Raw genomic sequence first — 515,207 nt, 5'->3', positions numbered from 1 at the left:
AGGACCATGTAATGCCCAGGAAAGTGGGCTCTAGATGGGCAATGGCCAATAAGTGTTGACCCAACTCAGTACTTCCAAAAGCCCCTTCTCCTTGGTTCATGGTTCAGTACTTCTCTTTGATCATGATTTAAGCAGTAGGGTCAACCAACCACCAGCAAATCTGCAATAGAAGAACAAATATCTAAGGGCAAATGGTTAGTAATTTGTTGCTTTCTTTGGAACTGTCTGTCTCCAGTAGCCCATTATAAATGTAGAGGCTTTTAACTTCTCATAAGGATACTTCTATTTCACTCATTTTCTCTATCACAGAACAGACCAACTTCAACCAACTGTTTCCAGTCTTAATACTTGGATTCAAGTCAGAAACAGTTATTAAACTTATTTAGACAGAGCTTATTACTGAGTCCTGATTTATTAACATGTTTATTTAGACAGATAGACAGAGCCATAACTGAAGCTAGGAAGGTGCAGGCACTTTCCTTCCCAGAATGCAAACTTTGTTTCTGACTTCAGACCTTAAAGTCTATCTGGACAAAGCACTGATTTGGCAGGTCATTCTGAATACGTTTCAGCAGTCTGTCTCTTTGATAAAGCCAGGAGGGTAAAACTGCTATAGTCATATGTGTCTTCAATTGGGAAGATAATCTTTTCCCACTGCTTCCTACTGGGGAGACTTTTTCAATCTGTTTAATACTAGGGAGGAGCCAGGTTGCTATTTTGGGTCTAACTATGAAAGATTTATTGAACTCTAATTTACTGAGAGCTATTTGAAATGCTAGGTCCTTAGGGTTTGGATTGTTTTTATTAAAAGGAGTCCAGCAATTGATCACCTCATGGGAGGAAGAAGAACAAGCCACTCTGATTTAAAGGTATCATGCACCAGGGGACTTGGATTATAAGAAAGGTAGCTTTTGGCGTGGCTCATTCATGTCTGTGGGTGCAGAATGTGAATCCTGGAGAGGACCTTGGAGATCATTTGTTACAAATTTTGCATTTCATAGGAGGAAACTAAAATCCAGAGAGGTTAAGTGCCCTGCCAAGGATCACATAGCGAGTGAGTAACAGAATCGGGACTGGCCAGCGCCGCAGCTCACTAGGCTAATCCTCCACCTGCAGCTCCAGCACATTGGGTTCTAGTCCCAGTCGGGGCGCCGGATTCTGTCCCGGTTGCCCCTCTTCCAGGCCAGCTCTCTGCTGTGGTCTCGGAGTGCAGTGCAGGATGGCCCAAGTACTTGGGCCCTGCACCCACAAGGGAGACCAGGAAGAAGCACCTGGCTCCTGGCTTCAGATCAGCATCAGCGCAGTGCGCCGGCCACAGTGTGCCAGCCATGGTGGCCATTGGAGGGTGAACCAACGGTAAAGGAAGACTTTTCTCTCTGTCTCTCTCACTGTCCACTCTGCCTGTCAAAAAAAAATAAGGAAATAAAAAAGAGAATCGGGACTGACATTTTGCCCACCCTTTTAAAAATTCCAGCAAACACCATGAACACCACCTGCCAAGAGCACATTGCTGCTGTTCCAGTCAGGTCAGAGCACAGGGTCACACATGTGCCCGCCTCCACTGGAGACCCAGGCTCAATGCACTCAGCCAGCGGCACTCATTATTACACAACACTTATTCCCAAAAGTGGAGAATCTGCTGTTTAGAGCAGGGTTTATTAGTGTCAGCACCACTGACATTTTGGGGTAGATCACTGCTTCTTGAAGAATTGTTGTTTCACAGAATTCTTGGCCCCTACCCCCCAGATGCAAGTAGCATCTAGCTGGTTCTCCATACATTACCAAATGTCCCCAGGGTTGCAAAACCATCCCCACTCTAGAGCTACTAGTTCACAGAGAAGTAAGCTCATATCTCTTGTTCAGTGTTTGACATAACCATCACTGAGCTGTATGGTGTGTTTCTATTAATGATGAAAAATGTGGAAGACCTAGAGAGTTGAAGAGAAAGAACTGTTCTCTGTCCTACTCCCCCTTGTATTCTCAAGTACCTAGCACAACAGTTACTTATTCTATCTTCTTAGAAATTAATATAGGTCATACTATTTATTATAACAGATATTAATTTATTAATTGATAAAATATTCTGAATGCTTCCAGTTCATATTCAAATCATTTTCCTTCATTCTTTTCACCATGACCATGGTGCAGTTCTTTTAAAAATTCGGGGGCCAGCATTGTAGCTCAGCAGGTTAAGTTGCCAACTGCATCACCAGCATCCCATAATGAGTACTTGTTCGAGTCCGGCTTCTCTGCTTTCAGTCCAGCTGCCTGGTAACGTGCCTGGGAAAGCAGCAGAGGATGACCGAGTGCTTGGATCCCTACCACGCACATAGGAGATCTCGATGGTGCTCCAGGCTCCTGGCTTCAGCCTGGCCCAGTCCCAGCTACTGGGGCCACTTGGGGAGTGAACCAGCAGATGGCAGATGTCTTTCTCTCTGTCTCTTCCTCTCTTTCTCTCACTTTGTCTCTCAAATAAATAAAATAAATCTTTAAAAAATTCATAGTCCATAGAGCATACAGAAGACACAAATGGAACGCTGGGAGGGAGTTTGGATAATGGGTACCAAACCCGAGTTAGAACGAATGAGTTCCTAGTGTGGCACAGCAGAGTGAGGAGACTGTAGTTCACAATAACCTAGTATGTTTCATACGAACATATAGAAGTAAGAAACTCCGAAGCAGGAACAACTTCAATGCGGTAGAGAGGAACAACACGGCACTTACCATCTCGCTTTAATTTCATTTCAAACTCTCATTTTGAAGCATTTCCAAAGGTCTAGGGGATGCCGCAATTTGCATTTTTGTGAAGGTACCAGCTTGAGGCTGATGCGTCCGAGACAATGGTCAAAGATGCCGAGCCCGCTGACTGGCAGCCAACGGCCAGTTCCACGATTTGCTACGTGTTGAAGACGCCCACCCCCTTAACTCTGGCCAGTGATTTCTTAAAACGTATTTCTATTTTTCTCAAAAAATAGCCATCAAGTGAGAGAGAAAATGTCATGTGGGAAAGGCAGTTAGGTAGTCAGTGAGCAACACGAAGGAAAGCCCAGAGGCACTCAGCTCTCAGCAGAGAGAAAAAACAAGAACTTGTGCATTCTCTTTCACTCTATTCTCAAGTTCAGAAAGTCACAAATGCCCAGAACATGGGCCTCTGGGATGTCAAGGGACTGCCATAAACTCTTGCCCAGGGGCACACCCGGGAGAGATCAGCTGAGTGAGGGCCCAGGGGGAGTGGCTTTGAAAAGCCAGGCTTGGAGAGGCAAGGAGAAGTGGGTGGGAGCCAAGGAGTTTTTAGAGCCGCTTCCCAAGGAGCTCTCATTTAGCTTCAGGGTGTGGGAGAGAGGGTCCTGCCAGCGAGCTCACTGCAGGGTGACAGGTAGAAAAGGGTAACCAGATCTTCTGCCTCCCATATTGGCTATAGAAGGATGCTAACACCAGGAAAATAGATGAGGCATGGAGAAGCCTGGGAGACTGATGGCAGGTTGAAAATGTCTGCTCTGCAGAGCCCCAGGCCAAGGGTAATGGTTGTGTTTTCCAGGACTCACCAAGCTTTTCTGATACTCTTCCCCATGAGGGCCACCACCGAGGCCCGAAGAACCAGCCTCAACAATGCCCTGTCACAGTCCCTTCACTGCAACCCAGAGGAAGAGAGCAGCTGCATATCATATGTAAGGGGATGGGGAGTGGATTGTCTGCTTGGCTGCATTCCCAACAGATCCAAATCTCCAACAATGGCTCCCACGTGAGCCAACAGGAAGATGCATTTGATTCTATAGCCATTCACTAAGCTGGAGAAAATCCGACAACTGTTCTTCTTCCGCAGCATCCACTGTTCCAGTATGTGCCAGGTGTTTTCTACAGGTTTTTTTTTTTTTTATACTCTGTGACAGCTCTCCTTATAACAACACAGCAACATGCATATTTATAAAGGAGAAGTTAAGTAATTTGCCCAAGGTTGCACAATCTGTAAGTGATCTGGCTGGGTTGGAACCAAGTCTAAATCCTGTGCTTTCCCTATGACAGCAAGAGAAGTCCAAGATCCAAAAAAGATGCACGATTTAGGACAAGTCTAAACAAGAGGCTAAGCCCTTCCTGCCTGAGTTGTTACCGAATCAGATCTGGCAAGCTTCACCAAGGCCCTATATGCCCATACCGCCCATCATGTTGATGCCCAGTGTGGGGAGCAACCCGGACTGGACTGAGTTACTGGAATTCAGGCTTATTCTATGCATCTGCTCTCCCACAATATGGCGCTGGGAGAGGAGAAAACAGCTTCTATGCAGCTGCCTCTTTGGAGGAGAGCAGCGTACTCGGCGTGTGGGCAGCCGAGTTAGGATTGGCGGAGGAGGACTATAAAGGAGGAGAGAGACGGCATGCACCAGGAACATCTAAGGGGAACATCTAAGGGAACACCTGTGCAGCCCCCGAGAGAGCCGGCCGGCGGTGTGCCACTCCCCTGCGGAAGTGGGGAAAGTGGCAGGGGGAACCGCCCTTCCACGGAGGTGGAAGGGACAGTAGCCAACCCGGGAAGAACCAGCAGCAAACCCGGGGAGGGCCGAGCAGATGAAAGAACAGCGCAGGGTCCTGTGTCGTTCCTCCACGAAGACGGGGAGCGACAGCCCAGGGTTTCTGGGGGAACCCTGAGAGCGTCCTCACAAGCAGCTGTGAGCACTCCCTGCCCCCTGAACCTGAGGTTGCCCATACAACCAACCTTCAGAGATTCGAAACAGCCAATCTCAAAGAAAGTCAGTCCCTTGTCCCCAACCAAGACCCTGGGTGTAGAGATTGTAGAACCCGACTCAGAATTAGGGGGAAATAGTCTCAGTCTGACTCCAGATCCAGAGCCTCAGTGACAGTTTTCCCTGGCTGCTGTAACATCTTAGCCCAAAGTTAGTGGCTCAAACAACACAAATTTATTATCTGAGAGTTCTAAGGCCGAAAGTCGGACGTGGGCCTCCCCGGGCTATAATCAGACGTTGGCAGGATGGCATTGCTGCTGGTGACTGTAGAGGAGAGGCCATCTCCTTGTGTTTTCCAGATTCCAGGAGATGCCTGCATTCCTTCGCTCTTGAAGGCCTTGCTCTGTCTTCCACGTCCTCCGCAGCAGGTTGACTTCTTACATGGGGATTTGGTTGGATGTGTCTTGTCCCCCAAGGGTTCAGGTTCTAGAAGCCTGGCAGTGTTGAGGTGGGCAGATCTCTAAGAGGTGTGGTCTTTAGTTCTTGCAAGATTTGTTACCAAAGAATAGGCTGGCCATTCCCAAATCTCTTTGGCTTCTTGTCTGATCACGGGACCTCCCTCTCTCCCACAATGCTCTCACCACGATGGTGCCATCCACTATGAGGTCTTCACTGGAACTGAGCTGATGCTAGGGCCATACCCTCAACCTCCTGAACCTTGAGCTGAATAAAACTCTTTTCTTTAAAAAGTTACCCAGCCAGGACAAAGGTATTTCACAAAGTTCAGGGAAAATTGAATTTAAGGATGTTCATTGTAATGCAACAATTTTGAAATCCATGTCTCATTCTTTTCATAACATGTATTTTCCATGAAATTTTTGAAGATCCTTTAGATTGCATGATAGTAATGGAAAAAAAAACTAATACACATGATATCATACTTCCTCCATAGTCACACCTTCCTCTTCCTCTCCTCTGCTTCCTTGTTCCACTTTGTTTAAGAATTATTTTATTGGAAAAACAGAGTGGGGTGGGGAGAAAGAGAGAGAGAGAGATCTTCATGCACTGGTTCACTCCCCAGATGCCTGCAACAACCAGGTTCAGGCCAAAGCCAGGAGCCAGGAATGCCATCCTCATCTCTCACATAGAAGGCAGAGGCCCAAACACTGCACTTAGGCTATCCTCTGCTGCCTTCCCAGGTGTATCAGCAGGGAGTTGGATCAGAAACAGAGCAGCCAGGACTCAAATTGGCATTCTGATATGGTATGTCATTGTCACAAGCTTTGGCTTAACCCACTGCACCACAACGTTGGCCTTTTTTTAAAAAATGATTAATTTATTTATTTGAAAGAAGGAGAGAGAGAGCCCTTTCCAATTTAAAAAAGAACACTTTTGATTCAGTTGGATGCACCCAGACAATCCAGGTTGACAGCCCCATCTCAGGGTCTTTAACTTAACCGCATCTACAGAATTCTTTTGCTGTGAAAGATAACACACTCACAGATTCTAGGAATTAGAACATGCACATCTTTGGGGCAGGAGCATACCTTGTAAGGCCTCACCACTCTTGCACCCTGAAGTACTGACATTTGCGCAGCTGTGGCCTTGGGCTGCCTTGGATTGTGAGCAAATTGAGGACAGGACCATTCCTGCCTTATTAACAAGCGTCTGACACACGGAAGGAAGTCAGTTGGAGCTGATGCGTGAATAAGTGCCAATTTGGCCAAGAAGTGGGCCTCTCCCAGTGCCTTTCAACCCAGTGACCTCAGATTACTCACATCTCCCTTCTGTCTGGTGATTTGCTCTCAAACATAAGCCCCTAGCTGTGACTCCTCACCCCTGCCATCCACCCTCTGCATGGGCAGGGGCTGAGTTCAACCATCACAGAGGCCCCCAGACTCCAGGAAGGGCAATGCCATTGAAAGTGAAAAGTCTGCCAATCCATGGAAGAAAATGCTCAGAAATGCATCATCTCACCCCAGCGTCCCAGGGGTTTGAATCAACAGGTGAAGTACCTCCGTGCTCTGTGAGGCATTGGGCAGCTCTACCTTTGAAGGCCCTGAGGGTAAAATTCAAACCATTCAAAAATGCAAAAATGACTCCTGAAGAAGTTGTACACAGGGAGCTACCCAATGCCACTCAGCATCTGGCTCCTGTCTGCCCCTCTGGCGTCCCCTCCAGCACATTCACCAGCCTCTCAGTCACATGGAGCAACCACATCACACCCTTACCCCCAAGATTTTTTTTTTTTTTTTGACAGGCAGAGTGGACAGTGAGAGAGAGAGAGAGAGACAGAGAGAAAGGTCTTCCTTTTGCCGTTGGTTCACCCTCCAATGGCCGCCGCAGCGCGCTGATCCGATGGCAGGAGCCAGGTACTTCTCCTGGTCTCCCATGGGGTGCAGGGCCCAAGGACTTGGGCCATCCTCCACTGCACTCCCGGGCCACAGCAGAGAGCTGGCCTGGAAGAGGGGCAACCGGGACAGAATCCGGCGCCCCGACCGGGACTAGAACCGGTGTGCCAGCGCCGCAAGGCAGAGGATTAACCTACTGAGCCGCAGCGCCGGCCTACCCCCAAGATTTTATACAACATTCTAGTAAGTTAACTCCAATTTTGAGATGAGCAAAGACTCAGAGTCAACAAAGAACTTGCCCAAGGTCATATGGCATCTGAATGGGAGTGTCAAGATTTAACCAAATCTGTTTTTTTATTATTATTATTATTACTATTATTTGAAAGGCAGAAAGAGAGACAGAGGCAGAGACAGAGAAGAAAGAGAATGCCTCCATCTGCTGGTTCACTCTTCAAATCTCTGCAGGCCAGCCATGGCCAAGAACTCCGTCTGGGTCTCCCATGTGGGTGGCAGTGACCCAAGTAATATAGCCGTCACCTGCTGCCTCCCAGGGTGCCCACTGAGCAGGCAGCCAGGTCAGAAGAAGAGGAGCTGGGACGCAAACCCAGGCACTCTGAAACGGGAGGGAGGCATCTTAACTGCTGTGCCAGATACCTGCCGCTCAGTCTGACTCTTCAAACAGATGCACTTTTGTCTTGTTATGGAGCCTCCCAACAGCGTGATGACATGGCCACTAGATAGACCTCGTCTGGTGACCAGAAGCACCCACAAAACTCAGGGCCGCCAGGACCCAGCCACGGAGATGTGATATCTGGGCAGCCCTTGCCCTCCCCTTTCCCACTCCTTCTGTGAACTTCGGGATTAGAACCCCTGTGATTTCCAGGGCTGGACTGTATTCTCCCACAGTCTGCCCAGACAGCAGAAGGGATTGAAGTTAGCAGCTGGAAGAACTTGCCCAAACATTAAGGGTTGGGTCTGATCATTGTATGCAATGTCCTGAACATAAGACGGAGACACTAGAACAGGATTACTGAGCTGCGTTTCCTCGAAATCTTGCTCAACAGTCTGCAGACCCAGCGGTTAACTAAAGCTGCTCACGAAGATCCCCAAACACCAAAGGAAAACAAAAAAAGCAGCCGCGGGTCTTCCGCACTGCCCTGCCACATCAGTCACCTTGGCAGGCCCCTGAGCCCCACGGGCCTGCGATGGGGGAAAGAGGAAGGCAGGCAGTGACGCCGCCACCTCTTGCAAGGAGCTGAATCCCAGAGCCCACTCCAAACCAGTGGTTCTCACCCGCTAATGCTGGCCTGAGCCCCAGCGTTTCTGATTTAGTAGTTTTGCAGTGGGATCCAAGAATCTGCTTTGCAAACCAGTTTCCAGGGGACACGAATGCTGCTGGCTCAGGGACCACACTCTGAGAACAGTTGGTCCAATTTTTTTACGGGTTCCGTCTCCTGCACACACTAGGATGTGGAAAGCATCTGGGCTTTTTTTCATGCCCCAGGGTCTGCAGGGCCACCAAGGGCATCTTTTCCAGGACACAGTCACCAGGTCCTCCCAGGACTCCCTCTCTCCCCACCCCGGCTGGAGAAGACACTAATCCTGGGAGCTCACAGAGGATGTGAGCCCTCTGTTTACCAAACTACCACCGACTTGGCACCAATATTTGCTTAACCTCTGCTCAGCTGCCGTCTTCTGAGGCTTTTCTTGTCCCGCCCTTGGCCGGGCTCACGTCTGTCAAGTTCAGTCCTGAAAGCCGCTTATTTACCAGTGTGAGGAATTCGGGTTTTCTTCCTGCACGTGCTCCTCCTGGATTTCCCAGCTGGGCCTCTCCCCATCCCACAGCCACAGCAGACTGAGTGGCAGGGATGGTCCCAACTACCTGCCCCAGCAGGCAGGGCGACGGTAACACTAACTGTGTTTATAATTATTGGCACATGGCGATCATAAAAAGTAAATCAGGAAGTTTGTTTTAGCTTATTTTATAACTGTTTTAAATTCTCTACAGACCATGTACTGCGGCTCCCCTGGCCTGCACCTGGAGCACATGGTTCCTGCCAGCCCCAACCTGGTAGCAAGATCTATGGGCCCCATTCCTCAAGGGGCCATTGCCCAAGGCCTGTCAGGAGAGGCGTCAGAGTGCAGAGATCACCCCCAGCCGGCACCCATCACCACCCCATCAGCCAGCCTCAGCACCCCGCATTGTGCTCACTTTTCCCTTCTCTACCCACCTCCAATCATCTCTTGCCAAGCAGTTATATGGTCTATCAAAACCTTTCTCCCAAGGCCTCCATGGAAGAGTAAGACTTCTCCCAGAAGTCTTTGCACCTAAAAAATCAGAACTCCTGATAGAGTGTTGTCTGTTCCCAGATCATCTGGCTGATGGTGGCCATGAAGCCATTGCAGGAAGGGTTCATCTGGAAAAAGTAGCCTCTGGCCAGGCCCCCTCCGGCCCTCCCGTGTTTGTGAACCATGAATGTCCTATGACACCGGCCTTCTCGTACCCCAACAAACTGGCCTGAGCCCCCATCTCATGGGAGTACAGCCCCCTCCTCAAGATTCCTAAAGGAGAGCCGGAAAAAAGCGAATTCTTCCAGCCTCCTCATGCTTCTGGGGCTTCTGGGTCTGGGTTCACCATACTGCTTCCTGCACGTATGGTCCTCTCTATGCTCGAATGATGGAGGATACCTTGCACATAAGCATATTCTTACTAGAGTTTGGGAAAACCGGAACAGGAAATAGATTAAAATTGAAAGTGACTCATAGTTATAAATGCCCTTAGAGTCGCAGTTGGACCCCTACCACTCCGGTTCTCCGCCTGGAGCTTTCCTTGCTCACCTTCTTCCCATCCTCCAGCCTCCACATACTCAGTTCTCCCCTCTGCCCCTAAACTGTGGAGGAAAACTGAAACGCATTTGTTAGCTTACTCTGCAGACACGTATGAATCTCAGCTCTCCCCTTTCCAGGACTTGCAGGCCTTGGCTACTCATCTGCTTATCAAGGGCCTCCGGAACAGAAAGCCACCTCACCCTGGCATGAATTCCAAGGCCCCCGGCACCCTGAGGGGCTGCAACAGTCACTCCTGTTTTGAAATAGTTTTTCCTTCGCCACTATGCGGGCAATTTCCTTCCCTGCCTACAGCCCTCACTTTCATTCTGAAAGCCCAAGAAGCATTTCATTGTGCCAACTCATTCTTCTTTAAATTAACTTACAAATATGACTCTAGATAAATATACTTTCAAAATATTGCAAAGCCATTTTGTGAATCACTGGAAAACAAAAGTGTAACCCATCACCTTAACAACCATTTTCATTTTTAGATACGCCATTCTAGTCTAGGTGCACCCACACATGTTTTTTAAGACACCTATGTTTTCCTCTTCTGCTTCTGGATTTTTGTATGACACTACACACAACTTTCCATATCTTCATTGCTATTGTTTCAGTAGCTGCATAGCACTCCACTGAATTATTTCCTCACAGTTTATACATTTCCCATTACCGAAGCAGGGATCTTTGTCTTGTTCAGTGATGTATCCCAACCAGCAGGTTACAGTCCCTGGTACATAAAAGGATCTCAGTATGTGATCGTTGAGTTGAATGTGTGAATGAATGAATGAGATCCTTAGATCAAAAATCTGGTTCTAATTTCTTATTGTTGTAGGCTGGATGCTATAAACATTTTTCATTGGCTTAATTATTGCCCTGATATAGATTCCCAGGATTATATTAATAAAAACAGTAGGAGCAAAGATACTATCAAACCCATATTGAACAGAGAACAACACACCATACTCTGTGCTAAGCACTTTACCCCATAAAGTCATTGACTTCTCACAACAACTCTTCAAGAAAAATACTAATTATCCCAGTTTTATAGATGAGGAAACAAAGAATTCACTAACTTGCCCCAGGTTACCCAGCTCGTACAGGGCATTGGTGGGATTTGAACTAAGACTTATCCCAGCCCAGATTTTGATGTCTTACCTGTTAAAATGATCATGGATCAAAGGGTATGGACAAGTTTTTGTCTCCCAATACATACTACTGTCTTGTTTTCTGAAAGGGCTGTGTCCATTTATTTTCTTTAAAGATTTATTTTATTTATTTGAAACAAAGAGTTACAGAGAGAGGTAGAGACAGGAAGAGAGGTCTTCCATCTGCTGGTTCACTCCCCATATGGCTGCAATGACCAGAGCTGCGCTGATCTGGAGCCAGGAGCCAGGAGCTTCTTCTGGGTCTTCCTATGCAGGTACAGGAGCCCAAGGACTTGGGCCATCTTCTACTGCTTTCTCAGGCCATAGCAGAGAGCTGGATGGGAAGAGGAGCAGCCAGGACTAGAACCGACATCCATATGGGATGCCAGTGCTTCAGGCCAGAGCTTTAACCCACTGTGCCACAGCGCCAGCCTCAGGCTGTGCCCATTTATAATCACAGCTAAAGGCTTGTGTATCCTTATTTTAAAATATATCACTTATAAAATGCATATGTTTAGGTTTTATTTTCTATTCAATCCAATAACTTTTACCCTTTTATTGTAATTTTAATTCATTAACAGCTAATGTAATAATTGACTCACTTGGATTTAATATCTCACCTTAGTACTAGACTATTCTGTGTTCCTTTTAATGCCTTAATCTAAATTGCTTTTGCCTTTTAATACCGTCTTCCTCTTATTTTAGCCAGGTAGATATCTTTGCATATATTCTTTTATTCTTTTTATAGGTTACAGAAAAGGGCTTCTATTATAAAATCTCCTGGCATTCAATACCAAAACAACCATCAACCTTGCTTGTTAGATAGTCATTAGACAACCTAAAATAAAGTGTCTCAGAGCTCTCTTCTCCCCGCGTGGCACTGTGGGCCAGAGACTCAGGTCGCCCAGAGCACGCCAGCTGAATTCCTTCAGCACAGGCACTGCCAGGTCTGGGCCCTGAAATATTAAGCAGCTCCTGTTGTCCTCAAAGGAGCTCTATCCAGTACAAACAAGCAGACGCATCACTTGATATCCAACTTCAGATGGCCATCAGCGCAGGGACACAACCTGAGCACAGCTGATGGCAGAGATAGGCTCAACCCCAGCCCTTGCCACAGGCAAAGCCCAGCCTGCCTGTGATGCCCTTAAAAATCCCATAAAGACTCTGGAACCATCTCTCCATGAGATCATCTAAAATGTTCATTCTGCCAGGGGTCACCCTCACACAGGACATTGTAGTCCTTTATTTAGTCATTGGAACACAGGACGTTCAAACATCCCTTATTTTTGGCTCTAAATGATTGTTGTACATTTATATTTGAGGTGTTCTCAAAGCTTTAAAATAAAACTATGCTGCAAAGGGCTGGGGCCAAAAAAAAAAAAAAGCTTGAAAATGGCCTAAGACCTTCCACATCTCTCCTCTCTCTCTCTCTCTCCACTCTGCAACTACTACATGCACACTTGGGAGGATGCCAATCATAGAAGAGCCCAGGGCATCGGTGCGTGTGTTTCCGCAGTAAAGGACTCCAAGAATTCCTAAAAATTACCTCCCTGGTATCTCATTTGCAACCATGGACACAAATAATAAGAATGGAAAACATCCTTGGCCAGGGAAGCAAGCTGTTTCTGTTCCTTTATTTTGCATCTGTTCAGCAAAGCTCTGTCGTCTTGTCTGGAATTAGAGAGGTCAGTTGAAGGTTAAGCCCAAGTGAGTGGTCCATCACGGAGTAAACACAGCAAACCCCGGGGCTGTGCGCAATGTTATTCTTTCACCTTCTTCCTGGAATTTCAGAGGCTGTCCAAACGGAACACAAAAATGGACAAAATAATGTAACAGTGCAAAATAATGTCAGTGAAGAAATGTTTACTTAGGGATTCGAAGAAAAAGCAAAACATACTCACACTTTAACTATGTGTCCCTCTCTCCCGCCCAGCTCTCTAGCAGTGCCCTCTCCCCTCAAACAGAAAAACCCAAAGTTTCTTTTCAGGATTTTATGCTTTCGAAAAGCCTTTCATCTGCCCCCCTCTCTCCTATATACACACAGAGAGATAGCAGAACAGAGTAGGAGAGTCGAAAAGGAGCAAATCCAGTGCTTTTCAAACTTGTTTTAAGCCACAGGATCAGATTATAGGCAAAATTTATGCGGAAGGTGTATTAGATGGCTATGGCTGCTTTGAGACTGTGTAACAAATCATCCCAGAGCAAACAGCTCTCTATTAGTCAGTGTTATGTCACTACAATAAAACACTTGAGAGAGGCTCTGTGTGAAGAAAAGCAGATCGATTTTGCTCACTCTTGGAGTAGCTGCAACTCCAACCAACACAGCACAGGCCCCTGCCAGGGCACCCCCTTGGCAGCACCACCTCACGGTGTACAGCAACTCCAGAACCACTCACCGGAGGAAGCCACAACTCCAAACAGAAGCCAAGGAGGCACTGGGTGGGGGTCAGGCTCAACTATGCCATAAGAAACATCTTAATCTCTGTTCAGGGCTTGCTCTCAGTGACCCAGCACCTCTTACCAGGCTCCGCCTCTTAAAGGTCCCATCACCTCCCAGAACTGCCACCATGGGGACCAAACTCCCAACACATGAAACTCTGAGGGGACAAAAACATCCCAACCAGAGCAGGTTTGTAACAGCATTTGTCCTCAGGCTGATGGACCCGCAGGATGACCCTGAGCTGATATAGGCTGACCTCAGCTGCAACAATTTTGCTTCGGGCTATCAGCTGGGGTTATGTCTATCGTACATCTCTGCCATTTTCTTTGGCCCAGGGGCTGCCTGGGACATGGGTTTATAATACACGGGAGAGCACAAGAGGCCAGCAAGCACAGTGAAAGGCTCTACACACATCCCACCCTCTCATACCCATTGGCCAACCAAGTCATATGGCCAAGTCCAAAGTCAACAGCATAGGTGATTATGGTCTTCTGTAAGGGAAATGAGTACTTTCTGACCAATACTTCAATCTGTCACCAAAAAACTGTATAAAACAGACATAAGTGTCTCTTTGCTAGTTGAGTGAGGGATGCCTAAACATCGTGCTCATTTCCACCCAGGGAGTCCTCTGGCAAACCCCAGGGCTTCCAAGAACACAGCATGATATGCAAGGCATCCCTCTCACTGTACAGGTAAGAAGGCTGAGGGGCCAACAATTTTAATGACTTGTCCACAATCTGAGAAGTATCAGGCATGAGGCCACAAGTAAGAGGATCCTTTCTACAAGTTTCCGAATCTGATGACAACTGGTCATTTTCCAGTCATAGCTACAGGGATTATAACAGTTACATAGTTTACAATTTGTGTAAATTGCTTGCAGCTGGAGAAAATGTTCACAAACCAGGTAGCATAGTAAATAAAGAGAGAGAGGAAGTGAGGAATACAATTCTAACTACTAAATCATGAACTAGTCATTTCACTTTTTTTTTTTCTTTTTTTTGACAAGCAGAGTGGACAGTGAGAGAGAGAGAGACAGAGAGATAGGTCTTCCTTTGCTGTTGGTTCACTCCCCAATGGCTGCTGTGGCCAGCGCGCTGTGCTGATCCAAAGCCAGGAGCCAGGTGCTTCTCCTGATCTCCCATGCGGGTGCAGGCACCAAGCACTTGGGCCATCCTCCACTGCACTCCCTGGCCACAGCAGAGAGCTGGACTGGAAGAGGAGCAACCGGGACAGAATCCGGCACCCCGACCAGGACTAGAACCCGGTGTGCCGGCACTGCAGGCGGAAGATTAGCCTATTGAGCCGCGGCGCCGGCCAAACTAGTCATTTCAAAGCACAAATCTCAGAATCCACTGCTCCCATTCCTGCCACCCGCCCATGATTGCATGTGTAGGGTAGAGCAGTGACAGGGAAAAAATATGGGAGAGAACTTAGCTGAGCTCAATTCTAAATGAATCTTTGATGGAGAAAAGCTTCAAACAGAAAAATACAAATCAGATCATGTTCTATGTGTTGAAAATGAAGACTTGAAAAGCCAGAGTATTAGGAAGACTGGGGAGAGAGTAAAGGATCTCACAAGGATGTAAGTCATGAACACTAGGGACACCAGGATGCTCTAAAGCTAGCTCTCACTCTCTCTCTCTTGCTCTCCCTTTCAAGTAAATAAACTTTCACATGAGGGAGGGACGGGTACTGTACAGCAGCAGTCATGCCTCTGCTTGCTATACTCACATTCCAAAGTGGACAGGCTGGGTTCAAAGCCAGGCTCCCCTTCCAGTCAAGCTTCCTGCTAATGGGCACCTGAGTTACAGACTCCTGAATCTGGCTTGGCCCAGTCCTGACTATTGTGGGCATTTGGGGAGTGAGCCAACAGATGGAAGCGCTCTTACTCTTTCAAATAAATAAAAACAAGTAAATAAATAAATAATAAGGCGGTAAAGATGTTGGCCACCACAGACACCTGTAAGATATGGTTAGAGGATTTAGTAGGAAACAGGAGGAAGGGTCAATGTCAAGAAAAACAGCCAATTAAATAGAAGAGCTGGCATTGTGGCATAGCAGGTAATGCCACCTCCTGCAATGCTAGCATCCCATTTGGGTGCCAGTTTGTGTCCCGGCCACTGCACTTCAATCCAGATCTCTGCTAATGGCTTGGGAAAAGCATCAGAAGATGGCTTGAGTGTTTGGGCCTCTGCCACCCACCTGAGAGAGCCAGATGAGGCTCCTGGCTCTTGGCTTTAGCCTTGCCCAATGCTGGCCATTGCCACCATCTGGGGAGTGAACCAGCAGAAGGAAGATCTGTGTGTGTGTGTGTGTGTGTGTGTGTATGTGTCTCCTGCTCTCTCTCTGTGACTCTCACTTTCAAAATAAATAAATACATGTTTAAAATAAGTAAATAGAGGCCGGCGCCGCGGCTCACTAGGCTAATCCTCCGCCTAGCGGCGCCGGCACACCGGGTTCTAGTCCCGGTCGGGGCGCCGGATTCTGTCCCGGTTGCCCCTCTTCCAGGCCAGCCCTCTGCTGTGGCCAGGGAAGTGCAGTGGAGGATGGCCCAGGTGCTTGGGCCCTGCACCCCATGGGAGACCAGGAAAAGCACCTGGCTCCTGGCTCCTGCCATCGGATCAGCGCGGTGCGCCGGCCGCAGCGCGCCGGCCGCGGCGGCCATTGGAGGGTGAACCAACGGCAAAGGAAGACCTTTCTCTCTGTCTCTCTCTCTCACTGTCCACTCTGCCTGTCAAAAAAAAAAAAAAAAAAAAAAAAAAGTAAATAGAGGCCGGCGCCGCGGCTCAATAGGCTAATCCTCCACCTAGCGGCGCCGGCACACAGGGTTCTAGTCCCGGTCAGGGTGCCAGATTCTGTCCCGGTTGCCCCTCTTCCAGGCCAGCTCTCTGCTGTGGCCCGGGAAGGCAGTGGAGGATGGCCCAAGTGCTTGGGCCCTGCACCCCATGGGAGACCAGGAAAAGCACCTGGCTCCTGCCTTCAGATAGCGTGGTGCGCCAGCCACTGCACGCCAGCCGTGGCGGCCATTGGAGGGTGAACCAACGGCAAAAAAAAAAGGAAGACCTTTCTCTCTGTCTCTCTCTCTCACTATCCACTCTGCCTGTCAAAAATAAATAAATAAAATAAAATAAGTAAATAGAGACCAGAAGCAGGGGGCACAGCAGGATCCCCAAGAAGGCCAGATGTTTTCAGGCATACCCAGGCCACACTTGCAAAGCCAAGAATCAGTACAAGAGACAGTCTCCCTCGGTAATTCAGAATTACAGGGGACATCAAAACACCCGGCTTCTGGGATGAGATGAAATGGCGAGGCTTTTCCTTGATCCAAGAGTGCAAAGGGCTCCCTGGTCCAGTGCAGCTCTGTTCTCATTACTTTTGCCTCTCCTGGCTTGCAATGTGAGAGGTGAGTGCAGAGGCCAGACCAGCCCAGATACTGAAGATTTCGCTCTGTCTAACCTACACAAGGTCTGCGCTGTGGTGACTCCTGCTGTGTACAAAAACTAAGCAGGAATCTGCTTCCAAACATTCATGGAAAATGAAATTTTAAAACTGAATTAAAAGGTAAATTTGTTTTGTACAAAAAAATTTGAAACCCATGCATACAAAGAGTCTTCTAAAAGTTTATGGAAGGGTCCAGTGCTGTGGGGCAGCAGGTTAAGCTGCCATCTGCAGTGCCGACATCCCATGTGGGACCTGGCTCAAGTCCCAGTTACTCTACTTCTGATTCAGCTCCCTGCTGATGTGCCCGGGAAAGCAGCAGAGGATAGCCCAAGTCCTTGGGCCCCTGCACCCATTTGGGAGAACTAAAGAAAGCTCCTGCCTTCTGGCTTTGGCTTGGCCCAGCTCCAGCCGTTGCAGCTATTTGGGGAGTGAACCAACCAATGGAAAAATCTCTTTCTCTCCCCCTCTCCTCTCTCTTTCTCTCTCTCTCTCTCTCTCTCTCTCTCTCTCTCTCTCCCCTCTCCCTCTCCCTGTGTAATTCTTTAAAATATAAATAAATCTTTAACAAAAAGAGAGAAAGCATTCTTGTAAAGCTTGTTTAAAAAAAAGTTCTTGGAAAATGTGGATTATGAGAAAACAATCAAGTCTTTACCGCTTTATCTTCTTTTGTCTTCACAACAGAGGAGGAGAGGTTCAGTAACTTGTCAGCAGGAAAGGGGAGATTTAACCCAAGTCCAACCTCGCGGTCTCCACTCTTTCACTATGAATCTCTGGTTGACAGAGCAGAGAGGGCAATCAGCTGTTAGTGGGCTAAAAAGACAGGAAGAAACCAAACTGTCCTGATGGAGACAGGAGTGGTGGCCAGGCAGCGGGAAGAGGGCATCAGGAGGGCAAAGAAAGGATGGATTCAAATCAAAACTGTCAGAGAAGATGTGGCCTGCCTGGGGTTCAGAGAGGAAGTGGCCCGGCTCCCACAGACCTCAAGAGCAGAGCCCCAGAGGAAAGCCCCCGCACGGTGTAGGGGGCATAAGTCAGGGTCCAAAGGGCAATGAGTTAAAGAGCTCAGGGGGGTCAGACATGAGCAAGGGAAGCACCTACAATGCCCACTGAATGCCTTAGCCAGGGGAGTCTACCCTGGCTGCACATAAGAAGCATTGGAAGTGTTTTAAAACTTATTACTGGGGCCGGCACCGTGGCTCAACAGGCTAATCCTCCGCCTTGCGACGCCAGCACACCAGGTTCTAGTCCCGGTCAGGGTGCCGGATTCTGTCCCGGTTGCCCCTCTTCCAGGCCAGCTCTCTGCTGTGGCCCGGGAGTGCAGTGGAAGATGGCCCAAGTGCTTGGGCCCTGCACCCCATGGGAGACCAGGAGAAGCACCTGGCTCCTGCCTTTGGATCAGTGTGGTACACCGGCCACAGCGCACTGGCTGCGGCGGCCATTGGAGGGTGAACCAACGGCAAAGAAAGACCTTTCTCTCTGTCTCTCTCTCTCACTGTCCACTCTGCCTGTCAAAAATAAATAAATAAATAAACTTATTACTGGGGGCCAGCGCTGTGGCATGGTAAGCTAAGCTTTTGCCTGCAGTGCCAGCATCCCATATGGGCACCGGTTTGAGTCCCGGCTGCTCCTCTTCTGATCCAGCTCTCTGCTATGGCCTGGGAAAACAGTACAAGATAGCCCAAATGCTTGGGCCCCTGCACTGGCATGAGAGCCCTGGGACAAGCTCCTGGCTCCTGGTTCCAGATCAGCCTAGCTCTGGCCATCTGGGGAGTGAAACAGTGGAGGGAAGACCTCTCTCTCTGTCTCTATCTCGCTCTGTGTTTATAACTCTCTCTCTCAAATAAATGTCTTTTTTTAAATATACTTTCTTAAAGACTTATTGCTACATCAGCTCCACTCTCAACATCTTTGAATTTTTAAAAATGTGCCTCACTTCATCCTAATGTGCAAGAACTAAGAGGCAAATCATTAAACCAACAAAACTCTGGGGTCATGGTTTCTTTCCCTTTGAGCCCCTAGAATTCCTTCACACTATAATTGGACTCTGAATGAGAAAAAAGAATCTTTCCCAGGATAGGGAAGAGAGGAGTGTAATTTTAGATCAAGGAATCTACCTGCTTTTTATTTGAAATGGGACCAAAGAGAATTAATCTACAAATTGAAGCAGTAAGAAAAAGATGGTCAACAATAATTGTTAGCATTCATCGGGCACATACTGTGTGCCAGGCACAGCGCTAAATTCTTCACCCTGAATTCTCGAGGAAACATTATGGGATGGATGCTAGCACCCTCCCTGTTGTGGATGAAGAAACTGCAGCACTTCGGGTTCGCCAAAGTGTTCAAGCAGGGTTGTGGGTCCCCAGAGTACCTACCCCCTCCCACTTGACGTTCCTTCTCCAGTGCCACCCTGCCCTGGTGCTCAGTGGCTACCCAGGAATCACATGGTGCAGCCTCACCAAATATCTGCGTGTGTAACAAGCTCCCCGAGACCCAAACCAGCCTTGGCCTTGTGTGCCAAGTCTGAAAATGACACGTGAATAGCAAGAAAGGGCGAATGCAGCCGCACTCTGGGCTGGGCAAACGTCTCAAATTATTTGTTTCAAACATTTTGCAATTGGCGAGACCCAAACCACATTTTTCCAGGCATTCCCCTCCCCGCCCCACCCCCACCCTGCCCTGCTTTACATTGTAAGCCCATGTGTATTTCCTTCAAAAATGCACTCCATATGTCTCTGATCCGTTTACACTTAACTCATCAAATTGTTGTTTGGGAAGAGCTCTGCGCTGCCCGTGAAGCCTTCTGAGGCCGGCTGTGAGGCCTTTGAAGGGCTCTGTTAGCCTCTTTTCTTAGAAACAGGAAGCTACGTTTAGCCAAGGGCAAACGACATAGAAAATGCTGGCAGCAAGAAGGAAGACGCTGCAGGGCCAAACAGTTTGTTGTGTTCAACATGGCAGACCACAAGGAGGTCCCCCTGGGGTGGTGTTTCAAGGCCCTAGAAGCTTGCTCTCCGTGAACCAAGATTTGGTTCAATCTTATCATCAGCCACACTCCCCTTCCCTCTGTTTGCCATGGTCCCAATTGGAGAACTTAATGGTCCTGGATCATGGATGATCCTAACGGTGTTGACTGCTTGGTGCAACGAAACCCCACTTCCTGGATTTCTACCTTGCAAGTTCTTCTTTTCTATCTGCCTTTAAAACACACACACACACATACATGCACACACACACACACACACACACACACATAGACAACAAACCAAACACTTCTCGAAACAAACCATTACATCTGATACGCTTTAACTCATCCATGTTTTTTGGCCTCAAAAAAGGGTTCTACTTTTGTTTTATTTTTTTAATTGCTTAAGTTCAGCTAACTTATGTCCCTTGGGGAAACTGATCTATGTAAATGTGATTTAACTAAAGTCGTGTTGAGCCATTCACATGTGTTTTGCATTTTCTCATCATCCTGAGCTCTGTACATGGTGAGCAGACTGAAAAATGATGGTGGTCTCATTTCAACATCAATTTTTATCCATTTTATCTCCCAAGAATGCAGAATGACGGCTGAGAGAATCTCACTTCCTATTTGAGGACAATCAGAAGCTGATATTTATGGAAACTTTGGAAGCGTGTGAAGTTGATTGCATGAGTAGAAGACCCAAAGGAAGATGGCAGTTCTTTAAGATGTCTGCATTCTTAAAAATCGGCCAAAATTTTAGTCAAGGTTCAAGTATGCCATTTCCTTGATTAAATTAAATTCAACAAACACTGAAGAAATGCCTACCGTATTAGTTTTCTATCATTGCATAACAAATTACCACAAGCTTAGTGGCTTAAAACAACATATATTTATTACCTCAAATTTTTTGCAGGTCAGGAGTCCAGGCATGATGGCTGACCTTGGTCTTCTGCCCAGGTCTCTTAAGGTTGCAGTTAAGTTGTCAGTTGGCTACTCCCATCTGAAAGCGCAAAAGGGAGAAAGATCCAATTCCAAGCTCATTCAGGTCATTGGCAGAATTCACTTCTTTGTGGTTCTATGGCTGGACTCCCTCTGTTCTTGCTAGTGGAACTGCTCTCAAATCCTAGAGGCTACCCCTCAGGTCCTTCCTGCATGGACCCCTCCACAGTTCCTCTTGAAGCATGTCAGCTTAGACAGCCATCAGATTCATAGGTCCCATGCATATTCAAGGAGAAGGGATTATATTGGATATAGTTATAGAAAATGCTTCTAAAAAGCACAGTAGGCTCTATGTCAACTCTGCACTACTTCTTGAATTGAGGGGAAGATGAAAATACCACAAACAAAAATTCAACCATCTTACAGGAGGTTTGGGTTTGAATGTTCCATTTCCATTGCCAGAGGAGCTGGAACCTTGAAAGCTCTCTTGGAATTCTTCACAGCACACCTTCTATGTGCAAAGGTATGGTGATGCATTAGTTATGGATCTTCTGCAAGAAACTCTGACTAATAAGGTAATGGATAGGCAAAACTTTTCCATGAGATACGTTCCTTAATAGAGGTATATTCAGAAATAGCACGAAAGTGGTAATATCAACACTGTGCTTTGTAAGACAAATGGGCATTCACCAGACAAGCACATACAGGGAAGGGGGAGGAGTTGAGTAGAATTGCCTTAAAATGGTATGGTATAATTAACAAATCACCATAATCTGACTTTGCTAAGATCCCAGCAAATGTGCTGTGCATTTTTATTTGCTTTCATTTTTTTTTACTTATTTCTCTTCTTTGAAAACGAAAAAAAAGAAAATGAGTTGCCTTAAAGCTTGCTTGAAGGACCATGTGTATGTGTTTATGATATGTTGTCCATGACTCATCCACTTACACAAAATAATGAAAATAACACTGATGAGGAAAATGTATAACAAATTAATACTCCAGCCTCATAAAAAAACATGCCCCTGGTTTCCTTCAGAATGTATGGACCTTTTGTTTTAAGTAGGCTTCTTGAAATAATGTTCATTCCAAAATGGTAGAAATGAGTTTGTGCCTACAGGCATAATAGCAGTAAAAACCAAGATAATTCCTAAATCCCTGAGCACAAAGAATGGCATTCAGAGTTGGAAATGAAGCTACACATACCCCAGCACCTGGGGTGACATATGCTGAACTGCACCCCATATTGTGTCACTTTTGTAACTTGGAACAGGATTCACTTTTGAAGCATGAAGTCCTCTGAGTTTTCTACCACAATATATAAACAAAGGCCAGAAATAAATGCCTCTAAAACATACAGCAGACTTTATGTCAACTCTAGAGTACTTATTGAATCATGGGGAAGATGACAAAACTACAAACGAAAATGCCACCACCTTGCAGGTGGTTTGGATCTGGGTGTTCCAATTCCATTGTCAATAGGCTAATGTGGAATAGCTTCTGTTTTCGCAGACCTGCTGCAAATAATCTGCCTCTCTTTGGCCTCCCTCCCAAGCCTGTGGCAGAGGGAAGAGCACTTGAGATACAACATTAGGAGATGTGGATTCCAGTCTCAATTCAATTTGTTCTTTCATTTACGCAGGATTGTTGGAGGACAAGTGAGTTTTCCACTTGTTGGATAAGTGAGTTTTCCAGACAAATGAAACTTTTTGCTAGCCACAAGATGTTTGTATTTTTATTGTTTAAATATGAGATTCTTATAAGAAACAGAATATATTAGCAGCATGGTCCCTGGAGCCAGGATGCCTGGGTTTAAATCCCACCTCTACCACATGCTCACTGTGTGATGAGGGCAAAGGTGTGAACAACTCAGTGCTTCTGGAAACAATGACAGTCCCTTCCTGATAAAGTAGTTGTGACGGTTTTATAAATAACCTTAAAACAAACTTGAAACAGTCCTTGACACATAAAACTCATGTCAATAAGTATCATTTTCATTACTATAAAATAGAATGTAAACTATAAAACGTAAGTGAGCCGGCACCACGGCTCACTAGGCTAATCCTCCGTCTTGCGGCACTGTCACACCAGGTTCTAGTCCTGGTTGGGGCACTGGTTCTGTCCCGGTTGCCCCTCTTCCAGGCCAGCCCTCTGCTATGGCCCGGGAGTGCAGTGGAGGATGGCCCAAGTGCTTGGGCCCTGCACCCCATGGGAAACCAGGAGGAAGCACATGGCTCCTGCCATCGGATCAGTGCGGTGCGCCGGCTGCAGCGCGCCAGCCGCGGCGGCCATTGGAGGGTGAACCAACGGCAAAAGGAAGACCTTTCTCTCTGTCTCTCTCTCTCTCACTGTCCACTCTGCCTGTCAAAAAAAAAAAAAAAGTAAGTGAGACTTTCCTTCTCAGAGTCCTCATTATAAACACTAAGCAACATATTTTGTGTATGTGCATATATATATGTGTATATATACACATGCTATGTATGCACATACTAATACAGCTAATCACTGAATATATATAAACACAGACATATGCACATATATACTGTGTGTATTAAATCATATCTTCATAACCCACTGGAACATATTAGGGAAGACGACCTTAAATGACCTCAGAAAGTGGTTTTTAATGCTTTGCGCTTGCCTTTCGTCTCCTCTCTCTCTGGTCCAGCTGTTTATAGCCATGTCTGACTGCATCTGTCTTTCTTTCCTGAGTTCTCTTCTGTAGCTTGGAAAATAAAGTCTGTTAGATCTGCGGCTGAAGTAAAAGTGTAAAGATCTGGAGAGGAGTCTTCGAGGTTCCTTTGTGAATGAAATGCCTGGGCTTTGACGTGTGGACGTGGTGTCACCTACTTTGGCTGATTTCAAGACAGTGTTTCGCTTGCCTTCTGGATCTTGCACATGTGCTAAATCTGTGGTTTTCAGCTGCACTGACAGGACCCCCAGGTTCTGTGAGCAAATCTCAGGGACCAGCATGATAGCAGAACCGGGGTAAGAGAAGCTCTTCCAAACCCTCCTCTTCCATTTCAGCCAGAGAAGCGCAGATACACATTTTACATAATGAGGTTCCGCCACTTGATAAAGTGCTGCACTGCAAAATCAATCAATACAGAAGTTGACAGCTGCTGTGCTACAAGGCTATGTTTGCCAGATAAATGACATCTGGACATACACTCCTTTCTGTATGTTTGAAATATTTCAAACTTTTAAAAAGACAGAGTCACAAGCCAAACTATCACTAGAAATTAAGTCTAACGCACAACAAATGAGACAAGGCATCTACAAAAGGCATCTCCAAATAAGTTGCCATCCTATGGTTTATAAAACAATTTTCAATAAGATTGGACAAACTCCATATCATATCACAGAGCCATCGAGTTAAAAGGCGATACATTTAAAATAATCTGTAATTTGGGGAAGTCTAAAATGTTAACGATGGATACAAACAGACAGGACTGAGTTGAACGACTGGGAAAAGGAGAATTGTTGAGAATTTGTCAGCTTTTTCCCAGAACCCATGCAAAGAGATTCCAACAGCTGACACCAGGTTTCTAGGCAAAACACCCCTAGAATGAGGATGGCTACATCAGCGTGATGTCAATGACCTTACAGCAACAGTAAGCTCCCTTGTGTTTTAGTTAACTCTTTGCTTAGTAACTATATCAGTCAGGATTGCTTTGACTTCAAAGACACAGGAAAATACGAAAGAGCAGTGTTTTAAACAAAGACCAAATTTATTTCTCTCTCTCAGCCATGAAGTCTGGAAGTAGGCAGTCCAGGTCTGGCACGGTACTCAAAAGAGCCAAGGACCCAGGCCTCTTCCACTTTATTGCCCTTCTTTGAGTGGCTTCCATTTGCAAGGTCACTTCTGGTCCAAAATGGTTGCTACAGCTCCAGACATTTGACTGCATTCCAGATGGCAAGAAGAAGAGGAAGAAATCCCCTTTCCTTGAAGGAACTTCTAAGACGTCCCATACACTCTCCTATTTACATTGTATTGGCCAGAACTTACTCACATGATCACACTTAATGGTACAGAAGGCTGGGAAACATAGTCTTTATTCCAGAGAGTTCTGTACTTGACCAAAAACCAAACATTCTATCCTATGGTAGAAGGAAGAACAGATATGGATGACCAAAAAAGTTTCTACCACGTTAACTCATTTTTTATTTCTATTTTGACTTCCTGGATGAACCTCTTCAATCTTATTTTTAAAAATGAATTTTCAAGTCAACATAAGGCTAGAAACAATTAACTAGGTTATGATTCATACAATGGAATACTATACAGTAATAAAAAGGAACAAATTACTAATATATAGAACATCAATGGCTATCAAGATAATTATGTTGAGTGCTAGCAACCAGATTCCCTGAAAAATCAAACACATGTTGCATGATTCTAGTTATATAGAATTATAGAAAATCCAAACTAATCTATAGTGACAGAAGAGTGGTTGTTTGGGAACCCTGGAAAGAAGGGGGAAAGACTTGAAAAGGTGCCCAAGAAACTTTGGGGCAACAGAAGTCTTCGTTATCTTCACTATGGTGATGGTTTCATGGGTATGCACATATATCAAAATGCATCAAGTGAGTTGCATGGGCATTGTGATGCAGTGGATTAAGTTGTCCCTTGGAATGTCACATTGGAATGCCTAGGATCAAGTCACACCTTTTATTCCAATCTAGCTTCCTGCTAATATACACTCTGGGGAGGCAGTAGATGATGGTTCAGTCTGTGCCACCACTACCCATAGGGGAGACCCACTTGGAGTCTCTGGCTCCTGGCTTTGGCCTAGCTATTGCAGGCATTTGGGGAGCAAATCAGCAGATGTGGAAACTCAACTCTCTCTCTCTCTCTCTCTCTCTCTCTCTCTCTCTCTCTTTCTCAAATAAATAAAATTAAGTAAATAAACTTAATTTTTTAAGCTCACCATGTTGAAAACTTAAAACATGAACAATTGATTCTACATCAATTTTACTTCAATAAAATCCAAAAATATTTTGAAAAAAGATCTTATTCCATTCCCAGTATCATGTCAGGCAAGAGGATACCAAATAAATTATGAGCTTGTCCTCAAGGGGCTCACAGTCCAGGAAGTGTTTCTGATGAATAAATTAGGCTTGTAAGCATAAATGGGTGAGTGGGTCCCTCCACACCTGAAGTCCCCTGAACAAATGGACTAAATCAAGGCACTCAGCCTACGAACTGAGGGCTGGTCCCATGAGTCTAATCAACCCCCAAAACCCAGCCTGAAACAGCTAATCAGCCTTCACTATTTCATCTTGAGAAGCAACGTACATGTCCTTCTATTGTTTACTCTTTAGACCTATTTATAAATACAGCTAGGGATACACATAGGGAATAGTATACTAATAGTTTAAAACCCTATACTAAATTGCATACTGTCTACTTTAAAAAAAATCCAATGGTTTGCTCTCTTTGCTTTTCACATCTGTGGTACAGAGCCAGGAAGGATACGAAATGCAGACAAGCAGCTGGCACAAACAAGTGTTCTGAGGGAATAGCCTAGCAAGACAGCTCTTTGGAATCTGCAGCTTTGATTGTCCAACTCCACTCGTGTCCTCTCGTGGTACTGCCCTTGTAACATGTTCAGTTGTGCCACAGTGCAGCGCTAAGCTCTAAATGTCTCAGATGTTGGCTCAAGGCAAATATTATCTTCTCCCCTGTTTTCCCCCTGCTAGTTCCTAGTGTTTATGAAGGTCAACAGGACCTCTCCTGAAAGCTGTTGCTCCGATCTTTTCCATGTTGAGAGGGAAAAATCATCAGTTGTTGTATAGACAACTTCATCATTAAAAAGTAGTAAGAGTCAATCAATACAAAATCCACGTCAAAGAAGAGAATTCTTCTCCATCTCCCTTGAAATCTTTCCTTGTTGGGCTGTGCACCCTGAAGTGAGTATGGAATATTTTTCAAGGTTGCCTTAAATGGTCCCCCAAACCCAAACTACCTACCCTTGTTCTGCTACAAGGCAAGATAACCCTGCACTATTGGCCCCTTTACCTTAAGATGCTTGGGGCTGAGTGTGCACAGAGAGAAAGAAAGCAAAACTGACTGGCCCATACTGCCCAGGAGGCCTTGATGGATTGGCATAATCTTTGGTGGAAGGAAATGGACAGCCCCTTGGCCTTGGTCCACATGACCACCGAGGACCTCGGTGAAACAGAAGACAGCATGAGAAGAGTAATGACAATGAACTTTGGCCGTGCCAAGTGTTCTTAAATGCCAGCACTTGTTAAACCAATATGGAGTAAAGGAAGGAATAATTCCTCTGCACAAAATCACCTCATCTTAATTCTTTCCAAATATTGAAATGTTTTTAAGGATCCATGATTCAAAGCACTCCTTTCCCTTTTATTCGATCCCCTGATGAAAGCAGACTTGCTCTCCTTGTGAAATCCAACATATTGGCATTGGAAGTATATTTTTGATTTGTGTGTGATTGGCCTAATTACCCTGGAACTTCCCATGCCAAGGAGCTCTGCTAATGAAAACAATCTCTCTCCAACACTTCCTTTTGGACCAGGCATCTCTGTGCATTCAAAACATATTTTCAGTGCCAAGTAGGAAGGGCTTTCATTAAGGTTTGGCTAATAGTTTGGATGCTCCACCAAAGGCCCAAGTATTGGGGGCTTGGTCCTCAAAGTCGTAGGATCATTGTTTGCGCAGCAGTGTTAATGGTTGATGGATTAAGGATGAAGATCAGATCTCATTATGACATCTAGGAGCTGAACCCAGTGAGAGCTCTTCAGGTCACAGGTGCACACTCCCCAAAGGCAGTGCTCCTAAGAGCTTGGTTATAAAAGCTGAGTTGGGCCTAGCTGCTCTCTGCTCCCTGACTTGCCATGTGATCGCTCTGCCCCACATCCTCCCCATTGCCAGCCTTGGTCACATGCCACACTAACAGGATCGCCCATTCGTGGACTCTGACCTTCCAAACCCCTGAGCCAAAATCAATCTCTTCCTCTCTAAGTAGTTCCTTATAGGTGTTTTAGCTGTAGTGATGAAAAACTGGCTAACACAGCTTTCTAAGTTCATTTCACATCAATCTTGTCATCTTAACTTTTCTACCCGGAAGTCAGCTTCTTCTGTGCACCATTTTCTAGGTCATTTGGGGAATGGCTTAAGATATGTCATCAATGAGAGGACCCAGGATGTGAAAGGAAGGAGAGAGGGAACAGTGACAATCTTCAACATTTACTCTTTTTTTAAGATTTATTTATTTATTTATTTATTTGAGAGGCAGAGTTAGAGAGAGAGGGAGAGAAAAAGAGAAAGGTCTTCCATCTGCTAGTTCACTCCCTAAATGGCTGCAACGGCCAGAGCTGGGCCAATCTGAAGCCAGAAACTAGGTGCCAAGAGCCTCCTCCAGGTCTCCCATGTGGGTGCAGGGGCCCAAGAACTTGGGCCATCTTCTACCACTTTCCCAGGCCATGGCAGAGAGCTGGATCAGAAGTGGAGCAGCCAGGTCTCAAACTTGCGTCCATATGGGATGCCGGCACTGCAGGCAGCGGCTTTACCAGCTATGCCCCAGTGCCAGCCAGCAACATTTACTCTTTAAAGCAACTGAACCTCCTGAATAGAGTACTTGAGTGAACTACTCATTCTGGAGCTGATGGGAACAATTCTGTCTGAAACAAAAGCCCCTCAGTGGAACGTGATTTTCGCGAGCACGTATTTCCAGGTGGCTGGGAGGCACAGACAGGGAAATGTCAGAAGATGGCCATCTAGGCCTCACAGTGTAAAGCTCCCCCAAACACAGGCAGCTCCTAGTCAGAGTCAGCCCCAGCTCCCAGTGTCTCCCAGAGGCGCTTCACAGCACGTACCATGTCATCTCTGTGACTGTCCCAAGCACGTCCGCACCTAGTCACATACCCTACCCAAGCCACTCCTGCCTCCAAGTCTGATTTCTCATCCATGTAAACAAAAAAGTGGCTTATGCGACCCCTCCATGTGTCATGATCCATCCAGTATTTGGACCCAATCTGTGGCATTCCCTTGATTCTTCCCCACTGGCCATGCTCTGCTTGGGTGCCTTAACCGATTATGACATCACTCTACTCAAGGTTCCCCAAGGAAGCCCACTCTGATTTTGCTAAATGCCATGTCCGAAATGCTAAAAGGAAATATCATCAGGTGCACACACAGAGCGGTTCATGAAAAACAGGAAAGGCCTAGCATCTGCTGGATCCATCTTCTAACACCACCCATGCAGAATGGCCTAGAGCTACAGGGCGACCTTACAGTTGCCAAAAGGAAGGGCACGGCATGAGGGATACCTTGGGCAGGTCTTCTGTTTTTTAACTATTGTTGTTGTTTCTACTAACAACAAATCTAATTTTGAAAATCTGACACATAAAAATGAAAAATCAGCACACATATACAAAGCCTGAGGAACAGAATAGGCGTTTCTGCACTTCCTTTGGCCCACTGAGAGACACATTTCCTGCTGGATCCTGGAAGAAACAAACCAGATTCTTCTAGACTCACACACACACACACGCAGCCACCAGGCCACCTCCAGCCTTCCAGGGCTGCATAAAGACAGACACCCAGCAGAAACGCAAGCCACGCTGTAGGGAAACCCTTTCCCAGTTTGCTCCTCATTGCTGTCTTGATATTTGCCTCTGGTTGCTATGGCAAAATCTGGCATTGGAATTTTTCTTGGAACAAATAGAAAATAGTTGTGGAGGAGGTTCAAGACCCTACGCACATTTAGGTTTGGTTGTAAACACTCATAGTAAAATAAAGCATTGACTCATTAAACCCAAACAGACCAAGAAAAAAAAAACTTTTCTTTTTCAATACCCATTCAAAAGTGGTTCCAGAGATGACCAGCTAGAGAACTATTTGTTTTTGCAAAGTCACCAACCAAGTGAACTAACAGGAGAAGGTAGTGACCAGTAGAGAGACTGGCCACCCTGTCCCAGGACACACTCTGCCTTGAAGGTGTGTGACTGCCACAGGTACAAGCACTAACCCCACACAGAAGCCATTTTCCATCTGCGAGAGCTGATTCTTTTGTGCGGCCTCCCTGAAACAGAACACCAAGACTGCAGTCATTCAAATTCCAGCACCCAGGGACTGGAAAACTTCTGAGGGCATGCGGGCCTGTGGCACACCTTGGGCCCAGATGTGCTGGATGTCTCTGTGGCTCTGTCCTTACCCAAGGTCACTACCTCTATCTACAGTGTCGTTCCTGAATCTCCACTGCTCCCGTGAACCTTAATCAATTTCCCAGTTCATCTGCACTCACTTGCCTGCTGTGCAGGACGAAGCAACCCCACCCCTCCAGAGTGAGGTGAAGTGCTCTCCGCCCTGAGGGTCTAGCGTGTGGCTGGGTGACCATTGCCGAGAAGGCTGCTGTCAGAATACAAAGACTCTTATGAGCTACCACGGATCCTCAGAGCAGCCATCTGGTTCCAGCCTGCTCTGTCCATCCTCTCCCCAAAGCCCCTCCCCCCAATAATCCAAGCTCTGCTCCAGGCAAACTCATCAATAAACAGTGATCACTGAACTGATATTCATCAAATAAGGAAAGGAGAAAAAAGTAATAGGCAACAGAAGCAGGGAGGGGAGCTGCAGAGGTCATCTAAGTCCAACTACTTTTCTAGTGCTCATCCCTGGTCCTCTACACTCATCTCTGTTGTGTGTATAAACACATTTTATTCTTACAACAATCTTATGAAGTAGTTAGTAATATTATCCTCATTTTACACATGAGTAATCCAAGGCCCAGAGCAATACTGCAACTTGCCCAAAGTCACCCAGCTAATGAATGGTGGAAATAATGACTGTCGCCCTGATTCTAGAATCTTTTTTGAACCACTCTCCTCTGCTGCCTTAGTGCATAAGCATCTGGTTGGAATTGAGGAAGGACCTCAAAGTAGAAAAGTGCAAGAAATTTATGAAATACAAGAAGATGCCTGTGTAAGACACTACTATTTTATGTGTTTCTGTGAAGGAAAACATGCTGCCAATTATACTGAGACACTCCATCACAGCAAGACGGATTCTGACTTCAGAGATATCAAGTATTCAAACATGAAAAAGTGTACCTTAGAAATGATGAATTTGCTATCAGAGTAAGATATGGACCTATTTGCCTTGGGATGTCCCATGAAACCTTCTTCACCTCCTTTTGAAACCTTGGGGGACATCTATACTTCTCAGTTATGCTTATGTAAGCATGGATTCTTGTGGGAAGGTAGTAATAGGGGAAAACTCACAGAAGCACCAGGTTGGGGAGGGGGTGTGGGGGGGTGTGGGTATGTGTGTACGTTCATGCACAAGCTTGTGCATGCATGCACACAGTGGACAGATGCAGGACAAAGACAATTTAGCAAGTCAAACTTCACTTACCCTCGATTTAGTTACACAAAGGAAATACAGCTGCATCATTTTCCAGGATTGACCTAAACTTTCTCCTGAGCCCTTCGTCTTACCGAGTACAGAAAGAAAATTAAATGTCACCCAATCTAATAATGTAAACAGTCCCCCAGGTATTTGAGTGTTGCAGTTTGCTACCTCTACTTTCCCATTCCTCTCCAAGATGGCCTTGGAGGAAGAGTTGGCTGCCTGGCAGCAGGAAAGGGGAGAAAGGTCCTTGGTCCACAGGATTCCTATGTGCAAGTCCCTGTACCAACCTCCACCAACCTCCTTCAGGTTCTACCCAGAAGGCTTTGATGTTAAAGCCTATGGCTGACCAATGTCTTCTGTATACTCTCTTGGCGTGGCCAGGGCCTTGGTGACTCAGCCCCTTGAGGACCTCACATGAGATATACACCCTCCTGAGACTTGGCTATGCTTCTTATTTGTTCTCCACCACTCTGGACTGTCCCCTTGGTGGCAACCTCTTGGTACATTCATCAGGCAAAGCTATTCATGGCACTCACAGCAGACTTGTTCTGAGCTTGGATGTGGCTTCTGAATCCTTCCCACCACAGTGCCTGCCAGCCACGCCACTCAAGTTGGCACATTAAATAAGCTGCTTGCCATCCTGGATCCACTAGGGATCCCCTGAGAGGTACACCTGTTGGCAGTTGCCTATGCCCAGGAGACACTAAGCACCTGGAGGGGGAACACAAACATTACATAATCCTGCAATTAGCACTACGGGATTGAATAAAGATCCTTATCACCTACAGAACAAATTAGCATGTGTCCTAGTCCTAGTGGATACTCAGCAAATCTCCAGCTTAGTTCACAATTTCAGTGGAATTCCATAAAGCCAGGGACAACGCTTATCATTGTTCATCATTATACCTGCATGCATTATAGGAATGTAACAAATATGTATAACAAGCATATTCAAGTTGAGTAAAGGGAGAAAAGCAAGCCTGTTACATTGAAGAGTAACGTTGTCTAAGCCACTGTATGCTAACTGGGAATATTCTTCCCCCAAGGGGCATTTGGCAACATGTGGAGACATTTTAGCTTGTCACAACGGGGGAGGGGGCTGCCACTGAATCCAGTGCTTAGAGTCCAGAGTGGTAACTCAACATCCTACACTGCACAGCCCTTCCACAAAAAGGATTATTTGACCTAAGATGTCAACAGTGCTGGGGTTGATAATCCTGACCTAAAGATTTGAGAGCTATGAACCATAGTGTGCTGGTGCATGCTAACAACAGGCTCTCTGGGTGAGGGAGAGAGTCCTGATTTATAATGTTTCCCAATGTGAATACTACAACTATGGCTGACTTCCAGCTCCAACATGATACCATGAGTGTAGACTTGGAAAAAGAGGGCATAGTAGAGCACTATTATGTATTATTTCTACCATATGATTACAATAGGCATAAATAACCTCAAGAGCACAGGTAATAGTAACATACAGTAAATAATTAGAAAGTAATAAATTTTGAGTATTAGGTTTATAATGAAATTTATTTCAATATAAGTTTATATAATTTAATCTTTATAATAGTTGCATTTAATAACTAAGTCACAAAAAAAAAAAAAAATCCTGGGGCCGGTGCTGTGGCATAGTAGGCTAAACCTCTGCCTGCAGTGCCAGCACCCCATGTAGGCATTAGATCATGTCCTGGCTGCTCTCTCTTCTGATCCAGATCTCTGCTAATCGCCTGGGAAAGCAGTAGAAGATGAACCAAAGGCTTGGGCCCTGAACCCATGTGGGACACCCAGAAGAAACCCCTGGCTCCTGGCTTCAGTTTGGCCCAGCTCCACCATTGCAGCCATTTTGGGAAGTGACTCCAACAGATGAAAGACCTTTCTGGCTCACCCTCTCTCTGCCTGTTACTCTGCTTCTCAAATAAATAAATAATTCTTTTTTTGAAAAGAAGTCCTGAAAATTTAGCATTTGTCCTTCAGCATGTCCCTGGCTAGGGATAGTGTGAATGAAAATAGAACCATAGACTGGCGCCGCGGCTCACTTGGCTAATCCTCCACCTGCAGCACCGGCACCCTGGGTTCTAGTCCCGGTTGGTGCACCGGATTCTGTCCTGGTTGCTCCTCTTCCAGTCCAGCTCTCTGCTGTGGCCCAGGAGTGCGGTGGAGGATGACCCAAGTGCTTGGCCCCAGCACCTGCATGGGAGACCAGGAAGGAGCACCTGGCTCCTGGCTTTGGATCGGCGCAGCACTGGCCATAGCGGCCATTTGGGGGGTGAACCAATGGAAGGAAGACCTTTCTCTCTCTCTCTCTTTCTCACTGTCTAACTCTGCCTGTCAAAAAAAATAAATAAAAATAAATAAATAAATAAATAAATAAAAAGAAAATAGAACCATGAAGTGGTAATGGGAGGCAAGTGCCATGATGCAAACATAAAACGATGTTCTGGGCCTGTGTCATGAGACAGGGCTGAAGAATAATGGGGGAGACACCTTGAAGCATGGAGCATCGGAGCTTCTCAGAGAAGGAAAGATGGGGAGGTTGGTTCCCTTCTAGTTAACCACCCCCCTCTTTTAAAACAATGAAGATTCAACTTCCTTTCTGCAACTATCCCCCAGCAACTGTAACAGCAAAGATTGCTATTTACCTCATGTGATGATTAATTTTAGCTATCAACTTAACTGAGCTAAGGAATACCCAGATATCTGGCAAAGCCTTGTTTCTGGGTATGCCTGTGATGGTGCTTCAGAAAGAGACTGATATTTGAATCAGCAGACTGAGTAAGGAAGATCTGCCCTCAACCAGTGTGGGTGGGCACCATCCCTTCAAGTGAGGACCTGCATAAACAAGGGGGCAGAGGAAAGGTGAATGTTCTCTGTCTCTATCTCTATCTCTATCTCTATCTCTATCTCTACCTCTATCTCTCTCTCTATCTGTCTCTATCTCTGTCTCTATGTCTATCTCTGTCTCTATCTCTCTGTCTCTTTATCTCTATCTCTCTCCTTGAGTGAGATACCCATCTTCTCCTGCCCTTTTACAACCGTAAGTCCAGCTTCTCTGGCCTTCAGCCTTGGACTAAGAGTTGTACAATTGGCTTCCCTAACTCTCAGGCCTTTGAATCTGGGCTAAGCTATGCTGCCGATTCCCCTGTGTCTCCAGCTGGCAGATGGTATCCAACAGGACTTCACAGCCACCACACTCAAGTGAGCCAATCCCTGTAATAAATTCCCCCTCCTCCACCTATCTACCTATCACCTATCTATCTCTATCTTTTATCTCTCTATTTCTCCTATTGGTTCTAACAAACCAAAAAGAAAGGGAGGGGGCATTTCTCAGTAGCTCCCTTAACACAAAAGAAGAAGTCAATAAAATTTAAATGGAAGAAAATGTATACATGGCTTCCTATGTTTGTTTTTCTTTTGTTTGTTTGTTTGTTTTGACAGGCAGAGTGGACAGTGAGAGAGAGAGACAGAGAGAAAGGTCTTCCTTTGCCATTGGTTCACCCTCCAATGGCCGCCGCGGCCAGCGTGCTGTGGCCGGCGCACCGCGCTGATCCGATGGCAGGAGCCTGGTGCTTCTCCTGGTCTCCCATGGGGTGCAGGGCCCAAGTGCTTGGGCCATCCTCCACTGCACTCCCTGGCCACAGCAGAGAGCTGGCCTGGAAGAGGGGCAACCGGGACAGAATCCGGCGCCCCAACCGGGACTAGAACCCGGTGTGCCAGCGCCGCAAGGCGGAGGATTAGCCTAATGAGCCGCGGCGCCGGCCTCTATGTTCTTAAGAATAAAAAATACAGAGCTATCTGCTATAGCATCCTACCACATTGTGTAGGCTCAATACGTGGTGATTACTGGTAGATATTAAGCCATATGCCTTTTTCCTGGAAGAGAAGAGAGAACATTCCAGCAGGAACATGTACTGCGTGGATCAGCAGTCTTGCACCCAGCTCCCCAGTACGATCTGGCCCAGGAGAGACAAACATGGTTTACATGTACCTTCCAGTTTCTACAGAGCTTTAGGTCTTAGCCTAGGCTGAAGAGCTGACAATGCTGAACTGCATGTATTTCTGGAAGTCAGGAAGGAACCCACCAAAGTCTTCAGACAGCAGGTGGGAGTAGTGTACCTTCCCCCTGTGTAGCTAGAGCTGCTGCAAGTGGAAGAGTACCTCAAGCCCTGGGGAGGTCAAGGGTTCTCTTTCCTCACTCCCACTCCATCTCTTCTGCTCACATCTGTCACCTGCCACCTCACCTGATACACAAGTGGAGGGTTAGACTTCCACATTTCCTTTGTGAAACTCTTCAGCAGGCCAAATCTCAAAAAGTATACACATTGGGGCCTGCCGACACTGTGGCATAGTAGGTTAAGCCTCTGTCTACGGCACTGGCATCCCATATGGGCACCGGTCTGAGTCCTGGCTGCTCCACTTCCGATTTAGCTCCATGTTAATGGCCTGGAAAAGCAGCAGAAGATGGTCCAAGTCCTTGGGCCCTTGCACCCACATGGGTGATGCAGAAGAAGCTCCTGGCTCCTGGCTTCAGATCAGCCCAGCTCTGGCCATTGTGGCCATCTGGGGAGTGAGCCAGTAGATGGAAGACCTCTCCATCTCTCCCTCTCTCTGTCTGAAACTCTGTCACTCAAATAAATGAATAATTTTTTTAAAAAAGCATGCACATGTTAAAATGGGAGTTACAACAGAAAATAGAAGATATAGAGTCACAAAACACCCCCCAGTGTACCCCTCTCCAGGAGGTGAAGAGTATAGGGGGCCACGAAGATGTGCTCACATGGAACCTGCATCTCCTCCTCCAAACCATGCCTCCATCCCTTGGATATCAGGGCCCTGAACTCCCCATCCCACTGGTCTCCAGCTGACTTCCAGGGCCTTCTCCAACCCTAGTCTCTCAAATACCAGCCTTCCCTTCAACCACAAGAAGGGCCCATGGATGGCTGTTGCAAGGCTATGGCTTGCATGTACAGGCTGGGGTGTCCACACACTTGTGGAGGCCTTCCCAGGTAGGCATTGCTGAGGGACAGGCCACAGGCCATGGCTGGGAGTCCACACTCTCTGTCACATCCTACATGGTGGCCCAGGAGCCCATGGACCCAGAATCCACGCTTGCCCTTCTGTGCAGGTGTACTGGTCAAGACAGGAGGATGGAACATATTTTAGCTATTTGACAGTTTGTCAGCTTGGTAACTTTTAAATATTTAGACATGGTATATGAGCCTCCATTTTTTGTACTTCCCAGAACAAAACAAAAGTTAGGGCAGGGTTTAGGGAAGGGAAACTCTTTTTTAAGAAAAGGATGGAGAGGACCCTCTGAATCAAAATTATATGGTGCTTTTAAAACAGTGTCTGACACAGAGTAAGTAGTTACATATTTGCTGAAAGAGAAAGGAAAGGGACAGGGAGGGAAGGAGGTGTAGAAGGGAATTTGTCTTAAGCCTTTTACAATTTCAGGAATTTGTGATACGGAATGAGAGTCTGGGATCAAATCTTGTCTATACCACTCCATCTGCTTGTCCTCAGTAACTTATTCAACATCTCTGACCCTTAATTTTCTCATTTGGAAAATGGAAAGCCATGGTAAGAACAATATTAACTACTTACATTATTCTCATTACCATCATCATTCTCATTCCATACCCTGCTCCCTTGACAACTTATGTCATTCTCTGAGCATTAATTTGTTTCAAACAACCTCAGGAAGACTATTGCTACTGATGCGGCCGTGTAGGGAGAGAAATAATAATCCCCATTTCAGCTCCACCTGTATCCTCGAGTGTCCCCCCCATCAGCATAGCAGGTGCTGCTGGTGCCCACTCACACCCCTGGGCATTTACCACACAGATGCTCAGCAGCCTGACTTCCAATTGCCAGTACCAGCATGTCTGTGCATAAGAAGGTCCTCAGTCCTCCAGACTCACCTTCTCACCTGCATGACGTAACAACCAAAGGTGGATGGAAATGGGTAGAAACACTCCAGATTTCTCACCCCTAGAAGATGACTCTGAGACATATGCTATCTACTGAATCCCAGCAGGGACATGTTCCAGTTACCCTCACTGGTAACTTGCTTGACCATGAACCCTCTGTCTGTTATACAAGTGTGCATGATAAGTATGACCATGCCAGTTATTATGGCCAGTGTTCCTTCTATTTGCTCAGCATCCATATTGTTAAATATTTTAAAAATCACCCTTCATGTTTAACCAATGGACTGGTCCCACAAATGCTTCCACAAACCTAAACTCAAAAGAAATTTCATCTAATAAATAATATTTTTTTCGCCTTCTTCCTACAAGTCATGGCATTAAAATCTAATAGTTAAGAAGAGAAGAATAGCCAATAAGAGTGATCAATGCATCTATTCACACACAAAAGCCAGACAACACCATGTATTTTGTTGTTGTTATTGTTGCCATTGAAAATTTTCTCATATGTTTGAGAGGTACCATGACTACACACTGTGAATCAAATAACGGCATCAGCTCTCAAGTACTTTTGTGCTTGGCAGTGACCTCAGGGCTTGATAAATATGCTGTCTCTGTGTTTTTATTTATTATCTCATAATTCTTTGAATGGTGACAAATTCTGAGATTACAACAAATATATTAAGATCCTAACAGGAATATAATGTAACAAAAAACGATGACCTTGATCTAAGGTAGGTGAATGCCAACCCAAACAGTGGCTAAACTGGGCAGCTGTTTTTAATTAGATCCAATTAACAAGTTTTAAACACAGCATCCCTGGGAACCCCTTTGAAGTGTGCTGCTCCATGAAGGTGTTGCTTGTAAGGGGTTTCCCAACAGGAACCAGTCAAAATCCTCAGCTGAGCATGTTACTTCCTATTTTGACTTAAGTGCCATGCAGAGTTCACTTTAATTCCCTTTCCCCAAACACGGAATGAGAGGGCTGGGAAGGCATCTTTGCTGAAAGGACATTTGTGAAATCAGGAAGGTGGAAAGCAAATGGCAAGGCTCCGGCACTTGGACTTGTGTTCTGTCAAACTGTTGATCTCTGTAGAAAAGTAAATAATAAAGCAATACTAATTTATTCAACAGAAACATGCAAGAGTATGGTTGACTCTGAAATAGAAGCTCCACAAAAGCAAGAACTTTCTCTGGCTCGTTACTGTACTCCTAGTACCTAGACTGTACCCAGTAGGTCTTCAATACATAGTCGCTAAATGGATGAATGGATAGTTACTGAATGAATAAACAAATGCATGGCTGAAGTAATTAAATTAATAAATCCATATGCTTGGAAAACACAAGCTGATTTCCCTAACCCACATAAGTATGTATGACACAAAGGTACACACGCGCACACACATGCACACACACACACACAAAGGGAGAGGATTGTCTTAATTCTAATTATTTTGCTGGTGCTGCCTCTTTGGGGATAATTTGGGACTTAAATCTCACCTTTATGTTTTGCATCTGACAAAAAGCTGGGAAACACAGGGGTTGGTTCAATGCACCAAGAATGGTGTGCAGCACACAGTAAGCCTGTAATAAATACTCTCATGTGAGGATCATCGAGGGGCTTGGGTCCATAGTCCCCACGCAGAAAGGGCCATGTGATCATGTTTCACTCCCTGTATATGTCTGAAGTCCTGTCTCTGGCTTTCCTCCATGTCCTTCTCATTTTTGGGCTCAAGGACCAGCCCCATGAGTGGCTTTTGAAGAAGACACAGGGAACCGTCTTTCTTCCCTCCTGTCCTGTGTCGGAGGCAGAGGGATCTGGAGCTCAGCTGCACGCAGGGTAACCTGCTTATTTCAGAGGTGTTCTGCAGGCAGGCAAGGCTTCAAAAACTGGCTTGCCTGTTGAAATGCAGATTCCCCAAAAGTTCCAGACCCAGGGGCCTGGTGTGTAACTCAGGAACCTGCAGAATAATGACCACCCTGGTGATTGACAGGCAGAAGAGAACGAGTAGGCTCCAGGAAAGCATCCTAGAATTAGAAAAACTTCTATCCCAGGGCCTCCAGCAAAGTCATGTCCACAGCTGGTTGACTGTTTCCAACCCAGGGCATCCTTCAGGAGAGTCCTCAAGTATTCTCCAACAAGACTTGAGTTTAAAACTTAATTTTTTAAGTTTAAAAAAATAATTACTGTGATAGTCAGGGACAGACACACACACACACACACACATATACACATACACAATCCAGCAACTAAAGGGTCTTAGCTCCTCAAAAGTCTGAAAACTCACTATGAAACAAAGAGCCTTCAAGCCCAATTTAGGTACACATCCATGCTTCCTATATAGAAGACCCAGTTTTCCACTAAAGGGAAATCTGACATTTGAAAGTATCACAAAAAAACTAAGACAACTAGAAAATAACAGTGGGGAATGTCAGTGCTAAAGAAAAGCAAGGGAGAGGAAAAGAAGCCCTGGCATCTGAAACTGCCCATGTGATAGTCTCAGCACAGAAGGGAGGGCTGAGACAGAGCAAGACTCCAGTAAAGTAGTGGAGTGACAAGTTCCTGCAACCTGATAATTTAGAGACTTGTAACGCATCTGTCCACACAATAGCTAAGTTCAGAGTCAATGGTATACTCCTGGTAGACAACCTGGAAACCTGGAAAATCCAAGACAAATGGTCTGTTATCATAAAGGATCTCGATGGTTTAAATCCTCAGTATATCATGCCTGCATGAAAGGCTTCCTCTGTAAACAGAGGAGCAAGACCACACTGCCTTATATCAAGACCTTTGCAGCTTGTTTAAAAGGGGGCATTATTTTCCACTGGGCATATGGTTTCTTCACAATGTCTTCTCTCCTCTCTCCTCTCCTCCTCTCCTCTCTTCTCTCCTCCTCTCCTCTCTTCTCCCCTCCTCTCCTATTCTGTTCTCCTCTTCTCTCTCTCTCTCTCTCTCTTTCACACACACACACACACACACACACACACCCTGCTTATCTGTGCACAAGGCAGAAAATTCTTTGGCAGCTTCTTTTAAGGATGATATTTTTTATTTATTTATTTTCAACTTTTATTTAATAAATATAAATTTCAAAAGTACAACTTTTGGATTATAGCGGCGTTTCCTCCCATAAACCTCCCTTACACCTGCAACCATCCCATCTCCCACTCCCTCTGCCATCCCATTCTTCATCAAGATTCATTTTCAATTATCTTTATATACAGAAGATCAATTTAGTACATACTAAGTAAAGATTTCGACAGTTTTCACCCACATGGATACACAAAGTATAAAGTACTGTTCGAGTAGTAGTATAAAGTACTGTTTCAGTAGTAGTTTTACCGTTAATTCGCATAGTACAGCACATTAAGCACAGAGATCCTACATGGGAAGTAGGAGCACAGTGACTCCCGTTGTTGATTTAACAATTGACACTTATTTATGATGTCATGGCGGGCTCTTAAGTAGTAAGCACCTACACCTCGTACTACCTTGGGAGACAAAGCTATAGACTAGACCAATGCTAGCAGAACCAACTGGGCAGACTTCAATCTTTCTATGAGTTCATCATCGATATCTGTTTCCTTTCCTCTGCCTTACCCCCTGCAACCACAGTCTATCTGTTCTTGTATCTCTCTGAATAAACAAAGGCACTCATGTTTTGCTTACTTGCCACCAAATACAACTTCAAAAAGTGTTATGTCGATTATGCAACATGAGATTCAAATCTATTTCTGTTGACTCACAACTATTAGACTCATGCCAAAGGCCTTCAGATTTTTGATAGATATGGATATGCTACCCTCCCAAATGTTAGGAGGAAGGAAGGGAGGCAGTGGTCAGAACAGGCTGGTTTGTGTTGTGGTAACTCTCCCAAAATCTCAGAGGCAGAAAAGAGTTATCCTGGGGCAGGGGTTATGACATATCAGTTAAGATGCCCACATACCATATTAGAGTGCCTGGGTTTGAATCTCTGCTCGTCTTCAGATCCAGCTTCCTGCTAACGCACATCCTAGAAGGTAGCACGTGACGGTTCAAGTACTTAGTCCCTGCCATGCACATGGGAGACCCCAACTGAGTTCCAGGTTCCTGATTTTAGCCTGGCCCAACCCTGGATGTTGCAGGCAGTGGGACAGTGAACCAGCAGATGGAAAATCTCTCAGCACTTGTCTGTCACTCTGCCTTTCAAATAAATACATTTTTTTAAAAAAGATATCTTTTTTTAAGATTTATTTATTTGAAAGTCAAAGTTACACAGAGAGAGGAGAATCAAATATATATATATATATATATAGAGAGAGAGAGAGAGAGAGAGAGAGAGAGAGAGAGATCTTCCATCTACTGGTTCATTCCCCAGTTGGCCACAATAGCCAGAGCTGAGCTGATCTGAAGCCAGGAGCCAGGAGCTTCTTCTGGGTCTCCCACACGACTGCAGGGTCCCAAGGACTTGGGCCATCTCCTACTGCTTTCCCAGGCCATAGCAGAGAGCTGGATTGGAAGTGGAGCTGCCAGGACTTGAACCAGCCCCTACATGGGATGCCGGCACTGCAGTTGGGAGCATTATCTGCTTCGCCACAGCACCACCCCCAAAAGATATGTCTTTTTCAGTCTACTACATACCCATCATAAGTTGGCAGGGTAGCATTAGAAGATATGGGGCTGTACACACTCCAGGACCCAGACTGAGAAAGTGGCCATAGGAAGTAGAAAGAAAGCTCTTCAGTCTCACACCAGCAATTCCATGCATGGCCTGGTGGTGACACATCTCACTTTCATCCTTGTCTTATGGACCAGAACTGACCAAGTGGCCCAACTGGTAGTCACCCAACTACAAGGGGACCACAAAGTGAAATCCTACTCTGTGACTCAAAGTCAAAGATCCCGAGAGATCTGAGGAACAGCACTAATGACCACCTAGAGGGAGGAATGGGCAAGACTCAGAAAACGGCTGCAGGGAAGAATCTCGCCCACTGCTCTGACTAGACCCCGGAACAGACTCCACAGCATCTGCCACTGCCTATCAAGTCCTGCAGAGTAGAGGGTAGGCCCCAAACATCATTCAGTCTTTGTTCCAACATTTATAGAAATTATTATGGACTTCTCCAAGGTCAAGATTTTAGCAATATACAGATATTGCTCTGTAATTTCTTTAAAAAGGGATTTTGTTAATTATAACATCTTTTTTTAAATGTTTTCATTTGATATGAAATAGACATTCTCATATACTAATTTTAGTGACAAAGTTGGTCATATCTTTCTGGAACTTTATTGACTGGGTGACAAAAGAACATTTGAAGGGTTCATCACCACTTGACCCTGTCATTCTACATCTATAAATTAATCCTGAGGAAATAAGTAGGCATGGACATGATGAAGATTTATGTAAAAGGACAATTTCCATAGCACTAGTATTAATATTCTGAACTGGTGGTAACATAAATGCCTAATAAAATGGAGTTGGTCAGATAAGTACTGTAGTATCCATACATTGTAATACTGTATAACAATTGGGTGAAATAACTCAGCAGGCTGGCATGTTAATACAATATACAATTATATTACCATTAAGAATCAATTATGAAGATTAAATAAAAATATAGAAAGAACTAAATGAAGTAGTAGCAGCACTAAGTAGAACTCAATATAATATACATTAAAATTCTACGTGCTATAAACAGGTCTATATTAAAAGGGTTTGGATTATACATATATGTATGTATATGAGATTTCAGGGCTTTCAGTTTTTCTGACAATTTCAAATTTGTGTTCAGATGTATCATTCAACCCTTGTTCAGTTGGTGAAAGGAGAAAAGCAAGAAGGAATAAGAGAAAAAGGAAGCAGAGGAGAAAAGGAGAAGGAAAGGGAAGGAGAGAAAGCCCAAGAAGAGAGGGGAGCAGAGGGAGAGGAAGACTTACAAAGCTCACTTCAGTGACCAGCTTAGCTTCCCTCTTTCGTCTTTCCCTTGCTAAACCCTGCACAGCCTCCTCCTCTGTGAGCTACAAAAGAACAGGGTAAGTTCACTCTGCCACATGCAAGAGCCCACTGGAAAATACAGAGAAGACCTTGCAACTCCTCGAATTCCACTCACCGATGTCTTTGCTTCCTAGGAGAGTAGGGCTTTGGCATCTAAGCAGAGTGGCCATTTGGGAGGGTCAACAACTTCCCAGTGAAATGGTTGGTGTTTCTGGGATACACAGGGCTTGTTCTGGCCGATTCCCAGTTGGTGGGGTAGACCAGGAAGATTGAGCCAAGTATGGATCTAGGCTTAGCAACACTTCTTGGGCAGCCATCCTTGAGGGTGAAACACAGGAACTAGCAGCTAGTAGAAAACATTTTCAAGGAAGCAAAAAACTTTTTTCAACTCAGTAGGCTACCAACAACAAGATGCCGCCACACAGCCCAGAATGGAAAAAACTTTAAAAACTGATAATATCGAGGATTAATGAGGATATGGAGAAACTGGAACTCCCATACATTGCCAGAAAGTGCGTAGAATGGAACAAGCACTTTGGAAAACTGTCCCCTTTTACTCTAATTCCACTCCTGGGCCTATATTTAAAGGAAATAAATGTATATGTCCACAAAAAAGCATAGAAGAATGTTCATAGAGACATTAGTCATAATCATTCAGATTTGGTCCACCTGGCTCTTTGATCTGAAATAAGTGACCTCCCATGGTTTTCTCATGGTGGAGTTCAGGAGCCCAACATGGCAGAGGAAACTTGCCATGTCTACTGAAGTCTCACTCAGGATTGGCACAGTCACTTCTATCCTCTTTCTACTGGCCAAGGCAAAGACCTATGACAAAGCATTTACTGAGCATTTACCATAGGCCTCTTTTCATGCATTTAAATCTTCATGAAAATGCAGTGGGCTGAATACAATTTTTAGCCTCTCTTATGAAAGATAAAATTTAAAGTAATTCTCCAAGACAATGAGACTGGTAAATAGCAAGGATATGAGTGCACAGATTCCAGCGCCTCTCATATCAAACCAGAAGACAGAAGATCCGAGATCCAGCTTTGACTTTGATTGTACAACCATCACAACAGTCATCTGTGGAGTGGATTGGGGCATACTGGTTTTTTTTTTTTTTTTTAAGATTTTTTTATTCATTTGAAAGGCAGAGTTACAGAGGCAGAGGCAGAGAGAGGTTTTCCACCTGCTGGTTCACTCCCCAAATGGATATGGCTGGAGCTATGCCAATTGGAAGCCAGGAGCCAGGAGCTTCCTCCAGGTCTCCCACGCAGGTGCAGGTGCCCAAGGACTTGGGCCATCTACTGCTTTCCCGGGTCACAGCAGAGAGCTGCAAGGGAAGCGGAGCAGCCGTGACTCCAACCAGCTCCATATGGGATGCCGGCACTACAGGCGGTGGCTTTACCCGCTACACCAGAGTGCCGACCCCTCGTCATTGCATCTTAACAGTGATACATGGCCGGGGCGTGGGGGGGGGGGGCAGAGGGACCGCAGGCCCTGGGGGCCGTTGCACGTGTCCTCCCAACTCTGCCCTCAGGGACACCACGGGGTCATGTGAACTTACCCTCAAGCGGAGGATCTGCCCCACAGATCTTGGCAAAGCCTACAATCCGGGGTTCTACCCTCGGTGCCTGATTGAGAGGTCCCTGTGCCCCTCTGCCCCGGCCCCCAGCATACATTTTTAAGTGACTTCAAAAACATCTTACCTTGCTTTCCATTTCTTCTTATGTAAAATGAGGGGAGAGGTATTCTACGTTTATCTCCAAGCTTATTTCCAGGTATAAAAGTAAGGTCAAAATTCTGTGAACTCAGTGGAACACTGACCATTAACCTGACAGCAGCTGCAAAAGATCTGCTGATCACTAAAAGCGAGCCCCCAAACTACCACTGATTTCAGTCTGAGCAACCATTCTTGGAGGTCACAATGATATGATGAAATCTCTCTGTGTAGAATAGACACCAATTTAGGGCCAGCGTTGTGGACAGCAGTTAAGCCACTGCCTGCACTGCCAGCATCCGCTATGGGTACCAGTTCCAGTTCCAGCTCCCTGTTAATGCACCTTGGAAAACAGCAGAGGATAGCCCAAGTCCTAGGGCCCCTGCACCCGTGTAGGAAACCCAGAAGGAGTTCCAGGCTCCTGGCTATGGCCTGGCCCAGCCCCAGCCATTGCAGCCATGTAGGGAGAGAACCAGCAGATGAAAGCTTGCTCACTCTCGCTCTCCCCCTCTTTCTATAACTCTGCCTTTCAATTAAATAACAAATAAATCTTTAAAAAATGAATAGATACCAGTTTAATTCTTATTTTTTAAAAATACTGAATTTTGCTTTTTTGGGTTCATCTTTAAAGTACTAGGAAAAAAACAATTCATTATAAACTTAAATAATTTCCTCAGTTCAGGCAAGATTTTTCAGTTTTTAACTGCAAATTCAATTCCCAGGGGAGCACTGCCCTGCTGCTGGCACGTGTGTCTTCTCTCTGTACACTGTGCCTCCCCTGCTGGGCCAAAGCCCCTCTGGGTGTTTGCACGGCCAGCTCCCATCTCCATGAGAGCAAGAGCAAGTGTCAAAACACCCTCTTGTCTATTAGGACCTAAAATAACCTCCTAACATTTTCTGAAGATTTTGTTTACAAACAGAATTTTCTAAGGCTATGGACTCATGGCCTTAGAAAAGGCCAACAATTTCCATTTATGTGCATCTCCGTGATCACCTGGTAGCATACTGCTTTGCAAAACTGGATAGAGGAAAGGAGAGACAGGTGGACGGATGGACGGACGGATGAGCAGGCTGCACACCCACTGCACCTCCGTCAGGAACACTCTCTTCATCCCACTCTGCACCTTTCCCCTGCTTAACTCCTGGTCACACTTCAGTTCTCACCTCAAATACTGCTACCTCAACATTTTCCCTGATCCCAGTCAAGGCCAGTCTCCTTCATTCTGGCTTTCCATAGTGTTCCTTTCTTCAGGGCACAAATCTGGGGGCAGTGATATATCACACAAATGTTTACTATTCACCTCCTCATCTAGGTAATACATTCCAAGAGAGCATGGGCCAAGTATGAGATTTTTCTAAATGAATGTACACAGAGTGAGCATTTAGTCTAGTGGTTAAAATGCTTCTGTCTCACATTGGAATACCCAGGTTCAATTCCCAGCTCTGGCTCCTGAGTCCCTGCCCCTGCTGACCCAGACAATGGGTGGCAACAGTAATGTCAAGTAATTGAGTTCCTGCCACTCACATCGGACACCTGGATGGCATTCCCAGGTCTGGCTTCAAGTTTGGCCCAGCCCCAGCTGTTGCAAGAAGTTGACAAGAAAAAAAGCAGGCTAGAGTGTTTTCTCTCTCTCTCTCTCTCTCTCTCTCTCTCTCTTTCTCTCTCTTTCCTGTGTCTTTCTGTCTCAAATTTTAAATAAACAAATTAATGGATAAATGAGTATATGAACAGTGGGCTGTGAACGTGGAACTTGGTTATAAAGATGATTCTACTATAATCACAGGATTGCAGTATTTAAGAAAAGAAAGGGAATGTCAAGTTCAAACAGAACTCAGTAGAATAAAAGAATCTTGAGAGACCTTTGATTCAACCTCCTACACAATGGAGGAATATCTGCACTGTATGATATTAACCTATATGAACAGGGTGTGGTTTTTTTTGGAGGGGGGAATAGAAGTTGATTTTTGGAATAGGAATTTAATTCCTTGGGGAAAATCATTTGCTATGCAACCTTAAAACCCTAAAATGTTTAGTTTAGCTTACAATAGTGCACATTATATTCAAAATTATTACTTTACATGTGATTTTTCAATTAATCAATTTCTAGCTCTAACTGGCTCAATGCACTATAATAGATGCATTGCACAAAACACAATATAAACTAAAATAAGGTATATGGAAACATTTCATCAATGAAATTATTTAAAGTGTACTAACATATTTCACTTTTTAAAGGAATTTTAAGATAAATTTTCCTATAAAATGAATAATCTTTTTAAAATTCACACTCTCCTCCAATTTGTGGTTTGTGAATTTAGATTTTGAATCCAACTGAGCTTTCTGAAAACAAGACACACCTATATGGGTGCCTTCAGTATTGGATTTCACAATGAAGAAACTAATCAGAAAAGGGAACATTTTACCATTATACATAATATTTGAAGATCAAATTGGTCCTTTCTAGTTATGTTCAAAAGTGATATGGAGGGGCCAGTGCTGTGGCGCAGCAGGTTAACGCCCTGGCCTGAAATGCCGGCAACCCATATGGGCACTGGTTTGACACCCGGCTGCTCCACTTCCAATCCAGCGCTCTGCTATGACCTGGGATAGCAGTAGAAGATGGCCCAAGTCCTTGGGCCCCTGCACCCACGTGGGAGACCCAGAGGAGGCTCCTGGCTCCTGGCTTCAGATTGATCCAGCTCTGACTGTTGCATCCATTTGGGGAGTGAACCAGCAGATGGAAGACTTTCTCTCTCTCTCTCTCTCTCTCTCTCTCTCTCTGCCTCTCCTTCTCTTTCTGTGTAACTCTTTCAAATAAAATAAAATAAATCTTAAAAAAAAAGTCCTATGGAGACGACCCTCAGATTTCGCCCTTCTGCATCCTTCTCAGATTAGTGATGGTGGATGTGGAGATTCTGTCCTGGCGCAGTCTCGGTTCACAGCCTGGTGCTGTCAGCGAGCCACGGTGGCCTTCATCTGTATGTACCTGTGAGGACAGCATATATGGTGCCTGGAGCATTCCTAGGGGTTTAGCTTATCAGCTGTCTCCCAGCCCGACACCAAACACAGCTTGTAACAGGGAAGAAAAAAGAACAGGACACAGCATTCATTGCTCCCCCATCCTCCTTGCTGGCAGAACCCTGACAATCCATGTGACTTTGTGCCCAATTCCAGAAGCTGAGTCATGGAGTGATCTATAAACCAGACACACGCATCCTCTTCTCCGTTGCCGGTGAACGGTCTAGGATGAGCAGGTGAACCAGTGTTGACCAATGACATGTGAAGAGAAGTCTACTTGGGGTTGCTAGGAAAGACTTTTCTCCTGTATCAAAGCAAAGAAGGCTGTAAAGAGATCTCTGTTTCACTCCATTCCCCACTTTCTTCTTATTTAGTATATTGTCATGTAAGGACACAACTTGGAATTATGACATCCACCCCACACGCTGAAAAGAAGAGGCATCACCAACAACTGGAATATTAGCAGAATGTGAGGAGCAAACATCAGGTATCCGATGTCATCATCCAGCTAAATACTATAAATGTCTTTATAGTTTAAGTCACTATTAATCTAGTTCCTGGCTACCTGTAACCAAATGCATTCCTAATATAAATTTATATAGCCAATATCTTATATAATAGTACTACATGTTCTTCAAAATAGTTTTACATCCATAACTTCACTGAATCCTTTCAACAGTCCTGGATAGAAATGATACAACTACTATATCCTTCATTTTCACAAATACAGAAGTGAATATTTAGGAAAAATTAGTCTTGTCTGAAAAAGAAATCAAGAAGCTTGAGACTGCTTTAGTCCAGGAGTTGGCAAACTGTGTGGTCCACAAGCCAAAGCATAAAGCATGGCCAGTAAACCAAGAGTTTTTAAGTGGATGGAAAAAGTCAGTTAAAAAAAAAAATACTCCTATTTCATGACATGTGAAAATTACGTGAAACTGAAGTTCTAGTGTCCATAAACAAGACTTATTGGAATACAGCCATGCTGGGTCATTTACATATTGTCTACAACCGGTTTAGAGCAGCGATTGCAAAGTCCAGTGGTCATGACCAGCTGTATGGCTCACAGCGTCTAAAATATATACTGCCCGGCCCTTTCCAGAAAAAGGTCCCTGACCCCACCTTTTGTTCTATCATGCTCACTTAAAAAGCAATCACGCTTCAATAAAAACTGTGTAGAGTGACTAGGACATCCTATTTTACACCCTAGCATGGTGAGCTGAGGTTTGGTTTGCTGTTTGTCATTTTTTCATCCTCTGACTACAACCTACTGACAGGTTCATAATCCCCAGACTACCCAGATGGGAGCAGAGAAAAGTCTGGACTAACTGTTAATTAATCAGTCTGGCTTGAGTTCTCCCCTCAGTAAACACCAGAGCACATCTGTTTGAAACAATGTTTTGATAAACAGTCCCTCAATCAAAAAGAAAAAAACACTAGCCCATGTATTCTATGCTGCAGTAGTGTTTCTTGTCTGAGATTTGCCATCATATGAACATAAATGAATTATGCCAAACCTGATATAAAATCTACAAGACTTTTCAAGCCATGTGGACAACCATATTATGCAAACCATACAAAGTGGATTTAAAAAATAAATCACTTTGTTTCTTAATTGCTTTTCTATTTTGATCTTTGTAACAAGATTTGGTGAACAATGTATTTCACTGCAGGAGAAAATATATGCAAACATTTAATACAGTACCTAGTACATACTTTGTAGTGGCTTAAAATTAGTTGAACCTAAAATGTATGAACCATGAGGAATAATATTTATAAATGACTTAATTATTCAAATGGAAAGGGAAAATGTATGCATCTATAACACGTAAATACTAGGAGTCGACCGTCTACTCAAATTCATCAGAAAATAAATTTTTTTCATATTTTTGTGGCTTTGGTTTAAGCCTTCAGAGATACAATGCCAACTTTACTCCAGAGCAAGCCAACGTGGTTTTTGCCACAGTTTACAAATCTTTGCATTGTTGTAAAACAGAAACAACATGCTGGTCTGTGGAGATTCCTTTAAGTGTTTTAAATTAAAAAGAGTACTCATCCCACTATCACTATCAAACACAAGGGCATGGGTCTGCCGTGATAAAAGGTTCTTCTGAGGGCTTCAGAACTCCTGGCTCCCCGTCAGCCAGAGAACTCAATGTTTTGAGTTTATCTGCTCCCTCTGCTGCCTGGTTCCATGGTAATTACCAGGCTCCTAGAGCCGCCCTGACATCTCATGTGATGGAAGTACACAGGCAAAGAAATAAACACAAACAGCTGCGTTAATTCCAGCAGCTTTCAAACCTCAAACAAGCTGCGGAAAAACTGCTGAATCAAAAGGGAACTAAGTCAGGAGGAGCGACTCTCAAAACATTCAAGCAAAAAGCACAAGGGCCACAGCCAATGGACCGCACCATCCCAAAGAAAATGAACCAAAAAGGTGCAGGCTTTTAAAAATGGTTGAAAATATTCTTTCCTTCCTAGACAAAAACTTTCATAATTGCACATCTTCTGGAAGAATCGATAAGAAACTGCCAGTTGTGTTACTAGGCTTGAAAATGCCTCAGGAGAAGAAATTACTTATTACTGGCAATACCATGGCACCTTTGAAAGATGACGTGGTGTTGGTTGATTGTATTAATTTTTAATTAAGTTTTTCGAGGTAACATATTACACACCAACATTCAACTATGTTTAGATCAATGTTACTAAAAACACCCAACGTCAGGCACGACTTCTAATAAGACTTTATTCTTTCATTCTAACTCCAAAATATATGCTAGATACTAAGAAGGCAAAAATAAAAGATTTGGTTCCTACCTTCAAAGAACGTTTGCTCTAACAGAGCCATCGCATACAACTAGTACAAAGTGCAAGAGGAAATGTATGTTACAGTTTCCCAGCAGTCACCCGGAGATACCATTCACCTGTTAAAGGAACGTTGCAGTTGTTCAGCATTGGGAGTTTCTCTTGTGGAACCAGTCAACAAGCCATTACCTTTTGCCATTACCATACTGCCCAAGATCCACGAAATCTCAGTGGCATACAACAAATACAGACAGTCCCCAATTTACAATGGCTTGATTTAATGATTTTTTCAACTGTATCATGGTGCAAAGGCGATACACACTTGGTGGAAATCATACTTCGAATTTTGATCTTTTCCTGGGCTGGTGATTTTCTATCGCTGTGCTGGGCAATGGCAGCAAGCCATGGCCTCCAGTCAGCCACACAATCACAGGGTTACCACACACAACATAAAACAGACTTTATGTTAGATGATTTTCTTTTTTTGCCCAACTATAGGCCAGTGTAAGTGTCCTGGGCATGCTTAAGGGAAGTGAGGCTAAGCTATGATGTTCAGTACATTAGGTGTACTGAATACATTTCTTGACTTAAGATATTTTAACTTACAATGATTTGATCGAGATGTAACCTCATCATAAATCGAGGAGCAGCTCTATTCATGGAACAAATCCAGAGTGGTCAGCAAGGCAGCACATCTGAACTTCACCAGGCTCACTTACATGTCGGTGGCAAGGGTACACGGGTCAGCTGGATCTCAGCTGATTTAAACTGACCTTGGCTGGGACAAACAGGACACTGCTGCTCTACTCTATACTTCTCTTGTCCTTCAGCAGGCTGGCTCGGGTACATTCTGGTGGTCATGACAGAGGTGTGTAAAAAAAGAGGAAAACTGTTAACCTCATGGGTCTTGACTCAAAACTGGCATACCCTTAGTCCCACTGCATTCTACTGGCCAAACAAGGCACAGTGCCAGTTCAGATTCATGAGATGGGGAAACAGACGCCATCACTTAGTAAGAGGAACTGTGAAGTCACCGAGCAGAGAGCATGAATGAAGAGGACTGGAAGAAAAGAATCTCGGCTCTCACTGCAATTTACCACCAAGCCCTACCAGAAGAACCGTCTCTAAATTATGTTCTTCTGCTTCTAACCCACCTCTTTCACTAGGAATGATTTCAGACGGTTCAGGTTTTGCCTAAAATTAAACCCATCCTCAAAATTCCAGTAACTGCCACTCTAGAACATCGAGATCCCATCTCTTGCTTTTTTGTCCCTTAACAACGGCCAGTACAGGGCTGCATGGGGACACCTAAATGTTACTTGTTGATGGATGAACAACTATGTCCACAGTTATAAAAGTGTTTTGAGTAATAGTTGCATAATGCAACATACAGTCTCCTCAGACGGTTTCCTTGAAAGATACCACATTCCAAAATGTGAGTGCTCCTGAGTTTGCATTTTAAAAAATAATCTGTTATATTTAGGTCCCGTTCCTACCATTCAAGATGGTAAGGCAGGTACAGATTACATGGACCTTACTTTCAGGCTTTGTTTTTGACTCAGATTTCTAAAACGTACCTACTTACTTCCCAGTCTTTTACCCATTATTTCCGAACGATGAGGACATTCGACAAACATGTTATTACCGAACCTCAGACTGGACTGATTCTTCATTGGCTAGAGGACTCTGGAAAGGATACCATGACCTACCTCACAGGATCGTTCTGGAAAGTGACACGACTGATTCCTTGAAGAATGCCCGGCAAACGCTCCTTGTGTAATATTAATTCTTTACATTTCTAGAGCCCACTTCTTTGACTTCTTTCAAAGAATTCTGAGCAGTTCACATATGGCCGGCCAGATCCTCCCAGAGTGTGAATTATGCCCCAGGAGTGAGTTAATTGCTTGAAAGGAGGCATTAACTCTTTCAGGTCAGTAGGGTCCCACTTACAGCACTGCAGGAGGGCTGTAATTTACCAAATAGCACCCCAGAGGCTGGAAAGAACATGTGCAATATAAATTATTCCCAGGGAGTAACTTAAGAACTCAGAAAATCTGGTTTATCATCTCTTCTGTTCACACAGTACCCCAGCAAGGAAGAGAAGGAGCAAGAAGAGAAAAATTAGTAAAAAACTAGGTGAGACTGGGGAGGCTAAGCCTCCCAAACTCCCAGAGCATGTCAGGGGCAGAACGCCAGTGCAAGCTGCCTGATCACCCAGCATGAGTGCTACAGGATTCAAGGCTCTCAAGTTGAAGTCTGCAAATCAGGCCTGCGACCAGGATGAGGTGAGTTGCCCAGGAGGCAAAATTAGGGCCTTGCTGATAATTCAGTGAGGGATGTATTAGCTTGAGACATTCAAGGGGCCACAACATCCACACTTAGGTCGATGACTTGCTTCTATTAAACCCGTAAATATTGAGGAAAAGGGGAGGAAGCAATGGGGGGGGGGGCTGGCAGCAGAGGAGAGAGGTTGTCATACTGCTCTGTTGCTGTGGTTAGAAATGGTCAAAGGCTTGCGCCGTGGCTCACTAGGCTAATCCTCCGCCTAGCGGCGCCGGCACACAGGGTTCTAGTCCCGGTCAGGGTGCGGGATTCTGTCCCGGTTGCCCCTCTTCCCAGGCCAGCTCTCTGCTGTGGCCAGGGAGTGCAGTGGAGGATGGCCCAAGTACTTGGGCCCTGCACCCGCATGGGAGACCAGGAGAAGCACCTGGCTCCTGCCATCGGATCAACTCGGTGCGCCGGCCACAGCGCGCCGGCCATGGAGGCCATTGGAGGGTGAACCAACGGCAAAAGGAAGACTTTTCTCTCTGTCTCTCTCTCTCTCTCACTGTCCACTCCGCCTGGAAAAAAAAAAAAAAGAAATGGTCAAATAGTTCACCTATTTTAGGTTACAGGAGAAGCGTCTAGATTGAAGTCTGTTTGTTATGTAATTAATACATATTTTGGCTTGAAGGTCCAAATACTGAGTCCTTGTCCCTGGCTCAATTAAGCACTATAGCAATCATCTTTAACTATGGCCTGTGAGTTCCCGTTCTTTAGGAAGCTTCCCAAAGCTCTACAAAGGGTACCAGGTGGTCTGCAAAACACCTTAGGAACATAGAGATTTTGATTCTTCACTCAGCACTCGCTCGCTCTCTCTCTCTCACACACACTCTTTCTCTCTCCCCTCTGTGCCTGTCCAAAATCCAAATGCAGAACTATAATGTTCTTTTAAGGAGGACAAAAAATCTAATGCTTGCAATGCCTGGGAGCTGTACTATGCCAGCTTCTTTTCAAAACTCTTCTTCCATTCACCTTATCAACCTCAGCCACCAATGAAGCCCCTAAATGGCTTATCTGAATTTTCACTCATTTCTTGCCCCAATGAACTACACACTAAATCCCATGTGAAACAAAGTGGACATAACAGGCCCCTTGCATGCTCCCTCCCACACACACACAACGGCGAGTCAATTTGAGCTCACACTTACTTGGATGGCAGTGAGTGGTATTCACTTTGGATAAATCACTTAGCCACTCCCGGCTTCTGCTTTCTCAGAGATTAGAAGTCTCAGGTTCCTTCCAGTTCTGGAATTCCATAATTCTTTTTTTAGATATTTTTTAAAGATTTATTTATTTATTTGCAAGTCAGAATTACACAGAGAGAGGGGAGGCAGAGAGAGAGAGATCTTCCATCCAATGGTTCACTCCCCAATTGGCTGCAACGGCCGAAGCTGCGCCAATCCGAAGCCAGGAGCCAAGAGCTTCCTCCATGATACCCACGCAGGCGCAGGGGCCCAAGGACTTGGGCCATCCTCTACTGTTTTCCCAGGCCATAGCAGAGAGCTGGATTGGAAGTGGAGCAGCCGGGTCTCGAACCGGTGCCCATATGGGTTGCCGGCATTTCAGGCCAGGGCGTTAACCTGCTGCGCCACAGCGCCGGCCCCTGGAATTCCATAATTCTAGAGTTGATACATCTCCTGGAAGTCACAACCTTCAGCTAAACTGCAGTCAGCAAATGGCAACTCTGAGGCCAAATCCCACCCCCTCCCCCTGTAGCTTTTGTATAGTTACTGAGCGATAAAGATGGTTTTTAAACTTTAAATGGTTGGGAGAAAAAAAGATAAAAAGAATAGTATTCACAACATGCGAAACAACTACATAAAACTCAAATTTTGGTGTCCATAAATAAAGTTTTATTGGCGCACAGCCAGGCCCATGCATACACATATTACCATGGCTGCTTTCGCAACACGAGAGAACTGAGTGCTTGCAGCAGAGACTGCAAAGGCTGCAAACCCCAAATATTCACTAACTTCACAGACAATGCTCTCCCTTTACACAGTCTGCCCAGCCCACACTAAGCCATTAGACTTCGCACGGTAAAAAGTCTGCTGCAAAACCCCTACCCACTTGAAGATTTATTTCTGGAAAAGAGCAGCCTCAAGGTAATCTCAGGACCCAAAAACAACATGAATGGATAATCGGATGAGCTGATCCTTCTAGAAGAAACTGCAGGAAATCACTGATAAATCTACTTTGCTAATTTCAGGATTGACTTTTTATGACAAACTACTGCCTGCAAAACAAAATTGTCTCTTATCACTTTGCAATAAAAGGCCATTACAGTCCCTTTTCTCTTTTCCTTTGTTTTTTCTTTCTCTTTTGTAAAGTGGTCTGAAGGTAAATGTACCTTTTCTTCACGAGCGAAAGTTCTGTGGGCGACAGCAGCTGTTAAAGAGCAAGCCGGCATGGAAGAAATCCCTGCCCAATAAGGCAGTGACTTTGAAAAGGAAATTGCCCTGCTTAAGTGCTGGATTCTGTTTCAGCCCTCACAACCCAAGTTATGAGGGAGTCCAGGGACCCAGGTCCTGGCCCTTACAGGCAAAACAGCTGCAAAGCCCCTCGGGGAGCGAGCTGAGGACTCTCTGCAAATGGCCAAGGGCTGACCCACCTGCCCGGTCGGTTCCACAGGCTGCAGCCCCCCAGGGCCCCGGGCTGAGCAGGAACACAGAGTTAGCACTTGGCACTGAGTATCCCACTGAGGCCCCTTCTACCCCCCTCAAATCCCCTCCTCTCTGCCTCCTCAGCCCAATCAAAGCCTACTCTAAATTCCGCAGCCTCGGGCAACCCTGTATTACTTTTGACCATTTTCTGTTTGTGTTTTCTCTTGCCAAGGTCTGTAAGATCCTGCAGCAGCCAGAACACTGACCACTTAGGGCTCTCAGTGGGAGACCCACACGCCTTCTCCATGAAGACAGTGCCACTGGGGAGAGGGGACATTAGTAGGGCTTCTGACCTTTTTCCTCAAAGAGAAACGGGGACTCTCTGGCTGCCAGGCAGGTTTTCTAGATGAGGAGCCGAGATCAGAGGACGGTGTGCTGGTTCCTAGAGTTCCCTATTTCTGTTACTACTTCATCAGAGGAAGCTCTTCCTATTGCAAGCAAAAGCCATGTTGCAAACTGTTCTGTGCTGCACTTTGCCGACACAGCTGCAGATCTCGCATACGGCTCGGCTTCCCTGAGAGCAGAGAAGAGGGAGCATTGGAGCTGTGGGCTTCCTGCTCTCAGCTTTGTGGGGTGTTGAGATTGTGGCATCAGGCCATGCCTTTCTGCCCAAAACACCAAATTCTTGCTTTGCTTCCTGCGGTATTTCTATTGCACGCGGTCTCTTCACCTGGAACCTTTGTCTTCCTTCATATGCAGGTGGTAATCATGTAAATAAAGGTTCTTTCAAAATTAAAACCAGTCGCTTGGATTCTAAATGCAACTTTCCATTTTTGTCTTTATATTCTTGTTTTAAGATGATCAGCGGGAATTATCCAAAGGAACATAATGATCTGGAAGGGTCTTAGTTCTTGTGCCTATTAAAATACAGCACATGTCCTGGCTTTGCTGAACCACTGAAAAAATAAAGCTAGCTGATAAACTTGTGGTGCATTAAAAAAAAATACCAATTCCTGGGCTCCACCCCTCAAGAGACTCTGCTTTAATTGCCCTGGGTAGGGCCTGGATCTGGGTATTTTTTGCTTTGCTTTGTAATCTCTCCAGGGTTCCACAGTCACATGAGGCCCAGACTCCAGCACATGGCACCTCAGGTAGACTTCAGATGGGGAGTACTTCCCTCTTCACCCCATGATTCCATGGCACATGTCTGCCTGTCCTTATAGCCCATAAGCTTAGGAAGGGTCTGGGATTGTTCCTTATTTGTCTGGAAGACTTGCAGTAGCCAGTGAGATGCTGCAACCCCAGGCGCTCATGAGAACACGGCTCCTCCTAAGGAGACAGAGCCAGGAGGAACTCTGGGAAATCTCTTAATCAAAGGCGGCTAGCCTCTATACCTGTGACATCAATGACCTGAATTCCTGTGACTGTCCCAGACCCAGGCCCCTGAGCCAGGGTATGCAGCACCCTCCATCTCCAACACCTGGTGTATACCAAGCAGGGCCAACTTGATGCTTTTGCTAACGGAGTTCAAATGGGAGATCAACAGAAAGCTGGGCAGTCGGCAGCAGGAGCGGAAGCCAAAAGACTCCGGGAGACACCCAGCCAGTGGAGAGCTGAATCACCTTGGCTGCAGAGCCCTTGAGTAGGGATAGCAGATGCCGGCCGCAGAGGGGGCCACGGAGCCGTATCCTGAATGACCTTCCAGTTCCTGAACTCCAATCCAGTTTTCGTGAGGCCTGGCTGGGTGGCCCTTCCGGAAGGCTTTTCAGAGCCACGTGGCTGAATGGTGGAGATTCCGGTCAGCCTTCCTTCCCCAGTAAAATCCCCGCTACTTAGGGTCAACCAAGTGGTATCCGTCCCTGGTAACCCCAAAAGCCCAATCAGCACAATTCCCAGGGTCTAGCGTTTTGGGTGGCATGCGGCAAGTACCAAATAATTGCAGGTGCATGGATGGCCTGATCATCCCCTGCCTCCCCGCAAAAAGCCTGCAGAAAGTGAAGAAATCATTCCGGGTGAAACTACTGATTGGGGTCACCTATCAACTCTCACAGCAAGGCTAAACTGGGACACATATACAAAGCTTACTCCATCCTCGCACTTCCCAATCCACCTACCTTCTACCACAAACCTATCCCACAGGGAACTGTCACACAGCACAGAACTGCAAGGGAGCATCCTAACCTCAGCTAAGATGTGTTTGCCTGACTTGGTTTTCATTTCACTTCATCTTAAATCACGGTAACATTAGTAAGAACAATTTGCCGCCCACTCCAGCTTCACCGACAAACCTCCAAAGTAGCTGATCTGTGACTTTTAAGTTTAATAATACACGATTCTCCCTCCTCCTCCCCCTCCCCAACCCTCCCCCCCCCCCGCCGCGTTGCCACACACATTCCCCCTGTCTATTGTCTGTCTGAGCTACTTGAAGAACACACACTCCCCACCAACCGGATGAGTCATAAAATGAGGTACATAGATGTAAACTGAGCCTGTTTACACTGTCCCTGGCCCCAGCTAATAAAATAAAAGAGATCCCACAGAATTCAGGTCCACTGGTTTCCAGAAAGCGAGTTTCTGCTTAGCAAAGAAAGACATAGCTTACGGAGTCCATGCTTTGAAAGGCAGCGCTAGTTCCACGCTCTACACACACACACACCACACCACCACCACCACCACCACCACCACCACCATGAATGCTGCGTGTTTCTGAGTACAGCCAGGTACCGGGTGTGCAAGGATTTGCCCTCCTCATCCGCCCTCTACAAAGGCAAGCTGGGGTGGGGGTTGGGGGGCTTCTGGGGGTGAGCTACCCAACACAAGGTCTCACCTTTCCCGTTCACAAAGCTCCGCACTGGGGGCCCCCCGCTGGGTCCCTTCAGCAGGTGCTTGCTAAGGTTTTGCATTTTCAAAAATCTGGGAAGGGAAAGAAAAAAAAAAAAAAAAACCACAGCAGGTTTAGCCCAACCTCCCCTGACCTGTTCCTGATAAAGTGACCTGGCGCCTCGGGAACTGGGATTTTGAATGTATGTGTGTGTGTGTGTCTAGCCTGTGGCTGCTATTGGATTACAACAGCATGAAAATGGAACCTAGGGCTGAGGAGCCCGCCAGCCTCAGAAGCCTTCTTCATTGCCTGCCGTGTAATAGATGATATGCAAAGCCTCTGACTTCAGCCAGTAGATATTTGGAGACCGTGTTGGCCCTAGCATGGGGACTAAACTAGCGTGTGTTTAGGTCAGAAAGCGAATCAGAAAAGCCACTGGAGGGCACGTCACGGAATGAGCGCCCTATAAATTCATTCCCACTCGCAGCCTCCCCTGGCAAACACTCGGCTTCCCTCCCTGGGCCGCTCCACGTCTCTCCCCGCCGTGGGGCTAGGAGGACTCGGGCCGCAGCTCCCCCTTCTCGCCGCCGCCTTCTGCCCTGCAGAAAAAAGCGAGAGGGCGAGACTCCGAGGACGCCGCCAGCCCTCGACAGGCGCGAGGGAAGCCCAGGGTAGCCCTGCACCCGGCAGAGCGCCCTCCCTCGGAGCGCGCGGCGCCCAGGCCAAGCCCCGCGCGGGCGCAGCGGTCAACTTCGGATTGCCCCCTTCGGTCGGTCTGAGCGGAGCTCCGCACTCTTCCTCCGGATCTACCCGGCCAGGGCCGGCGCTAGCCCGGCGGCATCTGCACGCGCTCAGCGCTCTCCCTGCACCCCGGGGAGGGGGCCGCCTCGCGTCACCCACTCGCACCCCGCGCCCCCGCCTCAGGAGCCCGGCGCCTCCTCGCCGCCCTCCCCCCCACCCCAGCCACAACCGCCGGCCTCGCCGCCGCCTCCCGACCCCTCCCCTCTCGGGGCCCCGCGCCTCCCCTCCCCCACCCGGCCCCCTGGCCCGGGCTCTCGACGACCAGCCTGCGCTCCTGGCGCCCTCATGTCTTCACGGGACTCCCCGCGCCGGTTGACGTGGTGTCTCGTTCGGATCTCCAGGCAAGACCTCGGCTCCCGCCGCAGCATCAGACAGGCCCGTCTCGCGCTCCCAGGCTCTGCGCCCCGAGGAGGCGCAGAGTGCGGCGGCCGCCGCTGAGCCGCCCGCGGCGCCCCGGGCCCGCGCAGCCCCGGCCAAGAGCGCGGTGCGCGCGGCCGCGTCACCCCCCTCCCAGGGCAGGGGCAGCGGCTGCTTGGACTTGGGCTCCTGGGGGTCCGGGGGTCCGGCGGGGGAGGTGTCGGCAGCCCTCTCCTTTTTTGCCGCGGCGGCGGCTGGAACCTTGGCCACCGCCTCCTGCGCGCCCTCGCCGCCTCGCGCGACCCCAAGATTGCGAACTCGAACCCCTGACCTATTGGGCGGAGCTCCGCCGCGCTCCTGCCCTCGGCCCGGATGGGTCTCCTGGATGGGACTCGGGGCACCTGGAGTTAATGTCCAACTGGAGGTCTGCGGAGACCGGATCCGAGGTGAGTAGGGGAGCAGGCCGGGGTGGAGGGGGCGAGGGGCCGCCAGCGTCGCCTGCGGGAGCGGCGGGTTGCGGGGTGCGTGAGACAAGGGCGCGGCTGGACCCCGGGACAGGCGGACGGTGAGAGCGGGAAGAACAGAGGGATCCCTGGTTGGGCAGGGAGGGAGAAGTTGGACCAGAGAGAGCGAGCGCGCGCGAGGCTAGCAGTACGGAGGGGCAGGTTGCCTTTTCCACGTGGGCAGAGATCTGTGGGGGCCCTGATGCCCCTGAACCCCTCCATGCCGGAGAGGGGCGAGTTCCCTCCCCGACTCGGCTGGGCGCCCTTCTTTCAAGTCCCTGGACGGCGCGGGGCTCGGCTCATCTCGGAAGCCACCCGGAGCGTCCTCTCCGGCTGCCTAGAGATCCCGTGCGGCGAGTGTAACTTAACTGTTGAGCTAGTTTGGGTCGGTTCTGGAGGAGAGCGCAAGCCCGGGGAGCGACTGCGGCTAAGGCGCTGAGATCCTAAAAATAGAGGGCTCGCAGCCTCGGGCGAGGTCCTGCAAAGCCACAGCCTCTTCTCTCTTTCGCTCAGCCCCTGTAACCGCTCCCGTCTAGGCACGGACATGGGCTCCCCGCGCTGTCCCACACTCAAGTCTCCGTTTCCAACAGACTTGGGAACTCCTCGGGGTCTCCCCTGGGCCGTCCAGGAGGTTCTTGGAGTGACCTCTTTTCCCCCTTACTCTGCGCCCCCTCCCTCCCAGCCACTGCCTCGCACCACCTGGGGGCTGGTTCCGCCGTGGCTGGGCTTCCAACCCCACCCGGTGTAAAGGAAACCCCCGTCCGCGCCGGGAGTGGACACTGTCTGTCCCCGCAAACCTCCCAAAGCCTCGCCGCTGTGCGATCCCTGGAGAGCGGGCGGGGGGCTGCCCCCGCTGTGAGCTCCCTGCGTTTTTGCTCGGTGCCAGGGCCACACACAACCCTTCCGCCCACCCCACCCCCCGGCCCCGCGGCCCCGCGGCCCCGGGTGTGCTGGAGCGCGCTCGACTCCAGCTCGGTGGTTTGAACTTGCACTTCGAGTGTTTCGAGGAAGAGATGCTGCTTCCCACCTCACGCACACACCCCGTCCCGCAAGGCCAGCAAAGTGGGAGCCACGGGGCTTCCGCCTGCGTCTCCCCACCCCGCCCTCCACCAAGCACTGGCTGTTTCGCCGCGCCTTCGCCAAGGCGTGGGAGGTGTCGCCTTTTCAACAAGTGACAAGTGTCGGGTGTCCGGGAAGCGCGCCGCGTCCCTAGCCCACCCCCGCCGCAGGAGGTGCGGTGGCCTCCGGCCCCCTCCGCAGCCTGCCCGCGAGCGGCGCCCCGCATTCTTTCTCCAGGCCTCATCGTGGGCACCGCCGTCGCGGGGAGTTAAGGGGAGAGTGAGCCCTGCATCAGGCAAGGGCACTGGGCGCAGTTCAGAAAGGCAACAGAGCTGTCCGTAATTTCTGTCCCTGCCGCAGGAGGAAACCCCCAAGTTTATAGCAAACCCCGCTCCCTGCCCCACGCTTGCTTTTTCTCTGCCTAAGACCTGGATCTAAGGCAAAGCCCAAACCAACCTCCCAGTCAGCCAGGTACGGGGTGAGGTGGAGGAGGGGAGGGGGAGGCAGGGCGGCGGGAGCGCCCACCCGCTGCGAAGCCTCCGGGGAGCGCTGGGGGGATGGGAGGGGAGGGGTCGCAGGGGAGATGGGGGGGAGGTGTCCAGAAGAAGCAGGTTGCCCAGGCAGCACCCAGCGCATCGGGAGAGGGAAAAGCGGGAGAGAAAGGCGAGGTGGGAGCCTGCGCCGCAGGCACGCGGGTAAGGACATCAAAGGGCCATGGGCGATTGTCAATTTAGGGAGGATTGTGGGGCGAGTGGTGGTTCTCCCGTTTTTTACTTAAAATGACAACGCAGCCTCCTGGCCGCGTGGGCACTGCCGGACTCGGGCGGTTTCTGGTGCCCCCTGGTGCCGGGAACTCAGAAGTGCCCCCACGGCCGGCGGGCGGGCGGGCGAGCTGCGGCTTCGGCAGACTCCGCGGGCTTTCCGGGGCGTGCTTTTCGCCCCCCACGCTGCCGGGGGACCCACCCGGTGCCCTGCTGGGGAGCGTTGGGCCCGACCTCACGGGAGGATCAGCCTTGCCAGGGCGCAAGAAAGGGTGCGGGGTTCAGTTGGCCGGGAGGACTTGAACTGGGTTTCCGCACGTGGCAGCGCGTGAAGCGATTTGCACGGGTAGCAAAGGCGGTGGTTGCGAGGGAAACGCAGCGAACGGCTGCAGACAAGTGCGGGGCAAGGATTCAGACACAAACTGGGACGCCGCGGGGGGAGGCCCAGAGGGGCCCAGAGAAAAATGTCCTAGGGAGACCGCTGTGTGCGCCGTCCCAGACCTCCCCGCCCCCCCGCGCGCGCCCTGCAAATACCGGGAACTGAAGAGCCGCTGGGACTGGAGAGGGCCCCGGCGGCGGCGCGCAGAGTGAGGAATGCGCCCTCCCCGGCTCGGCGGGGGAGCTGTTTGGGGGCGCTGGCGGCACCCGGCCCCGGGCGGGAGCGGGAGCTGGGAGCCTCCTCTGGCGAGGCGGGGAGTTTTCCACTGTTTCCTCCTTTGCCAGCTTCGCCACACTTCTAATTGAGGACCTCCACGTCCAATTTAAAAAGCCCTCGGTTGGCCAAGCGAGGAAAAAAAAAAAAAAAGGAAAAACTCTCTTAATGCGGAAGGGAAGTCTGGTGCCTCGGTCGCTTCCTGCCGCCGGGCACCGCGATTTGGGATGGCGCATTAGCCGTGCGCCTAGCTGTGGGTCCCCACCGCCAGCCATTTCGCACGCACCCGGGACTCGGCACCGAGGGGGCGGGAGGCGCAGCCTGGCACGGTGTTCCTGGGCCTGCCCGCCGCGACCCAGAGACGTCGCTTTTCCCAGGGTTTGCAAACCTGGCCGCACTGCATGTGGCGCGCCGGGCCGCGGGACCTGGGGGTTCCCAGTCCCTCCGCTCCGCGAACCCAACAGCTGCGGGGCGAAGAGTCCAAGGGATGGAAAATGCATTTGTCTCCGCAGTGGTGGGAGGTGGCGGCTGAATTTAACGCTTTCCCGGGTGGCCAGCACCCGGGCCTGGGACCTGGGGTTCCACGTGGAACTTAGAGGCGCGTGGGTGGGGAGTGGAGGGGTCTGGAAGGGAGGCGGAGGCGCCTGTTAACTAATGCAAGGGAAAGTTGTTGCATTTACCTGGAAATGATCTTCTCCCCACTTGCAGGTTTTCCTCTAAATCCACTTTACCTAGGGTGTGGGTTGTTGGTGGGGGTGGGGGGGTTAACTGCATGACTTTCAGTTTCCGCCTGAAAATTCTCACCATAGTCCCCTGGAGGGGGAAGAGACTGGTTCCTCGGCCCCTCCACACCCCCTCATTGCATGGGGCTTGGCGCAGCTTCAGGCGCGGCCCTGTTTCCTAGGGGTGTGCGGCCTGAGAATATAAACCGAGGCACGAGCTGCACCCCGACACCGTACCTTCTAGCCGCCCCCCCCCCCAGGTGCTCACGCGCCTGGGGCTCTGGGAGCCAGCGACTCCTCTGGGAGGGGAAGAGATTAGCGTTAGAGTCTCTCAAACCTGAAGAAATAAAATGGAATCAAGAGGGGGGGGCGGGGGTTCGGGTCTACCGGGGACGATTAGAAATGTCAAGTCCTGCCTACCAGCAAAGGCAAAGGCTATGCAGAGCGCGGACCGTGTGCCCCGCTGGTCCCCTGCACGCGTCACTTAACGTCCATAACCTTAAGAGGTGGACCTAATACTTTAAGCCGACTCGATGCTTCGGGTAGTTGACTAACTCAACCCAGATATTCCTGCACAGCCTCAGAGTCCCCAAGTCTCACTAACTTCTTGTTCCTGTGGCAGTGTATTTAGGTGGGGGAATGAAGCGGGGGGGGGGGGGGGGGCGGCCGGGGTGAGCGGTGCCCTCCAGCCTCCTCCAGCCTAGCTAGGAGTGGGGCCGGGGGCCCAGGGTCGCGCCTGATTTTTTTTTTTTTTTAAGCCATAGAAAACGACTGGTCCCCAGGGACCTTCCGGAGCTACCCGGCTGGGAGGGTCTCTGGTTGGGCAGATGACGCAGGGTGATGTCTGCTGGGTTGACACCCCCCCCCCCAGGAAATGGGGTACACGCCTGCGGAGAGGCCTGGCCAGGAATCTGGCCCAGGGGGAGAGGGCGTTTACCGGCCGAAGCGGTGCAGAGGGCAGCAGCCTTGCTTAAAAATCTGACCCTTGGGACCGGGTGGCAGAGGAGGCAGAGGTCAGCCGTGGCCTGGACGGGGAGTGAGCACTGCTCCTGGGGCTCCCCGGGAGACGCAGCGAGCAGGGCGCTCCGAAGGAGGGCGGGGGACGCCCGAGGAGCCGCAGGCCTGCAGCGGGCGCCGGAGAAGGGCGGGCGGGGATGAGTTCGGAGGGGGACGCGGGGACCCGCGGGGATGCCGCGCCGCGGGCACTTGAGCTTAACGCGCCTTCTGCGGTTCTCTCCTCCGCCGCCCGCCCGCTCGCCCGCGCAGGTGCCGCCGCCGGACGGGACTCTAAGATGAAGTTATGGGATGTCGTGGCTGTCTGCCTGGTGCTGCTCCACACCGCGTCCGCCTTCCCGCTGCCCGCCGGTAAGAGGCCTCCCGAGGCGCCCGCCGAAGACCGCTCCCTCGGCCGCCGCCGCGCACCCTTCGCGCTGAGCCGTGACTGTAAGAACCGTTCCCTCCCCGCGGTGGGGGGCGCGCTTGTGGCCCCCCTCGCCCCCCACGCGCCGCCTGCACGCACCCCGAACCGGCCCGGACGGCTGTGTGCCTCTTGGCCCCGCGGGCAAAGCCCGGCGGGTGCCGCAGCCTCCCTGGAGGTGCCCTGCTGCCGGCTGCCGCCCAAGGGCCCCGGACGCCTTGCCTGTGTATGCCAATGCTGGTTTGCCCAGCCCGGACAGTACGGAGCGTTCATGCTGTCCCTTTAGCTGCTCGGTGAACAGAGATTCTGAGCGCCACAGGAACACGCCCAGGTGGCCCCACTTCTCCCCATCCCGTAGACAGGCACCCATCTTTAAGTTTCTTTTTCCCAAAGCTCTGTATCAGTTGTGTTGTGCCCGGCCGTGCTGAATGCTGAAAACTATTGCACTTTTATCCTAAACTGCTTCTGCAAGCCGAGAGGCCAGGTTTTTCACAAAAGCCAGAGACAGAGAGAAGGCAGAAGGGCCTCTCTTTCCAGCAGGAACATCTGGGGAGTGTCAGGTCTGCTCGGAAAAGTTTGCTTCTAGGAAGAAGTCGCAGGGGTACGTAGTGCTGGCCGGGACTAGGGCAGAAAGCCGGGGCTCACAGATGACCACGCTGACTCTTGAGAAAAGCCCGGCTCCTTCTGAGTTTAGAAGCAAGCCAATCAGGACACGGCAGCTGCGGCCTGATACCGTTTGCTCTCTTCTGGTCAGCCCTTTGTTGCGTTAAAATGGGGTATTGCTGCATGACTTATAGTGGCTATCGGAGCCTTTTGGAGTGTGAAAAAGGTAGCAGTGGAAACGTTGGCAGAACCCCAGAGGAGGGCGAGAGGGAGCTGTAGATAACCAGGGTACCACACTGGCTACTCCTCCCCCAGCCCGGATTATCCCCCAAGGTGACTGCACCTGTACAAGCGCCGCAGTGGGCGCCTGGTCCAAGTCAGCTATCAGCCAAGAATCCCCGAAACTCAGGGGCAGCAAACAGTCCAAGAAATCTGATATTTTATGCTTAATCTTCTTCCAGAAGCCCCAGGACAAAAAGTGCTTTTTTTTTAATCGGTCAGATTAAGACTTCAAAAGTGATTTGGGGTTACAAAGAGGCCACGGTGGTCCCTTGAAATTAAAATCCCCGTTCCAAGGGCTTCTGTCAGTTCACCATACAGCCTTATCTGCAAAGGCTTTCCTCTCCAGCACAGGTTTAGTGTGCAGAAACACTTGGCCAATGGACATCTACATGGGAAGCCAGCGGCTTCAGAGCATAACGCATAAGCGTTCATAACTGTCCCTTCATTCATTGGAACGGGCGGGCCAGGGGAACAGAGGCAGTGGCAGGTGCTAGGTCTCCAGCCTGAAGGTTCAGGAGAGAAAACTGTGCCTGGTTGTGCAGCTGATCAATTCCTGGAGGTTTAAGTGCCATATTTGTAGCCCGCCTACCTAGGTTTATTTAGTGCTGGCTCCTGGTCCTGGCTCGGTGTTCAGCTAGTTCTGTGGCTATGAACAAGTTACTTACTTTAGAACTTGTTGAACCTTTATAGCTGTTCAATAAAAGGAGGCCTTTCTGATCTGAAACATCAGCAACTATGGGATTTGTCCCTTGGCCTATACATTCCTATCCCAGCCATTCTTTGGGGATCCCCTGGGGAACTATAAAGACTGGATCTCACCCCAGGCGATTCTGATTGACTTGGTGGGAGCCTCTGGAAATACATATATTCCCCCTAGTGAACCTAATGAACAGCCAGGGTTCTATCAGCATGGCTGGATAATATCCACAGAAGGAAAACCTGTGGCTCATCCCCAGTAACACTCGACAAAGCAAGTGAGTTAGCATTAATCCCCACACTAAAGGTGTGGGGAAGGCACGCTGTGTGGGGGAGGAGAGTAGCTTTCCTTTGCCAGAACTGACACAGAGTCATCAGTGGACAGGATTCTGATTACTCTGCCTACATTTGAACCAGCAGAACACGCCCAGTTCTGTTTTAGCTATGCAAAGACCCAATAGATCCTAGAGGAAACCTGAAAGAGAAACGTTCCCAAAGAGAAACAGCTGCATTCTAAGCCAAATTGACTTCTTTCCAGGTATGTTCAATTCGGTAGCAAGCTGTCAGCGCAGGGAAGGCAAAATAATGACAGTGTGCAGACTTTGGACACTCAACCAGTGTCAACACACCCCTGTCACAGCGCTGAAGTTTATATCCTGTGCTGGACACGGCATAACTGGTTAAGACTTATGGAGAAAAACATTAAGTCACTGAATTTCATTTGAAAATAGAAAGTACCATAAATTCTGATGCCTCCAGTTCCCTTCGAATACTTGGAGCTTAGTGATCACATAAAAGGGCTTGCATGCCACATTAATAATCCTGCACTTTTCAGAGGTGCTGGGACCCTACCTGTCTGCACACTCACCCTCGAGGTTATCTGTGTTCTGCTGGCTCCACTGTGAATGAAACATCCAGAATTTTATCCCTAGTGTGTTCACAGTATGAACAGGTGGCTCACTTGCCTGGAGGTTGGCTATGAAGTGGTCCATAGTCCAGGGCCACCTCCCCTACCACCTTCGAAGCTGTCTAGACTCACAGACTAGTGGGTTTTTTCCCCCTTTGGGACATCCAAGACTTTTCTCTTTTTAGCTGCCCTTGCTACATTTACTCTGCTTTTCACCAGTGTCTTCTTCAAAGGGTGTGAGGGATCTACAAGGTGAAACTCACAGATGTAGGAGCATTTGAGAGCTGAAAGGAGACGCTTTACCCCCTTTTACAAGGGGTAAAACCACTTGTCCTAAGTCCAGAGATTCATCCATGCTGAGAGTCTGCCAAAGCTGGCACCAAATTTCCCCAGCCCACTGAAATGTGCTTTATATGGGAGGGGAAGCACTTTAAATAGGGAGATTTTTAACTAATAACTAAAACCAGGTTGTATGGCATTGTCTGAGTTTATTAATTATACTCATAGTCACCATCGCAATTCTGAATGGATTTCACAAGTAAAAGCATAAAGGGCATGTGGTTAATGTTTGTGATCTAAATGAGTCATCTATTCATTCAGCAAATGGTTTGTGTACGCCGGCACTGTCTTAAGTGTTAGGAATACCTTGGTTCATCAAAGAGACGGAAGTCCATGCCCTTGAGGAAGCTACTTTCCAACACATGTGACAAACAAAGCATGAAGGGACCTTGGGCCACAAAGGTGCCCTTAATTTGCATGCAACTAAATGCCAACCAGAAGAGACGTTGAGCATTGTTCAGCTGAGATTGCAGCTAACTCCCAGTTTATTATATTACAGTGGGATTCTCTTCCACCAGTTTGGCCACAAGTCACAGTATTCCCTATAGTAACAATCTTTTAAACCAAGCTGTCAAGGTCTCAGGCTAGCCCACAAAAACCTATGTACAGCACGCTACAGCTGCAGTATAATTCCCAAGATGGCCACGTGAGCCTGTGCCCTGGGTGTAACATCCTGCCATGTGCAGGGGAGGGCACAGAGCGAGAAACCAGGGAGGTTCAACAAGCAGGGGCTTAAGTTAACCCATCCAGACCAGACCAGAGCTTGGGTCCCGGCCTTGCAGTTTGACCAGCTGTTATTCAGCGTTTCTTGACGATTCCCTCATCTATGAGATAAGGGTGCGTGGGGTTGGTATGAGAGTGAAATAAGACACTGCTCTGGAAAGCCTAGGCTCCCCAGATGCATACCCTAAGTGGTCCTCGGCCTCTCCTCCTTCCAGCCTCCCAGTGAACCCCCTTTCTGCCACATGTCTGTCAGGGCACTGCTCTAAAGGGGGGAATTTTGCATGACATGACCCAGTGCAGAGAGTGGAAGAAATGCAGGCCTGTGCGCAGGCTATTTTGGGCCTGCAGTGGGTTGGTCAGCACGTAGGCAGACCAGTGCTGCCGGGGATTCTGCCCCCGGGTCAGCTGCCCTGGCTCTTCCTCGGTTTCATAGCTCCATGCCTTCCCCAGTCTCTGAGCCCACATACTTCCCGTGGAATTGTTCCCACCAGAATCCCATGGTCGTATCAGGGAGGCCCTCTTCCTGGTGGGAAGAAGGCAGCCAGGGCAGGGTCAGATCCACCTGTGCTAGTGATAAGCAAGCTGTGGGTTGGAGTCTGCCCATATGAAGACGAAGCATTTCTGTTTTAGATAATCCAGCCGGACAGTTAATGTGAGATGTTTTATAATCCCAGTAGAAACTTTTTAGTACTTGTTCAGCCTGCCTTTATTCAGCTAAGAAATCATCTAGTGTAATCAGCTGATTAAATGTTAAGCTTTCAAACCTAATGTTATAAATACAGAATAAATACACTTGATCCACCATTGGTTCTTATTGCCTTTTTTTTTTTTTTTTTTTTTTTTTTTGGACAGGCAGAGTTAGACAGTGAGAGAGAGAGAGAGACAGAGAGAAAGGTATTCCTTTTTCCATTGGTTCACCCCCGAAGTGGCTGCTACGGCCGGCACGCCGCGCTGATCCGAAGCCAGGAGCCAGGTGCTTTCTCCTGGTCTCCCATGCGGGTACAGGGCTCAAGGATCTGGACCATCCTCCACTGCACTCCCAGGCCACAGCAGAGAGCTGGACTGGAAGAGGAGCAACCGGGACTAGAACCCGGGGTGCCGGCGCTGCAGGTGGAGGATTAGCCTAGTGAGCTGCGGCGCCGGCCGGTTCTTATTGCTTATGAACTGTATGAATGAACAGTACTGTAATAAAGTGTCTACCCAAGCTGGAAAATGGCTCCATCCCTTGGGAAGGGTCTCTTGGAATCAAGAAACTGCACGTCAGACTGCAGTTTACTTTTATGTTGGTTGAGAGGCAGAGAGAAAGAGCGTGCATGCCTATCTGCTGGTTCTCTCCCCAGATACCTGCTATGGCAAGGTTGGGTCAAAGCCAGGAGCTGGGAGTGCAGTGCAGGTCTCCCACGGGGGTGGCAGAAGCCTAGTTACTTGGGCCATGATTGCTGCCTGCGTCAGCAGGAAGCTGGAGTCAGGAGCCAGAGCCAGGCTGCAAACCATGGTCCTTCCGTGTGGGGCACAGGCATCGTCACTGCCAGGATGCAGGTGCACCCTAGCATCTCAGATGTTTCTAGAAGGCACGATGCCTTCCTTGACTTCCAGGACCAATATCTGACCCTGGCCCCACTCCAGAGACCTATTTCAAACTGTTGCTGTGGAGAGGAATCATTTTCTTTTTCTTTTCTGAAAGGCAGAAACAGAGGCAGACAGAGAGCTTGTGTCTGCTGGTTCACTCTCCCAATGGCTGCAACAGCTGGGGCTGAGCAAAACTGATACCAGTAGCCAGGCATTCAATCTGGCTCTCCCACGTGGCAGGGACCCAAGTATTTGACCCATCACCTGATGCTTCCCAGGGTGCCCATTAGCAGGAAGGTGGGATCAGACGCAGAGCTGGGAGTCAAAGCCAGAGAGTGTGGTAAGAGCTCCGGGGTCCGCAGGTGGCATCTTAACTGCTGTGTCCGATGCAGACCTGAGAAATCCATTTAAAGCTGACTTGGAACTGGCAGACTGACCCAACAGCCTGTGCAATATGCTCAAAAGATTCCACTTTAGCTAGCAAAAGGTATCCAGTATCTTCCTTCCCTAATTTTCCTTCGATTTTTGTGTATTTAGCACTCATGGTTCATGGCTTCTTCATTTGATTAAAATACTTATTCATTAATTAATTACTTGAACGCAGCCAATAAGGGATTCTTAGATGTCTTTCATGTGCTAGGTGCTGTACAGCCTTAAAAGGTCAACTATGACCTTAGATGGCCCATGATCTATTTGTAAACTGCAGATAGGCAGATGGGCAGATGGGCTGTGGACTGGGCGGATCCGTCAGACAGGTTGATGTGTCTGTCATGAGGGGTTTATGTTAGCTGCAGTCATGGTGAGAAGTACTAGCAATGAAGCCACTGGGCTTTGGAGTTCAGAGCAAGGAAGATTTCAGAGAAGCGGGAGGATTTGAGCTGGGACAAGCAGGATGATAGTGGGAAGGGATGGGCAAAGGAAAGGGAGTCATTGTAGTCCAGTGAGCAGCATCAGAAAATTGGTTTTCATGAACTAGAGGAGGGGTAGATGGTGGCTGCAAGGAGGACAGACGAGTCCCCCACCTCCTGGGAAGCGGTGCTGAGAAGTGATGGGCAGTTCAGAGGCCTGGGCAGGCAGCACCCGGGTTCTGAGATGCTATAAAATTGAGGAGAAGGTACTTGCTCTGTTGCCTATGGCAGTGGGTGGCTCTGGGGCAGACAGTGACAGCACGTGGGAATTGGCTTCAGAGCTGGTTTGTGGCAAATGTTCCCTAAGTCCTCAGACTGCGCCTGAGTAAGGTCCATAGCATACGTATTGCATTTTGAATATTGCTCTCCTGTTATAAAAAGCTTCTAGGCATAGGCCCAACCAATTAACCTGTTAGCTCTCAAGTAGGTGAAAAGCCACAAATGAATCTTACTATTAATGTTAGTGCCATGGCACCTCTTCCCTGCCCATAAAGGTACTTCCATTCTAAACAAACAGGTTAGACAGGTAGGTTCAAGCTCTCCTGAACCAGAGGAGATACCAGTATCCCCATTGGACAGGTGAAGGAATGAGTCGCAGAGAGCCCATCAAGGCCACAAATCTAATCGCTGGTGAAGCCAGAACCCAGCCAGTATATTCTGTGTAACACAGGCTTTGCTCCCAGTTTAGTAGATTAAGAAAACAAACATTTGGCTTGTTGGGAATACATTCGCCATCCCTAAAACACAGATTTCCAGGAAAACCAAAGAAGCAAACTAATAGAAAGAGACTCTTCTTCAACTCCCTGTGGGTCTCTGTCTTTGATTTCCATTTGGGCCACCGGGGCCTGGGCAGTATTAATAGCTACTTCAGAGCTCAGAGGAGGACTTCTTAAGGAGAGAAATGGGGGTTTCTCCAAGTGTCCTTATAAAACGAGTATGGATGCTTTACAAAAAGAGAGACAATTCCCCAAGGCTTTGCAACCACAAAGTCTCGTCTGGTGGCAAGGAGCATTTGGGAGGCCTTGTGGGAAATACTTGGTCTCAGAGCACTCCCATCTTGCCCAGGAAGAGGGGATGCTCACATGGAACTAAGCATGACTGCGCAAGTCCCAGGGCAATTGTCCTCTTGGGAACTGCAGTCTATTTGCAAAAGCAGGGAGCGGGTCATCACTGGGAAACTGCTCCCAGGGTGAGCTCAGGAGAGGCAGAACCCACTTTGGCGTGACTATAGTAAGAGAAGCCAGGTGGAAAGGCCTGGTTTGCAATGTCATGGTCTTCAAACATTTTCCCCTGCAAACTTGCCAACAACAAAGTTGGAAAAACTGTTGTGCTCTTTTAAGTGGACGTCTACAGTTTTCACCATGAGTTTAAATTGTTATATCAAACACCATTTCCTGCCCATTCAGAGACTGTTGCTATGCTTTAAATCTGTTGTTGGTAAAACCTTGGTCCTTCCAATTTAGCTTATTTAATTCACCAAAAACTATCCAATTAATCTGCCCAAATACATTGACTTTTGGTCAAAAAAGCCTGACTTCATTTTCAATTCAAATGTGCAGGCCGATATATACCCCATGGTATTCCATGGTGATTGTCACAGGTCTGGGACCCTAATTATAAGATGAATGAATACATGGATGGGCGGATGGACAGACAAGCAGATAAAGCACCCTATATCTGGGTTTGTTCACGTGGGATTCCCTCTCAGTCAGTGTTCAAGAACAATGAACACCCAAAACCTCCTTTTGGCATTTGCCTCATCTTTTTTTTCCTGAACCATTTGGGAGTTTGTTGTGAACCTCACAACATGAAGTGCATACCTTCTAAGAACAAAGATGAACCTTGCATAATCACAGTTCCGATCCCAGCCTCACGGTGTTTAGCATGAATACCCTACTCTTACCCGAGAGAGAATCCTGATTCAGATTTCTCCAGCTCTGACGGTAATGTTCCTTATGCTTCTTTGAATCCCGAATCATCAGTTGCATTTGATTGTCTGTTACCTTTAGTCTTCTTTCATCTGGACTGGTTCCCAAGCCTGGCTTTCCCCCAAGGCACTGAGATTTTTGTGAATTGGGGCTGTCTTGCCTACTGTACTCCAAACTGCCCTTCCTCTTGGATCCATCTGATTATTTCCAAACGATTCAATTTGGGTGAGCATCCCTGAACTACAGTGTTCGTGAGGCCCTCTGTTCACATCAGACAACAGCATCCAGTATCAGTTTGTCCCCAGGAGCCCTGATGCCTGAGTGTCTTTGGGTGGCACCTGAAGGTGTTCTCCCCGCACAGTGAAACGTGTGAGCCAGGTGAGAAGCAGCACACCTCTGTGAGAGAAGCACAGCGGGGAAGAGAAGAGGGGTGTGGGGAAGGAGGGCCCAGTGCAGGGCACGCGCAGGCACACGGACGTTAGGAATGCACCTGTGCAGTTGAGGAGGTAGACTCTGCGTCCCTCATGGCCACCCTGCAGAGGGACATGTGCCTCCATTCAAAGACACAGAGCCACTGAGCGTGGGCTGTGGACTCTTGACGTTGTGTGGTTAGTTGTCAGGTATTTCTAAGAACTTGGAAGAGGCAACACAGATTCCCCAGACAGACCTGAGCTTTCTGGCCCCCAGGCTTCCATGCCAGGGACCCCAAGCTATGCACAGAAGACACTGCTCCGTAGAATGTGCTAGACCGAAAAGCGGCCAATGCCTGGATCCCCTCAGAGGTGATCTTGCTTTGTCTAGAGACTACAGGGTTCGTCTTTGGGCTGGAACACGGCTGGAGAATTGTCAGATGTGATCACCACGTGGGCTTCTGAGGCACTGTGTGTTATGTGCTGTCTGTGGCCAGGCGCTGGGCTGATCTCTTCTACGTGACCATATCAATCTTGCCCTGGAGGTGGAAGTGTGGCTGTCCCCATTTTAAAGATGGGGAAGTTGGGGCTTACCAGGGTTGAGTGGCTCAACACGGTCTAGGCCCCAGAATGCCTGTTTCAGCGTGGGACACTCAGATGTAGCTCTCCTGACTGTGCCCACACATCAGCAAGGAGAGAAATCAGGCATTGGAGTTTTGCAAATGCAGTCGTTTTAGAATGATACCCATATCTGGTTACCTGGAAAGTCTTTGAGATTCCAGTACATTTGCTCACTGGGCAGCAGAAAGTCCCTCATATCCGACCACAGGAATCTATCAAACAAGTTCAATTGATAAATTTTTTCTTCACCCTTGTCATCTTGTCATCTTCCTGTCATCTCTTAGACCCTTCTTCTCCTCCCTAAGGAGCTCAGTGTTCCTTCTACCCACTATTCCACTGGTCCCCTGGGGAGGGTGGAGGGAAGCTGAGCACAGAATCCCAGTGGGAGCCGCGGGAAGGAGAAAGCATGACTTCCTACCGGATTTCTTTGGCATCCACCCCCCCCCCAACCACCTGCCCCTGATAACTCACTTCCCCTGGTGGGTTTCTGTGCCCTGCTGAGCAAAGGCAGTAGCAGAGTTCCTGATGTGTGCTTGTTAGCGCTGGGTGTTTATTGCCCATGGTGAAGTGCTTTTAGCACACACCAGGCATCCATGGATTAGCTAACAAATGGACACCCTGGTGGGTGTTTTCCTGCCTTAAGAGCAGAAGAAGGGCGGGGTGGGGGGAAGTGCTGTATTACTGTAAAATTATTAGCATAACTATAAAGAAGTATGGGCCACATAGGCAGAAATCAGAGCAGAACCACTGGAATCAGTAATGAAATGAATATGCCGTTCCCCAGTGGGATTTTCCTGGCTATTTGCATTCGTGGAGTAATTGCCAGTGCATTTGCTGTAAGTTTTCTCAGTTGAGTCCTAGGGTAACAGTTCCAGATATGGTACAACTAGGAAGTGCGTGTGATATTGGTCAGAGTGGGCAGGCATGGCAAGTAAAATAGCATTTTAGTGGGCGGAGTGGTTTTCACAAGTGCACCCAAGGCTCCTTTCTCTATATTCTGGAGTGGTTGGCATTCTTCTTGGTCTTTTTCTTTGGCCTTGAGAGAATCCAGAAATGCTTTTTTAAAACAACAAAACACTGGTGTTTTTACAATGCAAATACTTTTCAAATAAACTGATGTCATGCCTTCTTGTCAACAAACCACTGGCCATGGAGCAATCGCGCTGGAAGCTCTGGAAGTGCTCACAACGGCTTAGTAAAACGGCTCGGCCTCCGGTTGCTTCTAGAACAGGTGCCGTGGACCCCTCGTGAGGTTAGCCCACGAGGCAGTGACCGGGATGTTCTGTCTAACACTAGATGAATTCTGTGTCCAAAATAGGGAGGTAAGGATGCTCCTTCCATAATGTAAGATGCGTCGGGATTCAGTGCTTCATGCCCTATGGGCTTTAACAAAAAGTTCAAATAAGTGACAAAGTCATCACTTTGAACTCACAGCAGATGGCAGAACTTCGCAGAATTTCTCAGAGAACTAGAACATTCTCCTGGCTGACACTGCACATTTCAGAAGTCCCAGACCACACATAGGTCACCTTCCAGGACCAGCTAGGGAGAGGGAGGGTCTCACAGTCCATTTTGTACCAGTACGGGAAAGACCTTAACATACTTGAAACAGTAAAACAAACAGAATAATGAATGCACGTGAGATTTTAAGAAATTAAAAAAAAAAAACTTAAAATGAAGATGTTAAGGGTAGAGTTGAAATTCCTCAAGACAATGGCAGGTTGAGTGTTTGACTTTTGGGTGTTAGAGATGCAGGAATTTCAAGCATGTTGGTGTGGGATGTCCTCTTAGTGCTCCTTGGTCCATTGCTACTTTTGCAGGGAGAAAGTGAGGTTTAAGAATGCCTCATGCTGGAATCTGGGTGTTTATAGACGCAAATACAGGGTCCTCTCTGCCCGTCTCTCCATCTCTCTTAAATAGGGCACAGGAAGATGACTGGGTGGTTTGAGAGAGGATTGGCAATGATTATTTCAAACATAGCAGAGATGTTGAGCCAAGAGGTAAACCAAAGAGACTGAGTCCTGCTAGATCCTAAAATATCTCCTGTCGGGTTTCACAGGGCCCGTGGTGGTGGCTGAGCCACATGCTGCAGGGCTGGCACCTGGAGGTGGTCTTCCTGGCGGAGGTAACCGACAATCAGTGTCCAGCAACACTGTCCCCCCACACACACACCCCAGGGCCCCAGAGTCTCCCGTTGACCTTGTATGTGTTAGGGACTAGTCCAAGGTCACACAGCAGGGCAGCAACTGAGCCGGGACTGGAATCTCGGGCTCTGTGCTCTCCAGCTTCGCAGCGAGACCTCCTCAGGCAGTGCCAGCGAGAGCTGGAGGAGCTTCCGGAGCCGGGGCCTCTCTGTCTGGATCTGCCACTGCCGCTGGCTGCTGGTTTTCCGGTTTTGCCTGGGGTGTTGCCAGACCTGCCTTAGAGCGCCGTGCTGGAGCCAGGGCACAGGAGAGATGCCACTGAGTGGCACAGCTCTTCCCTTCGCAGACAGCATTCGTTGTGTCCGGCAGCCCGCGGCAGCCCAGCTCAAGGTTCTACTAACGTCACCCAAGTTCGCACCAGATTTTTCCCCAGCACATGCACTGCTCACGTCCTGTGCTGCGTTTGGTAAATGTGTGCAGGTGAAAGCAACAAACCTCGCTCTGATTCCAGAGTGAATGACCCTGTGGTCCGGAACATGGAAAGTCGCACGGTAATGGAAGTTTTACTTAGAAACAAAAGGCAGCGAGCACATGTTCCAGCCATGGGGCCTAGAGCAAAGACCTGTGTTCTCTGAGCCCGAGCGTCCCAATCCAGGAAGGGCACCCAGCGTGCGTGGGCCCTGCTTTGGCCTCCCAGGGATGTGTCAGGTTCAAGTTCAACTCCTGTGAAAGCTGGCCCTCATGCCACCCCTCCCCCCATATTGATACTCTAAGTGCCTCAGGGAAGCTACTATTTAAGGGATAACCTGATGAAATGCTCTAAGGTAAGGAACTTTAAAGACTCAGTCATACAGTTCTTAGAATGAGATTTCAGTATTAGCGAAAGAAAACCATAGTTTTATCTTCTTGAAAGATAAAAGTAACTTGTTCTCCGACGTCGGCCTGCATGGGGATTCTCCTTGAGAAGCCGTGTCCATCCTCAGCTGATCTTGCCTTTTTATATACACATGCATGTGTGTGTGTGTGGACACAGGGATGTGTCTGTGTGGATCTGGACACAGAGAAAGAGAACCTGTGTTTCCCAGATGCTTGGCCTACAGAGCAGTTTGCACTTCACTTGCAACATAGGTAGGCATAGAATACTAGATTGGATGTCCCCCACCCCGAGGGGCTCCCCATCTTCCTCCTGTCTGTGAACAGCACTTCCTGGGAGGCTCTGCAAGTCAGGACAGGTTGCCCGGAGCCACGCAGCCCAACTACAGCATTCTGTGGCCTTGCGCCCAGCGTCAGCCCCAGAGTGAGGCATCTGGGCACTGGTTCCAGGTATACCACTCATCTGTGAGGCCCTGGTGTAGGTCACAGGATCTTAGCACCTGCTCTCCCAGGTCACCAAAACTGGCTGCTCTACAGTGGAGTAGAGAGGCGGATCCTCCCCAGAGCAAGAAACGCCCAGGGCCTGCTCCCTAGAGCCTGTGCATCCCTCAAGCCTGGCTCAGGCAGATTCAGGCCAGCCTGAAACACCTCTCTTCTTGGAAAGGAATCTGTGGATAGCAGGGCCACGCCCCCTCTTTCTTGGAACCCTCAGAGCCTTAGACACCTTCCCTCCCTGGGTAGTAAGTTAGGGCCCCAGCCCTTCACAGCCTCCGTCCTCGGGCCATAGGTTGCAGACTCAACACTGAAAGCCAGGACGAGAAGGGGGACAGCCCAGCTGCAAAGATCAGAGTGACCCTTTGACTAAAATGTAATTAACCTGGCCTGTTCATTGAGAGGAATCTGATATTGTAGGGGAATACAGTATCCACAGGTGCCGGCTTAGCCAAGGCAGTGTGTGCAGTTACGTAACTTTTGGTTTGGCTAATATAGGGAGTGCTCACAGCCCTCAGCACAGCACTGTCCCTGTAAAATCCCAGGCACCTTTACAAAACTGTCCCTGTGCCCATCCTTTGTTCCCGAGGCGATGTTACTATTTCTGCGCCCATAATCAAGGGAGGGAAAATCTTTGCTGTAAATGGTTTGTCCCCAGAGTCGTGCCCCAGTACAAGGTTTCATTTGTTTAAATAGCACTGTTTATACAAAGGACACATCAAGGTTAAAACAGTGTAAATAGAAGAATGCCAAAATATTTGGTCGCCATCTGAAGGATGACTTAAATGCATCTGAGCATCTTGCTTTTTCAAAAACTTCAGCTTTTAAATGGACATGTTTTCCAAGATACATCATTCCAAGTGGGCCTGGACAATGAGCAAGTGTTGACCTATTTTTCCTTCTGAAGGATGCTCCTCTTTTGAGGTGGACAAGTATTTTACTGTTTCAGTTAGGACCCATGAGGGCTGTTTATGTGTCCGACATCTGCCAGGCCTTTCCTAGGAGGAGGAAGGTGGTGATGTGCCATTAAGTCTCAGTTTTGGGAACCAACCCAAACCTGTCCCTCAGTTTAGTGCACTCCTGGAAGATGCAGGCTGCTCTGTGCTTCTCAGTTCATCTGGGGAGTTGGGGGCGGGGCTCCTGCCAGGGCTAAAATGAATGCTTCTGCAGATTTTTTTTTTTTTTACTTGAAAGGCAGAGTTACAGAGAGACAAAAGCAGAGGCAGAGAGAGGGAGAGGTCTTCCAGCCGCTGGTTCACTCCCTCGATGGCCACAACTCGAAGCCAGGAGTCAGGAGCTTCCTCCAGGTCTCCCAAGCAGGTACGGGGCCCAAGAATTTGGGCCATCTTCCACTGCTTTCCCAGGCCATAGCAGAGAGCTGGATCAGAAAAGGAGCAGCCAGGCCCATGTGGGACACCAGCACTACAGGCAGCGGCTTTACCCACCATGCCACAGCACCAACCCCACTTCTGCCGAATTTTTAAGGTCAGGCTCATTGAGGCCTGCCCTGTACCCCTCTCTGCAGAGGTATTTGACTCCTAATGACCCTCCAGATTGATAAATTGGGGCGCTCTTTATAACAAAACTCAATTGGCATCAAAAGGCTTGGGATTAGGAATTTGGTTGGGAGAGACAGAGCCTATTTGTTCTGTGGTTTAAACAATCCAGTGTTGTGGTGTAGTAGGCTAAGTCTCCACCTGTGACGCCAGCATCTCATACGGGCACTGGTTCTAGTCCCAGCTGCTCCCCTTCTAATCTGGCTCTCTGCTGTGGCCTGGGAAAGCAGTGGAAGATGGCCCAAGTGCTTGGGCACCTGCATTCATGTGGGAGGCCTGGAAGAAGCTCCTGGCTTTGGATTGGCCCAGCTCTGATGTGGCCATGGGGGGAGGGGTGAAGCAGCCAATGGAAGACCCTTCTCTGTCTCTCCCTCTCTCTGTAACTCTACCTCTCAAATAAATAAATAAAATCTTTAAAAAAGAAAAGAAGAAGAATGCAACATTGCCCTTTGCTGGTTTCCACAAGTAAAACATTGAATGTAAATATTTGTTTGTTCTATTTTTCAAAAAATGTGAAAGGAAAAATAAAACCTTCAGTTCAGTAAGCGTCGTATGTCTGCAGCCTGGGCATGGGCTTAAATCGTTTGTCCACCAGAGCAACAAGATACTAGAGAGATTTTCCCATCAAGCAGAGGAGTTCTCATTAGCTACAGCCTTCAGTTTAACATTAACTGTGTGTGCTTGCTGGATGCTTGCCAGGTGCCATGGTTGGAGCAGTTTTAGGTTCACAGCAAAATTAAGAGGAGGGTACAGAGATTTCCCGTGTTCCACCCACCCCCAGACATACAAAGCCCCCCCATCAATGAACTGCACTGACCAATCATCATCGTCCGAAGTCCATAGTTTATGTTGGGGTTCAGGCTTTCGTGTTGGACATGCTACGGGTTTAGACAAAGTCACTGACATATGTGTCTGCCCGTCCCCAAACACCTCTACACTCAGGGTTAGTACTGTTTACCGCATCATCCGACACCTGAAGTAGCCTGTGCATTCACGGAGCTGTTTGCTGTCACTCTGGAAAGCCCAAGTAGAATTCAAAATAAGGGGAAAGGACTGAGCCTTCTCATCGTGAGGCACTAAGTGTGTCCCAAATGTTGCAGTCTTTGTCCCTTGCAATATTCGGGACTACCTACATGTCAAAGGCGTTCGCTGTCTGAAATTCAAATATTACTGGACTTTTCTCTTGTATCTGAGAAACAAAGCCCATGGCAGCTATGGAATCAAAATGTCTGAGAAGGGGGGAAATGCTTTTTGAGAACTTGGAAAGTATTCTGGGGTACATAAGAACATCCAGTAGTGACTCAGTCATTATTACAACTGTAGCGATGTCAAATTTTGTAAGTCGCATGAACTGAGGAGTCTAAAGCAGTGCAAGGTGAACCCGTGTACCTCGAATGATCTCCCATTAGCTTGTGCTGATTTTACAGTGTCTCGTCCTTGTTTCTGATTGATCTTCAGTTGATTGTGAATTGTTCTGAACGTTCCTCTGTTCCTAGGTTAAGTCAGGAACTTTTGAATGGAGCAGGGAGGCCAGGTGTGTGAGTCCTGTTGTAACACAAAGAGTTGTTGTTGTGGTCGTTGGAACTCAAAGACTTTGTATCTTGATTGATCATCTCTACTATACCTCTTTTTGACATTCTCTTGTAGACATACTCTACAAGTACGGTTTTTTGAAACTAGGCACACCTGTATTTTTTTCCTCTTTCATCACTTGTTGAGAGAAATGGGTGATTTCTCATTTTTTTTTTTAGGAGAAATAGTTTTGTTTCTTTGGAACACATTATTTTAAAGGGTTTCTTTAGTTTTATTTTTTAAAAGAAAGCGTCCTAAAGCGAGTCACGTTAGAAAGCAGTGCACAGGCAATGACAGTTAACAGTGCCCTCCCGCTGGCCCAGCCCTGGCCCCCGCTGATGAAACCTCTTCCCCGGAGAACAAACAGGAGCCCTGGCCTCAATGCTGGGCGAGGCTGCACTGAGAGCTGAGGCTGCGAAGAAGGGGAGGAGGTTGGCTTTCAGCTCCCAGATGGGAGATAAGGGTGCCACTCAGGGCATCGCAAGCTTCCCCATGTGATGTGCGCAGTTCATTTGGTAGCCTTTCTCTGTCACGGTGCGATTCTCAGCTGATGTCCCCGTGTCACCTTGAAAACCTCAGAGCTCTTTCCCCCTCCTAAAATGACCTGATTCATTCAACAAACAGCTACCGGGGCTCCAGAGACCAGATCCTATTCTGAGCACTTGGAGTCCGTCAGTGAACCAGCTAGACCAAGTTCCTGCCTCTTGAACTTGGTATTCTGTCAGGACAGACAGACAACAAATAACCAACTCAGAAATCCGTTAGGCACTGTGTGAGGATATGGCAGGCCTTGTGGGGGTAGGCAGCAGGGCGGTGGATCTGGATTCAGAGTTGGAGGGTTGCGTTTTGAATGGGGAGGCCAGTGTGGGACTTGCCAGTGGCCACATTTGAGCAGAGACTGGAAGGAGACGTGGGAGTGGCACAGGCGCTCTGGGACTCAGAGGTGGAGGCATAGGGGGGAGGCGGCACAAAGCCCCACCCCCTGCCTGTGTTTGAGCTGTGGCTCTCAGTCCGGATGATTTCACCCCTACAGGACAGGCCGTGTGGCAATGCCTGGAGACACTTCGGCTTGTTGTGAGCGAGGTGGAGGTGCTCCTGGCGTGTTCTGGGCTGAGGCCAGCGATGCTACTAGGCATTCAGTAGTGCCGGGACAGCCGGAGGGGAGGAGGTGGGAAGTGAAGAGGGAGGTGAGGTCAGAGGTGACAAGGCTGAGGAGAAGGGGCTGGCCAGGTTAGGCAGGGCGGTATGGACTTCGGCTTTTACTCTAAGAGAAATAGGGAGCGTTGGAGGTTTTTGAGTGAGTGTGTTGGGGGCGGGGGTGGGCTATGGCCTGAGTTCAGAGTTTAAAGAGTGCTCCTCTGGCTGAAGGGAGGACAGTAGATCAAATCAGGGCAGGAGGTGAGGATGAAGGAGGGGGAAGGCATCAGGGACTATTGAGGTTACGCAGGCAAGAGATGCGGAGGCCCTGGCCAGGGCCGAAGTAGCTGTGTGACCTCCACGCCATGGAGACTTCAGTGCTAACTCTCCCATGCAAAGCGATGAGGCAGTCTAGGCATTGCAGCCCCAGCCTGTCCATGATATATCATCCACTCACATTATAGATAGGAGGGTACCTCAAGGGTGGTGGAAAAGTGGAATCAAACGAGAAATTCCCAGGAGCTGCTTGGGAGGCCGAGTGCCTGGGTTCAAGCCCCAGATCCCAGTTTCCTGCTAAGCGCACATCCTGGAGGCAGCAGGAACAGACCAAGAAGGTGGGCCCCTGCAGGGAGCCACGTGGGTCCACCCACAGGTAGCCCTGTATTGAGTTCCTGACTCCCAGCATTGGTCCCAGTCCAGCCTTGACCACTGCAGGCATTTGAGGAATGAACCCATGGATGGGAATTCTATGTCTGTCTCTCAAATAATTTTTTAAAAATCTTATTTAAAAGTATAAGCTTACTTTGGTACAAAAGTTTTTAAAATTCATGGTTTTTTCATAATATGCATTTCTATGAACTCTCTGAAGCACACTCTTATGTACATGTATGGGTCTGTGTACATGTATAAACCTGTATTACCTACACATCTATATGGTTAGGTTGCCTTAGCTAGCTTTTGTTTTACATAGTAGGATATCTGATACACTTTAGTAATTAGGTTAGGTTTGTGACAAATCAGCTTGACCTAGGGTAGACCTAATCTAATCTTTCTATGTTTTAACACACTCCTGGCCAAGCCATTCTGAGGTCTTGAGGTCTATATTTCTAAACCACACAGAACCTGAAACATAATAAATTACTTGGATGGGTAAGAGAACAATAGCAGGCTTAGTACCCAGCAGACAGAGGCGTCTGAATTATTATTTTTTGTTTTGTTTTGTTTTGAGAGGCAGAGTGGACAGTGAGAGAGAGAGAGACAGAGAGAAAGGTCTTCCTTTTGCCGTTGGTTCACCCTCCAATGGCCGCCACGGCCGGCGCACTGCGGCAGGTGCACCGTGCTGATCCAATGGCAGGAGCCAGGTACTTCTCCTGGTCTCCCATGGGGTGCAGGAGCCCAAGCACTTGGCCATCCTCCACTGCACTCCCTGGCCACAGCAGAGAACTGGCCTGGAAGAGGGGCAACCGGGACAGAATCCGGCGCCCCGACCGGGACTAGAACCCGGTGTGCCGGCGCCGCAGGCGGAGGATTAGCCTAGTGAGCCACAGTGCCAGCCCTGAATTGCTTTCTTCTTTTAGAAATGGAATAACTTGTTCCCAGGGTCAGTCTTCTCCCACTCCACCAAAGCAGATGGCTGAAACCCAGCAGGAAACAGCAAGAGATTGCTAATTTGTACTTGCACCCAGGGGTCTCAGACGTCCTCTGTGGTGCCTCCCTGGAGCGTACATCTCTTGTCTTGTTTGCAGCCAGAGAGTGGAAGCCATGCCACGCCCCCAGTGGGCCTGCCACTCCAGTCGAGGGCGTGTCCATCCACAAACAGCATCACCTGCTGCTGTGGTCCATTGAAATGCTGTGCGAGGGGCTGATGTTGTGGCGCTTAGAATACCCGTATCATATATCAAATGGAGCACCAGTTCCAGTCCCAGCTGCGCTACTTCCCATCCAGCCTCATGCTGATGCATCCTGGGAAGGCAGTGGATGACAGCTCAAGTGTTTGGGTCCCTCCCAGCCTCGTGAGAGACCCAGATGGAGTTCCTGGCTTCTAGCTTCTGCCTGGCCCAGCCCTGGCATGGCAGGCATTTGAGAAGTGAACCAGTAAGTGGAAGGTCTCTCTCACTGTCTCTTCCTTTCTGTGTGTCACTCTGTAAATCAATCAACCTTAAAAAAAATAATAAATGCTGTTGGAAGTTATCAGCATCCCTTTTTATTAATGTCATGCTGTTTAAATGAAATGGCACATTTGTCTCTTGGCGAGTACAATTATATCAGCTGTGTCCCCATTCCTTAAGTCTTTCGAGAAGTTAGGAAAGAGTGGGGTACGTGAGCTCTTTGTGTGTTCTGCAGGGTGGTTCTTGTCTCTCGTAATCATATAGTATCAGCGTCAGCTTCAGGCGACAACACTCGGGGTTCCAGATGAAAGTAGCAATGCTGGGAGACCTCAGCGTTTTCCATTTTTCTCAAAGCTTGGACCATGGACATCAGAATTGCTCAGGCGCTTGTTTAAAAACGCAGCCTCCCTGGTCCCTCCCCAGACCACTTGACTCGGGGTCTGTCCGGGCAGGGCCAGGGATCTGCACTGCAGGGTGCCTCCAGGGCGTTCTGCACACTCTAGTTTGAGGGCCGCCACTCTAGGCCACGAGACAAGGACCAAAACCCAGCCCTGGAGGATCGCTCTGCTCACAGCAGCCTCCCTCTTGACTTGTTGCCCATGGCGGCCTCATTGAAGTGCAAGTGTGCAGCTAGGGATTTGTTTTCCACAAGGCACTGTGTCACCCACCGCATCAGCCTGGAGGGTGCACTGTGGCCTCCATCGGGGCTGTGGGGCGCGAGGTTTACAGCAGGTGCTTAGCTTAACTGGCTGGTAGTTTTGCTGTGGGTCCCATGTTGGCTGACTTCCGGGGGGACGGGGGTGCACTTTGATCTAGATCCTGCCTGGCATGACCACTGCTGTCTCACGTAACATTTTCTGTTTTCTTGTTGCACAGCAAATATGCCAGAGCATTATCCTGATCAGTTTGACGATGTCATGGATTTTATTCAAGCCACCATTAAAAGACTGAAAAGGTCACCTGATAAACAGATGGCAGTGCTTCCTAGAAGAGAGCGGAATCGGCAGGCTGCAGCTGCCAACCCGGAAAATTCCAGAGGAAAAGGCCGGAGAGGCCAGAGGGGCAAAAATCGGGGGTGTGTCCTCACTGCGATACACTTAAATGTCACTGACTTGGGTTTGGGCTACGAAACCAAGGAGGAGCTGATATTTAGGTACTGCAGCGGCTCTTGCGACGCAGCTGAGACGATGTATGACAAAATATTGAAAAACTTGTCCAAGAGCAGAAGGCTGGTGAGTGACAAGGCGGGGCAGGCATGCTGCAGACCCATTGCCTTCGATGATGACCTGTCGTTCCTAGACGATAACCTGGTTTACCATATTCTAAGAAAGCATTCCGCTAAAAGGTGTGGCTGTATCTGACTCCGACTCCAGAGACTGCTGTGTATTGCATTCCTGCTACAGTGCAAAGAAAGGGACCAAGGTTCCCAGGAAATGTTTGCCCAGAATGGAAGATGAGGACCAAGAAGGAGGAGGAGGAGACGGAGGAAGAGGAAGAAGGCAGCCGTCGTGGGAGCCTGGTAGAGGGAGATCCAGCTACAGAAGACTGGACAGGAGAGAGAGCAAAGGGCCGTCTGGACCCTCCAGGATGGCCGCCGATGCCAGCAGAAGCTCGGGGCTGGGGTCCCTGGCTGGCTGTGACGTCATCCACCGCCAGCTATCGCAGGTACAGTTGCGGATGCACTCGAAGAACCACACCAGTGTATCTCCTGGGGTCTGTGCTCACCAGGGAACCCATCGTCCTGGTGTCACTCCTTGTCATTATGTTTTACTGCTGGAAGTCAGAGAGGCGCGTTTTTGCTGTCACTCAGTGGAGACCTGCCCTGGAAAGGAGAGGAGGCAAACAAACATACAAACAGAAACGTAAAGACGCAAGAGATGCCAACTTTTGGATTTGAACGCTGAGGCCTGAGGTCTGCTACAGCCAGCATTTTGGGGGAACGCTGGGTGGTGGACCTCGAACATGGTGTGAAGGGTGGGAAGAAGTTGTCTAGGAACCAAAAAGGCTCTCCTCGGGATTTCCAGCAAGCCTGAGAGCATTGCCTTTCTGTCCTTGGAAACAGGAAACGAGTTGCCGTTTCCAGGAGAGCGAGTGGGGAAGGCACCCGGCTGCCCCTGGGGCACGGGGCACGGAGCCGGGCCCTGGGCCTGTCGGTTTACAGAGAGACACACGTTACATACCCAGCTCCACTTATGCGTGGTCACCAGTGACCAGAGAAGCTAATCGATGCAATGCATCTGTATCAGATACAGAAATATAGAGAAGATATTTATTGAGATTTAAGTTATTGTTATTTATTACCATTCACTAATGAATTTCTCTTTTTTCCCCTTATTTATTAAAGTTTCTTTTCAAAGGTGCCAAAGTATATGTACTCGCAAAATGCAAAGAAAAAGGTGACAAAAGGAAATTTTAATTGGGGACGCGGGTCCAGGCTTTTCAAAGTATTAACAAGTTTCTCGCTAGGCAAAAATCACTTACTTTACCTTTTTAAGAAAATCCCATTAGCTTCCCTAGGTTTCAGGTTTTTTCCCTATTTTTCTTTCTCTCTTTCTCTCTTTTTTTTTATTTTAAATATGTCAGAAGGAGTGTCTCTGGCCAGCCCCTTCCCAGGAGAGGTGTGTGGAGGCCATGGGCCTCTGTGGCCCCACCACTGAACAGATCCACCTCGTGTCCACTCTCTGCTGATTTAAGCTCTTATTCCCTTCCACGTCTATCTAGCGATAATATGCATAGCCATATATATATATACGGTGAAATTCCTTTTCATACGTAGCCCTGGATTTAATGCTGACCCAAAAGTCAACAATGCTGTCCAGTAGCCACTGTTTGGCCCTGATGGTGGGGACTCTCCCTCTACCCTTGCCCACCCGCTGCCTCCCTGAGAAATACGCTGGCCACCCAGCTCAGCCAAGTGCCCATGAATGGGCTTCAGAGGTGCAGGGTGTCCACCTCACCTCCACAGGTGCTGCTCCTGTACATCCGAGCCCCGCCTGGACATCCCGGGGCTGAGAAGGGTAGATGGGGAGGTGTGTGGTACACACGCGGTGCAGATGCACAAAGCTTCACACAGGGCACACCCCCTTTCCCATGAAGGAGCAAGGTGGGGGCGAGGCACAAGATGGGCACCCCCACTCCTGGTTGTGGATTTGCCTAGCAGGCGACACACGCTCAGTGCGTATTCAAGCATGCATGAGAGTTGTTTACAACATTCGGACGGGCATTCTAACCAGGAAACAAGCTATCACTAAATTAGGGCTGTGAGCCATGGCACTAGGGCAGATTTAGCAGTGAAATGACCTATTGGCCTCCCACAAATAATCACGCTAATTTTACAAAGTAACCAAGGAACAGAAGCTACCAGACATCCCCTCTCTGTCACCCTGAGATGCAAGTTCTCCATCATTCTGCTCCCCCACACAACTGGGAAAAGGAGGAGGGGGCGCCCCTCTCACCCTGCCCTGGGCCTTGCTGAGAAGTGGCTGCTCACAGCAGTGACAGCCCCAGCCATCTGCTCACCCAGGACACAGCTTGCACGTGGCCCCAGGAGCTGTCCACCCCAGAGGACCCTGGCCGAGGTGCTGGGGGATCGTCCCAGGTGCCCACGAGGGTCTCTGCCCAGAGAGGCTGCTGGGTTCAGTGGGGGTTGGCCGCATGTTCCCAGCATCACCTACGCACCATAAAAGCAGGCTTTAAAGGAAGCAAATTGCTCCACCCAATCCACAAAAGGGTAAAGTTTGTGATTTTTCTTTATCATTGTGATCACCAACTGATACCGTAAGGAGTGCACTTCTTTGGAAGTTCTGACTTCTCTGATCTGTCTTGGTCGTTTGTGTTATACAACCAAAGTTCTCTACAGACTTTATTTTTGTACAATATCATTTTGTAACTTTTTACAAATAAAAACTCATTTCTATTGCTCTCTGTATTTCTGTGCTTCCTCACATAGCAGTGGGCCATTGCTGCCACCCAAGACGGTTATTAGGAACCACCCCCTTCACTGCCATGCGGCCCACTGGTTGGTTATTGAGCATGCCCATCTACTGCCAGCATCCAATCACCACCCAGTTGGGGGAAAAAACAGAGTTGTTCTTCACTTACTCATTCAACAAATCATGCCTACACTGCGCCAGACATTGAGGTCCCAGGGACACAGTAATGGCCAAAACAAACATCTCTGCCTTTGTGGAGTTGACATTTTATGCAGGGCGGGGTGGAGGGTAGGGTGGGGCTGACAGACAATATGGAAAAAAGCAAAGTATGTAGCAATCCAGATGAAGATAAAATCCACAGAATGCAAACAGGGTATTACAATAGCAAATAATAAATTAATAAATATTTGAAGCAGGGGGCCTGCTTTCATTAGAGGTGACATTGAGACTGCACTTAGGAAACAGATCGTGCCCACAAGCCAAGAGCTTCCGGGGGCAGAGGAAGCAGCTTATGCAAACCCCTGAGGCAAGCAAGAGCTTGGACGGAACCAGCACTTGGCACAACTCTGGGTGACTCTGTGTCACTTCTGCGTGGCAGTGACGCAGAATCCCGGAATGGTACAAATGGGAGCCATGTACTCGGTGTATTCTGGTGGCAAGAAAAACAGTGAAGAGAGCAGTGTGGCCACCAGGGTTGGGGAGGAGTGCGCTTCCCCAGGTACACACTTGGGTTATGTCACAGACTGCCATGTGACTGTGACAGGTGGCCCTGCCTGGTGCTCAGGTGGTCCTGCATGGCCACCAGCCCAGGCTTCCCAAAGGATGTGTTAGGTGCAGCCCTGGGCTCTGAGATGCCCTCCCCTTCCCTTGCATGCTGTCCCTTGCAGCAAGACGCAGGGGAGGCTGTGGTACTGACTGGCCTCAGGCACTCAGGGTCCTTCTGGCAGAGGCTGGAGAGCAGCACAGAGCCCAGCCTTGTTTTCTGTAAGCAGGAAGTCTGGTACGAAGTTAGCCTTCCCGAGAGGGGAGGCAGAGAGGACAGGACTTCGGCTTACCTCCACTTCCTTTTTAGAGCTGTTGTCCCCAAGGGTGTTCCCGAGATAACCTATGGGGTGACACTCAAAAACACACTCAAAAAATTAGGACAGGGAAGTGGCTCTCTAAGCAAGCAAGTGGCAAACACTGAGTTAAACAGTATCCACCCCCCCCCCTTTTGTTGTATCACAGTTGTATCACAGTCTTTATTGGAATAGTGAAGGATTCAATAGTTTAGGAGTGGCGCAGTGTGCAGGGTTCTTCCAATGGATTTTGACCATGAAACCATCCATTGTTTTATTTTCTCCCTCATGAACACCTAGTGTGGGCCATGATGCCTGCTCCTGTGAGCTTTGGGGTTGAGCCTGGAGCTGCACTAGATTATCAGTAAAGAGGCAGAAATCCTGGGCAGCTCCCTCAGAAGACTACCAAGCCCCAAACACACACACACACAGAGACAGAGACAGAGAGAGAGAGAGAGAGAGAGAGAGAGACATAGGGAGAGGATTTGGACACTGGTTTCTCGCCCAGCATGAATAACAAAATGATTATCCAGTGGTCAATTTTGGAAATTTCATTCCACCCAGAAAGGAAGAATGTGTTGAAAGATGGGAAATCCTTAGCAATAAAAAATAGAACTTTCACTGTGGCTTTCCCAAAAATCCTTTCCAAGCTCTAGTTGCTTCAAACTACTTGTGCTTTGCTTGGCCTCAGTCATGAGGGCTTGCTTCCCTCCTCACAGCCAGCCAGGAGGCAAGTCTGCTCTCGCTGGGCAGAGCACGGGGGTAGGAGCCTGACCACCAGGCGTGTACACCTGCCAGCATCTCAGGGCAGCTGTCTCCAGGGTTTCAGAGGGACCTTGGAGGGTGGCAAGCACTGAGTGGTAAACTGACAAGAACTTAAAGAATCACTCTGCTACCAAGGTCGAGGTGAAACATCAGAACTGCCCAAGCCTGAGACTCACAAACACAAAGACACTCACCCGCCACCCTCTTTGCCCAAATGGTCCTACTTGGGCCATGGCCCATTTGCTCGTTGGGGAGGAGGGAGCTTGAGCATTCTCACCCCCCCACACACACACATTCACTCTCTGCCCTTGCACAGTGACAGGGAACAGACCCAGGTCTCAGCCAAGAGCCTCTGTCTTTTCCCAGTCAGGTAATGAAATATCAGAGCCCCCGGTGTCTTCTTGGGACACGTCTCTGTTAACAGAAGCGCTACGGAGATCCCACGCAATAGTTAACTCCTCTCTAGTCTCAGCCATGAGACAGCCTGAATGAAATGAAAACCAAATGCTGCCAAGTCATCCCTGGAAACAGACAGTTGGGGAAATAAAGGGAAAGCACGCATTTACTCCTAGGGGCAACACACGCACCGCCACATCCCCAGCCCGCGCAGGTGAGTGCAATGCTGAGGGGAGGGCAGACGGAAGAGGAGGAGGAGGTGGTGGGCTCCTGCTATGTGACAGACTGGTGACAAGGGCTACAGAAAGGGCTAGAATAGGCTAGCCAGAGCAGCAGGTGGGAAGAACTGGAGGGAAAATTAATCATAGACAGCTACAGAGTAGAGTTGCCAGATAAAATACAGGCACCCAGTAACATCTGAAGTTTTGATACACATGTGTAATTTTTTAGTATAGGCCCATTCCATGCAATATTTGGGACATGTGATGTGTGGGATATATCTGATACAAAAATATTTCTTATTTATCTGAAATTCAAGGTCAGTTGGGCATCCCATAGATGAATCTGCTGGATCTGGCATGAGAAAGAGATGTTTGAGCTGCATCTGAGTATGGTGGGAATCTGACCAGTCAATGGAGGCTGCAGGTGAGGGCACGGGTGGGGCTGGGTGTGCTGACATACATCCCAGCAAAAGGAACTGTGGGACCCCAGTGGGCAAGGTGAGTCATTAGCTCAGCAGACCCAGTGCCTCGGGGCTGCAAGACCTTCAGGGGCCAACAATTTTTTCATTGGAAAATATGTTTTTAATTAAAAATATGCATGTATAGAATGTTTATTTTATTTTCAATTGATAGAGAACAATGTACAGATTCATGGGGTATCATATAATATTTCGGTACGGGTACGCATTATGAGAACAAAACAAGGTAATTGGCATATCCACCATTTCAACGTTTGCTGTTCCCTTGGGTGAAACATTCAAAATCCTCACTTCTAGCTACTTTGAATGGCATTATATAGAACACAGTGCACTATTATTGACTGAAGTCGCCCTCCTGTGGGATACAGCTCCAGAACTATTCCTACTAACTATAACTTTGAACCTAGTTAATGCTTTTTAAACCAGAAGAAAATATAACAATAACTCATACATAATCATCACCTCAGCCTAGATTATATTAATCTTATAGCAACAATCATATAATTTAACAATTTTTTAAGATCTATTTATTTATGTGACAGAGGGAGGGAGGGAAGGAGAGAGAGAGAGAAATAGAGAGATGTTGCATCTGCTGGTTCACTCCTTGAATGACCACAAAAGGTGGGGCCAGGCCAGGCCAAAGCCAGGAGCCTGGGACTCCATCCCAATCTCCCACGTGGGTGCAGGGGTCTAAGCACTTGGGCCATCTGCTGCTGCTTTCCCAGGCACATTATCAGGATGCTGGATTGGAAATGGAGCAGCCAAGACTTGGACTGGCACTCTCATGGGATGCCAGCATCCCTGGTGGCAACTTAAACCTGCTACACCACAAGGCCAGCCCCTAATTTTTCAATTGTTTTAATGGAGAAGGGGCCTACAAAGGCAAAGCTCTGAGAACCCACAAAAGCCATGATGCAGCCCTGGCTGGGCCACGAACCACAAGCTTCCTGTGGCTGCTGCTCCCAGCTTCCCGCTGCTTTTCCCTTTCAGACTCATCATTAAAGCCCCCCTTGTCCTGAAAACCCCACTTCGGCCACCCTTGCAGGGAGCTTGGCTTCTTAAGATACTGTATTGCCTTCCCAGTGATGGAAGCAAAACCCTAAGTGCAGGCCATTAACATTCCAAGTCTCAACCATGAGTTTTGAGAAAAGACAACGTGAGTCAGCCATCTCCAAGAAGAGTGGCTGACAAGGGAATGGCAGCAGAGTGGGAACTGGGGCGCCTGGAAGGTGGACCAGATGGATGGGTGGTGGGGAAAGCAGGGAGAGGACACAGACTTCAGGACACCAGCAGGGATGGGTAATAACAATGAGATTTTCAGGCATGTGAATTAGATCCTTTTCATAGGAATTTCTTTTGTATTCGTAGGGGATGTTAACCCACTGTCTACTCTGTGTCTGGATCTCACACACTCAATTAATTATTTGAACATCTATGCCCTACAGGCAGAGGTGGGGGGTGTTCATATAATGACAAAGCCATTGGGGGCTCCCTGATTACAGGGACAAAATCAGGAGAGTTAAAAGAGGTGGAGGGCAGTGATCGGAGGCACTGGGCACATGTGCATGTGTGCACCTGTGTGTGTGCATGTATGTGTGTATGCATGTATATTCATGTGTGTATATGTGTGTGTGTGCACGTGTATGTGTGTGCATGTGTGAGTGTGTATGTAGGGGCTTCTTAGAGGGTCTCCTGAAGAATGAGTGGGCACTTCCCAGAGAGGCGTGGGGAGAGGAGAGGGCATTCCAGGCAGAGAGGACTGTGAGAGCTCAGCCTGAAGGACTTAACCAAAGCCACCTAGTTTGTTTGTTTGTTTGTTTGTTTGTTTGTTTGTTTTGACGGGCAGAGTGAACAGTGAGAGAGAGAGACAGAGAGAAAGGTCTTCCTTTGCTGTTGGTTCACCCTCCAGTGGCCGCCGCGGCCGGCGCGCTGCGGCCGGAACACCGCGCTGATCCGATGGCAGGAGCCAGGTGCTTCTCCTGGTCTCCCATGGGGTGCACGGCCCAAGGACTTGGGCCATCCTCCACTGCACTCCCTGGCCACAGCAGAGAGCTGGCCTGGAAGAGGGGCAACCGGGACAGAATCCGGCGCCCCAACCGGGACTAGAACCCGGTGTGCCGGCGCCGCAAGGCGGAGGATTAGCCTATTGAGCCGCGACGCTGGCCCCTAGTTTTTCTTACTTGCATCACTGGGTGGGCCCTGTGAGCAGCCAATTTCAACTAGGTTCCTGTTTCCCTCGAGTATGAACTGAAGTGACCAACCTTCCACCTGGGACTCCACCCCTCCCACCCTCTACCTCAAACCCCTGGCTGACCCTGCCATGGTTCATAATTGTGGTTCTCAGGAGCACTGCCCAACACACACAATCCCTTCCATTGCTAGGCACATGGTATAACTGCCTGTTTGGGGTTCTGTGTGGTTGATTGAGACCAGCAGCTGACCGAAGAGCAGGAGCCAAATAGCTGTGTGTCTCTTCTGTGTCCAGCATCCAGTTGCCATTAGGAGACCTTCCAGGGTCTCTTTCTTGCCCTCTGAGATACCAGCCAGCAACATTGCAGAAGGTGCCTTGTGTCAACATTGACTGGATGAAGAGAGCCCCTCTGCCAGCCCACACGGACATGGCACAGGGAATGGATATGAACTCTGCTCATTCCAAACCACTGCCGTTTGGAGGCTGCTCGTCATCGCAGCACAGCTTAGCCAATCCTGACAGATACAAGTTTTTAGTGTGATGAGGAAAGCCTGGACCAGGACAAGGAGGCCAGTTGACCCGAGGCTGGGAGAATAGGAGGTGTAAAAGACTGGGTTGGGGGGCCAGCGCTGTGGCGCGAGTTAACACCCTGGCCTGAAGCACCGGCATCCTATTCCTATATGGGCTCCCAGCTGCCCCTCTCCCCATACAGCTCTCTGCTATGGCCTGGGACTGCAGTAGAAGATGGCCCAAGTCCTTGGGTCCCTGCACTGGCATGGGAGACTGGAAATGGAAGCCAGCTGGCTCCTGGCTTCAGATCGTCACAGCTCTGGCCGTTGCAGCCATCTGGAGGGTGAACCAGCGGATGGAAGACCTCTATCTCTGTCTCTGTCTCTCTGTCTTTCAAATAAATAAAATAAATATTAAAAAAAAAAGACTGGGATGGAAGGGAACAAAATCAAAGAGGCAGCCAATGGTGGCATCACAAAGAGTCTTCTGGGGTGTGGTAGGATTTAGGGTTTCATTCTGCATCAGACAAGAAGTCATCAGGCTTTTAGAAGAGAGGAGACCAGATTTGGTATGTTATTTTGGGATTATTATAAGGGGCTGTATTGAGGATAGACCATAGAGAGGGTAAGATGTGGTCAGGACGGCATGAGTCTGACGCCAGGAAAGCAGTATCTGCAAGCAGGCCACGCTCTCCCTGTCCCTAATGGAGCAGGGAAGGAGCCTTGTCCTGGACCTTGTCTGCTGGAAGGTGGGAAGGTAACTGCCCCCTCCTGACGTCCTAACTCTGGGAAAGGCAGAAGCCAGAGCAGGGGCACGGATCTGAGGGAGTCTGCCAGGCCCCGAGGTCTGGAAGGCCGTTAAAACTGTGCATGCCAGGCCGGTTGGCTCACGCTCCGGGATGAATCTGCCACTGCTCCCTCTGACAATGTTTAGCATGAAATAAAAAGTATGGCTTTCAAATGATACCACGAGGAAGATTCTTGAGCAAATATGGCCAAAGCCTCTCTGCAGAATGTTCTCAGAGGCTGGGATGCCACCCACCTCCAGCCTTCTTTTTCCATCTGGTCCTCCGAGCCTTGCTCTACGGCTCATGAGGAGTGGTGGATCGCAGTGGTCTAGCAGGGCTCCCTGGTCTGGCTGCCAACCTGGACACTTAGGCTGCCAGTGAGAGCCCCTGCAATTTGTTTCTCTAGCATTGTTGATGGTGTGAGGGTTTTTGGTTTGTTTTGTTGCTGGTTTTGTCTCAGATCTCTCCTGTTCACCTACACGCTACCCTCGGTAACTATGGATATCCTATACAACCTCAAAACACACATTGAGCTTTCGTCACCTAGTCACTCTTGTACCCTTGCCCAAGCCGTTCCCCCTGTCCTCTGTCGGGAGCCATGTCCCTCACATCTCCAGTGCTTCAAGTACTCCCCAGCTAGTAATTCCCACTCGCTTCACTGTGATCCTGCCGCCGAAGTTCTTCATGTGTGGGCCGGGCTAACGCTGTGGCTCCTCTTGTACTTATTTCTTGTGGATGAGATCTCATCTCCGTGGGAACGTGGACCTCTGCTAAGTTGAGTGCGGAGGCCACACGTGGCTCATCTTTAAGTGCTGACGCGCTCTGATCACAAGCTTCATATGAGGCATCCCCTCTATTAGCATCCGTATTTGTCAGAATACTGGGTTACCAGACACAGAAACGCAAGTCAATGTGCCTTAAACAATGAAAAGGAATTAATGGGCTCACGCACCTGCAGAATCCTGAGATGGATCTGCCTTCAGAAAAAAGGTGGATCCGAGTGATCAGCTACGTGATGAGGAATATCCTCATTCTCACACTGTCTTTCCCACATGGCAGCAAAAATGTGTATCAGAAGCCACAGGCTTGGACCTCACTCTCTGAGCTACCCCACTGGACCTTCCAGCCACCAGAATTGTAAGCCAAATAAGCCTCTTTGATTAGAAAGTACCCAGCCTCAGGTATTGTGTTACAGCAACACAAACAGACTGATACAATTCTGCAACGGAAATTTGGGTTCTATGACCTACAGAAGGGATGAGGAATGTCAAACAAGCAAAAACAACAGACATCCATGACAGTCATTTTTCTGTGATGGAACATTCCAGAAGAACAAATAGGCACTTGCTTTTTTTCTTATTGATTTTGACAACCATCTGTTCAACGCAATTAATGTTTCTGCCTTGGCCAACCTATTTATCCATAACAACAAGTTCACATAAGTCAAACAGAGTAACAAGGAGTGGATTAGGGCATAATTGGAAGAAATATGGGTATCGACTCAATTTTTTAATTAAATAAAGGAGTAGTGGGTAGATGGATGGATGGATGGATGGATGGATGGAGAGATGACGACTGGAGTGTTTAGTTATTTGTGCAACTTATCAGGTTGAAATCCTGTTACAATAGACCTAATTACTAAGACCAGTCAAGGCTGGCACCACAGCTCACTAGGCTAATCCTCCGCCTGCGGTGCTGGCACACCAGGTTCTAGTCCCGGTTGGGGCACCGGATTCTGTCCCGGTTGCTCCTCTTCCAGTCCAGCTCTCTGCTGTGGCCCGGGTAGGCAGTGAAGGATGGCCCAAGTGCTTGGGCCCTGCACTTGCATGAGAGACCAGGAGGAAGCACCTGGCTCCTGACTTCGGATCAGCACAGCGGATATGCCATAGCAGACATTTGGGGGGTGAACCAACGGAAGGAAGACCTTTCTCTCTCTCTCTCTCTCTCTCTCTAATTCTGCCTGTCAAGAAAAAAAAAAAAAGACCATTCAAAGCAACTTCAATTAATGGAATACCCTACCATAGCAGCTCATATAGGGCTTGACTTGTCTCACAGAATTGATCTTCCAGGACAAAAAATAACATGCCTTAGTCCATTTGGGCTGCTCTGACAAAATATTTTTTTGTGTGGGCAGCTCCACTAATGGGTGTTGAAATTAATGAGTAAACATTTGAGGAGAAAAGGATATTTACATAACCTCAAAGCACCCCACCCAGGATGTTAAATACAAAGTTAACAAAGATGTTAACTTTATAGTGGAGAAACCCAGCAGACGATACCATAACCAAGTGATCATAGCTAAGATCCCCAGTAATAAGATATACTGAGATTATGTCCCATAATATAACCATCCACTGAGAAAGCCACCTCACTCCTATGCTGGTTTTACCAAGAACTAAATAAAAACTGCAAAATCTCAATCTAGTCCTGAGAAAACATCAAACTCAAATTGAGAGACATCTATGAAATTCTGACTGGCAGTGAAATAAGTACAAGACAACATAAGCAGAATAAATGATTCCAGATTGGAGGAAACTCAGGAGACATGACAACAAAATCAACTCGGGATTTTGGGTCAGATCTTCCAGGACAAAAAATAGTATGCCCTAGTCCATTTGGGCTGCTCTGACAAAATACCACAGTGTGTGGCTGACAAACTACAGCAACACATTTCTCACGGCTCTGGAGGCTAGCAAGTCCAAGGTCAAGGCAAAGGCAGACTCGCTGTCTGTTGAGGGAGTGGCACCTTCTCACTGTACCCTCACAAGGCAAAGGGGCAAGGAATTGCTCAGAGCCCTCTTCTGTAAGGCACTAGTCCATCATTATGATCTAATCACCCCCAAAGGCCCGAAGTCTAAGACTATCATCCTTGGGGTTAGGATTTCTACATATGAATTTGGAAAGATACAAACATTCAGATCACCACAAATATTCATGGGAAAACAGGAAATCTCATTAGGTTTGCAGTTTAGTTAACAGCAGTGTACAAAAGCTAATCTCTGGTTTCCATCATTGTGCCATTACCATGGAAGATGTTATCACTGGAGGAAGATGGAGGATGGACACATGGGAAATCTCACTGTTTTTATAGTTTTTGTTAGCCTAAGATTATTTCAAAATTTAAAGTTAAAAAATAAAACCATTATGTGGTTCCTTAGTAAACAGTTGCCACCACAATATAGAAATCCATAAGACACAGTGCCTGGCTCATAGGTACAGAACACATGTTTAAGTTTAGAAGGAGGGAAAGGGCCGGTGCTGTGGCATAGCAGGTAAAGCCACTGCCTGCATTGCCAGCATCCCATATGGGCGCTGGTTCACTGTGGGGAGCAACTGGGAGCAACTCGGACTAGACTAAGTTACTGGAATTAAGACTTATTCGATGCATCTGCTCTCCCACAATATGGCGCTGGGAGAGGAGGAAACAGCTTCTACACAGCTGCCTCCAGTTCAACCAATAAGCAGCAGGACCTGCTCCTGATTGCAGGAGAGCAGTGTACTCAGCGTGTGGGTAGCAGAGTTGGGATTGGCGGAAGAGGACTATAAAGGAGGAGAGAGACAACATGCACCAGGAACATCTGAAGGAACACCTGTGCAGCCCCCGAGAGAGCCGGCCGGGGTGTGCCGCTCCCCCGCGGAAGTGGGGAAAGTGGCAGGGGGAACCACCCTTCCACGGAGGTGGAAGGACCAGCAGCCAACCCGGGAAGAACAAGCAGCAAACCCGGGGAGGGCCGAGCAGACAAAAGAACAGCGCAGGGTCCTGTGTCGTTCTTCCACGAAGAGGGGGAGCGACACTTGCCCCTAACTGGTTCCTGGAACAGCGTAGGTATCCAGTAAACATTAAGTGAAGAAGATAGATGGGAGATGTACAAGAGAAAGCTGGAGAGATGTCCAGCCTCCACACCGAGAAGAGATGCACCTGCCAGGTAAAGACTTTGGACCTTGCCTTGTAGGTAACAGGAACCTTTAAGGTGGCAATCTCATAATCACGTTTGTGCCGAACATTACTGCAGCAGCAGTGTGGAGTGTGGCCTGGAGTAGATGCAGCTAGAGGCAGGGGGCGGGCAAGGTAGCAGGTAATTGCAGTAGCCTTGGAGAAAGAAGCCAAGTGAGGTCGAAATCAAGGCGAAAACAGATGAGGTACAGAGGCTGAGCATCTCTTATCTGAGATGTTTGGGACCAAGAGTATTTCAGCTTTTTTATTTTTTTCAGATTTTGGAATATTTGCATATATATAATAAGATATCGTAGGGATGGGACCCAAGGATAGACCTCAAAATCATCTATATTGTATATAAACCTTGTACATATAAGCTGAATTTTTTAAAAATAAAATTTATACATAAAATCTGAATTTTTAAAAATAGTTTTGTGCATGGAACAAAGTTTCAAAGCCTGAAATTTTCCATTTGTGACATGTTGGTGCTGCTTTCAAAACTTCTTTAGGATTGTGGATTTCAGACTTCCAGGTTAGATATGCTCAACCTGTACAACAAATTGAAAAAGAAATAAGCTACTGGACTTGGTAACAGGTTAGACTTGCGAGAGGAGGGACAAGGCGGCGCTGTGACTCATCCTCAGGCTTATGTTTGGATGACAGGCTCAATGGCAGGGCCAGCCCCCAGTGGGCACAGCAGGTGCCACTGCCTGCTGATGTGTGTTCCATGCTGGCCATGGCACATTTAGATGCTCCACATGTCGTAGTAACACCATCATTTGTTTTTGCTATGCTTTGGATGTGTGTCCCCCTAAAGTCCATGTCTTTGGGAGGTAGTTAGGATTAGATGAGGACCTGAGAGTAGGGTCCCCCTTATGGCATTAGTGGATACACAGGAGAAGGCAGAGCCCAGAGCTGGCTCTGTGTCACCATGTCACATCCTCTGCTGTGCTGTGAAGCAGCAGGAAGTCCTAACAGATGCCAGCCAGACGCTGGTACCATGCTCTTGGGCTTCCCTGTCTCTGGAACCGTGAGCTAAGTAGACCTTATTCTCTGTTTAAATTAACTGATTAATTGTGGGAGGCAGAGAATTGAGAGAGAGGGAGAAGGCAATTTTCCCATTTGCACATTTGCTCCCTAAATGCCTTTTGTGGCTAGGGGGATGAGGCACTGGTATCCTAACTGGTGTCTTAACTGCTAGGCCAAACACCTGCCCCAGAAGCCTCCATTCTTTGTAAATGACCCAGCCTCAGGTATTTTGTTACAGCAAAGGGAAGCAGACTAAGACAACTTTCTTTTCCTTTGCATACAGACGATATTTCAAGGAATATGCAAATGCCTCAATTTCCTTGCCACCCTCAATATGTCATTCATTACCTTGAATTCATTATTTTAATCCTTGGGGAATTCGTGCCTGCACAATTTTGTGCGAAGCAAAAGCTTTGTCTTCACAGAGAAAAGGCCATGCCCCTCCTACCAGGGTTGGATGGGAACAGGAGGAGGTGAGCCCTGGTGGACGCCGGCATGGGCAGTGGCCTCCCGAGGAATTGCAGCCTTGACTTGGGAGCTTTCTGCCCTGGGGCCCTGGTGGCAGGGCTGACTCAGATGCTCTCCCACCCCCCACCCCCCACCCCCCAGCACACACTCCAGTCCTCTGACTCCCCCGTCCTCCACGTCAGCTCAGCGCTCCGAGGGAAGGAGCGCTCTGTGCCAGTGTGAGATTCCAGGCCTTGTCACGGCGATTTCTCGCTGGAAATGAACTAATCCAGCTTCTGCTTTCATCTCAGTCTTGGGAGCTTGGGGAGGCTGGGACTGCCCCTGGACTTGCCCTTGATCTGCAGACAAAGCGCAGTGACAGAGCCTGCAGGCTGGGGCCCAGCCCTTGGTCTTGGTGCGTCCCTCAGGGCATGACTTCTGCCTGCCTAAGAGGCCACTGGGGCTCCTGTTCCTGTGAAATGCCCCCAGGAATGCCTTGTGCCCTTCTTTTTCTTTTTAAACTAGTTCTCTTAACTTTGATCACCTGCCACCTCTTCTCTCAACCCCTCCTCCTTTCTCCTGAGTCTGCCGTGAAATGGTCATTTAAATGTCAGTAAGGAAAGAGCATTGGAAATTAATCATTTCTAGCTTAACATCTAGGGATGATGCTTCCAGGTTGGGGAAAATGTACCAATAAAATGACAGGGTTGGGGCCAGCATTGTGGCACAACGGCTTAAGCTGGCCCCCATGATGCCTGCATCCTCCATGAGCTCTGGTTTGAGTCCTGGGTGCTTCACTTCCAACCTAGCTCCTTGCTAAGGCACCTGGCAAGGCACTAGAAGACGAACCAAGTACTTGGGCCCCTGCCGCCCACATGGGAGACCCAGATGGTGTTCCTGGCTCCTGGCTTCAGTCTGGCCCAACCCCAACCCCAGCCATTGCAGGCATTTGGGGAGTGAATGAGCAGATGGAAAATCTCTCTCTTTCTGCCTTTCAAATAAATAAATAATTTTTTTAAAAAAAAATGACAGTGTTCACAGCTCAATTGCATAAGTTGCTAGATGTACCATTTCCAGATAAATTTCACTGAGTCATAGCTTAGAAAAATATCAGCTCCCAAATAACTTCAAGAGTGAAACCCTTTTCACATCGGCAGTCATTTTCACTTATAAATGTTTGATCACATTTTTAACCTCTTCCATCCAAGTGCAAATACGGGAAACACAATTGGTGTGTGGGGAAATGTGCTGATGCTCTAGGGGCCCGGGAGCTGCTGGGACACTGCCTGGCCTCTGCTCCCACCAACCTCGTACATACACACATGGACCTGACATGTGGGCTCACAAACAAGAAATCAGGAGGTAATCCCTGAGACCTACGGCTAAAGTACCGCCCACATCAGCCTGCAAACCTGCTCCCCCAGGCTCCATTTTACCCATGGAGGACCCTCCGTCCTTTCCAGCCAATGGATCACCCTTTCTGACATTTATCTTCTTAGGCTGCTTTTGAGTGCTAGCGTGGAGAGCTTGCAAGACGACACCGAGTGTTCTTACCCCAAAGAAATGATAAATGTATGAGGTGATGGATACACTAAATGCCTCTGTCTGATTATTACCTAAGGTACATAATTTATTCTCTGTATCCATAGGTTCCACATTTGCAGATTCGACCAACTATGGGTCACAAATAGTCATGAAAGAAAATTCCAGAAAGTTCTAAAATGGAAAACTTTAATTCCCCAGGCACTGAGCCCTAGGCTGAATCCATGCCAATGAAGTGATGTGCAGTCACGCCTTTCTGTGGGCTCCCACCATCGCTCAGATCCTTCGGCTCTCTCGGGCACTGGTTGTTAGAGCATTGCTCCCCTCCCTTCATCCATGGATATTGTGTAGTGAGGCCTACACCTACAGAACTTTTTATTTCTTGTCATTATTCCTTAAATGATACAGCAGAACTATTTGCATAGCACTGATGTTCCACTGGGCATTGTGAGTAATCTGGAGATCATTTAAAGCTTATAGAAAGATGTTCAGATGGAGGAATTTGGAAAACATCATGCTGAGTGAAATAAGCCAGTCCCAAAGGGACAAATATCATATGTTCTCCCTGATTGTCGACAACTAACAGAGCACCAAAGGGGAAACTTGTTGAAGTGAAATGGACACTATGAGAAACAGTGACTTGATCAGCTCTTGTCCTGACGGTTGATGTACAATACTTTATCCATTTTAGTATTTTTTTTTGTTCTAGTACCATTGGTTGAACTCTGTAATTAACACACAATTATTCTTAGGTGTTTAAATTTTAACTGAAAAGTGATCCCTGTTAGGAATTTGGAAAACATTATGTTGAGTGAAATAAGCCAATCCCAAAGGGACAAATACCACTTGTTCTCCTTGATAGGTGACAACTAACTGAGCACCTAAAAGGAAACCTGTTAAAGTGAAATGAACACTATGAGAAACGGTGACGTGATCAGCCCTCACCCTGACTGTTGATGAGCAGCTTAATATGTTATCCCTCTTAGTATTTTTTTTGTTCTACTTAATACTTTTGGTTGAATACTGTAATCAATACACAATTCTTCTTAAGTGCTGAAACTTAACTGAAAAGTGTTTGCTGTTAAATATAAGAGTGGGAATAAGAGAGGGAAGAGATGTGCAATTCGGGACATGCTCAAGCTGACTTACCTCAAACAGTAGAGTTAGAAACATACCAGGGGATTCGAATTCAATCCCATCGAGGTGGCATGTACCAATGCCATCTCACTAGTCCCAGTGATCAGTTTCTGTTCACAATTGATCGTAATGATAGGACTAAGAACCAAAGGGATCACATAAACAAGAATAGTGTCTGCAAATACTAGCTGATAGAATCAAAAAGGGAGAGAATGGTCCAACATGGGAAGTGAGATACACAGCAGACCCATAGAATGGCAGATGTCCTAGCAGCACTCTGGCCTCATAATCAGCCCTTGAGGCATGCGGATCCGGCTGAAATGCCCATGAGAGTATTTCAGGCATGGAAAGCCAAGACACTCTGGGGGGAAAAGAAAAAAACCTAAATGAAAGATCTCCATGAGTGAGATCCCGGTGGAAAGAATGGGTCATCAAAGAAGGAGGTACCTTTCTCTGAAGGGAGGAGAGAACTTCCACTTTGACCATGGCCTTGTCTAAAAATGATCAGAGTCGGTGAACTTTGGGGGCTTCCATGGCCTTGGCAGCTCATGACAAGAGCCTAGGGTGATTACTGATGCCATAAACAAGAGTGTCAATTTGTTGAGTCAACAACGGGAGTCGCTGTGCACTTGCTCCTCATGTGGGATCTTTGTCCTTGGTGTGCTGTACATTGAGATTTAATGCTATAACTAGTACTCAGACAGTATTTTTCACTTTGTGTTTCTGTGTGGGAGCAAACTGTTGAAATCTTTACTTAGTGTATGCTGAACTGATCTTCTGTATATGGGGAGAATCGAAAATGAATCTTGATGTGAATGGAAGGGGAGAAAGAGTGGGAAAGGGGAGGGTTGTGGGTTGGAGGGACGTTATGGGGGGGAAGCCATTGTAATCAATATTCTGTACTTTGGAAATTTATATTCATTAAATAAAAGTTAAAAAAAAAGAAGGATGTTCGTGGGTTACATGCAAATGTTACCCCATTTTACATAAGGAACTTGAGCATCTGTGAGCTCTGGTATCCATGTAAGGTCCTGGAACTAATCCCCCACAGATATCAAGGGACTACTGTATACATGTCAAAATATCACACCGCATGTCATAAATATGTACAATTACTATGTACCAGTTATAAAACAAACTGAGAGGCTGGTGGTGTGGCACAGTGGGTTAAGCCACCACTTGGGATGCCTGCCTCCCATATCAGAGTGCCTAGTTGGAATCCCAGCCATTCTGCTTCTTTTTTATTGTTACAGATTTATTGATTTGAAAGTCAGAGTCACACAGAGAGAGGAGAAGCAGAGAGAGAGAGAGAGGTCTTCCATCCGATGGTTCACTCCCCAATGGGCCGCAACGGCTGGAGCTGTGCCTATCCGAAGCCAGGAGCCAGGAGCTTCTTCCCGGTGTCCCACGTGGGCCATCTTCCACTGCTTTCCCAGGCTATAGCAGAGAGCTGGATTGGAAGTGGAGCAGCCGGGACTAGAACCGGCGCCCATATGGGATACCGGCGCTTCAGGCCAGGGTGTTAACCCGCTGCGCCACAGGGCTGGGCCCACTATTCTGCTTCTGATTCAGCTTCCTCCTAATGTGCCTCACAGGGCAGCAGATGCTACCTCAAATACCTGAGTCCCTGCCACACACACGGGAGATGTGGGTGGAGTTTCTGGCTCCTGGCTGATGTGGACATTTGGGGAGTGAATCAGAGGACAGATCTCCTTCTCTGCCTCCCTCTCCCCCATCACCCTGCCCTTCAAATAAATAATTCTTTTTTTAGAACATTTGAGAAGCAGTGTGCATGCGGTGCCTCCTGCTTTCACCTAAACATTACCTCACCTGATCCTGAGCGAACCTAGGGGAAGGCAGTTAGCACCACATCTTACAAGGCGGAAAGCCGAGGCTCAGAGACGTTCCTATGGCTCTGGACACTCGGCTGTACGTCACAGAGCTGCGATCTAGCCCCAGATAGGTCTGACTCTGGAGCACCCATGTCCTCCTCCCATCACACCCCTGTGACAGGCAGCAGTTTCCCTGAACAGATGGCAGCACGGCTCACAGAAGTCCCAGGCACAGGAAGGGAAAGGGCCAGGCAGATCTTTGCTCTTAGCCATGACACCACTGTGGCTCCTCATCAATAGGTTTCTGGCCAGAAGTGGAGTTGGCCCAGTGTTTGTAAGAAATGCAGAGGGGCATGATGGGAAGAGCAGCCACCAGGAGCCAGAAGCCCAGAGACTAGGTTAGGCCTTGGCATTTGTAGGTTGGGGCGACTTAAGTCACCACATTCCCTCTCTTACAGCTGACGATCGGTGAGGCAATAGAAATGAAACTTGGAATTTTCCATAAATCACATTACGTATATACATATTTTTTGTATGGATGTAAATACACCTGTTAAAGGGACATTGAATTCATTCCTTAGCTTTGCTTTTTGACCAAATGTTCAACTTCTCCTGGTCTCAGGTCCCCCGTCTGTGAAACGTGGCCTTGGTGGCCAGTGACTCAGGCTAAGCCCCTTTCTAGCCTTGACATTCATCAAATCAATGACTCTTCCCAACTTGCAGGCCTTGGTGGCTAAGAAACCCGGGAATGGGGGCCCCTCACACAAGGCATTTCTTCCCCACCAAGAGGAGTCTGGGGACCAAACAGGGAGATAGGATGCCCTGAAGAATGCTCCAGTGTAAAGAAACAAAGAGGAGCATGGGACAGCAGAGGGCTTCATCCACCGCCAGTGTTTACTGATGAACTCCACGCGCCATTTGGTGGACTGGACACGAGACCAGTTCAAGAGTGGAGATGGAGTTTAACCAAATATTACGAACATTTACCTGGGTAATTATTTCCCTGGAGTTTGTGACGTGCTCTGTGAAGGAACAGGACTATGTAGCAAGAGACTACATCACAGGAGAGGGGGGGCTGGCTAGGCAGGAAGACAGGAGCCTCTGTGTGCGTGTGTATGTGCGTGCGTGTGTGTGTGTGTGTGTGTGTAAAACCAGAAGTTGATGCCGTCAAATGATGTTAGACACCCAGACACCTTGAGATGCCTTGAAAGAGATGCAACATTTGCACAACACAAGTCTCCACCTGACAGCACCCCAAGGGATCTTTCATACCGGTAACACTGCCGGGAACCTCATGCCTAGGGCAGGCTTCCACCCAGCAACATCTCCAGAAGAAGGGGGGAGAAGGAAGCGGTGGTGGAAAGTTTGCCCCGTACCCACAAAGACCCCAGCCTAAACAGAGTGGGCACTGGGCGTCCTGCCGAGCTGCCCCCTGGCCTGTCAGGTGCACTCCTTCTTTAAGACGTCCCTTGCTAGCTTGCTTATCGCCAATCTCTGTATCTTGTCTGAATTCTTTGCTTACAAGAAGACAAAGACCTCAGATCCTGCCACAGCAGTAACCATCTCAGGGGAATTTCTCAAGGATGTGGCACTCAAGCTAGCTCTCAAAGGGGATCTGGAACAGCAGGGGCTGGGCAGGTGGGTGGAGAAGGCTCTGGGCAGAAGAAAGATCCAGTGCAGGGGTCTTTTAAAGAGGAAAGATCCTTGATGTGTTTGAGTTGCTGCAAAGCCACTGATTTGGCTGCAATGCTGATGGGAGGGGAAGAGGGGCATGGCACGAGATTTGGGATAAAGATGGCGACAGATCTTGCAAGGTCTTAATTGAGCTAGAAGACCACAGAGATGCCACTGAACGGTTTTAAGCTAGAAAGTATGTCCAAGATGACCATCCAGAAAAATCACCATGACGAAGTAGCAGGTCTACCAGAGGGCTGCAGGAGTGGGCACAGTGAAACCACTCAAAGGGCTCATGCAGAGTCCAAAGCTGAGGCTGGGGGGTGGCCACGGAGATGGAGAAACATGGAGAGAGTTGAGAGATGCCTAAGAGCTGGCATGCTCAGGCAGTGACACCGGCTGGGTGGGGAAGGGAAGAAGAGGGACCCATAGGCTGCACCTGTGCGTTAGAACCGCAGCATTTGGCTTATGTTCCTCAGCTCATGTGTTGGAGACCTGATCCCCAGAGCAAGAGCACTGACAGATTGAACTTTTAAGGGCTGATTAGGTCATGAGCGCCCTGCCCTTGTGAATGGACTAATGTGGGCAACCAGGTGTAGGTCAGCTGTTGTGGGTAAGGGCTCCTTATTAAAGGATAAGTCCAGGGTCGGTGCTGTGGCATAGCAGGTAAAGCCACCGCCTGCACTGTCGACATCCTATATGGGCACCAGTTCAAGACCCAGCTGCTCCACTCCTCGTCCAGCTCTCTGCTATGGCCTAGGAAAGCAGCAGAAGATGGCCCACGTCCTTGGGCCCCTGCACCCGTGTGGGAGACCTGGAAGATGCTCCTGGCCCCTGGCTTCAGATCAGTGCAGCTCCAGCCATTGTGGCCAATCGGAGAGTGAACCAACGGATGGAATACCGACCTCTCTCCCTCTCTCTCTGCCTCTCGTCTCTCCATGTAACTCTTTCAAATAAATAAATAAATCTTGAAAAAAAAAAAAAAAAAAAGAAGGACAAGCGCAGCCCCCTTCCCCTCTCGTACCTCCTCCACTTCCACCCGGGATGAGGCAGCAAGAAGGCCTCCACCACACTCCAACACCTTGACCTTGGACTTCCCAGCATCTGGAATGGGGAGAAACAAATTTTGTACAATTAAATTTCCCAGCCTGGGCTACTCTGTCTTAACAACAGAAATGAACAAAGACAGTGGGGATGATGCTGGTACCCCTGAACGCCATTTCCAGAGAAACAACAAGGTCTTGGGACTACAGAGTGATCTTTCCAGGTTGAACAGCTGACAGTGGGATTCCCAGAACTTCTGACACTTGGGCCATAATGATTTCAGGTATGTCCCTAGTGACTCATCCTAAGAGCTATCATTACTTCGTGGAAAACTCAATGAAGGTCTGACTTCACGTGTATCGAATTCCATCCACACCACAGGAAAGGCCATCCAATAAGAGGGGACCAGCGGGAGCGAGTGACATCATGAGCCAAATAGAGTCCCTATTCAAGACTGCACCGTGGAGTCCTTACACAATCGCCTAATTATAGTCCCCAAGGAAGCGCCGTACAATCAGTGTACGGAAGCCAGTGAGTCATTGTCAGTGGGCCACACTGGCCCTTTAATCTGAGTCACTATTGAAGATAATGCCTAACGGCTCAGTGAGGTTTTTGTGGTGGGGCTTTGGGCTGAACAGGTCATAAATCTTTTACAGCCAAGAGAAAGTTCCGTCCCATTGGCTCACGGTGCAGGGCTCTTCCAGCTCTGGAGGAAGCACCATCCGATGTGTACGTGACCTTAAAGCTTTCTCTCCCCGAGTCCCAAAGAGGACAACGAGGTCACTAAGGTCACACAAATACATGCGGATGTGACACATCGCAAGACATCCTCACACCACTGCTCCCCCGAGAGCGCTGACGCGGCACGGTTTGGCCAGGACTGGCTCCTACCTCCTCCCAAATAGCCCGGTTTCCATGAGCGTGGTTAAGTAACTTCTCCAAAGTTCCACAACAAGACGTACAGTGTGCAAACTGAGTCTCTCCAAGCGCAGGCCAGGCTCTCCCGCGATGCTGTGCTACCTCCCAGCCAATCGCAGCCTCCAGTTCCTCCCCTGCCCAACAAGGAGCGGCGGCCTCCCAGCACCGCTGCACACGAGAGAGTCCTCCGTACAGCTCTGCCCTTGGCGCAAACTCAACACGTGGCCAAGGCAACGGAGTACAAGAGAAATCCAAGCTGCAGTTTGGAGACGCCAAGATGACGTCGACAGCATCTTCCCGTTTATCCGGAATGGCTGACGGTGACATGTGCAGGTCACACAGACATTGGAGCCATCACTTAACAGAAAGCAACAGCCAGTGTTCCCGCTTTAAAGAGCCCAGTGACTCCCAGGCGACTGGTTGCCTTTGCCTGCCTTGGCTCTCCCCGCATGACACACGCTGTGTTCGCCATTCCCCGGGGCTGTGCGAGGCCTGGCTTCTGCCTTGATTAGAAGACGCCGGCAGTGATGTCAGTGCCCTTACTGAGCCACCCTGCCTTTTTGCCTTCCTGTGGCTGATGAGTATTTATGGACCTCTCCTCTGTGAAAGATAGGCTGCCGACTGCTGCTCAAGCCTCCCCACCCCCACCACCAAAAACAAAGGAAGGCCAGCCATGGCCCTCACGACTCTACAGGTTTGGAGAATCTGCTTAGACCTGAACATGACCAGAGCTACCCAAGCAGGAAACTTGAGCTGGTGGGAAACGTGGAGGAAGCCACGGCCTTCGCTTTCCAAGGGAAGGGAATCCTAGAACCGCTTGCCTTTCCCTCGGCTCCACCACCTGGGGAAGACCCAGAGGGGCAAGCCGATACAGCTGGCCCCTGAGAAATGGGTTGGCCCAGGAGAGTATGAGGAGAGAGCGGCAGAGCCCCGGAAGGGGCACAGGGCGAATCCCACAGCGACGGACGCGGCCCCATGTAGCTCCATCTCAGAGTAGCACAGGGCCAGCCGGAGCCGGTCCCCTCCGGCTGAGCACAGCGGCCAGGCCCAGCCTCTCCTCCCCTCCCCTGACCCCGCTTGCTCTCCTCGGTGTATCACTTTCTTCCACCCTAGCCTTAGCTCCTGCCACCTAGAAATTTTTCTGCAGATGGGAGGACTGGCAACGAGTTCCCCTCCCTTGTGTAATCAAATATCTCACCCTGAAGATATGCTCAGGCTCGCTGGCCTCCGCTCAGCCCTCCCGGCTCCCAAGCGGAGCGCGGCTGGCCAGCCAGCCAGCCGGCCCTGCGCCCACCGGTTTCCAATTAAGATGGAGCAAGTGTTTCTGGAGACACGACGGGTGCGGGGGGAAGCGGCAGGTTGCCCTGCGATTGGCCGCCGCGGCTCACGTAGACAGGCCGTTTCTGGAGGAAAGGCAAACAGGCTGGTTTTTCCAAAGCGCAAATAGATTCCATCAGAATCAGCCCTCGTGATTACTACTATTGTTTTAGCTCCACCGCTATCTGATGCTGACTGCAAAGAACTTGAATATGGCTCTGGAATGGCATTCGGTAGAAGAAAAAAAAATTCACGTTATTTTAATGTGTTGGAGTTGCAAAAATAAAAAATAATTTCCTGTCTCCCTTAGGTTATGAAAATTTGCATAATCCTCTCCAGATTGATCATATTTAGCGCCATGCTATGGAAATGTAAACACTTCTGAAAAGAAAACAGCTTTTATAATTAAAGGTTGGGAAATGAAAAACCCACCCAAACCCCAAAGGCGTCTGGGAGGGAGCAGATCGCTGGCCCAAGAGGTCTGTCCTGCCGGAACCTGCTCCAGCCTGCGGGTCACACGCAGACTTCATCCTCTACAGGCAGGGACGACATTCAAAATATTTAACAACTGTTATGGCCCAGGGCAGGGACTAATCAGAAACTGGATGTTGGAGCGAGGCGCTGGAGGCCCTGAGGTTCCAGATGGGCCCTCTTTCATGGCCAGATCGCAGAGAAGCGAGCGGGGGAGGCGCGGCTGGGCGTGGCCGGAGCCTGGGAACACGGCGGGACCTCGGGAGCTGTTTCCCAGGGGAACAGAAATTTCACAGCTGGCACAGCGGTACCAGTGCACTGCTGCTGGAGACTGGTTCCGCCCAAAGGGTCCAGGCAAGAACGGAGCAAGGAGAACAGGCTTGCTGAAGGGTGGCTGGCTAAGGCGGCAGCCATAACCTGGTTCCAGCCCACTGCTGGCTTTTCAGGAGATACAAAAAGTCCGTATTTCATCCTGACAAGCCATGCACATGAACGATAAACTCCCGTAGGAGCCAAACCAATGAGGTCTGCAGTTGACCATCCTACGAACCTTTGCTACGAAAGAATTGGAGCCACCTGGACCCATGGCTGCCACAGACATGCAAACCCACAGGTTGTTTCAAAAGTCCAATTTCTCCCCACCCCCACAGCCCATGCCCTGGTTAGGTCACCTCTTAGCTCACCTGCTCATCTCCATAGAATCCAAAGCGTGGCCACTCCCACAGCTTCGCCTGCCAAACCTACCACCACCCATTGCAGGGACTAGTCCGCCTTGCCCTGAGGCTAGGTCATGTTGCTGCGCCCACAGGACCTAGCATGGAGCTTGACACCAGTAGGTACCAAGAGAACAAAGAAAGAGCAAGGATTTGTTCTGTCCCTTTCAAATCCTTTACTATTTTTTTTTTTTTTTGACAGGCAGAGTGGACAGTGAGAGAGACAGAGAGAAAGGTCTTCTTTTTGCCGTTGGTTCACCCTCCAATGGCCACCGCGGCCGGCGCACTGCGGCCAGTGCAGCGCGCTGATCCAAAGGCAGGAGCCAGGTACTTATCCTGGTCTCCCATGGGGTGCAGGGCCCAAGCACTTGGGCCATCCTCCACTGCACTCCCGGGCCACAGCAGAGAGCTGGACTGGAAGAGGGGCAACCGGGACAGAATCCGGCGCCCCGACTGGGACTAGAACCAAGTGTGCCAGCACCGCAGGTGGAGGATTAGCCTAGTGAGCCAAGGCGCTGGCAAATCCTTTACTATTATGTCAGACAGTGGCACCTAATGTTGATATGTGGTACTGCAACCTAGCTTTATTACACTAAGAACCAAAGAGGAAATGAGTAAGAATGTGATATCTGGAGATTTCATATTCTAAGAGCAAACTCAAAACTGAAAGATGCAGTAAAATCACCGAAATAGTCATGACCACCATGTTGCTGCTTTCTTTTCAACTTAAACTGTTGGTTATTTCATAATTTAAAAAAAAGATTTTGGTACCAGTGCTGTGGCGTAGGGAGTAAAGCCACCATCTGCAGTGCTGGCATCCCACATGGGTGCTGGTTCAAGTCCTGGCTGCTCCACTTCCCATCCAGTTCTCTGCTATGGCCTGGGAAAGCAGTGGAAGATGGCCCAAGTCCTTGGGCCCCTGCACCCACGTGGGAGACCCAGAGGAAGCTCCTGGCTCCTGGCTTCAGATCAGCACAGCTCTGGGCATTGCAGCCATCTGAGGAGTGAACCAGCTGATGGAGGACCTCTCTCTCTCTCTCTCTCTCTTTTTGCCTCTCCTTCTCTCTATATATAACTCTGACTTTCAAATAAATAAATAAATCCTTAAAAAAGATTTTATCTTTTGGAAAGTACATCTATAGCGATTTCACCTACAAACATTTAATTTCTAAAAAAAAACTTGTATATTTTTCAGGCCTCTGGAGAAGCTATTTATTTATTTATTTATTTGAAAGGCAGAGAGAGAGACAGAGGTCTTCCATTTTCTGGTTCACTCCTCAAATGGCCACAACAGCCTTGGGCAGATCCTAAGCCAGAAGCCAGGAGTTTTCTCCAGGTTTACCACATGGATGCAGGGGCCCAAGTACTTGGGCCATTTTCCACTGTTTTCCCATGCACATTAGCAGGGAGCTGGATCAGAGTGGAGCAGCCCATGTCAAGAGCCTCGGGTGATCACTGACATCATACATAAGAGTGTTAATTGTTAAATTAACAACAGGATTCACTGTGCACTAACTTTCCATGCAGGACTTCTGTCCTCAATGAGTTGTATTATGAGAATTAACTGTAAAACTTGTTCTCAGTTTGCATGTGTGTGTGTGTGTGTGCAAATGATTGAAATCTTTATTTAGTACAGAGTTGATCTCCTGTGTATGAAGTTAATTGCAAATGAATCTTGAGGCCAACACTGTGGTGAAGTGGGTTAACGCCCTGGCCTGAGGCGCTGGCATCCCATATGGGCACCGGCTCAAGTCCCCGCTGCTCCACTTCCTATCCAGCTCTTTGCTATGGCCTGGGATAGCAGCAGAAGATAGCCCAGGTCCTTGGGCCCCTGCACCCGCATGGGAGATGCAGGGGAGGCTCCTGGCTCCTGGCTTCGGATCAGCACAGCTCCGGTAGTTGCAGCCAATTGGGGAGTGAACCAGCAGATAGAAGACCTCTCTCTCTCTCTCTCTCTCTCTCTCTCTCTCTCTCTCTCTGCCTCTCTCTGTGTAACTCTGACTTTCAAATAAAAAAATAAATCTTTTTAAAAAAAGAAAATTAATCTTGAGAATGAGACTGGGAATGGGAGAGGGAGGAGGAAGTGGAGTGGGAATGGGAGAGGGAGGAGGATGTGGAGTGGGAGTGGGGCTGGGAGGGTAGGTATGGTGGGAAGAATCACTATATTCCTAAAGTTGTACTTAGGAAATTTGTACTCATTAAATAAAAGATTTCTTTGGGATAACAAAAAAAAGGAAGTGGAGTAGCCAGGACTTGAATGGGTACCCTTAAGGGATGTTGGAATTGCAAATGGCAGTTTAACCTACTGTACCACAATGCTGGCCCCTGTCTCAAACAACTTTGAGAACTTTACCTGCTATGCCACAGTTCCAGCCCCTCTAGAGAGGCTCTTAAAAAAAATTCATTGTTTCCCAATAACGTGAATATACTTACTGCTTCCAAACATACACACTTACAAATGGTTAGGATGGAAAATTCTAGTCTTTACCAGAATTGAAAAATGTTATTAAAAAATAAAAACAAATTATCCTCAGCCCCCCTCCTTGTGATGGAGAAAGTTGGCACCAACACAAGATAAAAAAGGATAAAGAGAAATTGAGATAGGGCCCATGTTCTTGGTCCTGGCATTCCATGGTCCAATCTTGGGAACAGTGTACCCAGGGGTAAATTATTTGTTTCTCTTTAGTTTTTATGTCCCATTCTGCAAGGATGTTCACTCATTAGGTAGGCAATTGTTGAATACCTACTACGGAGTACTAAGGATACCATTAAAGCAAAATTTCTGCCCTGATCTTACTCGAAGTCCAAATTCCACCATAGTTGGCATTGGAGGTAGAGCAGATGGTTTCTAAGGCCAGGCCTCACTATGATTCATCAGTCCTTAGCAACATTCCCATGCCTGTCATGAGATCCCCTGGGCACGGGGAAGCCAGCCCCATCCTGCCTGTAGCTGGAGATGCCCACCAAATTGTTATGTACTTCCCAGGCATGAAAGCATCCCACGCTGCCTCATCAGCTTCTCCTTGCCATGCTGTGCTGGGCTTCCTTGAGCAGCAAAACAAAAGCTGAAGGTGACAGGTATGTGCATATGTCCAGAGGGCAAGGAAATACAAACATACCTCACTCCCTCATTTTTCCCCAGCCACGAGCCTCTGCTTCCTGTGCTTCTGGGAACTCACCAAGAAGGAATACCCTGGGGCTGGCACTGTGGTACAGTGGGCTCAAGCCCAGGCCTGCAGTGCCGGCATCCCCCATATGGGCACCACTTCGAATCCCAGCTGCTCCGCTTCTGACCCAGCTCCCTGCTAATGTGCCTGGGAAAGCAGCGGAGGATGGCCCAAGCCCTTGGACTCCTGCCACCCATGCTTGAGACCCAGAAGAAGCTCCTGGCTCCTGGCTTCCGACCAGCTCAGCTCCAGCCATTGCGGCCATTTGGGGAAGGAACCAGCAGATGGAAGACCTTTCTCTCTCTATCTCTCTATATAACTCTTTCAAATAAATAAAAATGAATCTTTTAAAAAAAAGAAAGTCAACAATAAAAAATAAGATATCACTTTATAAAAAAAAAAAGGTAATACCTTCTTATCCCCAGATAGCTCCTGGGGAAGGCACCCATTCATGTATCCCTAGCATTGCCAGTGGCTTGGTGGGTGTTACATTGATGGATATTAGACCCAGAAAACATAGAGTTTTATCATGTTCTGGGTGAGGAAACTCAGACGATAAGAGATTAGTAAATTTCTAATTGCTCAGGCTCAGCCCTGGTCCAGAACACAAGTATCGGACTCCTACCATACTCTATGCCCGTCGTGAACACCTGCTCAAAGAGAATGGAAACAGACCACTCAACTGTAGCTGGGCCAGTTTCAGGGAGAGTCTCGTCATTTTCCCAGTCATATTTGAATGGCTTTATGGTAACTCTTTAGATTAAAGGTAACATGGCTGGCGCCGCGTCTCACTAGGCTAATCTTCCGCCTAGCGGCGCCGGCACACTGGGTTCTAGTCCTGGTCGGGGCGCTGGATTCTGTCCGGTTGCCCCTCTTCCAGGCCAGCCCTCTGCTGTGGGTCAGGGAGTGCAGTGGAGGATGGCCCAGGTGCTTGGGCCCTGCACCCCATGGGAGACCGGGAGAAGCACCTGGCTCCTGGCTCCTGCCATCGGATCAGCGCGGTGCGCCGGCCGCAGTGCGCCGGCCACGGCGGCCATTGGAGGGTGAACCAACGGCAAAGGAAGACCTTTCTCTCTGTCTCTCTCTCTCTCACTGTCCACTCTGCCTGTCAAAAAATAAAAAAAAAAAAAAATTAACAGTGACAACTCCTATGTCCAATAATCAGTACCAATAGTTACATGGTACCCCACAGGTTTCATGCAGTAAGGCCCGAGAGCTGACCTGGAAGATGGCCGCACTGGTGAGGGAACGTGTCCCCATCCCAAGTCTGTTTCTATGAGAGCTTAGGCAGACAAGAGAGCAAAGAAGTGGGAAACATTGGGACCAGGTTCAAAAGGCCCCGCCCCCACAGCCAATGTACAGCCTTCAAGGACATAGGTTCCCCCACAGGCACCTGGAGGAGCAGGACGCCAATCCTCAGCTCAGCTTTCCAGGCAACAGGATGCCACTGCTGGCTCCAGAACACACCTCTGTGCCTCAGTTTCTTAACGAGTGAAATATTTTTTTTTTAATTCTAGTGAAGTTATTGTGGAAGTCAGAAGACAAAGTGAAAAATAATGAATAATAATGAAGAGGGAAGAAGACTCTTGTTGTCCCAGGCCATCAGCAGGGAGTTGGTGGGAAGCAGAGCAGCTGGGACGTGAACCGGCGCCCGTATGAGATGCTGGCTTCGCAGGCAGCGGTTCCATTTCTTAGGCAGAAAAACTGAGGATCAAGAGGTTACGGGGGGGGAAGCCAGGACAACAAGAGTCTTCTTCCCGCTTCTCGGAACTGACACCCATTCTCTGGACTCGCCATACTGCCACCAAGGTCTTGAGGACCCCCGAGGCACCAAGTTTCCCGGGATTACTTGAGTTCAGAATCACAAGGAACATCCATCGCCTCTGTTGTCTTGGGCAGTGCTTCACAGGGGCCTGGGACATTTGCTGTGAATGCAGATCCCTGGGCCCTTCCCCCAGGAACTCACGAAAGCTGGATGGCAGGGGCACTTCCCAGGTCTGGTATTCCTCAACATCATCTCCAGGTCACTGACGGAGGCTAACGTGTTCGAATTACTTTCTCCTTGTCTCGGGTCGCCCTTTCCACGGAGAACCTGCTCCGGAAGGCTGACTCCATAGCGTGCGTGTCTGTCCCAGTGGGGCTGCCCTCCAGGCCACATTCTCTTAGCAACTTGTAAGATACCACAAGCCGTCCGAATGGGCTGCTGGCATTTGGGGTTTCAGAAGAGGGAAGGATCCAACTCCCATTTCCCACAGACTGAGTGCTCCGACAAATGGCTGAGCAGAGGTTAGCAATGCAGCCTCGCCACAATCATGTGCCACCCAGACAGATGCCGTCCACGCGCATGACTTACACCCTAGTCATGGCCTTGACTTTGGCGGGGTCTCTGGCCTGCATTCTTGTGAGACCAGATCACTTTCCCTCCACTTGAGGGTTAACAAGATACGTATGCTCAATGCCTGTAAAATGCCACCTTAGGGGATGAGAACTCTTGATCTCAGGGGCAGCTTAGCTACACCTGCTAGTTTAAATCCCTGGGCCTGGGTTTCTTTAGAAGCAAAACAGAAACTCTCTCTCGGGCCTGCCTGTGAGGGGAGAGCCAGGATAAAGAGGCAGGATTTGCAGAAAGCTGAGTGAGCAGAGGACAAACTGCAGCCCACAGATGCCCTTGTGTGAATTACACACTCAGGGATTTAGGTGGAAGTCAAAATGGATTCCACCTGCCATGGCTCATCCATGAGGTCTGGCCCAGGAGCACAGCCAGGGAGCAGAACCGGAGGGGACCAGCCGCCCAGTCTCAGCCTGCACAGGCGTCTCTGCACTTGGCCTTGCCCTGTTCCGTGCCTTCAGCTCTTGGCGATTCGTGGCCTGGACTGAACAGTATTGGAGGAAGGGCCGGGAGCGGGGGGAGGAGGCAGCAGCAGCAGTCACGGTGGGCACGCAGCAGGGTGGGTCCCCTGCCGCCGAAGCACCCAGCTGGCATGCCCCTTCCCTCTCAGCTGGCCCTGGGACGCTTCTTCATGTCATATGTGCCTCTCTTTCAAAGCAGCCTTGACATTGTGGATGATTTCAAAAGAGAGCAAAGAGGAGATTCGAGAGTGATCTATGCTCCAAATCCTCGAGACTCTGAGAGCTTCCATGGGGCCTCTGACTATTTGCATTCTCCGATGTCTATTTTTAAAAGAACAATCTGAATTGTCTCCGCTCCGTGGAAAGACTCCAATATGACCAATTATGGTGGAGAAGTTTACAGAGATACAAGAAAGAGACAGACCAGTTTCTCTCATCTTTATTTGAAAGACAAATGACAATCCTGTAATCCAATATCTCTGCAAGTCATTCAAAGACAGACAGGGAGCAAGCCAAACCCAGAGGAGCCTGGGGCTTAGTCAAGAACTACTGGCAAATGCACTTTACTTGGGCCAAATCTATGTCCCAGGAGAGTGATTTAAGTGTACTTTATTGGCCTTTTGCATAATAGTAACAACTACCACTTACTGTGTGTTGGCCATTGGTTAAGTCTTTTTTTTTATATTATCTCATTTAGTCTTGAGAACAACCCCATAAGTTAAGTGTTCATGTCTCAGATTTACAGATGGGGACAGCAGCAGTTCGCTAGGGTGGCCATAACAAGTTACCAGGGACTGGGTAGTTAAAGCCAGAAATGGAGGAGAGCAGTGCAAGATGCAGGCGCGGGCAGGTTTGGCAACTCCTGAGCCCTCTGCCCTTGGTTACAGATGACCTTGTGCCTATGGCGTCGCCCCCTGGTCTCTCCGCAGTGTGCATGCCCTTCGCTGCCATCTTGTCTTCTGTTCCAACTTCATCCTTCAACAAGGACACCAATCAAAATGGATTAGGGCCTCGTTTTAACTTCATCACCTCTTCAAAGGCCCCCTCTTCCAAACACAGTCACATTCTGAGGTCCTGGTGTCAGGACCCCAACATATGAATTGCAGGAGGTTGGGGGACACAATCCCACCCAAAGCTGGGACAACGCGTCTTGAAGAAGCAGTCACACAACGCGTGGCGGAGCTGGGATCGCAGCCTAGGTCTGTCTCATTCCGAGAAGTGCTTGCAGGACGCTGAACGCCCAAGTACAGCAGAGCTAAGGGAACAGCGGGCAGGTGAAAGATCTAGGTTAGGGTCCCAGCTTCCCCACTGGCTGACTGTATCCTGGCACCAGGGGCTGCCCCGCAGGGACCCTGTTTTCTCATCTGTGAAATACGGGGCTCCGAGCAGGTGATCCCCAAGACCCTTTCCAGGGCTGCAGTCTCTCAGTCCAGCTTTGCTCTTCCAGGTTCTTCTAGAGGCTTCGGCTGCCACCTCTGGATTTCATGACCTGGTGGGTCATGATGATGACTTCTGGGACGCTCGGGCCACGATCTCCTCAGCCTCCCAACTACAACAGTGTTTCTGCGAGGGAAATACAGTCTGCTTGGTGGGTGCGCACTTGCCACAGCACACGCGATGACGCAGGTCCCGGGGCCCCTCAGACCCCTTCAGAGACGGGAGAGGGACCTGTGCTCTCCATGCTGCTCTGTCTTCTCACTCACCGTTCTGTGATCCTCAGCAAGGACTGAACAGGGAGAGCTGATCGCACGTAAATTAAGGGAATCGTGTTCTTGTTGTTAACTGTTTACGATGACCAAGGTCTTGGAAGACGGGAGGAAATCCATTCCTAGCTACCTTAAGGCCTCACATCTGGCCCTGAAGCACACTGATGAGGCTCACCTGCAGGGCCACGTTGTCAGGCAAACGGGAAAGCTGGCCCAGGGGGCGCTGTGCTGGTGGCCAGGTGAGAGAATGAGCATGGCCAGGGGGGCAGGAGAGAGGCCCAGGGTGTGGCTTGCAGATCCGGCTCCAGCTCCCTGGAGCGGCCAAGGGCTGGATGTCAAAGGCAGGGCTGCTGGATTTTCGAGGTGAGGAAATAGAACTGTGACCTGTTCTTTAGGCTTCCTTGCTTCAGATCAAACACATATGAGTCAGGATACAGGGTTTGTAAGAAACATCTGGAACCAGAGTCCCTGATCAGCCCGCCTACTACTGCCAGGCTCCCTGTGAGAGAGGCAGTAAGGATACCATTTATGTAGAGTTTCACTGCTCAGAGTATTTCACACAGTCTCCTCATAGCATCCCCAAGTCACCGAGCACGCAAAGTGCTCTATCCGGGACTGGAACCCAGATCTCTTGACTCCAAAGCTTTTCACTACATGATGTGTCTCTGAATAATATTTCCCCCCTAAAGGAAAAAGAAAAAAGGCTTTCTCATTTTTAAAACAAAATAAAGGGAAGAAAAAAGTCTCTGTGCTTTGGAGGCAAGATTGCTGCTGGCCATTTGTCACGGCTGACTTCCTGTGCTTCATAAACAAGAGGCCGCACAGTCTAAGGGAAAGACCATGCAGCATCCCGCAGAGTGAGCACGACTTTTTAATGCCGGGGAGAAGCAAGGGCAAAAAAGAGAAAGGCGACAGGGAACGGCCTATGAGAAGTACAGTGACAACGTTCCCATTATTCTAAATTTGGAAAGGTTGCAGATGTTGCCACAGCTACCGCCACGAGGGCCATTGTGTCAAACTTGGCCAACAGTGAAGCCACCAGGAGCTAGGTCAGGGTCACATTTGGCTCCATGAGAAGCTGAGTCAGCAAAACCACAGTCCCACCCAAGAAACCCTTAGCCACATCTCAGATAACCCCACACGGGTAGCAACCCATGAGACACGCACACTCAACTTTTCCCTGTTGATACACCACCCTCTGCCACGGCCAGGGTTCTTGATTGTGGATCTGATAGATGAACTTCTTTTCCAAGAATATGCCCTTCATGCGTATTCACTGAGATACCACGAATAACCACAGGAAGCAACAACTATATTAGCATTTCAAATGCTTTGCAAAACTCTCTCTCTCTCTCTCTCTCTCTCTCTCTCTCTCTCTCTGTCACCCACCCACCCACACACACACTTATCTGAATCATGAAACACTCCTTTGGATATAGACTGGGTGGTGACTATTGTCTCCATCCTAGAGATGAAGAAACTGAACTTCACAGTTTCTGTGATGCTCCTGAACTCACAAAAATACTAAACAGCAGGGTAAGCATGTGGATAGGGGTTAGGACCCGCCCCCCATATCCCCCAACAAAGCATCTGACCTCAGCTTCTGACTCCAGCTTCCTGCTGACATGAACCTGAGGCAGCAGTGATGGCTAAATAATTAGACTCCTGCCATTCACATGGGAGACCTGGATTAGGTTCCCAGCTCTTGGCTTTGGCCCAGCCCAGTCCTGGCTCATTTTCTTTGTATCTCAAATTATTTAAAAACTTAAATAACAAAGGAAGACTATGAACCCCATACTCCTGACTTCATATTTCATGCTACTTCCAAGATACCAGCCATACCACTCAAGACACTTTGATTAACGTAGTAATTATTATTGTGTCATATGTTTATTGTTTGCTATGGCTGATGAACTTCAGAGATCTGAGGTGCAGCACCAGTCATCTGGACATGTCAGCTCTGTCAGGCACACATAAGTCAGTCACCCATGCTACAGAGAGACTTACAAACAGCAAACCCTTTCTAGGATGTCTTGGAATGAAAAAGGCAGTGAGGAAGACTTAACCAACAGGCTAGAAACTCATAGATGCTTTGAATTAGAAGGCCACAGTGCTGGATGTCTGTCTGTCCTGAGGACAGAAGGGTAAGACCAGCTATAGAAGTCAGAGCAGCCCAGGGTGCCCCCCCCCCCGCGCCCACGATCTCCAATGGCAATTTTGATTCTAAAAAGGCTTTCTCAAATAGCCTCAAGTCCTATCACATTCACTTTTAGATCTCAGAAGTGCTCACGCTTGGATGCTACCTTCATATGATCATAAAGCTGAACTCTTTTTACTGGGACAGAAGCTCAAAATCTTTCAAGGAATAAATACTAAGGTCTAACCACGACCAGGAGAAGCACCTGGCTCCTGCCTTCGGATCAGCGCGGTGCGCCGGCAGCGGTGGCCATTGGGGGGCGAACCAACGACAAAGGAAGACCTTTCTCTCTGTCTCTCTCTCTCACTGTCCACTCTGCCTGTCAAAAAAAAAAAAAAAAAAAAAAAAAAAGGTCTAACCAGGAACAACAGGACTGCCCACTATGAGTGGAGGCCAGTGTGTCTGAGACGTCAGTTTAGCCTAAGCAGAGTACACTGTGTAGGATTAGAGGGAGTCTGCAGACACCTTGCCCCAGTTCAGAAGTCCCACACGGGAATCTCTCAGGATGTTTTGGTAATTCAGGGTCCCATGACGCTCCGGGTACCAAGTCCACCAAGACAGGAGGTGATGGGCCGGCGCCATGGCTCACTAGGCTAATCCTCCACCTTGCAGCGCCGGCACACCGGGTTCTAGTCCCGGTCGGGGCGCCGGATTCTGTCCCGGTTGCCCCTCTTCCAGGCCAGCTCTCTGCTGTGGCCAGGGAGTGCAGTGGAGGATGGCCCAGGTGCTTGGGCCCTGCACCCCATGGGAGACCAGGATAAGCACCTGGCTCCTGGTTTCCGATCAGCACGATGCGCCAGCCACAGCGCGCCAGCCATTGGAGGGTGAACCAACGGCAAAGGAAGACCTTTCTCTCTCTCTCTCTCTCTCTCTCTCTGTCCACTCTGCCTGTCAAAAAAAAAAAAAAACAAACAAACAAACAAAAAAAACCAGGAGGTGAGTGCTTGAGGATGGCAGGGGGCGCAGGCTGTGACACAGCAGGACATGCACAGCCCATTCCGCTTTCCAACAGTTGCCTGGAGATAGATCCCAACAGAGGAGGAGGAGCAAAGCAGCAGGGACGCAGAGCAGGCTCTGGTATGAGGAGTCTTCTCGCGCCTCGTTCTCTTCCCTTCCTCATCTTTCCCTATTTCTTCCCCCCTGCCAAGGGTTTCAAGAGCATCTTCAGGAACACAATTGTGGATAGAACACGGCTCATTAATTCACTAAATGAATGTATGGGTATTTCAGAACCCAATGCTCTTTTGTTTTTACAACACACACACACACACACACACACACACACACACACACTTGACCCACAAGCCATGCACTTGTCCACACTTACTGCACGCTACAAAAGGAGGCTGCAGAAGGGAGAGGAGAGCAGAAGAGTGAAATTGTCAGCAGAGGTGGGTCATGGGAGGCTGCTTAGGGAAGGGGAATTTGACTCTCGTCTCCAAAAACAGATAGGGAGTTTCCCGGCAGCCGAGGGTGGGAGTGGGGGAGTGGCAGGGGGAGGAGCTAAGGGATATGTGCATAGACATTGAGGGGCCAGAGAACAAGGTGGTTCCACCTGGGTTCCACGCGGTTGCACCTCAGAAGCATGTGCCAGATCACCAGGAGTTAAAGCAAGCAAGAGAGGGAGGGCCGGTGTTCTGGATGTCGTTCAGAGCCACAGAAGTCCACCAGCACAAGAGAAGGAAATGATCCATTTTGCTTCCGAACAGCGAACTCTGACAACAGCATGAAGGATGGATTAGATGGGGGTCACAGGAGAACACCCAGGAAAGGGGTTCCCGAGTGGCCCCAATGAAGGCTACAGTCTGAAACCCAGCAGAGATGGGAGAGAAATAGGAGGAAGGCAATAGCAGAAACTCACAAGATGACGGGGCAGAAATTAGCAAGCAACGAAATGGGGCGAAGGAGCGTGATGCTCTCAAGTTTCTTCTCTGAGCAACTAGAAACACAGGTGACCGAAGCAGGGTTGTGGGGGCAGATAATGGGCCTGGGGGCCTGAGGGATGGCCAACTGCGACACCCACCACCACACAGGAACACCCACCATTTGTCCAGTCCTGATGCGACGGCCCTCCCTCACCCAACTCAATACTGTGGGAGAAAAGTTCTCATCTCAAACACCCAGTGGCCCACTTGTGTTGTGGGTAACGATAAGAAAACCACCTTCGTGCTAAATGTGCCTCCCCCGCTCTCCCCTCCCCTCACACCAGAGCAGACTTGGCCAAGGCCACTTCCATCAGGCTGTGCACTCCTCCCCTCAAGCCTCCATGGCTGGGCTGTGCGAGCAAACACTTCCATATGGTGCAGCATTTATGCTAAGAGAGGGAGAAATGTGAGAGGCCTTCAGTGAATTTCATCCAAGAAGCCATAAATGCACAAATCCTAAGCAGCTGGAACAAAATATTGGTCTGTAATTAATTTGAGAAGAAGTATATTTCAACAGGAGTAGGAATCTTGGAGCAGTTTGTTAATTACAGCTGTTTAGAGATCTGGGGTTTCTTCATTTGGCCCTTGGTGGCTGTGACCTCAGATTGACATCTTGAACCTCTTCTGCCTCATCTGTAAAATGGGTTTAGCAATTTCATCTACTCACGAGGATTCTGTGAGGATTAAATCAGCTGATGCAAGTCAACAGCTTAGACTACCACTCATCATTTAGGAGGCATGTAGTGAACATCAGTTCTTTCTCTTACCAACTACCAAATGCTGGCTAAGTCACGAGGGAAGGAGAATGGGATGAAGACAGGGTGGGAGGGGGGGAGGACGGTGGGATCTCGGAGGGCTTATCTATAGAAGAATGCCCGCTGCCCCCTTGGGAGAACAGAGCTGTGGGAGGGCAAGTGGTTGCTAAGAGGATTTGCGGAGGAAAGAGACAGTGTGTGTGAAGCTCCTAGAAACAGGAACTTTCTGGCACAGATGCTGGATAACCACTCACCTCTTTTTTAAACTTTTTTTAAAAGATTTATTTTATTTATTGTTTGAAAGTCAGAGTTACACAGAGAGAGAAGGAAAGGCAGAGAGAGAGAGAGAGAGAGAGAGAGAGAGGGAGAGAGAGAGAGAGACAGGTCTTCCATCCGCTGGTTCACTCCCCAATTGGCCGCAATGGCTGGAGCTGTGCCGATCTGAAGCCAGGAGCCAGGAGCTTCTTCCAGGTCTCCCACGTGGGTGCGGGGCCCAAGGATGTGGGCCATCTTCTCCTGCTTTCTCAGGCCATAGCAAAGAGCTGGATAGGAAGCAGAGCAGCCGGGTCTCGAACCAGCGCCATATGGGAACCAGGCCAGGGCGTTAACCTGCTGCGCCACAGCACCGGCCCCAACCATTCACTTTTAAAATTACTTACTTCAACAGTACAAGGAGAGCAGGACAGAAGGCAAATACGAAAAAATCTGCAGAGTCTAGAGGGGACTATTTAACATGCAAAACGATCCCATGTCTGCATGAAATCAGTCCACAGGATTTTATTCTATTGACTCATTATTACTTTGGACAAACTGCCAACATTTGTTTTAGTTTCCTAGTCACAGAAAGCAGAAGAATCGGATTTTTAACAACTTCTACGTATCTAGCCCTTTACGTTTACAAAAACATCAGGACACCATTCGACTTTAATGCCAATAAAAATCAAAGATGACATTATTAGACCTATTTTTTCCACAAAGTCCTTTTTAAAGGCAGACACAGAGATGTTCCATCCACTGTTTTACTCCCCAAATGCCCACAATAGCCAGGGTTTGGCCAGGCCAAGCCGGGAATCAGGAGCTCATTCCAGATCTCCCATGTGGGTGGCAGGGACTGAATCACTTGGGCATCACCTGCTGCTTCCTAGGGGGTACATCAGCAAAAGCTGGACTGGAAGCAGAGCCAGGACCCAAGCCCAGGCATTCTGATATGGGATGCTGGCATCTGAAGCAGTGTCCTAACTATTGCATCACATGTCCACCTTAGCTCTATGTTTCCAAAGCAAATATTTAGTGTGTATTTACTGTATGCCCTATACTATACCAAATACTGTGCTAGGAGAGACTCCTTCAACCTTCCCGACCAAACTACCAGGCGGGTACTGTGACCATCAAGGCAAGAAGAGAGAAGTTTAACAGCTCTCCTCTGGTAACCCAAACAGCAAAGAGCACAGCCAGGCCTTGAACCCACATTGCCCTGACTTCAAAGCCCGCCCCCCTAACTCCTAGCACCACATTGTGCTGCTGGAGGATAATCAGATACATGTTCTTTCCTAGTATGGCAATGATTTTGGTTTGAACTCGGCCTAATTATTTACAGTCATGTAAACAACTGTTGTGACATTATACAGAAATATTAAACTTTTTGATCTCTACTTCCAAATTATGTTCCTAAGAATTGTTCAAGACAGATGTATATCTCAATGTACATCTTCCTCTCCAAGGTTATGAGCCTGCACAAGACCAGTAACTACTGAGTAGTCTCCAGATACCCTAAACGCTCATCTTTGGTGATGGGCTAAGAATCTGTTTCGTGTTTACTTGTAACACAGCTTAATAATGGTAGGCAGGAAAATGTAAACACAACTTTAGTGAAGGGTGGCTACTAATCTTTTTAAATAGCTCAATAATGCAAAGGACAAAATCTGTTCATAAAACTGCATTTTTTATTTCACAAGCATTAAGGAAAAAACCCTGCTCCATATCCACCCTACCCATTTGCAAACAGTCTTCATATTTTACGTTTTTTCCATTCTGGTTCATTCTTTGCTTCCTCGTCATCAGATTCAACTTGGGCAAACATGGTTTTGGGCTGAGTCCTAAAAAAAAAGTTAAAGAAGAATAAAATTTTTAGTCAGCAGTGTTGATTATATTAGACTTTGCTTCTTTTGTTGAAGTGGGAGAAAAATCTGAAAAGTCGATTACATCTCAATTATTAATATAAATCTTTAAACTGTTGGCAAAGAAAAAGGAAAGTGAATATTCAATTATCTTCAGGAAAAGAGCCAAAGAGTCTTTTAGAGGTTTTCCTTCTGTAGCAGACTTTGTACACTGTCCTTTTCTTAAGTAAAATGAAAATGCATCAAATCCCGGGGAGCCTCATACATCGTAACTGTCCTCTGCTTCACAGTGAGGCTAACCAGGACTGTTTAAAAAAACCAATTATGGGGACCGGCACTGTGGCATGATGAGTTATGCTGCCAACAGCCTGCTAGCATCCCATATGGCCACCAGTTGGGAGTCGCAGTTGCTCCACTTCCAATCCGGCTCCCTGCTAATGCACTCGGGAAACCAAGGGAAGACGGCCAAAGGGTTTGGGCCCCTGCACCCACGTGGGAGACCCAGATGAAACTCCTGGCTCCTGACTTAGGACTGGTCCAGCTCTGACAGGTGTGGCCTTGTGAACCAGCAGATGGAAGATCTCTGTCTTTTCCTCTCTCTTTCTCTATAACTCTGCCTTTCAAGTGGAAGGAAGGAAGGAAGGGAGGGAGGGAGGGAGGGAGGGAAGGAAGGAAGGAGGGAGGGAAGGAGAGAGGGAGGGAAGGAGAGAGGGAGGGGGGAGGGAAGGAAGGAAGGGAGGGAGGGAGGGAGGGAGGGAGGGAGGGAGGGAGGGAGGGAGGGAGGAAGGAAATGTGGGGAGCAACCCGGACTAGACTAAGTTACTGGAATTGGGACTTGTTCTATGCGTCTGCTCTCCCACAATATGGCGCTGGGAGAGAAGAAAACAGCTTCTACACAGCTGCCTCCAGTTCAGCCAATAAACTGTAGGACTTGCTCCTGATTGGAGGAGAGCAGCGTACTCGGCGTGTGGGCAGCCGAGTTAGGATTGGCAGAGGAGGACTATAAAGGAGGAGAGAGACGGCATGCACCAGGAACATCTAAGAGGAACATCTAAGGGGAACATCTAAGGGAACACCTGTGCAGCCCCCGAGAGAGCCGGCCGGCGGTGTGCCGCTCCCCTGCAGAAGTGGGGAATGTGGCCAGGGGGAACTGCCCTTCCACGGAGGTGGAAGGGATAGTAGCCAACCCGGGAAGAACCAGCAGCAAACCCGGGGAGGGCCGAGCAGATGAAAGAACAGCGCAGGGTCCTGTGTCGTTCCTCCACGAAGAGGGGGAGCGACATAATGGTGCCGTGACTCGGATATGAAGCCTAGGCAGGATTTAGTGTTGCTCCTCCATGAAGAGGGGGAGCGACAGGAAAAATCAGGCGGCCAGCACTGTGGCGCAGTAGGCTGAGCCTCTGCCTGTAGCACCGGCATCCCATATGGGTGCCAATTCAAGTCCCAGATGCTCCTCTTTAATTCAGCTCTGTGCTTGTGGCCTGGGAAAACAGCAGAAGATGGCCCAAGTGCTTGGGCCCCTGCACCTGCATGGGAGGCCCGGAAGAATTTCCTGGCTCCTAGCTTCAGATCAGCTCAGCTCCAGCTGTCAGTGACCATTTGAGGAGTGAACCAGCAGATGGAAGACCTTTCTCTCTGTCTCTACCTCTCTCTGTCTGTAACTCTACCTTGCAAATAAATAAATAAAATCTTTAAGAAAAGAAAATCAAAGCAAAACAAATGAGTAGAGGTCAAGAACTGAAGAATGTAAAGATATATAACTGAGCCCAAAACCTGCCACTTAATTTCCCAGCAGTCAAGACAAAAAAGACAAAAGTCTTTCAAAGGAGATACCTTCCCCTCCCCTCAGTCACTGGACTTGATAAGTTCATTGAGTAAATGTTTACATTAGGCTAAGTTAGACTGTCACTTCCAATCATGTGGCCACAACAATTTTCTTGTCCTCATCAGGAATTTAAATTTAAGGGGATATGAGGTTGAGTAATAATGATCCTTTTTTCAAACAAAATTCCATGCTACTATGCTAATCTCCACTTTTGATTTAATCACAATGTTGACAGTGAAATGTTCACATTATATGTATGCAATATCAAATCATGAGCTAGCTTTCAAGTTGCCATGGTCCCCTTCTCCAAATCACCAAAATCAAGGCATAAACCAGTGTCCAAATTTCCCCAGTGTTTTGTTTGCCATTTCTTCTTTCATTCTGATGGTAAGTGTGAAAGCAGGGCTCCTATCAACACACAGTGTTGGCAGAAGTTAAACTCACATGCAGTGAGCTGGACTCTTACCCTTATATCATATACAAAAATTACCTCAAATGAACCAAAGACAACCTACAAATATGAAACTATAAAACTTGTAGAAGAAAACACAAGGAAGAAAACATTATGACATTATGTGATTTCTTGGATATGATGCCAAAAGCACAAAAGAAAAAATAGAAAAACTGGACTATGCATCAAAGGACACAATATAGAGTAAAAAAAAGCAATCTATGGAATGAGTGAAAATATTTATAAATAATATACAAGGATAAAGGATTAATATCTAGAAGATATTAAAAACTTCTACCATAAAAAACCAAACAACTGCATTTAAAAATTGGTAAAGAACTTAGATAGTTCTCCAAAGACACAAAAAAAGGACAATAAGCCCAATAAACAAGTCCAATATCACTGATCATTACAGAAATACAAAGCTAGACATCAGTAGATGCCCCCTCATACCGACTAGAATGACTACTATCAGAATAACCAGAAAATAAGTGTTGGCCAGGATACAGAGAAGTTAGAACCTTTTCACACTCTTGGTGGGGATGTAGAATGGAACAGCTACTATGGAAAATAGTATGGTTATTCCTCAAAAATTAAAAACAGAAATACCACGTGATCCACTATTTCTACTTCTGGATACATATACATAAGAATTCAAAGTACAGTCTTGAAGAGATATTTGCATGCCCAAGTTCATGGCAGCATTACTCACTACAGTCAAAGGGTAGAAAGAAGCCAAGTTCTTTCTGATACATTACTGATAAGCAAAACATTGCATAAACCTAAGTGGAATATTATTCAACCTGAATAAGGAACAGAATTCTGATAGCTGCTCCAATAATAAGGACATTATGTCAAGTGAAACAAACCAGGGACAAAAAAAAAAATATGATTGCACTTACACGACACACCTAGAAGAATGAAGTTCTTAGAGACAGAGTCAAGTGGGACTTGCCAGGGAATTGGGTCAGGGGAACAGGGAGTTGTTGAATGGGTGTAGAGTTTCAGTTTTACAAGATGAAGAGTTCTGAAGATTGGCTGCATAATGAGGTGAATATACTTACTACTAATGAATTGTACACAAAAAAATGGTAAAGAGGGTATATTTTATGTTATGTGTATTTTGCCAAACAGGTTTTTCAGTTTAAAAAAAAAAAACAAGAAGAAGAACTAGGCTCTTTGGCTTGGAGTAAGGAAGAACTAATCCTCTTTTGGGACAACAAGGAGGGAACTTGGATGGGGCCTTGGCCTCCAAACTGGGGCTGGGGCTGGGTCATTTGTGGCACGAGGCCAGTCTTTGTTTTCTTTCTTTCTTTTTCTTTTTTTTTTTTTTTTTTTTCTTTCTTTTTTTTTTTTTTTTTTTTTTTTTGACAGAGTGGACAGTGAGAGAGAGAGAGACAGAGAGAAAGGTCTTCCTTTGCCGTTGGTTCACCCTCCAATGGCCGCCGCGGCTGGCGCGCTGCGGCCGGCGCACCGCGCAGGAGCCAGGTACTTCTCCTGGTCTCCCATGGGGTGCAGGGCCCAAGCACCTGGGCCATCCTCCACTGCACTCCCTGGCCACAGCAGAGAGCTGGCCTGGAAGAGGGGCAACCGGGACAGAATCCGGCACCCCGACCAGGACTAGAACCCGGTGTGCCGGCGCCACAAGGCGGAGGATTAGCCTAGTGAGCCACGGCACCGGCTCCGTCTTTGTTTTCTAATTGTCAATCCCTTGCAGAAAAGTCTATTTCTAGACAAATAAAATTAAAGAACTATTAAATATAAACACAAATTTTATTAGTTTCAACAGATACATTTAACTGCTACAACATCTTCTAAGTGTTTTTCCTCAACTCCTGCATTTCTGTCATCAACACTATGGTGGATCACACTGAGTGGTTCCTGCAGAAAGCACCGTCCCTTCTCTCTGTGTCCCTCCCTCTATCTGGTAACTCTGGCTTTCAAATAAATACATAAATCTTGAAAAGAGCAGAGGAGAGGAGGCTGGCGTTGTAGCACGGCAGGTTAGTTTGCTACCTGCAATGCCAGCATCTCATATGAGTTTTGGGTCAAGGCAAGGCTGTCCACTTCCAATTCGACTCCCTACTATGGCTCCTACAAAAGCAGCAGAGGATGGCCCACGTTCTGGGGCCCTTGCCACTCATATGGGAGACCTGGATGGAGTTCCAGGCTTCTGGCTTCATCTTAGCCCAGCCTTGGCCACTGCAGCCATTTGGGGAGTGAACTAGAGAATGGAAGATATCTCTTCCCTCCCCTCTTCTGTAATTCTTTCAAATAAATACATAATTTTTTTTAAAGAAAGAAAGCAAGCATGAAAGTGCCCATCACCCTCCCCCAACCTCCCAGCACAGGAAAGGAGAGAGAGAAGCAGGGCCCTGAAAGAAAACCATGGACTAAGAATCTGGCTTTTCAACACAAACATATGCATGAGGAGCTTCCTCCAACTGCAGGACAATGTTTCTCTGCGTGGCGAGGTAGTCCCTGTATGAGGCTCCTGAGACATGGTGAAGAGGGAATTCTGGGGCTGGCTCTCAGGCCCCCCAGTAAGGAGCAGTCTTTAATTCTTGGGAGTGAAGCATGAGGAGGTGAAGCGAAATGTGAATCACAAGAAGGAAGTTTCTCTCATTCCAATCCATCCTGCTCTCAAAACCGACATTCTTACAGCCTGGCTCAGAACCTTTCAAAAGAGCCGTACGTTGCTTGTTGAATAAGGAACAGCTTCTTCAAAAATATTATTCAAATTTAGCACACTGAGCATCTCCATCTAGCTGAAGAGTGCTGGTGTTTTACAGGAACTCAGTATGGGTATCACAGCCTTAAACCTTGCAGCTATTCTTTCTTTTCAGCATTTTTTACCTTTGAATTTACTTCCCCAGCAGTCTTTCTTTTGAAAGAGTTTAGAAAAATCACATATGAGATGAGAAAGATTTTAAAAATCTAATTCAGACTATCTAGGGCATTGTAAGTTGATTTCTTTAGTGACCACTTTACCAGACAATGAAGAACAGAGATGTTTAGGCAATCCCTAACAAAATTAAGAATAAAGCTAGGAACTTTCTACCCTGGGGGATGGCCTAATTTGCTATTGGCATAGAAAACTACTATAAAAATAAATCAGTAATATTAAGCAAAAGTAAAATGACATGTACAAAAAGAATATTAATGGATCTGAAAACAGTCAAAGGCTGGCCCAGAAAATCCTGCTTTTCCTTTCCTTTTTTTTTTTTTAAAGCTTTATTTGTTTGAAAGAGAGAAAGAGAGAAAGAGAGAAAGAGAGAAAGAGAGAGAGAGAGAGAGAGAGAGAGAGAGAGAGAGATGGATCTTCCATCCACTGGTTCACTCTCTAAATGGCAGCAATAGCCAGAGCTAGGCCAATCTGAAGCCAGGAGCCAGGAGCTTCATTTGGGTCTCCCACATGGGTGCAGCGGCCCAAGGACTTGGGCCATCTTCCACTGCTTTCTCAGGCCATTAGCAGGGAGCTGGATAGGAAGAGGAGCAGCCAGGACTTGAACTGGTGCCCATATGGGATGCTGGTGCTGCAGGTAGAGGATTAACCTTCTATACTAAAGTGCCGGGCCCCTTTTATTTTCATTAAGTATTATTTTTAAAATGTATCTGAGAGGCAGAGAGAAACAAAGAGAGAGAGAGACTGATCTCATCTGCTGGCTCATTCTTCAAATGCCCTTAATGCCCAGATGCAACTCAGTCTACTCTTCCATATGGGTGGTAGGAATCCAATTACTTGAGCCATCACTGCTGCCTCCTAAGGTCTGCATTAGCAGGAAGCTGGAGGTAGGAACCAGAGTCAGACATCAAACCCAGGTACTCCAATGTGTGACACAGGTGTATGAACCTCTAGACCAAATACCTGCTCCAGAAACTCCTACCTTGAAGCCCAATAGGAAACAAATCAACAAGAACAACAACCAACAAACTCTCTATTAACATTGCCACTGGTCACAAAAATAGATTCTTTTCTGGATTTCTTGAAGAAGTTGAATTTGTACACCAATCTTAACATGAAATGCTGTTGGGTGCTTCTACAAGGAAGAGTAGAACAAACCAAACCAATGGACACTGAAGACATGGCAAAAACTTGGGAAATACACAAATAACTAATGTGCAAGAAATATATTCCACGACTTCAAGAAAGTATTTCCATTACCCATCCATTCCTTATCTTCTACATAATCAGTTTCTCCAGAACGCCAATCCTCATTTCTCAAGGGACAAGAAGTCATCAACTCAACCTGATTCCTAATGACAGGTTTATTTACCTTGCCCAGATCCAAGGCAAGGAAAAGGAGGTGAGGGGGGCATTCCCTTCAGTCAGATGAATCATCGCCATGGGTATGCGACAGGTTGAGTCTCACTAGAGAACCAGCAAGGGATCCGAACAAGCTCTCTAGTTGGTTTTGGCCCATACTTACCCATTTTTCTAAGTTGTTAATTTAAAACCCAATCTTACAGAGGGGCTGAAGTGAAACTTAACATTTTGATTAATTCATTTAGGGAATAGTAAAGATTTTTCACTAGACTATGCATACAAGGGACCTTTCAACAAGTTCACAGAAAATACATACTATAAAAAAACCCTATGCATGAGTTCCTAACTATTTTTTGCACTAGAATAAACTTTTAAAAGTCCTGTTTCCATGAGCTTTTGAGAGTATACTCGTTTGTCAGTATGTTCACTAGAATTACTGAGAAAAGACTAAGTAACAAATCAACATAACCATTGCTGTCAACTATTAAATAAACTAACCAGAGGAGGCTAAAGGTTTGTTGTTTTGTTTTAGCTTCAGCACACTCTGAATTTGCTAATATTTACTATAATTTCATGAAACAAATATAAAGGCTTTATGCAAATATCTCTCAAATCTATCAATTCTGAGCAGCTGATATTTTGTGTTGCTTAATTTTCCCCTTGACACTTTTTTAAAAAACTGATTCACAAAGTTGAGACAGAGGCCAGCACTGTGGTACAGTGGGTTAAGCTGACACTTGCATTGCCAACATCCCACATGGGAGCACCAATTTGAGTCCTGGCTGTTCTGCTTCTGATCCAGCTCCTTGCTAACATGCCTGGAAAGGCAGTGAATGGTGGCCCACGTCCTTGGGTCCCTGTCACTCATGTGGGAGACCAGGATGGAGTTCTGGGCTCTTGGCTTTGGCCTGGCCCAGCCCTGGCTATTGTGACCATTTAGACGCTGAACCAGCAGACAGACAATTTCTCTCTATACCTCTTTCTCTCTCTCAATTTCTCTCTCTTTCTCTCTCTCTGTCACTCTTTCAAATAAACAAATAAATCTTTCTTGAAAAAAAGAAAGTCATTTGAGACAAATAACAAAGGGAGTCTCTTCCAGCATCTGTGTGCTATGGAAAAATGTCAGAAGCCCAAGTCCACCTTCAGTGTTTCTGTGCAGAAGAACCTTGTGCTGCATTTTGGGGTGCAATCTTTGCACGAGACATTCAAGGTGTGCGTACTTCTGCTTGTGTTTCTCACCTGACTAAGCTCTAACCTATGCCTTCTGCACCCCTTCTCCAGCACTTAGGCTAGAGTGAAGTCATCAAAATGTTTTCAAGCTGCAGTGGAAAGTCCACAGTCATATTCTTTTTAATTATTGAGTGTCCTTCTATTATGATTCATTCAAAAAGCATAAAGCAAAAAAAGTCCTGGTAACAGAACGAGTACAAGGGAAAATCACTTGTTTTATTTAATCATCAGTAAGTGAGTATAAACCACAAGCTTTTTTGGCTCAGGGCCCGTTGTTTATTATGAAGGAAAACCTCAAAGCCAAAGTCAATTATAGCCATGACTTGACAATCTGACACACTTGTTAACCCTGTTAGAATGAATATGGCTCAGATGAACTCTGACCCAGTCATCACAATTGCAGAATTATTAAGATTAAATAAAAGCCTTGACCAAAAGATTCCACTTGAACTGGTTCCTTCTTTCTAGTGAAGAGCTAAGGAAAGATTTTTTTATATATTAAGGACACATAAGATGAGAGGCAACAAGATTTTTCTAGATAAAGAATTTTCTCTTTTCTTCAGGAAATGAATACATAATATTTTGGAAAGTAAATAAGCACTACTCAGACTCACTAATAGGGCACACTAGTGCATAATGTCATGTGTGACAAGTGTGAAGACTGCGTGAGGGTGGAGAAAGAGCTTTATGTGGAAACAGAAAAAAGTAATAAAGAAAGGGAAAGAGGCAAAGAAAAATGGAAAGCCATTAGCTACCTTTTTAAAAGAACGTTAAGTCCTTTTTTCATCAAATGGGTGAGCAATTTAGATCGATAAATCCTTCCAAGAACACAAGCCTGAGCGAACCCACCAAACCCTCATTCTCATTTCTGAAACACATGACTGTGTGCCCCAATTTCTACTCGGCACCTACAGGAGAGCTGGGCCTCGGGGCAGCCCTAGCCGCCCACTTCCCAGTGGAAAACGGCCTCAGTGAAGAGAAGACGCACAGGGCGTGGCGGAGTGGGAAGTGACCGCAGACTCCTGGCCCCTGGTGCAGAGCCCCTCGGCTGCACCAGGCCGGCTCCACACCAGCACTCTCAGCTTCACTGCCGCTCAGTTTTTCTTTCTCCTCTCCACAATTTAGCAGCATCTGTTTCCTGGGGTGCAGGTGTCACTTATCTTGGTAGAAAGGACAAAGAGATGGCTCTATGGTTTTCAGCCCAAATCCCCTCCCTGAAACGGGTCCTGTGAAGCTCCATGAGGGAGCCCCCACGCTGCACAGCTGGTGGCAGTCCAGCTTAGAATGGTTTTCCAAAGGGAGTGTGCAGCAGGAGCCTGCATGGGGTGCAGCAGGAGAAACAGCCACGTGTGACGCTGGCATCCCATACCGGAGCACCAGCTCGCTACTAATGTGCTGAGTACCCCTGCCACCCATGTGGGAGACCAAGATGAAGTCCAGAATCCTGGCTTCAGTCTGGACCAGCCGTGGCCATCTGGGGAGTGAACCAGGGGATGAAAGTACTCTCTCTCTCTCTCCCACTCTCTCTGTAGGTCTGACTTTCAAATATATAAATCAATCTTTAGAAACAAAAAAAGCAGGGGGGGTGGGGATTGTTCACTGCCAGCTCCCCAACTCTCTGTAGTTAAAAAAGGGTTAAAGTTATTTTTAAAAGTTTTAAAGTATCTTTTTTTTTTTTTTAATGGGTAAGAAGATCTTGACCTAGAAGGTGGGATTGGAGTTGAGGGCTCAGTAGGTGGACGAGGTCCCTGCCCAGGCCCTCCACAAGCAGAGCACTCCTGCAGGGGCAGCTTACCATGGCAGGCAGGGCCCAGCCTCCGAGCCTGGTACCAGCCAAATACATAACATCCTGTGGTTCTGGTATCTTGAAGGTGTACCTGGGCCCAGCGAGATGGTGGTGAAGATGTGTAGCCTGTAGGTATGGGCAGAGGCTCTCTTGAAGGCAGCAGGGGCCACAGAGGCCCTGGCTTACCTGGAACAAGGGGCTCAAAGAAGAGGCCGCCAGGGCTCCTGTTCTGGGTGGGGACTACAGGGCCCTCTTCCCACCTCTTTGGACAAGGCCAGGCTCAAGATGAGGAGACCACCTTGCTGCTTGTGGCTGGCTGCTAGCCTCGCTGTCAGGGGAACCTGCTCCTGGTCCTCCTCCCCATACTGCATGGTTCACTCATATCTCTTGCTAACGTCCTTACACTAACAGCCACATGCCAACATCACCATGGGTGTCCACCTCTGCGACCACAGGTGATGGAGTCTGAGGAGGAGGACTCCACACCACAGGCTGGATTTAATTCTTTGTCCTGCTTGCATTTCTTCAGATTTTCCACTGAGGATTTATCAGCCTGGAAATCAAGAACAGTTTTCTCAAAGTCTGAGAGTCCTCAGTGAGAAGTGAACAAAGAACCAGGACTCAGGATTAGCAGTTCCAACTGTGGTTCGGGCAGGATTCTGTCTCGCCCTTTCCCTCTGTCTCCTGTGTCTCCTGCCCCTCCCAAGCCTTCAGCTTCAACCTTGCTGAGAGCACTACAGTTGTTCTGTGTGCTCTGTGATGAGAAGCAGTGCACTGCTGGACTCTGAAGCCATTCAAATCCCACTTCTGCTACCTGCTACCTCTGGGGCTTTGGTCAAGTTACAATTCTGTTTTCTCACCCATTTACCTCATAAGGCCACTATGAGAATTAAATGAAATATATATATATATATGTGTGTGTGTGTGTGTGTGTGTGTGTGTGTGTATAATTTTTAAACAAGCATAGTGTAGGTACAACAGAAGTGATGTTGGGCATGGGAGTTAAGAAGCTGGTGGGATGCCTGGATCCCATACTGGAGTCCACAGTCTGCATCTGATCCAGCTTGCTGATAATGTGTACCCTTGGTAGGCAGCAGGTGATGGCTCAAGTACTTGGGTCCCTGCCACCCACTTGGGAGATTGAGATCGAGTTCCAGGCTCCTGGTTTGGACCTGGCCCAGTCCCAGCTATTGTAGGCACTTGGGGAGTACAACCAGCAGAACAGAAGACAGCTTTCCCTCTGTCTCTGTCCCTGCATTTCAAACAAAGAAAAACAAACAAAATTTAAAAGGTCTTATTATTAGATGGCTTACCTTAGATATCAGGTGTTCCTCATTTCATATAATAGACATATTTTCAAAAAGTTGTACATAGAATATATATTTAGTAAAATAATTTATATGTGGGGGCCAGAGCTGTGGCATAGCAGGTAAAACTGCTACCTGCAGTGCCGCCGGCATCCCATATGGGCACCAGTTTGAGTCCCAGCTGCTCCACTCCCAATCCAGCTCTCTGCTACGGCCTGGGAAAGCAGTAGAAGATTGTCCAGGTCCTTGGGCCCCTGCACCCACATGGGAAAACCTGGAGGAAGCTCCTAGCTCTTGGCTTTGGATCAGCATAGCTCCAGCCGTTGCAGCCAACTGGGGAGTGAACCAGCAGATGGAAGACTCTCTCTCTGCCTCTCCTCTCTCTGTGTACCTCTGACTTTCAAATAAGTAAATAAATCTAAAAAATTAAAATTTATATGTTAAATATAATACAGCAGTTTAGTTTTAAGTCCTGGGGAAAACTCTTTTTGTTAGGTAAATATGTTTCTTCACTATGAATCTATGCTATGAAAATAATCTAAACCACAAGTCCGAATTCTCTTAAGAGATAATCATTTGTGGTTTATTTTAAATAATTAATTTTACATTATTATGAAAGGCTGGTGCACAAAACAATCATTTGGGGGCACATCTTAAAATATAGTCCAACAGTCTACCCTAGGCAGTCAGGATGGAATCTAGAAATGGGCATTTTTATTCATCCCCTCCCCCACCCCTCCCTACCCCTGTACCCAACACACACCTGACTCTGATGCAGGTGTTCACAAAAACCACTCTGAGAAACCCTGGTCCCTACACAGAAATATGGCAGACAGTGACAGTTAGTCACCTAAATATAACCCGGGGAGGGGGGAGGGTAGTTTTCTCCCTGTGGATTTATATCTCTTCCCGACACAAGTAATACACAAACCTTTACTTGTTCACAATGACCTCCTTAAATATTACCTACTAACTCAGCATGACTCAATCTGTATCAGATAAGACACGCACCCTGAAAATTAAATTGACTGAACCAGCAGTAATGGCAGCTTATCTGGCAGGAACAGTGACCACGGTTGACAGAGCTGTCAGGCTGTCAGGCTGCTGGCTGGGCGCCAGGCTCCCACACACATCTATCCCCGTCTGATGTGTAAGCTAATAGCATTCTGGATCCACATCCTGCCCACTCCCCAGCCAGCTCCGTTCTCCTGCCCCCAGCAGCATCTTTTAACAAGCCACTGTAACCAAATCCGCCCGAGTGTGGCTGAACAAGAGTCCCCTATGATCCTGCTGTGTTTGAAACGTTCATGGCTATTACATTGCTGGGCCAAAAACTCATTCGATAAATGTAAAGTGCTCACAGACTCCTCATGCTCATCACTAGAGAACGCAGGTGAGTAGAAGTTGAGGGCAGGCAGGTAGAACTGCAGCATGTCTAACTGTGCTCTTCTGTGATAAAGTGATATACAGTAAATAAATCTTCATTTCATCACTGACAGAAGGCAATTGCAGTGAAGAAAAACAACCAGACACACATTCTCAATTACACTGACCTTTATGAAAAGATCCTTTTAAATATTAGCTTCCCTTCAAACACTTTGCCACTTGGCAGTAAACAGCATACACTAGCAGGTGAACACAGGAGAAATAGCACAGAGAGCCTGGCTAACAAGTTACATGCCACAGACAGTGCCATGAACTTAGTATGCAAGAATGTAGGGTGACAAAACTGGGTGGAAGGAAAGGGATGGGAGCAACATGCCGTGGTAGAAAGGTGTGCATCAGGAGAAAGCGCTTCCTCCGAGAAGCCTGGTGAGATCGGGGTCAAGGGAGCTGACATCCAGTTCTGGTTTCACCACTGTTAGCTGGAGATTTATAAGCTGCAGCCTCTTCCTCACAAGCAAGGTGAAGATATCACAGCACCTGTTCTACCTGGCCTGCAGAGCCACTAGTAAGCTAGCACATTATTCAACAGTAAATCTCACTAAATAACCTGGAGTACAGAAACATAACTTCAGGGAATAGTTATCAATAACCGAAACACCTTCAGCATCAATTGATTCTTTTTAAATAAACATGAAAACTGCGATGAATGACTGTCCAAGAAAAATCAGCAAGCAGCCACAAGGGAGTCAGAAAATCCAGAGACTATTTGGGAAGGAAAAAAAGAATTTCTACTCATCCTCCACTCCATAAAACCACCAGGGTTTGACAGTTTTACAGGTGAAACATATCAATTTTTTTTATAAAAGAAAGAAGTCTGACAGTATTCAAAATAGTTTGAAGGTATATACAGAAAAGAAAAACATACAAAAATCTTCAGAGAGTCGGCAAAAAATAAACCACAACCACAAGAGGTTATCAAAAATGCCAGAAGGGATTGTGTTAGGAAATCTAGTAATGTAATTAATCAGAGACATGATCAAAGTGGAAAAATCACAGGATCACTCCCACAGGAGTGAAGGAACTCAACAAAATCTGGCCTCTCTTCAGGGTGCACGTGCTCCTGGCACTTGCAAGGGGTTTCCCTGGGACCCATGTGGCCCACTCTCATTTCACTCAGCTCAAAGAGCACTTTAGTAGAGGTTCTACTCTCACCACCATATTCAAAATGGCCTCCTCTCTCCCCACTCTATATTCAAAATGGCCTCCTCTTTCCCCACTCTGGTTACTCTGCAACCCCTTAGCCCTATTTTAGCTTCCTTCTTGGCACTTACTACCATTTAACATTTATGGATTTATTTATTGTCTGTCTCTATGAATGGGTACATCCTCATATGCTAGAACTGTATCTGACATACAGTAGGTGTAATCATTGTAAATCATTGTTGAATACATAAAATGGAAAGAGATAGCTTCTTTCTTAACACCTTCTGTGTGTGTTTTCAAAGCTTATCACATTTTATGAGGAAATACCATTAGGTTGACTAACATGAAACTGCCAATATTTGACCTTTTTCACCTACCATAAAAGAAATTTCATATGGCTGAATCTAATAGAATCATTCCTGTAAAGTTCAAAGTGAGAAAAGGATGTGTCCTATCACTAAAATTATTCAATATTGTTCTGATGGTAGTCAACAGAATTAGATAAGAAAAAGAAATACTAGGTATAAAAATTGGAAAGGAAGAGGTAAAGTGCTTAGGCCACAGGACCCACATGGGAGATCCAGAAGCAGCTCCTGGCTCCTGGCTTGGGATTGGCCCAGCTCCAGCTGTTGTGGCCATCTGGGGAGGGAACCAGAGGATGGAAGACCTTGCTCTGTCTCTCTCTCTCTAACTCTGCCTCTCAAATAAATAAACAAATCTTAAAAAAAAACCTAATATATATATATATATATACACACACATATAATTAAATAGTAAACTTACATAACTACATGGCATTTCCAAATACAAAGAAGTTATAAATTTGGTGAAGAAAAGATCCTATTAATAGCACAAAAAGATGAAACAAGTAGAAATAAAAGAAAATATGAAAAATCTACATGAAGAAAACTTTAAAATACTACCAAGGGGTACAGCGATGTGACTAAGTAGAAAGACATAGCCTGTTCTTGGTTGCAAAGAATCAATATTATAAAATTCTACCTAAATTAATATATACATTAAATACAATTCCACTAAAAATGGCATGAGTAATTTTTTGGAGGGAGGCTGCCAGACAACCCAGAGTAAAGTCAAGGAGATCTGCAAGAACAGACTGACAAGCTCCAACAAGAAAAATGAGTTTGGGAGTGGGGCTGCAAGGTGGGTACAGCAGCCAGCACTCAGGGAGCCATGGCAGTGGCAGCAGCAGCAGCAGCAGCAGAGGCCCCCAAACACCATCACAGCCCTGGCACTGGTACGGCCACCCTTGCTCCCTCTGATCATTCTCTCTTCCCTCGTACCATGGCTGACCAACCAACAGAAGAACAGACTGCAGAATTCAAGGAAGCCTTCTCCCTATTCGGTAAAGGTGGTGATGGCACCATCACAACAAAGGAAGTTGGAACTGTCAAGAGGTCATGGGTTAGAACCTAACAGAAGCTGAACGGCAGGATACAATCAACAAAGTGGATGCTTGATGGTAACTGACTTCCCAGAATTTTTGACTATGGTGGCTAGAAAAATTAAAAACACAGATACTGAAGAGCAGATCCACGAAGCACTCTGAGTCTCTGACAAGGATGGAAGCGGTTACATCAGTGCAGCAGAACGACATCACCTCATGACAAAGTCAGGGGAAAATCCAACAGAAGAAGAAGCAAATGAAATGATCAGAGAAGCAGATATGGATGGAGACAGCAAAGCCAACCATGAAGAATTTGTACAGATGAAAACTGCAAAATGAAGACTTACTTTTCAATTCCTTTTCCCCTTCTAGAAGAATCAAACTGAAACTTTTACTTAACTCTTGCCCAAAAAGAAAAAAAGAAAGAAAAAAGTGTATTTATTCCTTCTGTTTCTATATAGTACAACTGAATGTCAAAAGTAACGCCTGTCCACAAACACAGAAAATCTGCACGTATTGGTTGGTGGTCCTGTCCTCTGGAGATCAAGCTACACAGCTGCTGTCCACTACAAACACTTGCACTGCCTTATCGATAAGGAAGCACTCAGTGGGCTCCTGCAGGCTCCATTTGCTGATGATTAATAATACACTGTGTGGGCTGGCCATTTGCCATGCATGCAGTCTAATGACTGAGCCGTCAGGCGTTTGTATTAAAACCAAAAAGTGAAGGAAAAAAAATTCAAAACTTCCTCAGATGGGTTCCAGTTCAATTTAAGACAAATGGTCAGAACTGGTTTACTGAAAACAAACACACTTAAAATTGGTTTACCTCAGGACAACGCGCAGTAAAATGGGCAAAGGAGAAGCTGTTGAGACGTAGCCCCACTAGGAAATGGTCCTCTTGTCCTACTGTGTGTTCCGACCCGTGGTGACAGTGACACGTCCCGGTGGCATACTGGTGTATGTTGGTTCAACATTGTCTGCATTGCACTAGCATGACAGGACGGGTGTCAAGCTGTCACTGTTCACACAAATTTTTAATAACAAACCATTCCCAAGAGAACATCTCTGGGCTCTATAAAGCCTGAAGCATAACTTGGAGCCGGCAGAGTGGCTGTGGCTGTGGACCCCAGCACAATCATCAACACTGCTGTTGAAGAAACTACAATTTACCTCCACTTCAAGTTGTAAATACTAGTCTTTTTTTCCTCCCCCCCAGCAAAAATATTAATAATAATAACTTAAAATAGAAGAAGAATGCATTCCAGTAGCTCTACAATAACAAAAACTATTTGGTAATGATCTTTGAATAGACAGACCGATTAACAGGACAGAGAACCCAAAACTGACTAAGATTCACACATAAATACATTATGTATACTAAAGTATCATTTCAATTCAATGAGGAAAATTAGATTGCTCAATAAAAGGTGTTACAGGATGGTCAGCGCCGTGGCTCACTTGGCTAATCCTCCGCCTGTGGCGCAGGTTGGGGCACCAGATTCTGTCCCAGTTGCTTCTCTTCCAATCCAGCTCTCTGCTGTGGCCTGGGAGTGCAGTGGAGGATGGCCCAAGTGCTTGGGCCCTGCACCCCATGGGAGACCAGGAGAAGTACCTGGCTCCTGGCTTTGGATCGGCGCAGCATGCTGGCTTTAACAGCCATTTGGGGAGTGAACCAATGGAAAAGGAAGACCTCTCTCTCTCTCTCTCTCTCTCTCTCTCTCTCTCTCTCTCTAACTTTGCCTGTCCAAAAAAAAAAAAAAAAAAAAAAAAAAAAAAGTGTTACAGCAATGGGACAAGATTAAATCGAAACTCCACATTATAGGCTAAGAAATGGTCCCCTCAAATCCCTGGAACCTATGAATATTGTCTTACTTGGGAAAAAGGTCTTTGTAGATGTGATTAAGTATTGAGATGAGAAAATAATCCTGGAGTATCTTGGGAGGGTCCCAAATTCTAGCATCACAAGCAATCCCCAGAAAACAAAAAGGGAGACCAACACAAAGGAAGAGGCAACAGGAGTGCTGGAGCTACAAACCTCGAGAAGCTGCAGGAGGCACGGGAAGAGTTTTCTCCTAGAGCCTCTGTAGGGAGTGTGGCCCTGCCACCACCCTGATTTCAGACTCTGGCATCTGCAATGAGAAAATCAGCTTCTGCTTTTGAAGACACAGGTTTGTGGTAATGCCTATAGCTGCCTCATGCCTTCCAACTAAAATCATTCCAGGCTAATTAAAGATTTAACTCTAAAGAAGGAAATTATAGAAGTATTAAATGGAAATATGGGAGAACTAAAAGAATAATCTTGGATGGCACATGCCTTCCTAACTAAAACAGCCCCAGAAAAAAATTTCTAACTCTGACCATATTATTTTTTCACTTAGGAAAAACGTCATAAACAAAATAAAATAAAAAATGACTGAGAAATATTTGTGATATCTGACATTCAGAAAGGGTTAACTTGCTTACTTAGAAGAAGTTTTATAAATCTATAAGAAAAAGACCAACCAACCACTAGAATAATAGGTAAAAGATGAAAATGAAAAAGTTCACAGGAAAAAGACTGTAGAAAGATATGAAAGATGCTCAAAACTACAAAAAAAGTTAGAACTACAATGAGTTAGGAATTTCCACCTATCAGACTGGCTGAGATAAATTAACACTCTCAACAAGGATGAGGAGGAGACACTTGGATCAGCTAGTTAAAAAATTTCTTTCAAGAAAAACTTGGCACTATCTAAACAAATTTAAAATGCAAATATCCTTTGACTTAGCAATTCTATTTCTAGAAGCTTTGCACATGTGGGCAAATATATATGTCAGAAAATATTGATTCCAGCACTGCTTATGAAAGCAAACAGTGTAACTGTTCTTCAAGAGGACACTGTTTTAGAAAAATATAATAAATCCATACAATAGAATATATAAGGAATGAGTCAGATATAGACTGCTGGATCTGGCCCAAGCCCCACATGCATGCTAATTAATACACAAACTAAACCAAAAGCCAACTTGTAAGTCATACTATACACCTGTGTTTTCAAACAATGACTATATTTAAACACGTTTATTCATTTACACATAGACTCTGTGGGAGGACACACAAGAACCTGCAGCAGTTGCTATCCCTAAGTAACAAAATGAAGGAACTGGGAGTTAAGCGTAAGGAGGCTATTGTCTACCCTTTATTCTGTTGGCATTTTTTTAAAAAATTATATGTATTATTTTAAAAATCATACATAAATTATATACTAAAGTGAGGTTGATCCTTGAAAAAAATAATTAGTTATTAGATTTTAGAACAGCAACTTGAAAGTTCTAAGGCCAGTTTCCCAGTCTGGGTTCTAACAATAACTTTGTGCCCAGCAGGTTTTAAAAGTTACAGTGACACTGTAGCCCACAAATATATACAATTATTGTGTGTCAATAACAAATAATCTAATAAAAATAAATTAAATAAATTACTTAAAACTTAAAAAAAGGCTATCTTCTAAAGTATTTCATTTTATCCAGTGGTAAGTTAGGACTCTGATATGTTCCTACCTATGAAATAATTTCTAATACCAGCCAATTATTATCAAACAGTATTTTTAAAGTAGTTTTGGGAATATCTCAATGATTTATTTTATGTGTAAACATATAAAACACATATGGAACAGTTATCCATCAAAATGACACCCACATTGTTCAGCATATTTTAAATTATGGCCCTGTTTTCTTTCCCTTCCTCATCTATGGTATGATTCTAAACAAGTTTTTTGAAGTATTAAAAAAAACTAATAATAGTATGTCAACATAAACATAATTTAAAGCTTATCTGACTGCCAGTGATGTGTTGATGTGAATTAGCTTATACACACACAAATTCTATAAGAAGGCTAAGTGCACACTACAAGCTGGCCAGCCTTGAGATGACCCTCTTAGCTGTTGTAATATTATCCAACTCACTGTTCAGAGATGATCCATCTGTGCTGCCTGGCTGTTAACACACCCCGTAAACAACCACCATTGGCTGTACACTGTAAAAGCCTGTTCTGCTCCCACATCTACAGCAGACGACACAGTGCTCCCCCACGACCTCTTAAACCCCGTTAGCATTTGCCATGCAGTTTGCCTTTACTCACAGCAGTGGCATCTATCTCCAAAACTCTGGAGGGCTGGCAGTGCCTAGGGGAATGTCTTTCCCAAATCCATCTCCAGCCATTATCAATGATCAACAGGTAAATGTTCCAACTGCCATGCCCTTGCCCATGACAACTCTGACCACAGTCTGGAGAGTTACACTGTGGGACTGAAGCAAGAAGACTCTCTCTGGGACTTGGCTGAAAACTGCATGCTTACTTGGCTTTGGTGCATGGCTCCACTCGCCTACTGGTTTTCTCTATGAGCATGTCCTAATAAATCACCTTTACATGAGTCTTCATTTCAGGGTCTGCTTCTGGGGAACCCAGGCTAAGACACTTCATTGTTCTTTGAGAAAAATAGCTCCTAATGATCAGCAGACAAGGGCCTTGGATCAGTATACTATGTAGGTTGAGCTGGTTCATCAGAGGTTTTTTTCCTAGCATACGAATGCTTTTAAAAGCTATCAGTGTATGGGGCTGGCACTGTGGTATAATGGGCAAAGCTGCTGCCTGCAGTGCCGGCATCCCATATGGGTGCTGGTTCGAGTCCCAGCCGCTCCACTTCCGATCCAGCTCTCCGCTGTGGTCTGGGAAAGTATTAGAAAATGGCCCAAGTCCTTGGACCCCTGCACCCATGTGGGAGACCAGGAAGAAGCTCCTGGCTCCTGGCTTTGGATCGGAGCAGCTCTGGCCAACTGAGGAGTGAACAAGTGGATGGAAGACCTCCCCCTCCCTTTCCCCCCTCCCCCTCCCTCCTTCTCTAACTTCCAAATAAATAAATAAATCTTACATTAACCATAATTTTAAAAAAAAGCTACCAGTGTCTAGTTTTCTCATAATGAGAAAGAAAAATTCAGTATTATATAAAGTCATCAAGAAAAAAAAACTGAATATACTTTCTTTTTTTTATTTTTTTTTATTTTTTTGACAGGCAGAGTTAGACAGTGAGAGAGACAGACCGAGAGAAAGGTCTTCCTTTTTCCGTTGGTTTACCCCCCAAGTGGCCGCCACGGCTGGCGCGCTGCGCTGATCCAAAGCCAAGAGCCAGGTGCTTCCTCTTGGCCTCCCATGCAGGTGTAGGGCCCAAGCACTTGGGCCATCTTCTACTGCACTCCCGGGCCACAGCAGAGAGCTGGACTGGAAGAGGAGCAATCGGGACAGAATCTGGCACCCCGACTGGGACTAGAACCGGGGTGCCGGCGCCGCAGGCAGAGGATTAGCCTATTGAGCCACGGCGCCGGCCCTGAATATACTTTCAAAAATACAAATATGTACACAAGTTTATTCACTATTGTAAAATACTGGAAAGAGATATCCATACATATGAGAGAAGTTAAATAAACTATAATACATCCCTACAATGGAGCACCATGCTATTGTGAAAAAGTATGAGAATGAGTTCTATGAGCTGATAGGGAGTGATTTCCAGGTTATTCTGCTAAATGAAGAAAAGAAAAGCTCATAAGATTATATCAAGTCATACATCTTAAACATACACAAGTTTTAAAAAATCAATTAGGGACAGGCACTGTGGCATAGCAGGTGAAGCCACCGCCTGGGTGCCAACATCCCATATGGGCACTGGTTCGAGTCCTGGCTGTTCCACTTCTGATTCAGCTCTCTGCTATGGCCTGGGTAAGCAGTAAAAGATGATCCAAGTGCTTGGGCCCTGCACTTGCGTGGGAGACTCAGAAGAAGCTTCCAGGCTCTGGCTTTGGATCGACCCTGCTCTAGCCGCTGTGACCATGGGAGGAGTGAACTAGCAGATGGAAGACCTCTCTCTCTCTCTCTCTCTCTCTCTCTGCCTCTGCCTCTGCCTCTCTGTAACTCTGCCTTCTGAATAAATAAATCTTTTTTAAAAAGCCTTCATACTGAAATGTTAATGTTTCCATAACTATTTTGTGAATAATCACAGCTTAGCAACAATTCTGTGATAAAGCTGGATTTCAGTAGCATTATTATATAAAGAATAATGACATTTTACTTTATACATGTGTTCATACATTACAATTATACTCCACCATAGATTTTCAAACAGAACTTAGATCAAAATAGAGGGATTTATACTATGCTACCCTTCATGTAAGAAAGAACAATATAAGATTTATCTACTCATTTGTGGGAGAAAATAAAAGGAAAAGAAAAGATAAACCAGAAACTAAAAAGATCGATGAGAAAACAGGTAAGGCCGGCACTGTGGTGTACTGGGTAAAGCTACCACCTGTAACACTGGCATTCCATATGAGCGTCAGTATGAATATCAGCTGCTCTATTTCACATCCAGCTCCCTGTTCATGGCCTGGGAAAACAGTAGAAGATGGCCCAACAAGATGTTTGGGTCCCTGTCATCCATATGGGAGTCCAGGGAAAAGCTCCTGGCTTCTGGCTTCAGCCCGGCCCAACCCTGGCCATTGCAGCTATCTTGGGAGCAAACCAGTGGATAAAAGATCAGTATCTTTCTCTCTCTCTCTCTCCTCCTCCCTCCCTCCCTCCCTCCCTCCTTACCCCCCTCCTTTTGAACTGACTTTCAAATAAATAACAAATCTTTAAAAAAAAAGGACAGATAGACACCATTGTAAAGGAGCTTCTACTTGCCAAAACTGGAGCAATTTGAGTGACAAACTAAACAATGATAGCCCAAGTATTGCATTTTAGCCCATAAAATAAGCATTTTAGAAACCATATCAACATTAGAAAGACACTTGAAAAGTTATTAAATGGGAAGGAAGGGACACCTCTTTTTTTTAGGCAGAATTCCAGTTGGTACATGTAGAAGAAATGAGGGAAATAGAAAATCACCATCAGGCAAATTCCACAGTAATAATGTTACAGACAAATCTAGTCAGGGATGTTAATACCAGACAGCAAAAATTGGAGGAGAAACATGATTTGCACAGTCTTAAACTATAACCTCTCAAAAATGTATCAACTAAAAATGGAATGACATCAAATTTACAGTGGAGAAACTTGGCAGACACCGCCTTAACCAAGTGACCAAAGGTGGCGTCAACAACAGTAAGACACACTGACAGCATGAAGACCTGGGTGGGATGCACTAAGAAGGACACCTCAGTCCTGTGTGTGCGTTGGTGCTGCTGCTGTTCTGCCCAGCATGCACAGTTTCATTCTAAACGTGGCAACATACCAGACCAACCCAAGCTGAGAGAAAGTCTACAAAATAACTGACCAGTATTCATTACAAGAGTCAAGGTCACAAAAGGCAAGAAAAACTAAGAAACTGTAACAAATGGAGAAGACTGAGGAGAAATAACAACTCAATACAGAATGAGATCCTGGAACCAGGGAAAGATATGAGTAGAAAAGCTGGTAAAAACTAAGTAAGGCCTGCAGTTTAGTTATTTGTATGTAACAATGTTAATTTCATAATTAATTGTACTATAGTCATGTAAGATATTAACACTAGGAGAAGTTGGGTGAAGGGCATACATGAATTCTCTCTGCTGTTTTTGTAAATTTTGTAAAAGATTAATTGAAGCACAAATTTTAAAAACTTAAAAACCAAAAATTCTACGATAATGTTTCTTTAATGTAAATGAACACTAAAGTCCACTTTCAGCCCTGTGAAGCCACCTGAGGGAATGTGAGCAGCCAGGATCTCTGCAGGGTTACTTCCATACACGGGTCTGTGAATGAAAGTCCTTGATAGCCAACCTACAAACTGCCCCATTTCGCTGGCAATACACACAAGCAGTGTTGTTGTTTCACATAATGGTTTACACCATGTCATCAATCTGAAGGACCTGGCTTTTAAAAGTCACCATCTTAGGGGTGGGCATTTGCACAGAGGGTAAGAATCTGCTTAGGATACCTGTATCCTGTATCAGGGTCCTGGATTCAAGTCCTAGGTCTGTTCTCAATTCCACCTCCCTGCTAATCCACATCCTGGGAGGCAACAAGGTGATAGCTCAAGTAGTTGGGTCCCTGTCACCCACATGGAAGACCTAGATTAAGTTCCTGACTCCTGGTTTTAGCCTGCTCAGCCCCAGCTGTTACAGGCACTTAGGAAGGAAACCAGCAGATGTGAGATCTCTCTCTCTCTCTGTCTCTGCTGTTCAATAAACAAAATAAGTAATCAAAAAGAAATAAATAATAAAGTGCACCATTTTAGAGTCTTAAAATATAAACAAATGCTTAGGTTTTAAGACTATGAGGACCTGTCCTATTTTTCACTCTCAAGTATAAAATTAAGAACTGTAGAAGTTAGAATTTACAACATTATTGTTTTGTTCATTAAATATAACACTTTTTCAACTTTACAAAGTTATTTTCGTACTTGGAATATGCTGGAGAGACCCAGTATGGGTTGTCTTCTGCAGCCTTGGCATGACGCAAAATGGCCTCTCGGGGATTGCTGTCGTCGGTCTTGTCCAGAGCGATGTTCTTCACAATGTAGGAGGACAGAGTACCCCCGTGGGTTCCAACACGGCCGCCACGGCCTGTTTCAGAAGGAAAAAACCAATGAGAAGCTGAGTGAGCATGGAAATGCAGCTATACCTGGGCATTCCATGCTAATCTGAGCTCAGATCTGAAGAGCATGAGAAATGTCCTTTCACCTTTCATTCACCGTGATCAGAATCAGACGGAGAAGTCACCAGACCTCAACTTCCCCAGGACATTTTCAAACAGGAGGAAACTGTTTCAAACTGTTATGCAGGGACTGGTGTTGTGGGGCAGTGGGCTAAGTTGCCACCTGAAATGCCGGTGTCCCATATTGGTTCATCAGTTCAAGACCCGGCTGCTCCACTTCTGATCCACCTCCCTGCTGATGTGCCTGAGATAGCAGCAGAAGACGGCCCAAGTGGTTGGGCCCCTGCCACCCACTTTTAACATAAAAATAACCGGCCAAGTAGACACAGGTCCAGAGCTCAGGCTCAGATCAAGCCACAGGCTTGGGAAGCTGGGACAGATGAACATTAGCCAGGCAACATCAGAAAATGGAATTCCAGTGAAGGTGTGTGCTACACTCTAGCGAATTCCGGGGGTGCTTGCTTTCTCCTCATACCCATGACCTGAAAAACTCTAAAGACATTTCTTCATCTTCTAGTGGTAGGGCACTTCCATTTTATCAACAGTGAACTGAACTATGGCCACTTTCTGCCTTGTGTGAAACCTAACCCAGCCTAGATTCTGGTCAAAGTGCCCCATGTATATTAAGCCCGTATTGAGAGCAGAGATTTTAACACTGGGTTCCACGGAGCCCCAGAGTTCCTCCAAGGTCACCACCCAGAGGGCTCAAGTTGAGACAGAGCTAAAAGGAGCCAGGCTGCCTCCGTCACCCAGCCCAGCAACTCCATTTTCACCAGCTGTACACACTGGACTCTGCTGCAGACCATCAAGCAGAAAGTTCTGGTGCTAAAAAAGAAAATGCTTGAAAACCACCATCTAATAAAACCTCTCTGAAGATTAAAAATAGAAGTATCCAGGCCCAAAAGACGTCCCCCATTCTGTGTCAGTTACCCCACAGCAGCCCAAAACCAGTTTTGCAGTCACAAGCTGGATCACAGTCACCTGGGCCTGCGACGGGAGGCTCGGGCTTGTGCGACTTCAGGGGGTCCAGTCTGTCCTTCTCCAGCTGCTTCCTCGTGCTCCGCTGGCGGGGCTCACGGAACATAGGCAAGGCGTGCGCTACAAGAAGTCACATTTGAGACTTTTCATTGTAATAACAACATTTCCATCCAAAAACACAGCTGAAGCATGACTAACTCAAAGATGAAATGGAAGTCATAATGACAGGCTTCACCTACTAACACAAGACAGTCTCACTGTAACCAATCAGCCAACTTTGCTTGATGCCAGACTCATTGTTCATGCCTCCGAGCAGCCAGTGGCGCTCAGGAAATACTGGCAAGTCCTGTCACGGCAACCGTGGTGAGGATCCCCGTCCACCCGACCACGGGGAGCACTTAAAACCTAGCTTCTGTGGTTTCTGAAAAGAAACACTTAATGGGACTGCCTCTTATTTTTCCTACAGGACCCAGATGTGAATAATGCCAACAGCTTGCCCATCAGCCCTGAAGTTTCCTCAGATGCCTCATAAACACTGGACTCACTTCACACGTTTCTGAAATGTGACCACCTCTCAGGAGGAGCTGACAACACTGAGTAACCGGAAGGGAGGAGCACTTAGCCCACTGGAACTGGGATAAAGGTTGCCTTGAAGGCAGGGGGTGCCTGCATCTCCGGGCACAGGGACTGCATGGGGCCTTGTCCCTCCCTCCTATAAGATGTACAAAAAAAGGGGATACAAATAAGAGCAGTATTTGGTTGCTGTTTGTTATTTACTTGATGTCAGAATTAAATTTCAGAACAGAAATGAGGATAAGAATTTAAAAAAGGAAACTGTGTAATACTCTAGAGGAAAGGAAGAGAGTTCGTAGGAAAAGTATTAATATTTTTTTTTCCTTCTTGATAAAAAAAAAAAACCCACTAGAATAATTTCTTTCAACCCTTACATGCGGATTGAAACCTCTTTTAAAAGAGACATTTTTTCCTGGAGATGAAGGGAAAGAGGATAAAAGTTTAAAGGGAGCTTACAGTATGAATGAAAGGTCTGTAACAGTGCAGGATCTCCTCCAGCATCCCTTCCCACCCTCCACCTGTACTGCCCACAGGAGCCAGAACCACAGCCCTCACAGTAGGACATGCTTGCCATGAGTCAGGGGAGCTGAGGGACACAGCCACCCGTCACTCTGTTGGGCAACACGACACAACAGTATTTTTAGGAGGGGGAAAAATAGCTTTTCACTTCAAACGACCAGAGGAATTTAAGTAGGCCGCGTGTAATTACATGAGCTAGACTGGTTATGACACCGCCTTTAACACTTCCACTCTTGCAAAAAGTGTCATGGGATCTCTGCTGACCATAAGCTCTGAGGGACTTGGTCTCACATGAGATCCACCCCAGGGAGAAAGCCCAGCAGTACAGCGCCCCCTGCGCACTAGACTGAGGCACGGATAAAGTGGACAGGCCATCTGCTCACGATAATCCCTGTTGCAGCCAAGATTCCCTTCCTAGCTGCACCTGTCACAGGTCTAAGACTGTGGCTCGGGGAACAGAGATCTTGCCAGATGGATGAGGTTGTGTGACAACCCTGAAAGAAGCCTCTCCAGCCGGGAAAGCACTCTGCTCTCTCTGGATCAGTCTGGTGCACGATCCCAGGATTCCGCAGGGAACTGCTGGAGACCCTTGTCTAGTCTCCTCATTGTCCTGATGAAGTTCACTTGCTCAACAACACACTGCTGGGCAGTGGTGGAACCAGACAGAACCGGGCCTCCTGAGTCCAGCATCGCCACTCTCGCATGTTTGTTCTTAAAACAGACTCTTGTTCTTTAAAGGGCTGCTATGGAATTATGCAATAGGCTCAGATAGGCTTTTGTTTTTCCCTTTGGGGTTGAAAGATGTATGAAACAGCCATGTCCCTGTGATGAATCTGAGACACAGAAGGAGTAGTTGTTCCATGGCTCATAGTCCAGTCCCCACGAATGGGAGATTTTATAATATGTGCCTAAGCAGGCTGCCACTGTGGCATAACTGGTAAAGCCACCACCTGCAGTGCCAGCATCCCATACGGGTTCCACCTCTGATCCAGCTCTCCGCTATGGCATGGGAGAGCAGTAGAAGATGGTCCAAGTGTTTGGGCCCCTGCACCCACGTGGGAGACCCAGAAGAAGCTCCTGGTTCCTGGCTTCAGACCAGCACAGCTTCGGCCGTTACAGCCATCTAGGGAGTGAACCAGTGGATGGAAGACCTCTCTTTCTCTCAGCCTCTGCCTCTCTGTAACTCTACCTTTCAAATAAACAAATCTTTTTTTTTTTTTTGACAGGCAGAGTGGACAGTGAGAGAGAGAGAGACAGAGAGAAAGGTCTTCCTTTGCCGTTGGTTCACCCTCCAATGGCCGCCGCGGCCAGCGCACCGCGCTGATCCGATGGCGGGAGCCAGGTACTTCTCCTGGTCTCCCATGGGGTGCAGGGCCCAAGCACTTGGGCCATCCTCCACTGCACTCCTGGGCCACAGCAGAGAGCTAGCCTGGAAGAGGGGCAACCGGGACAGAATCCGGTGCCCCGACCGGGACTAGAACCCGGTGTGCCGGCGCCGTAAGGCAGAGGATTAGCCTAGTGAGCTACGGCGCCAGCTTAAACAAATCTTTTTTAAAAAATAAATAATATGTGCCTAAGTGCCAAGGGCTTTTCCTGTCTCGAAGACGCTACAATCGACACCATGTGAGAGAAGTAAGACATCTGACAGACTGGCATGCTAACGACTTACGGGTGATGATGTAGTCCTGGGTTAGAGTCTCCGCTTGTTTCGCCTTCCGCTGGGTTTTAACCACACATAACTTTGCCCCCCTGAGGTACGTAAAAACAAATTATTTCCTTTATTTGGTCTTAGAAATGGAAAGTCTACACCAAAAGCATCAGATAATTTTAGGAACACACTCAGTGCACACTCTTTTGTGACTTTCTGACAGACAGCAACAGACGGGGTCCCGGTGATAAGGGATTAAGTTTAGGGGGAAGCCAGTCCATCAGTGAGTGGTCACTACCAAGTGACGGACTGGAGAGGCCCTCGGGCAGCTGGACACAGGTTTAAAGAGAAATCCTCTAGAAGTCACTTAAAAAACTAAGATCCTTTTCACCCAAGGCCACCGTGTTCAAAGTTTAGTTTCTGTCCCAGATGGAAGCCATCTGGTGGTGGTCTACACCTCAAGCAGCATTCGTTCACATCTCCAATGCAAAAGTACAAGGTCAGGGATGGAGTCAGCTTGGTAGTGCTGCCAAGGGGCTACAGCCCAAGAAGGGGTAAAATTCACAAAACATGTGCTTAGAACATCTTGCTTCTCCTTACCAAGACTGAGCTAGCCCTCTCAGGAGACGCAAATACAAATAATCGAATATTTAATACAGAGATCCCAAAGAAGGCACCTTCCAAATGGGTACTCATCGCTTACTCAGGTGAAACACACTCTCTCTCACCCTAATTACACCAGCATTTTCAATTCCTATATTTAAAAAAAATATATCCTGTTTGTCCTTCAGTACCCTAACATATATATAACTTTACTGCTATAGGTCCAAGGTTTCAATCCCAACCCAAGAAATTCTGAAGGAAGTCAGGGATGTCTGCTTTTATTTAGAGCAAAATTATGGTCAATTAATATTCATTAACAGAAGATGCCTTTCTTTTCCTCAGAAAGGATGTAAGACCACAAACCAGGTTTATATGGGACCCCAGGGAATTCACCATGTGCATGGAAATTTTCAGAAAGATTCTTGGATTTGGCATTTTGGCAGGCATGGGGTCTAGGGGAAAGAATTGGTGCTGTTTCTGCTGGCACAGGATAAACTTGCTGGACATCCAAACCAGCAAAATGCTTAATTCCAAAGAAGAAAACACCAAAATGGATGAGGCGTCTCCATTTCCTGTAAGTGGCCAGGCCCCTGCTTTGTTAATCCCTTACACGCATCACTGCTAATGCCACTGTCCAGGATGGTATGCAAAGTGGGCAGGCCTGTTTCCCCCCTTGCACTCAACATTTCAGCTAAAGAACTGCAAATCCCCAGGAAACTTTCACTTTGAATTCAGTATGGATCAAGGGTGATACCCAGAGCCTCTTTAAAGCACAATACAAGGAGTCTGAGGCTTTTCCCTGGGGCAGCTGCATTTTCTAAAAGGGTGGATTCCCCATCAAAGGGGAAATGAATAAAAGCAGGGGCGAACAAAAGCCCTCCCCCCAGTTGCTGTCATCCATCTGAAACAGGCAATAGTTATGATATACCTCTGACTCTTGTTGGGGTCATAATAGACTTTAGCCAATCCATTTCCAGTTCCAACCATGATCTGGTTCAGTTTTGGATGCCACAGGCAGCGGACAACACTCTGAAAAGAGAACATATAGGTCAATTAAAGAGGCGAAATAAAAATGGGGGGAAAAATCTTGCTGGTACTCTGATGGCTTGTTTATTAAATCAAATACCACCCCAAAAGTTACCAGTAACTTTTAGGATATTTTTTCCTCAACTATCAAGATGTATTCTTAATATTAAGCTCCATTCCATTACTGATTATCTATGTGAAACCATATAAAATTAAGAAGTTGGGGTAGGAGTTTTGTACAATGACTAAGATATATATGCAGTCAATACTGGAATGCCTTGTTGGAGTCCTGACTCTGCTTGCAATCCAATTTCTTGCTCACGCATTCAGATGATGGCTCAAGTAGTTGGGTCTCTGCTACACTCAGACGGGAGACCTGGAATGAGTTTCTGTCTCCTGGCTTTGGCCAGGTCAGCCTTGGCTGTTGTGGGCATCTAGGAAGTGAACCAGCAGATGGAAGATCTCTTTCTCTCTCTACCCTCTCAACCTTTCAAATAAAGTGGAAAAAAACCATGTGGCATTCCTGAAAATACCCCCTTTTCCTGACAGTCATGAAACCACAGTTAGGCTTCCCAGCTCTATTTCCATGTGAGGTTAGCATCATGAAATGCTGGATCCACAACACTCAGTTGCGCTTACCACCAAAACAGATTTAGATCTGTGTTTCATGCTTTACACACACAGTATGTCCCTCTGGACAGCAGATTGAGGCCAGGTGGTTACTGTTTTTAGTTTTCAAAGATCTAAATCTCATATGGCTTTTCCAGAAACAGCACACACTTGTAGGCACGTAATAATCTTTTCATATCGATGAGATAAAGCAGCAGCACAACAGCAGAAGTAAAGCAGAGAAGCGGAACACACAGACTCAACACTAAACAAATGCAAATCTGTCTGGAAGCCATGCTGATCTGAATTCAGTACTGGTGAGGAACGCGAGCAGTGCTCTGGGGTCATGAAGAACCAGGAGTTCTCAGTAAGAACCACAACTCGTTTTTAATTTTTCTCTGTGGTAAGAGAGCAGAGTTGGGAGGGATACCATGGACAGAATTAAAGGGAAAAAAAGATGAAGCTAACATTAGTGGGCCAGAAACATCATGTATGGGATTCTGCAGAACTCAGTCTGATTGAGCAAGGAGTGGAAGCATCAATTCAATGTTCATTAACAACTGCACACTTGTTAAGCTACGTATGGTGACCAATGAACAAGCAGACACAGCCATTTCATTTCAATGGTAAAATGAAAATCACAGAACTTCTGTCTCCTAAATCTACTTTGGGCTGAATTTCTTTGGTACCTTGTCTCTAACTTTTCCACTCTTGTGTTAAGACAGAATTATTTGAGAATCTCTGAGACCCTTTTATATAGAAATTCTGACTGCCCCTGGGCTCGCAGAAAACTATGGAGGTGGTTAAATGGCTACAAATTCTTCTCAGCAATTCCAGAGGGTAAGACAGGTGCTAAGAAGAGCCGGCAGGACTTCTGAGTCTATCTGACATAACTGGACGAGTGTATTTTAAGCTATGCACTGCTGAAGAGGACTGAGATGTTCTTTGGAGAAAATAAAGTCAGAATGATTTCTTCTCCTGTTGGTAGGGAAAAATAAAGTTAAAAGGGCAAGTTTTCATAATTTTAGGTTTTATTTCCCCAGTTTTCCTTAAATCTATAGTGCCTGCTACCCAGTGTCTACTTAAATCTATAGTGTCTGCTAGCAAGTTCTAAAAGATGATAAAATTTACAATAGTGAATAAACACTAACAGGAAAACTTAAAAACAGTAAATTTTATATAGTTTGACAGGTTTTTTTAAATTCCATTATCACTGCTTTGTACATGTGCTTGTGGAACCTACTTCATGATGCAAGGGTAGAAAACTAACATTTTTTCCTAATAAAATTGCTCTTGGTTCGTAAGATGGAATTAAGTACAGTAATAGTTCATGGTCTGAAAATGCAAAGTACAGCCTGACTTCCAGGTGCTCTACCACTGAGACTAACAGAGAACCATGCCTAGACCGCTGGAAATTTCCAGATGGTCACTGGCAGGTATATGGGAACAGGGGGAAGAGTCACAAATACAACTTCATGACGTCACGTTTATGTGACCCTATTTAGGATAGGTTCATCAGGGTCAAGATTCAGTTCTTAAAGTCCCTGCTTAAATATGACAATCTTAATATCATCCTATTTTTTTTAAAGCAAACAGAACCTAGTTCAGTGGGAATATAGATATTGACTATAAATAATAATTGAATGGAAAAATGACCATTTCACTAATATTTAGTAAATTCTAAAGTAATCACAGATCATTAAAACTATATTAGTATAACATTCTTAACAACTGGTGTGACATAGTTACAAAACAAAGTTTTACAAAACTATATCTGCAGCATACTGATATACACAGACATTTCTTTTTTCTGTTTTTTTTGTTTGTTTTTAAATTTTAGCTCCCACATATAAAACAAGCATTATTTCTCTTTCTGTGTCTGACTTATTTCACTCAACATGAATGTCCTCCAGCTGTGTCCATTTTGCTGCAAATGGTAGAATTCCAGCTTTTTTATAGCTGAATAATATTCCATTGTGTATCTGTGCCACATTTTCTTTATCCATTCATCAGATGATGGACACCTTGGTTGATTCCACATTTTGGCTTTTGTGAACAGTGCTGCTATAAACATGGTGGTGCAGGTAACTCTTTGATACAACATGTTTATGTCTTTTGGGTATATACCCAGTAGTGGGATTGTTGGATCATATGGCAAGTCTATTTCTAGTTTTTTTTTTTTTTTTTTTTTTAAGAAATTCCCACACTCTTTTCTACAGTGGCTGCATTAATTTACATTCCCACCAACAGTGTTTCCCTTTGTCTACATCCTCACCAGCATTTGTTAGTCTCTCTGTTTTTTATTTTAGGGATTCTGACGTGGGTGAGGTGATATCTCGTTGTGGTTAAAATTTGCATTTTCCTGATGGCTAGTGATGTTGAGCATTTTCTCATATGTTTGCTGGCCATCTGTATTTCTTCTTTTGAGAACTGTCTATCGAAGTCCTTTGTCCATTTCTCAACTAGATTTTTTTTTTTATTGCTGCGCTTTTTAAGTTGCTGGTATATTCAGGATATTAATCCTTTGTTGGACAGGTAGTTTGTAAATAGTTCTCCCCATTCTATGGAGTTGTTGATGTATTTGGGATATTAATACCTTAACAGATAGGCAGTTTGTAAATACTTTTCCCATTCTGTGGATGTCTCTTCACTCCATTGACAAGCAGGTGACTGCCATATTTCACCTCTGCCTAAATGGATTGCTCTGCCAGGCAGAGTTGAAGAGAACTTTCAAGGCACAATCATTACTCTCCATTGGGGATAATTTGATTTCTCCATATCATTAGTATACTCATATATCCTACAAAGCAGCTGGCTTCATTAGCTCCCTCCTAATGTGGACCCACAGAGAGGACAGACATGATCCAGAAGCCAGAGAAGACACCAGGAGGAGCTTGCAAGGGCCTTCGAAATTTCAGCCATCCACAGATGGCTCCAGGACAACCTTAAGGACATAGTAATAAAGTGACTGTTCTTCCTTGGTTCTCTAGAGGTCTGGCTAAGCAGTCTAAAATTACTGGTTCTCAAATATGTTTTCAAGTAAGCAGGGCACAGAATTGGAAAAGATCCACAATGTAGGCCTGATAAATTCCAAGACACCAAGCCAAACAGGCAGTTTCCAGGGGCAGCAGGTTACTGTTGCTCTCTCCCTCTGCACTGAGGGTATAAATGTTAGACAGAGTCAACTGTCCAGGCCAACAGACCAATATCTGAGTACTTTCCAGGGAGCACAAGGGCACGGAACCTCGATTCCCGTTCAGATCCTTTACCTTCCACAATTTCCAAACATACACATGGCTGATCAGCGTAAGCTCTTATGGAGAAGCACATTTGCTTTCCTTTCACGTCAAGGCAGAGAGAGGCAAATAAGACCCCTTGAACTAAACAGTCATTCCAGAGCTCTGTCCACTGCAGTGATGAGTCACCAAAGCAGCCAGGGAGGGGCCTGTGAGCCGAAGTCTAACTTAGGCAAAGGACACTTAAGGCTCAATTACCCTAAGACTGGTTATTAATCAAATACTACAGGGATTCCAAAAACACAGAATGAAAAAACAGAATTCAAAGTCAAAGGTGGGTGGGCCTTTTTTGTTTATTAATATTTATTGTGTGTGTTTAGCTAACCTTTGTAAACTTTGCAGCTAATGCGGCTCCACACTTTGTCCTGTCAAGGAAATGCATCTTATAGCAGAGAGCTGGCCATCTGCCAAACCAAACAATCCCTGAGCTGGCGGCAGGGCTGGGGAGTGAGCAGAGCTGCCATGCTGCTAACTTGTCAAACAGACAAGCCAGGCTTTGCTTAACAACAATGGGCCACGTGCCTGCTAGAAGCCTAAGGAACCATCAGAAGACACATGAGCTATAAACAGAGTGCAATCACTCAATCAGCCCACCATCCCAAACTTCCTTCATCCTATTCTTCAAGAGATGATGCTGGCTGGGGACTTGACACATTCAGACCCACCAAGTTACTGAGAGATGCAGCACATGCAGGGCTGGGAGCACACCTGAATCAAAGGACCAGGAATAATATTAAGACATGAGATCTCTAAGGATCAAAGAAAGGATCCTCCCATTGTATCGTGACATTTTAACAGCATAAGGCCACTGCAGCGTGAAGGGCTAGGTTCTGAAATTACTACTTCACCTTAACAAAACATATATGTCCACAAATGGTCTCCCTGAATTTCCAAAGCCAAATTCCATTTCAAAACAAAATCAAATTCATTCTTTGAAACCAAAGCCCACTTTCAACATACAGCCTTATAACTGGGCAGTGCAGAGCAACCATAAACTGCCCCCCAACTCTAGCAGTAGCTACTAGAAATGATAACCAGAACTGGAAGTCAGAAGCAACAAGACTACAACAAGTTACATCTCAATGTGCTCTACACAAAGATCTTTCTTCCTTACAGAGACTAAAGGAAAAGCAGGGGTTTGGGCTGGGGAAGAAGAGAACACTGTGTACAACCAGCAGTGCTGAGACTCCATAACAGAGATTTTAGGATTACCCTATAGAAAAGTGCAAAGGCTACCAAAAATATCCAAATAATTTATTTCTTTGGATTAAAAAATTATGTTGTGGCATAGCAGGTAAAGTCGCCACCTGCAGTGCCAGCATCCCATATGGATGGCAGCTTGGGTACTGGCTGCTCCACTTCCAATCCAGCTCTCTGCTATGGCCTGGGAAAGCAGTGGAAGATGGCCCGAGTCCTTGGGCCCCTGTACCCACATGGGAAACCCAGAAGAAGCTCCTGGCTCCTGGCTTCTGACTGGTGCAGCTCCAGCCATTGTGGCCAATTGGGGAGTGAACCATAGAATGGAAGACCTCCCCACCCTCTCTCACTCTCTCTCTCTCTTTCTGCCTCTCCTTCTCTCTCTATGTAACTCTTTCAAATAAATAAATAAATTTTTAAAAAATATTATGCTCAGAAGCCAAGAAGGGGAGGAGGAAACCAGAGAGAGAAGTATAATATTTTAGGACACAATGGGAAAGGTGCAATTAGGTATCTGGAATTTTATACTATTTAATGTAGATGAGTCCTCACAATACCACTACAAAATTAGCAATCTCAGTCGATGTCACAGATGAAGAAACTGAGACTGCAGGATGGGTAACTTCCCCAAGGACACATCACTTGCATAGAGGAGAGGAGATCAGTGGGCAGGTTTTTTCAACTTCATGATTCATTCCCTGACACTACTTGCCATGCAAAGCCCTATTTGGAAAGATGGGAAGGAAGGGAGGTGGGAGATTTTCAATCACTTCTAAACCCATCTAACCCAGAAGTAGAAATCTTAGCAAGTTTATATTAAAAAGCAGATGGTATTACTAAAACCATAAAAGAAAAAGCTCCCTAGTTCCCAGTTCACAAATGTTACTATAAAAGAAATCAATGCCTGTGCAACATCTTAGGTGTCTGTAATGCACATATCCAAACACCACCCTTATTCTACTTTACATGCTAAAAGAAGCCCAACATCCTTCATAATTTTATGCCTTAAACATGATTATGTTGAAACACCATTTCCTGATCCTTCCCAGCTGCTGACCCACACTGTAAACCAAACTCCATCTGGTTTTTTCATGTTTGGTTTTCCTCATATAGTACAGAATGGATAAGTTAACTCAGTGATTCCTTGGGAAAAAGAGCACTTTTTAGAAATAGAAATAAGTAAATAAATAAACAAATTTAAAACAACTTCAAAGAAAGGGCCTGACACCTACCCATGAAGAAGACTGCCACAGTTCTGCAGACTCAAGGAGAGGCAGCTTTAGCACTATGGACCTCCTCAGGACTGTCCAATGCATTTGCTTAGCCAAGTGTGTACCTTGATGCTCGAGGCTAAGAGTGTAGCTCAAGACCTGAGCCCCAGATAAATTTTAAAAAGGCAGATAAAACCAGGGCGTACTAAACAAAGAGCTTCCTCCAGGTTTCCACAAGCCCAAGACTTATTAACTTCACAGAAAAAGAAATAAATAATTTTCTACATTAAAATACTGGACCAAGGAAGTAGAAGAATAAGATGGTAATTGTTTCAGCTTCCTTAGGCTATTGGTCTGGTCCTTGTTCCCTCCACTCTCTCCCAAAGCCTTGCTTTTCCCAAATTCGGGATGGTTTTGTAGCATGAATGGGCCATGGGGCTGGGCCACCTCCCTCTAAGTTCAGGAAGCATACCTGGTGAATAAACTTCAGTTTCCAATAAAAAAAAAGACTCCCAACACTCACCTGATCTTCAGGGAGATACCCCTAAATGGGAAAGACTACAGCAGACGTTTTCCCTATGCTTCTACATGAGCACGTGCCCGTCCCTTCCTTCTCCTCCACAGTCCTCTACTCCAGGGAAGTTCTGCCATGGGATAGACTTGCAGCAATCGTCATTTTCTTTTAAACTGGAAATCTCATCAGTTTCCCCCTTTCCTCTCCCAACTAGTTCTCTTGCTGATGAGCCTGATAGAAGCCCAACTGTGAAAAGAAAAGATGCCACAGTGCTTTTGCAAATGTTGGAGTGGCCAAAGAAAAATCAAGTGAGGAAAGCAGTACTTTGCACCTGCCATAAATATTTGGTGCAATGCATAGATTAGACTTTTTAAAAATTAGTGTCTAATTACCAGATTAATTTCCATCAAACTTGTGTAAAATACGTGTATTAAAATTAATTCAATCCTTGTGCTCTAAAATTAAGGTAATTGCTAAAGCAGCAAAAGTCTGGAACCTGGTAGTTGTCCCCAGCACTAAATGAATCACATCTGTGTCTGATAATAAACTTGCCTAAAGAATTTCATCACAAGAAAAAGTTCTCAGAGAAAACAGAAGGTCTCTTGGGCAAGCCATTTTCTTCATCTAATTAAAAACACTAAATGCTAGCTCCAATCCTGTTCCTGGATGAGAATTTATGAAGGCAAAGAAAGCACAAATGACTGAAGAAAGTGTCTACTAATTATTGTTATTAATGACAGTCTGGCGGCAGAAATAAACAGGAGACTGAAGCTGGAGTCCACAGGTGGGTGGTCGCCCAAAAAGGCACATGCCAGAAGCACCTTGACAGGGGATCTATTCAGAAGCAGTGGAGCTTCCTACTGTCTCTCCTGATGGCACTGGATTGGCTACAGGTGTGTCAAGACATTGAGCCCACCCCACCCACCCCCCCCAGCCCATAACTTTCAGCAAAGAGGAGCCTTGCCTGTTTATATCCCATATTATCATTTATTATGGAGACCAGGTTGTAAAAAGGTTTGGGAAGCACTACCTATGGTCATGTTTTGCAATCTAATCTATGCAGATCCAAACTCCTTTACTTTTCCTCATCTAAAATCAGAAATGGCATGAATGTAATAAGAATTAATCTTTTGTTTATACGAACAAAACAAATGCTGAAACTTCGTAAATCCCTAAGAAATATTTGTGATCAAATCTTAGATATCCTCAAGCATTAAAACTAAAAATAAAAAATCTGAATCTTCCTATAAAAATAAACTACATAATACATGTAAAACATCATTTATCTTAATACAGTACATGTAAAAATGCTTTAAATAATATACTCTTTTATTTAGCCCTCTGGGAGTCTCACAGTCCCTCCTCCTACAAAACTATTATCTATCACTCCAAAAAGGGAAAAAAAACACTATCCTGGGATATATGTTAATTATAGACTTCTTCCTTCCCCATACTATATATAATTGTGAAAGTCTGGCCAAAGTTCTGACAGAACAGCTGGAAAACTTATTACCAAAGATCATTCATCAGATTCAGGTTTGGAGAAGAAAAATTGCCAGAGAATTCTACAAGACATGAAGTCCTTTACTTGGCCCATCAATGGGATGCAATATGGTGCTGGACTTAGACAACTGAGCACAAGACATTGAGACATTACTGTATTATACATTTGCACATATAAACAATAGTCTGTCAATTCTGAACATCTTAAAGATCTGAAAATTCAGATATTCTCTCTCTCTCTCTCTGGTTTGCGCTCTTTCTCATTTTTTCTGAGAAGGTAGGAATGTTTCCCTGAGGGCTTCTACTCTTATTATCTAGTGGTTGACTCTTCATCCAGCTTGGCCATTCATAGCAATCATTTTTATACAAAGAAATATAAGTTTAAATACCTATTAAATAAAACATCAAAAATCTGGGTAGAGAAGCAGGGGACAGCTTCTATTTAATCAAAAGGGAAACACGGACTATCTCTATTATTCAAAGGATTAGAGACATAGAAGAAATTCACTTATAAATTCTGATAAGAGGGGATAGCATAGTGGCACAGAGGGTTAAAGCCACTGCCTGTAACATTGGCATCCAATATGAATGCCAGTTCAAGTCTCAGCTTCTCTGCTTCTGATAGAGCTCCCTGCTAATGTGCCTGAGAAAGCAGAAGATGGGCCAAACACCTGTGTGCCTGCCACCCACAGGAGAGACCTGGATGGAGTACCAGGTTCCTGGCTTAAGCCTGGTCCAGCCCCAGTCACTGTGGCCATTTGGAAAGTGAACCACTGATGGAAGATGTCTCTCTCTCTCTCTCTCTTCTCTCCTCTTCCTTTCCAACCCCTCTCTCTGCAACTCCACCTTTCAAATAAATCTTTAAAAAAAATGCTGACACTGATTTTGTTATGGGGCTAAATGATACTAAGCAATGAAATAATTATTAAGCTAGGCAAGTCCTTCTTTTGCTTTTTTTTTTTTTTTTTTTTTGACAGGTAGAGTGGATAGTGAGAGAGAGAGACAGAGAGAAAGGTCTTCCTATTTGCAGTTGGTTCACCCTCCAATGGCCGCCACGGCTGGCGCGCTGTGGCCGGCGCACCGCACTGATCCGATGGCAGGAGCCAGGAGCCAGGTGCTTCTCCTGGTCTCCCATGGGGTGCAGGGCCCAAGCACTTGGGCCGTCCTCCACTGCACTCCTGGGCCACAGCAGAGAGCTGGCCTGGAAGAGGGGCAACCGGGACAGAATCCGGCGCCCCGACCGGGACTAGAACCTGGTGTGCCAGCGCCGCAAGGCGGAGGATTAGCCTAGAGAGCCACGGCGCCGGCCCTCTTATTCTTTTGTTCACAAAGTCAGAGGTAACACATAATTGGCCCTTCGACTCATATTGTAACTCCCAAAATGAGATCACTGTTAAATACGTGACCATGGGAAAAGATTCTTCGCTACAGGGTTTGAATCTGGATTCTCACAGTGAATACTATTTCAAAGAAGAGAATGCTGAATTAAAAGCCTACTGGTTAAAATAAATAAATAAATAAATAAATAAATAAATAAATAAAACAAAGTATATAAAGTTATTCTCTGAAGAGACTACAGATGAGAAAAAAATAAAGTGATAAATATATCAGCATTTGTTTCCCATTCTAAGTAAGAATAATGATTGCATTTTTAACAAAATATGGTGTCAAAGTCCAACAAATAATTTTTACTTCAAAGCACAGTAAGCTTTACAAAATAGGCCCAGCAAACAGATCACATTCATTAACAGTATAACAACCAAAACAAATTATATTCATTAGAATGTAAATTATCAGTATTTTAAGCATCTGCAGTAAATTTGTGTTTCCTCCACTGAACTCAAACACAGATATTTTTAGTAAGTGTGAAAATGGATCATCTTTCTCAAGTTTTAAAGAAGCAGACAATTAAAGTAAAATGTGCATTTCTTTCATAAGATCTCAAAAATATATTTATGCTCTGGAATTCCAAATTAATCTAAAAAAACTATTAACTAAAAACAAAGCAAACAAAAACAAACATGAGAGAATAGGCCACCACAGCAAGTCTCAACAGGAACATGTAATTAAATGTAGTAATAGGAAAAGCACAATTAACAAATACATTTTCACCAAACACCTATGATACACCATGTACTGTGATGCCCTTACCTCACACATGGCACCTTTGGCCCTGAGCAGAGCCCTACTCCAGTCTGTTCAACTGGAGCATTTACAAAAGGCCGAGAAGACAGTATCAAAGATAATAGGAATGCTGAGGAAATATGATACAGAAGGAAATGTCAAAAAAGAACAAAAGCTTAAATTTGGTTCTCTTATTAGACTCGAGAAGACTGAGCAGTAACTTTATCATCTTAAGGAAACAGAGGATGTTGGCCAGCTGCTCTCCAACTCCACAAGGACTACAGTAAAGGATATGGGCTCTGAACATGAGAATGTGAGGCACACGTGGAGAAAAAAAGCAAAACTCTTTAGGGAGATTGTAAAATCTCCGTTAAAGTAAGGCAGGTTTTTACACAGGAGAGTTAAGTCATAGATCTCAGGTAGGCAAAGACATGGACTGAGGAAAATAACATTGAGAAAGTGAGCAAAGCATGCTTGATTCTGCTAGTGGCAGAGTTATGTCAAAGGAATACACCGCAGAGTAAGAGCGGACTCACATTGGGAGCAACGACATGATTTTATTTCCAACAATATGAATGGCCCTCCAAATGTGCAGCTAACTTAGATGCTTCCTGCTGCCATTTGTGCTGTTTCACCACCACCACTATAATGTAAAAAAGCTTCTGGTTCTGGGGATGAAAGAGGAAACACACTTGACTCAGTCTCTCCTTCTGAATGTGGGTACAAAACTGCAGAGGCACAGTAAACTTGTTTGAAAAGTAAATAGTGGGGCCCTTGCTATGGCGTAGCAGGTAAAGCCACTGCCTGCAGTGCCAGCATCCCATATGGGTGCTGGTTTGAGTCCCAGCTGGTCATTTCCAATCCAGCTCTCTGCTATGGCCTGGGAAAGCAATGGAAGATGGTCCAAGTCCTTGGGATCCTGCACCCACGTGGGAGACCTGGAAGAAGCTCCTAGCTCCTGGCTTCAGATTGGTCCAGCTCCAGCCATTGTGGCCAATTATGAAGTGAATCAGTGGATGGAAGATAACTCTCTTTCTCTCCCTGCCTTTAGAGTAAATAAATAAATCTTTAAAAAAAAAAAAAGGTAAATAGTAGTAAGTGTGGTTGGAAGAAGACAAAAATTCAAAGTATCAGTGAGACAGAAGTGAGATTACCATTTCCCCCATTCCAGTTCTTCACCAAAATAATCATAAGACAATAAAACATGACAAATATCAAAGTTTTAAATAAGAACAGGATTACTCCAATTGAGATATCCTTCTGCCACAAGTGGCAATAAAGCCTGACATAGCACTGTTACTGATCCCATCATTATTTAAATTTTTAGTATTTTATTCATCATGGATCTCTTAAACTATTTTGATTTTTTTTATAGTCTTGCATTGATTACTGAGTTTTTTGGCATCTCTTTAAATGCTGTGTTTGAGGCAACTGTCTCTCACTTGCTTCACCCTAGTCTTGGCCCTTGCCTTGACTTATACCTTGGACTCTATAGTATACACAAATTAGCTTAAAATGGATCACAGAACTAAACATTAAACAGAAAAGTATAAAACTTTCGGAAGAAAACAGAGAAAATTTGTGTAACATGGGATTAGTCAAGTTGTTCTTGAATATAACTCCAAAAGTATACAATCTACAAAAGAAAAAAAGAATAAACTTGGCTCTATCAAAATTAAAAACTTTTGCTTTGTAACAGACACTATTAAAATAACAACAGGTAACAGACTGGGAGAAAATATTTCCAGATCACATATCCAACAAAGAACTTAGTATATACAATATACAAAGAACCCTCAAAACTTAACAGGAAGAAAACAAGCAATTTAACTTTATAAAGGGCAAAAGACATGAAAAATTCCTTCACCAAAAGAATACAAGGATGGAAAATGAGCACATGAAGCTATTCAACAACATTAGTCATTATGGAAATAAAAACTACAACTACACCCACGCTAAGATACTAGCCCACATACATTAGAATAGGGAAGATAAAAAGAAAAGACCATAGAGTGTGGCTAGTAACATGGAGTAAGTGCAAAATGCACACACTGTTGGGAATGAAAAATGATATGGCTACTCTGAAAACGGTATGGCAGCTCCTTATAAAAACAAATATATACTTACCATATGACCCAGAGATTCTACTCTTAAGGTATTTACACTAGAGAAATGAAAACTTACACACACACACACACACACACACACACACCTACCAATGAATGATTACAGAAGCTCTACAATTTCAAAAAACTGGAAATAGCACCATATCCTTTAATGGATAAACAAACTATGGTCTAAAATGTAACAAAGTATTAATACACATACTAACCTGGATTAATCTCAAAAGCATTCTGCTGAAAGAAACCAGTCTCAGAAAGTTACTTATGCATGAGTCCATTTATAGGAAGTTCTTAAAAGTTAACAAGATGTGCATGAGACAGATCAGCGAATGCCAGGGGTTAGGCATGGACTAGGGGAGGGCAAGTGTGCCACTACAGGGACACAGCAAAATGGAGCTTCTGGAGGGTGATTAGCTGCTCTGTGTCCTGACTGTGTTAATGGTACTTACATAAATCTATGCGTATGTTTAAAATAAAAAATGTGATTTTTTAAAAGGTCAATTATTCTATATAATAATTTTTAAAAATAACAAAGAATAACCATAACTAAATTAGTTCCTGCCAATTTTCTTAAGTAAAACATTTTAACAATTGGTAAGACAGAAAGAAGGGGCTTCAAAAAGTTTGTGGGAAATAGAACTAAAAGATAAACTTATTTTAGTGTAATTTCTAAACATTTATTATTATTTTAATTTGGGAGTCAAAGAGACAAACAGAAAAATCAAGCTTAATTCTGCTGGTTCACTCCCCAGATGCTAACAACAGCCAATATTAGGTCAGGATACAGCTGGGAGCTGAATGCAGGTATCCCAAGTGAGCATAGGAACTCAATTATCCGAGCCATTATGGATGTCTCCCAGGGTCTACATTAGCAGGAAGTCGGAGTCAGGAGCTGGAGCCATGTTATCAAACCCAGGCACTCCGATGCAGGACATGGGTATCTGAACTAGCATCTTAAAAGCTCCACTAAACAGCAACCTTAGTGCAAAAAAAAATTGGAATCTATGCATATAAGGGATCTCCGAAAGTTCATGAAAACACACATTGTGAAAACACTATGCATGGATTTCCAAATGTGCAAAATAAAATTTTCAAAAATTTCAAAATAGACTTATCTTTTAATTCTATTTCTATGAACTTTTTGACGTACTCTGTTCTTAAAAGTAAACTCTGGGGGCCAGTGCTGTGGTATAATGGGTAAAGCCACTGCCTGTGGTGCCAGCATCCTGTATGGGTTCCTATTCAAGACCCGGCTGCTCCACTTCCGATCCAGCTCTTTGCTATGGCCTGGGAAAGCAGTAGAAGATGGCCCAAGTCCTTGGGTCCCTGCACCTACATGGGAGACCCAGAAGAAGCTCCTGGCTCCTGGCTTTGGAATGGCTCAGCTCCAGCCATTGCAGCCATCTGGGGAGTGAACCAGAGGATGGAAGATCTCTCTCACTCTCTCACTCTCTCTCTCTCCTCTCTCTGTGTAACTGTGACTTTCAAGTAAAATAAATAAATCTTAAAAAAAAAAAAAAAAAAAAAAAAAGAGTAAACCCTGGAGCAGGCACTGTGGTGCAGTGGGTTAAAGCTCCAGTCTGCAGCGCCCGCATCCCATAAGGGTGCCAGTTCAAGACCTGGCTGCTCCAATTCTGATCCAGCTCTCTGCTATGGCCTGGGAAAGCAGCAGAAGATGGCCCAAGTCCTTGGGCCCCTGCACCCATGTGGGAGACCCAGAAGAAAATTCCAGGCTCCTTGCTTTGAATTGGTGCAGCTCCACCATTCCAGCCATATCAGGAGTGAATCAGTGGATGTAAGACTTTTTTCTATCTCTCTCTGCCTCTCTGTGACTCTGCCTTTCAAAATAAATGAATAAATCTTAAAAAAAAAAAAAAAAGAGTTAATCCCTATGGAGTTGGTGTTTCTTTTATCTATACTTTCGGATGCCTATAGATGAACACTAAATTGTACTCTTCAAATTCTGAAGACTGTTGATCTGGAACTTCCATAACATGATAGCTTTAGGTGCAGTGAGTATCAAGAAATACTTGAGTCAAGTCTTGCTGATACCGGCCCCCTTGGACACTGTGAAGCTAACTGAGTCTGCCATCTAGCTGAGTGCCAGCTACTGTCTAAACGATGTGCAGATGACCACTGCTTCAGGAAATTCCAAGGAAAGTGTCAGCATTCTTATGGTGCTCACACAAACCAAATTATGAAGGTAGCAAAAATGTCACGTTATCTCTCACCATATCCTACTACTTTACTACCTCTTTTTTTTTTCAATGAGTACAGAAAATGCTAGAGAAAGTAGTACTGACTGACCATTGTACCTCTTGACAGTGGACTGCTGTCCCAGTAGACATGGCAGAAGTTCACTCATGATACAGGGATATAGATGGTAGAAGAGAAAGAAATATATAACTTATGTAGTAGCAGACAAAACTCCACTATCTCTTACTAGCTTCCAGGTTCCTTATCAAATACTCTCACAACTTAGAAGAACAAGAAACAACTACAACTCTCACTTTGCCTTTCCCTTCTCAATGAGCCAGTGTTCCATATATCTGCATTGAGTTCAGTGTCCTATCACTTGAGTAATATATATTAAAAGATATTATAATATAAATTTATATATTTTATAATATATAATAAATTTATATAACATAAGTATGAAAATAAATATTAGCAATATATATATATATGTTTGCTATTGCCATAAATAAAAACATGTTAATCAGGATTCCTCTGGACCTGCATTGTTTAATCCTTCCAAGAAAATGAATTTCAGTAAAATTTCATTAAGCTGATATCACTTTATTCAAAATAATACATAATTCAAAGCAACTGCTATCCCTAGTCAACCAGCTGCCTGATTGCTCTATAATAAAAATCAGATAATGGAAAGCTAGCTAATTCAAAGCCCATTTTTTTCCATCCCCTTGTGCTTCACATTAAGAAGGTTTCACTATATTTTTGAAGGCACATAAATGCCAAATACAGTCTTTCAAGTGTATTTTCAGTTGGTATTTGTACTACCAATAGCACTGATCCTCTGTGTGCTATACCTTGTATGAGTCTGACTGGGCAAAAACACTGCTCGACTCCGTTATTTCCAGAAACTCTTTCAAGAGGTATAATTCTGCCTGAGCTGGGACTTTATATTTCAGTAAGACAAATGATCAGTCTATTCCCAGTATGGAACCGAACAGATGAGTTCCTCCGCTCCTTCAGAGTGAAGCTCTCACAGGAACAGCTTCATTAATTTGTTAGAAGTGAATTCCCAAATCAGATATATCTGTATTCAAATGGAAGAACAAAGAAACATTCCAAAGCCTGCTCTGAGGACGCCTGGAATATCCATTCATCTGAATTACCTTTCTGCTCCCCACCATATGTAGAAATACAGAGGCCTGAATGGTTACTGTGTCTCTTAGCTGGGTTCATAAAGGGCCCATTATTTCATGGCCCTTTTATATCCATTTATTCTTCCTCTTCAACCTCTTCAAATTTAAAATATCAGTATTTTTAAACTACCAACATAAACATTTTATATGTGAAAGTGATAGCACTTTCATTTTATATTTTATATGTAACTGTATGTTTATGTGTAATTCTTTATATGGTGTATGTCATTTCATGTTTTTTTTTTTATTTTATTATTTTTTTGACAGGCAGAGTGGATAGTGAGAGAGAGAGACAGAGAGAAAGGTCTTCCTTTGCCGTTGGTTCACCCTCCAATGGCCGCCGCGGCCGGCGCGCTGCGGCCAGCGCACCGCGCTGATCCGATAGCAGGAGCCAGGAGCCAGGTGCTTTTCCTGGTCTCCCATGGGGTACAGGGCCCAAGCACCTGGGCCATCCTCCACTGCACTCCCTGGCCACAGCAGAGGGCTGGCCTGGAAGAGGGGCAACCGGGACAGAATCCGGCGCCCTGACCGGGACTAGAACCCAGTGTGCCGGCGCCGCTAGGCGGAGGATTAGCCTAGTGAGCCGCGGCGCCGGCCTATTTCATGTTAACACAGAGCAATTTGCTTGAACATCAAACTTTATTAATCTAAATGTAGAATAATCTATGGTGATAGGATTAGACAATATTTGCTTTCTTCATGATTCCTGTTCCTTTGTCACCATTTTAGATTTAATACTTACACTTTTGCAATCAGAAAATTCAATTAATGTAAAAAAAGTTCATCTGATACCGTTCTCACTGAAATGAGTATCTGAAGAATCAGATCTTACAAAGTACAGAAAAGTAATGTGAACTGAAGTTCTCTTTAGAACATCACATAACTAAAAGAAGGAACATACTAGCATTTTCATGAAAAAATTGTTTTGTAAAAGAAATCATTTTTCCTCTTAACACAATATGGACCTAATTTTTTTCCTTACTATAATATAGCAATCTATCTCTATAATCAGACAAATGGATCCCAAATGAAAATCCTCCCCACCCCCGCTTTTGGTAAATGTATGCACTGTAACAAAATTCTATCATACATATATACTTCAACTATGTAGAAAACAAGGAATAGGGATAAACTAAGTGGGCAAATCAATCAATCACAAATCTCACTGTAGATGAGACCAGGTGAAGGCGAGAGTTAACAACAAGCAAAAAAGCTGTTCTTGTTTCAGTTTCCTCCAATTGATGAAGAGGAAAATAACTGATAAAGTCTCAGGAGGGCAGGTCCAGAACACATGCATACTTCCTCCCTCCCTCCAGAGTCGGCTCCTTGAAAACCACCAGCACAGGATCTCCGACTCACAGAAGAGACTAAAGTTCACAATCTGAGTTCTTACTTACAATGAATGTGAGTGGGCTGCACATAATCTAAGCTCATTTCTCACAGGAGAGGGCTATTCTGGAGAACAAGTGGTGGTAAAAAGCAGCAGAAATTGGAGGTGATCAAATATTCTTTAGGTATCACAAATGAATTCTTCCTTAAGAGACCTTTACAGTTCTATTTCTTATGTCAGTCCTAGGGTTTTCATCAACCTTGAGACGCTCATGGCAGACTAGTCAGAAATACCAAAGCTAATTTCCCCCTTTCCCTTCAGAGTCCACGTGCAGATCATCTGTGCAGGATGCGCAAGCTGTGTGGCTTTGTGTGAGGCTTTCCACTTTGCCCAATCTCATTCTGTTCACTCAGTGTATTTACAAAAGCAGACTCCTCACCAAAATACCCAATCACACACACAAATTAGAGAAAAACCTCAGGCTTGGGTGTGCACTTTCTGGCTTATTTCCTTTTCACTCTTTCTGCTTTACCCAAAGGAATGTGTGCTGTTTCTTTTAAATTACTGCCAAAAGCAAATGAGGTGAGGAGGCCACCATCTCAAACAACACCCAGCAAAACCACTTTATTAGCTATGCTTAGGTCAAAAGGTATAAATAGTAATATACTACTACAAGTGCATAAGCCAGAGTAACAGAAGCCTTCTACACAATGTATAGAAAGCACAACTTCCACACACAACATTCAAGGTATATTTTGGAATTCATCTTAGAAAAAGAAATGTTCGTAAAACTGTACATGTGAAATACAGGAAATTTGTTGCCTTTATAAAAATTAAAAAATAAAATAATAAGATCAAGTTCACTACTCAATTCACAAAGAATTAGGTAAATGAGAGGAAAGAGAGAGCCATTAACTTGAGGAAACACGACTGGACTACAAAAGAAGCATCTAAAAATAATGTTAGCAGAACTGTAAATGTGTGCAAACATCATACAGCAGAAACAGTAGATGCTAGAAACTTACACCATCTCCTAAAGATCAGAAGTGAGAGTCTGCACATTGAGTACAGAAAGGAACACTTTCACAGGACACGGCAATACAGAGGATGCAAACAAAACAAGCTTTGTTCTTTTAAACACTGTGTCAAAAACACTATGAAAAAGGCACTTGGTGTATTTTAAGAAGCTATCTTTTGCGACAATTAGAGGACAGTTTTTTAGTCAACAGGGAGTTAACTGCGTATATTGTTAGCATCCCCTGACTGAAAATGTTTGGCTCCCTGTATGTTCCGTGAGCTTGGTGTCCTGGAATATAACTATCCAGGAATTCATTTTGTTTTAGGAGAAAACATGGGAAGAACATAATCAATCATACCTTATGAAGGTAAAGGGACACATTTAGGATATACATAAAGGCCCCATTGCCTGTGCCTACTCAAACATACCACCTGCTGTTGACAGAGTATGAAATGCTACCTTTTATGCAAATTAAAACTCAACACAATAAACACTCTACTACAGTGGAGTGTGGTATTTCCAAAGAATGATGACTATTCTACTTTGTGATGGCAAAGTGTCCAAGCTTTATCTGTTCCAAGGAATGCATTTGTTATTTTCTTACATTCCAAGAAGACTTAGAGCTAGACACAATAGGGCAGAAGGACAATTTAAAGATCTTTGAAGGGAACATTTTACTATAATAAACAAGAAACAATACGTCTGATACTACAACAACAAAGCCCTCCACCAAATCAATACTTTAAGAAGCCCCTTTAAGGTGCGCTGTTTTGTCCCTAGTTAATGTTCTCCCTTCATCCACCTGTTTAAATGGACCTCGAAATCTCTTTTCTAGGACAAAATATGTACATGTACTCTATGTATGAAATGAGCCTTCTCCTTAGTTAGCTTACGTTTCCCTCAACACTGTGTCTTCTTCAGCACCAAACTCATTTACACATCTGCTGAGTGTCTCAACCAGGGGCTTCAACGGCTTCAAGTTCATCCACAACAGCGCACTGTCCTTCTTCCAAAATCTGCTTTATTTTCCTTATGTATTTTCTTATCTTAGGGACATTTACTCAGTCTCCTAAGTTACAAACCTCAGGCTTTGTATACACAACTCACCAAATTTTGTGAATTTAACCTTTACATTTTAGTTAGAATGAAAAGATTCAAGGCCTAAATCTGAATGTGTCATTCTTTGCTTTAAAACACACACGCACACACACACACACACATACAACAAAATCACCTTCTGATTACAGCACATAAAGCCAGTTGATCTTTCCACCTCTGGATTCTACCTCTCCTACCTCACACACCTATGCTCTATGACATGCACTACTTATACTTCCCATGTATACTATCCAGTCATTCAATAAATATTAAGAATATTCAATAAATGTTAAGAATTATCTGGGTGCCAGCCAATGTTCTAAGCACAGGGGATACCACAGTGAACAAAGCACAGAAACAAAGTTTCTGACTTTGTGCAATTTAAATCCTGGTGGAAGAAGACAGAAACAACAAATGTACAACACATGAAGAGGTAATTTGGTGCTATGGAGAAAAATAGCTAGAAAAGCAACTCAGAGAAAAACTTATCACATTATAAGACACTGATTTTCTGAGCAAATAGCATGTCCCTCTTATGAACTACAAAAGCCTAGCATATCTTTAAAGGTGCAGGCATGGGCCGGTTTGTGGTGCAGTGGGTTAAGCAACGCTGTCATCACATATGAGCACTTGCTCTGAGTCCCAAGGTTGTGCTTTTGGTTCAGCTCCCTGCGAATGCACCTCAGAGAGCAGCAGAGATGGCTCAAATACTTAGGACCCCGCACCCACATGGAACACCCAGATGGGGTTCCAGGCTCCTGACTTGGCCCTGGCCCAGCCCTGGCCATTGCAGCCATTTGAGAATGAACCAGCAGATGTAAGATCTCTCTCTCTCTCTCTCTCTCTCTCTCTCTCTCTCATGCTCACTCTCTCACTCTCTCACTCTTGCTCACTCTCTCTTCCACCTTTCTCCTTCTCCCTGTAGCTCTACCTTTCAAATAAATAAATAAATAAATCTTTTTTTAAAAAAAGTGTGATCATACTTTTATCTTCCTTAATTTTTTTACATTTCAACTTAAGTTACTATTTAAAAACACAACATCCAGAATAATGTTAAAATATATAGTCATTGAGAGGCATAGCAGAACACAGCTTATTTCTGGAATAACCAACTATAATAATTTTACTTTCTGAGATTAAAGTTGATAGATTCACTCATTTTTCTTTGCTTCTAGCATTTTAGTTGGCTCTTGGACATACTGCAAAAGTTAGTGTAAGTGCTAGCATATTTAAGATTATGTCATGAGATTAGGATTCATTGTTTAAGTTCTTTTCTAGAATTAGTCTCATTGCTATTTTACTTTTTTTTTTTTTTTTTGGACAAGCAGTTAGACAATGAGAGAGAGAGAGAGAGAGAGAGAGAGAGACATAGAGTAAGGTCTTCTTTCCATTGGTTCACTCCCCAAATGGCCTCTACAGCCAGCATGCTGTGGCCGGCACACCGCGCCAATCCGAAGCCAGGAGCCAGGTGCTTCTCCTGGTCTCCCATGGGGTGCAGGGCCCAAGCACTTGGGCCATCCTCCACTGCACTCCCGGGCCACAGCAGAGAGCTGGACTGGAAGAGGAGCAACCAGGACAGAATCCAGCACCCCAACCGGGACTAGAACCCGGTGTGCCAGCACCGCAGGTGGAGGATTAGCCAAGTGAGCTGCGGCACCGGCTGTTATTTTACATCTTCTATAATACTCAGACTATACTATGGCTTGAAATTTAGGAAATACAAATTAGGACTTCATAGTAACACTATGACATTATAGACAAGAGCTTTTTACTGGTGATTTGAAAACAGTTGTTCAATTGTCTGCATTGTTCAGAATACTTAGCATGCCTCAACTGTTCAGACAGAGCTGAAACAACTAGAGAAATCCACAGAAGAAAACTGTGTAAGATTCAGGATACTACTGAACAGTTCAACAAGGAGCCAAAGAAAACCTACACAGATATTAATTGACTTGTTTCGTATTCAGAAAATTAGCCATTTTTTGCCTTATCATCTAAGTAGGCATGCTTTGAAAGAATCCAATTTTCCTCTGTGACTCTTCACTATATTGTGTTAGATATGGCTCTAGTCTCAGGACATCAAAGAATGAATGAATGAAATCTGAAAAATTTTAAACTTCTAAGTAACTTTATAGTAAGTCAGTGCAATGGAAGCTGAGCCTTTTTTTTTTTTTTTTGGTCAAAGTTTTCACAGTTTAGGAAACAACGATAAAGTTCACCACTTTCAGGGGGCCTTTCACTTCTGTCCACAATCCCAGGATCCTCACAAACATGCACATTGTGGAACCTTTTCTGTATCCTACACAATAGTCAGCTTTTTTTCTTTCAAATGGGTTGGCAGAGAGGGAGAAAACATCCCAGGCCCATATGAAACTTAGACTCAAGAACAGACCCATAGAAAGCATTGGGTAGGGAGAAGGGATAGGGTAAATCAGTCAAACTGCAATGTACTGATAATTCCTGTGTTAAATTTAAAAAGAAAAAAAAAATAGTTACCAGCTACCACGGTGCTATGTAAGAGCCAGGGCTTACGTTCTATTGAAACAAAACAAGGGGGCTGGCGCTGTGGTGCAATGAGTTAAGTTGCCACTTGCAACACAGCAGATTAAGCACCCATTGCAATGCAGGTATCCAATTTTGAGTGCCAGTTGGAGTCCCAGCTGCTCTGCTTCCAATCCAGCTCCCGTGCTGGAGACTAGGATGGCCCAAGCCCAGCTGTTGCTGCCCTTTCAGGAATGAACCAGTGGATGGAAGGTCTCTCTCTCTCAATCTGTCTCCCCACTCTGTAACTCTGCCTTTCAAATAAAATAAATATACTTTTTAAAAAAGACAGCTAAGGGGGCTGGTGCTGTGGAGTAGCAGGTAAAGCTACCGCCTGCAGTACCAGCATCCCACATGGGTGCTGGTTCAAGACCTCGCTGCTCCACTTCCAATCCAGCTCGCTGCTATGGCCTGGGAAAGCAGTGGAGGATGGCCCAAGTTCTTGAGCCCCTGCACCCGCATGGGAGACCCAGAGGAAGCCCCTGGTTCCTGGCTTCAATCAGCACAGCTCTGACCGTTGCAGCCATTTGGGGAGTAAACCATCAGATGGAAGAAATCTCTCTCTCTCTCTTTCCCTCTCTCTCTCTCTCTGCCTCTCCTTCTCTCTCTGCGTAACTCAGACTTTCAAATAAATAAATAAATCTTTAAAAAACAAAAAGACAGCTAAGATACAAACTTCACTTCATTCTCAGGACTGGAAAGGAAAGAATATACGTACCGCATCTGTGATATCCATTTCAGACACCTTTTGGAAAGTCCTGCGCTCAAAGAAAACAAGTTTGCCACTGCCACATCCTCTTTGAACAGATGTACCAGTCACTACGAGTTTATCATCTGGACTGAAACAGCAGTCAGTCCTACGGACAAAAAGGGTTCGTAAGAAGGTTATGAGACCCACAATAATGCAGCAATTTAAATGAATGAAATGTAAACATCACTGTATTAAGAACTAACTCTTAAGAGGGTTTACAAGTCAAGCATCTATGCTGATTTGTTTAATCTTCCTAATAATCCTAAGAGGTGGATATTATCATCCCCTTTTTACTGATGGGGAAACTGAGGCAAAGAGGTTAAATAAAACTTGACCACAATCACAACTCTAACTTAGGCTGTCTCACTCAAAAAATCTTTGCTTTTAGCTTTATATTATAACATTTTCACTGTAAAGAGACTATGGGAAAACTCAATATGGACATTGTGAGTGTCTATAGACAAGTAAATAGATGTATATAGCTAATGACTGAGTAGGGACTATTTTGGCCATTTTTTTTTAACTATTTTTTACTACCACCACCACTAACATCACACCCAAATCATTTCATTTACATCAAGTCAAGGAATATGATACAAGGAGCAGGGAGAATGCTGAAACCCAATGGTTGGCTATTACTCAGCAACTCTTGTTATTAGAGATCAGACCCCATGATTGTGAATAACCCAAGACATGACCCAAAGAGGCTGTACAGTTAGCATTACTCATAGAAAGCACAACAGCTTATAAAATACTCAGGAGATACAAATTCATGTCTGTTTGTCTCTTCATTTGTGTGTGTGTGTTTTGTTGTTGTTGTCTTTTTTTTTTTTTTTTTTTTTTTTTTTTGACAGGCAGAGTGGACAGTGAGAGAGAGACAGAGAGAAAGGTCTTCCTTTTCCGTTGGTTCACCCCCCAGTGGCTGCTGCGGCCGGCACACTGTGCTGATCTGAAGCCAGGAATCAGGTGCTTCTCCTGGTCTCCCATGCGGGTGCAGGGCCCAAGCACTTGGGCCATCCTCCACTGCACTCCCGGGCCACAGCAGAGAGCTGGACTGGAAGAGGAGCAACCAGGACAGAATCCAGTGCCCCGACCGGGACTAGAACCCAGTATGCTGGCGCCGCAGGCGGAGGATTAGCCTAGTGAGCTACAGTGCCGGCCCTCTTCATTTGTTTTAATGAATAAATGCTCTATTTTTATACAGCTTCCTTCATGTGATACTTCCATTACCTTCTTGTTCTCCTTGTTGATCATTATTTTAAAAAGATGTGAAATTTCATTTCTAACAAAATAGAAAAATTTTTGTAGGCACCAAGATTAGGACTTAGATGTCAAGTTCCACCTCATCTGTCTCAGCCAAATCTTTAAAAGCTTTAGAAGCCAACAAATTGGAGGTTACACTGTTCAGCTACCCAGGGGAAGAGTCTGAATAACTGAGACATGAGTGTATACAATATACACACATGCACACACACAAATGTCATTCTAACTTCAAAAAATGTTTATAATTTGAGTAACAGGCAAAATGAAAAGAAATAAAATACATCCTTCAAAACCCAGATTTTAATCACTTCCTAGAGTCCCTTTCCTAGAAGATCTAAAAAAAGTATGATACAAATTAACGTTAAGGTGAACAATCTCTTTTCCATCCTGCTATGCTCATCAAATATTTAAAATAAGCTACTTACATTGGAAACATGGTGGGAAGACCTGAAGCTGAAAAAAGTGGCTTATTAAATTGTCGAATGTCCCACAACTTTAATGTATCATCACCTGGCAAATAAAAAGCAAAAGAGAAAAAAAAAAAGACAAAAAGGTGAGTTTTGCAATAAGAACTCATTCCAAGTTTAGAGGATGCCAAACTTTCGTGTATAATTAAAAGGAAGGAAAGCAGTAAAGGGAAGGAAAGAGGGAGGCAGAGAGCAGGAAAGGAAAAGAAGGCAGATGCATTATAGCAAATTTCATTTTTTTAACAGCTCAGGGAGCTTGTAAACAGTAGTAGATGCAAGAACAGTAGAAAGCTATCTGATAATGAACCAGCCTTGTAGACATTACTCTGCAGATTGATGGAGCATATGTAGGCGAGAAGAAACCCAGGAGAATCTACTAGAAAGCACGCTTTCAGAGCAGATGGTAGTTCCCCCTGGTCTATTTGAGCATAACTTGACATTTTGGGAAGATCATAATTTAATAGCCATCGAGACTGAAAGCAGTCAACAGATTGTTTTTCCCACTGGCGTGTGGTTATAGCTCTCCATTAACATTAGTGAGGGAAAGTCATGTGAGTCCCTTCCCTAAGTGTAATTCTACCTATGGCTATTATTCTTTTCTTTACTGGGGAGGACAGCTTTTTCAAGCCATTTAAAGAATAATGAATATTCTTTTAAGGATCCATTTTACTATATTTCTATTGGGCTACTAATTCCTTTCCAGAACAAAAGCCAAGCTCATATAAGAAATGTCTTTACTGTTATTGCTCCCCAGTGCCCACAGCTGAGACACGACTCAACCCCTTGGGTGCAATAAGGAATCAGAATCAGGTGCAAGTGAGGTGAATGGAGAATTCAGTAAAAATCCCTCTCTCCCCAGTGACCCTTCCTCGAAAACCCAACTTTTGGCAGGTATACAATCTACAACTGGCTAGATCTGGGGCCTATTTGTACTGGGAGAATTTTGTTAAGATCCACCTTTGGAGCATTACCCTATTACCTTTAGTCTTTAAGAAAAAGGTTATATATCCTCACAACCCACAAAAAATAACAGAACATTAATCTGCATTATTTTCAGATAACACAGCAGGTTCTGGAGCTGGCAGGAGCACTTACAAAACCCTGAGACTCTGATGAATAGATTTTCCTCTACCATACTCTACACATCCAGGGAGGAAAATGATTATAATACATTATATATGTTGAGTTGATTAATTAAATTATCCAATACCTATTACAGTGTGGAAGGGGAAAAGTTAAGAATTATCACCAGGGGCCGGCGCTATGGCACAGAGAGTAAAGCTGTCGCCTACAGTGCCAGCATCCCATATGGGTGCTGGTTTGAGTCCCAGCTGCTCCACTTCTGATCCAGCTCTCTGCTGTGGACTGGGAAAGCAGTAGAAGACGGCCCAAGTCCTCAGGTCCCTGAACCCATGTGGGAGACTGGGAAGAAGCTCCTAGTCCTGGCTTTGGCAGTTGCAGCCATCTGGGGAGTAAACCAGTGAATGGAAGACTTCTCTCTCTCTCTGCCTCTGCCTCACTGTAATTCTTTCAAATAAATAAATAAATAAATATTTTTTAAGAAAAGAATTATCACCAAAATAGCTTTGACTGAAATATAGCTAGTCCACTACAGTAATTATCAACTGGCTGAGGGCTTCCCTATTTTAGAATTCTTTGTAGAAAACTTTCTAGTTACACTTCCTCCTTTCTCCTTCTTCTTGCCTAATTCCACCTCACAAACTTGGGTATCCCATGCTAAAGAGATCCAAGAGTGAATGTGAGAATAGCTAAGTGGAGTATTTATCATCATTTGAAAAACAACCCCAGGGGATTCAAATCCATTCTTGGGATGAGAACCACTATTTTAAGTAGATTTTATATATACACACACATATGTATATACATATATACAGTTTAAATTAGGAGTAATCTCTGGACTCAAATACATATTTTGTACCAATCTGTATTTGTCATGGGCACCATAAATAGAAAATTACATGACTCTGTGCTTTTGTTTTTGCAGCTATGCAAGTAATGATAGCTCAGATACAATGCATAAAGCTTCCTTGAGGAAAGCACCTGCATGGAGTTACTGAGGGTCAAAGGACACAGCCTTGACAAACTGAGGGGAAAGCTGTGCCAACTGTCTTCAACTCTCTTCACACCTACGACACAAAACATTAGGAAAGAGACCCGCCCTGCCTATGACATTCACAATCACTACTCAGTACCTAGCAAAAGGCTAGCTCATAGCAGGTGTTCACTGAACAGTACAGTGCGTGAATTAATAACTAAATATAATGATGCCAGATTCATCTGCCTGAAGTGTGCTTCCTTCTTTAGTCTACAGAATAGACTAAATCCCTTCTGTGTTATTCAAGGTCCTCTAAAACATGGCTCAAACCTGCTTACCCTGTTATTTCTTTTCTCTCCCCATAAATGAGTCTATAGGAAGATCCTCAGCCATGCCCCGTGCTTTCCCACAATGCTCAGCTCATAACTGCCCTCACTGTATTTTCTATCTCCTTCTGTCAACACACAGACTCTCCAAGTAAGAGAGACGTAGCAAAAAATTAGAAACAACTTATATTTAACAGGAGTATGGATAAGGAAACGTACGATATGGCTATATAGAACTATGGAAAAATAACATCTAGGTATACAACTTTTTTCTATACTGAACTGAGTTAGTGTTTGAACTGGGGGAGGGGAGAGGAGGGAATAGTCAACAAAGAGAAGATCGAAATACCAGTCTCAGAATTATAAGACAGGATGGGGGGAAAAAACAAGATGCGAAGAATGTACAAAATTCCTGAGGTAGAAGCAAAGGTCATGCTCTGAGGCTTATGAACATTTAGAAAATTTGAAGCTGAAACAAAACTTGGGCAATAAACAGTACATATTTTCTAAATTTACTTGATAGCTTCATTTTCTTTAAAGATTTACTTATTTATTTATTTGAAAGTCAGAGTTACACAGAGAGAGGAGAGGCAGAGAGAGAGAGAGAGAGAGAGAATCTTCCAACTGATGGCTCATTCCCCAACTGGCCACAACGGCCAGAGCTGCACTGATCTGAAGCCAGGAGCCAGGAGCTTCCCCCCGGGTCTCCCACATGGGTGCAGGGACCCAAGGACCTGGACCATCTCCCACTGCTTTCCCAGGCCACAGCAGAGAGCTGGATGGGAAGTGGAGTAGCCGGGTCTTGAACCGGTGCCCACATGGGATGCTGGCACCTCAGGCCAGGGCATTAAGCTGCTGCACCACAGCACCGGCCTGATAACGTCTAAAAATTAATATTATTATATACTGTATTTATTTAAGAGGAAGAAAGACATACAGACAAATGGAGGGGTGGAAGAGAGAGACAGAGAGAGAGAGAGAATGTGAGCTTCTACCCACTAGTAACTCCCCAAATGCTCATCCTGGGCCAGGCTGAAGTACGAATTGAGTTTCTGGCTTCAGAATGTGTGAGTGGCAGGAACTCATGTGGGTGAGTCTCCTATGTGGGTGGCAGGAACTCAACTAACTGAGCCATCACTGCTGCCTCCCAGGGTCTGCATTAGCAGGAAGCTGGAGTCAAGAACCACAGATGGGGATGGAACCAGGTACTCTAATGAGGGATGCAGGTGTCCCAACCAGCAACTTAACCATTATGCCAAATGCCTGTCCCCTTGATCCACTTTTAATACAAACAATGCTATCAAATTGGAAATGCACTTTAATGAAAAAATGAGACTGGCCAATGTACACGAACAAGAGCACATCTAGCTCTACAAAGTGCTATGACACTCACATGACATTTGGTAGTGTTACGTATCATCCTTTTATATAAAGCAACACATCACTAAGAGTTTCGACCTACCTCCGCGAGAGGCAAGGACATTACCATCATAGGAAAAAGCCACGCAGGAAGTGTCTGTGCCTGGGTCATGAGCTTGCTTATAGTGGAATTTTGGATGAACCTGTTTGCAAAGACAAGTAAAGCGTTAACAGCTCACCTGAATTCAGATGAGAACATTTTTGTGGCAAGTACATTCTTATTCTACCACACAGAAAATGGTATACACTTAAGGACAAAGTACTAATTTGATCTGTATAGTTTGCTTCATTCCACAAAAGGTGGCAGGGGGAGGAATTTAAAACATCCCCTTCTTGAATACAGATGAGATACGGTAAATTCTAGCAGGAGACATTTTTCAGACTCCCTTAGCAAATCCTGAGCAACACAAGATTACAGCATTTAGTTCTTTGTATTATGTTTAGAATGTCATTGGGACCATTTCCCCTATTACTCTAAAGGAGTAAATATAAAGATTCTAAATGAGCATATTATTTATTTACCAGGAAATATATATTGTATTCCTGGTGTATGTCTGATATTATACACATGTTGTAGATCTTAAACTATTTTAAATGTACTTAATGGATGATGATGTAAAAAAAAAAAACAATAATACCAGCTAATTCTAACACAATGCTTATCATATCCTAGACATAGACACTACTTAGGATGCCACATCCCATATTAGAGCTCCTGGTTCAAGTTCTAGTTCTACTTCTGTTCCAACTTTCCACTTGAAAAGAAGCCAGTAATGGCTCAAGGGCCACTGAGAGACCCACATTAGATTCCAGGCTTCTGGCTTCAGCCTGGCCCAGTTCCGACTGTTGTGAGCATTTGGGGAGTAACTAGTAGGCAGAGTAAACTAGTTGCCAAATTGAGAGAGACAGACGGTCTTTCTCCCTGACCCCACCTCTCTTTCCTGCTTTTCAAGTAAAGTAAAAACAGATTCTTAAAGAAGTGTTGCCAAAACGTAAACTCCAAAAACAAGAGGAAAGCAAACACTAGGCTACCTATAGCCCATGTGTATTGACACTTGAATGACTCCTCACATCTCACCAAAGCCATCAGGAATGCAGAGGGAAGAGGAAACCAACATTATCAAGAAGTTCAGTGGCAGCTCTCGTCTGCAGCCCAAGGCTAGTCACAGAACTGGGTCATTAATATCTATGGGAATAATGGGTCCAGAAATAATAGCCAATTTTCACTGTGTAATTACCAAAAGCAGGAGGGGTACAATTATAATGAGTGGCAAAATCAGACAGGCAATCCAGAGGGCTAGATGTGCAGATAGCTGCAGATATAATGGAAAAAACATGGCATCCCTAGGAACAGAGTAAGGATACTGTGTAATCTACAAACAAAAAAGAGGAATGGAAGAGCAGGAGATAGAGGGCAGTCACCCAAAAAAGAGCCACGACCCCTTGCTCTGTTCCCATATCTGAGCCAGCTGCAGATCAAGAGTCTACCCACAACAGAGATAGTTGGATTCCTGAGACTGAACACTGCTGCTCTTTGGGGGCAAGTATACATTGTGATAATTCCCCTATCCATCAACAAAGGGATTGTTGACCGCTACCAGCTTAATCAAATATTAGTTCCAATTGCAGCTGCTGTGCCAAATGGGATATTATAACTAAAGAAGATTAACAAATCTTGTGGTGACTTTGACTTGAGGACTTCCCATTGGCCTGGCCAAACTCTTCTTAGAACTGTAGTTGGAGAGTCTGCATACCCAATGCTCCTTTCCTACCCTCTTTATTTCCTGAAGTCAGAACTACAGAAACACTCTCCAGCTGCTTCTGGTTCCCTACCCATTTTTAGCCCACTGGCATTGTGGCAGTGAATCTCTCACATGTCTAATGCTGCTTTTGCTACTTCTTTTGAGAGAATCCTAACTAACACATTAGCAAACAAAACACAAGAAGAGAGCTGTAAAGAAATGCACACTGGGATTTCTCGCTTACTACTTCTGTAACTCAGCTGCCAGGTGAAAATGCATTGGTTAGCTTCCTGGATGATCAGACATGTGACTCAGTCATCCCCGTAGCACCAGCCAGCATCTACACAATGCCACACATGTGAGTGAGGCCATCCTAGGCCATCTAGCCCCAAATAAGTTGTTACTTCAGATGAGACAGAGAGCCCAGCAGAAATCAGCCAAACTAGTATAGACTAGTATTGCTCAATACCACTCAACTGACCATCAGAATTCTGAGAAATGGGGCTGACGTTGTGGCATAGCAGGTTAAGCCAACTCCTGCATTGCGGGCATCCCATACGGGGATGCCAGTTCAATTCCTGGCTGCTCCACTTTGGATCTAGCTCCCTGCTAATGTGCCTAGGAAGGCAGTGGAAGATGGCCCAAGTACTTGGGTCCCTGAACCCATGTGGGAGACCCAGATGAAGCACCTGGTTCCTGTGTTTTGCCTGGCCCAGCCCTGGCCATTATGTCCATCTGGGGAATGAATCAGTTGATGGAAGATCTCTCTCTGTGTCTCTCCCTCTCCGTACCTCTTTCGAATAAATAAATAAATCTTTCAAAAAAAATTGCAAGAAATGTTTTTTTTTTTTTTAATTTGACAGGTAGAGTCAAGGACAATGAGGGAGAGAGGGAGAGAGAGAGAGAGAGACAGAGACAGAGAGAAAGGTCTTCCTTCCACTAGTTCACCCCTCAAAATGGCCGCTATGGCCAGCACACTGTGCCAATCCGAAGCCAGGAGCCAGGTGCTTCTTCCTGGTCTCCCATGTGGGTACAGGAGCCCAAACACTTGGCCCATCCTCCACTGCCCTCCTGGGCCACAGCAGAGAGCTGGACTGGAAGAGGAGCAACCAGGACTAGAACCCGGCGCCCATGTGGGATGCCAGCGCTGCAGGCGGAAGACTAATCAAGTGAGCCACAGCGCTGGCCCCTGTTTTTTGTTTTAAGCCATTAAGTTTTAGGGTAGTTTGCCATGTGGCAAAAGCTAATTAATGCAACATTTACAGAATGTCAACAGTGCCTGGTACAAAGTAATCATTACATACATGTTGTCATTATTATAAATCAGATGATTCTATGGGAACAGCATTATCTTTTATTAAAAGGTTGATTATTTATCCCCTACTTAACACTCTACCAAATAATATCTATCATACACTATACCTGTGGCCTCACAATTCAGATTTATTAACTTCACTATGTCTTGTACTGAATATAATCATTACACAACTCTCTTGCCTTCTTTGCACCTGCCTGTGAGAGTAAGAATTCTCTCTAGCAATGTTTCTTAATCCTTGCTGTGGCTGTCATTGGATAATCATTGTCCCCAGGAAGTTGTACTCAGTTTCCAATGAGTTAAAGCTCTATCATCAATATAATCTCTAACATCACGTAAGACAATGATTCCAGCAGATAATACAGGAGTGAGAGAAGAGGATACTCAGAGATAATTCATTCTTGGAGGACACAGGAAGGAAGAATTGTGCTTAGCGGTTTTTCTTTGTGGTACTAGATGAAAGTCCTTTCCCCACATTTCTAATCCTTTCTTTCAAATAGGTCAGCCTAAGATTACATCTTTCCTGCGTATACCATCAGAACTCCCAGTACCACCACGACAGTCTTGGAATAAGTAGAATGTTATATATCACCTATTGTGATAGTTACAAGAAGAACATATTTAATGAATAAAGCAAATGAACTTCTGAACTTTTGAGCATGTTTCAAGAAAGCAACATGGTTATAATAAGCTGGCAATTTTCCAATTCTCTAACCTGAAAAAAAAGATAATTATGTTCCTTATCAGGATGTTTTCCCCTTTCTTTCTTTCTTCCCATGCTTCCTTCATTCCTTCCTACTTTCCTTCCTTCCTTTCTTTTTTAATTCTTTCCTTCCTCCTTTTTACAGAAATAATTTAAAGACAAAAGACAGCAAAATCTGATAAAAATTTCTTAAAAGTCATTCATCCTCCACAATGTTAAAATGTGATAATGAAATTCTTAAAATCTACACTGACATGTGTGCTATGGTTTAAAAATGACTTAGCTCCCCAACACATGCAGGTGTTTAAGTCCAAAAGTTATATACTGATGGCATTAATAGGGTGGATACTTGATCCAATCAAGGTGTCTAGAAGGCAGGAGTGATTAAATTGAATTAGGTTGGGGATCATGTGTGTAGCTCAGGTGATTGATTCATGGTGCCTTTTGCAGGGGGAGGGGGGTCTAGATATAAACAATGAGTAAGCTCGAAAATTCTCTGCTTGTTAACTGTTTCCTGGTTCACCACGTGATCTGTCTTTTGCTCACCTTCAGTCATCCCTCACCCTTATCAGAGGGCAGACCAATGGGACTGCCTACCCTTGGACAGTGAACCTCCGAAACCATGGGCAAAAATAATAAGCCTTCCTCCTTCCTAAGCAGCTTCACTCAAGCGTTTGTTAGTGGCAAAAATGAATAATGCACAATGCCAACTGCATTTACTGAGGGCTCATTTATATACAACACTGCGATACAGAATTGAAGAGAACATCTGAAGTGATTTGCAAGTTGGAAAATCTGTATGACCTCATATTCTTTCATGAAACATGTACTGTACCACCTATAAGCCAAAAATTGTATCTGGTCTGGTGGACACCAAAATGACTAAGAAATGCCCATGCCATTAGTGGAGAGGATCACAAGTCGGAGAGAAAGAGACCAGGGCTAAACTTTCCAGCAGGGTTCTCTACTCTTAGTCCATTCGACTGCTGCAACTGCTGGGATTTCAGAAAACAGCCACGACTTAACATTTACTTTTCATCTGAGTTTGGCAAACAGATAGACCAGCCTTCATTCATAACTGGACTGTGTTGCAATTATGTGCTTGTTTGGTCATCTCAAATCAGGTGACTGCAGTGTGTGACTACCTAAGGCTGTATGTGATGGCCAGCTGGAAGCTGCAGCTGCGAGAGAAAGCTCAGCCGCTGAGATGTGTGAGTCACAGGCAGAATATGACGCCACTGCTCTGGAATCTTTTGGCTCCCCTTGTGCTTGCAACTTGAAATTCAAGGTGTTTACTTTAGTCTATAAAACAAACCCCTTATGGCTAGGGCACAAGTTACCTTCACATTAATCTCTCTTCTTATAAACCCTAGCTGAGATCGTCTGCAACACCAGTTAGGCATTCTAGATTTATGCTCCAGAAATCTGCATGGTTAAAAAAAAAAAAAAAAGTTTAAAGCCCTACAGAAGACCCATGCTTTTGGAATTTCAAGAAGGCATGAAATGAAACATCTTGTCTTTCTTGGACTTGGAGACTCTAATTTATAATCTTGAGACATCACACAGAATCATGTAAAGATAGGGATATTATCTGATTAGACTATTTAAATATCTGGTATATTTTTCTGTTCTTATTTCAAACAAAACATAACTTTCGCTGGGGACAAATTAGGTAACTAATACAGAATCTTGTATGACAGTCTTTGAATCTCCAAATGAATATATCATCTAAATCACAAAGAGGCATGATTTAAGAGGAAAGTCAGAGGGACAGCCCACAAGCAGGATTTCCCAGAGAATGTTTTGTGTAACATCATCATATAGGGGGCTATAGCCAAGTAAGCCTGGGAAACTAGAGTTTATTTGCATACCATGGCCTTGGCTTCAAGAGTCACAATACACACCAGTATTTTAAAAGCTACAGTCTTTTAAGTGGTAGTCCTGGAATAAATCAACCCCTTTAACATTTCTAAAGGTTATTTGACTATGACACCCTTTTTTTTTTTTTAAGATAGTATATACTAGCATGGGTTGAACTAACATTCCCTGGGCCTTAATTAGGGAAACACATTTAGAATAAGGATGGCAAACTTCTTTTGGAAAGGGTCAGAGAGTAAATATTTTTAGGCTTTGAGGACCATGCAGACTTTGTCACAACTATTCACTTCTGCTGTTGTAGCACAAAATCAGCCAAAGACAATGCATAAACAAATTAATATGGATGTGTTACAATAAAACTTTATTCACAAAAAGAAGCAGCTGACTAGATTTGTCCAGTGGTTAGCACACCTCTGTTCTAGAGAGAATATAATCTCTAGGAAAAGGCACTCTATTTGCCAAGTTCCCTTATGATTCAACAATTTTAACTTGTAACACTGATGGTAGTGACAATAATAATGATGATGAAAACTATGACAGCTACATTTTGAACATGTTGCTACTCAGTGCAACAAAAAACATGCATTTTCTAATTTTATCCTTAAAACAAGACTCCTGAGGCATATGTGATGATAATCTCATTTTACATGCAAGAAAACTGAGGCTTAGAGAGGTAACTTACCCCAAACCAGATATATGACTACAAACTGTCAGAGCAAAAATCCAAACCCTAATTCTAATTTTAGAACCTGTACTCTTCTCCAAACACCCCTTCACTATAAGGGCCAAGGTTCTTCTTTTGGAGCTGCATGATAATTTCTTATGGTAATGGCCCTCATTGAATCAAGTCTCCCATGTTCCCAGGAAGGGCAGTTCAAAAATTCAATTATAATTCAATCTAAGGCAGCAGCTAGCAGTCCGTTATCCCTACTGGAATAGTAAAAATCACAAACCTTCCTCTAGTTCCAGTCGACGGGAGCTGGCATACAGTAATTGCTAACATTTATTTGGTGCTAAATATGGGTGAGCATCATAAGTGCCTAGGCCATATGAAACATATACCATCATTATCCTCACTGTCCAACGGAAGTACAGAATGCAGAAAGGGAAGGTTAGTCACCTTAGGCCGTGAGACTGGTAAGTGGCAGAGCCAGGTTTTGAACTGAGGCAGCCTTTACTCTTAACCACGACTATACATGGCACATGCCCATGGCTCTTCTCCTTCCCACATTTGCAACTAATGTGGGCCCAGACTGTGCTCATGCAGCCCCCTTGCTCTTCCCTTACTAGACCAGTCCACTCCCCAAACCACCAGTAGGATTTAGAAGTGAAAAGTGGGGAGGTGCAGCAAGAGTCAAGTGCAAGATGGTGGGTGAGCACCACACCAGTTTCTGGAAACAGGTAAGACTTTCATCCATGACTACATCCAATTCCAGGGCATTAGCTAATACAGGCTGATCAGCCTTCATCCAAGATCAGACCAAGAGTCCTTGACCAATTTAAAACTTGGTAAATGACACGGTTATAAACTGGCAATAAGGAAACCCCATTTACTGCTCTGGATCTCCTTAGCTGCCTGTATATGATGCTACCTTTTCCCTTCAACCTTTACCCTTCAAGTTTGGGGTAGCAGGGGGTTGGGTCTTAGACAGTCACAAATGCGAACACAAGTGTAGCTCCCAGTGAAGCTCTTTAATTGAAGGGGAACTTGAAAGCCACCAGGCCAACACCGGAAGCACAGTGCTGTGGAATGACCTGCCCAGACGGGAGGGAAAGCCCGGCGGTGCCCCCCTTTGAAGTCCAGCTGCCTGAGATTCACTGGCAGCCGACCTTCAAAGACAGCCGATGCTTCCTTCCCTCAGCCTGGCCGCCAAGCTTCCCGGGCAGCTGGGCAGATTTAGCCCCTCTCTGCCCAGCTGTCTGTGAACTCTGGCAGCCAGTTCAAGTGCGGGATAGAGAGCTGCTTGGGAAGGGAGGGGGAGGAAGAAGGAGGGAGGGTGGCGGGCCCCGTGGCGCCAGGGAAAAGAGGATGCTGGTTTCCTTGGAGCCAACCTCATCAAAGTCAGTGAAAAGACCAAGTTTCCAAGGGGAGGACAATCCAACTATGCCCAAAGCAACTTTCTAGGGACCAGAGAAGTTCACACACTTTCCTTCAAAAGCTGAGTGAACCACAGATATACTCTTTTGAAGATGGCCTAGTTGCCACAGAAAACAGTCCAGCCTCTATGTGGGGATTCAGGGAACAAAGCCAAGGTCAAGAATCAAAAATGTACAGTCGTTTGCATTGGGATTTTCCAGCAGGATGAGTTTACTTTTTTAGAGACGTTAGCTTGGTTATTGGCTTTGTTTGTCAGCCAAGAGCTGCAACAGCTTCCCTGTGTCCATGCCTGTACAGCAGATGCTTGGAGAGGCCTGGCATGTTTACCATAGATGTTACCAACATGTTGTTATGTTTATCCTCTTGAATCAGGCACTTGGAGTAGAGAATAGTGTGTGTTACCAGCTGCAGGTGCAAAAGGGAGGCAGAACTGTCCTGTTAGCAACAACCAGTGTTCAAAAGAAGTCTAACCGAAAAAAAACTGGAAGACCATCAAAAAAGCTAGAATAAAAGTAAGTGGAAAAGAAGAACTGAAGAGTAGATCATCAGATTTGCCTTTTAGATGGAGTTTTCTGACCACCCTATGGGAGATGAAGCAGAGGGGGACTGGAGGTCAGGAGAAAAGTGATGATAAATTTCACAGATACTTTTCACTAATTTAAGACAATCTGATTAGAAAATGAACGCATGGGTGAGCTGATACCAGGCACTATGACAAAGATATTCAGATGGCTGATTTTATTAAAATACTAGCTATAAATTCATCTTCTCTGCTCTTCAGATGTCCTTAAAACTAAATGCCATGGCAGACAGCCTGAAGTTCAGCAATATTAAAGACAAAGTGCCAAACTTATTGTTTAAATTTAAAAGTATAAAACTGATCCTACTGCAAGAGCACCAATTAACATTTGCTGAAATTCACTCATTCCGAACATTTTTGGAGTCCCTGCTATATGCCAGGCAGCTTGCTAGGTGTTAAAGACAACAAAATTGGCCGGCGCCGCAGCTCAATAGGCTAATCCTCCACCTGTGGCACCAGCACACCGGGTTCTAGTCCTGGTCGGGGCGCCGGAGTCTGTCCCAGTTGCCCCTCTTCCAGGCCAGCTCTCTGCTGAGGCCCAGGAATGCAGTGGAGGATGGCCCAAGTGCTTGGGCCTTGCACCCACATGGGAGAGACCAGGAGAAGCACCTGGCTCCTGGCTTCTGATCAGCATGGTGTGCCAGCTGCAGCACGGTGGCCACGGCGGCCACTGGAGGGTGAACTAATGGTAAAAGAAAGACCTTTCTCTCTGTCTCTCTCTCTCATTGTCCACTCTGCCTGTCAAAAAAAAAAAAAAAAAAAAAAAAAAAAGACAACAAAATTAGCGAAATGGTACCTTACTCACCAGGAGATTGGTGTAGAAAGGAAAGCAGGAGCTGGCACTGTGGCATAGTGGGTAAAGCCGCCGCCTGTGCGCCAGTTCAAGTCCTGGCTGCTCCACTTCTGATCCAGCTCTCTGCTATGGCCTAGGAAAGCAGGGGAAGACAGCCCAAGTCCTTGGGCCCCTGCACCCGCGTGGGAAACCCAGAAGAAGCTCCTGGCTCCTGGCTTCAGATCGGTGCAGCTCTGGCCACTGCAGCCATCTGGGGAGTGAACCAGCACATGAAAGACTTTCTTTCTGCCTCTCCTCTCTCTGTGTAACTCTTTCAAATAAATAAATATTTTTTAAAAAATAAAAAATAAACACCTACAATAAACTATGCAATAAATAATGGCGGTAGCCTCAAGGTATATTAAAAAAAACACACACACACAAAAGAAGTCAACTTTACCATGGTAGTAGGAAGGAAGTAAAGGAAAGTCAGCTCAATCTTCGTGAGGATGCTTGGTCAAGGTCTTTGAGGATTATTAAGTAAGAGAATTCTGGGGATGCAGAAAATGTTACTGCATTAGAAGACCCAGCATATAAAGAACTCAGCAGTGTGAAGCCGCACTTTGCTTTCAGAAGTACAGGTGAGACTCAGTAACAGACCAGGAGTAGAGAAGACTGGAGAAGTGGAGTTCAAATCATTAGTGGCTTCATATGCCTTTCTATACAGTTTGAATCTCTTCCCTGTTGTGCCCTGGAAGGACATCTTGCGGTGATAGGAAAGATAAACTAGGAAAGAGAAGACTGAGGCCTGGGAGATGAGGCAATATACAGCTCCAGCAGTCCGGGCGACGGTCTGAAGCTGGGTAATGGAGGAGCACGTTAGAGAGCAATTGAAGTTGCAGTCAGTGACTCGGGTGTGGGCAGTTGCAGTTAATTTGTGAAGTAGCAAATAGAGTGTACTCTGGCTGGAAACCTGGCAATGAAAGAAGGAGAAGGCTTTTGTTGAATAAAATAAATAAATAGCAGAAATCTGAGCATATTTCCTAGGAGCCAATAGGGATGAAAAGGATAAAAACCCCAGGAAAGGGAGTAACTGACAGACTTAGGTCTCAGAGGAAACAGGAAGGACGCGATCAAGCACACAGGTGTAAGGATTAGGAAGGAACCAGAAGAGAAAGACCTCTTCCTTGGAGACTACAAACCAAGGTGGAATGAAGACAAAGACATTTATATATGAGTATCTGAAGGCACAACCAAAATCCAGCTTATTCTCCCATGTAATGGAGAGGAGGTAACTGAGCATGGAGTAGGAGGCTCCAACGTGGACCAGAAAAGAGCTGGGAAAGCTTGAAAACACCCAATGAGATGAATGACTGAGATAACTGGACACAGAAGAGGAGCGAAGGGGGCCCAGAAGACAAGCAGGCCACAAATCTGAAATGGCACCAACCTGAAAAACTGCGAGTTTTCTCAAGCTGGACTCAAAGGTAAAGCAAAGAAGCAAAGAAATGACACTGCTGGGGTAAAAAACAGGAAACAAACTAAGGTCAGTAAAATGTATAGTGTCGAAGCCAAATATCTTCTGTTTTTTCTCCAACCAGAGTTAACTGGTTTAAATTTGCATTTTTACAACGAAAGTTGAAATTATGGTCAGTGTAATGCAACCTTAACTTGGTGGCGTTTTTACAAAATTAAAACCATCTTTCCTTTTTTAGAGACAATGTCCTCATTGTAGCTAGAAATGCAATATCAATATTTTGTTTATTCATTGCTATAACTTATTTCAAAGAAGCAGGAGTTCCAATTAAACTCATTTGAAGCAAATGAGTGCTTACTGGTTGCACTCTAGGTCTCCAGCATTTTGCCATGCTTGTGAGAACAAATGCAAAACATAATCCCTGCCTTCAAGGAGATTAAACTATAATTCATACTCTAAGTGTTTTAACAATTTTTTCTTTGTTAAAAATTTCTTATATTGGGACCAGTGCTGTGACATGGTGGGTAAAGCCACTGCCTGCAGTGCTGGCATCCCATATGCACGCCAGTTCGAGTCCCTGCTGCTCCACTTCCAATCCTGCTCCCTGTTAATGTGCCTGGGAAACAGCTCAAGTACTTGGGCCCCTGCACCCATGTGGCAGAACCAGAGGAGGCTCCTGGCTCCAGATTCAGCTGCTGTGGCCACTTGAGGGTGAACCAGTGGATGGAAGAGTCCCTCTCTCTCTCCCCATCTCTCTCTTTGCCTTTCAGATAAATATATTTTTAAAATTTTTATATTTAATAGCCTAATAATGTGACTTTTCAACTAAAACCACAAATATAGATCAAGTAGTAGCTGTCACAGGAAAACTAGAAATGAGATTGTATTTTCATTTGTTCTATAATTTGAGCTTGCAGACAGAAGAAGTAAACAGGAACTTTTAACAATATTCAAGCATTCAGGCATTAGGCATTTCTGGTTTCTCCTAATAAACACAAATAACTAACACCTCTTATTACCACATTGCAACAATAGAAAATAATGATGGAAAAGAAAGAGACTGCCTTAAGAAACTGTCTCAACTTGAAGTAAATAAGATGTAAATAGATATAATCACAGGGATGCACTAAAACCATTCTAACTAAGGCGGGCCAGGTCATTTCCTCCTTTGGGGATGGAATACATTTTGGGGATGAACACTAATCACTCTTTAGTAGGGATGCAAAGTCAAGATCTAAAAGAAATCTCTTCAAGGTCAATCTTAAGTATTTACCTCCACCCTGGAAAACATTTACTCAGCTGCAAAACTGCTACCTCCATAAGCTCAGAATATTCTTTTCTTTTTAATATTTATTTATTTATTTGAAAGTCAGAGTTACACAGAGAGAAAAGGAGAAAGGGAGAAAGGGAGAAAGGGAGAGAGAAAGAGAGAGAGAGAGAGGTCTTCCATCTGCTGGTTCACTCCCCAACTGGCCGCAACAGCCACAGCTATGCCGATCCAAAGCTAGGAGCCAGGAGCCAGGAGCTTCTTCCAGGTCTCCCCCGTGGGTGCAGGGGCCCAAGGACTTGAGCCATCTTCCACTGCTTTCCCAGGCCGTAGCAGAGAGCTGGATTGGAAGTGGAGCAGCCGGACGCAAACCAACGCCCATATGTGATGCCGGCACTGCAGGCGGCGGCTTTACCTGCTACGCCATAGCGCCGGCCCCCAGAATATTCTCTTAAACTCTCCTGTTCACCTGAGTTTTAAGTGAAAACTAGTGAAGCGTTGCTGTTTACCAATATGTCATGTTCTGAAACCAGTTGGTCACAAGTGCATTTTCTCCCAAGGTCCTTTGCACCATCCATTGGTGGTAGGCACATGCAATGAGCTTTGCCCAGGGACATGGGTCAGACACTATTTTCACTCATTGCAAAAACTACTACTAAGGGGCAGGAAAACCCAGCAATCCTTTGGCCTTTCATAGAGAATGGGAAAGGAAAAAACGCTCTCACCCAACACCTGATACAGACACAAAGCAGAATTTGGCTGCCATAGAAATCTACCATTTGCTAGACCCACATGGCCCAACACAGTAGCCTCTTGCCACATATAGCTACTGAGATCAAAGAAAATGGCTACAGTGAACTTTACATTTAATTTTAATTCAATCACATTTAAATAGTTATATACATTGGCTAGGACAGACCTAAATGTCCCAAGTAAAATCAAGATTGTTAAGTGAGATAAAAAAGCAAGACAAAATTATATGCATTTATAAGAAACTCGCTTTAGATTAGTTTAAATATGAAAGAATGGAAAAAGACACTAGGCAAAAACAAAAGAAACCTGCAGTAGCTATTCTAAAAAATAAAAAATATTACTAAGACTCAAGATGTATTAGATGATGAGGAAGGGGTCAATTCAGCAAAACATTTAGTTCTAAATGTATATGCACACAATAAAGGAGCCTTAAAATAGAAAGAAAAAGAAAAGATCTGAAAGGATAAAGAGATATTTCCACAATTATAGCTGAAATTTTAACATTCCTCTCTCAGTGACTGATAAACAGTAGATTCAAAATCAGTAAAGCGCTAAGTGACATCAATCAGTATTATCAACCAAGTTGACCCCACATTTACTGGGTACCCCATTTCAAAACAGAATATACATTCAAGTATTTACCAAAAAGATTATATTCTGGACCAAAAAAATGCCATTACAAATTTAAGTTTTAAAATCATAGAAAGCATATTCTTAGACCACAATGGAATTAAAACAGAAATCAATTAACAGAAAAATATGAGAAAACCAAAACATGTACATGTTATACCATATGCTTCTAAGTATTCCATAGCTCAAAGAAAATCACAAGAGGAAATGAGACAATATTTTTAATTCATTAAAAATACAAACACAAAATATCAGACTTTCACAGACTGATATGGACTGAATGTTCATGTCTCCCAAAATTCACATGGACGCTCCAACACCTAAAGTTTTGGCATTTGGAGGTAGGTTCTTTGGGAGGTGGTTAAGTTTAAATGAGTTCATGAGGGTGGTTTCCCAAGATGGAATTAGTGTCCATCCTGGAAGAAAAGGAAGAGGGGACAGCACTGTGGTATAGCAGGTAAAGCCATCACCTGTGACACCAGCATCTCTTTTGGGCATCAATTCTTGTCCAGGATGCTCCACTTCCAATCCAGCTCCCTGCTGAGAGCCTAGGAAAAGCAGTGGAAGATGGCCCAAGTGTGTGGCCCCCTGCCACCCACAAGGGAGACTTGAATGAAGTGCCTAACTCCTGACTTCGGCCTGGCTCAAATGGCGTACAGCCATTTGGGGAATGAACCAGCAGTTGAAAAATTTTTCTGCCTCTCATTTTCTCTCTATAACCCTGACTTTCAAATAAATAAATAAATCTTTAAAAAGAATACTAATAAGAAGAGGAGGAGGAGGAGGAGGAGGAAGAGACCATCACCTGTCCCTCCTCCTCACCTCCACCCTCACTCCACCAGTCTTGTTGAGGAGACAGTAAAGACATCTTCTACAAAACCAGAAAGAGGGCCTTCACCAGGAACTAAATCTGCTGGCTGATGAAGTGTGCATAGAGTACTGACTCCTCATGCTGATTAAAAAACATGACTGCTACTAAAGAGAACCCACCTTCTAGTATGTAGATCAAGAACTGATTAGCACAAATACAATCTGTGTAGGCTTGTTCTTCAGACACTCGCTAAATGGTCTTCCAGCAGAACATGGGAAGAATAACACTTGAAATCAAACTTCAAATGTTTAATTTTAATTTTGTATCAAAACAAAAACTAAAGCTGGAAAATGATTGTGGGAGGAGGTTGGTAGCCTTTCAATCTTGTCAAGAAAATCTGGAATGTTAACCATGTGGTTCTCTGAATTACTCATTCATCAATACATCCACTCTGTAAACATCTGAAGCAAGTAAGCACTTTTGAAGCTGGGAAGAAGTGAGATGCACTGATAAAAAGTGTTTGGGGTAAGCAAATAAACAATTATTTCTCTCCTGGTCACTACTTCAGGTTTCAGGGCACAAGCTAGCTGAAAATTATGGAGGTGGGAGAAGGCATGGTATGCTTTAGAAACATTATATAGACTTGTTTGGTTGGAATATAGAAACAGAGAGGTTAAACCAGGGAAGGCTTACTGGCATCAGATTATCAAGGGCCTTAATGGCAGGGCATAACCTGCATAATCCTTACCAAGTGGGCCTGCTGTAATGACTACACTAAGGGTTTTGGACCCTATCAATATCTTCTCCCCAGGGTTGCATCAGCCAAATGGTTCTCAGCCTTTCTCACTCTCAAGACAAGTTTAGTATCAAACTCTCCAGATCAGTAGATGTGAAGTAGGAGAGAGAGCTAACTAAAGAGGAAAAGACTCTCTCCTCTTTCCAAGCTAGTAGGAAGCCAGTTAACTCTTACCACTTGCCCCTATAAAAATAAAGCACATACTGTTGACTGACGTTCTGAAAGCCCTCAAGGAAGTCCTACTGAAGGGAATGTTGCTGTTTCAAGGCAAGATAAAAGAAAAAGGGAAAAAGGAGTGAGAAAGTGGGTGGGTGGATGGGCAGGGGAGAGTGTTGTAAAAGGACAGCCTCTTCTCCTCCTCAAAATAGGGCGTAGAGCTAATGCAGGGAAGGGGTACTTGAGAGGGAAAATGCATACATGATTTTGCCCTTAAATGTGTTGTGCTCTTCCCTCCATATCCACTTCCCCCAAAGCTCAAGAATGCACAGTGCTTCAATTATCTACCAAGCAAAAACAACCCCAAATTTCAATTTTACACTATCCCATATTCTCTCTCTCCCTTTATGTCTAATGATACTGCATGTCTCCACTTCGATGCAATATTGTCTCTTCCAATCAACACTCCTGGTGAGAAAGAACAGAAACAGGACTCACTAAATCAAGGCCCTCCCAATTTGACACTTATCCATCTCCTGTCTCTTTCTAACTCCAAATTCCCTGTTGCCCTGTTAGGGACTTCCCCAACCTGCTAGCATGCCCATAGTGGCCCAGTATGTTACCTTCCTGTGGTGGTGATAGTGAGTAACTCCACCATTTTGAACTTAATATGTACAAAAAGCCCAACAACACCTAGACAGAACACAGAGCTGGGTACAGGTGGACAAGCCAGAACTCCAGGACAGGTGTGAATCAAGGTGTGTCCAGAGGTATCACATCACCTCCTTAACCCCATAAAAGCACCTGTTCAATTCCCATGAGGGAGTCAGTGGGCAGTATCTCTTCACTCCATGCTATCTCCCCTGTGTTCAAGCATAAGCCTCCTATAAATTTATATTTGTAAGTGAGTCAAAGTACCTGGAGTCAGTAACACTAGAACTGAACTAACACATTTTAAAAAAGTTTTTATTTGAAAGGTAGAGATAGAGACAGAGACAGAGATGGAGACAGAGATAGAGATCTTCCCTCCCCTAGTTCACTTCACAACTGGGGCTAGGGCTGGGGCTGAGGCTGGGGGTGGGCCCGGCTAAAGCACGAAGTTCAGAACTCAATCGGGGTCCCACATGGTGGTAGGGACCCAAGTTCCTGAGCCATCTGCTGCCTCCCAGGACATGCATTTGCAGGAAGCTGGACTGGAAGAACAGTACACAGGAATCAAACCAGGCACTCCAAGAGGTAACTTAACCATTGCACCAAATGCCCAGAAAAACTGGCAAATGGGTTTAAAAGCATAAGATACAATATATAATGAAATCATTAAATTTATTCTACTGGCTGGGAATTTTAAAAAATAAACGTCAGTTGGGGCATAGCTTAATAATGCCAGAAATACCAACAGGTTATCAAGAAGTAGAGCTGCTATTTTTCGGTTGGGAATTATCAGCTACGTAGGAGATCAAGCATCAACTCCTGTTTCAGATCTATGAGAAACATTAAGGCAGGCAACCTTTCACTAGATGTATCTGGTTACAGTCTGTGTAGGATCACCACAGTCACACATTATATAAAAACATAGCTGGAACAGACCCCATGGACTTCACTAGTTTTTCTGAAACTGCTTAGCAGTAACAATGACTGGAACCTCTAGTCTTTCTGTAAGAAATGCCAAAAAGGAATTGCTGCTTAGTTTCTCTTTTCATTTGGCTAAGTGGCAAAAGGCACCAAAAAAGTTGCAAAATCGAAAAAAATGATTCCCCACAAAACTGAAGTCATAAAAATTGAAGGCTGACAATTTTTTTTGGAAACCAATATTCACTTACTAAAAAACAATTATTTACTTCATATCTAACTGTACTTGGCAGAAGTTAATACTTGTCAATGAAGATAAAATACTTCTAGGTTTATTAATTAACTAGAAAACAAGATTTCATTCTCTTTAGAATTACTTCCATAGCTACATCTGGATCATGATCTGAAGAAGGCAATGGACCTAGCAACAGTATTTATGCAATAAATATTGCTTGAACCAAGGATGTGGGTCATTGTCTATATTTATAGACATTTGATGAAATTAATTAAAGCTGGCAGGATGGAAATGAGCTGCAGAAATAAAGACCTAAATCCATCTTCAGGAAGAGTATCTACTGCTCATTCCTGATGCTCTTCCTTCTCCTATGCCACTCTTCTAGTACCTCCTTTGTATTTCTTAAACAAATGGAATAAAGACAGCCTTCTTTAGTATTTGTACTTTAAGATACAGTATAAAACACACTATGTATTTCTAGCCCCAACTAGGTTCTCTTTTCTTATTCTAATTATATTTCTTCATTTGCTGGTTGTCATGAGCAACTAGTATGTGTCTTATCTGGACAGTTTCCCACTGGAAATACTCTTTTGTTGATCATCTTAAATAACATTTGGATATATGATGGCAGTCTTTATGCTAATTTTTAACTGTCTCATTTTAAGTCTTAGCAATGGAGACAAAGATTATAATGCCAAATACAAATAACAAAAATAAAAGAATATAATTCTTATTTTTTTAAATTAAAGTTTATGATTTTCAAGGTCAGAGTCTGAACTCAAGAGGCTTCCATAGCCTTGGCAACTCATGACAAGAGCCTTGGGTGATTACTGACATCATAAATAAGAGTGTCAATTGTTAAATCAACAACAGGAGTCACTGTACACTTGCTCCCCATGTAGGATCTCTGTCCTTAATGTGTTGTACTATGCAAATTAACAATAGAACTACTACTCAAACAGTATTTTATACTTTGTGTGTCCGTGTGGGTGCAAACTATTGAAATCTTAGTATATACCAAGTTGATCTTCTGTATATAAAGATAATTGAAAATGAATCTTGCTGGCGCGCGGCTCACTAGGCTAATCCTCTACCTGCGGTGCCGGCACACCGGTTCTAGTCCTGGTTGGGGCGCTGGATTCTGTCCTGGTTGCTCCTCTTCCAATCCAGCTCTCTGCTGTGGCCCAGGAGTGCAGTGGAGGATGGCCCAGGTCCTTGGGCCCTGTACCCGCATGGGGGACCTGGAGGAAGCACCTGGCTCCTGGCTTCAGATCTGCATAGCACAGCGGCCACAACATGCCGACCGTAGCGGCCACTTCAGAGGTGAACCAACGTGAAAAGGAAGACCTTTCTCTCTGTCTCTCTCTCTCGCTCACTGTCTAACTTTGCCTATCAAAAAAAGAAAAAAAAAAAAAAAGAAAAAATAAATAAAAAGAAAATGAATCTTGATGAAGAATGGGATGGGAGAAGGAGTGGAAGATAGGATAATTGCAGGTGGGAGGGAGGTTATGGGGGGAAAAACCACTATAATCCAAAAGTTATACTTTCAAAATTTTATTAAATAAAAGTTTATTATTTTCAGTAAATAAAATGACTAAGAGATGGAGGAAGAAAGGAAAGAATGAACTCCACGATGGATTTGGAAAGGAAAGGCAAGAGCTAAAACAGCAGAGTAAGCGCAGAAAGTGTATCACTGGGAAAAGTGAGGGAGTGGTATTAGTGGGCTGAGAACAAAATTAAAATGAATCACCACTAGTTAGATGATTTTGGAATAAATACGTTGTGTCTACTTTGTGTAACTGCAAGGTGGTGGTAGTAATAAAGGGATTGCCACTCTTGGAAAGCAGGAACCACACCTTCAGCAATCATCCTTTCAAAATTCCTACAATCATATTTAAACCAAACAGTGCACTGAAAGTTACTATATAACTTTCAAAGGAACCTTTGGTAATCTCCCCCACCGTACCACCACCAGCTCTCTCTGGCCACAGAAAGACCCTCCTAACATAGCTGGCATATAAAGAAAGTAGTTTATCTTACTATAGAACAACAGTAATCAGTTTGCAAAAATAAGTGTGTTGCTCATCAAAGCAGAGAAATGGGATTGTTTACATGTACTAGAAGTAGGCAGTTTAGAGCAGGAGAGCCCAGAAGAGAAACTGTAAGTACAAAGAAAATATGCTGTGAAAGAGGGAAATAAAAGAGAAAGGGCTGAAGGTCATTCTTCAGTGGTTTGTAGTGGTGTTAAAACTAAGGAAAAATAGAAAGATTCATGGCAGTTCTCTTATACTGAATAGAATATTAGAAAATAAGTGAATTGATGATGATGCTAACTCAGCAAGGCATGCAGTGGCAGGGTGCGGCCTGTCTGCAAACATCCTTGAACTCTACTGTCCTCTGGTAAATGACAGCCCTACTGAGAACTTTCAGATGCTACCCCTATACCTTGATCTTACTCAAGTGAGTATCAACTTCTATGCCATCTAATGGTCTCACAACACTATTTCATATCACTGATAGATGAAAAGTTCCAATTCTTCAAGGAAGCAAACAGAAAAGTGCCAAAACTGATTTAATTTTCTCCTTTAAATGACTAATGATTTTTCACTTCATACAGTATTTCCAAATTTGAAATGACAATTTAAAATTTACTGAAGTCAAAAATAAGTGCTGCTGTAAGATCAAAAGGTAAGCTAATACAGAGAGCAAGTATCCATTCAGAGTTTAAACCCAAAGTGTGACCTACTTTTAAGACTTTACAGCCTAGGGGGAGAAAGTCTTTAGATCTAAATGTCAGCATGTTCTTTTAAACTTATTATTGTGATTATTTTTAACTCCATCATTCTCAAAATGAAAGAAAAACCACACAATATAGCCTATTTATCAAAGACTAGCGAATACCACATCAGAAAGAGTAAAGCATATATCTACAGAAGTATTATCATGAAAATACAAAATGTACTAGCACTGACAGCAATTGCCAGGAATGTTCACTCTCATATTTTAAATCACATTAGAAACCAAAATACAAGTTTCTCAATGTTGGGTAAATTTTATAATTTTTTCCCTTCATAAATGAAGACAAATCAGTGAGATATTCTTGGTTTTCAATATTATGCTATGGTATTAACCAGGGTGGGCATTTGGCCTGGCAGTAAAGACACATGCACCCCACCTTCTTGCTAATGTAGACCCTAGTTGGCAACAATGATGATTCAAGTGGTTGGGTTCCTGCCACCCAAGGGAAACCTAGATTGAGTTCCTGACTCCCAGCTGTGACCCCAACTAGGGACTATTTTGGGTATTAGAAGAATGAACCAGTGCATGGAAATGCGCACTGACTGGCATGCATTCTCACTTTCTGATTCTCTCTCTCCCCTGCTTCCTTTACTTTAAAATCTTTTAAGTATGTGATTACAATCATAATAATTCTTTATGCACTATATAAGAAAGAAATTTATTAAAATATAAATTTCAGAGACATAAAAGAATCCATAGCACATGCAAAGGGCCTTGAGGACTCAAAGGAAACCACGATACAGTTATGGGAAGAAACGTCTTTCAAGTCAGACAGACCTAGTTTTCCCAGCTGTGATTATTTCTAGTTGTATGACAACAGGAAAATTACTTAACCTCTTAAGCCTTAGTTTTCTTACCTGCAAAAGGACAATAATAATAATAATAATAATAATACAAGCTTCGATGAGTTGTGGTATGAATTAAATAATAAATGTAAAGTGCCGAAACATGATTCTGGTACCTGGAAAAGGATGAACAAATGACAGCCGCTCTTTTATTTTTATGCGACACAGGCAATTTAAAAGCAGATGACTATTGAGAAACCTCAGTTACCATATTATTAATTCTCAGAATATGCTAACCAGAAGTCAAGGGTATATTTCAAATTAAAGGAGCAAACTACTTCATCATCATGATCATCATCAAAGAGTGCTGCAGAACCCAAGCCAAAAGAGTCACTGCCCTCAAGGAGCTTGTAATCCAAAACAGATGACCCTGGCATCAAGTACATGTTAAAGGCCAGAGCTATTGACAGGAAATTGTACAACAAACTTAGACCAGACAAAGGGAATTTGCCAAGAAAGTGAAGGAATGAAGACTTGAAAAATATTCAGGCATAAACAGAGTTCCTGGGTGCACCAATGAAGCAGGAAAATTATTTAAAGAGTAGTTCCAACAAGAACTCTAGCTCTTTAACAGACTGCTGACTAACTACAATAAAATGTTCAGGAAAGTTTGACAAATCTTCACAGATGGATAATGATGGTGTCTGTATCCACCAGGAAAGAATCACAGTCATATTACAATGATGAAAGAGTTTCACTGAGTCTTAATCATGCGTTCTAATGTGTGAGGAAGTAAGGAAATTTCTCAGGTTTTTCCATGGCATTGTTATGATAATTCTTTAAGGAAAACTCACTCTAGCAGACAACTAAGGAAAGAATTACAAAGCCTTGACACAGTGATGCTGTTGTTCATTATTTAAATGAATACTCTCTTTGGCTTTTGTTTCTTTCCCTCTGACTATTCCAACTTACTCATCCCTTGAGGAGTCAATGAATAGTCCAACTTTGTTCACTGGACTTAAAAAAAATCTGCTTAATTAAGTTTAATATTTTTTTCTTGTAGTGTCGTGTATATGAAATTACCCTAGAAATACTTTAAGATAATTTATTGAAGCTATTATTTTAGTCTTTTTTTTTCTTTCTTTTTTTTTTTATCAGGCAGAGTGGACAGTGAGAGAGAGAGACAGAGAGAAAGGTCTTCCTTTGCCGTTGGTTCACCCTCCAATGGCCACCACAGCCTGCACGCTGCAGCCGGCGCACCACGCTGATCCGATGGCAGGAGCCAGGTACTTCTCCTGGTCTCCCATGGGGTGCAGGGCCCAAGCACTTGGGCCATCCTCCACTGCACTCCCTGGCCACAGCAGAGAGCTGGACTGGAAGAGGGGCAACCGGGACAGAATTCGGCGCCCCGACTGGGACTGGAACCCGGTGTGCCGGCGCTGCAAGGCGGAGGATTAGCCTAGTGAGCTGCGGTGCCGGCTATTTTAGTCTTGCTTTGGAAAAACGTAAATCCAATTCTTTCTCAAGTCTGAGTGTCAGCTATCACTTTCCTTTAAAAACAAATCAGCTAAAAATTCTGATGCTGAATAGATTCCAACCACCGTTAAGAACAGAGTTGATTCAGTAACATAGCAACTCACCAAATCCAATGCAGATCTCAGAATCAGCGTGAATTTTCTCCTATATAATACATACTGGAAAGACTTACCAAGAGGAAAGATACTGTAGATGAGGACTAAGCCTATCAATTGGAATAAAACTACAAAACTTCTAAGCTGGTGTGAAAATCAAAATTAATAATAACAATAACTGACCCTGAAACACAGTTTATTTCCTGCTACGTACCACAGTAAGCACTCTAAAAGTGTGTATTTATTTAGTCCTCCTAATAAGCCCTGGGGTAAGTATTCTTATTATCTCTATTTTATGACTGTAAAAATTGACTCAGCTCTAGGTGACAGAGCCTGGATTTGAATCCAGATAGGTCTCCAGAGTCCACATGGTTAACCAATGCCCTATAGTAACTCTTAAATTCAACTCAATAGCTCAATGTTACACACATAAAAGCATATTAAAACTTATGGTCTTGAAAAATATACATACCTCAAAACAACTCTTACAATATAAATCATTTTAGTGGTATGTAAATGCAGAGAGCCTATATCTAAACTTCTGTATATTGATATACATGAGTTAGAGTTTTCAACTATAGTAGAAAATGAAATTACTGAAAGAATGGACAATAGACCCTAAAATTGCTGGGAAAGCTAGAGAACCAGGTTCACAAGATATGTGGGGTAGGGAAGGCTTGGCACAGTCCAAATCTCAGCCAAATTCAAGATCCAGAACCAACCTGAAGGACATTACCAATGTTCTAGAACAGTAGACCTGACATCAGTGGACCATCTTCTGCTGCTTTCCCATCTTCAAAAAGTTCATATATATAAGAAATTAAGAGACTGAAAATTTTCCATGAATTTTTGAAGCCACCTCATATATTGGGAATTTACTTTTGTGGCCACAATTCCATCAAATCCAATCTTGTGAATACAATCATTGCAGATGTAAATTTTGTGATGAATTTTGCAAACAAAGGTAGAGTTTTAGAGGTCCAAACTGACTTATTTTACAGGGAAAAAAGGGAGCGACTGAACTACGGAGACCTTGAACAACTGACTTTATTTATTTTATTCATTTGAAAGGCAAAGAAACAGAGGGAAAGAGAGAAAAAAAAAAAGAGAGAGATCATGCATCCACTGGTTTTCTGCCCAAATGCCTGAACAGCCAGGGATGGGCCAAGTCAAAGCCAGGAGACAGGAACTCCACCTGGGTCTTCCACATGAGTGGCAGGAACCCAAGTACTTGAGCCATCACCTGCTGCCCCCTGGGGTATGTATTAGCAGGAAGCTGCAATTCAGAGTGGGTCCAAGGCTCAAATCCAATCTCTTTGATACTGTATGCAGGCATCCCACACAGCATCTTAACTATTGCAACTAAATGCTCACCATCCCAGAGTTGCCTTTAAACAGCTAGTTTTGAAACCACAGTAGCATAAGAGGGAATACTGCACTCTTCTACATTACAGAGCTGTGTCCTCTTTCTCCTATCCAAACTAGTCCACAGACATGTTTAGAAATGCATCTCTAAGAAAATTCATTGTGCTTTCTCACTCAAAAATATGAATCCAGAAGATCCAAAGAGAACAGAGCAGAAAGACAGTAAAATCACAGTTAAACACGAAGCCAGCAGCTCTAGCAGAGTAATAGTATAGACATCAGAAGCACAGGGTCAAGAAGGTATGTAAATTCAATCAGCAAGAAAACTAGAAAATTCGGGTAGGGGACTAAAGAGGAAGCAATCAGATCTTAGGTTTTGGAAATAGAAATCCAGCCTCAGGCCAAAAAACATGGGTGGGTTTTGTCAGGATTCAGGGAGAAAGATTAATGGGCATGGACATGAGCCTCAAAAGTCAGTAAATTCATTCATTCAGCTGAGTTAGAAATGAACTTGAGAATTTTGACACAACACATCTAAAACTGAATACATTACTGCCTTCCCTTTCCCTTCCACCTCCACAGGCAGTTCTCCATATCATCAAAGGTAGCCTGAGTCTACAGTTACTCACTGTCTTCCTTATCCTTTTATACAAACATTTACTAAGTTGTACCATTGTATCCTGTATTCTAATCTCCAGTCTCGAATCTCATTCACATACTTGAAGTTCTGATCACTTCTCACTTGGGAATGGATTCACCAGATAACTCTTAAGAGAGCTCCCCCGCCCCGACTCTGCATCTTGCCTTGATTTCCTCCAGTGTGTCTTCCATAAAGAAAAAAATTGATTCCTCCAAAACGTAAGTCTGATCATGCATCTTTTGCTTAAAGTCCTTTAATGACAGGGAAAAAAAAAAAAAAAACTGGCTTCCTTCTCAACATCACCCCATCCCAATGTCACCAGGGAGGGATGGCAAATCATTGCAGGAGTAAGGACAGAAATTAATTTCAAAAAGCATATTCAGGAGCTGGCACTGTGGCACAGCAGGTAAAGCACCAGCATCATATATAGGTGCCACTTTGAGTCCCAGCTGAGTCCCGGCTGCTTCTGATCCAGCTCTCTGCTATGGCCTGTGAACGCAGCCCCTGCACCCAGGTGGAAGACCAGGAAGAAGCTCCAAGCTCCTGGCTTTGGATGGGCCCAGCTCTGACTGTTGCAGCCATTTGGGGAGTAAACCAGCTGATGGAAGACTCTCTCTCTTTCTCTCTCTCTCTCTCTCTGCCCCCCTGTAACTCTGCCTTTCAAATAAATAAATAATTCTTTAAAAAACAAAGCATATTCAATCTATCAACTGTTTTATGACATACAGAATACTTATAACTTATCAGCCTTCTTAGATGACAGAAAACATAAAATGTGTATTGGTTTTTAAAATATTGAAAAACACGAGTAGCCCCCTGTAAAATAAAAATAGAAGCACTTGGTCCAGGCCTATCTTTGTAAATGTGGAAACCTATATAAATCAGCAATCACTCTCAAACTTGCTCAGACACACACGGTCTCGTACGTGTCAGGCTTACACAAGACAGGTACTTCCTAAGAATATGAATATAGCAATATGGTGCGTAATTTCTTCTTCCTTTGACTTGCATCTTGTCTAACAAAAGTGTTCTTTATTGATCAATATAAAAATAATAATTATCACATACCATGCTGTAACTTCAAACTACTATTTCAGTGAATATCTAAAATATCTTCCTGTCTTTGAAACACACATTTTATGTGTGGGAAAACATTCAAGCCCCATCCAAGTATCTTTAGTATCTCCATGTGTTTTAACTCATAGCATTTGGAAAGCTTGTTCTGCTACTAAATGGTTTATAGGCAAACCTTCTTAGGTTTAAAAATAAAAATAGTAAAATGTCATCTTGCTACTAGACCCAGTCAATGACAAAGAATTCCACTTAACTTATGGCCATTTAAACTTAGAAAAATGTTTTAATTGTATGTCATTTCTATAATCTTGATTCACCAGCTCGGAAAAGCATAAATATAGTATAAAATGAATTATTTCCTTCAATGTATGAATATTTGACACATTATTTTCCATAAGGGAGCCGGATATAAAATCTAAAAGTACTTCTAATGCAGTCTACTTAAGCCAGAGCACTTGGAATACAGCTGAGAGAGAAAGACTCCAATAGTCACCGCCTGCTCACAGACTAGAGTCTAGACTGATCTCCTCCTCCACCTCCGTTCCATTCAGATCTTTGTTAATTATGATGACAGGATGAGCCAGGGGACTATCTTTGACCTATGTTGCCCTCCCACTCTTCCTCTCTTCCTCTCCTGCTCTTCTGCTCTCCGTTCACCCAACTCTGCTGGCCCTCTGTGGGTAGACAGGGTAAGAAACAGGAATTTCCAATGTAAGCCAGAACCTGCATCAGGCAATTTGGTCCTTGACAATATGCATTTCCTTTGGAAGATTTCTCAGTCAAACTAACTCATCCTTAAAACAGGGATAAGAATACTAACCTCACAAAGCTGTACATGAATGAGCAAGCACACTGAAAACATTTAGAGCCATTCCTGGTATAAAGTAGATCACACCATCAGCTGCTACAATAATTATTATTATTATTACAATTACTACTATTGCTATCACCACTGCCATTACTAACACTGAAGTAGGTTCACAGTGAGAAGAAGGTGAATTCTTTGGCTAAGCTCCATGTCATATTAGAACAAAGCTAACTAATTTCTTGAAGTAAACTGTCTTGATGCAGTTTTGTAACCCAGTAAGTCTGTGACTATGAGTGACTGAATAAATGAATGCACACTTAATGACCATCAACTTAGTAGCAGGCATTGTGCTATGTATGTTCACAACACACATCTATTTAATCCTTATAACCATGTGGAATGTTGTTCTGATCAGGAAACTAAGATCATCAAGGCAAAACACTCTTTAATCACAGCAGAGCTGCCTCTGGGGAAGTTAATAAAGAACACATAGAAAAATAATTTACAGGGGCTAGTCTGGAATATTCATAATAGTTCATGTGAAAATTGTTTCTATGAAAAACATTGTTCCAATCAATTTAATCTGTGAACTTTCAGAACACAATCACTTGTCAACAGACTATAATCAGTTTTATTTTCTAAGTGTTAATTGTGTATAAACTGATTTTCACAATGATTTTATAAAATTTGACAGTAGTATCTACATCTTCTCTGTAAAACTCAAATCATCTAGTTCAGTAAGTAACTGATTTTATACAATTAAGGATGATAATGAAAACTTCCATCACCACAGAAGGGATAAACAGTTCTTATTGGATCTCAATTTCCTCATTAGAGGGTTGTTATAAAAGAGCAAAAGTGGCCTCTCCCAACTCTCTGGCTTCCAGTCTTGCTCTGACACATGCCCCTGCCACGGTGCCATCCACTATGATGTGACACAGCCAGATGGCCACACAAGAGCCAGTACCATGCTCTTGAATTTCCAGAATGTAAGCAAGATGCATCTTTTTTCTTTAGATATAACCAAGGTTAGGTATATTGTATGGCAATGGGAAGAGGACTAGCTAATATTGTAGAACATGCTCTCTGAATCCTTAGATTCAGCTATTGAAGACTCTGTGAATGATATGCAATCCCTATAATAATGATGTAAAGGGTGAATTCAGCTTATAGCAAGATGAATTTTAGATGGTAAAGTGAATAGCATGAAATATCAGTGAATCTCATAGTAGGAAAGCTATATTTTTAAAATTCTCTTTCAGTTCTTCCAAATATACTAAGCAGAAAGTTCTGATTTAGTACTAATTTAACTTTAATACCTGCATAAGACTTGTTAATATCTCTTTTTACCATAGAAAAGTATTCAACACAGAGCTTTGACAATATCTAATATCTAGCTAGTAGTTGCAACTGTCTTATTTTCAATGCATTTTTTTAAATTAGTGCATTTTATTAACAGCAACATATTTTTAAAATCTGTGGTAGTGTTATAATGTTTCCTTTAGGGACAGAGGTTGAGAAATGATTACTTAATAGGTACAGAGTGTTTTTATGGGTTCATGAAATAGTTTTGAAACTAGAGACAGCTGGTAGTTGCACAATACTGTGAATACACACGTGAACTCTAAAGACGTGTCTGCTTATTCCTGTGAGCCAATCAAAGATCTTAAAAACCTCTTCAAAAAGCAAAAAGGTAAGTAAAGCTTTTGCTTTCATCACATCAAGAATGCTGCACTTTAAGGCAGACACGCTGTGCCTACCTATTCTTTTGATTCTTGGGAACTGTTGTTGACAGAAAAACTCCTTAGTGAGTTCTTCTACTATAATAGTATACGATACTGGTGAGCCACATGAAGGTGATTTTAAAAACCTGACCATAGCTTTGGGCAATCTGGCCTACACTTCAGGTCAGCATTTACAGCTAGTACTTACGTCTGTGGACACTCTGTCCAAGGTAGTTATGGACAGTAGACAGGCCTTGGAATATATATTAATAGAACAAGGAGGAACATGTGCAGTGATTGATGCAATCTGCCACCTTTACTTGAACAATAGTATGTTCACTGAAAGAGACATTAAAAATCTCTACGCTCAGGCTAAATGGTTTTATAATCTGCACAAGGATAGCCTATCACCACCCACTGTCTGGGACTCTATAAAATATGTTCTTTCCATCTTAAAGGGAACTCCACTTGCAATTTGTTTTGTTCCAATTTTGCTTATGCTGACTGATAAATTGTATGTTTCAGAAATCAACGACTTCTGAGAGTAATGATGGTCATTTGGGGGACACAGCCATTGATGGTGACTCAAAGTTCTCCAGTTCATGAAACAAATTCATTAGATGACTTAGGAAGAGACTTCCAGACCCGAGACAGGCAAGGCCTGCATCTCTGATCAGCAGGAAGTAAATACAGAAGATATGATGAGTCTACGTCCTTCAGCATCCGCTTAAGATTAAGAATCTGGAACCTCAGACAGGGGAATGATATAGGACCAATCAGGGAGCTAGGATTAGGCCCATGAACTGGAGGCCACACCCCCTGCCCTCTATGTGATCTCACTTGTATCCACCCACCTGTCAATCAGACTATGTAACCACTCCCCCATTTTGCCACTTCTCCTGCCTGCTTGCCCACGCTTCATTGCCTGCCCTCTCTCACTTGCAGAATCTGGGCTGCTCCCTAGAAAAGCCTGGTATGCAACTCCCCGTGTGCTTTTCCTGGCTCACTTTCCCTTAATAAAGTCCTCACATTTCTGTATATTTCTCTCACTTTCCAAATAAATCCCACTGGGTAGACAGAGCCCTGTAAACTGATTTTGGTAGCTTTTCAAGAAACCAGCAACCTAGTATATTCTAACCACAAGTGATTTCTGGTGTCAAATCACATTTCTTCAAAAGCTTAGGCAAAAATGCCAAGGCCAGAAAAACATTTTTGCATTCATCTATCTCCTGTTCTGAATGCCTGCAGCTCCTCCGCCTCCCTCATCATTCAAGCACCTACTACGTTCATGATGACCTTTGCTCATTCAGTGCCTCAAACCATTTCTTCTATCTTTGTTCTTTCAGTTCAACTTTTTTTTTTCTTTTTTTTTGTGGGATGCCAGCACTCCAAGCGCGGCAGGTTTACCCGCTACACCACAGTGCAGGCCCCCATCAACTTCTGTTTTCCAAGTATAGTCTTTAGCTATGTTTTGAATATTAGTCTAGTGTACTTCACAAGGCTGCTGTGGAGATCAAATTATATTTGGGACTTGCTTTAGAAGTGTTTTTCAAAGTCTGGATTCTAACTCATTAATGGCTCATAAAATCAATTTAACAGATAATGATTAACACTTAAAAAACGGAGTAGAGTGAAATGAAAAAAAATTGGTGTTCACTGCACACTGCAAGATGAGGAACTGTTATGGTAAACTTTTTCAGTTTTATATGTCTGTGTGTCTCAACAGATATGTGTATAGTCTGTCACAGTGTAAAATCTAATCTTCTCTGGTTAAAAAATACAGTGTTGGGGCCTGCGCTGTGGCTCAATAGGCTAATCCTCCGCCTTGCGGTGCCGGCACACCGGGTTCTAGTCCCGGTCGGGGCGCCAGATTCTGTCCCAGTTGCCCCTCTTCCAGGCCAGCTCTCTGCTGTGGCCAGGGAGTGCAGTGGAGGATGGCCCAAGTGCTTGGGCCCTGCACCCGCATGGGAGACCAGGAGAAGCACCTGGCTCCTGGCTTCGGATCAGCGCGGTGCGCCAGCCGCAGCACACCGGCCACGGCGGCCATTGGAGGGTGAACTAACGGCAAAGGAAGACCTTTCTCTCTGTCTCTCTCTCTCTCACTGTCCACTCTGCCTGTCAAAAAAAAAAAAAAAAAAAGAAAAGCGTTGGGGCCAGCACTGTGGCGTAGGTTAAGCAACCGCTTGTGGTGCGAGCATCCCATATGGGAGCCAGTTCAAGTCCTGGCTGCTCGTCTTCCAATCCAGCTCTCTGCTATTCTATGGTCCCTGCACCCTCATGGGAGACCTTAAAAAAAAGTTCAGTGTTATAAGTAAAAATATTTTCATATAGAGAACATGCAGGAACTATTTTTCAGAAAAAAACAGGGTAACCACATGACATGTATCGTGATTAGCTCCTTCTCTGCCTTCCCCATGGGCACGAGTTTTCTGCCAGTGTTTTCTGCCCATGGCAAACTTTGACCACAAAGAGGAAAACTCTTTATCAGACCACTCAGAGTGAGAATAATTCTTTCTGTAACTAACTATAAATAAAATTGAGCAATAACTTTAAAAATGTGTCTGAATTAAGATTTGACCCTTGCGTGATATTTTAGGATAGAGCTGAAAATCACCAAAATTCTGATAAAGAAAACTGATCAATATTAAACAATATTCTGAAGTGTTCTTGACCCTAACATATAAAAAAAAAGTTTCTGAGAAATGTGGTAAAGTATTAAAGCTTGGGAAATTAGTAAAAGAAAAAACAAAATAATATAAAAACAAAAGTTTCTGAGAAATGTGGTAAAGTATTAAAGCTTGGGAAATTAGTAAAAGAAAAAACAAAATAATACAGGCAGGACTCACTGCCCCACCAAGAGTTTGCAAGCCCAAATTATCACTGATTGCATCACTTCTCCAGTTGCAATGTATCAAAGAGTAGGTTAAAAAAGAATGCATGCAGACCAGAGAACTGTTTCACAGTTTTGGCTCGGGCTTTACTTTCTGTATATAAAAGCCCTACTAGTGGCTCTATTAAATGAACATTTAACATTTACTATTTTGTTTATAATGGTTAAAACAGTAATGTTTGGCCTCATCAGCTTACAAAATAAATCACAGCTGTCCTGAAGCTGAGAAACATGGCTCAGGAACTATCTCTACGAGAGAGAGGCACCCCTTATATAGGCTTTCTAGAGCTATAGTCACCCTGCAGAGAGTCTGACCATTTTAGAGGACATAACAGCTCTATAGAGACAACTGTAGAGGACTTTGCCCATGTGTAACAAGACACCAAAAGTCTTTTTTTTTTTTTTTAAGAATTAAGGACAATTTTCTCCAACTGCCAGTTGAGAAAAGTCAGTAATGAAAATAAAATTGTTTAAAATTAGCTTAAAAAAATTAGCTAAAAAAAAAAAAAAACACCACAAATCGAAGCAGGCATCCCCATTTCATGCAATCCAAATTCCCAACTCCCAAAGAGACCCCTTACCAGTAGAAAGTCAGGTACCTTACGGGGATGATGAAATGTATTTTATACAATCATTTTCCAAATTAAATTCTCTAGTTTATGCTAGACATAACTATTTTAAAAGGCATAATTATTAATACTGTATTAAAGTGAGTTTTACATGAAATACCATTTGTCAATTCCAGCTTCAAAAAACCTTCAGAATCTTCCCACCACTACTACCCACATCCAGGAAATTATTTGGATGTCTGAAATGGACCTGAAGCAGTCCACCACCTCCACCTCTCTGTATATGTACTCTCCATGCAGAAATCAGGACGATTCCTTTAAATATGTAGCTTGGATCATGTCATTCCTCTTTAAAAACCCATCTAATGCTTCCCAATACCTTACAAAAGTATCAAAACTCCTTACAAGTTTCTATTTTATCTGATATCCTCCCACTCCAACCTTTACCCTTTTTTTCATTCACTCTAACGCGCTAACTACTCTGATATGTGAAAGTGGAGAGAACAGTTGAAAATGCCTGGCTCAGCCCTTTCCTTTTCCCTTTTGGGTGCCAGCTAACCTTCTGCTCCTCCATGCCCTAAGTCTTCCTGGGGAGGGCACGGCTGAGACTGGGTAGACAACTCGGTGCCATTCTAGGGATTAGTCAGCAGGCACTTCTGCCCTTAACTCTCCCCTCTTACTTGTAATGAAAGTAGACTTGGATTTCATCTGTTATGTTTAGTGATTAATTGTATTTCTCAATTTGCTTGGACACAGGGAGAGAAGAAGGGGGCTTAATTACAAGCATAATAAGAACACTTGAGGTGGGGGGGACAGATCCGGCGCTGTGGCTCATTTGGTTAATCCTCCGCCTGCAGCGCTGGCGTCCCATATGGGCGCCAGGTTCTAGTCCCGGTTGCTCCTCTTCCAGTCCAGCTCTCTGCTGTGGCCCAGGAAGGCAGGATGGCCCAAGTGCTTGGGCGCCTGCACCCACATGGGAGACCAGGAAGAAGCACCTGGCTCCTGGCTTCGGATCAGCACAGCGCCAGCCGTGGCGGCCATTTGGGGAGTGAACCAATGGAAGAAAGACCTTTCTCTTTGTCTCGCTCTCTGTCTATAACTCTACTTGTCAAATTAAAAAACAAACAAACACTTGGGACCAGTGTTGTGGTGCAGAGAGTTAAGCTGTCACTTCGATGCCAGCCTCCCATATAACCACCTGTTCAAGTCCCAGATGCTCCACTTCTGATCCAGCTCCCTGCTGAAGTGCCTGGGAAAGTAGCAAAAGGTGGCTCAAGTGCTTAGGATCCTCTAACCACATGAAAGTCCCAGATGGAGTTCCAGGCACCTAGCTTCAGCTTGGCCCAGCTCTGTCCATTGCATTCATTTTGGAGACTGAACCACTGGATGGAAAAAAATTCCTTCCCGGCCCCCCATCACTCTCCCTAAAAAACAAACAAACAAAATACCACCTAATACATAGAAACATATATGCACATGTAAAGCAGATGATCTTAAATGAGAGTACAGAAAATAATCTATAGACATACTCATCTCTGGGTGGTACAGTTACAAGTAACTTTTTTCTTCAAATGCTTTGCTATTTTTAGATGAATACTGTACAAATATGAATTTCTCTTATAATAAAAAAATAGCAAAATTAACTTCATTTGACTTGGGCCCAGGTTTTCAGAGAACATCATGAGCTATGTTTCAAATGTATAGTCTAATGAAATTGAAGACAATTATCAAATGGCTGTCTCTAATTATGACTATGTACAATGCAGATAAAAATTTCTTACCTTTTTTAACAGATAGTTCATTCTGACCTTTAGATTTTGGCTAAATTCAAGTCACCAAATGATGAAATATCAGAATTATATCATTCTCTTGAATCTTACATAGCCACTTTCAATATGATGAAAATAAAGATTAGACTAATTGCTTACTTGTCATAGTTACACATTTGACTCCATAATAGGATCTTTTATTCATATATTTAAACTGAAATTTTTAGTTCAAGACTGATTTTCATTTTTTCCATCTTAACTATCAACACACATCAATAAATATTCATATGTTTTCTATTCCTTAGAATAAAATTTTAATTTACCTAGCTTTACATATGAGCTAAAATTAAGAATACACTTCTAAAATCTTTATAAATAAATATTTATATTAACTGAACTTTAATTTTTCTTCACACAGTTTCATCAGTGAGTGATTACATTTACATTTTCCTTCTATTTGTTAATATCTATGCATGCAGGCAGTGTATAATTTTGTGTTTTTAAGGATACTGCACAAAGTCTACGTATTTAAATTAGAGTAGTAAAGCAAGCATATTCTTGGATAAATTTAGGTTGCAAGTAAATTAAGCTTTATAATTTAATCTAACAAATCCTTATCAAGTCCCTACCAAATATGCTTCACATATCAATATATGCAAAGGTAAGGAAGAAAAACACTCTTGTTCCCCAAACAGTTCACTGCACTGACAAGTAAACTTTCTTAGTCAACTTAGGCAGGACAAAAGATTGCCTACCTCATCTAACCCCATATTCTATTGGTAAGAGAACTGAGCTAAAAAGTTCCACTGGGGGCCGGCATTGTGGCATAGCAGGTAAAAGCCATCACCTGCAATGCTACCATCCCATATCGGCACCGGTTTCAGTCCTGGCTGCTCTACTTCCCATGCATCCCTGCTCATGTGCCTAGGGAAGTAGCAGAAAATGGCCCAACTGCTTGGGCCCCTGCATCCATGTGGGAGACTTAGAAGAGGGTCCTGGCTCCTGGCTTCAGTCCTGCCCAGTCCTGGCCATTATGGTCATCTGGGGAGTAAACCAGATGTCTCTTTCTCTGCTTCTCCTTCTTTCTCTAACTCTGCCTTTCAAATAAGTAAAATAAATCTTAAAAAAAATTCTGCTTTTCAAATAAATATTTTAAAATTCCACCATACATGCAACTTTGAAAACATTACAACCCATTTTAACAATAAGAATATACATAATTTTACTTTTAGACATCTTTATCAAAGCAAAATTTAAGGGGCTGGCGCTGTGGCACAGTGGGTTAAAACCCTGGCCTGAAGCACTGGCATCCCATATGGGCACCGGTTCCAGTCCCGGCTGCTCCTCTTCCAATCTAGCTCTCTGCTATGGCCTGGGAAAACAGTAGAAGATGGCCCAAGTGCTTGGGCCCCTGCACCCGCATGGGAGACCCGGAAGAAGCTCCTGCATCCTAGCTTCGGACTGGCACAGCTCCAGCCATTGCGGCCATCTAGGGAGTGAACCAGTGGATGGAAGACCTCTCTCTCTGTCACGCTGTCTTTCAAATAAATAAAATAAATCTTTTAAAAAAAGTACAATTTAAAACCAAAAAGCCCACCTATCAAAATGACTTTTAAACTAAACTCACATTGTACAGCTGTGACCACAAGCCAGTTTTAGAACATTTCTATCAGGATCACTCACGACGGGGCCATAAAGCAGTGCAACACAGAGATGCAGGAGTGCAGATTTTGAGGCAGAATCCTGGCTGCATGACTCTGGGCATGTTGTTAAACCTTTTCCTGCACACTTCAGTCTTCTCATCTAAAATAGGTAGCTAATGGCAGTACCTGCTTCATCATACTGTTCTGAGAGCCAAATGAATAGTCCCTGGCATAAAATAAATATCCAATAAATATTACTGATTATTACTATTATAGGCTTTAAAATTTAGTTAACTACCAATGCAAATAAGCATCACTACATACTGAAGTCTAACTGAAACAAGTCTATAAGAATATATTTATTTTACGGCCATTTGGGGGTGAACCAATGGAAGGAAGACCTTTCTCTCTGTCTCTCTCTCACTGTCTAACTCTGCTTATCCAAAAAAAAAAGTGATTAACATTAACATAAAACTTAGAAATAAGACAACTGAAAATCAACTTAAGATTAAAAACTGTGATGCTCCAACAGTGTTCATGTATTCAACAAATATTTATTGATAAGTCATGCTCATCTTAGGCATGGGAGATAGAAAAAAAGACAAAAAGCTTAGGAGTAGATAAAACGACTGAGCAGGGAAAAAAAAAAGTTACACAGTTGTATGTGCTGGGAAGACATAAAACAAAGCAACAGAACAGAGACACAGGGACAAGGAGAACAAGGGCACTACTCTGGCAGGAAGTTTGGCCCTTAGAATTAGCCTCCTTCACCTCTCTCTCTGCCACTACACCCTATGTGGTTCTTGGAGATGACATTTCACCAGAGGCGAGAATGAGAAGTTAGCAGTCACAACCGGGGTAAAACGTGGCAAAGGCACCCATGCAGCAGAGCTACCAAGCATAGTAATTGATGAACAGAAAGAGGCCAGCTAGCCTGGTACTTAGTGAGCTAGAGAGAGGCTGGAGGAAGGGGCAAGACTGCTGTATTTTCACAACTTGAACCACCCTCTCCTTATACAACAGCTTGAGCCAATGTTACATCACTAACACATCTGTAGCCTGGACAAAATCACTATCCTTATGGGATAAACCATGACTAAGCATTCTTCACTTATAAGAAAGATGATATTTTAAGATGAAATAATTTAATTGTTTAAGGGACGACAGACAGCAAGTTCCCATCCACAGGTTCACTCTCCTAAATGCTTGCGCCCAGCAAGGGCCAAAGCCGAGAGCCAGGAAGTCAATCAAAGTCTTCCATGTGAGTATCAGGGACACACCCACTCCCAGGGCTCACATTAGCAGGAAGCTAAAGTCAGGAGTGAATTCAGGCATCCAACCCAGGCACTTCAATATGGGAAACACGCATCCCAAACTGGCATCTTAAGCACTAGGCAAAATGCCAGTCCTGAAAGATTATTTAAAAATTTTGTGAGCTATTTTGTTTGAACGTTTTTAGGGTTCAAATTGTTGTACATATGTAAAATCTTCTAGACCATAAATGAGCACCCTGACTGTTCAAGAGCATCATGGAGGAATGGTATCTGACTTGGCCTTCCCAGCAGTGAGGGGCTTGCTGGAGAAGCATTTATATGGCAGAGCAATACAGGGAAAGCCAGCAAGCGGTAAATTAGAGGATGATCATGAGGGCACAAAGTATCATCTAGACTAATTTTCAAAAGAAGTTTTTAAACAGAATTGGCAATATTTGAGGAGACTTAAGCTAACTGCTCTGATTCAATTATTACACATTGTATACATGTAACAAATTATAATACTGTACAATACCATATGTCAAAAAATAAGTTTTTTAAAGAAGTTTTTCTATTTATAGAGCAACGTGGGACTTACTCAAAGGTTGGAAAAGACGAACTGAAAAGCTGTGGATGGCACTCTGAGGAAACGTAAACTTTATTCAGAACATGGCATGTACTGAAACAGTGAGTGCATCATTCAACGTGATTTCCACTGGAGCTGCACACATCACAGAGGATGGACAGAGAACGGTGAGGACAGCCTGTGATGTTGACAGTCTGAAGTCAAGTGAAGGCAAGAGAGATGAGCAACACTCAAACACAATTTGTAAGACAGACTCTGGCTACAGGAAGCACAGATACTCGGAAGCTCGAAAGGAAAAAAAAAAAAAAAAAAACACTAAAAGAGGAAAGCCTAAAGGAAAAGTAGGGGCTGGCACTGTGTTGTAGCAAGTAAAACCACAGGTTTGTGTCCCAGCAGTTCCTCTTCTGATCTAATCTAGCTCCCTGCTGATGGTCTGCGAAAAACAGAGAAGGTGGCCCAAGTGCTTGGGCCCCTGCACCCACATGGAAGACCCAGCGGAAGCTCTTGGCTCCTGACTTTGGTCTGGCCACTGCGGCCATCTGGGGCATGACCGAGCAGATGGAAAGATCTCTGTCTCTCCAGCTCGCTCTCTCTCTAACCTAGTCTTTAAAAATAAATAAATATATATATAAAAAAAAAAAGGAAGAGTGAGTGAGTTCTAAAAGAGAAAAAGATAATGGAGCTGTGTCTTGGGTATACTGAGTTACAGCTCTGGAATATCCTGGTGGGAGTGTTCCACAGGTAGTTGAAAGTATGCAGTAAAGACTGCTTAGGACCGAGCCAAGAGAAACACCGCCAGTCAGCAGTCACTACAAATAATGATGACTGCAAGTAAAGCAGCTCATCCTCTCCACAGGAGACCAAGAAACCTAACATCCCTTTACACAAATACGGAGCCAGCAGGAAACAGTCAAGAGATGGAAGCTGAGAACAGAAAGGTAGCAACACTCAAGTCAAAGCTGCCTCAGTGCCTTGGTTGGAACAGCAGGAAAGTTGGCAGAAGAGACCATCTCCAAGAATGATGCTGTTAATAAGGAGGAAAAGAACTGAAAAAAAGACACTGGGCACAAGCATGGGGGTGGGGGCTGTGCTGTAGTGGGCTGGCCTCCACCTGCAGCACTGGTATGCCATAAGGGCACCAGTTCATGTCCCAGTTATGCTTCTCTTCTGATCCAGCTCTCTGCTAGGGCCTGGGAAAGCAGTATAAGATGGCCCCAAGTGTGTGGACCCCAGCACACACGTGGGAAACCCAAAAAAGCTCCTGTCTCCTGGCTTTTGATAGGCCCAGCTCCAGCCATTGCAGCCATTTGAGGAGTGAGCCAGCAGATGGAAGACCTCTTCTCTCTCTGTCTCTCCCTCTCTCTCTCTCTGTGACTCTACCTCCCAGATAAATAAATAAAATCTTAAAAAAAAAAAAAGACACTCAAACTTTTAGTTTACAAAGTCTTACTTCATTTTTTAAAACTATAAAATTGTTTGGAGAATGATTACTGATAAATCCTCAAAAAACCAATATTCTATATTTGTTGGGGCCTTTGAAAGCAAAGTGAAAAGCTCTGTTTTGCTTGCTGTGGTATCCCCAGAGCCCAGGACAGCACCTGACCCCAAGAGGAAGCTGGACAACCTCTATGGAACAAATGATATGACTCTTTTCTGTGTCAGCCCTACTTGCTCTTTGTGGCCCTTCCTACTGAGCTAAGAGTAAAGGTCTTTGATTTGGGTAACTGTCTCACAACACTCTAAATTCCATGGGCCCATTATTCTCCTATGATTCCTATTGTATGCTTTCTCAGTCAGAGTTAAGGATCTTCTCTGTATTTCTGGTTTCCCCTTCATTCTTCATAGATGAGTCCTTCCCATCTGCACAGTCATGGTTTTCCAGTTCTGAAATCTTTCTTAGGGGCTCAGGCTTAACTACTCCTCACCTTATTCTATCTTCTTTTCCCTATATTTTTTTCTTAAGTTTGTAATCAATTACTGGGCTTTGGGGGTTGGCCCTTTAAATCTCCTACCTTTTCTTTCTCATTGTCTTTTAATCTATTTGCTAGGCTTCCTTGATTGTACCTAACTTCTAAGAGAGATCACTACTCCAAGATCTCTCTCTTGACCACTAACATTTTTCTGTACTATTTCGCCTTAGTTTCTTGGTTTGCATTCATCTGTCTTAGAATACTTAATTATAGAGGTTTTTTTTCCCTTGAAAATTTCTTCCATTTCCTACATATTCTCTCTCTCTCTCTAACTTCTAACTTCTACCTTACAGAAATTTGTGGTAATCTGTGACAACAGTCACAGAAAAATAATACAACCATTTAAAAAAATAAAAACCTTCCTTAGCTTGCAGGCCATACAAAACCAAGTAGTGGGCTAAATCTGGCTGATGGGCCATAGATTTATGACCCCTGGTATAGACTCTGGAGCCAGATTGCTGGGGACTGAGTCCTGGTTTTGCCACTGTAACCTCTAGGCAACTCAATCTCTGTGTCTGGGTCTCCTCATCTGTAAAATTATAATAACGGTATTGAAATCATAGGTAAAATATCATATGAAAAGTGCTTAAAATATTGTCTGAACTAAGTACTATGAAAATGATGATGATGACAACAATAGAGGAGGGAGGCAGGAAGAACAGCTCTATACAAAAGTTTTCACCTATCTCAACTTTGCCTGGAATACGGTATATCTCTCTAACAGACCCCCTGTACCAGTAATATTTTCATCTTCTGTACTGGTTAGGGAAGAGCAGTGATCTGGCTGCAGAGGGGAGGGCAGAGAATTCCCAGATCAATCAGCTCTTTCTCAATCTCTCACAGATTCCCCCCACCACAGCTAGTGTTTCTGCTTTTTCTTAGTTGGCTTAAGTCCATTACCATTTATGTGTCTGGTTTCCAGCTTCCAAACGTGTCCTGACTTCTCTATTCTGCTGTCATCTCCTCTCTGATTCTCTTCCTCTATACAGAATTATGCATTTAAAAATGCCTTTTCTATTATTTCAATGATGTTTCCAGGGGGAACAGGATTGAATGAATGTGTTTAACCTACCATGTTTAGCCATAAGTCTTAAATCCAATTATATTATTCCTGACCTCAAAACACAAAGATACAGATCATCTATGCTTTAAGAAAACTTTTTAATTTAGCTTTTCTAAAAGTCAGAATTTTTTCATTTGATAAATGTTGCTTTAAACATAATGCGACACTTTACAAGAGCAGTATTATTAAAACCTAAGAGCATTCATTAAAATAATTGACAAATTAGTAACTTAAGTTTAGAGTCTGCAAGTAATTTTGCAGTTTTGATGGTTATTTGTGTTTGATTCAATGAAATACTTCTCTGAAAAGTAATCATTGAAAACTATGCACATGAAAAACATTACAGGATGATTTCTCTGTCATGTTTTCTCTTGAATATTTGTAAAAATATATATATAATTCACATACCTACTTATGCATAACTAAAAATCAGATCCATAGCATTTTTTCAAGTCTTTAAGATTTATTTTTTATTTATTTGAAAGGTAGAGTTGGAGAAAGAGAGAGAGAGAGAGAGAGAGAGAGAGAGAGAGAGAGAAGGAGGAAGGGAGAAAGAGAAAGAGAGAGGGAATCTTTCATCTGCTGGTTCACTCCCCAAATGGCAACGGCCAGGGCTGGCCCAGACCAAGCCAGGAATCAGAGGCCAGGAGTTTCATCTGAGTCTCCGATATGGGTTCAAGGTCCCAAGTACCTGGGACATCTTCCACTGCCTTCCCAGGCACGTTAGCAGCAAGCTGGATCAGAAGTAGAGCAGCCAGGACTTTAATGAGCACCCATACAGGGTGCTGGCATCACAGGCAGAGGCTTAACCGGCCACCACTTGGGCCGGCGCTGTGGCACAGTGGGCTACACACTTGCATGCACTGAATGACTACAGTAGCAAGAGACCTGCATTCCTACCTCCCTAATCCATACCTCTGGTAACCAAAAAATCTGTGAAACTCAGATTCCTAAGACTCCCACAGAGTAAAAAAAGTATCCTAAGATTGAACTTCACCTTTCTCCAAAAATTGTATGCAGTCTAAGAGCTAAAATGAAAAAGGGGGAGACCAACAGACAGTAAGAACCTGCTATGCCCCTGACCAACAGACAGTAAGAACCTGCTATGCCCCTGTCCTGTCTGGGTTTTTTAAACACATTACCTAAAAACATTCTCAAAATAACCTAATAAGGTTTCATTTCATAAATATAGAAAAGGAGACGTAGAGCACTCAGAAAACTGAGGATGGACTCTCATAAAGTCTCACATACTATACAATGTACACTCATGTCCTGGGTGTCATTTATAAAATGTGCTTCAGAACTATCCAATTCTATGCAGACTTTTGGCTGTTCATACAGAGCTTTCTAGACTCCCAGCACTAGGCCTATTCAAAAGATAAAAGCCTGTATTTTAATTTTTAACACTGCTCTTTATATTTTTCAGAGACCATTTTTCTCAAAGGAAGACACTAGAAGTATTTTTTCTCAATCACTTGGTATTTTTTAACTGTTTTAAAATAAAAAACAGGTTTTTCCCCCCATAACAAATTGCTTTGTTCTTTCATAGTCAATACTGTGCCACCTTAACTTAAAAACTTATTATCAAGTAAAGGTTGTAAATTACTAGTAAGTGATTATTCTTTGAGGAAAGAAGGGAGGAGATACCTGGAAGAGGTCATTAACATGGGCTACAGGCACAATCTTAGCTATTCTGTGTCATGTTTAACCCTTGAGAGTCCTACAATTACTTCACTGTGAGAAAGGCAATGAACACTCGAAACCACAGAGCAATCAGATTTCAAAAAACTGTCTATATTCTCAAGATGGACAGCAAAAGTAGTATCCCCAAGAAATTTAAAGAACAAGGCTAAAAGTCATTCTTCTTGGCTGAAATAATCTCAAAGGGAAATTTTTAAATTACACATGAGTTCTTCACACACCTTCACATTTGTAGATGATGGTAAATGATAAATAGTAAAAATGTTTTCTAAATCAAAGTTCAACAACTTTTTAACATTGTGCGAAAGGCATATTTATAAAAAAGCAAGGCTGGTAACAAAGATATTTCAATGCATTATTCTTTTTAAATTTCCAATATCTTTAATATCCACAGGTTAACACTCCAATCAGGAGAAGCTTGGTTTGTTGTAACTGTTCTACAAGAGAAAGATGAAATTAATATTAAGAGCTTTCCTTTATAAAATTCTTCCTTCTCACAAATGGTCTCTCAGAACACATACTTACTGAACCTCCCTAGAAGTAAATATTGTTTTCATTTTCAGTGGCTATAATAGCTTCATAATAATGTCCAAAAAAAGCATTTTTTAATAAAAGGCAAATAATGCCTATTAAAGAAAAGTAACCAGAGAAACCAGTAAACGAACAGTATGAGAATCTGGCTTGAACAAAATTACTTGAAGTGCAGAAGAAGGATCAGATCTACATTATGAAAATTTAACAGAAAATAGTGAAAAAAATTCTAAATCTTGCAAAGTATCTTTAATAGGATAATGCACTGTAGATAGAGTCCAGCAGTGAGGAGTGAGGCACTCAAGGGCCATCTTCTCCCCCAAAACAGTCTCATTATTCTGCCTTATTTTTCTTAGTAGTACTTATCATTATATCAAATTGGCTTGATGCTGATTCTAAAAGATTCGATTGAAAAGGAGACTTTTTAAGTGTTTTTTATATAGAACAGCTCTGTTCTGCTTTGTTAAGTAAAATATCAACATTATCACTCTGCAATCCCAATTAATCCTGTTGCTTATCCAAATTATATACTTCCCAGGGGCCCTGACTATGACTGCTCAGTCTGGCCTCTGTCCTACCTAACTCTTCCACATCTGGGGCACTATCCAAAAAAGCATCTGGTCATAAATTGTGTCACAGCTTATTTTCTAATGTTTTTACAAATACTTATGGATTTAAATTTCTTTTGTGTCATTCTCAGTGAGGTGGCTGGCACCCCAAAATAAATATGAAATGCTCTTAATGTAGATTAACAAGCTGAAAGATACAGATAAAGAGATACAGGGAAGAGTACAGAAGGAGGCATACCAGGTAATTCATAAGCATTATTTGATAGTGAAGGTAGAGAGAAGAGGCATTAAAATTTTTTTTAAGATTTTTTATTTATTTATTTGACAGGTAGAGTTACAGACAGAGAGAAAGGTCTTCCTTCCGTTGGTTCACCACCCAAATGGCCGCTATAGCCGGTGCTACACCGATCCGAAGCCAGGAGCCAGGCACTTCCTCGTGGTCTCCCATGCAGGTGCAGGGCCCAAGGACCTGGACCATCCTCCACTGCACTCCCAGGCCACAGCAGGGAGCTGGACTGGAAAAGGAGCAACCAGGACTAGAACCCAGTGCCCATATGGGATGCTGTCACCACAGGTGGAGGATTAGCCAAGTGAGCCACGGTGCTGGGCCCGAGGTATTAAAATTTTAAAAATAAAAATTCTTTGAAAAAGTACACTTTTGGGGTTGGCGCCATGGCCTCACCTGCATGGGAAACCGGGAGGAGCACCTGGCTCCTGGCTTCAGATCAGCGAAGCTCCTGCCGTAGCGGCCATTTGGGGGCTGAACCAACGGAAGGAAGACCTTTCTCTCTGTCTCTCTCTCTCTCTCATTGTCTAACTCTATCTGTCAAAATAAATTTAAAAAAAAAGAAAGAAAAAGTACACATTTAATGTTATATAAAATTATGATTCCATTTAAATAGAGAAATTTTGAAGAAAAGCACAGAATTATAGTTGCATCAATTCACTTAAAAGGCTGTTTTCAAATGAAAAGAACAAACAGCAAATTCTCTCTGCAAGTTAAAAAATTTTTTTAATCTATGGTAAGACATGTAAGAATGAAGAAGAAAGGTACAGGAGTTCATAAATCAACCTTTACCATGGGTTATCTGACAGCAAGTAGAGACAATTAACACTTGTGGAATGCTGAATCCAAGCTACCACTGGTGGCTGCTTCCTGCATTCTGTCTCATTCATACCTGTAATCTTATTCACCAGGGGCTTGTTTTGCGGAGAAGCTAATCTTCTGACATGATTTCTAGTCCTTGCCTCAGCTTTCTCTGATGCATTCCCAGGCATAGCTGGAGTGTGGGAACTGGCAAGCCACTGACCTAGAAAAATGTTTCTGTCATATCTGGTAGACTTGAAGCCTTCTTGGTAAAGTTTTGCAGTGTGTAGTGATTTTCACAGGAGTGTCAGTCCCAGGATCCTGGCAGGGGTTGCAGGTCAAAGGACCAGACAGTGTCTTGGGAAGGCAGAGTTCCATGAACAGGATAGGTCCCTATTTGCCTGAAAAGAACTCAGTCTGCAGAGCGACTGCAATGCAAGTAAATACAATATGTCCTTTTCATAAAATGTCTGGTGTATTCTAGACCCTTGATAGCTATTACAGAACAGCTACATTGCTTTGAGCAAAGTAAGTCTAAAAAATGAATTTGAAAGGTTTTTACAGGAACAGAAGAAGCTATTAGGTATTCATAAGACTACACATGCTGAATTGCTTTAAAAGCCAGAAATTACACTTGAACAAGACACAAAAATAGTTCTTAAAAATCCACCTATTATTAGCTAATCCAAAATCAGCAGGGTACTTATACATCATCAAGAAGAGAGCAAAACTCTCCTTAAAATGTCTTGACCTCTACCAGCCCACCAAGATCTGGGCACACACACATATACACACCCCTCCATCTCACTTTTTCACAAAACTAAGATAGTTTATTAATGCTATTATTTTTTAATGTCTTCTTAGAAATAAATTGGTAGGGTTGGCATTGTGGTGTAGATGGTAAGGCTACCATCTGCAGTGCCCGCATCCCATATGGGCACCGGTTCCAGTTCCAGCTGTTCCACTTCCAATTCAGATCTCTGCTGTGGCCTGGGAAAGCAGTGGAAAATGGCTCAAGTCCTTGGGCCCCTGCACCCACGTGAGAGACCCAGAAGAAGCTCCTGGCTCCTGGCTGATTAGGATCAGCACAGCTCTGGTCACTGTGGTCATCTCAGGAGAGATCCAGCAGATGGAAGACCTCTCTCCCTCCCTCCCTGTCTGCCTCTGCATTTCTGTAACTCACAAGGAAGGGAAGGAGGGAGGGAGGGAGGGAGGAGGGAGGAGGTAGGAGGGAGGAAGGAAGGGAGGGAGGAGGAAGGAAGGAATAAATTGGCCATCTCATTTAATGTTACCTTTTTTTAGAATTCATGCATTCACAATTCATTCAACAAATAGTTACTGCAAGGCTACTATGTACGAAGCACTATGTTTTGCTATAGGAACACATCAGTGAGCAAAAACAGACACTTCTTTCCCTCAAGAAGCCAATATCCTACTCGGCAGAAATAGTCAATTTAAAGAAGTGAACCTACAGTACAGCACTGTACTGTAGGGGATCAGCACTACAGGTGAATAGAAGAGGAACAGAGAGAGCCACTGGAGTGAGAAGAATTTTTTTTTTTTTTTTTTAACAGGCAGAGTGGACAGTGAGAGAGACAGAGAGAAAAGTCTTCCTTCCGTTGGTTCACCCCTCTAATGGCTGCTACAGCCGGCGCACTGCGCCAATCCGAAGCCAAGAGCCAGGTGCTTCTCCTGGTCTCCCATGCGGGCGCAGAGCCCAAGCACTTGGGCCATCCTCCACTGTCTTCCCGGGCCACAGCAAAGAGCTGGCCTGGAAGAGGAGCAACCAGGACAGAATCCAGCGCCCTGACCAGGACTAGAACCCAGTGTGCCGAGATTGCAGTTTTAAACAAGGAATGGTCAGAGAAGGCCTTGCTGTGGAGAGGTAAATGGAGCCAAGAACCTTAAGAGGGGAAAAGCCATATGAATACCTGGGAGATGAGGGCTGCAGGTTCAGTGTGGGCAAAAGCACTAGGTCAGGGTGCATGCTGTCACCTCCCTATTGTCTTCTCCCACTATTCTGCACATCCCTCACTTGACTCCAACCAGGAACTGGCCTCCTTGTTGTTACTAAAATAATTACACTGATGAGAAGGGAGTGTAGAGCCAGTGAGGCAGCGTAGACCCAAAGAAGCTCCACCATGGGGTCCTACTTCTCAAACTGAAAAGTAGGGTATCATTTTACGATGGAAAGGAAGCCCTGGCAACAACCACCCCTGCAACAAAACTGTGTCAGTGATGGAAACAATTTTATCTGTTCTGTTCAGCAAATAGCCATTACTCACATGAGGCTGTTGGGCACTTGGAAAATGTGGCTACAGTGACAGAGGAACTGAAATATTAATTGTATTTTATTTTAATAAACTGAAATAGTCAAATGTGCCTACTAGCTAGTATACTGGCCAGCATAATTCTATAGTAAAGGCAGATCCTAAGAATACAGGGATTCCTCTTTAATAGAGACCCCTGACTGCTAAAGAAATATGTTTCGGCCGGCGCCGCGGCTCACTAGGCTAATCCTCCACCTAGCGGCGCCGGCACACCGGGTTCTAGTCCCGGTTGGGGTGCCGGATTCTGTCCCGGTTGCCCCTCTTCCAGGCCAGCTCTCTGCTGTGGCCAGGGAGTGCAGTGGAGGATGGCCCAGGTGCTTGGGCCCTGTACCCCATGGGAGACCAGGAAAAGCACCTGGCTCCTGGCTCCTGGCTCCTACCACCGGATCGGCGTGGTGCGCCGGCCGCAGCGCGCGGGCCGCGGCAGCCATTGGAGGGTGAACCAACGGCAAAGGAAGACCTTTCTCTCTGTCTTTCTCTCTCACTGTCCACTCTGCCTGTCAAAAAAATAAATAAATAAATAAATAAAAGAAATATGTTTCGTTTCATTTCATTTGCTAAAGTTTAAGTTGGTCTAATAAGAATTCAATAACTATACATGGGAATTTTGATAGCTTTATCATTACAAAGCATGTATTAACCATTATCTGCCATATAGTTCTTTGGCAACTGCATTAAAAATATTGCTCAAAGGCTTTCTTATTTCAGTTTTAGGATTCCTATGTGAATTTTTTTATTGTTGAAAAACAATTTAAAAAAATTTAAAATCTGTTTTATGTCAAGCCATGTTTTTTGCTGGCGATTTTTTTCTGTTCAACCTAATTTGTTTTAAGCTAATATACAATTTTTTTTTTTTTGACAGGCAGAGTTAGAGAGAGAGAGACAGAGATAGAGAGAAATTTCCTTCCGCTGGTTCACCCCAATAATGGCCACTACAGCCAGCGCACTGCACTGATCCGAAGCCAGGAGCCAGGTGCTTCCTCCCAGTCTCCCATGCGGTTGCAGGCGCCCAAGCACTTGGGCCATCCTCCACTGCCTTCCCGAGCCACAGCAGAGAGCTGGACTGGAAGAGGAGCAATCAGGATAGAATCCGGCGCTCCAACCGGGACTAGAACCTGGGGTGCTGGCGCCGCAGGCAGAGAATTAGCCTACTGAGCCGTGGCGCCGGCCAGCTAATACACAATTACACACAAATGTAACAATATGAATAAAATATAACAAATGGGATATGAAATCATAAAGCACACATTTATATGTTATTATATTCTAACAAAATAAGATCAAAGACTATACTGCAATTAGTAGGACTATTTCTTGGAGACTGGTACGCAAATGCCTTTATTTTCCACAAAACCAGAAAGAGATACTCATATTTTAAGATATGCAAAGTTAATCTTCAAAAACCATATTTAACTATATAAAAACAAGCTATTCTAAAAGAAAGGCACATGCATACACACTACACCAAAAACATCACTGCTAAAGCTACACAAGAAAACTGTGTGTTTCAGAATTTCTATGCTGGAATCAACAGCACCCAGAGACGATGAAAGCCAGTTACTAAAAAAATTTATTGCTTGGTTAAAACTCAGTTTACAATTCAAAGGAGTTTTAAAATCTCTGTGCTGTTATGAAGCTTTATGGGGTTTACAGTGGAGATGAAAACAGAAATAAAAAGATCTGACAAACAGAAAATGCCATAGATACTTCCAGCATTATCAGCATGGATTCCCCCCACAACCCCAGCAGTGCTTTCTACCTTCTTCCAACACAACGACTTTAACTCATCTGCCTGAAAAGACAACTGTGTTTCCTAGGGTCCTTTTCTAAATGTAAATGTTTGATGAGCAAAACCGAGCAGAATATTACTTTTATAACTTAGAAAACAAACCAAAATGTAAACTCCATGAGGGCAGGAAGTTTTGATAAGAATTCTCAATGCCTTGAACGGTGCCTGACTTATAGTATGTAACCAGCAAATACTTAACTGAATTAATAACCAGACAAGACCTTTTTACTGAAATAAAAAATCCAAACTCTATTATAACATTTGTGTAGACATTAACATTGGGCATCTAGACTTACACTACCTAACAAACTTTTTTATGTTACCATTAATACATAAAACAAAGGCCTTTTTAAAGCTAACTGCTAATTTACAGAATTAGTCAAGGGTTTTTCAAATCTACTATTTCTATGCACTCTAAAATCCTTTCCAACTCTAAAATTTATTTATTCTAATAATGAACCAAAACTGTAAAAGAAAAACCTAGGCCGGCGCCACGGCTCACTAGGCTAATCCTCCGCCTTGCGACACCGGCACACCGGGTTCTAGTCTTGGTCGGGGCGCCGGATTCTGTCCCGGTTGCCCCTCTTCCAGGCCAGCTCTCTGCTGTGGCCAGGGAGTGCAGTGGAGGATGGCCCAAGTCCTTGGGCCCTGCACCCCATGGGAGACCAGGATAAGTACCTGGCTCCTGCCATCAGATCAGCGCGGTGTGCTGGCTGCAACGCACAGGCTGCGGTGACCATTGGAGGGTGAACCAACGGCAAAGGAAGACCTTTCTCTCTTTCTCTCTCTCTCACTGTCCACTCTGCCTGTCCAAAAAAAAAAAAAAAAAAAAAAAAACCCTGAAACCTATTCAAACTGGAACACCATGGAATGCTAAAAAATTATTTAAATTACCACAGAAATGGATCATTCTGGACTTTTCACATTTTTCTAACATTCTTTAAAGGGTATTTTCTAGGTATCTGCTTAGTTTTTTTTGTCCCCCCCCCCCCCCACAGGCAGAGTGGACAGTGAGAGAGAGAGACAGAGAGAAAGGTCTTCCTTTGCCGTTGGTTCACCCTCCAATGGCCGCCCCGGCCAGGGCACTGCAGCCGGCACACTGCGCTGATCCGAAGGCAGGAGCCAGGTGCTTCTCCTGGTCTCCCATGGGGTGCAGGGCCCAAGCACCTGGGCCATCCTCCACTGCACTCCCGGGCCATAGCAGAGAGCTGGCCTGGAAGAGGGGCAACCGGGACAGAATCCAGCGCCCCGACTGGGACTAGAACCCAGTGTGCCAGCACCGCTAGGTGGAGGATTAGCCTATTGAGCCGCGGTGCCGGCTTAGTTTTGTTTTATATTACTGTCATAACCATCACTTTGAAAATAAAATAAATTGAGATGTTATATAACAAACTGCACTGTGCTTTTTAAATTTTATACCAAAAGAGCAAATTTATTTTAAAAGTAAAATGTAATATGCACTGGAAAATACTGAGATGGAATGTTTGCTGAAATGCTGTTTACTGCAAAAATCCCAATGTTTGATCAACTAACACTGAAGTTTAAATTAGGTCTAAACTCAGGAAATTGGCCTTCATAATATTTAACATGATGTTTGTCTTTATAAGGTAGATGTCTCCTAAGGAAAGAAGATTCAAATGTCCTTGACTTACAGTCAAATTTCGGTCCCAAATCTGGATGCTTCCATTCTGGCAGGCAGCTGCTACGAGGTTTCCATCTCTACTATATGTGCATGTAGTGGGAATCACTTTTTTACCCTGCATTGTCCGTGGTTTAAACACACTTTTCTGTTTCTTTGGATTTTCAACTTCCCATAACCTCACAGTCCTAAAAAGAAACAGAAGATATTCATTTATAATAAAGGATTTTAAAACAGGGAAAAGTCCACAAACACTGCCTTACCTTTTTAGTATGTAAATCTAATAATTATTTTAGATTAAAGCAAAACATGCCTTATAAAACATTTGCCATTAAGTTACCCGCAAAAATAAAGTGAGCCACCTACTTCAATTCTGTGGCTAGCTGAGACCCTCTCAAGCAGTGTTTTCCAACCTCCTCTTAACGAAAGCCCAGATAAATAAAATTATAACATGCAAAATGTGCAGCAAAAATTCAACCTCACAAATAATTATATTAATTGGAAATAATGTAAAGCACTAATTAGAAGGGAAAGGATGCTAAATGTGAAGTCCCAGTCAGGGCGCCGGATTCTGTCCTGGTTGCCCCTCTTCCAGTCCAGCTCTCTGATGTGGTCCAGGAAGGCAGTGGAGGACGGCCCAAGTGCTTGGGCCCTGCGCCCTCCTGGGAGACCAGGAGGAAGCACCTGGCTCCTGGCTTCAGATGGGCACAGCAAACCAGATGTAGCGACCATTTGGGAGGTGAACCAACAGAAAAAGGAAGACCTTCCTCTCTCTCTCTCTCTCACTAACTCTGCCTGTCCCAAAAAAAAAAAAAAAAAAAAAGTGATGAAATGAAAGCAAAACCCAGGAGAGTCTGTCATACATAGGTTAAGTGGGAACATAGATTATTTGCTTTTTTGATTGACCGAAGCAGGTTAATATCAAAAGGATGGAAAAAGAGTACCATGCAAATGGTCAGAAGACTATATTATTATTAGACAAGAAAGAAATCAGAACAAGAATACAAGCAGAGGCAGAAGAAAATATCGTAATAATCAAAATCAAGAGTTAGTTGGTCAAGATACACAATAACCCCAAAGGCTTAAACCTCTAATAACAGACCTACAAAATAAAAGAGCAAATTTAATAAAGGCACACACCCACTTCTTTTGCAGTAATTGACAGACAAGAATTTTCATCCACCCCCCCAAAAAAAATCATAAGAATTACCAACTGACATGCACTAACTAACATTTAGAAAAGATGTCGTGCAACAAGTGGATTTACATTATTTTTCAGGTGCACACTGAACATTCATCAAGATAAATCATTCTCTGGGCCATAAAATCAAAGTCTGAAAACATACAAAGCATGTACATGATCAAAAATTAATAAGTAGTCCCTAAGAAAAATGTGTATAGAAATATATTCCAAAATATTTAGAAATAAGGAAATGTACTTCTAAATTATTCATGAGACAAAGAAAACCACAAGAGATACTACAAAATACTTTGAATCTAATGAAATTATTCTGCTAAAGTAATGCATAGTATAGCATTAACTACATATATTAGAAAGGCCCAAGTGCTTGGGCCCTGCACCCCATGGGAGACCAGGAGAAGCACCTGGCTCCTGCCTTCAGATCAGCGCAGTGTGCCGGATGCAGCGGCCATTGGAGGGTGAACCAACAACAAAGGAAGACCTTTCTCTCTGTCTCTCTCTCTCTCTCACTGTCCACTCTGCCTGTCAATAAATAAATGAAAGAAAGAAAGAAAGAAAGAAAGAAAGAAAGAAAGAAAGAAAGAAAGAAAGAAAGAAAGAAAGAAAGAAAGAAAGAAAGAAAGAAAGAAAGAAAAGAGAAGAAAAGAAAAGAAAAGAAAAGAAAAGAAAAGAAAAGAAAAGAAAAGAAAAGAAAAAAGAAAAGAAAGGGAAAAAAGGCCTCAAATCAATTACTTCTAGATTTAATCTTAAAAAATCAGATATTTAGGGGCTGGCGCTGTGGCACAACAGGTTCACACCATGGCCTGAAGCACCACCATCCCATATGGGCGCTGGTTCGAGACCTGGCTGCTCCTCTTCCGATCCGGCTCTCTGTTATGGCCTGGGGAAGCAGTAGAAGATGGCCCAGGTCCTTGGACCCCTCCACCCACATGGGAGACCCAGAGGAGGCTCCTGGCTTCAGATCGGCACAGCTCCGGCCATTGCGGCCAGCTGGGAAGTGAACCAATGGATGGAAGATCTCTCTCTCTCTGCCTCTCCTCTCTGTGCATCTCTGACTTTCAGATAAATAAATAAATCTTTAAAAAATAATTAGATATTTTTAAAAAGGAAACAAAATCCAAATAAGCAGTAGGAAAAATGACAGAATTAATAAAATAGAAAATTCAAATAAAAAGTGATCAAAAGCTGATTCTTTGGAGAAGGTCAATAAAATTATTGAATCCTCCAGTTGGACTAATAATAGAAACTGGAGGGGCTGGTGCTGTGGCATAGTAGGTTAACTTTCCACCCATGGTGCCGACACCCCATATGGATGCCAATTTAAGTTCCAGCTGCTCCTTTCCGATCCAGCTCTCTGCTGATGGCCTGGGAGAGCAGTAGAAGATGGCCCAAATGCTTGGGACCCTATACCCACGGGAGAGACCCAGAAGAAGCCCCAGGCTCCTGGCATCGATTGGTCCAGCTCTGGCCAATGTGGCCATTTGGGGAGTGAACCAGAGGATGGAAGACCTCTCTCTCTCTCTGTGTCTCTCTGTCTCTCTCCCTCTCTCTGTCTGTAGCTCTGCCTCTCAAATAAATATTCTTTAAAAAAAAAATGAAAGGAAATTGTAGGCAATATCAAATACCAATATCTTGAATGAAGGAGGGATATTACTATAGGGCACAATTAACACTAAAAAGACAAGGGAAAAACCTACAAACAACTGTATACAAATATATTTGGTAATTTAGAAAAAACAGACAAGTTTGCTTAAAAGACAAAAACTACCAAAACTTATTCCATAAGAAAAAGTTAAATATATGATTAAAAACTTTCCCAGTAAGAAGTTTAGATGGCCTTACTATTAAAATTTTAAAATGTTTGGTAGAGGGGCTGGTGCGGTGGCATAGCAGGTTAACATCCTGGCCTGAAGTGCCTGCATCCCATATGGGCGTTGGTTCTAGTTCCAACTGCTCCTCTTCTGATCTAGCTCTCTGCTATGGCCTAGGAAAGCAGTAGAAGATGGCCCAAGTCTTTGGCTCCTTCACCCACGTGGGAGACCCGGAAGAAGCTCCTGGCTCCTGGCTTCAGATTGGCACAGCTTCAGCCGTTGCAGCCCATTGGAGAGTGAACCATCAATGGAAGACCTCTCCCTCTCCCTCTCTCTCTCTCTCTCTCTCTCTGCCTCTCCTCTCTGTATAAATCTGACTTTCAAATAAATAAATAAATCTTTAAAAAAAAAGTTTGGTAAAATTCTATACAAACTAGTCCATATAATTCTTTACAAATTCTTCCAGAAAGAAGAGGAAATATTTCTCAATTCATTCTTTAAGATAAGCATTACTCTCATGACAAAACCAAAAAACAAAACTTAAACCAATATTCCCTCTGAACACAAAAATCCTTAACAAAAGCTTAGCAAATTCAAACTAGCAGAGTAAAAAGAGGATAGTGCACCATGTTTAAGTGAAAACAATGGTTGAAATCATACAAAGTACATAGGAGCGCAAAGGAAGGTTTAAAGAATGGACAATCAACAGACTGAAAAAAGACATATGATCATCTCAAATAATGCAAAACAAACACTTGAAAAAAATCAACTTCCATTCATGGAAAAACCTCTCAGCAACCTAAGAATAGAAGGGAACTTCCTCAACCCAGTAGAGGACATCTACAAAAACTTCAAGTAATATACATAAAGGAAAAAGGCTGAACACTATATTTCTATGCTTGAGAACAGTCTTGATGTCAACTCTAGTCATTTCTATATACTGGAATTGCCAGTCAGAGAAATGAGACAAATAAATGAAAGGATTCATGATTGGAAAGAATAAATAAAACTGTCTTTATTAAAAGACCACATAGTCATGTATATAAACAATCTCAAGAACCTACCAAAAAAATCCTACTTTAATAGATGAGTTTATTAGCAAAGTCACAGGATATAAGCTCAATAACTATAAATTTTAAACTTTTTATTTATTTGTATTTATTATTTGAAAGAGAGGCAAAGAAAGAAAAAGACTGAGAGACACCACCTCTGCTGGTTCACTCCCCAAATGCCAGAATCAGACTCAGCCTGTATCTCCTATGTGGGTGGCAGTGCTTGGGTCTTTACCAATGCCCCCCAGGGTGTACATTAGCAGGAAACTGGAACTGGAAGCAAAGGCAGCACTTGAACCTAAGTAAGCACTCTGATATGGAATGCAGGTATCCCAAGCAGTGTTTTTTTTTTTTTTTTTTAAAGATTTATTTATTTATTTTAAAGTCAGAGTTACACAGAGAGAAAAGGAGAGGCAGAGAGAGACAGAGGTCTTCCATCCGCTGGTTCACTCTCCAACTGGCCGTAAGGGCTAGAGCTGCACCATCTGAAGCCAGGAGCCAGGAGCTTCCTCCAGGTTTTCACATGCGCAAGGACTTGGGCCATCTTCTGCTTTCCCAGGCCATAGCAGAGAGCTGGATCAGAAGTGGAGCAGCCAGGACTTAAACTGATTCTAAAACTTATATGAAAATACAAATAACTTGGAACAGTCTAAGCAATTTTGAAAAAGTAAACTAGAGAATTTACTAAGGTCACATAAGCTGTGATTAAACATACAAGGGAATTTCTAAAAGTTCATGGGAAATGGAATTAAAATATGTTTATTTTGGAGCAGAAGTTTTGAAATTCATGCTTCTTCTCATAATTCACATTTTCCATCAACTTTTGGAAGACCCCTCTCATTAACATCTATTCCTTCTACAAGAATTGCTCCTTAAGAACAAGCGTTCTGGGGCCGGCACTGTGGCATAGCAGATAAAGCTGCATATGGGTGCCGGTTTGAGACCTAGCTGTTCCACTTCTGATCCAGCTCCCTGCTCACGTCCCCAGGAAAGCAATGCAAGATGGCCCAAGAGCTTGGGCCCCTGTACCCATATGGGAGACCTGAAGAAGCTCCTGGCTCCTGGCTATTGACTGGCCCAGTCTGGACATTGCAGGCATTTGGGAGTGAACCAGCCAATGGAAGATAGCTCACTCGCTCTATTTCCCTCTCTCTCTCTCTCACACTCTGCCTTTCAAATAAAATAAATAAATCTTAAAAACAAAAAGAGAGAAAGCAACTGTCCTGTTGTTGTTGTTTTTAAAATTCATATGCCTAGAACCCACACCATCTCTTGAACATAGTATGGACAAAACAAATACTAGGTTCTTGGCCGGCGCCACGGCTCACTAGGCTAATCCTCCGCCTTGCGACACCGGCACACTGGGTTCTAGTCCCGGTCGGGGCGCCGGATTCTGTCCTGGTTGCCCCTCTTCCAGGCCAGCTCTCTGCTGTGGTCCGGGAGTGCAGTGGAAGATGGCCCAAATGCTTGGGCCCTGCACCCCATGGGAGACCAGGAGAAGCACCTGGCTCCTGCCTTCGGATCAGCGCGATGCGCTGACAGCAGCACACCGGCTGCGGTGGCCATTGGAGGGTGAACCAACGGCAAAGGAAGACCTTTCTCTTTGTCTCTCTCTCTTACTGTCCACTCTGCCTGTCATAAAACAAACAAAAAAACTAGGTTCTTAGCAACTTTATGTTACATGAACATTTTTTCTAAATAAGTAATTTCACTATTAAGCATTTTAGAAAGCAACATTATTGAAAAATAATCTATATACAATGACATGCAATTTATTTTTACATACTTACATACACAGACTTCAAGCAAGCATTTCCTATGAGATCTCAAAAAAAATTTATGATTTATTCCAAATGGAAGCTTTTGGTTTGTTTTTAAATAACTTTTGTATATTCTCCTCTAAGCTTTACTTGGGAACTTAACTGCTTAACCTTATAGTTTGAACACCCTAAATATGAAAATTCAAAAGCCAAAATGCTCCAAAATCCTAAACTTTTTGATTACTGATATGTTGTCACAAGTTTGATGGTTCAATTACACAAGCTTGGTTTCATAGAAAAAATTATGTAATACTGTATTAACTTCAGTCTGTCTACAAGGTATATATGAAACACAAATTAATTCTGTGTTTAGCCATTGGTTTCCCCACAAGTATGTATATTCCAAACTCCAAAAAATCTGAAATCCAAAATATTTCTGGTACCAAGCATGTCAGATAAGGGATACTCAACCCGTACCAAAACTCAGTTTTCAAAGCTATAAAACCCAGTGCCTGACAAAAATCTTAAGATTGCATTGACTGAATTTTATCAATTAGGTATTAGCAAAATGTAAGCTCACATAAGGGTTTGCAAACAGTACACAGAAAAAATAGAAAGGCACTCCTAAATTCCAGGGCTTAATTCAGCCTGGGGACATAACCTCAGTGTTACCAGAGGCCTTGGCAGAGAACAGCCCTCAGGAGTCGGGGAGATACTGTTAGCTGCATACTCCAGCCTGCATTCTCCTTTATTCTCAGTTAAAGTCTACTTTCTAGCCTCCCTTGCAGCTAGATGGGAGGAAACATTAGCAACTGTTTTGACCAACGAGGTATAAATGAAATGGTACTATCGGACTTTGAGGAAGTCTCTAAAAGATAGTTCCAGACTCATTGTCACCCTCTTCCTCTTCCAGTAATCCAGATATGACAACAGGGAAAATGCAGCATCTTGTCAGAGCAGAAAACAGGATGGTGCCTGGCTCTTGATGACTCCAAAATCATCAAAGTCAGCTCTGGTGGGGCCAAACCTAGGTCTCTCTTGATGACAGCAAAGAAATTTACTTAGATTTTTTTTTCATATACATACACATAAATCAGGTTTATTGGAGCGTAACATACAATAACATTCACCTTTTAAAATGTACAGTTGTAGGTGTTTTAACAAATAGATGATCTTTTCACTCAAACCTTCCCTTTGTTACCCCTTTACAGATTGCTGTCTCTACTTCACCTTTAACTCTTGGCAACTGTTTTGTATCCTTACAGTTTATATACCTGGAAATTATATAATATGTAGACTCTTGAGTCTGGCTTCTTTAATTTAGCATAATATATCAAATGTTGTTTTATGTATCAATGTATGTCTTTCCTTTTTTATTGTTGAATAAAATCCCACTATATAAATAAAGGGTGGGGAATGTGCAGCCTGTGGGCCATATGAAGCCCACAAATCATTTGGTCTGGCACTGCCAAGGCAACCACAGGTGAAATTCAAGATTCAGTAAATCCTGACTTCAGAATCAGCCCTTAAGGCATTCTTGTCTGGCTGAAAAGCCCACAAAAGCACTTCAGGCATGGAAAGCCAAGACATTGAGGCAAAAAACGTCCTACATGAAGGATCTCAGAGGGTGAGACCCCAGTGGAAAGAAGTGGTCATCAAAAAGGGAGGTACTTTTCTCTGAAGGGAGGAGAGAACTTCCACTTTGCTTATGGCCTTGTCTAAATACTGACGGAGTTTGTGGATTAAAAAGGCTTCCATAGCCTAGGCAGCTCATGTCAAGAGCCTCACTGACATCATACATAAGAGTGTTAATTGTTAAATTAACAAGAGTCACTGTGTATTAACTTCCCATGAAGGACCTCTGTCCTCAAAGAGTTGTACTGGAGCTATGTCTAAGTGCTCCCAAAAGATGTATCATTCTTAGGTGCTTCATTAAAGTTAATTAAGTCTCTAAAAAAAAAGAAGAAGAAGAAGAAGAGGAGGAGGAGCAGAAGGAGGAGGAGAAGGAGGGAGAGGAAGAGGAAGAGGAAGAGGAAGAGAAACTGACTTCAAGATATAATGACTTTGAACAGCCCTTGTCTCAACTGCTGAGAAACAGGCTTTTTTTGTTTTTGTTTTTGTTTTTTTTACTGTGCAAATTGTTGAACTCTTAGTACAGAGTTGGTCTTCTGTGTATAAATTTAATCGAAAATGGATCTTAGTGGAGAATGGGACTGGCAATGGGAAAGGGAGGAGGAAGAAGGGTGGGAGAGTAGGTGGGAGGGTGGGTATGGTGGGAAGAAATCATTATATTCCTAAAGACGTACTTATGAAATGCATGAAGTCTATATTCCTTAAATAAAAGGTTTAAAAAAAAGATTCAGTAAATCTATAGCAGACTAATTTTTAAACTGATAGTTTTGTATGGCCCATGAATGTTATAAATATCCAAATGGCCCTTGGCATAAAAAAAGATTCCTGATCCCTAGAAATGTACATTTTATTCATTAATTCACCAAAAGAAGGATTTAGGATCATTTTCAGTTTGAGATGACTATGAACATAACTGTTGTAATTATACAGGTTTGTTATTATTATGTTTTTTAAATAAATATTCTTTCTCCTAGATAAATACCCAGAAAGGAGAGATTCCTGGTCATAAAAGATTTATGTGGCCTAACTTAATAAGAACTTGTTTTCCAAAGTGGCTGTTCTAGAGTGAGCATTTGGAATGGTGGTTAAAATGCCACTTGGGACATCCACGTCTTATATATCAGATTGCCTGATCCTGCTCATTAGTTTTCCTGATAATGCACAGCATGGGAGACAGCAGGTATGGCCTCTGTCACCCTCATGGGAAACCTGGATGGAGATTCAGCCCCAGCTTCAACCCTGGCCAAGTCCCACCTGTTTCAGACTATCTAGAGAATGAATCAGAAGATGGGAACTCTCTCTCTCCATGTCTCTGTCACTTTATGACTCCTACCATTCTAATTTTTTAAAAATGGTATTCCCACCATATAACCATTCCAATCATTTGATATCTTCATCAGCACTTGATATGAAGTGCTGTGTTTTTTTAAAAAAAAAGATTGATTGATCGACTGATTTGAAAGACAGAGTTAGAGAGAGAGAGAAAGGTTTTCCGTCTGATGGTTCACTTCCCAAATGGCAACAATGGCCAGAGTTGGGCCGATGCAAGGCCAGGAACCAGGATCTTCTTCCAGGTCTCCCACATGGGTGCAGGGGCCCAAGCACTTGGGCCATCTTCAACTGCTTTCCCAGGCCATAGCAGAGAGCTGGATCGGAAGTGGAGCAGCCGGTACTGCAACTAGTGCCCATAATGGGATGCCAACACTGCAAGTGGCAGCTTTACCAACTACGCCACAACACCAGCCATGAGCTGTGTTTTTTTAAAGCCACTCCAATAGGTACGTGGTGATAGTGACTTAAATTTATATTTCAAACATTACTAGCAATGTTGAAGAACTTTCCATGGATTATTTGTCATCTATTTCTCTCCTTTGGTGAAGTGTTTTGTCAAATCTTCTGCTCATTTTTAATAAAGAGCTATTTATTTTCTTATTATTAAATTTTAGTAAATCTAGATATTCTGGATAACAAGTTCTTGATGAGATATGGGTTTGGCAAATATTTTCCAATTCTGTAGCTTTTTTTCATTTTTAAAAACACTTTTTTAGGCCGGCGCCGCGGCTCAATAGGCTAATCCTCCGCCTTACAGCGCCAGCACACCGGGTTCTAGTCCCGGTCAGGGCGCCGGATTCTGTCCCGGTTGCCCCTCTTCCAGGCCAGCTCTCTGCTGTGGCCAGAGAGTGCAGTGGAGGATGGCCCAAGTGCTTGAGCCCTGCACCCCATGGGAGACCAGGAGAAGCACCTGGCTCCTGGCTTTGGATCAGCACGATGCGCCAGCCGCAGCACGCCAGCCGCGGCGGCATTGGAGGGTGAACCATCGGCAAAAGGAAGACCTTTCTCTCTGTCTCTCTCACTGTCCACTCTGCCTGTCCAAAAAAAAAAAAAAAAAAAAAAAAAACTTTTTAAATAGCATATATTTTAAATTTTGATAAAGTCCAGCTTATCAATATTTTTAGGTATCATATCTAAGAAATCTTTGCTTAACCTAAGGTCATACGAATTCTCCTATTTTCTTGAAAAAATTTTATAATTTTAAGTTTTATAATGGCTCTATGATATGCTTGAATTAGTCTTTCTATATAATATGAGGTATGGGTAAAGGCTGATTTGTTTGCATGTGGATATCCAATTGTTCTAGTATTATTTGTGTTTGAACATTATAAAGCATTCCCCCTATGAATTCTTTCTTGTCTCTTATCTCTGCTCACAATGTTTTCCATAGTAAGTACAAAAAAAAAAAAAACTGAGTGTGTCTTTTCTTTTTACCCTCAGCTCTGCCACAGTGGGAATAAATTATGATCATCAATTTCTCTTCTTTATAACTGAACAGCTCCAAATGTCAGATGATACTTCAGAATTATGATATGAAAGGCCCCACACAAGCATGAAGTATCATTATCTGGTTTGTTTAAAGTTCTTCATCTCTAAGACTTGGATAATAATACCAACAGTGAGGGGCTGTGAAGATTAAGTGAGATTAGGGGTGTAAACATATCTAGGGCAATCCTTGGACCACAGTAGGCACTCAATAAATACTAGTTCGTTTCTGCTCTTCCTCTTGGACCATAAATAAAATATCAAAGCTAATAAATTCAACAACTAAGTATTCCCCTTTATTTCAGTGGCATATTAACAGGTTGAGCTAGTTATCAAAATAATGGAAAGGGAAAAATCAGTTTACTTAGTGCAGGGATGTGTGAAATATAAATTTATGCAGCATCTGATAATGACTAATTACACTATGGTTTTATGGCTCTGATTCTCTGAATCTATGCCTAAAAAAATGGATGGTAAAGTGCTAGGCCATTAGGTATCTGTCAAAACATTTTATGCTGAAGAACACATATTTTGAAACTTGGAGTGAGATCTGGTCTTGTAAAATTAAAACTGTGTTTCATAAAAAAGATTTAAAAATAGAAGGATCTGCCTGGGCCTTTCTGGACCTATAATGAAAACATCCAGAAGACAAGAAAAAGACACAGGTGGGGTCATTACATTGCCCCAGGCACAAATGCTTTCTATCTTAAAATTTTGAATTCTTTCCAGATACAAGTTCTAAACTTTCTGGCATCTGCTGCATAAACGCATCACGGCATTTGGCAGAAGTCAAGGGAAGCATTAATTTTGCATGAAAATCACTTAAGAGATCTTGGTTTAATTTTTCTCGAAAGACTATACAAGCAACTTGAGTGATGTAACAGTCTGAAATTTGCTGGCACTCTTGGCATAACAAATCCAACAAAACATTTTTTGCAAAAAATGTTCAAATATTAAGGTACTCAATTTCTACAGAAATGGGGAAAATGTTCCAGCTTCTATACTTATGAAATGCATGAAGTCTATATTCCTTAAATAAAAGGTTTAAAAAAAACCCACAATCTTTGTAAACACACACTTGACACACAATTCACATACATGCACATACATGCACAGAAAGGGTTATAACTGCATTGAGCAGAAATTTATTTGATGTTAATGCTTTAGATTTACTTTTACTGAAGCTGTATAGTTCTAGAACATTCAGAATATTCATTACATCAAAGGACTTGAAATAATTAAAGTTCTCATGAAATCAGACTTAGAAACAAATGGTACAAGAAATAACTATGTGTACCTTTACATTTATGGCCAGTTGATTTTTAACAAAGATGCCACAACAATTCAAGACAACAACAACAAAGCAGTCTTCTCAACTACTGATACTAGGATGGCTGGTTGTGCATATATGAAAATGTGAATTTGAACCCTTACTTCACACCATAGAGGCATTCGGCCTAGAAGCTGAGTCACATGTGTCACACGTTGGAATTGCCTGGGTTTGATGTCCAGTTTCATTCCTGACTACTATTTCTTGCTAATACAGACTCTAAGATGTGGCACTGATGCTTCAAATGACTGAATTCCTGCCACCTATGTGTGAGACCTGGACTGAATTCCCAGCTCCCAGCTTCAGCTCCAGTCAAGGGCCCTTGTGGGCAATTGGGTAGTGAATGAGCAGATGGGTGCGCCCTCACTGTCTTTGTGTCTAATATAAAGAAAAATAAAATTGAAAAGAATTTAACTTCAAATAGATCACAGACTAAAATAAGAGTCAAAAAAGAAAAGAGAGGGGTACATCTCTGTTCTATGCTCACAGTTCTAGAGGCTGGGAAGTCCAGGATCAAGTTACCATCAGATCCAGTGTTTGGTGAGGACCCACTTCTTAGATAGGAATCTGTGCACTGCAACTTCACATGGTAGATATAATTGAAAGCATCTTTTTTAAGGGCACTAATTCTATTCCTAGGGTGCCTATCCTCATGACCTAATCGCCTCCCTAAGGTCACACCTGCTAAAGCAGGTTGCGCACCCCTTATCTAAAATGCGGTCACCAGAAGTAGTTCAGATTCACAGTTTTTCAGACTTTGTAATATGTGCTCAGACTTCAGCAGCTGAAGATCTCTAACCCAAAACTCCCAAACCCCAAATGGCCCAAAATCCAAAATTTTTCGAGAATCATATCAGTCTGAAGATTTTTGGATAGGAGATGCTTAACCTGTACCATCACCTTGGGGTTTAGGATTTCAACATATGAATGTGGTGAAGACACAAATATTCATTCTAAGCAAAGACTTACCACATGACTCAACATTTCCACTTCTAGGAATCTATTCAAGAGAACTGATGGCATACGTCCACTTAAAAACTTTTACATGAATATTCATAAAAATATTATTCATTCATAACCACTAAAAATTGAAACAATACAAATGTCCATCAACTGACAGGTAAGTGAAACATGGAACTCCCCAAATGGAAATCTCTCTGGCAAAACAGGAGCAAGGTAGTGCGGCAGGCTGTGTATTACTTTCCTGAGGTTGCCATGACAGCCATGGCTGAGTGACTTCAAACAAGGGGAAATTTACTCTTTCACAACTCAGAGGCCAGAAGCCTGAAATCAAGGTGTGGGCAGGGCCACCTCCCCTCTCTAGAGACTCTAGAGAAGGACCCCTCCTTGCTGTTCAAGCTTCCGGCGGCTATCAGCATTCCCCAGCTTCCTTGCCCTATGACCACATCACACCAAGTCCTACCTCCCAAGAGTTATTAATTTATTTCAAAGGCAAAGTGACACAAAGAGAAAGAGAAACAGAGAAAGACAGAGAGGGGGCAGGAGGGAGGGTGGGAAGACAGAGGAAGGGAGGGAAGGGAAACAGAGATATCTTCCATCCACTGGCTCACTTCCAAAATGGCCACGATGGCCAGGCAGGTCTGGGCCAGGCCAAGGCCAGGAACCAGGAACTCCATCCTGGTCTATACGTTTGTGGCAGGGACCCAAGTACTTAGGCCATATTCCAGGCACATCAGCAGGAAGCTGAATCGGAAGCAGAGCAGCTGGAACTTGAACTGGGACTCCAACGGTGACTTAACTTGCTGTGCCGCATGCTTGGCCTCTCTACCTCCATCTTTACATGGCTTTTCCCTCTGTGTGTTGTCTTCTTTTCTGTCTATTAATTAAGAAGACTTACTGCATGTAGGGACCACCAGATAAGCCAGGGTGATTTCATCTCAAGATACTTAACATTCCTATTTGCAAAGTCTGTTTTTCCAAATAAGGTTAACATCCACAGATTCCAGGGGTCTGATGTGGCTGTATCTTCCAGGGGTTTCCATTTAATCCACTATACGCTGCAACATGAATGAACCTCAGGATCCAGCTCCCGGATAATGCCTCTGGGAAAAGCAGTGGAAGATGGCCCAAGTGTTTGGGTCCCTGCTACCCACATGGGAGACTCAGATATCCTTGTGGCTCTTTGGTAAATAAACCAATGAATGGATCTCTCTCTCTCTCTCTCTCTTTCAAATAAATAAATCTTTACAAAAACACACCTATCCCAAGTGAAAGAAGCTGGAAACAAAAAGAACATATTCTATTGACCTGAAATGTCAATAAAGAGAAAGTATATGCACAGACAGCAGATTCAGGGTTGCCTACAGTTGTAGGTAGAACTAGGGATGATTACACATGGTCTCTTTTGGCAGGTGACATATATGTTATAAACCAGACTGCTCTGATGGCTGTGTAACTCAGTGAATATACCAAAAATCACTGAACTGTCCCATCCTCTTCTAATTTCAGTCACTATTGTGGGGAGCAATCCGGACTAGACTGAGTTACTGGAATTAAGACTTATTCTATGCATCTGCTCTCCCACAATATGGCGCTGGGAGAGAAGTAAACAGCTTCCGCACAGCTGCCTCCAGTTCAACCAATAAACTGTAGGACTTGCTACTGATTGGTGGAGAGCAGCGTACTCGGCGTGTGGGCAGCCGGGTTGGGATTGGCGGAGGAGGACTATAAAGGAGGAGAGAGACGGCATGCACCAGGAACATCTATGGGGAACATCTAGCTGAAGGAACACCTGTGCAGCCCCCGAGAAGAGCCGGCCGGCGGTGTGCCGCTCCCCTGCGGAAGTGGGGAATGTGGCCAGGGGGAACTGCCCTTCCACGGAGGTGGAAGGGATAGTAGCCAACCCGGGAAGAACCAGCAGCAAACCCGGGGAGGGCCGAGCAGATAGAAAGAACAGCGCAGGGTCCTGTGTCGTTCCTCCACGAAGAGGGGGAGCGACATAATGGTGCCGTGACTCGGATATGAAGCCTAGGCAGGGCTTAGTGTCGTTCCTCCACGAAGAGGGGGAGCGACAACTATAGCTGAAAATCTCATAAATTCCAATAGGAGACATTTCCTAACGTGAAAGATGAGAAAATTGGTCACGTGAAACTGGAAGATATCCCGAATTTTATAAATAGATACCAGTATTCCTGACAGAAATTATTCCCTGCTTTTATAAGACAAATAATCTTAAAGCTCTTTGTGAAGCAGTTTTAAAATATTTTAATTCACTGAATCAAATTGCAAGAGAGGTCAAGGTTTGGTATTAAATTAAGAAATGGGCAGGCATTTGGCCTAGTTTTTAGACACTGTTTGGGATACCCCTATACCATACTGGAGTACCTGGGTTTGAGCTCTGCCTCTACTCCTGATTCCAGCTTTCCACTAATATGCACCCTGGGAGAAAGCATGTAATAGCTCAAATAATTGGGTCTCTGTCACCCATACAGGAGACCTGGATTGAGGTCCTGCTCCAAGATTTGGCCTGGCCCAACACCAGCTGTCCCATCTGGGGAGTGAACAAGCAGATAGTAGCTTGCTTGCTCTTGCTCTCTCTCTTTCTTCCTCTGTCTTTCCAATGAAAAAGATTTTCTAAAATTTTTTTAAAGAAATTAATGATCCTATAATATATAGAGTTCCAGCCCAAGTGACCTGCTAGATGACTCAATAGCTTTTTACCAACATTAATTTAAAATCCTGTATGTACATGTCTATGCATAAATAGGAGATATACAGATAGATACACACACACACACACACATATGTATATAGACACATGCGAGTACTTCAAAAAGTTAAAACATGAATCATCTTTTGATTCCATTTTCACAGACTTTCTGAAGTTCCTTCATTTAATATATATTCATAGCTATAGTAAGTAACCTTAAATACAGCAGAGGAGGGAGGATAAAGGAAACAAAGCAAAAAGGGGAAGGGAGAAAGGGGAAGGGCAGGGCAGGAAGCTCAGAGGCAAATCCTAGTGCCCAACCAGTACAGAACCCAAGTAGGTTCCTAAGTGATACAGTGTTCCAGGACGAAACCCAGAGGGAGATGTTGAGAACTGTTCTTCTCAGACTTTCAGTGAAAATGTTCCACATCTATTCAAAAGATAACAAATAGGGGCTGGGGCTTAGCAGGTAAAGCTGCCGCCTGTGGTGCTGGCATTCCAAATGGGCACTGGTTTCAGTCCCAGCTGCTCTACTTCCAATCCAGCTCTCTGCTATGGCCTGGGAAAGCAGTGGGTGATGGCCCAAGTCCTTGGGACCCTGCACCTCAGTGGGAGACCCAGAAGAGGCTCCTGGCTCTGACTTCCAAACAAATAAAATAAATCTTAAAAAAAATAATAACACAAAGAGAGACCATCATAGGCCTTCTAAAATATCAAGTTCAAACACTTCTAACAGAAATCCACTTGTACTCTTATTTCCTTAATACTTGGCATAAATGTATACAAATAACATCCTTTCAACAAAATTAAATTCCTACACCAAATGTATATAAACTGACTAATAAAGAGGAGGTTACCTCAAAAAGTCCATGAAAATGCATAACATCACTATGCATGGATTTCAAATTTTTTGCACCAAAATGAACTTACATTCAATTTAATGGTGGTGAACTTTTTGAAGTCCTTTCATATTATACAGCAGTATCCTCAATCTTTCATCCTCAGTATCACTCTGCTCCTAAGTCCCCCTGAAACGTTCTTCACTGTAGTTTGCTTTTGCTGAGTCATGAACACTGCTAGGGCTCTGAGGAAACAAAGATGACTAGGACAGGGCCCTTGCCTTCAAGGCAATCGCAGTCTAGCAATACGTCATAGGGCTACAACTCTGCAAGTTTTATTAAATACATTCTGAGGGCCAGGGACTTTGGTGGTTACAGGGCAACAGAAAAGTACCTATTCTCCTAGAACATAAAATCTTCAGAAAAACTGGAAAAAACACCACCAGAGGCAGTCACCCAGAGGTATTTCACTGGCAAAGATTTGAGAAGGATCCCAAAGAAGTGTGACTTTGGGGACAGCTGATTCTGTGGGTGAAATTCACAGATTAGGGGTGGGAACTGACTTCTGGAAATTGATGTAGAAGCTGCAAAGACAAGGGAGCTTGAAAAAGGAAAGTCTGTTCTAGGAACAAAAAGCAGTTTTCCTTTGGCAAGTCGATAAAGTACGGAGTGGGCATAAATGGAAGATGAGACTGCAAAAAATCCGTCAAGCACCAGACTACTGGGGTTCTGGGCTCTGTTCTCCAGGAGGCTGCAGAACCACGGAACAGAGTTACAAAGTCAGACTGACGTTTAGAAATTCACTTGGATGGCAGAGGAGAAGACTGCCTGGAGAGGACAAGACTGTTTGACTGTCCAGGTGATGACGGAGGCAATGACAGGGAGATGGTGGAAAAGGCAAATAACTTTGAGGTGCTATTCAGGGAGAGAAAGCAATGGAAGGTGTGGTAACAATTTTGGTAGAGGAGGTAACAGTAGGTTAAAGTTCAGATGCACCTAGGTAGAGAATCTTACAGTTTGGGATTGGGATAAAAGCAAAGTAATCAGCACATACAGAGATATAAAGCTGTGGGAACTGTAGAGGCAGCAGCTCAGGAACAGACATTTGGAGAACATGTAATAAAAAGGAAAAAAAGTTGAAGAGGAGACAAGAAAGAGGTATGAAGAGAAGCAGGATAGTCCAGTGTTAGGAGAGGCAGGTGTGATCGGGAGCGTCAAATTCCACAGATATGCTCAGTAAAAGGACTGAAAGGTCTTCACAGATATGAGGTACAGATGACTTATGCAGGAGCACTGACAGGAGCAGGAAGCAGAATTCTATGAAATTATAAGTGGGAAGAAATGTAGGTGACAATCAGGGAGCAGGAGTATTCACCATAAAATGCTGTTTAATTGCAGGTTAATAAAACCTGGATAACATGAAGAGAAATGGAAATTAGGAAGAGAGGTTAGGAAGAGGATGTAACATTCAATTTGACCCCTAAATGATAAGAAAAAGACTGGTGAGGTATATTTGAAGGACAATATTTATGGCAGATGAAAACTCATGATCAAAAGCATTGATAGGAGTGAATTATCTGATATCAGTGTGTGTGTGTGTGTGTGTGTGTGTGTCTGTCCACGCACGCTCCTGGAGATGAAAGTGGAAACAGATTAGGACAAGACTGGAAAGGCACTTGCATGACCAGTTAGAGAGTGTGCACAGTACTCTGTAAACTTTGGGAAGGGCTTATGAAGGACCAGAGTGAACTCCCTTCCTGTACAAGCAGTGTGCCCTACAGTGTTCCTGAACTGATGCTCCAGTAGCAAGTCAGGAAGGAATGGAGACAGTGTCTCAGACAAACATCTTGAACCAACAGGAGAACACCGTTGTTGTTCACATAAATGGAGAACCTGAGAAGAAGACACTAGAAAATAAACTTATAACAGTGAAGGTGCAGAACTCCTAAATAGTATCTATTTCTGACCAAAGGGAAATGAAAATGAAGATGTCACAGTGGAAATCAATTCCTTGGAGAGGTACTAAGGACAGAAGAATCCTGTAATTCCCACTGTCCTTCCACAAACTTGACTTGGGAAAAGGAAACTCACAATGAATATACCTGTGGGGCAGAAAGCAAATCACTTATCAAAATAAGAAATGGTAGATGGATTTGGCATGAAAATGTGGAGACAAAGTATGCCTATAACCACAAAACAGATGACTGTTTAGTGTATGTTAACAAGCAAGGCTATTTTACCACCTTATGACAAAAACAAAATAGCACGGTGGGTGGAGGAGACAAAGGACTGGAGATATGGGGGCAGAGGAGAGATTACAGTGCCCAGCCAGTACAGGATGAAGTGGGAATGACAATCCTTGCAGAAATCTGCTTCCACCCACCCCTTTACCACAGGTGCTGCCAGGGTACACCAGTGCTTCTGACCAACTTCCCCTTGGAATCAGCAGGTGCATAGACTTCCCTACAAGCTGCTAAAGGCTAACATGATTACAGCCATTATCCTTTATTTTCTAGAAATGCCACTGAAATACAATACATACACAAAATTTTTACTCAACCAATCAAGCGCAAAAGCAGCAGACTCCACATCTGCAAAACAGATTCTCAAGGAAAAAATTTATGTGCCAAAGAGTGATTCAGTGCAAATTTGAAAATGAGATAAATATTCTTCTTTTGAAATGGAATGGATGGTTTCTCCTGACCAAAAAAATTAAACAATGCTTAATCAAGTTGTAGAGTTAAGTAGTGAAGTCAATGTTATTTTGGAAGTTTACATTAAAAATACTGAGCCTTTCAATATCTCTAACAAATTAATCTCCAACAGAGCTCTTGTACTTGGAAGATTATTTCCAGAAGTCATGAAATGGCAAAATGTGTCTGATAACGACTCTAGGACACTGGATTTGTAATCTGAATGAAAATGAAGATCTGGACTCATACTCTTGATACCTTGCATGTAAGTGCTAATACAGAGCATGCACTGATCTAAGTACTTTAGCATTTAATCTTCACAACTATCTGAAGAATAATATTATATTATCTCTAGTTTACAGAGGGAAACTAAGGCATAAAAAGATTAAAAATAATTGGTACAGTTCAGTGGAATCCTCAACCAACAAACCTGCTGTCAACGCACATTGCTATCTACCTCATGACTCATTCTTAGCTATATGGATTCCCCAAAATGGGTAAAGTCATGACAACTTTGGATGGATGTGCTATAATATTACTGGTTCAAGGAATACTTTCACTTGAGAAAGAATATTGCAAAGTTGTAATATCTCTAATGCTAATGCAAAATAAAAATGAATATTATCTATATTTTGCATCTTTTAGAAATGAGTAATTTATTTGCAAGTCTTCCTACTTAAATTTTATTAGGGTACAAAAATATAGACCTATCTATTTAACGAAACACCAACTTTTCTTTTCCCAATGAAGATAATCAATGAGAAAACACTTTCAGGACACAACTATAATGGATCCCACCCATGACTGCCTGTCTCTCTCTCTCTCTCTCCAGTCCCTTACAATTTCTCCATTCCCTAGACCTGAGAAACATTTGTTCATAAGCCAAGCATTTCCTCCCTGAATAAGCTCTCTTAGAATTCCTCCAGGAGATAAGTTTTCTGTGCATTGGGAAGCAAGAACAGAATATGAGAGGCACAGAGTTCAAATGGGGAAATAAACAAAGTAGAATCCAGAAAAGGTTTTAAAACTCACCACAGTGTAGTTTCAAACTTTGCAGGGGTTAAGATGGATACAGCAAATGGAACTATACAAATAATATTTCTGCTGAGAAACAAGCTATTTGAAAAAAGGCACTGGCAGAGTGATAATGACCAAGGGCTACACACAAGGAGAGCCCATGCTGAAAATGAGGGTTGAAATTCAGCACACCCTCCACATACTCTGCCTTCAGGCCTTTGAGATCACACCCACAAGCATAAAGAGATAGTACTAACTAAGAGAACACTATATCACTACTTCTCTGATACAGGGACACTAAAAAGGATTATTTATGGAGTTGTTTTCTAGGGTCTATATTTCACTACATGTCTCTCCAAAATATTAAAAGGCTTGATCTCATAGTTTGATTTTCTCCTATTCCTATGGTTAATTAGTCTAAATAAAGTATACAGCATAACACTTAAATTGATTCCAGGAGATATAAGGAGCAGAATGCGAATGCTAAAATGATCCCACCCTATAACCGAGTAACGAGACCACCAAACATCAAACAGTCCAGTAAGAAAAGTACAGCTTCTGCAAATTAACCAGAAAAGTTTTCATATGCTTTGCCACCCCTTGGAGTTGTCTGAAGTCATGTGAGATCTAGCGAAATACCTCCTAACTTGTGGCTTAATAAGGAACATACCACCTAATATACAGCAGTCAGCTAAATAAAAAGGGTCTGCTCCCATCTGACTTAATATTCCCCAGAGTAAACTCTGATAGCATTAGCCTGTGCCCCAACTTTAGATCTATGAATAGTATTTTATACTTTTATTGGGGGTGAGGAGAGGGTTCTGTGAGTTGCCTAGAATAATATCTATATACTTTTTGCAGAGAAGATCTAAAGACTCAAAAAAGACTTAATACATAGCTCTAGGTAATCTAAAGTTTACTCTAGGACCACATAAGACTTTCAGAGAGCTGGTTTTATATTTAGACTGCATTGCTTTGATCTTCTCCTAGTATGCCTTTTCTTAAATCATATTTTTAGGTTCTGTTTTGACTTATATTAAGGAGTATGACAAAAATAGCAACATGAATATAACAGAGAATTATTAAGAGGGAGGATAATGAAGACAGATATGCCTGTTTTAAAATCCTCTCTCCCAACTTACTGTGTGATCTTAGAAAAGTCACTTAACCTCTCAGAGCCTCAGTCTCCTAATGTGAAAATAATACTCTGGAGGTGTTTTAAGGAACTGAACAAGAAAATACATACATAACACTTAGCATACTGCCTTGTACATAGTGCTTGCACAATTATCAAAAAATTTACCATGTGTATTGTTAAGGGTATTGTCTACGTCTGTCAGGGTCGCCTAGATGAGGGTCCTTACTTTCCCATGGCTCTGAATGCTGTTTGAACATCCTGTTACATGTAGTCTTTTGAACTTCTTCAAATTATTTTCTGGAACAAGGCAAGGTGGGTGAAAACATATAAGCCAACAAGTTATCAAATCAACAGAAAAAATAGTGAGGCTTCTGAACTGGTAATAATTTTTTTCTTTTTTCAAACAAGTTGGGGCTGGCATAGTGGTGCGGCAGGTTAACCCATGTGTTAAACTACCACCTGTGACACCAGCATCCATATGAGTTCACGTTCAAATCCTGGCTACCCCACCTCCTATCTAGCTCCCTGTTGATGTGCCTGGGAGAGCAGCAGAAAATGGCCTGAGTGCTTGGGTCCCTGTACACACATGGGAGACCACGAAGAAGCTTCAGCCTGACTTCAGCTTGGCCCAGCCCTGGCCACTGCCACCATTTGAGGACTGAACCAGCAGATGGAAGATCTTGATCTCTCTCTCTCTCTCTAACTCAGTGTTTCAAATAAATTTAAAAAAAAAAAAAAGGAAGAAGATACTTTCCTAATTCATAGAGATACTGACCACATAAGGGAAAAAAAAATCCTTTGGACTTCCAAAAGTAAGATCTGCTCTAGACCAGTTTAATCTTTCAAAGCAAAGCAGAGAAAGTCAAGAAGCAAAACAAATGACTGGTATGTTCATGAGAATGAAACATGAACAGTGATGAAGTCACGGTGGATTCAGTGACATGCTATTCCTTTGAGGTGAGTGCTTACATTCTGAAAGTTAAGTAACTTATACAGTGCAGTGAGGAGTGCTTCAAAAAGAAGCTACAAATTCACAGTAGTGGATTTAACTGTGACAGTTCCTGGAAAAGTCAAAAACAAAAGTTTCTGTCTTTCACAGATGATGCCCAGTATATACTGGAGTATCAGTAATGGCAGGTAATATCCAGCTGTCTTAGAGCCCTCTTCATTTTTTGACCCAAACAAATGGAAATGTGCCATAGCTGTCGTGTGTTAAGCAGATGGGACACCAAAGGGGTTGAGCTAGTTGGCCAAAGACAAAGGAAAAAAAATTCAAAATGTAAGCCAAAGAAGCTTTCCATAGCTGCTTGGCAGTACAGCTTCCAAATAAACTATCTTAACTTGATTCACATGTTGAGAGTGGAAAATTAAAAACAGGGCAGTGAAAAAAAAATTAAGGGAGGTCACTAAACAGATAAAATTATAAAGCAAGTTTACTACTACATCTGTTGATGTGAGGAACATTTGCGTTTCCAGGGATACCATAATTCCATATTCATAAGAAGCTATATATTGATTTGGAGATACCACAGAGGGATACCAATATTTGAGAAACACTGTTTAACCAGGAAGAAAAGTATGATCTCTAAATAATCAATAAAATAGAGTAAAATCCACTAATTTTTACATGTATTATCTAAACATCTTAGGAGGGCAAAATTAAAATAGAGTGTGAAGGAAATAGAAAAATTAAGAAATGATGAAGACAAAGTGGAAATGATCTTCTAATGAAAAGCAAGCTATAAAATGTTTGGGGGATTTCCTATTTGTAAAAGCTGTTGTTTATCACAAAAATTCCATAGTGGGTGCCCACTTCACTGAAAGCTGTAAGAAAGAAAATGACACCTTCTTGGATTATTCATAATAACAAAACAGGTAAAAGGTCAAAACACTGGAATTCAATTCCCTCAGATTATAATCAGATCTCTGTATGAAAAGTTCATTGTCATTTTTCATAGCTAGAACTAGATTTTGTATCCTTTTTCTTTTCTCTTCTTAAAGTGAATCTACTAAAAAATTTCCCTGCTTCCTTTTCTCCCTCCTCTTCTTCCATTCAGTCAAAAAGTATTTATGGTTCTAGTGATATGCCAAGCATTGTTCTAAAATACAGTGTTCTAAAATACAGCACTAAACAAAACAGATAAAATCCACATCCTTTTGAAGCTATGAATCTGGTTATTTGAAATGATTCATCTGCTTTTTCCTGTACCTCTCTTGATAGTGTGCTTTCAAGGAACATAGGGTGTGAAGAAACACACTAGGAATTAAGAGAAACGGAATTTAATAGCAACCTCAGGATGAAAAGTATGCAGGAAAATTAACACTCACTCTTCCCTCTCCCATCTCTGCCTCTCAAATAAAGAAATAAAATTTTAATCTTAAATAATCTATTTAAATGAAAATAAGTATGTTGAACAGATGGGTCAGGTTCAGTCAGTGCCCACCTCAGGAACTACTTCCTGACTTCTCCAGGCTGAACAAATCACTTCTTCTGGGTTTGAATGTGTTAACACTCCTTCCATGAAACTTTTCACACCCAATAATAATTCATATTTGCAATTTTGTCTTCCAGATTACATTATGAACTCCAGGACAGGGTCCAACTCTGTACATCTCTGTGTCCTTAGCATGCAAGATTTGTGCCTTCCAAATAAGCTCAAATAAAAGTTTAGTGAATGGATCACCTTTAATTATAGAAAGAAAATCATGCAAAATGTTATATTTCATCAATAATAAGCAACACAAATTTGTTTTGAATTCAATGAATCTAAGAATTATTAAATACACAGTCAAGAAATCAATGTGTTACTAAAATTTCATAAATGGGATGCAATTATATCTGAATGGTTAACTATTAGAAGACTGGATCCACACACTGATGACACTGATACTCTGAGACTTTTCTGACATTCATATGTTCTCCACCAACAGTGAGTCTGTTACACTCGGATCAATAAAATAAAGTAACAAGGGTCTCTGGTACACAGCCCCCCCCCCCGCCGCCCCCCCAAAAAAAAAGCAAAGCAAAAAGCTTAAAATGTTGACATGTTTAAAATTTTTTTAGATTTATTTTATTTATTTATTTATTTGAAAGGCAGAGTTACAGAGAGGCAGAGAGAGAGAGAGAGAGAGGCAGAGAGAGAGACACACAGAGAGAGAGGCGGGGGGAGGGCAGAGAGAGAGGTCTTCCATCCGTTGGTTCACTCCCCAGATAGCTGCAACGACAGTAGCTGCGCTGATCCGAAGCCAGGAGCCAGGAGCTTCCTCCGGGTCCCCCTTGGGGGTGCAGGGACCCAAGCACTTGGGCCATTTTGTTTTCCCAGGCCATAGCAGAGGGTGTCCATATGGGATACTGACGCTGCAGGCAGCACTTTTACCCACTATGCCACAGCGCCAGCCCCAACATGTTTACAATTATTGAAGTCATTCGCTTCCTTCCTCCTCTTCACTTTATACCATCTTTAATGATTTTTCCTTAATTTTTTTTTATTTACACCTCTCCATAAGTATTTCCTTCTCTAGTAACATTTCTTTCACATTTTCCATGCAGCCTTGTTTTCTGCCTCTCAGCCATTTTCTTGAAACTAAATTCTGTGAGATCAGCACTGACTCCTTGGCTGCCAAATGCAACAGTTACGTGTACTTTGATCTATCTTTTCCCTCCTCTGCCCTTGAGTTTCCGGTCTTCTGTTGAACTGCATCTGACTTTTGTGTTTGGGGGGGGGGAAAAAAGCTGGTATTCCGCAGTGTTCTGAGACAGGGTACAAATCTCATGGCTTCAAATGCCACCTTTGTAACAACTCTTAGGCCTAATCTATCCATGAATCTACTGCCTGGGCTGAAATTTTACATTGCCAACTACCAACCAGACATGGTTTTCCTGCAGGAAGTTAGAACTTGATGTCAAAAATAGAATGTAATATCTTTCCCTTTAGACCAGCTTCTTCTCCAACTGTCCCTGTCTCACAGCAGAATCCATTTTCAAGAAACTACTTGGGGCTATCACTGTGGCATGGCAGGTAAAGCTATCACCTGCAGTGCCAGTATTGCTTATGGGTGCCAGTTCAAGTCCCGGCTGCTCCACTTCTGATCCAGCTCCCTGCTAATGTGTATCGGAAAGCAATGGAAGATGAGTCCTTGGACCCTGAACCCACATGGGAGACCCAGAAGAAGCTCCTGGCTCCTGGCTTCGGATTGGCCAACCTCTGGCCATTGTGGCCATGTAGGGAGTGAAGCAGCAGATGGCAGCTCGCTCGCTCTCTCTCTCTCTCTCTCTCTCACTGCCTCTGCCTTTCTGTTAAAAAAAAAAAAGAAAAGAAAAAGAAAGAAACTACTCAAGGAAGAGGTCTCACTCTTCCTTGACTCCTTCCTCTCTGTGCCCAAAATGCATACGTGGCTCCTGCTCTCAAGAACAGCTTGCCTCATAGTTGTTTCTCTTCCCTCCTCTGTTTCAACCAAAATGTTATCTCCTTGGAAAAATCTTCCCTGAACTCTCTCTAATCTTTACTTATCATTTTATGACTATCATCATTATAATCCTATACTATTTTACCCTGTATCTTTAAAAAGATTTAAAATATGTTGTTATCTTTTATTTGAAAGAATGACACAGAATGAGAAGAGAGAGACCAAAATCAAGAGATAGAGAGAGACAGATTCATTCTTCAAATGGTTTTAATGGTTGGGGCTGGGCCAGGCCAAAGCCAGGAGCCAGGAATCCCACGTGTGTTTCCGACGTGGGCAGCAGAGGCCCAATCATTTGGGCCATCTTTTTCTGCCTTCCCAGGCTCATTAGCAGGGAGCTCAGTCAGAAGTGGAGCCGCCTGGACTCGAACCAGCACTGTGATATGGGATACCAGCATCACAGGTAGCAGTTTAACCCATTATGCCACAATGCTGACCCTAAAATGTTGATTATAAGCTATAATTATTAATTCACTAGTGTCTACCAGACTGGGAGCTATCTTGCTCACTAGCATCCCCTAGAATCGAGCCCATGGTGAGGCACAGAATAAGTGCCAATAACTCATGACTAAAGGGTTATCTGATCAGATGGTAGGTTCTGATGAAACCCATACTAAACACACCTCACCTCTGTCCCTTCTTTTCTACCAACTGGCCACCAGCATCCTGAATTGAGTCATCATTACATGTTGTCTATACTCAGAACAAGTGTTATGACTGAGCTCACTGTCTTATGGCTAGCCTGTCAAAAATGTTCTTCTTGTAAAAAATAAATTAATTAACATAAATTTGGCAATATCAGTCTCTTGAGGAAAAGCATCTGAAGACTCAGAAGAAGACCACAGGAAAAAAGTTCCAAATATACTGAGGGCAAATCACTCAATGACCTTCCTAAAATCACCCTAATTGAAACTCAATGTTTTAGGCTTCTGTTCAGTTTCTTTGACTCCCTTACTTTAGATACACTGTAGAGTAACAAAAGATAGTTTGGTGCACAGAGCTGGAAGGAAGGGATCATTAGCAATTAATTAAAAACTGGGGAAAAAAGGCCTGCCTGTTCTAATGATCTATGCCAAAATAAAATCTAGAGATGAAATAACTAGAATGATTAATTGACATAAAGAAACAAAATATAAACATGAGACAAAATGGGAGAAGGGAGCTAAAAGACAACAGCCAGGGAAGGGATTTCTGAGGCTAAGACATTCTGGCCTTGAGACCTGAATGATAAGGAGCTGTATCTTGTCTTAGAGCACAGCAGGAAGAGGAACCAGCAAATGAAAAGCCCAATGTGGGAAAGAGTGTGGTGTGAAAAATGGAGAGAAGAGAGGTGTGGCTGCAGTACAAGGTCAGTAAAGTAGGCAGGAGCCAGAAGATGAAGGAGAAAAAAAAAAAAAAGAAGAAGAAGAAGAAAATGTTTTTCCATATTCAAAACATAAGCCAAATACATTGGTTTCTTTCCCCCACAACAACCAATTTTCCAGAAGATACCTGCTGAGTGTCCTATAGTTAAATTCAATTCTAACAAGATCTCCTGGAATTAGTGTGAGACCTTCTTCACCCCTCACCCCCATCATCCTCCCACCTTAAGGACCCAACCCCACAAGATGGCATCCACTTCAAGTACCACTCACAAGTACTAAGTTTTCACCAGTGCTTCTGACCAACTTAACTATATCCAGATTCTTACAATCCCCTCCTCGGGTTTGATAATTTGCTATAACAGCTCACAAAACTCAGGGAAACATTTCACTTACATTGAACAGTTTATTAAAAGGATACTGGCCGGCGCCGCAGCTCACTAGGCTAACCCTCCTCCTTGCGGCGCCGGCACACCGGGTTCTAGTCCCGGTCGGGGCGCCGGATTCTGTCCCGGTTGCCCCTCTTCCAGGCCAGCCCTCTGCTGTGGCCAGGGAGTGCAGTGGAGGATGGCCCAAGTACTTGGGCCCTGCACCCCATAGGAGACCAGGATAAGCACCTGGCTCCTGCCATTGGATCAGCGCGGTGCGCTGGCCGCAGCGCGCCAGCCACGGCGGCCATTGGAGGGTGAACCAATGGCAAAGGAAGACCTTTCTCTCTGTATCTCTTTCTCACTGTCCACTCTGCCTGTCAAAAAAAAAGTGGGGGGGATACTTATTATAAAGGATAGGATGAAGAGGTAGCATAGGGTGAAGTCTGAAAGGGTCCTGAGTGCAGGAACTTCTGTCCTCTTGGAGCCATGGTGAACCATCCTCCAAGTATGCGGCTGAATTCACCAACACAGAACAGAAAATCTCTGAAGCCCTCGGTTAAGGGATTTTTACGGAGGCTTCATCACAAAGGCAGGACAGAATATTTACTCAATCTCCAGTCCTTCCCTATTCCCCAGAGTGTAGGGATGGGCTGGAATTGCCAAGCTTCTAATCATGGCTTAATTTTTTTGCTGAAAAGTTTTCATGCTGAAGCTATTCAGGAGTCAACCGAGAGTTGCCTCATTAGTACAAAAGATGCTCCAACTGCCCAGGAAATCTCAAGGAATTTAGGAGCTTTGTACAAGACACTCCTATTACCCAGGAAATTACAGGGGTTTTAGGAGCTCTATGTCTGGAACTGGGAATAGAAACCAAAGACTATGGTTTGGATGTGGTTTGTCCCCACCACTTGAAATTTAATTGCCAACAGAATTGTAGTGAGAGGAGGCAGCAGGGCCTTAAGAGGCATGAAGGGATGAATGTACTTTCCACAACAAGAGGCTGTTGTCCAGTGTCTGGCCTCTCTGTGCCCTGCTATTCTGCACATGCCTGCTTGCCACTCTCCCCCCTCCCGCCACGTGATGCCATCTGCCATGTTATGACACAGCACATGGTCTCTGCCAGATGCAGTCACCTGCTCTTGGACTTCTCAGCCTCCAGCACTGTGAACCAAAATAGACCTCTTTGCTTTATACATTTCTGAGTCTCAGGTATTCTGTCGTAGCAAATGTATTTCTTGGTATGTCACAGCAGGGAGAGGGCATAATTCAATTTATATTATAAATTCTGAATGAGTTGGATTGGCGCAGTGTGCCGGCTGTAGTGGCCATTTGGGGGGTGAACCAAAGGAAGGAAGACCTTTCTCTCTGTGTCTCTCTCTCTCACTGTCTAACTCTGCCTGTCAAAAAAAAAAAAAAAATCCGAATGAGTAACTGATTCATTCACTCATCCACTCTTCATTTGACAGATATTTAAAAGTATTCACTGTATACCAGACTACTCTGGGTGCTGTGGATACGATAGTGAATAAGACCGTTAAAGTCTTTGATCTCTAGTGATCATTCTAAGGACTCTCAGAAAGCCAAAAGAAAGCAAGCAGCCCACTTAAGATACTACTTCAGGATTCATATGAAAGACTATGATGGACAAGATGGGTTACGATGAGGAGAGAGGAAAAAAATGGACAGATGTGGGTTATATTTTAGAGGCACAAAAGATAGGACTAGATACAGGATTCGATGTAAAAGGGTAAAGCAAAGAGAAATTGACTTACATCTCTATCTGGACAACTACACAGATAGGTTTACAGAAACTGGGTAAAACAGATTTGGAGAAGAAAACCAAGAATTCTAGTTTGGTCTTGGTCATGTGGTGTAAGGTACCTGTTGGACATGCAAAGAGGTGTTATCCAGGAAACTGCTGGATTTATGAGTCTGGAGTTCAGTGGCAAGGGCAGAACTAAAGGTGTAAAGCTAGGAGTCAGGCATAGCACAGAGACAGGATTCCAGACTATGGGACTCGGGAAGACAGTACAAATGATGGAAGCACACAGGATCAGACCCAGACACAGTGTACCTTTGAGAGGTTGAGTACAGCAGGAGAAGGAAGCAAAGGGATTAAGAAGTGATTAGTAAGGTAGGGGGAACAATGAAATGTGTAATCACTGTGGCAGGCCATGGAGGTCTGCTATTAGGTTCTCCCTTCAAAAATCAACTTGCCATTCAGCTGTTAGCAGAACAGTTAACTGGCAACCTTTACCTGTCAGCCTCAGTATCTGCTTAGCTTATGAGTCAAGAACACACTCTTCCCCAGCAAATTATTGATCACACTGTGGGTAGTACAGCCTGGCTGACTCACACACTAATGAGCAACATTTGCTCCAGAGCTCCCAGCTGGGTTGTCAGAGACTCTGTCAGAGCTGCTGAGGTTTACTCTGCCCCATCCTGCTTCCCGGCCTCTCAACTTTCAGACACTAGACTTGCTCTGAAGGTCTGGCCAATCTTGTTGCCTTTCCCTTATATCCTTCACAAGAAATCCTTCCCTGCTTGTAAGACTCTAGCCTGCCTCTCTCGGCACCCACATCCTAGAAGACGCATCAAATAGTGACAAACAACAAGAGGAAAGAGTGTTTTGAGAAGGAAATTGTCCACTGGGTTGAGGGTTGTTGAGAAGTGAAGTCAGGGAGGGAGAGAAGACTAACTAGTGAATTTGGCAAAATGAAGGTCATCAACCTTCAAGAGTTCACTTTCAGGAGAAGGGTTTAAAGCAAAGCTTAATTGGAATTAGTTATGGGATGAATGACAATGAAGAAGGAAACAGAAACTACTGACAACAAACTCACTTTGGAAGTTTTGCTGTAGGGGAACAACAACAAGGAAAAGACAGTAACTGAAGGGAGATGTAATGTGAAAGAGGGTCTCTTGTTATTCCTATATTTTAATGAAAACAAAAACTATTAGTAAGTTGACCCAAAATGAGCCAGTAAAGAAGATTGCTGACATGGAGAAAGGGAAGAATGGCAGATTTAAAGCCCTTGAGAAGCCAAGACAGTTCATTGTTCAGAGCTTTTAAAGCAGCAAAAGAAATTGCAGGAGAAAAGACTCCTGGATTAGCTTACATAACTCTCAGCTATAACAAGTGTGTGAAAGAACAGTACAAGAATTTAAAAAAAGTATTAACAGAAGAACTTAATTTAGACTGAGGAAGCAAAGTTTATCAGAAGAGTGGAAATAAGAGCATTCCAAGAAGAGAGAAGAGTAGGTGCTACAGCCAAGGAATGGAAAAGAATCTAAGTTAGTAGAGGACTAGAAAAGAAATTATGCAAGGTCATGTGTGAAATGATAAACATTTTGGATCTTAGCCCAAAACCTATATGTTTTAAGCTAGGGAACTACAAGACTTCATTTGTGATTTTTAGAAAATATCACTATATTTGCAGTGGAGAAAAAACAGAAGTGAAAGATCTGTTGAGAGCTGACAGTGACTTGATCTTGAGCAGTTGAATGCATTCAGTCATGTATTCAAATAAGAATGAATAGCAAGAGAAAGCAAATTGACTCAGTGTGTATTTTTGAATGTAGAGTCCTCAGGACCGGTGAAACACAGGTTAAAAGAAAGGGAGTTATCAAGAATATCCCCTAAAATTCTGACTCAATCAACTGAGCAGAACTAGTTAGGATACTCTGCATGGTACATCAACTTCTCAGGGCCCCAACGGCCACATGTATCCAGTAGCCTCAAGGCTCTCCCAGACCCACCTCAACAATCATGTCACCAAAAGAATTACACAACACAGGCTAACACAAGTATTTCTGCTACAATGTTCAACTATCTCACTTGGTGCTTGAGGGAAGGGATTGCCTACTGGAGATGGAATTTGGTCATGCATATTAATGATGCTCTCTTGACCTTTACATATAATTTTATACATATTTCAGTGACAGGCCATAATTCCTCAGCCCAGCAATTTATTTACAGGCAGTTTCTGAAGCTGTTGTCATTGGCTTCTCCTTTAGCTTTCACAGGAATTAGAAACCCTTAGTTAACCTGCACAGGTCCTTGCCCCTGTTGTATAAGACAATCATCAAACTTCACAAAGCAGATCTTAACAGTCTTTTGCCTTTTGCTTTTCACTGCAGAGATCACTCTTCCTGTTCCTGCAATTCTGAATACCCTTTAGGTAGAAGCACAACAAATGATCAACTCCCTATCATCACTTCAATAAAACATCAGAAAAGGTGTACAAAAGAAGAATTTGAGTAAAATAAGTATACTTAAACTACCAGAAGGGAAGGAGCAGCAATGTTAGTAAATTTCAAGATTATAGCCAAAAACGTAAGGCATATATATTTTTTTCATTTAACATTATGAAAGTTGCATGTTGAGTCAAAGATAACGATTACCCCCATACATTCCAAGGGATTCTAAAAGTAACTCCCAATGTAAACTCATGGAGTAACTTAATTATGCATCATGAAGCTGCTCAATGTACTTATCCCAAATGGATACATGGACTTAGTTGTCTTCGAAGTTATTATATTTATTCCTAACCTCATGACAAGAACAGTTTCTTTGACTCTTAAATATTTTGACACCGTCCTGAAAGATCCTTGGTTCTTTTTAACATTTATTTATTTATTTATTTATTTATTTGAAAGGCAGAGATACAGAAAGAAAGGGAGAGATCTTCCACAAGTTGGTTCACTCTCCAAATTGCTGCAACAGCTATGGCTAGGCCAGGTCAATGCCTGGAGCCTGGAACTTCATGTAAGTCTCCTACAGGGATGGGAAGAGCCTAAGTATTTGAACCGTCTTCTGTTGCTTTCCCATGCACATTAGCAGGTAGCTAGATAGGAAATGGAGCAGCTAGGACTTAAATGGGTGTTCATATGGGATGCCAGCATCACAGACGTCAGTAAGCTTAACCCACTGAGCCACAACACTGGTCCCCCTGAAAGATCTTTATGATTAATAGATAGTATACATGAGCTTATTAATAGGCTTAATAGAGAGTACAAGAATACTGTATTCTTAAAGTATAGAAAACCACCTATCTACCCCTAACCCTCCAATCCTATATGGAATAGGATGTAATCTGCACTGTGTATGTTATTAGAGAAAAGAGTACATAATAAAGCTTATCCAACAGGCAATGCAAGTTAGAAATTCTGCTTTTGCAGTGACTTTTAGTATTCAATATTAAATGTTGTTTTTGCTTAGGGTTGTATCCAAAAATCAAGTATTCAAATTCACAAATAGGGGTGGGCATTGTGGTGCAGTAGGTTAAGCTGCTTTGGGATACCCACACCCCATCTCCAAGTGCTAACTAGTTCATGTCACAGCTGTTCCACATTATTGATTCAGCTTCCTGCTGATGTGCCTGGGAGGCAGTGGATGATGGCGTAAGCACTAGTGTTCCTGGCACTTTTGTGGAACACTGAAAGCAGTGGCTTAATCAGCTATGCCACAGTGCCAGCCCCTAACTCTAACATTCTATAGAATGTCTGGGACATGGGTAGTGGCTGCTAAATGTGTGGTTTTTTTTTTTTTTTTTTTTTTTTTTTTTGACAGGCAGAGTGGACAGTGAGAGAGAGAGACAGAGAGAAAGGTCTTCCTTTGCCATTGGTTCACCCTCCAATGGCCGCCGCGGCCAGCGTGCTGTGGCCGGCGCACCGCGCTGATCCGATGGCAGGAGCCTGGTGCTTCTCCTGGTCTCCCATGGGGTGCAGGGCCCAAGTGCTTGGGCCATCCTCCACTGCACTCCCTGGCCACAGCAGAGAGCTGGCCTGGAAGAGGGGCAACCAGGACAGAATCCGGCGCCCCGACCGGGACTAGAACCTGGTGTGCCGGCGCCGCTAGGCGGAGGATTAGCCTAGTGAGCCGCGGCGCCGGCCAATGTGTCTTTTTTAAAAAGAAATTCTTTCAGGGCTGGCACTGTGGCATAAGTGGGCTAAGCCTCCACCCATGGCACTGGCATCCCATATGGGTGCCAGTTCGTGTCCTGGCTGCTCTACTTTCCAATCCAACTCCCTGCGAGTGCACCTGGAAAAGCAGTAGAAGATGGCGGAAGTGCTTGGGTCCCTGCATTCATGTGGGAGACTCAGAAGCAGCTCCTGGCTCCTGCCTTCAGTCTTGTCCAGCTCTGATCATTGTGGTCACTTGGGAAGTAAACCAGAGGATGGAAGCCTCTCTCTCTACCTCTGCCTTTCCCTCTCTATAACTTTGCCTTTCAAATAAATAAATAAATCTTAAAAAATAGCAACACAAAAAAGAGCAACACAATATGCAAGTCCTAAAAGAACTAATACAAATTTGATGAATTCAGGAATTCACTATCTTGTCAGGATACACAGATGTACCCAAAATCATCTGTGAGAATCTTATAAATGCTACATAGCTTCGAAACTAGACCAAATAAATAAATTTTTGGAAGAAGGTTTCACAGAAGAGGAGACATCTGAGAAACATCTTGAAAGAAGAATGGGAATACAGTAATTACAAAAGGGGTAAAGAGCATTCTAAGTGGAAGGAACAACTTGTGCTTAAGAACAAAGGGTATGCACATATCCTAACACCAGAGGACAGTCTTCAGAAATCACGTTACTTAACCTCAACAGCAACTTTTGGTCCTAATGAACATTCTGGCACCCGACACATTTGCTTAGTTCTGTGAAAGCATTTTCCTAATTTTCCTCCTAGCTCTCTGCTTGAGCTTATTCAATACTCTTGAATACTCTTGGGAGACTTCTCTTTATCTCTTAAATATCATCATTTCCTCAGTGTCCAGCCCCAGGTCCTGTCTTCAAAAGTAAAAGGTACCCTTCCTGGTTGATCTCATCACCTAACCATAGTTTCAATTACTATTTACTCATGGTTGTCAAAGCTGGATGTCCAAAACAAGTATTTCCTGAATTTAAGAGTAACAAAAAAAAGGCTATCTTCTAAACATTCCTTAAAAGTTCCAGATATACTTCTAACATTTTGAGAATTAAAATGTCTTCCTCCCAAACCCCACTTGGCTACTATGATACCTGTCACCTCAGTAGACTATCCGGCCAATTGTCCAAGGTAAAATCCTGAATATCATTTTAACTCCTCTCTCCCATTTGGCTTTATGTCCTGCAGATTTTTGGCTTTTTCTTGAATTCATTTATTCTCCTTGTGTCAATTGCTGGGGTCTTCACTTATGGTACTATCACCTTTATTACAAATTTCTGCAATACCTTCCCAACTGGCTTCCCTGCCTCTAGGTTTGCTTCCTTCAAATCTAGCCTTCACAAAGATATGTCCCTCAGTATTGTGCATGGTCTAGTTTCTAATTATACGCAACACTCATTACTCACCCATAAGCACTTATTCTTTATTCCCACCCATATTCAACAGTTTGTCTTGCCTTCATGTCTGTCTTTATTTATTTATTTATTTATTTATTTATTTTGACAGGCAGAGTGGACAGTGAGAGAGAGAGACAGAGAGAAAGGTCTTCCTTTTTTTTTGCCGTTGGTTCACCCTCCAATGGCCACCGCGGCCGGCGCGCTGCAGCCGGCGTACCGCGCTGATCCGAAGCCAGGAGCCAGGTACTTATCCTGGTCTCCTATGGGGTGCAGGGCCCAAGCACTTGGGCCATCCTCCACTGCACTCCCTGGCCACAGCAGAGAGCTGGCCTGGAAGAGGGGCAATTGGGACAGAATCCGGCGTCCCGACCGGGACTAGAATCCGGTGTGCCAGCGCTGCAAGGCGGAGGATTGGCCTAGTGAGCCGCGGCGCTGGCCTTGCCTTCATGTCTTTCTACATTTCTCATGCATAAAATGCTATTTCTGGTCCCTTTTGCTGGCTAATTCCCACTCATCCTGTAGACCTAAAATACATCATTTCCTTCGGAGAGCCCTGATTCCTCAACTGCTTCCTCTAATGTGCTGCTATCATAGGAATTCCTACCCCACTATAATTTTTTAATAATTTTTTATTTAATAAATGTGAATTTACAAAGTGCAACTTTTGTATTGTTGTGGCTTCCCCCCTCCAACCTCCCACCCTCCTGCAGCCCTCCCCTCTCCCACTCCCTCTCCCATCCCGCCCTTCATCGAGTTTCATTTTCAAATACCTTCATATACTAAAGATCAACTTAGTATATACTAAGCAAGGATTTCAACAGGCTGCACTCACACAACCGAACAAGGTATAGGGTATTGTTCGGACTAGTAGTGTTGTTTTTAAGTTTCATAGTAAAACAGATTAAGGACAGAGATCCTACGTGGGGAGCATGTACCCAGTGACTCCCGTTGTTGATTTAACAATTGGCACTCTTATTTATGATGTCAGCAATAACCTGAGACTCTTGCTATGCGCTGTCTAGGCTATGGAAGCTCCTTGAGTTCACCAATTCTGAACTTGTTTAGTCAACGCCATATCACAGTGGAGGTTCCTTCCTCCCTTCAGAGAAAGGCGCCTCTCTCCTTGATGGCCTGTTGTTCACTAGTCAGTACGTGCCTATACTGCATGCTCATAGAAGCCCTGGGCACAGAGCCAATGTATATTTTAAGTGCTCAAAAACTATTTGTTATGACTAAACACTGAGAAAATCCTTAACATTTTATCAAAACACTGAGCACATGTAAGGTTAAAAACTTAATACAGAGGCCGGCGCCACAGCTCAATAAGCTAATCCTCCACCTGCGGCGCCAGCACACCAGGTTCTAGTCCTGGTCGGGGTGCCGGATTCTGTCCCGGTTGCCCCTCTTCCAGTCGAACTCTCTGCTGTAGCCTGGGAGTGCAGTGGAGGATGGCCCAAGTGCTTGGGCCCTGCACCCCATGGGAGACCAGGAGAAGCACCTGGCTTCTGCCATCGGATCAGCGCGGTGCGCCGGCCACAGCGCACCAGCCGCAGTGGCCATAGGAGGATGAGCCAACAGTAAAGGAAGACCTTTCTTTCTGTCTCTCTCTCTCACTGTTCACTCTGCCTGTCAAAAAAATAAAAATAAGGCCGGCGCCGCGGCTCACTAGGCTAATCCTCCGCCTAGCGGCGCCGGCACACCGGGTTTTAGTCCCGGTTGGGGCGCCAGATTCTGTCCCGGTTGCCCCTCTTCCAGGCCAGCTCTCTGCTGTGGCCAGGGAGTGCAGTGGAGGATGGCCCAAGTGCTTGGGCCCTGCACCCCATGGGAGACCAGGAAAAGCACCTGGCTCCTGGCTCCTGCCATCGGATCAGCGCGGTGCGCCGGCCGCAGCGCACTGGCCGCGGCGGCCATTGGAGGGTGAACCAACGGCAAAGGAAGACCTTTCTCTCTGTCTCTCTCTCTCACTGTCCACTCTGCCTGTCAAAAAATAAAAAAATAAATAAATAAATAAAAATAAAAAAATAAATTTAAAAACTTAATACAGGATGCCAGAGAACTTCTTGTAGTCTCCCTTCTTGTAATACCCAAAGCAAATAATAAACAAAATGCTATTGTCAAAGGACATCAAAACAACAAAGAAAAATTTGCAAGAGGGTAATTCAATTCAACAAATACTTGAAGGTAACCAACAAAAATGGAAATATGAGGTGTTTTATTTTCATAGACTCATTAACTTTGCAAAAATGTCATTTAGAAAAACTTCTGAGATAGCAGCAAGTGACCAAAAAGCAACCTGATGTCTGAAGCTCTATCCCGCAAAGACACATGTCTAAGGCCAACCATTGTGTTTAAGTTAGACACTGTTGAATAACAACCCCAAACCCAGTACATTAAAACAATAAATACTTATTGCTCTTTTTTTTTTTTTTTTTTTTTGGACAGGCAGAGTGGACAGTGAGAGAGAGAGACAGAAAGGTCTTCCTTTTTTTTTGCCGTTGGTTCACCCTCCAATGGCCACCGCGGCCGGCGTGCCGCGCTGATCCGAAGCCAGGAGCCAGGTGCTTCTCCTGGTCTCCCATGGGGTGCAGGGCCCAAGCACTTGGGCCATCCTCCACTGCACTCCCTGGCCACAGCAGAGAGCTGGCCTGGAAGAGGGGCAACCGGGACAGAATCCGGCGTCCCGACCAGGACTAGAACCCGATGTGCCAGTGCCACTAGGCGAAGGATTAGCCTATTGAGCCGCGACGCCGGCCACTTATTGCTCTTAACTCTATAGGTCAGCTGGCATTTCCATGCTGGCTCTGCTCTCATGATTCTGCAATACTCTCACGGGTTGACCAAGGCTGGTTTATCCAGAATGGCTACCTTTACATATATTTGTGGTTGGCTGGTTCTTGAATAGGGTAATAGGCATGTTGGGACACATTCAGCAGGCTATCCCAAGCTCATCCTCATGTTGACTGGACAGAGTTTTAGGAATGAAATTGCAGAAAGCTTCTAATGCTACTGACCCACCATCCGTTCTACCATTTCTATTAGCCACAGCAAGTTACAAGGTCATCTAGAACCAAGAAGTTAGAAAAGAGACTTTATCTCTGCAGAGTCACATGGCAAGGGGCACAGACACAAGGAAGGAAAAAAAAAAATCAAGGTCATGTTTTTGCGATCAATCTCCCACACACTATTTAAATCAATACCAGGGCCTGAGCATGGCCTAACAGGTAAAGCCGCCACCTGCAGTGCCAGCATCCCACAGGGGCAATGGTTTGAGGACTGCCTGCTCTACTTCCAATCCAGCTCTCTGCTATGTCCTGAGAAAGCAGTAAAAGATGGACCAAGTCCTTGGAACCCACACCCGAGTGGCAGTCCCAGAAGAAGTCCCTGGCTCCTGTTTTTCGGATTGGTGCAACTCTAGTCACTGTGGCCTTCTGGGGTGTGAACCAGCAGATGGAAGATTATCTCTCTCTCTCTCTCTCTCTCTCTCTCTCTCTCTGCTCCTACCTCTGTAACCCTGCCTTTCAAATAAATAAATAAATCTTAAAAAAATAAATTAAATTAATACTATCTGGCCCTACACATACAGCTATCTTGAGCAGTGTGACATTCACAATAATGATTCTGATACAGCAAGAAGTTAAATAACAGTAAATTATAGCCAGAGACGTACACTGAAAAAAGTTTCTTGATCACAACAAAGGTTCAAATATTTACACCAGATAATTTACTTTATGTAGTGTCATTCCCCACTAATTTCAAAGAACAGCATTTGTAGCCCATGAGAGTTTCGCAGACATTGAAAGCCAAGACATTGCGGGAAAAAAAAAATGACCTAAATGAAAGATCTCTTTGAGTGAGATTCCAGTGGAAAGAATGGGCCATCAAAGAAGGCAGTACCTTCCTCTGAAGGGAGGAGAGAACTTCCACATTGAATATGGCCTTGTATAAATAAGATCAAAGTTGGTGAACTCAAGAGGCTTCCATAGCCTTGGTAGCTCATGACAAGAGCCTCCGGTGATTACTGATGTCATAAATAAGAGTGTCAATTGTTAAATCAACAACGGGAGTCACTGTGCACCTGCTCCCCATGTAGGACCTCTGCCCTTAATGTGTTGTACTATGAGAATTAATGGTAAAACTATTACTCAGACAGTACTCTATACTTTGTGTGTCTTTGTGGGTGCAGTCTGTTGAAATCTTTACTGAGTATATACTAAGTTGATCTTCTGTACATAAAGATAATTGAAAATGAATCATGATGAAGAATGGGTTGGGAAATGGGATGGTTACGGGTGGGAGGGAGGTTATTGGGGGAAAAGCTGCTGTAATTCAAAAGTTGTACTTTGGAAATTTATATTTATTAAATAAAAGTTGAAAAGAAAAAAAAAGCAAAGAACGGCATTTGTATAGAACTGTACTCTGTTCTGTGAGTGCTTTTAACAAGGCTTGAGAAAGTAATTGGTTAGCAAATCGTATCACCAGTGAAAGGTTCACCAGCAGCTCTCTGCTATGGCCTGGGAAAGCAGTGGAAGATGGCCCTAGTTCTCGGGCACCTGCATCCGTGTGGGAGACCTGGAAGAAGCTCCTGGCTCCTGGCTTTGGATTGGCGAAGCTCCGGCTGTTGCAGCCAATTGGGGAGTGAACCAGTGGATGGAAGACCTCTCTTTCTCTGCCTCTCCTCTCTCTCTGTGTAACTCTGACTTACAAATAAATAAATAAATCTTTTTTTAAAAAGTGTATTTATTTAAGGAAATGGACAAGGCACATATTCATTTCCCAAATACATGCCTCCCGAAGATAAAATTCTCTAAGAACATTCACTGAACCATTCATTACACCCCTGTACCACAAGGAGCCAGGTGAGTTAGCAGGTAGGGCCATAGGAAGAGTTCCTACAGCAAATATAATATAAACCTGGCACCCTCCTAGAAAGAAAATTAGATGAAAATGGGAAAATACGTTTATATGCACAAACTGAGATTAGTAAAGGATTTTTCAGCAACACAAAAACTGCTGAGATTCAATAGGTAAATAGAAACCAGAACCAAATTACAGATAAGCTGAAAAGCATGCAGATCTTCAAATCCAAGTGATATTACTGGGTGCACTTGATCCTTGGACTATGTGGCCTAGTTTTGCTGGATGACCCTCTAATTTCTGAAAAGTGCTACAGGATCCTCCTGACAACGACCTCTCCTAACTCTAGCACGGGAACTCTCAGCATTTCCGATGTGGATTTTAGAGACAAAGATAGAACGCTGAGATCTGCCAAGGCTGAAAGGGATATCACTTTCAAAGGTTAAAAAAAAAATACCCCCCCCCCCCGCTTTTTTTTCTGATGACGACCCAATTACACAAGCCAGGCACGATAACTGGGAGCAGTAAAAGAAGTCCTCTATAGGCCTGGACAAACCTGCTCACTCAAATTCAGGGAAAACATACACAAGGCACAGCAATAAAATGCATCTTGCAGGGGTTATATATGGAGGAGTTAATCTAGCATGAGAAAAAAAACCTTTGAACATAAAACTTAAAACCTGAATATACTGTTAGCACATCTTATCAGAATCTGTTTTGTGATGTTTAAGCACCATAGCTTCTTAGTTTTTTACTTTACATAAATAAGAACATCAAGTTATACTAGAGATTTATTCTTAAAATTCTGTAGGCAGAACAAAATTTTGTAAAGTGAAACCCATTCTTCCTGAGAGCTATTATAAAATTCAACATGTGTGTCTATATATAAGCATGCCCCTGAGATCATGGATTTAGGTTATATTTTTGTATACCACAATAAATGTTAAAAGTGTGATGTCCCTTTACATGACTGACTCATTTCCTACCTGCCTGGCTAATTGAACCTCTCAGCATCTCTGACCAGTATCCAGCAAGGGCAATATTTTAGCCCTGTTGTTTATTACTTAAGATTCAAAATTAATGTTTTAATTTTTAAATCAGAGAAGTAGACCGAGGTATGAATTAAGGAATGGAGTACCTGTTCAACCTAAGGGTTCTTTTAGTGTCTTAGCTGTTGAAGGAATATGCCATTGCTTATAATTACAAAGACAGTGAAAAAAATCAACTACAGGTATAGCCTCATTAACAACTGCTGTTGTTAACTTCTGAAGACCCCTGGTTCTGTCATCACTTCCCAAGAAGAACCAGGCAAGACTTACAGTGACGTTTCTTAAACATATCTTTCTCCCAGATTTTTTATATAATCAACCTAACAACATCCTCTTCACTCCATAGACACGTTAAGAGTTTTATACAATAACAGTTTTAGGATGACTGACAGTCCCCAGCTTAACTAAATCCTAGGTGAACTATAAAAACAGATCTCTACACTAACAGATTCTTCAAAATAACTTCCAACCTTTCCTTCTCATTCTCAGTTGGACAAAACTAGACTACCCTTGTATTACAAGTGCACAGTTGTGTTTATTAATCCACTGCTCATTCAAATAATCAGGTTCCCAAAGTGCACAGCTAGAAGGATCTTGATAATTTGCTCTGGTGGATAAATAAGCGTGATCTGCAAAGAATGTCAATTGCTTGTGTGCAGAAAAGAGTGTTTCTAAAACTGAGAAAAAAAATGCAAAGTTTACGTTAGAGTCTTTTAAATATTATTTCTATTATAACTTATCAAAATATTTATTTGCAGCATGAAGGAAAGGTACTCTAAGTAAAGAAAAATATAACTACTGTATCTACCCCTACTGAGGGGTTTTAAATAAAAAAATATATCTCAAAATTTTAAAATGAAAAAGAGGTAGATTCAACAAAGGCATACTAAACAATACTAGATAATTAATGATATACCATTATGCCTAGTTAAATTTCATAGTGATAACAAACTGCTATTTATGGCAGGAGGAAAACAGAATCTTAGCAGCACACTATTATAAATATTTAATGCAACTAGAACTTAATTACATAATTTCATTAACATGAAGAATTAGTGGTTGTTAAACTATTTATTTCTCCTTCAATGCATCATTTAAAAATTCAAAAAGTAATAAAAAGTAGAGTAGATGCTGTCAGGGATGGGGCTAGAGAAATGGGGAAGTGATCGTGCATGGGTACAAGGTTCCATTTTGGAGCGATATATGTACTGTGAGTACATTGAAACCACTTAATTGTACACAAAAGAAGGGTAAACGCTGCAGGATGTGAATCACATCTTAGTAAAGCTATTGCAAAAAAGCAAGTAATGCTAACATTTTCATTACGTGAACTCATAAAAAGAAAATAATAAAAACATTCCATGGAAACAGGCTTAGCATATTCAAATCTCCCATCTGTAAACTGCTTTACCCCTTGAAACATCACTCTATCAACCTAAATATGCACAGACTTTTAACAACTTTTCAAAACACAAAAATAACACTAAATAATTGAAGATTTGACATCTTGATGGACCCATTTTACAAAGGGGAGGGGAGGTTGAATTCCAGTGGGCCACATAATATAAAGACACCTGTTTTCCTGGGAATTAACAGTTGTAAATACAGACAACATAAGTAATTTCACACATCAAGTTGATGTGTAATAAAATAAATCTACTCAAGGTTCTTCTTTCATCAAGATAACAGACTCTAACGATAAATGACTGCAGCTCATCTTGTTAAGATCAAAAGGGAATGACTTTTGCAGCAAAATATGCCTACCAGCTAAGCTATTTCACTAGCTCAGTTACTAATGACACAAAAGCAGTCTTACATGGAGCAGCAAAAGGAAGAAATAGTACATACCAAGAAAGGATTCTTAAAAGAGTTGATTTATCAAGGTTGTAAATTTCTTTGTAACTTTTATTTAGATTTTAGAGTTTTACATATTGAGAGGAGTAATATCTTTGAATTGTGCTGACAAATAACACAATGAATTTTTCCTTAACTATAAATTATTTGCAAGTAAATTCAAATCCAGCTGAATTACAGCTATATTATCAGTTCCTTCTTGCTGCTACCACACAATGTGAGTATATGATAGCAGAGTCAATTTGCTCTGATAGGGACATCAAGAAAGAGCAAGATCTATAAAACAATCATCTTTTTCTTTAAAAAAAAATATTTCAGTTTTATGGTGATTTTATTTCTCAAAGGTTATAAAATAATTTATTTTTTATTTGTTATAACTACCTAAATTACCACAAATGTTTATGCATAAAAATATGAGTTGCACTTAAGCTGCCTTTGGGAAAAATATTTGAAAAATATAAATTTCAGTAAAAAAATATGCTCTAAATCTATAATTCAGAAATCTCCCAATTAAAAAACATAAAAAGAATTATCATTGAAAACTGTAACTAGCAGTATAAACAGATAACCTCACTCTTTTTTATAGCACAAATTTTTACCAAATACTACACAGTTGTCATACCAGTGGAGATGCTACCTTTATGTTAAATCAACACAGAGAAACGGTCTAGTTTATTACTGCAAGAGCAATGTTTCATATGAACTATAATAAAAGGGATTCTACCCATCAAAGGATTAACTTTGCCAATACAATCAGACCTATTTTATAAAAATAACCTTATAACAAAATGGCCTGTTGCCGAGACCCTCCTTCAGCAAGTCCTGTCCTTGTTGCGGATAAAACAAGCCTTAGCACCATGCCAACAAAACAGCTGCCAAACATGAATTCTAGAGAACCATCACTCCATTTCCCATCATGATTCTAGAGAACCATCACTCCATTTCCCAACCAACGTGGCTAGCCTTACTTGTTGGTACTGAGTATTCTGGCCATTTATAAACACTGATATTTTACATGACTTGAATTAAACAGTTGTTTTTAGCAGAGTGTATGTCATCTCTGTGATATCAGTCAGAAGACTATTTTTAAAAGAATTCAAAAATATATTTATAGGTTGACCAAAATAAGCTTATCCTTTAGTTTCTATATTAGTTAGCTCTATTTTACTAGCACTTTGAAAGACGCTGTGGAGGATACTAAGAAATACAAAATATCCCTGCCTTCACAACACTAAAAGAGATAATATTAACAGAGGCAAAAGGAAAGGCTGAAGTGAATAGAACTGTAGATCTCATTTCCTATTGCAAACCCAGTGAAATGAGGCACAGTGAGTCTGCAATAGCTGATCAGTCATTCTTCTTAGTAGATTTCCCTGGACAGTATCTGTAATAGACCACCTGTCCCATGGAAGAAAAAGAAGAATACAATTGATACAGCAGTAGTCATACATGCATAAGCCTGACAGTCACGATGTACCACAAGGCTTACTCTGCCAAAGTCAGTGCCTGGTTCAATAAGCAAACAACTTTAACATGTATTGGCTTCTCAAAGCCTTGTTTGTGTAACAAAATAAATGAGCAGTAGCCGAGATGTCCGGAGAGGCCACAATGATTACAGTGGTCACAAAGTTTCTAATAAATAGATCCACTCACTCCCTATTTTTAGATAGTTTGACTGACCAAATGCAGTTTTTACTCCAAATAAATTACTATATGAACCAGCAATAACTAAGAAATATAAATTTATGGTGAGTCAGCAAAGAGCATGTATCTCAAATAGTACAAAAATGGGAAGGGAAAGTCTCAGTGTGATGTGGATAGATAATAGAAAACACTTGCCTTACCAGGTAGACTCATACACTTCATTGTAAACTAAGATTTGTGAAAAGGGTTACCCTGTAGCTTCTAAAGTACGCATAACAGAAGGAACTGAAAACTCTTATCACAAAGGCTGCAGCACCTTCTTCTCTGCCAGCAGTGTATCCTCAGAACAAATGATTTCAGACACCTACACAAAAAGCAGGTGAAGAAGAAAAAAAACCGGAAGGTTCCTGGAACTGCTCAACCTTTCCTGTTGTGAAAACTAAATGAGTCAATACAAAGTGCTTGTAAGAGAGTGCACCTGGCTTACGGCAAGTCTCCTGGAAAAACTGTTTTACCAAAGTCCTAGTCTCCATAAACTCTCTGGTAAAAACAAATATTCCAAATTTAGTAAACTCATGGTCAACCTATACAAGGTTCTTGCCTTGCCAATGCTCTTCAGGGCCCATCAGCATTAATTACAATAGTTACTTGAGTGGTCATTAACAACAGTGATTTTGCTAAGTTTTTTTTTTTAAGTTTATAAATGTCAAGAACTAGCTTTGCTGTTTTAAAACAACAGCTAAAATGTTTTAATGCTAGATAACCATGTATTTCATTCTATATTACAAGTTCCACAAGATACAGCCAATGTAATTTAGTTGATCTTATCTTTTGAAGTTACTCAGATTACATCTTAAAAAAAAAATTGGGGGTCCACCCTGTGGCACAGGTTAAACGTCCACCTGCAGCTCTGGCATCCCATGTGAGTGCTAGTTCTTGTCCCAGCTGCTTTTCTTTATTTTATTTATTTATTTTTTTATTTTTTTGACAGGCAGAGTGGACAGTGAGAGAGAGAGACAGAGAGAAAGGTCTTCCTTTGCCGTTGGTTCACCCTCCAATGGCCACCGCGGCCAGCACAGCGCGCTGATCCAATGGCAGGAGCCAGGTGCTTCTCCTGGTCTCCCATGGGGTGCAGGGCCCAAGCACCTGGGCCATCCTCCACTGCACTCCCGGGCCACAGCAGAGAGCTGGCCTGGAAGAGGGGCAACCGGGACAGAATCCGGCGCCCTGACCGGGACTAGAACCCGGTGTGCCAGCACCGCAAGGAAAAGGATTAGCCTAGTGAGCCGCGGTGCCGGCCAAGCTGCTTTTCTTTCAATCCAGCTCCCTTCCTGGGCAGGGAAAGCAAGTGCTTGGGCCCCTACACCCATGTTGAGGACCCAGAGGAATCTCCTGGCTCCTGGCTCCTGGCTTCAGATCAGCCCAGCTTCGGCCACTGTGGCCATCTGGGTAGTAAACCAGCAGATGAAAGACGTCTCTGTCTGTGACTCAGCCTCTATAATAAATAAATAAATCTTTAAAGGGGGGGGGGGGACGGGACTGCATTTCTAATATACAATTAAATTTCAAAAAATAAATAAAACTGGCCGGCGCCGCGGCTCACTAGGCTAATCCTCCGCCTAGCGGCGCCGGCACACCGAGTTATAGTCCCGGTCGGGGCGCCGGATTCTGTCCCGGTTGCCCCTCTTCCAGGCCAGCCCTCTGCTGTGGCCAGGGAGTGCAGTGGAGGATGGCCCAAGTGCTTGGGTCCTGCACCCCATGGGAGACCAGGAGAAGTACCTGGCTCCTGCCATCGGATCAGCGCGGTGTGCCGGCCGCAGCGCACCGGCCGCGGTGGCCATTGGAGGGTGAACCAACGGCAAAGGAAGACCTTTCTCTCTGTCTCTCTCTCTAACTGTCCACTCTGCCTGTCAAAAAAATAAAATAAAATAAAATAAAAAAATAGCAGTTGGCTCCAATTCTCAATAGGCTCACCCTAGTAATTTTATCAATTTTTAACATGATCTTATAACACCCCATAACATACACAATTGAATTCTGGGCCCATATTATACTATTAATGCAAGGCAAGTTACTGTACCAATAACTGACACGTTATTGGTCAAATGACACGTGACATTTTTTTTTCCCAAAGAAACCTTTTATTTAAGGAATACAAACTTCATGCATTTCATAAACACAACTTTAGGAACACAGTCATTCTTCCCACCGTACCTACCCTCCTACCTACACTCCCACCCTTCTTCCTCCTCCTTCTCCTATTCCAAGTCTTATTTTTTACTAAGAAATATTTTGAATTAACTTTATACACAGAAGATTAACTCTATATTAAGTAAAGAGTTAAACAAATTGTATGGGGAAAAAAAACTGTTCCTCAACAATCAATCAATCAAGGGCTATTCAAAGTCACTGCATCTCGAAGTTAATTTCAGTTCTTTTTTGTAAAAACATTCTTTTTTTTCTTGAGAAACTTAATTAACTTTTAAAAAGAACCCAGGAATGACACATCTTTTGCAAGCACTTAGACATAACTATAACTTATGAGACATAAGAATATCCTCCACTTAATACACTAAAACAAAGTAAATCTTAGAGCACATGACATAAGTATGGCACGTGGTATAGCGATGCCAGCACCCCATGTGAGTGCTTGTTTGAATCCCATCTGCTCCATTTCCAATCCAGCTCCATGTTAACGCTCCTGAGCACGCAGCGGAAAATGGCCCAAGTACTTGGGCCCCTGCAACCCACATAAAGACCAGGATGGAGTTCCTGGTTCTTGCCTTTGGCCTGGCCCAGACTCAGTCACTGTGGCAATTTGGGGAGTGACATAGTGGATAAAAGATCTATGGCTCTCCCTCCCTCTCTGTAACTCTGCCTTTCAAATAAATTTTAAAATATATATGTATATTTAATAAAAAACAGTGAATTCCTTAAAAAGGATTTACTTTCACTCTCATATTTCATTACTATCACCTGAATATGGACCCAATTGCTCCTGGTCTCCAAAATTGATCAACCAACCCTTTCCCATTTTCCTCTCACTAGAATTTCCCACAGACCCAGGACATCTGCCTGGCTAAAAGGAATACTAAAAGATTAATTTTATTTTATTTTTTAAAAGATTTACTTTTATTTATCTGAAAGGCAGAGATGGAGAGAAACAGAAGGAGAAATAGAAAAAGAGGTCTTCCACTGAAGCCACGAGCCAGGCGCTTCATCCTGGTCTCCCTCATGGGTGCAGGGGCCCAAACATTTGGGCCATCTTCTGCTGCTTTCCCAGGCACATAAGCAGAGAGCTAGATCTGAAGTGGAGCAGCCAGGACTCAAACAGGCATCCATATGGGATTCTAGCATTGCAGGCAATAGCTTGACCCAAACCAAGCCACATTGCCAACCCTAATATTAATTTAAAAAAGAGATTAACACCTGAGTAAAATTATAAGGCGGATTAAAAGAGCACTTTAAGATTTTTTATTATTATTATTGATTTGAGAGGTGGAGTTATAAAGAGAGGGAGAAGGCCGGCGCCATGGCTCAATAGGCTAATCCTCCACCTTGCGGCGCCGGCACACCGGGTTCTAGTCCCGGTCAGGGCGCCGGATTCTGTCCCGGTTGCCCCTCTTCCAGGCCAGCTCTCTGCTATGGCCAGGGAGTGCAGTGGAGGATGGCCCAGGTGCTTGGGCCCTGCACCCCATGGGAGACCAGGAAAAGCACCTGGATCCTGGCTCCTGCCATCGGATCAGCACGGTGCGCCGGCTGCAGCGGCGGCCATTGGAGGGTGAACCAACGGCAAAAGGAAGACCTTTCTCTCTGTCTCTCTATCTCACTGTCCACTCTGCCTGTCAAAAAAAAAAAAAAAAAAAAAAAAGAGAGGGAGAGACAGAGAGAAAGGTCTTCTATCCACTGGTTCACTCACCAAATGGCCTCACGGCCAGAAATGGGCTGATCCAAAGCCAGGATCCAGGAGCTTCTTCCAGGTCTCCCACGTGGGTGCAGGGACCCAAGCACTTAGGCCATCTTCTGCTGTTTTCCCAGGCTGGATAGGAAGAAGAGCAGCTGGGACATGAACCAGAGGCTCCTGCAGAGGCTTAGTCTATGACCCTATAGCGCCAGCCCTCCTTAAAGATTATCTTAAAAAGACAATGCTCTAAGGACTGGCGCTGTGGCGCAGTGGGTTAATGCCCTGGCCTGAAGCCCCAGCATCCCATACGGGTGCCAGTTCAAGACTCGGCTGCTTCACTTCTTCAGATCTAGCTCTCTGCTATGGCCTGGGAAAGCAGCAGAAGATGGCCCAAGTGCTTGGGTCTCTGCACCTGAATGGGAGACCCAGAGGAAGCTCCTAGCTCCTGGCTTTGGATCGGCATAGCTCCAGCCATTGCAGCCAATTGGGGAATGAACCATTGGATGGAAGACCTCTCTCTCTCTCTCTCTCTCTCTCTCTCTCTCTGCCTCTCCTCTCTCTGTGTAACTCTTGATTTTCAAAATAAATAAATAAATCTTTAAAAAAAAAAAAGACACTGCTCTATTGAAAAATGTGGAGATAAATAAAGCATCTGGTATTCCAAACAATATTGACAAGTTTGCTTAAGATCAAGGTCTTCTAAAAGGTCAGTTGTAAGTAAGCATATATTTAATATAATTCAAATATAGAAATTAAAGATTTTAATTGTTAACTAGTAGAAGGGTAACTAAATAATTTTTTTATTTTTTTCCACAATCAGTAACTAGTTTTTCCAGCAAAACCTTCATGTCCAAAACAGGCAAATTAAGGGATTTGCTAGTCTATGCAGTACCTTAATCTGCCATATATCTGTAAGATATAAAAACTGGAAAGCAGCAGATGAAGGCCACAGTGCTTGGGCTCCTGACACCCTCGTGGGAAACCAGGATACATCCTGGCTCCTGACTCTGGCCTGGCCCAGATCTGGCTATGTAGCCATCTGGGGAGTGAATCAGAGAATGGAAGATATTTCTCTCTCCCTCTCCCTCTCCTCTCTTTCCCTCTATCCCTCTCCCTCTCCTCTCTCTCCCTCTGTCCTTCTCTCCCTCTCCCTCTCCCTCTCCTCTCTCTCCCTCTCCTCTCTCTCCCTCTACCCCTCTCTCCCTCTCCCTCTTCTCTCCTTCTCTTCTATGTGTTGCTCTTTCAAATAAAAGAGAGATGACTAGCTACATAAAAAATTCAACAAAGAAAAAGTAATTCTCTAACATGTATTTAAACCACATATTTTAAACTTTTTTATATAAGTTATAATACAAATCTTATAAGTGGTGCCCTAAAAGGAAACAGTCTAAACTTTCTTCAGTTCACTGATTCTGCCTATTTTTACCTTGCCATAGACATTTCAAGGCTTTTGGGTTCAGGGTGTGGTATGAAATCTTACTGGTGCCTTGAATTAGCCATCTTCAGCGACCTTTCTGGAAGACTTTATTAATCTTCAACCCCAAACTCAGTTTTACTCCCATTGTGAAGCCTCCCCTGATCATCCAAGTAACATCTTCCTACAAAACCTCTCCCTCAGCCCAGGTCAGGCAGACCTGGGTACAGTACTTATTTAGCTCTCAATAACACAGTGAACCAGGATATACACACACACTTTATGAGCCAGCAATGCTGGCCTATTACCAAGATTAAGTCAGCCTATAAAGCCAGCCAGTTCTTCATTGCCCAAGACCTGGTAGAGTCAAGTTCACAATTTTCCACAATAACTCTTAAACAGTTACACGACTTAGTAGCTGTCTTCAGTGACACTGGATAAGTAGGAACAATGTGAGTGTATTTAAATAGGGGAGTATTGCACTAAACCAATGGCAAATTTAGCATTCTTATCAGCATGAAAAGTTTGCAAAAAGAAAAAAAAAGAATTAAGGAATGAATCAACTGTCTGTTTTGTGGAAGACAGCAATACACCCATAATCCCTCTAAGAGATAAATCTTTCGACACCAATAATAACAATAGCAACTTCTATGGAGTGCCACTATGTAAGGGCACCATTGTGAGCACTTTAAGTCTATAATTCAATTAAGATCTCACACAACCCCATTTTATAGGAAATAGAATGGAAATGTGGAGACATCAAATAGCTTGCCAAAAGCCACATAGTTAATAAATGGCAGAGCCAAACCAAGCCAAACCAAAGCCCATTCTCAGAACTACTACATTAAACTGCCTTGTACCTCAAAGAAGATCAGAGTGCTTTCAAACGAAAAAAGACACAATGCTGAACTTCTTACTATGGCCTATACTCAAAAAGGAAATTACTTTCACACAGTAGGAGATGGATTTAACCAAGATCCAATTGGGCACAACCACATACTGACACACATCCCTCTTAAACAAAACTTTTCAGGAAACAGTACAACTTGTGACACACTGTAACAATTTCTGCTATAGTTTACTTCCTAAAAAATACTGGTTAGGACAGGTCTTGTGGCACAGCCTGCTTGAGATGCCCACATCCCATATCAGAGTGCCCAGTTTAAATCTCAGCTACTCTGCCATGTTGATCCAGCTTCCTGCTAAAGTGCCTGGGAAGTAGCAGATGATGGCCCAGGTACTTGGGTTCTTGACATCCACGTGGGAGATCAGGATGGAGAGCCTGGCTCCTGGCTTTGGCCTGGCCCAGGAACAGCTATTTAGGGCATTTCGGTAGTAAACCAGCAGATGGAAGATATATCTCTCCCCAATTCTTCTGCATTTCTATCCTTCAAATAAGTAATCTTAAAAAATAAATAAATAAATAAAAGCTGGTTGTGGCCCCAAAAGAGTCTTAGAAGGCAGCCTGAAAAGTCCCTCAGGTCCAGTTTTATGACACACCCATCCATTCTAAAGGAAGATCTGTTTAACTGGACACAAGACATGTGTGGACTTAAGATAACCAAAGTTAGGGAGCAAGTGTGGTGTAAAGGATCCAGAAGTAAGTTCCAATCCCAGCTTCAGCCCTAAATACATGTGTGACCTATCCAGTCACTTCCTTCTTTCAATCGATGCTGCGGGACTTGGATGAGTTTAGAAAGCTCCCAGCCCATAACACAAAAAGATGGGCTATTTCTTCCTCCCACACCAGCTCTCAAGTTTATCTGCAGGTCTAAATTCATTTTTGTAAAAACAGGGCCTGGGGTTATTCTGACGTGGGAAATGATCTCAAAATTGGCAGTGTAACTGAAGACTCAAGCACCGTACTATCTGCAGAGAACATTCTCTTTCCCAAATTGTGTTTGAGCTAAGTTCCAGGCTGAAAAGCGCCTCCAGGAAAACTCTGCTCTTGCCTTACAGGATCCAGGTCTCTGAGCAAATAGGGCTTTGAGTGACCCTGAAGAAATAATCCAGGATGAGCTACTCCTTTCCCCTTGACATAAATAGTAGTATGCATGCCCAGGAATCATAAGGGGTTGGCAAGCTCCTGGAGAATAAAGTCCAGGTTGTAGACATCTCTATGCATTTAGCTCAAAGCCTGGTGCCAAATGCATGGCCTGACCCTCAACAGTGGACATACAATAAATGTTTGCTGAGGTTAACTAAAGAAAAACATCCAGTTCTGCCTAATGAAATAAGGGACTTTAAAGGGTCAGCTCTGTGGCTTAGCGTGTAAAGTGGCTGCCTGCAGCGAAGAAGCTCTTGGCTCCTGGCTTCCGATCGGCACAGCTCTGTCTGTTGCAGCCATCTGGGGAGTGAATCAGCAGATGAAAGACCTCTCTCACTCTCTCTCTCTGCCACTTTGTAACTCTGCCTTCCAAATAAATAAATGAATCGAGAGAGAGAGAGAGAGAGAGAGAGAGAAAGAAAGAGAGACCGACTTTCTGCATTCCCACAGGAGGTAATGACTCTTGCTTTCACTCCTCCTTCCTAGTAAAAATTCAGCAGTGGCCCATTTCATTTAGTTTTAATAACCAGTAAGTCGGCCGGCGCCGCGGCTCACTAGGCTAATCCTCCACCTTGCGGCGCCGGCACACTGGGTTCTAGTCCCGGTCGGGGTGCCGGATTCTGTCCCGGTTGCCCCTCTTCCAGGCCAGCCCTCTGCTGTGGCCAGGGAGTGCAGTGGAGGATGGCCCAAGTGCTTGGGCCCTGCACCCCATGGGAAACCAGGAGAAGCACCTGGCTCCTGCCATCGGATCAGCGCGGTGTGCCGGCCGCAGCACGCTGGCCGCGGCGGCCATTGGAGGGTGAACCAACGGCAAAGGAAGACCTTTCTCTCTGTCTCTCTCTCTCACTGTCCACTCTGTCTGTCAAAAAAGATAAAAATAAAAAAAAAATAACCAGTAAGTCTTCAATGGCCCAATTCTTTTATTTTGTAGTTAAAGACATTGGTCCAGAAAGGGCAGGTGTGTTGCCTAAGCTCTAGAGTACTTAGATGACACGTGTTGAATTGATCTGTGGTGCAAGTTTTACACTATTTTAACAGGAAACTGGGTCTTTTGTATTTTAAATGCATTTTTTTAAGTGAAAAAAGAACAATAAATGGGAGCCATCCCTGTGGCGCAGTGGGTGAAACTATTGCCTTGAGTGCTGGCATCCCATATGGGTGCCAGGTCCAGTCCCAGCTATGGTACTTCTACTGCAGCTCCCTGCTAATGTACTTGGGAAAGCAATGGAGAATGGCACAAGTCCTTGGGTCCCTGCACCCATGTGGGAGACCTAGAAAAAGCTCCTAGCTCCTGGCTTTGACTCAGCCAAGCGCCAGCCTTTGCAGCCATTGGGGAGCGAGCCAGCAGATGGATGATCTCTCTCTCTCTCTGTAACTCAGCCTTTCAAATAAATATGTAAATCTAAAACAAACATGTTTTAAAAAGAACAATAAATGGAAGCAAACTATATTTAACACCTACTGTGTACTCTGATGCCACAGTTAAAGCTTGCAGCAAACCTAAAACATTGTACAAATACAGTTAGGCCTCATATCCAAGGGCTCTGCATCCATGAATTCAAACACAGTGAAAAAAATTATTTTTAATTGTATGTATTACCCATGTACTTTTTTTTTCTTGTCATCAATCCTTACACAATACAGCACAACTATTTACATATCATTTACATTGTAAGTAATCTAGAGATGATTTAAAGTACAGGAGACCATTGTTGCAGTTATATGCAAAAACTATGTCATTTTAAAAAAAGGGGCTGAGCACTCAAAAATTTGGTATCTAAGGAATGTACTTGAACCAATCTCCCACAGATAGCAATGGATGACTGTACTGATATTTATCTTGTAAATTTCCTGTGCGACAGGAAAAATGCAGAGCTTTGGAGATACACAGTGGGACATCAGGACTTCTCCATCGATGCTTATATGCTAATCTCACCAGACTATACTACTATATACCAGTTTACCTAATGTGAAAAATGCTGTTACATATTTTAAAATAATCTAGTGAAAACAGAACTTTAATTACATGCCACCAGTAGATTTAAACTAAGAATTACGACAAAGACATCCTTAAAAGACTGATAATGAAGAGCTGGTATTGTGCTGGCACCCCTTATGGGCACCCGTTCAAGTCATGGTTGCTCGCCTTCAGATCCAGCTCTCTGCTAATGTGCCTGGGAAAGCAGAGAAGGTGGTCCAAGTGCTAGGGCCCCTGCACCCACATGGGAGGCCCATATGAAGAGTAGAAGGAAGATATGTGTGTGTGTGTGTGTGTGTGTGCGTGTGTGGTACCTCCCTCTGTAACTCTTCCTTTCAAATAAATAAATAAATATTATTTAAAAAAGAAAAAACAGATAATGGATGGCAATTCCACAAAATGTTTTAATAGCCACTAAAATGTTCACAACAAAGAGTTTTTCTTTTTTCTTAAGATTTGTTTATTTATTTGAAAGACAGTTACAGAGAGGCAGAGAGAGAGAGGTCTTCGATCCACTGGTTCACTCCCCAAATGGCCACAATGACTGGAGCTGAGCCAATCCAAAGCCAGGAGCCAGGAGCTTCTTCCGGATCTCCTACGCAGGTGCAGGGGCCCAAGGACTCGGTCCAACTTTTACAGCTTTCCAAACCATAGCAGAGAGCTAGATTGGAAAAGGAGCAGCCGAGACTCGAACTGGCGCCCATATGGGATGCCGGCACTGCAGGCAGCATCTTTAGTCATCACACCACAGCACCAGCCCCCAGTAAGCTTTTTTTAAGGTGTATCATGTATACAGATGCATTACGTCCCCTAACAGGACACTTATATGTGTCATATCTATACATTATCTCCCATCGCAGTACATTAGGGGATTTGTTGCATATATTTTGTTATTCAATATCCAATCCACCATGCACAGACAATATTGATGTTGCTACTGTCAAAAATGTAAATGGATTGGCAGCACAGAGATGGAGCTGAGATTTAGTACAAATTGTAAATTACTATAATTACCATCAAATTAATATACAACATTGGGAAAACGCTGCAAGACATTGGCACAAGCAGACTTCTTGGAAAAGACCCCAGAGGCACAGGCAGACAAAGCCAAAATAAACAAGTGGGATCACATCAAACTGAGAAGATTCTGCACTGCAAAAGAAACACTCAGGAAAGTAAAGAGGCAACTGACAGAATAGGAGAAATTATTTGCAAACTACGCATGTGATAAAGGATTAATAACCAGAATCTATAAAGAGATTAAGAAAGCCGGCGCCGTGGCTCAATAGGCTAATCCTCCACCTTGCGGCGCCGGCACACCGGGTTCTAGTCCCGGTCGGGGCGCCGGATTCTGTCCCGGTTGCCCCTCTTCCAGGCCAGCTCTCTGCTATGGCCAGGGAGTGCAGTGGAGGATGGCCTAGGTGCTTGGGCCCTGCACCCCATGGGAGACCAGGAAAAGCACCTGGCTCCTGGCTCCTGCCATCGGATCAGCGCGGTGCGCCGGCTGCAGCGGCGGCCATTGGAGGGTGAACCAACGGCAAAGGAAGACCTTTCTCTCTCTGTCTCTCTCTCTCACTGTCCACTCTGCCTATCAAAAAAAAAAAAAAAAAAAGAGATTAAGAAACTCCACAACAACAAAACAAACAACCCACTTAAGAGACAGGCAAAGGACTTAGATGTTTTTCAAAAGTAGAAATACAAATAGCTAACAGACACATGAAAGAATACTCAGGATCACTAGCCATCTGGGAAATGCAAATCAGAACCACAATGAGGTTTCACCTTACCCCAGTTAAAATGGCCTTCATACAGAAATCATCAAACAACAAATGCTGGCGAGGATATGGGGAAAAAGGTATCCTAATCCACTGTTGGTGAAAATGCAAACAGGTACAGCCACTATGGAACACAGTATGGAGATACCTCAAAAATCTGAATATAGACCTACAATATAACCCAGCCATCACAGTCCTGGGAATTTACCCTAGGGAAATTAAATCAGTAATTACAAGAGTTATCTGGGAGAGTGGCAAGACGGCGGAATAGGAAGGGAGCACACTGATAGTCCAGGAAGAAACAGTTTAATAAAAGTGGAGATACTGCAGGTTCAAGGAAGAGTAGGGGAAGAAACAGCAGAGGAAACGCTTCCAGAACTAGTGATTCACAGTGGACCTGCGTGGAATGTGGGAGCCCATGGTTTGGGACACCAGCGGCAGAATCAACAAACCAAAGCTGGAGCGCGAGGTGAGCCGAACCTCAACAGCCCAAGACACCAGCAGGCAAGCGGAAAGAAGAGACTAGAGGGAACAAGGCTTGAAACCTCATGGGGAAAAGTTCACCAGGCTAACTGGAAGAGAGGGGGAAAAAAAAAAGTGACTGATACGGACACAAGTTTCTCTCTCTCCACTCACCTCTCAAAGGCGAGAAAGACAAAGAGCAGGTGCCATTTTGGACATAACATCATAAGCCGCGCGACCTCAGGTTTGCACCAGCCCTCAGCCTAGCAGAAAAACCTGACTGGGGGGGGGGGGGGGGTGTGAAATAACAAGAGATTAGGATCTAGTGAATGTGTGGTGCTAATAAACTGAGACTGTGAAAAAAGAGACAGTGGGGGAGAGAACTCACAGAATTCACCTGAGTATTCTCCAGAGATGCTACAATTCGGTAACCTTGGCAACCCAGTGGGAGACTGCAGGAGAATTTGAGCCCACACTGAGGGAAGAACAGATTCCCTGTGTGGTCCTTGGGAAAGAGCTTTCTCTGGCTCCTGTGGGTATATCATTTGCCTGCTATCTACCTCCAATTCCACTCAGCTGAGTGGAATTACTTCCCTTTTGAATCAAAAAAAGAGAGAGAGAGATTTACCACGCCTAATCTGGGAGTGTCACCTTTGGCACACCCTTAACCCTGAGGAACCAGAGCTCTCAGGCCACACCCATCTCAAGCCTCTAAGGCTCCATCAAAAGCAGACAGTCCACTTAATACAGTCACAGTATAACAAGAAAAAACACCACAGCGAGGGAAGAAGAATCCAAAGAATATCTCCACAATGCCAAGCAACAAATGTAGAAACCGAGGAAACAAGAACAAGGAAGACATTATGACACCCCCAAATGAACAAGACACCCCAAGCCAAGATTATGAAGATGATGAGATAGAAGAAATGCAAGATACAGATTTCAAAAAATTTATGATAAGAACAATTAAAAGTTTTTTTTAAAAAAAATGCTTGCGCTACGGAATTCCTTACTGGACAGGATAGAAAATCTCCTTCGAGAAAATGAAATCTTAAGGAGGAATCAAAATGAAACACAGAAACTAGTAGAACAGGAAAGTGTGATAGTGAAGAGAAATCAAAATGAAATGAAGAACTCAATAGATCAAATGATAAACACATTAGAGAGCCTTAAAAACAGAGTCAGTGAAACAGAAGAGAGAATATCGGACTCAGAAGACAGAGCACAGGAAAGTATACAGCTAAACCAAAGAAAAGAAGAGGAAATTAGAAATCTAAAAATGATTGTGGGGAATCTACAGGATACTATTAAAAAACTCAACATTCGGGTTCTAGGAGTTCCTGAAGGCATGGAGAGAGAAAAAGGATTAGAAGGCCTTTTTAGTGAGATACTTGCAGAGAACTTCCCGGGTTTGGAGAAGGACAGAGACATCCTAGTACAGGAAGCTCATAGAACGCCTAGTAAACATGACCAAAAGAGATCCTCACCATGACACCTTGTAATCAAACTCACCACAGTGAAACATAAAGAAAAGATTCTAAAATGTGCAAGAGAGAAAGGTCAGATTAATTTCAGATGGGATACAGCAAAAGCAGTGTTAAGAGGCAAGTTTATATCAATAGGAGCCTACATCAAGAAATTGGAAAGGCACCAAATAAATGACCTTTCACTGCATCTCAAGGATCTAGAAAATCTGCAGCAAACCAGACCCAAATCTAGTAGGAGAACAGAAATAATTAAAATCAGAGAAGAAATCAATAGGATTGGATCCAAAAAAAATTACAAAAAAATCAGCCAAACGAGGAGCAGCTTTTTGAAAAAATAAACAAAATTGACACCCCATTGGCCCAACTAACTCAAAAAAGAAGAGAAAAGACCCAAATCAATAAAATCAGAGATGAAAAAGGAAACGTAAAAACAGACACCACAGAAATAAAAAGAATCATCAGAAATTACTACAAGGACTTGTATGCCAGCAAACAGGGAAATCTGTCAGAAATGGACAGATTCCTGGACACATGCAACCTACCTAAATTGAACCAGGAAGATATAGAACACCTAAACAGACCCATAATTGAGACAGAAATTGAAACAGTAATAAAGGGCCTCCCAACAAAGAAAAGCCCAGGACCAGATGGATTCACTGCTGAATTCTACCAGACATTTAAAGAAGAACTAACTCCAATTCTTCTCAAACTATTCAGAACAATCGAAAAAGAGGGAATCCTCCCAAATTCTTTCTATGCAGCCAGCATCACCTTAATTCCTAAGCTGAAAAAAAATGCAGCATTGAAAGAGAATTACAGACCAATATTCCTGATGAACATAGATGCAAAAATCCTCAATAAAATTCTGGCCAACACAATGCAACAACACATCAGAAAGATCATCCACCCAGACCAAGTGGGATTTATCCCTGGTATGCAGGGATGGTTCAACATTCGCAAATCAATCAATGTGATACACCATATTAACAGACTACAGAAGAAAAACCACATGATTATCTCAATTGATGCAGAGAAAGCATTTGATAAAATACAACACCCTTTCATGCTGAAAACTCTAAGCAAACTGCGTATGGAAGGAACATTCCTCAATACAATCAAAGTGATTTATGAAAAACCCTTGGCCAGCATCCTATTGAATGGGGAAAAGCTGGAAGCATTTCCACTGAGATCTGGCACCAGACAGGGATGTCCACTCTCACCACTGCTATTCAATATAGTTCTCAAAGTTTTAGCCAGTGCCATCAGGCAAGAAAAAGGAATTAAAGGGATACAAATTGGGAAGGAAGAACTCAAACTATCCCTCTTTGCAGATGATATGATTCTTTATTTAGGGGATCCAAAGAACTCTACTGAGAGACTATTGGAACTCATAGAAGAGTTTGGCAAAGTAACAGGATATAAAATCAATGAACAAAAATCAACAGCCTTTGTATACACAGGCAATGCCATGGCTGAGAAAGAACTTGTAAGATTAATCCCATTCACAATAGCTACTACAAAAACAATCAAATACCTTGGAAAAAACTTAACCAAGGATGTTAAAGATCTCTACGATGAGAATTACAAAATCTAAAAGAAAGAAATAGAAGAGGATACCAAAAAATGGAAAAATCTTCCATGCTCATGGATTGGAAGAATCAATATCATCAAAATGTCCATTCTCCCAAAAGCAATTTACAGATTCAATGCAATACCAATCAAGATACTGAAGACATTCTTCTCAGATCTGGAAAAAATGATGCTGAAATTCATATGGAGACACAGGAGACCTCGAATAGCTAAAGCAATCTTGTACAACAAAAACAAAGCCAGAGGCATCACAATACCAGATTTCAGGACATACTACAGGGCAGCTGTTATCAAAACAGTGTGGTACTGGTACAGAAACAGATGGATAGACCAATGGAACAGAACTGAAACACCAGAAATCAATCCAAACATCTACAGCCAACTCATATTTGATCAAGGATCCCAAACCAATCCCTGTAGTAAGGACAGTCTATTCAATAAATGGTGCTGGGAAAACTAGATTTCCACGTGCAGAAGCATGAAGCAAGATCCCTACCTTTCACCTTAGACAAAAATCCACTCAAAATGGATTAAAGACTTAAATCTATGGCCCGACACCATCAAATTATTAGAGAATATTGGAGAAACCCTGGAAGATATAGGTACCGGCAAAGACATCTTGGAAAAGACTGCGGAAGCACAGGCAGTCAAAGCCAAAATTAACATTTGGGATTGCATCAAATTGAGAAGTTTCTATACTGCAAAAGAAACAGTCAGGAAAGTGAAGAGACAACCGACAGAATGGGAAAAAATATTTGCAAACTATGCGACAGATAAAGGGTTAATAACCAGAATCTACAATGAGATCAAGAAACTCCACAAAAACAAAACCAACAACCCACTTAAGAGATGGGCCAAGAACCTCAATAGACATTTTTCAAAAGAAGAAATCCAAATGGACAACAGACACATGAAAAAATGTTCAAGATCACTAGCAATCAGGGAAATGTAAATCAAAACCACAATGAGGTTTCACCTCACCCCGGTTAGAATGGCTCACATTCAGAAATCTACCAACAATAGATGCTGGAGAGGATGTGGGGAAAAAGGGACACTAACCCACTGTTGGTGGGAATGCAAACTGGTTAAGCCACTATGGAAGTCAGTCTGGAGATTCCTCAGAAACCTGAAGATAACCCTACCATTCAACCCAGCCATCCCACTCCTTGGAATTTACCCAAAGGAAATTAAATTGGCAAACAAAAAAGCTGTCTGCACATTAATGTTTACTGCAGCTCAATTCACAACAACTAAGACCTGGAACCAACCCAAATGCCCATCAACAGTAGACTGGATAAAGAAATTATGGGACATGTACTCTATAGAATACTACACAGCAGTAAAAAAAAAATGAAATCCGGTCATTTGCAACAAGATGGAAGAATCTGGAAAACATTATACTGAGTGTAATGATCCAGTCCCAAAGGGACAAATATCATATGTTCTCCCTGATTGGTGACAACTAACTGAGCACCAAAGGGGAAACCTGTTGAAGTGAAATGGACACTGTGAGAAACAGTGACTTGATCAGCTCTTGTCCTAACTGTTGATGTACAATGTAATACTTTATCCATTTTAGTATTTTTTTTGTTCTAGTACTTTTGGTTGAACTCTGTAATTAACACACAATTGTTCTTAGGTGTTTAAATTTTAACTGAAAAGTGATCCCTGTTAAATATAAGAGTGGGAGTAAGAGACGGAAGAGATGTACAATTTGGGACATGCTCAATCGGACTTGAACCAAATGGTGGAGTTAGAAACGTGCCAGGGGATTCCAATACAATCCCATCAAGGTTGCATGTACCAATGCCATTTCATTAGTCCAAGTGATCAATTTCAGTTCACAATTGATCACACTAATAGGTCTAAGAGTCAAAGGGATACACAAACAAGACTAGTGTCTGAAAATACTAACCGATAGAATCAAAAAGGAAGAGAATGATCCAACATGGGAAGTGGGATACACAGCAGACTCATAGAATGGCAGATGTCCTAAACAGCACTCTGGCCTCAGAATCAGCCCTTAAGGCATTCAGATCTGGCTGAAGAGCCCATGAGAGTATTTTAGGCATGGAAAGCCAAGACACTCTGGCACAAAAAAAAAAAAAAAAAAAAAAAAAAGAAGAAGAAGAAGAAGAAGAAGAAGACCTAAATGAAAGATCTCTGCGAGTGAGATCCCAGTAGAAAGAATGGGCCATCAAAGAAGAAGGTACCTTTCTCTGAAGGGAGGAGAGAACTTCCACTTTGACTATGACCTTGTCTAAATAAGATTGAAGTCAGCGAATTCAAGAGGCTTCCATAGCCTTGGAAACTCATGACTAGAGCCTAGGGAGATTACTGACGCCATAAACAAGAGTGTCCAACTGTTAACAACTGGAGTCACTGTGTACTTACTCCTCATGTGGGATCTGTCCTTAATGTGTTGTCCAATGTGAAGTAATGCTGTAACTAGTACTGAAACAGTATTTTACACTTTGTGTTTCTGTGTGGGTGCAAACTGATGAAATCTTTACTTAATATATACTAAATCGATCTTCTGTATATAAAGCTAATTGAAAATGAAACTTGATATTAATGGAATGGGAGAGGGAGCGGGAGATGAGAGGGGTGTGAGTGGGAGGGAAATTATGGGGGGAGGGAAGCCATTGTAATCCATAAACTGTATTTTGGAAATTTATGTTTACTAAATAAAAAAATAAAACAGAAAAAAATAAAAGAGTTATCTGCACCCCCATGTTTATTGCAGTCCAATTCACAATAGCTAAGGCATGGAATCAACCTAAATGCCAGTCAACTGAAGACTGGAGAGAGAAATTATGGTATATGTACATTGTGGAATACTACACGGCGGTTAAAAAAAATGAAATCTGGGAGCTGGCGCTATGATGCAACAAATTAATGCCCTGTCCTGAAGTGCCAGCATCCCATCTGGGTGCCGGTTCAAGACCCGGCTACTCCACTTCCAATCCAGCTCTCTGCTGTGGCCTGGAAAAGCAGCAGAAGATGGCTCAAGTCCTTGGGCCCCTGCACCTACATGGGAGACCTGGAAGAAGCTCCTGGCTCCTGATCAGTGTACCTTTGGACGTTGCAGCCAATTGGAGAGTGAACCATCGGATGGAAGATCTCTCTCTCTCTGCCTCTCCTCTCTCTGTGTAACTCTTTTAAATAAATAAATAAATCTATTTAAAAAATGAAATCTGGTCATTTGCAACAAAATGGATTAATCTGGAAAACATCATACTTAGTGATATAAGACAGTCCCAAAGGGACAAATATGTATTCTCCCCGATCTGTGAGAACTAATAGAGAACCTAAAACAAAATCTGTAGAACTGAAATTGACAGTTTGAGAAGGGATGACTTGAGCTGCTCTTGTCTTGACTGTCGAGGAACAGTTTCGTCTTTCTGTTTGTTTGTTTGTTTGTTTCGGTTTTTATTCTTCATATTATTTGTTGAACTCTTAATATAGAGTTAACTTTATGTACATAATGTCAATTGAGGATGAATCTCAGTAAAAAATAAGAGTTGGAGTAAGAGAGGGAGGAGGAAGTTTTTTAGCTGTAAAGTTGTATACTTCTGCATACATTTCTACAGACGTACTTCTAAGGGTACAGTTTAAAAACTTGTCATGGGACTCCAAATCCCATTAAGCTGGGTGGTAAAAATGCCATCTTAAGTGTTAAAGTGATCATATTAAGTGTTAAAGTGAAAATATAGATAAGATTAGGTGTTAAAGTGATCACATAAATAGAATCAAGTGTCTGGTAATAATAATAGATGGAATTAAAAAGAAGAGAATGTTCCAACATGGAAAGCAGTCCAAACAGTGGACTCACAGAATGACAGTCTCTTTATGTAACACTCTGAACTCAGAATCAGCCCTTAAGTCTTCCTGGTCTGGTTGAAAAGCCCATGAGAGCATCTTAAGCATGAAAGCTGAGACACTGTGGTAAAAAATGTTCTACATGATGGATCTCTATGAGTGAGACCCCAGCATAAAGAAGTGGCCATCCATCAGAGAAGGATTACCTTTCTCTAAAGGGAGGAGAGAACTTCTATTTTGCTTATGGCCTTGTCTAACTACTGACAGAGTCTGTGGATTCAAAATGCTTCCATAGCCTTGGCAGCTTATGGCAAGAGTATCAGATGATCATTGACATAAAAAATGAGAGTGCTAATTCTTAAATTAACAACAGAAGTCACTGTGCACTTACTCCCCATGTAGGACCTCTGTCCTTAGTGAGTTGTACTATGAGAATTAACTGAAAAACTTGTTCTCAAACAGTACTTTATACATTGGGGGGGGTGCAAACTGTTGAACTCTTTACTTAGTATAGAGTTGGTCTTCTGTATATAAAGTTAATAAAAAATGAAATTTAATGAAGAATGGGATGGGAGAGGGAGTAGGAGGTGGGACAGGAGTAGGGGTGGGAGGGTGGGTATGGGGGGAAAGAACCACTATATTCCTAAAGTTGTACCTATGAAATTTGCATTCATTAAATAAAAGCTAAAAAAAAAAAAAGTGGCCATCAAAGGAGAAGGTACTTTTCTCTAAAGGGGGGAGAGAACTTCCACTTTGCTTATGGCCTTATCTAAATACTTATGGAGATTGTGGATTTCAAAAAGGTTTCCACAGCCTAGGCAGCTCATGTCAAGAGCTTTGGGTGGTCACTGATGTCATACATAAGAGTGTTAATTGTTAAATTAACAACAGGAATCACTGTGCACTAACTCCCCATGCAGGACCTCTGTCCTCAATTAGTTGTATTATGAGAGTTAACTGTAAAACTAGTTCTCAATTTGTGTGTGTATGTGTGTGTGTGTGTATGTGCACGCAAATTATTGAAATCTTTACTGAGTATACAGTTGGTCTTCTGTGTACAAAGTTAATTGAAAATGAATCTGAATGGAGAATAGGACTGGGAAGTTGAGAGGTAGAAGGAAAGATGGCAGTGTGGATGGGAGAGCAGGTATGGTGGGAAGAATAACTATATTCCTACAGTTGAACTTAAAAAAAAAAGTAACTGACTGTTAGTTACATCCACAGAACTAGCAAATAGGTTTCCCATGAGAACTCTATTTATCATTATCATTCCTCCAGAACTAACACATTCATTGTCTTAACTTGGCATTAACATCCTAACTTTTTTGGTATTTGACCAGAAAAATAACAACAAATTTGCTTATATAAGTCAGTTTTTACCCTGTACAGAACAGATCCCACCAAAATAGGATGTAATCAAAAACCTAGTATTTAATCCCTTAAATTAGGAGAACACACAGACCATAATGCTTAGACCACAGTCACCCTTACATTATTTAAAAATAATTAAACAATTTATTACAACTTTTTAGGCTGTTAGGAAAATCCTTGTTTCAGAAAAGTTAATTTTCTACTTGATATTTGAAAGCCTCTGTTTTAACTGAATGTGGACTCAGAATTGCCATCTGCCTCAGATACTTAACAACTGTGGCAAGATGTAACATTATGGTAAATAATTTTACCTTCAGAGTAAAATATTTTAAATGGTTCTGCACTTCAAATAGAGGGGAATCCTTTATCAGAAAATCTAAGCATGATAGACCTGTATAAGGGACTTGATAAAATGTAGGGAAAACTGGTCATGAGCACTTAACTAGGGTCCTTGTGTGACTTCCTGCAAGAAGCGCTTAATTCAGAATGCATTATGGGCCTAGCTCTGGCAAAGTGAATGCGGAAATATTTCACGCTCTCTTTACTTCATTCAAGTTACCTGTTGGTCTAAGGCAGCTATCTTCAATGTCTGCAATGAAAGGGAAGAAGATAACAGTCTCTGCTTAGCAGAAATATTCTTCCTGTTTGCCTGATTCTAGTAGTGTGTAACACTCTGCCCTGTTAACTTTTTTATTTTCAATAAAAATGAAATTTTAAGTTTAGAAAAAAAGAATAGAATGGAATTAAGAAAGCTAAAAATTGTGTATTTGCAAAAGATCCACCATTCTCTAAAAAATAAGAAGAAAGCATATCACAGGTTACGAAAAAGATTAATAACATTGCTTATTTGGGACAAGTAAACACACCTGGGCAAGAAGACTAGTAACCATTACATAGTTACATGGTGTAAACAAGAAGTTAACCTGCTCTTTCATTTATTCTATGTCGAGATAAACCTATGTGCATAATTTTCTGCTGGAATGATCGTCATCTGTCAGCCTTATTTTCTCCATGAAGACACAACTATTGACTGAATTTGCAGAACCTAAGTAAGCACATGAAGTATTAAATAGGTCTGTGCTAGATGTGTTTGTCGGTTAATACAGCTTTCCAAAAATAACTTTTCCCTTGTTCAAAGACAATAAACCCAGCCCACTAAGAATATGTATGTAAGGAAAGACTGTCATTAATAATTTATGAAATATTTCTATTTTATGGTCTATTTATTGCGATTACCACCCACAAAAGAGTGAACTGTTTTCACTTGGAGCACTTTTCACAAAGCAGTAACAAAAGCTAACATTTTCATCAAGAAAAATTTTAGAAGTATTATCACAAGGAAGTATGGTTTATGAGACAGAAAGAGTTTCACTAAGTTGTGTAAACTTACATTTAGGAAGAAGCAATGGAAAAGGCAGCTCATTATTCATACTTCATTAAAAGAAGCCTGTTAACTTGCCACTCTAACTTCATCATCCCATCAATAAGAAACTCAAAAGATAAGGTGACAGTTTTTCAAAGTTAAGAAAAGATTCGACAGACTCATGAGGCTTAACAGAAAAGAAGGGATCTAGAATGAAAACATAAATAAATTTACCATGTAGCAAATCATGGAAATATAGAAAAGAAACGGAAGGATAATTTTAAAAGGAAACATTACTTAGAGTACTCAAGTCTTTCAGAAGAAAAATCAGAGTCAAAACAAAGAAACGTTTTAATTTTAATTACAAATTTCAACAATTATGAAGTGCACAACATGGAAATATCTTTTATTCCCATCACTACAATTAAAATTCAACACATAAAATTTCACAGGAACAACACTCTTCTTCATATGTTACTACTTCTGGATAAATGTCCAAAAGGGTCACTACACAGCACAAGAGTACTAGTGTATTAGTCACACGTACAGATTCAGTTAGTCACCAGTAGAGTGGACTGGTTGAGACCAATGCTACCCTGTCTGACCGAGAAATCCTCAAAAGAATTTCAAACTACCCTCTATCAAATCCTCTGTTATTGGGATACCAGTAAACAAGACTATCTTCCAACTCTTTGGACACTTCCTCATTCCGCTTTAAAAATAAGTATATAAATGAATAAATAAATATTTAAAAATTAAACAGATGTAACAGAGCTGAACTAATGATGGTATAAACAATGTTTTTCATATGGCTGCAAAATATAGAAATAGTAATGAGCATCCTCTATAGTTTGCAATCCTACCAAGAATTATTGTTCAGTTTTGATGTTTCCATAGAAAAAAATCATTTAATGAATACAAACCGTGAAAAATGTGCAAATAGAGTATTCAAAAAACCAGAACTTTATCAAAATTCCCTCAGCCTCTAATCCTCATGACACATGGCAATACTGAACACATGACAAAAATCTAAGTAAAAACTACATAAAACTTACATCAGAGTTAACATAACAGTAATTATTTTATTTCTAAATATATGTGGTAAAGTTTTATACTACAAACGTCTGATGAAAAAATATACCTAAGTAACCTGAAAGTATTAGGGAAATTATAAACTACATGAAAGCTACTCAAGCACAAGGGCAGCAGCCCTGTACATAAAATTAGAATGCTTAATCATAAAAATCTGTCTGTTCAATAAACTCCTATTTCATTAAAATTATAGTAATAATTCGGCATCTACTTCATACCTTGAAAAAAATCCTGTTATAGTGTTTTGAGATAGTATTTATTAGGTTTATTAGTGGGCTGGATCAAGTCAGTACAGTAATATATGATTCATTGTTACAGTCAAACTTGAAAATTCATCTTCTTCTGCCTCTAGTGCTTTTACCACTTTAGACTAGGATCCAACTACTTTAAATCACAAAAACAAAATATAACAATTACTAAATTTCCAGACTGTTTTTGATGCACTGTTTGCAAATTAATTCAAAGGACTTACTAGGAACTCGTGCTGTGCTAGTGGGTAAAGCTGCCACCTGCAACGCCAGCATCCCATATGGGCACAGGTTCAATTCCAGCTGCTCTACTTCTGATCCAGCTCCCTGCTAATGGCTTGGGGAAGCAGCGAACATGGCCCAAGTGTTTGGGCCCCTGCCACTCATGGGGGAGACCCAGAAGAAGCTCCTGGCTCCTGGCTTTGGATTGGCCCAGCTCTGGTCACTGTGGACATTTGGGGAGTGAAACAGCCGATAAAAGACCTCTGCCTCTCTACCTCTGCCTCTCTCTTTAACTCTTTCAAATAAATAAATGTTTTTTAAAAATAACATTGAGGGGCCGGCACTGTGGCGCAGCGGGTTAACGCCCTGGCCTGAAACACCGGCATCCAATATGGGCGCTGGTTCGAGTCCCGGCTGCTCCACTTCCGATCCAGCTCTCTGCTATGGCCTGGGAAAGCAGCAGAAGATGGCCCAAGTCCTTGGGCCCCTGCACCAGCATGGGAGACCCAGAAGAAGCTCCTGGCTCCTGGCTTCAGATCGGCACAGTTCCAGCCGCTGAGGCCAACTGGGGAGTGAACCATAGTATGAAAGACCTCTCTCTCTCTCTCTCTGCCTCTTCTCTCTCTGTGTAACTCTTTTGAATAAATAAATAAATAAATCTTAAAAAAATAATTTATTCTGGTAATTCTGAAATAGGCTATTACTATTTTTAAACTTACAGACTTTTTACCTACTATGTGATTCTCATAATAATATGAATGACATAGAGCTGAGTAAAATCAAACTATTTTAAAAGGAACTTAAATAAACCAAATAATATTTATGATAAAACTAAAAGAAGATCTACATCTTTCTTTTTTTTTAAAAGATTTATTTATTTATTTCGGGCCGGCGCCGCGGCTCACTAGGCTAATCCTCCGCCTAGCGGCGCCGGCACACCGGGTTCTAGTCCCGGTCGGGGCGCCGGATTGTGTCCCGGTTGCCCCTCTTCCAGGCCAGCTCTCTGCTGTGGCCAGGGAGTGCAGTGGAGGATGGCCCAAGTGCTTGGGCCCTGCACCCCATGGGAGACCAGGAGAAGTACCTGGCTCCTGCCATCGGATCAGCGCGGTGCGCCGGCCGCAACGCACCGGCCGTGGCGGCCATTGGAGGGTGAACCAACGGCAAAGGAAGACCTTTCTCTCTGTCGCTCTCTCTCACTGTCCACTCTGCCTGTCAAAAAAAAAAAAAAAAAAAGATTTATTTATTTATTTGAAAGACAGATTTACCAAGAGAGAATGAGGGAGAGAAAGAAAGATCTTCCAACCACTGGTTCACTCCCCAAATGGTGGCAATGACCACTGGGCCAAGCCAAAGCCAGGAGCCAGGAGCTGCTTGTGGGTCTCCTATGGGGAAAGGCCCAGACACTCAGGCCACCCTCTGCTGCTTTCTCAGACATAAGCAGGGAGCTGGATAGGAAGTGAGCAGCTAGGACTCAAATCAGTGCCATTATGGGATGCCTGCACAGCAGACACCGGCTGCACCTGCTGCACTACTGTGCCGGCCCTGATCTCCATCTTTTTTACATTCAGGCTTACAGAAAAACAGTTTGCCACCTGGAGCTAAATCCAACTAACATCACAATATGCATACCTCAATTACAGCAGTAATTTGAGAGTAGGTTATCTAATCACTAGAACTTACAAAGAAAAAGAATTTTAAAATATATGAGTGATTAATTTTTCCTCCAAAATTACCTGTCTTGTATGACATTTCTATTAACAAATGACAAACGCGCTTTTTGTTGTTGTTGGTTTGTTTTTTTGTTTGTTTGTTTGTTTGTTTTTTTGCCAGAGTTAGACAATGTGAGAGAGAGAGAGACAGAGAGTTATAGACAGAGAGAGAGAGACAAAGGTCTTCCTTCTGTTGGTTCACTCCCCTAATGGCTGTTATGGCCGGCGCTGCACCGATCTGAAGCCAGGAGCCAGGTGCTTCCTCCTGGTCTCCCATGTGGGTGCAGGGACCCAAGCACTTGGGCCATCCTCCACTGCCCTCCTGGGCCACAGTAGAGAGCTGGACTGGAAGAGGAGCAACTGGGACTAGTACCTGGCGCCCGAACCGGGACTAGAACCCGGGGTGCTGGCACCATAGGCGGAGGATTAGCCAAGTGAGCCACGGCACCGGCCAACAAATGCTTTTTTAAAATTTGTAAAATACAAGAGTACTTCAAAGATTATGGAAAACGGAATTAAAAGATATTTATTTCAGTGTGAAATATTTTGATATCTATGCATAGCTTTTCCATAACACACATTTGCAGGAACTTTTTGAAGATTCCTTGTATTTAAACTACCCACACAAGAAAAACAAAATCAAAGCTATTGATTTTTTAAAATGCTTGCAGCTGCTAACCAGATAGCTCCCAAAAGCATCCTTAAGGCTTTAAAATAGAAAACTAGGAGATTATGGTAAAGTAATTAGAATTAAAGGATCAAATAAATTAGAAAAAAGCTATACCAGTTATTCCAAGAATATGACTCCAACAGCCTATTTTCTATTTTTATGAGGACAGCCCCAAGAAAAAAACATTATGAATACACCACCTTACTTATTTGGCAGCCAGGCCAGTAGAAAATCCTGCCCATAATCAGGAAGTAAGCAAGAGAAAGCCTCCTCACGGCCAAAGAGGATGGCAAAAATCCTTGTGCTAAAAAAATCATACATGACCCTAACTGTATATTCCTTCTCCTGGACCAATTCTAAAAACCTTAGACCACCCTTACTCAGTCCTTGTCCCTCACTTATCAGAAGCAGGAAACTGAAGGACAGACAGCTATTTCTATAGAAGACTGCACCAACATCAGTGAGAAGTAACAACTAACAGAAAAGGAATAACCAAAAAATAAAAATAAAAACAGAAGTCAAGAATTAAAAAAGCTACAAAATAGCCTACATAGGCCTACGCTATGAGCAGCGTATTTACCACAATAGAATAATTTATAAATTATGATGATGTTAAACTCTATGCAAAGCTCTCATGAATAAGGTAGCAATCTACATTTTTTGGTTTCCCCTGAAATACTTAAAATGGAGAAAAAAACCTCTAAGTTAAAGAAAAGTTTATTTTTCTGAGATTCATTTATGTGAATCAATGTTCCTTGGGTAACTGTATAATTATACTTACATATGTAGTTGATTATACAAATCAAAAGAAACATGCCCAGGAGCATTCTGGAAATAGCTTGTGAGATCCAGCATGCTCCACACATGCTCAAATAATAGATGTTCATCAAGATGTGAGAGAAACTCTCACATCAAAATGGATCCAAGGCTAGCTTTATGCTTCAACACCAAGGTCACATAAGGCTTCACACATTTAATTCAGGTTACAATATTATGAATCAAATATTATCCTATTTTTAGAAATATAAACTTTGGCATGATAAATCCCTCACTCAAAGCTACTGGTGATTACCAAGTCCCTCTGGTTCAAACTACAAAATACACACTCTGTATCCACTATGCCATACCCAAACTTGCCAAAAATACTACATTCTTTACAAGCTACAATCAAATTTTAAAATACTTATGATTTACTCAGTCCTATCATCAAAAGCATTTACTAGTGGCAACGTCCATTTCCTAAAAATGGATACACGGGACCACTACTCTAAGAGTATAACAGATGCTACTGGCTATGGGGAGAGAGAAGGAGCTGTATCAATATGCCTGGCAAATGCTGCTTAGTTGTACTCATGTATTTCTTGGAGTCTTTAATGTGCATGCTCTCTGACACTGTAACTCTCCAAGTGGAAAACTAAAGAACCCTTTCCCCATGGGCATCCTACAGGTACGAGCAATCAGAGGCATACATAGGAAATTCTGCGATGTATAACCCAATGCAGACAATCCCTGACCACTAGACTCATAATGTGAAGCAGCACTAATGTGCAGACACTTAAAATACACTGACAAAATACCAAAGTTTGGGGGGGGGGGGGTCGGTGGAGAAAAGATGACAATTAAATGAAGTACAATGAACTAGAATCTTCATGACCCTTTATTCAGGTTTTTTTTTGTTTGTTTGTTTGTTTGTTTGTTTTTTGACAGGCAGAGTGGACAGTGAGAGAAGGGACAGAGAGAAAGGTCCTCCTTTGCCGTTGGTTCACCCTCCAATGGCCGCCGCAGCCAGTACGCTGCGGCCGGCACACGGCACTGATCCGAAGGCAGGAGCCAGGTGCTTCTCCTGGTCTCCCATGCGGGTTCAGGGCCCAAGTACTTGGGCCATCCTCCACTACACTCCCTGGCCACAGCAGAGAGCTGGCCTGGTAGAGGGGCAACTGGGACAGAATCCGGCGCCCCAACCGGGACTAAAACCCGGTGTGCCGGCGCCGCAAGGCGGAGGATTAGCCTAGTGAGCCGCGGCGCCGGCCCTTTATTCAGTTTTTAGAGGACAAAAAGATAGCAATAGGGGATGACATCCAAATAAACTAATATAAAGAAAACTCTCCAGATTATTTTTATTTTTAAAAGGCTCAAAGTTGGGGATGGCACTGTGGCACAGCCTGCTTCACCAGCATCTCATATGAGCACCACTTCAAGTCCCGGCTGCTCAACTTTTGATCCAGCTCCCTGTTAATGAATATGGGAAAGTAGCAGAACTTGGCCCAATTGCTTGGACCCTTGCAACCATGTGGGAAACTCAGATGAAGCTCCTGGCTCCTGGCTCCTAGCTTTGGCCTTGCCCAGCCCCAGCCCTTGCAGCCATTTCAGGAATGAACCAGCAGATGGAAGATCTCTCTTGTCTCTCATTCTCCCTCTCTGTAACTCTGTCTTTCAAATAAACAAATCTTAGCAAAATTTAAAAAAAAAAAAGGTTCAAAGTTAAAATACTATAACAAACATCATACACAGCAACAATCTGTCACATATTCTCACCTTTCTCCACATATTTTTGTATACATACACACACATGCACACACTTTCTTTTTGCTCTGCTGTTTTAAAAGTAAGTTAGATTTTTATTTTTATCAAAGACAGAGAGAGTGCTTCCTCCCACTGACTCACTCCCCAAATGCCTGAAATAGCCAGCGTTGAGCCAGAACAAAGCTGGGATCCAGAAACCCCATCAGGGTCTCCTACGTGGGTGGCAGGGAACCAGCTACTTGAGCCAACATCTACTGCAACCTAGCTTATGCATTAGCAGAGAGCTGGACTCAGAAGCAGAGCCTAAACCCACACTCAAGCACTATGATATGGAATGCAGGTGTGTCTCCTGATGTTTCACTCCTACTCATCAGCTAGCATCTTCTAAGAACAAATTGACTTACCTTCACAACTATGATTCTACATAATAAAATTCAATAATATCATCTGTCTCAGTTTATAACTGATACATAACAAATCATCCACAAAATTCATTGGCTTAAAAGAACAGGCATATATTATTACAATGTAAGCCTGCCAGTCTGCTAAATGGTTCTGTCCTAGGGGTTAACTATCTTGTCTGTCTGTGGTCAGCTGCGCTGATCTAGGCTGAGTACTCATACAAGTTTGGGAGTTGGCTAGCCACAGGCTGTTCTAGGATGGCCTCAGCTGGACAAATGAACTCTCTCCCCTACCGGATCTTTCACCCTGCAGCCCTGCAGAAAGGCAGCCAGGCTTGATCAGATAGCAATGTCATGGTTCCAAGAGAGGAGAAGCACACAAAACCTCTTAAGAACCTATGCTCAGAACTGGCACATCATCATGTTTCCCACATTCTGTGGCTAGCCCAGATCATGTGGTGGGAAAACACACACTACCTCCTAATGGGAGTAGCTGCAAAGTCATATTGCTAAGGGCATGGATATAAGGAAAAATAAAGAATTGTGGTCATTTTTTCTTTAGGCTGTCATGTCATCTAATATTAAAATTTCTCCAGCTGTCCCAAAAATGTCTCTCCATTGCTATTTCAGCAGGTCCTTTCTTTCTTCCTTTCTTTTCTTCTTTTCTTGGGAGGAAATAAGATCAAATAAAGGTTCACAAAGTACATGGTTTGTATAATACCTGCCATCACCCTTTAATTTAGAGCAACACTTACCCTTTTTTTCCTTCATCATACTGATATTTCATGACTCGCAGTTGTTCAAAAGAAACTAAATTAACTAGACTTATCTCTAAATATTCATTTCACAGTATCTAAAATAAAACCTAAATATGAAAGCATGTCTTTTACTCATATGTAAAATCATCTAATCATGGTTCCCTATTTATTTTGTGTGTTCTAGATGTTAGTATCTTTGAGGGCCTAAATTCAGATTTCCATATATTCTCCACTAAGTCCATCTCTTCTACCATTAATTCCCTATCTTTCCACAAAAAAAATTTACATCGATATGCATAATGAAATCCCCACGAGAAGCTTTTCCTGGTTCTCTCAAGCATGCAATGCTGGCAATCCTTCCTGTAAGCTCCCTAACCTATCTGTTGCCATTGCCAGTGAATATTTTTAATATTGCATGTGCAGACTGACTTTTCCCAGACCCTTGTAATCTGGAGTAAAACAGAGATTCAGTCTGATTGATTTTTTTTTTTTTTAAGTCTCTGGTTCTTACTTCTGCTGGCTATCACAGAATTCTAAACTGCAAAGACTTATTCAGTGCTTGCAGTACACAAAGGCTTACAAACAGGATCTGTGGCTAGGTTGTGACATCCAGCAGTTCTCTTTCACTCCAGCATAAGACTCTATTTCTCTGTTTCTGTTTTTTATTTTTATTTTTTAATTGCCAAAGATACTGTCACTGCCTAGCTAGTCTTCCATATTTCTGCTCCCCATGACTGTTAGATTGTTTTTTTGCTTTTTCCTCCCCTTGAGTACCTGGAATTAAGTTCAGGTACCTCCCCTCTGATCCATCTTTCTGCTAATGGATACACTAGAAGGCAGCAGATGATGGCTCAAGTGCTTGAGTCCTGCCACTTACTCAGGTCTAGAGACCCAGATGGGATTTGAGGCTCTTGGCTTTGGCCTGGCCCACCCCCAGCTGTTGTAGGCATTTGGGGAGTGACCCAGGGATGTAATCATGTAATTCCTCTCTCTCTCTCTCTCTTTCTCTGGCACTCTGCCTTTCAATTAGCTTACAATAAATTCTTAAAAATTGCTTTTAAATTTTAAAAAACCACTATGAATGCACAAACATTTCACAATAAGTTACTATAGAAAAATAAAAATAACAAACACTAAGGGGATGATGAAAAAATTCACAACAGTCAAAAACAAAGTATTGGGAAATTATTCAAGACTTTTCCTGAAATGCAAACAATTCAAAGCTTTATTCAAAGCCCCTCCTCCTCTTCTGCCAAAAAAAAAAAAAAAAAAGCAATTCTCTACAGCTAAATTTTTTGGCTCATTATTCATTAGTTAATAAGGAAAAAAAAAAAAAAAAACATTCACGAGCTCTTAACTCCAAGAGTTTGCTTTCCCTTTATTTCAAAACTAGTAAATTCTTCCATAAGACTCCATGAAGTACAGGGTACAGTGAATAGGGGTTATGTCCCATAGAGTGAAGGGATTATTCTGCAAACAAGAACATCTCCATTTCCCTTTTTGAAAAGTGAGGTGACTTGACTATATGGCAAGTGACACCATTCTGTTTCTCAGATTCCTTGATTTTTACTTGCACACAGGTGTTCAAGAATAATGTGTTGTATTTAAGGATTGTACTACCAAACAAATAGCTAAGAAAGCCTTTGGGAGCTGTGTTATATGTACCTTAATCATCATTTTTTTTCTAATAATTCTCAATAGATTATTGAGCATTTTTCCAAAGAAAATATCAAAACATGTAACAGAGTTTCACAATGAATGATGAAATACCAGATACACCATCATCACTACAAAAGGCATCATGAAGCACCTTTCCATTCCAAGAGTACATGGAAGTTATTTTTTTTTTTTTTTTTTTTTTTTTTTTTTGATAGGCAGAGTGGACAGTGAGAGAGAGAGACAGAGAGAGAAAGGTCTTCCTTTTTGCCGTTGGTTCACCCTCCAATGGCCGCCGCTGCAGCCGGCGCACCGTGCTGATCCTGGCAGGAGCCAGGAGCCAGGTGCTTTTCCTGGTCTCCCATGGGGTGCAGGGCCCAAGCACCTGGGCCATCCTCCACTGCACTCCCTGGCCATAGCAGAGAGCTGGCCTGGAAGAGGGGCAACCGGGACAGAATCCGGCGCCCCGACCGGGACTAGAACCCGGTGTGCCGGCGCCGCAAGGTGGAGGATTAGCCTATTGAGCCACGGCGCCGGCTCTGGAAGTTATTTTTGAAGACACAACTTTGGGGTACATGCTTGGTGCAGCAGTCAAAACACCACTTGTGACACCTGCAATTCATATCAGAGTACCTGGGTTTGAGTCTTGGCTCCACTTATGATTCCAGCTTCCTGCCAAAGCACACCCTGGGAGATGGCAGGTGATGGCTCAATACTCAGGTCCCTGACACCCATGTGGGAGATCCAGATTGAATTCTGGGCTTTTGGCTTCAGCTTGGCCCAGCCCCAACTATTGTAAGCATTTGAGAAGTAAACCATGAAGTGGAAGATCTCTGCCTCTCTCTCTCTTTCTGTGTGTATGTGTCTCTCTTTCAAATAAATAAAAACTTTCTGGAAAAAAAAAAACACAACTTTAAACTACATAAAAGGATATATAAAAAATTATGTGAAATGATGAAATCTAACAACTTTAGCTATTATAGAAAAAAAATTTAGTAGAAAATAGATGACATATCAACTGTAGGATAGTTCAACATTTTAAGGTTTACCAGAAAGTTAATATTCTTAATTATGAAAAGATAACAAAATCCATATGTTTATAACCAAACATCAAGCATTCTTCCAGTCATTCAAATATATTTGTTCTGGGTCCTTGAACTTTAAAATATTTTACTGTGCTTTATCCTAGGGCTATAGATTATAATCAACTGTGAGTTATTGATTAGTTATAAATCTTAATATTCCATGCAGGCTTATGTTGAAATTTCTAATGACAAAAAAAAAAGAATTATTCCAAACTTTTGTAATCTACCAACAACTTGATATAAACTAGTCAAGAAAATAGTAATTGTTTTTTTATTTTTCATAATAAAACATCAAGTAGATGACAAGTAGTTGAAAAGTCATGAAGCTTTTCAACTGAAATCTCTAAGAACATCACAAAAATTTGTAGGTTGACCTTCGTTGCATTTAAACTGATCACTGAGAGTAAGACAGAATTTGTAGGCCTCAGGGCAAAGATGGTCTGGGGAAGGAAGTTAATTCTATCGACATCGTATCATTCCTATGTTCTAGTATTTATCTTCACTGTGGAGAAACTGCTTAAAAATGAGTGAATTAATAATGTATCTTTGTGGCAGATTAGCAGAAGGGATAACAGGCAGAATGGGAACAGATTTCAAATAGCAAAGAACCCTCAACATTCCATCATTTGGTACATTCCTACACACGTTTGTACATGTATACAAGTCTTAATTATTCTAACTTTCCAATTCTTTATGTGCTTTCTAGCGCTACTGCTATGAATTTAATAGGACTTGACTCTCCAAAGTCCTGCAGATGTTTAAACCCCAAGGTCTCATGTGAATGGTTAATGCATTAATGCTAATGGCTGATGGATAAGGGTGGAGGCTTGATTCAATTATGGCATCTGGAGGGATGGCCTTTGAGAAGTGTTTGTTTGGGCTGGAGTAGGTTGTTAAGAGAGTGTAACTGAATCATGTTGGCATTATAAGGGAAGACCAGTCTATGTCTCTCTCTGCTCCCTAGCTTGTCATATGATTATTTCTCCATACCCACTTCATTATTGCCAGCCTCCAGACACCAGACTAAAGGAGCTACTTGATCTTGGACTGTAAAACTCCAACTGTAAGCCAAAATAATCCTTTCCCTTCCCCTTCCCAAGAAGGTACTCTCACATATTTTAAAGCAACAAAAAGCTGGCTAATACATGCTACCATAACAAAGCAGCACAGACTGGGCAAACTGAACAAGATAAATGCATTTTCTTAGTTCTGGAGGCTGTAAGTTCAAGATAAACATCCATCAGCAGGCTTGATTTCTACTCTCTCCTGAGCTTGAGGATGGTCACCTATTGCTGTGTCTTCATATGGCCTTTACTTTTCTTAATATATTCCAGGGGCCAGCTCTGTGGCACAGTGGATTAAAGTCCCAGCCTGCTGCACCAGCATCCCATAAGGGCGCTGGTTCAAGTCCCGGCTGCTGCACTTCTGATCTAGCTCTCTGCTATGGCCTGGGAAAGCAGCAGAACATGACTCAAGTCCTTGGGCCCCTGTACCCACATGGGAGACCCGGAAGAAACTCCTGGCTCAAGGCTTCAGATAGCTCAGCTCTGGCTGTTATGGTCATTTGGGGAGTGAACCAGCAGATAGAAGACCTTTCTCTCTCTCTCTCTTTCTTTTTTTTTTTGACAGGCAGAATGGATAGAGAGAGAGAAAGGTCTTCCTTTTGCCCGCCACGGCTGGTGCGCTGCGGCCGGCACACCGCGCTGATCCGAAGGCAGAAGCCAGGTGCTTCTCCTGGTCTCCCATGGGGTGGGTCTCCCATGGGGTGCAGGGCCCAAGCACTTGGGCCATCCTCCACTGCACTCCCTGGCCACAGCAGAGAGCTGGCCTGGAAGAGGGGCAACCAGGACAGAATCCGGCGCCCCGACCGGGACTAGAACCCGGTGTGCCGGCGCCGCTAGGTGGAGGATTAGCCTATTGAGCCACGACACTGGCCTAAATAGAGATTTCATCAGTTTGCACCCACATAGAACATAAAGTGTAAAATACTGTTTGAGTACTAGTTATAGCATTAATTCACATTGGACAACACATTAAGGACAGAGATCCCACATGAGGAGTAAGTACACAGTGACTCCAGTTGTTGACTTAACAATTTGACACTCTTGTTTATGGCGTCAGAAATCTCCCTAGGCTCTAGTCATGAGTTTCCAAGGCTATGGAAGCCTCTTGAATTCGCTGACTTCAATCTTATTTAGACAAGGTCATAGTCAAAGTGGAAGTTCTCTCCTCCCTTCAGAGAAAGGTACCTTCTTCTTTGATGGCCCATTCTTTCTACTGGGATCTCACTCGCAGAGATCTTTCATTTAGGTGTTTGTTTTTTTTTTGTTTGGTTTGGTTTGGTTTTTTTTTTTTTTTTTTGGCCAGAATGTCTTGACTTTCTATGCCTAAAATACTCTCATGGGCTCTTCAGCCAGATCCAAATGCCTTAAGGGCTGATTCTGAGGCCAGAGTGCTGTTTAGGACATCTGCCATTCTATGAGTCTGCTGTGTATCCCACTTCCCATGTTGGATCGTTCTCTCCCTTTTTTATTCTATCAGTTAGTCATAAAATTTTCATAATTCACATTTTCTATGAACTTTTTGAAGATTCACAGATTCATAGATTTCTGTTTCTCTTAAATTTTTTTAATTTCCTTGTTAAAAGGGAAATCGTATCTTTTATCTCTTGTTCTAAACATTAATCACAGAAAACATAAAAATATCCAAATAAGTAATCAGCCATTCCGAACATTATTGAAGCATAAAATTAAAAGATAAAAGGCAAAATAATCTAAGAATAAAAGTTATTCTTTATCTACAATAGTGATTCACCTAAATCATACTTAAGTATGTTTAATTTATGAGATTTTTTTCATTGTAATTTTCTCTACAATATGACAAATAGTACATGCTTATGAAATACTAAATGAATCAAGTAATACAGGAAAAAGTTGATCAAATATTCCCTGTAATGGTATTTATTCATAGGCCAGAACATATAAAAGAATCTTAATAACCAGTTAATCAATTTTTAAGTTATTACATTCAAAACAATCATTTAACCAACAGGCATATTGTGTTATATGATACTCAGATGGAAATCAGTCTTTACTATAAAAAGTAACAGATAATTAATCATAACTACAAAGTCTTTTGGGTCCACTCAATAACGCATTAATCTAATTCACTGTATTCTCTGATAAAATTTACTGGATTAGCTCTCTGCTATGACCTGGGAAAGCAGTAGAAGATGGCCCAAGTCTTTGGGCCCCTGCACCCACCTGGGAAACTCAGAAGAAGCTCCTGCCTCTTGGCTTTGGACTGGCGCAGCTCCAGCCATTGCAGCCATCTAGGAGTGAGCCAGCAGATGGAAGACCTCTCTCTCTCCCTCTACCTCTCTCTGTAACTCTGTCTTGCAAATAAATAAAAAAAGAAATCTACTGGATTTTATAACATCTTTCATTTTCTTCTTTTTTTTTTTTAATTTGACAGGCAGAGTTATAGACAGTGAGAGAGAGAGAAAGAGAGAAAGGTCTTCCTTCCGCTGGTTCACTACCCAAATGGCCGCTACAGCCGACACTGTGCCGATCCGAAGCCAGGAGCCAGGTGCTTCCTCCTGGTCTCCCATGTGGTTGTGCAGGAGCCCAAGAACTTGGGCCATCATCCACTGCCTTCCCAGGCCACAGCAGAAAGCTGGACTGGAAGAGGAGCAACCGGAACTAGAACCCAGCACCCATTTGGGATGCCGGCGACGCACGCGGGGATTAACCAAGTGAGCCACAGCACCGGCCCCCACAACTTTCATTTTCATAGTGTCCATATTTATCTAATTAAAACTTACACTATGAGCTGAAATCAAAGAGTAAGAATATATAAACACTAGGATTCCAAGATTTCCTATACAAAAGGTTAAAAAACAAACCCTGAAGTTATGAATGTATTAGATGAATTATCAGCAATACTCACGCATCATTTGAGCAAGTCATGAATTCTCCCTTTATTTTGGGATGCCATGAGCCAGTATGAAGCATTGCTGTGTGACCCTTAAAAAGATAAAGAAAAAGGAGGGGGGAAAAAGATGTTTAGAAAAGGTAAAAAAATAAACTGATAAGAAAGTTTCATGCTTGTTTAAAACTTCAGGCTCCCATAAAAAGTACATTGTTTAATTCAAAACTGATATCACTTGATTCCAACTATATCTCATAACATGCCTTGTTTATTTTACTTTAATTCACTTGTGTACTACTCCCTGCCCAGCCTAGCAATTAGCACAGTGTCTCTAGGGAACAGGTGTGGAATAGGGTGGGAAACAAAGAAAAAACTGACATGCTTTCTTAGGAAAAAACAGAAAAGATAATACTATATTGTGAAAGAAAAGCACTCCTTTAAAAACCATGACTCTTTAGGTCAATGAACAACAATATGAATAGAAAGACTTTATAAATAGTCAAGCTTAAGGCTGGAGATTGGGATGAGTTTGGGAGGAGTAGGGAGTCATAATTCCTAAAAAACATGCCAACAATCTTGAATCTACAATTCATCATGTATAACCTTGGGGAGGATTCCAAGATAGCTGAATAGGAAAAGATGTACTGCTTAAGGTGAGAGGGAGATAACAGAAAACAAGTGGAGGAAGTATAGTCCCAGGGCAGAGCTGGAGTGGAATCTGCAGCGGAAATTCTACAGGAGAGGGATGTCATGGATCAGCATGGAAGGTGCGAACGCCCAGCAATGAGAGAGGACCCAATGATGCAAATTCCTGCAACTGAGAGCTGGAGTATATGCCAACTTTGGAGAGTGGGGTGACAGCAGACTGCAGCAGCCCATGACACAGCCGGAGACATCACCGGAGGTAGAGCCTTGCAGACCATACTGTCCTTGAGTCCGGCCAGGAGCCCTAATGGGAGAAAGGGTACTACACTAACCGAGTGAAACAGAAAAAGCATGTTTCTCTCTCTCTATTTCCTCACAACGACAGGCAGCAAACAGCGGGGAGAGGGCACCATTTTGACACCAGTAGTAGCTACGGGGGCTCTTGAGAGCTCATGTAATCAGGTATTTTACCAGAGGAAAAAAATCTACATGCCCCACTTTGAGTCTGGCTAAGAGGGTTGACAGAGGGACTGGGCACCCATGTAGGACTGTGAAATGGCCCCAGCATCTCAATATATCACAAGATCTCGGACTCAAACCAGAAAGTTAGAGTACCCACAGGAAGCTGGATCTGGAAAATGTCTCTGCTGTCTCCCTGGATGGGACAGGTTAGTAGGGGGGAAGAGATCCTCTGTACCCCATGACTGTGGGAGACGTCTGCTGACACCGTGGGAATGCTGTTGAGTGCATGGTAAGGCACAGGGTGTAGCTAGGTCTCTGCAAAATCAGTGTCCAGTGCCAGAGGCTCAGAGCTCCCTGATTGCCTAGCATGGGTCATTGCAGTGGGGTCTGTGCTCACACTGAAGACTGCACAGATTCTTTGTGCTGTTCATGAGGCTATACAGTTTGCACATACCACGGGCTAATGGAAGGCACTGATCACCTTGGAATAAAGGAGGTAGTAAGGATATGATTATGCCAACAGAGGTACTCATACCCACACCCCTGTTGACAATAGAGGTAATCTACCATGTCCAACTTGGGTGACACCCTGGATACTCGGACCACCATGGAACACTGACCAGAGCTCCCTGGCCACACCCCTGGACATGGCTTTGGATATTCACTGAAAGAGCACACACTGCACTAAGTCACAGAGGCATAATTCAAAGACAAAGCCATCAGAGAAGAAAACCAACAAGTATTTCCACAAATGCCTAAAAACAAACAGAGAAATCAAGAAACAAGAATAAGGAAAACAACATGACTTCCCCAAAGGCACACAACACCACTTCCATATTACTATGTGAAGACAAACAGATTGATGAAATTCCTGAAAAGAAATTCAAAAGAATGATCACAGGATTACTCAGAAGCAATGAGAAACAAATTCACAAGTTAAAGAAGTTCATACACACATCGGAAGAATTCTCCAATGAGACTGAGATTTTGAAGAGAAATCAAACTGAAATACTAGAAATGAAGAATTCAATATATCAAATAAAAAATACAGTGGAAAGCCTTAACAACAGACCTGGTGAGCAGAAGAAAGAGTATCTGAACTATAAGACAAATCTTTGGAAATATATCAGGCAGACCAAAAAAGAAGAAGAAGAAGAAATTAGAAAAATTAAAAAACAATGCATGAAGGGCAAGGACTGTGGTGCAGCGAGTAACTGCCACCTGCAGAGCTGGCAGACCATGTTCAAGTCTCAGCTGCTCCTCTTCTGATCCAGCTCTCCACAATGGAATGGGAAAGCAGCAGAAGATGGCCCAAGTGTTTGGACCCTTACACCCATGTGGGAGACTTAGAAGAAGCTCCTGACTCCTGGCTTCTAATCAGCTCAGCTCTGACTATTTGGGAGTGAACCAGTGGATGGAAGACTTTACTCTCTGTCTTTCCCTCGCTGTGTAACTATACCTCTGAAATAAATGAATAAATAAAGTGCGAGAATTATGAGATACTATCAAATGACCCAACATACGGGTTTTAGGAGTTCCTGAAAGTGTGGAAAGAGAATGGTTTAGAAGGCCTGTTCAGTGAAATAATTACAGAAAACTTCCCTAATTTGGAGAAAGAAAGGGACATCCAAGTACACAAGGCACAAAGAACCCCTAATAGACATGACAAAGAAAGATCCCCACCATGACATATTTCAAACTTTCAATAGTAAACACAAAACCCATCTTTTTGCTGCCTACAAAAAATGCAACTTACCAACAAAGATAGACACAGACTGAAAGTGAAAGGATCGAAAAAGATATTCTATGCTAACAGAAAGCAAAAACAAGCAGGTATAGCCTTTAACACAAAAACCATTAAAAGAGACAAATAAGGGCATTACGTAATGATTAAGGGATCAATTCAACAGGAAGATGTGACTGTAATAAATGTAATCACATTCAATGCCAGGGCACCTAGCTATTTAAATAAATGTTAATGGATCTAAAAGGAGGCAGTCACAACATAATGGGGCACTTTAGCACTGCACTTTCATCACTGAACAAATAAACTAAACAGAAAACAAAAAAAACAACAGAACTAATCTATGCTATGGAGACCAAATGGACTTAACTGATATCTATAGAATATCATTCTACAGTTGCAGAATATACATTCTTCTCATCAGTGCATGGAACTTTCTCTAGGACAGACCACATGCTAGGCCATAAAGTAAGTCTCAGCAAATTAAAAAAAAAAAAAACTAAAATATTACCATACAACTTCTCTGACTGTAATGGAATGAAGCTGGAAATTAACAACTCAAGAATCTCTAGAAAATAGGCGAATACATGAAGAGTGAACAATATACTCCTGAATGAACAGGAAATCAAAAGGGAAATCAACCAATTCCTGGAAATGAACGAAGATGACAATACAATATATTAAAACTTATGGGATACAGTAAACGCAGTGTTAAAAGGGAAGTTTATACCAAGTGGTGCCTACATCAAGAAATTGGAAAGGCATCAAATAAATGAGCTAACTCTGCAACTCAAGGACTTGGAAAAACAACAATAAGCCAAACCCAAAATCAGAGGAAGAAATAATCAAAATTAGAGAAGAAATACATAAAATTGAAACAAAAAACACTAAAGGTCAGTGAAATGAAGAGATGGTTTTCTGGGAAAAAAACTGATACATCATTGGTCCAACTAATCAAATAAAAGAAGGAGAAGACCCAAAATAATAAAATCAGAGATGAAAAAGGAGATGTAACAATGGATACAACAGAAATAAAAATCATCAGGAATTACTACAAACATCTATATGCTAACAACTTGGAAAAACTAAAAGTAATGGATAGATTTCTGGATACATACAATCTACCAAAATTGAATCATAAAAACATGGAAAACCTAAACAGACCAATAACCAAGACAGAGACTAAATCAGTAATAAAGACCCTCCCAACAAAGAAAAGCCCAGGATCAGATGGCTTTACTACTGAATTTTACCAGACATTTAAAGAAGAACTAATTCCAATTATTCTCAAGCAATTCAAAATAACTGAAAGGGAGAAAATCCTACCCAACTCCTATGAGGCCAGCATCACCTTAATTCCTAAACTAGAAAATACTACAACAGAGAAAGAGAAGTATACACTAATATCCCTGATGAACTTAGAAGCAAAATATTTGCAAACTATGCAACTGATAAAAGATGAACACCCAGAATATATAAAGTGCTCAAGAAACTCAGCAACAATAAAGGAAACAATCCAGTTAAGAAATGGGCAAAGGACTTGAACAGGCATTTTACAAAAGAGGAAATTCAGATTGTCAACAGACACATGAAAAAATACTCAGAATCACTAGCCATCAGGGAAATGCAAATCAAAACCACAATGGGGTTTCACCTCACTCCAGTCAGAATGGCTCTCATATAGAAATCAACAAACAACAAAAGCTGGCGAGGATGTGGGGGAAAAGGTACTCTAATCCACTGTGGGTAGGAATGTAAACTGGTGCAGCCACTCTGGAAGATAGTATAGAAATACCTCAGAAATCTGAATACAGACTTACCATATAACCCAAAAATCCCACTGCTGGGAATTTACAAAATGGAAGTGAAATCAGCTTATGAAAGAGGGTCTGAACTCCCATGTTTATTGCAGCTCAATTCACAATAGCTAAGATATGGAATCAACCCATATGTCTATCAACTGATGACTGGATAAAGAAATTATGGTATATATACACTATGGGGTAATTCTCAACTGTAAAAAAAAAAAATGAAATCCTGTTTCTGGCAACAAAATGGATGCAATTGCAAACCATTACACTTAGTAAAATAAGCCAGTCCCAAAAAGACAGATATGAGGGTCGGCACTATGGCATAGCGGGTAAAGCCGCTGCCTACAGTGCCAGCATCCCATATAGGCACTGGTTCAAGTCCTGGCTGCTCCACTTATGATTCAGCTCTCTGCTATATTCAGCTCTCTGCTATAGCCTGGGAAAGCAGTGGAAGATGGTCCAAGTCCTTGAGCCTCAGCAGACATGAGACTCAGAGGAAGCTCCTGGCTCCTGGTTTCAGATCAATTCAGTTCTGGCTGTTGCAGCCACTTGGGGAGTGAACCAGTGCATGAAAGACCTCTCTCTCACTCTCACTCTCTGCCTCTACCTCTCTGCTGCTCTGCCTTTCAAATAAATAAATAAATCTTAAAAAAAAAAAAAGATAACTATCATATGTTTTCCCTGATCTGGGATAACCTGCAGAGTTTCAAAAATGTAATATATAGGAGCAAAACTGACATAATGAAAATTGATGACTGTTTACAGCCCCTTGTCTCTCCTGTTTAGGAACATTGTTTCTTTCTTCTTACTATTTGTTGAACTCTACTTAGTGTAGGGTTAATCTTATATAGTATATCTTATAAAGTAAACTGAAAGTAGATCATTGTAAAAATTAGAGAGGGAACAAGAGAGGAAAGAGGAAGGGGAACAAAAAGGAAAGGGAGCATGGGCAGGTAGGAAGATAGGGTGGGAAATATCACTGTTTTCCTAAATATGTATATATGAATTACATGAAATTTATTTATCTTAATCTCGTAAAAGGGATAAATGTGTGAGAAAGGGAAAAACATATTTAAAATGATTCTGGAAATATAATTCTACTAAGAACAGAGTATATAAAAACTGTAATTAAAACAATGTGATATTGATATAAAAACTGACACTCCCCAAAATCAATCACATATACATGGATACCCATTTCTCTCCTAGGTAGCCAAGTCAGCTGGAGTGCTCTAATATAGTAAGTCAGAATCAGAAGGATTAAAAAAAGGCCTAAAGATTTTTAGTATGATAAAGGCAGAGTTCAAAATAAAACTGCTCTTAAAAGAACAAAATTTACATATTGAAATAACTTAGAAGGTAAATAATTGTAACTCCCTGGGGGAAAAAATTATTGGAACAGCTGCACCCACACGTGGACCTGGAACTCATCTCTAGTCCACATGGCTCACAATGCATCATATAGTAATGCACAAGTCCTAGCATTTTGCTCGTGTTTATGGTATACAAGCCGGGGCCACAGAACCGGAGACTCGGTCTGCAGGAGGGAGGAATGGATTGAAGCAAGGCCTGCAGGTACTAGTTGGAAGTCTGGGACTTGTAGTAGTATAACCTGTCTACTTGACATTTACATTTTTGTATCATAGACATCTCAAACATAATAGGTCCAGGAGTAGGCATTTAGCCTTACAGTTAAGATGACCACATCCAACATAAAAGTGCCTGGGTTTGATTCTGGCCCTAGACCCTGACTCCAGTTTTTCATTAGTGAAGACCCTGGGAGGCAGCAAAGATGGCTTAAGTAATTGGGCTCCTGCCCAGCACGTGGGAGACCTAAATTGCATTCCCAGTCCTGGATCTCAGATTTGGCCTGTTTCAGCCCCAGATGTTGCAGATGCTTGGGAAGGGAACCAGCAAATGAAAACTCGCTTGCTCTCTCTCTCTCTCTCTCTCTCCCTCCCTCCCTCCCCCTATCCTTCCCCTTTTAACTCTCCAATAAAAAAATTTTACAAAGAATTTTTAAAAGTAGATTAAATAGTAAAATCTTGATTCTTACTGCTCATTTCATTTTCTATTTCTTTCCAGTTTGCTCAAGGCAAAACTTGGGAGGGACCAGTGCTGTGGCATAAAAGGTTAAGCTTCTGCCTGCAGTGTTAGCGTCCCATATAGGCGCTGGTTCAAGTCCTGTCTGACCACTTCCAATCCAGCTCCCTGCCAATAAGCCTGGGAAAGCAGCAGAAGATGGCTGAAGTCCTTAGGCTCTTGCACCCATGTGGAAGACCAGGAAGAAGCTCTGGGTTCCAGGCTTTGGCCTGGCCCAATCCCAGCCATTGCTGCCATTTGGGGAATGAACCAGTGGATGGAATCAATCTTTCTCTCGCTCTTTCCTTCTCTCTCTGTATCTCTGCCATCCAAATAATCTGAAAAAGCAAAACCAAACATACAGAACTTGGAAGTCACCCTTAAAAATTGTGATAATCCTAACCACAAACCTTCTCTACAAACCCATATCCAACCCATTGGCTAGCCTTGTCAATTGTATCCAAAATACATCAAATCTATCCACCGCTCTTTTCACCACTATCACTATAAGCCAACATACATAAGACTATTATCAACAATCTAAGACTATTATCACAGTCTATTAAATTAGTTATTATGTATCACAGGAAGTTTGCTACTAGTCTGTGTTCTCATTCTTATTTCATGTATTCCACAAAACAATTTCACTTCTTTTGTGTTCCTTCCTTATCAATATAAACGAGCCACTATCTGATTTCAATTTCTCCAGTCTGCCCAGTTCTTTTCCCAGACCAGGACCTTGTCACAGCTTTGCCACCTGCTGGGAAGCTCTTTTTGCCACATTCTCATGACTTCTGCTAATCTCAGCTCACATGTCACTTGCTCCAAGTATTCTCTAGCCCTCTGCCCACTTCACTGTTAACACAGCATTTGTTCATTTCCTTAAGAATGGTCACCATAATTTATAATTCTTTATCTGTTTGTTATTTGACTTTTGAAACAGTGTTAACATTTTGCCTAATTTCAAATAAGGAAGAGAAATTTTAAAATGAATATAAACAGAAACAACTAAATTTTATTATATTTCAAATGAGCAACAAATACACTAAAAGAATGATAATCCAAGAAACTAAAAACCATTTCTTGGGTTGAATGGTGTCCCCTCCGTGCAACTCCCCCTCTCTCAAAAAAAAAAAAAAGATATGTTTACATCCTAATCCCCAAAAAATGTGCATGTGACTTTATCTGGTAAAAAGAGTATTTGGAGATATTATTAAAAATCTCTTATGAAAACAGAAGACAGACAAAAATAAGACTTATAAAGATGCAGGCAGAGATTGGTGCTACATAGCCATAAATCAAGGAAAACCTGAGTTACCAGAAGCTAACAGAGGCAAGATCCTCCCACTGGAGGGAAGACAATCCTGACAAACCCTTGAATTTGGACTTCTGGCCTCCAAAAGAATAAAAGAATACATTTCTGCTGTTTCAAACCACAAAGTTTAGGTTAACTAATTAATATACTCTTAGTCTAAGACCAAAAGGTCTATAAATAAACACCGAACTCTAATTAGTACATGTTTCTTTTTTGTTTTAACAATTCTGAAACTGATTTCAAAAAATATGAGGAATTAAGCCAATAAGGAAATATGTTGAAGATGGAGTCAGGTTTCTCACTGTTGTAGAAGAGAGTTAACAAAGCTGAAAACGGAGAAGAGAAACGGACTCTGGTGTTTGAAATTGGAAGTATCAATTTGAACTTGTAATTTTTTATGGAATCTGTTTTTGTATTGGCATGTAATATCTGTTCATGTTTATGGGGGTACAGGGTGATATTTCAATATCTGTATATGTTTGATGATAAAATCAGGGTAATTGGCATATCTGGCACCTCAACATTTATCATTTCTTTGTGATGACAACATTCAAAATCATCTCTATCAGCCATATGAAATATACAATTAATTAGAAGTTATTCCACCTGGAGACCCAGTTTCTTGCAGCAGGACCCAGCCTTTGAGGCAAAGACGTGCTGCATTCATCTCTCCATCCCCCTACCCAAGCCCCTTCCCAGCCTCTAGGAATCACTACTTTACTTTCTACTTTACAAGGTCAACTTTTTTGAATTTTGTATATAAGGGAAAATATGTGGTATCCAGCTTTCTGTGTCTAAATTATTTTTCTTAACATAATGTTCTCCCGCCTATCCATGTTGCAGCAAATGACGACATTATTGTGGAATAATGTTGGGCATTGCCTACAATCTCCATTACAATATGGCACCTTGCGGATGTTCAAGGGGCTTGTCTGCGGCTGCCACGGTTAAGCTAGTAAGATCAGACCACCAGTAGGGATAGGTCTGCTTTAGTTCCAGACACGTGGACAGTGCGTGATCCCTATACTTTGCTTAAAATCCCCCTGTGTGTGGTCCACCCATGCCTGCGTGACCTTTTCTCTGATTGGCTCCCCTACTGTGCATGTCTTTCATAAGCTTTATAAGCCTGTACACTCCCTCAATGAAGTAGTTCACGGGTGCTTGTGGTGTGTTCATCACCTGTCAACCTTACCTCTTCCGTTCACCTTGTCGGGGAGTGCCTGTACTGCCCCTGCTGGTCAGGGGCCAGCCTCAGGCTTAAGACCCCAACAGAATAATATCCCATTATGCATACATAGTCCACTTTTTCATTATCCATTTTTCTCCTGATGGGTATCTAGGTTGATTCCATATTTTGGTTACTGTGACTAGTGTCGAAATAAAAATAGGAGTACAGGATATCTCTTCAACATATTGATTTTCTTTCCTTGGGTATACACCCAGTAGTGGAATTGGTAGATCACATGCTGATTCTATTTCTAGTATTTTGTTTCCATACTGTTTTCCACAATGAGCATACTACTTTACATTGAATCAGGAGAGAACTCATGATTTTTAATAGGTGCATATAAATATACTGTGTGTGGGTATGTGAGTGGATGTTATTCTCTATCCCTATATGCTGACAAGGTCTAGAAATCGTAAGTTGGTCATAAGAAATCATAAGAGTTGGTCTTCTGTGTATAAAGTTAACTGAAAATCCATCTTAATGGAGAATGGGACTGGGAATGGGAGAGGAAGGAGGAGGTGGGGTGTGAGTAGAGGTGGGAGGATGGGTATGGTGGGAAGAATCACTATATTCTTAAAGTTGTACTTAAGAAATTTGTATTCATTATGATTTCTTTGGGGGAAAAAAAGATACACTAAGTAAAATTCTTTTTAATCTGGAGTAGAAATAATGTCATCAGGAAAAGCAGATGGAAGAATTTTGGTTAAATATACAGCTATAATTGGTGTTCAATATAGCTCTTTCAGTAATTGATAACACAAGTACACAGGAAATCATCAAGGATACAGAAAATGGGAACAACTCCGAGAATCAACTCAACATAACTGACATTTATAGGAATTTCACTTATTAATTGGAGAATACATATTCTTTACAAAGGACACAGAACATCCATTAAAATAGAACATCTCTTTTTTTTAATAAGATTTATTCATTTATTTGAAAGGCAGAGTTACAGAGAGAGAGGGAGAGACAAAGATCCTCCATTCTCTGGTTCACTCACAAATGGCTACAACATCCAGAGCTGAGCCATGCCAAAATCAGGGGCTTCCTCCAGGTCTCACAGGAAACGGAGCAGCCAGGACATGAACCAGCGGCTATCTAGGATGCCAGCATCATAGTCAGTGGATCCTCTGTGTCACAGCACCGTCCCCAAGACAGATCATATTCTGGGTCTCAAAAACTCCATCAGATGTAAAAGAATTAAAATTTGTTGCTAGATCACAAACAAATTAAATTAGAACTAAATAACAGAAGCAAAACAAATTCCCAAATATCTGGACATTAAATATCACACTACCACCTAACTAATAGGTCAAAAACATAATCTCAAGGGGCTGTAGCGTTGTAGGTTAAGCCTCCGCCTACGGCTCCAGGCATCCCCTATGCATGCGTATTTGAGTCCCAGCTGGTGTCTACTTCAGATTCAGCTCTCTGCTAATGGCCTGGGAAAGCAGTAGAAGATGGCCAAAGTGCTAGAGCCAATACACCCTCATGGGAGACCTGGAAGAAGCTCCTGGCTCCTGGCTCCTGGCTTTGGATTAGCTAACTCTGCCATTGCGGCCATTTGGTGAGTGAATCAGCAGATGGAAAACCTTTCTCTCTGTCTCTCCCTCTCTGACTCTTAACTCTGCCTCTCAAATTAAAAATAAATAAATAAATAAAAATGTAATAGCTCAAAAGGTGTGAGATGCAGCCAAAGAAATGTTTAGAGACAGCATTATAGTACTACACACTTTGATTAGAAAAGAGGAAAGGTCTCAAGTTAATAATTAAAGCATCCATTTGAAAATTTTAGGCTAAGAAAGCAAGCAAAGAGGAAATCCAAAGGATAAGAGCAGAAATCAGTGTTACAAAGGGAAAAAAAAGAAAGAAAATGATAAAAAAAAAAAAGGTACTGTTTGAAGAATCAACCAAACTGCTAAACTTTTAGCCATACCAAGGAAAGAAAAGAAAAATAAGACACAAAGTACCAGTATCAGGGGAAAATGGGCAGTATGTTGCTACTGACTCTAAAGAAATATTATTAATAACTCTGTGCATATAAATTTGATAACAGACAGCAAATGGAACAATTCTATGAAAGTCACAAATTAGCATAGCTCCTCGCAAGAAGAACTTGAATGATCTTATATCCATTAAATATACTGAATTCATAGTTAAAAGCTTTCAAAAATAGAAAAAGAAAATTCCAGGCCCAGATGGCTATGCTGGCAAATTCTACCAAACTTTTAAAGAAGATATAACACAACCTTTTCATAATACTTTCCCAAAAATAGAAGAGGCTGGTTGGTATACTTCCCAATTTATTCTATGAGGCTAGTAATACCCTGATACCAAAACCAAACACAACAGAACCTAAAAAAGCTATAAACTAACAACCCTTACCAACATAAAAGCTAACATCTTCAATAAAATATTAACCTATTACATAAAAATAGTATATTTCAACCAAAATGAATTTATTCCAGGAGTACGAGTCTGGTTTAACAATCAAAAATTAGGGAATGCTGTTCGGTTTCCTCTACCAGACAATAAACCTTTCAAAAAAAAAAAAAACAACTAGGTATGTACATTCTTTAATGAGAAAAATCCTGAAAAAAATATAAGGAACATACCTCAACATAATAAAGCCAAATATAACAAACCCACAGCCAACATCATATTGAATAAGAAAAAGCTGAAAGCATTTCCTCTAAGATCTGAAGAAAGACAAGGATGTCCACTCACACGGCTCTCATTCAATATAGCACTAGCAGTTTTAGCTAAGCCATTTAGGCAAGAGAAAGAAATAAATGCACACAAAAAGAAAAAAAGGAAGTCAAATTATTCCTGTTTGCACGTGATTTTTTTTATATATAGACAGACCTACAGATTCCACCAGAAGACTATTAGAAGTGATAAGTATATTCGGTAAAGTTGCAGGATACAAAATGAAACAGAAAAAACAGTAACGTTTTAAAATGCTATTAATGAATTCATTAAGAAAAAAAAAGTATAAGAATAATTCCATACACAAAAGTCACAAAAAGGATCAGCGTTGTGGCATAGCAAATTAAGCTGTCGCCTGCCACGTCAGAATCCAATATGAGCACTGGTTCATGTCCCGGCTGTTCCAATTCTGATCCAGCTTCCTGCTAACATGCCTGGGAAAGCAGCAGAAGAGGGCTGGAGAGCTTGGGCCCCTGCCATCCCTGCCATCTGGAGACCCAGATGGAGTTTCAGGCTCCTGGCTTCAGCCTGGCCCAGCCCCAGCCCTTGTTGCCATTTGGGGAGTGAACCATCAGTTGGAGAATTAATCTCCCCGCCCTGTAACTCTGTTTTCAAATAAAATAAATCTTAACAACAACAACAAAAAAAAGCTACAAAATATATAATGACTTGGGGAAAAAACTTAACCAAGTATGTAAAAAATTTCCACAATCAAAATTACAAAACAATAACGAAACAAACTGAAGAAGATACAAAAATATGGAAAGATCTCCCATGCTGATGAACAGCGAAAATTAATATTACTAAGTGTCTGTAATATTCAAAGTAATTTATAGATTCAATACAATCCCCATCAAAACACCAATGACATTCTTCACAGAACTAGAAAAAAACAACTCTTAAAAACTCATAAGGAAACACAAAAGACTCCAAATAGCCAAAGCAATCTTGAAGAAAAACAACAAAGCTAGGTTTGGGTTTTATGTAAGGCCAGACTCATACTTAACCTGGACCTGTTTGGAGACCCCAAGATAATTCATTCGCCTTAGTGCCCACATTATGTTTGGGAACCATGTGCTGCAGCTTCCTCCTCATGGGTCCTATGAGTCTGTGTTATTTTTGAGCTCCCTTTCTACTGACCCTGTGAAGTCAGTGGGACTGCCTAGTGAGAATGGCCCCTGGTCCGCGTGTTACACTGGGCATCCTGGGTCTGGCTCTGGTGTGTGGGTGAACATAGCCCCTTGGGTAACATCCCCAGGTCCTGTCTGGAAGGGTCCCTGAAATACTGTTCAGATTGGTGCTCTCCTCTCTCATAAGGGGCCTCTTGGCCAGCAGATGAAAACTTTTTTTTTTTTTTTTTTTTTTGGTAAGAAAAGAACAAAGCTAGAGGCATCATAATACCTGGTTTCAAGACAAACTAGAGTTATTGTAATCAAAACAACATGATGTACTGGCACAAAAACAGACACATAGATCAATAAAACAGAATTAAGATCCCAGACCAGAAATGAATCCACACATGGAAAGCCAACTGATTCTCAAAAAAAAGCACCAAGCACACACACTGAAGAAAGGACAGTCTCTTCAATAAATGGTGCAAGGCAAACAGGCTATCCATATGCAGAAGACCGAAATTTGACCATTATCATCCCCACCTTTTACCCTACAAAAAAGTCAGCTCAGAAATAGAACAAAAACCTTGTGCCTCTCAAGTAGATGAAAATAAACATTTTTTGGCCAGCACCACAGCTCACTAGGCTAATCCTCTGCTTTGCGGCGCCGGCACACCGGGTTCTAGTCCTGGTCGGGGCGCCGGATTCTGTCCCGGTTGCCCCTCTTCTAGGCCAGCTCTCTGCTGTGGCCAGGGAGTGCAGTGGAGGATGGCCCAAGTCCTTGGGCCCTGCACCCCATGGGAGACCAGGATAAGTACCTGGCTCCTGGCTTCGGATCAGTGCGGTGCACCGGCCGCAGCACACCGGCCATGGCGGCCATTGGAGGGTGAACCAACAGCAAAGGAAGACCTTTCTCTCTGTCTCTCTCTCTCTCACTGTCCACTCTGCCTGTCAAAAAAATTAAAAAATAAACATTTTTTTAAATGGGCAAAGGATCTGAATAGATATTTCCCCAAATAAGAAATACAAATAGTCAACAAATATTTGAAAAACATGCTAGTATCACTAGCCATCATGGAAAGGCAAATGAAAACCACAGTGAAAGGGCCAGCACTATAGCACAGCCAGTAGAGCTGCCACCTGCAGTGCCCGCATCCCATACGGGCATCAATTCAAGTCCTGGCTGCTCTACTTCCAACCCAGCTCTCTGTTATGGCATGGGAAAGCAGAAGATGGCCCAAGTCCTTGGGCCCTTAGCCTACATGGGAGACCCAGAAGCTCCCGGCTCCTGGTTTCAGATTGGCACAGCTCCAGCAGCTATGGCCATCTGGGGAGTGAACCAGTAGATGGAAGACTTAGAATGGCTATCATCAAAAAGAGAAAAAAATAACAAATACTGGCAAGTATGTGGAGAAAAGGGAACCCTGATATACTGTTGGTGGAAATGCAAATTAGTACAGCAATTATGGAGAACTGTATGGAGGTTGTTCAGAAAATTCAAAATACACCAACCAGGTGACTCAGCTATCCCACTGCTGGGCATATTTCCACAGGAAATGAAATCAGTGTTTCAAAGATATATCTGCATTTACATACTCACTGCAGCACTACTCACACAGCAAAATATGGAATCAGCCTACATAACTATCAGTGGATGAATAAAAAAATATAGCAGCTATTCATAATGGAATATCATTCAGCCATAAAATAGTATTAAATTCTGATATTTACAGTAAAATAGATAAAACTAGAGGCCATATGTTCTGTGGGAAAAAAATCAAAGACAGAAAAATACTGCATGTTCTCTCATGTGTGGAAGGTTTTAAAAAAAAAAGTTAACCTGCATTTAAAAACTTAGAAATGGGGCCAGAGCTACGGTACAGCAGGTAAAGCCGCTGTCTGCTGGGCCAGCATCCCATATGGGTACAAGTTTGAGTCCTGGCTGCTCCACTTCCAATCCAGCTCTCTGGTATGGCCTGGGAAAGCAGTAGAAGATGGCATGAGTCCTTGGGTCCCTGCACCCACATGGGAGACCAGGAAGAAGCTCCTGGCTTCAGATCGGCGCAGCTCCAGCCATTGCAGCCATCTGGGGACTGAACCATCGGATAGAATACCTTTCTCTCTCTGCCTCTCCTCTCTCTGCGTAACTCTTTCAAGTAAATAATTAAATCTTAAAAAAAAAAAAAAAAAAGAAAGAAAAAGAAAAACTTAGAACAGCAATTATGAGAGGCTGAGAGGCTGCAAAGAATGGGGGGTGATGTTTAGAGGGATGTTGGATAATGGGTACCAAAACATAGAGAGAAATAATGAGTTTTAGTGGTCTCAGCACAGTCAGCAACCGCAGTTCACCAAAATGCATTTATTACCTACTGTATAAAGACCTGCAATGGAGGAACCAGTAGGTTCCAAATATAAAGATACAAGGAATTACAGCAGCACTGTTTACAATAGCCAAAACAAGGAATCAACCAACATGTCCATCATCAGATGAATGGATAAGAAAATATACATAAAATTAAATACTTGTAAGGAAAAGAGGTACAGATCAGAGAGAAGATGAGATATGAACTCACAGTCAAAATAAATTTATTCAAGAAAAGTAAAGTCACGGAGCTGGCCAAGTGCCATCACGCACAGACTGAACATGTGGCAGAGGGCACAATCCTCCAGCAAGCTGGGCCCTATGTATCTTAGGGTGGGCTAATGATCCAGATGGCGGGTGGGGAGCAGCAGTGGTGAGTGTCTCCACACAGTTTTCAAACCTGGAAAAGAACGCAGGGGTGGTGTGGGGAACAATACTTGGCATGGGAGTGAGCTGTTCTCTTGAAAGAAGGCAGGCATAAGGGGTAAAAGGGAATTTTATCTACTTTCAGGCAAAGAGCTAAAATGACTGAGGCTTATTTCCTTGTTCCATCAGTATTACTCAGCTATATAAAAAAAAAAAAAAGAATGAAATTCTACCATTTGCATCAAAATGGATGCAACTGGAGGACATCATGATAAATGAAACAAGTCAGATACAGAAAGACAAATGTTCTCTCCTCTATGTGGAAGCTAAAATTTAAAAATCCAAAGAAATCAGAAAAACAAAAACAAAAAGAAAGAAACCTTGTGTGTGTCTGTATTGCCACAAATATAGTTTTCCAATTTTTATTTTATGTCTTTGCCAAACAAATGGTTAAGAATGATATTCTACTATAGAGTTAGCAATCTGTGATTATTTTTAACACACTGTATACAAGTGAAATTGACATCTTTTCATTTGATTACCATTTACAGTGGTTCCTATATTCCTGCTGAACTATGGTATTTTTGTTTGTTGAGCTCATTTAGTGGAGCATTAAGCCGTTTAACTAACGTAGATTAACAATCTGTGTGTGTGTGTGTGTGTGTGTGTTTGTCCGCCTTTCAAATAAGAAGAAATAAATCCATTTTTAAGTGTTAAAAAGACAAAAAAAAGCATTTGACAAAACTCAACATCCATTCATGATATAAATTCTCCATAAATCAAGAATAGGAAATAAGTCCCTAAACTTGATAATATTGTCTCAGCTAGGGGTGCTAAAATAAACTATCATTGAGTAAGTGGCTTAAAGAACAAACATTTCTCATAGTCCCAAAGACTGGCCAGTCCAAAGATGAAGTGGCCAGTGGATTCAGTTTTTGGTGATATCTCTCTTCCTGGTTTACAGATGGCCACTTTATCCTGTATCCTCAAACAGTAGGGACAGAGGAAGCTCTGGTGGCTCTTTATTTTATAATAAATGCACTCCCACCAGAGAGGCTGCACCCTCAAAGTCTCAACCAAACCTAATTACCTTCTAAAGGACCCACCTCCAAAACCAACACACTCAAGGTCAGGGATTCAACATATGAATGGGCAAGGGGGTACACACAAACATGAAGTCCACAACAAGTACAAAAAACCTAGTTAACAACATACAAAATGGTGAAAGACTGAGTATTTTCCCCATAGACCAGTCTTTAAGGCAAGGGCGCCTATTCCCATCATTTCTATTCAATATCATACTGGAAGTTTTAGTACTGTAAGGCAAGAAAACAAAACAAAAGGCATTCAGATTGTAAGGGAAAGAATAAAATATTCATTTATGAGAAATTATGACTCTCTCATGGGGCCGGCGCTGTGGCGCAGCGGGTTAACGCCCTGGCCTGAGGTGCCGGCATCCCATATGGGATTGGTGCAGCTCCAGCTGTTGCGGCCAATTGGGGAATGAACCAGCAGGCGGAAGACCTTTCTCTCTGTCTCTCCCTCTCACTGTCTGTAACTCTACCTCTCGAATACAAAAAAAACTTTAAAAAAAAAAATAGAAGACATAAAAAAATGGAAAAAACTTCCATGTTTATGGATCAGAAGAATCAACATCATCAAATGTCCATTCTCCTGAAAATAATTTACAGATTCAATGCAATACCAATCAAAATACCAAAGACATTCTTCTCAGATCTAGAAAAAATGATGCTGAAATTCATTTGGAAACATAAGAGGGCTAGGATAGCTAAAGCAATCTTACACAACAAAAATAAAGCTGGATGCATAACAATACAAGATTTCAAGACATACTGCAAGGCAGTTATAATCAAAACAGCCTGGTACTGGTAAAAAAACAGATGGATAGACCAATGGAATAGAATAGAAATGACAGAAATCAATCCAACTATCTACAACCAACTTATATTCAACCAAGGAGCTAAAACCATTCCCTGGAGCAAGGACAGTCTCTTCAACAAATGGTGCTGGGAAATCTGGATTTCCACATGCAGACATATGGAGCAAGACCCCTACCTTACACCTTAGACAAAAATCCATTCAAAATGGATTAAAGACCTAAATCTGTGACCCAATACCATCAAATTACTAGAGAGCATTGGAGAAACCCTGGAAGACACTGGCCTAGGCAGAGGTCCTGGAAAAGACCCTAGAGGCATAGGCAATAAAAACCAAGATTAACAAGTAGGATTACATCAAATTGAGAAGCTTATGTACAGCAAAATAAACAGTCAGGAAAGTAAAGATGCAATCAATAGAATGGTAGAAATTATTTGAAAACCATGCAACTGATAAAGGATTAATAACCAGAATATATAAAGCGATCAAAAAACTCAACAACAGCAAAGCAAACAACCCAGTCAAGAAGTGGGCTAAGGACTTAAATAGACATTTCTCAAAAAAGGAAAACCAAATGGCCTACAAAAACATGAAAAAATGTTCGGGATCACTAGAAAACAGGGAGATGCAAATCAAAACCACAATGAAGTTTCACCTCACTCCAGTTAGAATAGCTTTCATACAGAAATCAACAAACAACAAATGCTGGCAAGGATGTGGGGAAAAAGGCACCCTAATCCACTGTTGATGGGAATGCAAACTGGTAAAGCCATTTTGGAAGACAGTTTGGAGATATCTTTGAAATCTGAATATAGCCTACCATATAACCCATCCATCCAACTCCTCAGAATTTACCCAAAGGAAATGAAATCAGCAAATAAAAGAGACATCTGCACCTCTATGTGTATTGTACTTCAATTCACAACAGCCAAGACATGGAATCAATCTAAATGCCCATCAACGGAAGAATGGATAAAGAAACCATGGGATATGTACTCTACGGAATACTACACGGCAATTTAAAAAAACTAAATCCAGGCCGGCACCGTGGCTCACTAGGCTAATCCTCCGCCTAGCGGCGCCAGCACACCGGGTTCTAGTCCCGGTCGGGGCGCCGGATTCTGTCCCGGTTGCCCCTCTTCCAGGCCAGCCCTCTGCTGTGGCCAGGGAGTGCAGTGGAGGATGGCCCAGGTGCTTGGGCCCTGCACCTCATGCGAGACCAGGAAAAGCACCTGGCTCCTGGCTCCTGCCATCGGATCAGCGCGGTGCGCCAGCCACAGCGCGCCGGCCGCGGCGGCCATTGGAGGGTGAACCAACGGCAAAGGAAGACCTTTCTCTCTGTCTCTCTCACTGTCCACTCTGCCTGTCAAAAAAATAAATAAATAAATAAAAATAAATAAATAAATAATTAAAAAAAAAACTAAATCCAGTAACTTACAGCTAAATGGATGAATCTGGAACGTATCATACTTAGTGAAATAAGCTAGTTCCAAAGGGACAAATATCATATGTTCTTCCTGATCTGTGACAACTAACAGAGTACCTAAAAGGAAACCTATAGAAGTGAAACAGACACTATGAGAAGCAATTACTTGAAAAGCTCTTGTCTTGACTGTCGAGGAACACTTTATTATTTCACTATTTTCATTCTTTTTTTTCTTAATACCATTGGCTGAACTGCTTACTTAACATAGAATTAATCATAGATGTATTAAGTCAATCAAAAATAGAACCCAGTTAAAAATAAGAAACGGAATGAGAGAGGGAGAAGCTGTACAGATCAGCACACATTCCCACAGATCTACTCCTAAGGGTGAAGCTAAAAACTTGCATGGGACTCCAAATCCCATTTAGCTGGGTGGCACTAATCCCATTTTATGTGATAAAGTGATCCTATTAAGTATGGAATTGATCATATACATAGGACCATCAGTCAAAGGGCTCATATAAGTAAGACCAAGTGCCTGGTAATAACAATAGATACAATTACAAATGAGAGAAAGTTCCAACATGGGAAGCAGTCCACACAGCAGACTTTAGAATGACAAACACCCTAAATAGCACTCTGACCTCAGAATCAGCCACTAAGACCTATCTGAAAACACCATGAGAGCATTTCAGGCATGGAAAGGCAAGACAGAATGGCAAAAACGGTTCTGCATGAAGGATCTCTGTGACTGAGACCCCAGTGGAAAGAAGGGGCCATCAAAAAAGGATGTACTTTTCTCTGAAGGAAGGAGAGAACTTCCACTTTGCATATGGTCCTATCTAAAAACTGACAGAGTTTGTGAACTCAAAAATCTTCTGTAGCCTTGGCAGCTCATGACAAGAGCCTCGGGTGATCACTGACATCATAAGTAAGAGTGTCAGTTGTTAAATCAACAACAGGAGTCACTGGGCACTTACTCCCCACGTAGGATCTCTGTCCTTCATGTGTTGTACTATGAGAATTAATGGTAAAACTTGTCTTCAAACTGTCCTTTATACTTTGTGTGTCTGTGTATGTGCAGTTGAAATCTCTCCTTACTAAAGAGTTGGTCTTCTGTATATAAAATCAATTAAAAACGAATCTTGGCCGGCGCCGCGGCTCACTAGGCTAATCCTCTGCCTTGCGGCGCCGGCACACCGGGTTCTAGTCCCAGTCGGGGCGCCGGATTCTGTCCCAGTTGTCCCTCTTCCAGGCCAGCTCTTTGCTGTGGCCAGGGAGTGCAGTGGAGGATGGCCCAGGTGCTTGGGCCCTGCACCCCATGGGAGACCAGGATAAGTACCTGGCTCCTGCCATCAGATCAGCGCGGTGCGCCCACCTCGGTGGCCATTGGAGGGTGAACCAATGGCAAAGGAAGACCTTTCTCTCTGTCTCTCTCTCTCACTGTCCACTCTGCCTGTCAAAAAAAAAAAAAAAAAAAAGAATCTTAATGAAAAATGGAATAGGAGAGGCAGTGGGAGGTGGGATGGGAGTGTGGGTGGGAGGGTGGGAATGGGGAAAAGAGACACTATATCCCTAAAAGCTGTACATATGAAAATTTGTATTCATTAAATACAAACCTTCAAAAAAAAAACCAATTTAATGCAGAACAAAAACAGTAAAACTCTTAAAAGAAAAATAGGAGATGATTTTTGTGACAGTGAGTTTGGCAAAGGGTTCTGAAATAAAATACCAAAAACATGATCTATAACAAAAAAAAATGATAAACTGGACTTCATTAAAATTAAAAGAGGGGACGGTGCTCTGGTATAACAGGTAAAGCTGCCACCTGCAGTGCCGGGATTCCATGTTGGCACTGGTTCAAGTCCCGGCAGCTCCACTTTCAATCCAGCTCTCCATTATGCCCTGGGAAAGCAGTGGAAGACAGTCCAAGTGCTTTGGCCCCTGCACTCACATAGGAGACCCAGAGAAAGCTCCTGGCTCCTGGCTTCAGATCAGCATAGCTCCGGCCATTGTGGCCATCTGGGGAATGGACCAGAGGATGGAAGACCTCTCTCCTTCTCTCTCTCTGCCCCTGCCTCTCTATAACTCTGCCTTCCAAATAAAATAAATAAATCTTTTTTAAAAAATTAAATTAAAAAGCTTTTTCTGTGAAACGATAAAGCAACAAGCCACAGTCACCAAGTTGGAAAAAATATTTTCACATCACATTTTCAAAAAGGATATATATTCAGAATATGTTTTTTTAAACACTCTGAAACGCATGAACAAAAGACATATTCTCTTCTCTTTCAAAAAGATGTAAGGATGACAAACACGAAAAGATGCTCAGCACAATTAGTCATTAGGAAAATGAGATCCCACCTAACACCTATTAGAATGGCTAAAAAAAATAAACTATCAATTGCTAGTGAGGAAGCAGAACAATAGAAAATCAAATAGTCCAGGCACTCGGGAAGAAAGCATGGCAGTGTCTTACAGGGCTAAACATAGTCTAAACACATGATCAGCAATCACACTCCAAGGCATTTATTTACTCAACTGATTTGAAAACATATCCATACAAAATCTATATGTAAATGTTTATAACAACTTAATTCACAAACCTCTGTTGGCAAAATAAGAAGTCGTGGGGTGTAAGAGTAAGAATGTAGTCAAAGAGAATTCACATTTTTGGATTTATCAACTGGTGAATGAGAAGTATTTACTGAGATAAGGACAACTGCAAAATGTGTAAGTCATTAGCGTCTACATGTGGTATTTAAAGCCATGTGACCCACTGAATCAATGAAGCAGCAAGGAGTTAGCATCATGGGCTCAACACTGAGCTCTGGGATTCTCCAACATTTAGAAGTTGAACTGAAAAGGAGTAGAAACAAAACGAGAGTAAAAGGAACATGCAGTGAGGTAGGAACACAATCAAAAGACTACCGTAAATAAAAGTCAAGGAAACAAAGTATTTCCAGGAGAAAAGAACAATTGGTCATGTCAAAGGCCGCTGAGACTTACAGTGTGAAGAGAACTGACCATCGAATATGGCCTGATGGCAGAGTGCCATGCCCACATTTGTGCAAATAAGATTCTGAAAAAATAATAACCAAATGTGATTGGTTGACTAAAATCCATGGCATTTTCAGGGATCTTTCTGGATGCGGAAAACTGTCAGCCTACTCTTAAGAAGAAAAGAATGTTTAAGGACTAGTAGTTTATAGGGAACTGGTCTAATTTTGCTCCATGAAGTATCTACCTCTGGGCAAAGAAACAGTTCACGATGTATAATAAAAGGAATACTCCAATAACCCAAGAGAGGCCCAGCCCTTGAGGACTCAGATCCCAAACTGCCTTGGTCTTCCCAATTTTACACACTATTCCACATCCTTATCCTCTTCCTGTGTTTAACTCCGCTTCCTTTCCACTAACATCTCTGCCTCGTCTCAATCCAATTCAATTTCCTGATCTCCCAGCCAGTTCCTAGTTCACCAGTTTGTTCTCCTCATTCCCAGACCCTGGGGTTCTACAGATGGCTGCTACTCAATTCAAGCCTTAGAATCTTATTTCCTAGACTTTGTCCAAATAGCAATCTCACACCTCATCCAGCCCATCCAAGTCTTGAAGGCAGGCCCAGGAAAATCGGTCTTTTACTGATATTTGTAGATTTGAGCTAAAATAGCATCTTAGAATATGAAGGATAGTTTGTAAGAGGGCAAAAAGAAAACAATCGCTATTATAGAAGATATTAAGAAAAAGAACATGGGGCCACCTTAGCTGTTGAGCACCCAGAATAGGAACACGAATAGTAGGTTAAACTGAAAAAAATCTAAGACCATGAATGTTGTCTCTTGTTTGTAAAGATAGGAACATGACAAAGGCAATGGGAATGTTAAGTGCCCTTGTGTTAAAACAGTGACCAAAATTAGTCATAACAAAATGAAGTTCAACTAAGGATTCTTAAATGAATCTAAACAGATTCAGTACCAAAGCTAACATTAGTGGAAAAATTTTAAAGTGACACCTATCAAAGAACAGTAACTAAAACACTTTTTTTTTTACCAAATAAACTGGTTTTTCTCTCTTCTGCCTCAATCTAAATAAACATTCCTTAAAAAAAAAAGCTCTTCCTTTATTGAACAGTCTTAACTGACAACAGATTAAAGAATAAAGCAATTAGTTGTTTTAATATAAAATACTTTATATAAAGAGAGAATATTACTTGACCAATTACATGACCAATACTGGTTTCATCACAACACTCATACACACACACACACACACACACACAAATGCTAATTGGCATTAATGTGTCCACACTCTTGAGGCTGTCCCAATGACAGCTGCCTGATGGAAAGCCACTTGTAGTCACCAAATGAAGTAAGGCTCCATGACTCACAAAATAAAGTGCCCAGGTCTTTGGATTAGTGAGCTAGTGACAGAGCCAACTCCTACAAGAGATGAAATGCAGCAGGGAATATACTGAGAACTCTGATCCAAAAGTTATTCTTAAACAGAGTCCATTTGTGGGTTTTCAGGAAACACCAAATCTCCTGAAATTGTCAGCAAAATTTGGTGTGAATATGTTTAACTGGAGAGAATATTCATAGATCTATCTAAAGAACAAGCATACTTCTCTAAAGAATCAAACAGTGTCTTAGGCTTTGAGGGCCACATGGTCTCTGCCTCAATCACTCAATTCCACCACTGTAGCACAAAAGGGTCTGCAAACAATTTTAACTAAATACATATGTATGTGCTCTGTTACAACTTTCATTTACAAAAACAGGATGTATGCTAGATTTGATCCACAGACTGAGGTTTGCCAACCTCAATTGTCATCAATCTTTCTCTTAGTCATTTCCTTCCATGAATCAAGAACTCTGAAGTTCAAGTCATTCACATTCCTGAGAAATTTTAATCAAACAGATAAATTCAGTCTTCCTTGATCAATGAATTCCAATGGTCTGTCCCAAGATATTTTAGCAGACTCAACTATGGCTAACTCTAACATTGCCACAAATAGTTCCTTTTTTGAAAGCATGAACTATCAATATTTATTCACAATATATATAACCAGATATGTTCCAGGCTCTAGATATTCCATTTACTGGCCACATAACCTTCTATCTTCCAGTTCTTTAAATTATTTTTATTTTCAATATCCCAAACTTCAATGGTTCTCTCAGTATAATCCTGAGTGTCCTTTTGTAATATACCTAAAATTTTTTTATTCCAAAATAAGTTCTTCCCACCCCTCCAATCACTATGCTCCACCCAAACACCCAGACTCCTGAATAAAACTCAAGATCATATGAATGCACAGATTGATTGTCTCTACACATTCACATTCTATGACCCTTGATGCTCCCACAATTCTTCCAATAATTTTTCTTTCACAACCTTCAAAAACTTTTAAGTATTTATAGTACTACCAAAGGCCCCATCCTAGTATCTCCTGACACAAAACCAGGAAATGACACTGGCGATAGATGGTGACACTTTCCATTTCTTATTTATTTGAGGCCACCACCTGTAAAAATATCTGCATGTGAGCCCAGCCATATCCCTTCTGTTCCCAGAGCAAAAATATCCCTTTCTCAAACCCAAAGTTAATACCTGCTCTTACGCTTTATTATAATTCCTACCACCTCCACAGGGTCTTTCATTATTATTTAGTATGTTTGAATTTTGCAGAGCTATGTTAGTTTTCTATTGCTATGGAAATTCTCAGAAATGGAGGGGCTTAAAATAATTCAATTAATTACCTAATAGTTGTGGAGGTCAGACCAGTGACAATGTTGCTGGACTATCCACTTAGGGTCTCACAGACTGACATCAGGATGTCAGTAGGCTATATTTCTTTCTGAAGGCTCTGGGGACGAATCTGCTTCCAAGCTCATCCAGGTTGTTGGAAAAGTACAACTTCCTTGTGGTTTAAGGCTGAGATCCTCATTTCCTTTCAGTCTGCCTACTGCTAGTTTCTAGAAGTTAGGTACATTCCATGCCAGATGGATTCCCTCCATCTTCAAAGTCAGCAAATACAATCGTTCTCATGTTGAATCTGCATTAGACAAAAGCTTGCCCAGAAACTTGTGCAAAAACAATCTCCTTTTTTACCTATAGCACTTGTTGAAATGGATAAGGAGCAATTCCCTTGAGCTTCACAGAGGTCACATGATTAAATTGAGACATACTCTTAACTTCTAGGAAGTGTCCATAGTGTGACTGAATACTCTGACCTTTTGATAATTCTGAAGTTATTCAGCCACTCCCTTGGTTTTCCCTATATCACACTTTCAGAAGCAGTTTTTTATGTAAGCATCCTTTGATCAGCCCAGCTCAGGCCACTGTTACCACCTGGGGAATGAACCAGTGTCACTCCCCCACTCGCGGAGGAACGACACCGGACCCTGCACTGTTCTCTTTCCCCGGCCCTTCACGGGTTAGCTGCCGCTCCCCACCCCCACCCCCGCCTCCGCGGAGGAGCAGCACACCACCGGCCGGCTCTCTCAGGGGTTCCTCAGATGTTCCTCCTGCATGTTGTCTTTCTCCTCCTTTATAGTCCTCTTCCACCAATCCCAACTCTGCTGGCGTTCTCTCCCCACGCGCTGAGCATGCTGCTCTCCTCCAATCAGGGGCAGGATCAGCTCCTGCAGCTTGTTAGTCAAATTGGTGAGGCAGCTGTGTGGAAGTTGTTTACTCTCAGCGCCATATGGTGGGAGATCAGGTGCATAGAGTTAGTCTTAGCAGTTCCAGTAGTTTAGTCTAGTCTTGGTTGCTCCCCACAAACCAGAAGATGGAAGAATTTTCTGTCTCTCCCTCTGTAACTCTACCTCCCAAATAAATAAATAAAATCTTTAAAATGAACTCCCTATTAAAAGCAGTCATGGGGGTGGGAGCTTGGTGTACCAGTCAGGGCACTGCCTGAGATGTCTGCATCCCATATGGAAGTGCCTGGTTTGTGTCCCAGCTACTTCCCTTCTGACACAGCTTTCTGCTAATGTACACATTAGGACACAGCAGGTGGCAGCTCAAGTACTTGGGTCCTTGCCACCTATGTGGGAGATGTAATTGAATTCCTGAGGGGCCAGCATGTGGCACAGGCAGATTAAGCCACCATTTCTGATGCTGGTATCCCATATCAGAGTTGCAGTTAGAGTCCTGGCTGCTCTACTTCCAATCCAAATCCCTGCTAATATGCCTGGGCAGGCATCAGCAAACGGCCTAAGTACTTGCATCCCTGATACCCACATGGGAGACCAGGGGGGCATTCCAGCCTCCTGGCTTTCTCCTGGCCCAGCCCTGGCTGTTGCACCCATCTGGGGAATGAAATATCAGATTAAAGATTTCTCTCTCGGCCGGCGCCACGGCTCAATAGGCTAATCCTCCACCTCTGGCGCCAGCACACCGGGTTCTAGTCCCAGTCGGGACGCTGGATTCTGTCCCGGTTGCCCCTCTTCCAGGCCAACTCTCTGCTGAGGCCCAGGAGTGCAGTGGAGGATGGCCCAAGTGCTTGGGCCCTGCACCCCATGGGAGACCAGGAGAAGCACCTGGCTCCTGGCTTCGGATCAGCGCGTTGTGCTGGCCGCAGCGCACCGGCCGCGACGGCCATTGGAGGGTGAACCAACGGCAAAAGGAAGACCTTTCTCTGTCTCTCTCTCTCTCTCACTGTCCACTCTGCCTGTCAAAAAAAAAAAAAAAAAGATTTCTCTGTGTGTGTGTCTGTCTGTCTGTCTGTCTGTCTCCCCTGCCCCTCATTATGACACTCTGCCTTTCAAACGAGCAAATCTTTGAATTGAGTTTGCAATTCCTGGCTTTCTCCTGGCCTAGCCCTGGCTATTATGGCCATTTCAAACCAGCAGATGTAAGATCAATCAATGACTCCCTCTCTCCTCTTCCTCTCTCTCCCTCCCTCCCTCCCTCTCTCTCTCTCTCTCCATTTCTGCCTTCCAAATAAAATGGAAATAATGTTTTTTTTAAAAAGGAGCCACAGATCACTAAAAATATAGGTAATAAGAAAGCAGGAAAAATACAAGATGATCCTGAAACATTTTCTTGTGCCAGAATGTATGAAAGTATGAAAGAAACAGGTAAAGCCGCTGCCTGCAGTGCCGGCATCCCATATGGACACCGGTTTGAATCCCGGCTGCTCCACTTCCAATCCAGCTCTCTGCTATGGCCGGGAAAGAAGTGGAAGATGGCCCAAGTCCTTGGGCCCCTGCACCCGCATGGGAGACCTGGAAGAAGCACCTGGTCCCTGGCTTCAGATTGGCGCAGCTCTGGCCATTGCAGCCAATTGGGGAGTGAACCAACGGATGGAAAACTTCTCTCTCTCTCTGCCTCTCCTCTTTCTGTGTAACTCTGACTTTCAAATAAATAAATCATTTAAAAAAAAGATCTTCCATTTTTTATATAACCCACAGAAATTACAGTTAGATACTCAACTGACTTTATTTATAAAAACTACAAGTGTAATCATTCTCCCTGTAATGCAGTGTCTAGTATCTAACAAAAAAGAATTTCTGTGCCCCTGTAAGTACTCCTTAAAAACCACACACATATAAAATTATGTAAATAATAGAGATGCAAAGCAAATAACAATTTAACAATATAGTTAGAAGGGCCTGTTTATATTTGAAGCATATCATTATTTTATCATGGGAGATCAGGTATTTTAAATTGTTTCCTTTAACATCCAACTCATTGAATATTCCAATAAAGCCACAAGTTACCCTTGGAATCAGAAAAGAGGTTAAGAAGTTGTTTTATAAAAGGCATCCTATGAAACCCGCAACTTTTAAATATTACTAGTTGCATTATCAAAGCACATTAGTTAACCCAAAGATTAAATTATCACTAACATTTCCCAGACAAGTAAAAATAAACCACAATTGAAAGAAAAAAAAAACAGATATTTTCACTGATTTTTAAATGAGCATTTAAAATTATTTTTATGAGTATTTAGCAAGGTTGAGTGATTTATAGCATATAGTTATAACACATAGTTCTTATTTATTGATAAACCTTATTTTTGCTCTCTTTGTTCTTCTTTGTTAATCATCTTACTGCATGGACTACATGTACAAATCTGAGAATAACCTCTCCCTCTTCCTCTTTGCCTTTTATAACATAAGCCCTTGGTTTCCTGAAATAGTTTTGAAGATCTTTGAGAATGACAAAAAATTCCTTTCCTCATACTTTCTTAGGATTATCTATAGTAAGCACAAGATAAAGAAAAAATAAGGGTCCAGCGCTGTGGTGTAGTGGGTAAAGCCGCCACCTACGTCACTGACATCCCATATGTGTACCAGATCAAGATCCAGCTGCTCCACTTCAAATCCAGCTCACCGTTGATGTGCCTGGGAAAGCGACAGAGGATGGTCCAAGTGCTTGGGCTCCTGCACCCCCATGGGAGGTTCAGATGACACTCCTGTATTCTGGCTCTGGTCTGGCACAGCCCAGGCCGTTGTGGCCATTTGGGGAGTAAATCAGTGGATGGAAGATCAATCTCTTGATATCCATCCATGTCTCTGTCTCTGTCTCTCTCTCTCTCCCCCTTCCCCCTCCCTCCCTAAATATATATAACTCTGCCTTTCAAATAAATAAAAAATACATCTTTAAAGAAAAAAATGATTCAAGACACCAATATGAGTGTATGTAAATTTGTTTAAATTATATTCAGCTCTCTCTCTCTCTCTCTTTCTCTCTCTCTGTCTCTTCATTTCTGTCTCTCCCTCTCTCTCTTAGGCTCTCCTTCTCTCTTTTCCTTCTTCACCCCTTCCCTCTGGTCTGTTGGGTTTCCCCACCAATAAACCGTTTCCCTCACTCCAGTGTTTGGTGTGTTTTGTGGTGACCTTATATTGGTGCCGTGACTCGGATCCAGGCTCCCCCACTGACTTTGCTCTCCCTTCAGGGGTCTCTGAGCTACCTTGGGGTCCTGGATTTCTGCCAGTCACAAGACAAACCCCCACAACTCCTTCCAAGCCACCAAACACTTCGTGATCTCCATCCACACACCGGCCTCTCAAATTCTGAGGTAAGATGCAGAATGGGAAATTCTCACAGCAATTGCTGCTATGGGTTGTGGTTCTACTCTCTCGTCTCAAAGTCCTAGTACCAGGCACCACAACATCTACAGACATTGTGTCCAGGCAACAGTAGGTGTGGGCAGCGACTCAACCTCCTGTTTCCCTTCTATGGGCTACGCCCTGGGCTCCAGTGGGTGCCTGGGTGACGACCCTACCCCCTGTTCCCATATTGTCTAGTGGCCATGACCTTGAGATGCCCAATATCCACCAATCCGACTCTAATGGTCGCCATGGGAGCTGCTGCTTCCCACCTTCCATCTGATTCTCCTCTCAGTTGCCTTCTGAGTAATATAGTCCCTCTCAAACTGTCTCCAGACCTCAAACAGCAACCCTGATAGCTTTATCACTTCTGTGAGCTTTATCACTTCTGTGAGTGATCCAGAAAATGGAAGGAGATCCCATATATTCAAGTTGTTTCCTATCTTCAAGCTAAACCTTCTATGTGTACTTTCTGCTCTACAGCCAAGGTCCTTTCAGCCTTCCAAAGTTTCCACTAGAGGTCAAGGGCCTGAGCCAAAACCCCTTCCTTCTACATTCGCGGCCCCGCCTCTCACTGTCTCAGATTCGCTGCTCCTACTTTCCTGCCCGCCCCCTGGCAAAGGTTTAACAGGACCTGTTCCTGAACACTTGGGTGGCTCTCCCCCCACCTCGATCTTTCTCTGTCTCTCGATATCTGTCCCTCCCTCCTTCCCTCCCTCCCTCCCTCTCTAACACTCTCCTTCTCCCTCTTTTCTTCTTGCCCCTTCCCTCCAGTCTGTCAGGTTTCCCCACCAATAAACCCTTTCCCTTAAAAAAATTTATATTTGAATTTTTGTATTCCCCTAAGAAATACTGGTCACTCAATTATGCAGAATGAGAAAAAAAATTTCCAAGCTGCGTATCTGACAAAGACAATATATGAGGAAATCTGACAGTCCAACAGTTTAAAAAAAAAAAGTAATTAAAACATGAACAAAAGAACTGGATAGACGCCTCTCAAAAGAAGATACACAGGGTAGGGATTTCGTACAGCACTTAAGATGCCACTTGGGATACCTGCATGCCATGTTGGAATTGCAGGGTTCAACTCTCGGCTCATTCAAGCTTCCTGGTAATTTGCACTTTGGTATGCAATTGGTGATGACTCAAGTAATTGAATTCCTGCCATCCAAGTTGGAGACCAGGATTGAGTTCCTGGCTCCTGGTTTCATCCTAGCCCAGGGCCAGCTGTTGTGGGTATTTAGGTAGTGAACCAACAGATAGATGCTCTGAGTCTGTCTCTCTGTCTGTCTGTCTCTTCTTTCCCTGTCTTTTTGCCTCTCAAATAAAATAAATAAAAAAATTAATAAGACATCCAAATGTTCAACAGGCATACAAAAAAATCCTCAGTGTCTCTAACAATCAGAAAGATACAGATCAAAACCACAATGAGACATCACCATACTCCAGTTAGACTGGCTATTCTCAAAAAGACAAAAGTTAGCAAGTGCTGGCAAGGATGTAGAAATAGAAGAACTCATGTTTTAATGAGAATGGAAATTAGTACAGTCAGTATGGAAATCAGTATGGAGATTCCTCAAAAATAACTTTTACAACTACCACATATCCAGCAATCCTATACCAAGTATATAGCCAAAAAATACAAAATCAGTATGTCAAAAAGATATCTGAATTCCCATATTTATTGCAGCACTGTTTTTTTTTTAATTTTTAAAAAATTTATTTATTTATTTGAACAGAAGAGAGAGTCAGAGACATAGACAAAGACAGAGGGAGAGATCTTCCATCCACTGGTTCACTCCCCAAATGGCTACAATAGCAAGGCCAGGGCCACATTGAAGCAAGGAACCTAGAACTCCATCTGGGTCTCCTACATGAGTGGGACAGACCCAAATACTTGGGCCATCTTTTGCTGCCTTCCCAGGTACTTCCTGGGAGGCAGGAGGGGAATATCATTATGTTCCTAGAATTGCATCAACAAAACACATTGAATCTATTAAAACTAATACAAAATTAGGGCCGGCGCCGCGGCTCAATAGGCTAATCTTCCACCTGTGGCGCCGGCACACCGGGTTCTAGTCCCAGTCAGGACGCTGGATTCTGTCCCGGTTGCCCCTCTTCCAGGCCAGCCCTCTGCTGTGGCCAGGGAGTGCAGTGGAGGATGGCCCAAGTGCTTGGGCCCTGCACCCCATGGGAGACCAGGAGAAGCACCTGGCTCCTGCCTTCGGATAAGCGCGGTGCACTGGCTACAGGGCACCGGCCGCGGTGGCCATTGGAGGGTGAACAAACGGCAAAGGAAGACCTTTCTCTCTGTCTCTCTCTCTCACTGTCCACTCTGCCTGTCAAAAAAAAAAAAAAACCTAATGAAAAATTTAAAAAAAATTTTAAAAACTTGAAGACCCAATTTTAGATGTTTTTGAGGAGATATATTTATTTTGACTGAATATGATACAATATAATATGTATCAAAACAATCACACTGTTTTCCATACATATGTACAATTATAATATGTTCAAATTTTTTTAATAAAAAAAGGAATCTTGTTATTTGCAACAACATGGATGGAATCTAAGATCATAATTTTAAGTCAGGTACAGAGGGGCAGCTATCAGGGGCCGGCACTCTGTTGGAACAGGTAAAGCCACAGCCTGCAGTGGCAGCATCCCATATGGGCATTAGTTTGTATCCCAGCTGCCCCTCTTCTGATCCAGATCTCTGCTAGTGGCCTGGAAAAGCAGTGGAAGATGGTCCAGGTGCTTGGGCCCTAAATCCACATGAGAAACACGGATGAAGCTCCAGGCTGCTGGCTTTGGACTGGCCTACCCTAGGCTGTTGTGGCCATTTGGGAAAGTGAACCAGCAGATGAAAGAACTTTGTCTCTCTTTCTTACTCTGTAATTCTGCCTTTCAAATAAATAAATCTTTTAAAAAAAAAAGCGGGGGGAGGGGTGGGTGGGCAGTACTGTGGTGTAGCAGGTGAAGCCCCCGCCTGCAGTGCCAGCATCCCATATGGGCACTGGTTCAAGTCATGGCTGCTCTACATCTGATCCAGCTCTCTGCTATGGCCTCAGAAAACAGTAGAAGATGGCCCAAGTCCTTTGGCCCCTGCTCCCGTGTGAGAGACCCAGAAGAAGCTCCTGGCTCCTGGCTTCAGATCGGCGCAGCTCCAGCCATTGCTGCCAATTGAGGAGTGAACCATCGGATGTAAGACCTCTCTTTCTCTCTCTACCTCTCCTTCTCTCTCTGTGTAATTCTGATTTTTAAATAAATAAATAAATTGTTAAAAAAAAAATAAAGAATTCTTACATCAGAAGTTTCAGATAGGCAAGGAGAAGAAGAAATTCAGAATTAAAATTAAGACTCCAAATTCTGTATCAATCATACTCACTGACACTTTAATATACTTTTAGTAGACTACATTATTGTTGTCAATCCATCATATCTCCCTATGACCACAACCTTCACCATGTGATTCTGCAGTTCCTTCCACCAGCAATCATCCTTGGATATCTCAAGTCTCTTGATGTTAGGCACAGAGATGAGACTTGCTTTGGCTGATATAATATTAGAGGACATGACATAAGCAAAGACTTGAAATGTATTTCCAGAGTTGGAGCTTCCCTGTGTTTCTGCCATCACTAGGAGAAAATCATGCCCCTTGGCAATCCTTTGATCCAAGGAACAACAAAGACTCATAGAACAGACCTAAACTCTGTGCACATTTTGGGGGCAAGAACAGCTAACCCAATAAACATACTAGCAAGAACAACTTCTATTTTAAGCCATCCATGTCACAGCATTATTGCGGCTTTAGTTATATTTAATATACTTATATATTAATTTTAAAACATCATCTCGCTAAAAATCTTTATATATGAAGTTGATGAGCCTCTCTTTCCTTTTGTCCTATAGTAGCTATATATCATATTTCCAAAGGTAGCTGCATCAGTATCTCCCATTTCACACGATTTTTACAGTTTGATCTTAACATTCACGCATCAGGTGGTGGAGCTTATTTCTCTTCCCACGAACTTTGACTGAGCCTATGATACTGTGTAACACCTGAAGCCAGACATAAAGCTATCTACAGTTTCCATGTATGGCCTTCAGGCAAGCCAGCAGCAAGCAAGAAGCCTAACCCCGCTAGGACAAGCACAATGAGAGGTACAAATTTGACAAAAGAAGACAGATAGAGAGAGACACCAAGCAAAAGGCTAAGAGTCCAAGTAGGGAAACGGCAAAGAGAAAGGCACTATGGAGTAGAGCCATGACTGCTAACGATCTGAGTAAAGCCATGTTGGACTTTAAAGACATCCTAGTGCCCAGCTGACACTATCCAAGTCAGCAGATCCTCCCAGTTTATTCATAATCCACATAACTGCAAGAATAAACTGGTACTGCTTTAAGACACTATCATTTATAGTGAATTATAACATGGAGGCGCAAACAAGTCATTGATAAATGTGCTGAATTAATTAAATTTGTTGAAATATTCTGTTTCGTGCTTACCTTGGTGTTCGCCATGTCCACAATATACTGGTCTCCCTTTATACATTCCATTACTTCAAAACCATCTCTGTCAATCACCTTGGCCTGAGAACTTCCAGATACAACAAGTATCATGTCTCCTGTGTTACTATATTGTAATGACTTGATCTGATGGCTATGCAAAAGAAAAAGAAAATAATCTGGTAAGTCACTGAGCATAATATTCATATTTTAACTGCCTTAAGCTCTCCAGGAAAAATGTTACACAACTGCACAGACTGATAATTCTATAAAATCAGGAACATAAACCTCAAATGGACCCACAACACCCACTGGTTATCCTGTTAGCTCTCTCTTCCAACTCAACACAGACATCTATTAAAGCATACTCTACTAACCCTATACCTTCAACCTGATCAATTTTCCCTCTTTCTGTTGCTAATCTTCTTGATGTTAACTACAAGAAACAAAAAAGAACTACTTTGGGACAGGTGCTGTGGCATAGCTGGTAAAGGTACTGCCTGCAGTGCCAGCATCCATATGGGCGCTGGTTCGAGTCCCCAGCTTCTCTGCTTCCCAACCAGCTCTCTGCTATGGGTTGGGAGGGCAGTGGAGGAGAATGGTCCAAGGCCTTGAGCCCCTGCACCCATGTGGGAGACCTGGAGGAAGCTCCTGGAACCTGGCTTTGAATCAGCTCAGCTCCAGATGTTGCTGCCACCTGGGGAGTGAACCAGCAGATGGAAGACCTCTCTCTTTCTCTCTGCCTCTGCCTCTCCGTAACTCTACCTGTCAAATAAAATAAATCTTCAAAAAAAATTTTAAAAAGAACTGCCTCAAGTTTCTCCCCCTTAATGTTATAAATTTAACTGCTCCTAAACGGCTCTCTGCCTCCTTCTGTTCAACTACAAGGATGAAAATGAACCTCTTCCTGGCCAAGGGAAATCATAATACCGATATCCAGGATCCCATCATTCCCAGTATCTTCAGGAACTTCCACTATCTTTTCTCTTCTTCCATTCACAGTTAAGCAGTTTGAACAAATTTTCAACCCTCCTCATCTCCTCCTTTGTTTCTCTAGCACAACAGTATCCTTTCTACTCTCACCACTCCACTAAAACTGATCTTGTTGTTGTGGCTGTAGTGACAGCTACGGTGTGCCACTTTCAGAATTGAAATACTCAGCCTCCCAGCTTCCAGAATTGTGCCTGCTGGTGCTGAACAGGTGAAGCCTCAGGAATTTCCTTGAGTTGCATGGAGCTGCCACATCCAAGGTTATGTCACTCTCCAAAAGCAGCCCACATTCAATGACTGCCCAATGTGCAGTAAAATGGCCTGGCACTATACATCACAACCTGGAATATCTCAGAAGGGCTATTCCAGTGTCAGGTTCCAGTGGGATCACAACAGTTGAGGCTGCTGTTCCACTACCCTTCCAGCTTCCTAGTGCTATATCCATTGCAACCTCTCTCACAGAGATCAACCCCAGAAGTACTGCCCAATCAACTTCCTACATGCAAATGTTGAAATGTCAAACTTTGTTCTAGGGAACCTGACCTGAGAGAGATGATACCAAAAGTGGCCCTGTGAAACTGACTATAAAATGAGATTCTTAAGTGTATTAACCACTAACTGACTAGCAATGAGGAACCAACCACTGGTAGTAACTAGTCCATAACATGCTGTATCACTGCAATCACAATTGTGAAAACTTTTGTCGGTGAAAGAGAAGGCATGGCAGGTGCAATATTTCAGGCATTTGTGAAGTACAGAGCAGTAATTAAAAGGACTAGGAACTGGATAGCTGTTGCTAGGAGCAGTCAATGCAATGGAGAAAAACAATGAAAGGCTGAGGGTGATAAATCATTGACTAAAAACTACACTATAAAAGCCAAAGGATCTCTTTGGCAGCATACAGAGATAGGGATATGGGTCTCTGGCAGGTAAGTGATATGCAGTCTTTGATGTGGTAAAACATGTTTTCCACTCCTGTTAAGAACTAGAACCACACAATCAATAGTAGCATACCTTTATGTGTTTGAACCAAGGCTATATTAATTTTTCTGTCCTAGGTTTGAATTCACTTCCAAGAGACCCAGACAATATGGATAATCAAGAGAAATTCACAGTGATGTACAATATTGATGGCATCATATTAACTAAATTAGATGAACAAGAAGTAACAAGTACACTGGTGAGATACAAGTTCTCCCAGAGACTAGTCACTGGTCTCTGATTCCCTGGTGAAGATCATTGCGGCAGTATCCGTGCTCAAACTGAGGATTGCATGGATCCTTAGCGTGGTTCTTGTGGCAGAGTGGATGAATATCGTACCCACTGGAGCTAGCACCTGGACATTGGTCTCCCTGGAGGAGAGGAGGTGAGCGTTAGACTATGCCAACAGAGCAGATCAAACCCTCTCTGTCGCTCCCCCTCTTCGTGGAGGAGCGACACAAGACCCTGCGTTGTTCTTTTGTCTGCTCGGCCCTCCCCGGGTTTGCTGCTGGTTCTTCCCAGGTTGGCTGCCGTCCCTCCACCTCCGTGGAGGGGCGGCACCCCCTGCCACTTTCCCCACTTCCACGGGGGAGCGGCACACCGCCGGCCGGCTCTCTCGGGGGCTGCTCAGATGTCCCTCAGGTGTTCCTGGTGCATGTTGTCTCTCGCCTCCTTTATAGTCCTCTTCCACCAATCCCAACTCTGCTACCCACACGCCGAATATGCTGCTCTCCTCCAATCAGGAGCAGGATCAGCTCCTGCAGGTCATCACTCAAGTTGGCGAGAGGCAGCTGCGTAGAAGTTATTTACTCCCTTCTCAGCGCCATATTGTGGGAGAGCAGATGCATAGAATAAGTCTTAATTTCAGTAACTTAGTCTAGTCCGAGTTGCTCCCCACACCTCTCCTCAGATTAAAAAAAAAGATTTACCACGCCCAGCTTGGGTATCACCTTAGACACTCCCCACACCCTGGAGCACTGAACAGAGCTCCCTGACCACACCCAGTACATGCCTCTGGGTACCGACTGGAAGAGCAGACACTTCACTAAGCCATAAAGGCACAGTCCAAAGATAAAAGCCATCATAGGGAAGAAAAGAAAAGAAACCAACAACAACTATCTCTAAATATGCCAAAATAAACACAGAAATTCAAGAAACAAAAGGAAGATAGGGGCCAGCGCTGTGACATAGCAGATAAAACTGCTGCCTGCAGTGCCAGCATCTCAGATGGGCACCGGTTCAAGATACGGCTGCTCTACTTCAGATCCAGCTCTCTGGTATGGCCTGGGAAAGCACCACAAGGTGGCCCATGCCCTTGGGACTCTGCACCTGCATGGGAGACCTGGAAGAAGCTCCTGGCTCTTGGCTTCAGATCAGCGCAGCTCGGGCCGTTGCAGCCATCTGGGGAGTGAACCAGCAGATGGAAGACCTCTCTCTCTGTCTCTACCTCTCTCTGCAACTCTTTCAAGTAAATAAAATAAATCTTTAAAAAAAAAAAGAAATTATTAGATATGTATTTGATGGAATACTACACAGTGGTAAAAAAAATGAAATCCAGTCATTTGCAACAAAATGGAGGAATCTAGAAAACATCATGCTGAGTGAAATAAGCCAGTCCCAAAGGGACAAATATCATATGTTCTCCCTAATCTGTGACAACTGAGCACCTAAAAGGAAACCTGTAGAAGTGAAACTGACACTATAACAAGTAATGACATGATCAGCCCTTGTCCTGTCGAGCAACAGCTTACTATTTTATTCCTTTTAGTATTTTTTTCTACTAATACCATTGGTTGAATTCTTTAATTAACACACAATTATTCTTAGGAGTTTTAATCCAACTGAAAATTGATCTCTGTTAAAAATAAGAGTGGGAATAAGAGAGGGAGGCACACATTCCCACGGACTTACCCCTAAGAGTAAAGCTAAAACCTTGCCACGGGACTTCAAATCCCATTAAGTTGACAGGTACCAATGCCATCTTACTAGTTAAAGTGATCAGTTTAAATTCATAACTGATCATAAAGATAGGATTAAGTGTCAAAGGGATCACATAAATAAGATCAAGTGTTGCTAATAATAATTGATAGAATTAAAAAGGAGAGAACGATCCAACATGGGAAGCAGGACACACAGCAGACTCATAGAATGACAAATGCCCTAAACAGAACTCTGGCTTCAGAAGCAGCCCTTAAGGCATTTGGATCTGGCTAAAAAGCCCATGAGAGCATTTCAGGCATGGAAAGCCAAGACACTCTGGCAAAAAATAACCTACAGGAAAGATCTCTTGTCAGCGAGATCCTGGTGGAAAAAAGAGGCCATCAAAGAAGGAGGTACTTTTCTCTGAAGGGAGGAGAGAACCTCCACTTTGATTATGGCTTGTCTAAATAGTGTCGGAATTTGTGGACTCAAGAGGCCTTGGCAGCTGGTGACAAGAACCTTGGTTGATCACTGACATCATAAATAAGAGCGTCAATTGTTAACTCAACAACTGGAGTCACTCTGCACTTGCTCCCATGTAGGACGTCTGTCCTTAATGTGTGATGTTATGAGAAATAACAGTAAAACTAGTCTTCAAACAGTATTTTATACTTTGTGTGTCTGTGCAGGTGCAAACTGTTGAAATCTTTACTTAGTATAGAGTTGATCTTCTGTATATAAAGATAATTAAAAATGAATCTTAATAGAGAATGGGATAGGAGAGGGAGTAGGAGGTGGGATGGTTTGGGGGTGGGAGGGTAGGTATGGGGGAAAGAAACGCTATAATCCAAAAGTTGTACTTATGAAATTTATATTTATTAAATAAAAGTTGTGTTTTTTTTTTTTTTTTTTTTTTTTTTTTTGGACAGGCAGAGTGGATAGTGAGAGAGAGAGACAGAGAGAAAGGTCTTCCTCTTGCCGTTGGTTCACCCTCCAATGGCCGCCACGGCTGGCGTGCTGCGGCCGGCGCACGGCGCTGATCTGAAGCCAGGAGCCAGGTGCTTCTCCTGGTCTCCCATGGGGTGCAGGGCCCAAGCACTTGGGCCATCCTCCACTGCACTCCCGGGCCACAGCAGAGAGCTGGCCTGGAAGAGGGGCAACCGGGACAGAATCCGGCACCCCGACCGGGACTAGAACCCGGTGTGCTGGCGCCACAAGGTGCAGGATTAGCCTAGTGAGCCGCAGCGCCGGCCTAAATAAAAGCTTTCTATTAAAAAAAAAAACAATAGGCCGGCGCCGCGGCTCACTAGGCTAATCCTCCGCCTAGCGGCGCCGGCACACCGGGTTCTAGTCCCGGTCGGGGCGCCGGATTCTGTCCCGGTTGCCCCTCTTCCAGGCCAGCCCTCTGCTGTGGCCAGGGAGTGCAGTGGAGGATGGCCCAGGTGCTTGGGCCCTGCACCCCATGGGAGACCAGGAAAAGCACCTGGCTCCTGGCTCCTGCCATCGGATCAGCGCGGTGCGCCGGCCGCAGCGCGCCGACCGCGGCGGCCATTGGAGGGTGAACCAACGGCAAAGGAAGACCCTTCTCTCTGTCTCTCTCTCTCACTGTCCACTCTGCCTGTCAAAAAAAAAAAAATAATAATAATAATAATAATTCACTGACGCCAGAGTGCCAAGTGTTAAATCAACGAAAGGAGTCACTGTGCACTTGCTCTCTGTCCTTAATGAGTTGTACTATGAGAATTAATGGAAAAACTAGTTTTCTTTTTTTTTTTTAGATTTATTTATTTATTTGAAAGTCAAAGTTACACAGAGAGAGGAGAGACAGAGAGAGAGAGAGGTCTTCTGTCCGCTGATTCATTCCCCAGATGGCTGCAACAGCCGGAGCTGCACTGATCCGAAGCCAGGAGCCAGGTGCTTCCTCCAGGTCTCCCACGCAGGTGCAGGGGCCCAAAGACTTGGGCCATCCTCTACTGCTTTCCCAGGCCATAGCAGAGAGTTGGATTGGAAGAAGAGCAGCCAGGACTAGAACCGGCGCCCATATGGGATGCCAGCACTTCAGGCCAGGGCATTAACCTGCTGTGCCACAGCGCCGGCCCAGAAAAACTAGTTTTCAAACAGTACTTTATACTTTGTGTGTGTAGGTGCAAACTTTGAAATCTTTACCTAGTATAGAGTTGATCTTCTGTATATAAAGATAAAATTAAGAATGAATCTTAATAAAGAATGAGATGGGGGAGGTGGGACAGGAGTGGGGGTGGGGGTGGGGATGGGGGGAAGAATCTATATTCCAAAAAGCTGTACCTATGAAAATTTATATTAAATAAAATATTTTAAAAAGCATAATTTCAAAACACTGAAAAGTATAAAAATATTTCAGCATATATGCAACATTAGCAAAATGAAAGCATCTGAAGTTTATAAGTACACCCGTGACTTTGTTACCTACTCTCATAATTAAAGAAAATTCTCAATTTCACTTAAGTATTACAGAAAAGAATTTTTTATCCAACTTCACAGAAACTAGAAAATCCAGGGGCCAGCACTGTGGCATAGCAGGTGACAGTGTGGCCTGCAATGCCAGCTTCCCATATGGGCGCCGTTTGTGTCCTGGCTGCTCCAATTCTTTTTTTTTTTTTTTTTTTAAGATTTATTATTTGAAAGGCAGAGTTACAGAGAGACAGAGGCAGACAGAGATAGAGGTCTTCCATTGGCTGGTTCACTACCCAAACTGTCATAAAGGACAGAGCTAAGCCAAACAAAAGCAAGGAGCTTGGAGCTTCTTCTGGGTCTCCCACACGGATACAGGGGCCCAAGAACTTGGGCCATCATCCACTGCTTTCTGAGGCTACAGCAGAGATCTGGATCAGAAGTGGAGCAGCTGGGACTCAAACCAGTTGCCATAGGGGATGCCGGCACTGCAGGGGGTGGTTTTACCCATTCCCCTGCTCCAATTCCGATCCAGCTCCCTGTTACTGGCCTGGGAAAAGCAGCAGCAGATGACCCAAGTGTTTGGGCCTGTACTATCCATAGGGGAGATCTGGATGAAGCTCCTGGCTTCCTGGCTTCAATCTGGCATAGCACTGGCCATTGCAGCAATCTAGGGAAGAGGCAGTAGATGAAAGATCTCGCTTTGTCTCTCCCCCCTCTCTCTAATTCTAACTTTCAAAATAAATAAATAAATCTTTTTGAAATATTAGAAGATAAAAATATTGAATTTATGAGTCATGGAATTTAAATAACTATAACTAAGAAAATTAACTGGCAAACAAAGAATTTATACAAAGAACAAGAAATCATAACAAAAAATGGAAAAATTCTAGAAAGAAAAATACAATAACTAAAATTGAGAATTCAATAGCAGAGAATCAAAAGGTTAAAAGAAAATTTCTGGACTGAAACATGGTGAAAAAACATGGAAAATGCAGAAAACAAACAAAAGATACATGTGACACATATTAAAAATTTGTCTCACACTGGAATTGCAGAATGGAAGAAGAGAAAAGCAATATTTGCAGAGGTAATTGTCAAAATTTATAGAAAAATGACTAAAGATACTAATCTAAAGATTCAAGAAGTACTATAAACCTTTATAGTGTAGTAGAAATTACATCTAGGCACAGCATAGCAAAACTGCAGAAAGTCAAAGATAAAAATAAAATAAAATAAAAGCTTAACAATAGAGTATAAAAAATATTTCAACAGAGTAGGTGATTGTTTTCATGGAAGTAACAAAATTAAAACCTATGGAATTTATCAGCAGTCAACTTACTTTAAAGGAAATACTACAGGGAGTTCATTAGGCAGAAAACAAAAGATGTCAAATAAAAGCACAGAGTGTGGCATAAAGAATAGTAAGAGATGAAGAATACAAAAGTAAGTATCAATGGATACTGACTGCATAAAACAACAATGTCTGATGGGATTTAAAATGCGTTCACACACCCATATATAAATATAAAATACACAAACAACTGCAAAAAAAAAAAGGCAGGAAGAAGATGTAACTAAATATAGTGAATGTTCTAAGGTATTTACATTTAACAGGAAAAGGCAAAAGTGCTAACTTATAATAGACTTTCAAATTATTCTAAGAATATATGTTGCTTTTTTTCCTCAGCTTGTGGACCCAGGACGAGCAGAGCAGGACAGGCGCTTAGACCCCGGGACTGTATTCCAACATGGCCGAAGACAACTGTTCACACAAAAAACTATCAAAAAATCATAGGTGCAGTCCCACAAAATTCACAAAAGAGCAACTGAAAATCCTCATCAACGCCTTCAACCAAAAGACATACCCTGGCTACCCTTCCAAACAGAAGCTTGCTTTGGACATCAACACCAAAGATTCAAGAATACAAGTTTGGTTCCAGAATCCAAGAGCACAATATCCATTCCAGAAAAGACCAGAGCTTGAGGAAGCTTTAGACTCAAGCCAAGGCCATGGAGAAGACTGTCCTCAAGAACAAATTCAAAATCTCTTTACTGTACAAACAGAATCCAGACAGTGTCATACCAACTACAGCTCCTCTCGATCTCACACCCTCATCAAGGCATTTTTGAACAACTCTTACCCAGGAATTGATTCCAGAGAACAACTTGCCAAAGAAATCAGAGTTCCTGAGTCAAGAACCCAAATTTGGTTTCAACGCCAGAGAAATAGATTCCTTATCCAGAGAAAACAAAAGTCTAATGAGCCCTTAGAGGAAGACCAGGGAGAAGAAGACCGAGAGTGCTTCAAGTCTTTCAAGAAATCAAGAAATCTACCTTTTCCCTGAGACTTCAAGACAAACCTTTCAAGAAATGGTAAACAGGACTTCAGGAGGCAAATACAAGAGAAACCACACAGCCTATTTGACCTATTCTGGTTTCAAAATTCTTCAGACATTGGGACAATGAAAACGAATCTAATAGGAGCCAGTCCTGTGGTGCAGGAGTTAAGTCACTGTCTGCACTGCCAGCATCCCATAAGAACACCGGTACAAGTCCAAGCTGCTCCCCTTCTGATCCAGCTTCCTGCCGATGTGCCTGGGAAAGCAGCAGCAGATGGTCCAAATACTTGTGCTCCTGCCACCCACGTGGAAGACTCAGATGGAGTTCATGGCTCCTGGTTTTGGCCTGACCTACTCCAGGCCATTGTAGCCATTTGGGGAGACAGCCGGTGGATGAAAGATCTCTCTATCTCTATGTGCCCCTTTCAAACTCTCTCTGTGACTCTGCTTGTCAGACAAACAAACAAATAAATAAATCTTAAAAAAAAAAAAAAAGAACATATGTTGAGGCCAACGTTGTGGCATAGTAGGTTAAGCATCTGCCTGCTGTGCTGGCATCCCATATGGGTGTCGGTTTAAGTCCTGGCTGTTCCTCTTCCAATCTAGCTCCGGGCTTATGGCCTGGGGAAGCAGTAGAGGAAGGCTCAAGTGCTTCGGAGACTGGGAAGAAGCTCCTGGTTCTTGATTTCGGATCAGCCAGCTCTGACCATTGTGATCATTTGGGGAGTGAACCAGCATTTGGAAGATCTCTCTCTCCCTCTCCTTCTCCCTCTCCCTCTAATTCTGACTCTCAAGTAAATAAATAAACCTTTTTTTAAAAAAATATATATGTTGTAATTCAGATAAAATATTAAGTAGCTGTTTTAAAGAAACTCAACGAATTTCAAGAAAATACAGAAAAAGATCTCAACACTTTAACAGGGTAACTTAGCAGAGAGATAGAAGAAAGTTTTGAAAATCAAGCAGAATCTTTGAGCTGAAAAGTACACTAAGTGAAGTTTAAAAACATGATAGAAGGCATCAATACCAGAATAAACCATGGGTGGGCTTTTGACCTAACAGTTAAGCCAACACTTGGGATGACTGTATCCCATATTGGAATGCCTGGTTGGAGTCCCAGCAACACCATTTCTGATCCAGCTTCTGGCTAACACCCACCTGGGAGGCAGCAGAACATGGCTCAAGTACTTGGGTCCTTGCTACTCATGTGAGATACCTGGATGAGATCCAGGCTCCTGATTTTGGCCTGGCACAGCCCTGGCTGATGTATTTGGGGAGTGAACAAGCAAATGGAATCAATCTCAATCTCTCCCTCTCCCTCTCTCCCTCCCTCCCTCCCTGCCTCCCTTCAATAAAATGAAAATCAATAAAAAACTTTTTTAAAATATTTTTCTTTAAAAAATCAGAATAAGGGCGGTCAATAGCGCGGGCCTGGCGGAGCGCGGCAACGCGCGGAGATCGCGAGGCGACCGGGGCCAGCTGGGCCCCCGGCGGCGCGCCCCTCGGCCCAGCCGGGAGCCGCGCCAGTCGGAGCCCCTGGCCGAGGGCGGCCAGCCAGCTTCTCAGCGCCCATCCCTCCGGAGAGCAGCCGGGGGGCATGACCGACCCACCAGGGGCGCCGCCGCCGGCGCTCGCAGGCCGCGGGTGAAGAAGAAAGTCCGTACCCTCTCGGCCCGGAGCGAGGAGGCGCCACGAGACGAGGAGGCGCCCCAGATCGAGGAGGCGCCCCCGGCCGAGGAGGTGACCCCAGACGTGATCCAGGCGGAGGAGGTGACCGAGACCGAGGAAATGGCGGCAGCCGGGCTCAGCGTGACCGTCACCCACAGCAATGAGAAGCATGACCTTCATGTCACCCCTCAGCAGGGTAGCAGCGAACCAATTGTCCAAGACCTGGCCCAGGTTGTTGAAGAGGCCATAAGGGTTCCACTGCCTTTCCAGAAACTCATATTTAAGGAAAAATCTCTGAAGGAAATGGAGGCACCATTGTCAGCACTTGGAATACAAAACGGTTGCCGGGTCATGTTAATTGGGGAAAAGAACTGTCCAGAGGAAGAGGCTGAACTAAAGAAGTTGAAGGATTTGGAGAAGTCTGTGGAGAAGATAGCCAGCCAACTAGAAGAGTTGAATAAAGAACTCAGTGGAATCCAACAGGGTTTTCTGGCCAAGGATTTGCAAGCTGAAGCTCTCAGCAAACTTGATAGGAGAGTAAAAGCCACAATTGAGCATTTTATGAAGATTTTGGAGGAGATTGACACCCTGATCCTACCAGAAAATTTCAAAGACAGTAGACTGAAAAGGAAGGGTTTGGTGAAGAAGATCCAGGCGTTCCTAGCTGAGTGCGACACAGTGGAGCAGAACATCTGCCAGGAGACTGAGAGGCTCCAGTCTACAAACTTGGCCTTGGCTGAGTGATGTGCCCTGAAGAGGAGCTGTGCTACCTGGAAGAAAAGTGCCACCAGCTTCTCTGGAATGGAAGTGGCCTGATTTTCCCCTGGGCTACCAGGGGCAATTGGCCAGTTGCCAATTTTCCTCCCCCTACGCCAGTTCTCAGTGAAAAAGTGTCTTCGCGATCTTAAGTTAGAGCTCCTGTCTGTTTTCCCCTCTGTCTTTTGAGTCGCTGTGCTGTCCAGCAGCCCACTTCTTCTGGAAAAGGCATTCTCTGCCCAACTGTCCCAGTCTGGTGACTTCCGGGTGCTTTCTATGGGCTGGGGAGAGCTTGTTTGCCCTGAGCTAGCTCCCGGTTTATAGGCTCTCCTGGCCTTCAGGTACACAAGAGCTTTCTTGCCCTGGTGATCCCATAGTCTCACAGATGGAAAAGCAGAATCACCAGAAGGTTGTGGCCACTCAGGAATGCTGACAATGGCATGGAATGGGTGTTCGCCACACAGGCAGTCCCAGTGTCCCTCGCATCTGGCTGGGTTGTTGGTTTACAGACCCTGCTCAGCCCTAGGCTGTGACGTCAGGCCCATTCCTAGATGAGACTTGTGATGGATAGATTTCCTCGACCCCACGCAAACCTTCAGCAGGTCAGAACCTGGTGCTGACTGAGTCTCTGCTTGAAACAAGGCCACAGCCATGGCTTAGGAAGGGCTGAGACGGGGAGCCAGAGAGTAGAACAAGCAGGTGGAGAGACCAGCACCAACGAGAAGCTTCTCAGGAGTGACATGTGCTTCCTTCAAAGGCGTCTGGGCCCTGTACCCTCATGAGTGCTATTATTTCCCTCAAGGTTGTTCTCCCCCTCCCCATTGTTATTAAAAAGTTTGTATGTCCACCAAAAAAAAAAATCAGAATAAGCCAAAAGAAGAAGAAATTAGTGAACTTAAAGACAGCTATTTGAAAATACACAGTTGGAGGATAAGAAAGAATGAAATGAAGAAAGTTTATACTACTCAGTCATTTAAAAAAGGATGAAATTTTGTCAACAGCAACAATACGGATGGACCTGGAGGTCATTATTTTAAGTGAAATAAGCAAAGCACAGAAAGACAAGTACCACATGATATTAAGTGTGGAATCTAAAAGAGTTCATCTCACAGAATTTGAGAGTATAATAGTGATGTCCAGGGGTTGGGGGCAGTAACAGGGTGGGGAAGAATAGGGAAAGGTTAATTAACTAAATTACAATTTGATAGGAGAAATAATTTCTGGAGTTCTATTATGTGGTAGGGTGACTATAATAGCATATCCTTTCCTTTCAAATGAAAGCTAGAGAAAGGATTTTGAAGATTTTCAAGATAAAGAAATGACAAAAGAGGGTAAGCACTGTGGCACAGTGGGCTAAGCTGCCTCTTAGATGTACACATCCCATATCAATGTGCAGCTGGAGTGCCAGCAGTTCTACTTCTGATCCAGATTTCTCTAATGCATCTTGGGAGATGCCACCCACATAGGAGACTCAGATGAGTTGTGGGTTCCTGACTTTGCTTTGGCCCAGTCCTGGCAGGCATGTGGGGACTGCCATTGCGGAGAGAAGAGCATTTGCTTGCTCGCTCTTTCTCTCTCTGCCTCTCATGTAAACAAATTTTTTTTTAAATCATTGAAAGAAAACCTAACGAAATCTGTAAAAGTTTATTTGGGCAATATTGCCACAAGGACTAAAAACAATACTACAACCTCTAACATGATTTTCAGTCACAAACACAGAAATAATTGAAGTAAACACCTCAGTTAAAAAGTTCTTAGGCATCCTGTTCCAAAAGGTTCTGTAACTTTCTTCAGAGATGACACCATAAACTATCACACCAGGGCAATGTTATAAGTATGCTGTCAGGAGTACTGCAGGGCCCCTGCACCCACTTGGGAGACCTGGAAGAAGCTCCTGGATCCTGGCTTCAGATCAGCCCAGGTCCAGCATTTGCAGCCATTTAGGGAGTGAACCAGCAGATGGAAGATCTCTCTGTCTCTCTCTCTCTTTCTGTCTGTAACTCTGCCTCTCACATTAAAATATATAAATAATAAAAATAAAATGAGCTCAATTTTAACAAAATTTCAGTTAGGTGGTCCAATTTACTTTCTAAGTTTATAATTTTAAGGCTGAGAGATAATTATTTCAGGAAAGAAACTATCAACTCATAACAATTGTGTCTTCAGGCCGGGCACCGTGGCTCACTAGGCTAATCCTCCACCTGTGGCACCAGCACCTGGGGTTCTAGTCCAGTTGGGGTGCCGGATTCTGTCCCGGTTGCTCCTCTTCCAGTCCAGCTTTCTGCTGTGGCCCAGGAAGGCAGTGGAGGATGGCCCAGTTCCTTGGGCCCTGCACCCGCATGGGAGACCAGGGGGAAGCACCTGGCTCCTGGCTTCAGATCGGCGCAGCGCCGGCTGTAGCGGCCATTTGGGGGGTGAACCAACGGAAGGAAGACCTTTCTCTCTGTCTCTCTCTCTCTCTCTCTGTCTAACTCTGCCTGTCCAAAAAAAAAAAAAATGTGTCTTCTGTAAATAGATTATACAGAAAAAACTAAAATTCACGTCTATCTGGCCAGACTTCAGTGGAATATTCTTCATGGCTGGTTATCAAATGAAGTCAGATACCTCTCAATAAAACATATTTTATATCCAGCCACTACTAGCTAGAAACCGCTACTCCAAATTTACACTGACCATTTTTCCTAAGATGCTGAAAACACAGTTGATAGTTTTTAAAACATTTATTCTCCAAAAAAAGCCATTCTTGATACACCAATTTCAAAGGCACAGACTTTCACAGAGAGATCTGAGTGGGCTGTGAGATTAGATTGTATGACAGTGTGAGGCATTTCACCACAATGCCCAAGATCAAAGTGTCACAGCAAACGAGGAGCTAGAACTCCTAAACCAGATGCCCATGAGAGGAGCCTAGAAAAGCAAAGGTGGGCTACTGTTCAGAAGTTTCCAATAAAAACGAAGCACCACTAGTCTTAGGACATCCTTTCTAAAATACTAGAAATGATATCCTTAACAAAATTCTGACCGGGAGCCAAAATTTAAATTAAACCCATAAGGAAGTACCATGAGACATAAAATTACATGGTTGACCAAATATGCCAGTTAACCGTTTATTATCTCTTTGTTCCAAATTCACCCTTCACTGCCTGCTCTGCAAAAATTGATTTGGGCCCTTTAAGTATTTTTCCTTTGCCAGTTGGCATGATGTTAAAGCTTTGTCAGAAGAAAATGCTGGAAAGACACTGGAAGAGAAAGTAGTTTTCCTTCCAAACCTAGAGTGCTCCTCATGGCAGGATCTCATACCATGCAGTTTCTCCAGTGTGTGCATTTTCTCCACCATTTCAGGCTCCTGAAATGCATGGCAGTCAGCAGCACTCAGCAGTTCCCCCAAGCACCCAGTTAGTGTGGTAGCACAGGGACTCTGGTGAGACAGATTTCTGGTAAGTTCCCATTCCACTGCACCAGAACAACTTCTTCACACTGAGCCACAGCCACGCCTTCCCAACCAAGGTCAGGATCTCAATCCAGGAGGCCTCCTTCCTCAGTGCTGCTTCTCAGTCTCAGGCGAGACAGACGCTCCTTTCCTTTATCCTTCCGTGTTTTTCAGAGCTCCTATTTGTTACTAATGTGTCCTTCCTTGCTCGAAATCTTTCTGCTCAAATTATATGTGATTTCTCAATCTTAATCAAACCCTGACTGCAGATCAAATTTCAAGCAACTAATCCTTAACTGAGAAAATTATAGACTGTTTAGTCATGCACATGCATACACACACACCAGATCTTCATTCATTAGAAAGTTCAGACTGCTAGCGTAAAGTCTCCAAGGTAAGAAATACACTTAACTTGTTAGTTCACAGGATATACCTTTATTAATGGTGCTCTCACTCAGGGTAACTGTTGATTTTCCTCATTAACCATGCAAGTAGTCTAACTGATTATCTTGGGGTGTGTGTGTGTGTGTGTGTTTGTGTGTCTTGGTGATTCCTTTTTTTATTTTGAAGGGCAAATGAAAAGCTAAAACATATTAATACTTAATAGAGAAAGGAGTACAGTCAGTGGCTCCATTTCTCTGGCCAACTGCTCTATCAAATTGCTCTATTTATATATAGAGGAAAACCCAAAATCTCAGCAATCCCAAACTAATATGCAGTTTGCTTTTCAGCTGTAAAGGAAAAGATTTTTAATCATTTCCCTCTGTTCTCACTGTGCATGTGCTCTCTGTAGTCCACTTTGCCAACATTAAAATGAAATATTCAGCATCAGGCTCACCATTTCTGTCCCACTTCGTTCTTAATTCTGCTAGTCACAGAGTTAAAAGGCCAGGATTAAGAGTCATTAGACACAGTACTAAGGCAAATTAAAGGGCTTGTTCAAGGGGTATAACATCTGCTCCTCAAATTCCTGCCGAAACAACTAAGATTCCGATCAAAGAGAACAGAGGGAAAGCCAATCTGACAGTGAACTGGAGTCACGAGGAAGTGAATGTTCTCTCAGGGAGTAACTCTGACACCAGAGGAAGGCTTAGTGACATTGCACAATTCCTTCTGTGAAGTTATTCATGGGGCAAGTGGGAGTACATGAGCGTAAGTGGAGGGGAGTGGGAAGGTGAAGATTGAGGATCCTTTTAAGTAGTTTTTGCTTGGCTAGCAAAACAAGCTGGGACATGCAAGACAGATCAACACAGCTGTTTGGGGCCGTCACTTGGGGCTCAGGAGCCAAGGTGTCCTGCTGTAGTGAAAAGTGCACTGGAATGTGAGTCAGGAGCCCAGGGAACCGAGTCCTTGCTCTCGTGCTAACTAGCTGCATGATGGTGAGCAAGCACCTCAGCTTCACAGGACTCAGCGTCCTCATTTTATGGGAAGTCCGAAGCTGAGACTAGATGGCAGCACTGTAGAGGGGTGCTCCCGAGCCTCTGAGAGCAGGTACTGGTTGTATAACTTCACTGAGCCCTGACTTCTTCCACCGAAAAAAAAGGAGTGATAATGCTTACACAACTGGGGTGAAGACTAAAAATAATATACATATGGCCCTGAGCTTAGTACCTGAAAAAATATCATTATTACTTATTTCCAAGATTATCTGAGGAGTATAGAATACTAGCCAAATGTAATGTTTTCCAAATTCATTAGAAATAAGTATACATTTGGCACATGTTTTAATTATTACTAACCAAAATACTCAAGAGAAATGTTTTGACATCTTTTCTGATTTTCTGTACCCAAACAAAAAAATCCAAGTATTATGTCAAATATGACTACCAGATCCTTGGGAAACATAGCAATAATGAAGAGAGAAAATACAATTTTAGGTTAAATGCCATCTTCCAATTATATTTGATGAAATTGTCTGTTCCTTTCATGTATGCAATATACATTATCTAGTCCTGGGAAGAGGCCAAGGAAGCAAGAGACACAAAACAAAAACATCAAGTTTTTCTATGAGAATATTAAAAATACTAATTTTTAAAAGACAAAAAGTAATCTTCAGCTACTTCAGTATTTTAGATTTCAAATTTAAGAAGAGATTTCGAGTACAAAATTAATTAAGAAGATATTACCTACTGGCTTAACATACTAAAGGTTAGCAAAGCAGCAGCAACTTTCAAAACAATATCTGTCAAATACTGCTGAAGGCACAGAAAATTTCTACCCATGATTGTATATAATTTTACCAAATGAAATCTACAATACTTTCCATCAAAATGTATACTCTTATCTGGAAATGAGATACAATTACATACCTCTCAGTCAAGTATAGATCAATAATTCCGTGACTTTACATGATTTCTCACCATGCTAAAATAAGATAATTAGTCCCAGAGGCAAGGGATCCAAATGCATAAACAACATGTTTCTTCAGAGGAATAGAGAAATATGATCAAGAATGTCAACAAATGAAGATTACGAGAAACAGATTAAGTTTTTGTTCTAATTACTCCAAATAGTTTCCCTCATGGTAATATTAACTTCAGGAATAACTCCTGAGTCAATTCTAGGAGCAGAGCAGTAGGGGTTCAGCATTTAATAGTGAACCAAAAGGTCTTGAGCGAGCGAATAGTGGCAGGGTCCTGCTTGAAAACGCTTTTCTGGAAAAGAGACATTTAGATAGATACAAAAGCATAAGAAGAAACTAATTGTATTTGTGAAGGGGGAAGCAGAGAGCAAGTGGTAAGGAAGAACTTTTTTAAACAGAAAAAAATGTGCATTGAGAAAATCTCATAGCCATTTTCCAAGAGTGTACTAAAAATGGGAAGGAAGGTGGATAAAACATGGCAAGAGTTTGAGCTTGTTTCAAAGGCACCAGAGGGACTGAGCATGAGTAGCGAAGACAACATAGACACTGCTGCCGCACTCTAAGTGAGATTTACCCAGGAAGATTTGTGGAGAACCAGAGAGAAAGAGCAAGAGACAGACTGGAGAACCAGAGTATTCTTCTACATAGAGAATAGGTCATCCAAGAAGGAGAAAATAGCCAAGGAATGAACCAAGGAGGAAGGAAGTGAAACAGAATCAATCAAGTGTGACGAAGACTTCACATTGAGAAGTAGAAAAAAGTATAACCAGATGGAATAACAAACGTAATTATAAAATCCTCCCAAGTTCAAGGTAAGAACAGAAATGTAAGGCTTTAGAAAGTAAGGACGTGCGAACATTCACTCAAAAATGTAAAAATATATTTTGTCAAGGTAAGGTTGATTCTGCAGAAAATAAGAGACCCTTAAAAATAGGAACTTCACAGGCTGGAGCTGTGGCACAGCAGGTTAAAGCCCATATGGGTGCCAGTTCTAGTCCCAGCTGCTTCCTTCCAATCCAGCTCTCTGCTATAAGATAGCAGTAGAAGATGGCCCAAGTCCTTGGGCCCCTGCACCCGCATGGGAGACCCGGAAGAAGCTCCTGGCTCCTCGCTTCGAATCAGCACTGCTCCAGCCATTCCAGCCATCTGGGGAGTGAACCATCGGATAGAAAACCTCTCTCTCTATCTCTCTCTGCAACTCTTCAAATAAATAAAATAAATCTTTAAAAAAAAAAATAGGAAATTCGCCGGCGCCATGGCTCAATGGGCTAATCCTCCACCTTGCGGCACTGGCACACCGAGTTCTAGTCCAGGTTGGGGCGCCGGATTCTGTCCCGGTTGTCCCTCTTCCAGGCCAGCTCTCTGCTATGACCCGGAAGTGCAGTGGAGGATGGCCCAAGTGCTTGGGCCCTGCACTCGCGTGGGAGACCAGGAGAAGCACCTGGCTCCTGCCTTCGGATCAGCGCGGTGTGCCAGCCATTGGAGGGTGAACCAACAGCAAAAGGAAGACCTTTCTCTCTGTCTCTCTCTCTCACTGTCCACTCTGCCTGTCAAAAAAAAAAAAAAAAAAAAATTGGAAATTCAATATAAAATATCTAAAGAAAAGAGCTGTTTATGAAATACATTAGACATCCAATTACACATTCCAAAAGAAATACCTAGAAAAACAAATTGGGAAAAATGAAGAGAATAACTGAAAAATGGAAACTTTCCAGAAACTTCAATTAGGAAAAGACCAGAAGGATTAGAAAAAAGCCTGCCAGAAAAAGTACAAGAGCCTCATGTGAAAATATCCCAGAAACCATAAATTTCTAAGAAACCTCATTCTCAAAGCAGCAATGCTACCCTATGCAAACAACTATCAGAAATTTTAGGCAACTGTCAGCTAAAGATGCTCAAGAGATAATACAGAGTCAACAGAACAAAGATGCACCAATTCGTCTGAAACCTAATTAAAAAAAACCTCCTCCCTGAAAACAGAGCATCTACCACATGAAGATTTCCCTCCAAAGATTATTCTGAGACTCCCCAAAACTTCCTCAACCAGACTCATTGCACTAGCCACTGGTTATTAAGTCCAAGCAAGCATCTGTAAGATTAATCTAATCAGCTTGTTTCTCACCTACCAAAAACAAGAATGAAATAATTAAAAAATGTAAAGAGATTCTAGAATAATGGTCAGCAACATTTCTCTGAAGGGTTAGATAATATTTTAGCTTTGAAGGCCATATGTGATCACATATTCTTTATTATTTAGGGAGTTTTGTTTCCTTGTTTCACAACACTTTAAAATGGTAAAAACTATTCTTAGTTCAAGAGCCATACAAAAACAGGTCATAGACTGGAGCTGGAAAGTAGCTGTAACTTTTTTTTTTTTTTAAGCAAAAAGGGAGATATTTTATTTTGCAATGAAAATAAAATCAAGAAAACCTATCTGCTGCTATTACATACAAAATAACAAAATTGTTCCTTGGTCATTTCCACATATGTGGGTATATCTACCAGAGAAGTTCCTAAGAGTGACTGCTAGATCAGACAGTATCTGTTGGTAATTTTGAAAGGAAGGACAAGTGTCCTCCACAATATGGTATCAACTTTGAGCTGAGACATGACCCAAGAGAAGGTCACTGGTTTGCAGATAATAAAGAATATTCTCAAATTATGTAACTTGATGGCAATTGCAGAAGTAAGGAAAATCCAGGAATTAAGTAAAAAGCCATCGTAAAAGAGAAAGAGAAATGATTTCAGATAAACAGTTGTATCAAGGAATATTAATTGTCCTTCCCAATACCTTCTCATCTCATATTAAAGTTTGAAGCACACAGACAACCACCCCACAATGACCACACCAAAAACTCCTCTCCAGTTAGGAAACCACAGGAAAGCTCAGGCACCCCAAGACTATCCTGATACCCACAAGAATGACTTGTGATCTCATTAGTCCACTACATTTACAACTGCAGGAATCTCATCCTCCAACTTTATCTTTTCTGTTGGTGATGTCCAAATTCACTTGCACACAAAAGCCTGTCTTGCAAAACAGAGCAAACTGAAGCAGCTAGATGTATTTGTTACACAAGTAAGATCCTAATCCATGATGACTGGTGATGACTATAAACAAAAAGCCACATATGGCTTTCTGGTTACATCAGTAACAGTTACACAATCTACTAATTTAGAAAATATTAATAAGAAACTCATAAAACAAGTCTTTAATTCACTAATAATTATAAAAACTTTTATTAAAATAGTTTATCATAAATTTGGAATGAATTACTGACTCCCAAACAAGGAGGAGAGAAATAGTTAAAAATGAAAGTGATTGGGGCCGGCGCCGCGGCTCACTAGGCTAATCCTCCGCCTAGCAGCGCCAGCACACCGGGTTCTAGTCCCAGTCGGGGCGCCGGATTCTTTCCCGGTTGCCCCTCTTCCAGGCCAGCTCTCTGCTGTGCCATGGGAGTGCAGTGGAGGATGGCCCAAGTGCTTGGGCCCTGCACCCCATGGGAGACCAGGAAAAGCACCTGGCTCCTGCCTTCGGATCAGCGCAGTGCGCCGGCCGCAGCACACCGGCCATGGCGGCCATTGGAGGGTGAACCAACGGCAAAGGAAGACCTTTCTCTCTGTCTCTCTCTCACTGTCCACTCTGCCTGCCAAAAAAAAAAAAAAAAAAAAAAGTGATTGGGGCTGGCGCTGTGGCACAGCAGGTTAAGCCTCCATCTGCAGTGCTGGCATCTCATGAGGGCACCAGTTCAAGTCCCAGCTGTTCCACCTCCAATCCAGCTCCCTGCTAATACACCTAGGAAAGCATCAGAGGATGGCCCAAATGCTTCAGCCCCTGTACCCACATGAGAGACCCACATGAAGCTCCTGGCTTCAGCCGGAGGGAGGCTAGACTATTACAGGCATTTGAGGGGTGATTCTCTCTCTCTTTCTCTCTCTCTCTCTCTTTCTGCCTTTCAAATAAAATGAACATAAAGAAAATATTTTTTAAAGATTTATATTTATTTTGAAAGTCAGAGTTAGAGAGAGGTAGAGACAGAGAGAGATCTTTTTTTATTTTTTTTATTTTTTTTTTTAATTTGACAGGTACAGTTAGACAGTGAGAGAGACAGAGAGAAAGGTCTTCCTTCCATTGGTTCACCCCCCCAACAGGTTGCTACAGCCAGAGCTACGCCGATCCGAAGCCAGGAGCCAGGTGTTTCTTCCTGGTCTCCCATGCGGGTGCAGGCTCCAAGCACTTGGGCCATCCTCCACTGCCCTCCCAGGCCACAGCAGAGAGCTGGACTGGAAGAGGAGCAACCGGGACCAGAACCTGGCACCCACATGGAATGCCAGTGCTGCAGGTAGAGGATCAACCCAGTGAGCAAGGCACTGGCCCCAAGAGAGATCTATCTACAGGTTTACCCACAACCCCAGATGATTGCAAAGACCAGCGCTGGGCAGGCCGAAGAAGGTACCAGGAGCTTCTTCCAGGTCTCCCATGTGGGTGGCAGCCTAAACATTTCAGTCATCTTCCACTGCTTTTCCCAGACCATTAGCAATAAGTTGTATCAGAAGTTGGGCAGCTATGATACAAATCAGAGCCCACTGGGATGCTGGTGTTGCAGGCAGCAGTTTTACCTACTACACCACAAGAGTCCCAATTTTTAAATGTTTTTTAATGATTTATTTTTTTATTTGAAAGGCACAGTGACAGAGAAAGGGAGACACAGAGTAAGTCCTCAAATGCCTGCAATGGCCGGGGTAGGTCAGGCCAAATCCAGGAGCCTGGAACTCCATCAGGTTCTCCCAAGTGGGTTTCCAGAGCCCCAGTACTTAGGCCATCTTCTGCTGCTTTCCTACGCACATTACCTAGATCAGAAGCAGAATAGCCAGGAATTAAACCAGTGCTCAGCTATCGGACGCTGGCACTGCAGGCAGCAGCTTAACCTGCTGCAACACAATGCCAGCCCCAGTAAAAATTTTTTAAATAGCACATATAAAACATGGATTCTACCTACTGATCTCTCATAAAATTACATTGGATAAATGAACTACTATAAATATCAGCTATAAAGTAATGAAAAGACTTTCCCTAAAAGCTAAAACAGGGGCTAGCGTATGACACAACAGGTTAAGCCTCCTCCTGCAGTGCCAGCATCCCACATAGGCCCGGCTGCTCCACTTCCAATCCGGCTCCCTGCTAATGTGCCTGGAAAGCAGCAGAGAATGGCCTAAGTCCTTGGGCCCCTGTACCCACATGGGAGACCCAGAAGAAACTGTTGGCTCCTGGCTTCAGCGCGGCACAGCCCTGACCATTACAGCCATTTAGGGAGTGAACCAGCATATCGAAGATCTCTCTCTCTCTCCCTACTAAGATCTTCTTTCCCACTCTCTGCATATAACTCCCTCTGCCTTTGAAATAAATAATACAGATTTTTAAAAAAAGAAAGATATTTAAGATCTTTTTTTTAAGTGTTAGTTTATTTATTTTGATAATTGCCTCATGAAATTAGAAGTTTTACTTTCCCACCTTAAACACGAAAATCAAAGTTGCAGGCAAAGACACGGAATACAAACCCAAGCCTGAAAGCTGCGAGGACGCTGCACATTTAGGTGTTCTATTAAGTCCCTCACGAGACATGGACGCTTCCTAACTTGGCGGCTGCATACCGGTGACTTTTTTTTTTTTTTTTTTTTTTTTTTTTTGACAGGCAGAGTGGACAGTGAGAGAGAGGGAGACAGAGAGAAAGGTTCACCCTCCAATGGCCGCCGCAGCCGGCATGCTGTGGCCGGCGCACCACGCTGATCTGATGGCAGGAGCCAGGTGCTTCTCCTGGTCACTAAACTTTAAAAAAAAAAAAAGCTAAAAAAGAGATATATAACAGTGAGTAAAGTTTTGAGATAAATAAGGCTTATAGATAAATGAATTTAAGCAAACATACACTTTGACCTATTTCTGATGGCACTTACTGTAATAGTTTCAATCCATTTTGTGTCTATGTATAACATAAGAATTTAACTATACAAACTACAGTTAGAATGTCTGCATCTAGGGGGCTGGCGCTGTGGCACAGTGGGTTAACACCCTGGCCTGAAGCATGGTAATCCAATATGGGTACTGGTTTGAGACCCAGCTGCTCCACTTCCAATCCAGCTCTCTGCTGTGGCCCGGGAAAGCAGTGGAGGATGGTCCAAGTCCATGGGCCCCTGTGCCCACATGGGAGACCCAGAAGGATCTCCTGGCTCCTAGCTCCTAGCTCCAGATCGGCACAGCTCCAGTCATTGGGCTATTTGGAGAGTGAAGAAGGAAGACCTTTATCTCTGTCTCTCCCTGTCGCTGTCTGTAACTCTACCTCTAAAAAAAATAAATAAAATATTTAAAAAAAAAAAAAAAGAAAAGAAAAGCTTCCAATGACCAACCAAAATCCAACTCTGCCATATTAAGCAGATATCAACTGATAAGAATTTATCATACATTCATTAATTTGCAACTGGCCCAAAACAAGAAGTGATCATTGATATGCTAAGTCTCAGAATCAGAAGTTTGGAACAATGACCCAACAAAATAAAGAGAATGAAACTGGATGCAGATATACAAAAACACCTACATTTCATTTTTGCCTTTATTTAAAAACCTACAGGCATTCTGGCATAGCCTGCAGATGGAAGATCTCTCTCTCCTTTCATGTCTATAACTCTGTCTTTCAATTAATAAATCATTTTGTAAAAATATGTATTAAATTATAGTGGATATGAGTAGCATCCTTGTTTTTTTGGTCTGAAACCACATATTTTTAAGTCAAGAAGCATCTTGTTACCACAGTAGTTTGTGTGTGCTAGATTTGGTCACTTAAAGACATACTCAAGACATATACTATCCAGGGCTAACATTGTGGTGTAGCGGGTTAAGCCAATGCCTGTAGCTCCAACATCCGATTTGGGCACCAGTTCCAATCCCGGCTTCTCCACTTCCAATCCAGCTCCCTGCTAATGCACTTGGGAAGCCAGCAGAGTATGTCCCAGGTGCTTGGGCCTCTGCACCCACGTGGGAGACCTGGAAGAAGCTCTTGGCTCCTGGCTCAGCCTGCTAGCCCTAGCCATTGTGGAAGTGAACCAGTGGATGGAAGACCTCTCTCTTTCTCCCTCTCTTTTCTCTCTCTCTTTCCCTCTGTAACTCTGTCTTTCAAATAAATAAATCTTAAATATATACACATATAAATATATATACATGCACTATCCATTACAGTGATCATTTAACCTCATGCAATTTAAACTTTAATTATAATTAAATTTAACAAAAACTCTTCACACTTACTAACCGTGTTTCATGTATTCAATATGCATATATGACTAGTGTTCATGATATTGGATGGCACAGATATAGAATATCTCTATCAGCACAGAACATGCTATTGGACAGCAGGGCCAACTGGCTAGATATCAAATGATCACCTCTGGACTACATAATCAAACAGAAATTACAGCCAGAAAGGATTCTATTTTCTTTCTCACCAAAGATAAAAAATACAAGATCAGACTTTTCACTACTGCTTTTCCTTGAAAAAGGATTGACAAACTATAGCCCAAAGATATCAGCCCACATCCTGTTTTAGTATGACTTGTGAGCCTCAGAATAGTTTTGACATTTTTTAAGAGGTATGTGTGTGTACACATATATACCAGTACATACAAGCGAATACACAGATACATTTCACAAAGATCATTTACAGCCTACAAAACCTAAAATACTTACTATCTGACCCTTTACAGAAAATTGTTGCCAAGTCCTCGACCAGTAAGTCTTCTCTCAAAAATATATTCTGGGGCCAGCGCTGTGGCGTAGCATGTAAGACCGCTGCCTGCAGCACCAGCATCCAATATGGATGCCAGTTCGAGTCCCAGCTGCTCCTCTTCCAATCCAGCTCTCTGTTATGGCCTGGGAAAGCAACAGAAGATGGCCCATATCCTTGGGCCCCTGCACCCACGTGAAAGACCCGGAAGAAGCTCCTGGCTCCTGGATTCAATCAACCAGCTCCAGCCACTGTGGCCACTGGGGAGTGAACCATAGGATGAAAGACCTCTCTCTCCCTCTCTCTGCTTCTGCCTCTCTGTAACTCTGCCATTCAAATAAATAAATAAATCTTTAAAAAAAAAAATATATATATATAAATTCTATCTTTGAATTTGCATACCAAAATCAAAGACAATAAAAAATCCTATAATGGATAAAATTTAATTGGAACAGAAGATAGTAACAATTCTGAAAATGTTTTACAACATGTATATTGAGGTTGAATAAATAAGTAAATGGATGGTGAGAACCAGGTTTCTCACTGCTGGAAAGTAAAGATACAGAAAAGAAGGATGGGCATTCATTCAAACAAGAAGAGTTAGAGCCAGAGACATCAGTAAGAACCCATGTTCTGCTGAATATAGATGTATATCAACAGATACAGAAACAATCATGGATTCGCTGCACATACTAGTAAGTATGCAGGCCAAGTATTTCCTAGCTCTGTCTGCTGAAGAGGACTAAAAGCAGTGACAATCCAGGAACAACAAGCACACTGAGAATCTAGACTTTATCTGCTACTACAAGTAGAATGGGGCAGAATGCATTATAAAGTCAAAACTTAAGGACATACTCAAAAAACAAAAGAAACAGGGCAACCTCAGCAGCAAAATAAGTAATATAGCACAGCTAGTCCTCAATACCCCTGAGTTCTGCCTCTGTGGATTAAACTAACCACTATTTTCCCTAACCAATATAGTGTAAGAACTATTTACATAGCATTTACATCATATTAGACACTGTAAGTGATCTAGAGATGACTCAAAGTATATGGGAGGATGACCAGCTGTGGCATTGAAGGCTAAGCCGCCTCCTGTGGTGCTGGCATTCCATATGGGCAGCTGCCCCTCTTCCACTTATGGCCTGGGAAAGCAGAAAAATACGGCCTGAGTGCTTGCAGCCCTGCACCCACGTGGGAGACCTGGAAGAAGCTCCTGGCTCCTGGCTTTGGATCGGCTCAGCTAAGGCCATTTCAGCCATTTGGGGAGTGAACCAGCAGATGGAAGACCTTTCTCTCTGTCTCTCCCTCTCTCTATAGTCTATGGCTCTACTTCGCAAATAAGTCTTTAAAAAAGTAAAATGAAACAAAGTATACAGGAGTATGTATATAAAAATTATTTGCAAATGATATGCCATTTTATACAATAGATTCAAGCATCTTGGATTTTAGCATCTGTGAGGGTTCCTAGAACCCTCCCCCAAAGATACTGAGGAATAACCATACTAGATTATAACCCAAGGTATAAAACAAAAAGCCAGTAGCTGATACTGGTCAAATAAATGATTAAATAAATAAACGGGAAACAAGACACAAATCGTCCTTAACCTCCATCTAACCACAAGAAAATATGAGATAACACTAAATAGACAGACATTCCACTAATATCTAACTAGTACCTATCAAAACTGCCAAGATTATAAAAACAATGAAAGACTAAGAAACCATCAGACCAGAGAAAACTAAACAAATGTAAAGACTATCATAATATAGATATCTTGGAGGGATCAATTGTGGGAAAAAAACTATTGAAATCAAAATAAACTTTGGAGTTTAATTAAAAGTAATTGACTGGGGCCGGCACTGTGGCATGGCAGGTAAGACCACCACCTGCATATGGGCACCAGTTCGAGTCCCGGCTACTCCACTTCCAATCTAGCTCTCTGCTGTGGCCTAGGAAAGCAGTGGAAATTGGCCCAAGTGCTTGGGCCTCTGCGTCCACTGGGCAGACCTGAGGGAGGCTCCTGGTTCCCAGCTTCGGATCAGCGCAGCTCTGGCCATTGCAGCCATCTGAGGAGTAAACCAGCGGATGGAAGACCTCTCTTTCTCTCTACCTCTGCCTCTCTGTAACTCTGCCTTTCAAATAAATAAATAAATCTTTAAAAGAAGATAAATTAATAAATAAAAGTAATTGATTGCTAGTTTCTTAACTGTGACAAATGGACCACAGTAATATAAGATGTTAATCATAAGGGAAACTGGGTGAGGTACATGTATGAGCTCTACATTATCTATGTAGCTTTTGCATAAATTAAAAACTATTCTGAAATTTTAAAAGTTTACTAAAATTCTGAAACAGAAAAATCAATGGCCTTGTCACTGATTTGTCATGCATACACAAATACACATAAGTATCAATATTTTTCACCTGTTTGTACTGAGAAGGTCAAGAAGACATGATACTGCATTATCAACATGCATGCCTAGCACCCTGATTTAGTCCCCAAACACCATAGTTAAAAAAATAATGCAGGGCTACTGGGAAAGAAACATACCAGGAAACCTATATGAATCATGCCAAATCTAAGCACGCTTTTAAAGAATTATAAATTCATGTCAAAATTACGTAGTAATTAGGAACACTCACTGGCCAACTATGGGATGATTTAAACTTCAAAAAAAATAATGACTGCAATTGACTGGAACAGATGAAAATTTAAAATCATAAATACTGATCATCAAAAAGGGAAAAAAGAAAAAAATCCATCATCACCATAACAATAACTCATTTATCACCCCTAGCCCTAAAACTGAAAATGGTTAAATAAATGGAGATAATTAAGCACTTATCCCACTTCTCCAATAAGAACTGGATTTCAGGGAAACCAAATAATGTCAGTTTCCAAGAAAAAGTTCGTCTTCAGAAGCATAACAACAAATAAACATAGATGAAATAACAGAATTAGTACCTCTCCACCAAATGCTTTCGCAGCTCAAGTATAACATATCCACTTTACAATGGAGGAATCAGAAGTCAGCAACTTAATCCAGGAATCTATCTTAATTTCTCATCACTAATAGTGGAGCAAATAGATACTACATGCTATCTGATGTTACACCATATGGATTATGATCAAACCTTTGATCCTCTATAGGAAATATCGAAGAGGAGATAAAGGAAGCAATCTGCTAAAATATCAGATATGGTCAAAAATAGAGATAACACAGGGCCAGCGTCCTGCATAGCGGATTAAGCCACTGTGCACACTGCCAGCACACAGTTCAAGTCCTGGTAGCTCCACTTCCAATCCAGCTTTCTGCTAATCCACCTGAGAAAGTCAAAGTGCTTAGGTCTCTGCTACATACGTGAGAGACCCAGAGGGAGTCCAGGCTCTTGCCATCAGCCTGGACCAGCCTTGGTCCTTGCAGTCATTTGGAGAAAAACAAGTGAATGGAAGAAATCTCTCTCTCTCCCTGCATTTCAAATAAATAATTAAATATTTTTTAAAAATACACATAAGAGAATACATTATGATAGCTGACCATAACTGATAGTGCAGCATGGATCAAGACCTAGACACTGGGGCTGGTGCTGTGGCGTAGTGGGTAAAGCTGCCACCCATATTGGCACTGGTTCAAGTCCTGGCTGCTCTACTTCTGATCCAGCTCTCTGTTATGGCCTAGGAAAACAACAGAAGATGGCCCAAGTGCTATGGCACCCACAAGGGAGACCTGAAAGAAGCTCCTGGCTCCTGGCTTCAGACAAGCCCAGCTCCAGCCCTTGCAGCCATTTTTTTTTTTTTTTTTTTTTTTTTTTTTTTTTTTTTTTTTTGACAGGCAGAGTGGACAGTGAGAGACAGAGAGAAAGGTCTTCCTTTTCCGTTGGTTCACTCCCCAATGGCCGCTGCGGCCGGCGCGCTGTGGCTGGCGCACCGCGATGATCCAAAGCCAGGAGCCAGGTACTTCTCCTGGTCTCCCATGCAGGCGCAGGACCCAAGCACCTGGGCCATCCTCCACATTGCAGACATTTGGGGAGTGGAACAGCAGAGAGAACACTTCTCTCTTTCTGCCTCTGCCTCTCTGAAACATAGCCTTTCAAATAAATAAGTTAATCTTAAAAAAAGGGGGGGGGGGGGCTGGTGCCGCAGCTCACTTGGCTAATCCTCCTCCTGCGGCGCCGGTACTTCAGGTTCTAGTCCTGGTTAGGGCGCCAGAATCTGTCCTGGTTGCCCCTCTTCCAGCCAGCTCTCTGCTATGGCCCGGGAAGGCAGTGGAGGATGGCCCAGGTGCTTGGGCCCTGCACCCCATGGGAGACCAGGAGAAGCACCTGGCTCCTGCCATCGGATCAGCGCAGTGCGCTGGCCGCAGCGCGCCAGCCGCGGCGGCCATTGGAGGGTGAACCAACGGCAAAGGAAGACCTTTCTCTCTGTCTCTCTCTCTCACTGTCCACTCTGCCTGTCAAAAAAAAAAAAAAAAAAACTTGATACTCGCTTAATGTATGTCGAATCACACAATACCTGCTGGAGTATTTTAAAATAAACTAGGCAAGGTAAAAATTTCTAGGGGCCAGCACTGTGGCGCAGTGGGTTAATGTCCTGGCCTGAAGTGCCAGCATCCCATATGGGTGCCGGTTCTAGTCCCGGCTGCTCTTCTTCCGATCCAGCTCTCTGCTATGGCCTGGGAAAGCAGGAGAAGATGGCCCAAGTCCTTGGGCCCCTGCACCCACGTGGGAGACCTGGAAGAAGCTCCTGGCTCCTGGCTTTGGATTGGCGCAGCTCCGGCTGTTGTGGCCCATTGGGGAGTGAACCATCGGATGGAAGACCTCTCTCACTCTCTGCCTCTCCTCTCTTTGTGTAATTCTAACTTTCAAATAAATAAATAAATCTTTTAAAAAAATTCTAAATATTTGTTAAGAAAACAGGTTACAGGCAGATGTTTGGTACAGTGATTAGCTTTACACTTAAGATGCCCACATCCCAAATCTAAGTGCCTAGGTTCAATTCCTGCCTCCACTTCTGATCCCAGCTTCCTGCTAATGCAAACCCTGGAAAGAAAGCAGGTGGTGACTCAACTGGTAGGGTTCCTGTCACCTATGTGGCAGACCTAGATTGAGTTCTGGGATATGGGCTTTAGACTGAAGATATTGCCCTCTCTCTCTCTCTCTCTCTTGTTCTTGCTCTCACTCACACTCTCTTGCTATCTCCTCACTCTCTCATTCTCATTCTCACAGTTTCTCAAATGAATTACATAAATAAATAATGATGTATATCAAAGTTCTAAAGTTTTTTTAAAAATACAGTTGATCTTCTGTATATAAAGATAATTTAAAATGAATCTTAATGAAGAATGGGATGGGAGAGGGAGTAGGAGATGGGATGGTTTGCAGGTGGGAGGGTGGTTATGGGGGAAAAAACTGCTATAATCCAAAAGTTGTACTTTCAAAATTTATATTTATTAAATAAAAGTTTAAAAAAATAATAAAATAAATAAATAAGTAAAGTCCACTGCAGGCTTGGGTATCTTATCTTGGAATCAAAATAAATAAACAAATAAATAAAATAAAAATATAGTTAATAAGACTAAAGAAATATTATGGTCCATTTTACTTTCAGAGAGGCAACACAGTCATATAAATTTATGGTATTTGATACAAACCATTATAGATGGAATTCCAACAAAAACAGCGAAATATCAAGTGACTACATACCACTCACAGGGCTGAAGAGATCGAAATGCCTTAAAAGAAGCATCCATTCCAGCAAAATCCCAAAACTTAACATCATAGTCATATCCTCCAGTCACCAAACGGGCACCTGAGGGGTCCAGACCCAAAGCAGACACCTGGTTTTAAACAAAGCAAAACAGCTAATTGGAAAAAAAAGTATTTATAGTCTATTATAATCCCCATTTCACTCTTTAACCCATTCCCTAGCTTATAGGCCCTGGAAGTACAGACCATCAACTGCAGCTGCTTCTGAAAAGCAGGAATGAGTTGAACCTTTTATATCATTTGACATTGTGCATGAGTATTATTTCTTTTGAAATAAAGAAAAATATTTTAATTTTAATAACTTCATAGCTATGTCTCTCCCCAACAAGCGCATACTTAGAATAGTTATCATTGCAATTTCATAAGGTAAACAAAGTCACTTTAGTATACACTCGTTAAGCAGAACTGTCACACATATGGCTATGCACTGCACAAGGACAATTGAGTCAGCAACAAATCACATTTAAGAGGGAAGTCCTGGAAAATTATTGCCCAGTTTATTTTCTGTATCTTTTCTATGTCTACATATGACTAGATACACAAATACTTACCTTTGCATCATAACTGCCTACAGTATTCAGTATAGTGTCAAGCTATCCAGGTTGTAGCCTAAGTGCAAGGAGCTACAACTGAACAGTCAAAGTGTATAGCAAGTTACACCATGGAAACTTATGATCGTGTACTGTACCATGTTCACACAACAATGAAATCCCTAACAATGCATTTCTCAGAATGTTCCCTCACCACTGTGACACATCACTGTAATTTGTCTATCTCAATACACAATCTTGAAGAAACCTTTTAAGGCAGCTTAACTGTCTGTTGCCTATATATTAACAAATTTTAAAGGTATCTTTTAAAAGTCACCACAGATTATTTTGAGCAAAATGAAAGGTAATTTTAAAGAATATTTTGTATTAAAAATTTATTTCTAAGAAAGGACTGAAATTTCTATAACCTTACATATCACAAGGAATAATGCAGCCTGACAAACATGAGATAAATTACCCTATATCAAAAAAGAACAACAGAATAAATACAAAGCTGACTACTCTCCTAGCTCAGGGCAGAAGATGGTAAAATCTATAGCAAAGTAAATACAAGTACTCTGAATATCTTAAACTGTTTCTTTTAATTTTTACTATACAAAATGTCAGATCACATAAAAATGAGACTCCTCTATCAACCTGAGAAACAGCATAAACACTTTTAGCTTTGACCTTTTTATTAAAAGAATTTTTATTACTCTCTCCTTCTTTTAAAAAGCTTTAGATGTTAATCTATCATAAGGCCATTCAAATGATCCAACAGTATATTAACTATGTAAATGTATGGATACTTAACATTTTATTCCATGATGATAAATTCTTCACCAAAATATTTAAAAGATTTTTAGAAAATTTAAGTGGCTACAAAACTATAGTTCAAGCTTTATTTACATAGGAAGCCATAGTAAAAATTCTTTCAATTCATTATTGATTTTCCAATGTTTTTAATCCAAAACGCTGGAAGAATTCCCTACCCAATTGCCACTTATTAATATTAGTCTTTTTTGTTAGATGCCCAACAGCATTCATTTTTGCTATTGCCAAAAGTAATTTATTCATTCAAGCAATGCATAAAAACAGAAAGGCTTAAAAAGAAATTTATGGCCAATAACATGTATGTTAGAAAGGAAGAAAGATCTCAAACCAACATCATAGGCTTCTTTTTAACCAAAAGAGGGGGCCAGCGCTGTTTTGCAGCACATTAAGCAGGCATCTACTGTGCCAGCATCCCACATGGGCACAGGCTCAATTCCCAGCTGCTCTACTTCCAATATAGCTCCTTGCTAGTCTGCCTGGGAAAGTAGCAGAAAGTGGCCCAAGTCCTTGGCCCCTGCACCCATATGGGAGAACCAGACGGTGCACATGGCTCATGCCTTAGGCCTGGCCCAGCCCTGGCCATTGCAGCTATTTGGGGAAGTGAATCAGCAATGGAAGTTCTCCCTCTCTCTCTCTCTCTGTCTCTCTCTGCCTCTCCTTTCCTCTTCTCTCTCTATCTCTAATTCTGCCTTTCAAATAAATTAATTTTTAAAAAAGAAAGAACAAACCCAAAGTAAGCAGAAGAAAGGGAATAATAAAGATTACAACTGAAATCAAGGAAACAAACAATTTTTTAAAGATTTATTTGAAAGGCAGAGTTACACAGAGAGGTAGAGACAGAGAGAGAGGTGTTCCATCGAATGGTTCATTCCCCAAATGGCTGCAACTGGGGCTAGGACAGGCTAGGTGGAAGCCAGGAGCCAGGAGCCTCTTCCAGGTCTCCCAGTTGGGGCCCAAGCACTTAGGCAATTCTCCACTGCTTTCCCAAGCACATTAGCAGGGCACTGGAGCAGCTGGGACTCAGACTGGTGCCCATATGGGATACCAGCACTGCAAGCGGCAGCTTTAACCCACTGCACCATAGTGCCAGCCCCAACAATATTTTTAAATTGAGAAAAAAACAGGACCAAAGGTTGGACCATTCAAGTTTTCCACAAATGTGAGAAACCTTTACTTAGACTGGCCAAGCAAAAAAGAAAAACTTGCTAAAGTCTGGAATGATAAAAGAGAATCACTATGACCTGACTAAGTTAAGAGATTTGTAAAGGATGTCTATGAACTGTGTGCCAACCAGTAAAATAACTTAGACAAAATGGAAACATTCTTAGCAACACAAAAACTACCAAAACTAGAAAATGAAGAAAATCTGAAGTCTTTCAACAGGTAAAAGACCTGAATTAGTAATCAAAAATATTCCAGGGGAGGGCACTGTAGTATTGAGCTGCTGCGTGGGATACCAGGATCCATGTATTGCTGTGCAGTTTCCAGTTCCACTTACTTGGTTCCAATCCAGCTTCCCGTTAATTGCTTGGGAGGCAGCAGATGAAGGCCCAAATACTTCAGTTCCTGCTACCAACATGGGTGACCCAAATGGATTTCTGGACTCCTGACATCAGTCTATCCCAGCCCCAGCTGTTATGGAGCTCTACCTCTCTCTGTCTCTCCCCCTCTCTGTTACTCTGCCCTTCAAATAAGTATATACATCTTAAGGGGCCAGCACTGTGGCGTAGAAGGTTAAGTCCCTGCCTGCAGGGCCGGCATCCCATATAGGTGGCAGTTTGGGTCCCGACTGCTCCACTTCTGATCCAGCTCTCTATTAATGTGCCTGGGAAAGCAGTGGAAGTGCTTGGACCCCTGCTACCCATGTGGAGACTCAGAAGAAGCTCCTGGCTCCTGGCTCTTGGCTTTGGCTTGGCAAAGCCTTGGCTGTTGTAGCCATCTGGGGAGTGAACCAGTGGATGGAAGATCTCTCTTTCTCTCTCTTTTCTCTCTTTCTCTCTTTGTATCTGCCTTTCGAATAAATAAATAAATCTTTAATAAATAAATAAATCTTAAAAAAATAAAAGAAAAAAATCTACTGATGAGCCCAAATGGCTTTTGTTTAGGTGAGTTTTGTGTATCAATATTAACCATTAGAAATTAAAACTAAGACATTTTTCATTCCATTTGAAATAATAAACTCATTGTAGTTAACATAAATATTTTTATGAAAACAATATTCCTGAAATAAAATATTTTAGGAGAATAATATTTCAAATCCAAATCTATTTTATTATTTGTGTCATTTCTGGTTCTATCTCAATTGATGCTTTCCCTCTTAATATGGGATTGTATTTTGTTACTTCTTTACATGCCAGACATCTAAAAAAAGGTAGTTCCATTGAAAGGGAAAAGATAATTTTATATTCTAATTTCATTTGCATCTTTATAATGCAGTCAATCATTTTTAATGGTTTTGCAATAACATACAATAATTCCATCATATCTCTTATACACTAATTTGAAATAACATAATTAAATATAACTATAAAAATGCAATCCATATACTAAGTAATATAATCTATAGCAATACAGTGATATTTCTAAGGTTAATTTCTTATGTGAACCTTCATCTGAAAAATGAACAAACTCATGGGCGGGAGGGCAGATATGTTGAGAAGAAACACTATACTCCTAAAGTTGTACTTATGAAATGCATGAAGTATATATTCCTTAAATAAAAGGTTTCTTTGGGGGGAAAGATAAATAAAAAATTAAAAAATAAGAAAAAAAATTTTTTAAATGAGCAAATTCATGCCTTTCACTGATACATAAATAAGTCTAAGGAATTTAAGAAGTTTTTCCACACCATTAAAAAAACTGTATTTGAGTTTCTTTCCCTTCTTCTAGTCACAATGTGAAAAGAAGGTATAATAAGCAAACAATGGCAATAAGTATTCCTACTTTAAATGAAAGACAATGGTTATTTTGACCAAATTTAATCTTTCTGTTCTTTTAATATCTATACTTTTATGACATCAACTGTGTAATTAGCCTTAACACAAATATATATTATTAGTTCATTTTTCCATGACAGCTCAGTTATTGAGAGAAAAATCTAATTTTATAACTTACTGTTTTTGTGCCATGCCTCAATGTTATCTCATGTGAGTCAGGAATCTTTCGGACAGGATTCTGAAAATAGAAAGTTCCATGATATAAATAAATAAAATAGTGTATTGAGGAAGAATTACACAGCAAATTCAAAGGAAAGGTAAACTTTTAAAAATCACATCACCAAATTTTCCCACAAAAACCTTAAAGAAAACAACAAAAAAGTGAAAATATTTCTCTTTTTTTGCATTTCTAGAAAGTCTACAATTGTTCTTCTTGATATAATCCTAAATCCCAAAAATAAAAAAATCTAACAAACTCCCTAGGTTATAAGAATTTTTTTTAATATAAGTTGAATTTTTAACTTAACCCAAACATAAAAAAATCAGTAGTTGCTGATAATATAAATCATTAAGAGAAATTAGGGATTTATTTTCCCTTTAAATCACAGCTCATGGAAAACAAAAGGAAGCATCAAAAGCTAATATCAAAAAATCCAGAATAAATAAATATAAATAAATATATGGAGAGACTCTTCAATTTAATTAATTTGACTTTGTTTAAATTAAGTATACTTTGATGCCTAAGGTTAAAGAACTGTATAACTTTAATAAAAATCAAAAAGAATCTACTAAAAAAGAACAGATTAAACCACTACTAATTGCAATTGGCATTTAAAAATGCCCTATCAGGAACAAGCATGTGGCCTAGCAGTTAAGTTACTGGTTAAGATATCTGCGTTCCATAAAGGAATGCCTGGGTTCAATACAAAGTACTGTCTGCTCCTGACTCAAGCTTACTGCTAATACAGACCCTAAAAGGCAGCAGTGATAGCTCAAGTAATTAACTTCCTGCCACCCACATGGGTAACTTGGATTGAGATCCCAACTACCAACTTCAGCCTTGGTTCAATTCCAGCTGTCACGGGAATTTGAGGAATGAACCAGTGGATGGGCTGGCTGGCTCTCTCGGTCTCTCTCTGTCTCCCTCTGTCTCTCTCTCTCTCTCTCTCTCTTTTTCTGTCTCTCAAATGAGATTTTAAAAAAAGAAAAATTTGAAAAAAATTCAATACAATAAAAGATAAAAGCTCCCTAACAATTTTGATTGCTGATAAGTTTAAAATAAATACTGTATATGAAACACTGTTCACCTTATAATAAATAATAAAACTATAATTGAACTAAAATTTTGCTCTATCTTATAACTTAATTTTTCAATCTTACTCTACCTAGAGAAAAATCTGACAAAAAGTAGACAATCAAAACTGAAGATAATTAAATTAGGACATCATTTTTACCACACCTTAATATAAAAATTATTTTGAAGCATACTGTAAGCTATATATAAAATAATCACTACAAATTTCCTTTAAATTAAAGAATGAGGTCCTTTCAGTAACCAAAAATATTAAAAGTCCTCTTTTATCTATATTTGGGCATACCTTAAACAGTTATGTTCTTAATTTATAAAAGACAACAAAATCTTCATAGAATAACTATGTATCATTTAACTCTTAAAACTTAAAAAAAAATACAGCTGCTGTTCAGAAATGATCAAAAAAGAAACTCAGTCATTCAGCGATTCATTGATACAATAAGCACTTACTGAAGTGAAATTGTATCAGACGCACAGTCTCTACTCATCCTCCTGCCTAAGAGACATCAATGGGTCTAATTCAATAGAACAAATGCTGTGATAGGGAAATGGATAGAATAACTGAGAGATCATGAAGAGGCAAACATAAATCAGACACAGGGGGTCACAGTCATCACTTGAGGAAGAGGTTTCATTGCTCAGTCAAGAGCAGGGTAATCATGCTGAAATTCTGTGCCCAATACAAAGTCATGGCTCATCTCGCAATATACTTACTCAAACATGCAGGATCCAAGGTTCCTTTCTCTTACATCTTCAACCTTTCCCCTGCTATAGTTCTTTCTCTTCAGTGTACTATGATACTGTTTCCACTTTCTTTCTTTTTTAACATTTTACATTAAAACAAAACAAAATAAAAAAACTATTGACTTCCCCTACATTTACTACTTAATCACTATCTTACCCTTTCCAACAAGCTTTTTCAAATTAAAATTTGACTCAATGTCGTTCTTTCATTCTCTACAGCCACAAGTTCGGTATTTGCCACTTTGCTCCTGACGCCTAGCACAGTCTTTGGCACATAAGAGGATCTCAGTAAATATTTACTGAATGAGTAACAAGTCACTATTAATGTCCTGGAAACTTCTCAGAACTCAGCCTACACACCTGTCCTTTCGACAGTGTGGTAACTATCTCCTCCATGTCCAACAGTCCTTTTTCTGAGAAGAAACAGCCTAGACAAAAGCCAGGAAAGCTAGGGTTTTTAAAGCTAGCTCCACTCAACTACATCATGACCTCAGCAAAGCTGTAACTCTCAGCTTCCTCATTTGCACACTACAGACTAAAAGGTACTGGGAAGTAAGTGCTTCATAGCTCTTAATACAGAGTTTGGAACATGTTAGGATCCTAAACACGATTGCCATTACTTCCTTCAGTGCTTACCTCCTAGCTCTCTATCCATATCATCCTTGTCTTTCTCCAGGCTTCTCTTTTCTTCTTGGCACAAGACTCAATTCAGATATGACCTGCTCCTGGAAGCATTTCTCAATATTTCCAACTCTGATTAAATGATCTTTATATGTACTCCCATGACAATCTTTCCTTATCTAAATCACAAAACTTGGGGCCAGCATTGTGGCATAGAGGGTAAAGCTATCACCTGCAACACCGGCATCCTGTAAGGGTACCAATTCATGTCTCAGCTAATCCACTTCCAATTCAGCTCACTGCTACTGCTCCTGGAAAAGCAGCAGAAAATAGCCCAAGTGCTGCAGCTCCACGCACCCACGTGGGAGACCTAGAAGAAGCGCCGGACTCCTGGTTTCAGACTGGCCCAGCCCCAGCAGTTGTGGCCATTTGGGGACTGAACCAGAGGGATGGAAGATAGATCTCTCTCCCCTCTCTCTCTCTCTCTCTGTCTCTTCCTCCCTCTCTCTGTAACTGTGTCTTTCAAATAAATAACTCTAAATCACAAAACTTATCACAACCCATTGCAATGTGTGACCTATCTCCCTCTCCACTACCCCCTAACCAAATTACAACGTGAAACTTCTCAAAGATGATGTATAGATCCATTAGCTCTGCTCCCCGGCCCACAAAAGAGTTGGCATTATCATATACACAAAAGCTTCAGAAATGAGTAAACAGCCCAGTTTCTACTTTGTTGATCACATCAGATTGTAATTTTTAATTTACCCTCAAATTTTAATTTATGGTTATGTCCATAAAGAAAAGCAGGTGCTATACAGCAGATCAGGCTGGTAAGTAAGAGGCAAAGGGTAATTGAATATTTCCAAAAAGTGAAAATCTTTTAAGACAAAATTATTATATCCCAGACAAAATTAGATTGAACATGGCAATGATAAAGAAATCAAGAGTTTTGTTTTAGACAGTTTGCAGCTGAGAGGTTTCTATCAACCATTACTGCTTCAGATTACTGAAGAAGAGATGAGGAACAAAGAAGGCACTAAACAGAAATAAACAAACAGCTGGGGAATTTGTAGGTTATGTCAAGACAAAGACATTACTGTATGGTTTACTGCATTATAGAAAACACTGCACGTATCTATTCCAGCCACAGCAATTTTCTAACACAAATTCTAAAATAATTTAAAAGTCAAAAAATTAAATTCTGGACTACTGCTGCATTGAATTATCTAAAACACTACTCTTTTGCTGCTGACAAAATTATAAGCAAGGAAAACTCCTATACAGGCAGTAAGCACTCTTGCAAAAACCAGAACATTTGAAATGTTTCACTTCGAGAAACTCTATTGCAGTCTGTGTTTCAATTCGTTATTAATTACTTTTTCATCATTCAGTATACAGAAATGCTGTCACAAAACACTGTGATGAAAATTACTGTATTAAATTCAATGCAGAATGTGCTTATTTACAGATGAATTCTAACATTTAAAGAAAAAAAATTACAAGAACACAGAACTTAATATTTATGTTAGGAGTGAATTAAATGTGTAAATAAACGTTTACATTTAAAATCAAAGTTTTGGACTGGCGCCATGGCTCACTAGGCTAATCTTCCGCCTGCGGCGCCAGCACCCCAGATTCTAGTCCCAGTTGGGGTGCCGGGTACTAGTCCTGGTTGCTCCTCTTCCAGTCTAACTCCCTGCTGTGGCCCGGGAGTGCAGTGGAGGATGGCCCAGGTCCTTGGGCCCTGCACCCACATGGGAGACCGAGAGGAAGTACCTGGCTCCTGACTTCAGATCGGCACAGCGCCGGCCATGGCGGCCATTAGTGGAATGAACCAACGGAAGGAAGACCTTTCTCTCTGTCTCTCTCTCACTGTCTAACTCTGCCTGTCAAAAAATTTTTTTAATTTAAATTTTAAATTTAAATCAAAGTTTCACTGGAAATCATGTAGGCCATAACTCAAAAAAAGCCCATATAATTGGCACAACTAAATCATCTAAAATAGTAGCAATATATCTTTTAGTAGTGTATCAGTACAGTGACTGTTCTTTTTCCAGAACTTTTACTAATGACTTTTTGAAATATGGCTTAGTGTGAAATTTTCTTAACAGTAAAATATTTTCAAGATTTTCTTGCCAAGGAACATCATAAACTACATGACTTCAATGAAGTAATTTATTACTAGAATTTATACCAAGAGCTACAGTCTTAATGTAAGAGGAAAAATATTTTTTCCTTATTTTTTTTCTGTTTTTTCATTGTTTTAAATAACCACCAAAGAATTACTTCCTAGGCTCTTTGGCCCACCCTTATTAACACTAATAGCAAACAAATCAAGAATGACATGAGCTCATGAACATCCTCACCATACCACCAAAAGACTAACCTTTCTTAGGAAAAATCAATGGGTTAAGAAAGTTGTACAGATATGTATGCAACTATAAGCAACAAAGTTGACCAGTAAAAAAGATCTATTACAAAATTAGGAGAGTGAGGATTTCTAGAAAAGGTGGTTGATTATGAGTGTTATTTTCTCCCAGAAATCACTGAGGTATAGCTATCAGTACAGGACCACAGACAACCAGAATTAGAATTAACTCTGGAAAGCCAATAAAACTGACTTAATATTAATTTATTCATTATTTATTCATTCACTTATTAATCATGCACTCACTTAAAAATCTTTTATTATTTAACTACATATCCCATAAGAAATACAACAGTTTTGAAGAATCAATAAAAGAGATATGCTCACCAGACAACTAACCAATGGGTGAATGAAAATGTTTCAGATGCAGACAGAAGTTCAGTGCTTGAAGCCAGCACTTTGGCACAGCAGGTTAACCTGCCTGCTACACTAGCATTGCACATGAGCACCAGCTGGAAGCTCCCTGCTAATGCACCTGGTAAGGCAGCGGAGGATGGCCCAAGTCCTTGAGCCCCTACACCCACATGGGAGACCCTGATGAAGTCCCTGGCTCCTGATTTCTGACTGGCCACTATAACCATTTTGGGGAATAAATCAGGGGATGGATGGAAGATCTCTCTCTCTCTCTCCGTAATTTTTTTTTTTTTTTTTTTGACAGGCAGAGTTAGACAGTGAGAGAGAGAGAGACAGAGAGAAAGGTCTTCCTTTTTCTGTTGGTTCACCCCCCCAAGTGGTCGCTACGGCCAGCGTGTTGCAGTCTGCACACTGCGCCGATCGGAAGTCAGGAGCCAGGTGCTTCTTCTCGGTCTCCCATGCAGGTGCAGGCTCCAAGCACTTGGGCCATCCTCCACTGCCTTCCCAGGCCACAACAGAGAGCTGGACTGGAAGAGGAGCAATCAGGACAGAATCCAGTGCCCCGACCAGGACTAGACCCAGGGTGCAAGCACCGCAGGCGGATGATTAGCCTAGTGAGCCGCGGTGCCGGCTCTTCTCTGTAATCCTTTCTTTTTTTTTTTTTTTTTTTTTTTTTTGACAGGCAGAGTGGACAGTGAGAGAGAGAGACAGAGAGAAAGGTCTTCCTTTGCCGTTGGTTCACCCTCCAATGGCCGCCGCGGCAGGCGCGCTGCGGCCGGCACACCGCGCTGATCCGATGGCAGGAGCCAGGCACTTATCCTGGTCTCCCATGGGGTGCACGGCCCAAGCACCTGGGCCATCCTCCACTGCACTCCCTGGCCACAGCAGAGAGCTGGCCTGGAAGAGGGGCAACCGGGACAGAATCCGGCGCCCCGACCGGGACTAGAATCCAGTGTGCCAGCGCCACTAGGCGGAAGATTAGTCTATTGAGCAGCGGCGCCGGCCTGAAGTGATGTTTTCTTAACTTCAAGTATTTCTGTCTGTTAGAATTTGTATTGCTGGGGCTGGCGCCGCGGCTCACTAGGCTAATCCTCTGCCTGCGGCGCCGGCAAACCGGGTTCTAGTCCCGGTCGGGGTGCTGGATTCTGTCCCGGTTGCCCCTCTTCCAGGCCAGCCCTCTGCTGTGGCCAGGGAGTGCAGTGGAGGATGGCCCAGGTGCTTGGGCCCTGCACCCCATGGGAGACCAGGAAAAGCACCTGGCTCCTGGCTCCTGCCATCGGATCAGCGCGGTGTGCCGGCCGCAGCATGCCGGCCGAGGCGGCCATTGGAGGGTGAACCAACGGCAAAGGAAGACCTTTCTCTCTGTCTGTCTCTCTCACTGTCCACTCTGCCTGTCAAAAAAAAAAAAAAAAAAAAAAAGAATTTGTATTGCTGGGCAGGAAAAAGAAAGAGGGGGAGGGGGTAAATATTTGAAAATCATAATATGCTAAGGGATTAATATCCTGAAAATATTTTTTAAAACTCCTATAACTCAATAAAAGAAACAACTTGATTCAAAAAGGGCAAAAGACTTGAATAAACATTTCCCCAAATTCAATATATAAATGGCCAATAAGCACATTAAAAGATTCTCAATATTTGGAAATTTACATTTATTAAATAAAAGTTAAAAAAACAGCAGATTGAAAATAAATTATCTTAATTATATGGGAAAAAAAGATTCTCAATATCACTAATCTTAGGGAAATGCAAATCAAAACCACAATGGATATAACTTCAAATTCTTTTTAATAAAGGCTGCTGGAAGTATACATTCATCAGCCACACTGGAATTTATTCCATCATTTAACAATGCTAACTCTCAAACATTTCTTCTGTCTACCATGGATTTCCCTTCTCATTTTCCTCTTTTGCTATCTCCTCTACCTTGACCCCAACCTTTCAACTTCAAACCAAACACCCTAAACTCCACCCCTTCACTCAGCAAGAATTTCCACAATAGCTGAAGAGCCATAGGGAAGAAAATCTCTGTCCTTAATGTGTTGTCCAATGTGAATTAATGCTATAACTAGTACTGAAACAGTATTTTACACTTTATGTTCTGTGTGGGTGCAAACTGATGAAATCTTTACTTAATATATACTGAATTGATCTTCTGTATATAAAGATAACTGAAAATGAATCTTGATGTGAATGGAATGGAAGAGGGAGCAGGAGAAGGGAGGGGTGCGGGTGGGAGGGAAGTTATGGGGGGGAAAAAGCCATTGTAATCCATAAACTGTACTTTGGAAATTTATATTTACTAAATAAAAGTTTAAAATAAAAGGAAAAAAAAGACTACCTATATAAGAACAAATGTAAACACAAAAGCAAAGCAAATTTTTCCTTTGGTTATGATGGAGTAGCATTGACCAGTCCTTCCACATAAAGTGTATGTAAAGCTGGATTAATGCTTTTGAATTTCCCTTTAAAGCACTGGATTTGTAACCTAGAAGAAATGCACCAGATTCTAGAAAAACCAGGTGCTTCAATTCACACCAGAAAAAGTAAACATTCTGAATAGGCCAATATCTTAAAGGAGCTGAATAAAGTGATGTTTTGTGTTTTGGGAAAAAAAAAAAAAAAAGAAAAAGAAAAAGAAAAATCTATCACTGGAGATGCAGGAACTGTAAGGAAAGCTATAGCTGACCAAGGCTTTTGTTGCACACACCACCTTCTCTCTACAGAAGGTGGATGGTTCCTCTGCTCAGTGCCAACAGCTGAGGTAGATGAGAGTAAAGGAAAACATGGGAATAAAAATGGAGTAACAAATGTGATCCCAGCACCAGCTCAGAGAAGTACCCATCTTCCAACTTCCCTTGGCCCCAGTTGTTCTCGTCATTCACAAAAACCTGTGGCAGCTCTGTTTCTAGGGAAAGAGGAAGAAGCCCTGGTGAGGGACAACTAAAGGTCTCCACACTAGCTTCAATCTGTTTTGAAACAGACCCCACTTTGAAGCCTCTCCTCAAAGCAATCTTCAAGAGATGTTTTGAAGACACTACTTCTCCCCAGGAGTTCCACATTACACACATCCCAACTCATGAAAAAGCTACTCTTCCACTGTTCCTTTGCTTTCAGAGAAAGAGAGCTTTGTGGAGCAGAAAGTGTAGCAAGGAAAAGGAATGAGAAGACTAGCTTCATTCAGCCTCCCACATGTATTGGATTTGGAGTTAAGGGTCCCACATTCAATTCCAGGTTCTCTCATTTGTTAGGCAGATGACCTTAGCTTGTGGTTCTCAGCAAGGGACAATTTTTCCTTCTACAGTACATTTGTCAAGGCCTGGAGACATTTTTAATTGTCATAATTGGTATACTAGCTGCTAAACATCCAATCATGCCCAGGACAGCCCCTCACAACAAAGATGTATTTGTACTAAAATGCCAATAGTGCCACGGTTAAGAAATGACAACTTTTTTTTTTTTTTTTTAATTTAACAGAGAGAGAGAGAGAGGCCAAGAGAGATCTTCCACCCACTGGTTCACTCCCCAAATGGCCACAATAGCCAGGGATGAGCCAGGCCAAACCCAGGAGCCTCACCGGGTTCTCTCACCCAGGTGCAGAGGCCCAAGCTCCACCGCTCTCCTAAATGCATCAACAGGGATAATGGATGCCAGCACTGCAGGCAGTGACTTAACCTGCTGCACCACAGTGCCAATCCCAGAAATGACAACTTTTTTAAGCTTTAGTTGACACATCTAAAAAACAGAGAAAACTATGCTGCTATGGACTTTCTATGACTTTTAGTTGGATCAAAAGAGAACACATATGTAAAAGTGATTCAAATGGCATGTCTACAGCAAAGGATGACAACAGTTGTTTGTGCCACCCCCACCTTACACAGTATTTGACTCCAATACTTCAAAAAAGAAAAACTATCACATCACTAGGAACCTCTTTACACACTCCATAAGTTATCATGTTAGTTGTCCCTTTCTCTCCCAACCTCATCCCCACTCTATGCATACAGCTTCAACAAGACCTGACACAGATGACCACCATGACTATGAGTAGTGCACTTTGTAGGACTGCAATACATGCTTTCAAGGGGTTTTTCCATTATTAATTCCCTTGTATTTCGGGGCTGGTGCTGTGACGCAGTGGGTTAATGCCCTGGCCTGAAGCGCCAGCTCTCTGCTATGGCCTGGGAAAGCAGTGGAAGATGGCCCAAGTACTTGGGCACCTGCAGCCACATGGGAGACCTGGAGGAAGCTCCTGGCTCCTGGCTCCTGGCTCCTGATATGCATAGCTCCAGCCATTGTGGCCAACTGGGGAGTGAACCATTGGATGGAAAACCTCTCTCTCTCTCTCTCTCTCTGCCTCTTTTCTCTCTGTATAACTCCGACTTTCAAATAAAAAAAAATAAAAAAGTAAATGTTGCTGGCGCCACAGCTCATTTGGCTAATCCTCCGCCTGCGGCGCAGGCACCCCGGGTTCTAGTCCCGGTTGGGGCGCCGGATTCTGTCCCGGTTGCTCCTCTTCCAATCCAGCTCTCTGCTGTGGCCCAGGAAGGCAGTGGAGGATGGCCCAAATGCTTGGGCCCTGCACCTGCATGAGAGACCAGGAGGAAGCACCTGACTCCTGGCTTCAGATCAGCGCAGCGTGCCGGCCATAGCAGCCATTTGGGGGGTGAACCAACAGAAAAGGAAGACCTTTCTATCTCTCTCTCTCTCTCTCTCTCACTGTTTAACTCTGACTGTAAAAAAAAAAAAAAAGCAAATATTGGGGCCGGCGCTGTGGTGTGGCAGGTAAAAGCCGCCGCTTGCAGTATCAGCATAAAAAAATAAATAAATAAATTCCTTTGTATTTTAAGACATTAAGGAAAAGAAACCTATTTCCTGGCCAACCGATTAAACAGAAGCAATACAGGTAGACTCCTCAATCTGTCTCAGGATGCACTATGCCAAAACTTAAAAACCTTAATAAATAAGTTCTGAGAAGTATTCCAGACACTTCTTCCCATTCCAGATTTCTTTACCCAACTAGCTGGAAATTAATCTCCTGGGTTCCTAGCTCCCTACTTTGATCTGTCCCAGCCCCTAACTGTTGCAGGCATTTGGGAAGTGATGGAAGACATCTCTCTACCTCTCTCCCTTTCCCCTCTATCTGTCTCCTTTCTTATTCTCTGCTTTCCAGATATGCGAACACAAAACACATAGAGGAATGCTAAAAACAATGGGTGGAAATGGGAAGTTGTTGTTTAATGGGTAAAGAGTTTCAATGCTGCATGATGAAAAAGTCCTGGAGATCACCTGCACAAGATGAATGTACAGTAGTCCCCCCGCCCCACCCCTTATTAGTAGGGCACAGGTTCCAAGAATCATGGTAGATGCCTGAGATGGCACACCATACAAAATCTTTTAATTTCATACTTTTGCCATCTTAACTAAAAGCACATATCACATATTACCGTCAAAGCATTTACAGTCTGAGACATGACAACAAATCTGGCATGAATTTCTTGCTCCTTCTTCAGGACAGACAGTTCAGTTTTACCATATGTCTTAGCAACCTCAGCACATTTTTTTTTTTTTTTTTTTGTCTTTTCTAATTAAGTCAAGAACTCTTATCTTTTCACTTAAACAAAGCATTTTACAACTTCTCTTTGGCATATCTGAATTGCCAGCATCTCTATTCTTTAGTTTTTGAATGATCACTAAGTAAAATAAGTTTTTGAACACAAGCACTGGGATACCACCGTAATTGATATGATGACCAAGACAGCTACTAAGTGACTACCAGGCATGTAGCATATACAGGATGGACAAAACAATGATTCCCATTGTAGATGGGACAAAGCAAGATGGTGTGAAACTGCATCAAACTACACAATGGCATACAAGTTAAAAATCTATGAATTACTTATTTCCAGAATTTTCCATTTAATATTTTGGGGCCAAGACTGACCATGAGTAACTAAAACCATGGATAAAGGGGAATAACATGTATTTAAAACTGACTGTATACCTAAAAATGGTTAAAATAGTAAATTTTATGTGTTAACCACAATTTCAAAAAAAAATTAAATATAAACCATTTCAACCAAAAAAAGTTTAAAAATATATAAATACTAAGTCTGAATACTTCAAAAGGCTCTAATAAACTTTAGTTATGCTTCAAAACAAGTCATTTATCAAATGTTTAAAACCTCCCTTTAAAAATGTAAAGTTATATGTTTAAAATATTGCAGGAAGGAAAGACAATTTCCTATCTAGTTCTCACAGCTGGTTCCAATCCTTCAATGAGTAGTATTCCCAAACCACCTCTAAATTACCTTCAAGCCATTTATGCCCTATTGCAAGCTGTAATTTTGTAGCACACTTCTCAATAACATGACTTAAGGGTACATTGTTAAATAACTTTTTTCCTTATGTGAGAGCTAAAAAACAAAAAAGTATACTTCATTCTTTCATCTATCAAAAAAGTATATTATCTTTTAAAAACCCCATGGAATCATCAATTAGCACAAAGATGACATCATTTATGTTTATGTAATCACACAGCAATGGAAGGTAATGACACAACAGCATTTATACCTATTGATACATATGCTTCATCATTTTTAAAAATTTTTATTTGGGGCCGGCGCCGTGGCTCACTAGGCTAATCCTCCGCCTTGTGGCACCAGCACACCAGGTTCTAGTCCCGGTCGGGGCGCCGGATTCTGTCCCGGTTGCCCCTCTTCCAGGCCAGCTCTCTGCTGTAGCCAGGGAGTGCAGTGGAGGATGGCCCAAGTGCTTGGGCCCTGCACCCCATGGGAGACCAGGAGAAGCACCTGGCTCCTGCCATCGGATCAGCGCAATGCGCTGGCTGCAGTGCGCCGGCAGCGGCGGCCATTGGAGGGTGAACCAACAGCAAAGGAAGACCTTTCTCTCTGTCTCTCTCTCTCACTGTCCACTCTGCCTGTCAAAAATAAATAAATAAATAAATAAAATTTTTATTTGAAAGGCAAAAAGAGCAAGAGCAAGGTAGAGGGAGAGAGGGGAAGAGAGAGAAAGATTTTCCACCTTCTGGTTCACTCCTCAAATGCCACCAATAACCAAGGATGGAAACCAGGAACCAGGAACTCAATCCAGCTCTCCTACACAGGTAGCAGGGACCCAAGTACTAGAACCATTCCCTGCAGCCTCCCAAGGTGCATATTAGCAGAAAACTAGGATTGGAAATGGAGCCAAGACTCCAACCCACGCATTCCAATATGGGCAGTGGTTTTCCCAAGCACCAACTTCACTGTTGTGCCAAATGTCCAACCCAACGTTACCACTTTGTTCACACCTTATAAATATCTGAATATTTCAGTCTTACTTGCTTTAAGTCTGTAGTCCTGAAGTCTAGATAGGACTCTGCAATTAACTTCATTTGTAACCTTCAGACAAACATTTAACTGCATAAAGCCTCAGGTTTTTCCCTTAAAAACTTAGACACCCGGTAAATCTTGAGTTCAGTGACGATGATTTCTTACACTTATTCACATCTGGAGCCACAAAGACAATCCTGTGTCACTGAGTAGTCCTTCTTTGATTTCCTACTTGTTCACTTCTCTCCACATCGCTCACTACAACCATAATCAAGTGACTCTTCCCATGTCACTTGTCATCAAAAACTTCCAATGGCAAACAGTAACTTTTTACAACATTTATATATTTTTGTCTTAGAAAGTTTTCTACAACATTTGATTGAACTATTTATTGTCTCAGGTAAAGCTATGCAACCGTAATGTTTCAGCGATTTCTTATGTAATTAGAAGGCAAATAATTTCTTCATTACAAGATAATAACCTCAGGACCAGCATTACGGCATAGTGGGTAAAGCCACCTCCTGCAATGCCAGCATCCATATGGGTGCTGATTCATGTCCCAGCTGCTCTACTTCCCATCCAACTCCCCTGCTAATGGTCTAGGGAAAGCAGCAGAAGATGACCCAAGTTCTTGGTCCCCTGCTACCCTATATGGGAGGCCTGGAGGAAGCCCTTGGCCCAGCCCTGGCCATTACAGCCATCTAAGAAGTAAACCAGCAGATGAAAGATACATTTCTTTCTCTCTCTCTCTCTCTCTCTCTCTCCCCTCCTCTGTAGCTCTGATTTTCCAACAAATAAATAGATCTTAAGAAGAAAAAAAAAGAGCCACTGACAAGTTAAAAGAAAAAGTTACTAACCTCTAAGGTTAGTTTAGTTTTATATATATATAGTTATATATACAATAAAATATATATTAGTTATATATATACAGCTATAATGCCTAGCAATACTCATTTATATCAATATTCATTTTTAAGTTATTTACTATTAATAATTACATTAGGAATCCACTCTTATCCCTCACCCAGACAGTATTAACCATTCCAGGTGGGAATGAAAGAACAGGGGAGCAGATCAGGAACAAAAAAGGACTGTAACAGAATTCAGAAGCAGCAAACTGGCTTTTGGGGACTTCTATAATGATACTCTCTCATCTTCACTCCCATTCCAAAGACGACTTTCTTTTACAACAATAAAGGAGGAGGGAGAATTTCATCAGCTTTGCTGGGTCTGAGTTTCACCATTTTTCCTATTCCTAAAAAAGACCCACAACTAGCCTGTTGCAGGCAAGGATGTATATACTCACAAGCTGTTCCAATTATCCTCTCAAAGCCTCAAGGTATGAGACAGGCATTTAGCATAGCAGTTAGGATGCCATTTGTGATGCTTATACCCTTATCTGAATGCCTGTGTTCTAATTCCAGATTCCTGCTAACATGGACCCTGGGAAGCAGCAGATAACACTCAAGTGACTGAGTTCCTGCCACAACATGGAAGATGTGGGTTCCTGACTCCCTGCTTTGGCCTGGCCCAGCCCCCAGCTGTTATAGGCATTTGGAGAGTGATAGGAGACATCTCTCTTCCTTTCTCCCCACCCCTCTGTCTCTCTGCCTGTCAAATAATTTTTAATGTCTCAAGATCTTAACCTTCTGTCCACAAAAATAAAGCATTTGTTGGTGGATTCATTTGGGAACAAAGCATTTTTTATAAGCAGAGTAAAGAGTCAGGCACGCTTCTGTTGGTCTGGTATCTCATAATTCTTATAGAAGCTAAAAATGTACTCCAGTGCCTTGTTACTCAAAATGTGGTCCACACAGCAACACCATGAACACCTGAGAACTTGTTAGAAGTTCAGAATCTCAGGCTTCTCCCCAGACCTACTAAATCAGAATCTACGTATTCGCAGGGTTCCCAGGGATGCGCACGCACGCTGATGTAAGAAGCAAAGGTTTCAGGCCGGCGCCGCGGCTCACTAGGCTAATCCTCCGCCTAGCAGCGCCGGCACACCGGGTTCTAGTCCCGGTCGGGGCGCCGGATTCTGTCCCGGTTGCCCCTCTTCCAGGCCAGCCCTCTGCTGTGGCCAGGGAGTGCAGAGGAGGATGGCCCAGGTGCTTGGGCCCTGCACCCCATGGGAGACCAGGAAAAGCACCTGGCTCCTGGCTCCTGCCATCGGATCAGCACGGTGCGCCGGCCACAGCGCGCTGGCCGTGGCGGCCATTGGAGGGTGAACCAACGGCAAAGGAAGACCTTTCTCTCTGTCTCTCTCTCTCACTGTCCACTCTGCCTGTCAAAAAAAAAAAAAAAAAAAAAAAAAAAAGAAGCAAAGGTTTCCTGAGATGGTCACTAGCCTGCAACACAAGCTCCCAGTCCTGTAATAGTTTTGGTTATATTTTGTATCTTCAGATAAGTTTCATAAGAAAAAATCAAAACTCTTGCAACTCAATTTCAAAACTGAATTAGCAAAAATCTTACCCCACAATTTTTCAAAAGTGACAGGTAACGTGAAATTTTTTTTAATAGCTGCAGCCCTTCATCCAATAACCACTTAGTAAACACTCATACTGTGTTAAAAGACAAGGTAAGGAGGCCGGCGCCGCGGCTCACTAGACTAATCCTCCGCCTAGCGGCGCCGGTACACCGGGTTCTAGTCCCGGTTGGGGCGCCGGATTCTGTCCCGGTTGCTCCTCTTCCTGTCCAGCTCTCTGCTGTGGCCAGGGAGTGCAGTGGAGGATGGCCCAGGTGCTTGGGCCCTGCACCCCATGGGAGACCAGGAAAAGCACCTGGCTCCTGGCTCCTGCCACCGGATCGGTGCGGTGCGCCGGCCGCAGCGCGCCGGCCGCGGCGGCCATTGGAGGGTGAACCAACGGCAAAGGAAGACCTTTCTCTCTGTCTCTCTCTCTCACTGTCCACTCTGCCTGTCAAAAAAAAAAAAAAAAAGGTAAGAAGAAGGCAAGAAATTGGATTCTGTTACTTAGCAGTGGTAAGAAGGAAAAATCTCTTCTCAGAGCCTCAATTTCCCTGTCTACTGTGGTAGTAGGGAGAGAATAAGCAGTGAAATCTAAAGGGTGCAGAAGTTTCTTTTCAGGGGGCAAAAGGGCTTTCAAAGTAGATAGTGATGATGATTACACAACTCAGTGAGTATACAAAATATAACTACATTATATATTCAAAATGGTGAATTTTAGTATATATGAATCTCAATAAAGCTTTTATTTTATACATCAAATAGGGGCCGGCACTGTAGCATAGTAGGCTAAGCCTCTGCCTGCAGCACCAGCATCCCTTAAGGGCGCCAGTTCATTTCAGGGCTGCTCCTCTTCTGATCAAGCTCTCTGCTATGGCCTGGGAAAGCAGCAGAAGATGGCCCACGTCCCTGGGTCCCTGCACTCACATGGGAGACCCAGAAGAAGCTGCTGGCTCCTGGCTTCAGATCGGCCCAGCTCCAGCCGCTGCGGCCATTTGGGGAGTGAACCAGTAGATGGAAGACCTTTCTCTCAGTCTTTCCCTTTCTCTGTAACTCTCTCAAATAAAAAAATAAACAAATAAAAATAAAATAAAAGCAAATAGTAAATACAAAAGTAGCATAAAGGAGGAGATATTCCACTGCATTTCTGTGAGACAGTGAAGGCTTCCATGAAGAGAAACAGCTCTCCTTTCAGAGAAAATAAGTTAGATTCTGAATAATGACAAGGTTCTTCCTTGATCAAGGAGACAGGACTGCCACAATGTACTCTAGAAGGGTCTTTGCTTACATAAATGGAGTGGTACTAAGTACTGGACAGCATCTAGGCTAGAGGCAAAGTATGTTGGAACACATAACACAGTCATAATCACTTTTCATAGTTTGTACAGATAGTGCATGAGGCAAGTGTGGGACTCTTAAGATGACTCTGAGAAGGACAGGTCACGACCAGTAGCAAAGAAGGGTAAAACAGCTAAGCACATGAATTCCCTAAACTTGAAGCCTGGCTCCACCATTTACTACCAGCTAGCCTTGGGGAAGTAGCTTGGCACTTCTAAGTATCATTTTCCTTAGTTGCCAGAGGGGTAAAAGTATCCTCATTTCACAGAGGTACTGAGAGGACTAAACAAATTAATTAATCTTAAGTGCTTGGAAAACTGCTGCACTATTTATTATCTGGGTCTACATTTGAGCACATGCTATCTATCATCAAACAAAAGAGGGCTACAGATATAAAAGTACAGATTAACAATGAATTCCTAAGTTGTTGAGGCATCACTTTTTATGATAGTAAAAACCAAGACTATGCCACTAATTTGTTCACTTAATCAAAAAAAAAATTTAATCCCTATTTATAGTGTACAAGGCAATGAGGGATGCAAGAGTGAATAAAGACTCCCTGATTTTAATCCAGATCACTGGTTAAAGGGCAAGATCACCATCTAACAGCTGCCTGGTAGGTTGTGAATCAACTTGGTGGTCTTGGTTTCATTTCAAATTCACAATTAGCTGCACTTCTCAGACGCAGAAACAAATAGCGTGAACAAAAGGTCTTCCCAAATAAGGAACAAGGTCCACAAACAAATGTAAAAAGCTCTGTTGGTGTTGTTTTTATAGGCGTGTATCAATTTGGTACCTTAAAAATATAACATTCAGCCGGCACCTTGGCTCACTAAGCTAATCCTCCGCCTTGCGGCGCCGGCACACCGGGTTCTAGTCCCAGTCGGGGCGCCGGATTCTGTCCCGGTTGCCCCTTTTCCAGGCCAGCTCTCTGCTGTGACCCGGGAGGGCAGTGGAGGATGGCCCAAGTGCTTGGGCCCCTGCACCCACATGGGAGACCAGGAGAAGCACCTGGCTCCTGGCTTCGGATCAGCGCAGTGCGCCGGCTGCAGCGCGCCGGCAGCGGCGGCCATTGGAGGGTGAACCAACGGCAAAGGAAGACCTTTCTCTCTGTCTGTCTCTCTCACTGTCCACTCTGCCTGTCAAAAAAAAAAAAAATATATATATATATATATATAAAACATTCATTCAGATGCAAAGGTTATCATCATGAAAACAGAAAGTACCTAATTCTACTAACAGACAAATGAGATCAATGTTGGCAAATATCCATGATTTTAAAAGCACTTTTCTGAAATATAAGATTAAAACATTAAAAAATCCTTTGCAAGACAACACAGACAAATCTTCCACTTTCACACATGTAAATAGAAAGGGTGAAAGATCCAGGGGGTTGTTTTGCTTTTGAATACTGTGTTTACATATACTAAGCCGAAAAACTGATGCATCTGTTTCTGTGGCTTTTTTCATTAACATTTGGAGGACTGCATAAAATAATTGTGTGAGTCTTTCTCTTGTTTTTTTTTTTAAAGATTTATTTTACTTATTTGAAAGGCATAGTTACAGAGAAAAAGAGGGAGACAGAGAGAGCCAGAGAAAGAGATCTTCTATCCAGTGGTTTGCTCCCTAAATGGCCACAATGTCAAGGGCTGAATCAGACTCAACTGAGGAGCCAGGAACTTTTTCCAGAAAGTGAAGGAGCCAAACACGAACAGGTCCCTTCTTTTATCTCTAATTAATAATACCTTGAGGCCAGTACTATGGTGCAGCAGGTAAGGATGCCACCTGCAATGCCAGCACCCAATATGGGTGCAAGTTCAGTCTTGGCTGTTCCACTTATAATCCAGCTCCCAGCTAATGGCCTGGGGAAAGCAGAAGATGGCCCAAGTGTTTGGGCTCCTGCCACCATGTGGGAGACCAGGATGGAGCTCATGGCTTCAGCATGGCCTAGTGCAGGCTATCGCAGCCACCTGCGGAGTGAATCAGTGGATGAGCAATCCCTACCTCCTTTCTCTCTTCCTCTCTCTCTCTCTCTCTGTAAGCTCCTGACTTTCAAAAATAAATAAAACTTTTTTAAAAAAGAATACTTTCTAATCTGAAAGGCAGAAACAAAATAAGATCAATAAACAAAGCTGAGGCAGGTGCTTAACCTGCCAGTTAAGATGCAGGCTGAGGGGCTGGTATCGTGGCGTAGCAGGTAAAGCTACTGTCTGCAGTGCTGGCATCCATCTGGGAGCCCATTCAAGCCCAAGCTGCTCCACTTCTGATCCAGCTCCCTGATAATGTGCCTGGAAAAGCAGCTAGAGATGGCCCAAATGCTTTAGTGCCTGCACCCACGTGAAAGACCTGGAAGAAGTTCCAAGCTCCTGGCTTTGGACTGGCTCAGCTCCAGCCATTGCAACCATTTAGGAAGTAAACCAAAGGATGGAAGGCATTTATTTCTCTTTCTCTTTCTCTCTCTCTCTCTCTCTCTCTCTCTCACTCTGCCTCTCAAATAAATAATCTTTAAAGAAAAAAAAAAATGTAGGCTGAGATGTCAATGAAGTACCTGAGTTTCATAGCCAGCTCTAATCCTGATTCTAGCTTCCTACTAATGCAGGCCCTGGAAGGCAGAGGTGATGGCTTAGGTAGTTTAGTAGTTGAATCTCTGTTGCCCATGGGGGAGACCTGGATTGAGATCTAACCCTGACTGTTGTAGGATATTTAGGGAGTGACCCAGTACATGAGAACTTGCTCTTTCTGCCCCTGTCTCCCTCTCTCTCTCTCTGCCTCTCTAATTAAAAGTAAGATAGGGGGCCAGCGCTGTGGCGCAGCAGAATAAAGCCCTGGCCTGAAGTGCCAGCATCCCATATAGGTGCCAGTTTGAGTCCCAACTGCTCCACTTCTGATCCAGCTGTCTGTTATGGCCTGGGATAGCAGTGGAAGATGGCCCAAGTCCTTGGGCCCCTGCACCCACGTGGGAGACCCGGAGGAAGCTCCTAGCTCCTGGCTCCTCGCTTCAGATCGGTGCAGCTCCAGCTGTTGTGGCCATCTGGGGAGTGAGCCAATGGAGAGAAGACCTCTCCCTCTGTCTCTACCTCTCTCCGTAACTCTGTCTTTCAAATAAATAAATCTTAAAAAAAAAAAAAAAAAAAAAAGATAAATAGAAAGAGACAGACAAGCAGAGGTGGGCATTATAATGCTATGGGTTTTGTCAACACTTGGGATGCCCATATCCCATATCATTTACTTCTAATTCAGCTTCTTGATAGTGTGCTGGGGAAGCTATAGACAACAGCCCACGTACTTAGGTCTCTGTCACCCATGAAGGAGACCCAGCTGCAGAGTGAACTAGTGAACGGACAATCTCCTTCTGTCTCTGTCTCTTTTTCTCTCTACCTTCCAAATAAGCAAAACAGCCCAATAAGTTTTAAAAGTATCAAAGAGGAAAAAAAACAAGAGGAAACAAAAATTAAAGTGAATTAAGTTTAGGAAAAATGAAAAGCCTTAAGTAAAATGAAACATGAGGGAAATAGGCAAGAGATGAGGCATCTGTAGGAAGACATAAGTGATGCAACAAGAACATAAGACTCAGCCATTCTAGTTCATTGCCCAAAGGACAGACAAAATCAGAATTTATTCCTTGTCCCTGAATTTCAATTTGGTCTCACACTCTATTGTCTTTATATCCCATGCCACCCCCTAACCCTGCATTCTTCCCCAGGTTTGGAAGCCTGGCAGGCCAAAACTGAAAGACCTATATGGAGGAATTCACCTCTGCCCCCTATCCCCACACCCACCCCTAGCCAGCCTAAAAGATAAAAAAAAAAAAAAGTCAAGCCGGCGCCGCGGCTCACTAGGCTAATCCTCCGCCTAGCGGCGCCGGCACACCGGGTTCTAGTCCCGGTCGGGGCGCCGGATTCTGTGCCGGTTGCCCCTCTTCCAGGCCAGCCCTCTGCTGTGGCCAGGGAGTGCAGTGGAGGATGGCCCAGGTGCTTGGGCCCTGCACCCCATGGGAGACCAGGAAAAGCACCTGGCTCCTGGCTCCTGCCATCGGATCAGCGCGGTGCGCCGGCCGCAGCGCGCCTGCCGCGGCGGCCATTGGAGGGTGAACCAATGGCAAAAAAGGAAGACCTTTCTCTCTGTCTCTCTCTCTCACTGTCCACTCTGCCTGTCAAAAAAAAAAAAAAGTCCAGTCCCTGGGGTCTGAGCCCTCTGCCACACGTTCAGTCTGTGTGCATGCTGCCAGTTGGTCGCCCACCTCTACGGATTTATTTTCTCTGAATATATTTGGTCTGGCTGCAAATTCGTACCCTGCCTCCTCTCTGTTCTGTACCCCTTTTTTCTTATATTTGGTTCCCTGTGTGAAGAGGCACCAATCTGCACCTTACAATAAGCACCTGGACTAATAAGAGAAATGAAAGTGAAATACAAAAAAAAAAAGTTTCTAGAACTTTACACAAGTACTGATGACAGTAACATTGCTACCATAATCTGAATGAAATTTTATATCTGCAAGATTTGTAATTCACTGTACTGCTTCTACATGATATTGACAGATGTATACCAAAGCATAATGCTGAATATTTACACGTTCAAACAACCTGCAACTGAGAAAGTTACAAACAGTCAAATAAAAGTAACCCTCATCTTCTTTGTACTTAAGATATGCTTGGTATTATCCACATAATCTAGGCCATCTTCTCCGCCACACTCTAATTACTGAGATTAGTGTCCATTCACATAGCAGATGCATAAAAAATTTATTGAACAAAATAAAAATCACTGTGCAGAGGCAGAAAAGGACCCCTGAATGGATACAAAAGCCCACCTGGCAATGGGAGCTGAAAAATGAAGGCAGCCTTCAGTTTGAGTCCTGGCTCCTCCCCTTCAGATCCAGCTCCCTGCTAATGCATCTGGAAAAGCAGTGGAAGGTGGCCCAAGTGGTTGGGTCCCTGCACCCACATAGGAAACCCGGATGAAATCCCTGGCTTCTGGCTTCAACCCGGCCCAATCCAGGCCATTGCAGCCATCTGGGGAATAAACCAACAGGTGGAAGATTTTGTCCCCCTCCCCCTCAATCTCTCTGTAACTCTTTCAAATTAATTAATTAATCAAAAAAAAAAATGAAGAAGGCATCTTTTTGAGAATGAACTGTGGCAAGATTAGCCTGGAAATGTGAATGTATAGGCTCCTGACTTTCTAAAGGATAACTGAGAAAGCAGAAGCTAGCTTTGATTCAATGAAAGGTTTGGAGGGAAGCAAGTAATCATGACCACAGCCAAGGATGGCCATTCATTCAACAAATATTTCTTGAGTGCCACTGGGAATTCAGAAGTAAAAGAGACAATGTGACTATCCTAGGAAACTTACATTCTTGTGAGGAGAAAGACAATCAACCAATTATGTTGATCATGGTCAGACAGTACCAAGTACCACAAAGCACCACCAGGAAAAGCAATGTGATGGGTGGGGGGTTATTGGATAAGGTGGTCAGAGAAGTTAAAGTTTGACCAATGATCCCAGTAGAGTGTAAACAACTGGAAACAAGAGCAGCTGTTCAAAGAAAAGCAGAAAAGTCAGCAAGGCCAGAGAAAGAGAGCAGAAGGGGATCAAGTTGGTGGGACTTGCAGAAGCCAAGTCATGCAGGACCGTAGAGGCCAGGAAGGCAAGGATCTTGTATTTCTTAACATTGTGATAGGAAGAAACCAGAGGATTTAGAGCCAAGAAGCAACAAGACCCGACATGCATTTTTAAAAGTTTGGGTTACTCTGATGAGCAGAGAAACAAACCTTTTTTGACTTAACAAATATAAATCTTAAATTATGAAGAGCCTGTCCTTAATATTCATACCATTAAAACTTGTCCTATACAAGGATCTTATCCAAGAAGATTTAAGAAAAGAAACTTTAAATGTTATTTGTCATAACACTGTCAAACAACAAAAGGTTTTAAAATTATCCCAACATTAATCTGAACCTCAAACTCACTTGTTTCAATTTGTAGAAGGCATTATTTATAAAAGTTTTTTTTCCCTTTCACTATGGACAAGGGAGGGTTGTGGAAAAAATGGATTCTTGCCAAAATGTTTCTATTGCCCCCTAGTGCCCATTCTAAAGAACGATGACCTTCACATATTAGCAGTTTGGAAATGCTATGAAACAAATCACTGGATTTTGGAAAAGAGCCTCTAGCATCCTCTGCTGACAAAATCTTGCAGGTGTAATTAAATTGCTCTGTTTTAAAGAGCATTAATTCTCCACTAAAGTTAATACCATTAAGCTTCTACACACTATTCTTCTACACACTATTTTTTTTTTTTAGCTTTTCTTCCCAGTCAGCTTCAATCAAATTAAAATTGATCATTATTCAAACACTGGTAATAATGATGAGAAAGATTAAAAGAGCAATTTTGAGTGTTTAGTATCCGACAATCCCAGGGTTAACTGTTTACATGATTCATCTCATTGCTATCAACTCCTATGAACTAAAAGAGATTTTTATTCCACTTTTAATTCTTCAAATTTTCCCTACATTTGAGGGAAGGAGACTGACTGATACAGGTGGTTGGCAAAGATCAAGGCCAAGAGGATGAGAGACCTCAGACTAAAAGACAGAGCAGCACAGTGGTGGCCCAAACTTGGACTCTCTCCTGTAGAACGTGCCAGCCAGAGTGTCAGACAAAGTTCATGAAAAACAGGTGCTCACAACTAAAAAGCCACTGTTACATCTAGCCTTTAGTTACAGTCATAAAAATACAACTTTTGATTTTCTGTAGCAATGGGAAACAGGATAGCAAGGATAATGAAAATCTTAAATAATCCCAAAGTCTCTACTTTATGAGTTACAATCCTCTTTACTCAAAACTATATATATACATAAATATATATACATACAAAATATATATATACATATATATATTGAGTATATATAAATATGGAATAGATACTTGGCCTATCAGCTGTTTGGAATGCCCATCTCCCACATTAGAGTGCCTGGGTTTGAGTTTCCATTCTCAATTCTAGCTTCCTGCTAACGTGCAACATGGGAGACAGGAGGGGATGGCTCAAGTAGTTGGGTCTTGCTGCTACTCATACAGGAGACTCTGGATTGAGATACCAATCCCCAACATTGTTGTAGGCATTTGGGGAGTGAACTAGCAGTTGGGGAGCTTTCTTTCTCTCTCTCACTCTTGCTCTCTGCCTCTCAGATAAATTAAAGAAACAAATTTTTTAAAGAATTAGAATCATAAAAAATTAGAATCATGAACAAGCAACAAGAATGGTTAAAAAATAATTTTCACCTTTCTATGACCCCTTGAATCTAAATTTTTGTTACTTATATAATTCCATGAAAAATAACAAACTTTCAAATTCTATTTGCAAGAACAATTTTATTATTAATGCAGGTGAATAAAATAGAATGAAGGAAAAGTAAAGTATGTCATCAAAAGAAATTATGGTGCACATTAAAACTTCCAACCCAATGACTTCTACAGCAACATTATATACAATTAGCAACCAGTAACTGAAGTAAAATGCATATAAAAATTAATCACAGTTGGGTAGTATAGTGTATCATGTATCTACTAACAGGTACTCTGGGAATTTTCCTTCTAATTCTAGGGCCATCATGTTTAGGGGCAGGTGCTTGGCAGAAAAGGTAGGACACCACTTGGGATGCCTGCATATTAGAGTGCCTGGGTTCAAACCCTGGCTCTGCTTCCAATTCCAGCCTTCCTGCTAATGCACCCTAGGAGACACCAGATGATTATACAAGTACTTTGTACCCTGTTACCCACATGAGAGACCTGAATTGAGTTCCAGACTGTGCCTTCACTTAGCCCACCCCAGCTGTTAGACATTTGTGGAATAAGCTAGCAGATGGAAGGAAGATTTCTGTTTGTCTCTCTTTCAAGTAAGTAATAAATTGTCAAAAATAAAATTAAACAAAAAAAAAAAAAACACAATGTTGGGAGCCAGCCTGGGAAAGCAGTAGAAGATGGCCAAAGTGCTTAGACCCCTGTACTCACATGGGAAACCCTGAGGAAGCTCCTGGCTCCTGCGTTTGGTTTGACCCAGCTCTGGCTATTTCAGCCATTTGGGAGTCAACCAGCAGATGGAAGACCTCTCTCTCCCTCCCTCCCTCCTTCCCTCTCTCTCTCTCTCTCTCTCCCTCCCTCCCCCCTCCACGTCTGAAACTCTGTCTCTCAAGCAAATAAATAAATCTTATCTTAAAACAAAAAAAAAATCTGATGGTTAAAAAGAGTTTTGACTTTTTATTTTTTTTTAGAAGGAAGTACAAGGAACTAAATGGGCAATAGAAACGCCCTACCGCAGGGCTCACATTGTGGCACAGCAGGTTAAGCCACCACCTGCAATGCCACCACCCCATATGGATACCAATTCAAGTCCCAGCTGCTCCACTTGCAATCCTGCTAATGGCCTGCGAAAGCAGCGTAACAGGGTCCCAATACCTGGGTCCTGCCAATCTTGTGGGAGGCCAAGAAGAAGCTCCTGACTCCTGGCTTTGGCTGTCTCAGTCCCAGCCATTGCAGCCAACTGAAGAGTGAAGCAGCAGATGCAAGATCTCTCCCTCTCTCTTTCAAATAAATAAATACTCTGTTTTTCCAAAATTTTATTCATTTATTTGAGAGGCAGAGTTACAGACAGTGAATGTTATAGAATCAGAGTATAAAAAAATGTACAAGAAAAGAAAGCTCATCATGTGAAGGTTGCCATGCTAATGTGAAAATGCAATAGACTTCTAAAAAAAAAATGTACAAGTGTATATGCTTCTCAAACACAGATACTGTTCTTCCTCCACATGTTCACTATGCCAGTGTAAGTAGTGAGTGTGATAACACAACACGAAACTGGTTACTGAATCAGCTATGAGCTTAGATGGTCTGGACAATACATAGTCAAGAAATGCTGAATGCTTAAATAACTGAAAGGGTGTTAGGTTTCACCTAATGGGGGGAGGAGGGGCTGGGAAGCTCAGGCCACAGTCATGAGAGGATGGAATAGGGTTTCTAGAGTTGATAGGTTTGCCATATAGACAGGCCAACCGTTCTTTCTTCCTGCAAAATGGCACTGTCGCAACATAGCTGGCCTTCCCCACCCCTGGGTCTCACTTCCTCTACCACATCTACTCTATCTCCTACCCTCACCCAGTAAGACCCATTAGCAGGTTTCCCCTTATGGCAAATTTGCATAATGATTCACTGTCTTTTTCCCTAAAACCAAATCAGCAGCAAACCCATATGGTTTTTCACTTTTTTTTTTATTATTTTTTTGACAGGCAGAGTTAGAGTGAGAGACAGAGAAAGGTCTTCCTTCCGTTGGCTCACCCTCCTAATGGCCGCTACAGCCATCGTGCTGTGTCTATCGGAAGCCAGGAGCCAGGTGCTTCCTCCTAGTCTCTCATGCAGGTGCAGGGCCCAAGCACTTGGGCCATCCTCCACTGCACTCCCTGGCCACAGCAGAGAACTGGACTGGAAGAGGGGCAACCGCGACAGAACCGGCGCCCCAACCAGGACTAGAACCCGGTGTGCCGGCACCGCAGGTAGAGGATTAGCCTAGTGAGCCATGGCACCAGCTGGTTTTTCACTTTTTAAATTTGTTTTCACTCATAAATATGGTTTAGCATGGCAGTGATCTCTTGGCAGCTTTCAAGATACTTCTCTAAAGAACTCTTTTAAAAAATATTTATTTATTTATTTATTTGAAAGGCAGAGTTCCAGAGAGGCAGAGGCAGAGACAGAGAGAGAGAAAGGTCTCCCATCCACTGACTTCACTCCCCAGATAGCCACAATGGCTGAAGCTGCATCAATCTGAAGTCAGGAGCTTCTTCTAGTTCTCCCTCATGGGTGCAGGGGCCCAAGAAGCCATTTTTCTACTGCTTTCCCAGGCCATAGCAGAGAGCTGGATCGTCAGTAGAACAGCCAGGACTAAAACCAGCACCCATAGGGGATGCCAGCTCTGCAGGCAGTGGCTTTATCTGCCACACCACAGAGTCAACCCCTTTAAAGAACTCTTAAATTACCACTGAAACACTTACTTCCTCTTCATCTTCTCCTTCATCATCATCATCATCATCATCTTCTTCTTCATCATCATTAAGAGGTGGAGGTAAAGGACCCAGAATATCTGCCTCCATTAGCTGATCTGGTTCCCCTACCATTTTAGGAGGCAAAGGAGGACCAATTAACTCATCATCAGAAGAATCTGAACTCTCTTCACTTCCACTGCTGCTTGTGTCCCTGAAAATATAGAAACAAACTCTTTTACCTCTGCTGCAATGGAAAACACTCTGGAGAAAGTACTGATTTCTTAGGAAATCCTGCCTCTCCTTTTAACAACTGAGTTTTTAATGTTTTCAAAGATTACTGTGTATTTCAAAGATTAAAACATCTCAAGGATAAAATGTTTACCTCAAATACTATTTTATGTTAAATAGTTTTTAAAACTTACCTATTTTACTCAAACATAGACAAAGATACAGATAGCAGTACTTACACATTACAGGGGCAGGCGTTGGGACACAGCAGATGAAGTTACCACTTACAAACTGGTTATCCCACATCAGAGCACCAGCCCTAGTCCCACCTGCTCTGCGTCCAGCTGATATGCCTGGGAAGCAGATGACAGATTATGGATGTGGGTCCCTACAACCCTTGTGGGAGGCCAGGATGGAGTTTCTCACTCCTAGCATTGGCCTGGGCCACACCTGGCTGTTACAGCCATTTGGGGAGTGAACCAGCAGGTAGATGATATCTATCTATCTATCTATCTATCTCTCCCCCTCCCTGCAGCCACCCCATTTCTCCCTCTCTGTCACTCTACATTTCAAATAAATAAACCTTTTTAAGATGTTTTTAAATTTTATTTAATGTATACAAATTTCGTGTAATTCTTCCATACAGATTCAGGAACACAATGATACTTCCCATCCTATTCTTCCTCTTGTCCACGCTCCCACCCTCTTCCTCCTCCCTCTCCTATTCCAACTCTTTAATTTTTATAAAGACCTATTTTTCAGTTTACTTTTTTTTGAGGGGTTACATTTTACTGCAAACCTTTCAGTTCACTTTATACTCCTAAGATTAACCCTACTCTAAGTAAAGAATTCAACAAATAGCATGAAGAAAAAAAAACAGTTCCTCAACAGTAAAGACAAAGGCTGAAAATGATCACCAAAGATTGACTGATTGATTGATTGATTGATTTGAAAGGCAGAGTTACAAACAGAGATGGAGAGACAGAGAGAGAGATCTTCCAGCTCCTGGTTGACACCCCAACTGGCCGCATCAGCCAGGACTGGGCCAAGTTAAAACCAGGAGTCTGGGTCTCCCACCCGGGTGCAGGTGCCCAAGCACTTGGCCATCTGCTGCTGCTTTCCCAGGTGCAATAGCAGGGAGCTGGATTGGAAGTAGAGCAGCCAGGATTCAAACCATCACCCATATAGGATGCCAGTGCTGCAGGCAGAGGCTTAACCTTCTACTACACAGTGCTGACTCTTAAGATTTATTTATGAGATACCAGTGCTGCAGGCAGTGGTTTAACCCAATGTGCCACAGCACCGGCTCCAATTTTTTATTTTTAAATCACACATTAGAGGCTGACTAGTTCATTATTATTTATAAAGAAGAGAGAGAAAAACAGAATGTGGGGGCCGGCGCCGTGGCTCAGTAGGCTAATCCTCCACCTAGCGGCGCCAGCACACGGGGTTCTAGTCCCGGTCGGGGTGCCAGATTCTTTCCTGGTTGCCCCTCTTCCAGGCCAGCTCTCTGCTGTGCCCCAGGAAGGCAGTGGAGGATGGCCCAAGTGCTTGGGTCCTGCACCCCATGGGAGACCAGGATAAGCACCTGGCTCCTGCCTTCGATGCCAGCCGCATCGGCCATTGGAAGGTGAACCAACGGCAAAAGGGAGACCTTTCTCTCTGTCTCTCTCTCTCTCACTATTCACTCTGCCTGTCAAAAAAAAAAAAAAAAAAAAAAAAAAAAAAACAGAATGTGGAAGAAAAACTCTAAAATACTATCTCCATAACAATAAAAACCACTGAAATAACCAATGCCTCCATTAACATTAATTAAATCCAAAGACTGCCACAGGAGTAAACAAAGCCAGCTACGTACACAAACTAATATTACTCCCAAAATGTTTCAATGAATTCCTTTTTTTCCCCCAGATTTATTTCTTTGAGCAGTAAAGAGAGAGGGTGAGACAGAGAGAGAAAGAGTTTCTTTATTCACTGGTACACTTCTCAAATGGCTGCAATGGCTAGGACTGGGCCAGACCAAAAGCCAGAAGCCCAGAACTCCAAGTCTCCCATGTTGATGGCAGGAGCCCAAGCACCCAGGCCACGTTCCACTGCTTCCCCAGAACCATTAGTTGGGAGATGGATTGGAAGCCAAGCAACCAGGATTCAAACTGGCACTCCACTGTACCACAAAGCCAGCCCTTCAAGATAATTTCAGAAATTATTTCTCACTACTAATTCAAATTTGAATAAATTAAATGTAGCATTCCTGGAGTCCAAAAATATCTTACTCTCTAGGTCTTGTCTTACCAATTTCCAACCATTTTCCGATCCAAGGACTAATATACTCTCATTTAAGATCTCTATCAGGGAACAGCACCATGACACAACGGGTAAAGCAGCTAACTGCAGTGCCGGCATCCCATATGGGCACTCCTGACTTTGGATCGGCGCAGCTCCGGCCATTGCAGCCAACTGGGAAGTGAACCAGTGGATGGAAGAACTCTCTCTCTCTCTGGCTCTCTGTAACTCTGCCTTTCAAATAAATAAATAAATCTTTAAAAAAAGAAAAAAAAAAGATCTCTACCAAACACTGCCAGGCTTTCTGAGACCGATCATTATCCACCATCCCTCTTCCCCATAGACTGTTAATGGTCTCTTTGTTACAATTCAGGTTTCCTCAAATATCATCTCTAGGAGCCCTCAGGGAACACCTTTTTTAAACTTTCACACTCACTGCATTAGTCACCATTACCTTAATTATCTCACTTGGTTACTGCACACACCCTAAATTATCTTACTTGATTAGCTGTGCTTAAAATACTTTAAGGCTGGCGCCTCGGCTCACTTGGCTAATCCTCCACCTGCAACGCCAGCACCCTGGGTTCTAGTCCCGGTTGGGGTGCCAAACTCTGTCCCGGTTGCCCCTCTTCCAGGCCAGCTCTCTGCTGTGCCATGGGAGTGCAGTGGAGGATGGCCCAAGTGCTTGGGCCCTGCACCCGCATGGGAGACCAGGAGAAGCACCTGGCTCCTGCCTTCGGATCAGCGCAGTGCGCCGGCCATTGGAGGGTGAACCAATGGCAAAGGAAGACCTTTCTCTCTGTCTCTCTCTCTCACTGTCCACTGTGCCTGTCAAAAAAAAAAAAAAAAAATACTTTTACCAGAATACAAACTCAGTGAAAAGAGATATCTCATCTAATTTGCCTACTACTGTAGCCCCACTGGCTAAAAGAGTACCTAACACACCAGATGTTCAATAAATAATAGCTGAGAAGATAGAATAAATTTATATGAACCTATTTACAGTCCCAAATTTTCTCCCTTGTGAGTAAAGCACAAGTTTTCCAGTATAGTGGTTGAGAAGTCCCAGACTTCTTTAACGCAAAATCATTCAAATCACTGAGAACTATAACCTGAAATGCTGATCCTTAGCAACCAAGCTAAGTTAAGTGAGTTAACTAGCTCAGATGTTAAGAACTAAACAGAGAACTAAATGGATCCACGCTGATTTCATGGCTGATTACCGAGGCCCAACACCCAAATAAAAATATGCATGGGGCCGGCGCCATGGCTCACTAGGCTAATCCTCCACCTGTGGCACAGGCACCCAGGGTTCTAGTCCCGGTTGAGGCGCTGGATTCTGTCCCAGTTGCTCCTCTTCCAGTCCAGCTCTCTGCTGTGGCCCGGGAAGGCAGTGGAGGATGGCCCAAGTGCTTGGGCCCCACACCTGCATAGGAGACCAGGAGAAGCTCCCGGCTCCTGGCTTCGGACCCGCACAGTGCACCGGCAGCAATACACCAGCCATGGCGGCCATTTGGGAGGTGAACCAACGGAAAAGGAAGACCTACCTTTCTGTCTCTCTCTGTCTCACTGTCTAACTCTGCCTGTCAAAAACAAACAAACAAAAATCTGCATGGATGTGATCATTTCTGTGTAACTTCTAACTCCATCTCTGAATTTGCTTCTAATGTACAAAGGCAAAAAACAAAGAATTTTTAAACATATTTTCGATATTCTGAAAAACAAAGTCCATAATATGTCCAAAAATGTCCCTGAAAGAAAAAAATACATTCCATTTTAAAAATATTCTTTGGGGCCAGTGTAGTGGCATAACAGGTTAAGCTACTGCTTCTGACACCAAAATCCCATTTCAGAGTGCAGGTTTGATTCCTGGCTTCCAATCTAGCTCCTTGCTAATGTGCCAGGGAAGGCATCAGGGATGGTCCAAGTACTTGGGCCCTGCCATCCATGTGGGAGACATGGATAGAGCTGCTGGCTTTGGCCTTGCCCAGAGCTGGCTGCTGTGGCCATCTGAAAAGTGAACCAGAGGTAGACATTTCTCTTTATCTCTCCCTTTCTCTATTGCTCTGCCTTTCAAATAAATAAATCCATTTTTAAAAATTCTAAAAATATGCTTTGATTCCGAATGGTGCCAAACTATACACTAGAGACTGAGAAACAGTAGGTATCGGATGAGAAGGTAGTTAAAAGTCAAACCCGGGGCCAGCGCTGTGGTATAGCAGGTAAAGCCACTGACTGAAGTGCAGGCATCCCATATGGGCACCCTTTAAGTCCCGACTACTCCACTTCTGATCCAGCTCTCTGCTATGGCCTGGGAAAGCAGTGGAAGATGACCCAAGTCCTTTCACCCTGCACCCGCGTGGGAAACCCAGAAGAAGCTCCTGGCTCCGGATCAGTGCAGCTCCGGCCATTGCGACCATTTAGGGGAGTGAACCAGAGGATGGAAGACCTCTCTCTCTGCCTCGCCTTCTCTCTCTGCATAACTCTTTCAAATAAATAAATAAATCTTTTTTTAAAAAAAGTTAAACCCTATTTTTTTCCTCAGAAGACTTCTTTTTTTTTTTTTTTTTTTTTTTTTTTTTTGACAGGCAGAGTAGACAGTGAGAGAGAGAGACAGAGAGAAAGGTCTTCCTTTTCCGTTGGTTCACCCCCCAATGGCCGCTGCGGCCGGCACACTGCGCTGATCCGAAGGCAGGAGCCAGGTGCTTCTCCTGGTCTCCCATAGGGTGCAGGGCCAAGGTACTTGGGCCATCCTCCACTGTCTTCCCGGGCCACAGCAGAGAGCTGGCCTGGAAGAGGAGCAACCAGGACAGAATCCGGTGCTCCGACCTGGACTAGAACCCAGTGTGCCGGCGCTGCAGGCAGAGGATTAGCCTAGTGAGCCGCGGCGCCAGCTCCCCAGAAGACTTTTAAAAGATATTTTTACAAAGTATTAAATAATATCAATATTTGTACAATTTAAATTTAGGAACTAATTTATAAGCAAAAGTCACTTTCTGACTATAAATTTCTTGAAATACAAATGCCTACCTTAAAATTTAAATAACATCAATACTTCTTTCATATCCTCAAGTTTTACTGCACAGGAAACAGGACACACTTCTCTATGTATTCAATCTTTGAATGGCAACTAACATAAACTTCTCTGAAGCAAATAAAAGTTACAGCCACTTGAGGAGTGAACCAGCAAATGAAAGATAGATATCTCTTGGTCTTCTCTGTATAACTGTCTTTCAAGTAAATAAATAAATCTTTTAAAAATAAGGCTAATCTTCCGCCTTCGGTGCCGGCACACTGGGTTCTAGTCCAGGTCGGGGTGCCGGATTCTGTCCCAGTTGCCCCTCTTCCAGGCCAGCTCTCTGCTGTGGCCAGGGAGTGCAGTGGAGGATGGCCCAAGTGCTTGGGCCGTGCACCCCATGGGAGACCAGGATAAGCACCTAGCTCCTGCCATCGGATCAGTGTGGTGCGCCGGCCACAGCGCGCCGGCCACGGCAGCCATTGGAGGATGAACCAACGGCAAAAAGGAAGACCTTTCTCTCTGTCTCTCTCTCTCACTATCCACTCTGCCTGTCAAAAAAAAAAAAAAAAAAAAAAGATTCTGCTCGGGGCTGATGGTGTGGCCTAATGGATGAAGCCGCTGGCTATGGTGGCAGCATCCCACATAGGCATTAGTTTGAGTCCTAGCTACTCCACTTCCAATCCAGCTCTCTGCTATGGCCTGGGAAAGCAGTAGAACTGCACCCACATGGGAGACCCGGGGGAAGCTCCTGGCTCCTGACTTCAGATCGCCCCAGCTCTGGCTGTTACGATCATTTAGGGAGTGAACTGGTGGATGGAGAACCTCTTTCTGTCTCTCTGCTTCTGTGTAACTCTTTCAAATAATAAATAAATAAATCTTCAAAAATAAATATTCTGCTCAAAAGCCTGCATTCAGACACTAAAGATCCACACTAGAGAACAGGTGAGTAAAAAATGAAATTATACAAGTGGCATTTTCTGTATTTAGCTTTGCTGAAGATCTTTTTTTTCCTACCAAAAATAGAAGAATGTTAATTCAACAGTAGACATTATATTTGACCAATGATTAGTCTATAAAACCAAGCTGATAAAAAATATATTTAGACACTGGGTTTCTTATATTTTATCCATATTTGATATCTATAATTTGGTTCTTTAAAGTTAATAGTTACACAGTATTATAGCCCATTTTAAAGTAATTGTAGCAGCTGCTTTTTCCTACAACTCAGTAAACTTTATAATGTGTCTCGAATCATTTTCTTTTTTAAAACATATTTCAATAAGAGCCTACTAAAAAAGGTTATAATATATGCAAAATGTTTGAAAGATGAACAAAAGATACAAATGCCAAATTAAACATGAAAAAATATGCAAAGCTGTCAACAACTCTCTAACTGTATATGGTTGTTCCATCATCATCAAACAGACTTCAACAGTATTATCTAGGATATTTTTTGAAATTCCATTCACAAAATAACAGGCCTTTTTAATGTCCCAGGGATACACAATTGCCTAAAAGAAATCACTCAACTTTATACTATCAGGAATACCTAGAAAAAGATATTTTAATAAAAGCCTTTTAAGAAAAATCTGGTACCTAGAAGATTGTTTTGAGCAATCTCTGACCACATTTGAGCCTGAAGATGTCGGTTCAATGTCTTCATTTTGTCTTCTTAATTCTTTCTCTCTGTTCATTTCTTCCTCTTTTTCTCTTGCTTCTGAAAAGATAAAAAACTTTAACAGTTAGAATTCAAAATCTGTCAGTATTAGAAATGCTGAGGGGCTGGCACTGTGCCATAGTGGGTAAAGCCACCGCCTGTAGTGCTGGCATTCCATGTGGGCAACAATTCGAGTCCCGGCTGCTCTACTTCTGATCCAGCTCCCTGTTAACGCACCTGGGAAAGCAGCAGAAGACAGCCTAAGTCCTTGGGGCCCTGCACCTGCATGGAAGACGCACAATAAGCTCTTGGCTCCTGGCTTCACATCAGTGGAGCTCTGACCACTGCAGCCATCTGAGGTGTGAACCAGCAAATGGAAGACCTCCCCCGTACCCCAGCCTCTGCCTCTCTATAACTCTGCCTTTCAAGTAAATAAATTGAAAAAAAAAAAAAGAAATTATGAAAATTAATCTTCAGAAAGATGTAACTTATAGTGACCCCAAAAATTACCAACCTATGGTACAACCACTGTGAAAGAATACTGCAGTCCCAAAAAAAAATACTACAGTCCCACAAAAAGTTAAACATAAGAATGACTATCTGATCCAGCAATCCCACTTCTAGGTGTATGTCCAAAAAATTGAAAGGAAGGCTTCAAAGAGATATCTGTACACTCATGTTCAAAATAGCATTATTTACAACAGCTAGAACATGGAAGCAACCAAAGTGTCCATCTAAAGAAAAATAAATAAGGGAGGTGTGGTATAGCCATACAACAGACTATTAATACAACCTTAAAAAGGAAGAAATTGTGCCATATGCTACAACCTGAATAAACTTGAAGATTACTGTGCTAAGTGAAATAGTCACAAAAAGACAAATATCATTACTACTTACATGGGGTAGCCTAGAGTAGTGAAAATCAGGGACAAACTAGAATGGTGGAATGAGGAGAGATAATAAGAAGTTTTTAATGAGTATAGAATTGAGTGTTTAACCAGATGAACAAAGTTACAAAGATAGATGGTATGTTTACTGCAGCTCAATTTACAATAGCTAAGATATGGAATCAACCCAAAGGCCCATCAAACTGAAGACTGGATAAAGAAATTACGGGATATATACACCATGGAATACTACACAGCAGTAAAAAAGGAGAGGAGAGACATGAGAGGAGAGGGGAGGGGAGGGGAAAGGAGGGGAGGGGAGGAAGGAAGGAAGGGGGAAATCCTTTGTTCAGAAGAAAATGGATGAAACTGGAATACATCATACTTAGTGAAATGAGGCAGTCCCTAAAGGACAAACACCATATGTTCTCCTTCATCTGTGATAACTAATAGACACCTAAAATGTAATCTATAGAAGTGAAATTAACACTTCAAGATGCAATGACTTGGAACAGCTCTTGTCTCCTCTGTTGAAGAACAATTATTTTTTCATACAATTTGTTGAACTTTCAGTATAGTCATATGTGTATAGTTAACTGAAAATAGATTTTAGTAAAAAATAAGAATGGGAATAGGAGGAGGAGGAAGAGGAGTGAGAGCATGGGTGGGAGGACAGATTCTGTGGGAACAATCATTATATTCCCAAAGTTATATTTATAAAAAGCATGAAGTTTGGGGGCCGGGCACTGTGGCACAGTGGGTTAATGCCCTGGCCTGAAGCGCTAGCATCCCATATGGGCGCCGGTTCGAGGCCGGGTGCTCCACTTCCTGTCCAGCTCTCTGCTATGGCCCACACCCATGTGGATGCCTGGTGGAAGAGGCTCCTGGCTCCTGGCTTCAGATCGGCACAGATCCAGCTGCTGTGGCCATCTGGGGAATGGACCATCGGATGGAAGCCCTCTCTCTCTCTCTCTCTCTCTCTCTGCCTCTCCTCTCTCTGTGTGGCTCTTTCAAATAAATAAATCTTAAAAAAAAAAAAAAAAAAAAAAAACATGAAGTTTATAGTCCTTAAATAAAAGATTTCTGAGGAAAAAAGAGAAGATGGATGGTAGAGTTAGTTGTACAACACTGTATACTTAAAAATAGTTAAGATGGCAAAATTCAGGGCTGGCATTGTTGCACAGCTGGTAAAGCTACCGCCTATAATGCAGGCATCCATATAGATGCTGGCTCAAGTTCCCGCTAATCCACTTCCACTCCAATTCCCTGTTATTGTGCCTGGGAAATCATTAGAAGATGGTTCAAGTACTCGAGCTCCTGAATCCACATGACAGACCCAAATTAAGCTCCTGAATCTTGGCTTTGGCCTGGCCCAGCCTTGGCCATTGTGGCCATCTGGGGAGTGAACCTGTGGATGGAGGATCTCTTTCTCTGTCTCTCCTTTTCTGTCTGTAACTCTCTCAAATAAATAAATAAATCTTTTAAAAATGGTAAAAATTTTTCTTGTACCTATTTTATTACAATAAAAAATTATCAACCTAAATGGCCAAATTGGGAGAACTGAATAAAATTATTTTCTAGCAACATAATATAAAATGCAGCCAAAAAAATGATAGAAAATACAGAAACTAGAGGAAACATTAACAGATACACTAAGCAAAACCAGGAGACGGAATGGTATGTAACCATAAATGAACAATGTAAAAAGATGATTATGTTAAAGAGAAAACATTCAAAGGTAAGATCTTACATAATTCACATTTTTTTAAGATTTTATTTATTTATTTGAGAGGTAGAGTTACAGATAGTGAGAGAGAGAAACAGAGAGAAAGGTCTTCCTTCCATTGGTTCACCCCACAAATGGCCGCTACAGGCGGAACTACGTCGATCCAAAGCCAGGAGCCAGGTGCTTCCTCCTGGTCTCCCACACAGGTGCAGGTGCCCAAGCACTTGGGCCATCCTCCACTGCTCTCTCAGGCCACAGCAGAGAGCTGGACTGGAAGAGGAGCAACCGGGACTAGAACCTGGGGTGCCGGCACCGCAGGTGGAGGATTAGCCTAGTGAGCCCCGGCGCCGGCATCATTTCTGAATTTTCTACACTGGATTTTTAGTCAGAAACCATCTACTAAAACTTTCCACCATATCAGGCTTGTAGAGTTGTTTACTTCATAAATACAAAAAAAAAAAAAAATTACCAAAAAATCTCTTTTCCTTGAAAATATCACTCAAACAACTGGGGGGAGAAGGTCACAAGAAGTTTCGAAATTATATGAATAGTTTCTCAGTGGCCACTGTCCTCAATATCTAGAGGTAATCTGTAACATTTTTTCCTTCATTTAATAAAGAGATATAGGGGCCAGCTGTAGAAGGTTAAACTTCAGGCTGCCCCGCCAGCATCCTATATGATCACCGGTTCATGTCCGAGCTGCTCCACTTCTGATCCAGCTCCCTGATAATGCACCTGGGAAAGCAGCAGAAGATAGTTCAAGTACATGGGCCCCTGGACCCATGTGGAAGACTTAAAAGAAACTTCTGGTTCCTGACTTCAGACTGGCCCACCTCCTGCCAATATGGCCAATTGGGGAGTGAACCAGTAGATGAAAGATCTCTGTCTCTCCCTTTCTCCCTCTGTAACTCAGCTTTTCAAATAAATAAATATATCTTTTTTAATAATGCAATATAATACACTGAAAATGTCCTACTTGTTGTATTCCTTACGGTCTTTTGCTGCTAGGACATTGAGGATGAGCAATGAGGAAGTTTGACATGTCTTTCATGTCACAAAATTCAGGAAGAGGTAAGGCAAATACTCTGGAGCTCTAGCTCATGTTGATTTTTCTGTGCAATGATGCATTTTTTTTAAAGATTTATTTATTTGTTTGTTTTATTTTATTTTTATTTAATTTTTTTTTGACAGGCAGAGTGGACAGTGAGAGAGAGAGACAGAGAGAAAGGTCTTCCTTTGCCGTTGGTTCACCCTCCAATGGCCGCCGCGGCAGGCGCGCTGCGGCCGGCACACCGCGCTGATCCGATGGCAGGAGCCAGGTACTTATCCTGGTCTCCCATGGGGTGCACGGCCCAAGCACCTGGGCCATCCTCCACTGCACTCCCTGGCCACAGCAGAGAGCTGGCCTGGAAGAGGGGCAACCGAGACAGAATCCGGTGCCCGACTGGGACTAGAACCCCGTGTGCCGGCGCCGCAGGCGGAGGATTAGCCTATTGAGCTATGGTGGCGCCGGCCAGATTTATTTATTTGAAAGTCAGAGTTACACACAGAGGAGAGGCAGAGAGAGAGAGGTCTTCCGATAGTTCACTCCCCAATTGGCTGCAACGGCCGGAGCTGTGCCAATCCGAAGCCAGGAGCCAGGAACTTCTTCCGGGTCTCCCACCTGGGTGCAGGGGCCCAAGGACTTGGGCCATCTTCCACTACTTTCTCAAGTCATAGCAGAGAGCTGGATCGGAAGAGGAGCAGCCGGGATTAGAATCGGCACCCATACAGGATGCCGGCACTTCAGGCCAGGGCATTAACCTGCTGTGCCACAGCACCAGGCCCAATGCTGCACTCTTGACACTGGAGAAGATTAGAAAAACAGCAGAAGCATGGTGTCCAGATGTAAGACTGCGCCTGCTCAGCTCCTTACCTCACCATCTCTCAGTGACTCTTCTACAGCCTTTGGGTGAGAGCTGAGGGCATTTGTACTCTAGGATCAGCTTCTCCCTCAGGTGTTAGGGCCAATTCTGTTATTAGTCAGGAAAGGATACTGAGGGAGATATCATTAGCTGCCTATTCCACTAGCACTCCCTTGGCATTTCTTGCTAAGAAAACCACAATATTCAGGGCTAGCTTGTGGTGCAGTGGATTAAACTGCCACCTGCAATGCCAGCATCCCATATTGGAATGCCATTTCAAGTTCCAGATGCTCCACTTCCGATCTAGCTCCCTGATAATGTACCTGGGAAAGCAGCAGACAACGGCCCAGATGGAGTTCCAGGTTCCTGGCTTCAGCCTGGACCAACCCTCACCATTGCTGCCACTTGGGGAATGAACAAACAGATGGAAGATCTCTGTCTTTCCCCCCGCCCCCTGCATTTCAAACTAAATCTAAAAAAAAAAAAAAAAAGTTATGACTTCTAAACAGAAATATATAGACAAAACAGCCTCCTTTCTGGCTGTGGTAATCTATGCATCCTTTGATATTTTGGGAACAGAACAGTCAGTTTAGGACAAGCCAACACCCTGAAACTGGCAAAGCAGAATGAAGGAAAAAACTTCTCTCTTCTTCACATCAGGACTCAGAAGATGAACTTCATTCTAGAATCGTCTTACAAGATTGTAAATTTTGCTTATTTGAATCATTTTTTTTAAAGATTAGCTTGATTTATTTATTTATTTTTGACAGGTAAAGTCATAGATAAAGGTCTTCCTTTCCACTGGTCCACTCCCCAAATGGCAGCCACGGCCAGCACTGCGCCGACCTGAAGCCAGGAGCCAGGTGCTTCCTCCTGGTTCTCCCATGCGGGTACAGGGGCCCAAGCACTTGGGCCATCCTCCACTGCCTTCCCAGGCCACAGCAGAGAGCTGGACTGGAAGAGGAGCAACCAGGACAGAATCCAGCGCCCATATGGGATGCCAGCGCCACAGGCGGAGGATTAACCAAGTGTGCCACAGCACCAGCCGGCCCCACTTATTTGAACCATTTAAAATCCTCTAACTTCTATGACTTTGTTGCAAGTAGCCAAATGTAACTTTTTATTTCAAATGTATCTTTTTTTTTTTTTTTAAAGGCAGAGTGGGCAGTGAGAGAGACAGAGAGAAAGGTCTTCCTTTGCCGTTGGTTCACCCTGCAATGGCCGCCACGGCCGGCGCACCGCGCCTATCCGAAGGCAGGAGCCAGGTGCTTCTCCTGGTCTCCCATGGGGTGCAGGGCCCAAGCACCTGGGCCATCCTCCACTGCACTCCCTGGCCACAGCAGAGGGCTGGCCTGGAAGAGGGGCAACCGGGACAGAATCCAGTGCCCCGACCGGGACTAGAACCTGGTGTGCCGGCGCCGCAAGGCGGAGGATTAGCCTAGTGAGCCGCGGTGCCAGCCTATTTCAAATGTATCTTAAAATCACTTAATTAACAAAAGAGCAGCTATTACAGACATGGGGGTATGCATAAGATACTATTTTAAGCACTTCTTGGGGTCTGCATTGTGGCAAAGCAGGTAAAACTGTGGCCTGCCCACCAGCATCCCATTTGGGAAACAGTTCATATTCCAGCTTTTCCACTTCCAAGCCAGCTCCCTACTATTTGCCTAGGAAAAGCAGCAGCAGATGACCCAAGTGCTTGGGGCCTGCCACTCACATGGGAGACCTAGAAGAAGCTCCTGGCTCCTGGCTCTAGCCTGGCCCATCCCTGAACATTAAGGCCATCTGGGGAGCTAAAGCAATGGATAGAACCTCTCTCTCTCTTTCCCCCTCCCTCCCTCTGTAACTCTTTCAAATAAATAAATGAACAAAAAAACAGCACTTCTTAAACTAAATCCTCAACTTTTCAGAACAACCTTGGGGGGCCCATGCTGTGGCACAGCAGGTTAAGCCGCCACCTACAGTGCCAGCATCTCATATGGGTGCCAGTTTGAGTCCCTGCTGCTCCACTTTCCATCCAGCTCTGTGCTGTGACCTGGGAAAGCAGCTGAAGACGGCCTAAGCCCTTGGGCCCCTGCACCTGTGTGGGAGACCCAGAAGTTCCCAGCTTCGGATCGGCTCAACTCCAGCAACTGTGGCCATCTGGGAAGTGAACTAGCAGATGGAAGACCTGTCTCTCTCACACACGCTCTCTCTCTGCCTCTCTATAGCTCTTTCAAATAAATAAATAAATAAATAAATAAATAAATAAATAAATCTTTAATAAAAAAAAATAACAACCTTGGAAATAGATACTGGTATCCCTCTACATGACTGAGGAACAGAAGGCATAGAAAAGATAAGTAACTTGTGCAATTAACAGTGGTATTTAGTTACCAAGTAGTGGATTGAGGTCTGGATCCACAACTGGATATCAGATCTCCTAGACTCTAAAATTAACAAGAAGCAGCACCTACCTTAAACAGCAGTGAGCCTGCCCTCCATAAGGGCTGTAAAATTCAGGCTGTTACTGCTTGCTTACACACCAGACTATACAGAAACTCTGATCTGCTCCCTAACTAGTACTCCTTACAGATGGATATTTACTACAAATTATTGGCCTCATTCTACTAAAACATCTAACATTTTAACTTTAAAAATTTTAACTTTTGTTATACTAACAAAGACTCAATATTTTCTAATCACAGATGCTCCTGCTGTCAGCTAATGATTCATTAAAGAAAAAAAGGAAGACGTTTTAGAAAAAACAAATTTATTTTTCTCATTGCAGGTATGGATAAAAATCAAAGACAAACAGATTTCAATAGACTGTAAACTCTGAGAGCGATTACTCACTTTTACCAAATGTGGAAGAAAGTACACCGTAAGAAAAACTCTAAATATGCTATCTTTTCTTAAGAAAAGTGAATTCACTTGCTCCCTAACACCTTTTATTCTTATAAGAAACTTATTTTATGATAGTTTCCTATTTACACTTTCAAACTGTTACCAATTTCGCTAAACTGTATCTGCAAAAGCACTTCATATATGTGTACTTTCATCCAAGTTAATAATAAATATCCAAAACCATGAGGACCAAGTCACAGGAAGAATAGATTCAAAGGAAGGTAGCTCCATATTTGAAAATTTCAATCACTACAGCAATTGCTTAACCAGAAAAAAAAAATAAAGACAAAATGTACAGGAAAAGAAAATACCAGAAATAAAATATTTTTTACCTATTAGACTGAAATCTTGCTAAATGGTTTCATTTGTTTCAATTTTTAGCAATTAACTAGTACACTAATTTCATAAAACTTTTTTTTTTTTTTGACAGGCAGAGTTAGAGAGAGAGAAAGGTCTTCCTTTCCGCTGGTTTACCCCCCAAATGGCCACTACTGCCGGCACCATGCCCATCCGAAGCCAGGAGCCAGGTGTTTCTTCCTGGTCTCCATAAAACTTCTATATTTAATTATAAACCTGCTTAATGCCAAAATACTATGAAGTAAAATATCAGATGAGAATTTTTCTACATCAGTCATTACTTCATTAAATATTCAGGTATATAACTACTACATAGTTAGCTCTGTGTTATGCACGTGAGTATAAATATGAAGAACAAAGTTTTTACCCTCAAGACATGAACAATATTATATTTATAATGTTTTTAAAGTGTTATGGAAGCACAGGCAAGAAAAAACTATGTCCAGAGGAGAAATGAAATAGTTCCTACAAAAGAAAAAAAAAAAATGACTTGCCTTGCTGAATGAGGAAGAATTTAATTAGAAAAGAAAAATGCTTCAGGTAAAAGAAAGTTGTTTTTGTTTATTTTATTTGAAAGCCAGAGTGACAGATAAAGAAAATGACAGAGATTTTCCATCTGATGGTGCACCTCCCACGTGCATTCAATAGCCAGGGCTGGGCCAGGCCAAAGGCAGGAGCCAGAACTTAATCTGAATCTCCCACATGGTGGCAGGGACCCAAGTACTTGTATCATCACCTGCTGCCTCCCAGAGTGTGCATAAGCTGGCACTTGAAACTAGGCACTCCAATAGGGATGTGGGTGTTCCAAGTGGTGATTTAACTACCATCCCAAATGTCAGCCCCAAAAGCTTTCTGCTAATGTACAACCTGGAAGGAGGTAGGTGATGAATCAAGCACTTGAGTCCCTGCCACCCATGCAGGAGATCCATGCTTCTGGATTCATTGCTTCAGCCTGGCCTGGTACCAGCTATCTGAAGAGTGAACTATATATGGAAGATCTTTCTCTATCTATGCCTCTCTCGCTCTTCAAAAAGTAATGAACAAAATTTTCTTTAATTTTTTAAACTCATCTAATTTCTGTAAAAAGCTCTCTTCAGGATAACTAAATCATCTTTTGAAATCATATTCAAGGCCATTGTGGCCAACTGGGGAGTGAACCAGCAGATGGAAGACCTCTCTCTCTCTGCCTCTCTTTTTCTCTATGTGTAACTCTTTCAAGTAAAATAAATAAATCTTAAAAAAAAAAGAAATCATATTCAAATCTCACCTTAAATCATTTAAAGACATATTCACCATGTAACAGGAAAGGTTCATAATCCATCCAAAGCACAGCCACATTCAAATATCCAAATGAAAGCAAAAAATTTTCCTCCCCATTTATCTCTTCATGACAATTTTTTTTTTAATTTATTTGATTGGTAGAGTTATAGACAGTGAGAGAGAGAGACAGAAAGGTTTTCCTTCCATTGGTTCACCCCTCAAATGTCTGCTATGGCCGGTACTTTTGCACCAATCCAAAGCCAGGAGCCAGGAACTTCTTCCTGGTCTCCCAAGCGGGTGCAGAGGCCCAAGCACTTGGGCCATCCTCCACTGCCCTCCCAGGCCATAGCAGAGAGCTAGAGTGGACTTGAACCCGGTGCCCATATGGGATGCCGTCACCGCAAGCGGAGGATTAACCAAGTGAGCCACGGCGCCGGCCCCTCTTCATAACAATTCTAAAAAAGGGTCTATACCACTAACAAGTCACAGACATAATTACAGGTTTTGAGAACATGAAACATTAAAAATCAATTCATATCATTGTAATTTGCAGATTACAATGCGTATTAAGATTTTACAGCACTTCATCCTTTTTAGAGTACTGAGCAATCAAAACAGTTCACATCCACAAAGAGACAATTAAACTAGTTATTCAAAAAGTCTAGGACTGATGTTGGGGTGCACTAGGTTGAGCCATTGCTTAGGTTGCCTGCATCCCGTATCAGAGTGCCTGGGAGTGATTCCCAGTTATTCCACTTCTGATTCAGTTTTCTGCTAATCTACACAGGAGGAGCAGATGATGACACAAATACTTGGTTTCCTGCCCACCATATAGGGGAGACCCAGATAGAGTTCCTGGTATAGTACAGACTGTTGTGGGCACTTGGGGAGTGAACCAGCAGGACGTAGCTAGCTCACTCTCTCTGCCTCTGTCAGTCTTTCAAATAAATAAGCCTTTATAAAAACAAATAAAAGGGGCAGGCATCTGGCGTAACGATTAAGATATCACTTGGGATGCCTGTATCTGCTATCATACGGAACACCTGGGCTTGAGTTCTGGGTCCACTTCCAATTCCAACTTCCTGATAATGTATATCTGGAAGGCAGCAAATGATGGCTCAAGAACTTAGGTCTCTGCCACCCACATGGGAAACCCAAACTGAGTTCCTAGCTCCCAGCTTTGACCTGGCCCACCCCAGTTGTTGTATTTGTGGAGTAAACCAGCAGTTCAAAGATCTTTTTCAGGGCTGGCACTGTGGTGCAGCAGATAAAGCTACCACCTGCAGTGCTGGCATTCCATATGGGTGCCAGTTCGAGTCCCAGCTGCTCCTCTTCCAGTCTAGCTCTCTGCTATGGCCTGGGAAAGCAGTGGAAGATGAAGATGGCCCAAATCCTTGGGCCCCTGCACCCACGTGGGAAAAGCAGAAGCAGCCCCTAGCTCCTGGTCTTTGGCTTCATTATCAGCACAGCTCCAGCCATTGTGGCCATCTGGGGAGTGACCTAGCGGACGGAAGACCTCTCTCTGTCTCTGCCTCTCCTCTCTCTGTGTAACTCATTCTAATAAATAAATAAATCTTTAAAAAAAAAAAAAAGATCTCTTTCAAATATCTTTTTCAAAAAGTTTTCAGTCTTAATTTCCTCTATCATGGTATGAATGCCCAAGGAAAAACTCTAAGATTAATATAATGCCTGTACTAGTTAAGACACCTGTGTCCCACATTAGAGTACCTGAGTTCAGTTCCCAGCTCTGGCTTCTTGCTAATGCAGACACTACAAAGAAGCAGTGATGGTTCAATTAATTCAGTTCCTGCCACCCATGTGGGAGACCTGGAGTCTTCAGCACTAGCTGAGCTCCAGCCATTGCAGGTATTTGGGGAGTGAACCAGCAGATGGGAGTGCTTTTGCTCTCTACCTCTCAAAATAAATAAAAATTGGCCAGCACTGTGGCTCAACGGCTAATCCTCCGCCTGAGGCGCCGGTACCCCGGGTTCTAGTCCCGGTTGCTCCTCTTCCTGTCCAGCTCTCTGCTGTGGCCCAGGAGGGCAGTGGAGGATGGCCCAAGTGCTTGGGTCCCTGTACCTGCATGGGAGACCAGGATGAAGTACCCAGCTCCTGGCTTCAGATCAGCATAGCACTGGCTGTAGTGGCCATTAGGGGAGTGAACCAACAGAAGGAAGACCTTTCTCTCTGTCGCTCTCTCACTGTCTTTAACTCTCTTTCTGTCTCTCTCTCTCTCTCACTGTCTAACTCTGCCTGGCAAAAAAATAAAAAATAAAAAAATTAAAGTAGTATTAATAATGCCCATATAATTCTTAAGCTTTTAAAGTAAGTCAAATCTAACATCTACTTTTTTTTTTTTTTAATTTTTTTTGACAGGCAGAGTGGACAGTGAGAGAGAGACAGAGAGAAAGGTCTTCCTTTGCCGTTGGTTCACCCTCCAATGGCTGCCGCAGCTGGCGCGCTGCAGCCAGCGCACCGCGCTGATCCGAAGCCAGGAGCCAGGTGCTTATTCTGGTCTCCCATGGGGTGCAGGGCCCAAGCACTTCAGCCATCCTCCACTGCACTCCCAGGCCACAGTAGAGAGCTGGCCTGGAAGAGGGGCAACTAGGACAGAATCCGGCGCCCCGACCAGGACTAGAACCTGGTGTGCTGGCGCCGCAGGCGGAGGATTAGCCTATTGAGCCGCAGCGCCAGCACATCTACTTTTAATACCACAGTCTGAAGTAATTTGATTGCCAAGTTTAGAAGAACACATACACCAAAATCTCTTAACAATGAATAATTTCCCATACTGTTTGAATACTACTATACAACTATAAATTATCTAAACAGTATTTTCTATTTACAAGATAACTAGATCTTTCAAACAGATGTTCAATTAGATACCTGTTTTTGAGTAGAAACAGCAGTCTAAATCCAAAGATGTAATAGGAAATCAATAAAGTTCAATACATTTAACTTGGTCACAAACATCAAAGGGAAACATAGACTTGAGACAACTTTTAAAAATTTAGAAATCTAGTAATTCCAAATTCCTCTTATGTGGAATATACACAGGCTTTGCTTAAAAAATTTATCAAAATTTAAATATTTACAGGCCAGCGCCGCGGCTCACTAGGCTAATCCTCCACCTTGCGGCGCCGGCACACCGGGTTCTAGTCCCGGTTGGGGCGCCGGATTCTGTCCCGGTTGCCCCTCTTCCAGGCCAGCTCTCTGCTGTGGCCAAGGAGTGCAGTGGAGGATGGCCCAAGTGCTTGGGCCCTGCACCCCATGGGAGACCAGGAGAAGCACCTGGCTCCTGCCTTCGGATAGGCGCGGTGCGCCGGCCGTGGCGGCCATTGGAGGGTGAACCAATGGCAAAGGAAGACCTTTCTCTCTGTCTCTCTCTCTCACTGTCCACTCTGCCTGTTAAAAAAAAAAAAAAAAATTTAAATATTTACAAATTATTTTACTGTTTACAAGATAGTATGCCCAATATTTTAATCCCTTTAAGAATCTTCTAAGGCTGACCCTATCATATATAGCTAACAGGGAAATTAAGGATCAAAAATTTGAAAAATCCATCCAGTGCTATTCATCTAGCAGAATGTAGGGCTCAACCTTAAATCTAAATCCTCCAACTCCAATCCCCAAACTCTTTCCAATGAATTGTGGCATTTTGAAAATTCTACAAAGAACATTAAACAAAGAAATAGGATTCTACTTTTAAAGTAGCATACCAGTTCTAAATTCAACTCAACCTCCTCAAATATATATCAAAAACATATCTTACAAGGCATGGTACCAGAGACTAAACCTTTTATTTAGGGTCAGCGTTGTGGTGTTCTGGGTTATATCACTGCCTGCAATGCCAGATCCCATGAACACCAGTTTGAGTCCCAGCTGCTCCACTTCAGATTCAGCTTCCTCATAATGTGCCTGAGAAGGTAGCAGAAGATGGCCCAAGTACTTGGCCTGCCACCCACGTGGGAGACCAAGATGGAAGTCCTGACGCATGGCTTCAGTCTGGCCCAGCCCTGACCACTGCAGTCATTTGGGAAATGAACCAGAGGATGAAGATCTCTTTCTCTCTGTCTCTCTCTCCCTCTCTCTGCACCTTTCAAACAAATTTAAGATTTATTTTTTATTTCTTTGAAAGGCAGAATTACAGAGAAGGTGAGACAGGTATCTTCTAACCTCTGGTTCACTCCCCAAATGGCTGCAACATTTGGGGCTAGGCCAGGCTGAAGTCAGGAGCCTGGAGCTTCCTCCTAGTCTCCCACATGGTGCAGGGGTGCAAGTATCTGGGCCATCCTCTGCCACTTTCCCAGGCATATTAGCAAGGAGCTGGATCGGAAGTGCAGCAGCTTGGTCTTGAACCAGTGTCATGTGGGAAGCTGGCATCACAGGCAGCAGCTTTAATCACTATGCCACAACACCGGCCCCTAAATTAAATCTTTCAGAAAAAAATTGATTAAACTGGGGGTCAGCATTCTGGCACAGTGAGTTAAGCTGACAGCTGCAATGCTGGCATCCCAGCTGCTCTACTTCCCATCCAGCTCCCTGTTAATTGTGCCTGGGAAAGCAGAGGAAGATGATCCAAGTGCTTGGGTCTCTGCCATTCATATGGAAGACCCAGACAGAGTTCCAGACTCCTGGTTTTTCCTGGTCCAGACCCTGCTGTTACAGCCATCTGGGGAGTAAATCAGCAGATAAAAGATCTCTCTCTCTCCTTCTAACTCTGCCTTTCAAAAAAAAAAAAAACAAACAAAACACTAAATGAGACAACCACTGCTCAACATTTTATGACATTCTTAAAGACATAAATACAAGACATTTACACTTCATATAAGCATTCAATAAAATTTTTATAAATTTATAAGTATACCACAAGTAGCATGTCTTTGTATCTTGTTTAAGGACATTAAAATTGTTTGGTTTATGTGGATTTAATAATAGTATCATGGATTATATTTGTTCTTTGTCTCCATTTCCTGTCAGAGATCCTAAAACCCTTAGAATTTCCAGAGTGACAGGAATTATCTTTTGTTACTCACTAGGAGCCCCTTTTAATCATGCTTGAGTTTAAGCTACTGAGGGAACTTAGGGCATGGCCCTCTAAGACAGCCTCAGGATGGGACTACTCACCAGCAAGACGAAGTAATTAGGTGAGTGGATCTTTCAGCCCACCCCATCACACTTTGGAAATGAGGGTAGCTAGAAATTAAGCTCCATTAAAAACTCTTAAACTGCTATTTGATGAGTTTTAGGATCAATGAACATGGTGAAGATGTGAGGTGTTGGTACTGAGAGAGAGAAGGAAGCTCCACATGCCATCCCCCCTCCCGCCCCAGCCCCATACATTGCCAAATGTATTACTTCACCTGGGTGCTCATCTGTATCCTCTGTAACACCCTTTATCATAAACCAGTAAGCATAAGCAAAGAATTTCCCTGAGTTCTGTGAGCTTCCTAGCAAATTATCCAATCAAGGAGAACCATGGGAATACCAATGTACAGTCAATCCATCAGAACACATCACAATACAGTATCTGTGATTAGCATCTAAAGCAGAGGCAGTTTTTTGGCAGTCTTCAAGTAAATAGTGTCAGAATCTAATTGAGTGAGTACACACTCAGCTGGTGTCTACTGCAAAACTGATGGTTGAGGAAAAACTCAGATACACGTAGTGTTACGAGTGAAGGAAAAACTCTGATACACCAAGGTCAGAAGTAAAGTATGTGAGTAGAAAAAAGAGTTTGGCTTTTCCTATTTCTTATAGGTATTATGGTTAATTTTTTTAGGAGAATCCTCATTATTCTAAGAAACATACTAAGGGGCCGGCACTGTGGTGCAGCGGGTTAAAGCCCTGGCCTGAAGCACCAGCATCCCATATGGGTGCCAGTTCGAGTCCCGGCTGTTCCACTTACAATCCAGCTCTCTGCTATGGCCTGGGAAAGCAGTGGAAGATGGCCCAAGTCCTCGGGCCACTGCACCATATGGGAGACCAGGAGGGAGCTCCTGGCTTCTGGCTTTGGACTGGCACAGCTCTGGCCATTGCAGCCGACTGGAGAGTGAATCAGCGGATGGAAGACCCCCCTCTGTCTGTCTCTCTCTGCATCTCTTCTCTCTGTGTAATTCTTTCAAATAAATAAATAAATCTTTAAGAAAAAAAAAAAAAGAAAGAAAGAAAGAAACATACTAAAAGGAATGCGTTGTGCTGAAGGGGTTAAGCCACTGCTTATGATACCAGCTAGCATCCCATTTTGGAGTCCAGGCTACCCTGCTTCCATTCCAGCTTCCTGCTAGTGTGCCTGGGAATGCAGCAGATAATGTTCCAAGTACTTGAGTCCCTGCCATCTAACTAGGAGACCTGGATGGAGCTCCTGGCTTTGGCCTGGTCCAGCCCTAGCTATTGCAGGCATTTGGGGAATGAACCAGCAGATAGTTATCTCTGAGATGTCTCACCCTCTCTCACCTTATATTTCAAACAAACTGTCACCTTATATTTCTGTCACCTTATATTTCAAACAAACAAATAAATATTTTTTAAAAAAGAACACACCAGAGCTAAAACTGTGTACAGTGGGTTAAAGCCCTGGCCTGCAGTGCCAGCATATCATACGGGCTCCAGTTCAAGTTCTGGCTGCTCCACTTTCAACCCAGCTCCCTGCTAGTGTGCCTGGGAAAGCAGCAGAGGATGGCCCAAGTACTTGGGCCCCTGCACCCACATGGGAGACCCAGAGGAAGCTCCTGGCTCTTGGCTTCAGATCGACTCAGCTCCAGCTGTCATGGCCATTTGGGGAGTGAACCATTGGAAGACCGGAAGACCCCTCTCTTGTCTCTACCTCTCTCTGTAACTCTTCCAAATAAATAAAATAAATCTTAAATTAAAAAAAAGGACACCAAAATATTTATGGATGAAATGACATATCCAGGATTTGCTTGAAAATTCTCTAACACTGGGAGAGTCGATGGAAATAACACTTGTGTTGAATTGTTATAGTGGATGAATATGAATGAGAGGTACATAGTATAGTTCATGACTATACTTTGGTGTTTAAAATTTCACATAATTACAAAAGTCTTTTTAAAAAAAACAGTGTCTGCAGATAGCTGTCAAGAATTCTTAACACTAAAAAATAATTTTCTTACAAAGATCAAAATTATTTCATGTCAAGCTCAGTGCCCAAACACTAGATATTGCTGCTATACAATTTACAATTTTAAAACCAAAAGTGGCAAGTACCATAATAATAATAATAATAATTTAAATAACAGTTTTTCCAAGAATGCTGTCAGTCTGATTCCTAGCCCTTTCTGCTCTATCGGGTTATACCTACTCCTTTTCTAACGTAAAAATGATCTGAATCAGAGCCATGGAAAGCAAGAGTTCAGTCTCTTTGAACGACCCTGAGGCAGTACCTAGAATTGGCAACCATCTGCTACACAGGGCAGTCTGGAAAGTAAAGCCTTCATTATGTGTCTGATACAACTCATTAAAGCAGGGATTCAACAGCAGCAGCCACAGTCACTGTATGTCCCAATTTTCTATACTGTCTGGGTCAACATTCAGTGGTGTATACAGCTCTGAGAGCCACCGCTGGCCCAGCCTTCCAAATACTGGTTCCGCTGTAAGCAGGAAAGAAAAAAATGAAACGAGAGTCAGATAGAGGCGGAGGGAGAGGCAATAAACTGCTATTCTGATTCCAACAAATTGAGAATCCTTGTTTGTTCACAGAATACACTTTATAGAATTTCAGTAATCAGATCTCTGATTATACTTTGTTGCAAACTATGTTTAAAAAAAGAAAAATTCCTTCAGATTCTGCTTCCAAAGGAACCAGCACATACAGTATTTTAACAATTTTGAAACATTTTTACTGTCTTTTTTTTACTGTCAACTGACTTATATAAACTATATACAGTATTTACACTAATAAAAGGGCAAATATGTTTTTCTTACCCAGTGTTTTCCGACTTCTTTCCACCGCTGTTCTTCGAGTTTGCTCAAACATCGCTTCCAAGTCAAATGTGCGGGCTTTTTTCCCTAAAAACAGGAGGAAGTGGCAGACAGTGATTGTCTTGCAATAAGCTGGCCAAATTTTACATACTCAATACTTACTGACTTATCAATAACCACTTTATCTAATTTATAGCAAGTTGCAAGATAACCATAAGATATCAAAGAAAAGCTGAGATCACAGAGAATGGTTAATGAAATGTCATCACTAAGTGCCGTTAACCAGCCGACTTCCCCGCCCTACTCTAATTTATTGAAATCCATAGCCCTCTAAACAACATTGGTGTGGTAGGAAGAAAGAAGAATGTCCATACCTTAACCCTTAAAACTTGTGAAATGTCAGAGTACATGGTAAAAGGGACTCTGCAGGTATAATTAAGCTTTTAGACAATGGCAGAAGATACCCAAAGCATGAGAAGGACTGGGGGCTCTATAGTTGGCTTGAGGATGAAAAGAGGACCATGAAGAGCAAGGCAGATACCTTAAGGAGCTAACACACGGTCTGACAACCAGGAAAGAGACCACAGCCCTGCTACAAGGAACTAATCAGCATGCAATGATTCTCCCACACACACAGACACACGGCCTCCAGGTAAGAGCCTAGGACTGCTGACACCTTGATTTCAGCCGTCACCTGAAGCAGATAAATCAACACAGCTCACCTAGACTTAACGATCTCTTATAGAATTCTGGTAACAAATCTTTTATGTTTTTCAGCTGCTAAATTTGTGATACTTTACTTCAGCATCAACAAAGAAAACAAAATGATAATAAAATCTTTACAACATTATCTTAATCATAATGAACCAAATACTGAATGTACAAATTAAAGCAACAGAACCAGGCCTGGAGGTGGGCATCTGGAACAGTGGTTAGGACATCTCTGGGTTACCTGCATCCCATATCAGAGTGTCAGGCTCAGGTACCAGCTCCTCTGCTTCCTATGCTAAGTCTTGCTAATGTGCACCCTGGGAGGCAGCAGATGATGGCTTACATGGTTGGGCCCTTGCCACCCACATGAGAGATCCAGACTGAATTCCAGGCTGGCTGTTGCAAGCATCTGGGGAGTGAAACAGTAGATGGAAGATCTCTCTCCATCTGTCTCTGTCTCTCTACCTCTCAAATGAAAGAAAATAAACTTGAAAAGCAAAGAAGTATGCTTGATACCCAATACCTTTTTCAAAACTCTTAAAACATTTCCCTAATTGGCATAAATATATACACCATGCCTTTCTGACTCTTGAACAGAGGAATGAGGTACTGGAATGAAGGATTTAAAAACATACCAAGTTACATCTGAGCACAGCCAAGGCCAAGAGGTATAAATTCTCAAAAGGCCTCAAACATGCAAATGCAATGTTTATGATCAATAGAGTTAATACACAATGCTCAAAACAAGACACCAAGACCTTGAGAAAAGGTTCAGGAAATGTAGGAAGAATCATGTTTGAATGAATAGCACTTACAACTTCCAAATACAAAGTAGAAAGAGAAAACATTTTTCAAGTACTGCATTAGCAAAATTTTCACTGGTTTTTCATCTTTTCAAATATCTACCCTGGAGCTGGCACTGCCATGGGTAAAGCCGCCACCTGCAATGCCAACATCTTTCACATACACTGGTGCAAGACCTGGGTGCTCTATTTCAAATCCCGCTCCCTGTGAACAGCCTGGGTAAGTGTAGAAGGTAGTCCCAGTGCCTGGGCCCCTGCACCCACAAGGAAGACCAAGAAGCAGCTCCTGGCTCCAGCCTGACCCAGCTCTGGCTTTTGCAGCCATTTGAGAAGTGAACCTGCAGAGGGAACATCAATCTCTGTCTCCTCTCTTCCCTTTTAACCCTGCCTTTCAATAAGTAAATAATCTTAAAAACAAAGATAATATAAAATATCTAATCTGTGTTGGTAGAGATATGGTAAAAATGCTACTCTTATATACTACTGATTTTAGAATCAATTGAAACATGTCAATCACTAATGGTAATGAGTATCAAGAAGCTTTAAGGGGCCAGCGCCATGGCTCACTTGGTTAATCCTCACCTTTGGGGCCAGCATCCCATATGGGCGCCAGATTCTAGTCCCGGTTGTTCCTCTTCCAGTCCAGCTCTCTGCTATGGCCCAGGAGGGCAGTGGAGGATAGCCCAAGTGCTGGGGCCCTGCACCCACATGGGAGACCAAGAAGTAGCACTTAGCTCCTGGCTTCGGATCAGTGCAGTGCCAGCTGTGGCAGCCACTTGGGGGGTGAACCAACGGAAGGAAGAACTTTCTGTCTGTCTCTCTTTCTCTGTCTATAACTCTACCTGTCAAATAAAATATATATATATATATACACACACACACTCAGAGGCCGGCACCACAGCTCACTAGGCTAATGCTCCGCCTGCGGTGCCGGCACACCGGGTTCTAGTCCCGGTCGGGGCGCCAGATTCTGTCCTGGTTGCCCCTCTTCCAGGCCAGCTCTCTGCTGTGGCCTGGGAGTGCAGTGGAGGATGGCCCAAGTGCTTGGGCCCTGCACCCCATGGGAGACCAGGAGAAGCACCTGGCTCCTGGCTTCGGATCAGCGCGGTGCGCCGGCTGCAGAGCGCAGGCCTCGGCGGCCATTGGAGGGTGAACCAACGGCAAAGGAAGACCTTTCTCTCTGTCTCTCTCTCTCACTGTCCACTCTGCCTGTCAGGAAAAAAAAAAAAAAAAAAGACTTATATACATACTCAGAGCCGGCACTGTGGCATAGCAGGTAAAGCCACTGCCTACAGTGCCAGCATTCCATATGGTCACCAGTTCAGGTCCTGGCTGCTCCACTTCTGATTCAACTCTCTACTATGGGAAATCAGTAAAGGATGGCCCAAGTCCTTGGGCCTCTGCACCCACGTGGGAGACCCAGAAGAAGCTCCTGGATCTTGGCTGTGGATCGGCACAACTCCAGCCATTGTGGCCAACTGAGGAGTGAACCAGCAGATGAAAGACCTCTCTTTCTCTGCAACTCTGCCTTTCAAATAAATAAGTCTTTAAAAAAAATAAAATATACACACCCAACTTTTTAGTTACTTTTTAATGTTTATATCTAAATAAAATTGTCTTTCTTTTAGAAATCTACTCTGGAAATACACAGAAAAATCTTTGTGTAGAAATAAAACCTACTCAGGGGAGAACATCTAGCCTAGCAGTCAAGACTCCACCTCTGGCTCAAGTGCCTGGATTCCTGCTGCCCTCATGGGAGACCTGGAGTGAGTTCCCAGGTTCTAGCTTCAGCTCTGACCCAGGCCCAGCTGTTGGAAACCAATGGATGAAAGCATTACTGTTAAAAGTTAAAATAAGAAGATATTTAGGGAGAAACTAAAAATATTACAAGGGGTCGGCACTGTGGCACAGCAGGTAAAGCCGCCGCCTGCAGTGCGGGCATTCCAAATGGGCACCAGTTCAAGTCTTGGCTGCTCCACTTCTGATCCAACTCTCTGCTATGGCCTGGGAAAGCAGTGGAGGATGGCCCAAGACCATGGATCCCTGCACTCGTGTGGGAGACCCGGAAGAAGCTCCTGGCTCCAGAATGGCACAGCTCCGGCCATTGTGGCCAACTGGGGAGTGAACCAGAGGATGGAAGACCTCTCTGGGCCAGCACCACGGCTCACTAGGTTAATTCTCCTCCTGCGGTGCCGGCACCCCGGGTTCTAGTCCCAGTTGGGGCGCTGGATCCTGTCCCGGTTGCTGCTCTTCCTGTCCAGCTCTCTGCTGTGGCCTGGGAGTACAGTGGAGGATGGCCCAGGTCCTTGGGCCCTGCACCCGCATGGGAGACCAGGAAGAAGCTCCTGGCTCCTGGCTTCGGATCAGTGCAGCGCGCCAGCCGTAACGGCCACTTGTGGGGGTGAACCAATGGAAAAAAGAAGACCTTTCTCTCTGTCTCTCTCTCTCTGACTCTGCCTGTCAAAAAATAAATCAATTAATTAATTAAATAAATAAAAGACCTCTCTCTCTCTTTCTCTGCCTCTCCTTCTCTGTAACTGACTTTAAAATAAACCTTTAAAAAATTAAAATAAAAATATTACAAATTATGATGACTCTATTAGTCTACAATTCCACTTTTAGAAAACTTCTAAAAATATAGGGAGGGCCTGCGCTGTAGCAGAGCAAGTAAACCCACCACCTGCAGTGCTAGCATCCCATATGAGCGCCAGAGTCCGGCTGCTCCACTTCCAATCCAAATCTCTGTAGCCTGGGAAAGCAGTAGAAGGCCCACATCCCTTAGCCCCTAAACCCACAAGGGAGACTCAGGGGAAGCTCCTGGCTTCAGATCAACCCAGCTCCAGCCACTGTGGGCCTTTGGGGAGTGAACCAGCAGATGGAAGACCTCTTTCTCTCTATCTGCCGCTGCCTCTGCAACTCTGCCTTTCAAATAAATAAATAAATCTTAAAAAAAAAAAAAATGCGGTAAGCCTCAAAATACTGTGCTTAGGAAATAATATAAACTTGTCCACAGTAATAGTATTAATTTTTTAAATACATAAGACTGAAAACAATTTAAAAATTTAAGATTTATTTATTCATTGAAAAGCACAGCAGCAGAGAGAGAGAGGGAAAAACGGATCTTTCATCCCCCGGTTCAATCCCCAAATGGCCACAATAGCCAGATCTGTGCCAGGCGAAAGCCAGGAGCTCTATTCTGGTCTCATACATGGGTGTTGAGGCCAAGTACTTGGGCCCTCTTCTGCTGCCTTCCCAGGCACATTAGCAGGAAGCTGGATGGGAAGCGGAGCACCGAGGCGTCAGCATCCATCACAAGCTGTGGTTTACCCTGCTGTACAACAACCACGGCCCCACAAATTAAAGTCTCCATCTGTAGGACATGAAATTGGGTCAGTTTACCTCCTTCTTTGTAATGCATTTGTGTTTCTCTAGACTTCCTACTGATAAATGTCATTTTTAAAATTAAAGGGGAAAACTTGGAAAGAACTTAAACAAAAATAAGCATTAAAATTACTCTTTTGTAGATGTAACCACCTAGAACATTAAAAAAAAAAAATGTGGCTCCAAAGTAAGCATTTAGCCTGGCAGTTAAGACATCCACCTCCTGAATCAGAATCCCTGGTTCAATGCCGGGCTCGGGATCCTGATGAGCTTCCCGCTGATGCACACTCTGGGAGACAGCGGCTGGGTCCCTGCCACCCATTTACAAGATCGACATGGGTTCCCAGTAAAGGCATTCGGGAAATGAACCAGCAAACTGTTCACACTCGATCTCTCTCGACCTCTTGCACAATACTTATGTTTACATATACTGCTGCATTGCTCAAGTCATGAACTGAATGAATGAATGAATGAATGAAATGGGAGGACACAAACTTCCATTTGATTTTTACGGAGGCTAACGTTAACATGTGACTACATCTGTATGAGGCTTTCTTCATTCCTTCATAACATGTTTCCCACTAGAATCCACAGACTGAAGTCAACACTGTGGAGGAGAAAGACTTGAATCAAAAACTACTGAACAGCCATTACAATTTCACTCAGCGACCCGTTCATTACCCAAAGAGTCTAAGGGCTACTCAGTCCTTAGCTGTCAGTCTAAAAACGCGGCGCCAGCCCTCTCCACCGGGGTCACAAAAGCAATCTTTCTGTCTCTTTAGGCTTCTCGTGTCACCTGAGCTAGTCGCAAGAGACGCATGTTAGAAGACGAATGAGGAACTGTGTCGAGAAACTACGAGGTCTACACTGCACCCAAACTAATTCCGAGCTGCCCCAGCTTAAGGTGCGAAGCAGTAATGACGGCTCCGCCCGGCGTAGTCACTCACCGAACCCCGTGAAGCCCATGGTGACGGCCAGCTGCGGGTCAGGTCCTGACGCGTCTGAGCCTGTCACTGGGGTAAAAGAGAAAGCAGGCCTCGTTAGTGCGGCGCCAGGGGCTGCCTCAGTACTGACGACACCGCCCGTGACCGTGCGGCCGAACCCACCTTCGCTGGGCCCCGAGCTCTCCATGGCCGCGGCACCAGCAACAGCGGCACTCTAAATGATGCTGGGAGCTCCCAGAGAACCCGGGAGGAAGTACCGCCTCCAAGCGTCAGCGCCGCCGCCAGCGCCAAGAGCGGCATCCTCCACCGAGGGAGAGAGATGTTGGCGCAGCGCCGCCCTAGTGCGCGGGCGGGGAAGTGCTGACGGGGGGTGCACCCTTCGCAATCCACCCGGGGGAAAAACCTGTTTATGTAACACCTCTTGCTTTTAAGAAACGAGATTACTGCAAAGAGAATTTCTACAGAGAAACTTATTATCTCCTTATCTTTTCTTTTTATCCTTCTCCATGGAAAACCCACAATTTTCCAGACGTTTAAAATATTTTAATTTATTCATTTACTTTTTTTTAGATTTATTTGTTTATTTGAAAGTCAGATTTACACAGAGAGAGGAGAGGCAGAGAGACAGAGGTCTTCCATCCGCTGGTTCACTCCCTAGTTGGCCGAAATGGCCGGAGCTGTGTGGATCTGAAACCGGGAAGGGAGCCAGGAGCGTCTTCCGGGTCTTCCCATGTGGGTGCAGGGGCCCAAGGACTTGGTCCACCTTCCACTGCTTTCCTAGGCCATAGCAGAGAGCTGGATCGGAAGAGGAGCAGCCGGGACTAGAACCAGCACCTATATGGAATGCTGGCACTGTAAGCGGCAGCTTTACCCGCTATGCCACAGCACCCGCCCCTCATTTACTTATCTGTTTAAGCAGAGAGGGACAGAGTTCCCATCTACAGGTTCATTCTGCAAGCAGTCCAGAACTCAATCCAGGTATCCCACATGGCAGACAGGGACCCAAGTCCTTAGACATCATCTGCTGCCAACCAGGGTGCACATTAGCAAAAAGCTGGAACTGGAAGTGGTGCCAGATGCTATAATATTGGATGCTGGTGACCCAGTGGGTGTCTTAACTAATGTCCCAAATGCACATCCCAATTCTCCATTCTTTGAGTGTATTTTAAGAGAGAAATGAGTATCTACTTCATGACTGAGGATAACACAGAAAGAAACCAAAAAGATCTGAGTAGGTAAAACAGTTGTTAGAAAATGCTCAAAAGCTCATGTGCTTAACCCAAGAATCTCATCAACTATTAACTATGCTTGATAACAGATAGATAAATGGTTCCCAAAGCACTTAATTCACATATTTATTATACTTTCAATTCATATTGGTTGTGGTTTATTTACAGCTTGATTCTATGAATTAATGGCATATTTTTATTCTTGTATATCTGAAGTCCAGGGAAACTATATATACTCCTAACACATGTTAATGAATGAAAATATTTTCATAGTTACTAATTAACCCCACTGCTAATCTTAGCCTTCTATCCCAATTGATGCTTTACCTATACACTCTAAATGATAATGATCAAGTCTAGCATCATTTGAATTGCTCTTAGAATAAAATGAAAAATTATCAGCATAGCCTCCAAAGTATTTTTTGCCTTTCCAGATTCATCTTCTGTTATTTTCCACCTTATCAGCCTCCTTTAAGTTCTATATGCAGCCTCAGAACATGGTATCCTGAAAACTCTGACTCCACTGATTTCCATGCCCTTGGATCCACCGTACTCATTTTTCATTCTACTTGCTATTGTAAACATTTACAAATCTTTGTAGACCTTCCTCAACTAAGGTCCTTCTATCTATTGTGAAATTCAGTACTTTTCATGCATAGTATAATGTCTGGGTAGACGTCCAATAAATACATTTTTGTAAAGATTTATTTATTTTCTTTTTTAAGATTTCATTTATTGCCTGCTCTGCGGCTCACTTGGCTAATCCTCTGCCTGCGGCACTGGCACCCCGAGTTCTAGTCTCGGTAGGGGCACCGGATTCTGTCCCAGTTGCTCCTCTTCCAGTCCAGCTGTCTGCTGTGGCCTGGGATGAGTCTGAGCCTGTCACTGGGGTAAGTGGAGGATGGCCCAGGTCTGTGGGCCCTGCACCCACATGGGAGACCAGGAGGAAGCATCTGGCTACTGCCTTCTGATCGACACAGTGTGCCAGCCGTAGTGGCCATTTTGGGGGGTGAACCAACGGAAGGAAGGCCTTTTCTCTCTCTCTCTCTCTCTCTCTCTCTCTCACTGTCTAACTCTGCCTGTCAAAATAAATAAATAAATAATTTTTTAAAAAAGATTTCATTTATTTATTGAGAGACAGAGTCACAGACAGAAAGGGACAGAGAGAAAGGTCCTCCATCCACTGGTTCACTCCCCCAAAAAGTCTCAACGGCTGGAGCTGAGCCGATCCGAAGCCAGGCTCCAAGAGCTTCTTCTGGCTCCCCTACATGGATGCAGGGGCCCAAGCACTTGTGCCATCTTGCACTGCTTTCCCAGATAAGCAGAGAGTTGGATCAGAAGAGGAGCCACAGGGACACAAACCAGCACCATAAGAGATACTGGCACAGCAGGCAGGGACTTAGCTCACTATGCCACAGCATTGCATTGGCCCCTATGTATTTTTTTTTTTTGACAGGCAGAGTGGACAGTGAGAGAGAGAGAGAGACAGAGAGAAAGGTCTTCCTTTGCCGTTGGTTCACCCTCCAATGGCCGCCACGGCCAGCGCGCCGCGCTGATCCGATGGAAGGAGCCAAGTGCTTCTCCTGGTCTCCCATGGGGTGCAGGGCCCAAGCACTTGGGCCATCCTCCACTGCACTCCCTGGCCACAGCAGAGAGCTGGCCTGGAAGAGGGGCAACTGGGACAGAATCCAGCGCCCCAACCTGGACTAGAACCTGGCGTGCCGGCACCGCAAGGCGGAGGATTAGCCTAGTGAGCCGCAGCGCCAGCCTCCTATGTACTTTCAAAGTCAGAGTTACAAAGGGAGAAAGATCTTACATCCACTCTCCGATGGCTGCAATGGCCAGTGCTAGGCTAGGTCTAAACCAGAAGGTGCCAGGAACTTCATCTGGGTCTTCCAAGTGGGTGGCAGGGGCTCATACATTTGGACCATCTTCTGCTGCTTTTCCCAGGCAGGGAGCTGGATCAGAAGTAGAGCAGCTAGGACTCGAACTGGCACCCATATGGGAAGTCAGTGCTGTAGACAATGGTCTTACCCATTATACCGCAATGCCAGCCCCTCAATAAATATTTGTTAAATTAGTGAATGAATAAAAGAAAGTAGTCTTAAAGGCAAAAGCTAGTCCTTTTTCATATAGGATGTTATAAAATTTGAGGTACTAGGGGCTTGTAATGTGGTGTAGCAGGTAAAGCAACCACCTGCAATGCCGGCATCCCATATGGGCACCCGTTCAAGACCCAGCTGCTCCACTTCCCATCCAGCTCTCCACTATGGCCTGGGAAAGCAGGAGAAGATGGCCCAAGTCCTTGGGCCCCTGCACCCACGTGGGAGACCTGGAAGAAGTTCCTGGCTCCTAGCTTTGGATCTGCGCAGTAGAGCCATTGCAGCCATCTGGGGAGTGAACCAGCAGATGGAAGATCTCTCTCTCCCCCACCCCCTCCTCTGCCTCTGCCTCTCTGTAACTCTGCCTTTCAAATACATAAATAAATCTTTTTTTTTTTAACAGGCAGAGTGGACAGTGAGAGAGAGAGAGACAGAGAGAAAGGTCTTCCTTTGCCGTTGGTTCACCCTCCAATGGCCCCATGGCCGGCGCGCTGCAGCCGGCGCACCATGCTGATCCGAAGGCAGGAGCCAGGTGCTTCTCCTGGTCTCCCATGGGGTGCAGGGCCCAAGCACTTGGGCCATCCTCCACTGCACTCCCGGGCCATAGCAGAGAGCTGGCCTGGAAGAGGGGCAACTAGGACAGAATCCGGTGCCCTGACCGGGACTAGAGCCCGGTGTGCCGGCACCGCTAGGTGGAGGATTAGCCTATTGAGCCGCGGCGCCGGCCCATAAATAAATCTTTTAAAAAATTTGAGATAATAAAGTTTGGTTTCATCTCAAGAGATTACTGAAACACAAAATACTGAATATAAATACAAAACTTGAACTTCAATAAGTCTAATTCATTGTGACTTTAACAGATTAAATTATTAATGCCACTCTTTCCTGAGGAAAGCACGCACTTACATACTGAACTAGAACTTTAAGAATATAGTTCACTATGTGACCATATCTTCCCCAAGCTTATTGAATAATTATTTCAACTCCTCAATAATCGAGGACTGGGGCCAGACATTATGGCGTAGTTGGTAAGCTGCCACTTAGGATGCCTACATCCGGTATCAGAGTGCCGGTTCAAGTTCCAGCTGCTCTGCTTCTAGTCCAGCTCCCAGTTAATGCCCGTGGGAAGCAGTTTCCTTCTACCTACAAGGAAGACTTAGATGGAGTTCTAGGCTCCTGGCCTTGGCCTAGCTCAGCCCAGAGGTTGTAGACATTTAGGGATTGAACCAGAAGATGAAACGTCTCTCTCTCTCTCTCTCTCTCTCTCTCTCTCTCTCTCTTTTTCTCTTTCTCTCACTGCATCTCAAATAAAATAAATAAAAATATTCAAGGACTTGTGGGCAAAAGTTTGAGATGATGTCCTAAACTTTAAACTTCAAAGGGCTGAGAAAAACAAAGCGGAAGATAAATATGATCAACCAGTGGGAACAGATACTCATGATCATTTAAAAAAATGACAAATTGTATTTCTGATAGAGAATGAAGGCAATAACTACAGTACTGACAACCTCTGTGGTAGACCAAATCTTTTCTGCTTGTTTTTGTATGACACATCTTCATAATCAAAATTAGTAAGAATAAAGAGAAACTTTGATTTTCTTGGAGCAAAGTGAATTTATTTATTAATTGAATATTCAAGAGGCATAATGTTAAGTAAACTGCTTCAAGAACCATAGTATGTGGGTTTTGATAATGTAACCTTGGGTGAGTTACTTAGTCTCTCTGGGCTTTAACTTTTTAATTGTTAAGTGAATAATTTTTTTTTATTTGACAGGTAGAGTTTTAGACAGTGAGAGAGAGAGAGAGAGAGAGAGAGAGAGACAGAGAGAAAAGTCTTCCTTCTGTTGGTTCACCCCCAAAATGGCCACTACGGCTGGTGCAGTGCTGCACCGATCTGAAACCAGGAGCCAGGTGCTTCTTCCTGGTCTCCCATGTGGGTGCAGGGGCCCAAGTACTTGGGCCATCCTCCGCTGCCCTCCCAGGCCACAGCAGAGAGCTGGACTGGAAGAGAGCAACCGGGACTAGAAATGGCGCCCATATGGGATGCTGGCACCACAAGTGGAGGATTAACCTAGTGAGCCATGGCACCAGCCCAAGTGAATAATTTTTAATAGAAGCTACACATCATAGGTTTTTCTGCTGACTGAATGAATTAATCATGATAAATCAACCAGAATAATGGCTGGCATATATTGCACACCCAATGAGTGCTGGCCATTGTCAAGTGCCAGATGCTAATGAGATTGGTAGAGACACAGAACAGAGTCCCTGATCTTGCCGAATTTCTGTATTAATGAAGAGGGTTATTTCTCATTGCACCTACCCATGGGAGCTAGATAGTGAAACGAGAAACACTGCAGTGACGCTCACATTGTTGCCTGCAGACTCCCTGGATGCTGATCAGATCAAAGCTAGCTTCACATGATACCAAGACACAATTTACCTTTTCACTCTACTGACACTTGCACTGATGATGCAAAAGCAACAGTGGTGTTAAAAGATAACCTGTGGGTCAAGAAAATTTCAGACTTTATTGGAACAAACAGTGACTCATGAAATGGGCTGCCCCAGACACTCAGGGCTCCACCAAAGGGGCACAAGGAAAAGAATTTCCAAGAGTGAACCAAAGAAAATAGTTAATTGACTAAGCGCTAACATTAGCTTTATTTGGGTCATTTCAATGGAAAGTCCTTAGAGATCTGGTGCTTTCTGATTGGTTCAAATAAAGAGAAAGTCCCTAGTTAGGGGCCAGTTTATATTTCTAATCGGTGCAGAATATGATTGTTAGGGTTGACTGGCTTACGTAGGAACCCAAGGTCCTGGAGGCAACTCAGTCTAACGGCCTTCCAATTAATTAAACATTGAGTAAAGCTCCAGGTGGCTCAGCATACGTAAAGGCAGTGGCATGAAAACTGTAGTATTCAATGCATCCCTCACTGTACATATCCAACATAAGCAAAACCATTTTCCCCTAGGAACATCCTTAAGGAAATCATCTATTAATTTTATTGAAACTTGAAACTTGTTTGCCTTTTTAATGCTCAGTATGACAATATGAGAAGTACTCATAAAGTACTTCTGCCACATTTAAGAGTATGACAGTCATTTAGAAGAAAACCACTTGTAATTGAATTTTTAGCTTTTCATGGAACAACATTTTGACTAGAAAGAATGGCACTTAAAATACAGCTATTTAGATGTATTTTGCAAACATTTTCTTGAAAATCAATGAATTAGTCACGTCAGGGAAAATAATAGACGGTTCTCAGTGCCTATGATAAAATCAGAGCTTTCTTTTTATTATTTTATTTGAGAGGCAGAGGCAGAGAGACAGAGAAGACACCTTGTTGATTTCAAATTTCACATTACAAAGAACAAATAGTCACATTGTGTGTGTGTGTGTGTGTTAAGATTTACTTACTTATTTGAAAGGCAGAGTTACAGACAGAGAGGGAGAGACAGAGTGAAAGGTCTTCCATCTGCTGGTTCACTTCCCAAAGGGTCACAACAGCTGATTAGTTGATCCAAAGCCAGAAGCCAGGAACTTCTTGTGTGTTTCCCACACAGGCCCAGGGACCCAAACACTGTGTCATCTTACACTGCCTTCCCAGGACATAGCAGAGAGCTAAATTGGAAGAGGAGCAGCTGGGACTCAAGCCAGTGCCTGTATAGGATGCTGACGCTGCACTATGCCACGTGCCGCACACACCTGCCACACCAGTGTTTTTAAAGGGCAATCAAAGGGTGCCAGTACTGTGGCATAGTAGACTAAGCCTTCACCTGCAGCACCAGGATCCCAAATGGGTGCCAATTCATATATATATATATATATACATTATATGTATATATATAATATATATGTATATACACACACATATATATAAACACAGAGCAAGTACAGATATGAGAACCCAGATCTCATTAAATACAAAACTAAAAGAGATTTGTAAAAATGAAATATCATTCTTCTAACATTTTAGTTTCAGAAACTATAGTGATTTCTCATAAAATTGTGTTATTTATATGACTGTGGGTTAGGTTTTTTCATACTTGTAAATGAATTTTTAAATTTTCATTTTATGAGTTAACAAATATTAATAAAATATGACTCTTACAAATCATAAGCCCTTTGGAATTCTGAATAATTTTTAAGGGTATCAGGAAGTCCTGAGACCAAAAAGTTTTAGAATCTCTATTCTGGAGAAGCCAACTTTTCCTTTAAAGAGCTGGAAAGTTAACACCGGGTTTTGTGGCCTTGTGGTCCATGAAGCCACTACTCAGCGTGGCTGCTGTGATGGAGAGCAGCCATGTGCAATATGTAAATGAATAGCAGCAGTGACATAACACCCTTGGGAGCCTTGTTCCTTCCCAGCACTATTAGACAAACATTACTAGATTGTCCAGTTGGTGGAGTTGAAAACTTTCAATTGTTTATACTGTTACAAATCAAAAACAGAATATTAGATCATCTCATTTCAATGTGTGATCTACCAAATAAAAATTGACAGCTGGAGACCAAACTACCTATTTATACACCGATAGTAAAATTTATTCTAGTATATGAGTATTTGTTATGAGGTCAAATTTTAGACTAGTAACACAGAACTTTTTAATATTCACAAATTTAGTCAAGCCTTTTATTTGAGGAAGTAAAAATGAAAATCAAATTGCAAAGATCCAATTTATTTTGTTACTGATTTGCTAGATTATGAAGAATCTAACTAGATGATGCTTACATAGGTGACACTTCAAGAGAGCCTCAGGGCCATTGCTGTGGCACAGTGGGCTACGCCACCAGCAACAGTGATCAGCTCTATGAGCTCATGTCCTGGCTGCACCACTTCCCTAAGTGACCAGGGAAAAGCAGAGGAAAAATGGCCCACATGGCTTGGGCCCATTTGGAGAGTGAACGGATGGAAGCTCTCTCTATCTCTGCCTCTACCTCTCTGCAACTCTGCCTTTCAAGGGAAGAAAGCAAAGAAAGGAGAGTGCCTTGATTTATGCCCTCAAGTTGCCTTGGAGGAACAAAGCCTCCTTAGCCAGCTCCCGCTCCTTTCCCTACTGCACTAGGAGCATTATAGTGTTGCACTTTAAAGCTATTTGTGTTCGTGTGTGAAGCCCCTTGAAGACAAAATACATTATCAATCAGTTTCATACACCCAGCAACAGGTACAGTGCCTGACAAACTAGGAATCCAATTTTTCACAAGCACTGGGTATTGGGAGCCTGTTATACCAGTCCCTGTCGGGAGTGCTCGGAATAAAAAAGATGGAATAGAATGTCTGCCACCTTTTGACAATGGAAAAGTAGAGCAGCAGCATCTGACCTCACACAGGGAAAGCAAGCCTCCAGACACGTAGCGTTTCACCAGAACAGACCACAAAGCCAAAGAAAATTGCGCAAGTAGAAAACCCTACACTCCTAAGTCCATGAGGAATACCGTGGAATTATGGTTTACATGTCAACTGTTTGACAATCGCTAACTATACTGGGAAGAGACGTTAATTGAAGCGTCAAAGTCCTTGATGCGCGGCCCACTCTAACAGTTGCCGTTGCGGGATTCGGCCTTGCAGAGCCCGAGCCCAACTCCTCTCACGTGCTCAAATCCACCGGAACCCCAGCAGCCCCCACGGCTCGCCTGCACTACCCGTTACCTACTTCCCGCCTTCCCGCTCCCTCCTTCCTCCCTATCCCACCCACCCCCGCCCCGCCCCGCCCCTTCTCCCCCAGGCCCTCCCCTCTCCTTTTCCCCCTTTCTTCCGTCCGACCCTAGACAACCTCCGCTTGTTCCCTTCCTCCCTCACTCCAAAATCCTCATTCTCCACGTCTCGAAAGTATCTCCCACCCCCTAGCTCCATCCCCAACGTCCATCTCTCGGAACAACTTCCGCCCAACTCCATAACGGCGTCTCCCAGTTCCCCGCCAGGTGGACCGGAAGTACGTCATGACGAGGCGCCGGAGCGCTCGTTTGGCGCGCGCGCCGTTAGCGGCGGGGCTGTGCTAATTTCTTGGGTTTTCTGTCAATTTTCTTTGGTTTTTGATTTTTTTCGGACTTGTATACTTACAATTTTGGAGATGCCGTCTTCTTTGCTTGGCGCGGTGATGCCGGCTTCCACATCGGCTGCAGCCCTGCAGGAAGCTCTGGAGAACGCGGGGCGACTTATCGACAGGCAATTGCAAGAAGACCGCATGTATCCGGACCTTTCCGAGCTTCTCATGGTGTCCGCCCCAAGTGAGTGATGGGTGCCCATTAGGTCACCCTTCTTTCTCAGACAGAAAGACCCCCGCCTGCTTCTCTAATCCTGGTCCTTATCCTCAGTTGGTCCTGGTGAGGACATCCCGAGATTTAGGGCGCTGTTTTGCTCTATCTTTGAAGACCCCCAGTCTATTTTCAATCTTCCGTCCTCACTTTCTTCTTTGTAGATTCTTAAGACGGCAAGAGTGAAGGCGAATCCCCAGTTGAAGCTGAACGAGGCGAAGTTCCCAACCCAAATGTGCCTTTTGGTGCTCCCAGATGCAAAGGATTTCCTGATCAAAATCGGGAATCAAAACCTCATTGTTGTTCATTCCTTGAGTTAATATTTCAGTGAATAAGAAAGGCACACAAGGTTATATTGGAAGATTTACTATAATTTCTAAAAGATATACTTTGTTATGTAGAGTAAGTATAACATGAAGTGATGAGAGATGCTAGAACTACCAGTGGAATGGGTGCCGGTTCCGGTCCCGGCTGCTCCACTTCCGATCCAGCTCTCTGCTATGGCCTGGGAAAGCAGTAGAAAATCGCCCAAGTCCTTGGGACCCTGAACCCGCGGGGGAGACCCAGAAGAAGCTCCTGGTTCCTGGCTCTGGATCGGCGCAGCCCCAGCCGTTGCAGCCAATTGGGGAGTTAGGGAGTGAACCAGTGGATGGAAGACCTCTCTCTCTCTGCCTCTTCTCTCTCTGCGTAACTCTGACTTTCAAATAAATAAATAAGTCTTAAAAAACAAAAAACAAAAAAACAAACAAACAAAAAACTACCAATGGAATAAAGGAAGAGAACAGGGAGTTCAACAGTGCTAGTGAACAGGGAGGGGAAGTTAGAGTACTTTTGTTGGTCCACAGAAATGGGGTGATTGGAAAGGTTAATAGTTTTAAATTATAACCAGTTTTTCTAGGCTGGTGGAATTGCATCAGTTAGAAAAAGTGACCCCTTCGTGAGATGGAAATTGAAGAAAAGCAGAGAAGTGTGGGAAAGAGATGAGATTTTTGGTAAGCAAGAACCCATAAAAGCTATCTAAGACAGTGTATGCAAGGCGAACCAAAAAGATTCTTCTGTTGATATATGAAAATTGTTCATCGGTAGACTTGTCATTAGAGAAATGATTAAAACAGAGGTAGTATTTACTCTTGACAGCTACTTACCATTGAATTCGTCTTAGGAGACCAGATTTCCTGTTAGTAACTGCCATCCTGACATCATTACTTGCTTTGGCTGTCTGCTTTGAAAGCAAGATGTAAGTTAGTACGTTCTGGTCTTACTGTACATCTCATCCCTTTACACACTTCTACCTGGTCAACCCAATCTCTCTCTTTTGTGTTTTTCTTGAAGTCTTGCTTCAGTAGCACAGAATTTAAAATGCTTTCCCTAAGAAGCTCCCTTTTCAGAATTTTACATTTTTTTTTAAATATTTCATTTGAGAGGTAGAGTCACAGACAGAGGTAGAGAGAGAGAAGTCTTCCATCCGCTGGTTCTCTCACCAAATGGCCACAGTGGCTAGAGCCGGGCCAGGCAGAAGCCAGGAGCTTTTTCCAGATCTCCCATATGGGTGCAGGGGCCCAAGCACCTGGACCATCTTCCACTGCTTTCCCAGGCACATTAGCGGGGAGCTGGATCGGAAGAGGAGCAGCCGGGACTCGAACCAGCCACATGTGGGATGCCAGCACTGCAGGAGGCGGCTTTACCTGCTATGCCACAGCACCGGCCCCTCTACCTCTTTCTTAATTCTGCCTTTCAAATAAATAAATACTTTTTTAAAAAGGAAATTATTTCTGATTATTTTATTTGAGAAACAGACTTCCCATCTGCAGATTCACTCCCAAAATCTATAATTTCTAGAATGTTCTTTCTAATTTACCTGACAGATTTCTTCCAGACTCCTTGTGAAAGTCTTCTGTTTTTCTTTGAAGTATTTTTCAGTGATTCCCATGTTCACTAAAATTAATTTCCTCTTTCACTTCCCACTGCCATTTAAAATATGCAGTATTTTATTAAAATTGTATTTTAGAATGAAATACAGATTTGCTTTACAAAGGATCCATTGGAGAAGGAGTGAACAGTGTTACAAATGAAATATGATTGAGTCTTACTGGTAATTGTTGAAGTTGGGTTATCTGTACATAGAAATGAGTTGCATATTTCTCCTATTTTTGTGTGTTCTTTAAATTTTCATTATTCAAAAATTGTTTTGTATGTCAGTTCCTCCTAACATCTAGATTCCTAAAAAGATGCCTGGGATGATTATGTCATCAGTCAGATCTACAGCACAGCTTCAGGACCAGGGAGGACAAGCTGAGGAGACCAGCTATCTGCCCTTCATGACCTGAGTCTTAAGAGAAGGAATGCCTGCTGAGAGCGTTTTATAAAACTCTCTGTGGCTTTTCTCCCCAATAAAACAGTCCTTATGTTAGCATTTGTTTTTGTTATATTTGTGTGAAGGAGAAGTCTAGAGGGAAAAGGCATGGACTGTTTTAATCTGAAAATGTTTAAATGGGAAAGACAATAAGCTGTTTTCCCCCATCTTTTTTTGCCCAAGGTTAGTTGATCTACAAATTTCTACACAGTTTTATAAATGCTTTCCATTTTAAGATTAATAAAATAATAGAAAAACACTAAGCTACTGTGGAGTAAGTTGCTGTAAAAGATAACCTTCTGAGGTTAACTATGGAATTTTTTAGGGCAATTGTTGTTAAGATGCTGCTTAGGAGACCAGCATCCCATTTCAGAGGGCTGGTTGAGTCCTGGCTGATCTGCTGTATTTTGTTTTGTTTTAAGATTGATTTATTGGGACCGGTGCCTTGGCACCATGGCATAGTAGGTTAAGCGCGCCCACCTTTATGTTAAGCGCCAGCATCCTTTATGGGCACTGAGTCCCAGAGTTACAGAGAAAGAGAAAGAGAGGTCTTCCATCTGCTGTTTCACTCCCCAGATGGCCGCAACAGCCAGAGCTGAGCCGATCTGAAGCCAGGAGCCTGACGTTTCCTTTTGGTCTAGGAGCTCTCCTTTATATTGAGGGGCTCAAGCACTTGGGCCACCTTCATTGCTTTCCCAGGCCCTTAACAGGGAGTTGGATTGGAAGTGGAGCAGCAGGGATTCAAACCAGCACCCATGTGGGATGCTGGTACCACAGGCAGAGCTTAACCTACTATGCCACAGCTCCAGCCCAGCTCTGCTTCTGATCCAGCTTCCCGCTAGTGCACCTGGGAAGGCAGGTGCTTGGGCCCCTGCCACTCTGGTGGGAGACCCAGATGGAGTTCTAGGCTCCTGATTTTGCCCTGGCTCAGCCCTGGCTGTTGAAGGCATTTGGGGATTGAACCAGTGGATGGATGATTCTTTGTCTCTACTTCACTATACCTTTCAAATAAATCATTTAAAAAAATCATTTGCAGGGATGAAGTACTTGATCATTTAAAAAATGGAATTTCTCAGGCCTACTTTGTGTGTGTCAGCTAGAATGACTTTATTTTCTCTGTCTCTGTGGAACTGTCTCCTGCACCATGTTTTATGGCTTGTAATGCTTCTCTTTGCCCAACTGATGAGCAGTGTATTATTACAAATACTTTCTTTTCTTTCTTTTTTTTTTTCAGACAGTCCCACCGTTTCTGGCATGTCAGATATGGATTATCCTCTCCAAGGACCAGGTTTGCTCTCGGTACCCAATCTTCCAGAGATCAGTTCCATCCGAAGAGTTCCTCTCCCACCTGAACTTGTCGAACAGTTTGGACGTATCCTATTAGCTTTTATTTAACTCTGTGAAAAATGGTGTTTTCATTACTGGAATTCTTATTTTGTGTTTAATTGCTGTATTTTGTGTAAGTTCATTTAAGGGTTTTATTTGAAGTATGTTTAAGTGTATGAATGGCTTGCTATTTTATTAAATTTTAGACTGATTGTGATGTTTAAAATCAAGTTTAAGTCAAAAGTTATTGAAGCAAATTTATGAAAAATGAGACTGAGCCATTTCTACCTTACATCCACACTACCTCAGATATGCAGTGTAACTGCATGATGGGCGTATTCCCTCCTATCAGCAGAGCTTGGCTTACCATTGACAGTGACATTTTCATGTGGAACTTTGAGGATGGGTATGTATTTAAGGCTTTACTGTGATTAGAATTTAAACAAACATTGTAGCCAGTGTCCCACTCATTAGAAGCTTCCTGGTTTATCTTTCATTCATTAGCATCTGGATCAGTACTTCTAAATATGCATGCCAGTCATCTAGGGATGTTCAAATATGATTTCCATTTTAGTAGTTCTCAGTGAGGCCCAAGAGCCTTCCTTTACAAGCTTGCTCTCTTGAGTAGTAAAGATCTAGGTCCCAAGCTCTAACCCCGTAGTAAAGATAGTACTAGTGATTTTTTCAGAGATTTCACATTTTTTTAAGACATCTCTTTTCCTTGCATTTCTTTTGAGTGGGCCTCTGATAACTTATTGAAGTGACTCAATAGATTTGCTTTTTTGTTTGTGTATTTTTCATGGCCTTAGGTAGGTCTTTATCCATGGTCTTTAGAATAAAACAATTGGGTATACTGGCTTACTTTTTCATTATATTCCTTCTCTAAATTTATTTAACCTTTAAAGAGCATGTGAGATGCAACTTTGTTTTCTTTATATGTGTAACATGTTTTCTTCAATTATTTACAGAGGAGACCTTGCCTATTTTGATGGACTTAGTGAGACTATTCTTGCTGTGGGGCTTGTGAAACCAAAAGCTGGTAAGAAGTAAAATTATACAGATAAATAGTTGAGTTTCCAAATGAAGTTTTGTTCCAAATTGCTTATAATTACATATATATAAGGGATTGGGGCTATTTTCTGGTTAATTCTCTTCAATGGTATGAGTCTGCCTTCTTAAATGTTAAACAATGTTCTGGAATTTTATTATGCTTACTTTTTACAACTCTTTATTGGCTTACCTGGAGGGTTATTTATTTATTTATTTATTTATTTTTGCATTATAGATTTTTCATCAATTACTGAATTTAGAGTAAAAACCCTGCCACCTTAGCAATTTTTAAGTGTAAATTTCAGTAATATTAAATATGTAAACACTGTTCTGCAACTATCATCACTGTCCATGTCGAACTCTTTATCTTGCAAACTGAAGCTCTGCCCATTGAACTCTTGTTCCTCTTTGCTCCAACCCTTTACAACTACCATTCTACTTTTTGGCTCCATGAATTTGACTCCTAGGTTCTCATTTAAATGGAGTCATACAGTTTTTGTGATTTTTTTTTTTTTGACTGGCTTATTTCATTTAGCATATATCCTCAAGATATAGCCGTGTTGTAACATGTATCAGCATTTACTTTTGAGGGCTGAATAAAAGTACATTGTATATAGATGCTACTTTTTGATTAATCTTCAGTTCATGGATATGTGGATTACTTTTACCTTTCAGATATTACGAATAATGAATGTTGCTATGAACATGGATGTGAAAGTATAAGTCTTATATTTTAATGAACTGAAACTATTTAAAATGTAACTTTTTAAATGCCATTAAATACTGAAGTGATTGCTATTGAAGTGATTGTTTCCTGAAGTGGCTCTTTTCTACTGCTATTTACTTATATAAATCATCATGCATTAACATCAGAAGTAAATGGATTCAAACATTTTATATACTATTTAATCAGTAGTTCGTAATGAAAAACTATGTTCTGTTTAAATTATGAATCTTTTTTTCTAAAAATAATTCCTACATTGTGTCTACTTTAAGGGATCTTTCAACCTCATGTACGACACCTCCTGGTTTTGGCAACCCCTGTGGATATAGTAATCCTTGGACTCAGCTATGCTAATTTGCAGACAGGTATGGCAGCCCACATGTTATTTATTGGTTTAATTTTATTTATTTATTTATTTGAAAGTCAGAGTTACAGAGAGAAGGAGAGACAGAGAATGAGATTTTCCATCTGCTGGATCACTCCCCAAATGGCTGCAATGGCCAGGGCTGAGCCAGGCCAAAGCTGGGAGCCAGGAGCTTCTTTTGGGTCTCATGCAGGTGCAGGGACCCAAGCACTTGGGCCATTTTCCGCAGCTTTCCCAGGCACAGCAGGGATCAGGAATGGAAGTGGAGCATCCAGAACTTGAACTGGCACCTATATGGGATGCCAGCATTGTAGGTGGCTGCTTAACCAGCTATGCCACAATGCTGTCCCCCATGTTATGTTTTTTAAAACAATACGTTGACAATAAGTAGTCTTATTAAAAACTAATCTGTGCCTTCCTAGACACTGGCACTGTGCTCTTGGGACCTTCCAATCATCAGAATCATGGGCCAAACAAACCTCTGGGTTTTATAAAGTACCCAGCATTGGGTATTTTGCTGTAGCAACATGAAATGAGTTCATCCAAGAGCCAAACTCAGTGTCTTATTCTCAGTGGGTCTTCATTGAGTCCTGGCAGGCATTCAAGGAGCTGCTGCTTGAGAAAGATAGAGAAGAATCCATAAACATTTAATGACTGGGTCAGTGAGAGGTTTTGTTGTAAACGTGGCATTTCCAAAGGCAGGGAAGCTGAGAGTGGCTGGGGCGTGGTCTCACACTGTGGGCCCTGTGACCTAGGAACTGGACGTCTGTGTGTGTGTGTCTGCCAGGTTGTCAGACCAGCAGTGCAATTCAGTGCCTTCTCTGGGGCTTGATTGATCAGGAAGAAGGGGTTTCTGAAAATTATTTAAACTAAATGTTAAGATATCAGATTCCACCCCTCTGGACAGTGCTGGAAAAATCCCAGAAAGATGCTGCCTTTTTGGGGCCTTGTTTGTCTTCTATCTGGGAGGGCAATTAAACACCAACCAGATAGGAAAGTACTTTTCAGATATACTGTTGATTCCTTAAAGTAATAAGGTAAGAAAGATTTTGAGCAGGAAATGTAAATAACTTACTGTAAGATTTCTATATTGTTAATCTATTTCTGAATGGTTTTCTTGCCCTCTGTAGATCTTTTGTGGGAGAAGGGGACAAAACAAAAACTATAAAATTAAAAACAAAAACTAATCTGGGTGAAATGCTTGATTCCAGTGACTCAATTGAATAATTATTTCTATCAAATCTTCAGGCTCTTTCTTGAAATTTAATAATTTGGAATTATTTTTTATGTAATGTTTTACTACACATTTTATATATTTATATATGTGTACTATAGTACTATAGTTTCTATTTAACTTGAATTATCAGATTATTTGTATCAGACTTGTACTAATTCAAAATATTGACACTTTCAAGTAAGAATTTAGTAGGAATGAATTCTGAAGATACTACAAAGATCATTTTTTTAACCTTGAAAAAGCTAATAATTATTGTATTCTTTCTTTTAAAAAATTAGGTTCTGGAATTCTTAATGACAGTATGTCTGGTGGGATGCAGTTGCTTCCAGATCCTTTATACTCTCTTCCCACTGATAATACATACCTTCTAACAATAACTTCCACTGATAATGGCAGAATTTTCTTGGCTGGGAAGGATGGCTGTTTATATGAAGTAGCATACCAAGTAAGTCTGACATGCATAAACTTTTTACCCTCTCTCTTGTTTTGACTAACTATTTTGTGATTTGTTTGAGAGATAGAGTGCTCCTATCCTGTGTTTCACTTTCCAAATGCTTCAAAAGGCCAGTACTGGCTGAGGTAAAACTAGGAGGTGGGAATTCATCCACTTCTCTCACATGGGTGTCTGGTAATCAACTATGTGAGCCATCACCTGCTTCCTCCCAAGATGTACATTGGTGGAAATCTGGAAACAGGAGCAGAGCAGGGATGTGAACCCAGGTCCTCTGAAACAGGATCTGAGCTTTTTTTTTTTTTTTTTTTTTTTTGAAAGAGTTACTGAGAGAGAGGTCTTCCTTCCACTGGTTCACTCCCCAGATGGCCACGTGGGCCAGGAGCTTCTTCCCAAGCATTTGGTCCCTCCTCTGCTTTCCCAGACACATAAGCAGGCAGCTGGATTGGAAGTGCAGTAGCCGGGACTTGAACTCCTTTCCCTCTCTGTTGATGAAAAAAGATGGGCTTGTTTTTGTATTCTGATATAAAGACATTTATATATACTAGTGGAAAGTAATCAAGCATAAAATTAAACCTGTAGTCTTCAGTGATTACACCATGAAAATTAAATCCAGTATTCTTCCCAGAGGGACAAACCGTTATCAATTCTTTGCATGTCTTTATAGACTGTGATATATGCATTGATGTATGTGTATATATAAATATTACATATTTTTTGTGTATACACACACAAATGCATAGTTTATTTCTGCAAATTATGCTTTAATAGGATTACTGGTTATGTTTTGAGTCTCAGTTGGATTTTGAAATAATTATGGCCCTTTTTAAAAAAAAAAAAATTTATTTGAAAGAGTTAATAAGGAGGAGAGACAGAGATATCTTCCATATGCTGCTTAAGACACCTAATAGCATCATGGTTGGGGCTGGACCAATATGAAGCCAGGAGCCTGGAGCTTCTTCCAGGTTTCCAACATGGGTGCAGGCATCTGAGGATTTGGGCCATTTTCTACTGCTTTCCCAGGAGCGTGACTAAGGGAGCTGCATGGGAAGTGCAGAGCTCATGTGGGATGCCACCACTGCAGGCCATGGCTCACCCTGCTGCGCCATGTTGCCTACCTTCATAATTATGTTTTGAAAGTCCTTGTACTTGGTAGTTATTTTTAATTCTGAGTCTAAAATAAATAATTAAATTTGAATAATAAGCCTTACTTTGTTTACAATCATTGGTATATCATGAAGATTTGAAAATTTTTGTAAATATGGGTATATAGTAGTTGTTATGACAACTTGTTTTACTTTCACAAGTCATCTTTCTATTTTTCTCTTTTAAGGCAGAAGCAGGTTGGTTTAGCCAGCGATGTAGGAAAATAAACCACTCGAAGAGTTCACTTTCTTTTCTTGTTCCTTCCTTACTGCAATTCACATTCTCAGAAGATGGTAAGTAAAACATTTGTCCTAACTTTTTTTTTAAGATGTATTTATTTATTTATTTGTAAGGCAGAGTTGCAGAGAGAGTTGAGGAGACAGAGAGAAAGATCATCCATCCTCTGGTTCACTTCCCAGATGGCCCCAATGGCCAGGGCTGGGCCAGGCTGAAGCCAGAGCCAAGAGTTTAATCCAGATCTCCCATGTGAGTACAGGGGCCCAAGCACTTGGGCCATCTTCTGCTTTCCCAGATGCGTTAGCAGGGAGCTGGATTGGAAATGGAACAGCCAGCATACTAACCAGTGCCCACATGGGATGCTGGCATTAAGGTGTCAGTTTCACCTGGTATGCCACAAGGCTGGCTCCACAAATTGTCATTCTTAATCAGAATTGTTTTGTTTTAAAGATTTATTTATTTGAAAGGCAGAGTTACTAGAGAAGGAGAGACGGAGAGAGAGCTTTCTATCTGCTAGTTCACTGTCAGGAGCCAGGAATTCCATCTGGGGTTCCTATATGGGAACAGTGGCCCAAGTATTGGGCCATCCTCTGCAGCTTTCCCAGGGGCATTACCAGGGAGGTGGATCACTAGTGGAACACCCGGAAATTGAACCAGAGCTCATATTTAATGCCAGCATTGCAGGCAGCAGCTTAACCCACTGTGCCACAATGCTGGCCACAGAATTGTTTTCATATTTAAAAAAATTTTTTTGTATTTATTTTCATCTACTTGAAAGGTAGAGTGACCCATATAGGAAAGCGAAAGAACTCCTTTTTTTTGTTTGTTTGTTTTTTTTTTTTTTGGTAGAATTTGAGACAGAGAGACAGAGAGAAAGGTCTTCCTTCTGTTGGTTCACCCCCCAAATGGCCACTGCCGCTGGCACAGTGCTGCGCCAATCCGAAACCAGGAGCCAGGTGCTTCTTCCTGGTCTCCCATGTGGGTGCAGAAGCCCAAGTACTTGGGCCATCCTCCACTGCCCTCCTAGGCCACAGCAGAGAGCTGGACTGGAAGAGAGAAACCGGGACTAGAACTCGGTGCCCATGTGGGATGCCGGCGCCGCAGGCAGATTAACCAAGTGAGACATGGGGCTGGCCCCCCCCCCCTTTTTTTTTTCTTAAAGATACATTTATTCATTTGAAAATCAAAGTTATACAGAGAGAAATAGAGGTAGAGAGAGAAAGAGAGGTCTTTCATCCACTGGTTCACTCCTCAGTTGGCAGCAGTACCGGAGCCATGCTGATCTGATGCCAAGAGCCAGGAGCTTCTCCTAGATCTCCCACGTGGGTGCAAGGGCCCAAGGACTTGGGATATGTTCTACTGCTTTCCCAGGCCATAGCAGAGAGCTGGATCGGAAGTAGAGCAGTTGGGACTTGAACCAGCACCCATATGTGATGCCGGCACTGTAGGTGGCGGTTTTACCCGCTACACCATAGCGCCGGCCCTGAGAGAAAGAACTCTTCTATCCACTGGTTTACTCCCCACATGTCTACATCAGCTGGAGCTGGATAAGTCCAAAGCCCGGAGCTCAGGCCTCCTATGCGGGTTGCGGGGCCCAAGTACATAGGTCCTCATCTAGTGTCCGCCAGGACTTATTAGTAGGAAACTGAATTGGAAGCAGAGTAGCCAGGACTCAAGCTGATACTCATATAGGGTGCAGGCATTGCAAGTGGCGACTTAACTCACTGTGCCACAATACTTGCTCATTGTCACATTAAATAGCAATTTTTATAAACTCATCAGGTCTTTTAAAGGGGGAAGAATTTATAAAACAAGGAGAACGTATGGATTTTATCTAAAAGTTACTTATTGTCTATAAATGTAACATGATAGAACATATATTGAAACAGCTACACATATTTAAACCAAAGTATGTGTATATGTGAGAGAGGAAGATATTCAGACATCTAATATATGCTCTGCCTGGTCTACAAAAAATTTGCAGTATAAAAAGAACATATTTGCTTCTATATATTACTTCCAGTTATTAAACAGCTTTTTCAAAAGGAGTTGTTTTATAAGCATACAGGTGAAAAAAGTTCTTTTTTTTTTTTTTTTTTTTTTTTTTTTTTTTGACAGGCAGAGTTAGAGAGAGACAGACAGAGAGAAAAGTCTTCTTTTTTCCGTTGGTTCACCCCCCAAATGGCCGCTGCGGCCGGCGCACTGCGCCTATCCAAAGCCAGGAGCCAGGTGCTTCCTGCTGGACTCCCATGTGAGTGCAGGGCCCAAGGGCCTGGGCCATCCTCCACTGCCTTCCCGGGCCACAGCAGAGAGCTGGCCTGGAAGACGAGCAATAGGGACAGAATCCGACACCCCGACTGGGACTAGAACCCAGGGTGCCAGTGCCGCAGGTAGAGGATTGGCCTAGTGAGCTGCAGTGCCGGCCAGTGAAAAAATTCTTAAGCAGAATCCTTGTCATATATGAAGTTTTGTTGTATTTCTGTAGATTGAGGGAATAAATATGAGTTGACCAAAAAAATTGATTTATCACTAAAATTAAACAGATATTGCCCAAAACTAACTTAATGCTTCTATTTCAAATAAAGTAATCTTTTGGCAATGAAAGAAGTACCTAAATTAAAAAAAAAAAAAAAAGAATATATCTGAGTTTTTGATGAACTGTGTGATTTACACTGATCAAATAATTATAAAATGCTTTGGTAAAATAAGATATATACACCTGAAAATGTTGATAGGATGAATTTTTAAATTATTTTCCTTTGAGGCTGATGCTGTGGTGTATCAGGTAAAGCTGCTGCCTGCAGTGCTGGCATCCCATACGGGTACTGGTTCGAGTCCCATTTGCTCCCATTTCATATGCAGCTCCCTGCTCATGCCCCTGGGAAAGCAGTGCAGGATGGCCCAAGTGCTTGGGCTCCCACAACTCAAGTAGGAGACCCAGATGAAGCTCCTGGCTCTTAGCTTTGACCTGGCCCACACCTGGTGTTTGTGGCCATTTGGGGAGTCAGTGGAAGACTTGTCTCTCTAATTCTGCCTTTCAAATAAATAAATTTTTTTAAAAAATTCTCTTCCTTCACACAATAAAGTATTAAGTAAAATGATATGAATGTAGTTATTTTATATGTTTCTAGCTTTTATTACATTCTTTAAAGACTGCAGATTGAAGAAGTAATCTAGAAATTGTTTTTTGGTTTGGTTTAACATCTGTTTACGAAAAAAGAACTTACTTTTGACGCTCTTAACCCAATGACAGTGTCTGACATCTGTTTTTCATGTGTTCTTGTGTCTGAATGTTTGTGGCTTGGGCCTTATACATATAGGGCTTAACTACACAATGAGAGACAGGAATACCACTGAATGCAGAGTTCTAATTTAGCAACTTGAATCTGGTATAAGTGGCTACTGTGTTCAATTTATTAATTCTTGGATTGTTTTTCTTTGTCTTTCTTTTAGATCCTATTGTTCAAATTGCTATAGATAATTCTAGAAATATTTTATATACACGATCGGAGAAAGGTGTAATACAGGTAAGTATTAATATACTACCATTTAAGAGTGAAAAAAAATCCCTCATTTTGTTGCTTTGTTTTAGTTTTAGTTTTTGTTTTTGATTTGACAGACAGAGAGACAAAGACATTCAGTCAGATAGAGGTAGCAGTCATTCACTGGATCATTCCTGATACGACTGCACCTAGGATAGGTCCAGGTCAAAAGCAGGAGCCTAGAACTCAACCTGCATACTTCATCTTAGTTGGTAGGGACCCAAGCACTTTTGCCATCACTTGTTGCTTCCCAGGGTACATACTAGCAGAAAGTAAGAACCTAGGTTGCAGTTTTTTGTTTGTTTGTTTTTGTTTTTGTTTGATAGGCAGAGTGGACAGTGGGAGAGAGAGACAGAGAGAAAGGTCTTCCTTTGCCGTTGGTTCGCCCCCCAATGGCCACCGCTGCCGGCGCACCACGCTGATCCGAAGGCAGGAGCCAGGTGCTTCTCCTGGTCTCCCATGCGGGTGCAGGGCCCAAGCACTTGGGCCATCCTCCACTGCACTCCTGGGCCAGAGCAGGGAGCTGTACAGGAAGAGGAGCGACCAGGAAAGAATCTGGCGCCCTGACCGGGACTAGAACCCAGTGTGCCAGCGCCGCAGGCGGAGGATTAGCCTATTGAGCTGTGGTGCCGGCCACCTAGGTTGTGTTTTAAATGATATTCCAAATCCCTATTTTTAAGGAAGAATATTCATAATATCCATTCTTCTTTCCTGTGAATTGTGTGTTTATTTAAAAAAAAAAACACTTTTTTCTATTTATTTATTTGAAAGGCAGAGTTAGAGAGATGCAGAGACAGAAAGAAAGGTCTTTCACCTGCTGGTTCACTCCCCAGATGGCCGCAATGGCCAGAATCTGTGCCGATCTGAAGCCAGAAGCCAAGAGCTTTTTCCAGGTTTCTGGCACAGGTGAAGGGGCCCAAGGATTTGTGCCATCCTTTATGGCTTTCCCAGGCCATAGCAGGGAATGGGATCTGAGTGGAGCAGCCACGACTCAAACCAGTGCCCACATGTATGCCAACAATGCAGGCATTGGCTTCACCCACTACGCCACAGTGCCAGCCCCTCCAAACCACTTTTTATGGCTCCTTTTAATGAAATTTCAAATCTCTGAGGTTGGCATATCTCTAGCAATTAATAAAATTAAAGTATCCTCAAAAATTTTTTATTTGACATAATGTGTATAGTATATAAACATGTTTAAGTAAGAAGGATTTTTTATTTATAGGTTTATGATTTGGGCCATGATGGACAAGGAATGAGCAGAGTTGCCTCAGTTTCACAGAATGCTATTGTCTCTGCTGCCGGAAACATTGCTAGGTAAATATGGCAGTTGATTATAAGACATTTCATTTGTAGGTATAATTATACTCTTTGTGTATAGCATGCTAAAATTATTCCCTCTTCAAAATATATCTAGAAGGTAAAAACATTGAAAATGATAATAATTTAGGTTTTGTTTGAAACAGGTGTGAAAGGCAGCTTGTATGTTTTACCTGGAACTTTAAGTTTAGTTGATCTGTTTCAGGGATCCTGACTAAGATGCGATGAGTCTGAAAACACTGCATCTCTTTTTAACTATTCATCCTTTTGTTTTTTGAAGATTGACTTATTTGAAAGGCAGAATTACAGAGAGGCAGAGATAGGTCATCCCTCCGCTGGCTTACTCCTCAAATGCTTACAATGGCCAGAGTTGGGCCAGTCTGGAGCCAGGAGCCTGTAACTTCTGGGTCTCTCATGTGGGTGCAGAGGCCAAGGACTTGGGCCATCTTCCGCTGGTTTCCCAGGCACATTTGCAGATGAGCTGGATGAAAGTGGAGCAGGACCCGAACCAACACCCAGAGGGGATATTGGCACTGTAGGCAATATCTACCCACTCTGCCACAGCACCAGCCCTAACTACCCACCCTTTTAATGGGCCTACGTGGTACAGTTTGATTTGTTTTATTATTTACACGAATGAAAAATGTAATATATCATGATTGTAGTGTCTTCTTTTTATAGATAAAGAAACTAAACTAAGAGGTGTTCTGATTTGTCTGATTTCTAACTGCTGAAACCCAACCTGGAAGCCAAGTCTTTAAACACTTGACCCTGCTTCTTGCATGTATACCAACTGCCTTGTCCAGCTACAGACTTTGTTTCCTTATAGTAAAGGCCTCAGATTTTCAGCTTTTGTTGTCTGTGTGCTGCAATCAGCTATCTAAAAATCAACATGTTTCCTTTTGCTCTTTAGTGGCAAAATAATTCTGAAGACAAAAAGTAGAAAACAGAGGATTTTGTTTTTTCCCCCAACTTTATCTTGGAAATTTGTTCAAATCCACAGATAAATTGAAAGAAATAATGAAAAAGTCTGATACACCTTTTATCTAATGTCACCATTTGGGGCCAGCGCTGTGGCATAGCGGGTAAAGCTACCACCTGCAATTCTAGCATCCATATGGGCACTGATTTCAAGTCTCAGCTGTTCCACTTCCAATCCAGTTCTCTGGGATGGAAAACAGTAGATGATGGCCCAAGTGCTTGGGCCTCTGTACCCATGTGGGAGGCCCAGAAGAATTTCCTGGCTCCTGGCTCTAAATCGGCCCATTGTGGCCATTTGGGGAGTGAACCAGCAGATGGAAGATCTCTCTCTGTGTCTCTCTGCCTCTCTGTAACTCCACCTTTCAAATAAATAATCTTTAAAAAAAAAAAAAATAAAGTTACCATTTGTTAAGATTTTAAAGTTTTATTTTGTTTATTTGAAAGGCAGAGTTAGAGAGAGAGATACAGAGATAAAGGTCTTCCATCCTCTGGTTTGCTCCCCTAATGGCCACAATGACTGGGGGCAAACCAGTCAGGAGCCACGAGCCAGGAGCTTCTTTTGGGTCTCCCACGTGGGTGCAGAGGCCATCTTCCATTGCTTTCCCACAGACATTAGCAGGGAGCTGGATCGAAAGTGGAGCAGCTGGTACTTGAACCAGTGCTGATATAGGAGGCTGACACCGCCGGCATGGGCTATAAGTTACTTCACAGCGCCAGCCCCCGCTTTGACCTCTTAAGTCTCTTATGTAAGCACGGTAGAAAATTAACAGTAAGTCTGTAACATTGCCTAGTAATGATCACACCATATAAAAATTTCCCAGTATTCCCCCAAATCTTCTATGGCTGTTTTTCCATTTTTCTCCAGTTAACAGAGCTTAAGTATGCCATCAGTCTAGTTTCTGCTATAGAACAGCCTCCTCACCAGCTTTACTTTTTATAATGTTGACATTTGGGAGAGAGAGGCAAAAGAATTATTTATAGCTTGTCCCAGTTTTTTTAAAAGGATTTTTTTTATTTATTTGAAAGACAGAGTGACACAGAGGGAGAAACATGTAAGAGAGATCTTCCATCCACTCATTAATTCCCCAAAATCCTACAACAGTCAGGATTGGGCCAGGCTAAAGTCAGGGGCCAGGAACTTTATCCACGTTTCCCATGTGGGTGGCAGGAACTCAAGTACTTGGGGTGCCCCTCAGGGGCATTAGCAGGAAACTATATTGAAAACTGAATATCTGGGAATCAACCTTGCTTTACACTGTGGAATGTAGGCATTCAAAACGGTAGCTTAACCTGCTGTGCCACAACATCTGCCCCATCCCAATTTCTGAATTTCTCTTTTTCTTTATTATAGATTCTCAGTAATATTTTCTTAAAACCAGTATTAAGATGATGGAAGCTTCTTAGTGCATTGTGTCAAAAAGCACATAGTATCAGTTTTCCCGCTTTTTTGTTTGTTTGTTTGTTTGGCAGTCACAGTGGACAGTGAGAGAGAGAGAGACAGAGAGAAAGGTCTTCCTTTGCCGTTGGTTTACCCTCTAATGGCTGCTGCGGCCGGTGGGCTGTAGCCGGCGCACCGTACTGATCCGAAGGCAGGAGCCAGGTACTTATCCTGGTCTCCCATGGGGTGCAGGGCCCAAGCACTTGGGCCATCCTCCACTGCACTCCTGGGCCACAGCAGAGAGCTGGCCTGGAAGAGGGGCAACAAGGACAGAATCCGGCGCCCCAACCAGGATTAGAACCCGGTGTGCCGGCACTGCAGGCAGAGGATTAGCCTATTGAGCCGTGGCGCCAGCCCAGTTTTCCCACTTTTGAACGCTTGGTTAAGGTGGTGGTCACCAAATCTCTCCCATTTAAGGATCCATTTTCCCCCTTTTTAATTAGTAACGATCTTTTTTTTTTTTTTAAAGATTTATTTATTTATTTGAAAGTCAGAGTTGCACAGAGAGAGAGAGAGAGATCTTCCATTTCCCTGGTTCACTCCCCAGTTGGCCGCAGCTGCACTCATCCGAAGCCAGGAGCTTCTTCCGGGTCTCCCACGTAGACACAGGGGTCCAAAGACTTGGGCCATCTTCAACTGCTTTCCCAGGCCACAGCAGAGAGCTGGATTGGAAGTGGAACAGCCGAGTCTCAAACCGGCACCAGGGCGTTAACCCGCTGCGCCACAGCGCCGGCCCCAGTAACGATCTTTACAATGATTATTTGGTACTCTGAGAACATTTGTTTACCACCCACCATTTGCCTAATACTTTTAGTCTTTTAAGATAACTTTTGTTCAATAATGAAGTTAATCTTAAAAATATTAATGCAAACTACACATTCAGGGAGTTTGTACCAGCTCTTGCTGATGTTCTATTACCTTCCTAAAAGGTTAGTCTTAAATTATTTTAGCTCATTTAGACATGTAAAAATCTTGATGGAAAGTATTTCTCATAATTTAGAAGACACATCTTTAAAATACAGTTTAGTTTTTTTCCTTTCTTTTAGGACCATTGATCGTTCTGTTTTTAAGCCAATTGTTCAAATAGCAGTGATTGAAAATTCTGAATCACTGGACTGTCAGTTACTGGCTGTCACTCATGCAGGTATGTTTTCTCCATATCAGTATATCTACTGTTGTCTTTTTGGAATCCTTAGATTTGGAAATTTATGGTTGGAAATGTTTTTACTTCCATAATAGCTATCAAGCCATATTAATAATTCATAAAATTAAGCCTTTTGAAGATAGGAAGATTTGTGTCCTCCGTTTCCTGATTTTATAGCATGAAAGGTAGAGTGCCTCAGATTTAATGACCGAGCCCGAACTGGAGCAGTCTCCTTTGATTTGTTCCATGTTCCTCTGAAAATGTGTTGTTTCAACTCTAATTCCAAGTAACACCTTTCTTTTCTTTTTTTTAATTAATTAATTAATTTATTTGAAAGTCGGAGTTACAGAGGAGAGGCAGAAAGAAAGAGAGGTCTTCCATCTAATGGTTCATTCCCTAGTTGGCTACAACGGCCAGAACTGCGATGATCCGGAGCCAGGAGCTTCTTCTGGGTCTCCCACATGGATGCAGGGGCCCAAGGACTTGGGCCATCTTTCACTGCTGTCCCAGGCCATAGCAGAGAGTGAGATCGGAAGTGGAGCAGCCGGGTCTCGAACCGGCGCCCGTATGGGTTGCTGGAGCTTCAGACCAGGGCGTTAACCCAGTGCACCACAGCACCAGCCCCCATTTTCTTAGAATTGTTTCTCAGCTGGTACTTTAGATGACAATTTAAGATCAGTTAGGAAAGTGGTATATGGTTTTAACAGAGTTCTGAGTTTCTATATAGCATTGCTTTAATACATATGTACCTCAGATGCTTTGTTTTCTGTTACTGATAAATAATTTTACCCCATCGTCAGGTGTTCGATTATATTTTAGCACTTGTCCGTTCAGACAGCCGTTAGCACGTCCTAACACACTGACACTAGTTCACGTCCGCTTACCTCCTGGATTCTCAGCATCTTCGACAGTGGAAAAGCCCTCCAAAGTACATAAAGCCCTTTATAGCAAAGGTAAGTTAAGAAATTCTATCAGATTTTAGGAAGTTAAGAAATATTATCAGATTTTAGGTGAGATTCTTAAATTTTCTAAAATTTTAAGGCATTTTGAGGCATTTAAAAATAATTAATAAACAAATGTTCTAATAAAGTTGGAAATTTTTGATTTTTATCCAGTGTTCTTTTTCTATACTAACATATTTTGAGTATTTTTCAATTGGTGTGTATATTAAAACCCCATTTTTAAATACAACTATTTAATTATGATTTAATTTTAGCTTGTTATTAGCTTTGTTTTTGAACGCTCTTGTTAAATTCAGTATTATACAGCTTATAATACATGGCTTTGTGAACTCATCCTTTAAAATAGAAAAACTCAATGACTTTTCTTCATTTGATCTTAGCCAAAAGGCCAAAAAACAATCAGACTTTTTCTAATACTATGTCAGTGTCTATGGATGTGTAGAATTCTGCATGCAACAGTGAAAAATTGTGATGACAGACTTTTCCGGATTCATAATTAAGGTTTTTTTTTTTAATATTTTAAATACTTGCTTATTTGAAAAGCCAAGTTATAGAGACAGAGATTTTTTTTCTGTTTGTTTACTCTCCAAGTATCCACAATTGGTGGGGCTGGGCTAGACTGAAACTAGGAGCCAGGAGTTTTTTCCAGGTCTCTAATGTGGATGCAGGGACCCAAGCTCTTGGGCCATCTTTCACTGCTTTCTCCTGGTGCATTAGCAGGGAGCTGGATTGGAAGTAGGGTAGCCAGGACTTGAACTGGCACCCATATGGGATGCCAGTTCTTCAGGTAGCTTAACCTGCTATGCCACAATGCCTGAGCTTGACAGTGACAGGAGTCCAAGTACATGGGCCATCTTCTGCTGCCTGTGCGGGTGCTATAATAGGAAGCTGGATTGCAGGTGCAGTGGTTGGGACTCCAGACTCCCATATGGGCTGCTGGTATAGCAAGCCTCAGCTTAACTCACTGTGCTACAAGTCCAGCCTGAGGCCTTTAATCCGTTTTGAATAAATTTTTATAAGTCTTACGAGATGGGGGTTTGGTTTTATTATTTACCTGTGGATATCCACTTTCTGAGCATCATTTGTTGAAAAAAGTATTTTTTCCCCATTGTATTTGTTTGGCACCGTTTTCTCAAATGAATTGACCATTAACTGTGTGAGTTCTGTCTAGAATCTCAATTCTTTTTCTTGCACTACCATGATGAGTCTTCAGAAGATTTCATAGGAAATATATATTACGAAAAACAATGCATTTATTTCTAGATTTTTTTATACCTAAATATTTGTTAATTTCAATTTTAAAAAACTTTCTGAAGTACCCTTACATGTCCTCATGCCAGTAACATGCAGTCTTGATTACTATTGCTTTGTATAAGTTTTGAAATTGTTTTAAGATTACTTGGCTATTCTGAATCTTGCATTTCCATATGAATTTTAGGATCTACTTGTCAATTTCTGTAAAAAAGGCAGTTGGGATTTTTAGAATTTAATTTTTTTGATCACTTTAGAAATTATAGCCATCTTAACTATGTTAAGTCACAGTTGTCTTTTTATTTAGGTCTCCTTTAATTTCTTTCAGTGATGTGTATACACTGTACAGTCTTGCTTCTTTGTTAGATTATTCCTAAGTATTTTTATTCTTTTGGATACTATTCATTTATTTGATACTATAACAAAAAAAAAGTCAGTTTGAAAACTAGAAATGTATTCAGGACAAAATACTGTGGTTTTTAATTGTGTTTTCATACAATATATTGCATTTTTCAAACTCTAAGATGCTAAAAGTGAATAAACATCTTTTGCTGCTTTGATGTAAACTCAACTTTTCGTAGTCCAATTGTATGCTTTATTAATTAATTATGCTCTCAGCTAAAACCATCTAGAGGGTCATTACTGGTACCACTAAAGTCAGAGAGGGCATATTAGGCTGGAGGAGCTGCAATTGATCGTGTGACAGTAAATTTCTAAATCAGACTGTATTACCTAGTTTTTGCTGAGACTGATTCTTTGGTACTTTTTCTCTGTTATTCCACTAGTATCTTCATCATTTTTATTTTTTCTGTGTTTTAATTATTACTGTACTTATACTCTATTTCATTGAATATTTAATATCCATTGATTGTAAGTCACAGTATTTTTTATTTACTAAATTAATTTTTATTATGTTGGTAAGTAAATTGATGAACGTATTGATTGTAAAATATATCCTAATTTAAGAAATTTGAATTGGTAAAAAATGAGGGGGGTTCCTTCTGAAAGAAATATAGAATCAGCTCAAGAATACTTAATGACTCTGCTCTACCCTTGTTTACATGTTCTTTGAGAGAATTTAATTTTGCTTATAAGTTTGTTAAAAAGATTGATGAGCATAAATTTATTAAGACTAATATTATTAATGCTATTAAGGATGCATATTATTTGACACTGTTTAATAAAATTGTATATGTGAAACTTTTAGGTATTCTACTAATGGCAGCTTCAGAAAATGAGGATAATGACATTTTATGGTGTGTCAATCATGATACATTTCCATTCCAAAAGCCAATGATGGAAACCCAGGTACGTTATCCTGAGAGTTCTAATCTTTCATATAATGTTAAGTAAAGACTAATAGCATAAGGAGCTTTATATTTTAATTACTACTGTCTGCTTTTGTATTAGCTTTTTTATCACTACGCTGAAATACATGAGGAAACTATCTTTGTAAAAAGCAGAGGTTTATTTAGCTCATAGTTTTGGAGGTTCATGTCCAGACAGGGCAGCTCCATTGGTGTGGGCTATGATGAGGGCAACAGTGTTGGAGTAAGGAGCGCAGACGTAGAAAGAACCAAATGGCAAGCGAGGAAGCAGAGATGGAGGCTGGCGATGCTCAGCGTTTATAAACAACCCTTTCACAAGGACTACCTTCCAAGGCCACACCCCTAGTGTTCTAAGGACCTCCCAGTAGGTCTACCTTTCAGTCATCATAATTCCACCATTAATGGCACTAAGCCATTAATTTATGAGTTTGTAGTTTAAAGTCTTCTATGTGTTTGGGAGCCAAATCATTTCCATATCATCGCAATTTATATTATTTGGCTAAAAATCATACTTTAAAAATATATCCTATTTGTTTTCACTCTGTCAGATTAGCAGTTATTATGGTCATCATTTAAAACATCTTTAAAGAAAATATTGGACCTTTTTTTAAATGTCTTTAATAATATACATGAAAATACATGTGTGTTTTCTGAAATGATCACTATCCTATTTAAATATATAACCATCCCGTTTTAGTTATAACTTAGAATTAGTCTGTAATTTTACCTATATATATAAATTTCTTTTGTACATTGTAACAATTTACAGTTTAAATGGTACATTGAACCCTACCTGAGAGAATTACTAACATTTTTCGTGTTTTATCTTTCTTCTTGATACACAGACACACAGTTTTGTTTTAAAAGCAAATATGAGTACCACCATATACCCCATGAAGTCAGTGTAGTTATCCTGGGAGAGGGGCAAGGCTGCCATGAACACACCCATGGGATCCACTTGGGCCTCCCAGTCCTACTCCCAAACCCACCAGGAGCTTGGGGGGAAGGCCTCACTCTGCTTCCTTTTGGTGTCCTGCTCACCTCTGACTTCTAGGTATCCCTGCAAAGTCCCCAGAGGCTGGAGATCAAACCAGATATACCACCCCCCACTGGAGTGTGAATGTTGGGTGCTCTATTTTGGTTTCAGCTGTCACTGACTGCTTTCTAATTATTCTCAAACTTGAGCCCTTCTAATGAAATGCATAGAAAAAGTTGTGCAGGAAAACCCAACTTCTAGGGTTGGAGTTGAGAGTGTGGTTTGAATGAGCTTCAGCAAATTTATGACTTGCTTCATGGAATTGGCATAATAGATAGGTAAGGAAATAAAGGGATTTTTTTGTTCGTTTTTTGATTTAAAGATTTATTTATTTATTTATTTGAAAGGCATAGTTAGAGAGAGAAGCTCTTCCATCCTCTGGTCCATTTCCCAAATAGCTGCAAAAGCTGGGGCTGGGCCAGTCCAAATCCAGGAGCCAGGAGCCATGAGCTTCATTTAGGTCTCCCACATGGGTGGCAGGGATCCAAGGACATAGGCCATCTTCTACCGCCTTTCCAGGCACAATAGCAGGGAGCTGGATTGGAAGTGGAGCAACCAGGACTTCAACTGGAGCCCACATAGAATACAGGTGGCAGCTTAACCCACTGTGCCACAATTACTAGCCCCAAGGGGTGCTTCTCTCTTTCCTTTATTCTTTGAACTTTTACTAAATATCTTCCGCTGTGATAGTGAGGATTTAGAACTCAATAAGAATACTGTTGAGAATGCTGCCCTGAGGATATAGGTTTGGTGGGGGTGAGGTTGGGAGATAGGGTAGGAATAGTACCATGGTTTGAACTCTAACTTCACCTCCTCAAAGTTGTGGAGCACAGGATTCAATGTGTTCTTGGCTTTCTAATTCCTCATTTGTAATTCTAATAATAGTACCTACTTTTATGGAGTTGTGGGACTAAATGAATTCCTAAGTATAAAGCACTCAGTAGTGCCTTACAAACAGAAAGCACTTGATAAATCTTAACATTTTTCTTAAAAACTATACGTCATATTATTTCATTTCTGTAATGCTCAAGTTCTCAAAGATACGGACTTTAGTTTAAAAATATAAAGAAACAAACATAGTTTATGAACTTTGATTAAGTCCTAGGTTCCAAAAACAGCTTTAAAGACACTGGGGACAACAGAGGAAATTTTATGTTAACTAAACATTCCTTTATATTAGGGAATTATTACTTTTTTTTTTTTTTGACAGGGAGAGTGGATAGTGAGAGAGAGAGACAGAGAGAAAGGTCTTCCTTTTGCCATTGGTTCACCCTACAATGGCCGCCACGGCCGGCGCACTGCGCTGATCCGAAGCCAGGAGCCAGGTGTTTCTCCTGGTCTCCCTGGGGTGCAGGGCCCAAGCACTTGGGCCATCCTCCACTGCCTTCCCGGGCCACAGCAGAGAGCTGGCCTGAAAGAGGGACAACCGGGAAAGAATCCGGCTCCCTGACCAGGACTAGAACCCGGTGTGCCGGCGCCACTAGGTGGAGGATTAGCCTATTGAGCCACGGCGCCGGCCGGAATTATTACATTGTTAAGTGTTATAATGATACTGCATAAGAATATAAAACATATATAAGAATAATGCATACTATATTCTAAATCTATTGGGATATTTGAAATTATATAATGAAGTTTTCTTTTTAATATTTATTTATTCATTTGAACGGCAGAGTTACAGAGGAGCAGGGGCAGAGAGAAGAGTCTTCCATCTGCTGTTTGACTCCCCAAATGGCTGCAACAACCAGAGCTGGGCCGATCTGAAGCCAGGAACTTGTGGGTCTCCCACCTTGTGCAGGGGCCCAAGTGCTTGGGCCATCTTCTACTGCTTTCCCAGGCCATAAGCAGATAGCGGAATCAGAAGTGGAGCAGCCAGGACTTGAACCGGCACCCATATGGGATGCTGGCATTGCAGGCTGCGGCTTTAGCTGCTATGCCGAAGCACCGACCCCTGAAGTATTTCAGACTAAAATACTTTTTTAAAACAAATGATGGGGAGCCGGTGCATGCCTTAGAGGGTAAAGCCGCAGCCTGCAGTGTCAGTATCCCATATGGGTGCCGGTTCAAGTCCTGACTGCTCCACTTCTGATTCCGCTATCTGCTTATGGCCTGGGAAAGCAGTAGAAGATGGCCCAAGCACCTGGGCACCTGCACCCTTGTGGGAGACCCAGAAGAAGCTCCTTCCTTCTGGCTTCAGATTGGCCCAGCTCTGGCCATTGAAGCCATTTGGGGAGTGAACCAGCAGATGGAAGACTTTGTCTTTCTCTTTTTCTTTTCTCTTTCTCTATCTCTTTGCCTCTTAGTAACTCTGCCTTTAAAATAAATATGTAAATCCTTTTTTTAAAAAAAGAAATGATAGTAGCTTAGAAAAGAAATATAACTTCACAAGAGAATAAAAGGTTATGTGCCAATAAATATGAATATTAAACCTACAAATATAGATTATTCTTATCTTGGAAATATGGAAGATAACCATTCTTTAGTTGTTGATAGAATAGTAAATAATTTAGTAAATAATGTTTGTATTTATCTTTTAAAAAAATTATGTATTTATTTGAAAGGCAGAGTTACAGAGAGACAGAGAGGTATTCCATCCACTGATTCACTTCCCAGATGGCCCCAATGGATCAAGCTACGTCAATACGGAGCCAGGAGCTTCTTTGACGTCTTTGATGCAGGTGTAGGGGCTCAGGGACTTTGACCATCTTTTACTACGCAAGTGGAGCAGCCAGGACTTGAACCAGCACTCATGTGGGAAGCCAGCACTGCAGGTGGCGGCCTTACCAGCTACTCCACAGTGCTGGCCCCTACATTCATTCTAAGAATAGTTTGCTTTTGTCCTCTACTGTGAGAAGTTTAGTAGTATCAAGTACTTGATTAAAAGAATTGGATACTAGGGGGCTGGTATTATGGCGTAATGGGTAAAGCTACAATCTGCAATGCCAGCATCCCATATGGGTGTCTGTTTGTGTCCCGGCTGCTCCACTTTTGATCCAGTTTCCTGCAAATGCACCTGGGAAAGCAGCGGAAGATGGCCCAAGTACCTGGACCCCTGCACCCAGTTGAGAGACCCAGGAAAAGCTTCTGGTTCCTGGCTTGCCTGGCCCAGCACCAGTTATTGCAGCCATTTGGAGAGTGAGCTGGCAAATGGAAGGTCTCTCTCTCCTTCTCTTTCTGCAACTCTGCCTTTCAAATAAATAAATAGAATCTTCAAAAACAAATTGGATAGTAAAAATTAAATGCATACTTTTGAGAACATTCATACTGATGTATTACTAATATATTGAATCTAGATTTCCTTACAGATTGGGTTTGTATTTTGTGTTCTTTTTATGAAGCTTTTGCTTTGCATAACTTAAATCAGATGGGTAAAATGTTTATTTCTCTTACATAGATGACAACCCGTGTTGATGGTCATTCCTGGGCTCTTTCTGCAATAGATGAATTGAAAGTAGACAAGATAATTACACCGTTAAATAAGGATCATATTCCAATAACTGACTCACCAGTGGTTGTGCAGCAGCACATGTTACCTCCAAAGAAATTTGTTCTCCTCTCAGCACAGGTACGTACATATCTGCTGTAGTGGAAAGAGAAGCAATATTTAATGATTTTTTCAAATATTCTGAAGTAGTCAGTTAATAGAATCATTTTCTTAAGTGGTTAGGAATGTTTCCTTTTAGAATATTCTTAAGGAATAGTTAATAAATGCCAAAAATGCTAAGTGCTACAAAAGGAACTATCTTTTCTTTTTTTTTTTTTTAATATTTATTTATTTATTTGAAAGTCAGAGTTACACAGAGAGAGGAGAGGCAGAGAGAGAGAAAGAGAGAGGTCTTCCATCTGCTGGTTCACTCTTCAAATGGCCACAATGGCCAGAGCTGTGCCGATCCGAAGCCAGGAGCCAGGAGCTTCTTCTGGGTCTCCCATGCAGGTGCAGGGGCCCAAGAACTTGAGCTGTCTTTTGCTACTTTCCCAGGCCATAGTAGAGAGCTGAATTGGAAGTGAAGCAGCCGGGTCTCAAACTGGCGCCCATATGGGATGCCAGCCCTTCAGGCAAGGGTGTTAACCCACTGCACCACAGCGCCAGCCCCAGGAACATTCTTCGCTAAAGTAGCATTTTTTTTTTTTTTAATTTTTTTTATTATTATTTTTGACAGGCAGAGTGGACAGTGAAAGAGAGAGACAGAGAGAAAGGTCTTCCTTTGCTGTTGGTTCACCCTCCAATGGCTGCCGCGGAAGGCGCACTGCGGCCAGCGCACCGTGCTGATCCGATGGCAGGAGCCAGGTACTTATCCTGGTCTCCCATGGGGTGCAGGGCCCAAGCACTTGGGCCATCCTCCACTGCACTCCCTGGCCACAGCAGAGAGCTGGCCTGGAAGAGGGGCAACCGGGAAAGAATCCGGCACCCCTACCGGGGCTAGAACCCCGTGTGCCAGCGCCGCAAGGCGGAGGATTAGCCTAGTGAGCCGCGGTGCCGGCTTAAAGTAGCATTTCTGACATTTGTGTTTCACAGCATTAAGTGGACTAAAAGGTGATTTTTATTTCTAACAACAACCAAGTATTTCTTATAACTCTTTTTGCTTTTAAAAAATTTTAGTATTTTATACTTTTTTAATAGTAATGCTTTAAAGAAATTCAAATGGTATAATAGGCAGTAAAAGCTTCCAGTCCAGGTACTTTTCCTCTAGATGTCCATAATATCAGTATCTGTGAATCCTCCCAAAGATGTGTTATGGATATGCAAGCAAGAGATAGTATGATATTTACACTATTGTATGCTCTGCCTTCTTTTAGAAATAATATGTATGTATGTATGTATTTTAAAAGCAGAGTATTAGAGAAGGAGGGAGCAAGGGATGTCTTCTATCCACTGGTTCACCCCCCTAATAACTGCAGCATTCTGGGCTGGGCCAGGCTGAAGCCAAGAGCCAGGAACTCCATCCAGATCTCTTAGATAACTGGCAGGGACCCAAATACTTGAGCCATCATCCGCTGCCTTCCCAGATACATTAGCAGGAGGCTGGGTCAGAAGCCCAGCAGCCAAGACTCAAACCACAGTTCCAATGTGGGATGCTAATGTCCAAATGTTAGATTAACCCACTGTACCACAATGCTGACCTCGTCCTCTTTGCTTTTTATATTTCAAAAATATATTTTGGAGATCTTTTTATATTAGTTTATGAAGTTTTTTCTCATTCTATTTTACATTTGAAAGATATTCCTTTGTATGCAAATGCCATATTGAATTAGACCTCCCTCTGTTAATGGATTATCTCTTGCAATTTAAAGTACCATCTTGGGGCAGGCATTTGCCGTAGTAGTTAAGATGCTTGTTAAGATACCTGTAGGGGCCAGCATTGTTGTGGAGTAGGTAAAGCTGCTGCCTGTGACACTGGCATCCCATATGTGTGCCTGTTTGTGTCCCAGCTACTCTACTCCCTGCTTTTGCATCTGAGGAAAGCAGTTGGAAGATGGCCCGAGTACTTGGGCCCCTGTCATCTACGTGTGAGACCTAGAAGAAGCTCCTGGCTTCAACCTGGCCCAGCCCTAGCTGTTGTGGACATTTGGGGAGTGAACCAGTGGGTGGAGGACCACTCTTTCTGTCTCCCTCTGTCTGCAACTTTGCCTTTCAAATCAATCAAATCTTTGAAAAAAGAATATCTGTAATTTACATTAAAATGCATTTGTTCTATTCCTAGCTCTGGCCCCTTGTTCTAGATTTTTCACAGTGTCTGGTAGGCAGAGATGATGGCACAAGTAGTTTCCTGTCACCCAAGTGACAGCCTCAGTGATGGCTGTTTTGTAGGCATTTGAGGAGTAAATCAGCAAATGTGGCTCTCATTCTGTTTCTGTTTCTCTGCCTCTTACTTTAAAAAAAGAAGTTTTTTTAATGTTTCCTCACTATGAGATTTATGAAAAGATTTATTCTTAACTAAAAATTAAGAATTTATTAAGAATTATTAAGTTAATTCTTAATTAAGAGTTAAATTCATAATTTCTTCTGTTGTAATTTAATTTGTTCTTTAAATCTTTGATCTGCTTGGAATTTATCCTGTTATAAGGTATAGATATGGATCCAACTTTATTTTTTTCTAAATGTGCATAGTACAAGTATGCTATGTTAATAATCTAACTCTAATCCAGCGGTTTGAGGGGTAACTTTGGGGAAAGGGCACAATGTTTTCTTCTCTTTTTTAAAAAAATATTTTGTTTATTAAATAAATAAATCTTTTAAAAAAAGATTTTATTTATTTATTTGAGAGGTAGAGTTATAGTCAGAGAGAGGGAGAGACAGAGAAAGGTCTTCCATCTGCTGATTCACTCCCCACATGGCTGCAGTGGCCGTAGCAGAGCCAGTAAAAAGCTAGGAGTTTCTTCTGGGTCTCCCACGCTGGTGCAGAGGCCCAAGCACTTGGACCATCTTCTGCTGCTTTCCCAGGCCATAGAAGAGAGCTGGATTGTTAGAGGAGCAGCCAGGACACGAACCAGCGCCCATGTGAGATGTCAACACCTCAAGCAGAGGCTTAGCCTACTGCATCAGAGTGCCAACCTACAATGTTTTCTTATAAAATCTTCTCTATGAATATGTAAGTTAGTGTAGGTTTCCAGTTGAAATATAGATGTTCTTTTTGACTAATTAGTTTATATTCTTTATTTTTGTTGTTGTTGTTTATTTTGTTAAATGAGATAGCAGAGAAAGTTGCTACTAGCCAAGCTTGGAAAATCTATTACTTGTTTTCTTTGTTTTTATAATTTCTTAGGGGAGTCTCATGTTTCACAAACTTAGACCTGTAGATCAACTGAGGCATTTACTTGTGAGTAACGTGGGTGGAGATGGAGAAGAAATTGAAAGATTCTTTAAATTACATCAGGTAATTATACTTTCTTAATGTGATATTTTAAATAATGAAACAGTGGAAATGGTAGTTAAACTTAATGTAAGTTGAGACTAAAATATTGTAATAAACAGGTGATTTTATCAGTCTTTATGTCTACATGACTCTGTATTCTGACATTTCGAGCGAGGTTAATGTTATAAACTTAAACTGTCAGAGTTTTATTCTCTGTTGTTGATAAATTCTTTTTACAGTATGCTGATAGTCTTGTATTCAAGTTTTGTGATAAATGCATTTTTATTAAAAGCACAAGACCTTTCCAGCTAAGCCTTTTGTGCTTACTGATCTGAGAAATGATTTTGAGATAATAGTTGGAGACATTTAGTGTTTCAAAGCTATAACTAAAAATTATGAGGCAATACTGTGAATATTTATTGTAAAAGAATGAATTTCAGATCTAAGTTAAATACACAGACTCTAGATTGAAACCATTTGTGTTAAAAATCCCAGTGCCACTAGGGTAAATTACATACATTGTCTGAGATTCAGAGAATGTTAATGTTACAACAGTATGTGATGTGAGGCTTAATATGCACTCAACTCTAAAAATGGTGCCTGACTCTGACTAATGACAGGTACTCAAAAGATGTTAGCTCTTTCTATGGTTTTCTAAAATGTAGAGAAAAAAATTAGATAGCCAGCAACTAAATCAGAAACTAGATGAGAAGTAAGCATGCTTTACTAGTACTGCTTGTGATGAACTTTAAAATCAGTATTGTTAATTTGTAATAGCAGCTGATTTCAGTCAGCAGCTATTTACTGACCAGCTTCTCATTGCTAGGCACAGACAGAAACACTGGATGCAGCACTAAACAAACCTTCTTTTGCGATATTTGTTAATTTTGGAGGTGATAGTTCTTTTTTCTTTTAACTAGGAAGACCAGGCTTGTGCAACATGCCTTATCCTTGCTTGCTCTACTGCTGCCTGTGACAGAGAAGTATCTGCTTGGGCTACTCGAGCTTTCTTCAGGTGTGTGAGGTTTTCTGTGTACTGCACCATTCTTTTTTTTAAATGGTTGCATTGGGGAGCTGGTGGTGTCATGATGTAGTAGGTAAAGCTTCAATTTGCACTAACTCAAGCTGTTGCAGCCATTGGGGAGTGAACCAGTGGATGAAAGGTGTGTCTGTCTCTCTCTCTCTCTCTCTCTCTCTCCCCTTCTCTCTCTCTCTCTGTAACTCTGCCTTTCAAATAAATAAATAAATTTTCTTTAAAAAATGTTCTTTTAAAAAAATAAATAAATAAGAAATGGATGTCGATGATATTGTGATAGTCGAAGGTCTGGTCCAATAATTGAGGGACTATGTAGGCAAATTGCTCAAATTCATTTTCAAAATGTTGAAGTCTGGAAAGATTATAATGCTAGTAGACATATACACATTATTCTCTCTGTGGTTTCTGATCTTAACTTCTGTGTCTACCTCATTTACTATCTGATCTCTGTTTTTTGCTTCTTCCAACACTAAATCTAGTTTGTATTAGTGTTCCATTAGTATTGAGGGATTCTGAATCATTGTAAGGAAATTTGGTATCCATGAGATTTTAAAGTTTTATTTATTTGAAAGAGTGAGAGAGAGGGAAAATAAGAACTTCCATTCACTGGATCATTCTCCTAAATGCCTGTAACCACCAGGGCTGGACCAGGCCAAAGCCAGGAGCCAGGAACTCCATCCGAGTCTCCCTTGGGTGGCAGGAGGCTAAGCACTGGAGCCATTATCTGCTACCTCCCAGGCTCATTTTCAGGAAGCTGGATTGGAAGAAGAGTAGCCAGGACTCAGACTGGCACTCCATCATGGAATACAGCTTTTCTAAGCAGTGGCTTAACATACAGTTTTTTGTTTGTTTTTTGTTTTGTTTTGTTTTGTTTTTTTGACAGGCAGAGTTAGACAGTGAGAGAGAGAGACAGAGAAAAAGGTTTTCCTTCCGTTGGTTCACCCCCTAAATGGCTGCTGATCCAAAGCCATGAGCCGGGTGCTTCCTCCTGGTCTCCCATGCAGGTGCAAGGCCCAAGCACTTGGGCCATCCTCCACTGCCCTCCCGGGCCACAGCAGAGAGCTGGACTGGAAGAGGAGCAACCAGGACAGAATCCGGTGCACCAACCAGGACTAGAACACAGGGTGCTGGCGCCACAGGTGGAGGATTAGCCTAGAGAGCCGTGGCGCTGGCCAACATACAGTATTAAAAAATTATTTTCTGAAACACCATGTAACCATAATGTAGTATGAAAAATTGCAGTGCCATTCACTCATGAATTTCATGCATTGCAGATCTCTTTTTAGAAGTTACCGGAGTCCTTTATAGTTCGTCCTAGGAGCAATATCAAGTCAACATTTAGTGAATATGTATTTATAATGTGTCTTAATACATATATTTTGCTGTCAGCACTAGACTTTAAAGTCTGTAATGTTTAAAATCTTTATTTGGAAACTGAGCAAGACTAGGAACAATTCCACCTTTTATAATGGACAGTTTTACTGAATAAACACAGCCTCTGTTGTCATACAAACAGGTATGGTGGTGAAGCGCAGATGAGATTTCCAACCTCTCTTCCACCTCCAAGTAATGTTGGTCCCATCTTGGGGTCTCCTGTCTATTCTAGTGAGTATGAAATACTGAAATGAAGTTGCTTCTAATGCAGTTTGAATATTGGAAACTTTTTATATTTCAGTCAGTAAAGCTTTTGATTGTGTTGTAGTTGTTACTACTGTATTATTGGTAAATCTACAGAGTCTGACTTAGAAAATTGATGATTTTATTAACATTGAAACCTTAATGTGTGCTAGCATGCATAATATGTACATAGTAGTATTTATAGAACTCATTTGGTGTTGACTCAAGGTGAGAGAGATGAGTGACTTGATGAAAAGAAACTCCCATATTTTGTTTTCCCAAGTGGGAAGTATTACAGAATGGGGATAAGATGAGTCCCTAATTCCTGACTATTGTGGGTGATAGCACTCCTCACTTTTAGGCTTAAAAAGAGCTTATGAGTTTAATTTTGATTAGACTGAAAAGACTGGAAGGTGATTTTATAAATCTTCATATTCTTGTTCCTTTTCTTAGGTTCTCCTGCTCCTAGTGGTAGTCCTTATCCAAATCCATCCTTTTTAGGAACACCATCTCAAGGTACCTCTTTTTTTTGTTTTGTTTTTGATTGCTAATTCTGATCTTTTTGAAAAGCTAACATTATGTGTCATTATCTGTCATGCTTAGTGTGAAAATTACTAACTTGCCATCTTCCCTTGAAAATAAGTGTCATTTAGTAGAAGTGATATCTGAGCAAGTATTTTCTGGCCCTGATTTCCTTTACCTCAGATCTCTAATAACATACCCAGAAAGCCCCTTTTGTGGGTGCCAGAATTTAATTGGGTGCTAAAATATGTAGTATCAGTTCTGTTTTACCCCCAGCATTAGGAGCAGCGTTTACAAGCTTTCTTCCCTTTTTATTCTGTATTGTCAGCACTTGAAAATATCTGCAGGCACCCACCTAAGTTTCTTATTACCAAGAAGAACATATTAAGTATCATTTTAGTCCATGAGTTTTGTAAGTGGCCCCACCTTTCTGTCCATATGCAACTTGAGTTATAGATAATTTTGAATTTTTAGGGTTATATTTGAATAAATTTTTTTTTCTATGTGTGTGCAAGGTATACAGCCTCCTGCTATGTCAACTCCAGTGTGTGCTGTGGGAACCCCTGCAACTCAGGCCGCCAGTATGAGTTGTATGACTGGACCAGAGATTGTGTACTCTGGAAAGCACAATGGTATCTGCATATACTTTTCTCGAATCATGGGGTAAGTTTTTCATGAAACAATTAACTGTTGCTTACATTGCTCTGCTTTGAGTAGTGAAATATGTTTAAAGTTGGGACAGTTTATTTCCAAAATTTTACTTTAGACTTAGTTCACTTTTCCACTGATGAGATTGTTTTCTGTCATTCAGCCTTTTTATTATCTATCTGCATTCATTGAGGTATTTTATTTGAGAATATTCATGGTCTCAAAATGTATATGTGTACATATTAACATATAGTATTCTTAGCACCACAATTAACTCAAGGACATGTGTCTATAGATCAGCTGGGCAGTTCTGATCTTCTGAGCTCACTTATGCATAGACACTCAGCTCTGAGGTTCAAGAGTGATGTGTTTGTCTTGGCTAGAATCTCACATGTTGGGCAATATTTATTGACTGATCTGGAATCGCCTCAGCTAAGACAGCTTGAGCTGTTTTTCACATGGTCTCCTATCTCCAGCTGGCCAGCCAAGGATAATTCACTTGGTGGTGTCAGGGCTCCATGAAAAACATGTCTTGATGCCAAGGCTCAGAACTGGTCTACCATTCACTTTTCTGCCACATTCACTTGGCCAGAGGGAAGTCTCAGATCCAGCCCAGATTTGGAATGTGGGAAATAGATTTGAGCTCCTTGAAGGAGAGACAAAGGGAATATGTATAGGATAGGACAAAGAATTGTGGCCATTTTTTTCTAACCTGTCTATCATACCTAATTAGCTCTCCTATCTAGTAAATCTGAGGAATATCCTTTCATCACATTTGCTTAAAAATGTGTAACAATGCAGTACCTCTTTTTGTCTTTGATTGATTGATTGATTTGAAAGGCAGAGTGACAGAGGGACAAAGAGACAAAGAGATCTTCCATTCTCTGGCTCACTCCCCAAATGGCTGCAATGGCTATGGCTGGACCAAGCCAAAGCCTGAAGCATAGCACTAGTCCATCCAGATTTCCCACGTGGGTGATAGGGCCCAGGTTCTTAGATCATCCTCCAGTGCTTCCAGCACATCAACAGGGAGCACAATAGCCAAGACTCTAGCCAGTGCTCAGATAGGGGATGCCAGCATTGCAGGTAGGGGCTTATGCCATTGCACCACAACACTAGCCCCAAAAACTTCTTTTTAAATTTACTTGAAAGGGATTCACTACATATGTTAATTGATTTTATGCATTTATAGCACAATCCATTAAAATATTTTTTGTTTCAGAAACATCTGGGATGCTAGCTTAGTTGTGGAGAGAGTATTCAAGAGTGGCAACAGAGAGATCACTGCGGTAAGTGTGTTTATTACTGTGATTTTTATATAACCAGTTGATGGTATCAATAATTTATTAGGTTGATTCACATTTCCCAATGCTACTACAAAGATGCAGTGATTTTTCTTTTATGTACATTTGTGTCCAACAAACTATCTACCCCCTTTTTGTCTGTCGCTTATTAATTATCTGATCATTTGTAAATTTCTTAATATTTTAGAGCCTGATATCTCACTTTAAAATAAGACTGTTGTATCTTACTCATAAGTTTGTTGAAGGATAAATAAAGTCATTGGTCAAAATTTACTACTTAATACTTCGGCTTATACACACAAAAATTTCGTGGACCCAACCCGAATCTCCTTGTATTGGCATATTCTCCAGACTGTTTTAAGAAAACATCTTGTAGAACCTTGTACTGGGGCCAGCACTGTGGTGTAGTGAGTAAAATTGCTACTTGCAGTGCCAGCTCCAGTCCAGCTCCCTGTTAATGCACCTGGGAAAGCAGCAGAGGATGACGCAAGTCCTTGGGACCCTGCCCCTGGATGAAGCTGCTGGCTCCTGCCTTAGGCTTGACACAGCCATGGCCCTTGCGGCCGTTTAAAGAGTGAACTAACAGATGGAAGACATTCTCTCTCTCTCTCTCTCTCTCTCTCTCTCTCTCTGCACCTTTAACTTTCTCTCTCAAATAAATAAATGAATCTTTAAAAAAAAATACTTTATGTTATTACAAATTCAAGTAGTAACTTCCTTTTTTAATCTAGAATACAAATATGATTTATAAAACTGTCTCCCTTTAAAATGAAAAGATACCAAATATTTTTAACTATGATACCCTTTAATTTTTTTATCCTTCCTAATTTTCTCTTTTTAAGAGGTTTTATTTACTCTATGTATGTGAAAGAGAGGAGTTATCTCCCATTCGCTCGTTCACTCTGCAAATGCCCACAAGAACCTGGACTGGGCCAGGTCAAATCCAGGAGCTAGGAATTCAGTTTGGGTCTCTTATGTGAGTGGCAGGGAGCCAGTTACTTGAGCCTTTACCTACTGCCTCCCATTAGCAGGAAACTAATCAGGAGCGGAGTTGGCTCTTAAATCAAGGCACTCTTAGATAGGATGCAGATGGCCCACGGTGCCCATATACTCTTTTTTTTTTCCTGTTTTTTTTTTTAAAGATATATTTATTTGAAAGGCAGAGTTACAGAGAGACAGAGGCAGAGAGAGGTCTTCTATCCACTGGTTCACTTCCCAGATGGTCACATGGCCGGAGCTGCACCAATGGGAAGCTAGGAGCCAGGAGCTTCTTCCAGGTCTCCCACATGGGTGCAGGGGTCCAAGGACTTGGGCCATCTTCTACGGCTTTCCCAGGCCACAGCAGAGAGCTGGATTGAGCAGCTGGGACTCAAGCCAGCACCCATGTGTGATGCCAGTGCTGCAGGCAGAGGCTTAGCCCGCTACACCACAGTGCCAGTCCTGCCCATATACTCTTTTAAAGAATGCATTTCTTTTTTTTTTTTAAGATTTATTTTATATATTTGAAAGAAAAAGTTAATTAGAGAGGTATTCTATCTGCTTGTTCACACCCCAAATGGCCACAGTGACCAGAGCTGAGGTAATCCGAAGCCAGGAGATTCTTCTGGGTCTCCTTACATGGGTGTAGTGGCCCAAGGACTTGGCCTGTCCTCCGCTGCTTTCCCAGGTGCATTACCAGGAAGCTGGATCAGAAGTGGAGCAGCCAAGACTTGAGCCAGCACTCATATGAGATGCCTACACTGCAGACAAGGGCTTTAACGTGCTGCATCACAACTCCAGCTCCAAGAACACACTTGTAGTAAGAGGAAAGTATTTACCTAACACAGTGTGTGATTCCATTTGTATGAGATTCAGGAGCAGAAAAACTCAATCTAGTAGTAAAAGTAAGACGTGACACTTCAGAGATGGGAGGACCACTAACTACAATGGGGCATCAAGAAGCTTCCTTGGGTGTTGGAGTTACTCTGTGTTGTGATCTGGGCTGTGACCATTATCACATGGAAAGCAGTGAAGATGTTGATTTTCTATTTGCATCAGTCTTTTTGAAACATGAGGGGAAGGTTATGTTTCCTTTATTGCCCTTTATTCTAGTTAGCAAGTGAGAATTGATCATAAGAAACAATTATTTAGGGATGGTGCTGTGGTACAGCAGGTTAAAGCTCCAGCCTACAGCACTACAGCACCAGCATCCCATATGGGTGCCAGTTTGAGTCCTGGCTGGCTGCTCCTTTTCCCTTTTTTTTTTTTTTTTTTTTTTTTTGACAGGCAGAGTGGACAGTGAGAGAGAGAGACAGAAAGAAAGGTCTTCCTTTTGCTGTCGGTTCACCCTCCAATGGCCGCCACAGCTGGCGCGCTGCGGCCGGTGCACCGCGCTGATCCGATAGCAGGAGCCAGGTGCTTTTCCTGGTCTCCCATGGGGTGCAGGGGCCATGCTCCACTGCACTCCCTGGCCACAGCAGAGAGCTGGCCTGGAAGAGGGGCAACCGGGACAGAATCCGGCACCCCGACCGGGACTAGAACCTGGTGTGCCGGCGCCGCTAGGCAGAGGATTAGCCTATTGAGCCGTGGCACCGGCCCTGCTCCTTTTCTGATCAAGCTCTCTGTTGTGGCCTGGGAAAGCAGTAGAAGATGGCCCAAGTGCTTGGACCCCTGCACCCGTGTGGGAGACCCAGAAGAGGCTCCTGGCTCTTAGCTTCGGATCAGCTCAGTTCTGGCTGTTACAGTCATTTGGGGAGTGAACCAGTGGAATGGAGGACCTCTCTCTGGATCTACCTCTCTCTGTAATTCTGTCTTTCAAATAAATAAAACAAATCTTTTAAAAAAAGAAAAGCAACAATTGTTTATAAATATAGAATACCTTATATTCAGTTATATTTATAGAGTATCTTCTTTATGTATGTTTTCTCAGTGTTTCTAAATGATCATTCTTACAGATCGAAAGTAGTGTTCCTTGCCAGCTGCTGGAATCAGTGTTGCAGGAATTAAAAGGTTTGCAAGAATTTCTAGACCGAAACTCCCAGTTTGCTGGAGGACCATTAGGAAATCCAAAGTAAGACTAAATAATGTTCATTTATTTGTTTTTTTCATTTACATTGTGTTTTTTTAAAATGTAATTCACGTACCATAAAATTAATCCTTTTAAATTCTAGGTTACTGTGTTTTAGTATATTCACAAGGTTATGCAACCATTACTACTGCAGAACTCCAGAATCTTCATGACAAAGAAACCCTGTGCCCATTAGCACACACTAACCATTTTTCCTCTTCCTGTCCCTGGCAACCACTAAGCTTTTCTCTGTCACTGTAAATCTGTCTGTTCTGTATATTTTGGAAATACACGCTATGTAACCTTTTCTGTCTGGCTTCTTTCCCTTAGCATAATGTTTTCCAGGTTCAAATGTTGTAGCATGAACCACTACTTCCTTTGATTTCTCAGTTCATCAGTTGATTGTTCTTTGGGGTGTTTCAGCTTTCTGGCTATTATGAATAATGCAATTTTGAGTGTTCCTATAAAGGTTTTTTATGGACATATACTTAAGATGGACATTTTAAAATTGTAAAAAAGTACATATTATGGGGCTGGCACTGTGGCATAGCAAGTAAAACCGCTGCCTGCTGGCATCCCATATGAGCACCAGTTCAAATCCTGGCTGTTCCACTTCCAGTCCAGCTGTCTGATATGGCCTGGGAAAGCAGTAAAGGATAGCCCAAGTCCTTGGGCCCTTGCATGCATGTGGGAGTCCCAGAAGAAACTCTTGGCTTCTGGCTTTGGATTGGCACAGCTCCAGCCATTAGGGCCATTTGGGGAGTGAACCAGCAGATGGAAGACCTACCTACCTCTCTCTCTCTCTCTCTCTCTCTCTCTCTCTCTATATATATATATATATATATATCTGTAACTCTGCCTTCAGATAAATAAATAAAAATCTTAAAAAATACATACTACTGGCCAGCGCCATGGCTCACTTGGCTAATCCTCCACCTGTGGCGCTGGCACCCTGGGTTCTAGTCCCAGCTGGGGCACCGGGTACTAGTCCCGGTTGCTCCTCTTCCAGTCCATCTTTCTGCTGTGAAACAAAAGGGCAGCGGAGGATGGCCCAAGTGCTTGGGTCCCTGCCACCCGCATGGGAGACCGGGAGGAAGCACCTGGCTCCTGGCTTTGTATTGGCCCAGCGCTGGCCGTGGTGACCCTTAGGGGAGTAAACCAACGGAAGGAAGACCTTTCTCTCTGCCTCTCTCTCATTGTCTTTAACTCTCTCTCTGTCTCTCTCACTGTCTAACTCTGCCTGTTAAAAAAATAATAATAATACATACTACTAAAAATAATGTGAATATATAAAAATTTAAAAAGAATTGATAAATATGAATATATAATCATTTACCATGTATAAATATATCTGTCTTTAAAAGCAAAAAGAGCATGTAAGTAGCTATACTTTTATGTGATATTGTTTGTATCCTTTAGAATGTTCCAAACCAATGGGAAAATTTACCTTATTTTTGTTAATGGTTACATATATGCAAGTGTTTGATGATATAACTTCCTACTCATAAAAAGCTAATTTGTATTTCTTGATATTATGAAAAAGGTATAGTGTTTGTTTACTTGTTTGGCAATCTTCAAATGAATTTTTGTAGAATTGTTCCATTTGAGTGCTTTTTGAATGTTAAAATGTAGTATCTGGTTGTTTCCTGAGAAGATTATATAAACTTTCTTTATTTCTAATATTTAGAACACTTTGGCTGGTGCTGTGGCTCAATAGGCTAATCCTTTTATTTATTTATTTGATAAATCAGTATATATAGAGAGAGAAACAAGCCAGGGTTAGGGAGGTTGTTCCTGGCTGCTAGTTCACATCCCAAATGCCTGCTTTGGCCGAAGTTAGACCATGGACAAACCCAGGCCTCCCACATAGTGATAAGGACCCAACTATTTAAGCCAATACGTGTGTCTCCCAGGGTATGTATTACCAGGGAGCTGAAGTCACCAGAGTAATTATACTATGTTGTACCTCAGATCAAGTCTCATCTCCACTCCTGATTCTAGCTCCTGCTGTGCACCCTGGGATGCTGTAGTAATTATTCAGGTTCTTGGGTCCCTGCCACCCGTATGGGAAACCTGGATGGAGTTCTGGATTTCCAGTTTCAGCCCAGCCCAGCCCTGGCTGTTACCTGCATTTGGAGAGTGAACTAGCAAATAAGATCAATACCTCCCATCCCCCATCTGACAACTTTATATAAATAAACATTTTTAACAAGACTCAGGGGGTAGGCATTAGGTGCAGTGGTTAGAGATGCCTCTTAGGAGAGTCACATCCCATATGGAATTCATGGTTCACTTTATGACTCTTCTGCTTCCAGTCCAGCTTCCTGTTAATGTGTACTCTGGGAGGCAGCAGGTGATCACTCAACCTGGATCCCTACCATCCATTTGGGAGACCCTGATTGAGATTTGGCTTTCTGATTTTTGACTTAGCCCAGGCCCAGCTATTGTGGCTATTTGGGGTGTAGACCAGTAGTTGAAAGATCTTTTTCTCACTTTGCCTCTGTTGTTTAAATAAATAATTGAAAAATGAAAAGACTTAGCTTTGATAAATTTTCTTCTGTTGCTTCTTTTGTATTCCATCTGTTTCATTCTCTAGTATTCACTACTGTTGTCAATCATTTGACTAGCTCAAATGATTTTTTAAGTACATTTGTTTAGTCTCTCTGATATGATTTTTTTCCTTGGCATTGTAGTTTTTATTTCATGAACTCTTTCTTTTCTTTTCTTTTTAAGATTTATATATTTATTTGAAAGGCAGAGTTACAGAGAGGCAGAGAGAAAGAGGTCTTCCATCCTCTGGTTCATTTCCCAGATGGCCACAGTGGCCAGAGCTGAGCCGATCTAAGCCATGAGCTTCTGCATCTCTCATGTGGGTGCAGGAGCCCAAGGACTTGGGCCATCTTCCACTGCTTTCCTGGGTCATAGCAGAGAGCTGTATCAGATGTGGAGCAGACGGGACTTGAACTGTTGCCTACCAGTATTGTAGGCTGTGGCTTTACCCACTATGCCACAGCACCAGTCCCCATGAACTCTTTCTTATTTTCACATATTTCATTTTTTATGGAAAAGAGCACTTCTGATGGGTTATACTTTTTCTTTTTTTTTTTTTTTAAGATTAAATTATACATGTTGAATTGTTAAGCTGTATGGTAAATGAGTTATATCTCAATAAAGTTGTCAGAAAGCCACACACACATATTCTGCAATTTTTGTTTCAGTACTACTGCCAAAGTACAACAAAGGCTGATGGGATTCATGCGTCCTGAAAATGGAAATTCCCAGCAAATGCAACAGGAGCTACAGAGGAAGTTTCATGGTACTTTATTCCATTTTAATTAGTTAAATGTATATGACCCCAGAAAAGAGTTTTATTACTTGAATAGGAAACAGTGGACTTTGCTAGGATGTAATTTGCCTGATAACATTGAATGTTTTTATTAAAATATCATTGATATGATGGGAAAGTGGGATAATCTTGAATATCAGATGCTTCCAAAACTGTTTTAGTCCATACATTTTTGTATTTTCCTCCGCCAAGAAACAAACACACCTTTTCTCTATATGAACATTATTTGTGATAGTGAATTACATGTATCACAAATTTTAGCATTTTAACATTTTGGCAATTTTAAGTGTTTAGCTGAGTTGCATTTGATATATTTACATTGTTGTGCAGCCATCACCAACACTTGTCTCCAAACTTTTCTTATCTTGCAGAAATGAAACTCTGTATGCCTAAAACAGTAACTCCCCATTTTACCTTTAGCCCCAAACCATGACAACTGCCATTCTACTTTCTATCTCTGTGAATTTAACTCTGTGATTCTCCCTATAAATAAAATCATACAGTATAGGTTCTTTTTTTTTTTTAATGATTTATATATTGAGGCCTGTGCTTGGTGTAGTCGGTAAAACTTCTGCCTGCAGTGCTGGCATTTCATATGGGTGCTGGTTTGAAACCTGGCTACTCCTCTTCCAATCTAGCTCTCTGCTATCGCTTGGGAAAGTGGTGGAAGATGGCCCAAGTCCTTGGTCCCCTGCACCCATGTGTGAGACTGGGAAAAAGCTCCTGGCTCTTGGCTTCAGATCAGCTCAGCTCCAGCCTTTGCGGCCATCTGAGGAGTGAACCAACAGATGGAAGACCTCTCTGCCTCTGCCTCTCCGTAACTCTGCCTCTCAAATAATAAATAAATCTTTATTTTTTAATTTTTTAAATAAATCTTTTCAAAAAATTATTTATTTATTGGAAAGGCAGAGTTACAGATAGAGAAGAAGATACCAGAAGCTGCTTCTGGGTCTCCCACATGTGTGTAGGGTCCCAAGCATTTGGACCATTTTCCTTTGCTTTCTGAGGTACGTTATCAGGGAGCTGTATCAGAAGTAGAGCAGCTGGGACTCGAACTGACGTCCATATGGGATGCCAGCTCTGCAGGTGGAGGATTAACCTAGTATGCCATAGCACTGACCCCAATATTTGTTCTTTTTTTTTTTTTTTTTTTTTGAAGATTATTTATTTGAAAGTCAGAGTTACACAGAGAGGGAAGGAGAGGCAGAGAGAGAGGTCTTCCATCCACTGATTTGACTCCCCAGTTGGCCTCAATGGCTGAATCTGTGCTGATCCGAAGCCAGAAGCTTCTTCTGGATCTCCCACGTGGGTGCAGGGGCCTGAGGACTTGGGCCATCTTGTACTGCTTTCCCAGGCCATAACAGAGAGCTGGATCAGAAATGGAGCAGCCAGGATTTGAACCGGCACCCATATGGGATGCTGTCACTGCAGGAGGTGGCTTTACCCGCTACGGCACAGCGCTGGTCCCCCAGTATTTGTTCTTTTGTGATTGTTTAGGTTCAGTTATCAGTCTGTCTTCAGGGATTATCTGTGGTAAATCATGTGTCACAATTTCCTTTTTTAAGGCTGAGTAATACGTATTTACATGTATGTAGATGCCACACTTTATTAAATTCCTCTCTTGATGGACACTGCATTACTGCTACCTTTTGGCTATTGTGAATAATGCTGTAAACATAAATGTACAAAAATCCAAGTTTCTGCTTTTAGTTCTGTTTATATACTCAACAGTGGAATTGCTGAATATCATGTTAATTCTATTAAATGTTTGAGAAACTGCCATGCTGTTTTCCATAGTAGCTGCACAATTTTGCATTCCCTGTAGCAGTACCTTCTAGTTTCTCACACATTTACCAGCATTTTCTGAGGTTTGTTAAATAATCATTCTGATGGGCTTGAGTGGTGGTATCTCATTGTAATTCTGATTTGCATTTTCCTAATGATTAATGACTCACCTTTTTTCAGAAGTATGAATATGAATCAAGTATTTGTCTGTATTTACTATCTATTTTAAATAGTAACAAAGAAAGAGCAAGGACACTGAAAGTCCCTATAACCATCAATTATTCAAAATATGAATTATAATAATACTTGCATTCATTTTTGTGTCACTCAGTTGTTTAATGTTCTTTTTCATTCATTTGTTACATCCAATATTTTTGCTAATAGAGCTTTCTTAATTATGACCTACTCCTTAATTTTTGGTCCATGCTACTTTCTTCCCTCCTACTGGCCATAGTTTTCTATTTGCCATTTTGAAAGTCCTTTTTTGAGAACTGCTAGTGATGCTTGAGTAAGGCCTTGGCATTGGTGAAGGTTTACACAGTTTGGTGTAAGGCCTTCAGTGAGTCATTTCAAGGCATTGGTAAGGATTTACACAAATGGGTGCATTTACATTGAAACAGACTCTTTGGTGGTTCATATCTGATGAAAGGTGGAAATGCATGCACCCTCCTAAGGCCAGCAGCGTCATGTCTAGGTATACGTCCTTGAGGAGATTTAAATTATTTTTCCCTCAGTGGGAAATACATTTAACATTAAGACTTAGATGTGTAAAAACTTACATAACTGAAACAAAATTCCTGAAATAACTCTCCCTGTTTTATACTCCGATATTTTTTTTTCCTGTTCTTCTTATTGAAGAAGTAGTGGGAAAGCTATCATGACAAACTAAATTGATATGACCTGTCAATGCATGTTAATCCAGGACTTGAAAAACTCATTCCAGGCCCAACATTGTGGCATAATAGGTTAAGCCACCACCTGTGGTGCCAGCATTCCTTATGGGTACCAGTTTCCAGTCCCAGATGTTCTACTTCCAATCCAGCTCCCTACAAATGTGCCTGGAAAGGCAACGGAAGATTGCCCAAGTAGTCCCTGCACCCATGTGGGAGACCCAGATGAAGCTTCTGGCTTCTGGGTTCAATCTAGTGCAGCCATTGCAGCCATTTGGGAAGTGAACCAGTGGATGAACAATATCTCTCTCTGTGTCTCTCTTTCTTTGTCTCTGTAGCTGTGTCTTTTAAATAAGATAAATAAATCTTAAAAAAAAAGAAAAACTCATTCCTAGAGAAACTTGACTGTTCGAGGAGACCTTTTTTAAGGATACTTATTGAATTATTTTTTGGTAACAAAACACTGGAAACAATCTAAATGACCTTCAGGAGGGAAATGGGCCAAACTGTGGTATATTTACATGATAGAACACTCAGCCATGAAAATTTAAAATTTATATTTATTGGTATGTATAGACTGGGACATTTAACTCAGTGGATAAAGCACAGTGCAGTTGTTAAAAGCACAGTAATATCTTTATATTTGTATATACATAGACAAACACTCAAACACATTTAAGTGTAACAAGAGGTTAAAAACATGAATATAACAACTGATGATTACTGTTGCTTTTAACAGGGATAAGGAGAACAAAAGGAATTTAAGCTGTAAGATAGTATTTATTTGAAGCAAAGCAAACAACTCATGTCCTTTCTTCATTTTTAAGATTTATTTGAAAGGCAGAATGACAGAGAGAGGTCTTACATTCATTGAATAGCTCCCCAAATGGCCGCAACAGCTGAAGTCAGGAGCCAGGCGCTCCATCCAGGTCTCCCCACATTAGTGACAAGGGCCCAAGGTATTAAGCTATCCTCACCTACCTCCAAGGTGCATTAGTAGGGAGCTGCATTGGAAGCAGAGCAGCTGAGACCATCTGGTGCTCCAGTATGGGATACTAGTGTCATAGGTGGCAGCTTAACCTGCACCACAACACCAGTCTTTTCTTTTTTGCTTTTTAAAACTGTGGTGCAGTGGGTAATGTCACTGCCTGCAGTGCCAGCATCCCGTAAGGGTGCCAGTTTGAGACTCAGCTACCCCACTTCCAATCCAGCTCTCTGCTGTGATCTGGGAATGCAGTAGAAGATGGCCCAAGTCCTTGTGGGAGACCCAGAAGAAGCTCCTGGCTTCTGGCTTTGGATTGGTTCAGCTCCAGACAGTGCGGCCATCTAGGGAGTGAACCAACGGATAGAAGACTACCCCCCGCCCCCGCCACCTTTCAAATAAATAAGTGAAATCTTTTTTAAAAAAACTGTGTTACTTTTATAAAATTTCTTTAATTGTGTTTTATCTTTAGAGGCTCAACTGAGTGAAAAGGTTTCACTTCAGGCAATCCAGCAGTTGGTTCGAAAATCCTACCAGGCTCTGGCTTTATGGAAACTTCTTTGTGAACATCAGTTTACTCTCATTGTGGGAGAACTTCAGAAGGTAGGATTTTTTTCTTTGTTTTAAGATCTGTTAATGCTACAAGCAATGTTGTTTTCTTTGGCATGCTTTTTCATCTTACACTTGGACTTGGGAGGGATTATTTTGGTTACAGTAGATTCAGTATATCATAGCAAGATGCACTAAAGTATGATAACTTGAGAGAATCATATGGTCAACTCCGCAAGCTTCTGCAGTATATGAGAACTTCTTAGTGGTATGTGAGAGAACTCTTAACTTTATTTATTTATTTAAAATATATTTTTAAAATTTATTTGGCAGATAGAGTTAGACAGTGAGAGAGACAAAGATCTTCCTTCTGTTGGTTCACCCCCCAAGTGGCCGCTATGGAGACTAAGAAGAAGCTCCTGGCTCCTGGCTTGAATCTGACCAGCTCCAGGCATTTCAGCCATTTGGGAAGTGAATCAGTGGATGGAAGACCTCTCTGTCTGTAACTGCCTTCTCAAATAAATAAATTAAATCTAAATAGAAAAGAAAAAAAGATGTTTCTCATAGGAAATGACCAGTTTATATTTCTTTTACTGGCCTCAATAAAATCCTCTTGCTTATTTACGTATTTGAGAGTTAGAGTTACAGAGAGAGGAGAAACAGAAAGATCTTCCATATGGGATGCTGCAGGCAGTGGCTTAACCCACTTCACCTCAACACCAGCCCTACCTCATATGTCTTCTATCAAATGGATGTTAAGTCTATGTAGGCTTAGTTGGGTTCAGATCCATTTATTTCAGAAAGAATAGTATACTTCACAGTAAGGCTTTTTTCTTTCAACTATTAGGAGATACAAACTGTTCAGTTGTCCTAATTTGTAATAAGACTAACAATATTTAGAATTAAGTGGTGCCGGCGCCGTGGCTCACTAGGCTAATCCTCTGCCTGCTGCGCCAGCACCCTGGGTTCTAGTCCCAGCTGGGGCACTGGTTCTCTCCCGGTTGCTCCTCTTCTAGTCCAGCTCTCTGCTGTGGCCCAGGAAGGCAGTGGAGGATGACCTAAGGGCTTGGGCCCTGCACCCGCATGGGAGAGCAGGAGAAAGCACCTTGCTCCTGGCTTCAGATTGGCGTAGCAAACCAGCTGTAGCGGCCATCTGGGGGGTGAACCAAGGGGAAAAGGAAGACCTTTTTCTGTCTCTCTCACTGTCTAACTCTCCGTATCAAAAAAATAAAAAAAAATAATAATAAAAAAATAAAAAATAATAAATAAATAAATAAAAATATTTAAGTGGTATTATTACCTGAGTTCATTATAAAATTTTCTTTATCCTGTATGACTGTTTGATTGCCCAGAAGTGCTTAATTCTTGACTCTTCACCACTTTTTTTTTTTTTTTTTTTTTTTTGACAGGCAGAGTTAGACAGTGAGATAGGGAGACAGAGAAAGGTCTTCCTTCCATTGGTTCACCCCCCAATGGCCACTACAGCCGTCACGCTGCGCCAATCTGAAGCCAGGAGCCAGGTGCTTCCTCCTGGTCTCCCATGGGGGTACAGGGCCCAAACACTTGGGCCATCCTCCACTGCCCTCCCGGGCCACAGCAGAGAGCTGGACTGGAAGAGGGGCAACTGGGACAGAATCCGGCACCCCAACCGGAACTAGAACCCCGGGTGCCAGCGCCACAGGTGGAAGATTAGCCTATTGAGCCGCGGCGCCAGCCCACCACTTTTTAAAGTTAAAAATCCTCTGGTTTCCAGCAGTGCCTGAGGAGTGGTTTTGGGTTTTTTGTTGACAGTTTTTTCTTTTAAACATACACTTTGTTTTCCTTTTTTAAAATTCAAGCTAATGGCCGGCACCACGGCTCACTAGGCTAATCCTCCGCCTTGCGGCGCTGGCACACCGGGTTCTAGTCCCGGTCGGGGCGCCGGATTCTGTCCCGGTTGCCCCTCTTCCAGGCCAGCTCCCTGCTGTGGCCAGGGAGTGCAGTGGAGGATGGCCCAGGTGCTTGGGCCCTGCACCCCATGGGAGACCAGGAGAAGTACCTGGCTCCTGCGATAGGATCAGTGCGGTGCACCGGCCGCAGTGCGCCAGCCGCGGCGGCCATTGGAGGGTGAACCAACGGCAAAGGAAGACCTTTCTCTCTGTCTCTCTCTCTCACTGTCCACTCTGCCTGTCAAAAAAAAAAAAAAAAAAAGTGGTGAAGAGTCAAGAATTAAGCACTTCTGGGCAATCAAACAGTCATACAGGATAAAGAAAATTTTATAATGAACTCAGGTAATAATACCACTTAAATATTTTTATTTATTTATTTATTTATTTTGCTGTTGGTTCACCCTCCAATGGCTGCCGTGGCCGGCGTGCTGCGGCTGGTGCACCGCACTAATCTGAAGCCAGGTGCTTCTCCTGGTCTCCCATGGGGTGCAGGGCCCAAGCATTTGGGCAATCCTCCACTGCACTCCCTGGCCACAGCAGAGAGCTGGCCTGGAAGAGGGGCAACCGGGACAGAATCCGGTGCCCCGACCGGGACTAGAACCCGATGTGCCGGCGCCGCAAGGCGGAGGATTAGCCTAGTGAGCTGCGGCGCCGGCCGCATCTTTTTATTTCTATAAATTTATGGTTTTAGTTTTAAAATTTAACAACTTTTTTAAAGACTTATTTATTTATTTGAAAGGCAGAGTTACAGAGAAGCAAAGGCAGACAGAGGGAAAGGTCTTTCCTCCAGTGCTTCACTCCCCAAATGGCCGTAATGGCCAGAACTGAATAGATCAGGAGCCAGGAGCTTTTCTGGGTCTCCCATGTGGGTGCAGGAGCCCAAGGACTTGGGCCATCTTCTCCTGCTTCCTAGGCCATAGCAGAGAGCTGGATTGGAAGTGGAGCAACTGAAACTCGAACTGATGCCCATATGGGATGCCAGCACTAGCAGGCAGTGGCTTTACCCATTGTGCCACAGCATTGGCCCCTAATGTAACAGCATTTAAAGCTCCACTTTTAATAAGCAGATTTGTTCAAAGGCAGATAAAAACCAATGTTGAATAATAAAATTCAAACATTACTAAGGGACAATATGATACAAACCCAAGGTTTTTTAATGTAACCCAATGATTCTTATTTCCTAGGTACGACTAAAGGTTAGGAGGTGTGGCTTTAATTTTGGCTCTACTTGGGCTTTACTCTGCTCGTTTGTAAAGTAAGAGGTTTGGAGTAGACCTACTCTGGGTGATTTTTTAACTCTGATTTTTATAAAGCTTGCAAACATTTGTTTCTATAATGTATATCTTTTTAATTATAATGTCTATCCTATGTTATTTTAATAATTCATCATTTTGTGTGGAAGTAAATATATCTATAAATTAAAGGATTTTCTCCTAATACTCCTAGGAATTTCAAGAGCAGCTGAAAATCACTACCTTTAAAGATCTGGTTATCAGGGACAAAGAACTCACTGGGGCATTAATTGCTTCTCTGATCAACTGCTACATCAGAGACAACGCTGCTGTTGATGGCATTAGTTTGCACTTGCAGGATATCTGCCCCCTTCTGTATAGCACTGATGATGCTGTGTGTTCTAAGGTATGAGGTTTTGTTACCTGTTTCAATATTTCCTCTGGGAAGTGTTCTTGGGAACTGTCTTGTTTTACTTAATATATGACCTTGCGTAGACATCTTCATTACCCCTGGCCTTAGAAGTGTAAGAAGAGTTGGAATGGAATACTTAGTTTGTTTTTTTTTTTTTTAGGTTTATTTATTTATTTGAAAGTCAGAGTTACACAGAGAGAGGAGAGAGGCAGAGAGAGAGAGAGAGAGGTCTTCCATCCGCTGGTTCACTCCCCAGTTGGCTGCAATGACCGGAGCAGCGCCGATCTGAAGCCAAGAGCCAGGAGCTTCTTCTAGGTCTCCCACGCGGGTGCAGGGGCCCAATCACTGGGGCCATCTTGTACTGCTCTCCCAGGCCATAGCAGAGAGCTGGATGGGAAGTGGAGCAGCCAGGTTTTGAACCGGCAGTTCATATGGGATGCTGGCGCTTCAGGCCAGGGTGTTAACCCACTGCACCACAGCGCCAGCCCCAGAATACTTAGTTTCTTAAAATTCATGTAAACTCTAAGCTTTTCATCAAGAATCTTTTTATAATATTTCTCAGACATACTTAAAAAGATAAAGTTTACAAATTAAGGAAAATCACTGTGAAATTAAGGAAAATTGATAATTAAAGAACCAGTTTCTCTCCTTAGAAATTAAGGAAAATCAGTAAAACTTTTAGTAACTCTGTATTGAAATAGAGTTAATGGGGCAATTTTTATTGATCCTTTCCTACAGGTGGAAAAAAAATAAATCAGTATCACACGGACTGCCTGCTGACCAATAATGTATTGACTAGGCAAGAGAATTGCCAGACAAAAGCTATCTTGCTTAACGTATTTGTGAGAGGAATTAAGAATAGCTAGGATTTTTTGGTCAGAAATTTTTCTGCCTAAAGTTAAGAAGAAGTAAGTTTTGTAGAGTTTTTATTTTTAATGGAAATAAACATATAAATGTAGACATACTCTAAGATTTATATTGACAGCATCATCTATCTGCTTAATTTGATATCTTTCAACTTTTTATCATCTCTTCTAGGCAAATGAGCTTCTCCAGCGTTCCCGACAAGTTCAGAATAAGACAGAAAAGGAAAGGATGTTAAGGGAATCATTAAAAGAATACCAAAAAATCAGCAATCAAGTGGACCTTTCCAGTGTTTGTGCTCAGTATCGACAAGGTGAGAAACAAAAAATTTGTCACGTCTTTTACTTAGAGGATAAATGACAGTATATGAATGAAGAAAGGTAATGGTTAAGAGTTCCACAGTAGTGACCCAAGTGATACGATGTAAGAGTTCACTTTATGGGCCGGCACCATGGCATAGCAGGTAAAGCAGCCAGTTGTATCTGTTAGAGTGTTGCCTTGATTGATTAAAGTGCTTAACAATTTTTTATTCTTTTTTTTATTTTTAAGAGATTTCTTTGTTTAAAAGGTCGTTACAGAGAGGGAGAGACAGAAGGATAGAGATCTTCGGTGCTCTGGTTCACTCCCCAAATGGCTACACCAACTGGGGCTGAGTGAGGCTGAAGCCAGGAGCCAGCAACTCCATCTGTGTCTCCATCGGGGGTCATACCAGTACTGGGGCTATCTTTTGCTTCTTTCCCAAGCACATTAACAAGGAACTGGATCAGATGTGGATCAACCTAGATTCGAACCAGACCTAATCTTAGAGAGGAGACAGACAGAGCTCCCATCCACTGGTTCATTCCCCAAGTACCCATAATGGCAGGGCTGGGCCAGGTTGAAACCAGGAACCAGGAATTAGATTTGTGTCTTCTATGCAGGTGGCAGCACCCAAACTTGAGCAGTCACCTGCAACTTCCCACGATGTACCTTAGCAGGCAACTTTGACAGGACTAGGAAAAGCATTGGAAGATAGCCTGAGTGCTTGGGTCCCTGCCATCCACTTGGGAGACCAGATGGAGTTCCTGGTTTCTAACTTTACATGGACCTGGCCGGCGCCTCGGCTCACTAGGCTAATCCTCTGCCTTGCGGCGCCGGCACACCGGGTTCTAGTCCTGGTCGGGGCGCCGGATTCTGTCCCGGTTGCCCCTCTTCCAGGCCAGCTCTCTGCTGTGGCCAAGGAGTGCAGTGGAGGATGGCCCAAGAACTTGGGCCCTGCACCCCATGGGAGACCAGGATAAGTACCTGGCTCCTGCCATCGGATCAGCGTGGTGTGCAGGCCGCAGCAGCCATTGGAGGGTGAACCAATGGCAAAGGAAGACCTTTCTGTCTGTCTCTCTCTCACTGTCCACTCTGCCTGTCAAATAAATAAATAAATAAATAAATAAATGAAAAAAAACTTTACATGGACCTAACCCCAACCATTGCACACATTTGAGGAGTGAACCAGCAGATGGAAGATTCTCTATCTCTCCCTATCTCTGTAACGCTGCCTTTTGAATAAACAAAATAATTGTTTAAGAGGGAAATCTTTTATGCTGTCATTTCTAGAGTGATGTACAGTAGAGACATAATTGACTGTTATTTTTATGTGCCAGCTAAGAAAAAGTTTATCCAGTTTGGCAATGTGCTGTAAGTTGTACCTTTTCTTTATCATTAGTGCGTTTTTATGAGGGTGTAGTGGAACTTTCTCTAACTGCTGCAGAGAAAAAAGATCCTCAGGGTCTTGGACTTCATTTCTATAAACATGGAGAACCAGAAGAAGACATAGTAGGACTTCAGGCTTTCCAAGAAAGGTGAGTCCTGAAACCTTAATAAATTGACAGCTTTATGGATACAGACTTTTGTTTGTGTAAAGTTTTGATTTTTAGTCTTAGAGAATTAATATTTCCATATAACTCTTCCAAAACGGAATTATGCTTTCTTTTTTTTTTTTTTTTTTTTTTTTTTTTTTTTTTTTTTTTTTTTTGATAGGCAGAGTGGACAGTGAGAGAGAGAGACAGAGAGAAAAGAGAAAGGTCTTCCTTTGCCGTTGGTTCACCCTCCAATGGCTGCCGCGGCCTGCGCGCTGCGGCCGGCGCACTGCGCTGATCCGATGGCAGGAGCCACGAGCCAGGTGCTTTTCCTGGTCTCCCATGGGATGCAGGGCCCAAGCACCTGGGCCATCCTCCACTGCACTCCCTGGCCACAGCAGAGGGCTGGCCTGGAAGAGGGGCAACCGGGACAGAATCCGGCGCCCCGACCGGGACTAGAACCCGGTGTGCCGGCGCCGCTAGGCGGAGGATTAGCCTAGTGAGCCGCGGCGCCGGCTATGCTTTCATTTAAAAATAGCTTTTTGTTTTATCTGAATTCAGATTATAGTTCTTAGCCTAGGGATAAAATTGTAGTCTGATGAAAACTCTTCAGAGCATATAAATATTTTTAAAAATGCCTCTGGGGGCCGGTACCGTGGTGCAGTGGGTGCAGTGCTGGCATCCCATGTGGGTGCTGGTTCTAGTCCCGGCTGCTCATCTTCCAGTCCAGCTCTGCTGTGGCCTTGGAAAGCAGTAGAAGACAGCCCAAGCACTTGGGCTCCTGTACCCATGTGGGAGACCTAGAAGAAGCTCCTGGCTCTTGGCTTCAGATCGGCTAAGCTCCTCCCATTGCAGCCTCTCACTGTCTGTAATTCTACCTCTCAAATAAATAAATAACTTAAAAATTTTAAAAATAAATAAAATAATTAAATTTAAAAGTGCCTCTAGTTTTTAAAGACTTTATTGATGTTATCTTTTAGTAAGATCACTTTTTAGAAAACAAAACTGCCATTTTGTTTTCTCACTTCTAGTTCAGAGTAAATATTAGTATTTTACTTTAAAGGATACTTTTCAACTGTTCACAAATAACGTAGATACTGTTAGGGCCAGCGCTGTGGCTCAGTGGGTTAATGCCCTGGCCTGAAGCGTCAGCATCCCATATGAACACCCGTTCAAGAGCCGGCTGCTCCACTTCTCATCCAGCTCTCTGCTATGGCCTGGGAAAGCAATGAAAGATGGCCCAAGTCCTTAGGCCCCTGCACCCTCGTGGGAGACCCGGATGAAGCTCCTGGCTTGTGGCTTCAGATCAGTACAGCTGCAGCCATTGCACCCAATTGGGGAGTGAACCAGCAGATGGCAGACCTCTTTCTCTCTCTCTCTCTCTCTCTCTCTCTCTCTCTCTGTGCCTCTCCTCTGTGTAACTCTGACTTTCAAATAAATAAATAACCCTTTAAAAAATAAATAATGGAGATACTGTTAAAAGAAAAATGTGTATGTCAAGAAAGAAAATATATTGTGCTAATATATTCATTTTCATGATTTTACCTTTATGTTTAACCAAACATTTCTCAGAGTTACTGAAAAAAGTACATGATTTATATTATTATTTTTATTTATTTATTCATTTATTCAAAAAGCAGAGCAACAGAGAGAGGGAAATGTAGAGACTGATCTTCTTTCTGTGAATTCATTCTCCAGATGGACTCAATGACTCGGGCTAGGCTAGGCCAAAGCTAGGATACAGGATCCCCATCTAGGTCTTGCACATCAGAGGCAAGGGCCCAAGTTCTTGGTCCCCCATCTGCTGCATTCTCAGGTGTATTATCAAGGAGCGGGATCAGAAGCAGAATATCTAGGAGTCAAACTCTCGCCCAATATGGGATGCCGTTGAGATGCTAGCATTCCAAGCAGCTGCTTAACCCACTGCACCCTTGCCAGCCTTGATTTGTGGGTTTTGTTGTTGTTGTTGTTGTTGTTTAAGATTTATTTATTTATTTGAAAGGCAGAGTTACAGAGAGGCAGAGAGAGATGTCTTTCATCCACTGGTTTACTCCCCAGATGGCCACAATGGCTGGAGCTGTGCCGATCTGAAACCAGGTGCCAGGAGCTTCTTCCAGGTCTCCTACATGGGTGCAGGAGAGCTGGATTGGAAGTGGAGCAGCTGGGGGACTAGAACCGGCATCCATATGGGATGCCAGCACTGCAGCTCGTGGCCTTACCCACTTCACCACAGTGCTGGCCCCTGTATTTTTTTTTATACCAAATATACTACGTATATTCTCCAAAATAGACTTCAAGTTATTTTTATATTTAAATTTGACAAGGTAAATCAACTGGTTTCTAGTTTAATAATGTAATTAACCTTTCTCTATCCTTTTTCAGATTAAACAGTTACAAATGCATTACAGACACACTTCAAGAACTGGTAAATCAAAGTAAGGCTGCTCCTCAGTCTCCCAGTGTACCCAAAAAGCCAGGCCCCCCAGTTCTGTCGTCTGATCCCAATATGCTGAGTAATGAAGAAGCTGGACATCATGTAAGGGACACGGCATGTTTTCCTTTCTGACAGTGCACTGTGTTAGAAGTTACCATTTAAAGATGCTTGATTTTTCTCCAGAGGTTTGTAGGGTTAAAGTGTTGGGGTGCCTAGAAACAGAGCTTTAACTATGCTAATTTTTGCTGTTTTCTTTATTTTAGTTTGAACAAATGCTTAAACTGGCTCAGCGATCGAAGGATGAGCTCTTTAGTATTGCCCTTTATAACTGGCTAATACAAGCTGATCTTGCAGATAAGCTGCTACAGGTAAGAAATATTTTTATTACAGTACTATTTATGTTTTTAAATCACATAATACAATAATCTAAGCACATTTTTACAGTTACAGGAAATTCAGTTTCTTGCCCTGTGCCTACCTTTAGATATTAAAAGAAAACTAAGTAATGCAGTATCCTTCCTCAGGGGCAGAGTTGACTGTTGCTCCAATTTTCTTATTATTTGGAGGCTGGTTAGGTTAATTTCTATTTTGGGGTACAAATCACTGAATTGAGTATTAGGAGACTTCATACATGACATTTTACTGTTGTGTCAGTGATCCTCAGTCTATAAAATGAATACATAGCATTTGCTAATTTCAAGGATGCCTTTGCACAAAAATAGTTGTGTCATCAAAGTTTATTAGAAGATTTATAATAAGGTAAATTTTTATCAATCTAAAGAAACTGTTAAACTCTTCCTTTTAACTTGTAGTGAAACAGAAACATGTGTGAGAAAAAATTGCTTCTTTTTTTAATCTGTTAATGTTGAATTCTAATTTTGTTTTCATTAAACAAAGCACAATTATAGTTGTCTTAAAATACTATATTGTCTACTTACAAATGAGAAAATGGTCAGAACATTTGTCTGAGCAACTCTACAATTTCCAGATCGCTTCTCCATTTCTGGAGCCACATCTAGCTCGAATGGCCAAAGTTGATCAAAACAAAGTCTGTTACATGGATTTACTCTGGAGGTATTATGAGAAAAACAGAAGTTTTAGTAGTGCTGCCCGTGTCCTGTCCAAGTTGGCTGACATGCATAGGTATGCTATAATATTCTCTTTGGGACGAACGTTTGAATACTGGATCCTATATGGTTACATCTGGATTTCTCAAATAAAACCTCATGCATGTTATATATACATTGGTAGAATTTTTTGTTTTTACTGAGATTTACCTAATGTTTCCAGTTCTTAACAAACTTTTGCTTTTAATAATGTGTCAGGGGCCAAGCGCCATGGCTCACTTGGTTAATCCTCCGCCTGCGGTGCCAGCATCCCATATGGACACCGGGTTCTAGTCCTGTTTGCTCCACTTACAGTCCAGCTCTCTGCTGTGGCCTGGGAAGGCAGTGGAGGATGGCCTGAGTGCTTGGGCCCCTGTACCCACATAGGAATCCAAGAGGAAGCACCTGGCTCCTGGCTTTGGATTGGCGCAACGCCAGCTCTAGTGGCCATTTGGGGAGTGAACCAATGGAAGGAAGACTTTTCTCTCTGTCTCTCTCTCTCACCGTCTATAACTCTACCTGTAAAATTTTAAAAAAATTTAATTAATTAATTTAAAAAAATAATGTGTTGGAGGTACCAAAAGTATATTAATAAGACCCTCTTTATTCAGACTACCTTCTGAATCTTTTTTTTATTTTAATTTTTATTTAAAAGCCATAGAGAGATTTTTCCATCTGCTAGTTTGCTCCTCAAAAGCCTGCAACAGCCAGGGCAGAGCCAGGCTGAAGCCAGGGGCTCAGACCATAATCTGAGTCAGCCGGCAGATGTATTGTGAGCACCACTGATGTTTAAAATATGCAGGATTACATAAGTGAATAGATGACTTAAGGTGCTAGACAGTAAAAAAGAGATAATGTAGTAGAAAGTATCCAGGGAGTTGGGAGTTGCTTTGGTTAGGAGTTGCAAGAAAAGACCTGAGAAAAACTGTCACTTAAATTGAGACTAGAATAAGTAAGCAACTATGTATAGAAACAGAGAAAAAATGACTTAAGCACAGTAAGAATAGAGGGTGCTATGGTACTACAATATGCAAGTTTGTAGTGTTTTGTGCACGAAAGAGAAAGCCAATGAGGTTGGAGATAGTGAAAGAGCGAGTGCAAGAAACAAGGTTGTGGGATGCTGGAGGCAATTAGAGAGTTTTAAGAAAGTGTGTGGGGCAGGTGTTTGGCCTAGTGGTTAAGACATCTGCGTCCCATACCAGAGTACTTGGATTTGATCCCTGATGTGCATCTCCTGCTGCCAGCTTCCTGCTAATGTGGAGCCTACAGGCAGCAGTAATGCATCAACTAGTCAGTTGGTCCCTGCCACCCATGTGGATGATTCAGACTGAGTTCCTAGCCCCTGGCTTCAAGTTGGCCCAGTCCTGGCCATTGTAGGCATTTGAGGAGTAAACTAGCCGACGAGAGCCCTCTCTGTCTGCCTCTTAATTAAATAAGTAGGTTTTTTAGAGCAATGACATAATTTGATTTTTGTTTTTAAGTGGTTACTCTAGATGCTGTGTGGAAGATGAAATGTAATAGAGGCCATATTAAGGTACAGAAATGAGTATGTAGGGTAATAAAAATTTTCCTTAACTTTTTCTTAGAAGGATCTTGGTTTTACTATACTTACCTCAAGTTTTAAGATAGGAAGTTACTTTTTACATATAAACAAAAAATTACTTTGTTTAAAATTGCAGATCACTCTTATTAGAAATGCAAGCTGTTTAGATTTATTTGAAAATAAATGACAATTTTTCAAGTTTCAGTTCATTTGGGTTAAAATAATGTATCCTACTTGACATTTGTTTCTTCAGTGCTTAAGAAAACATGTAAAAATAAGGGCTTTTCTCTCCTAGCACAGAAATTTCACTTCAGCAGCGGCTGGAATACATTGCTCGAGCCATTCTCAGTGCCAAAAGCTCCACTGCTATCTCGTCCATAGCTGCGGATGGTGAATTCCTTCATGAATTAGAGGAGAAAATGGAGGCAAGTGCTAAAGACGCGTAAGCTCTGTCCCCAGAGAGCAGCGGCCACATACTTATTCTACTCTTATTTCTTTCCCTAATAAAAATAGGTCTGTAGGAGTCATTATTATTAATTTCCTTCTAATATTTTTATTTCTTTTCACCTTTAGATATGTCTTAAAGAGATTTTAAGGATTAGCACTTAAATCATTAGTACTGAAGATTCTGTTATAATTTAGAAAATATTTTCCAGCATTTCTAAATATTTTTCCCATATTTTCCATCAGCAGATGGCTCCTGCATTCTGGAAGCTGTTAAGTAGATTATGAAGTAGAATAGGCTGAACTTAAACTAAGAGACTCAAAAATAGTATAATGGCTTAAATACAGAAGCTTATTGCTCATTTACACAAATGTACAGTGGGTGTTCCTGATTAGCAGGTATCTTTCCTCTATATGATTAGTTTAGTGACACAAATCCCATATTCTGGTTCCCTAGAACCTTTGCTATATTTTTTCCAAGAAGGAGGGGAAAAAAGCACATGTGAGGAACATATTCACTCTTTTTTTTTTTTTTTAAGATTTATTTTATTTATTTGAAAGACAGTTTCAGAGAGAGGTAGAGACAAAGAATGATGTCTTCCATCTGCTGGGTCACTCCCCAGATGGCCACAACAGCTGGAGCTGTGCCGATCCAAAGCCAGGATCCAGGAGCTTCTTCCCAGTCTCCCACGTGGGTGCAGGGACCCAAGTACAAGGCCATCTTGTACTGCTTTCCCAGGCCATGGCAGAGAGCTGGATTGGAAGAGGAGCAGCAGGGACTAGAACCGATGCCCATGTGAGATGCCGGCACTTCAGGCCAGGGCTTTAACCTGCTGCACCACAGCACCAGCCCCAGCGCATTCACTCTTAAAAACCACAGCTCTGAATTTACTTAGTTTTCTTTCACTCACATTCCATTGAAGAGAACTTAGTTGTGTGTATATTATTTTAGCAAACCTTTAATCAGATGTTAGGAGTCATTCCTTCAAGTACCTGCTAATTTATCACAAAGAAATTACTTTATCCTATTTTCTGCCCAAACTAGGTTGCTAGGATCCAACTTCAGATACAAGAGACTCTACAAAGGCAATATTCCCATCATTCTTCTGTGCAGGATGCAGTTTCTCAGTTGGATTCTGAGCTAATGGACATAACTAAGGTAATGAAAAAGCAAGTGGAATTCTTTTAATGATGTCTTTTTTTAAAAAAGATTATTTATTTATTTGAAAGTCATAATTACACAGAGAGAGAAGGAGAGGCAGAGAGAGAGGTCTTCCATCTGCTGGTTCACTCCCCAGTTGTCCGCATCAGCCAGAGCTGCGCCGATCTGAAACCAGGAGCTTCTTCCTGGTCTCCCATGCAGGTGCAGGGGCCCAAGGACTTGGTCCATCTTCTACTGCTTTCCCAGGCCTTAGCAGAGAGCTGGATCAGAAGTGCAGCAGCCGGGACTCAAACCGGCACTCATATGGGATGCTGGCACTGCAGGTGGTAGCTTTACCTGCTATGCCACAGCACTGGGCCCAATGATATCTTAATTTCTAGAGATACCTTGGTTATTTTGCAGTGTGCTTTGCATTTCATGGGAAAGATTAACCTAGTACTATAAAATAAGATAAGTCATGCTTGGCAGCTTGTTGCCTTTACTTAAGCTTGCCTTTACTTAACTCTCCAAACCTCTGCCTGTACCACTCTGAGTGGTTCTTTCCCCTTCATTTCCAAGTACCTGGAAACACCTTGAAATATGTCAGTATTCCTGATTCTTCAACCCCTAGTTTAGACACCACTAACTCTAAAAGAAATGTCATTGTAACATCTCCCCTCCAACCAAGAAAAAAAAAATGACACATAGTCAAAATCTATCTGAATGTATTTATCACACATTCACTTTTTTTTTTTTTTAAGATTTGATATTTGTTTAAAGGCAGAGTGACACAGGTCTTCCATTCACTTGTTCACTCTCCAGATGCAACAATGAGGGCTGGGCCAGGCCTAATCCAGGAGCCAGGAACCCTGGCCAGGTCTATTGTGTGGGTGATGGGCCCAAATACATGATTGGTCTTTGACTGCCTCCCAGGCACATTTGCGGGAAGCTGGAAGGGAAGCCCCAATATCCTGGAGTCAGACCAGGCACTCCCATACAAGATGTGGGTGTCCAGAGCAGCAGCTTTACTAGCTGCCCCACAGCGCCCACCCCCATCCACCATCCTTCATCTGGAGTTATGGCTTACTACATTAAGTTATTATATCTTCCTGTCATATTCTAGGAACTTTAAATATTTGGTTATCTTTAATTTCCTTTTTGAAAAAAATATTTTGTTGAGAGAGTGCCTGCTCATCTGCAGGTTCATTTCCCAAATGCATGCTACATCTGGACTGGGGCTGGACCTGGGCCAAGCCAAAGCCAAGAGCTGGGAATTCAGTTTACATCTCCTAAACGGGTAGCAGAAACCCAACTACGGGATCCATCACCTGCTCCCTCCCATGATGCACTTCAGCAAGAAAGTGGAATCAGGAGTAGAGCCAGCACATGAAACTAGGCACTCCAGTATGGATACAAGTGTCCCAACCAGTGTCTGAACTGCTAGGCCAAATTTATGCCCCTGGTTATCTATAATTTTCACGGAGTACTCCATTATTAATCTCTGAATGTTGACCTCTTGTTGAATGTTTAATTTCGGAATTTTCTCCCACAGCTTTATGGAGAATTTGCCGACCCGTTTAAACTTGCAGAGTGTAAACTTGCAATAATTCATTGTGCTGGTTATTCAGACCCTATATTGGTGCAGACGCTTTGGCAGGATATAGTAGAGAAAGGTGAGTGTTTGGTGATACACATATTAGCATTCATTACTTAGTAACTCAATACAGGAACACAAACTGCTAGTAGGGAATAGATGTAAAACTGATGAAAATCATCTTTGTCTAAGCAGAGAGTAAATGTAGGGCATCTGTGTATGCTAGGGGTGATTGTACATGAATATTTAGGAGGATGCTCAGTGAAGAGGATGTGTCATTTTTATGATTTGTGCTGCCTGGTAAAGGATACGGAAACGTCTTCCTCAAAATCTCATAAGCAGTAGCATGATAAGATGAGAGTGTATCAGACACTAGCAGAAACAGAATATATTAACTATGTGGGTTAGAATACCAGTTCTAAAGTATTTTGAACATCAAAGAAAAATTAAATAGCCCATGTATTACAAGTAATTTGTACGCCTCTTTCTTACAGAACTGAATGATAGCGTAACGTTGAGCTCCCCAGACAGAATGCATGCACTTAGCCTCAAGATTGTCCTCCTTGGGAAGATTTATGCTGGCACTCCTCGTTTCTTTCCTTTAGGTAAGCAGTAACTTTAGATGCTGACGTATTTTATTTTGTTCTGATGGTTTTTTTCAAAGATAAGGAACAATAAAAATCATCAGAGTGAATTTATTGCTATTTATCTTAGCAGTTTAATTCTACCTTCCAGAAAGACCTCCAAAGAATAGCAGAATTTATTAATGAATAGTTTAGTATGAAACTTTCTTTTGAGTAAATTTCCATGTTTGCATATTGTGCTGACAGTAAGTGATTATATTGTTGGTAGCTGTATACAGGCCTTGTGAAGAGAAAAAGAAAAATGGCTGATGATTTTGTGCCTAGATAATCTCATTGATTCCATCATTCTTTATCACATGGAGGGCATAGTTTTCTCTGAAATAGAAAAAAGTTACATTAAAATATTAATTGCTTGAACCTCTTTCTTAACCAAATATGCTGACTATAATTGTTAAGTAGCTTACCTTTTATGAGGCCTTTGCTGATCTAGGATGTTTTCCTCAGTTCTAAAACAAAGAAAGCAACATAGGTCCATCTGTAAAGTAGAATATTAAGTAAGTACTTTGTATTCCGAAAAATATGGAGAAACATAAGAATTTTCTACAGGACGGCGCCACGGCTCACTAGGCTAATCCTCCGCCTGCAGCGCCAGCATCCTGCGTTCTAGTCCCAGTTGGGGCGCCGGTCCTATCCCGGTTGCTCCTCTTCCGGTCCGGCTCTCTGCTGTGACCTGAGAGTGCAGTGGAGGATGGCCCAGGTCTTTGGGCCCTGCACCCGCATGGGAGACCAGAAAGAGGCACCTGGTTCCTGGCTTCTGATCGGCACAGCACACCGGCCACAACATACCAGTCGTGGTGGCCACTTAGGGAGTGAACCAACGGAAAAAAGATGACCTTTCTCTCTGTCTCTCTCTCTCACTGTCTAACTCTGCCTGTCAAAAAAAAAAAAAAAGAATTTTCTACAATATAACATTATTTGATCTTATTTAGTTAGTTGACACCAGTGGAGACAAAGAGCTCAAATCCTCTGGCTCACTCTCCAGGTGCCTGAAATGGCATGGGCTGCAGTGGCCTTGGGCCAAAACCAGGAGATGGAAACTCAATCTAATTTTCCCACATGGGTGGCAGGAACCCAATTAACTGAGCTATGCTGCCCCCTAAAGCCTGCATTTGCCAGAAGATTTCAGGAATAGAAGCTGTTATCAAAGCGAAGCAACCCGATGGGAATTTGGGTGTCTTACATGACATTCTCACCAGTGGACCAAATGCCATCCCTGGATTACTTTTTTTTTTAAATGAACATTCAAACTTCTTGACAGACCATTTTTGACTTTCAAGGCTGCTTTCTTGTATGTAATAAAAAAAAAAAGCCATATAATCATATCTTTTTTTAAGATGTATTTATTTATTTGAAAAGTGGAGAGACAAAGATCGTCTATCTTCTGGTTCACTCCCCAAATGGCCCAGTGGCCGGGGCTATGCCAGAACAAAGCCAGGAGCCAGGAGCTTCATCTGGGTCTCCCATGTGAGTTCAGGGACCCAAGTTCTTAGGCCATCTTCCGCTGGTTTCCCAGGCTCATTAGCGTGGAGCATCTAGGTCTAAACCACTGCACATATAGGATGCATGCCCCCCTCTTTTTTTATAAACACCATATTGTACATGATCCCTTTGTAGGATATTTTTGCTTTGATTTAGATTATTTTTTGAACCCAATAAAATTCAGAGAAAATGAACCCTTCCCTTTTCTATCTATCTCTCAAAGGCAGACAAACTCCAGGGGACTTCAAACTGGATTAGAGCTTAAAGTTTTTAGAATTCCTGTTGCCTGTCTCCAAGTCCTTGAATGATAAATTCTGCAGATGACAGTTTGATAGCAGTTTTTTCAGTGATTCCAGGCTCCTGGCTTCCAATTGGCCTAGCACTGGATGAAAGATCTCTCACTCTCTTTCCCTCTCTCTCTGTAGCTCTTTTAAATATGTAAATAAATAAATATTTATTAAAATATATTATATAATATATATACATATATTTGAAAGAGCTACAGAGAGGCTAAGGTAGAGAGAGAGGTCTTCCATCTGCTGGTTCACTCCCCAAATGTTTGCAATGGCCAGAGTTGGGCCGATCCGAAGCCAGGAGCCTAGAGCTTCTAGGTCTCTCATATTGGTGCAAGGGCCCAAGGACTTGGGCCATCTTCTGCTGCTTTTTTTTTGTTTGTTTGTTTTTTTATTTTTGACAGGCAGAGTGGACAGTGAGAGAGAGAGACAGAGAGAAAGGTCTTCCTTTGCCGTTGGTTCACCCTCCAATGGCCACCGCGGCGGCCGGCGCACCGCGCTGATCCGATGGCAGGAGCCACGAGCCAGGTGCTTTTCCTGGTCTCCCATGGGGTGCAGGGCCCAAGCACCTGGGCCATCCTCCACTGCACTCCCTGGCCACAGCAGAGGGCTGGCCTGGAAGAGGGACAACCGGGACAGAATCCGGCGCCCCGACCGGGACTAGAACCCGGTGTGCCGGCGCCGCTAGGCGGAGGATTAGCCTAGTGAGCCGCGGCACCGGCCCATCTTCTGCTGCTTTTGTGGGCCATAGCAGGGAGTTGGATCAGAAGTGAAGCAGCCAGGTCACGAACCGGTGCCAATAAGGGATGCCAGCACTGCAGACAGCAACCTGACCAACTACGCCACAGCGCTGGCCACCATCTCTGTTTTCTAGTCTTTTTTTTTTTTTTTTTTTCTGGTACCTTTTTGTATTTTCTTTTTTTGTTTTCCTTTAAGAGTTACTTACTTATTTAAGAGGAAGAGTTATGGTTAGAGAGAAACAGAGGGATCTTCTGTCTGTTAGTTCACTCCCCATATGGCCACAACATGCAGAGCTGGGCTAGGCTGTAGCCAGGAGCCTGGAACACCATCCAGGTCTCCCATATGGGTAGCAGAGGTCCAAACACTTGGGTCATCCTCTCCTGCTTTCTCAGGCACATTAGCAGGACAATGAAATGGAAGTAGAAGAGATACAACTCAAGCCAGTGCTCATATGAGCATATGGCATGCCACCATTGCAGGCTGTGGCCTAACCCACTGTGCCACTACACCAGCCCCTCTATGTTTTCTAAGTTCTCCAAAATATTTTAGGGTTTTTTTTTTTTTAAGATTTTATTTATTTATTTGAGAGGTAGTGTTACAGAGAGAGAGAGGAAGAGACAGAAAGGTCTTGCATCCACTGGTTCACTCCCCAAATGGCCCCAACTGCCAGAGGTGGGCGATCAGAAGCCAGGAGCTTCTTCTGGGTATCCCATGTGGGTACAGGGGCCCAAACACTTGGGCTGTCCTCTGCTGCTTTCCCAGGCTATAGCAGAGAGCTGGATTAGAAGAGGAGCAGCTGGGATGTGAACCCACGTCCATGTGGGATGCCGGTACGGCAGGCAAAGGCTTAGCCTGCTGTGGCACAGTACCAGTCCCGAAATATTGTAGGTTTTTACACTCAAAAAATTTTGTACTTATTTATTTGAAAGGCTGAGATAAAAACAGAGAACTTCAATCCACTGGTTACTCCCAGATCAGCCAGGCCTGTGCCAGAACCGGGAGCCAGGTCTACCACACTGGTGGCAGAACCTAATTAATTGAGCCATCACAGCTGCCTCCCAGGATCTGCATTAGCAAGATGCTGGAGTCAGGAGTCAAAGACAGATCTCACACAGGCTCTACTATGGGACATGGGCATCTGAACAGCTATGCCAAACGCCTTCTCCACAAGAAGTGTATAATTTAATGGTTTTAACATGTTTACAGAGTTGTGCAACCATCATGATATGACTTTATCCTTGTCCTCATTAGTAGTTACTACTTTTTTTTTTTTTTTTTTTTTTTAAGAATTATTTATTTACTTGAAAGACAGACTTTCAGAGGGAAAGACAGAGAGAAAGGTCTTCCATCCACTGGTTCACTCCCCAAATGACCACAGTGGCAGAGCTGTGTTGATCCGATGGCAGGAGCCAAAAGCTTCCTTAGGGTCTCCCATGAAGGTGCAGGGGTCCAAGCACTTGGGACGTCTTCCGCTGTTTTCCCAGGCCATTAGCAGGAAGCTGGATCAGATGTGGAGCAGCCAGGACTTGAACTGGCACCCATATGGGATGCTGGCACTGCAGGTGGAGGCTTAGCCTACTATGCCACAGCACCAGCCCCTAGTTGTTACTTCTCATCTCTTCCCACCATTAAGCCCTAGGCAACCACTACTGTACTTTCTTTCTCTAGATTTTCTGGTGTATATCTTTTTTTTTTTTTTTTTTTTTTTTTTTTTTTTTTTTGACAGGCAGAGTGGACAGTAAGAGAGAGAGAGAGAGAGAAAGGTCTTCCTTTGCCGTTGGTTCACCCTCCAATGGCTGCCGTGGCTAGCGCGCTGCGGCCGGCGCATCGCGCTGATCTGAAACCGGGAGCCAGGTGCTTCTCCAGGTCTCTCATGGGGTGCAGGGCCCAAGCACTTGGGCCATCCTCCACTGCACTCCTGGGCCACAGCAGAGAGCTGGCCTGGAAGAGGGGCAACCGGGACAGAATCCGGCGCCCCAACCGGGACTAGAACCTGGTGTGCCGGTGCCGCAAGGCGGAGGATTAGCCTAGTGAGCCATGGCGCCGGCCCCTGGTGTATATCTTTTATGAAGTAATTGTTTCTTTTCTCTTCTTTTCTTTTCTTTTCTTTTTGTTTTTTTTTTTTTTTTTTGGAAGACATTTTATTCCCTTTTTTTTTTTTTTTTTTTTTTTTTTTTAGAGAGAAAGGTCTTCCTTCCGTTGGTTCACTCACCAAATGGCTGCTACGGCCAGTGCTGTGCTGAAGCCTGGAGCCAGGTGCTTCCTCCTGGTCTCCCATGCAGGTGCAGGGGCCCAAGCACTTGGGCCATCCTCCACTGACTGCCCTCCCGGGCACAGCAGAGAGCTGGACCTGGAAGAGGAGCAGTCGGGACTAGAACCGGCGCCCATATGGGATGCCAGTGCTGCAGGCAGAGGATTAGCCAAGTGAGCCATGACGCCGGCCCCTATAATTGTTTCTAAGAAGGTTTCACCCTACAGACTACTTAGTTATGATTAAGACTTTCCGTTTAGGATCAACAGTTAAGAAAGGCCACTTTGTGGCATAATGGGTAAAGACGCTGCCTGCAATGTCAGCATCCTATTTGGGCTTCAGTTCGGGTCTTTCCTTCTCTGTCTATAATTCTGACTTTCAGAAAAAAAAATAGAATCCTAATTTCTGATCTGTTTCCCTTTCCAGATTTCATAGTACAGTTCTTAGAGCAGCAAGTATGTACTTTGAACTGGGATGTGGGCTTCGTAATACAGACAATGAATGAAATTGGAGTGCCATTACCTCGACTACTAGAAGTTTATGATCAGTTGTTCAAATCACGGGTAAGGAAAATATTAAGCAAAACAATCATTTTCTTTAATTAAAGTAACTTTCTAGATAGAGTCAGATGTTTTGGTTGCATGTTTATAACTGTTATCACTTAATCTAATATAGTTGTAATAGAAATTTTTTTCATTGTTTGAGTATTCAAAATTATACACCAGACTTTTAAAACTGATAATGAAAGTTGCATTGTTGTATATCAAGAATAAAATGAATTTTTTAATAATAAACATAATCATATGTATTTTACTCTTGGAATAAGCTAAACTGGGTATGGAAAAACATATGACATTAAAAATTATGATTTTCTTTTCTTTTTTTAAAGATTTATTTATTTATTTTAAAGGTAGAGTTGCAGAGGCAGAGCGAGAAAAAGAAGTCCTCCATCCACTGGTTCACTCCTCCAAATGGCCGCAATGGCCAGAGCTAGGCTGATCCAAAGCCAGGAGTCACGAGCTTCCTCCAGGTCTCCCACATAGATTAGGAGCCCAAGGTCTTGGGCCATCCTCTACTGGCTTCCCAAGCCATAGTAGGAAACCAGATCAGAAGAGGAGCAGCCAGGACTTGAACCAGCACTGATATGGGATGCCAGCACTGCAGGCAGTTGGCTTCACCTGCTACGACACCATGCTGGCCCCAAATTGTCATTTTCTGCATCATGCAGTGCTTTGCAAAGCACTTTTATGTGTGTTTCTTCATTTGAGCCTCCCAATAAGCCTATAATAAAAATGAGCAAGAGTAGTTTCTTACATGCAAAAAGATTAGAGCAGAGACATTAAGTAACCTGCTCCAAGTCACATAGCTAGGAATTAGTGAAGCCAGAATCAAACTTAAGATTGTGTGACCACTATTTTATTCTTTTATTATATCAGATTAAGTCTGCCTGAGTTCAAAGTAAAAGTGTTATCACAGCCAATAGAAAAAGACAGATTTTTCTCTTAACCTCAGATTCCTAAGCAAGATATTTACAAATTGGGTTCATAGATCAAATACTCTTCCTGAATAATACCACAATATTTTTTAACGTTATTCAAAATATTAACCATAACCACACATATGTTTAGTACTGCACATATATGCTCTGTAATAGCAATAATTTTACTTAGACCCTGATGACTGCTTTTAACATAACAGTGGAAGATCAGTCGGAGCTAGCTTAGTGCACAGCAGATTCTGCTTCCGATCCAGCTCCCTGCTAACATGTCTGGGAAAGCAGGGGAGGATGGCCCAAGTGTTTGGACCCCTTCCACCCTTGTGGGAGACACAGATGGAATTCGAGGATCTTGGCCCAGCTCCAGCTTCTGTGGCCATTTGTGGAGTGAACCAACAAATGGAAGATATTTAGTTCTCTTGCTGTGTAACTGTGCCTTTTAAATAAATAAAATAGATCTTAAAAATGAAAAATAAGTTGACACAGATTGGCTTCCAATTCATTATGTAATGTCTTTGTAGGATCCATTCTGGAACAGAATGAAGAAGCCACTGCACCTTTTGGATTGTATACATGTACTATTGACAAGATATGTTGAGAATCCTAGCCAAGTTTTAAATTGTGAGAGGTAACTATAAATTAAATATTGAATTCTAGAAAAAGCTTTTAAGCACCTCTAATAAATATCTTTGTAAAAAAGTTTGGAGGGAATGTGATAGCAATAACTATTTAAATTAGATTGATCAGCCTGTGTAAAAAGTAGTTTTTTTCCCATTTTCCCACACTTGTCAATTGTTTCTGAACTCTTTCTGCTTTGAATTAATGACCTATAACCATGACATTTTAATTATGCCTATGTGATATTATTGATCATTTCGGTAGATATTTTAGTAACAGGAATCACCCCTGCTACTTCCTTTTTATTATAGCCTTCAGATGAAAAATGTTGGTTATATGGTAATTGACCTTCCTTGTAAAATTCTTTCTCTATTTTCATTTATTTGCCATTTACTTTGTCATATAATCCTTACCCTTCTGTGGAACTCTTAAGTAATATTAGCAGAAGTTGGAGGGAAGAAGCCTTATAGAAGGAAATGTTTCTGAGTTATCTGTAGTTGATCAGGTGTCTTTCCTTTGCAGGAGAAGATTTACCAATCTCTGCCTGGATGCTGTTTGTGGTTACCTGGTTGAGCTCCAGTCAATGAGCTCTTCAGCTGCAGTACAAGCCATTACTGGGAATTTTAAGTCTCTTCAGGCAAAGCTAGAACGGCTTCATTAACATTGTAATGTAATTTCATATGTGCATTTTGATTTGTAAAATAAAAGCTCAGCTGGGTCCAGACATCAGGTGTTCTAAATCTAAGATTTTAAGAACAATTTTAATAGAAATGTGTTTTTAATAAGTTGCTAATGTCTACAAATAGTACATTTGCCAAATGACTTATATTTTATGACCACTATTTTTGTTGTCCAGTAATTGGGTTAAAAAACAACTGTGTAGCCAGTAAAGCCACCACCTACAATGCCAACATCCCATGTGGACGACAGTTCAAGTCCCGGCCGCTCCACTTCTGATCCAGCTCCCTGCTAATGACCCGGGAAAGCAGTGGGGTATGGCCCAAGTGCTTGGGCTCCTGCACCCACATGGGAGAACTGAAAGAGGCTTCTGACTTCTGGCTTCAGTCTGGCCCAGCTCTGGCTGTTGGGGCCGTTTGGAGAGTGAACCAGCGTTTCTCACTCTCTCTATAACTCTGCCTTTCAAGGAAACAAATCTTTAAAAAATAAAAACAAAAAACACAACTGAAGTAAGATTATAATCTTAACGCAAGGATAAAATTATTTTAGAACTCTGGTTTTTAATTCTGTTGCCTGCAGAAACTTTGAATTTGAAAGTTTTATTATTCCTTTTGAAGTTCCTCCAAGGATATAGATATCAAAACTGAAACAGGCCAGCTAAACAAGTCTGTACCCATAATACTGTATTCCACAACAGTCCTTAAATAGGCAAATAACAGTCTAATCAAAATAAATTTTTTATATGTTGGGTTCATCTTTGGAAGATTTCCTCCAGCTACTAGTCAGTTGAAGATTGACATATATGTGTTTGTTTATTAAACAAGTGATAAACTTGCAACTAATGTTCTGTGTCCTCAAAATGTATGCAGGGAGGTACTTCCCATTATGTCTACCCAACTCTCTGGCCTTGTGACTGCTGATTCCACCAGAGCCCTTCTTAAAGTGAATGCTTCAGACCTTGAAACCAGCAGCATCAGCATCACCTGAGAATTTTAGAAATTGAGTTTTCTGGATCCTACCTCAGACTTACTGAGTCAGAAACTACAGGGCTTTTAACAAGCTCCCAGGGAATTCTGGTGCCTGTCAAGTTTGTAAACCATTCTCGTGGAGGATACTACAGGATTGAAATTTCCCTATGTTTCCTCCTCCCTACTCTAAAATCAGCAGGCTTTACCCAAGCTACACAGTATGCAGGTATAAAGCAAAATTGTTAGTTATGTAGTTTTTAATTAGCCTTTAACAGCTTTGGAATAACTAAACCAAGTGACCCAAAGTCATAGCAACCAGGGAGGAGAAGAGTGGGAATGACCACAGTTAGCACAAAAGCTAAAAGGTGGGACTCTCACTCTCTCCTTTATAAGAGTAATTAAGTTCTGCTAGTTGTCACTAATGCATGTGTAATAGTTTTTAAAATATATCTGGAAAATTGTTCATATACACTTAACTTTTTACAGAACATAGAGTTCTCCATGTTTTTTCTCAGAATTAAGCTTCCTTTTTCCTTTGAGGTTCTAACATGTAATGAATTGAATATTGCTACCTCTCAGAATTTTCAGCTTTTCAGTTTTAGTTTAATCTTTTTGAATGAATATGTAAAATTAATATAAGCTAATATTATCAGTTCTGTAAATTTAAGAGTCTTGTTATGGCTATGTAAAGTGAAGGGATTGCGTAAGTGCTATAATTTAAGTGTGATTCCATTTCTGCAAGGGATACATATATATAACTCCAGTTTTATGTCAAACACATTTATACACTAACATTAATATATATGTTAAATATACTCAGCTCACAATGTTGAAAGTCATCTTTTATAAGGGCTATCCACTAGCATATTAAATGGTCAGAGGGGCCGTCACTGTGGCATAGCGGGTAAATCCACTGCCTGCAGTGCTGGCATCCCATATGGGCACTGGTTTGAGCCCCAGCTGCCCCACTTCCAATCCAGCTCTCTGCTATGGCCTAAGGAAGCAGTAGAAGATGGCCCAAGTGCTTAGGCCCCTGCATGCATGTGGGAGACCAGGAGGAAGCTCCTGGTTCCTGGCTTCAGATCAGCCCAGCTCCGGCCATCATGGCCATCTGGGGAGTGAACTAGCGGATGGACCTCTCTCACTGTCTCTCTGCCTCTGCCTTTCTGTAACGCTGCCTTTCAAATAAATCTATAAAAATAAAAATTAAAAATGAATGGCCAGAAATCTGAACTCTTATCCCTTTTATTCACATCAAACACTTTGAGAGAGTTTAAGAATATAATATTGCTCATAGCAGATACTCACGATAGCTTTGGTGGGAGCTGGGGCAAGATTCCCTAAGGGAAGAAATTAAGTCCCTTAATGTTTAGTTCTCTAGAACCTTAGCATCCATAATAATAATCTGTATGGCTTTCACAACAGATCGAGTTCCACCCCCTGCTTGACGCGGTTCTGGCAGTCAGTGCATCCAACATGGAGCAGTATTGTTTTAGCACATTTGTCCACTGGGTCAGCAGACTTTTACTCAACATGTTTCTTTGTATTGACTATTAAACAATTAGTGAGGGTACATCAGAAAGTTAATGGCAGGGCTGGCACTGTGGCATAGCTAGTAAAACAGCTCGCTGTAGTGCTGGCATCCACATTGGTGCCAGTACGAGTCCCAGCTCTCTTTAAGGCCTGGGAAAGCAGCAGAAGATGGCCCAAGTGCTTGGGCTGCTTTACCTGCATAGGTGACCCAGAAGAAGCTCTTGGCTCCTGGCTTTGGATTGGCATAGCTCCAGCCATTGCAGCCATTTGGTGAGTGAACCACCAGGTAGAAGATTCCCTCCCTACCTCCCTCCCTCCCTCTCTCTCTCTGCCTCTCTCTAACTCTGCCTTTCAAATAAATAAATAAAATAAAATAAAATAAAAAGTTCATAGCAGGGTGAACTTAACAGTTTAGAGATGAACCGGTGGATAAGGGCTCTTCTGTGTCTATGTCTCTCAAATTTAAAAATTAAATGGTTTGTCAGAAAATGGAATTAAAAGATAACTTTATTTTGGTGTAAAAGATTTTTAAATCCATGTGTGGTATTTCCATAGTATGCATTTCCATGAGGGTTTTGTTGTTTTATCATATTTGTAAGAAAGAGGGAGAGAGCAATTTCATTGCTGGTTCACTCTCCAAATGACCCAGTGGCCACCAGTGGCCAAGACCCAGTGGCTGGGTCAGAACCGGGAGCCAGAAATCCAAGTCTCCCATGTGAATATCAGTTACACAGTTAT

At 43.1% G+C, this 515,207-nt stretch overlaps 4 protein-coding genes, 1 long non-coding RNA gene and 2 pseudogenes across 11 annotated transcripts; 5 read left to right on the top strand and 2 right to left on the bottom strand.

Moving 5' to 3' along the window:
* Window positions 1-58,213: 58,213 nt before the first annotated feature.
* On the top strand, window positions 58,214-87,410 carry GDNF (glial cell derived neurotrophic factor). 3 transcript variants are annotated; one of them, XM_051853515.3, is made up of 3 exons: window positions 58,218-59,954; window positions 64,472-64,648; window positions 84,367-87,410. In XM_051853515.3, exons 1-3 carry the CDS (start codon window positions 59,894-59,896, stop codon window positions 84,849-84,851), a joined length of 723 nt encoding a protein of 240 aa, XP_051709475.1. In that variant the 5' UTR covers window positions 58,218-59,893; the 3' UTR covers window positions 84,852-87,410. The 3 variants fall into 3 exon arrangements, with proteins under 3 accessions (XP_089169262.1, XP_051709475.1, XP_051709477.1); XM_051853517.3 differs by having other exon boundaries at window positions 58,220-59,954; window positions 64,472-64,570; XM_089313136.1 differs by lacking the exon at window positions 64,472-64,648 and having other exon boundaries at window positions 58,214-59,954.
* Window positions 84,953-109,032, bottom strand: LOC149122351 (uncharacterized). Of its 2 annotated transcripts, none has more exons than XR_016220707.1 (3): window positions 108,588-109,032; window positions 106,452-106,531; window positions 84,953-85,312 (listed from the first exon to the last, which is right to left on the bottom strand). It is a non-coding gene; the product is annotated as an uncharacterized LOC149122351 (long non-coding RNA). The 2 variants fall into 2 exon arrangements; XR_016220706.1 differs by lacking the exon at window positions 84,953-85,312 and adding an exon at window positions 98,167-98,314.
* Window positions 109,033-124,413: 15,381 nt separating this feature from the next.
* Window positions 124,414-435,497, bottom strand: WDR70 (WD repeat domain 70). 3 transcript variants are annotated; one of them, XM_002713983.6, is made up of 18 exons: window positions 435,343-435,497; window positions 435,184-435,249; window positions 429,345-429,428; window positions 412,320-412,440; window positions 405,203-405,404; window positions 378,742-378,801; window positions 374,201-374,334; window positions 343,843-343,996; window positions 310,130-310,206; window positions 230,729-230,903; window positions 181,762-181,861; window positions 177,876-177,960; window positions 176,155-176,293; window positions 153,386-153,486; window positions 151,876-151,955; window positions 149,118-149,234; window positions 147,883-148,045; window positions 124,414-124,586 (listed from the first exon to the last, which is right to left on the bottom strand). In XM_002713983.6, the coding sequence occupies exons 1-18, from the start codon at window positions 435,365-435,367 to the stop codon at window positions 124,499-124,501; spliced, it is 1,971 nt and encodes a 656-aa protein (XP_002714029.2). In that variant the 5' UTR covers window positions 435,368-435,497; the 3' UTR covers window positions 124,414-124,498. The 3 variants fall into 3 exon arrangements, with proteins under 3 accessions (XP_002714029.2, XP_089168873.1, XP_089168874.1); XM_089312747.1 differs by lacking the exons at window positions 412,320-412,440; window positions 429,345-429,428; window positions 435,184-435,249; window positions 435,343-435,497 and adding an exon at window positions 405,661-405,769; XM_089312748.1 differs by lacking the exons at window positions 405,203-405,404; window positions 412,320-412,440; window positions 429,345-429,428; window positions 435,184-435,249; window positions 435,343-435,497 and adding an exon at window positions 380,590-380,900.
* Window positions 139,148-139,916, top strand: LOC100349245 (calmodulin pseudogene; annotated as a pseudogene).
* LOC103349653 (double homeobox protein A-like) lies at window positions 350,409-352,641 on the top strand. The gene has a single exon (XM_008262324.5). The coding sequence runs from the start codon at window positions 351,915-351,917 to the stop codon at window positions 352,509-352,511; it is 597 nt and encodes a 198-aa protein (XP_008260546.2). The 5' UTR covers window positions 350,409-351,914; the 3' UTR covers window positions 352,512-352,641.
* LOC103349652 (BAG family molecular chaperone regulator 1 pseudogene) lies at window positions 354,209-355,315 on the top strand (annotated as a pseudogene). Its single transcript, XR_016220152.1, has one exon. The product of XR_016220152.1 is annotated as a BAG family molecular chaperone regulator 1 pseudogene (transcript).
* An 8,767-nt stretch (window positions 435,498-444,264) lies between the features above and the next one.
* Window positions 444,265-514,163, top strand: NUP155 (nucleoporin 155). The gene is made up of 35 exons (XM_002713980.6): window positions 444,265-444,743; window positions 448,358-448,495; window positions 448,759-448,855; window positions 449,418-449,488; window positions 450,496-450,588; window positions 452,103-452,269; window positions 453,609-453,714; window positions 457,112-457,185; window positions 458,426-458,517; window positions 461,986-462,083; window positions 462,884-463,036; window positions 465,504-465,604; window positions 470,055-470,225; window positions 473,425-473,535; window positions 474,435-474,529; window positions 476,067-476,155; window positions 476,621-476,683; window positions 477,205-477,352; window positions 478,560-478,626; window positions 481,575-481,690; window positions 484,906-485,003; window positions 489,163-489,293; window positions 492,614-492,805; window positions 493,850-493,988; window positions 495,375-495,510; window positions 497,890-498,043; window positions 498,205-498,309; window positions 498,930-499,084; window positions 500,886-501,015; window positions 502,080-502,193; window positions 503,728-503,848; window positions 504,264-504,374; window positions 509,604-509,740; window positions 511,194-511,300; window positions 511,813-514,163. Exons 1-35 carry the CDS (start codon window positions 444,587-444,589, stop codon window positions 511,949-511,951), a joined length of 4,176 nt encoding a protein of 1,391 aa, XP_002714026.1. The 5' UTR covers window positions 444,265-444,586; the 3' UTR covers window positions 511,952-514,163.
* Window positions 514,164-515,207: the final 1,044 nt, after the last annotated feature.

Source organism: Oryctolagus cuniculus, chromosome 14 (assembly GCF_051225735.1).
Source record: "Oryctolagus cuniculus isolate XC-2025 breed Fujian yellow rabbit chromosome 14, ASM5122573v1, whole genome shotgun sequence".
Lineage (NCBI taxonomy): Eukaryota > Metazoa > Chordata > Mammalia > Lagomorpha > Leporidae > Oryctolagus > Oryctolagus cuniculus.
This window is presented reverse-complemented; position numbering and strand designations above follow the sequence as displayed.

What these genes read in the sequence shown, in the direction of transcription:
- GDNF (XM_051853515.3), top strand. Translation starts at nt 59,894, where the DNA reads ATGGGACTCGGGGCACCTGGAGTTAATGTCCAACTGGAGGTCTGCGGA. An exon ending in CTGCGGAGACCGGATCCGAG is followed by an intron (nt 59,955 to 64,471) that starts GTGAGTAGGGGA and finishes TCGCCCGCGCAG; the next exon opens with GTGCCGCCGCCGGACGGGAC. An exon ending in CTTCGCGCTGAGCCGTGACT is followed by an intron (nt 64,649 to 84,366) that starts GTAAGAACCGTT and finishes CTTGTTGCACAG; the next exon opens with CAAATATGCCAGAGCATTAT.
- NUP155 (XM_002713980.6), top strand. Translation starts at nt 444,587, where the DNA reads ATGCCGTCTTCTTTGCTTGGCGCGGTGATGCCGGCTTCCACATCGGCT. An exon ending in TCTCATGGTGTCCGCCCCAA is followed by an intron (nt 444,744 to 448,357) that starts GTGAGTGATGGG and finishes TTTTTTTTTCAG; the next exon opens with ACAGTCCCACCGTTTCTGGC. An exon ending in TCCTCGTTTCTTTCCTTTAG is followed by an intron (nt 504,375 to 509,603) that starts GTAAGCAGTAAC and finishes TTCCCTTTCCAG; the next exon opens with ATTTCATAGTACAGTTCTTA.
- LOC103349653 (XM_008262324.5), top strand. Translation starts at nt 351,915, where the DNA reads ATGGCCGAAGACAACTGTTCACACAAAAAACTATCAAAAAATCATAGG.
- WDR70 (XM_002713983.6), bottom strand. Translation starts at nt 435,367, where the DNA reads ATGGAGAGCTCGGGGCCCAGCGAAG. An exon ending in TGCTCAAAACAATCTTCTAG is followed by an intron (nt 405,405 to 412,319) that starts GTACCAGATTTT and finishes CTATATTTTCAG; the next exon opens with GGACACAAGCAGCAGTGGAA. An exon ending in CTTCCCACCATGTTTCCAAT is followed by an intron (nt 176,294 to 177,875) that starts GTAAGTAGCTTA and finishes TTTTGTCCGTAG; the next exon opens with GACTGACTGCTGTTTCAGTC.